This window comes from Phacochoerus africanus, chromosome 4, assembly GCF_016906955.1.
Source record: "Phacochoerus africanus isolate WHEZ1 chromosome 4, ROS_Pafr_v1, whole genome shotgun sequence".
Taxonomy (NCBI): domain Eukaryota; kingdom Metazoa; phylum Chordata; class Mammalia; order Artiodactyla; family Suidae; genus Phacochoerus; species Phacochoerus africanus.
Window position 1 is genome coordinate 42,494,267 of NC_062547.1, and position 459,482 is coordinate 42,953,748.

The 459,482-nt window shown below is 46.4% G+C and overlaps 6 protein-coding genes across 11 annotated transcripts; 4 read left to right on the forward strand and 2 right to left on the reverse strand.

Moving 5' to 3' along the window:
* The first annotated feature begins 249 nt into the window (after positions 1-249).
* On the forward strand, positions 250-4,794 carry LOC125125327 (serum amyloid A-2 protein-like). Its single transcript, XM_047776175.1, is given in 5 exon segments — positions 250-334; positions 922-1,016; positions 3,944-4,082; positions 4,486-4,577; positions 4,580-4,794. Coding segments are annotated over 4 exon segments (390 nt in total). The 5' UTR covers positions 250-334; positions 922-925; the 3' UTR covers positions 4,648-4,794.
* Positions 4,795-7,792: 2,998 nt separating this feature from the next.
* On the forward strand, positions 7,793-30,177 carry SAAL1 (serum amyloid A like 1). The gene is given in 13 exon segments (XM_047776176.1): positions 7,793-7,894; positions 7,896-7,971; positions 9,536-9,649; positions 15,035-15,118; positions 19,188-19,267; positions 20,931-20,990; positions 21,124-21,239; positions 21,592-21,777; positions 23,652-23,729; positions 23,818-24,006; positions 27,105-27,301; positions 29,172-29,264; positions 30,026-30,177. Coding segments are annotated over 13 exon segments (1,425 nt in total). The 5' UTR covers positions 7,793-7,835; the 3' UTR covers positions 30,119-30,177.
* A 35,739-nt stretch (positions 30,178-65,916) lies between these two features.
* TPH1 (tryptophan hydroxylase 1) lies at positions 65,917-87,556 on the forward strand. Its single transcript, XM_047774284.1, has 10 exons — positions 65,917-66,056; positions 71,993-72,176; positions 75,233-75,333; positions 78,310-78,377; positions 78,523-78,719; positions 82,068-82,203; positions 82,889-83,015; positions 85,170-85,265; positions 86,438-86,571; positions 87,035-87,556. The coding sequence occupies exons 1-10, from the start codon at positions 65,940-65,942 to the stop codon at positions 87,207-87,209; spliced, it is 1,335 nt and encodes a 444-aa protein (XP_047630240.1). The 5' UTR covers positions 65,917-65,939; the 3' UTR covers positions 87,210-87,556.
* A 7,783-nt stretch (positions 87,557-95,339) lies between these two features.
* On the forward strand, positions 95,340-337,976 carry SERGEF (secretion regulating guanine nucleotide exchange factor). 5 transcript variants are annotated; one of them, XR_007134407.1, is made up of 11 exons: positions 95,340-95,439; positions 99,532-99,667; positions 101,370-101,525; positions 103,522-103,616; positions 109,967-110,027; positions 115,093-115,206; positions 118,243-118,305; positions 123,045-123,203; positions 151,044-151,210; positions 227,132-227,300; positions 239,366-239,382. XR_007134407.1 is itself a non-coding variant. In XM_047776177.1 (11 exons), the coding sequence occupies exons 1-11, from the start codon at positions 95,380-95,382 to the stop codon at positions 337,951-337,953; spliced, it is 1,377 nt and encodes a 458-aa protein (XP_047632133.1). In that variant the 5' UTR covers positions 95,340-95,379; the 3' UTR covers positions 337,954-337,976. The 5 variants fall into 5 exon arrangements, 4 of the variants coding, with proteins under 4 accessions (XP_047632133.1, XP_047632136.1, XP_047632134.1 ...); XM_047776177.1 differs by lacking the exon at positions 227,132-227,300 and adding an exon at positions 337,625-337,976 and having other exon boundaries at positions 239,366-239,402; XM_047776180.1 differs by lacking the exon at positions 227,132-227,300 and adding an exon at positions 302,162-302,996 and having other exon boundaries at positions 239,366-239,402.
* A 7,263-nt stretch (positions 337,977-345,239) lies between these two features.
* Positions 345,240-390,574, reverse strand: KCNC1 (potassium voltage-gated channel subfamily C member 1). The gene is made up of 4 exons (XM_047776182.1): positions 388,963-390,574; positions 354,495-355,428; positions 347,480-347,668; positions 345,240-345,528 (listed from the first exon to the last, which is right to left on the reverse strand). The coding sequence occupies exons 1-4, from the start codon at positions 389,530-389,532 to the stop codon at positions 345,464-345,466; spliced, it is 1,758 nt and encodes a 585-aa protein (XP_047632138.1). The 5' UTR covers positions 389,533-390,574; the 3' UTR covers positions 345,240-345,463.
* Positions 390,575-397,990: 7,416 nt separating this feature from the next.
* On the reverse strand, positions 397,991-406,422 carry MYOD1 (myogenic differentiation 1). 2 transcript variants are annotated; one of them, XM_047774285.1, is made up of 4 exons: positions 405,569-406,422; positions 404,999-405,077; positions 404,488-404,729; positions 397,991-398,202 (listed from the first exon to the last, which is right to left on the reverse strand). In XM_047774285.1, the coding sequence occupies exons 1-4, from the start codon at positions 406,196-406,198 to the stop codon at positions 398,176-398,178; spliced, it is 978 nt and encodes a 325-aa protein (XP_047630241.1). In that variant the 5' UTR covers positions 406,199-406,422; the 3' UTR covers positions 397,991-398,175. The 2 variants fall into 2 exon arrangements, with proteins under 2 accessions (XP_047630241.1, XP_047630242.1); XM_047774286.1 differs by lacking the exon at positions 397,991-398,202 and having other exon boundaries at positions 403,748-404,729.
* Positions 406,423-459,482: the final 53,060 nt, after the last annotated feature.

Sequence of the window (459,482 nt, forward strand, 5' to 3'; positions counted from 1 at the left end):
GGAAAAGCATCTTTCCCCACCAGGAGTGAGACTGGAAATGGGCAGAAAAATCCCAACTTGCTACACTCCTGAAAGCGGCCTGATTGCACAACCCAGGAAAATTAGAGTGTGAAGAATAAACTCTGCTGTTTTGTATGCTGTGTTCTGGCCAAGAGGGATTTCCCAAATTTCTTTGTTTTTCTTTCTTTCTTTTTTTTTTTCTTCCTTCGAACCTGCCTTCTCAGTTGCTCCACTAGCCAAGTGTTGGTATATAAAGCACCAGCTGCTCCTCACAGGAAGGCGGCACTGGCAGCTCAGCTTCACCAGGAGCCTTGGCAGGAAGGCACAGCCAAAGGTGAGGGGCTAGAACTTTCCAATGCTTCTCCTCCTTGGAGACCTTCTCTCTTCACCAGCGTTTCCGTTCTGCATCCCAGCTCTCTGCTTCCTTCCTGAGTCTACTATCCTGATGATCCGAATTTACAAGATGTGAATACTTTTGGGTCGGGGTTTCATCAGGTGCTTCTCTGTGTGAAGTCAGTGATGAGCAGAGCAGGTGTTTTACAAATACTCGTGCACTGGTTACCTTATTTCACATTAGAGAGGTGCAGTGCACAAAACCCCCTAATGCCTCCTGGAAACTTGCTGTGCAGTTGGGTTTCAGGGCTGATAAGGCATGATTGGAGTGGAAAGTGGTTTAAACTAAAAGCTCACTGAAATCCCTCCTATAGTAAATTACTGGGATTCCAGTGAGACACGTGGAAATGAGAACCGGATCCTCTGAAATACAATCTATCTATCCATCCATCTGTATCTGTATCTATATCTATATATAGAGAGAGATAAAATGTGTGGGATTTATTTTGGGAATGCAAGGATGGGTCAACATTCCCCAAAACACCCCATACCTTTCATCCTTGGTTGTGTCTGCTCATGTCTCTGCAGCAGGATGAAGCTTTCCACGGGCATCATTTTCTGCTTCCTGATCCTGGGTGTCAGCAGCCAGAGATGGGCATCATTCCTCAAGGAAGCTGGTCAAGGTCAGGACTGAAGGATGGGCTGGGGTTTGGGGTGGGGGGAAGTAGGCTGCAAAAGACTGATCTTATGGAGTTCCCGTCGTGGCTCAGTGGTTAACGAATCTGACTAGGAACCATGAGGTTGCGGGTTCGATCCCTGGCCTTGCTCAGTGGGTTAAGGATCTGTGGTGTAGGTCGCAGACGCGGCTTGGATCTGGGGTAGGCCAGCGGCTACAGTTCCGAATTGACCCCCTAGGCTGGTAACCTCCATATGCTGCAGGAGCGGCCCTAGAAAAGGCAAAAAGAAAAAAAAAAAGACTGCTCCTATGATTCATCTGAGCAGAGGCCACATCCCCTCAGGGCAAAAAGCCATAAGTTAGCAGAAAAGGAGCTTAGTTTTTATGGTAGCACTACCCCAGGCTCTTGGGGCTGGCTTTGAAATCTTTTGTATGGATCCCCAAGCCTGAGATCACATAAAATGTGGGCCCCAAGTTTCAGCTGGAGTGAGAAACAGATCTGGGTCAGGGGTGCATAGTCCCTAAATACAAGTGTGGCTCTGCTGCCCCCTAGTGGGAACCAGGGACAGCACATTTTCCACGTCTCAGGTAGCCAGGAATTGGGGGGCATCCGATGCCGCGTGAGTGTTCACACTCCCCATCCATCTAGTAATTACGACCCAAATCACTGAGCTGTTAATACCTTCTAGGCACTGCTCTAAGAGCTTAACATGTATGAATGAACTTGTTTTCATTCTCGGGTTTTAATCCTTTAGTCCTGCAACGTAGGGACCATTATTCCTTAATAGAAACAAGGGCACCAATAGGCTAAGACACCTAAGAAAGTCCTCAGGCAGAGCAGGATTTAACTCAGGTCGTTGAGCTCCCCAGACCGTGCCAGTAACCGTGGTACTTGACTGCCTCCCAGATGAAAGTACAGGTGGGAGAGCGAGGGATGTGCGAACACATGTCCTGCTCTTTATCTGAGCAAATAAATGGCAAATAGTGGGGGACGTGGTGCCTTTGGAAGGCAACTCTACAGAGCTCTCCCCACAATAAAAACATAATGAATAACATTGATGATGGTTGTACTGGGGGCTGGGACCTGGCCAGAAACCTATAGCGAGAGATAGGTCTACCTCACTAGCCTGAGTCAAGTGGCAAAAATTTGCTTGTTTCACAAAATTATTTTATGTTATTATTTCACCATGACAGTTTTTGAATTGTTTTAATAGGGTGCTGTGAATTCTAGCTAAATTCTCACAGACCCAGCTAAAAATATCTTTTCATCGCTTGGGTCAATATTTTTCAAAGGGTTGTTCTAGGGCCACTGTGGTCTGGGGTGCTTTGTGGAAGGCAGGTGCCTAGGTCCACACTCACCTCTTCCACTGAATCACAATCACTGGGGCTGACACTGAAAATATGACCTTTGTCAAGAACCCTCAGCTGATTTTTTTGCACACTGAACTGTGCGCTGTATCCCTGGATTCGCTACCCTTATGTGACAAGATATGCCAGGCATTTTGGAAATACCATTTTGTTTGGTTGTCCCTGTGGCATGAGGAAATTCCCGGGCCAGAGACTGAACCTGAGCAACAGCAGCAACAACACCAGATCCCTAACCTCTAGGCCTCTAGGGAACTCTTTGAAAATAGTTCTTAGGGCAGTCTAGACTCAAAGGATCTATTTAAGTGAGTAACTCAGTGGGAATAAGTATGGTAGGAATATCATACCTCTCGACAAAACTACCTTTCCAAATGCCAGAAACAACAAATATATAAAATGAAGATGTTATCTTATGGAGCCTTTATATAAGCCGTGATTATAACCCTACATTAGATTTTTCCCCTTTTCCCTGATAAGTTTCTTCTTTAACTGCCATTTAATTATTCTAGCTGATCATATTCCTTCCATCCATAGCTCTCTGCTCCTCATCTTAGTTCATTCTGTTTTCTTTTTTCTTTTTTTTTTTTGTCTTTTTAGGGCTGCACCACAGCATATGAAGGTTCCCAGGCTAGGGGTCGAATCAAGGCTGTAACTGCTGGCCTCCACCACAGGCACAACAATGCCAGATCCAAGCCGCATCTGTGACCTACATTAAAACTCATAGCAACGCTGGATCTTTAACCCACTAAGCGGTGAGGCCAGGGATGGAACCCACATTCTCATGGATGCTCGTCAAATTCATTTCCCCTGAGCCATGACCGGAACTCCCAGTTCTTTCTGTTCCTTTTTCTTTTGTTTCACTCATTCCTAAGGACCAGAGAAGTGACATATACAGTGTTCTAGAAGTTAACCTGTATTTCCTTGGTTCTTCTGGATAACCACTCTGAGGGAGGCAATAAGCCTCCATTTTATTGGAGGGGACACTGAACTTTAGAGCTGGTTGCCCTTTCTTTGCATCTGATTCCCTTGTTCTCTTAAGGAATTCACCTCCATCTCCTGCTGACTGACTTCTGACAGGTGCCCAGGTGCCAAGTATGCCCCAGACATTCAGACGTATTCAGACCCAGTTGTCCTCACTTTGTCCACAGGGGGTGACTTTCTCCCCTTGACTAGGTTGCAGGCATCCTGGGTCTGCAGCCTATCTCAGAATCACCTTCGTTCTCAAGCCCTGGGCAGAGGGTTTCCTATCTCTTTCCAGGTAGAGGTTCATTGTGCAACCAAACATCCCTTAAAGACCTTCCCAGCTCTTCTTCACACACAACCCAAAACAAAGTACCAACAGACTTAGAATGGAAGCAAACAGACTAAAACCTGCACCAAGTGTGGATCTCACAACTGTAAAGCAGGGAGGTGAAAAGTAAAGGAATATTCATCTCAAGCCAATGTAATATTCTCCAAGGGCTTAGTCAAAGGCTGAAATCTGTAATGGGGTAGGGGAGGAAATGTTTTATCTCTCTTTTTTTGTCCAGATATAATCACATTCATCTCAGCATTTTCTTTTCCTCCCAGGGGCTAAAGACATGTGGAGAGCCTACTCGGACATGAGAGAAGCCAATTACAAAAATTCAGACAAGTACTTCCACGCCCGGGGCAACTATGATGCTGCCCAAAGGGGACCTGGGGGCGCCTGGGCTGCTAAAGTGATCAGGTAGCAGGGGCCCTAGAGATGCAGGGGTGGGTGAGCAGAGCTTCCCTGCAGAGGGCAGCCTGGAGGGGCCATGCCCTGCAGAACTTTCCTGAAGGGCTGGGGCCCCTCCTCCTCTTCTCCACCCTCCCTTTGTGCCCTGTGTGAGGTCTGAGTGGCTGCAGAGCCGAGCAAGGCTGGTGCAATAGGCCATTCCCTGGCCTCCCCCTCTGGGTGCTATTCACCCAGCATAAGGGGGACCTGCAGGGCTGAGGTGGGCTGTGCCCAGGTGGCCTCAGGGCTTTAGCCCCTCTTTCCTTGGCTCCTCTCAGAGTCATCAACTCCTTGGACGAGGAGCCGTGGGTCAGGTGGGGGCTGCTGCTCCTCAGCCCTGGATTAACCTCCCTGCTGCCCTCCTCCTTTGCAGCGATGCCAGAGAGAATGTCCAGAGGTTCACAGACTTGTTTAAGCATGGAGACAGTGGCCACGGAGTGGAGGACTCGAGGGCTGACCAGGCTGCCATGAATGGGGCCGGAGTGGCAAGGACCCCAACCACTTCAGACCTCGTGGCCTGCCTGACAAGTACTGAGCTGCCTCTGCCTCTGCTCAGGAGATGGGCTGTGAGCCTCCTGTGAGCAGGCTTAGTGCTGAGCTAGGTTATAGCATTGTGCATCTGTAGTACTTGATAGTTGGTAAAAACATATAAAAATGTGTAATAAATGCTTGTGAAATCCAATTTGTCCTTGGCATTTGGAAATAGTATGACATTCTTCTTGGGAACCTGAGCCTATTTAATACCATGGGGATGATCACCGTTTTTAAAAAGGAGATAAAAGCACTAATTAACAATAGTAATAATTTGGGGTAAAACTATACACACTCATCCATTAGTATCTGCTGGGGATTCGTTCCTGGACCCTATGCGGATACCAAAATCCACAAACACTAAGTGCCTCATATACATGGATTTAGTTGGCTCTCTACATCTCCACATCGGAACGCACCATACAGCTGACTGGAAGGCTGCAACACAGACCATACTATGTAGAACATACATGGTCCATTATAGGGACCAACTACCAGTCCGTAACTCCATTTACAAATCATGGAACAGATAATAAGAATACCACGAACAATTGTAGCAATGGAAGCTTAAAATTTGATAAAAATCAACAAATTCTTAGAAAGATACAACTTACAAAAACGTACTCAAAAAGCAATAAATGAAAACTTGGATTGTTCTATAATTACTGTAAAAGATCAACTCTTCCCCCAAAGAAAACAGCAGTCCCAGATGATTCTGCTTACAAATTTAACCCTTCAAAAAAGCAAAAAATTGGAGTTCCCGTCGTGGTGCAGTGGTTAACGAATCCAACTAGGAACCATGAGGTTGCGGGTTCGGTCCCTGCCCTTGCTCAGTGGATTAGGATCCAGTGTTGCCGTGAGCTGTGGTGTAGGTTGCAGACACGGCTTGGATCCCGCGTTGCTGTGGCTCTGGCGTAGGCCTGTGGCTACAGCTCCGATTAGACCCCTAGCCTGGGAACCTCCATATGCCGCGGGAGCGGGCCCAAGAAATAGAAAAAAAAAAAGACAAAAAAAAAGCAAAAATTTTGTTTGTACAAACAATTCTGCAGAGTAAAGAGAAAATACTCTTCTATCTTTTCTAGGAAGATAGGAAAATTTGACACTATGAAAATCAAAGGAAATATAAGCAGCCAAAACTTTACAGAATATTACCAATAACAAGTTGTGAAAGAAACTTTCAGCTAACAATAATAATTTCAAAAAATTTAAACAACTATGCTAAAGACAAATTACGTATTTTTTGTTATAGAAAATCATCTTACAAGGTCCTTGTCATATAAAAAGATGGTTAAAGCAATCTCAGCAAAAATTATATTTAAAAAAGATTGTAAATAGGCAGAGCACAGTGGATTTTTACATCAGTGAAACTAACTATTCTCTGTGATACTATAACAGTGGGTATATGCCACTATGAATTTGCTAGATCATAGAATGTACAACACTGATCGAACCCTAATGTAAACTACGACTCTGGGTGAAAATGATGCACCAATGTAGGTTCATGCATTGTATCAACTGTTGCCTTTTTTTTTTGTCTTTTTAGGGACACACCCACAGCATTTGTAGGTTCCCAGGCTAGGGGTTGAATCAGAGCTACAGCTGCCGCCATACACACAGCCACAGCAACATGGGATTTGAGCCGCGTCTGCAACCTACACCACAGATCACGGCAACATCAGATCCTTAACCCACTGAGTGAGGCCAGGGATCGAATCCATGTCCTCATGGATCCTAGTCCAGTTCATTAATTGCTGAGCCCTGAAAGGAACGCCCCATTGTATCAAATGTAGTTTATTATATCTGATGGGGAATACTGGTAACGGTGGAAGCCAAGCATGAGTGGTGACAAGGGTTCTATGGAAAAATCTCTGTACCTTCTGCTTATGATTGCTGTGAACCTAAAACTGCTCCAAAAATAAAGTCCATTAAAAAAAGAAAAAGGATTGTGGAAGTCTGCCAGGCCACTTACTAATAAAAACAGTTGGATATTTTTCTGAATTTCATTTTAAGGTATTTTTTGGCTACTTAAAATTGGTAATTTGCTGTGATTTCTTTTTTCTCATTCTAAATAAATATTTCCTATTGTAACTAATTTAATATTTGTAAGTTTGTACTGTTCTCCCTAAAAGGGGCTTGTGAAATTGCATAATTCAGGCTCCACAAAACTCGGGTCTGCCCCTGCACATAAGATGAAAAAATGTTTATAATTATTTGAGCCAAGGATCCAATTGTATTTTATGTACTAACAGAGTGTTTTTTGTCCAGTTTTAATATACTTTAGAACTTCTACAGTGCTATTGCTGTGTAAACTGGAACTTAAATTCAGTAGAAATTTTACCATCATCTGTTCATGATTTTGAGAAGCAGGGTCCTGATGGAACCACAACTCTGTCATTCGGCATTTACAAATGTTGGGCTCACAGTGCTTTAATGTATATGGAACAAAATTGGAGATTTTTATTGTGCCTTCTAGTACAGTTGTGCCTGAACATTTAAAACATTAACATACATATTATTTAAATTAATTTTATTTTTGGTTTTTGTAAGGAAACCGTATTGAAATTATTGAAATTACGTGTTGAGGTAGGTTAATGATCTATAAATTTCATTTCGCTAAAGTTAAGTGGTATTGTTAAATATTTGCTGTGGGGTGCAGGGGAGCACTGGGTTTGAGGTTGAGTACCATCCGACGAAATAGAAGCAGGAACTGAATGTACAGGGAGTTGTCATACTGACGTTCTTACTGCTGACTTTCGTCTTTCCTAGGGTTCCGACCACACCTGGGGGAAGAATGAAACCGATGAGTATGGCAACATTGCCCAGAGATCAGAGGGCGGATAGCTTCGCATCTGTACCGGTCATTGTCCTGTTTCCTGCCTTCCACTCTCGTCCCTTCCAATCAGGCTAAGAGCTCCTGGAGAGATGGAGTAGCTGGTCCAGTTAGGGTGACAAATAACAATTATGAAAATAACTGCACTGAGGTCCTGGGTAGAGCGTTGAGGACCATCAAGTCTTTCCCAGCCTGATGGGCATATTGGGCGGACCCTTAGCCTGATGGGCGTATTGGGCCGCACTTAGGGCGCCGGGCAACAGGGGGCGCTGTGACGGGAGCCGCGCCGGGCCCTCTGGCACCTAGAGGCCTCTCGCCTTCTCTCGCGGCTTCCGGAGCGGCTCCCTCGCGCTCGAGGCGTCATGGACAGAAACCCTTCGCCGCCGCCGCCGCTCAGTGGGGACGAGGACAAAGAGGAGGCGGGCCGGGGTTGACTGCATTGGCAGCACCGTGTACAGTAAGCACTGGCTCTTCGGCGTCCTCAGCAGGCTCATCCAGGTGCGGAAACTCGCGCCTCTCATGGGCTCACCGTACGTTCCCCTAGACCCTCGCCCCGCCTCTGGCGGCCCCCTCCAGCCCCTTCCCAGGCCCCAGAGGCTGGGTCTCACCCCTTGCGTCCTGGCGGTCTCCGCGGACCCCAAAGCTGCCGGGATCCACTCCCTGTTACGCTCAGCACAAAAGGAATTGTAATTGCAGGGATGCTGAATGCTTGCAGTTAAAATATTTTACTTTTGCAAATTTTCCAAAAAACATGACCATGTAAACACATTGCTAGGGTTTTTGCGCGCCATTCCACTGTAGTTCTGGAATGCCAGGTCCTAACTGAGAAATTTCTTGGACTTAAAGTTGTAGAATAAATGCCAATTTTGAAGTCGTACAACCCAGATATCAAAGGCGAGGCTTGCCCGGTGTGACTTTGAGCAAGTCGCCTAGCCGATTTCTTTCTCAGTTTCTATAAAGTGGGATGATAACATATATGTTATTTTATATAGGGTTAATGTGTAGATGAACTAATATTATAGTGGCCATAGAGTGCTTACCATAGTGTTTGCCTTACAGGAGCCTCTCAGTAAATGTGAACGTTCTTATGTTTCCCTTACTTTTTCCCCTACTTCCAATCACTGTCCTCTCTAGCGCATCTTCTACACAGCTGCCAGAATTAAAAAAAAAAAAAAAAAAAAAAGTTGTCCATGGGAACTCATCATACTTTCCTTTGCCTTCAGGAGAAAAATGCAGATTTCTTTGCTTGGGCTCTTTGCAACTTTTTCAGATTCACCTGCCTGTGACACACTAAACTATTCACCATTCCCCACACATGCTAGGCCCTTTCTTGATTCTGAACTCTTGTATTTTCTTCTTACGCTCTTCTCTCTTCTTCACACGAAAACTCCACTTCCTCCTCAGAGATTTAGCTTCAGTATCACCTCCTAAGAGAAGTTGGGAAAACTTCTTCCAGACTTAGGTCACTAGTCCATCATTTTTATTCTTACAGTTCTTTGTCCATAATTCAGTTGAATCACTTTGCCTTTTCTGTTGTATCAGTTTGTGTGTCTTTTCCCCCACTAGATCCTAAACTATTTGAAAGCAGGGGATTAAATCTTATTCATCTTTGCATTTCTACACCAGTGCCTAACAACAGTATTTACCCAAGGTACCCATGGTATTATTATTATTTCTTTTTTTGCTTTTTAGGGCCACACCTGCGGCATATGGATGTTCTCAGGCTAGGGGCAAATCGGAGCTGTAGCTGCTGGCCTACACCACAGCCACAGCAATGCAGGATCTGAGCCATGTCTGTGACCTACACCACAGCTCACTGCAACGTCAGATCCTTAACCCACTGAGCGAGGCCAGGGATTGAACCTGTGTCCTCGTGGATGCTAGTCAGATTCGTTAACCATCTCGCCACGATGGGAACTCCCTAATTTTTTTTTAAATAAGCTTTTTACAAGAGAAGATATTTTGAAGATGCTGTCTTTGTGACTTCTAAATGATTTGGGGATATCATTACTTGAAAAGTACTGTGGACGGCCTTTATTCATCTCCATTTGTGTTTCTGAAGATTGTTAGCCCTGAAAACACCAAATCCAGCTCTGATGATGAGGAGCAGCAGATGGAGCTTGATGAAGAAATGGAGAATGAAATTTGCAGAGTATGGGATATGTCAATGGATGAGGTATGGTTTGGAAATGAAACTGAAAAGACTGTTGGGTAAAGAGGTGGTGAATGGATTTTTTTTTTAAAGGTTCAGTCCCAAAGTCTCTGGGAAAAAAAACTTTAATACCTGTAGTTATTCCTATATATGGTACAGGAAATGAGGTCCCAGGAGCTATAAATGCTAAACCTTTGTCTTTGAAGGTAGAGAATCTGAGTGAACTTAGATTTGGGCCGCATAGATAGTTCTCATGAATGCTGCAATACTTGTAGCCCAGGGAAGGTCTCATACTTACTTGCCTAAAAAGAACACTGCACTTATTTTTGAGAGCAGGTTCAGAGTTAGGAGACCACTTATGCACCACAATTAAATTAGAAGAAAGAGACAAGAAAGAATTACATGTAAAAAATTGCAGTTATATTTTAATGTTTGTAGTGTATTCTATAGCTTGAAGGCATTTTCATGTATATTATTCCATTTGCTCTTCACAGTAAGCCTGTAATACTGGTAGTAACCTTAATTTACAGATAAGAAAAGGGGTGTTCCCCTTGTGACTCAGCTGGTTAAGAACCTGACAGTGTCTGTGAGATGCAGGTTCATCCCTGCCCTTGCTCTGTGAGCTAAGGATCCTGCATTGCTGCGAGGTGCTGTGCAGGTTGCAGCTGTGACTTAGATCTGGCGTGGCTGTGGTGTAGGCTGGCAGCTACATCTCTGATTCAGCCTCTAGCCTGGGAACTTCCATGTACCACAGGTGTAGCCCTATAAGGGGAAAAAAGAGCCTTATAAGGGGAAAAAAGAGAGACAAAGAGATTACTTGATATACTCTCTCATTTTTATAACCTGGGCTTTTTCAATAGATTCCTGATTAAAATCCTGTGTTAGTCTCTTTCATCTCCCTTCTGTCCACATTGCCACTTAAGTTTTCTTTTTCCTAAAACACAGATTTAATTGTATTCTTCTGTCTTAAAATTTGTCAGTGGCTACTCATTGTCTTCAACTTTTTTTTTCTTTTTGTAGCCTCACCTATGACATATGGTAGTTCTTTGGCTAGGGTTTGAGTTGAGCTGTAGGCAGCTGTAGCTGGGGCATATGCCACAGCCCTGGCAACACTGGATCCGACCAGCATCTGTGACTTATACTGCAGCTTGTGGCAGCACTGGATCCTTAACCCACTGAGTGGGGTCATTTTTAAAAGCAACTTTATTAAGATATAATTGACACACAAAAAACTGCATATATTTTGAAGTATAATTGAAGTACTAAACTGTGTATTTAAAGAATATGATTAGGGAAAAAAAATTTTTTTTTTGGCCACATCTGCAGCATGTGGAAGTTCCTGGGCCAGGGACCAAACCTGCATTACAGCAGTGACAATGCTGGATCCTTAACCCACTAGGCCACCAGGGAACTCCAAGAAGAATTTTTTGTAGGTGTCTGGCTCTTTCACTCAACATCAGTATCATCCAAGTTCTTGTTTACCTATAGTTTATCTATAAAAAACAATACTTTGTATTGCTGAGTGGTATTCCATTGTATGTTTATATCATATTGATTCATCTGTTCACCTGTTGATGGATGTTTGAGTTTGTCACAAGATAAAGCTGCTGTGAACTTTGTATAAGTATGTAAGGACATTATGTTGTTTGACTTTTAAAGAAAAGATCAAATTGTTTTCAAAGTTTTTTTTTCTTTTCTTTTAGGACCGCATCTGCAACAAATGGAGGTTCCTGGGCTAGGGGTCGAATTGGAGCTGCATCTGCTGGCCTCTACCAGCGTTATTGTTTGTAGACTTTTTGATGATGGCCATTCTGGCCGGTGTAAGGTGGTACCTGATAGTGGTTTTCATTTGCATTTCTCTAATAATTAGTGATGTTGAACATCTTTTCATGTGTTTTTTTGGCCATCTGTATGTTTTTTTTGGAGAATTGTCTATTTAGATCTTCTGCCCATTTTTTGATGGGGTTGGTTTTTTTTTTTGGTATTGAGCTGCAGAAGATGTTTATAAATTTTGGAGATTAATCCCTTGTCAGTGTCTTCATTTGCAAATATTTTCTCCCATTCTGTGGGTTGTCTTTTTGTTTTGTTTAGGGTTTCGTTTGCTGTGCAGAAACTTTTAATTAAGTCCCATTCGTTTATTTTTGTTTTTATTGTCCTTACTCTAGAAGGTGGATCTGAGAAGATATTGCTGTGGTTATGTCGGAGAGTGTTTGGCCTATGTTTTCCTCTAAGAGTTTTATAGTGTCTGGTCTTATATCTAGGTCTTTAATCCATTTTGAGTTTATTTTGTGTATGGTGTTAGGAAGTGTCCTAATTTCATTCTTTTACTTGTAGCTGTCCAGTTTTCCAAGCACCACTTATTGAAGGGGCTGTCTTTTCTCCATTGTATATTCTTGCCTCCCTTATCACAGATTAGTTGACTGTAGGTGCATGGGTTTAATTCTAGGCTTTCGGAATTCCCATTGTGGTGCAGCGGAAATAAGTACAACTAGGAACCATGAGGTTGCGGGTTCAATCCCTGGCCTTTCTCAGTGGGTTAAGGATCTGTTGTTGCTGTGAGCTGTGGTATAGGTCATTGACGCAGCTTGGAACTCCGATTGGACCCCTAGCCTGGGAACCTCCATATGCTGCATGTGCAGCCCTAAAAAGCAAAAAAAAAAAAAAATATTCTGGGCTTTCTATCCTATTCCACTGGTTTATATTTCCATCTTTGTGCCATTACCATACTGTTTTGATGACTGTAGCTTTGTAGTATGGTCTGAAGTCAGGGAACTTGATTCCTCCAGCTCCATTTTTCTTTCTTAGGATGACTTTGGCTATTCTGGGTCTTTTGTGCTTCCAAACAAACTTTAAAATATTTTGTTCTAGTTCTGTGAAAAATGTCCTTGGTAATTTGATGGGGATTGCATTGAATCTGTAGATTGCCTTGGGTAGTATAGGCATTTTGGTAATATTGATTCTTCCAATCCAAGAGCATGGTATGTTTTTCCATCTGTTTGTGTCTTCTTTGATTTCTTTTTTTTTTTGTCTTTTGTTGTTGTTATTGTTGTTGTTGTTGTTGCTATTTCTTGGGCCGCTCCCGCGGCATATGGAGGTTCCCAGGCCAGGGGTTGAATCGGAGCTGTAGCCACAGGCCTACGCCAGAGCCACAGCAACACAGGATCCGAGCCGCGTCTGCGAACTACACCACAGCTCACGGCAACGCTGGATCGTTAACCCACTGAGCAAGGGCAGGGACCGAACCCTCAACCTCATGGTTCCTAGTCGGATTCGTTAACCACTGCGCCACGACGGGAACTCCCCTCTTTGATTTCTTTCATCAGCATCTTACAGTTTTTAGACTACAGGTCTTTTGTCTCTTTAGGTAGGTTTATTCCTAAGTATTTTATTCTTTTTGATGTGATGGTAAATGGGATTGTTTCCCTAATTTCTCTTTTTGATCTTTTGTTGTTAGTACATAGAAATGTGGTCGACTTCTGTGTATTAATTTTATGTCCTGTGACTTTGCCAAATTCTTCGATGAGCTCTAACAGTTTTTTGATAGTGTCTTTAGGATTTTCAAGGTATAGTATCATGTCATCTGCAAATTCCAAATTAATTTTAGAATCAACCTGTCGCTTTCTACAAAAAACCTTCTAGGATTTTGGGATTGAGTTGAAGTTATTGATTATTTAGGAGAAGAACTTTATAGATTAACAATGAGTCTTTTGATCTGTGAACAAGAGATAGCTCTCCATCTGTTAGGTCTTCTCTAATTTCTTTTAGCACAGTTTTGTAGTTTTCAGTGTTTAAGGCTTTCACATATTTTATCAGTTTTTTATTTTTATTTTTATTTTATTTTTTTGCTTTTTAGGGCCACACCTGGGGCATATTGGAGGTTCCCAGGCAAGGGGTCGAATCGAAGCTGTAGCCCCCAACCTACGCCACAGCCACAGCAACTCGGGATCCGAGACCGTCTGCAAGCTATGCCACAGCTTACAGCAATGCTGGATCCTTAACCCACTGAGTGAAGCCAGAGATTGAACTCTCGTCCTCATGGATCCTAGTTGATTTCGTTAGCTGCTGAGCCACGATAGGAACTCCAACTCCAGGAATTATTAATTGTCATTAAATAAATAAATCCCTGCATGCTGCAGAGAGTTATCCTCATGACAGACAGCTTGATCACTTAGGGTGGAGAGCATCTGCTGCTTTCATTTTGGAGTATGTCTTTGAAAATATTGTTCTCTCTGGCCATGATCTCTTAGTAAGTACAGTATGTCTCTCCAGGTCAACAACCATGCAGGTTACCCCAGTTTCAGCTGCTTTGAAGGAATATTGCCTCTCTCTTAGCCGTTCTTCCAGGGCCCTTTGAAGTGCATTTTCACATAAGCTACATAGCATGTGTTCTAAAGCTATTGCAAAAACGTGTCTCAAGTTTGGTGAAAATCTGAGGCAATAGACAGCCAGAAACTTAATTTTATTATTTGAAGATTTTATAGTGCAGATTTCCACAGCTAATTGATTAGGTTTGGGGACCCACATTCCTTGTGAGATTAGGCCACATGCCCTCTCCAGGTTCATTGCCCTATGTGGTGTCTCTTCAGAGGCACTGGGGACTGGGCAAACTCTCCGAAGGAGATGTGAAGCTGTTACATTGTGATCAGCATTTTATTCTGTTGAGGATTTTGAAAGCAAAAGTTCTGATTTTGGGCATGACCCAGTCGGAGTTTTTATCTGTTTTCTCTTTCGAGTTTTAAGCTCTTAGGAGGCAGGAATTATGACTTTTACTTATTTTCTTTTTAGGGCCGCACCCTCGGCATAGGCATATGGAAGTTCCCAGGCTAGGGGTTGAATTGGAGCTGTTGCTGCTGGTCTACACCACAGCCACAGCAATGCCAGATCCAAGCCGTGTCTGCAGCCTACACCACAGCTTACAGCAACGCCGGGTCCTTAACCCAATGCGTGAGGCCAGGGAATCGACCCTGCGTCCTCATGGATCCTAGTCAGATTAGTTTCTTCTGAACCACAACAGAAACTCCTACTTATTTTCCTTACTCCATTTTCTAGCATTAATACCTGCCAATCAGCAAATGTGCTTGAGTGACTTAATGAGAGTTCCTGGTGGGTAGAAAGGTCTTTAAGGTAAAGACATATAACACAGAAGGAGGAGAACAGTTCTCTGGAATATCGCATTTAGTTTAGATTTGTTTATGGAATTGTTCCAGTGCCAGGGAACCACATACCCCAGAGTCGCTCAAACATTACTTTTGTCTGTTGACACGATTCCTTACCTTAGGTTTTTTTTGCCCTTGTGCCTGAAAGGAGGTATATATGGAATTAAATTTCTTTCTGGTTGCCCAAGCTATGGGGTTTAAGGAGGAATATGTAGAATATTTAGAATCCGTGTTAATACTCATTTGTTTTCAGGATGTGGCTTTGTTTCTCCAAGAATTTAATGCTCCTGACATATTTATGGGCGTATTGGCCAAATCCAGATGTCCTCGATTAAGAGTAAGTATGTGCGTTTCTAACACTGCCTCTTTGGAGCAATAACAGTGGGTAGTGCTGGGTAGTCGCTTTTTTTCTCACTTAATGTTCTTACTGGCTACAGATCAGTCTGCAGATGTTTATTGATGATTACCAGGTACTAAGTAATGTGCTATTTAAAATTATTGGTCATACAATTTTAGATTTAGGCTGGACCCGGGAGATCAATACTTTCATTTAACAGCTCTGGACACCAGATGGGCATGACCGTAATTATGCTACTAATATGTGGCAGAACAGGGAACAGTGCCCAGACTGCCCATTTGTCAGTTTATTGCTCATTTTTATTCATAAAGTCCTCCATTGCTTAAACCCCTTCACTCTGGAGTTCCTGTCGTGGCTCAGTGTCATCTGTCTGACTAGTAGCCATGAGGACGCAGGTGTGATCCCTGGCCTCACTCAGTGGGTTAAGGATCCAGCGTTACCGTAAGCTGTGGTGTAGGTCACAGACGTGACTGGGATCTGGCATTGCTGTAGCTGTGGCATAGGCCAGCAGCTTCAGCTACGATTCCACCCCTAGCCTGGGAACTTCCATGTGCTACGGGTGTGGCTTTTAAAAAACCCAAAAACCAAACCTCCATTCTGACCTCAGCCTGTTGCTCACACCTTTCCACAATCTGAATTGAAATCATCTTTCTGGCATAAAATCTACACTCTAGATAGTCCTTCTAATTTATCACGGCCTGTCTGCTCATCTCAGGAGCTTCCTCTGATCACCATCTCCTTGTCTCCCTTTGTATGCCCTCCATCCCCTCTCAATATTCACATCTGTTATCCAGGGTGGTACTTTTCTTCCAAGCCTTCTCAAATAAGTAAGCTCTCAGTGGCCAGTGGTGATAGTAAATGCACCAAAACAGTTCTCTACTTCTCTTTAACGCCACTTAGGTTGCCGTGTGCATTGTATATCATGGATGATTAAGTAATTATAATTACGAACTGCTCTTTCCTGAGTATTTCATTTTACTACTCTGTGAGGTAGGCATTTATCTCCACTTTGTAAATAAAAGAACTAAGTTTCAGGTTAAGAAACTTGTCCAGGGTCCTACAACTAGGAAAGAATGGAGCTGGGATTGGGGCCTAGCCTGCTTGACTTCACTGTAACCACTGTACTATATTATCTCTCTTTCTTTGAAATTATGAATTACAGAATTATGAATTCTGTAGGATATTTTTACACATTGAATGTTGAATCTAAATTTTATTTACTACAGTGCTCTACCTGAGTTGGGGCCTAATGAACTAATGAACTTCTTTTTCCTTGTGTTGTTATATTAATATAAAGGTTTGATAGTTATGTGATTTTCTCCTGGATTTTTCTTAACTAAGTACATTAACTCACAATTAGTACTTAAAGAAAATAAGCTTATGTTAAGAATGGCCCCTTTCAGGAGTTAGTCATATTATTGTATTTGTCTGCAGTTCGTAGCCTATTTGTGGCAGCAGTTCTCAGCCTTGGCCACACGTTGGAACCACCTAGGACACAGGCTTTCAACTTAAGTGTGTTCCAGAATCACTGATTAGTGGGTCTGCCCCCAGGGTTTCTGATCCAGTAGTTTTGGGGTAGGATCGAGGAGTTCTAACAAGTTTCCAGGGGATGCTAGTCACGTTGGCCCGAATTTTGGGAAGCTTGGCCCTAGGGAGCTTTTAAAAAAATCCCAAGTCAGGCCGTTCCCAGATCAGTTAAAATTGTCTCTCCAAGTGTGAGGCTCCCCCAGGTGATTTTAGTGAGTAGTCAAGACTTTGAAGTTCAGTTAGTCCCTCTTTACTTTTTAAGGGAAATGTGTTAATTTCTTTTCTGCCTCTACTCTATTTTAATCTTTCCCCAACATTTTTTTTTTTTGTCTTTTTAGGACTGAATCTGCAGCATATGGAAATTCCTAGGCGAGGGGTCGAATTGGAGCTTCAGCTGCCAGCCTATGTACACCACAGGCACAGGGATGCAAGATCCAAGCCACATCTGTGACCTTCATCACAGCTTGCAGCAATGCTGGATCCTTTAACCCCCTGAGCGAGGCCAGGGGTCGAACCCGCATCCTCATGAATACTGGTCGGATTCTTAACCCACTGAGCCAAATGAGAACTGCAATCTTTTCCCAACATTTGGCCGCCTACATTTTATTGAAACTCTTAACTGCTATAGCTTTGGTATCACCTCACTCTCCTGATCTCTGACCTCTTTAGTCACTTCTCTGTTAGTTTTTTTTTTTTTTTTGGCTTTTTACTTTCTTCCTACACACTGAGTGTGGATTCCTTTTAAGGTGTAGACTCAGATTCCTTATTCTCTCTGTAGGCACTTCCTTAGTGAGGTCATCCACTGTTTACACCATGAAGTTGCAAATCTATGCCTATGAAATCAAAGTGGTGACCTCCCTTCTAATTTCTGGTGCTCTATCTCCATCTTTCTTCAAGCGTTTTCTATGTGCATGCTGCATTTTCCAATCCAAAATTCCATATTCCCTAACTCAGTGATTGTGCACTTAGTCTGAAAAATCACATGATAGGCTTGGTAAACAATAGCTTCCTAGACTCTAACCTAGAGATTTCGATTCAGTAGCTCTGAGATAGGACTGGGAAATTGGTATTTTTAACATGCTCCCTGAGTCCGTTTTATGTTCTAACAAGTTTGGAAGCACTCTCTTAATTGAACTCATTGTGTCCTGCTTCTGCTTTCTTTCTCTTTCTTTCTTTTTTTTTTTTTTTGTCTTTTTAGGGCCATCCACGGCATATGGAGGCTTCCAGGCTAGTGGTCCAGTTGGAGCTACAGCTGCCAGCCTACACCACAGCCACAGCAATGTGGGATCTGAGCCACATCTGCGACCTACACCACAGCCCATGGCAACACCGGGTCCTTAACCCACTGATTGAGGCCAGGGATCGAACCTGCGTCCTCATGGATACTAATCAGATTTCGTTTCTGCTGCATCACGACGGGAACTCCACCTCTGCTTTCTTTTCCAATATTTATATATACATATTTTTTTTTGGTCAAGGTGATCAATCTTACTGGAGAAATGAAACAACTTAAAACTTCAGAGTTATTTTCAACTGCTTTCTCCCTTTCCTCCCATTAAATTATTCCCCTCTCACCTTGAGTCTTTCTCACCTTCATCCCTTCCCACACCTGTCATCACCACCCTCATCCTCTTGCACCTTGATTTCAGAGATGCAGTAAGGTGTAGTGGTTAAACGCTCAGGCTTTGGGACTCTGCTGTTTCCTAGTTGGTGATCTTGGGCAAGTTGTTTAACTTCTCTGTGGTTTGTTTTCCTCCTCTGAAAAATGGGGACAATAATAGTATGTATCTCATAAATTATTATATGAAGTGATACGTGGAAAGTGCTTAGAGTAGTGCCTGGGTGTAGTAAGTGCTAAGTAAATATTAGCTGTTAGTACTGAGGTTATTAACTTCTTTTCTGGTTTTCTCACTATCATGCATTATGCATTTTGTTGCCATAAATAATCTTGCTAAAATATTGCAGCATGTTGATCCCTTCCTCAAGGACCTTCATGCCTCCAAATAACCTCCTAGATTAAGTCTAAACCCTTCAACATGGTATTTAGGGCTCTTAATTTTGATCCGTTTTCCCTGCCGTATTGGTGTCACACTCCTTTCCCACTATAATGCTACAGCCAGGCAGCTTTCTGTAGTGGCCGGTTCCCACCATATTAGCCATGTCCACTCTATTACATTATTCCCTTCCTGCTTTTGCTGATAGTTTTCCCCTTGTTTGCCTTCTTGTTTACATATTTGAGTCCTGCCAGTCATTTATGACTCAGTTCATCCATAAGATTTCTTCTTCCATAACTCCTGCCTGCCTTTAATCTTTCTTGATCTTATATCTTTCTTCTCCTCTCAAGTACTCCTGGAAACTTGTCCGGTTAGGATGCAGGCAGTCTACTTCTGTCTACTACTGCCCCCTCTTTTTCTCCCCTCAAACTTGACTCAGTGAAAGGGTTTTTTTTCCCAAGTTATTATTTTTATATATGTGTCTTTCACCTCAGAGCCATTGTGACCTCTGAAATTTGATTTGGCAGGAAATCTGTGTGGGAATTTTAGGTAATATGGCCTGTTTCCAGGAGATATGTCTGTCCATCAGCAGTGATAAAAATCTTGGGTAAGTTTTTATTATATGATACATATTTTAAAAAAAAATAGATTCATATTTCATATCCCCAAGGAAATCCCACACATAGGAGAGGCAGGAAAATATGAAGTGTTGTGCATCCTCTCTCCCAGTAAGCATTCACCAGGAACTTGACTGTGTGTTGATGGTAGCTGAGGGCTTCCACATGATTCAGGGTTTAGTCCTTTTGTATGTATTAGAAGGAAAATTGTCAGCAAGTGGTAAGCCACTTAGGATAAGAACCAGTGGGGCAAAGCTTGAACATAGAGGCACCTGACCAGAGTTCAAAACAGTTTAGGCTCAGGGAATCCAAGGATCCAGAGCTAGAAACCAGAAAAACTAGACTTGCTGACCAGTGTCACCCTGAGAATTCTGATTTAGCTTAGGGTGCGGAACTTGCCAACAGACTAGAGGATGCAGGGTTGCCCCGTGATTCAAAGGCTCATGTTTTCTGCTTGGAGGCTAGTTCTCTTCCACATGCAGGAAAGTTTTGGGCCGAGGGTTTCTAATTGTGGGAACACTGGTGGTTATTTTAAGAGGTCTGAGAACACCCTTGAATTGTGTGCGACATTTTATGAGTATATTCATTTTCTAGGCAGATGCTGTAGGCTGTTAATCAGAATCTCAAAGAAATTTGTGCCATGATAGGTTAAGAAAACTGGTCTAAGCAGTTATTTTCAGCTAGGGCTGTAGGATTTAATCATAGGATTCAGGTATCTGGGAGCTCTAAATAGAGATCGTTACCTCTTCTAAGTGTGGAAAGACTTTAAGATCTTAGTTTAAGTTATTTATTCCCTCAGTAATTTACAGTCACTCATGGAGTAAATGACTCAGGATTATGTTTTGATCTCTGGTGATCCCTGTTAAAAATCTGAAAATGAGTAATATTGACAAGTTTCATAAATAACAATTAAGTGCTGATCTTAAAATTATGTGGAACACTTTACATTTCTGATGAGGTATAAATTCGTTTGATGACTTTGGAACAGTTGGGCATCATCTAGTCAAATTAGAAGATACACATATGCTATGACCCATTGATGCTACTTGCAGGTATATGGTAAGAGAATGGTGCACACGTACATTGCGATACTCAGAAAGTATTATAGAACCATTGCTTGAAATAGCCCCACAGTGGAATCAACTCAAATGTTCATCAGTAGTGGGCTGGAAAAATTGTGTTGTAGTCATACAATGAAATGTACTGCAGCAATGAATCTGCAGCTACAGGGGCAAGATGAGTAGATCTTAAAGACATGATGTTGGGCAAAAGAACTCACACTCAAAAGAATATAGGCAGTACAGTTTCTTTCATACAAAGTTCACAACCATAACCCAAAATATATAAAATAATTAAACTGTAGAGTAGAGCTCAGAAATAATGGCTGGATAAGTCAGGAGGGTAGTCGGATCTCTAGGTAGGAAAGGGAATTGTGATTTCTAAGGGACACACAACGGCTGTGATGATGCAGCTCTGTTCTGTCTCTTGCTTTATAATTATTCACTCAGTATGGATTTGCATCTCACAGGTTTCTATGTGTATATGCTCGATTTCACAGTTAAAATGTTTAAAAAGTTAAATGGAAACAGTGCTTTGGTATTTGAAATGAGAAAAGTGAGGTGTATTGGGTTATTAACGTTGTTGTTTTTGTAGCCAGGTACTATTGCACTGTTTGTATGATTCAGACCCTCCTACTCTGCTGGAAACAAGCAGGTATGCTTTGTTTTTTTATGGCTTCTACCTACTTATCCATAAGGGAATCAAGGAAAATAGAGTTGCTCTTTCACTCTTGAATTTCCTTTACTGTTTTTGAAAGATACATATTAAGCTCACATTTATCATGTAGGTTGTTGCTTACTTGCCTTTCCCAGTCAGAAGTGGCCAGTGTCTGGGTTGAAAGAATCCGGGAACATCCAGCTATTTATGATAGCATGTGCTTCATCATGTCAAGTTCAACAAACGGTAAGTCTACTGTGTAAACTAGAAAACAAATTTGAAATTTATGTTTAGTTGTTAGGAAACCAGGTAACTGTTTCTGAAGGTCACTTAGCAACTAAGTGTAAGATGAGAAAGTATTTCAGTTCAAGATGTAAAGTTTCTCCTTAAACTCCCAGGATACAGATTTATCAGATCCCCCACCTGAAAATAAAGGAAGACAAGCAAATTTAAATAAAGGTGGTAAAGAAATTGCTTTTGGAATCAGTGATGATTTGGCAAGATTTGACTTCCTTGGACTAGCTGTAGGAGTTTTGATTAGACTTGCTGCTTAAAAAAATTTTATTTCTAATTTCAGTGTCTGTTTTATTCTCTGCAGTTGACTTGCTGGTGAAGGTGGGGGAGGTTGTGGACAAGCTCTTTGATTTGGATGAGAAGCTAATGTTGGAATGGATTCGAAATGGGGCTCTTCAGCCTCTGGACCAACCCCAGGAAGATTCTGAAGAGCAACCCGTGTTTAGAATTGTGCCCTGTGTACTTGAAGCTGCCAAACAAGTACGGTAGGTGAGCTCTTTTGTGCAAAATATTCTGGGAAAATCCAGTTGCTAGAAGTATGCTTAGATACATCTTCTTAGTTTCCTTACAGCACATAGCTAATCTTTGTCAGGTTTGATTCACTACTAGTATTTGTGGTGACAATATATTTGCTTTTTGCAAGAATCATAATGGTTGCAAAGTACCTGTTCTCATATTACTTGGCTTGTTCAGCAGTAATTATGATTATTATCTCAAAATCTCCTGCAGTTTATGTAATTTATATCAAAAAGGTTTTCTTTGTGCTTTATTTTCCATCGGACATTTGACAGCTTCTTCAGTTAGTCAGACATTACTTGTTTTCTTTCTCCTTGTGTGTGTGAACTAGTCTTAGGTGACCAGCTCTGGGGCTCTGGTGTCTTCCCAAGAGTAGTTACAGTCTTGTAGGTCATTGAACCTGTTTATTGCTAGTCACTAGAAAATTAATTTATGAATTGATCTGCTTATTGGTCAGCTGCACATTTTTGGTACTTTATAGCCCATGTTAATGCTTTTTAATTTTATATCCTTTGTCCATTTTCCCCCCAAACTTGCTTCTTCAGTATTCTCAGTCTCAGTAAATGAAGTAATCGTTATTCCATTTGGATAACATGGAAGCTGTTACTGACACACTTTTCCTCAGTCCACTCTTTTCCCATGGTCAGTTAACCTCCAAATCTCGTTCCTGACTTTTTCTGAAGCCATCTGTGCCACCATCAGGCAACTCTCTCTTCCCTGGAGAGCTGCAACATTTTCTTACCTGAGTTCCCAGCCTTGAGGCTAGGGCATTTTAAACCTAGGCTGTAGAACCATCTTTCCAAAACATACACTGATCATCTCACTTTCATGCCTCAAACTCTTCAGTTGCCTTCCTTAGGATGAAGTCCAGATTTTTGAAAAATATGACCTATAAGGCCCTATACAGTACTTCTCCATCCTTATTCCTTATCCTCTGTTTCAACGATATGAAATTTCCTTCATTTCTTCAACTGAACCCAACTCTTTTGACTCCAAGCCATTGCACGCCACTTTCTTTCTACCTCCAACATTTCTTTGCTCCTTCGGGTTTCTGCGTAACCATTTCTCTTAAGATACCTTCCCTGACTCTCCAGACTATATTAAGTCCACTTGCTATGTGGTCCTCTAGCACTTTGGACTTCCTGTAGTGTTAAGTTCATAGTACTTTGTTGTTATTACCCCTTTAATTATCATCTTTTCTTTTAGACTATAAATTTCATGAAGGTAGGGACAACATCTTCTACATCTGTTTTCCCAGCCTCTGACATAGTGCCTGAAAACAGTAGGCACATGACTGTTTCCTGAACCATCTTATAATTGTTCACTGTCTTTTCATGTAATTGTGTGGTTGAAGAACTAGGATTGTGAGTTTCTAGGAATCCAAAATTGATCATAAAAATGTTAGCTAAGTGGTTTTAGTATTCTCAGCTAGAGAGCTAAGATGATACTGTGAAGTTTTAAGAACATCATTATTGTCGGTGTTTGGTGCCCTGGGCCTTATATTCATTCTGTAAAAGTCTCAGTCATTTTTTTGTCCTGATTATTCAAGTAAACTAGAATGATGAAGTATTACCTAGTAGGTTTCTGTATTGTTGCTTTCGTGGGGCAGGTCCTTCTTGTCCCGTGTCTGTTGATTGTATTGTGTAATATTTGTTTGTTTTTTGACTGATTCCCCCATTAGAATGTAAGCTCTAGTGAACACAGAGACTTTGTCCTGTCCCCTGTTTTATCCTTAGTCCTTATGGCCGTCACTGATATGTATTGAATATTTATTGAATAAATGAATGATTGCAATCCCATAGACAGTAAAGTTGATTCAGTGCTTTTGCTTTTTGTATCTAGTTCTGAAAAACCCAGAAGGGCTCGATGTTTACATGCATATCTTACAACTGCTTACCACAGTGGATGATGGAATTCAAGCAATTGGTAAGATGTCATATGGGGAATCACAGTAGTTACTCATATAATTGTTTTCTGTTTTTAAATTACTACTTTCTTTGTCATCTTTATTAAGTACAGAGTCCTGATACTGGGAAGGACACTTGGAATTTACTTTTTGACCTGGTCTGCCATGAATTTTGCCAGTCTGACGATCCACCCATCATACTTCAAGAACAGAAAACAGTGCTAGCCTCTGTTTTTTCAGTGTTGTCTGCCATCTATGCTTCACAGGCTGAACAGGAGTATCTAAAAATAGGAAAAGGCAAGTATAACTTTAGTTCACTAAATTAAATCCTAGTCTATCAGATGCGTTTATTGTTCATTTTATTTTTCTCCCATTTTTTAGTGCTTTTATGCCCTTGAATATAATCATACTACAAGCTCAATAAAAAAACTTATAAAATTTGTGAAGGAGAACCTAGTGCTTGTAAACCGGCCATTCAGAAGTAACTACTATACACTCACAATCCACATTTTTTTTTTTTTGGTCTTTTTGCCTTTTCTTGAGCCACTCCTGCAGCACATGGAGGTTCCCAGGCTAGGGGTCTATTCGGAGCTGTAGCCACCGGCCTCCGTCAGAGACACAGCAACTCAGGGATCCAAGCCGAGTCTGCAACCTACACCATAGCTCATGGCAACGCCGGATCCTCAACCCACTGAGCAAGGCCAGGGATTGAACCTGCAAACCTCATGGTTCCTAGTCGAATTTGTTAACCACTGTGCCACAATGGGAACTCCGCATCCACATATTTTTTTGCCTGTTTTTTTTTTTTTTTTTTTAAGTCTTTTTAGGGTCAAACTCATGGCATGTAGATGTTCCCAGGCTAGGGGTTGAATTAGAGCTGCAGCTGCTAACCTACACCACAGCCACAGCAATGCCAGATCCGAGGCGCATCTGCGACCCTTATCACAGCTCATGGCAACACTGGATTCTTAATTCAGTAAGGCCAGGGATTGACCCTATGTCCTCATGGACACTATTCGGGTTTGTAACCCGCTGAGCCACAACAGGAATTCTGTTCAAGTCTTATTTGTGTCTCTCAGTAATGTTTTGTGATTTCTTCTTGCAGATCTTGAATATTTCTTTTTTTTTTGTCTTTTGTCTTTTTTGTTGTTGTTGTTGTTGTTGCTATTTCTTGGGCCGCTCCTGCGGCATATGGAGGTTCCCAGGCTAGGGGTTGAATCGGAGCTGTTAACCACTGAGCCACGACAGGAACTCCTTGAATATTTCTTATTACGTTTGTTCCTAGCTATTTTACTCTTAAGATTGCTATTATCTGTGATGTCTTCTATTGATCATTGTTGTTGGAATATATGAAGTCTATTGATTTCTGTATATTTTGTGTCTAGTAACTTTATTGAATTCTCTTAATGTTTTTAATAGCACCTGGGGCCAGAGAAGTAACAGTGGCCAGAATGCAGAGGGCCTGATTTTGCCTTTTATTCTGAATGAATTAAGGAGCTGTAAAGGGTTTTAAGCAGAGGATGGATAGTCATGAGCTGACTTTAATAGAGTCTTTCCAGCAGATGTGCTGTTAAGAAATGTAGAGGGGCAAGGGTACCAAAGTGGGACTAGTTAGAAGGCTGCTCTGAACTTGAGGCAAGAGATGGAATAACTTGGATGAAGGTGGTGACAGGGGTGGGGGGTGCAGAAATAGTCAGATTCTGGAGTTCCCATCATGGTGCAGTGGTTAACGAATCGGACTAGGAACCATGAGGTTGCGGGTTCGTGTCCCTGCCCTTGCTCAGTGGGTTAAGGATCCGGCGTTGCCGTGAGCTGTGGTGTAGGTTGCAGACAAGGCTCAGATCCCGAGTTGCTGTGGCTCCGGTGTAGGCTGGCAGCTACAGCTCCAATTCAACCCCTAGCCTGGGAACATCCATATGCCGCAGGAGCGGCCCAAGAAATAGCAAAAAGACAAAAAAAAGAAGAAAGAAATAGTCAGATTCTGACCATTTTTATGTAGTGCCAATGGGATTTGCTGACTGTAGGATGAGGAGGGTAAGGAGAAAAGTCAAGCTCTGTCTGGCATTTTTGTTCAAAAGAGTTGCCATTTACTAGGAAAGACTGGTATAACACATGTTAAGTTTGAGATGACTACTCAGTGTCCAAGTGGGGCTGTTGAGCTGACAGTCTGAGTCTGGACCTGAGGGGAGAGGCCTGAGCTAGAATAGATCTTCTAGAACCGTAGTTATTTCTTTCAACTTGATTTGATGTGGAATGAGAGGAAAGTTAAGATCTTTTACTACCAATATGTTCTTTTCTTTTTACCATTTGTAGTTTGCTTAATGAATGTCAGTGCATATTATTTGGTACATAGACGTTCATTATAAATTGCCTGTCTTTGTCCCTCGTAATACTGTTTTTTGTTTTTTTGGTTTTTTTTTTAGCTTAAGTCCTTTATATCAGATAGAAAGATCACATCCTCTGTTTTCCTTTTGTTTACATTTGCCCCAGTACCTTTGTCTGTCTTATTCTTTCAGCTTTTCTAAATACTTTATGTGTGTTGATTTCTTTCTTTTCTTTTCTTCTTTTTTTTGTCTTGTTAGGGCCACACCCGTGGCACATGGAGGTTCCCAGGCTAGGAGCTACAGCTGCTGGCCTACGCCACCGCCACAGCCACGCCAGATCCGAGCCACATCTGCGACCTACACCACAGCTCACGGCAACGCTGTATCCTTAACCCCAGCGAGGCGAGGGATCAAACCCACAACCTCGTGGTTCCTAGTCAGATTTGTTTCCACTGTGCCATGATGGGAACTCCTGATTTCTTTTTCATAAATGAGTTAAACTTGTTTAAATGTATTGATAGGTATATTTGATCTGAATGCGGTCATATTTTTCCATTGTACATTTATATCAAAATACCTCAGTATATGATTTATTTGCTTTGTTTTTGTGTGTATTTCTGACATTTAGCAAAGTTTGTATTTTTGTTCTAGTGGTTATAAACTGTTTCAAAATATATCTGTCCCCCATTTCTTTTAATCCTTAAAATCTAATAACTTAAAAGGTATCTCTCAGTGTTGACCATTCATTATCAATTTTTCCTGGTACTTTCAAACTACAAATTTTAGTCTTGGGGGTGGAGGGTTTTCCTGAATTATATTTTCAGATATCTATTCTGTTTCATCATTTTGGGTTTCTTCTTTTACCTGTTGTATTCATTTACTTATTAGAGAGGATAAAAATGTAAGCCTCTTGAAGGCTGAGGCCTAATGCTCTGGTTTGCCACTATATCTCCAGTACCTCAAATACAGTGTCTAGCAATAGCAGGTCCTCAGTACATGTGCAGGAATGAATGATTGAGTGGTAACCAAATTTAACTGGGTGATTCCGTGTCTCTTGATTTGTTTGTACAGTAGATCTTCCTCTCATTGACAGCCTGATTCGTGTCTTGCAAAATATGGAACATTGTCAGAAGAAACCAGAGAACTCAGCAGAATCTAACACAGAAGAAACGAAAAAGTCTGATTTAACCCAAGATGATTTCCACTTGAAAATCTTGAAGGATATTTCATGTGAATTTCTTTCTAATATTTTCCAAGTATTAACAAAGGTAGGAAAGATGTGTTAATACTTTCTTCAGCAAAAGAAAGTTTGAGTTGTTTACTGCTCCAAATTTTATTATTAGTGTTATTATGTTTTATTTTATATAAATTTGGAAAAATAGAGAAAGAAAAAACTTATCACCATAAGGTTATTCTCTTAAACTCAGCAGCTCATGTAGTTTGGTGTATTTATTTGTGTTTTCCATGTACTTATCACCAGTTTATACAGTTTTTAGGTGTTCCTCTTTTCACTTAACATACTGTAAGCACTTTTCCTGACTCTAGATCAATTCACTTTGAAAGACTTTTCTCTGAGAGCCAGTTTAATACCCAATTTGCCAAAAATTAATTTTCAAAATTTATTGTAATCTTGTAAGGAATATTCTTCCTGAATATGTTCAGGATTATTAGCATGTCCTTTCTTTGAGCATATTCTTTCTATGCATATGTTTTAGAAAAAATATGTTTATAAATATAACTATGAAGAATATATTTGTATTCATGAGCTTTTTAAAGAATATTCCTTAAAACATGTGTCAGTTATTCTGGTGATTTTTTTTTTTTTCCTGGTTATATTATCCTGCTTTCCTTTTCTAGATTTAGGACTATTACCTTAGCCTAGTTTTTAAGAAGCTAGGTCGCTGGATTCAGCATGATAATGTGAAGATGACTGAGACATAAATGGCGACTCCATATTCCAAAATGTTTTTGATATGTGTAAATGTTGGTTTTACTTGGTCCTTATTAATGTGTGTTATAATTTTTATATCAAGTAAAGTTCAATGGTAGATAAATTGTGCCTTATTTTGATTTGCATTTTTGTTATTATGTCAGATATCTTTCCATATATTTGTATATTATTTGTGTTACCCGCTTTATAAATTTATCTATTTTGATTACTTATATGAACTTATGGGTAATTCTATATCTTTGGCATATTCATTGCAAGTATTTTCCCCATTTTTTGTTGTTGCCATTGTTTTTTTAGAGGGAGGGACGTAGATGTTTCTTAATTTTCATGTGAGTATAGGAGAAAAGTGGACTGAGAATAAACCATGATATGACAGTTCTGATATGCCGTTCTTAATGGAATTTGGACTTAATCTTGAGGAAATTGAGGGGCTACTATAGATTTTTTATTTTAAGCATCAAAATGATGTAGTCTGTTTAGAAAGATTATTCCAAATTAATAGAGAGAGAGGATTAGAGAGAGCTGAGGCTGGAGACCAGGAGACTACCCAGCAGGCTCTTGTGGGCAGTAATTTTCAGGAATAATCTGAAAGGAGTTCTCGTCATGGCTCAGCGGTTAATGAACCCGACTGGTATCCACGATGACTTGGGTTCAATCCCTGGCCTCGCTCAGTGGGTTAAGGATCCGGTGTTGCTGTGGCTGTGGTATAGGCCAGCAGCTACAGCTCCAATTCAGCCCCTAGGCTGGGAACCTGCATATGCCCTCCTGCATATGCCCCCCTAAATAGACAAAAGACCAAAATAAATACATAAATAAGTATCATCTGAAAAATAATGAGAGCTTAAATAGTGGAAGTGTGGGTGGAAGGAGATTCAGTAGAGTAGAATTAAACTCTTAGGGGGAATGGCTAGCAGCAGAGGAGGAAGAAGTATTGGCTCTACCCCACATTTTTGGTTTGTGCAGGAGGCTGGGTGGGTGGTGGTGCCTTCACTAAAATAAGGACTGAACTGGAGCACACGTTTGGATTGCACAAGCAGGACTGATGGTGGGTTCAGTTTGGGACATCTGAAATGCCTGTAGGATCAGTAGGGAATCAGATCTATTGATTTGTATTCATTCACCAGATGTAGCTTTAGAAATTTTCCTTTTTTGACGTCAGATCTTTTTTTGTTTTGTTTTTGTTTTAGGAGACTGTAGCTCAGGGACTGAAGGAGGGTCAGTTAAGCAAACAGAAGTGTTCCTGTGCCTTTGAAAACCTTCTTCCTTTCTATAGCCCTGTGGTGAGTAGGAGTAAGTGTGTAGGTGGCTGAGTTTCAGAGGATTAATAATAAAAGGTTTTAAGTAAGCACTTGATGTTTGAGGCTGTTGTCAAGAGAGTACCTATAATGCATATAGTTTAATGGCTTTGTCAGATAAATGACTGCTGGATAGTTTGCGGAACTAACCTGAATAGGACCGTTCAAATTTTAAGAGAAAGAAATCAACACTGAATTTATAGTACCCCTTTCTAGTATAGCATATATATTAATAAAAAGTAGGATTCTTAGGTATAGTCAGTAGGTTTTTATGGTTTTTCAAATTGCATTTCACATTGCTATTATTAGAAGCAATTTCAAAATAACTTTTTTTAAGAAAATGAAGTATGGAATGTGGGAGTATGAGAATGTGTCAGCAAGGAAGATGATAATAAAACTCTGGTAAATACCAGTTTAAAAGTAAATGAAATGGAGTTCCCTGGTGGCCTAGCTGTTAGGGATTCAGCCAGCGGATTGTCACAGCTGTGGCTTGGGTTTGATCCCTGGCCTAGGAACTTCCGCATACTGTGGACACAGCCAAAAAAAAAAAAAAACCATATCACTTCTTGATGTTTCAAAGGACTCTCCAGAAAGTACCAATACTTTGATCTGAGGATCTCTCAACATTTCTTTTCCATTGTACTGTTTAGAAAACATAGGTTAAAGCATTTTTATAGTAACAGTCAGTATCTTAAAACACTTTTTCCTCTACATATGTTTATTTGGTTCTTTTGTTCACCTCACAGGTGGAAGACTTTCTCAAAATCCTACATGAAGTTGATAAGACCCTTGCTGGTAACCTGGAGGAAAGCTTTCCAAGTTTGAAGGTTCAGACTTAAAAACTATTGGAAACCTTCTACCCAAGAAATAAACTTTATTTTCCTTGGTGACAGTTGAATTTGACAAGTGGGAAATATTAGACCATAATTGTCTGGTATTATAGGCATACCCTTCTCCTCTAGCCTTAGCTCATTTTGTTTGGCATTGGAATCTAGTCTCACTTCTAGAAACTGTCCTCCCCCATCTCCCCCTTTTTGTGTTGGTTATGCAATATTTGTCTTCTTGAGGTAAAGAAAGCGGGTCGGCGAGGATTATCTTAATGCCTCAGCTTCGGCAATGCCAGATCCTTAATCCACTGCGCCAGGCCGGGGATCACACCCATGGCACCACAGAGACAACACTGGATCATTAACCCACTGTGCCACAACAGAAACTACAATAATTCTTAATTTGATTTTTACACGAGAGTTTTGTATTTGTATCCACTGTAAGTGCATTCAACTGCACTAATAGAAGACCCTACTATAATAGCTTAATCTGCTAACTTTTACGTATCTCATGCAATAAGAAGTCCAGAGATGGGCAGTCCAGCCCTGATAAGGTGGCTCAGGGACCCTGACTCCTTTCACCTCCACGTGGTCTGCCAGGCAGACCTTTGTGTTCATTTTTATTGTCTTGTGGTTAAGGGAACTATAATATCTCTGGTCCTTTCTTCTACATTCAGGAAAGAAAAAGGAGAGAGAGGCAAAGGGGGCTTCTCTTAGCAAGTCTTTACCTTTTTATTTGGAAGGACAGCCCTCCCTGGCCAGAACCATGTGGCATGGCCATCCCTAACTGCAAGTATTTGAAAACAAGTACTTTTTTTCTTTCTAGCATCTACAGGAGAGAAAGGCAAGAGAGGAGGGAGATGTGAATGGCTTTTGAGTAACCAGCCCGTGGTGTTTGCTGCAATATGTAGACACATCTGTCCGTTTTAATTGTATTGAGTCTGTGCTAGATTTATAGTAACAGTCAAAAGCAGTTTATTAGTTTAGCTTTGTTACAGTTCAGTGTCTTTTTCAGTGTTTTATATATGAATAGAGAAATGCTAACATGGTGATGAAAGCACATTAGCAAAATTCTCTCTCTTCAGAGAAGATAGAATTCCAGTGGTTTAATGTCAGAAGATGATTTGCTTGAGTGACTTCAGATTTTTAAAATTAAGATTGAGGGAGTTTCATAACTTCTGATTATATACAAACTGTGCTAGGTATGATTTCTCTCTCATACTTTATCATTCTTTATAGTGCTTCCTAATGAAACATATTCAGAGAATCAACCAGGTATATGTATAGGAAGCACCCAGTTTGCATTATTTCAGTCACTGAAAGTGGGCTTTTAATGGATTTTAAGAAAATATTAGTTATGAATTAAAAAGCCAACTTTTTATTTTATTTTTTTAATTGTATTCAATTGTTATTTTCCTAATACATTTTTTTTTCCTACTGTACAGCATAGTGACCCAGTTACACATATATGTATACATTCTTTTTTCTTGCGTTGTCATGTTCCATCATAAGTGACTAGACATAGTTCCCAGCAAAAAAGCCAGCTTTTTAAACCTCTTTTTCTGGTACATCCTCTTCCCAGTTTATTGCAGAATCTTTTGGGCTTTAAAGCATTGGTCTGGCCTCATTCCTTGCATTCTTTCATTGAATGACTCTTAGTGATAGAGCATAGGGATACCCTGTGTTTTTTATAAGAGATGCATAATTTCTAGTCTGGAAGTAGTTTTTTATTTTTTCTTTGTTTTTTGTCTTTTTAGGACCTCACCCATGGCATATGTAGGTTCCCGGGCTAGGGGTCAAATCGGAGCTGTAGCTGCTGGCCTACACCACAGCCACAGCCATGTGGAATCTGAGCTATGTCTGCAACCTACGCCACAGCTCATGGCAATGCCAGATCCTTAATCCACTGAGTGGGGCCAGGGATCGAACCTTCGTCCTCATGGATGCTAGTCATATTCGTTTCTGCTGAGCCATGACGGGAACTCCTGGAAGTCGTTTTAATGTTGAAAGTGTCCCTGCTGAAAAAAATTGAACTATAATAGTAAGTCATACTGATTAAACTCTTAATTGGTAGGTTACTTTATGTATGTCTTTAATGACGACCTTATCCACAGGTTGAACATGACTTTAACATGAGCTTTTAAAGGCATCAATGAAATCACTCCTACCTGCAGCCAGTACTCAAATTCCACTTTTGTTATCTTTTGATGTTTAAGGTTAAAATGCAGGTAAGCCCTTAAGAGTAATACTCCCAAGTTATTGTCATCTTTACCTTGGTGCTTAAATTCACATTCTGTTTTCCTGCCTTGGCTTGTAAGTAGTTACCCTGAATGACTTTGGCATTTAAGTGGAAAAAAGTTTGAAAGCCACCTCTCTATATACTTTTTTTGGATGAAGCATATGTAGAAATCAACCATAGATATTAAGAAGCAACCTCTGTTTAGGGTTCAGAAAATCATTGGTGCCTGAACTTTTGAACAATGTTTTATATTCTGCTGGACTGGGCTATAGTGATGCTGATCTGAATGTTAACTGTGAATTTGAGTAAATGGAAGAAAAGGAATATTGGGATTATAGATTATCTTGCCTGTTTTAACTGGTATTTTTAAAAAACTCATCAATAGCCTTAAAAAAAAAAAAAGATCCATTTTAATTTAGAACTGAGCTTTGTATTCTCCTTGAACACATGTTCTCGTTTTACCACTTGGTGACTCTAGTTTCCCCTTTGCTCCTGGCAGAAGTTTGAAGAAGGAGAAAATAAGGTAAACAGCCCTCTTGACTCAGTCCATATCAACATTTTTCTTTTTATTATTGGCAAGAGATTTAATCTAAGAACACTTATTAAAAGTTACGTATTTATAATGAAGTTATATGATGTCTTGAATTTCCTTCAAAATAGTCTGGGGCGAGGGGAAAGAAGTGGGTTAAGGAAGTAGATGGAAACAAGATTGGCCATGAATTGGAATTGCTCAAGCTGGGTGGTGGTAGCTGGAGATCTGTTATACTGTTGTCCCTTTTTTTGTATATTTGAGGCTTCCTGTTAATGTTCTTTAAAAGCAGGTAAATCATACACATGATTTTAAACCTGAATTTAACTATGAATGATACTATTTCTTTTATGTCTAAATAAAACTCAAGCTATTATATTAGCAATTAAATACTCTTGAATTCAGCACAGTGGAAACCAACACAAATTCTTGATAGGAAAGATTATCATCAGTACATGACTAATTATGTAAAAATTATTTTCTTTACTGTTTTTTTTTTTTTTTGTCTTTTGTCTTTAGCCTTAGCATGTGGAGGCTCCCAGGCTAGGGGTCCAATCAGAGCTGTAGCAGCTGGCCTACACCACAGGCACAGCAACACGGGATCTGACCCTCATCTTCGACCTACACGGCCCACACCAGATCCTTAACCCGCTGAGTGAGGCCAGGGATAGAACCTGTGTCCTCATGGATACTAGTCAGGGTTGTTAACCACTGAGCCACAATGGGAACTTCCTTTCTTCGCTGTTTTAGCCAACTTGACAATGAGACTTGTCATGAGGAACATGGATGACTACCAACCAGTTAGGAACTGATACATGTTTTAGCGCCATAGTGGGGTACTTTTACTAACAAAAATTCTTATTGGTGATCTTTAATGTGTATTTTGTGGGTAGAGGAGACTAAGAGAAGCAGAATCATAGTATGTTAGAGGTGGGTAGATTATCTGACATTACCTGTGTCCCCGTGCTTATTCATTGGAGTAGTCAAGCCTACAGGAGTCTGGGCTGGTGTCCTGAGGGTCAAGGCCAGACCTAAAGCAGCAATGGAAGGAAATGAGATGAAACTGGAAGCAAGAGGAGATCTTGTGGATGCTTCGAGCCTTCCACTCTCACCTCATGGTTTTTGCTTGTCACCCTCATTGCTCTATATCTCTGTGTATAATTCAGAGTCTGTGTTGCAAAGATACTATGATGTACCTTAGGTTAATATATAAAAAGTAAAATTTGCATAAATCCAATCTTCTGCAACTCAGGGAACATTCTGTAATATAACAACTGAAGAGCCTCCATGGGTTTCTACTTGATTTTCAAGCCAAAGATTTTGGAATATTAAGCTACTCCTTATACCATGACTGTTGTGCCCATGTGACTTCCCCCTCCCTTTTTTTCCTTTTATGGCATCACCTGTGGCATATGAAAGTTCCTGGGCTAGGAGTGGGATCAGAACTGCAGCTGCTGGCCTATGCCACAGCCACAGCAACATCAGATCAAACCACATCTGTGACCTACTCTGCAGTTTGTGGCAACGCCAGGTCCTTAACCCACTGAGCGAGACCAGGGATTGAATCTGCATCCTCACTGACGCTATGTTGGGTTGTTAACCTGCTGAGCCACAATGGGAATTCCCAATGGCTGCCCTGTTTTAACAGCTGTATTTTCCTTGGAACTCTCTGCCACCAAGACTTACTACAAGTAGCAGCATCATGGAGTACCATTCTCATCGTACTCTAATTTTCCATGCCTCCGGGCCCTGGAAAGAAGTGAAATTCTGGGGAGGAGCCATGCCACACTGAAAGCAGACCTGAAAGAGAGATTCTGTACGTTAGGTAGTGTGAGTCACTGACCAACCTGTGGGTTTTCTACTCTGTGCTAAGTGTGCACCCCTAATATAATCAACTAAAGTTGAAATTAAAATGAATGTGATACAGAATTTATATGAGGATACAGAATGATGTAGTACACACGAGACTGATACGCCTTGTAGAAATGGCCACAATTTAGTGAGGGTTTGCTGTGTACCAGGCACTCTATATAAAGATCGTTACATATGTTTTCTTATTTAACTCTGAAAGTATCTCAAAAGGTACTTGTTACCATTTTACAGATAGGGAATGAAGATTCAAAGTGGTTAAATAACTTGGCCAAAGTTACGTAGATAGTAAGTAGCTGACCCAGGGTTTGAATCCAGGCTGCCTGACCCTAAAGCATGTTCTTTTAATCCCTATATTATACTCGCATCCTGTAGGTGCATGTGGGCCAGATGGTGAAGGGCCATACATATCCTGTGGGATAGATACCTGGGATATCTGCTTATCTCTGCCCCCTTCTCTGAGAATTGTCCCTGAGCTATCTGCATTCTTCCTCCAGTTATAGTGTATGGTTGATTCCTGATCCAGGCTGGGCAAATCCCACTGATCCAGGAGCATTGGACTCTAAAGATCATGTCACTTACAAGGCTGAGGAGCAGCCATATTATGGGGCAGACAATCATGTTTATTGTCTGCTATGTGCCAGGTATTGTTCTACATACTAGGAAGCAGCAGTGAACTAAACAGACAATCTGTATACCAGAAGTATTGTAGTAAACAAAGACAAGACTCTTGCCAAAGGGAGCTTGTATTGTAGTCTTGTGTAGAATAAGAGGAGGAAGCTGGTCTGCATAGAGGGGGTCATGCAGCCTGTAGCAGATTAGATCAGTGTTGTCAGTTCTTCACTCCTGTGTATCTGTTCTTTTGCCATGGCTTCTTTTTTTTTTTTTGTCTTTTTGCTATTTCTTGGGCTGCTCCCTAGGCATATAGAGGTTCCCAGGCTAGGCGTCAAATCGGAGGAGCTGTAGCCACCGGCCTATGCCAGAGCCACAGCAAGGCGGGATCCGAGCAACCTACACCACACAGCTCATGGCAACACCAGATTCCCAACCCACTGAGCAAGGGCAGAGATCGAACCCGCAACCTCATGGTTCCTAGTTGGATTCTTTAACCACTGCGCCACGATGGGAACTCCTGCCATGGGTTCTTGATAGGTGGATTAGATTTCCCGGTCCTTTGATTTTGAGCTTGACCGAGTCATTTTGCTCCGGCCAGTGGAATGTTAATGAAGTAGATGTCTCAAAATACCATTCTTTTTAAATGCTGAATAGTATTCTGTTATATGTATGCCACATTTTCTTCACCTGTCAGTGGGTATTTAGGTTGCTTCCGTGTCTTGGCTTCGTGAATAAAGCTGCGCTGAACATAACAGTACAGCTATCTCTTCCAGATCCTGATTTCATTTCCTTCGGTTAAATACCCAGGTAGGAGATTGCTGGAGCATTAAGTAATTTAGCTAAGAGAATGGTTAATTCATTCCCCCCACTCTTTTCTCCTGAGATAATGATTTTTTTCTGTCTCTGTCAGCATAAGGCTAATCTGGAACACACTAATCCAGATCGACTTGTCCCAGTATTATTGAGATGTCGCTTTCTATTTGCAAAGAGCGTACACTCTCCATTTGTTGCATTCTGACTAGGTGTGACTAGGTTTATTTTTAATTTTTTTGTGGACCCTCTACCATTTTCTGCAGTAGCAGCACTAATTTATACCCCCAGCAACAGTATACAGGCGTTCCCTTTCCACCACTTCTTCGCCAAAAACTTACCTTTAGTTACCGATGCTTTGCTTTTGTGTGTGTGTGTGTGTGTGTGCGCGCGTGTGTGTGCGTGTGTGTAAATAGCTGGGCTAACTAGTGTGAAGTGGTATCTCATTTTGATTTTGATTTGCATTTCCCCGATTAGTGATGTTTAGTACTTTTTCATACACTTCAACAGTAACCTGTTGGCCATTTGTATATCTTTTTTTGAGAAATGTCAGTTCAATTCCTTTGCCAATTTTTAATCAGGTTACTATTGGAGCTTTTTTGCCTTTGAGTCCCAGGAGTTCCCTATATATTGGCTACTAATGCTTTATCAGATAGATGGTTTGGAAATATTTTTTCTCATTCTATAGGTTGCCTTTAGATTATTTCTTTTGATGTGTAGAAGATTTTTAGTCTGATTTAGTCCCACTGGTCTATTTTTGCCTGTGTTTTTGGTGTCATATTCAAGAAATGATTACCAAAAGTACTGTCAGGAAGCTTTCCTCTATGTTTTATTCTCAGAGTTTTTACAGTCTAGGTTTTATATTTATGTTTTTATCCATTTTGAGTTGATTTTTGTGTATGGTGAAGATAAAGGTTCATTTTCATTCTTCTACATGTAGATAGCCAGTTTTCCCCAACACCCCTCATTGAAGAGACTATCCTTCCAACCCCACAATGTATTCTTGGCACCTCTGTCTTTTTTTTTTTTTTTTTTAGGGCTGTACCCACGGCATACGGGAGTTCCCAGGCTAGGGTCAAGATGGAGCTGCAGCTGCCAGCCTACACCACAGCCACAGCAATGCGGGATCCAAGCCGCATCTGCAGCTTTTAGCAATGCTGGCACCTTAACCCACTGAGTGAGGCCAGGAATTGAACCCACATCCTCATAGATACTAATCAGGTTCTTAACCTACTGAGCCACAACAGGAACTCCTTGACACCTATGTCAAAGATCAGTCGTATGTGCGTGGATTTCTTTCTGGGCGCTCTCGTCTCTTCTATTGGTCTGTAAGTCTGTTTTAAAATAATCCCACTTATAATAACATCAAAGAGAATAAAACACTTAGGAATGAGCTTAACCAAGGAGGTAAAAGACTTGTACACTAAAAACCTGTAAAACACTGACAAAAAGAATTTAAGGGAGACACAGATGGGAAGACATGAATTGATCATGAATTGTAAGAATTGATATTGCTAAATTGGCCATTCTATGCAAATAATCTACTGAGTGAGGCCAGGAATTGAACCCACATCCTCATAGATACTAATCAGGTTTTATCAGTTTCAGTGCAATCCCTATCAAAATCTCAATGATATTTTTATGAAAGTAGAAAAAAAAAATCTTAAAATACGTATAAAACCATAAAAGACTCCAAATAGCTGAAGCAGTTTTGAGCAAAAAGGCACAATTGCATGGCATGATTTCATGATTTCAAAATATATTATGAAGCTTTTTAGGTGTTCTTGAATGAGATTTGGAAAGTCTCAAAACTCTGAAAATTCTGCAACCACATTTATTTTTCCCTAGGGTTTAGCTGCAGTCTTTACTGTATGCCTCTTGTTGCCACTAAATACCTTTCCTTGTGAAATGGTTTTAAATTAACTTTTAAACACCAGCTTTCTCTGTTCCACTGGTAAGGCTACAGTATATATTTATAAAACATTTCTGCTCCCTAGGACACCCAGTTAATTACATACTGAGCTTGTATCAATATTGGGCTTGTTGACCTGCAGACTGTGTAGAAGTTGAAGCCTTACGAGACCATCTGCCAATCCCTGCCTTTGGAAATGCTTTTCTCTGTTACTGTAATGAAATCACTAAAATCATTTCCTGTTTCCAGTCCTTGTTCAGATCTTCTATCTATTGTCAATAAGAGGATATTAAAATACTCAGCAAAGTCCACATACCCTTTTCATCCCAGTCCACGATGTAGCAAGTGGCTTTGTGTTTCAGTGTTGGAAATAATAAATAATGACGTCAAGTCTATTGTAATAAAAGAAGGCTGCTTATTAAACTCTTTCTTTAGCTGCTTTTCCTTTGACATCATGGGATCTGTTTGTAATTACTTTTATGGGTTTTTCCCCTTACCATTCAGGGTTTATATGATTACATGAGAAATTGAAACGTTTTTGGGAATAGCCCCTTCATGGAACTGATAATTTCCTGCTTGGGCAAGCCCGTCGTTCATACAGACTCCAATAATGAGACAGTGGGAGGAAAGGACAAGAAGGTTTCTGTATTCTGGAGGAGTTTGACTTCTTGAAGTATGGGCTTGTTTCCGGAAAGGAGTGTATGTGGAAAGCACAGTGGGTGGGTTGATGGGGAATGTAGTTTTATCATAATCCACAGTTCTAGAGAATGCATGTATATGGCCCTGTTATCAGTCACTCAGTATAGGATCATGTGGTTTCTACTGACGCATACCATTTAAGGAGTTTGGCATCTGTGGAAATGAACCCTTTCTGTATTTGGAAAGGCTGGCGGCATTTGTAAATCTATGAGTGTGTTTTCTTTAAAATGCAACTGGTGTTGGACTTTTCCTCCCTGTACACAGGAACAAGCATTCACTTAGTCAGTCAGCACGCACTTCTGGAGCAAACTTGTGCCTTAACTTCCGCATCCCAGGGAAGCCCATACTCTGTTACCATTGGTAGGGGGGAAAAATGTGTTGTTGTGGACCTTGGAACAAAGACCCTAAATTGAATTCTCTAATTTCTTTTTATGTTTGGACCATATAATTGTGCTGTCCTAAATAACTTATAGAAGTTATTTTAATGTTTATGATTATGGTATTCAATGTTTCGCGCATTTGGAGACCTCTTCCTCCCAATGCACCCCTTTGTTTCTTGCTCATGTCAAATGATGTCTTTAAAGATCCAAATTCGCATTTTCACATGAGTCTTGAGTGATCTGAAAATCTTAGTAAATTTTTCTCTTTCCTTCCATTTGTGTATGTTTTAATGTGGGTTGGCTATTTCTTTAGAGTAATTGCAGGAAAACAGTTTTCCAGAACAACACCAAAGCACTCAAGGATTATTTTATCTTTTAGGAAGTTGCCACAGTTTGTGCCCTGAGCACTTACGGCCCCAAAGGAAACCAGGAGATTAGGCTGCAGAAGCCCTTTGGAGGAACGTGCCAACTGCTCCGTAACCATGAGTTGGTTCTTCTTTGATGGAGAGATTAATAGTTTCTATAATCAAATCATCCTGGTTGCTCTGTGCCCAGAGTTTACTCAGACTTGAAAGAAATGGAAATTAATTGAAAAGGGGAAAAAAAGATTCTTCCTCCCTTGCCTCCCCTCCAAACCTCTCATCCCAATAAGTGATGAAAAAAGAGATTCAGGGTTTGTTGGCAGCAGGAGCTGGGATATTTATTTCTTTTGCAATTCTGGATGTAAAGAACCAGTACAAAGCACTTGGACGATGGGGAGGAGGTAGGTGCCGGAAAAGGGTTGTGCCTAAATGCCTATGATTCTAAACAACAGAAACACTGGGCATTGGACCCAAGAAATACATGGAGGGTTGTCTGTGAAGCTGTGAGCATTTGCTCTTGGAAGTAAGTGCAGAGGGAGCAGAAAGGGGTTGTATAGCTGCTGTGGTTGTTAGCCAATGAATTGGGTTGGTTTAGTGATTTTTATCTGTGTCCACTTCTACCACAGTGGAGTTTATTTGCCACATCCTGGCATTTGGGAAATACTTATCTTTGGTTAAAATCTATTCATTCTTTCTGGCTCTGAAATTTGAGCTCAGTTCTTTTTAGCACCCGCTATCACTCTTGACTAGTTCCCTCACCCTATGCGCTAGTGTTGGTTGCTGTAATGACGCTGAGAGCCTCGGAGGATTTCAGTGGGCAGAAGATTTAGTTCTCTGGGGAAGAAAATGGATGTTCAAAGAACACGGGTCTCCCGTCACATCTTCAGTCAGGGAAAAACTTCTAGTATGTGATCAGTAAGTGCTTTGTTGGCGTTTCCCGAACCAGTAAGAGAGGAACTGAATTGCGGATGAACTCTTCCCTCCATTCAGCCACAGTAAGTTGTAATATGTTCAACTTGCCATATGTTAAGTCCTGTGCTCAGTGGGATTAAGAAGTTGTCCATCTAGACAGGAGGAAAATAGTTAATTAATAGCCATTTATTCCATTAGTTTCCGAAAGTCAGAGTTCATGTCACTTTCCTAGAAATGATATACTTTTACTTCTCCAAGTTACATGCTAGTCAGAGATTGAGGGCTTTCTTGAGATTTACATAAGTGTAAGATTTATAGGTCTGTTGTGGGTGGATAACTCCCTGCAGTTAAATGCAGGCCCAACAGTAAGCTCCCCTCCACCATTGCCCATCCTCCATGGAAATTAAGAACATCAGATAACTGCTCACCCCCACTCTTTTGTGGGACCATACATGGAAAGCACGTCCAGCGACGGAGAGCTGGGTCACATCCCATCTGCAGAGGGAGGCTCTCAGATCTAGTAGACATGCTAACAGGCCTGCCATAGCTGGACATGGTGATGGCACAGCAGAGACTGGAGGGGAGGCCCTGGTCCAGGAGGCTGGAGGAATGATGTGTACGTAGGGCACTCAAGGGTTTGTTGCCAGTGGGAACTGAGATGAGGCCTAGGCACTCAGGGAGCACTGTGGAGCCTGACCCATTCCCAAAGAGACAGAATTCTGAATTTGCAGAAGCTTTAGGACATAACCTCAAGGGACAGTGAAGCAGCAAACATTCTTGCTGTGCTGTTTGTCCTGAATAACTTATAGAAGCATTCTGGAAGCTAAGGGGTAAGAGTTGCAAAGAGCATGATCCTCTTCACACCCACCATGAGGTCTCAGCTACACCCCTCTACACCTGGACACCATCTCAGGAGGCAGCTATATAAGAGTCCAACCATTTTTATTTTTTTAAATTAAAGATTGCACTGTCTTTTTTTTTTTTTTTTTTTACACCTACGGCATGTGGAAGTTCCCAGGCTAGGGTCAAATCAGAGTTGCAGCTCCTGGCCTACACCACAGCCACAGCTACCTACACTGGATCTAAGCTGTCTGTGACCTACACCACAGCTCAGCAACACCAGCAAGGCCAGAGGTCAGACCTGAGTCCTCATGGATACTAGTCGGGTTTGTTACCACTGAGCAACAATGGGAACTCCCAAGCTTGTACTGTCTTAAAGTGCTTATTTAAATTATTGGACTAGAGTGATTTAAATAGAATTGGACCTACAGTTTTTTTGTTTGTTTTTTTGTTTTTTGTTTTTAATTTTCCTGCTATTACAGCTGGGGGCTCCAGAGAAATACCAGATTTGTTATGGTAACAAAATGAAGCTGTTACTTTTCCTCTCCACATCTGAGTAACAGTGTAAGTTGGATTTTGAGAGCCTGTAGCATGAGGAAAGGGGGAGATGGAGTGTGCCAGAGTTTTGGCACTGAGAATCCTTACACACTCGTTTTGAAATTTGTACAGTCAGATATACTCAGTAAAGATTCACTTCCAGGAAAACAAAAAGGAGAACAATGGATGAAAAAGACATTTTGTTACATTTCAGGAGGCTTGCTGACTGACATCTTTTGTATTTAGAATCCATAGGGATCACCTCATGCGTATGGTGGAGCCACGGAGGGGCTAGATCTGGGGGTTAAAGCCATTGTTCCTTTAAAAGCTGACACATCTAAAATAAAAAAAAAATAAAAAAAAACCAGGAGAATTCCAAATCTAGTGTATAACCAGTCTCGGTGAAAAAGAAGAGTGCCTAAGCAGTGTTCATTTATACATTCAAGAAGCATTTAGTGACTGCCAGCTATGTGTTAGGTCCAGGGCTGACTGCTGCGGTCACAGTGGCTGGAATGCAGCATTTGTTCCACAAATATCAAGTAAGTGAACAAGAACTATGCTCCATGTTTAGAGGCAGACTTACCTGAAGCTAATAAAGCTTAAAGTGGTTCCCAAACTGTGATACACATAGGAATCACCTACGGAACTTTAAAAAAAACCACTGATATCAGCTCTCACCTCCAGACATTCAGGATTAATTGGTATGGGGTGCAAACCGGGCATCAGGATTTTCAAGGCTCCCCAAGTGGTTCTCATGTACAGCAAAGTTTGGGGACCACTGGTTTAGGGCCCTCGCTTGCTTGGGCTTCTTCCAAGACCATTGTGTTGATTGAATTTCATGATCGGCACCAAAGTTTGATTTCATAGCATTTCCAGTATAAGGCCATTTTAAGTGACACCCCGATCTTTTTTACTGTATCCCTGGAGTTCTGTACCTCCCCATCCCCCCTTACCTTTCCTGGAGGAGTTGCCTGGTAACTCTTATGAGGCTGATTTAAAGCTCTACAACATTTATTCAATGATTTTATTACAGAGGCAAACAATAACCATGTCTGCTGCAGACGTGGGCCAGTTGACAGACAGGATGGCCACGTGTGGAACTTCCTCTTTTTTGCCTTTGGCCAGGTGCACGCCTGGAAGTGTGTCTCCATAACTCTCAATGGGGTGAGCACGACCACAGTCTGAAGAGGAAGGACTGGAGCCACTCGCTGTGCAGGAGGCGATGAGAGGCTCTCAGTGGTGTTTTGAAGTGGTTCTGAACTTGCTAAGTGGCCGTGTGATCTGTATTTACCCATATGATCCACAGAGTACAAAGGCTGCTCAGGGTCTCTGAGGCTCCCTTTTCCCAGCTCTCTGAGGCTCCCTTTTCCCAGCCATGCTTTGTTTCAAGTTCCTTGGGCCTTTCTGTGTATCAAACACCCATTTAGCAGATCACATCCAAGTTATTTCTGCATCTGATTATCAGTGGCTTTGTTGCCCTCTCAGGAAAATATTATGTAACATGTAAGCCAGAGCCCCTAGTGATGACTAATGGCAGATTAAGGACATGGCTGCTTCTCTGTAGGGAAAGACTGGGCTTTTGGGATTAACTTCTGCCCCAATAGAGTCTATAAAGTCACCTAATATCTGGCACCTAAGAAAAATGTGTCCCCAACTAATTTCTACTGGGGTGGGGCCCAAGGTCAGAATGCCAGGTAGATAGGATTTTCCAGTCTCCCCTTTCTGGCCTCGTGGACCCTCAGAAGTGCCATTCCTCATCTGTCTGAATGGTATACCTTCCTGTCTGAATGGTATACCTTCCTTTTTCTTTTCAATTGGGCACATACAGTCTTTGAGAATCTTCCTAATGACTGTAAAAGCTCCACCACACTTGAGCTCAGTTGGAGAACAAAGAAAGGATGTTAATTGTCAAGTTTGCTCATTTTCCCTGGTACACATTCAGTGATAGATACCCTTTCATAAACGCTTCAGAGATCATTAATTAGACAAATGATACTGGTTTTGCTTTCTGTAGCCCCAACACATGCTATTTGACTTGTAGGAGGAATGACCTGTTGCTTTGAATAAGAGGGGTAATAATGTCTCTTTAAACAGTACAAAGCAAATATTAAGACATCAGACACTAGGGAAAAACCATGTGTGCCCTGACATTGGGCCCTATTTCTCCAAGTGCAGTTGCTTCTCAGGCTGTAAGATATTCTTTGTCATCCTAAAAATCTGAATAGCCAAAACTTCCAAACAGTGGCATTTTCTCACTGTGTGCTTTATGAAATAAACTTGAGCAGGAATGCTGTGTTGTGCAACTCCAGGGAGCACCCTTCTCTTTGTCTTTTATGTAAATCACGTTCCATGGATGTCTTGGCTTCTCCAGATGGTATTGGATGCTTTCATAGTTATCTGAAGTGGTTCAGTGGGTTACAAACCCAACTAGTATACATGAGGATGCAGGTTCAATCCCTGGCTTCGTTAAGTGGGTTAAGGATCTGGTGTTGCCGTGAGCTGTGGTATAGGTCGCAGACATGGCTCAGGTCTGGTGTTGCTGTGGCTGTGGTGTAGGCCAGCAAATGTAGCTCCAATTCAAAAGACAAAAATATTATCTCTTAATAACAGTCTAGGGAGTTTACATATGACTTAGATGAAAAAGTCAAAGAAATCTAGAAACTTGAAGAAACTGAAAAAGGAAAAACGAGTTCCCGTCACAGTGCAGCGGAAACAAATCCGACTAGGAACCATGAGGTTGTGAGTTCGATCCCTGGCCTCTCTCAGTGGGTTAAAGATCCGGCATTGCCATGAGCTGTGGTGTAGGTCACAGAGGCAGCTCAGATCCGGCGTTGCTGTGGCTCTGGCATAGGCCTGCGGCTGTGGCTCCGATTCAACCCCTAGCCTGGGAACCTCCATATGCCATGGGTGCGGCCCTAAAAAGACAAACAGACAAACAAATAAGGAAATAAATCTTTTGATTTCCTTTGTCCTTTTTTTACATTTTTTTAAATTTCATGGTTCATTGAGGTGGAAAATTCTCTGGGTTAAGTGAGTTCTTGGATTCTGGCCTCTCTCTGTCACCCTCGGTGTGACTTCAGGCAAGCTACAATGTACAGCAAGTAAAAGGCTTTGTCATAACTGATACTAACTGGGCTCTTTTGCTCAATGTGTTTGAAATGACCACAAGCCACCATCTCTTGGAGTAATGTGTTGAAGCAAAGATACTCAAGTGAAAAACAGGGTTTCCATTTGTAATTTTTAAAGTATAATTGAGAATCGAAGCAGATTTGGAGTGAATCTTGCATAAGCTGTGTATAAACAGACTTGTACCAGCCCTTCCCATAAAGCCATTCGGGTGTTACCAGAGATGAGAGATCCTTGATGGCACCATGTTGTGAAGATTACTGTGCTTTTTGGAGGGAGATTTAGTAGCTTTAGATCTTGAGGACTCAAAAGAGATTATGTCTGACCTGATCTCACTTCTCATCCCTTTGCCTCATCAAACTAATTTCCATTTGAAAATGTAGAATCCCATATGGCTTCTAACATGTGAGGTGTAACTGCACAAAAAAGAAAGTTCTCCATATGTTTCATACAGTACACACCCCCATTTGATGTATATTTAATCAAAACCAAAAATTCAACATGTCTTTGGCTATCTTAGAAGTATGACATGTTGGGACTACAACTTTTAAACAGTTATTCAGATCACCAATGCTGTTGTTAATTTTCAAACTTTTATAAGATATTTGTATTAAGATTTCAAGGTTGGAGTTTCTGCTGTGATGCAGTGGGTTAAAGATCTGGTGTTGCCACATCTGTAGCACAGGTTACAGATGCAGCTCAGATTTGATTCCCAAGCTGGGAACTTGCATATGGTGTGGTGTAGCTGAAAAAGGAGAAAAAAATTTATGCTTAAGACATGTATTAAAATAAATGTTCTTGTCTGTGGTGATAATCTACTTTATATTGAGCTGTAAGAAAATTATGGAGTACTTAGTGTATGCTAGGACCTGATCTGGAGGATTTACATTTATAGTAGTATTAATACAACAGTCTCACAAGGGAGGTAATATTGTCTCTGTTTTCTGGATGAAGAAAGTTTCAGAAAGGTTAAGAAATTTGTTGATGATCACACAATAAGTGGAAGAGTTGGAATTTGAATAGAAATTTGTCTAAGTATAAAGCCCATTTACTTACCTATATATATCATACATGAATGTTGAACTGCCTCATCTGAAATGATGTATCAGTTTTACTTGTTCTTTTCCCAGGAGAAAAGTGAAATGACAAAGAGCAAAGCCTCTAGAATTAGAACACTCTGCATCATGTGAGTAATTCTTAAAGTATAATAATACTTATGCAGTCTTTCTGGGAAAAAGAATTCGAGGATCTACTTCAAGAAAATAAAAAATGAATTCATAGTAACTTATCCTTTGGTTTAATAAAAAAGGGACAAGCTTCAGGTGTGGCTGCCTCCAGATATTCAAACAAAGTCATTAGGTGCTAGTTTCTCTTCATCTTTCAGTAGTGCTCTTCTTCATGTTGGTATTGCTCTCCACTAACTTCCATTAACTCCAGGGCTTTATCCTCCAATGTTAGTGATAAAGAGAATCAGCTTCTAAATTATGAACAAGTCTTAGGCCTGATTCTCATTGGCTCAAATTGGATCCTGTGACCATCATTGGACTGATTAATTGGTTAAAGGCTTACCAGCTCCTCTGATCAGCTGTCTGGAGTCATGTGACTACCTTAAAACTGGGTGGGGAGGGGGTAGAATGAGGTCCACCCAAAACAAATGGACTGAGACTGGGACAGATGTGGGTCGCGAGAGAAAAATTGGGGTTCTGTTAATGGAAGAAGAGGAAATAGATGCAGGGGTTAAAAACAGTAATATCCTCTACAAGCAATGAACCAATAAATCGGGAAAATGGTTAAAGATCAGATAATCACTGATAATGTTAATGTGGCATTTGATACAATAGTTAAATGTAACGTACTAACGATTTAAAAAAAAATTTTCCAGATGATTTCAATACATATTTGAGGCTCAGAAAAGACTTGTTGAATGAATGAATGAGATAGGAGGTTCAGGGTAGAATGGGCAGGGTAAAACAGATGTAAGGGCATTCTAAAGGCCTTGTCTTATTAGGAGAAATATTATAGATTCTGACCAATCTTGGTGTTATTAGGATTAAATACATTCAAGTATGTTAAGCATTCAGAGATAATCACTATTGAAATTTAAAAGATACGGAATTTCTAAAACCACTAATTTAAAAAAAAAAAGGACCAAAGAAAATTTGATCTATCCAGCAAGAGTTGGATTAGACAGGAAAAATAAATATGCATTTTAAGACTAAATATACCCATGATACAAATGGGTTAAATCCCACACACACAAAAAAAAAGGTAAAGATTTTTCTAAGAGGCAAAATCAAGTTTCATGTGATTAACAAGAGTCAAACCTAAGACAAGCAACGCCAATAAAGGAATGGATAAAGCTCAATAGCTAAGTGATAAATAGAAAGCTGGTGTTGAAAAACTAATAAAAAAATTCACAGCAAAAAAAAAGTTGTTTGACCTATTTTATAAACTAAGTGATAGAATGAATAGATGTAATAATCATAAATTTTAAATTACCAAACAATAGAGGGGCCAAATGGAGTTCCTGCTGTGGTGCAATGGATCGGTGGTGTCTTGGGAGTGCTAGGATACAAGTTCAATCCCCAGCCCGGCACAGCGGGTTAAGGATCTGGTGTTGCTGCAGCTGTGGCTTAGGTCACTACTGTGGCTCAGATCTGATCCCTGGCTCAGGAAGCTCCATATGCCTCGGGAGGGCCAAAAAGGAGAGAAAAAAAAAAATAGAGGAGCCAAATATAATGCAAATTTTGTTAGAAATACAGGAGAATTTTTTTTTTAATTGTGGGCAACTCAACTTCTCAGAAATGGACAAACCAAGTTAAAAAAAATCAAAGTAAAAGTAAAGACATAGGGAATGAATAACAATATTTGTATATGTTGATTTTGTATATTATAATTATCCATCCAATCTGTGTGCCAGGCATTGTTCTAAAAACTTTATAAATATGAACTTGTTTAATCATTACAACAGTTATCTGAGACAGGCATGTTATGGTCTTTACAGATAGAGAAACCAAGGCATGCATGGAAAATGTAAGTATTTGCTTCAGGTCACACAGCTAAATAAATGGCAAGACGGCATGGGGCCCCACAGCCCATGCTCTTAACTCCCATCCTCTGAATGCACACATATGCAGACCTTTGTACTCTACAGTACAGAGTATTTGGGCTCTCCGTATTTGGTTCTCATCTTCTTCTGGGCTCATGGGAAGACTAGACTTCAGAGCTCTCTTGGAGTAAGGAAGAGCAGTATTATTAGTTTCAGCCAAGGAAGTGAGAAGAGAAATGACAAGTATTATTTATGCCAAAGCATTTCAGAGCTGGCATACCACCTCAAAAATCTCCCTTCTTCCTGGTTGACAGTTGTGACCTGAGATGGCAGAACCACAAAATGAAGTTGCTGAAATCCCTGAGTAACTACCCAGAACCATACGGAGAGTAGTGGCCCTGGAAAGTCACCCAGTACATGTAAGGCTTAGAGTGAGAGAGAAATAAACCTTTATCGTGTTAGCACAATAAAGGGATAATTTGTTACTGTAGGATTGCTTACTCTGCCCTGATGATCATATACCCCCAAATGAAAAATTCACAATCTTTCCAATTTTTTTTTTTCTTTTTAGGGCTGGCCCTGTGGCATATGGAGGTTCCCAGGCTGTACCATCTAAAACAATAGATAATGTGATGAGCCACAAAGAACATCTTAATACATTTCCCTAAGTAGAAATCAAACAGACACATTCTCTGACTTAGGTGCAATAAAGAAAAAAAAATAATTCAGAAAGGGGAAAGATCCATCAACTGTAATAGAAAAAATAAAAAATCTTTGAAAAAAAAAGAAGGGGAAAACCAGAAGAACATAAATACATGGAAATATTTCAAAACTTTCTAGGGAAAGATTTAATAGTAAACCCAGGAAGAGGCAGATATTCACCTTGAAAAGGTAATGAAAGAACTATACCATCTCTACCTCAAGTCAACAGAAAGTGGTGGGAAATTTCTGAATTATTTCTATGGAGATAACCCTGTTAACAAAACTGGATGAGAACAGTCACACACACAAAAAGGAAACTACAGGCCAATCTTATTTATTAGTATGGATGCAAAAATTCTAAACAAAATAACCAGCAAATAATATTCAGCACCATATTTTTAAAATTTTTATTTATTATAGTTGATTTACAATGTTACGCCCATTTCTGCAAAGTGACTCTGTCATACATATATATACATTCCCTTTCTTTTATTATTTTCCATCATGGTGTATCCCTAGAGACTGGATGTAGTTGCCTGTGCTATACAGTAGGACCTCATTGCTTATCCAGTCTAAATGTAATAGTTTGCATTTACTAACCCCAAACTCCCAGTCCATTCCAGTCCCTCCCCTCTACCCCTTGGCAGCCACAAGTCTGTTCTCTATGTCTGTGAGTCTGTTTCTGTTTTGCCATGTTTTAGATTCCACATGTATGTGGTATTTGTCTTTCTCTTTCTGACCTCACTTAGAATAGAATCTCTAGTTGCATACATGTCGCTGCAGATGGCATTATTTCATTCTTTTTATGACTGAGTAGTATTCCATTGTACCATATATGCTTAATCCTTTCATCTGTAGATGGACATTTAGTTAGTTTCCATGTCTTAGCTATTGTGAATAGTGCTGCTATGAACATAGGGGTGCATGCATTTTTTTTGAATTGTAGTTTTGTCTGGATTTATGCCCAGGAGTGGGATTGCTGGATCATATGGTAGTTCTATATTTAGTTTTCTGAGGAACCTCCATACTGTTTTCCATAGTGGTTGTACCAGCACCATATTTTTTAAAAATATAAAAATATACATTTAAAAAGATCATCAGGAGTTCCCGTTGTGGTGCAGTGGAAACTAATCCAATTAGTATCTGTGAGGTTGTGGGTTTGATCCCTGGCCTTGCTCAGTGGGTTATGGGTCCGGTATTGCCATGAGCTGTGGTATAGGTTGTAGCTATGGCTCAGATCCCACGTGGCTGTGGCTGTGGTGTAGGTTGGTAGCTGTAGCTCTGATGAGAACTCTAGTCTGGTAACTTCCATATGCCACAGGTGCAGCCCTAAAAAAAAAAAAGCAAAAAAACCCTCCAAAAAACCATCATTATCAAGATGAGTTTGTCCCATGAATGCAAGGATAATTTAACATTAGAAAATCTTTTTGTGTACGGACCAAAAAAAGAAGGGCCATGTGATCATTTTAGGAAATGCCAACAATTCTTTTGGCAAAGTTCAACAGAAAAACTTAATTTTTTTTATAAAGTTTTTATAAAAAGTTTAAACTTTTTTAAAAGTTTTTTATAAAAAAGTCTAACAGAAAAACTTTATTTTTTATAAAAGTTTTTCTTTTTATAAAAAGTTTTTTATAAAAAGTTTAAACTTTTTATAAAAGTTTTTTATAAAAACTTTTATTTTTATTTCAGACAAAGGATCTGAAATAAAATAATATTTCATTAACATAATACTAATAGCAGATATGATTCTTAATTGAAACATTAGAAACATTCCCATTAAAGTCTGGAACAAAACAGGATGTTATTATTGAAAATTGTTCTGACAGCCCTTCTTAATACAATAGGATGAAAAACAAATAGGTATAAGGTTTAAATATTAAAAATAAAGGGTCAAAAATATTCTTTTTTCATAACTTCTTTTTCCTCAATCTTTTTCTAATCAAATAAAACAGAAACAGAAAACTACATCTTATTGAATAATTAAAAATCAAATACTCCTGTTTCCATCAGAAATAGAACTTTGTCAGTCAACCGGACACTCCTCTATAGGCCCTTTCTCAGTCATAACTCCTGCTTTCCCCCCAAACAAACCATTACACTGACTTTTACAATGACCACTTATTTGAAAAGTGCTATAATTTTTTTCAAGTGCCCCTTCAGAAGATATGATTATATACCCAGGAAGTCAAGAATCTCACCTGACTATCCGATCAGAACTAATGAGGTCAATGGGATGGACTTTGCTTCTACAGTTATCTTCTCACTTTCCTAAATCATCCATTTCTTCTACCCTACTTGATCATTCTTTCTCTAGTATCTCCTATTTAGAAAAAAGATCCCTCTCTTTGCCTCACATTCCCCTCCAGATGCTACATTTTTCTGTTTCTCTTTACAACCAGACTGAAAGAGCTGACATCATCTCTGTCCTAAACTCACCTCTGCTCAAGTTAACTGGTTCTCTTCTGTCCCAGGTCACTGACCTTGCTCTTATCAAGGATCCCAGGGATCCCTGTTGCTGAATCCAGTGGTTATACTTCTGTCAACTTGGACTAGCATTAAAGGCAATTGAAGGAATCTTAAAACATATTCTTCTCTTGACTCTGTGACATTACATTCACCTGAATTTTCTCCTTCCTTGGTGTCCTTTCCTTCTGTTTCCTTCTCTGCTCCTTTTCCTTCTCTTAAAATCTGAAACTTGGTGTGCCCCAGGACCCAATACTGAACCTCTTTGTTGTCTCCTAATACATTTTCTCCCTGAGGAATTTCAATCAGTCCTGTGATGTAGATGTTCTCTTCATACATACATACACACACACACACACACACACACACACACACACACACACACACACACATATATATGTAGGTATGATTGTATATACATATAACCTTTATATAGTGACTTCTGAATTTATGTCTCTGCCTGTGATCTTTCTAAATTTTGGAGTCCTATTTCCTTTCCTTTCCTTTCTTTTTTCTTTTTTGGCCATGCTCATGGCATGTGGAAGTTCCTAGGCCAGGAACTGAACCTGAGCCACAGCAGAGACCCAAGTTGCTACAGTGACAATGCTGGATCCTTAACCTGCTGTGTCACAAGAAAACTCCTGGAGTCCCATTTCTTTTTTTCTTTCTGCCTGCCTTCCCTCCCTTTTCCTTACTGCATTAATGCCTTGACCTGCCTCCCTCTCATCTTTCTTCTTTTTTTCTTTCTTTCGTTGGGTATTGGGCTGTCGGTCAGGAAGAGAAATTCAGTTCAAGGAGTATATCCGTGACCTTAGTCTACTTCCTTATATTACATTGTTGCCTTAAGCTCCTCTTCTTCTTTCTTATCTGTATTTCTTCGTTAGTCTTTCTCTGTCTTTTCTTTCTTCTTTCCGTCTCTTTCTTCTTCTTCCTTCCTCTCTTCCTTCCTTCCTTCCTTCCTTCCTTCCTTCCTTCTTTCCTTCTTTCGTGTTTTTAGGGCTGTACCTGTGGCATATAGAGGTTCCCAGGCTGGGGATGGAAGAGGAGCTGCAGCTGCTGGCCTACTCCACAGCCACAGTCACGCCAGATCCTTAACCCACTAAGCAGGGCTAAGGATCGAACCTTTGGATACTAGTCGGGCATATTACCCCTGAGCCACAGTGGGAACTCTGTGGAGTCCCATTTCTTAATGCCTACATGACATCTTCATTTGGATAACTAGGAGACATCTCAAGCCTAACAAGTCTAAAATAAGACTTAATATTTTCCTCCTTGACACACCTGCTCTCCCTTCTCCCATCTGCATTTCAATAAATGTAACCACAGTCTACCCAATTGTCAAGTAAAAAGCCTAAGAATTATTTTTGAAACCCTCTTTCCTGTACTACTCCCCTCTCACAGCCCCTGCTATCAACTGACCTACTGCTTCATCTCCAAGGTGTATCCTCAGTTGGTCCTCTATTCTCTTCACCTTCACTCTGCCCATAGCCACTCTCATATCTCAGCTGTGATGCTTCAATAGCCTTTCTTTCTTTTTTGCTTTTTAGGGCTGCACCCTCAGCATATGGAGGTTCACAGGCTAGGGGTCTAATCGGAGATACAGCTGCCAGCCTATACCACAGCCACATCAATGCCAGACCTGAGCCACATCTGCCACCTACACTACAGCTCATGGCAATGATGGATCCTTAACCCACTGAGAAAGGCCAGGGATTGAACCCACAACCTCATGGTTCCTAGTCAGATTCGTTTCTGCTGCACCACAACAAGAACTCCCTTCAATAGCCTTTCAATCAGTCTCCCTGCTACCACTCCTAGTCCTCGACCCCCACACCTGTCCACATTAGAACTGAGAGGAGGGAAAACAATGATTTTGGAGGCCCTTTAAATTCCAGCATGAAAGAAAACATCCACTGTTGGTTAGGATGAGGATGTTGTTTCATATTCTTGAGAGTAGGAATGTGAGTTGGTGTCATCTTTTTGGAAGGCAATCTGGCAGTATTCCACATCTGAGAATCCGTTCTACAGGAATGCTAGACTCATTGCATATCTGCATGGATAATCAAACAAGTTTTATCATTCAGTTGTCATTATTTGAATGATTGCTTATTGAGAAACTACCATGTGCCAGGCATGGGGATAGCCAATGGAGATATGACTAGCTTATGTCTCAGCTAGTTAAGGACTTGATGTGTGAGGATGCAGGTTCAATCTCTGGCCTCCTTCAGTGGGTTAAGGATCTGGCATTGCTGCAGGCTGTGGCATAGGTCACAGAGGTGGCTCAGATCCAGTGTTGCCATGGCTGTGACTTAAGCTTCAGCTGCAGCTCCAATTTGACCCCTAGCCTGGGAACTTCCATATGCTGTGGGTGTGGCACTTTAGAGCACTTGTTTGCAAGTGCTCTAAAGTGAAAGGGCTGATATGAGAAAGGGACAAATGGGGAATCTAATTTAGACTGAGGGCAGCTTTGTAGTTTGTGTGTGTGTGTCTGTCTGTTTGCTTTTTGTGGGGTGGGGGGTAACACCTGTGGCATACAGAAGTTCCTGCCCCAGGGGTTGAATGAGAGCTGCAGCTGCTGGCCTACGCCACAGCCACAGCAATGCCAGATCCGAGCCAGGTCTTCGACCTACACCACAGCTCATGGCAACACCCGATCCTTAACCTACTGAGCAAGGTCAGGGATCACACCTGCATCTTCATGTATACTAGTTGGGTTCGTTTCTGCTGAGCCACAATGGGAACTCCATAGACTAAGGATAGTTTTAATTCCGGCATTCAGAAGTTCCTGGGCCTGGATCAAACCCACACTTCAGTTGCAATCTGCATCACAGCTGTGGCAGCACCAGATCCTTAACCCACTGAGCCACATGGAAACTTCCAAATTTGTGTTGTTTTAAACCATTAAGTTTGTGGCAGTTTGTTACAGCAACAGTGGAAAATGAATATGCTCACTAATGCTGCTGCTTTTCTTCAAGTGTCGATTTGTTTACATCTTCCATAACTTCCATGGAAATGTCATTTTTTCACTTTGTGATTATCAATTGGGTATTAAGAAGTAATTAAACACTTCTAATAAGCAAACATAATTTCTGCAGCTGATAGATCTTTTTCTGTGTCACAGTATGTGAATTTAAATTGTATCATTGAGTCTAATGAAAATTCTTAATTAGTGGCACAATGCTGGAGATGTTTTTGGGAAGGGTCAAGGTCATCTTAGAATTCTGTCAGAGAAGTGGGAAAGCCTGGATGCCTGGAGTCTCCCAGGGTTGTGGGATCTAAGTATGTTCAGAGAGGCTCAGAGAAGTTTCCTGCTTTGCTCAATCCTTCGAGGTAACATTAGGAGTCTTTATATCAGCTTTTCAAGTTTCTCCACCTAGGGCCAGTGCCCAACCTACTATCCTGATCTCTTTGGCAATGGACTCACTGAATGATGTGGCCCCTGTCTCTCTTCTTTACTAGAGATGGTCCAAGCCCTTCCATAGACCCAACTTTAGGAAAGCCATCTTTGACTTCAGCTTGGTTCTGAAAAGTCTCTACCTGGCCAGTGTTTTTCATGGTATTATAGTAAGAACACTAGATTTAAAGTCAGAATGCCTTTGCTTGATTCTTGATTCTGTTTACCAACCTGTGCCAGAAAAGGGTCATAAGAGCCTCCCTGTGCTTGAGTTTATTTCTCTCTCTCTTTTTTGTTTTTTTGTTAGATTTTGTTTTAGGGCCATACTTGTGGCATATGGAGGTTCCCAGGCTAGGGGTCGAATTGGAGTTGTAGCTGCTGGCCTACACCACAGCCATAGCAACAACAGATCAGAGCCACGTCTGCTACCTACACCGCAGCTCATGGCAACACTGGATCCTTAACCCACTGAGCAAGGCCAGGGATTGAACCTGTTTCCTCATGGTTGCTGGTCAGATTAATTTTTGCTGAGACATGATGGGAACTCCTGTGCTTAAGGTTCTTTACCTGCAAAATGAGGATAACATTTACCTCATAGAATTATCATGCAGAGAGAGGAGTTCTTGTTGTGTCTTAGCAGGTTAAGAACATGGCATTGTGTCCGTGAGAATGAGAGTTTGATCCCTGGCCTCTCTCAGTGGGTTAAAGATCTGGCATTGCCACGAGCTGTGGTATAGGTTGCAGAGGTGCCTTGGATCTTGCATTGCTGTGGCTGTGATGTAGGCTGGCAACTTCCGTATGCCACAGGTGAGGCCTTAAAAAGAAGAGGAAAAAAAAAAAGAGCTATCATGCACATAAAAGGAAAAATGCATTTGAAAGCCGTAGATGTCCTGCATTTTAAAGTATACCTATACTCAGCAATGAAAAGGAACAAATTATTGTTACATGCAACAAAATGCATGAAATTAAAAAGCATCATGTTAAGTGCCAAGGGCCAAAAACCTATACATACCAATGTTAAGTGACATTCCAGGAAAGGAAAAACTAGAGGGACATAAATAACAGTGGTTACCAGAGCTTGGATGTGGGTGGAGAGAACTGAAACAAGGGAGCTTTTTTGAGGTGATGGAAATGTTCTTTATTCTGAATATTGGTGGTTACACGACTGAGTATGTTTGTCAAAACTCACAAAAATGTACATCTAAAAAGTGTTAATTTTTTATTTGTTTGTTTTTTAGGGCCACAGGTGCAGCATGTGTAAAGTCCCAAGCTAGGGGTTGAATCAGAGCTACAGCTGCCAGCCTACACCACAGCCACAGCTCATGGGATCTGAGCTGCATCTGTGACCACACCACAGCTCATGGCAATAGAGGATCCTTAATCCACCGAACGAGGCTAGGGATTGAACCTGCATCCTCATGGATACTAGTCGGGTTCATTTCCACTGAGCCACAACGGGAACGCCTTCAAAAGTGTTAATTTTACTGTGTGTAAATTATACATCAACAAACTTGACTTAAAGAATTGAAACAGGAGTTCCCATTGTGGCTCAGTGGTTAACGAACCATGAGGTTGTGGGTTCGATCCCTGGCCTTGCTCAGTGGGTTAAGGATCTGGCATTGCCGTCGGCTGCGGTGTAGGTTGCAGACGCGGCTCGGATCCCGTGTTGCTGTGACTCTGGCGTAGGCCAGCGGCTACAGCTCCGATTCGACCCCTAGCCTGGGAACCTCCATGTGCTGTGGGAGCAGCCCAAGAAATGGCAAAAAGACAGAAAAAGAAAAAAAAAAATTTGAAGCAGCCAGCTATAATGAAAAAAATAAACATAAAAAAATTGAAGCAAAAAAATGTCCTACCATATAATGAGTTACATACATGGCCCTTTAGGGCAAGATCTTATGGGCTGTGCATTCAGTCAATAAATAACCTAGTCTAAATTTTTTGCTTCAGTGCCATGTTGTTTACATAAGATTTTCTGCTAATACAGCGTGCTCATTTGTTTGCAGCTTTGAAGTTTTTTTAGTTGGAAACGTACTGAGCACTTCCCTTCCAAAAAGGTCAATGATTGCTCTGCCTTAAGTAACGAGAGACGTCACTAAGAGAATGATGAGGCAGGACTGGACTATCACTTAACCTAGAAACACAGAGCTATCTGGGCGGTAGAGGCGTTCCTGTCTTGGTTGCAAAGCAGGAGAAGCAGTACAAGCCTACGGAGATGTCATGTTAATAGGAGACGTTATCTTTTGATTTGGAGGGAATTTCCAACTCGATTGTTTAATATTAGTCAGACTACTGTAGTTAAGGATGGCCTAACATTAGCTTAATTAAAACACCAGTAAGATACATGTGAAGGCTAAGGCGTGCGAGTCCCGGCGCTGGCTGGAGGAGACCGTCAGCACCCAGAGGAGGTCAGCTCTCTGGACAATCCCCCACCTCCCCCGCCCAGGCGAACCCCTTTCTCATTGGCCACTGCCCGGCTGCCTCGGGCTCCTATTGGCCCGCCCCGACGCCCGCTTCTATAAGTGGCAGGCAGCGCGAGGGCGCGGGCTGACCCAGCTCACCGCTAGCGGCGTGGGAGGTGAGTATAGTGGCCTTTCCACCCGGACTAGCACTGCCGTCGTGGATTTTGAGGGCGCTGGGCAGCTCAGGGAAGAAGCAGGGTCACTCTCTGGGAGGTAAATGACTGTGGGGAGCTGGGCCCGGGAAGTTGAAGTTATACCCCTGCGGTCACTCTTCTCCTTTTCTCTACCCTCTTTGGGGAGAATAGTAACTATTTTTGAGGGCCTCCGTATGCCAAAAACAGGCTTCTTTATGCGTCATCTGATTTCACCTTCCTAACAAACCCTATGAGGTAGAGATTTCTAGAATTTTACAGATGAGGAAACAGGTTCAGAGTTGAACACACGTCTGTGTGATTCCTCTTTGCTAGCAGAAACAGATTCTTCTTCCTTTTCTCCAACGTCAAGTGGTGACATCTCTTTCTTCCTTCTCCTCCTATAAAGGGAACCTTCCCAAAGAAAAGGGAGTCTGATGCAAAGCCTTTCAGCATCACCTCTGATCATCTCCACCTCAAAATAGGACTAAGAGCTCCAGTACAAGGTTACAACTGACAGAGAGTCATAGGACATAGTAGTTCAGATCCTGTTAAGGGTCCAGGTAAGCCTAACCGTGCCTCTGACCGTTTGGTTTTCAGAGTTTTTTCCCCACTGATGTGCTACAGTAGTTGACTTGGAGGGGGAAAAAAAAGGACTAGAGTTGGACTTTCCAATACAGTAAAAGTTTGTGCCTGTCAATTCTCAAAAGAAGGGTGGAATTCACTTATTTGGTTTAAAAGTAGAAGTGAGCATAGCTTCGAGTAGCTAGAAATGCCTCTGTAATAATCTGTGGCCTGTGACTCTTATCACTGGCATTCACTTTTATCTGTATTATTGTCACATTAGATTATCTTGAGGCAGGGATGTGTCTTCTATTTCCATTTTTTTTGCCGGTGCCTTTATTTCATGGAGTAATGTTTTTCATGAGCAGTGTTTTCTCTTGCATGTCCTCTTTAATTTTATCCTCATTCCCTTCCCCCATTCAGAAAAGAAAATCAAGATTCTCTGGAGGACTCTCTCCTTCCACACCAGTCCTCCCTGAGGCTTTTAGTTCTGTCTTCAGACAACATCCATGGCTTCAAAATACTTTAATTTGATAGTGCTTTGTGCTTCCTAGATCATAGACATTTAAATTACACTGTTACTGATGAAACTGAGGGGAGAAAAGAGTTAGTCAATGCAAACACCTTGACTTCTACTGCATCTCTACTGTACTCTTGATCTTCTGACCTCCTTCTTGGTGTGTCTTCCTTATTTCCAATGACACATCCTGCACAGCAGTGCTGCCTTAGTCAGATCAGGAAATGCAATAGGAGAATGATTCCCTGCCTTTCACAGGAAAGCGGGAAGTACCAGTTGACATTGGCCTATTAGAGTGTTGCTTTAAAAATAAAACATATACTTCAATGTGAAACACAGATTCAAGCAAGTGTGATCCTTTGGACATCCTTTTATCTTACCTTTTATCTTACCAGTCTAGTACTGTGGGCTTTGCCCAGGAAGGAGTAGGTAGAAGGGGGTAGGAAGGTTGAAGGAGGAATGGAAAAAAAAGTGATGAGGGAAAATGTTGAGGTTCTGAAAGGAGTTTGGGGATAATTTAATGAAGACAGAATAATGATGTTTCATAAGTTTTGTCAGGCAAAGCTGTGGCCAAATTTTAGTAAAGATCAAGCCTTGTGCTCCTAAGCTTATTTTGGGGATGAATGTGGGGGAGGAGGAGGTGAGAGTTTTAGTTTCTTAGCTGAAGTTTCTTTGGAGAAACTTCATTCTCATATTGACTTGAGAGGGATAAGAATGTTTCCAAATCTCGATATAAAATGCCTTTATTAGCATTACCTTGTGACTTGGGGGGTTAAGGATCTGGGTTGTCACTGCTGCCACTTGGGTTGCAGCTGTGGCGCAGGTTCAGTCCCTGGCCCAGGAACTTCCATATGTTGTGGGTGTAGCCAAAAAGAAAAAAGCTTACTCATCATAAATATTCAGTTAATGTATCCTTCACCTTCCTCTGCTCCCACCTATTAGGGAGCCATTGGTGGCAAAACTAGATCCATTCCAGAACCAGGAAAAGAATTATGAACTCCAAGGGGATGGAGTTAGATTAGCCATGACTGTTAGTACCTTCTTACAGTGGCTCCTGCCAGGAGAGCTTAAGGGTCAGTTTTGTGTTTTTTAATTTTTTTTTTGGTCTTTTTGTCTTATTAGGGCCACACCTGCAGCATATGGAGGTTCCCAGGCTAGGGGTCCAATCAGAGCTATAGCCGCAGGCCTACACCAGAGCCACAGCAACTTGGGATCCGAGCCGCATCTGCAACCTACACCACAACCTATGGCAATGCCCTATCCTTAACCCACTGAGTGAGGCCAGGGATCGAACCTGCATCCTCATGGATGCTAGTCAGGTTCTTTAACCAATGAGCCATGACGGAAACTCCTAAGGGTCAGTTTTGTAATGTGAAAGGAAATCTTAATATAGTTTTATATGAAGAGTTGCATTCTAAGTTCTGAGAGATTGTTGAAGGATGAACTGTCAGGAGAGCTGAAATACTGTCATTGTTACCACTGACTGACAAAAATCACTTTTCTTTCCTGTTCTCTGATCCTTGCTCCCATTGTTAAAGTTTGATTACATTATAAAAATAGTGGTGGGCCATAAAATTGCTTATATTTGCAGAATCCTCTTTAGCCTGTTATGGTGACAATATCAGGGAGAATGGGGACTCAGTAAATATAGGCTGACTCAGTAAATTGTACTTTGGAGTCTTCATCTGTTTGTTTGCAAAACAATTGCTAAAATATTCACTTGAGATTTGGAACTTAATAGCCTTTAGGGGTTTCATAATAAATAAACTAGTGGAGCTGAAAATTAACTTAAAATAAAAGAATACTTAAGTTTTATGTGATAAAACAACCTTTCATTTGCTTGCTACCTTAAGAAATAAATGTTTAACTATCTTATAAAATGCTTAATTCCCAGGATAAGAAAAATTTTTATCCAGAGAAGTTTAGAATGTCAATTTTATTACATTTAACATTTTCCTTTTTAGAAGACTGGGAAATTTGGAAAGCACTTCCTGTTGTTAGAGTTAATATATATTAAGTACTTAGTGTAGGTCAGCAGGTGTTCTAAGGGTTTCATATATTAATCCTCCTTAATTACGAAACTGGTGCTAATTATCCTCCCTCCAATTTTCCAAACAAGGAAAATTGATACACATAGAAATTAAAGCTTGCTTACATGGACTTGTAGTTGGATTTATTACTAGCAATGTACTATATTATTTTACACCTCTCTTGTTGCTCTCTTATTGCTGGCATTTGCATACTGTAGAGCAAAGTCACCCATACTCTGTGAGGAAAAAAAAAAAGTTCATGACCTTTGAGTGACAGATGCGTAAGAAATGTTTCCAGAAATTTTTACATCTCTAAATCATTTTTAAGAATACATAACTGTGTATTAAGAATATATACTGTGGAGTTCCCGTTGTGGTGCAGTGGTTAACGAATCTGACTAGGAACCATGAGGTTGAGGGTTCGATCCCTGGCCTTGCTCAGTGGGTTAAAGATCCAGCGTTGCCGTGAGCTGTGGTGTAGGTCGCAGACGCGGCTCGGATCCTGCGTTGTTGTGGCTCTGGTGTAGGCTGGCAGCTACAGCTGTGATTAGACCCCTAGCCTGGGAACCTCCATATGCCGCAGGAGAGGCCCAAGAAATGGCAAAAAGACAAAAAAAAAAAAAAAAAGGATATATACTGTGGCTCAGTAGGTTAAGGGTCTGCAGTTGTCACAGCAAACAACTGCAGTGGCTCAGGTCACTGCTGTGGCTCAGGTCACTGCTATGGTGTGGGCTCAATCCCTGGCCCAGGAACTTCCACATGCAATGGGACAACAACAACAACAACAAGAATGCATGACTGAGACCATTCTTGAATTTTTAAAACCCCGGAACCCCCAATTCAGAATTTCCTGTGTATAACTACATTTACCTTAAGAAACAGTCAATTCCTCTGAAGCTGAAAATCTCTTAGGATCATTTGCTTCCCATCCACAAATCCTTTCTGTTCAGAGACATAGAGATGGGCCAAAACCCATCTCTAATCATCTTTAGAACCTCATGGGATGTTGGTCATGGGGTTGGGAAGTAGTGGGGTTGGGTGTGTTCCTCAGATATCGTAGCCGGAATCTCAGGATCCCCTTCTCTTCTGCTTATTTGTACTTAAAAAGTCTGTTTCTCCTCTCCTCTCCGCCTCATAATAAATCTGTGAATTCCTTGGAGGCAAATTTTCTACTTTGTTTTTTTAATCTTAACTGCTCTAACACTGACTATGATACTTTATATGTGTAAATGTGGTTGGGTTGAAATGTCATTTATTTTACCACTGGTGATCATTTGAATCACAGAAAAATTCACATTATTAAGTTTAACTGGCCATTTGGTTTTGAAGCATTTGACATAGAGATTGTTTTATTCATAGAGAATCAGTTGACACAATTAGGAATATTTAAGCAGTTTTGATTTTAAACTCAGTGAATCAATAAGTATTTGTTAAATTTTGAATTATAAACCTCAGTCTTTTCTTGGTACCTGAAATAGACTAGTTTCTTCTTGTGGGAAAAATATCAGTATACCAAGTCACATTTTGTGTATTAAAATGTGTAAGGGGGTTTTGGATGTTGTGCATTCCAGTTAACTGTTTGGTGATTTTGCGATATAGGAAAAGTTAAGAAAAAACCCTGGGTCATACACTGACAAATGTTAGACCAATGATTAGCTATTTCCTTACACTCTTTTTTTTATTTTTTTTTTTATTTTTCCCCCCCTGTACAGCATGGGGATCAAGTTATTCTTACATGTATACATTTTCCCCCCACCCTTTGTTCTGTTGCAATATGAGTATCTAGACATAGTTCTCAATGCCACTCAGCAGGATCTCCTTGTAAATCTATTCTAAGTTGTATCTGATAACCCCAAGCTCCCGATCCCTCCCACTCTCTCCCTCTCCCGTTGGGCAGCCACAAGTCTATTCTCCAAGTCCATGATTTACTTTTCTGTGGAGATGTTCATTTGTGTTGCATATTAGATTCCAGTTATTCCTTACACTCTTTTGCAGTGTAAATAAGCAGTTGAAAAGGTAGTGGATATCTAGTTCCTTTGAGAAGTCAACTTTCAACTAGATTGCCAGGAATTTTGTTCTACTTTCTGTGTTTCCGAACATTTTTAGGGTAACTCTTGTGAAATCAGATCCATATGTTAACATTCACATTTTCAAGGACAGTTTTAAATCTGTATTTCTCACATTCTCTAGCTGTGTGGCTATGGACAGGTTAGTTTCTCTAAGCTTCAGTTTTCTCATTTATAAAATGGATATAATTCCTATCCCCTCGCAACAAGATTTTATGAGAATTATATGGGATAATATTAGTGCATGATATTTATAGACATTTGACCAATGTCAGTTTCCTTAGCCACCTCTTGGGTTGCTAAGAGTGGGTGAAATTTTGCCACCAGAGATTGAGAATTACTTACTTTCTTATCTCTATACTCTCTGAACTTATATGTAGAAGTCCTTCAACTTAGTATGTGCCTGATACACATTTGTTTAACTAAATTCCAAAAATATCATAAGGACTGAATTTTGAAACAGAAAACTGTATTCCATTGGCAAACTTAGTAGCAGACTATTGTTTATGATCACACAGTTGAAAATAACTGAGCATATTTGGTCCTTTATACCCTCTATGAAGCCAATGGGTCTCCTGAAGCTGCCTCCTACAAGCTGCACCGCCCCCCCCCCCCAAATGTTACATGATATGGGTTAAAAAAGAGGCTTTATAGCAGAAAGAGAAAGTTCACAAGTCTTCTCTGGTCAGAAGGACAAAAATTCATTAAGCCCCTCATTTTGCATCATCCTCTAGAAGAGCATTTCAAAGCCAAGAATTTAGCTGGAAAACTACCTTGTACTAACTTTTCTCATTTAGCTTTTGATCAGACTGGCCACGGTCCTTAGATGTGTATTTTGATGAGCATAGAAGATCAAGTCCGCACTCATCTGCACTAACTGCACAGAGCCTTTTGAGGGATCTGGCCCCACTTTCCTTGCCTGCATGATCTCTCATTGCTCTGTAATGGTGAATCACCTCCTCATCCTTTGTCTTTTCAACGTCCTCATGGACTCTTTCTTTTCTTTTTCTTTAAGATCTAATTCAGACACATATTCAATGAAGCACCTGTGAACATGTACCACAATAATTAATCTAGCCACCTAAGTAATCTACACCATCTGTGTTCCCTGTTTCAGTGCTTGTCCTTTGCATTGTCACTCTCTCTTTAGGAGACTTTTAGTTCCCTGAGGGTGGGGACCATGTCTGTAATCAGTCTTTCATTCATTTATTCATTCAGTGATATCTGTCCTGTGCCTGTTATATGCAGGGACTGTGCTATGTTCTCACAATTGTGAATAAAAGCACATGTAATCTCTGCCCCCTTGGAGCTCATAGGCTAGTTGGAGAGATGGACACAACCATATACAGAGCTACAGCTGAACCTGTGGCTGTTATGAATGGGAGGTATCTGGTGCAATGAGAACCACCGCTGTGGGAGTTGACTGGGGGAGGTCAGGGAAAGCTTAAGTTTGAACTGTGGGGGACTGAAACACAGGTTGTCTGACTTTAAGCCCTGGCCTCTATACCTGCTCTAGAGGCTTAGGTCAATGCGTGAGGGCAGGTAGAAGGTAGTGAGATCGGTTCTATTAATTTAAGTTGCTAAAGGTTGATTCCACTAGAACTACAACATGAAACTGGGCAATTAGGGAGAATTAATAAGAAAGAAAACCAGTAACCATAAATCCTCAATATGCTGTTTTCATTTACTAATCCAAATCTTATTGCTCAAGTGTGTATTTCTCAATTTCAAGCCACCAGTACAAAGATATTGTACCTGACACCTATCTCCCACAATATCCTCACTTCTGCCACACACACACACACACACACACACACACACACAGACACACACACACACACACACACACACACACACACACACAGTTGGATTTATAATCATATGGCACTTGCAGGCCAATACTAAAAAGGTATCAGGGGAGTTCCCTGGTGGTCTGGTGGTTATTAGGACCTGGTGCTGTCACTGCTACAGCCTGGGTTCAATCCCTGGTTTGAGAACTGAGATCCTACATTAAGCCAATGCATGCTGCAACAAAACAAACAAACAAACAAAACAAAAAAAGGGGCTTCCATGGCCTAGGAGATTCCACAGTCAGAGAGAAAGCAGATACTTGCATGGAATCAGAATTCTCTGTGCCAGCAGTTATCCTTCTAGTCCATCTGTGTCAGAGCTGTGCAGGCTCTAGAATTTACAAAAGAAGTAGAAGGCCTGGTCCAGTTCTGAAGGAGTTGCTACCTTGTTAGAAGATAAGATATGTAAAAGTAACACATTTGGGGAAGCCATTTAAGACCCAGTACCACCACAAATAACAAATGTTGGTGAGGATGTGGAAAAAAGGCAAACCTATGGCATTGTTGGTGGGAATATAAATTGATGCAGCCACTATGCAGAAGGTTCCTCAAAAAGTAAAAATAGAACTACGAAATTCCTCCTGGGTTTATATCTGAAGAAAACAAAAACACTAATTTAAAAAGATAGATGCGGTGTTCCCTCGTGGCTTAACAGGTTGAGGATCTGATGTTGTCACTGCTGTGGCTCTGGTTGCAGCTGTGGAATGGGTTCGATCCCTGGCCTGGGAACTTTTGCATGCCATGGATGCAGCCAACAAACAACCAAAGAAGATAGATGTACCCCAATGTTTACAGCAGCATTATTTACAGTAGCCAAGACATGGGAGGAAACTAAGTGTTCATCAAGAGATGAATGGATAAAGAAAATGCGTGTGTACACACACACACACAAACACACACACACACACACTGGAATATTGCTTAGCCATAAAATAGAATAAAATTCTTCCATTTGCAATAACATGGATACACCTGGAGGGTATTATGCTTAGTGAAATAAGCCAGACAGAGAAAGGCAAATACTATATGTTATCACTTATATGTGGAATATAAAAAAAGGAAACAAATGCATGAATATAACAAAACAGAAATAGACTTACAGATATAGAGAACTTGTGGATATTGATGTGGAGAGGGACAAGTTAGGGGTAGGAGACTGAGGTACAAACTACTAAGTATAAAATAAATAAGCTACAAGGACATATTCAACACAGGGAATATGGATGATATTTTATCATAACTTTAAGTGGAGTACAATTTATTAATATACTATGAATATTGTACAGTGATACACTATTTATTCATACACTTTGAATCACTACATTGTACACCTAAGCTAAAAAAAAAAGTGCTAAAGTTGTAGGAGGAAAGGAGGTAGGCTTTCATGGAAGAAGAGTGCCCAGTTTAGGCCACAGTAGCTAGGAAGACTGCAAGAAGCCCATGGACTTGAGTCACGCACTGAAAATAATGGATTAGAAAAAAAAAGAAAAGGAAACTACTAACATGTACTTTATGCCTATTATATTTTAGGTACTATGCTGGGCCATGTTTTAGCATAGTTTGGTTTCATTAGAGTCTTACAAAGCATATCTGCATATCCATGCTTTATAGGTAAGGAAACAAAAACTTGGTTAATGTTATTAGTTATTATCTTAGTTTCAAATATTATCAAATAGAATCTACGTTATCAAATATTGTCTACATTGCACGACTTCTTTATTAGAACTTTCTATTTTTTATACTTCAGAGAAGTTTTAGAGAAGTGCACCCAATTCATCATGATTGAAGACAACAAGGAAAACAAAGAGCATTCCTTAGAAAGGGGAAGAGCAACTGTCATTTTTTCCTTGAAGAATGAAGTTGGAGGACTTATAAAAGCACTGAAAATTTTCCAGGTAAGCATTCTCCATACTTGTAGAAAACTCATATAAAACGAGTCTACAAAACTATTTGTAAATGCTTCTGAGTGAACTACAGAAATTTTTTAAGCACTTAAGTTTCTAAAATATTGCTCAATTCTGTCGAGTGGGCAAGGAATACACACAATTTACAAAAGAGGAGATGCAAATAACTAATAAAGAAATGGGGGAGGAGGAGTTCCCGTTGTGGCGCACTGGTTAACAAACCCAGCTAGTATCCATGAAAATGCGGGTTCGATCCCTGGCCTCGTTCAGTGGGTTATGGATCTGGCATTGCGGTGCGCAGTGGTACAGGTCACAGATGCAGATCGGATCCCGCGTTGCTGTGGCTGTGGCATAGGCTGGCAGCTGTAGCTCCTATTCAACCCCTAGCCTCGGAACCTCCATATGCTGCAGGTTCGGCCCTAAAAGGCAAAAAAAAGGGGGGAGAGAGGAGGAGAGGAAAGACTCACTTTATAGATTTTGGAGGAGCAAATTTTAATTATTTAATTATTTTTTATTTTATTTTGAAAGTTTATTTTTATTATAGTTGATTTACAATGTTCTGTCAATAATTATTTAACAATTTTATTTTAATTCAATAAAATAAAAACATTTTAATGATATTTAATGGCACATTAATAATATATTAAATGGTATGTTTTATATAGCAAAATAATGAAGCTTCTACAATTATATTGCTCCCTACTGTCAAAGCTTCAGTGCATTTGGCACTTAAATACACCTTTGGTGTGAGGGAAAAATTGGTATAATGAGAAGGGAAACAATCTGGTCATATGTATTGTGAGTTTTAAAATGTTCATATATTTCAACCCAGTAATTCCACTTCCATAGACCCATCTTAAGGAAATCAGGGTAAGTCAGTCAGAACATGAATATTTACTAAGCACTTTACTAAGTGTAAGGTGCCCTGCTAGTTACAAAGAATGTGGACCTGAACAAAGTAGACAGTGCTGGCCCTCCTAGTTTGTAAAAATCTAGTGGAGAAGACAGACACTAAACAAATGATTTTTTTTTTTTTGTCTTTTGCCTTTTTAGGGCCTCACCCACAGCACATGGAGGTTCCCAGGCTAGGGGTCTAAGCAAAGATATAGCTGCCGGCCTACACCAGAGCCACAGCCAAGCCAGATGTGAGCCGCATCTGCCACCTACACCACAGCTCACAGCAACGCCGGATCCTTAACCCACTAAGCAAGGGCAGGAATTGAACCCACAACTTCATGGTTCCTAGTCGGATTCGTTAACCACTGTGCCACGATGGGAACTCCTAAACAAATAATTTTAGTACGTAAATAATTACATGTGTGTACAGTGACCTGAAAGAGAGGTACCAGGTACTATGATAGCATTGAACTGGGCGACCTGACCTAGTTTAAGAGCTTAGAAACACAAAGATTTATTTATAGGAACTAGAAATTAAACACGACTTGTCCTGAGATGCAGGACAGGTTAAATTATGCTACTAGGACATCATTGGGGTTAAGCTTGTAGGCTCTGGAGGCTGACCACCTGAGTTCAAATCCTTGCTCTTTCACTTATTGGCTGTGTGATCATGGGCAAATTAATTAGTCTCTCTGTGCTTCATCTTTGCATTTATGAAATGAGAACCCTACCTACCTCATATAGTCATTGTGAGAACTAATAGAATTAATGTGTATAAAGTGACACGCTGGAGGATAATGTAAGAAAAAGTACACACACACACACACACACACACACACTCACATATATGTCTGGGTCACTTTGCTGTACAGCAGAAATTGTCAGAACATTGTAAATCAACTGTAATAGAAAAAATAAAAATCTTAAAACATAAAACACAAACATGCAGGATAGTTCAAAGTAAATTGTCAATAAATGTTAGCTATTTAGACATCAAGGTTCTATCCATATGGCATGCTATTAAATAGGTGTTTGAAAATAATATTTCAAAGAATTAAAAATCCTTAATATAAACAAATGATCTAGAGGAGTTTGTGATGAAGAACATCAGTTTTTTAACCAATACCTCAGTCCCACTCCCTGGAGGCAACCTCTTTTAACTATTTCTGTTCTTTAGTTTTTTTGGTGGTGAATTTATAATATCCAAATATTGTTCTGATCTCTCTCTTTGAATTAGCAACTTATGATATTTCTTTGCTCTCAATTGTGAATGAAACTGATACCTCCTCTGTCCCTTCTCCCTCCTACTCCTCCCCAAATTTTATAACCACAAGATTATTTTAAACTCTTTTAGTGATTACCTTTGAGTCTCTAAATACTATACTTATATTCCTTCCATCAGCTTTCTTTTTTATTTTTAATCAAAGAATCATGTGCATGGTTTAAAAAGTCAATCCCGGAGTTCCCGTCGTGGCGCAGTGGTTAACGAATCCAACTAGGAACCATGAGGTTGTGGGTTCGGTCCCTGGCCTTGCTCAGTGGATTAAGGATCCAGTGTTGCCGTGAGCTGTGGTGTAGGTTGCAGACAGGGCTCGGACCCCACGTTGCTGTGGCTCTGGCGTAGGCCAGTGGCTACAGCTCCCATTAGACCCCTAGCCTGGGAACCTCCATATGCCGCAGAAGTGGCCCAAGAAATGGCAAAAAGACAAAAATAAAAATAAAATAAAAAATAAAAAAATTGAAAAAAGGTCAATCCCAGACTATAAAACTTACAAAGGAAACAGTAGTCTTCTGCTTCATCTCTCTTTGCTCCTAAATTCCACTGAATTTTTTTTGTTGATCTTGACGTGGAGGGTTGAGCCAATCACAGTCCTTAAATCATGTGGACACTGTCACCACTGATGCATACAACCTCCTCCTGTTTTATTCTATTCCCATTTATCTCTTCTGATAGACAACTGCTCTTATATGTTTGATCTGTACACTTGAATTATTTTGTATGTTACCTATAATATGTTAGCTTTGTGCATGTTGGTGGATTGGTAATTTATATAAAGGTTATCGACAGTACATGTTTTCTTTTACTCAGCACTTTTTAAGACCTACCTGTGCTCCTAGCATTTCCATCTCCTTCATATCTCTGACTGCTGCATAGTGTTGTGGGCGTGAGTCCATCTATTTTACTTATCCTCAGCCAGTAGGGCAACCAGTTTCAGCTCTTTTAACTATATCTTCTGGTATTTACTTTCATATTTATAAACAATATGCTTATGTTGCTGCTATTTTGTGATTGTTTTCATTTGTGCATATTGCCTATTGATTTTCTCCAGTGGAAGTGAAGATTTAGCTTTCTTTCTTTCTTTCTTTCTTTTTTTTTTTTTTTTTTAAGATTTAGCTTTCTTGGTACAACTCCCTTCCTCGTGGCCCCCTCAACTTCCCTTCCCCTACCTTTCCAATGTAGTTATGTTCCATTTTTTGGCTATATCAGTCTTTAGTGTTTTCATTATTAAGATTATGTAAATCTTGGAGTTCCCATAGTGGCTTAGTGGTAACATGGATTAGTATCCATGAAGATGCAGGTTTGATCCCTAGCCTAGCTCCGTGGGTTAAGTATCCAGCATTGCTACAAGCAGTGGTATAAGTTGCAGTTGAGGCTCGGATCCTGCGTTGCTGTGGCTGTGGCTGTGGCTGTGGCCAGCAGCTGCAGCTCTGATTCGACCCCTAGCCTGGGAATTTCCATATGCTGCAAATTTGGCCCTAAAAGGACAAAAAAAAAAAAAGTTTATGTAAATCTTGTTCAATGACGAGCCATATTGTTCATTATTCTGACTCTTTATTTCCTGTACATACATAGTGCAGGATTACAACATGGTGGTTAAGGGCATGAACTATGGAGCTGGACAACCTGAGTATGAATTCAGTTCTGACACTTATTAGCTGTGTGCCTTTGGGCAAACTGCTTAACCTCTCTGTGCCTTTGTTTCTGTAATTGACCTATCTGATAGGAATGTCTCACTTGTTACTTTATCTGAATTTACCTGGATTTTCTTGACTAAGTTTTTCTTCTGAAAAAACTTTTAAATTATTTAGTTACATTTCCTCACCAAATTCCATCAAGATTTTGACTTTAATAGCGTTCAATTTAGATTGATTTAGAAATAATTACCATTTTTGTCTTTTTCTATAAAAACATAATTTATAGCTTTATATTTTAAAGTTATAATTCAGAAAATACTTATAAATACATTCTATTGTAAAAATTCATGAGAAATAGATTTAGTGAAACTCTCCTTGATCCCTGATCAATTCCAGTATATTTTGTAACTGGCATTCTTTTATTGATTCTATGATAGATTCAATGTTCCAGGACAAACCCTGCCTATTCCAACTTTCCAACATCCCTGAGACTGACTCTTCTTTCTTATTTATCAAGTTCATGTTCCCTGCTAATTCTTAGCTCATCCCTACCTCTTTGCTTATACGGTTCCTCCTGTTTTGAATCACACTTTTCCCCTCTATCTCCCATTCTATCTGTTTGTTTGTTTATTTATTTATTTATTTTATTTTTCTGTCTTTTTAGGGCCGCACCCATGGCATATGGAGGTTCCCAGGCTAGGGATCTAATTGGAGCGGTAGGCGCTGGCCTACGCCACAGTCACAGGAACCAAGCCATGTCTGTGACCTACACTACAGCTCACGGTAATTCTGGATCCTTAACCTGTTGAGCAAGGCTGGGGCTCAAACCTGCGTCCTCATGGATACTAGTCAGATTCGTTTCCACTGAGCCATGATGGGAACTCCATCTATCTATTTTTTTAAAGACTCATCTCAGTTTCTGTCTGCTCTGTAGAACCTTCTACTTCCTCTAACTCATGATGCTTTTCCCCTTTGCTGTACATCTTCTGTACTACATGCTATACATCTTTTCACGATTTGTATTTTCTCTTAGTTTCTCGTGTATTAGCCAAATACATTACAGACTCCTTGTAGTCTTGCCCTTCTTTGTATGCTTTACAGTACTTACCTGGCTATATAGGTGTTCACTACATTAATTAGATTGAACTGGTTAGAACTGGAGATCATCTACTCTAACTTTCTCATTTTTTAGATGAGGAAAAGTTTTGGGTGATTGGTTCTTATGTTTCATGATAATGTCACCAGGACTTTTCCTCAGCCCCCAGATTGATAAGAGAGGATACCCTCCCCTGCTAGTTTATGCATATGGCACCCACAGCTCAGGCTGGCATGGGAAGAGATCAGAAGAAGCAGTCTCTGGAAGTTCCCTTTGTGGCTCAGTGGGTTACAAACCCAACTAGTATCCATGAGGATTCGGGCTTGATCCCTGGCATTGCTCAGTGGGTCAAAGATCCAGAGTTGCCATGAGCTGTGGTGTAGGTTGCCAACGTAGCTTGGATCCTGCGTTGCTGTGGCTGTGGTGTAGGCCAGCGCCTACAGCTCCAATTCGACCCCTAGCTTAGGAACTTCCATATGCCATGGGTGCGGCCCTAAAAAAAAAAAGGCAGCAGCATTCTGGTTCATCTGGTTACTAAGTTTGTAGCTTAAGAGATTGGCAGTATTAAATATTCTGTACTCAAGCTGTTCATCTAATTTTATTAAATGCATTTTTGCAAAGGAAACTCTTCTTTGTAAAGGAATAACATTAACATCACTTAAAAAAGAAGTCAAGCCTTTATTTGTGAGAATTTTCAAAGGGTTCTTTTTTATCCTGGAGACTTGGTCTTTTGATTTGAAGGCCAGTTAAATCTGGCAAGCTGAGGGACTTTCTGGTGGGCATTAATTTAATTATTACTTTCCAGAGTGTATGGTGAATTTTTCAAACATTTTTGGGATAGTACCTAATATTTAGGGGGAATTATTTTGCTGTTGGCAACACCAAAAACAGCTTTTTTCCCCTTTGGCTATTATGACCATTGTTGAGATTGAGTTTTAGTGGTAATGAAAATAATCTGCTCAGAGACGACTACCATTTGAGGTAGTTACATGTAATCTTTGCCCTCTGCTTTCCATAGGAGAAGCATGTGAACTTGTTACATATCGAGTCTCGAAAATCAAAGAGAAGAAACTCAGAATTTGAGATTTTTGTTGACTGCGATATCAATAGAGAACAATTGAATGATATTTTTCATCTGTTGAAGAATCATACTAATGTTTTGTCTGTCAACCTACCAGATAATTGCACCACGAAGGAAGATGGTAAGTTTGAAAAGTGAAAATACTCAGAAGATTAAGGATTTCCCGTTGTGGCTCAGCAAGTGTGTTAAGAACCCGACTAGTATTCATGAGGATGTGGGTTCAATCCCTGGCCTCGATCAATGGGTTAAGGATGCAGGGTAGCTGCAAGCTGTGGCATAGGTCGCAGATGGGGCTCATATCTGGTGTTGCTGTGGCTGTGGTGTAGGCTGGCAGCTGCAGCTCTGAATTGACCCCTAGCCTGGGAACCTCCATATGCCACAAGTGTGGCCCTAAAAGAAAAGAAGATTAATTGCATGATGTGTGTCCAATTTTTTTTTTAATGCTTTTTAGGGCTGCACCTGCTGCATATGGAGGTTCCCAGGCTAGGAGTTGAATGGGAGCTATAGCTGCCAGCCTACACCACAGCCACAGCAACGTAGGATCCAAGCCCTGTCTGCCACCTACACCCACAGCTCACAGCAACACCAGATCCTTCACCACTGAACAAGGCCAGGGATCGAACCCACAACCTCTTGGTTACTATTCGGATTTGTTTCTGCTGTGCCGCAGTGGGAACTCCCACTCTTTTGTTTATGTTGAAAGCATGAAAGTAAAGATAAGATACTATCTCTTCAAATTACTTATAGTCTGGTAGTGAATAAGACACAAAATGTAATTGCTCAAAATGCTAAAGAAAAATTACAAAGCAGCATTTTCTCAAGGGTGAGAGAAGCAAAAAGGAAAGCTTGAGTGTAAGGAAAATTTCAGCATAACTAGAAATCCAATAAATTATCTCAGATCCCAAGTCAGCACACCTGTTTTGATTTTACGAACCTTCAGTTCACAATCCCTGAGCACTTAGTGACTCTCATAGGGCAGATACTTAGCAGATATTAGATGAACATTTGAATTTGTTGAGGATGTTGACAACAGCTAACAGTTATAATGTGAAATATTCTATATTTGACTACAACGTTCTTCCTTGTCCTTGTTTCTACCAAAACCAAATTAAAAAAAGCAATAAAGCCCTTTGAAGGTTTCAGATACTCAAATAGCAAAGATGGGCTACAATCTTCTGTTGTGAAAAAAATCCTTGTAGTTAGTTTGAGGCAGAAGACAAATGGATAATTTAGTCACATTTTATCTGTGGTACTCAATTGAAAACCATCTCTTCTTATTTCACAAATTTGGGGTGTCATCAGGGCTGATATTCATCTGGTATGTATTCATATGCCTGTATAAAGTATTTAAATATCAATATACCGCTTCCATTTCTGGCTCGCAGACAGCCTCTTCCCTGAGTCCTTTTTTTTTTTGGCCAGGCCCACAGCTTGAGGAAGTTCCCAGGCCAGTGATGAAACCTGCTCCACAGCAGCAGTGACGTGAGCCAGAACAGTGATAACTCGGGATCCTTAACCTGCTGCACAACACAGGAACTCTGTCCCTGAGTCCCTTGAGTGGTCCCCACCATGCCTGAACCCGTTGTGCCCCAATCCTCCACTTGGAATCCCAGGCTCACCACAACCAACCAAAGGGTTAAGACTTGGCAGAGCAGGAGCCTATGACCCTGACTCTGTCTGTTTTGAGTGATTGGTGCCCTGTTGTTTTGTTGCTAAATCTTTTGAGTATCACTTCTGGATTTGTTAGGAAGAGCATTAAACTGGAATAAGAAGAATTGAGTTCTAGTCCTCTCTCTTCCATTAGAGATGAGTGATCTTGGATAAATTGCTCCACCTCCCTGGATTTTGGTTACTCCACCTATAAAATGAAGAGTTTTAAAGAGGCTAAATGGTTCAGTTGATATTTAGGGAACACAAACTTGTCAGATATTTCTACTAAGAAATGGGGGCACAAAATAAATAATTGCCCTAGAATAATTGCCCTTTTTTTTTTTTTGTCTTTTTAGGGCTGTACCTGCAGCATATGTAAGTTCCCAGAATAGGGGTCAAATTGGAGCTGTAGCTGCTGGCCTACACCACAGCCACAGCAACACCAGATCGGAGTTGTGTTTGTGACCTACACCACAGCTCACAGCAGTGCCGGATCCTTTAGCCCACTGAGCAGGATACTAGTTGCATTCATTAACTTTTGAGCCACTACAGGAACTCCCCCATTCTTTTGTTTTGTTTTGTTTTTGCTTTTTAGGGCTGCACTAGTGGCACGTGGAAGTTCCCAGGGTAGGAGTCAAATTGGAGCTGCAGCTGCTAGCCTACACCATAGCCACAGCAATTCTAGATTTGAGCCGCGTCTGCTGACCTACATCACAGCTCACGGCAACGCCTGACCCCTAACCCGACCTCGTCCTCATGGATACTAGTCAGGTTCATTACTGCTGAGCCATGACTGCTGAGCCACTACTCCTTAGTGTAGTTCCCATTCTTTTTTATAAGACAGCCATATACAGATACGTTGTAGTAAAACATAGTAAAAGCTTTTAGAGAATTAGAATCGTAGTGTCACAAGAACCCAGAAGACAGAGAATTAGCTTCATCTACAGGGTCAGGGAAGGCTCCCTTGAATTGGGTTTTGAAGGATGAGAAAGATATTCCCAGGAAAATGGAAGGATGAGGTGGAGCAGGCTGTGGGAGTGGGACAGTTATTCCTGCAGAAGAACAGCATACACAAAACCCCAGAGTTTTATGAGGCCTTGTATGTTCGAGGGAAGGTGAGATCAAAGTGGCAAAGACATAAATGATCTCTCAGATCCTGCTCATCAGCAAAAATAAACATTCAGAGTTTTTATTAAATTTGCACCTTGGTCTATAAAATTTTACATCCTTTTATGGATAGCTAAATATGTAGCTTAATTTTTTTTTTAAACTTTTGGTCTATTACTAAAGTACGTCATTTCTGCAACACTTAGAAAATTGAGGCTCAAAATATTTTTAAACTCAAAACTTTTGAATAAGATTTACTTATTAGAACTAGAGTAATTTGCTTGTATAAATTTTGCCCCAGCCTACAAGCTAAAATTAAAAATCTCATCCAAATGCAGTCATGACTTTCTTAATTTATTCTTCTGTATTGCCTTGTTTAAGGTGGTCTCTTCAACCGTGACTGGTTTTTATGTTTTCCAGGTATGGAAACTGTTCCTTGGTTTCCAAAGAAGATTTCTGACCTAGACCACTGTGCCAACAGAGTTCTGATGTATGGATCTGAACTGGATGCTGACCATCCTGTAAATATTTTTAATAGATATTTTCATGAAAATAATTTAAAGCAAACTGAAAATTAGGGGCATTTTTAATTTTTTTCTTTTTTTGGAGAAAGTACTTATTCTAGACTAAAGAGGATCTTGATTAATCGGGGTTTCAGGAAGTGTCCTGAAATGTTGGTGGACTTGAGACCAAGTGACTGAAAAACCTCCAATTTCATGGTCTCCAAAACATCTGCCTCGTGCCTGGCATTCCTATCATTAACAGCTATTCAAGGAGTTATGCTACAATGAAGACAGTATCTGCAGCCAGGTTCTGTTAAAATGGGCATGCATTATTGGAGCGGGAAGTAAAGATAGGAAGGAGAAAGACTTGGTACCCATACTGGCCAACATAATTGATGAATTGGGAAGTTGTTTCTGTGGAAAATTATATGGATACAGTACAGGCTTGAGTTGGAGAATTAGTCAAGTCTGGAACATCAGGATTTCTTATGAATCCTAGGAGGGGAGGAGAGAGGAGAGTCAATGGAATTGCACAGAGCAGGAATTTAATCTGCTACCACTTATTAGCTGTGTGAATGTGATCATATACTGCCTTAGACAGGTCCTGGCCAATTAATCCATTTATTCTGTATCTTTGTTTGAAAGTATTGTTGATTTACAATGTTGTACCAATTTCTCCTGTACAGCAAAGTAACCCAGTCATATATACATACATATGTATATGTATACACACACACACACATTCTTTTTCTCGTATTATCTCCCATCACGTTGTATCACAAGAGATTGGATATAGTTTCCTGGGCTATGCATTATATTCTATACTATCTTATTGAGTAAGTTTTGGAATTAATAAATTGCTTTACCTGCCCTTGGGGAGCTTACCGTCTGGTTGAAAAAGTAAAGCACACATATGTAAATAAACATGTAAGAGATTAATGTATGAAAATTGTGCTAAGTGGCGTGAACAGACTGCTTTGAGATGAACACAAGAGAGCAACACTTCTAGCTGAAGAGATAAGAGAAGGGCAGCCCTTTAACTTGGCCTTGAAGAATTTTGGCAGGAAAGAGATAGAGAGGAAGGACAGTTTATTGCAAAATGAGCAAAGGTTCAGAGGCAAGAAGGTCTGGGCATGTGTATGGAAAGGTGTGTAGATCAGTTTTACTGACCTGCTACCAAGCCCGGCTGATTTTTAACCTCCCAACTACTTCTTAAATTTGTTCCTTATTTATTCTTATTACCACAACCTTCAACTCATCTTCCTGCCTCCAGCCTTGCTATCAAACCCATCTTCCTCATAGTCACTAGAATGACCTAAGGCCTCAGTGTGACCATTATCCCTCTTCTGTGTAAAATATCACCAATGGTACCTAGGTATAGATCTAAGAAAATTGAAAACATGTGTCTACACAAAACCTTGGACACAAACCTTCATAGAAGCATTACTCATAACAGCCAAAAAAGTGGAAACAACCCAAATATCCATCCACCGATGAATGGATAACTAAAGCAGGGTCTATCCTTAACATGGAGTATTAATAAGAAAGTATTAATAAGAAAGCATGAAATACTGATACAGGCTATAACATGGGTGAACCTTGAAAGCACTGATAGTGAAAGAAACCAGTCGCAAAAGACCATATATTCTGCAATTCCTTTTATATGACATGTCGAGAGTAGGCACATTCATAGCAACAGGAAATAGATTACTGATTGCGAGGAGCTGGGGGAGAGGAAAAATGGGGAAAGACTGCAAATGAGTAGGGTATTTCTTTTTGGGGTGATAAAAATGTTCTGAAATTACAGTGAGATGGTTGCACAACACTGAATATACTAAAAACTGCAAGTCATACACCTTAAAATGTCAGTTTGAGGTATATGAATTATATGTTGATAAAGCTGGGTTTTTTTGTTTTTGTTTTTGTTTTTTTTTTAAATCCAATGGCTTCCTATTACCCAAAGACTAAAATCCAAGCTTGCCAACAGACCTTGGATCTTCACATGCCCTACCTCACTCTCTAGGCTCCAGCAACATTGGATTGCCTGTGTTTTCTTAGGCACAACATGGTTTTGCATTTCTGCTGTTGGTGGTGCTGCACTTCTCCTCCACCAGGCTCCCTCCACTCCTCTTTTGAGATTTAGGTTAGGCGTCATTGCTGGGAACTCTTTCCTGACTCCCACTGCCTTCATCCGCATACTCTGGATTATGAGATTCTCTTTGGAGTTGGACTGGTATTTTGTGCCTATCTGCAATACGGCACTTATCATATTGTTTCATAATAACTGGTTAGTAAACTCCTTGACAACCCCAGTGCGCTGTGCTTCCCTGGGTTTCAGCCCAGTGCCAGATGCGTAGCAGGGCTTGTAAATTTGTGTTAAACACAGGAGTCATTCTCTCCTTTCACGTGTCCTCTCCTTTCCTATTTTGTGTTATTGGCTATTTCCTCCTGTGATTTGCTTTTTGATGCCTTAGTCTATTTTTTTCTCAAACACTTTTCATAGGTATAAATCTAATGTTACTATTTTCTGTTTTTATTATCATTATTTACTTCTACAAATGGTTAATATGGCTTCATTTTGCAATGAGATCTGAGGCTAGATTCAGTTGTCATGATTTCTAGTATTATTAATTACTATTTTGTTATTAATTACTTTATAGGAAAATATAACTGAAGATGTAGTCAAAGGATCAAGGAAAAAAAAAAAAACTCACCCTTAGAAAAGAGCCATGTATTCAACAAGGGTGGTGCTTTTCTTTTTCCTCAAACTATTTTATAGCTACTATAGTATTTGTATCTTTTATCTTTGTAGCCACTATCATATAAAGCTGTTTAAAATAAAAATGACCTTGAATTTATAAACACTGCTTATTCAAAATAACAATTATATAGCTCTCCAGTTTAGTCCCTTGATTAAAAATAAAAGGTTTTCTAAATCATTTGTCAAGTATTTTTTTTTGTATGGATATTTAAAAACTTTTCTTTAATTATCAGGGCTTCAAAGACAATGTCTACCGTAAAAGACGGAAGTATTTTGCAGACTTGGCTATGAACTATAAACAGTAAGTATATTACAAAAATAACATCTAACTTTGAAATAATGAAATAAATGAATAAATTATGCTGCTCATTTAGTAAATAGAAAACAAGATAAATTCTACTGTTTCTTGGATGCTAATTCAAAATAACTTCTCTTTATTTCATCAGTGGAGACCCCATTCCTAAGGCTGAATTCACTGAAGAGGAGATTAAGACCTGGGGAACCGTGTTCCGAGAACTCAACAAACTGTACCCAACCCACGCCTGCAGAGAGTATCTCAAAAACTTACCTTTGCTTTCTAAATACTGTGGATACCGGGAAGATAATATCCCACAATTGGAAGATGTCTCCAACTTTTTGAAAGGTAATTTTTTGTAAGGGGAATAGTAAGCTCTGTTTCAGTCGTAATAGAACTGTTATAGTGGAATAAAATTCAGTTATGTGAGAAGTCAGAATTTTTCTGTACTCTGTCCAGGAGAATTTGGTACCGCATTTGAAGAGGGACCTTTATAACCTGAAACAAGTATAGAAGAAAGTGAGCAGAATTGTAAGGGGACTAGAAAATGTATCAAACAAATAAAATTTGAAGGATTCTTAGGATGTTAAACCTGGAAATTTAGAAGACTTTATAGCTTTATTTAAATATTTGGGGAGTTCCCGTCGTGGCGCAGTGGTTAACGAATCCGACTAGGAACCATGAGGTGGCGGGTTCGGTCCCTGCCCTTGCTCAGTGGGTTGACGATCCGGCGTTGCCGTGAGCTGTGGTGTAGGTTGCAGACGAGGCTTGGATCCCGAGTTGCTGTGGCTCTGGCGTGGGCCGGTGGCTGCAGCTCCGATTCGACCCCTAGCCTGGGAACCTCCATATGCCGCGGGAGCGGCCCAAGAAATAGCAACAACAACAACAAAAGACAAAAAAAATAAAAATAAAAATAGATAAATAAATAAATAAATATTTGAAGGTCATCTTATGTAGTAGAGGGATGACTATGTTGCCCTAAAGTAGAGGACAGTCAGATAGAAACAAAGCTTTTGGTTCAAAATAGAGAAGCTCTTACTGAAAGAACTATTTGAGGAGTTCCCGTCATGGTGCAGCGGAAACGAATCCGACTAGGAACCAGGAGGTTTCGGGTTTGATCCCTGGCCTTGCTCAGTGCGTTAAAGATTCAGTGTTGCCATGAGCTGTGGTGTAGGTCCCAGACATGGCTCAGATCCTGTGTTGCTGTGGCTGTGGCGTAGGCCAGCAGCAACAGCTCCAATTAGACCCCTAGCCTGGGAACCTCCATGTGCCTCGGGTATGGCCCTAAAAAGCAAAAAAATAAAAAAATAAAAGAACCATTTGAAAAATGGAACAGAAAAAAAAAATAAAGAAAAAATAAATAAGAAAGAAAAAAAAAAAAGAAAAATGGAACAGGCTCATAAGCTGGTTAGTTCCATGTTCATGGAGATGTTCATGCAACAGTTCCACACGCCTAGAGGGTGTGACAGAGGAGATTCATGCACCTTTGGGAACGTTGGAGTAAATGATCTCTGAAGCCCTTTCCACATCAAGATTCTGTCACTTTCCCAAGGGAAAAGATGTGTTTGTAGAAGCATAAACAAAGAGTAAGGAAAATTTTGTTTCTTTTAGTTCATCATGTTTATTTGGTACAAGTTTCCTTATTTTTTTTAGCTAGTATAGGAAATAAAATGATCGATGATCTCCGGTGTCTACAATAAGGAAAATAAATATCCCCTATGATCTCAGCAGATTAGAACCTTAGGGAGAAAAAAAAATAGAAGTTATCTTTTTGATTCAAAGGGAGATTATCTTATTTCCATCATGATATGATGTTATAATCCTTGAATTTATTACATAAACTGTTATAAAATCTGAATATCTATTCAACTTCATAATTCTTATTACTCAACCATTGTACACTAAGAGCTAAACAAGAGAGGGCAATATAGGTTTTACAAGGGAAGAACCCATGTAAGTGGTTCCTACAAAAACTAAATTAAAAAAAAAAAATAGTGATCGGAGTTCCTGTCGTGGCTCAGTGATTAATGAACCCAACTAGTATCCATGAGGACATGGGTTTGATCCCTGGCCTTGCTCAGTGGGTTAAGCATCTGGTGTTGCCATGAGCTATGGTATTGGTCGAAGACACGGCTTGGATACCAAGTTGCTGTGGCTGTGGTGTAGGCCAGCAGCTGCAGCTCCGATTCGACCCCTAGCCTGGGAATCTGCAGATGCTGTGGGTGCAGCCCTAAAAAAGACCAAAAAAGAAAAAGAAAAAGAAAGAAAAGTGGTGGTTAAGATGGCAGAGAACCAAAGTATATGACCTCGTGGAACTTAAAGATGGACAAGCCATGTGTTACATGCTATAGAAGTTATCAAGTCACATTTGCTTGAGATGTGGAGGAAACATCTTGTTATGGATACAGAACTTAAAGTTGATCACTAGGGGTTAGAAGCTTGAGCAGGCTACAGAGCTTGTTGCTGAAGGTGTTTCAAGGGAAAATGTCAAAGAGAGAAACCAAGATTAAAAGGCAGTTCAAATGAAGCATGAGTTGGAAGGGGCTACCTACACCATCAAATATGGGGACTACCAGATGCCTGTGGTTGTTTAAATAATTAAAATTAATGTCAATCAAAATGTTAGTTCCCTAGCTGCATTAGCCCCATTTCAAGTGCTCAACAGCCACATGTGGCTGGTGGCTGCCCTATTGGGTGGCCTAAGTGTTGAACATTGCCTTCTTTGTGGAATATTTTATTGCCCATCAGAGTGGGAGAATCCAAGTCCAAAGCAATGGGGTAGAACTGGAATTACCGGAGTGAGAGAGTTTGAAATGAAGGGCAAGATTAGAGCTTACAAAGGTCCCCAGAGCCACTGCAGCATAATAGCAGGTGACTTTTACAGAGGGCATGCAGCTCAACTGTTGGGGAATGAAAGGACACCATCCAGGAGTTCCCGCTGTGGCTCAGTGGCTTAAGAACCCGACTAGTATCCATGAGGAGGTGGGTTTGATCCCTGGCCTCACTCCGTGGCATAAGGATCCAGTGTTGCCACAAGCTGTGGTGTAGGTCACAGATGTGGCTTAGATCTCACCTCGATGTGGCTGTGGCGAAGCCTCCAGCTGCAGCTCCAATTCAACCCCTCTGACAAGAACTTTCATATGCCCCAGGTATGGCCCTAAAAAGAAAAAAAAAAAGAAAAAAAAAGTATCATCTGGTTTAGATAAAAGAAACTATGGGAGGTAGCACTGACTAAAAATGACACAGATTCAAAAATGGTTCTGATCCATATTAATAGATCTTGTTCGTAAGTGTCTTTAAAAAACAAAAGTAAGATTGTCTAGGGTATATTCTAAACCTGTTAGGGAGAGAGCAAGGTGTAGCATAAGACCTGGGTTCTTACCCTACCTTTATCATCTACCGTGTGGCCTTAAGCATGTTGTTGAGTCTCTGAGCCTGGATTTTATAGCTGTCACGATGAGAAGAGTAAACTTTAGCTCATAAACATGGAAGGAGATGTGATGTGTAAAAGGTCTAACCCATTGCCTGGCCATGGGAAGTGCTTCATAATTATGACTTCCCGGTAGCACACATATGATAACATTTTAATTTCCATGCCCTCCCTCAAAATGTCACCTGGTGCCACTGGCAGTTTTAAATGTTGTAGTACATAGTCTGCTCTGGTGAAGATTTTCTGTTTTCTCTTTTGCTTTGCAGAACGCACAGGTTTTTCCATCCGTCCTGTGGCTGGTTACTTATCACCAAGAGATTTCTTATCAGGTTTAGCCTTTCGAGTTTTTCACTGCACACAGTATGTGAGACACGGTTCGGACCCCCTCTACACCCCAGAGCCGTAAGTACTTTCTACCGCAGCATCCATCCATCAATATAGCACCTACAGCATGAGTTTTCCGTGAAGATCAAGTGAATTAGCACATGTAAAGCATTTTGAATGGTGCCTAGCAAGTAATACATGTCTGGGCTGTATATGTTAATCATTATTATTACCATTATTAATTGACAACCTGTTAGGTGGCAAATGCTGTTCTGAGCATAGGAATAGAACACACAAAAAATCAGACAAAATTTTCTGCCTTCATAAAGCTTATATTCCAATGGGGGAATCTAGATAATAACAAATAAGCAAATATATATATTTGGTTATAAGTGCCATATTGAAAAAAATAAAGTGAGAGAAGGGGATAGTTATGTGTGTGTGTGTTTCTTTTTTGAAAAGGGTGATTAGAGAAGGACTCACTGAGAAGGTGACGTATGACAGAGACCTGATTTGGGGGTGCGGGATGAGGGGTGGATGTCTGTGGGTATTTGAATGAACTTATGTATGTGTGTTTGTGAGTGGCCAAGGTTTTGAACCAAAATAGTTTCTTTACTGTAATAGTAACCTTTATGGTCCATTTCCAAAGTAAAACTACCTAATCAGTTTGAATAAAAGTAAGATCAGGTTTTGATTTGATTGAATGGCTGATTATACATTTATGTAAAGTATCGCAGTGTGACAAATCTGTACTTCTTTTCAGAGATACCTGCCATGAACTCTTAGGTCATGTCCCCCTTTTGGCTGAACCTAGTTTTGCTCAGTTCTCCCAAGAAATTGGCCTGGCTTCTCTTGGAGCTTCAGAAGAGGCTGTTCAAAAACTGGCAACGGTATAAATCTGGATAGCTGTATAGATCAGTAATTCTTAACTGGGAAGGGAGGGGAATGTGGTTATTTGCGTAGTTTAAAAAGTATATGTTCAAGGAGTTCCCTGGTGGCCTAGCAGTTAAAGATCCAGCATTGTTGCCACTGTGGCCCAGGTTCAGTCTCTGGCCTGGGAACTTATGCATGCCCAACATTGTCTCTGTGAGGATGTGGGTTTGATCCCTGGCCTCACTCAGTGAGTTAAGGATTTGGTGTTGCTGCAGGCTGCAGTGTACGTTGCAGATGCAGCTTGGATCTGGTGTTGCTGGGGCTGTGGCATAGGCCAACAGCTGCAGTTCTGATTCAACTCCTGTAATTTCCATATGCTGCAGGTGAGGCTGTAAAAAAAAAAAAAGAGGAAGTACATATTCAAGATGAGCATTTGAAAATTTATCTTTGTTCATGTTTAATTTAAATAAATAACATTAAAGGAGGATATAACACTTTAGGTTTATCAAAAGAAGACATGAGCTTAAAAATAAGGTAGAGAACAGAGATTACTAGAGTATAAGAATGAATAGTTTGGATACCCTTCTTTTTTCAGTAAAAATGATCAGTTCCCTAAAAATGATGCTAAAAATATTTTTGAGCACTAGGTGCAAGACATTATGCTGGAAATACAAAGATGAGTAAGGCCTGGTTCCCACCTTCAAGGAACTCAGACAGAGACAGTTACGTTAGACTGAGAGCAGGCCTGTTAGAGAAGCTTAGGCAGAGGGCTCTGGGAGTGCAGAGATCTTCCTGGGGAAGGTTTCAGGAAGATGAACATCTGGACCAGCCCAGGGAAGATGAGTAATGTTTTCACATGCCAGGAAAATAAGGAAGAGCAGCTTAGGAGGAGGGCACACAAGAAAAGACAGGAGGTGCTTGATGTGTCCAGGGCAATGACAGAAGCTGGAGCAGAGTATATGAGGGTGGGGAGGTCGTGTGAAATAGGCTAGATGGTTAGAACAGTGCTGCTCAGATTGTGATTTGGGGATACCTGGGGGGTCCCTGAAGCCCTTACACAGGGCTCTTGATGAAAGGTCTGTTCAAAATGCAAAGCGGATTTTAATATAAGAGACAAAAGTCTTTGAGATGGTTTCAGATTCCACATTGCAGCAGCAGCACTTTAAGAAACTACCACTTGTTGAGCTTGATATTGCGTCAAAGAAGAATATCCACCGTTGTCTGAGAAGGCTATTACCATATTCAACCTTTTCCCAGCTACTTGTCTGTGTGAGGCTGCCTTTTTTCATATACTAGAATCAAAACAACCTGTTGCAGCAGGTTTAATACAGAAGCAGATATCTGTTTTCTAGCCTGACATTAAATAGTATCTAGTCAGACATTAAAAAGATTTGTGACAATGTAAAACAGTGCTACTTTTCTCACCTTCTTTTTTTGGTTTTGTACAATATAATGTTATGTGTATATATATATATATTTATTTTATTTTTTCTCTTTATAGCTGCACCTGCAGCATATGACAGTTCCTAGGGCTAGGGGCCCAATCAGAGCTGCAGCTGCTGGCCTACACCACAGCCTAGGCAACACTGGATCTGAGCTGCATCTACAACCTCTGCCACAGCTTGCAACAATGTGGGATCCTTAACTCCCTGAGCGAGGTCAGGGATCGAAGTCACATCCTTACAGAGACATTATGGGGCCCTTAACTTGCTGGGCCACAAGAGGACCTCCGCTTTCTTATATTTTAACATTAATGAGTAAATATTTAAACTTTTCTCAGTTTACATTTTTAATATGGTAAATATAGCTAGCCATAACCCATATAAACATTCAAGACCACATAAATGAGGTCTTGGGGTCCTCAGCAATTTTTAAGACTGTATAAGAGTTCTCGGAACAAAAGTTTGAGAAGTCCAGTTTGGAGTGAGACTTGATTGTAGAAATGTTTATAGGTTAATCTGGGGGTCTTGGACTTTATTTCAGGGTATTTTGGGTTAGTGACTAAGAGTCGTAATTTGTTTTACTTATTTATTTACTTACATTTTACTTATTTAATCTTTTTAGTTGTTTTGTTTTTTTGGTTTTTAAATTAAATACAGTTGATTTACAATGTACTTTGTTTTAAATTGAGCCATTCAGGATGTGAAAGTAATACTGCTGTCTATTTTCAGTGCTACTTCTTCACTGTGGAGTTTGGTCTATGTAAAGAAGAGGGGCAGCTAAGAGTCTTTGGTGCTGGTTTACTTTCTTCCATCAGTGAACTCAAGGTAAAGGTTGTAAATCTTTGCCCATAACCATATTTACATAACATAATGGACACGACCTGAAATAGTTTCTGAATTTGAATAAGAGCTTACTGTGGAAAATGCTTGGGGGTGGCAGTAAACATTACCCAACAGGCATTTTTATCTATTTCCTAAGTTTTCTGAATAGATATAGCTTTTATTTATTTATTTATTTATTGTTTTGGGAGCCACACCCATGGCATACAGAAATTCCCAGGCTAGGGGTTGAATCAGAGCTACAGCTGCCAGCCTACACCACAGCCACAGCAACTGGGGATCCGAGCTGCATCTGCGACCTACACCACAGCTCAGGGCAATGCCAGATGCCTGACCCACTGAGTGAGCCCAGGATCAAACCTACATCCTCATGGATACTAGTTGGGTTTGTTTCCACTGTGCTACAAGGGGAACTCCTGAAGAGATATTTATTTATTTATTTATTTATTTATTTATTTATTTATTTATTTTTTACCGGTTGTATACTTTCTTTCTTTTTTTAAAATCACATCTGTAGTTATATAATGATCATCACAATCCAGTTTCACAGGATTTCCATCCCACAACCCAAGCACAACTCCCCACCCCCCAAAGAGATACATCTTTTAAATTTAAAAAGTATTTTAAAGCTTTTGCTTACAAAATCTTCCTGTTTCTTCACCATTTTTGGTGTGCTAACAGTAACTTCAGTAATTTGTAGGGAATTCTTTGAGATTAATTATTTATCCATCAAAAGAACTGACCTGTGTTTGTTGAGTGGTGGATATATGTGAAATATTGTCCAAGGTACAGTTTTGCTCTCAAGGAGCCTGCCCCCTAGTGGTGGTACAAGTCATGTGTAGGAGTAACTAGTGCAGGGAGCAAATTTGATGCTGTAACATAAGAGTAAATAAATAAAGATCCTTGGGTGCCTGATATATGGAGAAGAGTGTTTGGGCAACAGAGATGATCTTGGAGCATTTATAGGGAACATAAAGCCATTTATTTTATTGGAGTATAGTGTGGAATAAATAGAGCTCTAGGAAATCAGTTTGGAATTATAGGTTGGGGCCATTGCATTAGTGATACATTCCGAAGTGTGCTGATTCTGGCAGTTGTGTATAGAATGTGGTCTATGAAAACAGTATTCTTTGATTCACTGACTCTTTGTCCTCTAGCATGCACTTTCTGGACATGCCAAAGTAAAGCCCTTTGATCCCAAGATTACCTGTAAACAGGAGTGTCTCATCACAACTTTTCAGGATGTCTACTTTGTATCTGAAAGCTTTGAAGATGCAAAAGAGAAGATGAGGTAAAGTGTATCTTCCTCATGCCTTAATTTTCCTCTGCAAAAGATACGTCCAATAATGGTGACAAGTCACAGAAGTAGCAGCTGGATAATTAGAAGCCCACTAGGCACCTTCTGCCTGTGACTTAATGCCCTTTAACAGTAAATATGTAAGGTATGTTGTTTTTAATGATGTTCAGTATTGCAAATATGAATCAAGATATACTGAGAAATTGGTTTCTTCCCATTAGACCATTTATAATCTAATAGGAAAAATGAATACAAATTACTATATAGCAACTAGGAAGCCTTATTCAGGAGCAATTCATTCCAGCCAGGGGAACAGAGAAAGCTTAATGTCACTTGAGGAAGAACATGAAGTATATATAAGATTTAGATATGTTCATTTTTAGATTAAAGGACAGTATTTAGTTTTCATCATTTGCCCCCTAGAAATTGACTGCCTCTTATTTGTTTTCTTAAATAGAGAATTTACCAAAACAATCAGGCGTCCATTTGGAGTGAAGTATAATCCATATACACGGAGTATTCAGATCTTGAAAGACACCAGGAGCATAACCAGTGCCATGAATGAGCTGCAGCATGATCTCGATGTTGTCAGTGATGCCCTGGCTAAGGTCAGCAGGCAGCCGAGCATCTGACAGTGGCATTCCTTATCCTGAAAGCATCTGAGGCGTCAATTCAGAGGCCTGTGGGTCAACGGTTGCTTTTCCTGAAGACCTGGTTGTGGAGGGACAGCAGCCGAATGATATTCTCTACTCCTATTCCCTAATGGACTGTTAGTCTTTGCAAATGTGTACCTGGATCCTTGAGCCACTAATTTTTTTCCTTTTGGTAATAGCTTTAGTGAGGCGTAATTTGCATACCATGCAATTCACTACCACCCTGGTTGTTATAGAGAATTTGCTTGACCCAAGGATCTTGTCCTAGCCTGATTCCATTTTCTTCAGTCCTTCTTGAGTAAAATGACTGATGATTACTTAAAATACTTTGATGGTATTAACTTTGATGATTACTTAAAATGCTTTGATGGTTATTATGGAATTGATCCATATTGTTACCTAAGATTTTCTAAGAGAGTTCCCTTGTGGCACAGTGAGTTGGGGGTCTGGCATTGTCACTGCAGCAGTTTGAGCAGCTGCTGTGGCATGGTTTTGATCCCTGGCCCGGAAACTTACACATTCCGTGGGGATGGCCAAAAAAATTTGTTAAGTATCTTACTTATTGCTGAGTTTATGCCAAGCTCAGTCACATTCACATTCTTAAATTTATCAGGAGACTAGCTATCTCTGCTGCTAGATGGAGGAAAAGCAGGGAGGCCTTTGCACACAAAACATACCTAGTAAAGGGCAAGTAGTCTAGGTTCAGGTGTAGTGTCTTATAGGGAAATGGGAGTAGCTAAGTCTAGAAAGATTGATTGGGCATAAACTTTAAGTCCAGGTGAAGGATTCAGAACTTTTTTTTGTAGGCACCAGAGAGCCCTGCCCAAGTGACCATCCTCCTTTAAACTCTTCTTTCTATAGCATTGCGTGATGCTGGTTTTGTTTTAGGTTATCTGTTCTACTCATGGGGCCAAGGGGAATTTTGTGGGGGGTGCTATTTGCAAGGCATGTGGCATGCAGACATGCAACCCCAGGGATGGCCCTCAGGTTAGCAGGAGACGGTGTTGTCTGGGACAGAGGAGAGATACACTGAGTTAAAGTTGGAAAAGCAATGCCGAGCACTTTATTGCCAAGATAGAAGGTACCATAAACAGAAAGACCAGGCCTGAGGGTCAAGGGTGGGCAAATGGGGAGGAGATGGTGTATGAAAAGTCAAGAAGAGCATTTCAGGACTGACACTGTAATAACAAAGATTGCAGCATTGGCTTTTATGTGGGGTCAGTGGTGTCATCCAGGGAGCAAGCCTGGTATACACAAACCAAACTCCCAAGTATAGGCTCCTGTCTTTTCAGTTTGCTTCTCTCCTCCCCCTACCCACCAGAGGAAGACTCTCCTCCAGTTTCTCTTTGGCCCTCTTCTCTCTCTGCTATATGTCTTCTACATCCATGACTTCAATTCTTATTTCATGTGACTCCCATACTTGCAATTCTAACCCTGACATCTGTCTTGAATTTTTGCCTCTTAAGTCCAGGTGCCTGCTGAATATTTCCGTTTAGATGCCCCATAAATTAGGCCAATGTGGTATCACTTCTTGTGGCACCAATCATGTAGAATGAAATGGGGTTGTGGGAGTTCCCGTCATGGCTCAGCGGTTAATGAATCTGAGCAGCATCCATAAGGACACAGGTTCGATCCCTGGCCTAGCTCAGTGGGTTAAGGATCCTGTGTTGCTGTGACCATGGTGTAGGCCAGTTGCTACAGCTCCAATTTGACCCCTAGCCTGGGAACCTCCATATGCTGCGAGTGTGGCCCTAAAAAGCAAAAAGCAAAAAGAAAGAAATGTGGGTTGTGCAATGTAGCAGCCCTGCCCAATATCTCAAACTCTAAAGGTCCAAAAGGAACTCAGAATCACTTGAATATTATGCCCCATCAGCTTCCTCTCCCAGTGATCTCATTTCTATTAATGGTATATTAAAGGTCTTTCAGAACTCTTAAAAAATTTATTTCATTTTATGTTATTCAAAGAAATAGAATTAGAAAGAGTAATTCATCCTACTTCAGATTTTTACATTACTTATAAATTTTAATAGCTGATCAATTGTTAAGTATACCTTTGATAGTAATAGATCTAAGTCAGCCAATCTGAAGCCATCTGAAATATTGGTTAGGTAGTGTATAGTTAGTGTATTTGATTGCAAGGAAATCTATTAAGCAAACCATAATAGATAGCAAATAACAAACTGTGCATACTGTATCTAGTTATTTTCATACAACTTTATCATGGTATGGTAAAGAATGGTAGTTATTAAATTTTTTGATAGTTATTAAATTTTAAATGATGGAATTTCAAATCATTCTATTACAAAAACCTACTAAAGTAAATGTTGAAGACATGACCGTTATAATTCACATCTTCAGAGTAATGCAAACATTTCATGATTGATTTCAGTTTGTTCTTCTAACCTCTGAATTTAAAATATTTGATAAATGAGGAGTCCTGAGAACCTTAGAGTTTTCATGCATTTTAAATATATGCCTTCAAAGCATCAAGGAATACGTTAATAGTTATTCAAATATGAGAACAGAATTGAACCAAAAGTGTGGTTCATAATTCTTAATTAGTGAGTTATTACTTGGAGAGATAGATGGTGTTTTCCTAACTTTTGGAAGAATGCTCCAAAAGCTAGCTGTCAGAATGCCTGCATTTCGTAATCTGCCTAGTTTGTCATTTGGAGTTATATGGTAGTAATGACCCACCAAAGTGTATAGGATTATAGTTCATTTTTAAGTTGCCTTCCAAAAGGAAAAAATAAAAAAGTCCTGGAATTGTCTAAAGGAGCACATACTAGAATTCATATATTACTTTTTTTGAAATGTATATACTGTCATCTATTTCAGTCTAGTCTTTATTTTACTAAAATAATATACATTTATGATCTGCAAGTTTGTTATTCAACTGGATAATAAAAGGACACAAAATTCATGTTCTCAACCAGCATTTATTTTTGTCAAATATGTTAAAAACTAATTTAATAAACAATAAGTTCTTACTGTATAGCACAGGGAATTGTATCCACTCTTCTGGGATAGACCGTGATGGAAAATAACATAAGAAGAATGTGTGTATGTGTGTGTGTGAGAGACAGAGTCACTTTCCTGTACAACAGAAATAGGCACAACACTGTAAATAAACTCTAATTAAAAAAAAAAAAAAGAAGAAGAAGAAGGAGTTCCTGTCATGGCGCAGTGGAAATGAATCTGATTAGGAATCATAAGTTTTCAGGTTCAATCCCTGGCTTCGCTCAGTGGGTTAAGGATCTGGTGTTGCTGTGGTGTAGGTCGAAAATGCAGCTCAGATCCTGTATTGCTGTGGCTGTGGTGTAGGCCAGAGGCTACAGCTCCAATTAGACCCCCAGTCTGAGAACCTCCATATGCTGCAGGTATGGCCCTAAAAATAAAAAAATAAAAAATAAAGAACTGATGTAAATATATACTAACAATTTTAGTAGTTTCAGAAATCTGTAACATGCTTCTTTTTTTTGGAATAATGATTTTTATTTTTTCCATTATAGCTGGTTTACAGTGTTCTGTCAATTTTCTACTATACAGCAAAGTCACTCACTTATACTTCTTAAAAAGCCTATGAATATGAGATGTAAGGGAAGCTAAACATACCTGAAACCTAGTAACCACTTTCTGGGATTCTTGATAAAGTCTCAGCCTCATGTTCCTCATCTGTAAAATGACTAACTCTACCTTACTGGGTTATTGTAAGAAATACATTTTGAGAGGATTTTGTAAAAGGAAACTTAGTAATATGTAAAGAATCATTACTTTCCTAATCAGACATTCCCTCATCGCTTCTGGATGATTTTACCTTCCTCCAGAAAAAATTAACTTTTTTTTTTTTTTTTTTTTAGGGCTGTACCTGTGGCATATGGAGGTTCCCTCCAAGAGAGGGGTCAAATCAGAGCTGCAGCTGCCGGCCTACACCATAGCCACAGCAACACCAGATCTGAGCAGCATCTGCAATTTACACCACAGCTCATGGCAACACTGGATCCTTAACCCACTGAGTGAGATCAGGGATCAAACCTGAGTCCTCATGGTTACCAGTCAGATTCGTTTCCGCTGAGCCACGATGGGAACTTCCTAACTTTTTTTTTTTTTTTTTTTTAATTTTTGAGCAGACAGTATATAATGGCAGAAGAAGCTTGTCTTAGTCCAATTAGGAATTAAGCCAGCTTGAAGCTGCGTTTCAGTCTTTGTAAGGGGTGGTCCATTTCCAGTTCCCCTTTACTCTCAAGGTGCAGCCCTTTAGGGATCCCAGAGGAAAGCTATGGGTGTGTACCAGGCCTTCTTGGGGACCCTGGACTCCTAACATTCTCTCCTCCTTTGCTCTCATTCCCACCAGCCCCATAAAATCGCTAAAAGAACGGTTCAGTTTCTCAGCTTCTCAGTTGCTGATTTCAGCCCAGTTTCTTGGCCTCCAAGTCACTGCTTGCTAATTAGCAAATTCTTCAAGCAGAAAAGTAGTGCCAAATATAATCTCTCAGCTTTTAGATCTTGGCCCTCCAAGTTCTGGCTGTTTTGATAGCTCTCCAATGACTTGAAACAGATTTTTAAAATATTTCCCCCCAGCTTTTAAAACTATTTTTGATGAGAGAACTGGTCTGTAGCTAGCTAACCTGCCTACATTAAAAGCAGAAAACTGACCTTGGAATAAATCATTTTAACTTCTTTGAGCCTCAGTTTTCTCATCTATAAAATAATGATTTCAACAATGCGTAGCATATAAGTAATATTGAGAGGATCAAATGAAATAATCTAATAGAAAAAATGGTATATTTATGATATAGAACTATAATAATCTGTATGGCTTAAAATACTTTCTATTTTCCTCTTATGGGGAGATAAGTCACCTAAAAGTGATATACCATCAAGTCATTTAAATCTAGCTCCATTCAAGAATTGCAACTCAACCAAGCTAAGGGAAGAGCTGGTAAAAGGCATGTACATGGTTGAAACAGTTGTAACACCTCAACAGTTCCAAGAAATTGTATTAAGGGATATAACACAATAATATAACTGAAGTTAGCAAAAGTATTGATGCATGTGTATTCAAGGGATGAAATCAGAAAATAACTGTATTCTCCCAGACCCCCCCCACCCCCAATAGTAAAACTGACTCTGGGTAGTTCCTTCTTGCTCCTTTGGATAAAATTTCAGGTCCCTGTCTTGAGTTTTCTGCTCATTCTAAATCCTCAGCTTCTAATCTCTCTCTCATTTCAGTATTAAAAATTCCAGTCTGGTGTAAAAGTTCAAAATATCACTCTTTTTTTTTTTCTTTTTAGGGCCGCACCCACGGCATATGGAAGTTCCCAGGCTAGGGGTTGAATTGGAGCTGCCGCTTCCGGCCTACACTAGCTGCCAGCCTACACCACAGCCATAGCAACGTGGAATCTGTCCTCATGGATACTAGTTGGGTTTGTAACTGCTGAGCCACAACAGGAACTTCCAAAATATTACATTTTAAGGTTAAAGTTTTTCTTCTCCTCTAAAACTGAGGAAGGAAGAGGTGTGCTTTGTGTTTCTTTTCTTGCTCTTCCTTCCCCTCACCAGGATGTCTCTGGCTCCTCCAGGGTTTGGGAATGGTAGTGGGGCAGAGAGGTAAGGAAGAGGAAGTTCTTTTTGGTCTGATACCATCGTGAGCTGGCGTATGTGTTTTCTGTGCTTGGTAAGTATTTAATGCTGACTCATTCACTGTGGGTGTTTTGAAAGATCTGCTCACTTATTTTTTGGGATCTCTTGATGTGGGTAAATGTCCCTCTCTGACTGGGCTATTGAATTCATCTCCTTCAGATTCTAGGAACCTAGTAGTCAATTCTCCTGTGAGTGTCACTTCACCCCTCTGGAAATTCCCATCGGCTGGGTCTAAGACCATCCCCTGGCCAATGTGCTCATGCATGGAAAACATTCACATGGGAGATACTCAGATAATCTTTGTTTTGAAGAACTCAGTGAAAGACATCTCCAAAGCATCAGTCTCTCTTTGCTCAGAGCAGTTATCTGGCTAAAAGCCATTGGACATTTCTCAGCATAAACTGGGCAGCAACCTACCTGCCCCTGGTCTGGAGGGATACACCAAGCTCTCTTAGTGGCTTTGCTGACAAACGCCTTTCCTTAGAAACGAGATGGGCAGGGCTCATAGCATATTCACAACTAACCCACGGATCCTCTTCTTGCTCAGCCTCTCTAATCTCTTTCACGGCCAGGAAATTGTACACTGGTTTCTAGACACCTCCTTTACAAGTTCTTTGGTGGTCTTGTACCTCTCTTTTTATGTAGGAGTAATTGGCATTTAATACCTTACGGTCTTAGGCAAAGTAGAGACGGGAAGGGTCCTATTTTAATCCTATTAAGCATGCTTAACAGGAATGGTCAGAATAAAAAAAGTCCACTGTTATAGAACACTCAGAAAACACAGTATAGCTTTTGCACATTGTGTTATCTTGAGAATGAAGAGCTGCTTTGCCTTTCTATGAAGTTTGTGGTTTTTTTTTTTTTAAGGGTGATTGGCTAGGCTCTCAAGATGCCACAGGCTGGAAGGGCAAAGGTGAGATGCTGCCCTCAAGTGGTCATAGGCAGAAACACCAAGCAATGAGTGGAGTCAGAGACACTTCCCAAGGCTTCCCAGGCTAAGGGGTGAATATAGATTATCGTCTTTAGTGTGACCTCATTTGTTCCCACAAGACAGTGTGTGTCTTGGAATATGTGGGTTATGTACAAAAAAGTAAATAAAAATCACCTCTAATCCACCACCCAGTGTGTGCGTGTGTGTAAAATTGGTATAATATTTACTTTAATCATGAACATTTCCCTTATTTGCTCTCTTCCAGAACATGGTTTTTTTTTTTTTTTTTTAATGGTAGTCTGTTATTCAATTGCATGGCTATACAATTTAATCAACTTGTTTTTGGACTTTCAGGTGGTTTCTAAATTCTTTACTATTATATGTAACCCCATAATGAATAAATTGCAGTCTAAGAGTTTGCGCATAGTTCCAATTTTTCTTTCTTGTGGTAAATGAACAGAAGTGGAATCACTAGCTAAATATCTATCCAAATATCTATCCTGGTATTGTCACATTTTCCTTCAGGAAAATTGTACTTATTTGCCACCAGCAGTGTATGAAGGTGTATGATAAAAGCCATTTTATATGAAAATCTTTGTTGGGTGAAAATTATCCAGTTATTATCTACGTTATCACCTTTATTATCAGAATTCGGGCCAGGACCATGCTGGGAGCTCTGAGGGTTAGAAGGCTGCTCTGGCAGGAATCGAACCAGCCTTCTTTTTGGGTGTCTGGGGTGTGAGTTCTTGCTCAGGGCCAGGCGCTGATGGCGACACCAACGATTTGACCCTACACTCGTCCATCAGGAAGCTCCGTCTGCTTTTGCAAACTGCACACCAAAGCAGGCCTAAGACACTGGGTCAGGACACTTTCCACCCCCTCCCAGGCTTAATTTCTCCCCCATCAGATGATGATGCAATCCCAGTCCTGTCAGCCACTCTGCGCTGTCGTGGGATCTGAGATAAAAACCCGAAGGAGCTTTGCGAACTGTTGAGCGTAGTGCACTCGTATAGAATTATTACTAAAAATAAAAAGTGTGAGCGGAGGGAAGAAGAGGCAGAGCGCCTGGCGAGACAGGAGGCCGGGGGCGGAGACGCTCCGAGCGCGCCCCGGCTGGTGACTGGGAGGCGGCTCCAGGGGCCGCTGCTCCGCTCCAGCCGGCTCCGGGTTATCGGCGGCAAAAGCGCGTGGTGCCTCCCGCGCCCTCCCCTACACCGACTTCTCAAAACCACCGACCCTTCCCCTTGCAGATCTCTCACCCCCAGTCACCGCTTTCCCTCCCCCGCGCCGGCCCCTCCTCTGGGGAGCACACCCCTGCCCCTGCCCCCTGCCCCTGCTCCCTGCCGCTGCCCCCTACCCCCCACCCCCTGCCCCTACCCCCTGCCCCTACCCCTACCCCTGTGCCGCCCGCTCCCCGAAGAGCCCCGCCTCCGCGCCGACACCTCCCTACCGCAGACCCCTCCCAGAGCGGGCTCACACCTCTCGTCACCAATCCCTCCCCCGCGCCAGCCCCTCCTCCTGGGAGCCCCGCCCACGCTCCAGCCCCTCCCGGAAGCGCCCGCGGAGCATTCCCGCATGGAGCGGGAGCCGAGCGCCTCGGAGGCCGCCCCACCTGCGACCGCGCTCTTCGCCTGGGTACGTGACTCCGCCTTCGGGCCCGGGCCGCTGGGACTGAGGGGCGCCCGGACGCTGGGAGCTCCCGGCTGCGGCGTGGGCGGTACTGGGGCCCCGCGGCCGAGGTCCGAGCAGGGCTCTGCGTTGGAGGATCCTGGGCTGGGGGCTGAGGAAGAGAGGGCAGTGCGGGGCGGGGCGGTGCGGGGCTGGGGTGGAGGGGAGAGGAAGAGTCTTCACCCGGGTGACTTAGGGGCTTCTGGCTGGTGGGGTCCCTACCGGAGGGGCTGCGGCGCCTCCGGGACGGAGCGTCTGGTTCCGCGACAGACTTCAGGCCCGGGTAGCGCCGGCAAAGACGGAGCGCAGGGCTCTGTGGAGGGAGGCTCGTCCAGTTCTGGAGCCCCGTGGGGCCACCTGTGCTCCCTCCACCCCTCCGCACTGCTAGGAGAATATAGGCCTTTCCCCAGCCCCACCCCAGCCTGGTCGGAGCATCCTTTGGTGTGAGGCCTGCGGTGATGGGCCGTGCACAAGGCAGAGACCCTGTATAGTTGCTGATATTCGCCTGTGACTGGATCTTGTCTGCCTTGAGGGGTGGGAGTCCGCGCTGGTGTTGGTTTGAAGGGAGCGCTGAGAGACAGGGTTATCTGTATGTATGGTGGCTGGGAGAGAGAGAGTGTGTGCACAGCAATGTGTGGCTGGCATTTGAGCAGATGCGGGAACAAGCAGAGGTAGTGTCTTGTAATTCTTCATAGCCTATGATTGTAATGAAATGTGTAACTTGTTAATGTCCGTCTCCTTGGTTAGAACGTTAAGTGTTATGAGGGTGGGTACTCTGCCTGTCTTGAATAGCGGCTGCCTGTGCCTGGCACATTGTAAGGTGCTCAGTACATACCTGTTGGCTAATGAATGAATCAATGAGTACCTGTTGTGTGCCAAGCTAGGTGCTGGTTTTTTGGGAAAAACTCAAGTGTGAAAGACTTCAGCTATCCTGCTGGGGGTTGGGGGAGGGAGGGGGAGGATAAAATTTTTATTGCTGTTAAAACCAGTATGTATTGAGTAATCACAGCATGGTGATTATCAGTACCAGGCAACATTTATTAACTGTAAGACGTCTGCACACTGGCAGAAAGGAGAGCGTGATGTGACCTGAGGTAGTCTGGCTGTCTCTGTGTCTCTGCGGTAGCACTTGAGCTGGGGGTGGAATTGGGGATTGAATACATGCCTGGGGTGGGTGCTTTTTGCAAGACAGACATTGAGGTCTCTGTGGACAGAGGAAATGTCTGATAGAAAAAGCCTTTCCCATATGGCCTTGTCAGTACTGAGGCAAAAATATTGTTGAACCCAACCTCATTGCTGTGCTTGGAGGCTTGATGGTGTGTTCTTCCTGTTGCATTGCATTATCTGTGAGGAGGGGTGTATTAGTTTGCTAGGGCTGCCATAATAAAATATCACAGACTGAGAGGCTTAAACAATGAAAATTTATTTTTTCACAGTTCTGGAGGGTAGAAGTCCAAGATCAAAGTATTAGCAGGTTTAATTTCATCTGGGTCCTGTCTCTTTAGCTTATAGATGGCCTGCTGCTTGCTGTGTCCTCAGGTGGCTTTTTCTGTGGGTGGGAGCAACCCTGTTTTTCTTCTTGTAAGGATTCCAGTCATATTGGATTAGGGACCCACTCTTATGACCTTGTTGAACTTGAACTACTTTTTTAAACACCCTGTCTTCAGATAGAGTCACATTTGGAGGCACTGGAGGTTGGGTAAGAATTGCAACGAATGAATTTCAGCAGAACACAATTATATTCATAACAAGGTGATTTACCCTTTTGGCAGTGTGTGTGTGTGCGTGTGTGTGTGTGTGTGTGTGTGTGTGTGATGTCTGGGGTTTTTGTAAGAAAAGGAGGCAAATACAGCTGTAATAGGTTGTGTTAAATTTTGTTTTGCTTTATAATGGATTTAGGGCCTCTTGTGGCATTACAAAAATTTGGTGCTATAATTTGAATCCCATGATGCTGGCGTATCACTCTGTTCAGCAGCCTGTAGTCCTGGTGATGGGGCAGCCATGGAGATCTCATGGCTAACAGAGAAATCCTGTGTACATGCTCTCATTTCACGCTGTGTGTGTCTTTCATGCAATCTTTCTTAGGTAGGGACTCATAGGGTCTTATATTCATTCACTGTAAATTATATGCACACCTTCTCTGGGCCAGCATTGTTTCAGATGCAAGGAAAATAGCATTGAGCCAACCAAAGTTCCTGCCCTCATGGACTTTACTTTTTAGTAGGAGAGGTAGATCGTGAACAAGTAAACATAGTGCAGTGTCAGGGAGTGCTTTGAAGAAAAGTAAAGCGGATAAAAGGCATAAAGTGATGGGGTGTTATTTTAGATAGGTGTGTACAGTTAGCTTCCTGCTAGGTAAGCCCTAGGCCTGGTTCACCAGATATCCCTTTTTTCTTTATTCTTAGAGACACAATATGGTATAATGAAAGGAGTGGGGCATTCAACTTGTGGCCTACTTAGCTGTGTGACCATGGAAAGTTACTTAACCTCTCTGAGCCTTAGTTTCTTCATCTGTGGAATGAGAGTAATAATGCCCTCTTTTCTATTGTGAGAATTAAAGGTGAATGCCCAGCACACAGAGAAATACTCAGTAGTTGGTAGCTAATATTGCCCCCGAGGGCCTCTGGGACCTGTGTCCCTGCATGGCTTGCTCTGCCAGCATGGAGTCCTTTCAGCCCAGGACAGCTGTGGAAGAGATCACAAGGGGCAGGAGTCAGTATGTATGTATGCATTTTCTGTAGTTATTTTAAATCACTTTTCCTCCCTGACAAGTCTTTGAAAACAACCACATTTAAAAGGTTTTACTGCTCATCTCTAGGAAGAACCAGCCAGTAGTAGGTGGTTGGAGAAATGATAAGGATTTCCAACATTTAAAAAAATCCTCCCTGCAGGTCCATGTCCCTTATCTTCAAATTTGAAGACAAAAAGCTCAAATCCAGAGCCGACCTGACATAGGTTGTGTATAGTCTTTGCCCACTAACTGTGAGTATTCGTACCATTTACTGCAGAAATCAAACTGTTTTCCTTATGGGGTGCTGCTCCCAGACCTTGCAGCAGTGTATATGATTTATATACTGTATTCCTTTTCTAGAGTCTATAAAATGCTGAGTCTGAAATACACCTGGCTGCAAGGGTTTCAGATTAGGGATTCTGGACCTTTATCATATCATAACAATGACAAACGTATTACCCACTGAGGGGAAATGTGTTTCCTTAGAGGAATCTCATCACGTGAATCTTACAGACATGAAACATTGGACTTAGAAAAGCCCTTGGAGATCATTGCCAACCTCTCTCACTATACAAAGGAGATAACAGAGATGTGCCCCGCTTGAGGGCACGAAGTCCTTAGCCAGCTTTGATTCTGGAAAGTCCTTGCCAGTGAGGGTGTGGGGAGAAGGGACAAGTCCTAGTGCATTGCCCATCCACTTTGTTCCCATTTGTCCTCATTATTTCTTCCCTTAGCCTTCCTAGCTGATTAGCTGTTATCAGAAAGGACTCCTATGCTGTCCCCCAAAGGCAGCACATGCATTTTGGAGCCTCAGAAGGGGAAGGTGAGAGTAAGTACCACTGGATGAGTCCTGGATGCTGAGGGCTCCTCTCACATGGACATTGTGGTGTACTGGGGATGGGGTCACTGTCCAACTATGGGGCACATATAACAGCTTTTTTTTTTTTTCCTTTCTTTTTAGGGCCACACCTGCGGCATATGGAAGTTCCCAGGCCAGGAGTCGAGTCAGAGCTGCAGCTGCCCACCTACACCACAGCCAGATCCTAGCTGCATCTATGACCTACACCACAGCTCTCGGCAATGCTGCATCCTTAACCTGCTCATCGAGGCCAGGGATTGAACTCGCATCCTCATGAATATTAGTCGGGTTCTTAAGCTGCTGAACCACAACGGGAACTCCTAAACCGCTTCTTAAGAATGAGCCTGTGAAATCTCATCTCTTACAGGTCTGAGAGGTTATGTTAGGGTGAGAAAGATGGGAACAGGTAAATTCAAGGGGACAGTTGGAGTTCCCAGACTTTTTCATCTTTGGCTTATTTTATCCCTAGGGTGCAAATAGCTATGGGCAACTTGGCCTTGGCCACAAGGAAGATGTGCTTTTGCCCCAGCAACTGAGTGAATTCTGTAAACCTGAATGTGTCAAGAGGATCACAGGAGGAGGGGGCCACTCTGCTGTTGTCACAGGTAACTTCCTTCAAGAATATATAGCCTGTCATTTTCTTATTTAGACATTTCCCCCTAGGGTGTTCTATTAGCACTTTCAGCCTTTTGTATTTTGCAGAGAAAAACATTTTTTTTGTGAAGGGATCAAAGTAATCATCAGAATCCTAGATTATCATAGCTGAAAGTATTTCGGGGATCAAGAACACCCCTCTTTCCCCCCTCCCCTCCCCCAGTGAGGCTCAGAGAGGAAAACTGCTTAAGGTTACAAGACAGCTAGTGGCCAAATTGTACCATATGTTACATTTTATACCACATATTGCTATTTAATTTTCACATATGAATTTTTAGAAGTCTTTGCAGTTAGGTTGACTATTCCTTGAGAGTAAGAACATTGTATTTTCATTAATCTTCCCTCCTAGTACCTAGGCTAGTACTTAATAAGTACCAAAAGGGCTGTAATATTGCAAAAGAGTGCATCCAGCATCCTGGCTAAAAACACGAGTTCTGGAATCAAACTGCTTGGATTCAAATCCTGTTTCTCTTATTTATTAGGTGTGTGGCCTTGGGTAAATTACTTAATTTCTCTGTGGCAGTTTCCTCTCTGTTACATGGGTGGAGGAGGAGAATCAATGAGTTAACAGGGCTGCATTATGACTTTCATGGGTCCTTGACACGTTTGCCTTTGTGAACACTTTTCTCCATAAAGAACTCTTTACAATCATCTTTACAGCTGCACTGATGGAAAGACTAATATAATCCAGGCTAGATTTAGTGTATATTCTTTTAACCTGTATTTTTTCTTTTCTTTTTTTCTTTTTTTTTGTCTTTTGTCTTTTTAGGGCTGCACCTGCAGCACATGGGGGTTCCCAGGCTAGGGGTCTATTTACAGCTGTAGCTGCTGGTCTACACCATAGCCATAGCAACTCAGGATCTGAGACGCATCTGTGACCTATACCACAGCTCACGGCAATGCCAGATCCTTAACCCACTGAGTGACGCCAGGGATCGAACCTGTAACCTCATGGTTCCTAGTCAGATTCGTTTCCACTGTGCCACGACGGGAACTCCCCTGTATTTTTTCTTATTAAAATATGTGAATTAAAACATTTTTGTGGGCCTCTAAAAGTATTGTGGGCCTAAAGGGTAAGTCAGCCTCACACATGAGGCCCTTAGAAGAGTACTTGACACATTCTATACCTCAAATAAATGTTGGTTTTTATTGTTTTTGTTTTAGTTTTTTGTCTTTTTAGAGCCGCACCCATGGCGTATGGAGGTTCCTAGGCTAGGGGTCGAACCAGAGCTGTAGCTGCTGGCCTACACCACAGCCACAGCAACACAGGATCCAGGCCGAATCTGTGACCTACACCACAGCTCATGGCCACACCAGATCTTTAACCTGCTGAGCAAGGCCAGGGATCAAACCCACGACCTCATGGATGCTAGTCAGGTTCGTTAACCACTGAGCCACAACGGGAACTCCCTGGCTTTTATTGGTGATTGGTCACTGTGGTTGGACATGGAGTTTCCATTTAGATATTAGATTGGAGCCTCTTGGTCCTATGCCATTTGGTCCAGAGCACATTAACATGCGTGGCTTATTAACTGAGGTGGGGGAGAAAGTTAGTGGATCCATGACTTCAAATAATTCATGAAATCCTTTTGCTTGCTTTGGCAGTTGTAATTTCCTTGTGCGCACTATCACCAAAACCTTTATGTTTTGCAGATCAAGGAAACCTTTTTGTTTGTGGCCTGAACAAAGATGGGCAACTGGGGCTTGGTCACACCGAGGATGTCCTTTATTTCACCCTCTGCAAATCCCTCCTTGGCTGTCCCATCCAACAGGTGGCCTGTGGCTGGGATTTTACCATTATACTTACAAGTGAGTGCACTCCTAGGGAAATTTTTTTCACTGAAAAGTCTTTGGGTGAGAAAAGCATGGTGGTGGGGTCCCTGATTAAATAAAATCCTCTTTGCATTTAAAAACACACACGAATATTCTCTCTGATTGTCAAGGAAAGTTGCAGGGTATATTTTGCAAGGAGAGTTTTAACAGTAGAGGTGATTGGGCTGGAAAAGTTTTGCCAGAGACTGAAGAACGGACTAGATCACTTTTTGGCGGCCACTTGCTATCCTATAAGTTCACTTTAACCGGACTAGATGTTTGGTAGGGCTGGTTAAGGGTTACTCAGGGGGAATGTGGTGGGGAAGTTTGAGGAAATCAGAAGTTGCCACAAAAGTGATGGCAGTTTTTTTTCCCAATGAGGGATATATATATATTTTTTTCTTCTTAAGGCCGCACCCACAGCATAGGAAATTCCAGGCTAGGGGTCGAATCAGAGCTGCAGCTGCCAGCCTGTGCCACAGCTGCAGCAACATTGGATCTGAGCCACAGTTGTGACCTACAGTGCAGCTTGCCCACTTGCCCCAGATCCTTAGCCCACTAAGTGAGGCCAGGGATCAAACCTGCATCGTCATGGGTACTAGTTGGGTACTAGTTCTTAACCTGCTGAGCCACAAGGGGAACTCTGGGGTTTTTTTTTTGGTGTTTTTTTTTAAGTAAATATGGTTGGGGAGAACCCTTCAGTCTCTGTGAAGCCAGATAGCGCAATAGGATGTAGGGAATGTAGGCAAAAGGTTAATAAAATAATGCTCTTGGGAACAGCTGGTAAGAGTTACTTTGTCACCTGGCTTCTCCCTTGATCAGTTTTGACTTCTTTCTTCAGTTTTGCCCTGTCAAGCTCGCCATTCTGGATTGAAAGAACTCTCTATTATTCTGACCAGGCTCCCTTTGTCACAGGCCTCTGGCAAGTGCATCCTCTGTCCATCTCACCCCCCTCCCCCCAAACCCTCATGGATTCTCACGTGCACAGCCTACATCCCAAGCTTTTTAGCACATGGCCTTCGATTTCTGTGCCCTACTCATCCCTGTTGCTGCCTTGTCTTTTATTGTCCACAGTCCCCATACTTTTCTCTCTAGTAATACCCATCAGTACATGCTGTTCTCTGCCTGGTACAGCTCTTGTGGTCTATCTGATGAACTCTTATACTTTCTTTAAAATCCTGCTTGGGTGTCGCCATCTTGCTTCTGCCCAGGGGTCCATCATGTGCATGGAATTTTATAGCAATTATTAGAATCTAAACAGTAGTTTTCATTTATGAGGTACTTAGTGTGGGCCTGCGATGGAGTTGGAGGGAGTCAGTAGATGACTTGCCGTTTCCGGCTCACAGTTGGGACCAGTTATGAGACAGGTGCAGAGCAGTTAGACAGGTAGAGATCAAGCTATCAGCTTTTGACCGATAAAGGCCGAGGTAGACGACGAGGTGAATTGTCAGGCCAAGAGGTTCTGCTAACATTCCTCTGATCCAAACCTGCCCACCAAATGCTAGGCCTCTCCTATATGGGAAACTCTTATGTGTCAGCCCAGAGTACCCGAGAGGAAGGTGCCAAGCCATACCTATCCTGTTCCTTCTCCCAGACTCGCTGGTTGGCTAGGTTACCTCTCTTCCCCTGGAAAGCCATGTAAATGGGGAAGGGAGGGGAGAAAGGCCTGGAGTGTATTAAAATAATGGAAATTTCCACCCCATGGAAATATGAGCAGTGAGGAATAAGTATCCTCCATCCCATCACTAGGCACTGGGCTAAGTGTTCGCACAGCTGATGTGTCATTAATTAGGTATGTAGTGGAGAGTCTGCATCACACTTAGCCCAGAGCCCAGTGTTTTTGTTCCTAGAGGAACAGACGCAGGGACTGTGGATTGACTGTGCTGGAGCAGAGGCCCCCACTCAGGCCTCTCCTTCCCTTTTCTCATCCTTCCACATTTACCCATTGGTCACAACTTCTTTGACTTGAGATTCAAGTATTTGTATTTTGCAGAAAATGGTCAAGTTCTGTCATGTGGGTCCAACTCCTTTGGCCAGTTAGGAGTTCCTCATGGGCCTCGAAGATGTGTGGTCCCCCAGTCCATTGAGGTAAGGACAGCACCTAATGTCGAGCTTGCCTGTCTCCTCTTAAGGGGTCTGCAGGTATCAGTTGTCCCTCCCCAGACTAAAAGGCTGGCTGGGTCCCTGAAAAACCATGGGGTTGTTAGAATTTAAGTTGAAAAATTCAGATTCTCCTGGGAGAACCTGCAAGGCTGGAGAGATGGATGTTGTGAGTGGAGTTCCTTTCATGGCTCAGTGGAAATGAATCCGACTAGTATCCATGAGGATGTGGGTTTGATCCCTGGCCTTGATCAGTGGGTTAAGCATCCAGCATTGCTGTGAGCTGTGGTGTAGGCCGGCAGCTGTAGCTCTGATTTGACCCTTAGCCTGGGAACTTCCATATGCTATGGGTGCAGCCCTAAAAAGCAAAAAAAAAAAAAAAAAAAAAAAAGAAAAGCCCCTGTTAGTTTGCATCCATGTTAAAATTTTTTTAGGAAATAAAACAATAAAAGTAATACATCTTATAATGCCATTTAGGACATTTTACAATTCTAAAATTAGTAATCATGGAAACTGTGTTAGAAACAGGTCTGGTTGGGAGTGATTTGTCTGAAGACATGAAGCTAGGCAGATGGCATAGGCCAGTGCCATCCAGTGGAAATATAATAAATGTAAGCCACACATGTAATGTAAAAGTTTTAAGGAACATCATTAAAAAAGCAAAGAGAAATAGGTGAAATTAGGGAGTTCCCGTCGTGGTGCAGTGGTTAACGAATCCGGCTAGGAACCATGAGGTTGGGGGTTCGGTCCCTGCCCTTGCTCAGTGGGTTAAGGATCTGGCGTTGCCATGAACTGTGGTGTAGGTCGCAGACGTGGCTCGGATCCTGCGTTGCTGTGGCTCTGGCATAGGCTGGCAGCTACAGCTCCAATTAGACCCCTAGCCTGAGAACCTCCCATATGCCACGGGAGCAGCCCAAGAAATGGCAAAAAGACCAAAAAAAAAAAAAAAAGGTGAAATTAATTTTTAAAATAACAGCTTTATTGAGATATAAATCAAATATCATAAAATTTACTCCTTAAAATATATGTTTCAGTGGTTTTTAGTATATTTACAGAGATGTGCAGCCGCGCCTGCGACATACAGCACAGCTCATGGCAATGCCGGATCCTTAACCCAATGAGCGAGGCCAGGGATCGAACCCCTGGTCGAGTTCATTAACCGCTGAGCCACGAAGGGAACTCCCTAGAGCATTTTTATCATTGGGAGAGAAACTGTGGGCCCAATAGCAGTCAACTCCCATTTTCCCTCCCTGCCAGTCCCTGGTGACCACTCATCTGTGTGGATTTGCCTATTCTGGGCATTTCATATAAATGGAATCATACAATTTGTAGCTTTTTGTGTCTAACTTCTTCCACTTCACATAATGTTTTTAACTTTCATCCATGTTGTGGTGTAGAGGTAAAATTAATTTTAATAACTTTTTTTTGTCTTTTTGCCTTTTCTTGAGCCACTCCCGCGGCACATGGATGTTCCCAGGCTAGGGGTCTATTCGGAGCTGTAGCCACCGGCCTACACCACAGCTCACAGTAACGCCAGATCCTTAACCCACTTAGCAAGGCCAGGGATCGAAACCTCAACCTCATGGTTCCTAGTCAAATTCATTAACCACTGTACCACAACGGGAACTCCATAATTCTAATAACTTTTAAACTAATCTAATGTGTCCAAACTACTATTATTTCATGTTATATATCATCAATGTAAAACTTTGTGGTATTTTATATTCCTTATTTTATACGAAATCTTTGAACTCTGGTGTACATTTTTCACTTATAATATGTCTCAGTTCAGTCTGGTCAAACACATGTCAGGAGTTCAGTAGCCACGTGTAGTTAGCGGCTCTCATACTGGACAGCACAAGTGTCAGATAGGACTCCTGGTTTGGGGAGTTCTCTTGTGGTGTAGCGGATTGAGGATCCTGTGTTGCTGCTGCAGTGCCTTGGGTCGCTGCTATGGTGTGGGTTTGATCCCTGGCTCAGCAATTTCCACATGCTGCAGGCATGGCCAAGGGAAAAAAAAAAAAAAAACAACTCCTGGTTTTAGTTCAGAGCTCTTTTCATTGTATCGTATTTAAAATGTACACATTTTTGTGAAGATTATATTGTAAGTGAATTTTTAGAGAAATTATGCCAGAATCTAAAATGAGTTGTACTACCTTAGCTGCTCTACTCATATCTAATTTATTTAAACTGTGACTAAGAGCGGGACATCTGTTTTCACTGGAAAGAGCTTGGGTCTACTCTTGTCACCTTACTGAATTCTAATTGCTAGTCTCTGGAGTATTATTTGGGGTCATGGTTTCCAAGGTGTTTTAGTCCCTTTGGGCTGTTCTAACAAAAGTATCAGGCTGGGTGGCTTAAACACCAGACATTTAGTTTTCAAAGCTCCAGAGGCTGGGAAGTCTGAAGTCAAGGCACCAGCCAATCTGGTATTTGGGGAGGGCTTATTTTCTGGTTCATGGACAGCTGTGTTTTTGCTGTGTCCTTACATATCAGAAGAGAAGGACACTCCCTGGGGTCTCTCTCTCTCTCTCTCTCTCTTTTTTTTTTTTTTTTGGCTTTTTAGGGCCACACCTGTGGCTTATGGAGGTTCCCAGGCCAGGAGTTGAATTGGATTTGCAGCTGTCGGCCTATGCCACAGCCGCAGCAACTTGGGATCTGAGCAGCTGTAGCTCACAGCAATGCCAGATCCTTAACCCACTGAGAGAGGCCAGGGATTGAACCTGTGTCCTCATGAATATACTAGTCAGGTTTGTTATTGCTGAGCCACACTGGGAACTCTGGGGTTCTTTTTTGTAGGGGCATTAATCCTATTCATAAGGATTCTGCTCTCAGGACCTAATCACCTTCCAAAGGCCCCACCTCCAAATACCATCAAGCTCAGGGTTAGGTCTCAACAATGAATTTCCTGAGAACACAGACATTCAGTCTGTAGCATGTGATGTGCATGGAAATCTAGACTCTGTAGTCTCTGTTGTAGGAAGTGTCACAGCTTCCAGTTGCAAATAAATGGCTTTTTAAGAACCTATCCATGAGTTATAATTAATTTAGCTTAAGTCACCTGGTTAAATAAGAGAGGAACAAATAGTTAAAATGTGTTGGATGGCAGAATCAGAAGGTAAGAACATTTTGACAGGTTGTATCCTATAGAACAAACAGAGGAATATGCCAGAGTGAAATATAATAGAAATTCATTCATAGCAGCTATTGTGTGTAGGTGCTGTGTTTCAGCAGGAGGAACAAAGGTGAGTAAGACCTAATCCTAGCATTTGAGGGCCTTGTAGTTTAGTAGTACACATTAGATATATAAACACCAGAGTGCATTGCCATGTCACAACTATGGTAGCTGCACGTATAGCCCCCAAAGGGGGAGAATTGAACTCTTTCCAGGAAAAGGTGGAATGAGAACAGATTTATGCTAGATCTTGCAAGTTGAGTAGAAATTTACCTGGCTCGGGATAGAAGGATGCAAAGAGTAGGTATAAAAGAAGTGCTTTACAAGCAGAAGGAACCGTCTGACCTAAGGTATAGAGGCATAAACCAGGAGGGTTTGGGATTCTGTAAGCAGTTTAGTGTGAGAGGAATCTAAAGAAGCAGTGGAAGCGCTTGTCAGGCAGACAAGTGGTGTCTGACAAATGGTCAGGACAGTGTGTTAGGGAAGGGCCAGATGAGGAAGTGTGGGGGTGGATTGAAGGAAATTTACTCTGGAAACCCTTGCTGATAATCCAGGTAAAAGATGTCTCTGCCCCAAACTAAAGCAACAGCAGTGGGAATTGGAGAGGAAGGAAAATTGTAGTGAAGTTAAGTTGGGTTGAAGAGATTACATCCACATGGAAAGCCCTTCAGTGTGTTTTGAAAAGAAAAAAAATGTGAAGGACAGTATATTCAAGTTGTATTAGCAGTAAGACTTGATCTTCCTCAAAGCTAATGTGATCGTGGGCTGAATGAAGAAATAAAGTCTTCTGAAGATGGGAGGCCACAGCTCTGTCTTTCTCTTTGCTGGTCACACCACCTGGCATGTTGTGTCCTGGTGTGGGTTTGGTTCTTAGGCCCCAGGCTCTAAGGTGAATAGACTCAGACCTCGCCCTTGAGGGCTGTGAAGTTTAGAAAGATGCTGTGGACCTGTAAATAAACAAATGTGGTTAAGTCCCATAGGGTCTGAGACTGATGCATATACAGTCCCTTTAAAAGAGAGAGACTGAATGAACAGAGCACTGAGGAGAGAAATCAAGAGCAGGAGGGAATTTGAAACCAGGGAATGGCTGATGGACTTGAGGATGTTGGACCTAAGGAAGAGTTATCTGTGGCTGTGTAAAAAATTACCCTAAGGTGTAACAGCTTAAAACAACAAATATCTCACAGTTTTGGAGGATCAGGAATCAGAATAGTGTGGCTAGTCTCACGTGAGGCTGCAGTCAGGATGTCAGCCCGGCCTGCGTGAGGTCTGCTCAAGGCGCGACTGGGCTGGTGTGTCCACCTCCATGCTTTCTCACCAGCAGGAGGCCTCGGTTCCTTGCAGGATGGGCTTCTCTTTAGGGCTATTCAGACATGGCATCAGTGATGGCAGAGGAAGAGAGAGGAGGGGCAGGCTGGTCAAGCAGAAGCCTCTGTGCCTTTCATCACCTAGTCTCTGAGCCACTCATCACTTCCTTCTCCTAGTCATTATTTTTGCATTTTTCTTTTTTCTAGGGCCTAGGGCTGCATATGGAAGTTTCCAGGCTAGGGGTCAAATCAGAGCTGTAGCTCTTGGCCTACACCACAGCCACAGCAGCGCAGGATCTGAGCCACGTCTGCAACCTATACCACAGCTCACGGCAATGCCGGAGCCTTTAACCCACTGAGTGAGGCCAGGGATTGAACCTGTGTCCTCATGGATACTAGGGGGATTTGTTAGCACTGAGCCACAATGGGAACTCCCCCTTCTCCTAGTCATTAGAAGCAAGTCACTAAGTCCAGCCCACAGTCAAAGTGAGGAGAATTAATTTGCACATCTGGAAGGGAGGAGTCTCAGAGAATTTGGGGACCTAGTTTTTCCTTTTTTTTTTCTTTTTTTAAAGGGCTGCCCTCGGCATTTGGAGGTTCCCAGGCTGGGGGGGTCCAATCGGAGCTACAGCTGCTGGCCTACACCACAGCCACAGCAACACCAGATCCAAGCCATATCTGCAACGTACAGCACAACCCACAGCAGTGCTGGATCCCCAACCCACCGGGCAAGGTCACGGATCGACCCACAACTTCATGGTTCCTATGGGATTCGTTTCTATTGCTCTAGTATGGGAACTCCCCCTTCTCCTAGTCATTAGAAGCAAGTCACTAAGTCCAGCCCACAGTCAAAGGGAGGGGAATTAAGCTGCCCATCTGGAAGAGAGGAGTCTGAGAATTTGGTGACCTATTTTTGAAACCATCACAGGATGTCTTAAAGAAGACATGACAACTGTCTTAAAATGTTTGGAAAGACTTATCAGAAGCAATAGGCAGGTAGGTTTGGTTCCACCTAGGAGATGGCTGGAACTATGCCAAGATGAGCGGGCACCGGGGGGAGGTGGGGAGCTCGTGTCACTGGAAGTAGGTGTTTGGGAGGGGTTGGACGACCACTTGGTGGGTGTCGTAGAGGGGTTTCTAGCATCAAATGGGGATTGGACTAGATCAGAGGTCGGCAAACTAGAACCCTCAGTAAAGAAAGTTTTATTGGAATGCAGCCATACCCATTCCTTTATTTATTGCGTATAGCTGCTTTTATGTTCCATTGATGGAGTAGTGTGACCGAAACCACGCGGTCTGCAACGTCTAAAATATTTACTCTCTGGCCGTTTTCAGAAAGTATTTGCCAGCCCCTGGATTGGATGACCTTTCAGGTGCCTCCCAGCCCTGATATTTTAAAAAGATTTTGCCTTTTAGGGATATATGTAGAGACCGTTTTTTGTTTTTTTTTGTCTTTTGCCTTTTCTAGGGCCGCTCCCTCAGCATATGGAGGTTCCCAGGCTCGGGGTCTAATCAGAGCTGTAACCACTGGCCTACGCCAGAGCCATAGCAACATGGGATCTGAGCCGCATCTGCAACCTACACCACAGCTCACGGCAACGCCACATTGTTAACCCACTGAGCAAGGCCAGGGATTGAACCTGCAACCTCATCGTTCCTAGTTGGATTTGTGAACCACTGAGCCATGATGGGAACTCCTGTAGAGATTTTTATGAGTGGAAATGTTGGGGGTTGGGTGCTCCAAACCCATCAGACATATAACGAGGGCCATGCTGCATTGTATTTGGGCATAAATAACATAAAAATTTTATAGATGTGTAATTCTGAGATTGGCATCCTTTTCTTTGTTTTGACAGGTCCAGAGAGAGAAGGTTGTTAGTATTGCTGCTGGACTGAGGCATGCGTTAGCTGCAACAGGTGATCATTTTGCTTTTATTTTCTTAGTAGGGTTGTAATAAGGGGACCTAGAGCTTTGGAAGAAATAAATTGTAAGGAGTAATTCAGAGTGTCCTGCTGTACTGCAGTCTGAATAAAAGGAGGGGACATAAGGCAGAAGTCATGTGAGAAAGCCTTTAGCAGGTAGGGAAGAAGGAAATGAAGTTGTCTAGCTCTTTATTGTGTTCTAGGCATGGTACTAGGTTCTCTTGATTTAATTAGTACCTCATTTAATCCCCACAGCCACGCAATGATGCGAGTTAATTTTTTTTTCTGTTGAGGTATAGTTGATTTACAATATTATGGAAGTTTCAGGTGTACAATATAGTGATTCACAATTTGTTTTGTGTCTTTTTTTAGGCCTGCACCCTTGGTGTACGGAAGTTCCCAGCCTAGGGGTCTAATCGGAGCTGTAGCTGCCAGCCTACGCCATAGCCACAGCAATGCCAGATCAGGCCGAGTCTGCAACCTACACCACAGCTCACTGTAACGCCAGATCCTTAACCCACTAAGCAAGGCCAGGGATCAAACATGCATTGTCATGAATACTAGTCAAGTTCTTAACCTCCTGAGCCACAATGGGAATTCCTGATTTACAATTTTTAAAGATTATACTCTATTTATACTTATAAAATATTGGCCATATTCCCTGTATAATATATCCTTGTAGCTTATTTATTTTAAACATAGCAGTTTGTAACCTCTTACATATGAACAAAATGAGGTCCAGAGAGGCTTAAGTGCTTGTCCGAGGTTACACAGGGAGGTAACAGATAGAGCTGGGCTCTGAGTCTAGGACAGGCTGGATTCCAAGGCCCACATTCTTCGCTGTGAACTGTGCTGCTTTCCTAGTGGATTTTAATGTGTATTAATTCAAAAGCTTCAAGTGAGCTTGTCTCCTGAGAAGGGTGATGGGCACAGGACTGGCAGAGTGTGTGAGGTCGAGGGTGGAAAGTGGAGGAGGTGGTGACCCTCTCTTCTCTGTCTTGCTGTTTTTCTGCTTTCTGTTCCTGCTCCTTTGGGCTGAAGGATAGCCCTATCCAGCTGTGGCCACCGAGGCTCCAGCACTGGTGAGTCCAGTTGTGGAATGGGGAGAGGAGCGGAGGCCAGGAAGGCTCTAGTGCAGCATGGTGTGTATGGTTGCCTGGGGCTTAGTGTTGATTATACTTAAAAAAAGTTTTCCTTTGAGGTAATTATAGATTTACATGCAGTTGTAAGAAATGGAATAGACCCCACATACTCTGTCCAGTTTCTCTTGGCAACATCTTGTGAAACTATAGTGTAACAGCGCAAACAGGATGTCTCGGTACAGTCCAAATACAGAGCGTTTCCATCACAAGGATCCCTCTTGTTGCTCTTTTATAGCCACAACTACTTCCTACCTACCTGCTTCCACTTCTTAGCTCCTGGCAGCCATTCTTCTGTTCTCCCACAATAGTATCATCATTTTAAGAATGTTGTATAAATGATATCATACAGTATACAGCCTTTTGGGGTTGATTTTTTTCACTCAGCATGGTTCTCTGAAGACTCATCCAAGTTGGAAGTTGGGAGTATCAGTAATTTGTGCCTTTTTTTTTTTGCTTTCTAGGGCTGCAATCACCTCCTGCAGCATATGGAGGTTCCCAGGCTAGGGGTAAAATCAGAGCTGTAGCCGCCAGCCTACACTACAGCTCACAGCAATGCCTGATCCTTAACCCACTGAGCGAGGCTAGGGATCGAACCCACAACCTCATGTTCCTATTCAGATTTTTCTCCGCTGTGCCACAATGAGAAGTCCAATTTGTGCCTTTTAATTGCTAAGTAATATTCCATGGTACAGATTGTACCACTGTATTAATTTGCTAGGGTTGCCATAAAATACTGCAGACTGCATGTCTTAAAACGACAAGAATTCGTTTTCTCATCATTAAGGAGGCTGAAAGTCCATGATACCATGACAGTAGGTTTCTAATGAGGTTCTTCTTCCTGGTCTGTGGATCTTGCCTTCTTACTATCTCCTCTTGTGGTGTGGTTTTTCCTCTACGCACACGTGGAGAGAGAGACAGATCTCTGGCGTCTCTTCCTCCTTTTAAAAGAATGCGAGTTCTATCCAATTAAGGCCTCACTCTTACAACCCATTTAACTTTTCTTACTTCCTACAGACCCTGTCTACAAATACAGTTGCATTGGAGTTTAGGACTTCAGTATATGAATTTATGGGGGACACAATACAGTCTGTAACAACCACAGTTTGTTTAACCAGTCACCCATTGAAGGACATTTGGTTGTTTCCGGTTTTTAGCTATTAAGAATGAAGCTATAAACATGTGTGGACAAGTTTTTATGTGAACATAAATTTTCATTTCTCTGGGATAAATGCCCAGGAGTGTGATTACTGAGTTGTATGGTCGTGATTACATTTTTATAAGCAGCTTCTTCTCTTAGAAATTCGCAGGGCCAGAGAATTGCCTGTCAGTGGTTTACCTGCCCCTTTCCTACTAACATTGTGTGATTGCTTGTCTTCTGTGTACATTTTTGTCCAGTTACAAAGCAGCACAGTTCCCGTTGTGTTTGGTTAATTTAATTGTAAGTCCTCCCCTCCCCCATTTAATTTGTAAATATTTCTGTCTGCATCTCAAAATGCTCTTTCTGAAAACATTACCAGAATACCGGCATCATACCTACAAAAAGTTGACAATCATTCTTTAATTCTGTCAAATATCCAGTCACTAAATGTCCCTGATCATCTCAAAAATATTTTTTTATGGTCTGTTTGAATCAGGATCTGAAGTAGGTCTATACATTGCAGTTGACTGAGCTGTATCTCATCTCTCTCTCTCTTAAAATATGTATTCCTTTTAGTTTTTTATTGTGATAAAACACACAAAACAAAATTTACCTTCTTAACCATTTTTAAGTGTTCAGTTGAATGGGATTAAGTATATTCACATTATTATGCAGCTATTACCATAATCCATCTCTGGAACATTTTTCATCTTGCAAAACTGAAACTATATCTGTTAAACAATAACTCCCCATTCCTCCTCCCTCCAGCCCCTGGCAAACCACCATTCTACTTTCTGCTGTCTCTGATTTTGATCACTCATACAGGTACCTCATATAAGTGGAATCATACAGTCTTTGTCTTTTTGTGGCATATTTCACTCAACATAATGGCCTCAAGGTCTGTCCATGTTTTAGCAACTGTCAGAATTTCATTCCTTTTTAAAACTTAGTACTATTGCACTGTATGTATATACCACATTTTGCTTATCCATTCATCTGTTGATAGACACTCGAGTTGTGTCCACATTTTAAGTATTGTAATACTATTTTTAATTTATTTTTTAACTTATTTTGTCTTTTCTAGGGCCATAACTGCGACACATGGAGGTTCCCAGGCTAGGGGTCTAATCACAGCTGTAGCTGCCTGCTTACGCCAGACCCACAGCAACACCAGATCTGAGCCGCGTCTGTGACCTACACCACAGCTCACGGCAAAGCCAGATCCTTAACCCACTGAGCAAGGCCAGGGATCGAACCGGCAACCTCATGGTTCCATGATTCGTTAACCACTGAGCCACGATGGGAACTCCCTTGTAATACTATTATAAAATGATTGTACAGCTATAACTTTGAGAGTTTGCTTTCAGTTCTTATTTTTTATTATTTTTATTTATTTATGCTTTCAGTTTTTTAGGATATATACCCAGAAGTAGAACTGCTGGATCATATAGTAAATCCATTTTTAATTTTTTGGGGCTCACCATACTGTTTTCCAGAAGGGCTGTACCATTTTACATTCCTGCCAGTAGTGCACAAAGTTTCCACATTTCTTTACATCCTCGCCAACACTTGTTACTTTCTTTTTTTGATAGTAGCTCTCCTCATGAGTGTAAATTGGCATCTCATTGTAGCTTTGATTTACATGTCCCTAGTGATTAGTGATGTTGAGTACATCATTTGGCCATTGGTACGTTTTCTTTGGAGTAAGGTCTCTTCAGGTCCTTTGCTTATTTTTTTTTTCTTTGCTTATTTTTGAATCAGGTTTGGTTGTTGTTGTCATCGAGTTTTAGGAGTTCACTATATATTCTAAATAATAATCTTGTATCAGACGTCTCAAGTCTCTTTTAATCTGTATGTTCCTTTTCCTCTTTTTTTCCTCTTGCAATTTGTTTGTTGAAGAGATGGTAAGTTTTGTTTTATTTCAATACTGTTTTGCTCACATTGTGGTTAGTTGTCATCACATATATTCCACAAAGCAGGCTTGTCTGTTTACAGCCTAAAGGACCACTGGTTATAGGATGCTACTGGAGGCAGTACCTTAATGTGGCCTTGGGTGAAAAGTCCCAGTTACACATATCCGACTGTAGACCAAATATACAAATTTCATCTGTGCGTTTGTATGAGGTTCAGAACATGGGTACATGAATTAGATTCAGGGAATATGGAAATGAAAGGCCATTCCACTGACATAGTGGCTATTAAGGAGCTGTCCTACAGTCATAAGTATGTATTCATTTGGCAGTTGGGAATCTTTGAGTTCTTCTTGGTGTAGTAGAAAGGGCACTATATTAGGTGGAGGAGAGCTGAGTCCTGCTGTTTTCTCTATTATTAGCTCCCTGTATAACCTTGGACAAATCACGTCCCCTCTTCAGGCCTCGGGTTTCTCATCTAGTAAATGTGAGGAATGGATGTGATAAGCTTCAAGGTTCTTTCCTGCTTGGTCTGAAGTCTGAGTCATCTTTTCAAGTTAATCCTGAACAAGGTGCCATTCCACTAATTTGACTCTTGAGGAATGTCCTAGAACTTTCTGGAGGGTGTGTAACTATTTTGGAATCTTCTTTGACGGGTTTTTGATTGCCCTGAAGATTGGATTTGTGATTTGCTTGGTGGTAATCCCTATGACCAGCCATTGGGCCCCTTCAAGCAATAGGCTTTTCCACAATTCACATGTTAACTGAGCATGAGTTGGGCATCTCCCATGGCAGTGAGGCTCAAAGGGCAATCTGGCCTTAATCTGGGTAAGCATTTTCTCTTTTTTCTCTTCTGCTCCTCCGGCAAGCTAGTGGCCTCGTGTTCCAGTGGGGAACTGGTTTGGCATCATCTGGACGGCGGTTGTGCCCTGGGCAGACGCTCCCACTGTTTTTGACAGCAAAGGAACCGAGCAAAGTGACAGGTAAGGCCCTTATTTCTTCTGACTCCTATGTTTATCCTTTGCCTGAAAGTGGAAACACAGGTGTACAGAAAAGGGATAAATAGAGCTTGCCTTGTGCCAAGTAGAAGTACCCCTCTTTTCTGCCAGAGTTCAGAACCCATTGAGAGATGGATGCAAGTTGGGTAGGTAGAAATCAGAGTGGTAGCTTTAGAACTTTTTTTAAAATCATGGTTGACTTATAATATTGTGCTAATTTCTGCCATGCAGCACAGTGATGACTTAGTTATACACATATAGGCATTCTTTTTTTTTTTTTTAAAAAAATCCCTTTCTGTTATGGTTTATTCCAGATGAACTGTTAAAAGCTAGATTGGAAGACATGACTTAGGTGTTTGGAAATAACGAGCAGCAATAGTGAGCCTCTAAGTTCTGACTCCCAGATTGAACTCACCCACCAGGCACTGGAGTCGTGCTGCCAAGCTCTCTGCAGGCACATCCCAGAGCAAGAACCCAGGACTGTGCTTCACTTGCCTGGCTCCTTCTCCCAGAACGAAAGGAGCGGCTGAGGATGTAGAGAGAGGGGCCAGGAGTGTCCCCCAGGGAAGTCTCGTTTCCACATGAGGTGTAGGTTGGAGGGGTGCTCCCCACAGGTCTTTTGGTGAGGGTTTTTTTTTTTTTTTTTTCCGTCTTTGGACTTTTCAGGGCCACACCTGCCGCATATGGAGGTTCCCAGGCTAGGGGTCAAATCCGAGCCACAGCTGCCGGCCTACACCACAACCACAGCAATGCAGGATCCAAGCCGTGTCTGCAATGTACACCACAGCTCACAGCAAGGCTGGATTCTTAACCCACTGAGCAAGGCCAGGGATCGAACCACAACCTCAAGGTTACTAGTTGGATTTGTTTGCACTGCGCCGTGACGGGAACTCCTGTTGGTGAGGTTTTTGTTGGGAAGTTAGTCTCTAGGACTTTCTTTCTCCGTCCCTCTCTTTCCCTCTGCTCTGCACACACTCCGTGGGCCTTTCTCTCTCTGGATGTAGCACCATGCCTCTACCTCCTCCTCCTCTGTCTCCATCTCTTCCTCCTCTTATTCCTCTCTCCTCTCTCTCCTTATTACTTTGTGACCCAGTTTACTGAGGGTTGGCTGTAGGAAAAACCTATAGGTGAACCCACTTTCCTGCAGCTCAGAACAAACGAGGGATTTTTGATGGTGGTTGAAATGGGGGAAAGAAAAGGGTGGGGTGAGCTGCAGTGGGAGTGTCATATCAGCGGTTGGGATGGTTCTGATTTTCTTAAGTCCTAGAGGCGCTCCCCTTCTGCGGGGGTGAGGTAGCCACCATGAAGCCCATGGGGTTGCTCTTAGAGAAGAAGGGGCCGCTGGATGCAGGACAGACAGTCCACCCCACGTTGACAGCATTTGAAATGTTAACTCATATTTTACCTACATTTTTCCTGCCTCACCAAGGTATTCGGGTCTCCCTGGGCAGACCCTGTGTTCTCATTCCTCTGTGCCTGTGAGTAGACTGTTTCTACTCAAAGGAAGGATGCCTTTTCCTTCCTGTTTCCCTTGGGGGAAAACATAATTTTTCAGGTCCTGGCTCAGATCCAGCTTTCTCAGTAAAGACTCTTCCCTCTCTTGCCCCTGTTGGACTTTCTTTATGTGAGCGGATGGTACCATGTATTTTTTGCTGAGTTGTTTACATGTTTTCCCACATGCCAAAGATTATGAGCTTTTTGAGGGTAGGGACTGTGTCTACTTTCTGTTTTAGCATGGAACTTGTAAGTAAAAGGAGTCAGAAATTTTTTGATTTGGTTTGATTTGAAAAACCCGGTTGGGATCTGCTACTGGCACAGCTTAGATGCAGTTGATTTGGGGGAGTTTTCTGATGAGATGTTAGACTAGATGTTAGCTTCCTGCCTTCATTCACTCATTTTCGCCTCCTCCCCTGGGTTCTGGAGCTGGAACCCTGGATGGCCTTTCCTGACCCAGCCACTGGGGAGGCCTAGTGAGCCCCCTGGTGGGTGTGGCAGAAACATCTGCTTTGTCCCTTTCTCACCCCACAGGATGCATGAAGGTATGAGGGGCATTTTATTAAGACACTAGTGCATTTAACAGAAGTGTCAGAAGAGGGAGTTACAGAGTAAGACTCCATTTCTCTGCCTGCCAGATGAGTTGACCACAGCTCTGAGCAGAGTTGATTGGGATTAAACCTTGTCGTTGAAGGCAGTGTATTTAAGGGCAGAAAAGTGCTGGATTTGGAGATGGGAGGCAGGTTTCAAATTCTAGTTCTGCCTGTGTGTTGTTAGGAGGCCTGTTTCAGTGTCCGCATGTCTGGGATGCCATTGCCTCTAGGCTTGCTCCGCGGACTGAACTAGGAAATTCACATGTACACACATGTGTTTATACATATGAACCACCGGTGTCTGTTTATTTCTAGTAGAAACCACAAGTTTACACTGAGTTGTTACCATCCAGTATCATGTGGTTGATTCTAGCCTTTCACCTATGCATGTCTGTAACCTTTCTTCTCCTTTCTGACAGTGAGAAATCTGGCTCTTTTATCCTCAAAATATTTACTTATTTGTCTTTTTTTTTTTTGTCTTTTTTGCTATTTCTTGGGCTGCTCCCGAGGCATATGGAGGTTCCCAGGCTAGGGGTCTAATCGGAGCTGTAGCCACCGGCCTACGCCAGAGCCACAGCAACGCAGGATCCGAGCCGCGTCTGCAACCTACACCACAGCTCACGGCAACGCCGGATCGTTAACCCACTGAGCAAGGCCAGGGACTGAACCCGCAACCTCATGGTTCCTAGTCAGATTCGTCAAACACTGCGCCACGACGGGAACTCCAAAATATTTACTTATTTGTTCAACCTCCTGGACATAACCAGTCTCCCTACTATGCTAGCCCTCCTCTTGGCCAGCTCCGCTGATTCAGACCTTCCTGCACCGCCTGAGAGCTTCTCCTCTGACACAGTGGTTGCTGCCTATGGCCCTTCTCTGCCCAATTTGTGCTGTTGTAAATGTGATTTCAATTTTTTTTTTTTTTTTTTTGTAGGCCTAGAGAATTCTCGAGCAGTATGTGTTCTTGCTGGCTCAGATCACTCTGCTTCCCTGACAGGTAAGTAACATTGAGGATTCTGGGTGTTTCTGCCTGAAGGGATGCTCTTGGGACCCAAAGGGAAGAGCGTGGACTTTGGAGTCAGGATTCTGATGCCACCACTGGAATGAACTTGGGCAAGTCACTTTACCTTCCTGAGATCACTTCCTTGTCTATAAAATACTTTGTGGACAGTTCTGAGAATTAAATATGATGATATATGTAAAACACTTGCGTGAAACAGAGACTTACTTTCTTTCCTTTGAGTTTGTTTTCTAAGCTGTAAAGTAGGGATAAGAAGAGCTTCCCCTCAGGATAGTTGTCATCTTCAATCATATAACCAACAGTAAATTTATGTATACCATATTGTTATCTATTTAATCTGTTTTGATGTCTAAGTATCTAAGCTCTTTAGCTATTTTCTCTAGGTCTTTAATCTCAAACTAACCTATTTTATCCACTTATATCTTTTTTTATTTTTTGTCTTTTGTCTTTTGTCTTTTTAGGGCTGCCCTCATAGCATATGGAGGTTCCAGGCTAGGGGTTAAATTGGAGCTGTAGCTGCCGGCCTATGCCAGAGCCACAGTAACACCAGATCTGAGCTGCATCTGCGATCTACACCACAGCTCATGGCAATGCTGCGTCCTTAACCCACTGAGCGAGGCCAGGGATCGAACCTGTGTCCTCGTAGATGCTAGTCAGATTCATTTCCACTGAGCCATGACAGGAGCTCCCACTTATATCTTTCTATTCTATTTGTCTCTCACCCTGTCTGCTCTCTCTTTGTTTGTCTAGTCTCTTTTCTTTAACTATACATCTCTATTTTTATTTATTTGTCATCTTCGTGTCTTTCCGTCTAACCTGTCTTTCTCCATATGTCTCTAAGTCCAGTTGTGCATATGTTTTTCTAACCTATTTTATATTTTTATGTGTTTTTCTCATCGATCGCTCTATTCCATCTCTTTGATCTGTTCCTCTCTCTATCTAGTCTTTTTTCTTTCTCACACTCGATCTCTCTCTGTCTTGGCTGTGCATCCATCCATCCATTTGACACACCCAGCCAATGCGGTATAAACTTTCTAGTGACACTGCAGCATTTTCTTGAAGGTTATCTTTTTCAAAGCTCAGATTGCCCTGACCCCTGCTGGTTGACTGGAGCCTCTCCCTCTGAGAGATTTCTGTTGTTACGACCTCTCACCCAGAGTTGAGTGCATTACATTTTTTAAGCAAAGGGCATTGACTATCATACACAGTATTTTCAGTGTTTTATGTGGAAGTCAAGATGTGCCCCCAGTACCTGTACATTAAAGGGGGCGTGCTTTCTAACATCAGATTTGTAACGCAGTCCAACTGAGGAGCTGTTACTGTTTCCAGAACACAAGAGCCATAAAGTGAGAGTTTAAATACTTTACAAATTCTGAACCACAGATAATTTTATAGTTATTGAGTTAAAAACAACTAGCTGGGGAGTTCCCATTGTGGCTTAGTGGTTAATGAACCCTACTAGGAACCATGAGGTTGCAGGTTGGATCCCTGCCCTCGCTCAGTGGGTTAAGGATCTGGCATTGCCATGAGCTGTGGTGTAGGTTGCAGACGTGGCTTGGATCTGGTGTGGCTGTGGCTGTGGTGAAGGCCCGCAGCTGTAGCTCTGATTTGACCCCTAGCCTGGGAGGGGTTGCAGCCCTAAAAAGCCAAAAAAAAAAAAAAAAAGATATACCTGCTTTTTAGCCTCTGTCTCGTATTACATACATTCATAGACATGTTAAAATGGTTGAGTTGAAATGAATGCCAGCACTGAGGGACTCCCCTGGGCTCTGCTCCCACCTCCACTTGCCCCCCACTTATGGAGAGAGGACAGGAGGTCCCAGGACAAGAAGTGTCCAGTCATTTCACACAGTCATTGAGGGCTGGGGGGAGACATTCTCTTCTGAGAGTAAGGGTAGACTAAGAGCGGTGTCTATTCTAATGACCTTGAAATGGCTGGTATTTTACAAATCTAGAGATTTTTCTTATTGCTTGCTAACGTCAATTTCTTAAAAGATCTTCTAATTAGTAAAGTTGTTTATTCTTTCATATGTGGAGTGCCTATATTATGGTTTTTTTAACATAAATGTTGAATTTTTTTTATTGAGGTATACTTCATATATGAAATTCACTCCTTTCGGGTATGCAATTTAGTGATTTTTAAACTGTATTCACCAAATGAATTAAAAAGGGTCAGGGTTAGTATTCCTCTTTCCTGGTCTAGTCGAGGCTGTTACACAGTGGATTTTGCTCAGTGCTCTTCAGACCTTCTCTCTGGAGTTGTTGGAGATTATGTAACTACTTGGCATTGCCGCAGAATTTAATTTTACCTGCTGATGCAACAGCGTAATGATCTGTTTGTGGAAGACAGTTTGTCTTTGCAAATAGATGGTTCAGACTTACTAAGATAAATGAAAGCATATTATAGACACAGGCTCATTGTCAGTGGCATCTTGGTAGCTAAGCCGTCCATTTAATGAGTTAAGACTTTCCCGAGGGGCTCCACTGCCCTCTTGGAAGGGATCCTCATACTTTACACACCTTGGTGAGGTCCTGGGAGGTTGCCGTCTCTCTAGGCATGAAATACACCAAATTCACTTTACAGAACTGCAGAATGTCAGTGCTGCAAGGTCACCTGGTGACAAAAAGGCTCCACTGCTTTACAGTCCCTCCTTTCAGACGCTACGAAACAGAGACTCAGAATGTAAAGTGATGTGCCTAGTGTCCTAGTGATCCAGGAGCAGATCTGGGACTTGAACCCCAAATCTTGTTCTAATATCCTTTAATGATGTCTGGCTTCTGATCAGTTTTTGAGAATAGACTAGATAGCCCCCAGCTAGGCGATATTGGGAGGTCATAGGATGTAATGGAAGCAGAAAATCTGGCTTCTCTTCCCACCTGACCCCTTATTAGCCATGTGATGTCAAAAGTCATTTAACATTTCCAAGCCTTGTCTAATTTATCTTCTGGAAGAATGCTGTCTAGGAGAAATAAAATGTGAGCCATATTGCAAAAAGTAAAGACAAGCAGGTGAATTAATTTTAATAACTTGTTTTACTTAACCTGGTATATCCAAAACATTATGTCAACATGTAATAAATCTGAAAATTATTATTTTTTTTGTCTTTTTTTGCTATTTCTTGGGCCGCTCCCTCGGCATATGGAGGTTCCCAGGCTAGGGGTCTAATCGGAGCCGTAGCCACCAGCCTACGCCAGAGCCACAGCAACGCAGGATCTGAGCTGGGTCTGCAACCTACACCACAGCTCACGGCAACGCCAGATCATTAACCCACTGAGCAAGGCCAGGGATTGAACCTGCAACCTCATGGTTCCTAGTCCGATTTGTTAACTACTGCGCCACGACGGGAACTCCTAAATCTGAAAATTATTAATGAGCCACACTCTTTGTGTTTTGTCTTGTTGTTGGGTTTTTTTGTTTTGTTTTGTTTTGTTTTTTTGCACTGTCTTCCCAGTCCATTGTGCTTTTTTGGTCTTCAGTTTGGGCCAGCCTCATTTCAGGCGTTCCGTAGCCATATGTGTATACTGTGTGCTATGCTGTATAGTGTAGAACCTTAAAATGTCAGGGTTGGGAAAGAGCTTAGAGCTCATCCAAGGAGTCACAAACGAGAGATTCACAAGCCAAATCATAGCCCACGGCCCCATTTTGTTGCACTCCCAGGTAAAGATTTGTTGAACATGAATGCCTTTTGGACAAGCCCGTGCCCTCTGGTTTGCCAGTTGCCCATCAGTCCCTCCTGTTACCAGTGTCCTCAGTTATATTGTTGGCCCTTTGTCGCCAACCACCCTCCCCTTCAGTCTTCAACTGGTCAGACTAAGGCTTAGAGAGGAAGTGATTTGTCCAAGGTCAATAGCTAGTTAGCAGATCCAAGAACAGAAACCAGAGTCACTTGACTCTGAATTTGCTCTCTTTCTATTAAATCTCAGTGTCAGTCAGGCGCATGCCTGCCTGTATCACAGGGTTATTGTGAGGTTCCAATGAGCTTAAGTGCTATGCAGATGTGATATAACATCGTATTTTCTGCTGGTCAGGGCAGAAAGTGAAAATCATCTCATGTTTTTAAACTTGATGCTTTAAATACTCACTCTTTTAACTTGTTATTTTTAAAAGTTAATATATATTTTTCCAACAAAAGGTAAGGAAAGAATTTATTTAAAAAAAATTGTAGAAGAGTTCCCTTGTGGCAAAATGGGCTAAGTGTTTGACTACAGTGGCTCAGGTTGCTGCGGAGGCACAGGTTTAGTCTCCAACCCAGCACAGTGGGGTTAAAGGATCTGGCATTGCTACAGCTGTGGTGTAGGTTGCAGCTGCGACTTGGATTCAGTCCCTGGCCTGGGAACTTTCATATGCTGCAGGTGCGGCCATAAAAAAAGTAAAAAGAAAAAAACATTGTAGAAATAGAGAAACATATGTCTTGCACATGGTAGATGTTGAATAAATATTTGTTGAGTGAATTAATGAAAAAATGAATTCACGTTCCTATTCCTTGACAAACTGCTAAGAACATTTGGCCTTGTTTCCTGTTTACAGAACTTAAAAAAATATTATATATTATTATGCTGTACATGAATGTGATGTCTTGTTTTGCTCTGTTCAATGTTAGCGCCAGAATCCTGCAACTTCTTTGAACCACTTCTCCCCCCCTCCCCAGACCTGGGTTATTTTCCAGCATTTTGGACTAATGTCCCTTCCCCTCTTGTGTTCCCCTCTGTTTAAGATGCAGGAGAGCTGTATGTTTGGGGAAGCAACAAACACGGGCAACTCGCTTCCCAGGCTGCTTTCCTTCCTCTACCCCAGAAAATAGAAGCACATCGTTTTCAGAATGAAAAGGTGGCTGCTGTCTGGAGTGGGTGGACGCACCTGGTTGCTCAGACAGGTGAGAGAGTGGCAGAGAGCTTGTGGTTGGGGAGAGCAGCTGGGGGACAGCTGTCCAAACAGCTATGAATGCTTGGGATTAGGTTGGTTGGTTTTTACTGATAAAAAAGCTTTAAGTACTGAGAAGGGGAGGCCCCAGGAGCTAGCTCTGCAGTCAGCCAGGTGTGTGGCTTTCCTCTTTGGATCACAGGCTTACACCCCAAAAAGGCTAGGCTGGCTTAGGCTTAACTCCTTCTGGTCCTAAGAGTCCTTGAGGTTTTAAGAAGGAACCCACTGCAACAAGCCTTACCCAGAAATTTGTCCAGGTTGTTGGGGAGTCTTTGCCTTGTCATAGCTGAAGGGATGAGTCTGCTTGTATTCCCACCTGAGTCTAAGTTCAAGGCATCAGAAACTGTTAAGTTAAACATTTCAAGACTGAGGCAGGCAAAATTCCCTTTGTGGCTCAGTAGGTCAAGGATCCGACATTGTCTCTATGAGATGCAGGTCTGATCCCTGGCCTCACTCAGTGGGTAAGGATCGGAAGTTGCCGCAAGCTGCAGTGTAAGTCATAGATGTGGCTCAGATCTGGTGTTGTGGTGGCTGTGGTGTAGGCCCCAGATGTAGCTCTGATTCAGCCCCTTCCCTGGGAACTTTCATGTGTCACAGGTGCAGCCACAAAAAGAAGAAAAAGAAAAAAGATTAAGAGCATATTTTTGATTCATAGCTGGCATGGTATTTTGATTTAAACTCTTATTAACCCTAGCAAACCCTATACATTGATTCTGACCCTCCCACACAGGCCTTCAGATGTTACCTTCCCAGGCCATGACAGCTGCTTTTGGCTTCTTTATCTTTTCTTGATAATATCTTCATTGATTTTTCATCTTTCCTTAGGGCAGTTCTCCTTTCCTAGACTTCAGATTCCTGACTGTTCTCTGGGTTTGACTCCTTCTTCCCGGTCTTCCTGGAGCTCTCGCTGACTGACTCAGGATTTCCCAGGCAGGCAGTTTGCAATTCTTAAGACCCTTTACCTATTGTGTGGAGGCCTTCTGAACTTTAGGCGTTCTCGGGAATCCTCTTGTCGCCTCTTGGCCTGCTTCTTAGCAACACATGGTCTCTGGACTCCCAGATACTTGGTGACTTATTCCAGAACTTTCTGGCTTTTGTAGGTCTTCAGGTGAGCTTCTTGGGTAAGTCACACTTAACAACACGTTTAAACATATAGATATAGACTTGCAAGTATTCCTATCCGTGATGATTTTAATTGGTCCTTAAAACTTTTAAAAGTTGTTTTGGAACAGAGGCCTGTGTAAGGAAAGTGTATAATAAGCTTTCCATGTTTACCACGTCAGAGGATGCTCCAAGGAGAGTGTGTCATTGATTTGGAGGAAGATCATGACTTTCCTCAGAGAAGTTCAGACTGCTTGAAGATTGGGACCATCTATAGAAATTTTTCTTTTCTTTTTTTTTGTCTTTTTTTGCCTTTTCTAGGGCTGCTTCCATGGCACATGGAGATTCCCAGGCTAGGAGTCTATTTGGAGCTGTAGCCACCGGCCTACACCAGAGCCACAACAACGCGGGATCCGAGCCACGTCTGCAACCCACACCACAGCTTATGGCAATGCAAGATCCTCAACCCACTGAGCAAGGGCAGGGATCGAACCCGCAATCTCTTGGTTCCCAGTCGGACTCGTCAACCACTGAGCCACGACGGGAACTCCTATAGAAATTTTTCTTAAGGAGACTCAGTGAGCATAGTAGCTGCTTGTTTGTATAATCGTTACTCTCTCTTCTCCTCCAGATAATGAGCTCTGTGAGGGGAGGCACCATTATTAGTTTTGCTCATGTCTGTATCTCCACTGCCTTGCAGAGAAAGTGTTCATTTCCTGCTTTCAACTGTTTCTAGTTTAAAGAGACTAAACAGGAGTTCCTGCTGTGGTGCACTGGATTGAGAATCCAACTGCAGCGGCTCAGGTCACTGCAGAGGCACAGGTTTGGTCCCTGGCCTGGTGCAGTGGGTTAAGGATCCTACGTTGCTGCAGCTGTGGTGTAGGTTGCAGCTGCGGCTCAGATTCAGTTCCTGGCCTGGGAACTTCCTTATGCTGTGAGAGTACCATTAAAAAAAAAAAAAAGAAAAAGAAAAAAAGAGACTAAACATATTCAAATGCAACTAGGCAGGGGAGAAGGTGAAGATTTCTGACCTCTCTCCTTGGACTCACTGGTCCATGATCAGAAGGCTTGTCTCTGGATTCAAGAATCCAACCAAGTCAGTTATTGTTTATTGGGAATCTATTGAGCAGTGTGCTGAGCCCTGGAGAAACAGAAAAGACATGGGCTGTACCCTCCTGCTGCAATGTGTGATAGGCTTAAGTCTAAGAATACAGAGATGGAAGACTTGCTCATCCATCTGTCTGTCCATCCATATGACAAATGGTGAGGATCTGTTTATGTACCATGCCTTGTGCTGGAGCTTAGTCCTGCCCTCAAGGAGCCCGCTGTCACCAGGGGAGACAGACCTGTCGTCAGATTTCAGTGCAGCAGTGGAGCCAAGTCAGTGCACAGAAGTGGCCCAGACACCAGCAGTGGTGTGAGTCACTAGGTGCTAACAGGTAGGCGTTTCATGCTTAGTCTTCAAAGAATTGCTGTGCAGGAAAATACACTTACTCCCGAATGGTAGTGAGTTTAGCTCAGTCTGTCAGTAAACCTGTTAACTGGTTAGGCAGCCGACTAATGAAAGACAGAGATGTTGCTGCTTTGATTCCAGCCCAGCAGCCTTGGAACTCATGCTGATTTCCATGTCTGGGCCAACAGCCCAGCCCTCAGGGCGGGAGGTTGGAACCCACATCCCTGACACCATCTGAGTCACCCCAGCTGCTCTGGGGCTTAGCTTCAGGTCTCCACCTCCACTTGAGAGTGTGATTTGGGGGTAATGTTTCAGCTGTTTAATTAACTTGTTAATTCAGATCTCTTGTTTATGCACTTTGTCACTTTCCCCTTCCTCCTAAGACCAGAGTGGTTAAAAGCTGGGATGTTTGAGCGTCCTGGTTGTTGCACTGCGTTTGGGGCAGATGGAAGTCTCCTGCCATTTGATTCTCCAGTTTTGCCCCCTCACTCCACCCCAGCAGCCGTGGAAGCCTTTGCCCAGGCACAATGTCATTGAGAAGAAACACCCAGCTGCTCATGTTAATGGGAACAAGATTTGCTCACAGGGTCAGAAGTAGCTCATTAGTGCAACAAGGATTTACATGCCTCTAGTTGTTGTCACAAGCTCCAGTGGTAAATTGTTCCTGGGACCTACCTGCAGCCACATTGGCACAGAGGCTGTCTCCAGTCTTGTTCTAGAAGACAGTAGTGGTGTGATGTTGACGAACCAGAGTTTATGCACAGTGACCACAACTCTGTCCAGGAAGATGGGATGGGATGGGTGGGTAGCATGAAGAAGGAGAAGTAGACAATGCTTTCCATAGTCCTTATACCAGTGACTCTGTCCCTTAGGGGACATTTGCAATGTTTGGAGACATATTTGGTTGTCACATTTGAAGGGGGTGCTACTGGCATTTAGTTAGAGGCCAGGAATGCGGCTAAACATCCTACAATACAAGGGCAGCCCCCACAACCAAGAAATGCCCAGCCTCAAATGTCTGCAGTGTCACAATGGAGACATGCTGGGCAAGGTACTCATGCCCAGTGGTGGGTGCTTAGCCAGGGCAGTTCACGTGGTATCAGGACAACTGTACACTTGTCTGTATGGGAATCTGGGATGCAGACTCTGCCCTCCCCCTTCAGGAGAGTCTGGTGCCTGCCTGCAGTGCTTGCAATGGAAAAATACTTTTCTCGGTTAGTCAGAGGCACTTGGAAAGAGTCCAAGAGAACCTGTTCTAATCTGGGAAAGTTGGCAAGGTACCTGTGTCTCAGGCTGGTGGAGCTGCATTCTAGAAACCTTTCCCAAGCTGCTTAATGTTCCTGATCATTGTTCTTGGGAACTTCATGGGACTCCTGGGTGACATTATCCAGGCTCGGTGACCTGCAGCTGTCTCATCTGAGATTCTATTTCCTGGCCCAAAGTGCTTCTAGTGAGAGCTGGATGGTGGGTCTGGGTGCCTTCCTCATTGGGTGACCTTAGTTAAGTCACTTCATCTGTCTAGGCGTCAATTCCTTCATCTCTCAAGTATGATTTTAAAACCTACCTCCATTCTGCATGCAGTGGCCATGGGGTTCATATGAATGCATTTATGTGAAAGATCTAACTAATTGTGAAACGCTGTACATACATGTGAACAAGTGGGAGTGACTGTTTGGGATGTGGGCATATTAAGAGATAGCAGTTGCTTTTTTTTTTTTTTTTTTAAAAAAAGAGAGAGATAGCAGTTGCTTTTAGAAAGGCTTCTGTTTCAGCTGGGTTGGCGCAGGGCTTGAGACGGGGCTCCTGAGCCGGCCCGGGATGCCATGCTCAAGATCCAGCTCTGAGAGGCAAAGCTTCCTGAGGTCCTTCACTTCTGTGCATCTGGCAAGTGGCTCTTTTATATTATCAACAGTTGGGAAGATCTTCATGGCTTACAGATTATCATCTCTGTTAAAAAATCTCTGATCACGGAGTTCCCATTGTGGCTCAGTGGTTAACTAATCCGACTAGGAACCATGAGGTTGCGGGTTCGATCCCCTGGCCTCACTCAGTGGGTTAAGGATGAGCATTGCCATGAGCTGTGGTGTAGGTCGCAGATGCGGCTTGGATCCCGAGTTGCTGTGACTCTGGCATAGGCTGGTGGCTACAGCTCCTATTAGACCCCTAGCCTGGGAACCTCCATATGCCGCAGGAGCAGCCCTAGAAAGGGCAAAAAGACCCCCCCCCCAAAAAAAAAAAAAATCTCTGATCACACTATTCTTCCTTCCTGATATTCTTCCCAAACTGTAATTGTATTCATCTCTTTGCGTTCTTATTTGTTTAATGTCTAGACTCTAAATTCCAGGGGAGTGGCATCACCTTCATTCAGGGCAGTATCTCCAGCACCTGGCATAGGCCTGGCACCTAATAGCTGATTAGTAACTAATTGCTGGATGAATGAATAATGGCGAGGTAGAGAGAAATGTGGCTTTGAAGTCAGACAGGCTGAGGTGTGACTCTCAGCTCTGCCAGCTGCCTGATTGTGTGGTCGTGGTGCCTGGGCCCCTCTCCATCACCACCATCGTTCAGGCCACGGTCCCCTCTTGCTGGATCCTGCAGCAGCAGCAGCCCCTGGCTGGTGTCCTCATCTTCCCGCATGCGCTCCCCCTCTGCTCCCGTCTGTGTTCCTTACCTCAGCTGGAAGATCTTTTCAAACCCGTGTGTCACATTCCAGTGGCTTCCCGTTGCTGTTATGATAAAGACATTATCCTTAGTGGTTACCAGGCCCTGCGTGGTCTGCCCCCTGCCTGCCTTTCCAGCCCCTGTTCTGACCATGCTAACTCTTGATCTCTAGCTGACCTGTACTCCGGCCTGGGTACCTGGACTATGTCCTGTATTTCCCACTGTAGTGCCTTTGCAGCTGATGTTCCCTTGTTTGCCACACGTATCCCTGGACTCCTCCTTCATTTTGACTTATATCAATCCCTCCCCCCAGACCTCAACTTAGTCTCCCCCTCAGGGAAGTCTTCCCTTGACATCCCTAATTAATCATGTTTCCCTTTTATCACTTCTCAGAGCGCTCAGCCTCTCCTTTGTGCTGTTTTCTGTAGGATTCTTTAATTCCCATCTCCCTAGACTGTCAGCTCATCCAGGCAGGAGCTGCATCTGTTTGGCTCAGCATCGTGGCCTCAGTGCCTCGCAGAGTACCTGACACATCCCAGGTAGGTACTCAGTGCATGCTGGGCAAATGAATTAGCTTAACTTCTCTGAGCTTATTTCCTCATTGGGAAATGGGGAAATATTTCTGCCCTTGGGTGAGGATGAAATGAGATGGTGTATGAAAGCTGCCAGCATCCAGCACAGGCCTGGGCTTGTGTCAGTTCATTACGTTTTGGCTTCCTCTGCCCTTTGAACTCTGGGGTGATCAGGAGGTTAGATGTCCCTATCTTCTCTTTCTGACAGCAGTCTTGCTGTGGCTCTGGGTATGAATGTCTCTGGCTGGGTAACAGGTTGCTTCAGGACTCTCCTGGCCAGTGCAGAAAAATCGAAGCTTACAGATGCTAAGTGCTGGCTGCTGGTGATTTATCAGAATTTCATGGGGAGTGACTTATACAAGATCCAAACCTTAATGTGGGTTTGTTCAGAATGTTTAGATCCTGGTTGCTTTGGGGATGCTGGATGTGTCCCAGAGCAGGTTTGTGGTCTCACAAAGGCTGTGGATTGAAAAAGAGAGCCCAGATGCAGAGTTCTTGACATTCTTGCACTCTCTTCAGTGTCACCTTAAAATGTCCTAAAGTCTTAGAAGTTTTAGAGAATCAGAAATGGAAAAAGAAACTTCCTCACTTTGTAAATGCGAAAACTGAAACAAAGAGGCAAGAGTGCCGTGATGGCAGCACCAAGGCTAGAAATCTGATTCTACTTTTCAGAAATTTCTGTCTCCCCTCCCATCACTGTCCTCCTGGTTCTTGGTTATATCCTTTTAGTTGAGATTTTTTTTTTAATTCTTTTTTTTTTCCCTCTAAAGTGGGGAATTGCATGGCACATGTGGAAGGGACCAGTTCTTAGCCACTTTCCTTTGGCCCAGTGTCACAGACCAAGAAATATTTTGTTGCATTTGATGTCTAAGCATTAGTGAAACCCAAGCCCAGACATTGATTCACACTAAACTGAGTTTATAAATATACCTAATGCTGAATTTTCTGTTTTGGGGCTAAGATCCTTTCCAGAATAGGGTGACAGTGTATATTACCCTATCTTCTTTGGGACTATATATCTTGAAACCTCACCCGAGCTCAGGGAGATTCTGACCACATGAACGCTGTATAAAGCAGGTGGTTTGGAATTCATGATGTTTGTGCTTAAGAACTTCGAAAACCCAAAGGTTGAAAGTCAAACTGAGCCCAAAGAACTCTTTTGAAGGGAAGAGATTTTGCTTCTTATTGAAGCCATTCATTTTTATCCTGGAATCCTTAGAATGTCAGGAATGGATGTGGACTTAGAGCTCGTCTGGCCTGACTCTTTCAGTTTAGAGATGGGGAAATCAAGGACTGAAAAAGGGGAAGCATAGGCATGGGGTGGGGAGGGGAAACAGAACTCAGGTCTCATTTCCTCCGTCCAGTGCTCTTTCTACCTTGTCACTTCCTCTCTGGAGATGAGGAGGAATTGTGGATGACTCGAACAAGGAATAATAGTTTCCTCTGTACATGAAATTCTGCTCCAAGAAAACACTCATTCTTGCCTGAAATGTGTAGCCAGAGCTTCCCTTAATGGATTTGTGTGTGCAGTGGAAACTGGGGGAATGGTACCCTAGGAGCACAGGTCTGGAGGCCACTCCAGGATTCACAGGAGCAGCTGCATTTCCATTTATGATCATCTGACAGCAGTCAGAGCACTCGTGGACCACTTTAATCACTACGAAGTACTTTCTCTCTCTCTCTCTCTCTTTTTAAGGGCTGCACCCATGGCATATGGGAGTTCCTGGTCTAGGGGTCGAATTGGAGCTGCAGCTGCTGGCCTACACCACAGGCACAGCAACGCGGGATCTGAGCCATGTCTGCGACCTACGCCTCAGCTCATGGCCACACCGGATCCTTAATCCACTGAGCAGGGCCCGGGATTGAACCTGCATCCTCACGGACACCAGTCAGGTTCGTTACCACTGAGCTGCAGTGGGAATTCCTACTATGAAGTGCTTTCACCTCCATGTTTTCATATGAAGGTGGCAAGATAGGTGTTATCCTTGCTTCCCAGACAAGCCTCTAATTGGTTAATTGCACTCCCCTGGCTCACATGGATGGGCTGAGCTGAAACTTGAACCTGACCTTTTGTCTCCAAGCCTACTCCTCCAACTGCAAGTTGTAGGTATCTCAATGCTCTAACTCATTAACAACTTCTTTTACTCTTCAAAGACGCTTCTTTTCCCAACTTGTGCCAGTGATTCTCCCAAGCAGTAAGGAAGAAACTTTTTAGTTATCCTTGATCCTTCAGCAGGTATTTGTGGAGTGCTTACCTAGACGTATAGAGCACTATGCAACAGGCTACAAGGAAATATAAAAGCCATAATTACCCTCAGGAAGATTATAATTGGATGAACAAATGAAATATTTAGTAGAAGAATTTTAAAACTATGGCAAAGAGTCAGAGGAGTGGCCCAGCACTGAAGGCTCTAGGGTTTCAGGGAAGAGTGTGAAATCCTTTGGGAAGGTCCCATTTTAATGGGTGGAGAGTTGGGCACTTGGTTCTGTTGCTGTCTTTGTCCTCTGGCAAGACACAGAACTCTCTGATCCCCTTATTCCCTTCTGAGCAAATAGGAGGTTGTGGACATAATGACATCCAAAGGCCATTCCAGCTCTGAAATTCCATCCCATAAAAAAATAAAACTGGCCTAAGGAAATTGTTATGGATGCATTGGAGGATAAAGTATGATGCCATCCATTGCAGTCTAATTTATAATGACAAAAACAAATACATGGAAACAATTGAAATTGTAGGGCGATTGCTTAAATAAATTATGGTGAAATCATAGCTTGGAATATAGATCCGCTAAATAGAATGTTTTAGAAGGGTATTTAATGACAGAAGAATATGTTCATGACACAGTAAGTGAAACAAGTAGTTCACAGTAATTTACTATGCCACCACTTCTAATTTTTTTAGAAGAATATTTGCATAGAAAAGACCAGAAGGAAATATGACAGAATGTTAAATCTCTTAATCAGTGGGATTATGAGTGAATTTTATTTTATTTTTTATATTTTCTATGATGTGTATGTTATTTGCAATCTAGTTCTATCAGCCATGAATATTATTGAACAAACTTCTTGCCCCTCAGTGAAGGAAACTGGCCCCATTGCCTTTATACTCCTCTGTGTGTGTGTGTGTGTGTGTGTGTATATATGCCTTTAACAAATCACTTCTATGGGCCTCAGTTGGGAGGTCACGTGGAAAAGAGGCAAGAGACTAGAAGGAGGCAGGAAAGCAGGCATCTGTTTTTGGCTCAGTCATGAGTCAGCTTTGTGACCTCAGGCAAGTCCCTTGTGAACATCCCTAAACCTTGGTTTCCTCATGTTTAAGAGGGGAGTTGGAGGTCACAAAAGGTCCTTGGAGCTCCAAGATATATACTCATTCCTAAAGATGGAGAATTTCTACACTGTCGAAGAACCAGCTCAGAGGCTTCCTTGGTTCCTCGAGGCTGACGTCCTTTCCTCCTCTCCTGCTCTCTGCACCTGGGCTCCGCTGGCTAGCTGCTAGCCTTTTTCTCCTGCTCACAGTTCAGGGTGGGATTGAATAGAGCTGAGTGATTGGACTGAGCTGAGAGGGTGTAGTGATGCCATTACACCACTAGAGGGAAGCATTGTTTGAGTACTTTCGCCTTTGTCGCTCTCATCTGCTCTCAGGTGAAGAGTGGCTTTGATTTGCCTTGATTTGGTTTCAAATTCTAGAATTTTATATTTAAAAGGACTTGGATGATCATCGAGCGGAACTCAGTTATGCTGTAGATATGAGATAATAGAGGCCAGAAAAGGCAAGTGGCCTGCTAAAGACACACAGCATTTTTTGGGGGGTCTGCACTAGAGGGTTTAGAAGAAGGCTGCAGACAGAGTGATCAGTTGAGTCCACAGGGTGGACAATTCCCATGATTGTGCAGGAATCTGAGGGATCTGCCTGTATACACCTTTACACAGCTCCTCTGGCCAGGTGCCAAGAGGCCTGGCGGTAGAGAAGAAAAGCTAGAATTGGACCCGGAGGAGCAGTGTCTGGGCAAGGGGATTCTTATTGCAAACATGTGATGCCACCCGTGTGTCTTCCTCGCCCTCTGTCGCCCTCTGGTGGTCTCCTAACCTAGGATTCTGACTGTGGTGGTGCTTGGAGGCTGGTTTCCTGGAGACTTGCAGTCATCCTTGTGAGCTATGCCCTCCAAGGTCAGGAGATGCCCTGGCCACTGCCAGTTAGTTATTTCCAGTGAATTTCTGCAAGCAGTGCTCACGTGTTCCCATGACCTGTCTCACCATTTCTTGAGGTTCGCAAGGACTCCTGACTGTTTCTCACCTTCCAGAGGTTTTGTTTTCTTGGCCCTGGGCTGACTTTGTTTTGGGTTCCCAGGGTGCCCACCAGCCCTAAGCATTGTGACAAAGTAGAATTGTGCCCAGGCAGCTGTGTGACCTTGGGCAGGTTCCTCACTCTCTGTGGGCAGGGAGATCAGCTCTCAGCTGCAGCTGTGTCATCTCTGCTAGAGAGATGAAGTTCTGGCGTTATTTTTGGTTTTTGCGTTTGGCAACGAATACCTATTGATCTGTGGCCCAGAGGAGTGCAATGCGTGTCCAGCTGAGGCAGAAGCAAGATTTACCCTTGGAAGTAGGTGCCTTCGAATAAGGGGCTTGTGAGAGGGCTGGCCAAAGCCAAGTGCAGTGGGGCCTAGAAGGCCACCAGATGGCAGAAGTGGGCAGGCAGATACCAGGGGAGGCCAGTAGGGCCAGCATTCGGAGATAGAATTAGCAAGGTCAGAGCTGAAAGGACCCCCAGAGGTCACACAAGTCCTCCCTCTTTTTATGCAGGGGGAACTCAGGCCCAGAGAGAGAAGGGGGTGCTGCCTAAGGTCTCACCGTGAGTCAATACCTGATTATCTCCTTGCTTGATAGGAGAACGGAGATGGCTTTGGCCTCTAGCTGGCTGCCCCACAGGAAGAGCCAGGAGACAAGGACTTGGGCCCTGGGATGGTGAGCCAGAGGTGGAAAGAGGAGGGGACAGCAGTTAACTGTCTGCCTTGATCCCGATTTCACTGAGCATCTGATCCTAATGATTTCATCAGCAGTAAGGGCAGTGTCCATTGCATTTTCTGTTCCCTTTCTGTCTGCCCAGTTCTCCTCTGGTTCAAGTTCCTCCAGTCAGGCTGCGCCATAATGGAATCTTCATCAAAGTCACCTCAGAGCCCCTACACCCAGTAGATGAGCAGGCCCAGGACCATGCCAGAGGCACATTATAATAAGTTGGCACAATTGGTTGAATAAATTTTTAAAAAAAATTTCAAAGGGGGTCAGAGTAGGGCAGGGAACCAGTCTTTGCCAAGCACTTACCATGGACCGGGTGCTGTGCCAGCTGCCACTTACCTCGTCCTCATGATCCTCTGAGGTAGGGGCCATTGCCTCCATAGTCCAAGAGAGGAAATTGAGGCTCAGAGAGGCTGAGTGGCTTGTCTAAAGTAATACAGCTGGTTACGCCAAGCAGACCCCTGGACTATGCTCTGTTTGATGTCAAAGGTTAGACTCATTTCATCTCCTTGTGCCAACTCCCCGCAAAGCGACTGCCCTGGGAGCGTAGCAGGCACCTCCCAGGCTGCAGGGCAGGGAGAAACAATTCTTTTTTATCTTTGGAGAAAGCTTATGGTGGGCTGCTGGGGAGAGGAGACCTTTGAAGCAGCAAAGGCAGGTCTTTGTGGAGCAGGTTCCGGAGTGGTGTCTGGTGGTGGGACACCTTCTGAGAAGAGGTACCTCTCTTCTCTGTGTGGGGACCCCTGCAGTTCCTTGGTTTTTCCCTCTCCCCCTTGCCCCGTGTAGTGACTGCCACACTTCCGTTGCTCTCTGCCCACTGTCACCTCCCTGTCCATCCCATCGAAAATAGCCACCTCCTCCTGTCTCCCACACTCTACTCCCTGCCCTGCTTTACTTTCCACCAGAGCAGTTTTCACTGCCTGAAACCACAGTATCATTATTTGCTTGTTCATTTTTCATTGCTTCCCCCTCACCAGGTGCGAGGGACCTGGTCTGTTTTACCACCCCCTACCCCACCCCAGGTCTCCCCTAGTGTAGACAAAGGGCTCCATCAGGGTTAGTCGCATGGAGTAGCTGCAGCTTCCTGGCATGGGAGCGATGCATTTTCAGTGGCCATGCTCGGGACACCAGCCTGTGGGCCTGCCCTCTTCCCACCTTCTTGGAGAAGCTCAGTGCAGAGAGGGCTAGCTCCCTGAGGCCGCCAGTGCTGCTTGGTGCCCCGGGGCTGGGAGGCCAGCTTTGCCCCTGCATGTCTGCAAGGCCTTGGGTCCTCGGCTGCTCAATCTGTCTGCAGTGGGCAGGGGCACCAGCCATGCTGCGAGCTCACAGGAAGGTTCTGGGAAGGGCTTGGAGGCCCCTGGCACGAGGGCTGAGTTTCCATTCAGAGAGCCCTCCTCCTCTTTCCTGGTGGGGATTGATTTGTTCCAGGAGCTCTCTGAAAGTGAGCATTAAGTGACCGGCCTGTAATTGTGCCATCATTTTTAGGTTCTTGACAGATGGCACTGTGCTTGCCCTTTCTCAAGGGACCTTGCCTGTCTCTCGGGAACTCTCAATAATCATAGTGACAGCCAGTGCCTTAAAGTGCTCTCGGATATGTGCCAAGATGAAAGCGGCCCATTTTGAGGAATCTTGGATCAGCTTTTTCCTAACCTAAGCTTGACTTTTTACCTTCAGAGGAAGCTTGACGTGGTCCCAAGAGCCCTGAGGAGCCAGGCTCAAGTTCTAATTTGGCGGCTTGTTGGCTGTGTGCTCTTAGGCAAGTCATTTAAGCTCTCTGGGCCTAGATTTCCTCATCAGTTAAGTGAGAATCATAATCTCTATTTTGGCTGCCTCGTGGGGATATATTATGTTACGCACTCATTCACACATTCCTTCCTTCCTGCCTTCACTCTGTTATTCAACAAATATTTGTTGAGTAGGCTGAGGAGGGCGCTCCAGGCAGAAGGCATTCTGGAAACAAAGGCCTAGACTTGGGAAGTGTACCCTAGCCTTGTTAAGTGTTTGCTTAACATGGGGCCAGATCGGGTCAGAAGGGTCTGGAATCCCTCAAGAAGAGCATGGGTCCCTTATTCAGGCTTTGTTCTGAGGAACAGCTGCACATCTCCTGAGGGTGATAAATATGAACAAGGGAGGGAAGGCCCTGCCTCAAGGGAGGGTGGCTCTTACGGGCTTTTTCTGCTCAGGGCTCATCTCTGCCGCTGGTTTGGAGGTACTCTGGGTTCCCACGGGGCCCTCTCCCTGAGGTGAGCTGGGTGACCCTTAGAAAGTGCGAGACGGGTGGGGACTGGAGCCACCCGTCCCTCTGGGGCCTGCAGGGAAGGTCACGTGGCCTTCCCTCCTGAAGCATTTCTTCTGGGCTTGAAGATGAGCCGCTTCAGGGCTTCCTCACAGGTCCCTGAGGAGAAGGAGGCTGTGGGGAAGGGTTCCTCAGGTTTACCCAGGACGCACTGTGTGCCAGGCATTTTGCCAGAGCTTTGCAAAAATATCTATTTAATCCTTACACAAAGTTTGCTGAGCGGGGCTCCCTCCCATTTTACGTGTGAGGCAACGAGAGGTTAAGCGACGCAGACTCACCCCGCTCCTAGTTACTTGGCCTTACCTTGCACAGTGTGACATCGGGGTCGGCAACGTCATCATGTCAACTCGAGGGGGTTGCGAGGATCGAGTAAGATCCTGGGTGACAGAGCACTTAGTTCCCTGCAGGTGACTGAGCACCCAGGCAGGGCGTCATGGACAGCACTGCTTCCCAGAGACCCACTTGCCATTTGCCTGGGCCTTTCTGCCTGGCTGCTGGAAGGTTCTAACCTCTGGGCTCTCCTCTGTGCACCTTCCCCTAGCCAGCCCCTGGGGTCAGGGGCTCCACTCGGCATTTTGCCCCTTTAGCCCGCGAATATGAAGGCACCACTTTTTTTCAGAAAGTTAACCCTGTGGCACAAAATTAACATCAAAGGTAACTTACTTTTTTGCCCTGTTAGTGAGAATAGTAAGAAGGCAGGGAATTTTAATGCTGGAAGGGACCGTCTCGGCCTCATTTGAAATTTGAGGAAACAGAAGCCCAGGGAGGTGGTCCCACAGCTGACGGATGCAGAGCCAGGATGAGACCAGGGGTCCCTAGCCCAGGGCCCCTCCATGGCCCGGCAGTACTCTCCTAAGAGAGACTTCAATTGCTCCGTCTCCCTTATGGAGGAAGGAAGAAGCCAGTTTAATAAATTTCATTACACCAGCCCCTTTATGTAACAGGGCTGTTTCCGGGTCCTGGCAGATGGTCCATAGTAACAGTGCTTTGCTGATTTGGTTGGAGCTGATCCTATGAAAGGAAAAATCTGTGTAGCAGATGCCATTCCCAGTCCCTGGCCGTGGAAGAGTCAGCCTCTCCCAGGAAGGTGCTGCAGCTCTGGTGCTCACCGTCTATGGTGGGACTCAAGGCAAACGTCATGGAGGTTGCCTTATGCTGGGTCAGGTTTTTACAGAAGGTCACATTGATGACTTGGAGTTCCTTGATGGCTGCGGTGCTGGTGAAGGGTGTTTCTTCTGGGGTCTGAGGGACGGAAGGGGGCAGGCAGCGGAGTGGGAGGGAGATCAGATGTGGAAGGGGAAAGGCAGGCAGTCCCACCACAGTGGCCTTTCATACCCATGAGGCCTTGGCCCTCCAGATGTGCAATTTTTTTTGTCTTTTGTCTTTTTTTAGGGCCGCTCCCGAAGCATGTGGAGGTTCCTAGGCTAGGGGTCCAATTGGAGCCGTAGCCACTGGCCTGCACCACAGCCACAGCCACAGCCACACAGGATCCGAGCCGCGTCTGCGACCTATACCACAGCTCACAGCAATGTGGTTAACCACTGAGCCATGACAGGAACTCCCAGATGTGCGATTTGAATGTAACTGCAGTGCTTGTCACACCACCCACTGGCCTTGACCATGGTCCTGAGCCTCCGTAGCCTCTCTCATTGAAGTTACTGGGACTCCAGGTCTCCTGATTATCTTCCCTTTCCTGGTGGGTGCTTGATTGTAACAGGTTCTCCTTGTGGCCTCTTCTGGGGTGCTTCTTACTGCCACTGCTGGATGCAGGTGGCAAGTCCCCAGGCCACTGACGGTGGGTGGGTGTCCCTTCCCCAGACTCTGACCTTGTCCTGCTGCTCAGTTCTCACCCCCTTAGGGTCCATATACATGGGGGTGGGAGAGTGCCCTGCACCTGTGAGTGGAGCTCTCTCGGGGCCCCAGCAGGTCTTTTGTACTCACTTCTCCTGAAGAACCTGGGAGATTTCCCACGGGTGAGCTCAGAGGAAGCTTGAGCTGCACCATCCAGAGTCATATCCCAAGGCCCTCTTACTGGCTGACCCCAGGGTGACAGGGGAAGCCTTGCTCCCCTCTTTGCTCCTGTCTTGGGGTGAATTATTTGCCCACCCAAAGATCAGGGGTGTGGGGTGGTCAACCTCTCTCTGATTGAAGATCTTAATCTGGGGCTCCTGTTAACTGAAAGCCAATTCCTCTTTGGAAGCCAAGGGTGTAAGTAGTATTGTGGGATCTCTTGGGGTTTTGGAGGTGGGAGCCTGGTTTCCTAACATATCAGCTTGGACACCATGAGGAGCTTTGCAGGATGCACTGGCCCCAGGTAATGGTTTTTTCCCCTCCTGGTCCTGCTGGGTCTCCGGATGGTCTGCAGGGGGCGCTGTGTTCCCACAGCCAGGCACCGGGATTTTTTCTGTGGGGCTCAAGCAGCGCCTCTCTGCAGGTCCAGGCGTGCTCGGGAACTGCGGCTTTCCCTTGACTGTGCCCAATCTCCCAAGCCTCACTCCCAGCTCCAGCCTCCAGCTTGGGCACTGTGAGTCATCGTCATCAGTGGAAAACGCGGCCTCACCAACAGCTGGGCGTAGTGCTTGGCCTTTTTTCTTCTTCTTTTTTTGTAACTTCGCAGAGATGGAAACTGCCGATGATCTTTTGCAAGAGACAGTAACTGAAGGCGAAGCCCAGGACCAGGGTGGGCAGTTTGAGGTGGCAAGAACCCTGAGGGGGTGGGGCAGGGACGTGTGTGCCTTTCCATTACCTGGCCCTTGGGCCTTCCAAGAAGCCGGGCCAGGGAGGCGGGCGCTGAGGGGCTGTGCAGACCTTACCTGTCTCTGTTCTTGTTCTGCCAAGGTGCCTAGGAGGCCTCTGGTGATTAGCTGATGCAGGTGGCCATGACAGCTTGGAGAGGTTCACTGGTATTTTTCTAAGAAGCTGTGGGTAGACTGTGGTCACCCGGGTGACCTGGCTTCTAGTCTTGCATTGCCTCTAACCCACTATTTGACCTTGGATAAGTCAGTCACTTTCCTTCCCGGGCTGCACTTTTCCCAGCTGAAGCAGGTGGTGGGGCTAGCGTGATCCCAGGTCTCTTTCTGCTCCGGTGGTCTGGGAGTCTGAACTGAGTGTAAAGAATTTTGAGCCTTGTTCCCATAGTAGCCTGGAACATCTGAGATCTGGAGCTGTTTCTCCAGGCGAGCAGTGCTCACTGCAGAAGGAGCATCATACGGACTCAGTTCTGCTCTCCAAGAACTTGTCATTCACCTTCCTCCTTCCCTCTCCCCACGGGGCTGTGCACAGAGGCTCCTGGGAAGCAGGGAGCTGGGGTTCTGGGTCTGGCTCTGCCAAAAGACAGTGTGTGTCCTTGGGCAAATCCCTCACTTCCTTCAGCCTCATTTTCTTGGAAAATCGAGGATGAGACTCGCTTCTTGGCTTCAACTCCCCCCAACTCCCTCCTGCCGGCCTCACCACCCCCACCCTCAGCCTCCCCCTTGCTTTTCTGCAGGGTGTGATTCTGCGCTGCAGAAGCCCTGGGGTATAGTTTCCTTCCTTGCTGGGAGGGAGAGAAGCAAGATTATTTTTTTAATTACGCAGCTAAGATTAGGCAGCAATCTACATTTTAAAATGTTATTAATAAGAGTCTAAAAGTGTGTGAAGAAGCTTTGGAGTTGGAATGTGAAATGAGTCGGGAAACATCTGCAGAGGCACTGGCCTCAATCAGGAATTTGTTTTTTCTCTGGGTGCCAAGTGGCTGCTAGGTGTGACTAGCAGCCTGAAGTGCCGCGTGGCCCCTGGAGGAATAGGAAGCCCAGGTACTCTTGGAGCAGCCCCCTCAGGGCAGGAGATCAAGGTGATGGTTCTTTGCAAACTGGATTTAGAGAAAGAGTGACGGTCGTGATATTACTGGCACCTCTGTGTAGTGTTTATAAAGTGCCCCCGTGTTTATCATCTCCTTTTCCATCATAGTCCTGAGAGGCATTTAGAGCAAGTTTCATTGCCCCTTCATGGGCTGGCTGAGGTCTCCTAAATATAAGATTCTTCCTTTAGGAAAGGTGGGTGGACTACAGAGGAAAAGCCCTGGACAAGAAGTGGGGGCTAGGCACCTGTCCTGGGCCTCCACTTCCTTCCCCAGCTCTGCCTGTCCACTTTCCCTGCTTTATATTTCTCTCTAGCACTTAAAGTCATTTGCCAGGAGATATGTTTTCTGTGGTTTTTGTCCGTTGTCTGTCTTCCCCACGCTAGAGTGTAAGCTTCAGCAACGAAGAGAGTTTCATCTGTGTCTCACTGCTGTGGCCCCAGCACCTGGGGCAGCACCTGGCCTTTCGAAAGTGCACAGGAACTGTTTGTTGAATACTGAGAGTGCCTGGGTCTGTTTCCCAGTAGTCTGTGTGACTTGGAGGAGTTGTTTCTTTTCCTCAGTTTTGTTTTCTCTTTGGGGAATTGGAAGGGATGGTCCCCGACATCCTCGATGGCATATAACTATAGTAAAAACAATGCCCATAACTCTTTTTCCTTTCGGCAAACGTTGAGGACCTGCTCTGGGTCAGGCCCTATGCTGGGTGCTGTGAGGAATACAGGCAGGCAGCCTGGGGAAAGATCACTATTCTCCACCCTTCAGTGGCTTTGATGATTGATTTTATGTGTCACCTTAACTGGGCCGTGGGTGTCCAGATATTTGGTAAAGTTTCTCTGGGTGTTTCTGTGAGGGTGTTTTTGGTAGACTGAGTAAAGCAGATTGCCCTCCCTAGGTGGGTGGGCCTCATCCAATCAGTTGAAGGCCTGAAGAGAACAAAAGGCTGAGTCTTCCTTGAGTAAGAGAGGGTTCTCCTGCCTGATAGCCTTTGAACTGAGACATTGGCTCTGCAGATTTTGGACTTGCCAGCTTCCATGATCATGTGAGCTGATTCCTTATAATAAATCTCTCTCTATAGAACCAGTTGGGGAGTTCCCATCATGGCTCAGTGGTAACGAACCTGACTAGTGTCTGTGGGCATGTGGGTTCGATTCCTGGCCTCGCTCGGTGCGTCAGGGATCCAGTGTTGCCGTGAGCTGTGGTGTAGGTCGCAAACGCGGCTGGGATCCTGCATTGCTGTGGCTGTGATTGCAGCTCTGATTCAGCCCCTAGCCTGGGAACTTCTGTATGCCACGGGTGTGGCCCTAAAAGGAAAAAAAAAAAAAAAAATAGAAGCAATTGGTTCCATTTCTCTGGAGAACCTTGGCTAATACAATGGGGAGTATAAAACGTATTGTCAAATGATCTTATATTTGGTGGCACAGAATAGTAGCTGGCACAGAGGGACAAGCACCATGCCAGTGGCTCCTAAGGAAGGGATGGCCTGTTCTGACTGGGGGTCATGGAGGGCTGTAGGGAGGCAGCGGCATTTGAGCCAGGCCCTAAAGGGTGAGAAGGAGCTCTGTGGGTAGAACAAGAGGCTGACCCACACTGTGGGCTGGAGCCCAGCATGACCCTGAGGCCTGGGAGGGAGGAAGTAGAGCATGCGCTTGACACAAAGACCGTCATCCAGCGCTGAGAACATAGGTGCTTGGAGGGAGGGGTTTGTGGAGGGCGAGAGAGCTTAACACTTTACTAATGAATCCAGGACCAGGGCCTCCTGAAGTGCCCTTACCAGGTTTGGAGAAGAAGCCATTCTTTCCTGCTTTTGTCTGGGAAGCCCCCATCCTGCGTGGTATAGACAGTTCTGTAGCTAGTCTCAGGGCTCCTCAGGTGCAGTCTGTCTGGATTTCTCTCACTCGTGTCCCCAGTTTGACAGCTCACAGTGCTGGAGATGAAGAAGCTGGGTGTGCAGTGCTTGGCATATCTGGGGACTCTGATCTTTGCATTAGAGGCTGAGGATGATGCTTCCTTAGTGAGCTGGCTGGGCTGTCCTTGTGCCCCTAGCTCACACATGTGTCCCTGTGACTCTGAACAACCTGCACAAGTCCTTGGGACTATTCACTTTTTCTTTTCTTTTTCTTTTTTTTCTGGCAGTGGCTTGATGTGGACTCTCAGTTCCTAGACTGGGGATTGAACCTGGGCCAAAATGGTGAAACTGCTGAGTCCTAACCACTGGACCACTAGGAAACTCCCAGGACTGTCTACTGTTGAATAGGCAGGGTGAGCCAGTGAAAAGCAGGGTCACACGGACTGGTGTGTCCTCTGTGGGGCAGTGACTGGGGGCACTGACTGGGGGCAGCTGTAGGCTCTGGGCCCGAGGCTTCACTTCCCTCTGTGCTTTAACTTCCTCGCCTGTAATTTGAGGATTATAATGGTGCCTTCTCACAGGGTGTTTTCGTGGACTAAGTGGGGCAATCCATGTAAAGAGTTTGGCATGAATAAGTGCTCTCAAAATGTTTGCTATTGACAGGGAACTAGATCCAATCACCTGGGATAGACCATGAAGGAAAAGAATATAAAAAAGAACATTTATAAATATACACACACATACTTTTTATATATATTAGTTACATGTATATGTACAATTACATGTATATGTGTGTATGTATTTATATGTTCTATACATATACATGCATGCATATGAATATATAATTGAGTCATTTCACTGGACAGCAGAAATTGGCACCACATGGTAAAGAGTTTTTAAAAATTTTTAAAATTTGCTGTTGTTATTATTATTATCCTCCTCATCATTACTGCAGCTTTGCCACTTTCTAGCTCTGTGATCTTGAGCAAGTCATTTAACCTTTGTGATCTGCTTCTTTTTCTGTAAAATGGGTTCGTACCAATCATTCAGATTGGTTACATTATATAACTTCATGGCATTGCCTAAAAAATAGAATTTTTACACAGAGGAAGCTCTCAATAAACTGTCCCCAGTCCCGTCCCGTATGTTTTTGTTCAGCCTCTTTGCAGGCTGCTTCATCTCTTCTTTTTAGTTGGATAGCTTGTATTTGGAAATTTTATTTCTATATTAATTAAAAAAATTCTAAACCTTTTGTTATGCGACAACTTTGGAGACTTGGGAAATTTTACAAAAAACCCCCCCAAAACCAAAAAAACCCCCCCAAAACCCCCACGAAGATATATAGCCAAGTTCCCAGTTTTTAAAATTGTTAACCATATTAGTGGCCTTTGATGTTAAAGGAGATGTTTTATTTGAGGACACTGGCCAGACTAAATATTCCAAAGGTGCCAATAAAATTAGATTGTACACCACTCATTTTGCCTCGGAGACTTTTAGGCACCATTATTACCATTTAGACCAGGAAGATGTCTCAGAGGTCATCTATCCCAGTCCTCTTATTGAATGGATGGGAAAAGTAGGCCCCCTAGAGGGGAGGCATGTGTTTAAGGTTACGTAGCCCAGGAGAGAAGCCAGGGTTAGGATCCAGGTCTTCTAAGTCTAGTTGAAGCTTCCTCTCTTATCCAACTCACCTTGTTTCATCTCTTCTCCATTGTTCTCTTCCTTTCTTCCCCCCAGTTTAAATTTATTCGTGTCATGTGATGCAATGTGCCAGATACTCTGCTTGCATCTTACAAAAATCCCCAAATCCAATGGAGAAGCTTTCAGTGCTCTGCCTCCTCTTTTTTTTTTTTTTTTTTTGTCTTTTTGCTATTTCTTTGGGCCGCTCCCGCGGCATATGGAGGTTCCCAGGCTAGGGGTTCAATCGGAGCTGCAGCCACCGGCCTATGCCAGAGCCACAACAACGCGGGATCCGAGCCGTGACTGCAACCTACACCACAGCTCACGGCAACGCCGGACCGTTAACCCACTGAGCAAGGGCAGGGACCGAACCCGCAACCTCATGGTTCCTAGTCGGATTCATTAACCACTGCGCCACGATGGGAACTCCTCTGCCTCTTCTTTATCAGTAGAGGCAACGACCCTAAGATGTTGCAGATGGGAATTGCCAGAGAAGCCTTGATAAATTGAGAGAAACTGGGGATAGAACGATGGAACTCCTTGATAAGGCTGTGGTGTTCATTTGGGGAGGATAATAGTTATAGTGGCTAACACTTCCTATTTTGAGTCATATACTTTAGGCAAAAGTATTTTTGCAGCAACCCTCCAAGGAAGGTGGGTTCGTTGTTGTTGTTTGTTTTTCAATGGTCGCACCCATAGCACGTGCAAGTTCCCAGGCCAGGGGTTGAATCCAAGCTGCAACTGAAACCTGTGCTGCAGCTGCAGCAACACCAGATCCTTTAACCCACTGCACTGGGCTGAGCATTGAACCCATGCCTCTGTAGCGACCTGAGCCACTTCTTAATCCATTTTGCCACAGTGAGAATGCCTGAGGGAGGTGTTTTTATTGCCATTTTTTAGATTTTAAGTAATTTGCTCAAGATTATAGAGCCAGCAAGTGATTCGGAGTGATGAGCAAGAAGCAGGTAGGTTGAGATGGTTAGATTGCTCATTCAGGAAATAGATACTTTATTGAGTATCTACTTTGTACTGGGCACTTTTCTAGGATACAGGGATGAGCAGAAACAGTCCCTGCTATCAGAGAGCTACCTCTGGAGGGGGAGACAGACTTTAATCAAATAGTCTTCCTAATAAGTGTGCATTTATAAACTGAGATAGGTGCTCCTGAGATGAGGAAAGTGGTTCTCTGAGATCATTGCATCAAAAAGTCTGATCTGGGTTGAGGCCTGAGCAGAGTTGAAGAATAAGTAAGAGTTGGCTAGGTGAGTGGGGTGGGGCTAGGGGAGACAGCAGGGATGGAGGGGAGCAGGGTGGGGGTCTTGAGGAAGAGCAGAATGGCATGTCAACAGGTGGGACGCAGCCTGGTGTGCCTGTATCCAGCCCCTGGGCTCCGAGCCCTCCCCTCCCTCCCGCTCAAGTGGGAAGACTGAGCTGGGTGACTCTTGGACAGTTAGTTCTGTATTTGAAGTCCTTGGTTGTTATGATCAAGTGCCTTTTTATAAAGCCTCTGTCTACACGGCAGAACAAAGGATGGGCTATAGAAATGAGGTTCTTAGATGCTAAGGACCTAGAGTTAATAAGCCTGAGAGTAACTGGGGTTTGTAAATAGATGAATTATAAATATAACTCATAGGTGCAGAGTGGCTTTGTGTGTGTGTGTGTGTGTGTGTGTGTGTGTGTGTGTGTGTGTGTGTGAGTGTGTGCACATACTCCAGAAGGCTTCATAGCATCCTGGAACATTTAAAGTGGGAGGGACTGAAAAGTTTCTGTGGACTTTCCTCTGCCTGACCCATGGGATTCTTTTTATAACATCCACCCACTTCCTAACTCCATTTTGATGTCTTCAGTGACATTCTGTTCCCTTCTGGAGCAGATTATGTTAAGAAAACATGGGAGTTCCCACTGTGGCGCAGTGGGATTGGCAGCATCTTGGGAGTGCTGGGTTACAGGTCAATCCCTGGCCCTGCACAGTGGGTTAAGAATCCATTGTGCAGCTGTGGCTTAGGTCGTGACTGTGGCTCAGATCTGACCCCTGATCCCTGGCCCAAGAACTCCATGTGTTGCAGGGTGATCCAAAAAAAAAAGGAAGAAAGAAACATGGATTTTGCTTCTGTTACGCTGTAGTCTATCTTCTTGTTTCCTTCAGGACCCCTTTCCCCAGAACAGGTTAGAAATTCCTCTTCCCTTGAGGATCCAGATTCTGCTGGAGCAGCGTTTCACCGTGGCTGCAGCACCTGCCTTTACCAGCATCCCAGGCGGCCCTTTGGAGGGTGAAGGAGGCTGGCTCCATGATTGTTCCCTATGCACCCACCCTCCCAAGTCTCCTCTGACCTCAGAGAATCCAAGGCTCTGCACCTCATTTTTTTTCTCCTTATCCACTCCCCCTTTATTTCTGTTTGAAAAGATGTTTGCAGAAGGCCCCAGAAGAGTTCAATCATTTGGTAACGAAACAACTTTGTATGATTCCCATCAGCAGAACCCCTGATCTAGTGTCTCTGCCCCTTTTTTTCTTCTTTTTTTTTTTAGGCAAGAAATAGATTTATTAAGATTGGACGCTTGTGAGAGATGCAAGCGGGCAGGCAAGGAAGCTCTGCCTCTGCCCCTTTGTTTCTTTTAATGGCACCACCACCTTCCCACTAACCTTGAAATCCTGAAATCTTAGAGTGGTGTTTATCTCCTCCGGTCCCTTTCTCTCCCATGGTGGGTGCCAAGTCTTGCAAATACTCGCCCCTCCCCCGCCCCGTGTCTTCTACCTTAGCTCCAGCTGATGCATCTTAGGCTGTGTCACTGTAGTGGCTTCCTTCCTGCCTTTTTCACTTACTCCTGCTGTGACTGTGCTTATTCCCTCTCCTTATTCCAAGAACCTTCTCTCTGTCATTAAGATGGGGCTGGCTAGAGTACCTGTCTCTCAGGGATGTTGGGAGGGATAAAAAGGATACTGCAGAGAGATGGCTTAGAACTGTATATAAAGAGTTCCTCGAACAGAATGTTTAGGCAGCAGTAGGTGCCATGGAAGGAGGTGTTAGCCATGAGATTAGTATCACTGGCCCTCTCCAATCTTTTGCCATCCGACCATCTCAAGACATTCATTTCATCACGCCCCGCTCCTGCCCGAAAGTCTGCGGTCTCCCCATGTTCCATTTAGCATGAGTCCCTAAAATGGCAAGATGAATTGTCAAGGTTTTGGGAAGAGGAAATAATGAGTTCTTCTATGCTTTTATCTTTTTTTTTTTTTTAGGGCCGGACGCATGGCACATGGAAGTTCCCAGGCTAGGGGTTGAATGGGAGCTGTAGCGGCCAGTCTACACCACAGCCACAGCGACTTGGGGTCTAGCTGTGTCTGTGACCTACACCACAGGTCACAGCAACGCTGGATCGTTAACCCTCTGATCAAGGCCAGGGATCAACCCCAGGTCCTCATGGATACTAGTTGAGTTTGTTTCCACTGAGCTACAGTGGGAACTCTTTTTTGTTGTTGTTTTTGTTGGTCTTTTGTCTTTTTAGGGATGCACACTTGGCATACAGAAGTTCCCAGGCTAGGGGTCTAATTGGAGCTGTAGCCGCAGGCCTACACCAGACCCACAGCAATGCCAGATCCGAGCCGAGTCTGCGACCTACACCACAGCTCATGGCAACACCAGATCCTTAACCCACTGAGTGAGGCCAGGGATCAATCCCACAACCTCATGGTTCCTAGTTGGATTCATTTCTGCTGCGCCAAGATGGGAACTCCAAGGGAACTCCTTTTATTCTTTAAAAATTTCTACTTTTGGAGTGTGTTTTACGCTGTATAATTTTGAAGAAGGGTAGCTTTATAATTCATAAATGTGTACAATGCAAGGACATACTTTAATAAATGAATATACATCTATCGGTGGGATGTTTAAAACTATTTTGCTGGTAGGGGAGTGCAAGCACATGAGTCTGGAAGATCAGGTCTGCAGACACTGAGCCTGGCGTTGCCCTGCGGTGGCTCCAGCCCGGCCTCCCGCACTCACCTCTGCCTCCTGCTCATGACCCTCACCCTCTGCACCTGGCCCACCTTGTACTTAGGATTTTTGCCACTGCCTATCCCCTCTCCCCACTGCTGGAACATTCTCCCTGATCCTCCCATTTTCTTTTTCTATCCAGAGGTTCACCTTCATGCCACCTGTTCCATCAAGCCTGCCAGGACGGTTTCCAGCTTGGAATGCTCCCTCTAAGCTCCCTAGATGTTCTTTGTCAGTACCACTCATCTGGCCCTGTAGTTTTCTCTGCAGCATTGGGACCCTTGGCCATGTATGTTCCTTGGCTCCCTAGTTATTCTGCACTAATTCTTGCAAGGACATACCTTTAAATTACACTTTACTTGGCGACTTTATCATTTCTCCCATTTATCTGGACACACATCCCTATACATGTTGGATGACATTAGTGTATCTCTTTTTTTTTTTTTACTGCAGTAATATATAGTTATTTACTCTAAGAAAAAGATTCATGTGTTACATTTGGAATCTGAATGTCCTTGGACTTGACAGCATCCTTCAGCTCAAGGCAGACATTGACCTACAGTGTCTTAATGAACATCTTTTGTATGTGGATTCATTGTTTTCTTTTTACTCCAGGTGACCTAAAGTGATAATCCTCCTGGGTAATGCCTTTATTTCAGTGCTGAGAGTTCAGAGTTCTGCATGGTCTCTTGGGAAGGAAGATGTTCTAGTGAGGAAAGCTGGATGGTACACAGAACATATCCGTTTAATCTGAGTTTTCCCTGTCCTCAAACACTGTAAGAATGGCTGTTTCATCAGGCGGGTTTCATCCATTTGTGACACCAGCTGTGCAATCATTGGATCTGCCATTGGTCTTAGAATCTGAAAACAGAGGTTTAAATCTTGCTTCTATGACTTGCTGGCTCTTTGAACTCAATCAAGTCATCGAACCTCTCAAGTCATCTAATCTCATCTGTAAAATTAGCTTAATAATCTGTATTTCACAGAATCTTTATGAGAGTTTATATAGAGACAGTGTCTATGAATGTGCCAGGCACCTGCGAGATGGTCAGTAATGTCTGTTTAAAGAAAAAGGAGGACGAAAGGAGCCTCCTCTGTCCCCTGGGAGCCTTCTGATACAGAGTGTATTTTGGGGAGAAACAGACAGCTTCAGGAAGTGTAGGAAGTGTACCTTCTTGACTGTGCAGACTTAGGTTGGAGCCTGAAGGCTGGCCATCCAGTCAGCCTGGTTGTCTCTAATAAAATGTCTGTGGCCTCCCCAGGGAGCATGAAGATTAATTAGTTAATCTTTGTAAAGTGCTTTGAAGGTGAAAAGTGCTACATAAGTGGAATGGTTGAATTGCTCTTGGAAATGTAATCATGGTAGCACCATATTCTGGCAGTCTTACTTGTCTTGCACATCAATAATCAATAGCGGAGAAAGTTCTAAGATGTTTTACTTGGTAAGAAAGGATTCACTGCGGGGCGTGTGATGACACAGTTCTTTCTGTAATCTTGCCGATAGCACCTTGCTGTTTCTTCCCAGGAGAGGCATGCTAGGGTCCTATCAGAAGTTAACAGTCTCTGGCTTCTCGGCAGTCTCCTCGCTCAGGCTGTCTGGTTGTAAATCCCAGCCAACTCGAGCAGGAGGACAGTGTGCCCGTTTGGGATGCTCTGTGGATCCTGGGCACATGGGCTTTTGGGAATCTAATTCTACAGACATGAAGGCAGAGCGTTGAGTGGTTATACGGTGATGTGGACCAGTGTGCATAAGCAATGCAGAGTGGTGCTGTGGGCTGGTAGAAGGAGATGTGGCTTAGCTGTGTGACCCTGGTCACTTCTGTGAACCTCAAATTTCTCACCTGTTCACTGGGGTCATAGTAGTTGATGAGAACAGTAATACAGGTGGCTCGCAGGCGGGAGGGTTTCATCTATTCTGTAGAGAATTAAGGAGTCAAGAAAAGTTTTCCAGAACTGGTGGTCCATGAGCTGGACTCTCAAGGTTGCGGTGTAGTTTAGAAGATGAATGATGTAAGGAACGTCATCCTGGGCAAAAGAACAGCATATGTGAGATTATGAAGTAGCACATGAGAAAGGACCTGCTCCCTATTTTTGTCATATAGCCAGTACCCCATAGGTTGAGCAGACTTGGTTCCCTCTTTGAGGAAGCTCGGAAATCGATTTCTGGGAACCTCTTGGTAGCCACGTTAGTGTCTGAAAGATTGATCCTGAGAACGGTGTCCCCGCAGAGCCCCGAATCCCTTCAAAATTCTGACATTTCCCCCAGGAGTCTGTGGTTGTTTTTTTAACTGACACTCTAAACCATATGTTGAATGTGGGGCCAGATGAAGCTTTGATATTAAACAGAGAGTATGTAGTAGATTTGTCTAGAATTTAATATGCATTACTTGGTGTTTTGTCTCTTAAGCAAAGTTTTTCTTTGTTAAAATAAACATGTGTAAAGAATTTATACAGCGCACATGGTTATGCATATTTATTGCAGGGAATCTGTTAATAATCTATGCCTCATCGGATTTTGCATTTCTGTTGAAATATCGAATGCGGCACTTGGTACAACTGAATAAGGTTGGCGAATTCTCCCTCATCTGGGGGGAAGAAAGGCCATTTCTTTGTTCCAAACTTCATTTTCTTCTGTCATCTTTAGCACTGGCCAGCTTCCCAGGTGGTGCATCTTGGGGACCGAATGCTTTTCAGGCTCTAAATGATTTTGTCTTTTTTCCCTTCTCTCACTCCCTTCCCTCTAGCACACACGGGCACTCACCTTGAGCCTGTTAGAAGTGCTTCCGTGGGTAAGAGCATAGAGTCTGAAAGGTCTTCTATGTTACAGTGGAGGAGAAAACTCAGGAAACTGGTCATTCATTGCGCTCAGAGTAAGGCCCTGAGAGTTTGTGGCCTGGGGTGAGTTGGCTGCTCTGGATACGGTGAGAGGGAGGAGAGCCTCAGAACACCCATCATCTGTCTCTGCAAAGTGCAGACACTTTGTATGAGGGAGGGAAGAGGGTGGGTGGGCCACTCAGTGCAGTCAAAGTGTTCTCTGTGGCCGTGTCCATGTCTATTAAAATGCAGGAGCACAGGCCCGAGGCAGCCCAGGTTGGAATCCAGGTTTGACACTCACTCTGTGTTTGCTCTTGGTCAAGCCATACATCTCACCCCTCTGGACCTCAGTTCCTGCATCTGTAAACATGTGAATACTCAGGCTTCCTTTATAGCAAGACAGGAGGGCTCCTGCCTCGTGGCAGTTGGTACTGAAACTGTGCTCACACTTTGTGTTGTCATTCTTTGCTTACCCATGAGAGAGCACATCTGTGGAATGGAGCCTTAATTCAAGTAATGTTTGTTTTTAGAAACTGGCAAGGTGTTTACCTGGGGCCGAGCGGACTATGGTCAGCTGGGGAGGACGTTGGAGTCTCCTGAAGGCTGGAAACCGAAGAAGCAAGCTTCATCCTTGCCCTGCTCCAGGCCAGCGATGGGTGTGCCTTTGTCCCTGCCTTGCTTAACAGGAGCGACTGAGGTAGGAGGTGACCTCTTTCCGCAGAGGTGATGCGACTCTTTTCCTCGTCTTTCAGGGAAGCATTCACTGAGGGCCTATTGTGTGCTTATAGTCGAGGCCTTCTGGTGGGTTCCCTGCAGGAGCCTGAAGAGGTCCTTGCCTCAAGCTGCTCATGGTTTAATATGTTAGACGAGGCAGTTACCTGTCGTGAGGCGGGCTGTGTGTGACCCCGTCAGATAGGTGTCCAGGCCTCCAGGTCCACTTCAGAGAGGGAGAGATGGGGTCAGGTGCAGGGATTGGTTGGGCTTCTCAGAGGCCATGGTTTTGAGCTGTGCCTTGGAAGACGGGTGAGACTTGAGCAGGCCCCGTGAGAGGGGAGGAAGACTGCGGCGGCGGTGGGCACAGCAGCGGGAGTGGAGTCATAGGGGTGGGAAAGGCAAGGTGTTTGGGGAGCACTGGTGGTTCTGTTTGGCTGGAGCACAGGGTGTCTGCGCGAGCAAATATGAGGTCATATTGGGAAGATGGGTTGGACCCTGATCAGAGGGGCCTTTAATACTGAGCTGACTATTTTGTTCTTCTGTTTATATTTCCCAGAGTAGAAACCATGGTAGTTCAGTTGCTTGGTTAATCCCCTTTAGTTCCCCGAAATGTCTTGAATTTCTACATTTAAGGCAGGAGTCTTAATTTCTCCAGGGTCTGTGTTTCTGTTACTAAATTTTACTTTCTGCTGTCCTTAAAAAAGAAAAGTCTAGGTTCTTGAGAGAATGAGGATGGCCACTCAGGAAATGTGCCTCTGAACCCAAGTTGGCTTAATGAAGGAATTCAGTCTTCATTCAGTCTGTCCAAAAAATTAATAAGCTAGTAAGACTTCTGTAATTAGCATCAGACTAATTACAACCCTGTCCATACCTAGAGGGCTTCCCTTCCCCGGGGCCTGCCTGGCCGCCTCCTTCCGGGTATGTAGGACGGTTCTCCATTTCTGCCTCACGTGCCAGCCCTGGCCCTCCTGGGCCTTTCCTTAGTGGTTGAGTCTGTCTCTCTGTCTGTCTGTCTTTCTTTAACTGTAACGGCACTGAGCGACACTACAGGGACAGCTGAGACGTGGTGATACTAATGGTAAAACCACCCCTAGCCTTCCACCCTGTCGCAACTCCATTCCTTTTTGCATGTACGTGTGTACATACTTTACAAAGTTATTGGGATGGTGTTTATAATGTTTTGTATTCGGTCTTCATTTATTTTAACATAAATGCTTTGCTCTGTTTCTTCTAGGTCTTTAAAGATCATTTAAAAGGGCTGTGCAATATATGATTTGAAGCTTCTGGGGTTTTCCAAACCATTCTGTGAATGTTGGAATTTAGATAATTTCGCTCCTCCCCCTTTTTTTTTTTTGGTCACTATGGTGGATTCTGCAGTGAATTAAATACCCTGTTGTTTCTTAAGGATGCAGTCTTGGGGATGAAATTGCAGGGGTGAAGGCCATGCGCATCTTTGTGTTTTTCGCTGGATTTCTCTAAATTCTGTTTGAAAGAAGTTGACGCTGGTGAAAGGGGGAATATGGTACTTAAGCTCGTACTGTCTGCTCAGAGAGTGAAGGTGCTGAGAGCTTGGTTCCTCACGTTTTAGACTCTTTAGCTTTCCTTTGTCTTTCCCGGAACATTTAAGACTTAGTGGTCAGGTAGCAGAGCAGAGGCACAGAGGCTTCATGGATTTTTCTGGGTCTCTGGTTTTATTGGCAAGATGAGACTAATAATATCTACCACAGAAGGTCATTGATGAGGATAACACACAAAGTTCTTGGCACAGGCCAGGTGTTCAGTAACTGTTGGGTCCTTTCTCTTCTTCCCCTCTGAAGCCTTTGAATGCCCTGTGGTAGCTATGCTTGCATGGGCAGATGTGGCCGTGCAAGCACTGTGGCAGATGTGGCCATGTCAGCTGAAGAGCTCTGACATTGATGCGACTTTTATTTAGCTTCTTGGCAGGGCAGTTGAGTTGGCTTGAGCCTGGAACCCCGTGGCAGTTTCATTTTCACGCTTTCCTCCATATCTGCTGCAGTGAGACTCGCTGGTCTCACTGCAGGTTCAGACTCTAGGATGTTTCCTGTTGGTAAATCGGGTCTGGGAACTCTCTCTGCTGTTGATGCCTAGGTCTGGCCTGTCAGGCATCTATTTGCTGGAGGCCCAGAGCTAGGCCAGTGGGTAGCTCTAAGCTACGAGGAGTGGATTTTCCTTGGGAAAGACAAGAGCTGTACTAAACCAGGTGATCTGCTGTCAGGGGCTTGGCCAGGGAGGTGCATAGACACTTGGCGGGGACAAGGAACAGCCTTGAACTAAGCTGACGATTCCTGACCTTCAAGGACCTGAGTGGCCCACAGCTGATCACTTACCTTCTTCTATGTCCAAGGGATAAGCAGAGGGAGGATGAGCTGTCTTGGCTGGGGCCTTAGGTAGGATGTCTGCCCAGAAGGGTCCAGAGAAATGGTCAAGAGGGAGGGGAAAGCACATGTGGACAGAGTTGACTATGGTATAATCAGTGCCTCCCATGACCAAAGACAGCAAATAAACACGTTGTTACTTGGTGGTTATTATGGTCCAGGTAGCATGCTAAATGCTTTGCATGTATTATTTCATTTTCACAATAAGCTTGGGCACAGGTGTTATAATCACTGTTATAAGAATAAGGAGACTAGTGGGTAAGTCACTGGCCATGGGTCACATAGTAGGTAAATAGTGGGGCTGGAACTTGGGCTTGAGGTACTTGAGGCTCACATGCTTTCTGTATAGATGACACAACCTTGTATGTGTATCCTCACTGCATGAAAGTTCTGGAAGTCAGGGGCTCTGATTCCCTGAGAGTCTCAATTTTTTTTTCTCCTCAGCCATGTGTCATTCTCATGTCAGCCTGAGAAAGATTGAGATTTTAGACCCGACAGACCTTTGTTCAATGTTTACAGGCCTGAACACTGTGTGTTTCATGCACTGTCTGCTTTGCCTTAGGTCCTGGGCCTCTCTAGCCACTCTAGCAAAATTCCAGGGGGTGGGCACAGTGGCTGGAATTACCCCCGTGCACATGTCAGGGCAGGGTGCGTGTGAGCAGGTCTGTTTGCTCCCTAACAGTGAATATACACCCACGAGCTTTTTCCTTTCCAAGCTCCAGGTGGGGCTGCTTCCTGCCCATTTCCTGTGGAACATTGGCTCTGAATTCTGCCCTAAGGTGGAATCCTGTACTTCATAGTTGGGCAGAGGTGCCTCTGCTCGCTTAGTGGGTACAGTGCCCCACCCCCTCCCCTGACACCCACCCCCCTCCCAAGATTCTAAAGCAGCTCAAGCAGGGGACCTGGGATGTTAGTGGAAACATCAGAAGGAGCAGCAGCCTCTGAAGGAGCAAGGTCTGGATTGGGAGTCAGAAGACCTGGGTTCTACCTGTGCTCTTGCCATAACTGGGTGAATTTGGGCAAGCCCTTTACCTCCTGTGCCCTTAGTTGCCTGATATATACCTTGGGGCTGTTAGACCAGGTGATTCCTAAAGGTTCTTATAGATCTAAGTTCCCTTCCATCACTGATTCTTATTTTATTGGAAAGATCTCTACTTTAATGTGATAACTGTGCCTCTGGAGTCCCTCAGTGTCATGGCCAAGAATCACTGACCCTCAAGCTGCTGGCTCATCTTGGGCAGACCTGGGAATGTTAACCAGTGTAGAAGTTCCAGGCTTTAGTACTGCTTGAGCCTTGCTCTGCCGCTTTGCCTTGGCTCTGTTCTCTGCCCTTGTTCCTCATCCCCAGGGCCTCCTGTTCCAGTTTAGGTCATTGGGACTTAGGATTGATGCTCCTGCCTGGTCCTCCCAGGACTTGCAGTTCAGCTTTGACTCCTGTCCCTGTGGCCGTGACCTTATTGCTTGGAACAGACAGACCTTGGTGACTCTGTCTTCCTAGAGTCTCCTCCCACCACCCCCGCCACTGGCTCTGAGTGTACTGTCCCAATTGTGTGCATGTCTCCTGTTTACCTCCTTCTTGGCTCTGGGCTCTTGCGCGTTCCATAGTCAACCCACTGAACGTGGGTTGGTACCTGCCCTATGCCTGCGTTGACCACACAGTGGTGCTGAGTGGGGAGGTGGATACAAAGATAAAGAAAACATGTCTCTGCCCTCAAAGAACTTCCAGGTACATAAATAAATTCCTTACCATGTAGAGTGAAAAGTGCTGTTGGAGGTGTGTATGAAAGGCCAAGGGAGCGGTGACAATGGAGTAATTTACCCTGAAGATAACTAACAAAAAGTGTTTACTGGGTTCTTAAAAATGAGTAAGAGTTTAGGAAAGAGAGGAGGTCCTTCCAGGCAGAGGGGCAACATGACCTAAAACTGTGCATCTGGGGCTGCTTTGAGCTCCTGGTACAGTCGAGGTACCTGCTTCTTCCAGTGGTCCAGCCTGGTTTTGCCATCTGGCTACCTGTCTCATCTGCCCTATCCCTGCCATCCATCCTTCTAAGACAGCTGTCTGAAGGAAAATAAGCGTCACATAGGTTATCTCTTCTGATCCTGGCATGATGCTGTGAAACAGGCCAGGAAGGATTATCTTCATTTTACAGTTGAGGAAACTGAGGCGCAGAGAGGCTGGCGGGGAGTTGGAAGACCCGAGACGAAGAACCTGCTTCCCGGTGTTTCTGAGAGCCTTGCTCTGGGGTCTATCTGCAGCCATGGATGGCCCTGAGTCATGCTCCTGGTTGAAATTCAGCCCACGTTTGGTGGAGGAGCACCAAATCCCGGGCAGGGAGCTCAGTGCACACGTGCATGTGTGTGCACACACGCAGCTGTTGGAGCAGGAGCAGGAAACATGGAAACAAACAAGAGTTGAACCAGGGACGGGGTGATTGTCAAGCCCAAATGCCGGCAGCCCTCATTTTGCCGCAGGGCTAAAACTGTTTGTTGGAGGATCAACCTGTGCACAGGGTCTAAGTGAAATCTGTCAGAATGAGTGGGAAAGAAGCTATTTTTAGTTTGCAGAGTCACTCACTCGACTGTGTTAGCTGAGGTTCGAGCCAGTCCCCTACGCTTTCCACAGTGTTATTTCTGAAGGAGAAATACCACTTGAATGCTGTGTAAAATCCATTAATGAACCTGGAAGTTTCCAGGGCGTCTTTGTCCTGCAGCTCCCTCGGAAGGCTGCCTTTCCTGAATGACCTTCCTCCTTTCCTCTATTTAATGCACTTCTAATTTTAAGTTTGTGTCAAGACTGTGGGACTTTGGTGCCCTAAATAATGCAGAAATCTACCACCAGCTATCAGCTGAGTCTGGAGAGCTCTGACGGAATTGAACACAACCTGAAAAAAGCATCCCCAAGTAGCTCTCTGGTAAATCCACAGCATCATCGCTCTTCTTAGAGGGCCGTGAGGTCCCTGAGACTGTGGTACCCGGGCTGCCCAAACCTTCCAGGTGTAGCGGTTTCAGAGGCCTCCCCAAACGGGGTGGCAGTGTTCACGCGAATGCTGTTTCTTTGGAGACTAGAAAAGCCAGCACATCTGTGTGTTAGCTGCTGCCCTAACGGAAGGAGAAAAGCACAAAACAAACCTCAAAGCAGGGGATTGGATTTGTCTGTGTGAACACTCAGCAGCAGAGAGAAAGAGCCACCAGCCAGGGCTGCCTTTGTTTGAAAGCGATGGTAGACGATCTGATACAGAAGCACTTGTTTACTACCTGCTATTTTTGTGTTTGTTTGTATTTATCATCTCTTCTCACTAAAATATAAGATGCAGGCGGGCGAGGGCCTTGTCATCGTCTTTGAAGCTGTGTGCCTTGTGTGTAGACTAGCTCCTGGCACCTCACGGGCGCTTAGTGGATGTTTACAGACTGACCACCCGAGAAGGAGATGGTTTCGGAGGGTACAGCCCACTTCAGCTCCTCTTCTCTGTCCCCCCACAGCCTGTGCTTCTTAATCCCAGGCCATTTCTGGAAGAGGCATTCCTGCATTCTCAGGCCCCTGGGCATCAAATGTCCTGCAGAGCCGGAGAACAGACAAGCACTGACCCTGTAATGTGCTCCAGCAATCCGGAAGTTTCTTATGAAGTCCCTTGATGGCAAGGCTTAGAGTCTTTTAATGCATCACAATTTACCAAGTGCTTTCAAGCATATGCATCCTCGGTTTTCCTTCTTTTCCTCGGCAGACGCTTATGAATGCCTGTGTCCAAGCGCTGTATTAGCCGAATTGGGGGAACAGAGGAGGGTGGGACAGATCCTGTCTTAGGAGCTTTTGAGCTGGTGGCAGAGCGGAGATAAGTTAGTTGCAGGATGAGCAGGACGTGGCAGGGGTGGGAGACAGTCTGACAATGAGACCTTGTTGACCCACCCTTTCCCTGTCCTTGGGGGCCTTTTCTTTCTTGCATTTTCAGTGCCTGTGGCTCTGTTGGATTCTGCGGGGTTGGGGTGGGGGGTGGTTGGGGTGGGAGGTGGTGACTGGAAAGGCTTCCTGAATTGGAAGCTTTGACATTAAATTAGTTCCCAAGGGAGCTAATGTAAAGTAACGGGGGAATCTTGGCAAGAGCTTGCATTAAGAGGAAAGCAGAGGAAGAGCAGCCAGCTAGAGCCTGAGTATTGACAAGGGAGGGAGGAAGAGAGCCAGGAACTGCAGCGTCCTGGAAGCCTAGGGGATTTCAGCAGGGACAGCAGGGAGCTTGGAGACTGAGACCAGGCCACTGGACTTGGTGGTGGGGAGGGGTGGTGACCCTTTTGGGAGAAGTGGTCGTGGAAGCTAATGACAGGACAGAGGGTGAAGGAAAAGGTGAGGAGAGAAATACAGGCTCCAGGTGTGAACCGGCCTTTCAGGAGATTCTGTGGTCCAAGGAGCTTAAGAACAAGCTCAGGAACTTGGAAGGAGAGTTCGTTTTGTTAAGTTGGGGAAACCAGGGTGGGTCAGAAAGCTGAAAGCAAGGATTAGAGAGAGAGAGAGAGAGAGAGAGAAAGCTTCCAGGGGAAGATGCAAGAGGGAGGCGAGATGGCTGGGGCAAGGCCACCGAGGAGCTGGGGGAGAGGAAGAAGGTCACTGCGAAGGGGATGGTTCTGACAAGAGGGAAGCACAGTTTTTCTTTTAGCACAGGTGTGAAGGAAAAAGGGGATACAGGAAGATGGAAGTTTTGAGGTGGAGAAGAACAGTTCTTTCACTAAAGTGTGTGGTACCCTCTGTTGTCATGGTTTTTCTTCACTTTATTTATTTATTCAGTAACTGTTGCCTGCATCCTACTGCGGGCCACGCCAAGTACAGGGTGCCAAGAATTCACGAGGAAACGACAAGGTTGCTACCCAATGCTGTAATACCATATTTATTAGTAATACAGTGTTCTTTGTTTGTTTGTTTGCTTTTTAGGGCAGCACCCATGGCATATGGAAGTTCCCAGGCTCAGGGTTGAATCAGAGCTGCAGCTGCCAGCCTACACCACAGCCACAGCAACGCAGGATCCAAGCCATGTCTGTGACCTGCACCACAGCTCACAGCAATGCCAGATCCTTAACCCACTGAGCAAGGCCAGGGATCAAACCCACATCCTCATGGATACCAGTCAGGTTCGTAACCCGCTGAGCCACAACAGGAACTCCTAATATGGCACTTACTAACATGCCCATGGTTCCATCAAACCTGGAGTTTTTTGAGGGCCCGCACTGTTTTTTTTTATCTTCGTGTAATTAGGACCAGGCTCTGTACAAAATAAATATTCAAAGTGTGCTGAAGCAGTGTGAGAGCTTCTGTTGGGCGGCTTAAATCTTCCTAGTTCGATCAAAAGCCAGCTTGTCTGCTGGTGTGATGAGGTTAGTGTTAGTGTCGGGGGCGGGGAGAGGGGGACACCAGGGAAGGACTAGTTTGCTTTACTCTGTAGGTGCATCCAGCACTGTCTGGTAAGAGCCTGGAAATGGGGGGAGAAAAATACCATTACTGGCCCTGGTGGGTAGAGCAGATGTTGCTGCCTTCATTCTCTGGGTGAGGAAACTGACATTCAAGGAGAAATCTGTCACGAGCTCAAGGTTACAGAGTACACAGCAGAACAGGGACTTGAATCTGGCTCTCAGCATCCTCCTCCTTCTCCTTCCCAGCCCTGTGCACCAGCGGCTTCCTCTCTGGTCGGTTCTGATCGGTGGCCCTGGGCTCTAGCTTTGGCTATAGCCTGTAGATGAGTCTGATGGAGACCTGGTAGCACTCTCCAGACTCCTAATCTGGGTCATTGTCTTCCGAGGAAAAGCAACAAGAAAGTGACCAACCTCAGTGAGGACTAGGACAGAGATGTTAAGTTACGATTTCTTTCGGGAAACCCCAGTGCTTGCTGGAGTTGTCGGTCTGGTGGACAGGGCTTAAATGGAGAGTGAGACTTGCTTTAGAATTTCTGCTGTCACCTATAATCCCTATGGCTTTGGGTGAGTCAGAACCTTGCCAAGCCTTAGTTTTCTTTTCTACAAAATGGGAGTAAGAATATCAACTTCACCTTGTTCGTAGGGTTATTGAAAGATGCAAACAGGCTATACGCAAGGGCTTTTGTAAACTCTGAAGTGCTGTACAAAGGAGTTACTGTTGCGTTCATAGCCTGTGAGCCACTCTAGGCTTCAGACACAGGTTTTGTTGTAAGTATGAATCAGAGCTGCTCTTCTGTCTTAATCATTTGAGATCTTAGAAGCTATAATGCACTGTCCTTGATTTTATGGCAAACACTTCGTAGAATCAGACCAATGAAGATATCTGAGGCTGGGTGCTTAGTACTCCATCCACAGCCAATCTCCATGCAGGGCAAGGGGAGCATGAATTCCTGTCCGGGTAGCCATCAGCATCAGCAGCAAGGATGTTTCTGGCATGCTTCCTCTCAGCAGCAGAGGAAATTCATCAGCACTGATTTAAAGTCCTGGTGACCTCATGTGTCACCACTATGCTCTGCAGCAGTACGACTGCCTCAGGCCGTGCCCCTGGTCACCCTGGAACTGACCAGCTGTCTTTTGTTGCATTTGACCTTGAAAACTGGGCTGTCCCAGGGTGAAAGTAAATTATGCCATGGTTTAGAGTGAAAACAAAAGCTGGTGAGGGTTCAGAGGAGGCTGCAGTGGTTTGATGAGAGAAATGCAAGGTCTGTGGAGGCTGAGTGAGCTGAAAGTAAAGGGTTGGCCAGGGGACTAAAACTCCCTCCATTTCCACCACTGTTCCTTGATCTGGGGGACCCCCTCCCCCCCATTATCTGTTGCCTGATTACAGTGACCACCCCTTAGTTGAGAACCTCTTGTCTCTAGTTTAGGTTGATTCCAGCTGCCCCCAACCCATCTGCCAAAATGATGTTCCAGAATATAAATCCGATGGTGGTTTGCTCTTAAAAAAGTGATTTTTAGAAAATACAGAAAACATTTATTCCCGCAATAGACACTTATTGAAAACCCACTATATGGTGGAAACTTAACTGAGTCTTCAGGATATAGTGGAGGATAAGACCCAATATCTGCTCTCAGAGGTGGGAGAAACACATAATCCCCCATTCCCATAGTCTGGTAAGTGCCTGGAAATGAGGGGAGAAAAATACCATTTAATACCCCACAGCAAAGAGTGGGGTCATTAGAGCATGAGATCCAGGATTGTTATTGGCCTTCTTCACCGTTGTCTCCCCATCGCCTTTTCTGAGCACCCAGTAGATGCTCAGAAAATAATTGTCATTGCCCTTACTTTTCCATGGCTTCCCATCTAGGATGAAATCCAAAATCTCTGGCTTGTCCTAAGAAGCTCTTCTTGATCCCACCCCCATGGGAATATCCAGCCTCATCTTCTACCAGTTTCTCCCTTGCCCTGTGTAATCCTTCTGTGCCAAACCCACAAAATCATCATGTTGTTTGACACTTCTGGGTCTCTGCACAGGCTGGTTCATCTGCTTCCCTTTGCTCTTGGCTGCTTGGATAACTACTGCCCATCCTTCAGTGGATAACAAAGATGATGCCTTGTATTCATCTCAGTATTCCTGCCATCCAGCCCATCAGACCTGCCTCGACTTTCTGTCTCAGTTTTTGTTTTTTTTTCCCCCCATGTCTGTTTTTTGCTTAGTGCTATTACCCACCTTCCTTGACTCTTGTGGGTCCCTGAAGTCCTTTTCCACCTTTCCTCCCCCTCCCCCCCCCCGACCTTGTCCCTGAAACCTCTTGAGATTACAGATCTGGAGTTTGTTGGGCTGCTGGAGGCCTGGCTCCTTGGCTGTGATGAACCCCTGCTTTCCTTTTTATTTTTCTTTTTGTCTTTTGTTTTTTTAGGGCCGCACCCGCAGCATATGGAGGTTCCCAGGCTAGCGGTCTAATCAGAGCTGTAGACGCCGGCCTACGTCAGAGCCACAGCAATGCCAGATCTGAGCTGCATCTGCGAACTGCACCACAGCGCACGACAATGCCAGATCCTTAACCCACTGAGTGAGGCCAGGGATCAAACCTGCAACCTCACGGTTCCTATCTGGATTCGTTTCTGCTGCACCACGACGGGAACTCCTTTTATTGTGTGTGTGCTTTTGCTTTTTCTAAATGCCTTCTCCTTCCCACCTGGGCCGCATCCAGACAGCTGGCCCTCTCTGCCAGTTCCACTTGCCACAAGAGTCCTACCATGAGCAGAGCCTGGATTTTGCCAATCTCATTGTCCAAGAACTGGACTCTGTGTCCTGGGACCCTGCTCACTGTTTGAGACCTTGTTCTGAATGGTTGATTCCTCAGTAGAATGGCAACTATTTGATTCCAAGTTCCTGCTGCTCAGAGCTTCTGGCTTAGAGGCCTTCTTTGATATTGGCAATGGCCTGAATCCAGCTTCTCTCTACCAGACCCCTTTGGATACTTTATGTTGAATGCCTGCCTTCAGAACCAACCCTGTAGTCACCCCTCTTCCTCAAAGGTTAGTCCTATCTAGTTCCAGCTTCTTCTTGAGCTACCATGTCCTGAGCCACTGAGGCCTTGCCTGGAAGGTGCTCCATGAGGGAGGTAAAGAGGAAACGTTGCTCTTGTCACTTCTCAGGGAGCAAACCCGGCCGCTCTGTTGGGATGTGGCCTTCATAATCCCAAGACCCCAGGCCATTTGGTAGTGGGACCGCCAAAGTTTGAAGAAATTAGAAGGAAGAAGTTCGTCTTTGTACGATGACATAATTCCCTTCTGTGATGTAGTGGTTCTGTGGGAACCCTGTCAGTGGTGGTGGCCACCTCCTGCATCTGCAGATTGCTGTTCAGAAGGGAGCTCTTTTTACTGGATGCCTGGCATCATCCAAGATGGGGGAGACTGGCTGTGGGTAGAAGAAATGGAAAGAATCAGAGATGTCTTTGTGAGAAGAGCAGCTGCTGCGACAATCAATCGTGAAGCTTCTGGCTTTTCAGAGGAGCCAGCAGTTGTAAGGAGAAAGGAAAGCAGGAGGCAGAGTGGAGGCTGCTTGTAGCTGCCGTGAGGACCTTCCATGTGCCACTTCAGGGGGCCCAGCTGGCTGGGGACAGTTGCTTGTGGCTGCTGAGCAAAATGTATGTATTGTTGTAGCTGGCACACCCAGGATTGCGTGAAGACTGTTTCTTACTCCAGAAAGATAATATAAAGACTCTTGAGTATCTTCTCTGTAGTTTTATTTCCATGTGATCCCTTTTGGGTAAGATTTTTTTTTTTATTACTTTCCTGGAGGATACACATCATTTGAGGATAGAGTCTGCCTGAAGGAGCAACAACAAGAGAAAGACTTGGGAGAATCTGATGACGTTACATTATGGTTCGATTCTTGGACAAACTGCGTTACTTCTCTGAGCTTCCCATTTTGCATTTGTCAGATATAATAGTACTTATTTGGCCTGTCTCTCCAAGTTGTTGTCAAAATGATGTTATGAATGTGAAAGCGTTTTATAACTATGAAGCAGTAAACAAATGTAAGCTACGTTGGTTGATTTCTTTGTCATATCCAACCTTGTGTGGGTTTTCAGGAAACTTCCATTTCTTGTAGCTCTTTGGAGATCATTGCCAGTTATCACAGAGCTGGAGTTTGATAGGAATCATTTCCACAATTCTTGCGTTCTTCTTTATCCATCATTACCTATCGAGCACCCAAGGTGCGTTGGAGCTGCGGACTTGGAATGTGACAACAGGGAGGACACAGAGTTCTACAGCTTTCTAAATGGAATGTGACTAATGCAGTAAATCTCCTATAGGTAGGGGCTGAGGACTTGGGAGCAGAGAGAGGTGGAGGCAGTGTTGGAGAAGAGTTGTTGGCCAGGTGTCTTGAGTCTTTGGGAGAGCTTCTTAGAGGGGATGAAATTTGAGGGCTGGGGGAGACAGAGTTTGGTGGATGAGAAGATCAAGACTTTTTAAGCTCCTAAATGATCTGTGGGAAGAGGCTGGTTCCTTCGGTGGTGATAAACCTGGGGATGGTGTTGGCACGCTCAGATGTGAGCACAGAGGTTGGCAATTAAGAAAGGCTTGAGGGGGAGCATTAGGATTCTTAAGAAATAATAATAATGATAGCTTCTATTTGTTGAACGTTGATTATGGACCACACATCAGGCACTGTATAAACATCGCTTTCACTTCTTACCACATCCCCATGGAGCAGTTACTATGTTATCCCCATTTTGTAGGTGAGGAAGCCAACGCTTGGGGAAGTAACTTGTCTGAGGACACAGCTAGAAAGTAGCAGAGCTAACACAGTGGCAGTGTCATGGATTAAAGGACACCAGGTGACTGGATGGCACTTGTCCAGGCTGGAGGGCAAAGAGGTGACTGAGAGTGGTGCTCACCCCGGCTCCACCTCTGGATGTCCAGATGGCGCTGGAAGAGGCAGAGCCCATGCCAGCTCATCCTCCCCTCTTTGGTGTCTGGGCACAGACCAGGGGAGGTGAGCAGAGTCACTGAGTGCCTTTCCTTCCCCTTCCACCCCCAAACTGCCACTTCAAAGCTGGGACAGTGAAGTGTGCCTTAGAAGAGTAAAGATATTTTAATTCCTCACAGTCCTTTTTTGGGCTTCTGTTTCCTTTCATAGTGGCAGCAAGGATGAGTTTCAGAGGGTCTCAACCCCAACCCCCTTACCTGCTCATCCAAGTGGTACCTCTTTACCAGGCTCAGATTAGAGCTTACCCAGTCAGTTCTACTTTGGACAACTCCAGCTGCCATTTCAAATGTGAGCTCCCTGAGGGCAGGTACCGTATCTTGGTTGTGGCTATCAGAAAGCAAGTGGTAGAGAATTGTTACGGAACCACGTGTGGTGGTCTTCCTGAGGAGAGCATACGGTGCTGCAGAGTGGGCATTGTATTTTAGGATTTTGGGGGAATCTCAGACCCTGGGGGGCAAGAGGCAAGGGTTGGGTCAAATAGCAGACACTTGGGGAAGCATCAGGGCTTTGAGCTCCACCTACTCAGAAGCAGGCCTGGGGTTTCTGCTGGGGGATAGCTGTTGGTTGCCAACAGAGTTGTGATATATTTGTTCTAGAGGGAGAGGAATGGAAACAGAATGCTGACTCCTCCAGTCATCTAAGCTTGAGGGTCTTAGAAATACAAGCATCTTTCTCCATCTGCAATGCTCCATTCCTCAGACACCTATTTAAGGGGACGAGCACAGAGGCAAGAAAATGGTACATTTCCCTTCGTACCCCTCAAGGTGAAATATCTGCTACTGCACAGGGACTTGTGGGAACAATTCCGCAGTTACTGCTGTACAATGCATTTATCATTCTGCTCCCCTGGTGCGTTTTGCCAAGCTGCATAATTTCCCCGTTCTTTCCTACACTCACCAGCTCCATGATGATGATGCATCTGGTGGCCAAAGCCTCCCTGATCAGTTTGCAGTGTGGTGGAAAGAGCAATGTCTTAGCTGATAATGACAGCGGGGAGCATCCGCCAAGTCCCAGTAGGGTGCCGGGTTCTCTGCTAAGCATTTTCTAGACATCGTCTCTTGAATCCTCGTGACATCCCAGCAACCCTGGGATTATTATTCCTCAGTTTGCAGATGAGGAGAGGAGGCTCGGGGGTGGTCACTTGTCCAAGGCCACATGGCTAGTGAGTGAGAGAGTTGTGATTAAAATCCAGGTCCTACTGTAAAACCTATGCTATGAAATACTATTTGGAACTGGAACGTTAATTCTCTGTGGGACCTGGGGTCAGAGACTTTGCTTCCTGGGCCTCAGCCTCTAATCTGTGAAATGACAAGCAGTTCCAAGGGTTCTTCTAAAGCTTCCTCTGGTTTGGTTAGAACTCTTCCCTATCCGGATTTGTTTTTAGCTTTGAGATATTTTATCTTGTTGTATGGCAGCAGGCTGGCTGCTATGTCATAATTGCATAGAAGCAACATTAAGATCATGCAGTTAAGAGTATACCTTATAGAATAGTATGGATCAGTACTGTCCAGTAGACATTTATATGGTGATGGAAATGGTCTGTGTCATTCAGTATAGTAGCTGATAACCATATCTGCCTACTGAGCACTTGAAATGTGGCTAGTGTGACTGAGGAATTGAATTTTAAATTTAATTTTATTTTAATTCACTCAAATTTAAGTGATAACATGTGGCTAATAGCTACTGCATCGGACAGTGCAGGTATAGATAGTACAACACTATAAAACCAAATAGAGTATAGATTCTTCCATTCCCATCTCATCTTTAATTTGCCTCCTGTATTCCAACTAAGGCTTCTGATTTCCATGTTGATTTTTCCACAGGTCTAATACTTGATATAATATTGCATTTGTATTATGCTTTCAACTTTCAGGGCACCCAAACATACCTTATTGCATTATTTTTTTTCCAGCCTATGAAGCATATAGAAAAGATCGATAGTGTTACATGCATTTCACAGATGTGGAAACCGAGGCGCGGAGGGTTAAATATGCTACTAGGACCTAGGTAAATACTTTTTGCATGAACAAGTGACTTACCTAAGGCCATTTTTGGAGCAGTAGAACCAGGAATGGAAACAGGTCTTCTGATCTTCAGCCACGGTTTCCTTTAGTTTTCTTTTCTTTTCTTTCTTTCTTTCTTTCTTTTTTTTTTGTCTTTTTGTCTTTTTAGGGCCACACCTGTGGCACATGGAGGTTCCCAGGCTAGGTGTTGAATCCAAGCAACAGCTGCTGGCCTACGCCACAGCCATAGCAACGCCAGATCCGAGCCGTGTCTGCGACGTACACCACAGCTTATGGCAACACTGGATCCTTAACCCACTGAGCAAGGCCAGGGATTGAACCCACAACCTCATGGTTCCTAGTCGGATTCATTTCCTCTGTGCTACGATGGAACTCCTAGTTTTCTTATCACTGGTATACCAAACATAGAATAGAGACTCTGCTCAATAGAGATAATTATTTTAAGGTTAGGTAGGGAACTTTTTCTTTTCATTTAATGTCCTTCTGTACTATTTGATTTTTAACTCCATATAGGCATCATTTCAATTATAATAATAAAATAGGTATTTGGAAAAATTATGTGACATATGTGAGGGTGCACATTGTAGTGGTTCCTATTTTATAGATGTGAGAACTAGTGAAACAGAGATAGGTTTTCTATGTGGCATCTGTGGTGGGAAAAGGATTGAATCCCATCTTGATTCTATTTCTGGTCATGGTGGAGTAGTTCTTTTGTGTTAACCACCACAGAAAACAACTGAAAACTCAGATAAAGTGTAAAAAAATAACTACGTGACAGAAATGAAAAGTAAGCAAAAGAAGGCTCATTCTTCACAAGTGTCAAGATCTCAAGTCAAGGAAAGACTGAGGAACTGTTCCAAATTGAAGGATTCTAAAAAGATGTGACAACTAAGTGAAATAGACAAACTGTAAAGGATACTAGTGGAACAATTGGTGAAACCGAAATGGAATCTTAAGTTATGTTGGACTTAGATACCAGTGTTAATTTTTTGGTTTTTCTGGTTGAGTTGTTTTTATGTAAAGAGTGTTGCTGGTTTTGGTGACAAATACACCAACATGTTTTGGAGTGGTAGGGCATCATCAATTTGATAACTGGCTCAGAGCCAGTTCAGAAAAAGAAATGGAGAAAGTGAGGGAAGGGAATATAGAGCAAAGATGGTAAATGTTAATGTTTGGGGAATGTGAGTGAAGGTAAATCATTCTTTGTATAGTGTTGCCACTTTTCTCTGTCTGAATGTATTTCAAAATAAAAAGATTTTAATACTTCATACTGAATTTCGTTAAAACCTTTTTCTTCATCTGTTGAGGTAATCATGTGATTTTTATTCTTTAGTCATATCTGTAATATACATAGTATTGATTTGCAGGTATTGAACCATCCTGTGACCCTGGGATAAACCCCACTTGATCATGATGTATGATCCTTTTAATGTATTGTTGAGTTCAGTTTGCTAATATTTTGTTGAGAATTTTGTGTGTATGTTCATCAGTGATATTGGCCTGTTATTTTCTTTTTGTGTATGTGTCTTTGTCTGGTTTTGGTATCAGGGTGAAGCTGACCTTTTAGAATGAGTTTGAAAGTGTTCCTTTGCTATTTTTATGAATAGTTTGAGAGGATAGGTGTTAACTCTTCTTTAAATGTTTGATAGAATTCATCTGTGAAGCCATCTTGTCCCAGATTTTGTTTGTTGAGAATTTTTTAAAATTCGTGATTCAGTTTCATTACTGGTATTGGGTCTGCTTATATTTTCTATCTCATTTTATTGGCTGAACAATAATGAAAATTTGTGGAATGTAGCTAAAGCAATGCTTTGAGGAAATTTTATAGCTTTAAGTGCATATATTAGAAAGGACTAGGTCCAGTGACTTAAAGTTCCACCTTTAGAAGCTGGAAAAAGAAAAGTAAGCCCAAAATAAGTAGGAAGAAGGAAATAATAAAGATAGGAGAAGAAATTAATAAAATAGGAAACAGACAAAAATAGAGAAAAATAACAAAGCCAAAACAATTCTTTGAAAATATCAACAAAATTGATAAAGGCCTAGCTGGACTGATTAAGAAAAGAAAAAAGAGAAAGAGATCACAGAATACCAGTGTCAGGATGAACGTGTGTGTGTGTGTGTGTGTGTGTGTGTGTGTGTATCTATATATATATATATATATGTATATATACACAAAATTTTAAAAAATTGAATCTATGAAAACAGAATGGTAGTTGCTAGGTGGGAGAATTGGGGAAATGTTGGTCAGAGGGTTCAATTATGTGGGATGAGTAAGTTCTGGAGGTTACTGTTTAGTGTGATAACTATAGTTAATAATACTGTATTGTATACTTGCAATTTGCCAGGAGATTGGAATTGTTCTTAACACATGTGCACGCGTGAACACACACGCACACACAGTAACTATGTGAAGTGATGGATATACTTATTAGCTTGACTGCTATAATTGTTTATACTGTATATAACATCATATTGCCCAGTTTAAATACATACAATTTTTGTTTGTCAATTACACCTCAGTCAAGTTGGAAACATTCATTTGTAATGAAAGCTCTAATTTTGGCAAATTAGAAATAGAAGGGAACTTCTGCAATCTAATAAAGGGTATTTATAAAAGACAAATGTCATAATTATTGGTGCAAAATTGAAAGTATTCCTTCTAAGATAAGAATAAGGCAAGGGTGCCCTCTCTCACCGTTTTTATTCAACATTTTACTGGAAGAGGGTTCTAGTGAGTTCCATACAGTAAGAAAAAGCAATAATAGGTTAAAATGAGCACACCCGTTTTTATTTACAGATGTCATGATTGTTGACATTGAAAATTGTAAGGAATCTGTAAGATAACTTTAGATAGAATCAAGAAGTTAATATAACAGAGTACAGAATCAACATTCAGAAATTGATAATTTTTTTTTTTTATATAGCAGCAACAAGACACTGGAAGGTCTTAAAAAATTTCTTTTTCAATTTTGTTATGAGGCTTAATAAAATATTTAGGTATAAACTTAACAAAAAAAAAAAAATCCAAAAGACGTGTACTTAAAAATGCGAGAAGTTAAAAGAGGACCTAAATAAATGGGAAGATAAATCACATTCATGGATTGAAAGACCCAGTGTTGTCAGTGCTCCCCAAGTTGATTTATAGATTTAAAGCAATCCCAATTAAAATCCCAAGAGGCTTTTCTTAGAGTAGAAATTGACAATATTTATATGGAAACATAAAGGACCTTAAATATCCAAAGCAATCTTGAAAAAGAAGAATAAGCTTGGAGCATTCACAGTACCTAACTTGCTATAAAACTATAGGATGTCCACAACATAACTTGATTTAAAAATGGGCAAAAGGACTTGAGTAGACATTTCTTCAAAGATGATATACAAATGGCCAACAGCATATGAACACATGCTCAACAACATTCATCTTTATGGAACTGCAAATCAAATTTGCAGTGATACCACTTCATACCCATTAGATGAGTACTATTGGAGTCGGATTGGACTGGGAGTCTGGGGTTAATAGATGTAAACTGTTGCATTTGGAGTGGATAAACAATGAGATCCTGCCATAGAGCATAAGGAACTATATCTAGTCACTTGTGATGGAACATGATGGAAGATAATGTGAGAAAAAGAATGTATATACATATGTGTGTGGCTGGGTCACTTTGCTGGACAGTAGAAAATTGACAGAACACTGTTAAACCAACTGTAACAAAAAAAAAAAAGAACAAAAAAAAATAGAAAAAAAAAAGAAAAAGAAATAAAGGGGAGTTCCTGTTGTGGCTCAGTGGTTACAAACCTGATTAGTATCTGTGAGGACACAGGTTTGATCCTTGGCCCCACTCGGTGGGTTAAGGATCTGGTGTTGCCCTGCGCTGTGATGTAGGTTGCAGATATGGCTCAGATCTGGTGTTGCTATGACTGTGGCATAGGTCAGAAGCTGCAGCTCTGATTTGACTCCTAGCCTGGAAACTTCCACATGCTGCAGGCGCAGCCCCAAAAAGACAAAAAAAAAAAAAAAAGAAAAGAAAAAAATTAAATTAAAAAAAAAGCTTTAAAAAATTTAGAAAAATAAATAAAGGAAAAACGAAAAGACAATAACAAGTGTTGGTGGTATATAGAGAAATCAGAACCCCTTGCATGTTGGTGGAAAGGTAAATTGGTGCAGTTGCTGTGGAAAACAAGATAGTGGTTCCTCAAAATATCAAAAATAAAACTGCTGTATGATCCAGCAATTTCACTTCTGGATTCAACTCAAAAGAGTTGAAAGCAGGATCTTGAAGAGGGTTCATAGCAGCATTATTTAAGCAACTCAAGTGTTCATTGATAGATGCGTGGTAAGCATACAGTGGAATTCTTAACAGTCTGAAAGAAATTCTGACACCTGCCTCAACAAGGATGAACCTTGAGGACGTTATGCTAAGTGAAATAAGCCAGTTACAAAAAGGTAAACAGTGTATGTTTCTACTTATATGAGGTATCTAGAGTAGTTAGAATCAGAGACAGGAAGTAGAATCTTTATTCATGGTGACCCTAGGTATCCAACAGTAGGAGAATGGATAAAGAAATGTAGTACATTCATATGATTCAAAAGGAATGAAATGATACATCCAACAAGAGGGATGAAATCTCAATTCATTGCGCATGAAAGAAACCTTACACAGAGACTACATCCTAGGAGTCCCCTTGTGGCATAGGAGGTGAAGAATAGAGCATTGTCAATGCAGTGGCTTCGTGGCTGCTGTGGTCTGGGTTGGATCCCCGGCTCAGGAATTTCCAAATGCCATGGGCACAGCCAGAAAAAAAAAAAAAAAGGTGTGTTTGGGGGGAGGAAACTACATCTTCATAATTCTATACATGTGGAATTCTAAAAGGTGAAACTTAAAATCAATAGTATTAAATTAGGTACACATTATCATCTCCATTTTACAGACGGGGACACTAGAAGTCAGAGAAGATAAGCACCTGGCTCAAGTCTGCATAGCAGATCAGTGGCAGAGCTGGGCTTGCCGCCTGCCCGGACTCCTGTTACACTGTCTTTTTCCACCATCCTAGGCAGCCTTGTTAGCTTTCTGGGATATTAGCACACTGAGAGGAGTGCCGAGGGTGCAAGGTTTGGGTTTCCTCTGACTCCTCTATGTGTTCTGAAAAGTGATCTTTCAGCTCCCTGGTGGAGCCTACTAGAATGGACTTGGTTGAGTTGCTAGACCTCATTCAGCTTTCTTCCTCTTTGCTAGATTGGAAGGGGGAAGGAGCAGCCTGGCTAGAAAGTGTACTGATTGTGTTATTAGAAAGGTTTTTCTGGGGCTCTTTCCTTTGCAATTAACACCTTTAATTAAAAATAAAATAAAAAAACAGCTGTGTTCCTTCTCCTTTCCAAACATTGCTGAGACTCTTTGTGATGTTGTTCCTAGTTGCATGTCCTGGTGACATCTGAGCATGAGGTGCAAATTGAGAAAGAGCCTGAGAACACCATTACCGAAGAGGTTTTCTCAAGGGAAATGACCAAGTCTAGACTAGAACAGCCATCTGCTGCCAGATGGACAGGGTTCCACTGAGCTCTGAATCTGACCCAGAGGCTGGCCTTTTCCATGTGTTTGCACTTTGGGGGATACCCCTTGTGTCTTTGCTCCCCGCTGGCTCATTGACTCTCCCTGCCCCCAAGGCTGTGTGCGATGCCCGGGCACACCGGATGATCCAGCAGAAGCCAGAAGCACACTGTATTCATGCAGTGAGGTGACACCTCTGCTTCTCTGCACTGAAATGCCCAAATTAATTCACCGTTGTTAGCCGTCCTCCCAGCCGAGAAGACTCATGGCAGTTCAGAGTGTTCCAGTGCAAGAGGTGGGGCTGAGGTGGATTTTTCTGTCCACACTCAAAAGCTCTTGCCTGATTTACCTTGAGACTTCATTACTCTGGAAGCCAGCAGGCTAGGGAGGGAAATGGAGAGGGCTCGGTGGGTGGATCCACATCAGAGTATTGAAGTCCACATTAGAAAGAAAATCTCTTGTGTTTTATGCCTTGTCATCCAACTTGTTTTTCTAAAATTTTTTTAAAGCTTTTTATTTTTACCATTATAGTTGATTTACAGTGTTCTGTCAATTCCTACTGTATAGCAAAGTGACCTAGTCATGTATATACTTTTTCTCACATTAGCCTCCATCATGTTCCATCACAAGTGACTAGATATAGTTCCCTGTGCTATACTGCAGGATCTCATTGCTTGTCCACTCCCAATGCTAAGTAGTTTGCATCTATTAACCCCAAACTCCCAGTCCATCCCACTCCCTCCCTCTCCCCCTTGGCAACCACAAGTCTCTTCTCCAAGTCCATGAGTTTCTTTTCTGTGGAAAGCTTCATTTGTGCCATATGTTAGATTCCAGATATAAGTGATTTCGTATGGTATTTGTCTTTCTCCTTCTGACTTACATCACTTAGTATGAGAGTCTCCAGTTCCATCCATGTTGCTGCAAATGGCATTACTTTGTTCTTTTTTATGGCTGGGTAGTATTCTATTGTATATATGTACCACATCTTCTTAATCCATTCATCAGTTGATGGACATTTAGGTTGTTTCCATGTCTTGGCTGTTGTGAATAGTGCTGCAGTGAACATAGGGGTGCATGTACCTTTTTGAATGAAAGTTTTGTCTGTAATATGTCCAGGAGTGAGATTGCTGGGTCATATAGTAGTTCTCTATTTAGTTTTCTGAGGTGCCTCCATACTGTTTTCCATAGTGGTTGTACCAATTTACATTCCCACCAACAGTGTAGGAGATTTCTCTAGGAGGGTTCTCTTTTCTCCACACTAGCATTTATTTCTTGACTTGTTAAATCATCCAACTTGTTTACCTTGAAAATATTCCTTCCTTCTTTCTTTCTTTCTTTCTTTCTTTCTTTCTTTCTTTCTTTCTTTCTTTCTTTCTTTCTTTCTTTCTTTCTTTCTTTCTTTCTTTCTTTCTTTCTTTTAGGGCTGCACCCATGGCATGTGGAAGTTCCCAGGCTAGGGGTCGAATCAGGAGCTGTAGCCACCAGCCTATGCCACAGCTGCAGCAACACCAGATCTGAACCTCATCTGGACCTACACCACAGCTCATGGCAACACCGGAGACCAGAGATGGAACCTGCATCCTCATGGATGCTAGTCCAATTTATTTCCACTGAGCCACAACAGGAACTCCAAAAATACTCTTTTCTACTCTTACTTCTTTCCTCTGCCCTCATCTTCCTTTCTCTTTCTCCTTGTCCTGCCCCACCTTCTGCTCTTATATCATTTGTTTTCTGAGAATATGAAGGTATGGAGTGGTAGGGGAAATATAGCACATCACCAAATGCCTGCGCCTTCCCCAGGGAATAGAGTCACCCTCTTTAAGAGGAGTGAAGCATGTGACATTCCGTCATTGAGTTGATCACATTTGTTATACTCTGTCCCACACAGCTTACTGTCTGATGAGAGCAAGGCTTTAGTCAGGATAAGAAGGACCAAGAAACCAAGGCAGAAATGGATCATTTGCCCTCATACTCATTTGTTCCATCAAATCAATCTCCTCTGATAGTCCTGAGTATCCCTGCCTGTCTCCTCTGTGAACCAGTAGGGCTGGTTTCAGCTTTGTTTATGCATCTCTTTAGCATTAATATGCTATTTGTTCACTTTCTTTTTTTTTGTCTTTTTTGCTATTTCTTGGGCCGCTTCCGCGGCATATGGAGGTTCCCAGGCTAGGGGTTCAATCGGAGCTGTAGCCACTGGCCTACGCCAGAGCCACAGCAACGCGGGATCCGAGCTGCGTCTGCGACCTACACCACAGCTCACGGCAACGCCGGATCCTTAACCCACTGAGCAAGGGCAAGGACCGAACCCACAACCTCATGGTTCCTAGTCAGATTCGTTAACCACTGCGCCACGGCGGGAACTCCTGTTCACTTTCTTTAACTTGGTCCTGTATCAACCATCCTGGGGAAGCAGGGCTAGTCTTCTCACACCCTCCTTTCTAGCATGTCCTGTCATTTCCTGTTGGCCAGTTACTCCTGAGTCCCAAATATGTGCTTCGTATTTCCCCATATTTCAGTCACTGACAACTCAAAAACTCAAGTTTCCTGTGATCCTGAGCAAGGAGACCCACAGGAGGTGGGAGTGTCTGGGGTGCCTCCTAATATCAGGGGGTCTAGAGTCCCTAGGGGGTCAGGGATTCTATCATGTTGCGCATTGAACTAGAAGCCAGGCACCCAGGCTTAGACCCCATATCCCAGTATTCTAGCCAGTAACTTGCTGTGTGGACTTCAGCAATTCACCATCCTTCTTTAAGTCTCAGTTTTCCCATCTATTACAAGCTTCACTGCCTGCAGGGGCATCGGTATAAGTTAAGCTTTATATTCTGTATCATGACCAAGCCATACAACTACTCAAGTATGTTTTTTTAAAAAACACTTGGTGGACCAAGCAAATGATGAGACGACTGAAAAACATCTGAAGATTGTATTTGACGTTCTCACTTGTCCTTTCCTCCATGGTGTACCTGGGACCACAGCTGCAGAGTAAAGCTTTAGGACCAGTGTAGGTTCTCAGGGAAGTTACTGTGACGCCTGTATCCTAGAGTCAGCGTCAGAGGTCCTTGCAACATGTTGGCTGGACAGAAGACCCTTTATCATTTGGGTGTTGGAAGCTGGTAGAAACACAGTGGCCTTTGGTTGCTAGGTTTGGTCCCCTGGAGGGTCTCTCGTTTTCAGCCACTGACTGCTTGCTTTACTCCTCATAGCACATACCTCTAAGAATCAGGATAATGAGGCAGGAAGGGTGGGGCCAACCCAAGCTAGCTCTGCTCTGCGAAGGATGCAGGACACATGCTGCGGGGTGGAAGGATTTCACAGAGGACTCTAGAACCCCAAGTTCCTATTGTTTGATCTTATCAGGGGCTGTGTGGTTACACGGCGATGCTTGAACCCTCTCACTGGGGATTTCATTTTAGAGTAGTTCTTGCTGTTAGAAAATTCATCTTAACATTTTGTTTTTGTTTTTGTTTTTTTTTTGCTTTTTAGCGCCGCACTCGTGGCACATGGAAGTTCCCAGGCTAGGGGTCAAATTGGAGCTACACCTGCTAGCCAACACCATAGCCACAGCAATGGCCAGATCCAAGCCTCATCTGTGACCTATACCACAGCTCATGGCAACGCCAGATCCTTAACCCACTGAGCGAGGCCAGGGATCGAACCCGCAACCTCATGGTTCCTATTTGGATTCATTTCTGCTGCACCACAATGGGAACTCCCTTAGTATTTGTTTTTTTATCACTACTCTGGGAGGTAGGTAGGACAAGGATTTTAAAATTAATTTTAGGAGTTCCTGCTGTGGCACAATGGGATCAGGAATGTCTCTGTAGTACCAGGAAGTAGGTTTGATCTCCGGCCTGGTACAGTGGGTTAAAAGGATCCAGCTTTGCCTCAAAGAAAAAAATAATCATAATTTAAAATTTCTGGTCGTAAAAGCAGTGCATGCTCATTGCAGAATTATAGAACACGAGGATCTCCCATGATCTCACGAAAATGACTTGTAACATTCTGATGCACTTTTTCATCTTTTCCCCCTACATGTATTAACAAAAACAACCCCCCCCCCCACAAGATGTGCATATTGTACATTTGCTCTATATCCAGATTTTCCACCTGCAATTGTATTGGGAGCATTTCTTCCATATTGTTAAATATTTTAAAAAATAATTATTTAACATTAAAAATAATGCTCTGTTATTTGGATATGCCACAATTTATGTGGTTATTTATAGAAATGTAGGTCATTTCTAATTTTTTACTACCAAAAAAAAATTATGCTGCCATCAACATCTTTATACTTAAAACATTGGCCAAATCTCTGATTATTTTTTCAAGAAGGATTTCTAGGAATAGGATTCTCGAATCAAGGGAAATGGACTTTTTAAGGACTCTTGACACATATTTGGTCTGGCAGGAATTATTAAAGTTTGCATTTCAGTCCTTGATCCCCATGTTGATCTCTGGTCTAGTGGCAGACGCCTGAGGGTCTGAAGCAAAATTTTTCCTGAACTCCTCAACCTTAGAAGGAATTTGAAACAGATTTTAAAATGCTCTTGCCATTTTTAGCCCAATGCTACCCTTAACTCGTGTGTCTCTGTGAGGGACTTGCTAGTTTCCTTGGTTAGAGCCAAACCCAGACCAGTGCTAGCCCCAGAGATCAGGAAGCCTCATATTACCTTGGATTGGCTGAGGGGCCAGCCTTTTCTATTAGAACATGGAAAAATGCTATTCTGCTACCTGTCAGCTAAGAATAATGCATGTGAAAACACACCGAAAACTGCAAAGAACTTCTGTCAATGTAATGTGTTATTATTAGGGTTACTTTGGATTCAAATAATAATACTGATATGATTACTAATATATCGTATAATGCTCTTTGCATATTAAAGGGTATGGAGATTTGAATGATAGCATGGAACTTCAGGTTACTCTGACCCTCTTATTTTATAGATAAGGCAACTGAGGCTCAGAGAACTTAATCTTCTTATCCAGTGTCACACAGCAAAATAACCCCTTAAGCCAGTCTCCTCACTTCCAACTCTTACTTCCTCTTTTTCCTCTTTCTTTCTTTTTTCCTTCCTTCCTCCTTTCCTTTGTTTTTGTTTTTGTTTTTTTTTTTTTTGCTTTTTAGGGCCACATCCATGGCATATGGAAGTTCCCAGGCTAGGGGTTGAATCAGAGCTGCAGCTGCCGACCTACACCACAACCACAGCAACACAGAATCCAAGCTCTGTCTGCAACCTACACTGCAGCTCAGGGCAACACAAGATCCCCGACCCATTGAGTGAGGCCAGGCCTGCATCCTCATGGATACTAGTTGGATTCCTTTCCGCTGTGCCACAATGGGAACTCCCCAACTCTTTCTTTTGGCCACATTCTTGACTTCTTAAAGAGCCAAGTACAGCAATTAATATCTTTCTCGTGTGTGCCTCTAATGTGCCATTTAACATTTTAATTTTATGTATTATTATTTTTATTGCAGTATAATTGACATGCATTATATTAGCTTCAAGTGTACAACATAATGATCAGTTTTTGTATATATTGTGAAATGATCACCATAATAAATCTAGTTAATATCTGTCACTATATATAGTTATAGATTTTTTTTTCTTGTGATGAGACTTTTTAACATTTACTCTCTTAGCAACTTCCAAATATGTAAATCAGTGTTATTAAATGTAGTTGCCATGCTAGACATTATATCCCCATGACATTTATTTTATAACCAGAAGTTTGTATCCCTTCACCCATTTTTTCTTACCCAACTGTCTCCCCTCTGGCAACCACCAACCTGTTCCCTGAATCTTTAAGTTGTTTTTCTTTTCAATTTAAAATTTAAAAAATTTTTATTCCATAAGTGAAATCATACAGTATTTGTCTTTCTCTGACTTATTTCACTTAGCACATGACCTCAAGATCCATCCATGTATCCATGTTGTCACAAACGGCAAGACTTCTTTCTTTTCTAAGGCTGAATAAAATTCGTGTGTGTGTGTGTGTGTGTGTGTGTGTGTGTATGTTGGTTGTTATAAGTAATGCTGCAGTGAACATAGGGATGTATAGATCTTTTGAAGTTAGTTTTCTTTTTCTTCAGGCAGATACCCATAAGTGGAATTGCTGGATCATATGGTAGTTTTATTTTTAATTTTTCAAAGAACCTCTATACTATTCTCTATAGTGGCTGCACCAGGTTACCTCCCCACCAATAATGCACAAGGGTTTCCTTTTCTCCACACCCTTGCCAATACCTGTTATTTCTTGTCTTTTTGATAATAGCCATTCTAACAGGCAAGGTTTTGATTTTTTTTTTTTTTGGTCTTTTGTCTTTTTAGGGCTGCTTTTGCAGCTTATGGAGGTTCCCAGGCTAGGGGTTGAATCAGAGCTGTAACCACTGGCCTACACCACAGCCACAGCATCGCCAGATCTGGGCCATGTCCATAATGCCGGATCCTTAACCCACCTGCAAAGCTAGGGATTGAACCCTCATCCTCATAGATACTAGTCAGGTTCGTTAATCACTGAACCATGACGGGAATGCCTATGGTTTTGATTTTTAATTGTGGTTTTGATTTGCATTTCCCTTGTGATTAGTGATGTTGAACATCTTTTTATGTACCTGTTGGCCATCTGTCTTCTTTAGAAAGAAGTCTACTCAGATCCTCTGCCTATTTTTAATTGGATTATTTGTTTTTTTAATATTAAGTTATATGAGTTCTTTACACAGTTTATCCTCAAACATTGCAGGTTAGACTCTGTGGGTCTACTTGTATGTGGATTTTTAAAATAGTTTATACAATCCATGGTTGATTTAATCCACAGATGCAGAACCACAGATAGGGAGGAACTGCATAAACGGAGAGCCAACTATAAGTTATACATGAATTTTTTAACTGTGCAGAGAGTTGACATCCATAACCTTTGCATTGTTAAAGGGTCAGCTGTATATTTTGGATATTAACTGCTTATCAGATATACAACTTGCAAATATTTTCTCCCATTTATAGGTTGCCTCTTCATTTTGTTGATGATTTTCTTTGCTGTGCAGAAGCTTTTTAGTTTGATGTAGTCCTCCTTGTTTATTTTTGTTTTTGTTGCCTTTGCTTTTGGAGTCAAATCTAAAAATTCATCACTAAGATCCATGTCAGGGAATTTTCTGCCTATTTTTTCTTCTAGGATTTATATGGTTTTCTTAGAGTCAGGTCTTTAGTCCATTTTGAGGTAACTTTTGTGTATGGTGTCAGATAGTGGGCCAGTTTCATTCTTTTTTTTTTAAGGGCTGCAACCAAGGCATATGAAAGTTCCCAGGCTAGGGGTCAAATCAGAGCTGTAGGTGCTGGTCTAAACCACAGCCACAGCAATGCCAGATCTGAGCGTCACCTGTAATCTATACCACAGCTCACGGCAGCACCGGATCCTTAACCCACTGAGCAAGGCCAGGGATTGAACCTGCGTCCTCATGGATATTATTGGGTTCGTTACCTCTGAGCTACAATGGAACTCCTGGTCCGCATTTTTGTTTATAGAGAGTTTTAAGCTGTTGGTCTGTTCAGATTTGTTTCTTCACGTTTTTTGCTGCTTTTACCAGGTGAATTCCTTAGCCTTTGTCTTTAAGTTTACTGAACCTTTCTTCTGTTTAATCTAGTTTGCTGCTGAACTCCTCCAGTGTAGTTTTCATTTCAGTTATCGTGTTCTTCAGTTCTGTGATTACTATTTGAAATTTTATTATATATTTTAACTCTTTGTTGAAGTTCTCACTGTGTCCATCATTCTTCTCTTGAGTTCAGTGAGCATCTTTATGACCATTACTTTGAACTCTTTATCAGGTAAATTGCTTATTTGAATTTCATTAAGGTATTTCCCCCCCACTGGGGTTGAATCTTGTTCTTTTCTTTGAAACATATTCCTCTATTTCCTCATTTTGCTTGACTCTCTTCTTTGGTTTCTATGCATTAAATGAAACAGTTACTTCTCCCAATCTTGAAAGTCTGGCCTTGTGTAGGAGATAACCTTTATCATTCAGCCCTACCCCAGCTCTTGGTTTTCTCTCAAGGCTTTGTGATTTTCTAACCAGCCTATTTTATTTTTAATAGTTCCCAGTAGTTGAGATTGTGCCAAGACCAGTCAGTTTCACATAGGGAAGGATCTCAGTTAGCATGTAGATTCAGGCTGGTTAGAAGCTAGACCCTCAGGCAACAGCTTTTAAAGAATACAAATATATACAGTCCTATGGGACTGCAAGCAAAAGCCCCACTGGCCCCTAGAGCCAGGTTATCTGGAGATGTCCCCTGGGAAACAGTTGCAAAAATCGGAGCTCCAGGTGAGTGTAAGTGTATAGGCTCCTTTCTGGGAGATAACCAGTGAGATGTAGTGAGGCAGAGATAGCGTACAAAGATGACATCCCCTGGCCTAGGTTCCTGAGAGCACCTCTGAAGCCTCTGGATATGCGCCAAACCTGAAGTTTGCTTCTAAGGCTAAAGCCCCAGGACTAGCAAGTAGAAAGGTTAGGAGCGTGTTTCAGTCTGCTCTCAGTGCAGTGCCCTGGGGCTGGTAGCCTTCTTAGAACTCTCAGATTGCTGTGGTCCTGTGGGACTCAGGAACACATGCCCACCTGGTCACCAGAACCCAGCAATTAAAGGCTGTCCCTTGGATGGCACTTGCAAAAACTAGGGCACCAGATATAAAAACTGGTATACCAGATACATATAAAAGCTCCCCTCTGAGAGATGCTAACACTCTGGAGTGTTGTGGTGGGGAGCGCAAAGCTAGTGCCCACCCTGTGAGTTCTCAGAAAAGGTTTATAGTCAGCCCTGAGAAGTGTGTTTAATTAGAAGCCTGTCCCTCAGGCTACAGCTATGATGATAAGCTAATAGGCCTCTTTCCAAAAAGACCGAGCTCCTGGGTCTGTTGCCTCTTGCTGTGCTCTGAGGTGGTAGCTGTTTTAGAATTCTTTCTGCTTTGGTTGTAGTCTTGTGAGGTCCATGAGTGTAAGCCCCACTGGTCCTCAGAGCCAGGTGATGCAGAGATGTTCCCCTGGCAGCAGCTGCAAAAATCAGGGCACCAGAGAAGGGTCTAAGCTCCTTTCTGTAAGACACTGGCAAGCTAAGGCAGTGTCTTACTGGCAGAGGGAGAGTGTAAAAATTGCATTCTCCAACAAACTAGTGATTATATGTGGGGAGAAGAAAGGGAGGAGGGGCAATATAAGGGTAGGGGATTAAGAGGTACAAACTATTAAGTATAAAATAAGATACAAAGATATATTGCACAACTGGGGAATATAGCCAATGTTCTGTAATAGCTGTAAATGGAGTATAACCTTTAAAAATTGTGAATCACTATATTGCACACCTTACATAACTTATATAATATTGTATAGCAACTATACTTCAGTTACAAAAAAGAAGAAGAAAAATTGCATTCTTCAGCCTCCATTTCCTGAGAGCTCCTCTGTTGGCCGCTTTAGGTGTGCCAAACCAGAAACCTGCCTCTCAGGCCAAAGCTTCTGGTCAAGCATATAGGCCTCTTTCTCAGAAAGGCTGGGGCTGACTGTGCAATGCCCTGTGAATGGTGATCTGCCAAGAACTGTCTCTTCAATTTACAGTCCCATGGGACCCAGGAATGTGAGACCCCTACCCTCCAGAGCCAGGCAATCGGGGCTTCCCCCAGGTGCCAGCCACAAAAACTGGGTTACCAGACATAAAAACTAGGTTACCAGAGGTGTGTTGAAACTTCCTTCTCATTGTAAATCTATTCTAAGTTGTGTCTGATAAGCCCAAGCTCCCGATCCCCCCCACTCCCTCCCCCTCCCATCAGGCAGCCACAAGTCTTTTCTCCAAGTCCATGATTTTCTTTTCTGAGGAGATGTTCATTTGTGCTGGATATTAGATTTCAGTTATAAGTGATATCATATGGTATTTGTCTTTGTCTTTCTGGCTCATTTCACTCAGTATGAGAGTCTCTAGTTCCATCCATGTTGCTGCAAATGGCATTATGTCATTCTTTTTTATGGCTGAGTAGTATTCCATTGTGCACATATACCACATCTTCCTAATCCAATCATCTGTCGATGGACATTTGGGTTGTTTCCATCTCCTGGCTATTGTGAATAGTGCTGCAATGAACATGCGGGTGCACGTGTCTCTTTTAAGTAGAGTTTTGTCTGGTTATATGCCCACGAGTGGGATTGCGGTGTCATATGGAAGTTCTATGTATAGATTTCTAAGGTATCTCCAAACTGTTCTCCATAGTGGCTGTACCAGTTTGCATTCCCACCAACAGTGCAGGAGGGTTCCCTTTTCTCCACAGCCCCTCCAGCACTTGTTATTTGTGGATTTATTAATGATGGCCATTCTGACTGGGGTGAGGTGGTATCTCATGGTAGTTTTGATTTGCATTTCTCTTATAATCAGCGATGTTGAGCATTTGTTCATGTGTTTGCTGGCCATCTGTATATCTTCCTTGGAGAAATGTCTATTCAGGACTTTTGCCCATTTTTCCATTGATTGATTGGCTTTTTTGCTGTTGGGTTGTATAAGTTGCTTATATATTCTAGAGATTAAGCCCTTGTCGGTTGTATCATTTGAAACTATTTTCTCCCATTCTGAAAGTTGTCTTTTTGGTTTCTTTTTGGTTTCCTTTGCTGTGCAAAAGCTTTTCAGTTTGATGAGGTCCCATGGGTTTATTTTTGCTCTAATTTCGATTGCTTTGGGAGACTGACCTGAGAAAATATTCATGATGTTGATGTCAGAGAGTATTTTGCCTATGTTTTCTTCTAGGAGTTTGATGGTGTCCTGTCGTATATTTAAGTCTTTCAGCCGTTTTGAGTTTATTTTTGTGCATGGTGTGCATGGTGTGTTCTAGTTTCATTGCTTTGCATGCAGCTGTCCAGGTTTCCCAGCAATGCTTGCTGAATAGACCTTCTTTTTCCCATTTTATGTTCTTGCCTCCCTTGTCAAAGATTAATTGACCAGAGGTGTCAGGGTTTATTTCTGGGTTCTCTATTCTGTTCCATGGGTCTGTCTGTCTGTTTTGATACCAGTACCACACTGTTTTGATGACTGTGGCTTTGTAGTATTTCTTGAAGTCTGGGAGAGTTATACCTCCTACTTGGTTTTTGTTTCTCAGGATTGCTTTGGCAATTCTGGGTCTTTTTTTGTTCCATATAAATGTTTGGATTGTTTGTTCTAGTTCTGTGAAAAGTGTCATGGGTAATTTGATAGGGATTGCATTGAATCTGTAGATTGCTTTGGGTAGTATGGCCGTTTTTACAATATTGATTTTCCCAATCCAGGAACATGGAATATCTTTCCATTTCTTTACATCTTCTTTGGTTTCTTTGATTAAAGTTTTATAGTTCTCAGCATATAGGTCCTTTACCTCTTTGGTCAGGTGTATTCTGAGGTATTTGATTTTGTGAGGTGCGATTTTAAAAGGTATCGTATTTTTGTATTCCTTTTCTAATATTTCATTGCTGGTGTACAGAAATGCAACTGACTAATGAATGTTAATCTTATATCCTGCTACTTTGCTGAATTTATTAATCCTGCTGAGTAGCATTGAGAACTCTGTCTAGATACTCATGTTGCAACAGAAAAAACAGTGGGGAAAAATGTAATTGTAATGTATACATGTAAGGATAACTTGATCCCCTTGCTGTACAGTGGGAAAATAAAAAATAAAAATAAAATAAAAAAATAAAAGTTATTTCAAAGCCAAAAAAAAAAAGAAACTTCCTTCTCAGAGATACTGGTGCTGTGAAGCAAGGTGGGGTCAGGGTGGGGTGTGTGTGCAAAGATGGCACTCACTGAAAGAAAGAAAAAGGGAAAAGAAAAAAATAAGAAAATTAAGAAAAGAGAAAAAAGAAAAAAAAAGAGAAGACAAAAAAAAAAGATGGCACTTGCTGATGTTAGCAGGGCAGAGAGAGTGCAGAAGATAGCTTCTAACGGCCTCAGTCCCAGGAGAGTATCCTGGCAGGCCCCTGCCCCACAGACCAACATTTAGAATTAGAAAATGAGGAGTTCCTGTCATGGCTCAGTGGTTAACAAATCTGACTAGGAACCTTGAGGTTGTGGGTTCGATCCCTGGCCTCAGTGGGTTAAGGATCTGGTGTTGCCATGAGCTATGGCGTAGGTTGCAGACATGGCTTGGATCCTGCATTGCTGTGGCTCTGGCGTAGGCCGGTGGCTACAGCTCCGATTAGACCCCTGCCCTGGGAACCTCCATATGCCATGGGAGCAGCCCAAGAAATGGCAAAAAGACCAAAAAAAAAAGAATTAGAAAATGAGTCTCCCAATGGGACCTAATCAAACTTACAAGCTTTTGTACAGCAAAGGAAGCCATTAAAAAAAAAAGACCCAGAACCCAAGAAGACAATCTATAGAACGGGAGAAAATAGTTTTAAACGATATAGCTGAAAGGGGCTTAACCTCCAAAATATACAAATAACTCATACAACTCAGCAGCAAAAAAACCAACCTAATGGAAAAATGGGCAGAAGACCGAAATAAACATTTCTCCAAAGAAGGCATGTAGATGGCCAACAGACACATGAAAAAATGCTCAACATCACTAATTGTTAGAGAAATGCAAATCAAAATTAAAATGAGGTATTACAGGTAGTACCTACAGAAAAGATACAAACTCGTGTACACGGAGAACAGGCTTGTGGTTGCCAAGGGGAAATGGGGGGGAAGGGGAGGGAGTGGGATGGACTGGCACTTTGTCATAATAGATACAAACTATGGCATTTGGAGTGGACAAGCAATGAGATCGTGCTGTTTAACACAGGGAACTATATCTAATCACTTGTGATGGAACATGATGGAGGCTAATGTGAAAAAAAAAGAATGTATATATATGTGTATAACTGGGCACTTTGCTGTACATCAGAAATTGACAGAACAGGAGTTCCCGTCGTGGCGCAGTGGTTAATGAATCCGACTAGGAACCATGAGGTGGCGGGTTCGGTCCCTGCCCTTGCTCAGTGGGTTCACGATCCGGTGTTGCCGTGAGCTGTGGTGTAGGTTGCAGACGCGGCTCGGATCCCGTGTTGGTGTGGCTCTGGCGTAGGCCGGTGGCTACAGCTCCGATTCAACCCCTGACCTGGGAACCTCCATATGCCGCGGGAGCGGCCCAAGAAATAGCAACAACAACAACAACAAAAGACAAAAAAAAAAAAAAAGAAATTGACAGAACATTGTAAATCAACTATAATAAAAAATTTAAAAATTAAATAAATAAAAAAGAAAATGAGTCTCATTCACATAGAGTAGGCATTTTTCAAAGGACTGCTTCTGCATTGGGCCCTGGGGCAGGTGAGTCTCTGTCTGGGCCCTTGAAGAGACATTCCTCAATTTACAGTCCCACGAGAGCCCTGTTGGTCCTCAGAGCTAGATGTTTTGGGGACTCGTTTCTCAGGTGCCAGTCTTAAAATTTGGGGTGCCTTTGCTCCTCTGGGAGAAGCTCTGGGTTTTGAGTTCCCTCCTGATTATGGGTTGTGTGCTAAGGTAGGGTTTTTGGCAAGATTGTGGCTCAGCCTTTCCAACCTGCTGTGATGTGTCTTCCCTCTCTTTAGCCCAATGTGAAGAGGTTGCTCTGCCAGTAGGTTTTCTTCAGAGGAAATTGCTCCATATAAACCTGTCAGTTCAGTGTATTGATGAGAGGAGGTGAGTTCAGGATCTTCCTGCATCACCATCTTTCTGTTTAATTTTTTTTTTTTTAACCAAAGAGTTATATTACACTACTTGTTATACTGATTTGCTTTGTATGCCATTGAAAAAAAAAAAGTGGATAAAGCCCTGGGAACTTTCAGATAGACTTAACATTAGGTTATTTCTTCTTCTGAATTAGTGAGCTTGAGTTAGCAAGGATTATAGCATATATATACACATTCTTAACCAGGTACATAAAGACCAAATGACAGTAATCTTTGAGGAAATTCACAAGTTGCAACCTCTAACCTCCCACCCTGGAACCCCCATCCCTCTTCTGTACTTAATTGCTTTCTAATACAGTCTATACTCATTTGTCGTATTTATCATCTGTGTTCCTCTAGTAAATTTTAAGTGGCATGAGAACAGGAATCTTTTAACTTTGCAATGCTTAAGTCAGTGCCTGGCACACAGTAGCATTTATCAAATTCTACTAAATATTTATCAAATATTTATTGTAGGAGTGAATGGATATTTCCTGAATTAGGAATAGGATCTTTGGAGTTCCTGCTGTGGCACAGTGGGGTAAGGATCCAGCATTGTCTCTGTGGCAGTGTGGGTTTGATCCCTGGCCTGGCGCAGTGAATTAAAAGATCTGGTGTTGCCACAACTGTCAGCTGGGTCAGTCTCTGGCCTAGAAACCTCATAAACCATAGATGTGGCCATAAAAATAAAAATTAAAAAATTTGTGGAGTTCTCGTTGTGGCTGAGTGGTGTTAAAGAACCTAACTAGTAACCATGAGGTGGTGGGTTCGATCCCTGGCCTCACTCAGTGGGTTAAAGATCCGGTGTTGCTGTGAGCTATGGTATAGGTCGCAGATGCGGCTCAGATCTAGCATTGCTGTGGCTGTGGTGTAGGCCGGCAGCTGTAGCTCTGATTGGACCCCTAGCCTGAGAACCTCCATGTGCCATGGGTGTGGCCCTGAGAATACAAAAAAAAAAATTTTTTTTTTTGTAAAAAGAGTAGGAGTTTTGAATTGGGGATGGAGACCTGGGATCTAATTCTAGTTCCTAATTGCCTGTATGAGCTTGAGCAAGTCTTTCTTCCCTTTGAGTCTCCTTTTAGCATCTGTAAAATAAAAGCATTGGCTCTCTAAGGTTCTGTCTAGCTCCAGCATCTCATGACTCTTTGCATGCTTTGTTTTTAAATGCTTAGTAGTAATAGAACAGTTTTTCAAATTTTTCAAATAAAATTTTATACAGAACCTCAATATGTAAATCAGATAAAAACGAAACTGTCTGAATGAACTGGACATAGGGGCAGGAATGTGGGGTGCAGGAGAATGAAGCCTTACAATGTGGCTGCCTGCTGGCGGGCCTGATCTTCCTGGGAGCTCCTGAGGTATGTCTAAGAAACACAAGGTCTCTCTAGGATGCAGTCAGAACCCTTTCTCTAGATTGAGAAATGGGAAGTGTCAGTCATATCTCGGGTAAAATTCTGTTTGTGCTCAGATATGGATATAAAGGAAATGTTGAATAGTGAAAAAAAGGTGTAGATGGTGGAATTGTAGATGGAGTTTTCTTTCTGCAAATAATTGTATTTATAGTTATAAAAATCAATTAGGATAAATTTTTTTGGCTGTGTGATTTTATTAGAAACTCACTTGGTTGAGGTTACCTAGTACATCTTGGTCTCTGGCTCCTTTTTCACCCCTGGCTACAAATCTCATGTAGCCCAGAGGCCTAGAGATTTGTTTGTTTTGGAATTGCCAGAGGATTAAGGGTCTTTTATGACGTTTTTACATTAAGATTCCCCCAGTTGTGGCTCACCACGAGTCCCGTGACACTGAAGGGGACCATTGCTGTCATTAATAGCAGGGCTAATGTCTGAGCCGTGGGTCTTACCTGGAGGAGAGCTATCAGATAGATGGGTTCAGCAGGACAGTGAAGTAAAGATAAATGACACAGATGATTTCTTTTCTCCTGTAAATGGATTGAACTCTGTCTGGGCACCAGCTGGGAAGCAAGCTAAGCTAATATTTGTCTAGTTCTGTGATCTGAATTGTTTGAAGGCTGGTTGGCTTGTTTGAATTTGACTATCCACTAATAATCAAGAGAGGTTGAAAGCTGTTGTTTTATTGAATACATATTTACCATGTGTTATATTACCTTTTATTAATATGGCAGCTCAAGAAACATTCAGAGTAAATTGTTTATAGACTCATTTGGCTGGTGTCCCTTCCTGGATAATACCAGTGATATATATATATATATCCAGCTAATAACTTTCATTCAGGCATCTCAACACTTTAAAAAAAAAATCCTAGTGTTTTTTATTATTCAATTTATTCTAAAAATCACTTGAATCTTGTTAATTCTGTGAGCATTTTGAAACTGTATGTTTCAGAGAAGTATACGCATAGAGGTACCACCTTTAGTAGAATCTTTCTTGCAGCGGTCGTCATAGGAATAGCAGAGCCTCTTATTGATTGTCCCAATGAATGGTCACATCTGTTGCTATGGTAACTCTAACATCATGTTTAGGATTATTCAAACTCAGTTTTTCCAAAGACACTTGTTTTAATGATCCAAAATCTGAGTATTAACAATACCGAGAACTATTTCCCAGTTTTTCTACTTGCTTACCTTGATGTCTGTGATCCTTAAATTAGCATATTTATCTTTGCCAAATTTTAAAAGCTTTGAAAAGTAGTTTGTTTTTCAGTGAGGGTATGTTTGCTTGTTTGGGTTGAATTTAGGGAAATCTAGATACTATCTTATATTAGCAATTCCTTGTTTTCTTTTCTTTTCTTTCTTTTCTTTTTTTTTTTTTTGCCTTTTCTAGAGCCACTTCCGCAGCATTTGGAGGTTCCCAGGCTAGGGGTCCAATCGGAGCTGTAGCCACCGGCCTACGCCAGAGCCACAGCAACGCGGGATCCAAGCTGCGTCTGCGACCCACACCACAGCTCATGGCAACGCCGGATCATTAACCCACCGAGCAAGGCCAGGGATTGAACCCGCAACCTCATGGTTCCTAGTCAGATTTGCTAACTACTGTGCCATGACGGGAACTCCACAATTCCTTGTTTTCTCAACTGCTCACACAACAATTTGGTGAATTTTGCTAAGATTACTATTCTGTTTAATATATGAGGAACTTGAAGTCCAGAGAGTGGAAGTGACCTTCCCAGGGTGACAGGTAGTAGAAGGGAACAAATACCAAAACCCAGGTTTCTTGATTTCCAGGGTAGTACTGTTTCCAGTAGAGGTCCAACTCAATGCATATCATTTTTCTTCCTCACTCTGCCATTTGGATGTCACAAAATGACATTAATCAATCAATACAGATTAAAATGAGCGAAAATCAATGGGAACCAGTAGTGAATTGGAACAACATCATTAAATTTACAACCCTCCAAGCCCAAAGAGTTGTTTAAGCTTCCATTTAAGATGAAAGATATTAGAAATAAACTATCTTTAGATGGATTTATGATTAACCATATATGTCTTTTCCTTTCTGACCTATAGAGCCTCAGATCATTTCTACAGGAAATTTTCTGTTATGGTATAGCAGACTTTTCATTATTATTGTCTTCCTCAGTAATTAACATTTTTGTGGTATGCTGGAGGAAAATTGCATTTGGATCATAAAATTAGACCTGACTTGACATTGAGTTTCATTCCAGGAAAATAGATACTTTAAAATCAAATGTACTATCTTAAAATTTAGTTGCAATAAAATATTAATGTATAACTCAGTATAGCCTTCCTCATCATGGGCACCTTTTTATTACATGGTTGCTCCCACATTTTAAAATATTATGATACTCTTTAATTAAGGTCACTGACTGAATTAACATGCATAAAAGCAACCCATTGCTCATAATGCTCTCCCTGTCCCCAGCCACCCAACTTGAAGTTGGCTCTGTCTCACCATTCCCACGACAAAGCAATAAAAACAAAAAAAAGGCAAATCGAAACTATAGCTTTTGGATAACAACTACTCTGTGCAGAGTTTATATCACCATCTGTTGGCAGAGGCCAAGAAATATCTCAGCATTCTTTCATTACCTCTTTACTCCTTCTCGAGCTGGTCCTACCTTCCTCTTCTTTTGTTATTCAGAGTTCAGCAAATCTTACCTTAATCAATGTCCCTCTTATATGTCCTCACCTGTTTCTTGCTCCCTCTTTTAATTCTCCCTTCATTTTTTAATTTAGTGACTTCACTCTCAAGTCCTTCACTGCTCCTTTTTTTAAATTTTATTTAAAATTACTTTTATTTTTTCCATTATACCTGGCTTACAGTGTTCTGTCAATTTTCTACTACTGTGCAGCAAGGTGACCCAGTCACACATACATATATACATTCTTTTTCTCACATTATCCTCCATCATGCTGGGATGGACTGGGGATTTGGGGTTAATAGATGCAAACTATTGCCTTTGGAATGGATAAGCAATGAGATCCTGCTGTATGTATAGCACTGGGAACTATATCTAGTCACTTATGATGGAGCATGATGGAGGATAATGCTCCTTTTTTTTGCTTCTCATCCTCATCGTCCTATTTATGAGTCAAAAAAAAAAAAAAAAAAAGTGACCTTATTTGTGGTTGCTGAGAGCCCTGATGGTGAATGTGTGGGAACAACGTTTAAAGTGACGAGTTCTCAGCTAAAGGGACAGAAAAGGCCTATATTTGGAAATGAAGCACCACATGGGAAAAGGCTTGGGGCCTTATGCCTCAGAGGCTCCTGACTATGTGAAGACATTCCCCTTGGCATCAGAACCAGCATTTCTGTCTCGTCCTTCTAATGAGTCTGCTTTTTCCAAAATATCAACCTTTAAGATAATTAAAAAAAAAAAAAAAGCTATTTCTTACCTGGTTTTCTTGTTTTTCTCTTAGGTTTAATAGACAACGTAGTTTTGTTTTGTTTTTTTAACTGCAGCTAATATGCATTTGGGATGCTCTGAGGCAGTGATGCTCAAACTTGAACATGCACTGGAATCACCCAGAGGACTTGTTGAAACAGACTGCTGGGCCCAACCCAGGAGTTTCTGACTGAGCAGGTCTGGGGTGGAGCCTGAGAATGATTTCTAACAAGTCCCTAGGTGGTATCGATGCCCATAGCCTGGGACCACACTTTGAAAACCCATTGCCTCAGAGGTATGTGGCTTCTCTGGTATGGATATCAGGCAGTGTTTTGCAATCCATTCTTCTTCTCTTTTTTTTTTTAGGGCTGCATGTGAGGCATATGGGAGTTCCTAGGCTCAGGGTCAAATTGGAGCTACAGCTGCCAGCCTACACCACAGCCATAGCAATGCCAAATCCGAGCCACATCTGCGACCTATGCCACAGCTCAAGGCAACACAAGATCCTTAACCCACTGAGCAAGGCCAGGGATTGAACCCACATCCTCATGGATTCTAGTTGGATTCTTAACCTGCTGAGCCACAACAGGAACTCTTTGCAATACATTCTTTGGCCCAAGTGCCTGCAGAAGCCATTTTCTGGCATATGGACTGGGTTCTTTTCTGTCACTTTTTCTTCCACAGCTGGGACCACTTAACCTGTAGCCCCAGACTTTGTTTATGGATAGAATCTGTGTTTTACCACTGTTTCTCCATACCTAAGAAGAATATATGGGATATATTAAGAGGTACTTAGTTGGGTAAGTGTTTAGGTGTGAGAGTGGATTTTGTTGTAAGGCAGCAGGCCTGGGATATTGAGTATCATTTATAATATTGTATCCATAAGAGAAAGGCTCTAGGTTATGAATGGGTTACATTATCCTGTGTGGCATTACTTGTTTCGAGGTAGGTGTTGTATGTTTGCCCCCAATTCCCTTCTAATAGTGGTCTGATTTCTAGTGCAGATCAGCAGTTCATTAAAGGTATTGCTATTGTCATGGAAACAAAGTAAGGAGAAAATTGTTTTCTGGGTCAGTTTTATTTAGCAGTTTTATTGATTAGTCTTTATAATACTCTAGTTAGTCTTAAAAAAAAAAGAGAGACCTGAACTATCCAAGCAGATGACAAATGGTGGCTGTTTCAGGGGCGTGCCTATGATGATATTATCTAGTAAGTTGCAAAAGCAGAAGGAACAGGTGCAGTGCTGAATCGGGAGACTAAATAGTCTTAGGAAATGCTGTATTAGCTTTCCCTTATGACCATTTCATGGGCCGTGCAATGGAGAGCACAGCAGAACAGCAGGTCAGCAGTGTGCGAGGTTGAAGAGCCTCCCTTTGCCTTCTGATCACAGCTGGTTGACATGCATCTGGAATTTCAGCTCTGGAGTGCTGTAAGGGCCTTGAGACATCATCCTAGTCCTGTCCCTTCCATGTATCCATTTACAGACGGTGAAATGAGTTCTAGATAAGGGGAAGGCTTGTCCCATAGCACACATCTGATAGGGGGCAGAATTTGGACTTGAGCTCTACCCTAAGTCTAGGCCTAATGCTCTTCCCATTGCACTCCAATGCTTTCGCCCTTCGCTGGTCTTAGGAAGTGACTGTAGCCCATTGTAGACCTTTGGGTTCCCTTCCCTTCCCTACAGATGGCATATTTGGGGAAGTTAGTTATGGGTGCTTTTTTTTTGAAAGCTTCAAAGGCCATTTGCTGGCATGAGGATTGAGCTCTGTCTCTGCCATCTCCTTCCAAAGCCACAGCCATTTGATCTCCAAATCTGCAGGCTGGATCCTGGGCCCAATGTTGTACCTTGATTAGGTAGATTGAAGAAGCTCAAGTTCTCAGCCTGGGAGTCCGTTATGTCATTGGGCTGCTGCTACCCCGTCCTGACCTGCTTGGTTCCAGTCTTGTGACCCTGTGCCCGATCCTTATCTTGATAAGTTGATAAGTTCCTCTAGGGTTGGGGCCCTGCCTTGCTGTTATCAATCCTTTTTTCACTATAGAAGAGTTGGGGTGGGGGTAGGTGTAGGGAGGTATTATTTGTCAGCATCTATTTTGTGCCAGTCACTTTACCCACTTCCTATTATTTAATTTTTACCACATCTTCATGAAGTAGTATCTCATTTTACAGAGGAGGAAACTGAGATGTCAAGGGATCCTGGGACTTGCTTAGTGTGACACAGCTAGTGAGTACTGGAGCTGGGCTTCAAATTTGAGTCTGTTGAACCCCAAATCCCATACTTCTTTCAACTTACCTGTCAAGGCCTATAGTTCACCCATAAACCCCAGGTCATTTTTCTGTTCAGTGAATATTTACTAGGTTGTATTACATTTCAGCCACAGTGCCCGTCATTGGAGAGGCAGTCCCTGTCCACATGGAGCTTACCATCTTTTGTGGAAGACAAAGTAATGACAACTACATAGCGTTAGAAAGGAGGTGCTGTGGGAGCATGTAACAGGCATGCCTAATCTAATCCTGGGTGAGAAGATGGGGTACGAATCAGGCAGAACCTCCTAGAGGAGAAATGTTTAAGCTGAGACCTGTGTAGAAGCATGAAAGGATCTTGCACAACAATCTGAAGGAAAGCTAGTGAGGCAGGAACACAGAGCACAGCTCCTTACTAGAAACCCTCCCTATGTAGCCCGCCTGCCTGGCACAGTGCCTGGCATACAGTGGGTGCCCAGTGAATGTTTACTGAATGAACGCATGAATGGATGAAACAATAAGTGAATGGCAATTCTGAAAGCTCATTTGGTCTCTTATGTAATCACCTAAGTTACCTTGGAATGATTCATGGTTCCAAACAGCCTTTTCTTCCAGCTCCTCTTATCTTGCTGTTGTTTTGGGTTTCCTCGCTATATTTTGAATGTCCTCACACGTGTCCTGCCTTTCCCTCACAGCCATGGGGTGTCTTCCTGCCTCAAAGAGAGCAAAAGCGGAGCTGCCCTATTATCCTCTTAGTGGCTGCCTTGAGCATGAAGTTTGAAATAGCGTCAGTGATTTGATTTTTTTTCCTCTGGGGATCTGGCAATTGAAAATAAATGTAGAAAGAGCCCCAAAGGAGGTTTTTCTTGGGGGCATGAGAGATGACAGCACCAGTTATTGGTGCACTTTGACAATGCAGAGTTATATAAGTGGATGAAAAATAGAGGCTATTCCACCAAAGTCAGCTTGCCTTACTTAAGTGCTTTTATATTCACGAAAGTGGGTGGCCCAGAGTGGTTCTGTAACTCTGACTATTTGCAAATTCCTAGTTCATGGCATAGAGAAATAGAATTCCATAGATTGAGGTTCAGCAAATATTAATTTAAATAACGAATGTGTGCTGAGTTCTTTCACATTGCATTTAATAACTAAAATATAAACATTATCCTATTTCTAAAGAATAAATTTCTGACCTAACAATTCTGGTAAGAGCAGCACAACATTGCAGAACCTGAAATAGGTGAGAATAACCTACTTGTTAGTCATATACTTTGGGCCAGAAAAAAATCCAAGGCAGTTTGAATCTCAGATTTTTCCAGATTTAACCTCCTGGTTCTTCTCTTCTAGCTTCCGGGATGAGAAGTAGGCCTAACTCACAATGCATCTGAAGGGCAGTCTTGACTGGCCAAGATAAAACTGAATCCATGATCTTTGGCCCTTGGTTGGTTTTTCGTTGGTTGGTCCATTCATTCATTCACTCATAAAACATTTGTTGAATGACTTCTATGTGTCAGCCACCATAGATACAGAGACAAGTTTTACCATCCTGTCCTCACAGAGCGTGCAGTGCCTGAGTGAGACAGGTAGGTGTGTGCTGTACAAGATGGGAGAGTGGGGGTGGGCATCTGATGCAACATTCGTGGTCAGAGAAGGCATTCCCAAGAAGGTGAATCTTGGAGGTCGCCAGGGGTCAGCACTTAGGGATGGCTCCCTAAGTGAGGATGGGGTTGGCTGGAGTCCATTTGGTAAGTGCTCAGAGTCATCTTGCCTACACCTCCCACCATGGTAAGAGTAGGATTGTTTAAGAAGGATAACCAGGGAGTTCCCATTGTGATGCAGCAGAAACAAATCTGACTAGTATCCATGAGGATGCAGGTTCGATCCCTGGCCTCGATCAATGGGTCAGGAATCCAGCGCTGCTGTGAGCTGTGGTGTAGATAGCAGATGTGGCTCGGATCCCTTGTTGCTGTGGCTGTGGTGTGGGCTGACAGCTGTAGCTCCAACTCGACCCCTAGCCTGGGAACTTCCACATGCTATAGGTGCAGCCCTAAAAAGCAAAGAAAAGAGGGAGGGGACAGATGATCAGGAGGTACTCAGGAGTCCTATCACTTTGCTCCTTTAGGTTCTGTGTGGGGTGTGGAGGGCTTGGAGACTGATCTTTGGAGGCAGAGTCTAGCTGTAGCTGATGGCTTATGGAGAATGTTATAGTCGCACTTGAGAATTCTATCAGAGTTGGGGAAATGATGTGGTCAGAAATCTCTACTGATGATGTATGTAGTTATTGTGTGATCCTGAAAACATATGGTGGAAGAGGGCCCTTTGGCAGATGCATTGAGGGATTTCAGAGCTAGACTTGGGGTGGGGGGGTTATAGGTTATTTTTTCAGTGTGCTTTGGATGAAAGATGAGCACTGACATTGAGAATGCCTCAGGAAAGGAGTCCCTTCCTAGCTTGCTGAAGACCTGCATAGTTGTCAAGGCTGAGCCTTTCCTCCCCACCCTCCCTTCCTCTCTCTTCCCCTCTCTCCCCCTCCCATCCTTTCTCCTCCTGTGTCCTCCATTGCTAAGGAAACAGGAAATTGCGATATGGCCCTTACACAGTGAGTGAGATAGCCATGCAAACAGAGATAAATAATTCTTCAGTGTGGGGTCGAATCCCATGTTAGAGGAGCAAGTGGTGACCCTCATCTGGGGGAGTGGGGAATGGGCAGAGAGGCTGCCTCCCAGGGACATAAGGAATCCCGGGCTTAGGATGTTTTTCCTGCTTGTCTCAAAGCCTCATTGGCCAAGCGAGACTTTCTCAGCTGGATAGTCACCAAGCCAGAAGCTGGTCTTCTCCCTGGATTTGGAAGCAAGGACAAGGTTTGTTTAGTCTATGTTGCTTCCAGTCTGTGCTTCTCCCCTTCTCTTTCTGCCCCATGGGATTGACTCTTTGTCGGGTCTGTGATCCCAGAGTTGTGGCCCTGTCCCACCTCTGTCCCACTTGCAGGTCTGGGCAGCATTCCTTTGAATATGGGCCTATCCATCAGATTCCAACTGAGATGGAAGGCCTCCAGTAGACAAGGACCATTCAGGGACCAGTGGGGCTGGGAGCAGTGCTGTGGTTTCAGAGGTGACCTCTTTGCTGATTTTAGAGCTCTGTTCAGTGCTTGCTGGCCACCTGCCAGTACAGAAGGAGCTCTGGATTCACTAATGCTTGGTTCATGGTTAGACTTCCGTGCATAATTAGTATTTTTAAGTCATTTTATCTAAAGACTTCAAATATAGAGACTCTAAGTACTTGAGAGATATTTTATGGATCGCAGCTGAGTTTAAAAGAATCTTGCAGCATCTCTCTGCAGCCCTTACTACTGGCCAGCTGCTTCTAATCACATTTCGCAAAGTCCTGTGACAGACTCATCCTTCTTCCAGCTTCCTGCAGAAGATGTCATGCTCCAGGTCGGCCTGGGTCTCTTTGAGGAGCTATAGAACAGGGTTTCTCCAACTGCAGTGTGCATGCAGATCACTTAGTGATCTTGTTAAAATGCAGCTTCTGATGGTGTAGGTCTGCTCCGCAGGTCTAACAAGCTCTCCCCCCCAGGTGATGCTGATGCTGGTCTGATACAACCCCCCCCCCATAGCAAGGAAATTGCTGAATGTCAGGCATATAAGGGGTCTTAGAAATGGATTACAAATCTGAGCCTGTGACTGTACAAAGGAGGATACGGAGGCCCAGATAAGGAGAGTGGCTTGCCTGAGGTCACACATCATGTTAGTGGAAGAGACCAGAACTACATCTCAAGTCATCACTTTCCATTTGTGTTGTATCTACTTTTCATCTGCTGATCTGGAAAGAACTAGAAATAAAGAATTAGAGAAGTTTTCCTGTTTACATCATCAGATTTAAAGCAACCTCGTAGAGTCAAAAATCTAATATGGAATAGTCTAGATCCACCTGGATTCCTTCTTGCTTAGGTTTTAGTGAGGTATTTTCTGTTAACCTCAGGATCTTAAACAGAGCCTCCCTCATTCCACTCTTGGTGTCAACAGTGCTTGTTGAACAGAACTTGAGTCTTTTCCACACAGGAGCCAGAAGGTGCCAGGTGGCCCAAACTGAGCTAACTCTCAGATTCCAGGAGCAAAGGGGTGTGTGTGTGTGTGTGTGTGTGTGTGTGTTTAGGACACTGAGCCAGCCATCAGACGTCAGAACTTGCTTAGCGCCTCGGCTCATAGAAGCCAGTAGTGAAAGGGACATACTGGGAATGGAGTAGGTAGGTTTGACCCAGGGGTCTGGGGTTATGGGAAGTGCACAGCAGCCAGAGGTCACATCTATAGCAAGGGCACTTATGTCCACTGAAGAGGTCCTTGGAGTGGGCAGGGGACATAGGAGCAGATGGTTTGCAGTCATCTAGGCAAGTGGGCAAACCTTTCATTCTCTAAATATTTATTGCATGCCTACAACATGCCAGGTGCTGAGCTGCACACCAGAGGATGTGGAGATGAATTGCCAGAAGCTCTGGTCTTAGGAGGCTCACAGAAATTTCTTGGAGTCCTAGCAAGATGGGACTCTGGTCTTGGTTTACCACATGGAGCTTCAGATAGAAGAAACAATTCAGAGTCATATTTGCTAACCTCTGGCACAAAGCAAGGAGGGCATGGTTTCTGGAATAATGTCCAGTGATGAAAACCAAGGAAGAGGTCAGAACAAGAATGGCAGCACCCTGAGCTTATGTCTGCATTGCTAACCTCAGATACTGGAAACCTTTCCAAACAGGACTCTCTGGTCAGGGCTGGGCTGGGGCTGAGCCTACAGGTAAAGTCACCTGGTGAGGACACAGAGCCAGGCACTCTTGATACCAAAAGGGTATGACCACTCAGGCTTATCATCTGTTTACCTGCTTACCCTTCCCACCTTTGGCTACTTTGGTTGTAAGAATTATCTCACTCTTATGGAGAGTAAGGTACTGGAAGCTTCTCAGGATCAGGCCCTCTGGGGCAGCAAAGATGCCAAGAGGCCCTGGTCCCCATCATCACTTAGGGGAGATGGCATCTCCTAGGGCTGAGATGGCATTAGGTGTCTCCTGATGAAGACGAGCGACTAATACTTAAATGGGGAAAAGTACTGAATGAACAGATGCATGGCTCGAGACCACAGACCAGGCCACATTTGAAATTGACATCCAGTGACTAAGCTGAAAGAGGTGCAGTGTTGGTAGTGGTGGTGACAATTGAAGGGGAACAATGTCTGGGGCCTACTGGTGCTCAGTAAATATGTGTTGACTAAGCAGGTGTTGACAGAACTTTACAGTTTGCAAAACACTTCCAAATGCCTTCTTTCCCAAGATGCTATGAAATAGGCAGAGCATTATACCCATTTGATAGTGAGGAAGCCAAGGCTCAGGGTGGTACATATCTTGCCCAGAATCATACAGCTGGTAAATGGGTGAGCCAACACCAGAACTCAGGTCTTATGCATCTCTTTCTAATGTTGACATGTCTGACAATGCACATAGGTACTGCCAGGGATCTTGCCATTGTACATCTGATTTTTGGTACTTATTAAACAGATATCGTTTTTTGATGCAAAACATTTTTTTTTTTTTTTAAGGAACTGTGCCTCTCTGTGTGCATTTTAACCAAATTGAGCCTTTGGGTGTCTTTGTTTTTAATAAGGAAGAAACACTTGGGTCTGGAACAGCTGAACCAAGCACCATTGCTGCCTACTCATTAGCTCTGTCTAATTAGATTGAAACCAAGGAAGGAAGCAGCTAAGGCAACCATTTTGTTGTAGCAGGAATGGTCATGTATGGCCTTGAATCCTCCCTCCCGACATACCCCCTCCAGAGGCCATCAGGATGCAGCTCCTTTCACAGGATAGTCGTATATTTCCATCACAGACAGATTGAGAGAGAGAGACAGACAGACGACAGGCAGATAGACAGACAGACACACTGATTTCTGGGACCCTACAGACTTGGTGAGTCATTATATCTTCCTGTTGGCACCCAAACATGTAGGGCAAAGAGGCTATTGTTTTTTCTTTACAAACAAACTAGATACAAGCCATTTCTCTGAAGTACTTGGAGGACCTTGGGTTCCTGTAAATAGCTTTACCAAAAAAAGGATGCCTGAAAGGTTTTGTCCCTGAAACTTCGGCCCCAGGTTTGCATGTGAGTAGAAAAGCACTGGCCCTGATCCCAGGCCTGTTGTGGGTGGTTTTGTCCAGTCCTCAGTTGTGACTCTGACCTCTGGGCCTGCTTTCTTGGGTCAAAGCTTTCAGCTGGAAATTTTCCATATTCCTGCTCCTCTGCTGTTACACAAATCATAAGGCAGCAAATGAGAAGCAGGTGATTGAACTCCTAACCCCCCACTTTGTTTATTTTTTTATTTTGTGATGATTTTTATTTTTCCATTGTAGCTGGTTTACAGTGTTCTGTTACTTTTTACTGTCCAGCAAGGTGACCCAGTTACGCATACATGTATACATTCTTTTTTCTCACATTATCATAGTCCATCATAAGTGACCATCGTTCCCAGTGCTATACAGCAGGATCTCATTGCTTATCCATTCCAAAGGCAATGGTTTGCATCCATTAAGCCCAAATTCCCAGTCCATCCCACTCCCCCCTGCCTCCACCACCCTTGGCAACCAAGTCTGTTCTCCATGTCCATGATTTTCTTTTTTGTGGAAGGATTCATTTGTGCCATATATTCGATTCCAGATATAAACCATATCATATGGTATTTGTCTTTCTCTTTCTGACTTAGCCCCACCTTTATATGAAGGCATCTTGGGGAGTGCGAGGGGCCAGTTGGGGTTTTCCTGAGGCTGGTTTCTACCTAGCTCCTTGAGCTGGCTTGCTTCACGTCCCATTCCCATCTCCATTCCCTTTTCCCCCAACCCAGATCTGCCCCTTTCACTGCCCTGTGTTCATCCCAGTCTTGCCCCCTTTCCCCACCTTGCACACAGCCACCAGAGGGCCTGTGCCCTTCCTACCCTGGCTCTTTAGTGTTTCCAGGAGAAGCCCATTCTTCTTGGAAGAGCACACTGGGAATTGTGTTACCGCTGCTCCTTTGCACAGACCCTGCTTATAGCCAGACTTGCAATTCCTGGACACACTGGATTCTCTCTCCTGCCTATGTGCCTTTGTATCTGCCAGCCCTTTAACCAGATTTTAGTTCTCCAGCTTTTAATTCAAGTGTTGCCTATTCCTCTGTGAATTTTCTGTGTATGTCCAGGCAAAATTCGGTATTTTGTCTCTCCTTTCTGCTGTTAGTAATTCGGATGTACTCTTGCTATGCTTTTTTATTACATAATTTTGTAGTCATTTGTTTGAATGTTTATCCCTCTTTCTTGCCCCAAGTTCACCAAGCATTTGCTTGTGCATTTGATTTTAGGTACTTTTAAAGCAGCTATTATTTTAAAATGTAGACTGCTTTTTTGTTCGTTTGTTTGTTTGTTTTAAAGGAAATGTGCCTCTCTGTGCATTTTTACCAGATTGAGCTGAACCCTTAGGTCTCTGTAAAATAAATATATAAAGGTCTGTTTTGTACTACTACTATTACCTAAACCATTGTTGAGTTCTGACTCTCAATCAGACACTGGGCTAAGTAAGGGCTTTACATACATTCACTCATTTCCTCCTCCATGGATGTAGAGCGTATTATTACCTCCGCTCTACAGACTAGGAAATTACGGCTTAGAGAGTTGAAGTGACTTGGCAAGGTCCCAGAGACAGTAACTGGTAGACCTGGGGTTTGTCCCAGGCACTATGCTAGATGCTGTAGATAAAACATTCAATAAAATCATTTCTTCCCTCAAGGAGCTTGTGGTCTGGTCGGTGAGGCCATAAGTCACTGTCAGTCCAGGGTGTGAGTCCAGTAATGAGGGGATTCAGGGTGCAGGGAGGGCAGACTGGGGCTGTGCTCACACCCACCTCTGAGACCCCAGCACCCAGCACTGGGTTAAGTTGTCTCGCCCTGTGACCAGGACTCCACATCTCAAGTCATCTTTTGTTCCCCTTTCTATATCTTACCAGTACTTCTTCAGCGCCTTCCTCTCCATCCAGTGTAGAGTGCGTGCTGCCCACAGCCCTGGTCCAGGCCCCATTCACATAAACCGCTCCAAGTGCATGAGGTTGTGTGCAAGAGTGGGAAGGTTTCTGGAGTACCAGGAGTCTCGGGAGATTGCCTGTGCTTGGCTCATTTGTCATTGCCTAGGCTTCCTGGAGCATTTCCATCCTCGGAAAAATTTTCTTGGCCTCAGGACAGAACTTCTAAGAACGTGTCCCGGGATTGGGCCCTCTGGCACCGTGTCCCTCTCACCCCAGCAGCTCTGGCCAGCCTCTGCCATGTGCTGGATTCTTGAAGATCAGAGAGCTCTGAGATGTGGCTCCCATTCTCCAGGGGCCCAGGATCCAGTAGCCCAAACCAGGCAAGAGGCAGAAGCCAGTCTATGCCTGAGTGGGATTCCTGGGCCTATGGCAGGGCTGGACTTACAGCCAGGCATTAGCTATGAGGGGAGAAGGTTGCACAGGCAGGGAAGCAGGCTGACCTCATAAATGAGTCAGCTGGGATGGAGCTGGAGTTGGGGTGGACTGTCTGTAGTCAGAGTTAGGAGAGCCCTGAGAGTGCTGGCCCTGGGATCATTACCCACATTTCTCCCTGTTAGAGTAACCTCCCCGCGGAAGTTAGTGTCAAACCAGGCAGAGCCTCCATTTTGATCCAAAATTGAAAGAGGTGAACCCAGTACCTAAAGAGGAAAACATTCTAATTTTTCAGGGGCAGAAAGAAAAGGAATAAAAGGAGCAGGGGAAAAAATATATATAAGGAGCCCCCTCCTGTGTGTGTTATGCCAGGTTATTATGTAATAACATGTGTGTTAGTTAATTTCACAGCAATCCCCTGTGTCTGCATTGATCTGTGGGGAAACTGAGACTGAAGTTGTGCAGCTGGTGAACAGGGAACAGCCTTTGAAGCCAGGTCAGTCCTGAGCTTCACCTCAGCTTGCTGCTTATTCCCAGGGGACTGAAAAATGGCCCCAGGGGAGACAACTGAGTAAACTTGAAGAACTGCCCAGGAAGCCTTAAACTGGCCAGTATGAAAATGCCAACCAGGGAGCAAAAAGTTGTTCGTGAGCTCTCTGTCAGCATGGGCTGTGTTATACCCAGAGAAAAAAATAGGTTTTCCGCAAAGAGTCGGGTTCTCTTTACTTCCTCTTCCCTGTGCTGGGCATGACTGTTTCTTCCTGAGGTTCTCCAAAGGCTCTGGGTATGATCCTGCAATCTCGGACAGCCCTCTCTCTCACTCTGTCTGTTGGCATCTTGATGAATAACCCCAAGACAATTTAGGCTGGCCTGCCAGAGCCCTCTCTGCGAGTGTGTGTGATCTGTCTTGCTGCCAGAGCTCATTTGGGTTTGTTTAATAATTGAAGGCCAACGTTAAACGTTTCACAGTTTGTCCTTCGTGGATGGGAGTGGTTTCCTGTGCGTAAGTGATACGCACTGTCTCCCAAGGACTCTGTGTTTCCTGAAGTGCAGCTGATTCAGCACGCTCGGATGTGGCCACTGGGTTGCTTAGATTTCATCAAGTCCTCCTTTCAAGGGAGATCTCTTGGGTTTCGTCTTTGTAAGCAGGCACGGGAGGCTCCATGGCTGGGGCTGGAGATCTAGTTTACTGGGGATTTGGACGAGGAAAGGTGGGCTGCAGCAGACATGCTCACCCACTTTCAGAGGAGTCCATGCCTTTTGTCACTTTATCACAAAAAGAGGGGCCACCTCTTTACCCTGCGCTGGTCATTCTAGGCTGGTTCTAATTGTGGTTTCCCCAAGCCACGTGCTCTTTCTCGCTCTCAGGCCTCCCTGCCTTCCTCACCTCTCCCCACACTCTGCTGCCCTCTCTTCCTCTTTGTGGCTCAGTCAGGTCTGGCTCGCCCTGGGGTCTGGGGTGAGGGGTCTTTGTCTGCATGTCCATGGCCTCTTGTGTCCCTCTTTCTTAGCATCCCCTCGGGTAGGAGTTACCTATTTACTTGCCTTATCCTGATGAACTGAGAGCCTTTGGGGATGTTGGAGTTATGAACAAATGAACAAATTGAGGGAGTTTGTAACGTCTGCTGCTGGAGAAATCACAATGATAATTAAGGAAGAAAATGAACATTTACTGAGGACCTTCTGGCCCAGGCACTGGGCTAGGTGCGCCATCTCATTTAATTTTCACAATGGCCTTGGATGGTGGACGTTAGAGGTTACACGAAGAAGTCAGGCTTCCTGCAGTCTTTCATTGTGATCTTTCCGGTTTGGGACTGACTCATCGTAAATGACCTGCTTTATAATTTAATAATGAGTACCTTTGAAACTTAAAAAAATGCTTTCTTTTAATTTTGCAGTTTCACAGTTTAGCATTGAGTGCAATAATGTATCAGATGACTGTCAAAATGCAGAACCAACTCTTTTGCTGGAAATAATTACACTTTGCCAGCCTCGTTTATTTTGAGCAGCTCCAACGTGTTAATGTACTGCGCTGGAAATTGAGCCTGTGATCTATGGATTATGCTAGGGGATCGGAGAGGCGATGAAACCAAGGGCAGAGCCACTGGCTGGGTGGTAAAAAGGGAAATAGAGCACGTCCCTTTGTTAAATACATTCCCCTGAAGATGAGTTTGTAATTCGACGAGTTAGCTGGGAAAATTAAGAGCTGCTTTGCTGGAGAAGTCCTGATTCTTCAAGCTTGCACTTGGGAAATGGAATCGTTGGTTCTCTTGGTGATTGTCTGGTCAAAGTGCTTGTTTCTCAGGCTGTAGACAGTTCAAGGACCTGTGTACTTGGACTTGCCCCAGCCTGGCCAAGTTCATTGTTTTGTGGGCCTGGTTCCTATTGGCTCTAATCTCACATTTCTCAGTGCAGGCTCATTATTGCCTCCCAGCTGGGCCACTGCCCCCTCCAGGTTGGCCTGTCTAAAGCAAGACTCAGCCTAGCAGAGTGGAAGTTGGAACTGGGCAGTTTTATGTTTGAATTCAGGCTCCCACTACTGAGCAAAAGCTGTATGATTTAGGGAGCGTTGCATTATCTCTCTGAGCCTCAGTTTCCTCATCTATAAAACGTATGTAATTCATTGAACTGCTGTTTATCGAGTGCCTGTTATTTGCCAGCTGTTGTTCAAGGCATTTGGGAAATAGACAAAAATCCTTGTCTTGATGGAATTTACATTTTAGTGAGGGAAGACAGATATTACACTGTAGATATAATGATTAAGAAAATTAGATTATATGGTAGAGGGTCATAAGTACAATAAAAAGAAGAAAAAAGAGAGAGCAGGGTAAGGAGACTTTAGGAATTTTGAAGGGACGCTGGGACAAGTATGAGTTGCAGTCTTCGATAGGCCTCATTGAAGTGGTGACATTTGAGCAAAGATAAGGAGTTGGTGAGGGGATAGCTGTGCAGGGATCTGGCGAGAGTGTCCCAACGCAAAGACCCTAAAGCGGTGGCAGCCCTGGCATGTTCAGAAGCATCAAGGAAATTAGTGCAGCTCCCTCAAAGAGGGAGCATGGGTGAGAATAAGGGAAGCCGAGGACCAAGGTCATGACGATCAACCTCAGGGTCGTGAGGATTAAATAAAGAGGTATCTGTAAAGCACCTTGACTCTCCATCCAACTTCCCATTTCCCCAATGGCGAGGTCTCTCTCCAGCCACCCAGGCTCCAAGCTTCAGTGAGATTTTGATGCGTCCCTTCTCTTTGCCCCCATTGCTAGTCACTTGCTAGGTCCTGTAGCCGTGTCCCTCTCTTCTGTCCCTAGCTTCCTTCTTTCCATTATCCTTAGCCTATTGGTGCCTCTGTCTGGTCACAGCAGCCTCCTGACCATTAGCTCTGCTTCCTCCAGTCTCCCCCATCCCCTCACCCCCTTTATTTCCACGCCATGAGGCAGCATCGAGCCACCTCTTTCTTGTGCAGAACCCTTTGGCTGCTCAGTAGCACTCTCACCTATTCATCCCTTTGTTCCTACATTCAGCATCTTTTGAGCATCTACTAACACTCATTTGAGTAGCATCTAATGGAAGAAGCAGACTAGAAAATAAATTACAGTAGCAATTCAGAAATGTTTGGGTTTTACTCTAGCTTGTTTCACACAGGATTTGGAGTTCAGCGATTGATGACATAATATGATAAGTAACGTGAAGCCACTCTAATAGGTGTAAAGTAACATTTTGATCACTCACCCTGGCATGTAGAATTTCCCCTGCTCAGGCACAGACCTGCCTTTCTGGGCCTTCCTCGTCCACATCCAAGGTAAGTGAGCCCACTAATTTGACCAAGGGGATAACTTGCAGTTCTGCAGCCTGGCCTTTTCCTTCACAGCTCCATGCCTTTGTTCACACTCTTCCACCTGCCAGGAGTGCCGGTTTTGCCTCATCCCTGTTCTTGCCATTCTTCCGGCTTTAGTTGGCATCTCCTTGGAAAGTCTCCCCTGAGCCTTATGTCCTAAGTGATCTCACCCTTCTCTGAACTTCCACAGCATTCCTCCTGTCACTCATCACTTTCCACCTTGGGTGGGTGGTGGCGTACATGTGTGTACTTTATTTCCCTCACTGGACTGGAGGCATGGCTCATTTTCATCTTTTGCCACCCTTAGTGCCTGGCACAGCACCTTTTCCATAAGAAGTACTCAATAAATCTTTGAGCGAGAGAATGAATGGATGTTTCCCAAATCATAACATCTGGGGAGGGATTTGCCTTGGCGGGTCTTTCTCTTTTGCTGATATGGATGATGTATAAACAAGTTTCTGGAGCCCAGGTAGGTGTATTGACCCTGCAGGGAGCTGCTTCTGTCTGGTGCTATAACTCAGAATATATTTGCTTGTAGAAGCCACGACAGAAATAGTTTCTACAAGTAATCCCGTCACTGGTTCCAAATATCTGACTTAGAAACACACACTTTTAGAGGCTTGCTCATTCATGTGTTGGCGACTGCCTCTTTTTTGAAGATGCTCCATTTGAACCAGCAGGCAGGCAAGGTTTTCTTCACCATACCATCAGCCACTATCCATGGGCACCATGAGGTGAAGAAAAGGACACAGACTTAGGGCACGCAGAGATGACCAGCTCTACCACTTCTTGGCCGTGTCACCTTCAGCAAGTTACTTTACTGATTCAAGCCTTGATTTTCTAATCTGTAAAACAGGAATGAAAATATCTACCGCTAGGTTTAATGAGGATGAACAACGAAACTCGTATACAGGACAGTGCCTAGTAAGTACCTGTAAACGTCATGTAACAGCAATCAAAACAACAGCACATTTATTTCCCTTTTACTTTGCGCATCTCTGAAGTGCTTGTGGTGTAGGACAGTGTTGCTTAAATGGTATGGTGCATGGGAATCAGCTGGGGACTTCACTGAAATGCAGAATCGGATTTAGTAGGTCTGGGATGGGGTCTGAGATTCTGTGTTTCTAATATGCCACGCTGCTGGTCCAGAGACCATCCTGGAGGTGGCAGGAGGTTAGGGTGATGGCTCTCGAATGATGGCCTTCTTCCGAGTCACCTAGAAAGCTTGTGAAAATGAACTTTGGTTCCCACCTGTAATGATGTATTCATTCAGTGGGCCTGCAATGGGGCCTGAGAATTTTTATTTCTAATACTTTTCCAGGTGCTGCTGCTGCTGCTGCTGCTCCTGCTGCTTCAGGGGCGACACTTTGAGAGTCTTTGTGCCAGTGGGGTAACAGGGATGACGTCAGTAAGAAAAAAGAGGTCAGCAGTGGCAGTTTTTGAACTCCAGGATACTTAGGCTCTCTGCTCTTCTGGTTGTAGAAGTCCGTATGGTAACTATTAGCTGCTCAGCCTCTGGAATGTCCTATTAATGATTAAATAAAAACAACAAGCCACACTTACTGAGTACTTATTATGTGCCAGGCACTGTGCCAAGAGCTTTAAATAGTTCCACTTAATTCTGATAAAAATCCGATTGAAGTGGATACTATGATTTTCTGGCTTGGTGTTTCCCAAGTTAACTAGTTTGTAATAAGAGTCATCTGGTGTGATTGCTAAAAATACACATTTCTAGGTTTCTACCCTAGTGATTTAACTTAATTCTAGGTCTCTACACGGTGATTCTTACGGTCAGGTAAACCTGGAAATCCCTCCTCTAGTTAATCAGCTCCCTGCTTCTCTTTCATCTACGTCCAGTATAAAACTGCCAATATCAAAGAAAGCCTATATCAATATGACAATATATTTGACATTAAAAGTAACACTAAGTTAAATTTTTCTTTGATGCTTCAGAAAAACTCTTTGGGAACTCTGGATGCCTGTGGGTATTCACTGACCATCCCTGGACTGTGAAGGTGTAGAAAGGCCAGGTGACAGAGCATTCTGTTTACTAGAAGGCCAAGGAAGCCCATGCCGACTGTGTAACACTTAGCTCTCTTGAGGAAAAGCATTTTGTTGGAATGTTATTCTAGAAAATTGGTCTCTATTGCATCCAGATGGATTCTCTGATTCCACAGGATTTTAAGAAAAATGAAAAGAAAATGTTGTACTTGCTTCTTTACAGGCCAGAGCTTGTTTGCCCACACCAAGGCCAGCTGGCCAAGCACTTGCTTTTAGCATATCCCATCGCTACATCTGCTGCTCTCCTTCACCTGCCCAGGGTCCTAAGCTCCTCTCTGGTTTTCTAGCCACTAGCTTTGCATAGGCTTTCCCACTTAGCCTGGGGTTGTATGTTCCATATTTCTTTTCTTCTTTTTTTTCTTTTTTTATTTAGGGCTGCACCTGAAGCACATGGAGGTTTGCAGGCTACGGGTCGAATCGGAGCTACAGCTGCCGGCCTATACCACAGCCACAGCAATGTGGGATCCAAGCCAAGTCTGCAACCTACACCACAGCTCATGGTAACACCGGATCCTTAACCCACTGAGCAAGGCCAGGGATCGAACCCGCAACCTCATGGTTCCTAGTCGAATTCATTTCCACTGCGCCACGATAGGAACTCCGTGTTCCATATTTCATTGGAACTATGGCTAAGGATGGAAAATGGGAAACATTCAGAGTTGTATTTGCAGTTAGAAATTCACTCACCCGAGCCTGCTCTGGGGCGCCTGTCTGCCTGCCCTGATGATGGGGGTGGCGGAGTGGGCCAGTGAGGTGAGGCAGGGTAGCAAGGGTGGCGTTATCTGTTCAATGCACCACGTTTTAGCCATTAGTCAAGACTGTTCTGAAACCAAAGAAAATTGAGACTTTCTTTGTTTCCTTGATGTTAATCTGAGTTACTGTTGGGCCAGTTGAGGTACCAGCCCTCAGAATAACTTATTGATGATAATTGGGGAAGGGTTTCAGTTTGATGGAATGAGCACTGGAGCTGGGGATCAGAAAAGGGGAGGACTCAGGTCAGCTCTTCCTCTGATTTATTCTGTGACCTTAGACCATTTAGGAAATCACCTCTCTGGATATCAGTTCTTTTGTTGTTGTTGTTTTAAAATAAATTTTGTTGGAGTATAGTTGACTTAGAAAGTTGTGTTAGTTTCAGGTATACAGCAAAGTAAATCAGTTATGCATACACATATATCCTTCTTGAGATTTTTTTCCCCCATGTAGGTTATTATACAGTATTACCCTGTGCTATATACAGTAGGTCCTTGTTACCTATTTATTTTCTATGTAGTAGTCTGCATATGTCAATCCCAACCCCCTAATTTACCCCTCCTGCCCCACATTTCCCCTTTGGTAACCATGAATTTGGTTGCACAATCTTTGAGTCTGTTTCTGTTTTGTAAGGTTTTTTTTTTTTTTTTAATCATTTTTTGTTTTTGCATGGGTGGTTCGTGGTAGAATTCTCAGTTCCATCTTTAAAAATAAGGAGATGGAGCCCTACGATCTCAGGATCAGCTGGATATTCTGTGATCTTTTGAAGGCCTCTCTCCAGGAACATGTACCATCACAATAACATGTCCCAAAATACAGTCAAATTCACTGACTCGACCAATAGCTGTTAAACATCGAGTGTATTTCAAGTACTGCCCTGGATGCCATGGGTGATGAAGCTGTAGATAAACCACACTAAGCCATTTATTCACTTACTTGATCACTCGCTTATTCTTTCATTCATCCATACACAGGCATTTATTGAGCATCTGTTATGTGCCAAGCACTGCAAAAAGCTGTGAATGGTACGAAGATGCATTGGACACAGCTTTCATTGTCAGGTAATGAGCTGTCTTGTAGGGAGATTAGATATACACATAAATAAAACTTTTTGTAACCACTATCTCTAAAAGAGGACCTCTCCTTTTATTCTCCTTCCCCTTCCCCTACTTTTAATAGCACCTGTCACCCAATCTTATATTATTTGTTTTGTATCTGTCTCCCTATCAGAATGTAAGCTCCATGAGAGCAGAAGCTTTTTATTTTGATCACTGCAATATTCCAGTAGCTACAATAGTGCCTGACACAAAATAAACACAATAAAATCTTTTTTAAAAAATCTGCACAAGAAGCTAGAAATTATGTCTATTTATATTTATATAAAATGCTATATGAGCTCAGTGAAGGGAAAGATCACTTTTAGAAGTCCTGGTTAGGTAGGACAGTGGTTTTCAAATCTGGTTGCGCATTAGAAGCACCTTGGGAACCTAAAAAAAAGTCAGTTATGCAGGTCCTACTCCATACTGATTAAATAAGAATCTCTGACTGATAATTGGATCAGTATTTTATGAGAGCTCCCCAGGTAATGAGAAAGGGTAGCTAAAATAATGTGAAGTAGAGTAATCAGGGAAAGCTTCACAGAGGAAGTGGGTTTTGAGATGACTTGAAATCAGTTGGGTTTGGATAAGAAGGAAGCATTCTGATGGAGCACACAACGCAAAGTACAGAGACAGAAATCACAGTCTGAGTTCAGGAATCAGAAGTACTTCATTTGGGTTGGAGCCCAAAGAACATGAAGGGGAATAATTGAAGCCGCAATGCAAAGATTGCCTGGGGCCAGTTTGAGAAGGTCTTAGTTTGCTAGGCCTTGAGATTTCGACTTCATTCGGTTTTACAGTCAGTGAGAATTGTGAATGTGATGTGGTCAGAGCTCTCCCTAGCTGCCCTTGGAGGAGGTGGTACCATGGCCCATGTAATGCGGGCTCAGCCTGGGGCTGGGGCAGAGAAAGGCAGGGGTAGAGCCAGGCCGCAAGGCCCGCCCACCCTCCAGCTCTGGGTCTCCTTTGATGGCTGTTGGTGGAATTACTGGCATTGCCATAATCAGTGCCTTTTTTCCCCCTTGTTTTTAGTGTTGTACCTGCAGCATATGGAAGTTCCTGGGCTAGGGGTCGAATGGGAAGCTGCAGCTGCCGGCCCACACCACAGCAACACTGCGTCCAAGCCTCGTCTGTGATCTACACCAGAGCTTGCAGCAATGCCAGATCCTTAACCCACTGAGCGGGGCCAGAGATCGAACCCGGATCCTCGGGGACACTATGTTGGGTTCTTAACCTGCTGAACCACAATGGGAACTCAATTAGTGCCTTTTGATAAAGCTGGGGAGTCAGACTGCTCTGGTGTCCCTAGCCCAGTCTTTTCATATGTATGATGAATTGATAGTGCAGCTGGGCCTCTGTCCTAAAATGAGAGGCCATTTTCTCTAGAGAAGCATTTCTACCAGTGGAACTCAGTACCCATGCCAAGCTACCTTTTTGTTTGACTACAGCAGTGTGTTTATTTACTTCATCTATGGCTAATTCTAGTACCGTGGACACCATGAGGTATGACTACCAGTATCTGGAGCTACTAATTTCTCAAGTTCTTAGTGTCCTGAGGACAGCCTGCCTCCAACATGATAGCTTTGAGCAAGACCAGGAGCCATGAACTGGGGAGTATATTTCCAGTAGCTTCATAGCAGAATATTCATCTACAAAGAGCTGAAGTTTCTGGGGCCATAGGACATCTGCACAGCCAAGGACACTGTATGTGTGTGGGGCTGGGACAAAGCGATTTTGGTGGAGGGAGGGTGGTGACTGGATCTAGTTTGCTGATGTAGGCTTGTGTAGAGAGGACTGCCTGCCTTTGGCCAGATGTAAGCTGGTACATCCTTGGGGTCATATGCTCCTCCCAAGGACAGGCAAGAGCAAGAGTTGCTAGTGCAGGTATTTTTTCCCTCCCCTGTATCTGTTTTGCCAGGAGGGCTATTATTCACCCTGTTAGTCAGTTTCAGAATGTTAGTCCCTCAGACACACACAGACTTTACAGTTTGTAAGGAGCTTTCACACCCTTTGTCTCATTGGAATCTCTCAACAATCCTGTACATTAATTAGGACAGGAGTTGATCCATTTTACTGATGAGAAGACTGGGGCTAGGTGGGGTTAGGTAGCTTATTCTCAAGTCATGTAGATAAAAAGCATGAAGTTTGGGACTTGTTCATGCAGGAACCCAGAGGCCTCTGGTTAGGGCTGCTTTAGATGGAATTTATGCACAGTACAATAGAAGTTAATATTTTGGCTCCTTTAGTAACTTGGTGGTGGGTGACTTTGGGCAAGTCCTTTCTTTGTGCATCTCCTTTGGTCAGTTATAAAATGGGAATCTTAGTACTTAATAGGATTATTTGAGGGTTAAAATTAGTTCCTTTTTCAAAAAAAAACCACACAGCTTTTTTTCTTGAAATAATTATAGATTCATAGGAAGTTGCAAATATAGTGCAGAGAATCCATTTTACTCTTCAACCAGTTAATTCAGGTAAAGTGCTTAAAACAGTACCTGCCACACCTTAAGGGCCCCCGGTGTTTGTTGTTGTTGAATCTTACCTTAGGTTCACAGCGTCTGGCCCAGAGTAGTCGTCGGTGTTTGGTGAATACTTATTGACTGAGTGGATGAAAGCTGCCGTAATCTTAAAGTACTATTTTCCTTCCCCAAATTTTATCCAACTATTCCTGCTGCTTTAAGGCCCAGCTTTAGGATCCACTTGCTCTATGAAGGCTTCTCTCCCTGCCTGAGCCCACAAGGCCCTCCTGGCCTCCCTCCTCTCTCCCCTGCACTGATGTTTCCTGTTAGTGCATTGGTACTGATTCACAGCCAGATTTTTTTTTTAATCTTTTTTTTTCAAAGTGGCTTCATGTGTACATATCTTTCCTCTCCATATTCCCTTGGACACCAGAGGACATATATGCGTTCTGATTTTTTTTTTTCTCTGTCCCCTTTGTCTCCGCTGGGCTTACAGTATAGATGCTCAGTAAAAGTGGAATGAAAGAATGAATGGTGATTGATTCACAAGGTATTATGAAGCCTTCATACGATAAGCTAAATTCCTATTTGTTAGCTCATTATTAAACCCAGAGGAATTTCCTGGGGGCCTCGTAGGTTAGGGATCTGGTGTTGTCACTGCTGTGGCTCAGGTCACTGCTGTGGCACAGGTTCAATCCCTAGCCTGGGAACTTATGTATGCCATGGGTACAGCCAAAAAATAAAATAAAATAAACACCTAAAACTTATAAAATGTAGTCTTGTAGGTGTGTTTAGGTGACAAGTGGACCCCACCCCTGTCCCTGGGATCTCACCTTCCCTTTTGGGTCTTGAGGGAGCTATAGGCCTCCCTTATCAGCATGGCCCAAGTTTGGACACAGACCTTCCTTTGAGTCCCCTGAGCACACCCGAGGCAGGCTGATATCTTCCGAAGGTTTGTGCAAATGACAGTGAGGGAGTGACGGAACTAGCAAAGGGGAGGAGAAGCCAAAGTGGACTGGCTCCCTCAAGCCAAGACAGCCTGTCTCTGGCCCCAGAGGGTGGGCCCAGATCCCCAGCTTGGTCCTTTGTTTCCTAGCTGCAGCCTCTTGCCTGTATGGAGGGTCCAATTTGAAGACGTATTTCCCAGGAGCTCCTTGGACATCCTGAAATTTTTATGTCCAAGACTGGAGAACTTGGCTTCTCTTCCTCTTGATAGCATTTCCTTTATCCAATTTGAGAGACACACCCAGGATAATCACTGACCAGGTAACACTCCTGGCACTTCATCCCCTACAGTGATTCTGGCTTGTGCTCTATTCAAGTCTAATAGTGTAATGATGCCTTAGCCTTATCATCAATAAGGCATCCATACTGTGACAGCTACTCACACAAAGCAACACATTATTCTGTGCCATCCCTGTTGGGCTCTGATCTAGCTTACAAGTTCATCCTCATTAGTGCCAGGCTTTTGGATTAAGCATTACCCTTTCCAGCAGCATCTCCCACTGGAAATGGTAACATATTGGGTCCCTCATATCTTGGAGTACATTCATTTATCAATGTGCATTCCTTCCCTTCACAAGGGATCTGGAACAACTTATAAGCACCAGATGCCTTGGAAGAGAAGAAACACAGCTTCTGGTCAACATTCATAATAATAAATGACCAATTACATCATTCCCTTTATTTACAAAGTATAGTATATCTCATATGTTCCTTAAAGAATTCTGTGAAATGGGTATTATGTTCCCATTTTACCAATGAAGAATCTAAGATTCCTAGAGGGGAAAAAAAAAAAAAAAAAAGGCTTGGCTCACCCAAGACCACAGAGCTAGTAAATGGTGGAGTCACCTAACTCCAAACCCTGTTCTCTTTCCATTGTACTCCTAGCTTCTCCAACCAGTATCTTTTCTTTGATCTGCCTAGGCTTATTCTGGCTTTAACTCCAGGCTTTTTCTGTGATTCCAAGCTAAACTATTACTTTCTCTGCTATGTCTTTAATGTTTTAGTCTTGAGAGAATTCCATAGAATCCAGCAGGAAGAAGTTTATTCCTCTCAGACCTTGTGATCTTCCATGACTTCCCATGCTGACTGTGGACCTCCATCCATATCCTTTAGCTAGAGCTCCCATTGGTCTCTCCCTTTCTTTTTCCCTCTGTCAAGTTTACCCTTGGTCTGAACTTTGGACCCTTCTTAGTTTCTTGTCTTTTTCCTCCTCATCTGTTCCATATTTCTCAGGGTTCTTCCTGTCAATCTTGCTTCTTTGATAGACTAAAGCCTCCCCCTCCCATCATGTAGGCTTAGTTTCCTCCATGCATTCATTCATTCCCTCACTCATTCATCAGTCATTTCCTGAATGCTGATGTCAAACACTATATTTAGGTACTGAGGGCTCCAAGATGTTAAAACATGGTTGAGGAGACCATGAAGAATCGGGAGCCTTTACACTTCAATAGGTAAGGTTGTGAAGGCATAAACAAAAGCTTTGTGGGCCCACAGGAGAAGGGACATGGGATCCAGGCTTGGGGGAGGGAGGTGTCTGAGAAGTTCTCTTGGAAGAGATCGTGTCTGCAGTGAGACCTAAGGGATAGGTTGAAGTTGCCTTAGAATGAGTGGTGGTGGTGGTTAGTGGAGTTGTGGGGAGGGCGGAGTGCCAGTCCAAAAGATCTCCTTATGCGAAGACCCAGAGCTTCCTGTTTAGGAAACTGCAAGTGCTTTGGCCTGATTTGGAGCAGAGATTGAGGGATGGTGAGGATGAGGCAGGAGTGGCAATCTGGAGCCAGATTGTACTTAGTTTGTTCAGAAGGTGATGAAGGATCCTAGAAAGATCTTAAGTAGAGGAGTGACTTGTTTAGATAGCATTTTAGAAAGATCACTTTGGTGGCAGGGCAAAGGATGGATTGGGGGAAAGAGACGGAGATAAGAGGTGAGTCAGAAGACTGTGGCAGTGATTGAGGCCTGAACGGACAAAAACTTGAACTAAGGTTAAGGCAGCAATAATGGAGAAAAGTCAATGGATTCAGAATAGACGAGAGGTGGAGTTTCCAGGGCTACTGGCTGATTAGCTGTTCACTCTATTGAGAGGTTGTGTGCTCTTTTGTCTCATCCTTACATGTATGTGTCTGCTTTGCTTTCTCCCTCATGCTGTCTCTGCATGCTGTCAGAAGAGAAACCCGGTGTTTGTTTCTTAGTTGGCTCTGTTTACCCATCCCCTCTTCTTATCCCATTCTCCCTCCTGCAATGTCCTTCTTCTTCTGGCTAGACTCACCTTTATCAAGTGTCTGGTCAATGTCCAGGGCATTCTTTATACTTGCATTTGGAGACCTGAGTGACACTTAAGGTCAACCAAGAGGTGTCACTCAATTTCTCTCTAGGTTACCCACATTCCCCCTCTGCTTTGCTCGTGCCATCCTCTTCCAACAGGGTACCTGGAGAGGAGGAGGATACCAGGGGACTATTTGCTGAGTTACCTCTAAATGAGGAAAAGGCATGTATCCCTCCTACATTTTTAGAATAGAAAATCTTTAAACACAGGAAAGAACAGGTGACTCCTTCCCTTCAAGAGAAGAGGAAGCCCAGTATGGGCAGATTGAAATGTTCCAGGTTGGTGACATTTGGTACTGTTCCCTCCATGGCTGTGCTGGCCAGTTTAATCTTTTAATAGAGCTTTCATATTAGAAGGGGCCTTGGAGATCATCCAGTTCATCATCCTCATTTGGCAGAAGAGGACTTTGAAGTCTCTAGGGGTCATGAGGTTTGCCCAAGGTCACACTAGGAGCAAAACTGGTACCAGAATCAAGGCCCTGTAGTCCAGTTCTTGTTTCATTTGCCCCACGGAAGTGTATGATTTTTTTTTTTTTTTCCTCTCACAAGTTTGACAGTCTAGAGAATCAGACTTACAGGCTGTTTTAATGATTGTCTAGTTTGAGAGCCAACACCACCCCCTGCACTTTCCCAAGGGACCGGAAACAGCTTGTCCAAGGTCACAGGGTGAATGAGGGGTAGAGGGGCCTCCAGACTTGTACCCTAGTGCTCTGGTACTCCTTCCAGCACAAGCCAAGGTCTCAACCAGGACCTAAGACTTGGACAGCTTGGCTCCAAGGGCACAGAACAGAATCATTCTTCAAATGCATCTCAACCACAGTCCATTTCATAAGAGCTGAAAGACATGATTTCCTTCTTTTTTTCTTTTTTCCTTGAATTTTTTTTTCTTTTTACCTTATTTGATAAAAGTGTATGGCTGTGGAAATTACGTCAGTTTAATTAGGCTGCTTGACACAGTACTTTTCCACTGAATTTACTAGGAACTGTGAATTTGTTGTAGCAAACTGCACTGCAGGCTGCAGTATCTGATTGGCATGCCAGGAGCACCACTAGCGAACAGCTAAATAGAGATTGGGGAGAAAACTGGGTCAGGAAACAGGCCTCCTGTACCTACAGCGGCCGCGGAAGGCGGCGCAGAGGCGGCAGGTGGCCACAGCATGGCACTGTCTCCCAGAGCCTGAGCCAGCGAGCGCCCCGCCCCCCAAGCTCTGCGCTGCAGGCCCCCCCCGACCCCAACCCTTTCCTTTGCAGGTGGTTGTTCCTGTGGCCATTTTGCCTTCTGTTTCTCTACAGACCACAAAGCTATGATACCTGGCAGCTTGGGAATGACTTTTTCTTAATGAAAAAGCCGAAGATTGGTTGAGATGGAATCTTCATTAGCCACTGGTATTCCAAACCACTGAGCAAGTCTTTTGGCTTTCCAGAGTGGGGTTTGTCAATGGGCTGAGACTGGGATTGAGACTCCTTCCTGCATAGGGATGAGGAAAGGCTTCCATGTGCCTCTCTCTCGGTTTCCCTTCCTTTCTCCCCCCAGATATTACTGAATACATTTCTGAAACTTTCAGTGCTGAGCACCTAGGCAAATCAGAGGCTCCTAGATGGGAGGAGTGAGTGAATATGCCAGAAGGAAACTTGAAGGAGTAGCATTTGAGCTAAGCTGTGAGCAGTGAAGTAGGTCAGGACAGGAAGAAATGAGGGGAGAATGCTGGTGGCCTGGCCCTGGTGGTCTCACGACTGCTTTGTGGAGGCTGGCAACCCATCTGGGGCTAGAATCTGTCTCAGCATGTTGGAGTTGACTGGGACCCTAAGGATCTGTTTTTCTAGGCTTCTTACTTTATAGATGGGCAAATGAAGGCACAGAGAGGAAGGGGCTGGGAGATAGGCCACCCTGTTGCTATTAGAACCATCCTATGCTCTGTCATGCACTTGTCCTTCTTTCTGATGGGGATCTGAGAACATCCATTCACTCTTCTGCGTTTCACTCCTGTCACTGTCTTTCTGACTCCCATCATGTGAACTCAGAGAGGTCCAGTGGTCTCCAACTGTAAATTACCCAGCAGAGAGGGAACCTGGTTCTGCTGGCATTGAGTTCCGAGGTCACTCGGGTCCTTGCTGGATAGCCGTATGCCTTTCCTTCCTCAGGCCAAGACAGATCAGGCCAGGACTGTTTTTTCTATAGAGCTGGTGCCTTCCCAGGAATGCTTGGTAGGAATGGGTCTTGCCTCAGAGAAAGGGCTCAAATTCTCACAGTCAGAAAAGCTGAGCATGGCAGGAATCCAGGCCATTGTACCTTTGTGTTATTCTGTGAGAAAACTGGCTTATTTTGGCAGAAAATTGTTTTCAATAAAGTATACTTAAATGTATTAAAATTTGCTTTAAAGACAAGTTTTGCTAGACCATTTGAATTCTGTAAAGCATCTCTTTCCCTTTTGAGGAGAAGTCAAAGGGTGGGAATAAGGCAGTCTCCCTTGTTATTTTTTTGGATGGCCTCAATTCAACATGAAGAAATCTGTCTTCAGGCCAAGTATTGATGGAACAGTTGAAATGCAGACATTGGCACCTGTTTTGGAGAGCTGCACCAAAGTTTGCTAAGCAAAAGAACCATTCGTGCAGAATCTTTCAAAGCCAACTTCAAGGCTACCATGTTTTGCAAGATAGTTGATAATTCAGATGTCAGGTGGTCTCTGGCTTTGAGCTGTGTGGAGTGAACAGAAGAACAAGCCAATTAGAATAGTCCCCAGATATTCTGGCTGTGAACACTAGGCTTTGACAGCCCTGGTAGTCACATGGCCAGAACAGATCTAGTCCTCCTCAAATCAGCAGTTCCTTTATTTTATTTCATTTTATCTTATTTTATTTTAGGTCAGAGCAGGTGGTTTTAAATGCCTCTTAATAATTCCCCTGGCCTTGGAAGGGTGTATTCATTTGCAAATTGGTAGGCCTTGCATCTAATTGATATTTGCTCAAAGAAAGAGAGGGAGAGAGGGAAGGGAGGGGAAGAAAAGAAGTGCTTCTTGATACTTGGCAGCTTTCCACCCAGAGGCTGACACATTCATAGAAATTTCCATATATTCTCATTTTAGGGTCATACTAGGACTTGTCACTAGAGTGAACATCATCAGAGTGTTCGTAGAAGTGGTTGGAAGAAACAGAAAAACCCAAGAGAGATTGTAATTTGAAGTTTGTCAAGAGCTACCTGTCTTCCTTAATGCAGTTACATAAAGGAATCGAAAGGCCAGGCTGCAGTCACAGTGGAGGGCCGGGGGTGGCCTTCAGTCTGGGCTGGTGGGGGGCCCTCTGGATAGTCTTTCCTGAACTTGTCACCCCCTGGCCACAGCCTCTTTGGTCATGGACATTTAAGAGGGTCCCTTGTCCTCAGCCTTTCATGTTACCTGTTGCCAAGGGCAGCTTGGAGAACCCAGACTCTTCTCCTTGAGGACCCCCCTCTGCACCCCGGGTTCAGGCTGTGGCCCACGCTCCCATTTTCAGCCTTGGCAGCACTTTTCTGTTTCTCGGACCCTGCATCAGTTCCTCTCTAAGGAAGAGAGAGCAGGAGCCAGAAAAACGAGCATTGGGTCTATTGCAGTGGGTTTCTCACATTTTCTCCTCTTCCCTCCGACACTTCCCTGAATGTACTCCCCTGGCCCTAGATAACCACCCCTCTGTTCTGGGCATAGAGCAGATGTGGGTGGCTGCTCTGAGGCTTGATGGTCATGCCTTCAAAGCCTCTACAGCTGTGGTGGAGGAGGGATTGGTCACTGCTGATGGCTGTTTTGTCCCTTAAGACTACCCACAGGGCAGGGAGATTCTCCTTTTCCTTCTCTCTCCATGGCTGTCCTCTCGCCTACTTCAGTGACTCCCTGATTCTGGGGCAGGTTAGGAAGCTCAGGCAGCTTCGGCCTGCCTCTTCCTCCCCTTCATGTCTGTCCATTCAATTATCAAATCCTATGCTATCTCTCCTGCAATGTCCCTCATCTCTATCCCCATCTTCTCACTTCTCTCGTCACCTGAAGGACTGAAAATAAGCTCCTCTTGTCAAATTTCTGCTCTGGAAATGCCTGCACCGGTTGTAGCCTTCACAAGGTCAGCTTCCACTGCTTGTTGCCCAGGCCCCTCCTCATTTACTTGTCTGCCTCTCAGGCTCTTGTATTAAATGCTTATTAAACGTTCTACGATCCATCCGGAGCAACCTTGTCAGAACGGGGCGGGGGGGGGGGGAAGCAAATATCTATCTTCTCTCTTGTCATTTCTCTCAGACGAATGAATTAAATATTTTTATTGCCTTGAAGATTAATTATCTTTTGTCCCTGGGCCAGCTTTGATATTCTCGCTGTATCTTCTTGCGACTGGAACCTGATAGCCGGAACTTCTGCCCCCCTCTCTAAACCTGTGCTTTTGCCAGGTTTCTCAGCATCTCTCTACGATGTGGGCTTCTGCAGTGACTCACTGCCCAAGGGTTCAGAGAGATTGGAGTCTGCCCTGCGGGGTGTAGGTGAAGTTCTGGATTGTAGATCTTAGAACTGAGAGACCTCCTGAGATCTTCTGGTCCTTTCTCGCATGTGAGATACTGTTATTGCATTTAACAAATAAAGCTGCTGAGACCCAGAGAGTTTAAGTGACTAAGCCCTGGTCACCCAGCTTATAAAATCTGGACCTTAATGACAGACTAGACTTTAAGCTGTAAAAATACTTCATCCTCTCCATGTAAGTCAGCTCTTTATATGGAGAAGGTGCCAGCTCTGCAAGTTTCTCTTGGCAAATGAGACAGTATGGGACGCCTCCCCCCCTTCCCCCCCCCCCCACCTTTTGCCTCATCAAGTAAGGAAGGGAAGGAAGCCTAGAAGTGACCTCCTCTCAGACAAGTGATGTCGGTGGCTTAGCAGACGCCCCCTGTCTCTTGTTTCCCAGAGGGCTCACGGGGTTGGCCTGTGGGGCACTTTGTCCTACATGATTCTTGTTCACCGAATCCTTGTAGGCCCTTGGGTATAAAAGGAGGTTTTTGTTTGTTTCTAAAGTGGTTTCTCAGTCCCTCAGGACCACCAGGCACTACTACCTCTTTTCTGCCCATGTTCCACCTCAAACCCAAAGAGTAAACCCGTGTTCTTCTTGCATGCACTGCTCCCCCTGTGCCCTCCCCACCTCCCAGCTTTCTCTCAATCCTCCGGGTGTTCTTCTGTCCTCCTAATTACCCAGGCTTGGAGTCTTCTATGACTCAGCTTGATAAGCCTACTCCAGTCATTGAGCCAGTCAGCGCTCACCAACCCTGTCATTTTTTCCTTTGGACGTGCCTTGCAAAGCCAACCATTCCCCTCTGCTCCCTCGTGGCCCGCATCTGCCACAGCCAGGTAGCTGTGCCCCCTTTCCTGGAGCACTACAGCATCTTGGTGATCTCCTGGTCCTTTGTCCTTCATCCATCCTGCAGACTAGACTGGTAGACTTTAAACACTGGCCCCTGAAGCTCTCAGGCCAAACATTCCAGCTCTTTCATAACTTAACCCTCCATACGAGTCGTTCATACCAGTCAGACTGGGCTATTCATGTCTCCTACATGTTTAGTAATTCTTTGCTCATTTGTTCCCTTTCTCTCTTTCTCCCCATTGTTTGCATGCAAGTTTTATTGGTTCAACAAGTATTGCTGTGTGAAAGGGAGGAATGGGGTTTGGAGTGGTGATTTACTTATTGTGTGCTGATAATTTATATGTATTATCTCACTGAATCCTCTTGATAGCCCCACGAGTTAGGTTGGGCTATGTTCATATTATAGATGTGGAAACCCAGGCCCCAAGGGAGAAAGCACATTCTCCTCTGCTATGCCATGGACCTTGTGCTAGAGGTGGCATGGTAGGTAGGGACTAAAGTCTGTAGGCTGGCAGGAAGGATAAGGGAATGCATGCAAACAACTGTCCTGGAAGAAGATGCCCATTGTCCTGAGAACTACAGATACAGTGCTATGGAAATTCTGAGGATGGTGAAGTTTCTCCTAGCTCGGGGATTAGGGAAGACTTCCTGGAGGAGGTAGATTTCCACTGAGTGTGAAGGATGGGCTGTATTTGACAGTAGAAGTGGGAGCCAGAACAGGAAAGGAGGAACCAGCATAGAGAGAGTTACAGAGAGGGAAATGCCCTTGTCAGCAGAGATCATCAGTGAATGGTCTACTTTGGTTGGAACACAGAGCTCTTCTAGGGGACAATATAGTGGGATGTAAGGCAACAAAGGTGAGCTATAGCCTGTCCATAGATGGACTTAAATGTCTGGTTAAAAGATGCACAGTCTGTTCTATAGGCACAGGGGAACCATTAGCACAATTTGAGCAGGGGAATTGCTAGTCAGAGCTGAGATTAGAAAGATTACTTTGGGCACCCAATACACTGGAGAGAAGGGGAAACAGCAGAGAGAGGAAATAATTAGAAGCTATTGCAATTGTCCAGTACAGATGTTCTGAGGGCCTGAAATAGCACAGTGACAATGGGGATGGAGAAAAGGGGCAATGTGAGAGCAGAACCTGGGAGACAGAACTATAGAAGTTGGTGGTTGGTTGGACTTAGGGAGTGAGAGGAGCACTCGGATGATTCCAGGGTAACTGTGAGGATGATGATGGCCACACCTAGCAGATGGAGGAGGATCAGAAGGGAGAACAGCTTTGGGACTGGGAAGAGCAGAGGTGATGGTAGATGATTTGTTCGCTTCTGTGCAGGTAGAGTTTAGGTGCTAGTGTGTTGCCTATTCCACATCTGTGCTCAATGCGCTTCATCCCTGCTGCTGCCATCCCCTCTGTCCTTCCTCTTTATTAAGCAAACTTTGGCTGCCTTTTATGGTCCAGCTGAATGAAGTCCTCAGAGGAACCTTGTTCATCTTTGAATCTCTGATGTACCATTCATGCCACTGGATATTTCCTGAGTCCAGTCTCCCTAGTATGTGCCCCCATCCACACACGTAAACCTGGCATATAATTGACATTATCACAAAGTAGCTCCTGTTTGTATGAATGTTTAGAGCTGAAAAAATACTTAGAATGGTCAGAAATGTGTTGTCATTTCCTGCCAGTCCTTCTCGGTCCCTGAACCATTGATTCAAGAAGCTGAAACAATTCTTGAGGAATAAATGGTAAATTTTAATTTAATAATAAACACAGTTGAAGACATTAACATGTATCAAATGCAGAAGTTAGGCTGATTGTTTAGCTGCTCTAAGTAGATAGACTCTGTTAGAAAGAATGGTCAGGTTAAAAAATATGTTTCAGGTGATATGCTGGGATTGATGTTTTGTGTGTATTAAGAACAGAGGCTCTTAGCATTGTACTTGGCATGTAGCACTCAATAAATGTCAGATTATATTATTACTATGGAAAATTTGAAACTGTAAAAGGGGGGAAGCCTTTTTTTTTTTTTTAAGGATAATACCAACATTTTGATGATATGGAAATATATCTAATGTTTTTAGGATGCCATTACCATGGCTGATACATTTGGAGAGAATCAAATTCAGAAAATTTGAAAGAGTTGTTTTTCTCTTCCAGTTTTTTTTAATGAAAGATAAAAAAGGATCTGGGGAAAAAAATTGCTTTCCCACCTCTCAATAATTTCCCATTTTCCCCTTTGTTTCTCTGGGCCATCAGCTCTCCAAATAGACAAAGCGGGAAGGGGCCTAGCATATGTATTTACCTTCTCCAAGGTGCTAAATACAGGTAATTGAACTCAATCTTTGTGATAGTGCTGTGAGATTATTGCTGTAATTCCAGCTATGCTGACAAGGAAGTTCAGGCTTAGAGAGTCTTGGTAACTTGGCCAAGTTCACAGAACTAGGAGATGATAGAACCAGGAGTGAGGCCTCTCTCACCTAAGCTATCGCAGTAGCTTCCTGCCAGTTTGTGATGGCAGAGCTCAAGCTCTTTCTCCCCTGCCATGCAGACCGACTGCAGCATGAGGCAGAGGGTGGCATGTTATGGTTACAGCTTCACATTAGAGCTGCTGGAGCAAGTAATTCGTTCAGAAATACTTGACTTTTTTGGGGGGAGGGGCTGTACCCACAGCATATGGAGGTTCCCAGCCTAGGGGTCGAATCCAAGCCACAGCTGCCGGCCTACACCACAGCCACAGCAACAAGGGATCCGAGCCATGTCTGTGACCTACACCACAGCTCATGGCAACGCCAGATCCTTAACCCACTGAACGAGGCCGGGGATCCCAACTGGCAACCTCATGGTTCCTAGTCGGATTTGTTTCTGCTGCGCCACAACTGGAACTCCCAAAAATACTTGACTTCTGTTTTGTTGGAAGGCAGGGCCAGATTCTTGAGTTCTGCAGTCACCATTGCTGCCTGCTACTCACTTCAAATAGTTTTAAAAATAATGTGAAATTATTGTGAATAGTGAACCCTCCCCGGATGGCCCCTTTATAAGTGGGGCATCTTGTTAAAAGGACCTTGACAAGAGAAATCCATGTAGCATAGCTTTTGGAAAACTTAGTCTCTCCCCTTCGGAATGTGTGTTTTAAGGTTTCAAATTGTGGAAGTTCCCGTTGGGGCTCAGCAGGTGAAGAACCTGACATAGTGTCCTTGAGGATGCAGATTTGATTCCTGACCTCGCTCAGTGGGTTAAAGAGCTGGTGTTGCTGTGGCTGTGGTGTAGACCAGCAACTGCAGCTCTTATTTGACCCCTAGCCTGGGAGTGTCCATATGCCACAGGTGCGGCCCTAAAAGGAAAAAAAAAATTTTCATATTGTGCTTTTGTTAGAATGTTTACCCATATTAGGGACTTAATGAGGTTCTCAGTCTTGTTCGAGTGGCAAAGAAAGGAATAGGCAGTGGTGTGCTTTGTGAGTGGGCCTCTCTAGCTGCAGTGCTGAGCTGAGGGTGCAGGTCCGGGCAGAAAAGTCAGATGGGAGAGGATGGGACCAGTCAACCACCCCTACCACCCCAGCCTTCCTATCACTATAAATTATATTTGTTTTTCCTGGTGTTTCATATTAATAGAATTATACAGTGTATACTTTTGAGTGTCTGGCTTCTTTCATTGAGCACAGTGTTTTGGGGATTTGTCTGTGTTATGTGTATCAGTGGATTTACCATTTTTATTGATGAGTAGTAGTCCACTCTAGTTGTGTCACAGTTTGTTTATCCATTTACCTGTTTTATTTGTTTTTTCGTGCTGTATAACAAATTACTACAAACTTAGTGGCTTAAAACAGCACTTCTTTATTAGCTCATAGTCTATAGGTCAGAGGTCTGGGTGGGCTCAGTTGGGTTTTCTGCTTAGGATTTCACAAAATCCAAGTATCAGCTGGACTGGATTCTTTTTTTTTTTTGTCTTTTCTAGGGCTGCACCTGAGGCATATGGAGGTTCCCAGGCTAGAGGTCTAATTGGAACTGTAGCCACCAGCCTATGCCAGAGCCACAGCAATGCAGGATCCGTGCTGTGTCTGCGACCTATACCACAGCTCACGGCAATGCTGGATTCTTAACCCACTAAGCAAAGTCAAGGATCGAACCCACAACCTTATGGTTCCTAGTCGGATTCGTTAACCACTGAGCCACAACGGGAACTCCAGAGCTGGATTCTTATCTGGAGACTCCAGGGGAAGAATCTACTTCTAAGCTTCTTCAGCTTGTTGGTAGATTTCAATTCCTTGTGGCCACAGAGCTGAGGTCCCATTTCCTGGCTGGTTGTTGGCCTGAGATTGCTCTCAGCAGTTAGATGCTGCTCCTGGTCCTTGCCGCTCCATCTCCAAAGCCAGCCGTGGTGCCTGGGGTCCCCCTCAGGCTTCAAATCTTTGTGAATTCTCCTTCTGCCATCAGCTAGGGAGCACTCTCTGCTTCTAAAGGGTATAGACAGCCCTTCCATTTTTGGAAGACTGCATTTTTAGAATGGCCTTTTTGATATTAAGCTGTACATTGGCATTTTAAGCACTTCTATCCATTGACCCTCATTCTGCCATCTCATCCTGCAACCTGATTCCCTTTCTCCCTGTCCGGTGGCCACTGTACCATTCAAGGTTTCTCTTCTCCAAATTGAAGACACATTTTTTTTCCCTTTAATTTTTACGTGACATGTTGGAGCAGTAAGTGTGCTCTCTGGAATCACACATAATTGGATTTAAATTCAGCTATGCCACCTACTAACAGATATTGGACAAGTTAACTTCTCTGAACCTTGGTTTCCTTATCTAGGCATACCTTATAGGATTAATTCAGAGATGAAATGAGCTAATGCATGCAAAGCTCTTAATCACCTTCCTGTGTCCCATTATATATACCCAATATATGTTAGCCACTATTATTATTATTTCTATATTGTTACCCTTTCCCCATTTTATTCCTTTTTTTTTTTCTGGATGTGGTCTATTTTGGAAGTGACCTTAGTAAAACATGCTGCTTGATTTATACAAGTGCCTTAAAAAAGTTGATAGTTCATTATTCAGTAATTCTACTTTTCAGAAAACTTATCCCGAGGAAATAATCAGATGTAGACAAAGATTTTTGTTCAAGAATGTTTGTCACAATACAGTTTACAGTGACAAAATACTGAAAGCAATCTAGGTAACTAAGAATAGGAAAAAAAAAAGAAATTAGGGTGCATTTTCATAATAATCACATTTTTAATGACATTGATGACGTGGGAAACATAACATTATGTTAAGCACCAAAGTCATGACATAAAACAGAATACATGGCATGACCCCAACTGTGTTTCTAGAATGTATTATATTTTATTCACTCACATGCAAATACTGATAGGGAAAAGATTGGAAGGAAATATACTATGTGTTAACCGTGAGTGGTGGGATTCTAGATGGTTTTTATTTTCCTTACTGTATTTTTTGTAGTAAGTGTTTATTACTTTTACACCCAGAAAAATCTGAATAAATTTGATTATAAAATTATTTTATGTGTGTAGCCCATAGCTCTCTGATGAACCTGAGAGTCCACAACTGTCTTGAACCAGGAAAGTTGTAGAGTCACATCAGTAGATCAAGAGAATGCCTTTGGGAGTTCAATTACACACAGAGCTCAAAGCCTTTAGGAGACCCTGGTTGGGGGGGAGCTGAGGAAATTCAGATAAATCCAGTATCATTCATCTCACATTTCCTGAGTACCTACTCTGTGTGTCAGACTCTGAGCCAAGAGCTGGGAGGTACACGGATGAGCACCTTCAGTTCAACAAACATCTGATGAGGACCTCCTTTGTTCAGGGCACTGCGCAAGGCACTGAGGAAATAGATGAATGAGACACAGTCTTCATGCTTAAGGAAGTTAAAACTCACGTAATCTGGGAAGAGAGAGACATGTGAACCACTTAATAATAAGTGGAATAAGTGCTATTTTTATACCAGGGCCCAGAGGAGAGAGTAAGTACTTCTGAAGTGGCTTGGCTGCGTACTAGCAATGTGCCTTTAGTCCGTGTTTAACCATCCTGTTCCTCAGTTAATTTATCAAATGAAGATGTAATGAGTTAATTCTCATAAAGTGCCTGGAATGGGACTAGGGGTCATAAATGTTAGCAATTCGTTTCTTTCTTCTTCTCTCTCCCTCCTTCCCAAGGATGCGTGGTGAAGGTTAACCCTGCGCTGGGGGGACAGCATGCGCTGGGTGGGAGTGGGATGGAGTGGGTGTATGGAGTCTGATGAGGGTGGCATGTAAGTATTTGGGGATAATTCTACTGAGAAAAAAGGCTAGAGAACCACACTAGGTCCAGACCATGGAGGATCTTCAACAGCAGACAAGGAACGTGGGCTTGGGGACATGTGCTTTGGGAAGAGCATTTGGGCAGAGCATGGAAAGTTTGGAGAGGAGAGGGACACCACAGAAGCTGCTGCAGAATTCCAGGCAAGAGTTAAGGCCCGAACTAAAACCATCTCTCTGACTCCCTAGCATGGTAGGAGGGGACTGAGGAAGGGATTTGGTTCTCTTTCTGTGTGCCTGCCTGTGGGTTTCTTGCTGAAGGAACACTGGTGTGAGTGACAGTTTATCCCATGTGCCCCATACATTTTATTTTTATTTTTATTTTTAGGGCTGTGTCTGTGGCATATGGAATTTCCCAGGCTAGGGGTCGAGTGGGAGCTGCAGCTGCCGACCTATGCCGCACGCAGCCACGGCCACACCAGATCCGAGCTGTTTCCTCCACCTACACCATAGCTCAAGGCAATGCTGGATCATTAACCCACTGAACGAGGCCAGGGATGGAACCGACATCCTTATGGATACTGGTTGGGTTCGCTACTGCTGAGCCACAATGGGAACCCCATTTTAATATTCTGAGATTGTGTTTAGTCTCAAGGCTGATCTACCCATACATCCTGCCCTTAGCTGTGCTCACTGCATCATATGTGAGTTGAGCGTATATACACAAGACTTCCTGTGTGTGGACAAGCAGTGGTTTGCACAGAACTGGGTTGCCGTGGAACCTGCCGTAATCTGAAATAGCCTCATTGCAAGGGAGCCTTTATGAAAAGAAGTTTAATATTTAAAATCACAACAATGAAAATTACCTTGATATTGATTGCATATAAAGACATATTTTCTGGAGCCCTTATGATATAAAAAGAGTTGGGATATCACAGGAGATAGAAGTAACCTTTACTGAACTGCTTTTAAGTATTTGGAGCTTGGCTGGGTTCTTTGGCATAGTTGATCTCATCAAATCTTCACAATCCTGTGAGGCAAGTATTAGTATACCTGTTATACAATGAGAAAAAGAAGACTCAGAAAGTACAGAGCTGAAGCCCAAGGTGAAATGTCATAACAAATGTCAGTCTTAGGACCAGGCTCTTAATCTCCATGAGCCTCAATTTTCTCTTCTACTTTCAGTACATCTACTAAGTTGCTCGGTTCTCTTGTATAAGACCAATCCAGTGCATCACAGTCCTGCAGCTGCCTCCCTCGCCCAGGACCCTACTTCCCACCAGGCCACTGCTGTCCAGCCAGGCTCTGAGCTCCCCCTGGATTACTGCCACCTCTGCTGAGCCACTTGCCTCATGTGAGTCCCATCCTCCACTCCCTGGCTTGGCCACCCTCCTTCCTTAGGCTTTTAGACTGAATTATTCAGGAAGGAAAGCTATACTTATTTTTTTTTAATGTTATTGGTTGGAATATAATTGATTTAAAAGTTGTGTTAGTTTCAGGTGTATGGCAAAGTGAATCAGGTATATAGATATAGATATAGATATACACCTATCTATTCTTTTTCAGATACTTTTCCCATATAGGATATTACAGAATATTGAGTAGATTTCCCTATGCAATGTATTAGTAGGTCCTTGTTAGTTACCTATGTTACATAGAGTAGTGTGTATATGTTAATCACAACCTCCTAATTAATCCCTCCCTCCACCCCATATACTTTTTTTTTGTCTTTTTCTAGGGCTGCATCCCTGGCATATGGAGGTTCCCAGGCTAGGGGTCTAATCAGAGCTGAAGCTGCTGGCCTACATCACAGCCACAGCAACAGAGGGTCTGAGCCCGCGTCTGCAGCCTATACCGCAGCTCACGGCAACGCTGGATCGTTAACCCGCTGAGCAAGGCCAGGGATCGAACCCACAACCCCATGGTTCCTAGTTGGATTCATTAACCACTGAGTCACGACGGGAACTCCTATATTTTTTACTTTGTAGAACTTTTCTCTTTTCCTCTTTATTGGTTTTGGTTGAAATGCAACTTAAACACAGTATAATGTGCAGAATTTAAGCGTTCAACTCAATGTATTTTTACATTTGTGTATACCTGTGTAATCACCCAAATTAGGTACCTAGTAAGTCTCCCTCATGCCTCTTCCAGATACACTCACCCCAAGACTACCACTATTCTACACTTTCACTGTAGGTTGGTTTTGCTAGCTTACATCTTTAACTTTTGTGAAATAATTTCAAATTTGTAGAAGAGTTGCAAGAGTCATATAAAGAACCCTGCAAATCTTTCACCCAAACACAGCATGTTTGAACATTTTACCACATTTGTGCATCTCTCTCTTTTCTGAAAATTTAACATTGGTGGAACACTGTTATCTAATCTGCAGAGTATCTTCATATTTCTCCAGTTGTCTCTATGATATCTTTTTTTGACAGTTTTTCACTTTGATATAGGATTCAGTCCAGGATCATATCTTGCATTTAGTTGTCATGTCATTTTGCTTCCTTTAATCCAGAATAGCTTTTCCTTATCTTTTATGACGTTGATATTTTTTAAGAGTACAGGACAGTTGTTTTGTACAATGGTTCTCAATTTGGTTCTATCTGATTTTTTTCCCCTCATGATTAGATTTCATTAGGCACTTTTAGCAGAAATACTAAATAAGTGATGTTTCTTTAAAGCATCACTGGATGAGGCACCTGATGTCAGTTTGTCCCACTGTTAGTGGTGCTAACTTAGATCACTTGGGTAAGATGGTGTCTGGCTCCTTTGTCTACTATAATCTACTGTTTCTCCTTTCTTTGTAATTGCGAAGCAACACTGTGAGACTATGTAAATATCCTTTTCCTCTTCATACTTTTGCCCAGCAGTTTTAACATCCATTAATGATTCCTGCCTGAATTAACTATCACTTTTGCAAAATTATTTTCTTGCCCAACTATTCCTTTCACATTTATTTTTTTTTACATTATAAGAGCTTTCCCTGCTCTCCTATTTATTTATTATTCAGTATCTACTTATGAATTTTTATTTTATTCAATGAGTTTTAATCCATTGTCATTATTCATTTTGATGCTCGAATTCTCCCTGATTTAGCCAGTGGGAGATCTTTCAAGTGGGCTGCTCTGTCCTTTTGACATGTCCTTGTCATCTTTTGATCATTTCTTTACTTCCTGGCACAAATAGATGTTCTAGGCTCAAACTGTTCTTTCCAAGTCTCAACCCTGGAATCAGACATTTCTTCAAGGAGCTCTGATTCTTCTTAGTTAAATAGTATTTAAAAGACAAGATCAGTCACCAAGTGACCTCATTGCTGCTGGGGTGTTATTGCATCAAGGCAGTTTCATATTGGTTTAACTTAACCTGTGCGTGTGTATGCATGGATAAAACTGTGGGTTCATACTGATAACTCTAACTCTAATCCTATGTCCACAGGGTTCCTTTTTGTCCTCCCTCATGACATGTGTTTTCTTCATCTACAATGAAAACTCTAGCTCCCAAGAACATTAATATATTTCCTCATTTGCATAGTCCTAAAATATATACAAAATACTTGCAGAATTGATACATGCATACTGCCATGGGGGAAAAAAAGAATCCATTAAATGCCTTAAGTAGAGTGAAGGATTTTAACAGCCCTTTTTGTTTTTAATCAGAACCTATTTAGTCAAAGTACTGTGTTAAAGGATTCTAGGATTAGTTCTCTTCTCCCTTCAGAACAGTTATATTATTTACTTGAAATAAGTTTGCTTATTTGGGACCTTCATATAGAGAGTGTCACACAATATTTACTCTTCTCTGTCTGGTTTCTTTTGTTCACCATTATTCTTGAAGATTTATCCATGTTTTGATGAGCAGTAGGTTTTTTTCCTCATTGTTATAAAGTATTCTGATTATGCTACACTTTATTCACTCTACTGATGATGAATACTTGTGTAATTTTATGTTTTCATTTATTATGAATAGAGCAGCTATGAACATTCTTGTATATGTCTTTTGATGGAAGTAAGTAATCATTTATTCTGGGTACTGGGGTCTCCGGATACATGCATGTGTGTGTGCGTGTGTGTGTGTGTGTGTGTGTGTGTTTACCTTTAATAGACACTGCCAGTTTTTCAAAGCAGTTGTTGAATTTATATTCCTGCCAGCAGTGTAATAGATTTCCAGTTATTCCACATTCTCATCAACACTTGGTGTTGCCAGTCTTTTAAAATTTCAGCCTGTCTTGGCTCTTGGGGAAAGGGTTCAGTTTTTTGAGAAGCATGCTATAGGATGTTTGGCTGGCCTGAATCTGTGAATTACCTGTCTTTGAGGTTGGTTGGTCAGCTCACGTGGTGTATCCTGTTCTCAAGGGCTTACTGAAATTCAGATGCATTGTTGTGTTAAGCACTTTTAGCCTGTAAGGATCAGAGGTACCCTTAGGTTACTGTAGTACGGTAAGGATGGGCAAAAGTACTGGAAACAGGTGAAACAAATGCTGTATGAAAGAGCAACTGGAAGGTCACTTAGAACACAAGGCTGGGAGTCCCCCTAGTGGAAATGAATCCTACTAGGAACCATGAGGTTTCAGGTTCGATCCCTGGCCTCGCTCAGTGGGTTGAGGATCCATTGTTACCATGAGCTGTGGTATAGGTTGCAGATGCGACTCGGATCCCATGTTGCTGTGGCTGTGGCTGTGGTGTAGGCCAGTGGCTACAGCTCCGATTGCACCCCTAGCCTGGGAACCTCCATATGCCTCGGGTGTGGCCCTAAAAAGATAAAAGACAAAAAAAAAAAAAAGAACACAAGGCAGCTCAAAAATCTCCATCTTCTTGCATGGTCAGCAGTAGGATCTAGAAATCTCACATTCCAATAACTTCTCCTCTCTTCTTTAGTTTGTTCCTGTTGCTTCTGACTCTTCTGCCTGTAGCTCCTCCGAATATTAACCTTTCTTGGGTGTATTTCTTCCAGCTACTGCTCCAGCTACCAACAAGACTACAGGACTCAGACTTTACAGACTTTTCAGCAGAATTTTCCCATTAAGCCACTTCCTAGATTGTGGCCCATCTATATATTAAGCCACTTTGGGCAGGTATCCATACATAGCCCAGCCATACCAATTAGGCCACAGGCGCACACATCAACATAGCAACTTAGGAGAAAGGAATTCCCTTAGAAGTGCACTTTGAGAAAAGCCAACCTTCTGAGTGCTTGGCTAGTATAATTGTGTGTATTACATTCTAATTCAGTAGACATTTTTTAAAGCACTCTCCCTTATCTGCCAGTAGAGCAATTCTGTTGAAAAAGGAAATGAACTGTTCATAGTAAACCTATGCCAGCTCCGTAATACTTATAGTTTCCTTTTATATGTTCCCAAATTATATAGTTTATCCGTTCTGGAAATGTATCTGTAGAACAGAGTCAAGCTCAAAGTGGATTTTATTCTGTAGAATTGGGAGGAGGGGTGCAAAAGGGTTTTAGGATGTATGAGATTCATTTAATCACTACTCTCCCATTTTAAAGCCAAGGGAACTAAGGTCCAGAGAGGTAAAGATATTTGCCCAAAGTGGCATGACCAGAAAGTGGCAGGGCAAGGACTCAAATACAGGGCGTCTGGTTCATTCCCTGCCTAGAGCTCTTTCCACTCCCCCACACTGCCTGGGGAGACATGCCCTATCCACCATATCAGAATTATTAACAGGACAAAGGAGATTTGACAAAGCAAACTTTTGCCATGGCAAGTGGTAGAATTTGAGGGAAGTCAGATCTTTTAGGGGTTGAGAGGATCAGGGAGGCTTCCTTAAGGCAGTGGGTTTTGAACTGGGCCTTGTAAAGTTGGTTAGGGTTAGAATGGTATGGAGAAAGGAGAATGGCGCAAATAACAGTGCAAAAGAGGGAAAACAGAGATTTTCCAGGGACAGAGAAGAGACTTGTGTAGCTGGGTTAGCAGGTTTAAGTAGCAAAGGCGTGAGAGATCAAGTGTGGTAGGAAGTTAGGAGTCTTTGAGACTGACAACTTAAAAAAAGTATTTAATTTAATTAATTTATTTATTTTGCTTCTTAGGGCCACACCTGTGGTGTATGGAAGCTCCCAGGCTAGGGGTTGAATCAGATGTGCAGCTGCTGGCCTACACCAGTGCCACAGCAACACCAGACCTGAGCCATGTCTGCAGCCTGCACCACAGCTCACGGCAATGCCGGATCCTTAACCCACTGAGCGAGGCCAAGGATTGAACCTGCATCCTCATGGGTACTAGTCAGGTTCGTAACCCTCTGAGCCACAACTGGATCTTCCTAAAAAAATTATTTGTAAATCATATCATGACAGGATGGAGAGAAGAAAATTTGAAGTCACTCATGGAGCTCTTAAAAGTATCCAGGTTTGGAGTGAGAAGGACTGAACTAATTGGTAGCAGCTGAAAAATCAAGACATTGAGGAGTTCCCGTCGTGGCCAGTGGAAACGAATCTGACTAGCATCCATGAGGACGCAGGTTCGATCTCTGGCCTTGCTCAGTGGCTTAAGGATCTGGTGTTGCCATGAGCCACGGCGTAGGTCACAGACGCAGCTCGGATCCCGAGTTGCTGTGGCTGTGACGTAGGCCGGCAGCTGTAGCTCCTGTTGGACCCCTAGCTTGGGAACCTCCATATGCCGTGGGTGCGGCCCTAAAAAGACAAACAAACAAACAAACAAAAATCAAGACATTGAGAAGGCAGAATTAACAGACTCTTGAGACAGAGTAGGAGAGCAAAGAGAGAGCTGTTGGTCACTTGAGAGTTTGAGGCTTAGGGACTGGGGCAGTCTAGCATCAGTATCAGAAGAGTATGTGTAGGGGTTAAGCTCACAGGCTTTGGATCAAGGGTGACCTGGGTGTATAGCCCAGTGTGACCTGTTTAGTGCCTCTGGGTGTGTCTGCTGACCTGTTGAGTAGGAAGACAGAGTCCCACTTCTCAGAGCAGCTATGAGAGTGCAGCTTTGCAGGGAAAGTGCAATTCCATAATGTCACATTCCTGGCATCCAGGCACCTACCAAATTTCAGCTCTCTTCCTCTTCATCCCAACCTATCCATTTGGGAATGTAGTCGGACCGAGTTTAAGACATTTTTCTAGGTATAGAATGTGAAGAAAGTGAGAAAGAGAAAGGAAGGAATGAGGGGAGGAAGGAAGGAAGAAAGGGAGGGAGAGGGAGAGAGAGGGAGGGGGGGAAAAAACTTGGCTTTACAGGGAGAATGGGTTTTTTCTCCCTGGCCCAGAGGTCTCCTTTTTTGGCTTCTTTGACAGCTAGGCTTCAGTCAAGAACTGAAGCCCTCATAAAGGGAGTTAAACGTGTTTTTGTAAGGTTAGGTGTGTCCAGAGTAAGCAACTGTGCTCTCTGCCGTCACCATGACCTCCTTTGAGGCTATTTCTGAGCATAAGGGTGACACTCCCTTAGCTGAGAGGGCTGCAGTTTGCTGTAGGAAATGCCCAGCCTCCCAGCCTGCTTTTCTAACAGGTTTGGAAATTCTGGTTTGTCTCCCCCGAGTTCTACGCAAATGGCAACTGGGCTTGGGCAGAGTTTAGCAAAGGCTGCACTGAGGCGCCCATTCCCTTTCCTGTCAATCCTGCCTGCGGGAGACTGCCATTCTGGAGTCGCTTGCTCAGGGGGCGCCTGACAAGGACTGGCCATGAAGCTGGGAGCTGGGGCCTTGCAGCCAAAACTCTCCGACTTCAGAGTCCCCCAGTGAATGGACTTCCCCTCCCCATCCCAGCCGCCTCTCCATCACGTGCCTCTGCACGTGCGCGTTGCCATAGCATCGGTGGGCACCCATTGGAGTGAGGCAGAACCAATCAGTAGGCCCCTCAGGCTGCTGCAGTCAGGGATGGTCCCTGAGCTGCTACCCCGCATCTGGGAGGATGCTGAGGCTGGTCCCCAGCTGGTGATGGGGACCAGCCTGGAGCCTGGACTCTACTTGCTTCCTCTCCTTGAAATCTCAGTGCTTCTTCGCTTGAGTCTTGATCGCACCCCGTCCCACTCTGTTTTCTGTGACTGATTTCCCCATTAAGAGTGCTCAGAGTTGAACAATCCGTGAGATGATAGCTTCCAGGGCAAGGGCAGGGGACAAATCTTGGTTGCCTTTTTTACAGATGTATTCCCTAAGAAAAAGCCCTGGAACTGCTCTCTGTCCTGAGGTGGATACTCCTAGCCCCAGGAAGATGTTTGAGCCTTGTAAATCTGGAGCTCTTGCAGCATGAGATCCCTTGGTAATTGGCACAAAGTTGCCAGATGTAAGGAGCTGGGCAACAGTTTATTTCCATGCTGTGCGATAATAGCAAGGGTTTAGACAGTTAAGAGTACAGACAGATTGAGCCTGAATGAGCACAGAGTCCTGCACCTCCACCAGCTCTAAGATACTGGGCAGGTTACTTTATCTCTCTGAACCCCAAATGCCTCATTTGTAAAATGGTTATAACAGAAGAATCTTAGGTTTAGGGTAAGTTTAAATGAAATAATACAGGCAAAGCAGTTAGCCAGATACTTGGCCATGAGCACTCAATAAGGGCCAATCGGCTGGTTTTAGAAATGGTACCAAGTGTACTGCTGGTAACTAAAGTGCTCACATTCAACATTTGGCAAATATTTTCACATTAGTCTAATTTTTGCTTATTCATTTAGTTATCCATTCATTTAATCCATTAATGTATTCAGTGTATATTCACTGAGCATCTAGTACCAGTCGATTCTCACCCTAGCTTATCCCTGTCCAACTGTATTTAGTGGGATCCAGCCCCAAGGGGAGTTACAGTTCCCATGACAAGCATTGAGGAATCTAGCTTGGCAGGAGGGGTGCTGGGAGGTCTTGTCCCCTGTGGCAGTTGGGGGTTGGGAAATTATTTTCTGCAGCTCTGCCTCTTCAGGCTGAGTTGCCCGAACAGAGTAGATCCCTCTAGTGTTTGAGTAGCACTGAGTCAGGACAGCTTTCCACAGTCTCCTCTTTCCCCTACCCCTCACCATTGGGGAGGTATGCCCCCCATCTCCCAAAGGCCCCAACCAGCAAGCCGGGACCTCCTTTCTCTGTAGTGGGACTCTGTCTCCTAGGACTGACCTCTGTTGCTGGTCCACTGTGCTTTGCTGTGCTAGGGCTCCCAGAACAGTCCAGGGCTTTTGACACCCCCATCATTCCTACACGCTATTCTTGTGGTTCCCTTCCCTTCTTACCCTGGCTGTGCATCTCAGTGCCTGTCTCCCATTTGGGCTGGAGCTTCTGTACCACTGCTCACACTTGTTTTGGGACCATCTAACTTCTCTGGGCTGTTCTCTTTGTCTGGGCCCCTTCATGCCCTGTACTTGGGCTGTGTGGCAAAGACATTGCTAGGGAGGCACCTGCTGGATCTCTAAGAGACAGGGGTGCTGAACTCATGCACGGTTCATTGGTAGACGTCTCACGTGTAGTAAGGGCCGTGATGCACAGCATTGTCGGAGTAGCCAGGGTGGAGCAGCTGCGTGCCGCCCCCCCCCCCCCCCGCCCCTGCCCTGGCCCCACGAAATCAGGGGAGGCTTCACCAGGAGGTGATGTTTGAGCCGTCTTAAAGGATTTTGCTTGGTGGACAGTGGGAGAAAAGGAAGTCAAACCAAGGAGGAGCGCATGCACAAAAGCTCGAAATTGCATGATATTCTTAGAACAAATGTAATGTAGTGTGGATGGGAGAAAGGGAGTATGCTGTTTGCGGTTGAAAGTTCCTGAAGAGCAGAGAGAGGAAGTGAGGCCGGAATGGTCACCAGGGGGCCTCCTCTTGAGTAAGCCACACTATGTCCTGAAGTCTTGGCCCCTCCAAAGCTGGGATCCTGTAGAAGATTTTCTGTAGGGGCGTGACATGTACAGATTTCTATGTCAGGAAGGTAAGACACATGGCTGGGAGGGTGGGTTGTCTCATTCGTCCTCTAGCAGTTCTATAAGGCAGACGGGAAGATACTGTTACTTACTTCTTATACCTGAGAACACCGAGGCACAAGAGGTTAAATACTTTGCTAAAGGTCTCAGAGCCCGAAAACAGAGGACCTAGGACTCTACCGGCTTCCTGGCTCTGAATCTCTTTCTCATGGGCACATTGCCACTATTGACAGAGTCTTCTAGAAAGCTAAGCAGTGCCTATACGCTGACAGCGGCAATACAAAGCAAATGGCCATTGAAACAATCCTGTTGAAGGAGTGTAGCCCTGGGATTTTGTGGCCTGTGGTGCTCCGTCTCCTGACCTCTGTGCCAGTGCACAGACAGCAAGAAGCAGTGGGGAGCTTTGAGCTTCAAGGACGACATTTGCCCTGACAAAATCCATTCATCACTGTCTCGCTCATTAATCCATAGCAGCATCTGCTGCCTGATGCTGGCATTTGTCAGTTGCCTGTTTCTCGAAACCCCCAGTCCTCAAGGTTGGTCAGCGTTGCAGTCCCTAGCTCCAGGGTGAGCCCAGGCAGTCAGAGACAAGTCCTTTCTGCCTGTGTTTCTTAAATAGATATAACTTTATTAAAAAAAAAAAAACAAAGGTAGAGTGACCTAGCAGTACAGAACATGAGTTTGGAGATCAGGCAGACCTAGGTTTTAATTCTGTGGCTAGCACTTAGGAAGCTAGGCAAGTTCTGTAATCCATGTGAACCTCAGTCTTTTTCTTTCTAACATGAGCGAAGTCAAACCTGCCTGAAAAAATTATTATGATGAGTAAGATGAGATGGTGTTTATAAAGTGCCTTAGCACGACACCTGCCACACATGAATGAGTACATATATGGTGGCTCTAATTCCTGCTCTTACTGAGTCCGCCGCCACCACTAGCTGCACTACTGCTACCACCATCAAAGAAAGTTTGAAAAATAGAGAATGAAAGAAAAAAAAAAATCTTATCATCTTACCATTATGATGCATCTACTCTTATAATTTTTTTTTTTTTTTTTTGCTTCTTGGGGCCACACTGTCAGCATATGGAAGTTCCCCAGCCAGGGGTTGAATTGGAGCTGTAGCTGCCAGTCTACGCCACAGCCACAGCCACATAGGATCCGAGCCGCATCTTCGATCTACACCACAGCTCACGGCAACAACGGATCCCTGACCCACTGAGCAAGGCCCACATCTTCATGGATATTAGTCAGAGTCGTTTCCACTGAGCCACAACGGGAGCCCCTACCCTTATAATTTCATTACTATTTCCTTCAAATCTTTTTTCATACTACTTAAGAGCATATAAGGTTTTATAGTGTATTTATTTTATAGCCAGGCAGGGTTTTTTCCCTCTATGGTGGGAACTGTGTTGTATTTCTTTTTCTTATTTTTAATAGATAATTTCTCTGATTATAAAAATCATGTATAAAATTTAGAGAGTATGGGGAAAAAAAAAAAAAAGCAAAGAGAAGAGCATACTCATGATACCTACCTTATCCTTAGTCCGGAGGCCGTCACTGTCAACATTTTGGTATAACTTCTTCCAGTCTTTTTATTTATGTTTTGTTTTATAGAGTTGAAATCACGTTATATATACAGTTTTTATGTGGTTTTTCAGTTTATAGGACATTATGAGTATTTTCCTTTATTATAAGTGTCATTTTCCAAGGCTGATAATAATTTCCAATTCATCAGATGGCTCTACCATAATTTACGTAGAATTCTCCTATTGTTGGACATCTAGGTTTGTTCCTAGTTCTTCAATCTAAGCAGCTTCCTATAACAGAACCTATTGAACCTGCCTCAGTATAACTAAGAAGCAGATGATGAACTTGTGCTGTGTGTATGGTTCTGGGTGAGGCATGAGGGGCACCCCTCAGATAAATCAGCCACAGAGCCTGCCTCAAAGGAGCTCAGAGACTAGTCACCTTGGAAATATTTCCTGGGGAAAAACATGCAGGTGTTTCTTTGCCAGACGCTGTCAGGGAATCAACCTGAATACAGATAGTCCTCTTCCCTGTGAAAGCTGAGATCCTTGACCCATCACTTTCACAAAGAAAAAGGCCTCAGTAGCCTTGCTGCCCCTTCTCACCTACCAATGGTTATTTGGCTTCCAAGGTTCAAATACCTTTTGAACCTGTTACCTTGACTGTCAGGGGCCTGTGCTAATTACGTCTGAATATCACTTCCAAGTTTTCACTGGGAAAGAGTGAGAAGCTATAGGAAAGGGCCTTGTGTGAGCATCAGAGAGGCTGTATCTAGTCTTATTTCTGATACACACTTGCTCTGGCACCTGAAGCAAGTTATTTCTTCCTAAGCCAGTTTTCTCCTCGTAGTATTCAAAATTGAGCTGGGCGATTCCCAGGGCTCTTCCATTTGGCGTTCCATGAGTACTTGAAGTCTTCCTCTTGCCAGGAGCTAAAGTGAACATCCCAATAAAGGTCTCAGGATGCTTCTCCAGAGTCTAGAGTTCCTTTTAATTACTACCTGGGGAACCATTTATACTCTTATATTCCCAATCACTTCCTCCTGGTAGCATTTGGGATGTACAGAGACTGAAAGGCAAGAAGTATCACTCCCTGAGTACAGACACTGGATTCAGAACCCCCAGTGATTTTCTTTTAGGTGTTAGGTATTTGTTCTTTATGTACTTTGTTCTTTCATTCATTCTCTCCTTTAGCAGGTGTTAACTGAGCCCCAGGCCTTGTACAGCCCATCTATGTAATACAGAGGGGAGAGAGACTCAGCCCTGTTCTCAATTCACATGCAGTCTAGTGAGGAGACTGGAAAAAAATGTAAAAGGCAACAAGGTGATGGCTGCAGTGGGGATACCTATGAGTTGCTATAATGGAAGGAGAGCTTCAGTCTGCCTAGAAGCAACAGTAAGAGAATGCTTTGAAATTGTAGAGGATGATCAGAATTTGTTCTAGGTAGGCAGTTGAGAAAGAGGGCATTCCCAGCACAGAAACAGCATGTGCAAAGGCCCGGAGGTATGAGAGGAGGCCTTGTGTTTAGAGAAGTGCAGGTATTTTGTTTGGCTGAAAGATGAAAGGCAGAGTGAGCAGGTGAGGAAAAGCCAAGCATTCTTCCTCGGGCAAGTCTGTTTGCACTGAATTCTTTGCTCATCCTATCAGTCCAGATGAGAGTGATGGACATGTTAGCTCAGTTTTCCAAAACTGTCATTTGTATTGCCTTCTATTTCCATTTTTATAGTAACACATGCTCATTATGTGAAAATGAGAAAATTTGAAAAATACAACCAAGTAGAAAGAAGGACTAAAAAAGTCACTCATGGTCTCACTGCCTAAAGACACCATCTTGGTGTATTTCCATTCAGTGTTTTTTGTTTCTTCACTTTTTCTTTTCATGTAGTTGCAAGTGGATTATAATTATAGTCTTTTGTACGTGGGACCCCTTTCTACTTCCTAAAATTTGCCAAAAAATGGATATCAGTATCATTAAAAAATAACTCTGATCATAAAATATAATAGCTGAAATATGTTTTGTCTACAACTTTTTTTTTCTTTTTACAGGTCTCTTGTGGCTCAGAGCATAACCTGGCAGTGGTTGGTAAGTAACTAATATACTGCTAATGTATTTATTCTGAAACTCATGGGCAGATGGAGAAGATTCTGGGTTAACCAAAAGCCAGGGTGCGTGCAAGTGTGGTACGTTGGAAGAGATCATGGGAAATGAAAGGCTTTGGTTGACCAAGGCTTTGCTAGAAGCCCTTTTCCTAAATATGACTATTCACATGAGTATCTAAAAAGATGCTCATCATAACAAAATTAAAAAAATAAAAATAAAATAAAAAATTTAAAAAGATGCTCATCCAGAAAGGTGCTTCAGCTAACCTCCTTGCCTCAGGAAGTGGCATTTGGGGATATTAAAGGTCTTGCAAGCTGGGGGCATCTTGTGTAGAAAGCTAGACTTACAGGGGAGGAGGATTGGGCTGCTCCTGGTTCTTGAATAAATCCTTCCTACCAAGTTATTACCTTTTCCTTGAGAGATGGGGGGCTCAGCTCCCTGCTCTCACTGCCTTGTGTTTCATGGATGCAGGAACTCCCATTTGAGCCAAGCCTCATATTAACGGAGGCTTATTGACTCTGAATAACCAAAGCTCACTATTTTTGTAATCAGGCCTATGCGTAATTACTTTAAGAAGCCTTTTCATTATTTTTATAGGTAGACTCAGTATGTTAAAGAGACAATGTAGGGCCTGACCAAGTAGTCGTAAGGCTTCTATTTACTAGTTGTGTGAACTCAGTCAGACAAGGCACTTAGCCCTTGATGCTTCATTTTTCTCATTTTTAAAATGGGGAGGGCAGGGAGTTCCCATTATGGCTAAGTGGGTTATGAACCCACCTAGCATCCATGAGGACGTGGGTTCGATCCCTGGCCTGGCTCAGTGGGTTAAGGAACCGGCGTTGCTACGAGTTGTGGTATAGGTCGCAGATGCAGCTCGGATCTGGCGTGGCTATGGCTGTGGTGCAGGCTGGCCATTGGACTTTGATATGCCATGGGTGCAGCTCTTTAAAAAAAAAAAAAAAAGTGTTAGTTGCTATTATCTGATATCATTAACTCAAATAATGGCCCTCCTCTGGGCTTCTGGTCCCCCATCTGGGACATGGAGGGGTTAAAACAGAAAACCAAGTCTCCCTCCAGCTCGGATGCTTTAGGACTCTTTCACAACCCTCTCACCTCCTGCCTTGAGTAGGTGATGTCTGTTCTGCATACCTCCCTCTCCTAGCCTCTGACTCTCAGCTTCCGGAGAGCAAGACCCCTGTGTTTCTCTTTTGTCTCCTGCTTAGCGCAGCACCCAGAGCTGTGCCTGGCACTCAGCAGAGACTCAAGCACTGTTTTCTGAATTAAGCTGGGCTGGCTCAACTGCCTGGGGTGGCAGCAGCGTGAAGCACTGCTTTGCAGGCCCGACTGTGAGGTGCAAGGAGGAAGAACCAAGGACAGTGGAAGAGGTGGGCTGCTGGCCAGCAGAGAGGGTGGGGAGGAAAGGGACTCATCAGAGAGAGTGAGAAAATGTACCAGCAAACCCGTATACTTTGCAACACCTAATACTTTATACCGGAACTGCTCCAGCCTGAGTGTAATTAAAACAAGCTAATCAAAGAATCATAGGTGGTGCCTGGGATGTTGCTGCTGCTGTGTTGTCTCTGGACCAGGAGAGAGGTTGGCTTCCTCTGGGACCAGCACAAACCAGAAGATTGCAGGGAATCTAAATACATAAAAGACCAACATCCAGATGAAGGAGGGGGCCAGAGCTGGCAGGGTGGCAGGCTGAGCTGACAGGCAGCCTAGGGCTGTGGAAAGAGCATAGGCTCTGCCAGCAGACAGCCTTGGTTTAAAGCGGCTCCATTTCTGTGTGAGCTTTCATTTTTTCCCCTCATCTATGTAAAGGGGATCATTCCATCTTGCAGGGTTGTTGTTGTGAGGATTCAGGGAGATAATGTGAAATACCTGGTACTATACAAGTCATGTGTAAGAAATAAGGAAATAAATTGGTGATTCATTTCTTCTTCATTTCTGTGTGTCAGATTGGGGAGAAAAGAAAATCACTTATTGGTGTAATTGTTCTAGTGAAGTCGTTCTTGGTTGAGAGAGAGAGATGAAAACGTTCTGAAAAGGTGTGTCCAGGGTTACCCAAGTGAGCAAAGCAGCAGAGGCAGTGGGAGAGCAGGGCATGGCATACTAGTGACCTCCTCGAGGGCAGACCTCTTATTTCGCATGTTGTCCCCAGTGCCTGGGGCCTTGCTTACAATCTGCTGAATGAATGGTTTCCAAGTCAGGAAAGATGAGCGCAGTCACGGGGCTCTGGACAGATACACCTGCATGCGTGTGAGCAGGGAGCAGAGGCTTCCTGCCACTGGGGAGATGGGGTCCTCAGTGGATGTCCCGCAGGTTGCAGGCTGTGCAGCAAGAAGCGACGAGAAAGCCTCCTATAAGCCCAGGCAGGGGGCCAGCACGAGGGCGACAAGCTGGAGGAGGAGAGTTCCCCCCAGCTGAAACCTGGCTCTCGGCCAGCTCCTCCCCTCCTCCCTCTGCGCTTGCTCGCTTTAGGGGGCTTCCCTGCTTTCAGGCTCATCCCTGAGATCTATCCCTTCAGTGCCTAGCGCTGGGTCACACATGTGATAGCCATGAAATAGTTACAGAATAAACTGAACAGGATGTGAAGAAGCCAAACTTGGCTCAAGGGTAGAAGCAATGAACCTGCAACAGACAAATCAAACTGGAAGGGAAGGGAGAGGTGAAAGGATATCATTCAGGACCAACTCTGTCTTAGAATGGATACAACCCCACAAGGGGTTGTACCCACTTTGAGGAGAGGGGAACTGAGACTCAGAGGTAAAGCAAGTTGTCCAGGGACACGTAGCAGTAAATGAGTAAATGGTAGAACTGAGTGGCTGACTTTTTTTTTTTTTTTTTTTTAAGGGCCACACTCACGGCATATGAAGTTCCCAGGCTAGGGGTCAAATCGGAGATGCACCTGCTAGCCTACGGACATACAGCACAGCAACAGCAACACCAGATCCGAGCCGCATCTGTGACCTACACTGAAGCTCATGGCAATGCCAGATCCTTAACCCTCTCAGCAAGGCCAGAGATCGAACCTTGCATCCTCATAGATGCTAGTCAGGCTCACTTCCACTGAGACACAATGGGAACTCCCAGAGTGGCTGACTTCTAAGCATGCTCTTTCAACTGTCTCATATCCTTGGCCCAAGGAGGATGGGAGTGGTTAATGACACAGGGCCCTGGGGTGTTATCACCTGGATTCAAATCCTGGCTTCTCTACTTATGAGACATGTAACTTTAACCTGTACACTTATGAGACATGTGCGCTTAACCTCTCTGTGTCTTGATCACCTCATCTGGAAGATCAAAATATTAACCTCATATGGTTGTTATGTAGCGTGCTAACAGTGCCACACAAAAGTAAATGCTAGCTGGTGTTGTTGTTGTCTTTACATATTAAGACCCCAAGGAAGGAAGTAATTGCAAGGTGACTGTAAGAAGGCCAAGGACGGCAGTGAGGGGTGAGGGGGCGAAGGAATCTCAAGCTAGAGAGAGAAGTGTCTCCCCACCCAGGATGTCAGGGTTCAGGGCAGGATCTCTGCTTATGGATCTTTACTGATCCATAGCTGCAGAGTGGAACCACAAAGTGGCACCTGGCTACTCCGCCCCGGGGCATCTGAAAATCCCATCCGCTCTGGAAACAGTGCTGCTCAGATTCGTTCTAGATCGGGGTTCTGCCATCCATTGTCCCGGACAGGGACTCAGCACTGTGTGTTCCAGCCTGAGGGAAGCCCCACAGCAGCCACACTTCTTAGGAAATCAAAATAATTCGACTTTGCTTCTTCGTTTGCTTGCAGGTTTCCCCGATTCTTTTGCAATTTGGTTTCACATGAAGTTTCTCTTGACCTGTATTGGGTTTGGAGCCAGGCCACTCCCATGGCAGAGGGTGAGCCCTGCAGTTTCCTGTTTTAGACAGAGGAAGAACTGCTGGTGTTGGGCATAGAGAAACTCATGTGACAATTGGGAAGGAAGAGCTGAAGCCATTGGCCGTGGCTGGCCAGGCCACTGTCCAGCTGTGAGGCTTGTACACTCACTCTTCCTCACTGAGTCTGATTCCTCATCTGTAAAACCACAATACCCACCCCTAAAAGTCGTTCTTCCAAATGACACAGGGATGTCAGGTGCGTGCGCAGTGCCTGCCACAGAATAAGTGCTCGGTAGATGAACGTGGCAGATTCCCGAATTCATTTGCTTGCCTGCTTGCTTTCTTTTCACCCAGGACTTCCCTCCACCTCTGACAAAGCTGGCTGGCTCAAATTCGTGGGTGTAGGCTGAGGTCAGCAGAGGTGAGATGAGGGCCTGTGGCCACCACTTGCCCAGAAGATCCCTGCCTGCCAGAGGCAGGCTCCCCAGGCCCAGCTCCGTCTTCGAGGCCCTCGCCTCCTTGTCTGGCTGAATTGGCTCCAGCTGTTTTCCTTCCCCCCAGGAGCAGCTTATTTTGGCTTGAATGGGCAATTTGTTTGCCTTCTCTCCTGATGTGCGGTTGTTCAGCCTTCCCTTCCTGCAGAGAAAAAAGAGCTGACTACATTTCCTCTCTCCGGCTCCACGCAGACCCTTGGAAGGGATTTTATTGGTGGCCTTTTCCTGGAGCACTCACACTTGCCAGACAGGCATTGTTAAAGGGTTAGATATTTGGCAGCAAAGCGTACTGCCTCCTCCTCCAAGCAAAAGCAGCTCCTTCACTACATTGGAGCTATAATCTATGCAAGCATCTTTTACTTTTATTTTTTTCATTGCACTGATGCTTTCCAATTGTTGAGCCTTTCTGCCTTTGTAATATGTGTGGCAGAACATCTGACCGTGCACGGGGTCGTGTAAGAATTCAATAGAGAAAACGAACTCATTTTGACTGGCTGTTCCTCTGGGAGGCCATACCTCCAAAGCCCGGAGCCTTGTAGAGAGTTTAGAGGCCAAGACAGACATATATGGTCCTGTACCCAGTGTGATGAACAGAGCGTAAATGCTTTATGTATGTTGTCCCATTTAATCCTCATACAAATTGATGCACTGTTGTTAACCCCATTAGGCCGAGCATTTTGCCCACCAGGTCATCGGTAAGGAGGAACCAGGGTGTCAGCCTTTAACCCAGGCCTCTCACTTCATACACAGCCTGTGGCCTGCTGCTGCCTTCCTGCAGACCAGCGACAGTCTGATCTGTTTTTAAAGCACCAGTTAAAATGATTTCATCTCTTCATTTCAATGTTAATTCCCCTTCATGTTGGCAGGTTCCTCTGTACATTTAGATCATATGTAATCTGGTTCAGATTAAGCATTTCTCGGCATAATTACCAGATAAAATCATGAAATTGATGACATTGTATTGTCATCACACTTCCCTCTCTGTCTTCTGAGGTTCCCACCCCTTTGAGGATTCTTCTTCACCCTTCCATTGTCCCTTCTTTTAAAATTTTTTTAATTTAATTTTTTATTATTATTTTAATAATTTTTCATTATTAATAATACATGTACCTTACTTAAAATTTAAAAAGCACCCAAAAATTTAAAATGAAAAACTTCCCTCCTACTTTATCTCCCATCTCTCCAGTGTCCCAAAACCCTTCCACCACATGTGCAGCTACTGCCTATTGTTAGTTTCATCTGTACCCTTCTGGATTCTTTTGCATTTATAAGTGAATACTGAGATATATTTTTATCCCCCCTTTTACATAAATTGTGGTGTACTTTACATGCTTTTTAGGGTCTGCCTTTTTTTTTTCAGCAATTGATCTGAGAGATCTTTCCATATCTGTATAAAAGCCTTTCTCGTTTGTCACTATAACTATGTAATAGTTCAGTGTACCTGTGTGCCATGATGGACATTTAGGTAATTTCCAGTCTTTTGCTTATTACAAGTAATGGTGTAGTGAATTACCTTGTATATATGTTGTCTCATGTGTGGGTGAGTGTAGCTGTAGGAATTTATCCTAGAAGTAAAAAGTAATTCCTAGAAGTAAAATTATTATGTCAAAGAGTAAATGTATTTGTTATTTTGCAAGATACTGCAAAATTGGCCTCCCTAGGAATTCACCATTTTTCACTCCCACCAACAGTGTATATAAGAGTGCCTGTTTCTGCAGCTTCCCTAATAATGAGTTAGAAAACTTGTTTTTTTTGCAAGTTTAATAGGTGAAAACCCACTCAGGATGGTTTTGGTTTATATTACTTTTTAAATTGAAGTACAATATGTATACAATAAAGTGCATACATCTTAAGGGTTCAGTTTGATGAATTTTTACATATGTGTATACTTAAGAAACCACCACCCAGCACAAGATACAGAACATTTCCAGCACCTCATGCTACCTCCTGCTCCTTGTCAATCAATAGTCCAACCCCAGAGGTGACCCCTATTCTGACCTTTGTCTCCAGAGATGAGTTCTTGCCTGTTGTTGAACTTCATATAAATGGTGTCATACAGTGTTTACTCCTTTGTGTTTGACTTCATTTGTTCAACACATTGTGTCCGTAAGAGTCATCTGTTCTGTATATAGCAATAGTTCTTTTTTATTGATTAGTAATATTCTACTTATGAATACATTATTATACTCATTTATCCACTTAACTGTTGAATATTTGTGTTGTTTCCAGGTTGAAGATTGTGAGTAAAGCTGCTATTGACATTCTTATTCATATCTTTTGGTGAACGTATCTGTTTATTCTCCTGAGTACCTAAGAGTTGGAGTGCTATGTTACTAGGTTATATGTATATAGTATTAGTAGATTCTGCTCAAGAGTTTTAAAAAGTAGTTGTACTAATTTATATTTCAGTCAGCAACATATGAGAGTTCTAATTGTGCCATATCCCTGCCAGGTATTTTCAGCCTTACTGATTTAGGCTGTTTTGCTGAGTGTGTAGTGTGAAATCTCACTGTGATTTTAATTTGCATTACTCTGGTGATCAGTGATATGGACTACCTTTTCATCTGCTTATAGGCCACTCGGGTAGCTTCTTTTATCTCCTGCAAACACTTTGTCCATTGTTTTATTGTGGGTTTTGCCTATGTTTTTCTTAGTGGTATTTAGGGATCCTTTATCTTATGAAGTCCTTTGTTGGATATTTGGATTGTGAACATCTCCTAGGCTTACTCTTTTGCTCCCTGTCTCTCTCTTTTTTTTTGTTTTTTGTTTTTTGGTCACACCTGCAGCATGTGGAAGTTTCAGGGCCAGGGATTAAACCCACACTACAGCAGCAACTCAAGCCACAGCAGTGACAACCCTGGATCCTTAACTTGTTGTGCTACAAGAGAACTCCCTCTTTTGCTCTTATGATATCTTTTGGCAAATAGATATTCCTAATTTTAATGAAGTCTAGTTAATCAGTCTTTTCTTTAATGGTTTGAGGTATCGGTACACTCCTTAAAAGATTTTGCCTATTTTTGGGTTGTGAAAATATTGATTTCTTCCTGAAGCTTTATTCTTTGCTTTTTACCTGTTAGTACTCAAATCCATCTCGAATTAGTTTTGAAAAAATTGCTCCAGAACTATTGATTGAAAAGTTCATCCTTTCCCATTGGATTTTGGAGGATCCTTTGTTGTAAATCAAGAGACTATTATATTGTGGGTCTCTTTGGGGACTTTTTTTCTTTCATTAGTTTATTTTTCTATTTGAATGCTAGTACCACACTGTCTTGATTACTGTAGCTTCGTAATAAACCTTGATGTCTGGTCTTGTAAGCCCTCCAACTTTGTTCTTTTTATTGTGGCCTTTCCAATCTCTACCTAGTTTTAAGTTATTATGAATGAAGGTTGAACATTTTTCCGTATGTTCGAGAGCCACTTGTGATGTTTCATTACAAAGTTTTTTTTCTCCATGCCTATATTAGTTCTTCACTAGTATTTGTAACGAATTACCACAAAATTAATAGCTTAAAAGAACACAAATGTGTTTTCTTAGAGTTCAATGTTGGAAGTCTGAAATGGGTCTCACTGGGCTAAAATCACCATATGAGCAGGTGGCATTCCTTTCTGGAGGCCAGAGGGAGAATCTATTTTGCTTTTTCCAGCTTTCAGAGGCCACCTGCATCCCTTGACTTGTGGCCCCCTTTTATCTTCAGAGCCATTAATGGCTTGGTGAGTCCTCACATCACATCACTCTGACCTTGACCTTTCTGCCTCCCTCTTCCAGGTCTAAGAACTCTTATGATTGTACCCGGCCCACCCAGATAAATCCAGCACAATCTCCCTACCTTAAGGTCAGCTAATTAGCAAACTTAATTTCACCTGCTCCTTTGGTTCTCTTTTGCCACGTAACATTACATTCGCAAGTTCCAAGATTAGAACTTTGGGAAGCAATTATTCTGCCTACCACAATATCCTTTGTCCTTTTATGCAACTGGATTGTAGATCTTTTTCTAATAAACTTCTAGGAGCTCCTTTCTTATTAAGGAAATTAGGCCTTTGTCTGTGATTTGAATTGCAAATCTATTTTCTCAGATTTCTGCCTTTTGTTTTTGCTTTTGATGTTTTTATTTTGTCCTATTTTTATCATGCAACTTTTTCTTTCGCTGTAGATAAAATTTATCAGTCTTTTCCTGTATGGCTTCTGGATTTTGAGTTAGAGAATCCTTCTCCGCTCCAGGTTATAAAAGACTTTCCTCATATTTTATTTTAGTACTTTATGGCTTTCTATTTTACATGTACATCTTTGATCCACTTGGAATTTATCCTGATATACAATGTCAGGTGTGGATTCAACTTCATTATTTTTCCAGCTGGCTACTCAATTGTCTCAACCCTATTTATTGAATTCACGTTTTTTGGCTGCCTTCCTGGGTCCTGTCACTACCAGATAGGTAGCCCTCAGGCATAAAGAGAAGCAGTGACTTAACCCAAGATTGCCCAGCTGGTCAGTGGCAGAGCTGGGGCCAGCATTTGGGTCCAGTTCATGTTCCCCAGCGAGGAGGCTGGTTCTCAGGGATCTTTCCTCGGTGGTCGTGATCTCCCAGGCTGTTTGCCTCGCTGAGATGAACTGCTAAGGCAGAGCAGTCTCTTCTACACAATTCCCTTGGTTCTAAGTGCTCTGTCCCAGGTCCTCCCTTTGCTCAGCTCTGGAGCTGATGTACTCATTGCCATGATCACACCTGCCACTTGAGGCGCCCCATTTTCTCCTCTGCCGGGCCAGAAATGTGGTAAGATCTTTCTCATTCAGGAAAGATATTTCACAATTAATGCAGAGATACTTTTACAGACCATTGATTATCATTTGAGTCACATTTCTGTTGAGTCATTTGTTTTCAGGGCCTAGCCTCACGTCATAAGAATGCCTTCCCAGCTCTTGATAAAAGTGGATTTTTTCCACTGTTACTCCTAAAGAAGCAATGTTTGTCTCACTCCACAGTAATCATTCCACGTGAGACCACAGGGTAAGATGCCAGGCTGTTGCAGAGGCTCACATACTTGCTAAGTTACACTCTCGCGTGCCAGCCTTTTTGAGCGCATGACTGACCATCATGTTTTGGCATAATGCTCTGGTCATTTTGGAGTTGCTTATGGTAACAAAAGCTCTAATTGTGACCCATTGCACTTGTTTACATATACCCAAGAAGCTTGGGACCTTGCAAAGGTAAATTTAACTAAGAGGAACTCAACGTAAAAAAAAAAATCCATGGAGTTCTCATTGGTTCAGCTGGTTAAGAACCGGACATACTGTCCATGAGGATGTGGCTTCGATCCCTGGCCTTGCTCAGTGGGTTAAGGATCTGGTATTGCTGCAGTGTAGGCAGCAGATGCAGCTTGAATCCATTGTTGCCATGGCTGTGGCATAGGCCACAGTTGCAGCTCCTATCCGACCCCTAGCCTGGGAACTTCCATATGCTGCAGGTGCAGCCATAACAAGAAAAAAAAGAAAAAAGAACAAATTCAAAGCATTAGAATAAGATAGAGACAACCTTCTGCAGTGGAAGGGCTGAGCTCTGGTCCTAGCTCTGTCTGCCGCTGTCTCTCTGTGTGACCCTGGCAGGCTCTCTGCCTCTCTGGGTCTTAGGATCCCCATCTGGGAAATATTTCGAAAGTCTGCTCCACCACTCACGTCTGTCCTCATGTCCAAAGACTGTGTTGTACATCTTAACAGGCCTGTACTGTCTACATTTGCCTTGTATGCAGTCGGTGCTTCGTATGAATATTGCATACAGTATTTTCCTCGTTCCCTCCCATCAGCTTGCTTGCTAGTGGCTGATAAAGTGCGCTGTAGCATCCTGGGTGCTGTGGAGGAACATAGCAAGTATTCTTCCCTTATGGAATTCACATTTAATGGGAAAGAGAGCTGTGACTGAAACCTGGCACGTGATATGTACTTAAACACTGAATGGACAAATGAATGAGTGCAAAGCAGAGAGTGACAAGAATTAGAAGAAAGCAGAAAGAGGAAGGAATGATTAATTTTGGAAATCCTCAGGGGAGAGGGGGCTCTTGAGGGGAGGAAGGGTAAAGAGTGTTCCATGCTGAGGAATCAACACGAGCAAAGGGAAGGAAGCCTTTGAAGTGTGAATCATGGTTGAGGTACAAGTGGTCAGCCAGCAAGACAGCAGAGGGTCAGTTAAGGCCAGGTCTCCGGTGGTGTTAACTTTACTGTAGACATTGTGGCGCCATTAAGGGTTATTTAGGAAGACACTCCAAAGTTGATAATTGCAGAAGATAAAAGACTTTTTTTTTAAGGATAATAACCTTTTTAAAAAACAAAAGAACTGACAGTAGTGGGTCCCTACTAAGTGTTGGCACTTTTCTGAGCATTTTGCATACATCATTTTATTAGGTCATCCCTAGGCAATGTAGAAAATAGATAGGAATTACCTGTTTTCCAATTAAGAAAAGGGAGACTCAGAGAACTGAAGCCTGGGTTCATTTGCTGACTCTGAGGTATGCACATTCCCCCCTCACCACATGCTCCTTGCTGAGGTCAGGCTTTGGCATAATTAGCATGTCAAGCAGCACCTTAAGCTTATAGCATGCTTGGGACTTCAGGAGACAGGAAAAAGCAACAGCAACTATTGTACTTATCTGGTGGGGCAGGGGCCAGCCTATCCCAGTCTGTCCTCAGAGCAGAGCACCTAGGGGACCATGTGTGGCATGGGGCAGCCTTAAAAGTGGCCAAGCAATCAGGCCCATGAGCCTGCTCTGTCCTTCCTTAAATGGGAGCAAGCTTCCTGAGCCTGGGTGGCTCCCTGCTATCTCACTGTGAACGCCCAGATCCACCGGCCTCAGCTGGCACCCACAGGCCTCAGCTGGCACCAAGGCCCCTAAATAACTCCCCAGTGGCCCCTGTCTCTGCAGCTTCTCGCCTCCGTGGAATCTCCTATTCCTCCCAGTGCACCTAAGCCCTGAAATGCAGAGCAGCTGTGACTGTTCAGTCTGAAGGGCTCTTGCTGAGCAAGGCTTCAGCAACATTCTGTTTGCCCATTAGATCATTCATAGATGTGTTTGTTCATTAAGAAGCTGCACCATGTAGTAGAAAGAGTCCTGAGCCAAGGGACCTATGTACAAGACTAGCTGCTGTCACCTTGGGCAGGCCACTTTCCTTCTCTGGATGTCATTTTTCTTGTGGGTGAAATAAGAGAATTGGGTAAGATAATCTTCAAAGTCTCTTCCAGCTCTGACACTGCCCAAGACTGTGTTTTGTTCCTTTATAAACTCACACCTCCTGGAGTTCCCATCATGGCACAGTGGTTAACGAATCCCACTAGGAACCATGAGGTTGTGGGTTCGATCCCTGACCTTGCTCGGTGGGTTAATGATCCGGTGTTGCCGTGAGCTGTGGTGTAGCTCGCAGACGTGGCTCGGATCCCGAGTTGCTGTGGCTCTGGTGTAGGCTAGTGGCTACAGCGCTGATTGGACCCCTAGCCTGGGAACCTCCATATGCTGCGGGTGTGGCCCTAGAAAAGGCAAAAAGACAAAAAACAAAAACAAAAACCTCACACCTTCACCCTAATATGGGGTTAGGGAGTACTTCTAAGAAGACGTGATATTTGAGGTGAGTCTTGAAGGATGAGCAGGAGGAAAAGAAAGGCATTCCAAGGAATGGGATGAACAATGAACAGAAGCATGCAGAAGTGGCGATTGGGGGAAAGGGCGGGATCAGGAGGGGTATGGAGCGGTGGGAGATAAGGTTTTGGGGTTGCCTGCAGCCGGGTCATGAAGGCTAAGGAGCCGGGACTTCATGCTGTGTGGTAACTGGGAGCAGGGGAGGTCTTAGAGCAGAGGGATGACTTGATCTGTTTTCAGAACCAAGCGACTGTTCAACAGAGGAATCTGGGAGGAATGGCAGTGGGTTTGATTTTGTGGCTTTGTAAGATATTAATTTGGTAAGTTTGTGGTTTTCAGCTTGAGACAAGGAAGATGCTACTGACCGTTTGGCCTCAGCCCACTGGGTTGTCTGGTTATTAGGACTACGCATTGTGGCTCCAGAATCCCCAACAGACTCCTTGACCCAGACTCTGCCCACCCTTGTTATAAACTCCAGGTCCGGCCCAAGGCCAGTCCCTCCCTCTTCCCATGGCAGCCAAGAGGCTGATTTGTCAGGAAGCTGGACAGTGTGGCCCTAGTATGGCCTGCGTGCACACGGCAGTAGCCTCGTATGTGTGCTCGCTGCTTCACGTTGCACAGGGCACATCACCTCCTCTGTCTCCTTTCATTCTCACAGTAACTTGAAGTTCTCAGGGCAAATTCAATCCCTCTCGTACGAAGGAGGAAACAGAATCTCAGAAAGGTTGCATGATTTGCCCCGAGCAGCAGAATGTAGTGTGAGGAGCTGAGGTCTTGGAGTCAGGAAGGCATGGGTTCCAGCTCCAGCTCTGTGCTCAGTCTCTGTGGCTGGGAGCAGGTTGCTTCCCTCAGTGAACTGTGGATTTTTCATCTCTAAAGACTGAAGGAATAAGAGCTTCTGTAAGTGCTTGTCATTGAGTGAATTCTGTGGTTTGTGGGAAAGCTCTCCGCACAGAGCAGGTGCTCAGTGTGGCTGTTTCAGTGCTCTTTCTGTGTTTTGCCCTCTTTTCCATAAGGCCCCTGTTTGCCATCTCTCATGCTCTTCTCTTCTTAAGTCAATGCCACAGGCATATATTAATGAAAATATTCTTCCTGTGCCCAGCACGAAGGTGGCCCTGTGGATGGGATGAGAGCACGTAGGACATGGCTCCTGCTCTCACTTTGCTCGTTGTGTGGTTGGTGTGTGTGTGTATGGTGGTGGAGGGGGAAGCTGAGAGGATCCAGTCTTCACTCTTGAAACAGGACTAAGGTGATCTGACCATCAAGTGTGGTGCAAATGATCACTCCTTGCCCTTCAGGAAACCTCCTGGGTGGGGCGCACCAGGCTAAGCTCTTACATACACTGTCTCACTATCTCACAAGCTCTTATATTCACGTTTACATGCACTGTGATGTATGTATTTCACCTACACTGTAGCACAGAACCCAGTTTTGCAGATGAGAAAAATTAGGCTCAGAAAAAATTAGGCTCCATTAGTTGTAAAAATTAGGCTCAGAGAAAAATTAGTTCCCGTCGTGGCTCAGCAGAGATGAATCTGACTAGTATCCATGAGGATGCAGGTTTGATCCCTGGCCCTGCTCAGTGGGTTAAGGATCTGGCATTGCCATGAGCTGTGGTGTAGGTCACAGACGAGGCTCATGTCTGACGTTGCTGTGGCTATGGTGCGGGCCAGTGGCTGTAACTCCGATTCGACCCCTAGCCTGGGAACCTCCATATGCCGAGAGTGTGGCCCTAAAAAGACCGGGGGGGGGGGGGAAAGAATCTTACAACTATTTGGTGGGGATGATTATTTGAACTAGATTATCTGATTCTAGAGCATGTACTTTTTAAAATTAGGTAACTTTGTGTTTATTACAGAATAGTATATGTGTGTGGTTAAAAAGTAAAATACGGAAAGGGTTAAAAATGGCAGTTTCTGCCTCTCCTTTTCCTACCTCCTAGTCTCAGTCCCAGAGCCAACCATTTTGAATTATTTTCAGTTACTTATCTCTGCAGTTCTAAATCAAATACTTAAGGTATCAATGTTAAATAAAATAAATGTTATCCATTGACTTCTTAATATAAAAAATTACTTATCTTACACCATCACCTCTGTTTCTTCTCCCACCATCCTCCCAACTATGATTAGATCACTCGTCCCTCATTATAACCAATTTAAAGGCTATTATCACTGCTGAGCCAAGTGATATATGATGATAAGGCTCCTGTGCTGTACTTTTTCTTTTTCTGGAATGAAACTTGACGGTTTTTTCTCCTTCCTTTGATTAATTGTCTAGCTACTCATCACTAAGTCTTCCCAGATGCCCCCAAACATCTGTAAAATACTTCTCGATACTCTTTTTGACATGGTCGAATACTTGAACTCCGTTAGCAGACTCCCCAACCCCTCCATCAGAGCTCCACCCTCCCACTCCAGTCCAAATGGTTCTTCTAGGCCTGCCTTGCTCTTACCATGATTTCTCTCTGCATTCTCTTGTGTTCAATCCTGTTTGACCTGCTCTCCATCCTCCACTCTCATTAGATGAGTCCTGTACTTCCATGGAGTACTACTAGTCCAACAGCATTCTGAGAAAAAGTAGTTGGAGATAAATTTTTTGATTCTGCTAATTTCTGAAAATATGTTTACTCTGTTTTCATGCTGGATTGATAGCTGTGTGTAGGATTCTAGGTTGGAAATTCTTTGTCTTCTGATTTTTGGCCACACCTGCAGCATGTGAGAGTTCCCAGGGCAGGGATGGAACCCGAGCCACAGCAGTGACCAGAGCCACAGCAGTGACAATGCAGAGTCCTTAACTACTGTAGGCCACCAGGGAATTCTTTTTGATTTTTGAAGGTGTCTTTCCATTGTCTTGCAGATTCTAGTGTTGCTGTTAAGAAGTCTGCTATTTTGTTTTATTTCATTTCCTAATTCTTGTTCCTTTGAATAGGACTGATTTTATTTTGTTGTTGCTGCTGTTTTCCTCTTTGAAACTTAGGAGCTTCTCTTTGTCTTCAGTGTTTTGAAATTTTATGACGATGTGCCTTGGTGTGGGTCTTTTTTATTCATTGTCCTGGGTGTTACTGAGCCCTCTCAATTTGGAGGCTTATGCCCTTTAGGTCTTAGAAATTTTTCTTGAAATATTTCTTCCATAATTTTTTCCCTATTTTTCTCTGTTCTCACTTTCTGGGACTTCTATTTGATGTGTATTGAATCTTCTGGACTTATCTCTCTCTCTCCCTTTTTTTTTTTTTTCCTTTGTCTTTTTGCCTTTTCTAGGGCCGCTTCCCGTGGCATATGTACGTTCCCAGGCTAGGGGTCTAATCGGAGCTGTAACTGCCGGCCTACGCCAGAGCCACAGCAACACCAGACCTGAGCTGCGTCTGTGACCTACACCACAGCTAACGGCAACACTGGATCCTTAGCCCACTGAGCGAGGCCAGGGATCAAAGCTGCAACCTCATGGTTCCTTGTAGGATTTGTTAACCACTGAGCCACGAAAGGAACTCTGGGACTTATCTTCTGATATCCCTAACTTTTCTTTCCTCTTGGGCTTGTTCTTCCTTTTTGATCACTTTTGGGGAAATTTCCTTTCTTGATCTTCTAACCTTTTAATAGAAATTTTTATTGCAGTTATCATTTTTAATTTCCAAGGGCTCCTTCTTATTTTTCAGTTCCTTAAAAAAAAATAATTTCCTATTCTTGTTCATATCACCTATCATTTCTCAATGGATATTGTAGGGTTTTAAAGAATATTCTTTTGCTCTCTGCCTTGTTTCTGTTTCTTCTACTTTTTTCTGTTTCTTCTTTTGGGATTCTGTCTTATGTATTGGAGACTATGCTGGATGTTTTTTATTTGCCCTCCAGAAATGCTCTCTACTCTTTTCTCCCCTTCCGTGTGCCACCCCTCTCCCCACCTTTGTGGCCTATGTCATCAGGCTCCCTTGCCCTCTGGCTCCTGATTGGATTCAGCTAATGAAAGGCACATCAGGAGATCTGAGAACTGGAAAAGAGTGAGGGCCATATTTATTCCTCCAGCTCCCACCCGGCTTGTTTGCCAGAGCTCCCTCCCTTGTCAAGGGCCACAGCTCTACTCTGGCATCCCTCTCTATCACTACACCCTCTCTGGTTCTCCTTACTGTTCCCTTCCCTTGCCTCTACCAGCTTAGAGGTGGCAAAGCTCTCGCTTTATCTAGTTGCCCTTGTTGGTTTCCCTAGGCATTGTCCATGCCTCTGTGAATGGCTCCTTATGAAATTCTGCTGCTCAGTTGGAGGTGCTGTCTGTTTCCTGCCGAGACCCTGACTGGTACACAGGTTTTCTCCTCTGAAGATCTGGTGATCTTTGACTGTCTGTTCATATTATAAAGTGAGACACTAAGGGAGACTCTGTGTGTATGGAGAGGGCACATTGACCATTGTACTTCCTTGTAAGGTGTTGGAAGAAGAGGGTGAAGCTTTTTCATTAAGAAACCTCCAGAGATTGGTATTTATGGGCTTTCTTTGTAATCTGCTGCCTGGGCTGTTGACTTTCTGGGACAGAATGGAAAAAGGAGGGTTGGGGTCCCATCATTCAGCATATAGACTGTCACTTAAGCCATTTGCTTCGCCCTTATCCTTACTCACATCCTCTAGTAAGCCTGCTTTTTCCTGCTCCCAGGACCTCCCTGGGTTAGTTTTTCCGGAGAATGAATGTCTAATGCTCCCTTAGGAATGGCAAGAGGTAGGTTGCCTGGTTGTGTGTGTTGGACAAAATCTGAGCATCTAAACTGTCTTATAAATATGCTTTTAGCCAGAGTTCCCATTGTGGTGCAGAGGAAACAGATCCAACTAGTATCTATGAGGATGTCAGTTCGATCCCTGGCCTTGCTTAGTGGATTAAGGATCCAGTGTTGCCGGAAGCTGTGGTGTAGGTCGCAGACACAGCTTGGATCCTGCATTGCTCTGGCTGTGGTGTAGCCCGGCAGCTGTAGCTCCGATTCGACCCCCAGCCTAGGATCTTCTATATGCCGCAAGTGCGGCCCTAAAAAGCAATAAAATAAAATAAAATAAAAATAAAAATGCTTTTAGCCAATTCTTACTACATTTTCAAAGGCTCGTGGTGCCTCTTGGGTTCTGCAAGAAGAGTGGGCTCGCTGTCCCTTCCAGCAGGCACGGGGTTCCAGCCTCCTCCACTCTGTGAAGTCAGTTACCTCCACCTGTTCTTCATCTGAACTGTGTTGAGCTGTTTTGTCCACTATTCTGTCCCCTTCCATTCTCCTTTTCTTGGTGGATTTATCAGTTCTGTACTTCTTTCCAGGCAGTTTAATGGGACTTTGGAAGGGAGTAGAGATAAAGGCTTGGGCTCAATCTGCCCTTATTAGTTGGAAGATCCTAGCTGGGTTTTGTAGCCCACAGCTGCAAAAGCACAGAGGACATGGTCCCAAAGTGGCCCTGAGGTCGCAAGGCAGGCTGGGAGCTAATAGAAGTTAAGCCACCAGGCCCGAAGCCTTGGCACCGTGGCCTTTGTGTTGGCCTTTGTGTTTTGCGAGTTTTGTGAGTGTGTTCATTTTATTCTGGCAGCACCTCTTAGATAAATTCTGCATATGAAGAGAATTTACTGTGATCATTTGGGAGCTGACTTGCAAAAACTTTCAGCAAATGGCATTATGTAGCAAGAAGGGAAAAAAAGACACAAGTAAAATGATAGGGATTCTTGGACAGATGCTTTTTAAAAATTTAATTTCACCAAATGGAATGGATGGCCAAAGGTTTATGGGCTTCTACTGTGGGAGAGGACTGCCTTTCTGAGAGGGGGGAGCAGAATTTTAGCTGATCTTAGGTAGGAAGAGGCCTCGGGTTCTAGGATCACAGACTTTGAAGGCAGAGACTTTAGAAATGACCTAATCTCCATAGAAGAGAAAATGAAGGCCTAAGTATGGAAATAATCTGCCCAAAGTCACACAGCAAGTCAGAGGCTAAGCCCAGGGTGATGGCTCCCATATCCTGGCACCTCCACACCTCTTTGGAGGCAGAGCACCAACAACTTTGAGTTGAGTTCCAAGGCTCCACCCTTGTCATGCTGAGCCCTTGACTTGGCTCACTCCTGGGTAGTTCCTGCTACACATCCACACCAAATGTCCCATATCCTCTGTTCCCCTCCGGTGCAGCATCTCACGGATTTTCAGTCAATGTAGCCCAGTAACATTTAGAAATTAGACCTGTCTCCTTTCATTTCTTAATTTTTGAGGCTCTCCCAGGAGTCAGTGTATGAGCTCAGTTGTAGTTAAAAAAAAAAAAAAAAAGGAGTTCCCATGGTGGCTCAGCAGTTAACAGACCCGACTAGCATCCATGGGGATGCGGGTTTGATCCCTGATCTTGCTCAGTGGGTTAAGGATCCAGCATTGCTGTGAGCTGTGGTGTAGGTCACAGATGTGGCTCGGATCCCACGTTGCTGTGGCTCTGGTGTAGGCTGATGGCTACAGCTCTGATTTGACCCCTAGCCTGGGAACTTTATATGCTGTGGATGAGGCCCTAAAAGACCAAAAAAAAAAAAAAAATCAAGTCTTCAATAATTTAGCTTTCGAGGGAAGGTGAGGGGAAATAAGGGCCGAGGAAGCCAACACGGGAGATTATCAGCACTCAGATATTTACTGACCATAATAATAGTGTAACTGCCATTATTGGTCCTTACCATGAACCACGCAGTTTTGCACAATATTAATTTATTCTATTATAAATAGAATAACAGGTACTGTTATTATGCCTGTGTTAAAGATGGGGGAAACTAAGGCACAGTGAGGGTAAATAACTCACTCAAGGAGAAGAACATTGTCCTCGGGGCTCTACAGTGTAACGGTCTGGGTATCCAGAGTAATAGATTCATAGTTAGTTAGCAATTTTCTCCCAAATTATTCACCAGTAAATCAATAAGAGCTGCAAAGGGATCGCTTGTGGCTGCCCAAAGGCTCCAGCCTCAGCCTGTCCCCATGAAGGCACAGAAGGAGAGTGATCCATTTTCTGTGATATCAAAAAACTGGGAGGGTTTATAGGCACAGAGGATGATAAAAGCAGGATCTAAACAAGGGAAATATGAGCTGAAGTCGACAAAGTCACATTTAATTGGGCATAAATATAAGAGCAGGCCTAATAGTAGACATGGGCCTTGATGATGCTGGTCAGCCTGCGCTAGTGAGGCCAGAGCAAGGGGAAAGCAGCCATGGCAGCAGAGATGTTGGCAGAGGGGAGAGGATGGGGAGCCTTTAAACTGGCGGTGGGATAGGCAGTGGAACAGTCCTAAAGATGAAAAGTAAAAGGGGCCTAGTGAAGATGTTTGTGGGTAGGAGTGGGGATGGAGTTTTGGGTCTCGGGTTACAGCACCCCATCTGTGCGCCCACCTCTGTCCACTCCAGGGAGAGCCTGCAAAGTGCAGTCGTACTTGGGAATGTGCAGCTTGTAGAATTAAAGTGAGTGGGAGCTAAAGGACCTCAGAGCCATCTGTTCCCACTCCTCATGTATGAATGAAATACCCAAGTCTTGGAGAGGACAGTGATGGGTTCCCGCTGTGAGCTAGTCAGGGAGGAGGCCCAGGCCCACTGAGAAAGCAGACCACACAGCCCAGAGCCCTTTGCTTCAAACCATGTGCTCCCAGAAAGAGTATTTGAAACTGCAATACCTTCCCATCCCCCTGGGGAAATTTCTTTTTAACCTGGCCCTTTTGACTGTTCAGGTGCTTTTATTAATCTTCTATTTTTGTGTGTGTGACTTTAAGTAATTTGCTTGCCCTACAAGGGCTCTAATTGCACAACTCTAAAAATAAAGATGAGGAGTTCCCATTGTGGCTTAGCGGGTTAAGGACCAGATATTGTCTCTGTGAGGATGCGGGTTCCATCCCTGGCCTCCCTCAGTGGGTTAAGGATCTGTCATTGCCACAAGTTGCAGCGTAGGTCATAGATGAGGCTCAGATCCAGTGTTGCCGTGGCTGTGGCGAAGACCCCAGCTGCAGCTCTGATTTGCCCCTAGCCCAGGAACTTCCATATGCTGCAGGTGTGGCCATAAAAAGAAAAGAAAAAAAAATATGATAATCTGGTCCCCCCAACCTTGGTTCATAAAAGCTTCCTGATGTTATAAAAAGTATAAATATGACTAGAAAAAAAGGTAATCATTTTGCCTAGAATGATAGAATATCATCATTTTAATAAATATTATTTCGTTATAATTCTCCAAGGAATTTGATGTGACTTAAGGGGGACCTTAAGTCCATGAAAGTCACCTAGCTAGGTTTCAGATCTTCAGCTCTGCCATTTTCTAGCTGTTACTTTGAATTACAACCTCCCTGAGCCTCAGATTCCCTATGTAGATAAAGAAAATGAAAATACTTAAAGCGTTACTATGACACTTATATAGGGTAATATATATAAAGGAACTCATACATGACACCAACAGTACATGAAGATTTCCACAGATCCACATCCTTGCCAAAACTGGGAATGATCCAGCTATCAACTTTCATCAGTCTAATAAGTTCTATCAAAATTAGGATTTTGTTTCAGAGACAGACACCGACTGCCTGGGTTCAGCCAGAGAAACAGATCCTGTAGGAGACATATTAAGAGATTTAATGCACGGAATCTTCTTACACAACTGTAGAGGATGGCTGGGCCAGTCTGAAATCCATAGGGCAAATCTTCAGGAAGGGCAGGCTGATGCTCTAGTCAATAGGCAGAACTTCTTCCTCAGGGAAACCCTGGTTCTCTTCTTAAGGACTTTCGACTGATTGGCCTAGGCCTGCCCGGCTTATCTAGAATAATTTCCTTTACATAAAATCTGGAATAATTTCCTTTTTCATAAAATCTATGTGATTATAGAGGTTAATCACATCTGCAAAATAACCTTCACAGCAGCACTTAGATTAGTATTTGCTCAAATAACTGGGTACAAATTGTTGCATAAAACTGACCATCACGTGGTCCACCTTGTATTTTAAGAAAATTATCCTGAGGACTGGAGGAAGGCTGAGTTGAAGAGAGAACTTGGAAGCAGAGAAACAAATAGAGAAACCAGAGCCTTACTTCTAGGGAAGGGTGATGAGCACCTGAATTAAGTAATGGCAGCTGAGATAAAAAGCAAGCTGTGGGAGTTCCCGTCGTGGCGCAGTGGTTAACGAATCCGACTAGGAACCATGAGGTTGCGGGTTCGGTCCCTGCCCTTGCTCAGTGGGTTAAGGATCCGGTGTTGCCATGAGCTGTGGTGTAGGTTGCAGACGCGGCTTGGATCCCACGTTGCTGTGGCTCTGGTGTAGGCTGGTGGCTACAGCTCCGATTCGACCCCTAGCCTGGGAACATCCATATGCCGCGGGAGTGGCCCAAAGAAATAGCAAAAAGACAAAAAAGAAAGAAAGAAAGCTGTGATCTGAAAGGCCAAGGTCCGTCCCACTTGGGACGAAGTGACCAAGGAGGACAGGGTTGAGAAAAGAAGAATGAGCAGGAACAGAGATGGTGCCTAGTTTTCTACTTGGTAAGCAGGGTAGATAGGTTGTTCTTGACCGAGAAGGGAAATACATGGAGAGGAAAGAGTAGACTTTGGCAAGAAGGTGGGCTTATTTTTTAACGTAACCAAGGGCGAGATGCTTGTGGAACCCCCAAATAGAACTAGCTGTTAGGAGATTGTGATGAAGACCTTGAGCTCTTTAGAGAGGTCAGAGTTTCTGTAGAGAAAGGTTAATGAAGTGGATTTCCTTAAGTCATTTTTTCTTCATGTGTAGATGGATAATAGGGCTTTGCTATAGGGTGTCGTGTTGTGATACCTTTGATAATGTTACATCCATGTGATCCTTCTGTGATTGTTTCTGCTGTTGCAGTAATTTAGCCCAAAGCAGAGACTGCTTTCCTGGCCAACTTTTGCAGGCACCTATCTGTCCTGCAAAATTTTCTCCTTAGAGGTCAAGACGCTGTTGTGAGGGTTAGGTCCTCAGTAGGCACTCACACCTGTGAAGGTTCTGTCTCCTGCAGAAAACCAAGGCTGGAGTCAAAAACAAGGCTAGCCCAGTGAGGCTGCACCCTCTGCTTTCCCAGTTTCCCACCCTAGCCCTAGGAACAGGTCTGCAGATAATGGTTGGGGGTTTTGTGTACTGGCAAGTATATAGGGATGTAGAGGGGGAGCATTCATTGAGCACCTCCTATGTCCCACGCAGAGGGCTGGGCACCTGCATAATGATGATGATGAAAATAGTGACAACCGGGAGTTCCCTGGTGGTCTGGTGGTTAGGGCTCAGCACTTTCACCCAGGCTGTGGCCAGAGTTCAATCCCTGGTCTGGAATCTAAGATCCCACATCAAGCCACTGCATGCTTGGACCAAAAAAAAAAGGGGGGGGGGGCGGCAATGACTAACACTAAGATTTGCCTCGCTGCAAAGCACTGGGCATGTATGATTTATTTTTTCCTATTTAATTGTCACAACCACCATATAAGATAGGTGCTATCGTGAGCCACATTTTATAAGTGGGAAAATCAAGGCAGAGAGATGAAGTGAGGCGATTTGGCCAAGATCACACAATGAGTAGCTATCTCAGGTGGGATTTGAAAAAATGTTCTGATTCTCAAGCCCAGAGTTCCAGAGTCTCTGTTGCCTCTGCCTGATCCTGACACAGCCACCTTCCCCTCGCTGGTCCTGTCATTCAAGGCAGCAAGACTACAGGGTTCTTTCTCTTATAGTTGTTACAGATTTCTGTCTTCACAGGTTTAAGGAGCACCTGGGTTGGAGGAAGCACTGGATGGGAATTAGACTTAGGTTCCTGACCCAGTCTCTGTCTGACTTCGGACATTAGACCTTAATCTTTCAGAACCACGGCTTCATCATTTATAAAACGAAGGTACTAACATCTGAGGATCAGATGAAGAAATTGCTAGGGAAGTATTTTGGTAAACTTTGAGAGTTATTCTATTGCATCTGTACCTACTGCCCTGCTTTTCACAATATCCTCTCGCCTGTTATCTTTCCCGACCCTGACTCCTCTTGTCCTTTATTATGATTTATGACATTTTTGTCACTTAAAAGTCTCTGGTATTCATGCTTTGAAGCAGGAGGCCACTGAAATTCTTATATAAATAATTTCACCTCCCTGAGCCAGCTGGAGGGAGCAGGGTGGTGCGGCAGATTTAGCAGCTGCTGAAGCTATAACCAAGAGGAGTCTTCTCGTCAGTCACAGGAGTGAATCACTCAAGTGGCTGCTTTGCTGAGTCCTTCCCAGAGCCGTAAGGCAAACTGGATAGCAGTTGCTTTCTTCACTGAGCCTAAAATGAAACTCATCTTCTTACTTTGAAATGTAGCATGCATTTTTTTCTTCATTTTTGGCAGCCCCATGGCACATGGAGCTCCCAGGGCCAGGGATCAGATCGGAACTGCGTTCTAGACCTAAGCTGCAGCAGTGCCAGATCCTTAACAACCCACTGAGCCAGACCAGAGATTGAACACACGTCCCACACTCCCCAAACGCTGCCAATCTCGTTGCGCCACAGTAGGAGCTCCAGTATGAATATGTATCTGAAAGAGCAGTTGCCACTTACTAGCTGAGTAACTTTGGGCAAGTCATATCGCCCAACCGGGCCTCAGTTTCCTCGTCTGTAAAATGGAAATGATAATGCCTGCCTCACAGAGTCACTGTATAGCTCAGAGGAGACCATGGGTGTAAAGGCCCAGCAGGTATCAAGTACACCTTAGACTCTCAGTTATTCTTACTGCCCTGCGTCTCTGAGCTGTGGGAATGAGCACCTTAGGGAGATGGCTTTGATGAAGGGTGAAACAACCTCGTTTCCAGAGTGCAATGGCAGAGGACTCGGTAATAGACATTTGAATCACAGTTCTATTTTTAGTTTGATCCAGCCTAAGATTTAAAAATGTGGTCTCTTCCTCATGTGTCCCTTCTTCCTTTCTGTGTAAGTAGCAGAGGGTCAGGGTGGGGAGGGAACTGCCCAGCCTCCCCTGCCTTTGCAGCCCCTCATTAGAATCTGGCACAGCCACCCTGGTTACCATCAGCGTCAAGGAAATCCATGCTAATGCTTGAACCCCACTGTTTTACTCTAGTCTTCAGCCTTCTAGTCTTTATTCTAGGTTCTCTCACTGCCACATCAGCTTCAACTTAAAACTTTGGAGGAATTTCATCTATCCCCCCAGCCCATGTTCACAGTGTGGCTGGTGTCATGAATTTGGGGAGCACAGCAGTAACTATTTTTCTAGCAGGTCTTGTTCTCAAGATGCACACGTACCCCATGGAGCCCCACAGCTTCAGAGCCCTGGAGAGCCTCCTAGTACCCATGTGACATAGAAGAGGGATGCAGACTGCTGGGGGGCAGTCATCTTCATCATAAATGTTATGTCGTTCTTCCTTGCAGCACCTCTCTGACAGGCAGGAATATGGGTTAGTAGCTAAGAGCATGGGGTCAAATCAAAGAGACCAGGGCTCAAATCCTAACTCCACAACTTAACACCGTGTGACCTGGAGCAGATGAGTAAACTCATGTGAGTGCAGGTCTTCACATCTCTCAACTGGAGATAATCGTACCATCCCACAGGACTGTGAGGATACATGAAAGAATGTGTGCAGAGCCTCAGCGCAGGGCCAGGCAGTCAGCTGCACGTAACACATAGTAAGTGTGGCATCGGTTCTACAGCAGAGGACACAGCATCCCAGAGAGGTTAACTCATTTGTCTAAGACAGGCTTTGTCCCTGTTGTATGTAAAAGGAAATTAAGGCTGAGAAGTCAAGGATCTTGCCCAAAGTTCTACAACTAGTAAGCCGCAGAATCTGAACTATATGCCAAATTTCCTGACATTTCACCAGAAGCCTCTGGAAAACTGGAATAAATGCCCCAAACCCATTTATACCTGGCCCCCTGGTGGTGGAGTCTGAGCCCGGCCTCCCTTCTGCTGAATCCCACTTTCTAAACCTGGGCTTCTGGTGAAAGATGTGTGTTTGTGCGCTTGCACGTGCATGCACACATACACGTGTTTGTGCAACAACTTCATACATCTCAACTATGGAGCAGGAAAATGTCTTGGGAGGCTGTGATTCCTCAGAGTGCTCCAGGAATGCAGTGTTTTGGTTAATGGATTGTCTCAGATATTAACCCCTTGGTTTCAGATCTTACTGAGGGTCATTATAAAGTGCATTGCAGCCATTCACTTCCTGATGCTAGAAGGGGTTGTCTCATGAGCATAATTGCAGTTTTTTTTTGTCTTTTTTGTCTTTTTAGGGCCACACCCACGGCATATGGAGGTTCCCAGGCTAGGGGTCCCATTGGAGCTGTAGCTGCTGGCCCACACCACAGCCATAGCAACTGGGGATCCACAGCTCACGGCAGTGCCGGATCCTTAACTCACTGAGCGAGACCAGGAATCAGACCTGCATCCTCGTAGATACTAGTCAGGTTCTTTAATCACTGAGCCATGACAGGAACGCCTCATGAGCATAATTAAATGCTCCTTAAATGACAGAAGATCTTGGCAGGGCCTGCAGTCATCATCAGAATACAGTCATGATGTTAAGGACTCTAATAAGTCTGCATGTCTGTCTGGGTCTCTTAACCTTCACTGTATCGCTCGGTCATGGCAACAGCCCTGTCTGCGTGTGTGTGGGGAGTGGGAGCAGGATGGGGACATGATCATCCTCATCTCACACCCAAGAAAACCAGGACCCAGCCTGAATGCTTTGTCAGGACTTGATAGTAGCAGAGCTAGAATGACATTTGCCGAGACAGTGTAGTAAAGCAGAAAAAACAGATTTTTGAGTCAGACATACCTGGGTTTAAATCTCAGTTTTGACACTTACTAATGGTGTTGACCTTGGGCAAGTTACTCAGTCTCTCTGATCCCCACAATTCTCATCTGTAAAAATAGGGAGAATAATAGTTCCCTTGGTAGAGTTATTTTAAGGTTATTCTAAGTATGTAGTGCATGTAAAGCAGCTAGCTTCGTGCCTGGTCAGAGTAGGTCCTTAGCACATGAAAACTTATTATTCTGTCTCCTAGTCCAGCGCTCTTTCCATCCTATCAAGACATCTGCTATTTTGCTGTAGAAGGTACATGGGAATGGACTAACCTGTCTCAAGCCTGTCAAACTCTAGGACGGCTTTTTTTTTTTTTTCCACAACTATGGCATGCAAAAGTTCCCAGGCCATGGGAGTTCCTAGGTCGCTCAGCAGGTTAAGGATTTGACATTGTCATTGCTGTGGCTCTGGTTCAATCCTTGGTCCAGAAACTTCCACACACTATGGGCATGGCCAAAAAAAAAAAAAAAAAGTTCCCAGGCCAGGGGTTGAACCTGCACCACAACAGTGGCAATGCCAGACTCTTAACTGCTAGGCCACCAGGAAACTCTTAGAATGCCTCTTTGAGGTAAATATGTTCTCATTAACTTTAGGAGGGTGGTTTTATCTCTTTCTAGTAACAGATGCCCGAGGTAGGCTTTTATTCTGTAGGTAAACCTAAATAACTTTACATCAATACAAGAGGTGCTGCAAAGCAGTCAAGTATCCTATATGGATGTATGTAGTATGATGTGTCGTATGATATGATACATTTACATATGATAGTAAATGTCTATAGTCTGGAAATGCTCTTTGGATTATATGGGTCTGTCTTTTTAAAATCCAAATAGAATCTTGAATATGAGGACAGGAAGCATTTCATGTAGGGTCAAAAGTGTGAAGGTAAGACAGTGTAAGATATGCTTGGCTTGGCTAGACCGGAAACTAATATAAGGAGAGTGTATATGATAAGGTTGGAAAAAAGACTCATATAGAGAGCCTCACATGTGCATAGAAACACCCGTATTACTCTCATCTCCTTCCCATGTTCATTGCCAACCTGAAGTCCTTAGAAGTGATCAGAGGCATTGGTCGAATAGATCTGATTGCACTCAGCCTTGATCTGTTGGAAGGCAATGTGATGTAGAAGAAAGAGCACTGAACCAGGAGTTAGGAGGTTCCAGGATTGCTCTCAGAATCTTCTGGGCCACATTTGGAAAAACCCTTTGGAACTGTTTATCAAAAGCCTTGAAGATGTCCATTCACTTTCATTTATTAATTCATATCCTGAAATCAACTCCTTTTTTTTTTTTTTTTTTTTTTTTTTAGGGCTGTACCCACGGCTTATGGAGGTTCCTAGGCTAGGGGTCAAATTGGAGCTGTAGCTGATAGTTTGCACCACAGCCACAGCAATGCCAGATCCAAGCCACATCTGCGACCTACACCATAGCTCAAGGCAACACTGGATCCTTAATGTACAGAGCAAGGCCAGGGATTGAAACTGCATCCTCATGGATGCTAGTCTTATTTGTTTCCTCTGAGCCATAATGGGAACTCTCATGTAGGCACTGTTCTTGAGGTCCTCTGGGAGTCTTCACAATCTGGGCCCAGCCATTCACACCCCCTGTGCCACCATGTTTACCATATATGGCAGCCTCACTATGGTGACCTTAGAACATTTTACTAACAAACACCTTTCCCCTTTGCGTGCTTTTGTTATGTCCTGTCTGTCTTCGCTGAAATACCCTTTGCTCCCTTGTCCAGCAAGCAAACCCCTATTCTCCTTCTAGTCCAGCTTTAGCTTTGCACCCTCATCTCTGTTCCTGCATATTTCATAAGGGGCCTCTAATACCTATGTGTTATGTTAGTCTCTGTGTCTGATTCTTTTTCTGCACATAGCCTGGACAGCTCTCAGAAGTCAGAACTGTGTTGCCACCAAATCCTTGGTACTTAGCAGAGGGCCTGGCGCTTATGGGCAATGGGTACATGTGGATTGAATTATTTTTCACTTTTTACTTTTCCTTTTTGTTTTTCCGTATTTTCTGCATATTCTATAATGACCCTGCATTACTGAATTAAAAAACAGTACTTCATTCATCCATTTATTTTTAAGGAGGTGACTGGCCTAACTCAAAGGTTCTTAGACCTGGCAGTGCATCAGAATTGTCAGGAGAAATCTTATTAAAATGCAGATCCCCACATCCCTAGGCTGGATTCCTGAATCCCCATCTCCAGGGCAAGGACCTGACATCAGTACTGTCAACAAGCCACCTTGGTTGTTGGGGTGCTTAGCCATATGTGGGACCCCTTGACCGAAGTATCTCTGAGGTGCTTTCAGCTTAGAATCTTTCTACTTCCTTGGAGTGGCCTCCTGTCCTTGCTGTCCCTGCTAGGAGAGGCTTCAGCTTGAGGGCATTGTGGAGCAACAGGTCAGACAACGGAGAATAACTATAATAGCTACATTACTGAGCTCATGTTCTATGCTGAACACTGCTTTTTTATCTGTACAATACCTTAAGATTGGTTTCATTAGCTCCATTTTATAGAGGAGGAAACTGAGGCAGAGAAGAGTTAGGTATCTTACCCAAGGTTAAATAGAAAGAATGCAGCGGAGCTTGTATTTGAACTCAGTTCTCTCAGACTTCAAAGCCCAGGAACCAGCACTTCCCTTCCTGCTCCTCCTCTGCTTCCCACGAAAGGTATCCCAGCGGGGCCAGGCGTGGCCCTGCTGTGTGCGGATATGTGGGTGGGGTGGGGTGCGCCCTGGAGCCCCTGCCCTCCTTGCAGACGTGGGGGATGGGCGTGCTCGGGCAGCCATGCGCCGCAGAAGCGGAGGCTCCTGCTCACCAAATGTGCTCTGACACCCACCCACCTGCTTACAGGGTGCAGTGAAGCAGCGGAATTCAATTTGCGGCAGTGACCTAAGAGGGGCTATTTTTAGTAGGAAAGTAGGTCAGGGGCTGCAGCGGTGCTGACTGAGAAAGGAGCAGCCTCCCCTCTCACCGGGAGGCTTGTTCACTTCTTTTCACGCAGCCAGCATGGAGGTGCAGGAGGCAGACCCGACATCCTCACAGGACCGCAGTAATCATCATTGTGGAGCCACTTGGGGAGGGGAGGGGGGAAACACACACACTCATACACGTCAAAGACACAGAGGTTCTTGTCTGGGCTTTCCTAAGGTCCTGGCCCCAGTCTTCCTCCAGAGATTAGAATCCCTTCAGGGAACATTTTGAACACAGTAGGAGGCTCCTGTATTGTGCACCTGTCATGTACCAGCTCCTCTTCTGGGTCTGATATGCGTTATCTCATTTACTCTTTGCAAATACCTCTGCACAGTAGGTATTATTATCTCCATTTTGCAGATGCGGAAACTGAGTCACAGAGAAATCGAGACTTAAGGTCACATAGCTCATGGGCAGTGGAGCTGGATTTTGAATCCTTGTGACCAGATAACCAGTCCATCAACCCATGCCGGAGACGATGGTTTCAATTATCACTCTACTTCTGCCCTGTTTTGTTTAGTAGTTCAGTGAGAGCAGTACTGAGGTGGCTTTCTCCAGCTGGACTTATCTGAGTCAAACAACCTACTCCTTCCAGGACAGGAAAGGGCACCCAGGACACAGACCTCTTCCCCGGAAAGGAGAAAGTACATTCTACATACTGCTGCCTGGTTGGTGAAGCCAGTAGTTGCCAAAGACAAACCACCCTCCTGACTTCCCTGGGCCTGGAGTGTCGCAAGATGCTCTGTCCCACTTGCTCTCCTACATATTAATTGCAGATCTGTGGCAAATTGCGGGGCACTCGTTGGCGATGCACAGGCGGACATGAGCTTGTTAACAGAATGCAGTAATTGACACATCGTGATTCATTATGCACAGCACCAAGGGCTCTAGCAGAAGCCCACTCTGCGGCCAACCGCTGCTGGCACCACCAGCCTTGAGAATTTGTTCCTGGCTCTGTGCTGGCTCTCCAGCTGGAGAGCGCCATCCCTTCAGGGCCAGCAGCAGTCTGAGCCTTCTGCCTCGTCCTGCTCCCTCCCTGCAGGCAAGGAGTGAGGATATTTCTCTGCCCCCGGGCCGCGTGAGCTTGGAGAGAGGTTATTTGTTCACTCATTTGTTCAACAAATATGTTTGAAAATGTGCCAGGGATGTCACAGAGAACAAGACAGGTGGTTCCTGCCCTCACAGAACTTCCAGTCCCCTCTCTGGGCCTTTGTTTTCTTCTCATCACATGGGTAGGGAAGAAGGAACTGGATTGGTCAGTCTCTTCTAGGTCTAAGACTTCAGAATCTGTGATTCTGGATTATAAACGCTTATTATTGGAGTTCCCTGGTGACTTAGTGGTTGAGGATCCAGCATTGTCACTGCTGTGGCATGGGTTTGATCCCTGGCCTGGGAACTTCCGCATGCTGTGCAGGCAGCTAAAAAAAAAAAGAATAAAAATAAAAATAAGCAAACATTTATTATTGAGTCATAGTGTCAGTCTTAGTCATTTATATCCACAGGGAAAAAAAATAAAAATTGAGCATTTCAGAATTGGGTGGGAACCACGGACACAAGCAAATTCAGGTTTTTCACTTACAGATGAGAAAAACGAGGCTAAAAGAAGGGTGTGACTTGCCCAGTTTATCAGTGGCAGAGCCAGGCTTGAGTGGCTGGGACCAGCTGAGCCCATGGATCCACAAAATGCCTCACCTCCAGCCTTCCTGAGGCTGCTTCCTCGCCCAGCCCTGCTGGTGGGTCCCTCCTTGGGGCCCTGTCTGCATTCAGCTGCTCTGTCACTGAGCTCCCAGTGTCTCTCCTGCCTATGTGTCTAACCCCTGCCGTGGTTTCCCTCACCAGCCTCAAAGTCTGCAGCCTGCAAGTGGACAAGAAGGATGAGCCTGCCTCAGAGGTGACTCATCCGATGGGCTGATCCTCCAAAGGTAGATAGAACTGGAATTCCTTATCATGTCAAGACCACCACAAAGGTAGCCATGAAGGAGTGGAAGCAGTGCAGGTAGAGTTTGCTCTGAGTTTCCAAACAAGCAGATATAGGCAAACCACAGGGAACCTGAAGAGAAAGGGGAGCCAGTAGAGGAATATTAGTCTCCTATCGGTAGTGATAGATATTTTATACATTTTCAAAAAAGAATACTATTTTAAACCAAAAGCAAAATTAAGATCTTCAGAATTCCCATTGTGGTTCAGCGGTTAATGAATCTGACTAGCATCCATGAGATTTGATCCCTGGCCTCGCTCAGTGGGTTAAGGATCTGGCATTGCCATGAACTGTGGTGTAGGTCTCAGATTTGGCTCAGATCCTGCGTTGCTGTGGCTGTGGTATAGGCTGGCTGCTCCAATTTGACCCCTAGTCTGGGAACCTCCATATGCTGTGGGTGCTGCCCAAAAAAGCAGAAAAAAAAAAAATTAAGATCTTCATCAAGCCGTCTGCATCCATATATTTAACGAAGGTTTTTTTCCCCCCACCAATGAAGCAAATACTGTATCGTCCGCTTATGGTGCCAGAGGACACTGTGGCCTGCCCTGGGGTCTTGTCTGGGCCAGTGAGCAGTTGCTCCGTGAGCTCACAGAAGACTCCCCTCAAGTCTCTCCGACCCTCTGCCGTTTGCCTGAGTCCTACATTTAGCCCATGGAAAGAATCTCAAGCTGGGAAGAACAGAGGGTCTTTCTCGTGTTCTAGAGAGGCAAGGGGATTGAGCTCACCTCAGAGAAGTCAGCAGTGGGAGGCTCAACACTTTTTCAGTGACCAGAGCACTGCTGCAGGTGGAGGAAGATGCTGCAGGTATTTTAGCCAACTCCTAAAGTGTCTGTCTGTCTGTGGCTTTTCCCTTCCTTCCGTCACAGTCTGGAAACCAATACCTTGATGCACTTGATTAATAAAGTTGTTTGCCCTGTAATGATCCCCTTGAATGGAGGTGCTCAGAGGTAGGAGGATAGGTCAGAAATGGGTCAGAGGATGAGAATACTGTTCTTTTTTAAAAAAAGTTTTATTTAAATATAGTTGATTTGCAATGTTGTGCCAATTTCTGCTGACAGCAAAGTGACTCAGTTATACATATATCTATACATTCTTTTTTATTTTTATTTTACTTTATTTTTTATTTTTATTTTTATTTTTTTGTCCTTCTAGGGCTACACCTGCGGCATATGGAGGTTCCCAGGCTAGGGGTCCAATCGGAGTTGTAGCCATTGGCCTACACGACAGCCACAGCCACGCCAGATCGGAGCCGCATCTTGGACCTACACCACTGCTCACAGCAACACCGAATCCTTGACCTGCTGAGCAAGGCCAGGGATCAAACCCACAATCTCATGGTTCCTAGTCGGATTCATTTCCACTGCGCCACAACAGAAACTCCTACATTCTTTTTTATATCCTTTTCCATCACGGTCTATCCCAGGAGATTGGATGTAGTTCCCTGTGCTGTATAGTAGGACCTCGTTGTTTATCCTTTCTAAATGCAATAGTTACATCTACTAACGATTCTCTCCATTCCCAAACTTCCCGTCCATCCCTCTCCTTCTGCCCTTGGCACCACAAGTCTGTTCTTTAAGTCTGTGGGTCTGTTTCTGTTTTGTAGATAGGTTCATTTGTGCCATATTTTAGATTCCACATGTAAGTGATAGACGGTTATTTGTCTTTCTCTTTCTGACTTACTTCACTTATTATGAAAATCTCTCATTGCATCCATGTTGCTACAAATGGCATCATGGAAAATGCTGTTCTTGAGTATGAAACCCTATGTCCATTTTGTGTATCCATGTGTAATTTTAGTCTCCTAAACTGATCTATGTTATTTTCCACACTATACTTTTTTTTTTTTGGCCTTTTTTGTTGTTTCTAGGGCCGTACTCGCAGCATATGGCGGTTCCCAGGCTATAGGTCTAATCGGAGCTGTAGCTGCCGGCCTACACCACAGCCACAGCAACGCCAAGATCCGAACTGTGTCTGTGACCTACACCACAGCTCACAGCAACGTTGGATCCCTAACCCACTGAGCGAGGCCAGGGATCAAACCCAAAACCTCATGTTCTTAGTTGGATTCGTTAACCACTGAGCCACGACAGGAACTCCTCCACATTATACTTTTATAGGAAATAATTTTCCAGTAGGCAAGTAACATCACCTTTAAAGAACTACCTAATCTATGTACATTAAATATGTCATATGTGTACTTATAAATGTATATATTATGCTGAAAAAGAAATCATTCTGAATTTGTGAAAAATGACTTCAGGAGTTCCTGTTGTGGCTCAGCAGGTTAAGAACCCAACTAGTATCCATGAGGTTGTGAGTTTGATCCCTGGCCTCATTCAGTGGGTTAAAGAATCCTGCGTTACCGTGAGCTGCAGTATAGGTTACAGACGTGGCTCAAATCTGGTGCCGTTGTGGCTGTAGTGTAGACCTCAGCTGCAGCTCCAATTTGAGCCCTAGCCTGGGAACCTCCGTATGCCATGGGAGTGGCCCTAAAAAAAAAAGAAAGAAAGAAAAAAGAAAAAGAAAAATGACTTCAAGTCATTTGGCTATGAGTCTGGAAACCTGAGTCTGAAGCATTGACGCTTGTGTGTCCTTGGGCTGGTGTTCCTCTCTGGCCCTCTGCTCTCATACCTGCAAAGAAAAGGGCATGGGATTAGTGTGGTTTTGCTCACCTGGCCTGTGAACCAGTTCTTTCCAGTTACTTAAGATATTGTTAAATGTCCAGATTACTGGGCCCAATTGCAGATCTGTAGAAATGGGAATTGAGCGGTTAGAAATTTTTAGTTCTGACACCCCTCCCAGTAATTCTCGATCGTCATCCAGACCTGGCTAGGTTTGGAGTACTTGTCTTCCAAGAACCCCATTGGTTCTGCTTTAAATCTTCTCCCTTCTCTTTCTTGCTTGGTTTTCCCGATGTTCTCTTATCCTCTTTTCCCTAGACAGCCTCCCTCTCAGGAGCAGAGGCCATATCTTGCCTACCTCTGTGTCCCTGGAATACAGCACAGTGCCTGGCACATAGGAGGTGCTTAGTAAGCAGAAGAAAGGGACCAATGGGCTTTCGTGGCTGCACTACCATTTATGCACATCGAAGTAGCTTCCATAATTTTTCCTATAGACTCAGTCATTATATATCTTTGGATATGATAAATGGAAAGAATATAGATTTTGGAAAGCTAACAAAAATGGATTTGAATCTCAGTTCCACTTCTAACAGTGCAGTGCTTTATTCCAAATCATTTAATCTCTAAACTGCAGTTTCCTTGATTGTACAGTAAGGATAATAGCATCTGTTGCTCAAGATTGTTGTAGGAATTAACTTACTACATGAGAATATGCATGTGAAAGTGCTTGACATTTAGTAGGAGCTCAAATACTTTGGTTGCTTTCTTCCTTTACCTGGTCAGCGATAGGAAAAGGAGGGAAGGAGACTCAGAAGAATGAATCATCCTCAAGCCAGCCACCAAGGATAAAATATGGTCCTTTGTCAAGCTTTCTGGGACCCTGAGGCTCTGACAAGGCCCAGAGCTTGGTGGACCCCGGCTTGCTCAGTTCTGAGCACATCAGAATTCTAACTTAGAAGCTCCTGACTCCAAATGCAGTGTATTCTGTCTATTTCTCAGCTATAGGGAGGTAGGAAAAAAAAGTAGCAAAAGAAATTCAAGGAAGAACAATAACAAAAAAAGGAGGCGAAATTATATAGAGCATCTCAAACTGTATAAAACTGCATAAACAATAAAAAGAAGTGTATCCAAGAAAAAATTCAAGGAACTCTTATAGGTTTCTCCGTGCAGGCCTGATGTCTGGGCTTAAAGTGAGAAACCCAAGTTCATTAGAATGGTTAGTTTCTAGAACCAAAGATCTTTGGGTTGGTTTGGTTGGCATACCAGCTCCCCTCTCTATTGGAACTGCTACAGAATGCTGCTTTCCATGGAAGTCTTTTTCAAACCAAGTCCAGCTACTTCGGCCCCAGAAGGGCAGCCAGACTAGTTATCTTCTGGGGAAAATTTAAATGGTTGTCCTTCCCACAGTGCCTGCTGCACCATAGTAACAACAACAGACACCCTTGGCCAAGTGCCTGCTGTGCCAAGTCTTCATGACATCGCTATGAGTGGGTATTATTAGCTCCATTTTACAGGGGAGCAGACTTGGAGTTCCCGTTGTGGCGCAGTGGTTAACGAATCTGACTAGGAACCATGAGGTTGCGGGTTTGATCCCTGGACTCGCTCAGTGGGTTAAGGATCTGGCGTTGCCATGAGCTGTGGTGTAGGTCACAGACACAGCTTGGATCCTGCATTGCTGTGGCTTTGGCATAAGCTGGCGCCTACAGCTCTGATTCGACGCCTTGCCTGGGAAACTCCATATACCATGGGTGCGGCCCTAAAAAAGACAAAAAAAAAAAAGGACTGTAGACTTAGACCAAGGTTCACATCATGGCCCCACACCGTGTTCCACCAGCCTTGAGTCTCAGTTTCTTTATCAGCAAAGTAGTAATGTATACCTCATTGCTATGAAGACTATGTCAGGTACCACATGCGTGATACCTGACGTAGTGCCTAACACATGGTAAGGAAATCCTCCATCAGTGTAACCATGGTGATGATGATCATGGTGATGCTGCTGACAATGCCATGATCTCTTGATCTATAGGAGGTAGCCCATCATAGTACATATTAGAGGGGTGAGGAGAGATAGCCAAAAACCAACAATTCCGAGTAGCCTAAGACAAACTCAGGAGGACTTCAGGGATGATGTTAGAAAGGAACCTGGTGTGATTGGCTGGAATAAACCCGCAGAAGAGCTATATTTTATTTATTCATTTGGTGGATTTTTATTGACATGTGTCAGGCCTTGTGCTAAAAGCTGGAGATACAGTGATCATACGACAAACATGATCTCTGCCCTCAGTCTCATGGGGGAGTCAAACACTGTTAAAATGATTGCACGGGCCATATGAAATTACAAACTAGAATAAATGCTGTGAGAGAAAGGGACAGGTTGCCGTGAGAGCACATGACATGGGTCCTGATCTGCTTCAGGTGATCAGGGGTAGTTTTACTGAGGAAGTAACAGCTGAGATTTGAAGGCTCATTAGGAGTTTATTAGGTGAGGGAGTGAGTGAAGTGGAGACACGCTTCCCAAGCATATGGACCAATGTGGCCCCTATGGTAAGAGGCAGCTTAGTGCTTTCAGAGACCTGGGAATGTCAGTATGACTTGAGTACAGAGTGAGGAAGCATGTGGGGCAAGAGAAGGGGCTGGAGAGGGAAATCAGGGCCTCATGAAGGAGTTTTTCCTCTTGATTCTAAGAGCATGGGGACCGACCGTTGAAAGATTCGAAGGCTGATGTACGTTTGTGCTACACATGTGGGGAGCCACATGACCAATTTGGTATTTGTAAGAGATCTTTTTGGCAGTGGTCTTGAGAATGAGTGGGAGGGTATGAGAGTGCCTGTGGGGAAACCAGTTAAGTGGAAACCTTTGCTTTAGTCCCCAAAACAAAGAACTCTGGATTGGGCTGAGATTATCAGAGGTGAGGAGGGAGAAGGGGTTTGAGATATTTAGGAGGTAAATTGGCAGGACTTGATGATGGGTTGTATATAGCTATGCAGAAAGAGAAAGTGTGAGAGGTTTCTGGATATACAAGCGAACTATGGCCCTGCCATTCTAAGCTGAAACAAGGCAACAACAACAACAAAAAGGTAGAAAAAGGAGTTCCCCTTGTGGCTCAGTGGTTAACAAACCCGACTAGTATCCATGAGGATGCTGGTTCAATCCTTGCATCTCTCAGTGGGTTAAGGATCCGGTGTTGCCGTGAGCTGTGGTGTAGTTTGCAGATGCAGCTCGGATCCCTTGTTGCTGTCGCTGTGGTGTAGGCCGGTGGCTACAGCTCCCATTGGACCCTTAGCCTGGGAATCTCCATATGCTGCGGGTGCGGCCCTAAAAAAATAAAAGACAAAAAAAAAGGTAGAAAAAGATACCACCAGATTTGGGTAGAAAGATAGATCTTAATCTGATCTGGAGCACACTGCATTTGTGGTGCCTTTTAGGCATCTCGATGTAGATGTTCGTGCCCAGGGCTGCCAACAATAGGACACAATGGCTGTGGAATGCCTTTGGACACTCTGACTCAGATCCAGACTCTCTGGGGGTCAGGCTTGTTTAGTCCAGTTGGTCTGAGGGCTCATTTGCTTCTCACCCTTCGTGGTTCTGTTTCCTTACCAGAAAAGGGGTGTTGTGAGAGAATTCAGCCAGAGGGAAGGGTAGGAACAACCTAGGGAGAGAGTCTGCTTCTCCGGGGAAAGCAATTCAGGTATGGATGCATGTTGTTTTAGGTATTTTTCCCCCCAAATCTGTGGGTGAGATATTTGTGTCTGATGTGTGTTCATTTCTTTTTTCACTAATTAATTAAAATATCTGCTATTAATAGATATTTACAACATGTCAGGCACAATGCCAAGTCAGAAAGACCTCTGGTTCTTTGGGGAGTGTCATCCCCAGAACCTTTCTGGCATTGCTGTCCTTGTGATCAGACGGAAACCAAGCAGGATGCTGCCCTTTCTCTGAATACTAATTCTCCAGGATGCTGACTGCTGACTTAATCCAGGGGACATGTCCTTGACTTCAGAGACTTGGTTTGTCAGGGCTCCCTTGGCAGCTGAGAGTCCCAGGTCTGTCTTGGTTTCCTCTTTCACAGGGTCTCCCTAGACAGTGACTGCCTCAGTGCCAGTTCTCCACTTTGAAAGGGACTCGGCTGGGCAGTCTGAGCTCCAACCCCCACACCCCCGCCTGGGCCACATGTCCCAGTTTGTTGTCTGAGAGCATCTCTTTGTGTCCAGGTGAGGGGTGGGAAGAGAAGTGGCAGCGCAGGCTTTGTGTCCTCATCGGGACTGGCGGGCAGGAAGGGGGAGAATGGAGGAGTGACTCATCTCGCCCTGGCACCATGTGATAGGATCTGTGAATACCCATGTGGGACAGATACATGCTCTAAGAACATTTGCCTTGTGAAAATCCAAACTCACCAGCCACATGAATTCAGGACAGTGATTACCATCGCGACAGGGAGCATGGTGTCCTTGCAAAAATCCCCTGGTATATTTAACATGCACGCGGTGGGGGGTGGGGGAGACCATGCCAATTTAAGCACCCAGGGGAAGCCGACATTGCCTACATTAGTGGAACAAAGAACTTGGTACAATTGGAGTGGATGGTGAGGACCTGGGGAGGCCCGCCTGCAGGGGTCACATGACCGTGTGTCAGGTGGGATGGTAGACTGAGAATCGCATCTCTAAGCTTCTTTCATTCTTGGCTTTGCCTTTTTATCTTGAAAACTAAATGTGCCTTAGGCAAGTCTGCCGAGGACCAAAGTGTCCTTGCAGTTAGAAGGACCTCGGCTAAATCCCGGCTCCCCCTTCTCCTATGTGACTTGGGCGAGTTGCTGTCTGAATTTCCTTCTCCTGGTCTGCAAAACCAGGTCCCCAGTACCTCGCCGAGTTTTGTGTGTGCGAGGGTCAGATGAGTTAAGCCTAGAAGCCAGCACCCCAGGACATAAGAGCAGGACAAGCTCTGTGGGGCCCCTGATCAGCTGCCTCGGATCAGCAGCCAACTCTAGTGTGTGCACGTGGCCTGGGTGTGTATGCTTTGCTCAGAGAGAACATTCGTCGCTCCCCAGAGCACAAATGCAGGCCGTGTGTCAGCCCACTGGCAGCCTGCGGTGGACTGGGACACACTGTCCTGTTTCTGCCTGAGGAGACACGGGCTCAGCAAGCAGTTAGCCCACCTGGCTTAAGTTTCCCCAGAGAACACGGTCCTCATTACAGAGAAATCCTTTCAGGTTCCGAGGGTGGCACGTTGCTGCAATCTGACCCCTGTAAGAATTCTCGCTATGTCCCCTTCTCACGCCAGCTCTTTCCTAAAGCTGATTTTATGAGGAGCTATTTTCCCAACGGGTTGGATAAACTCCTGAATCGTGTTTCTGATGGCATCTTAGGAGGCCCACACTGTTTTTATTTTCCAGGGGAGCATTAACAAGATATACACTAGCCTTTGGACGGAGCTAGCACAGTCACTGTCAACTCAAGGCCATTTGCTGCCTGTGGAATCCTTGGTGCCGCAGGCACGGCTCTGGCTTCATAGGTCACCATCTACCACACTCGAATCTTGCCAGCCTGAAGATACTTGCCCCCGTTCAGGGCGCCCGTGACAGTCATCCCAGTTTCCATCTGCACACACAATGCACATTTCTGTTCACTGGTGATTTTCTCCTCCAGCATCCCTGCAGGCTCTGTAGAGTGGAGTTCTTGGCCCCTTTATTCAGATTCAAAGAACAAGGTGCAGTAATGTATCCGAGCTAATTATTGGCAGAGCTGTTTTTCAAGTCCTGGTCTTCTAAGGGGCAGCCTGACTGAATGAAAGCGCCCTCAAGCATGCGTGTCTCACCTCTGATACTCATCTGCTCTGTGACGTCATACATGCCACCAGTCGTTAGTATTATAGATGGTTATCCACATTAGTGATGACAGTAAAGTTGCGAAAGCATCCAGCATGGTGATAGGTGCTCTGCACCACACATCCTTGTAGTGTCACACTAGATGTGGGGAATGGGTTTTATTGTCATCCCTTTTACAGATAAGCATCCTAATATTCACAGAGCTAGCGTAACTTGTCTGAGCCTCTGTATCAAATGAAGATCTTGCGACCTCCCTGGGAGGGTGCTTACAACACTGCATGCATGTATGTAAACTGAATAGCACAGAGTCTGTGGTGGACCAGGTGCTCAGTCAATGTTTCTTTCCTTCCTCTAGTTCCCCCTCTGACTTCTCATCCAGTGTTCTTCCCACCCCCTCGCATTTAAACCATTTAGAAGCTGAGGTCATGCTGAAGTCCTCTCCGGAGCTTTCTCTCTCAGGCCCCACCCCCCCTACCCCCACCCCCAGAGGCCACTTCAAGTGTCTGATCTGAGCTGTCGGTCTGATGCCGCCTCTTTAGTCTTCTGCCAGTTCAGGAAACACCATCCTTTCCTGGCAGGCTGCGCCACACCTCTGACATTTGCCCTGGGGCTGTGTCCTGGAACGCTAAAGCCTGCCCTGGCCTCTCCAGCCACAGGGCTCTCCCCTTTCCTGACTTTCTCTAAGGCCAATACAGGTTGTTTTCCTTACTTTGGCATCTTGCCTGAATCCTTCATGTTGTTATGTTGTGTTTCACCTACACTAGTGACCTAGAACCCAGGTCTCCTGACTTCCAAGCACCACATCCTACAGCTATTACTTAATGTTTAAGAAGCATAACCCTGTCTTTGGGGATCCTCAGAAATGTATTTATTTGGCTCTCAATAAATGTGTTTTTATTTAGCACCTGCCCTCAGCCAAGCCCTATGTTAGACTCTGGTGTGGCAGGGAAGGAGGCAGGCAGGTCTGTCCTTTCTGGAGCTTTTGTGGAGCACACATTCTAGGATTAGAGGTAGCAAATAAAAAGGTAAAGTAAATTGGTAAAGTGATTGTAGATTTTAGGTCCCATAAAAGAAATAGGGCTGGGGGATAGAGAGTGCTCAGAGGTGTTTTGTGCACTTTGGGTAGGATGGTCGGGGAAGGATTCCTTGAAGGGGCGACATTTTGAGCTGAGATCTCAAAGACAGAGCTGGGGCAGGGGCCTTCCAGGATGAAGGAGCAGTGAGGACAGAGACCCAGAGTTGGAGAGGCCTTGGCCATTCAAGGAAGGAAATGGAGATCAGGACGCTGGGGACCCGGTGCACCAGAGTGGGAAGTGGCAAAGACAGAGGCAGGAGCTGGCGACTGTTGGGCCCTGGAGGCCACAGAGTGTTTGCATTTTTTCTAGAATCAGTGGGAAGCCACTGAAGCCCTCTAAGCAGAGGAGTGTCAGGATCTGAAAGAAAACTAAGGGGGGCTAAGTGGAGAATGGATTGGACACTGGGAACAGGGAAGCAGAGATACCAGTTAGGAGGCTGTTATAATAGCCCAGGAGAGTTGACCATGGCCTGAACTGGTTATGACAGTGGAGACAGACGCACGTTAGTTTGTGATTGTGTTGAAGTTAGGACAGTGAGGCTTGGTGAAGGATTGAATGAAATGGTCCATTCTGCTCAATCTATTCAGTACCCAGTTAGTGTAAATCAAAGTGATACGGAGCGTCATTTCCTAAACTGGGGTCCAGGAGGCAACAGATATCTGGCAGTGGGTATGTTGGAGAGGTGACATACCTGATCGGATGGCCAAATGTACCTCTGCAGGTTTGCAAGGCCATCGTAGAGGCTAATTCTTACATCTCTGAAAGACAGCTTGGAGAAGTGAAAAGGGGAGATTTTCAAAGAATTCTTTCATTCAGCAGTCCTATAGCAAGTGCCTTATCTGTGGCTGGTATTCCGCTGGTGGTGAATAAGATGGGGCTCTGCTCTTTAGGACCTCCCTTCTCTGGGAGGATGTGGGAACATGAAGGAGAGAACTTTTCACAGGGAAAGTAAGAGAAATCAGGCATCAAAAAAGGGAGTAAGGAGAAAGAGCGTTCGAAAAGGGAATAGCATTTGCAAAGGCCAGAATCCTGAAAGAGAGAGGTTGATTTAAGACACAGAACACAGCTGAGTGCAGCTGGGCTTTAGAGTGTGTGGTGGGGTGGTGCAGGCTGCTGTGTAGGTCACTGACTACACTGCAAAGTGCCATGTGTGCCATATTGAGTGTATTGGACTTAATCCTTTAGACATCCGAGAACCGATGGAGGTCTTCAAACCAGGGTCTCAAGGCTGGAAAGCAAATAGCTGCCCCATAGATGGCCAGTCAGTCAAATCCCCATTTCCTACCATGTTTGGATGCAGCCGCAGAAACGTTCTCAACACAGCTCTCCAGGCAGTCACTTCCAGGCAAGCAGAATTGGCAGGGGAGGAGGCCTATTTGCCGTTCCGGAAAGAAGCTGAGTCTGTGGATGAGTTTAAAGAGAGAAGTGTTCTAGGATCAAAACCTGCCTTTTACCGTTATCTCATCAGCCTCAAGTAGAATTGGCCTACATTGTGTTAAGACACAGAGGACAGTCTGAGAGAATCCAGCGTCCCTGCTGTTGAGGAGAGAGTGGCTATTGGGCTGGTGGGAGAAATAACAGTGTAGTCTGAAGGAACATACTTCAGTGTGGTCGTGGTTGTATGAATCCCAAGGGGGCAGTGCTGAGCCAGAAAGTACCAGGCTTTCAAGGAATTCTGGTCCACTCACGCTTGGATGGTTGCTTCTGACCTGTAGGGAAGTGCAGTGTTTTAGTACATGCAAGGCCTCCTTGTCCAACTGAAATTGGTCCTTTTCCCCAGGAAGCCCCTTTGAAGAGGCCATGTAGCTCCTTTGAAGACGGTACAGTGTCCTGAGCTGAGGAACTGGAAAGTAACCATTAACTGAGAGTTTAGTGGTGACTGTGATTGTCTTTGCCAGTTCCAGATCCCTGGCATCCAGCAGGGACCTGGCTGGCACACAGTGTGTGCTCAGTGGTGTTTGTTGAATGAGTGAACTAGGAAAAGAAAATAACCAGCCAATCAAACATCCTTCTAATCCATCTAATCCCAGCTCTTGAATTTCATTTCTCTTAGCCATGCAATGACCTGGTTGGTCTCTAAGGCCCTTCACGTTCTGCTGTCCTAGGATTCTAGGATGATGACAAGAGTGGTTCAGAGCAAACCAAGTCATCACTCATATTTCTGATATGCCTCAAATTTAATCAGAGTAAAATAGCAAAATCAAGCAGTACTTTACAACATCTCAGATATGCCTTCTAAAAACAGAACCTGCGTCTGTCTCTGAGTTGTGAAGAAAATGTATTAGGTTATATTAAACAGCAAGATTGTCCTTTTTGTAGGAAAGAAAATGAATTAAATCTTGTCTTCCTGACTGGGGATTTTAATTGGGATTTGAGTCAATTTGATCTGAATTTGAGCATCCATCCAGAAAACATTTATTGACATCTGCTATGAGCAGGGCTTTGTGCTAAGCATGTGGGAGAGAGGAAGATGAACAAGATGCAAGATGTACGAGAGCCTTCTAGGCAGAAACTGACAGTCTAGTCAGAGTGATAAAATATATACACACTTGACTGTGACCCCAGGTTGACAAAGAATCAACTGCCATTGGACTAGCGGAGGTCAGAGGAGGAAACCGCTTCAAGTACATCATAGAGGCAGGAAGACTGCCTACCTACCACACCATGCGGGGGCTCAGAATTCCCTGAGCCACCATGGCCATGAGGATGTGCTCTGGGGCTGCCCAGAGCTGGTTAGTCTGCAGCCACCAAGTCAAGCCCCTCAATCCAAACTGTGGTTAGCAGGGAAAATCACCTCAGGCACCCAGCCACTGGCCTTTGTGAGCAATGGGTATGCCACACCGCCAGCCTCTGTGGCCCTTTTTTATGGCTCACATCCTTGGGGTCAATTCAAAGAAAAAGTTGTTCACTGCAGCAGGAATTCATATTTTTTCTTTTGCCCATGTTAACCCTTTCTGCTGTGGCTCCCACTGAAATGCAAGCTCTAACTGAAATGGGGGGGGGGGGGCCTGCTCTCTGACATTTATCCGACACTTACTTGTCAAACCTTTCTCTGTGCCAGGCCCTGTGCTAAGTGGTTAGGAGACTTATGTAGGCTCTGCCCTCAAAGAGCTGACAGAAGGACACAGGAGTCCAGGGAGAACTGCACTGCAGCTGTGAGAGGGCAAGTGAGGTGCCTCACAGTCAGAGGAGAAACAGTTTGCCGTTAGGCTAGAGGCATACAGGGAAAACCTAAAAGAGATCCACGGGTTTGAGATCTTGGAATATGTAGGCATCATATACATTGAAGTGTAGGGTGTAGTAGGTGTTCTAAGATAAAATAATGAGTTGGAGTTCCTGTCGTGGCTCAATGGAAACGAATCTGCCTAGCATCCATGAGGACGTAGGTTTGATCCCTGGCCTCGCTCAGCGGGTTAAGGATCCAACGTTGCTGTGAGCTGTGGTGTAGGCTGCAGATGTGGCTCGGTTCTGGCGTTGCTGTGGCTCTGGCGTAGGCCAGCAGCTGTGGCTCTCATTAGACCCCTAGCCTGGGACCCTCCAAATGCTGTAGGTGTGGCCCTAAAAAAAAAAAAAAAAAAAGTTGGGGCCTGTCAGAGTGGATTCAGCCTGCTCTAACAGGATACTATAGACAACAGCTTAAAAAACACACATTTATTTCTCATAGTTCCAAAGATTGGAAGTTCAGGATAAGGGTGATAATGTGGTTGGGTTCTTAGGGCAAACCTTCCTTCTGGTTCACAGATGGCCTTCTTGCTGAGAGCAAAAACTCTTTTCTTATCAGGGCACCAATGACATCACAAGGGCTCCATCCTCATCACATAGTTGCCACCCAGAGGTCCCATCTCCAAACACCATTACATCAAGGATTAGTTTCAGCATAATGAACTTCGGGGGGATACAAACATTTAGTCCATGGTAGGGCCAGATTATAGAGCCCCTTGTGACATGTTCTAGCATAACGCAATTGTATATTCAATTCTACAGGCAATAAGTTGTCACTAATAATTTTTAAACAGGAGTGTACATAAAACCCTAGCGTTGGAAAGGACTTTGGCCATGACCCAGTGCAGCCCTGCATCCCACACAGAGAATGAATCCCAAAAGGAGAAGTTGCTCACCCAAGGTCACACAACTAGTTAATGATGGAGTTGGAGCCAGGGCCAGCACCAGAACCAGATCTTCTGGGTTCAAGGACAGTGGTCTTTGGCCCTCAGTGATGAGATCCGCACTAGGGGAAAATTAATGAGCCTTTCTAGTGGAAGTAGGTAGTGGAGGGAAGGGAGAGGTGAGAGTCAGGCAGAGCTTTGGGAGGCTTTTGTGTAAAGTTTGAATGGAAGGTAACACCTGAGGTCTTTAAGGGCCTTGGCTGAGGGCTGATGGGGTGGGGGGCGGGGGAGCTAATGGGGGAGAAACACAGAGGCCCAGCCACTGGGGCTCGGGTGTGGAAGCCAGTGGGAGAAGTCTGCTTGGACTTGCTTCAGCTGCTGTTCTTTGCTGAGTTGTCCGATTGGTTCCATTTGGTAAATTACCTCAAGGTGGGCAGGAGGGAAACATGCAAAATAAGTGCATCATACACCTTTAATATTTCCTAACTTGATCCCCTTTATAATTTGTTTCCTTTGGGTCCCTCTTGCCTAGAGGGCCTGGGCCTTTTCCAGAGCCTGGCCTTCCAGGCTCTAAGTCCTCAGTGGTGTTATCTGTTACCAGCCAGAAGCCTGGCTTCGTGGTTTTACGCATGGGATCCTGGCACTGCCATCATCATCTCAGTGTCTCCGGTTTCAGGTTTCCTGCCAGGCCCTGTGAAGATGCTGTGCGTGTGACTTGCCTCCCATCCCATGACTCTAGGTTTGGAACCAAAGCCCTTACATGACCTCACATCAGACACTGAGCTACTGACTCCTGGCCTGAAGAAGGCCCTGGGCCGAGACCACCTCCTTCAGAACCCAGGAGCATGAAAATGCAGATTCCTGGGCTCTCCCTTCCACCTACTGAATCTGAATCTCAGAGAGGGGGCCAGGGATCTGTATTTAGACAAGTGTGCTGAGTGATTTTTAAGTGCCTAAAGGTTCAGACTCTACCTTAGATCACTTAATTTTTTTTTTTCTGGGCCGCATTTTCCTTGTTTGGAAAATGAGGAAATTGTGCAGTTTAGTGTGAAAACAGAAAAGTACTTGGGAAAAAATGCTGAAAGTTTTATATATATTTATGAAATTTATATGTGTATGTATAATTACTTCATATATTACTAAGTTTACACTCTTGGGATCAAGAAAGTTGGAAACATTTCTCAAGACCGAAATACACTGAAAACTGGTAAAAGGTCTGAGTGAGTGCTCACATCCGGAGCGTGTCTGCTTCCCAAGCGAGTGAATATATGAATGAACACCTCCAGGGAAGATAAACCCCGAAGCAAGGCCATTAAGCTTTCTCTTCAATACCCTCCACATCATGTGTTCAGCCAGCATCATTCACTGAGTGCCTAATATGTGTCAGGGCACTGCGCCAGGATGAGAATATAGAGATAAATAAGACATGGTCCCTGACCTCAAGGGGTTGGAGATCGATATGGAGATAAATGTTCAGTAGGATATGATAAGTACTGGCTTCGGGGTGGGTAGAGGGGTGAGTATTTCTGCTCTGGCAACAAGAGTAGGAACCAGCTGTCAGGGAAGGTGTCACCAAGGAGATGACCCTGGAGCTCTGTCTTGAACACAGGTGCAACTTTTCCAGGAAGGGAAGCCCCTTTCATGGTCCTTGTCACTCCCTATCTGCCTTCTTCCATTCCATCAAATTCTCTCATTGGTTTCTTTCCCTCCTCCCCCATCTAAACCAATCTTAGAGATGCAGTGTCCTTGGCTTTTTTCTTCTTCACTGTACCAAGACCTGCTGTCACTCTCAGTCAATTCTTAGGTATAGTCATAGATGCTGGGGCTTAAAACAATGCTTTAAAAAAAAAAAAAAGAGGAGTTCCCGTCGTGGCGCAGCGGTTAACGAATCCGACTAGGAACCATGAGGTTGCGGGTTCGATCCCTGCCCTTGTTCAGTGGGTTAACGATCCGGCGTTGCCGTGAGCTGTGGTGTAGGTTGCAGACGTGGCTCGGATCCCGCGTTGCTGTGGCTCTGGTGTAGGCCGGTGGCTACAGCTCCGATTCGACCCCTAGCCTGGGAACCTCCATATGCTGCGGGAGCGGCCCAAGAAATAGCAACAACAACAACAAAAAAAAAAAAAAAAAAAAAAGAAAGAAAGAAAGAAAGAAAGAAGGGGGTGCAGTTTGCATTGCTACCCCAAATGTTTTCATCTGAAATGATTTTTAAGCTCTATTGGAGATGTGTTTGTTTGTTTGCCCTACATCAGCCAGCTGATAGGACAGGTATTGTACTTGGTTGGTTGTTTTTTTTGAGGGGAAGAGGATGGGTGACAGCCCTTATTATTTTACTGAATAAATAATTACTAGGTTACTTCTCTGCGGAATGGCCTTCTTAGTGTTTTAAGGTAGAGCATTTCTAATTAGGGTAATGAATTAGACCCTAAACTGAGATAACCCTTCCAGATTTACAAAGTGTCCTGACCCTACATGTCCTTCCCACTCAAAGGTGATTCCCCAAACCCTCAGCCTCAGCCTTGGCCAGCACTAAGTAGAAGGTAGAAATGCAGAATCTCAGGTCCTACCTGAGACCTGCTGAATAAGAATCTGTATTTTAACAAGCTTTCCTGGCAATTCACATGTACAGTAAAGTTTGAAAGAGACTATGAAGCTAGTAGTTGATCGCCATTTTTTTAAGATTTTTATTTTTTCTATTATAGTTGATTTACAATATTCTGTCAATATCAGATGTACAGCAAAGTGATCCAGTCATTCATATATATTTTTTTTCTCATGTTATCCTCCATCATGTTCCATCACAAGTGACTAGATACAGTTCCCTGTGCTATACAGCAGATCTCATTTTTATCCACTCCAAATGCCATAGTTTGCATCTATTAACCACAGACTCCCTGTCCATCCCACTCCCTCCCTCTCAGCAACCACAAGTCTGTTTTCCATGTACATGAATTTGTTTCTTTTCTGTAGAAAAATTCATTTGTGCTGTACATTAGATTCCAGATATAAATGATATCATATGGTATTTATCTTTCTCTTTTTGACTTACTTCACTTAGTATGAGAGTCTCTAGTTCCAGTCATGTTGTTGCAAATGGCATTATTTTGTTCTTTTTTATGGCTGAGTAATATTCCATTGTATATATGTACCACATCTTCTTAATTCATTCACTTGTCAATGGACATTTAGGTTGTTTCCATGTCTTGGCTGTTGTGAATAGTGCTGCAATGAACATAGGGGTGCATGTATCTTTTTGCATGAAAGTTTTGTCTGCATATATGCCCAGGAGTGGGATTGCTGGGTCATATGATAGATCTATATTTAGTTTTCTGAGGTACCTCCATACTGTTTTCCACAGTGGTTGTACCAATTTACATTCCCTTCAATAGCGAAGGAGGGCACCCTTTTTTCCACATCCTCTCCAGCATTTGCTGTTTGTTGACTTGTTAATGATGGCCATTCTGACCAGTGTGAGGTGGTACCTCATTGTAGTTTTTATTTGACTTGCATTTCTCTAATAATTACTGATGTTGAGCATTTTTTTATGTGCATATTGGCCATCTGTATATCTTCTTTGGAGAAATGTCTATTCAGATCTTCTGCCCATTTTTCATTTGGGTTGTTGGGTTTTTTTTGCTGTTGAGTTATATAAGTTGTTTGTATATTCTAGAAATTAAACACTTTTCAGTTGCATCATTTAAAGCTATTTTCTTCCACTCCGTAGGTTTTTTTTTTGTTTTTTTTTTTTAATGGTTTCCTTTGCTATGCAAAAGCTTGTGAGTTTGATTAGGCCTCATTGGTTTATTTTTGTTTTTATTTCTGTTCCCTTGGGAGACTGACCTAAGAAGGCATTTGTACTGTTGATGTCAGAGAATGTTTTGCCTGTGTTCTCTTCTAGGAGTTTGATGGTGTCTTGTCTTACATTTAAGTCTTTAAGCCATTTTGAGTTTATTTTTGTACATGGTGTAAGGTGTGTTCCAGTTTCATTGATTTACATGCCACTGTCTAGTTTTGCCAGCACCACTTGCTGAAGAGATTATCATTTTCCCATTTTATATTCTTGCCTCCTTTCAAAGATTAATTGACCATAGGTGTCTCGGTTTATTTCTGGATTGTCTATTCTGTTCCATTGGTCTGCATGTCTGTTTTTGTACCAGTACCATACTATCTTGATTACTGTAGCTTTGTAATATTGTCTGAAGTCTGGAAGAGTTATGCCTCCTGCTTGTCTTTTTCTTTCCTCCTCAGGATTGCTTTGCCAATTATGGGTCTGTTATGTTTCCATATAAATTTTTGGATTGTTTGTTCTAGTTCTGTGAAAAATGTCATGGGTGATCCCCATGCATTGATTAGAACACTAATGTCCAGACAGATTAAGGAGTTTGCCCAAGATCACATAACAAGTAACAAAGCCAGGATTCAAGCTCTGGTTTCTCCAATTCCAAGTTCAGTGCTCTGCCCACTGTGCAGCTGTGCTTCTTTGTACTATATTAATTAAAGAACACTTCTTCAGTAGTTCATGGTCAATGAAGAGGGGGAAAGATATTTTCTTAAGATACAAATGTGTCTCCTTGAGAGCTGCAGGAGACAAAGAGGGTCAAAGGGGAGCTCACACACTGAGCATTGGCTTTATTACAGGCAGGTGGACAAGCAATGAGCCTTGTCTCCATTTTACAAATGCTAATAATTCCTTAGCATTTTACTGAGTGTAACCAACCTGTGGAGACTCAAGGAGGCAGGGGTTGAAGGAGGTATTTAAAGGTCTGATACTAGGACTCCTCGATCAGAGGTCAAGGAATCAGAGAGACTGAACATTTTTTTCATCCTTGAAGTGGGATCTTCTTTCTGAATGAGGCCAGCTTGTTCTTTTTTTTTTTTTTTTTGTCTTTTTAGGGCCACACCAGCGGCATATGGAGGTTCCCAGGCTAGGGGCCCAATTAGAGCTATAGCCGCCAGCCTGCGCCACAGCCACAGCAATGTGAGATCCAAGCCGCATCCGACCTACACCGCAGCTCAAGGCAGTGCCAGATCCTTAAACCACTGAACAAGGCCAGGGATCAAACCTGCGTCCTTATGGATACTAGTCCGGTTTTGTTAACTGCTGAGCCACGACGGGAACTCCAAGTATGAGGCCAGCTTCTTCCTTGACTAATCAGGTTTGGTGGTTTCCCACTTCTTCTAAAGACAGGAATTCAGGCTTCGGTCACTTGGAGCTCTTCTTGATTTATGAACAACTCTGTCTCGTAGAGTAAAAGTGGTTTTCCTGAAGAGGAAAAAATAGCTTAAGAAGGCCTTGAAGAATCGAGATGACAAAATGTATTATTTATAAGGGCCTAAAATAAGTGCTGGATCCTCCACTCAAAGTGAGCAGGCGACAGCCAAGCACTGTGTGGAGTGGAACCCGGCTGACTCCAACTAGATCCACGCAGCAGGCTGGTCAGCCCTGGCTCTGCTCAGCATCCCAAGAGTCATTCTCAGGAGGTGACTCATGCTGCCCATCCAGGGCAGCCCATGCAGCTCCATCCAGATGGGCCCCAGCTTACAAGAGAGTACAGTAGGATCAGTTAAACGAGGTAATTCTTGAAGGAGAAAGGGGGAAATGCAGTGAGAGTCTATGGATTGGTGGGAATATACATGCACACATGCACACACACCCCATTTGTAAGATCATATTGAGTTCCTGACTTAATAATTCAAGGATACAGTTTTGTATTGGGAGCAAGAAGGATAGGAATAGATCCAGGGTATCTCAACCTCACCTTCACTCGCTCCTGGTTCTGTAAAGGAACATGCAGCTGCTGGTGACACTGGCCATGCCGAATAGGTTCCGCTGTATCCAGCTAATAGCCACTTCCTGCTGCATCACAGGTTTTTTGTTTGTTTGTTTGTTTTTGCTATTTTAGAGCCATACCCATGGCATATGGTGGTTCCCAGACTATGTGTCTAATCAGAGCTACAGCTGCTGGCCTACACCACAGCCACAGCAATGCCAGATATGAGCTGCGTCTGCGACCTACACTGCAGCTCATGGCAACGCCAGATCCTTAACCCACTGAGTGACACCAGGGATCAAACCCTCAACCTCATGGTTCCTAGTCAGATTCATTTCCGCTATGCCATGATGGGAACTCCATAGGTTTTTGTTTTTTACTCAAGGCTCGGTTGATCACTCTTAAAGAACTTAAAACAATTTCTGTGTTTTAAGAGAATGTTTACAAACATCTCTCCTACAATAGGCCCTCCTTCTTTTGAAACAAACTCAGGGTCTCTAAGTCTACATTTTGTCCAGTGGGGAAGAGGCAGAGTCGATGTCCAGGGGTCTCAGATCAACAGCCAATATTACCGAAAACCCTTTTCCCTGTCACTTATCCCTTGACTCTGCCACAATACTTTGTTACTGGGTGCTTGTGATAATGACTTAGCCCTGAAGACCTTTCCCCAAATGCATTTGTTCAGAGACGGCAGGATTCAGGGACAGAAGGGATGTTATTGAAAAATAGGAAGTGATGCCAAGAAACTTTTTTTTTTTCTTTTTTAGGGCCATACCCGTGGCATATGGAGGTTCCCAGGCTAGGGATCCAATCAGAGCTACAGCTGCCAGCCACAGCCACAGCTACAGCGACAGCAACATCAGATCCGAGCCGTGTCTGCAAGCTACACCACAGCTCATGGCAACGCTGGAGCCTTAACCCACTGAGTGAAGCCAGGGATCGAACCCACATCCTCATGGTTCCTAGTCAGATCTGTTTCTGCTACGCCACTATGGGAACTCCACCAGGAGACCTTCTTTTTATTTAAAGTATAATTGATTTATAATGTTTCTTCAAGTTCTGTTGTACAGCAAAGTGTACACACATTTTCCTGTGCTGTACAGTAGGGTCCCATTGCCCATCCACTCTAAATATAAGAGTTTTCATCCAAAAAACCCCCAAGATGCCCATCCATCCCATCCCCTCCCCTTTCCCCCCGGGAATCCCAAGTCTTCTCTCCTTGGCCATGATCTGTTTCTGTTTTTTTAAGATAGCATCACCTGTTCTGTATTTTAGATTCCACAAATAAGTGATGTCTTATGGTATTTGTCTTTTTTCTTTCTGGCTTACTTCACTTAGTATGAGAGTCTCTAGTTCCATCCATGTTGCTGCAGATTGCATCAGTTTGTCTTTTTTATGGCTGAGTAATATTCCATTGTGTATATATATCACATCTCCTTAATCCATTCATCTGTCAATGGCCATTTAGGTTGTTTCCATATCTTGGCTGTTGTGAATAGTGCTGCAGTGAACATAGGGGTGCATGTGTCTTTTTCAGTAAAAGTTTTGTCTGCATATATGCCCAGGAGTGGGATTGTTGGGTCATATGGTAGCTCTATATTTAGTTTTCTGAGGTACCTCCCTACTGTTTTCCATAGTGGTCATAACACTTCACATTACCACAAACAGTGGAGGAGGGTACCATCTTCTCCACACCCTCTCCAGCATTCGTTTTTTGTTGACAGTTAATGATGGCCATTCTGACCGGTGTGAAGTGGTACCTCATTGTAGTTTTTATTTGCATTTCTCTAATGATTAGTGATATCGAGCATTTTTTCATATGCCTGTTGGCCATCCATATGTCTTTGGAGAAATGTCTATTTAGGTCTTCCGTCCATTTTTCAATTGGGTTGTTTGTTTTTTTTGTTATTGAGTTGCACAAGTTGTTTGTATATTTTGGAGATTAGGCCCTTGCATCATTGGCAAAGATTTTCTCCCATTCTGTGGGTTGTCTTTTTGGGTTCTTTAAATGGTTTCCTTTGCTATGCAAAAGCTTTTGAGTTTGATTAGGTCCCATTGGTTTCTTTGTGTCTTTATTGTCATTATTCTAGGAGGTAGATCAAACAAGATGTTGCTGTGATTTTTTTTAATTGAAATATAGTTGATTTTAATATTGTGTTAGTTTCTGGTATACAGCAAAGTGATGCAGATGTGTGTGTGAGTGTATGTATTCTTTTTTCATATTCTCTTCCATTATAGATTATTACAAGGTATTGAATGTAGTTCCCTGTGCTATATTAGGACCTTGTTGTTTACCTGTTTTGTATATAGTAGTTTGTATTTGCTAATCCCACACGCCTAAGTTATCCCTACCCCGCCCCTTCCCCTTTGGTAACCGTAAGTTTGTTTTCTGTCCGTCAGTCTATTTCTGTTTTATAAATAAGTTCATTTGTAACATATTTTAGATTCCACATATAAGTGATATCATATTTGTCTTTCCCTGACTTACTTCACTTAGTATGATAATCTCTAGATCCATCTATGTTGCTGCAAATGGTATTATTTCATTCTTTTTTTGTGGCAAGTAGTAGCCATTGTGTATGTGTGTATATATATATATACACCATTTCTTCTTTATCCATTCATCTATCAGTGGACATTTAGGTTGCTTCCATGTCTTGGCTGTTATAAATAGTGTTTCTGTGAACATTAGAGTGCCTGTATCTTTTCGAGTTAGAGTTTTCTCCAGATATATTCCCAGGAATGGGATTGCTGGATCATATGTTAACTCTATTTTTGGCTTTTTAAGGATCCTCCGTATTGTTCTCCACAGTGGCTGCACCAATTTACATTCCCACCAACAATGTAGGAAAGTTCCCTTTTTTTCCACACCTTCTCCAACATTTATTATTTGCAGATTTTTTAATGATGGCCATTCTGACTGGTGTGAAATGGTACCTACCTCACTGTAGTTTTGATTCGCATTTCTCCGATAATTAGTGATGCCAAACATCTTTTCATATGCCTCTTGGCCATATGTATGTCTTCTTTGGAGAAATGTCTATTTAGGTCTTCTGCCCATTTTGTGGTTGGGTTGTTTTGTTTTTGTTATTGAGTTATATGAGCTGTTTGTATATTTTGGAAATTCAGCTCTTGTCAGTTACATCATCTGCAAGTGTTTTCTCCTATTTTGTAGGCTGTCTTTTCATTTTGTTTGTGATTTCCTTTGCTGTGGAAAACTTTTAAGTTTCTATTAGGTCCCATTTAAAAATTTTTGCTCTTCTGTTGCTGTGGAAGACTGACCTAAGAAAACATTGGTGTGATTTATGTCAGAAAATGTTTTGGGAGTTCCCGTCATGGCACAGTGGAAATTAATCTGACTAGGAACCCTGAAGTTGCGGGTTCGATCCCTGGCCTCACTCAATGGGTTAAGGATCCGGCGTTGCTGTGAGCTGTGGTGTAGATTGCAGACATGGCTCGGATCCCGAGTTGCTGTGGCTGTGTTGTAGGCTCGCAGCTGTAGCTCCAATTGGACCCCTAGCCTGGGAACCTCCATATGCTGCACTGTGGCCCTGGAAAGCCAAAAAAAAAAAAAAAAAATTGCCTGTGATCTCTTCTAGGAGTTATATGGTGTCCTGTCTATATTTAAGTCTTTAAGCCATTTTTAGTTTATTTTTGTGTATAGGCAGTCATGAGATTGTGCTCTGGGCTTCAGAGTGATTACAGTTCTGCTCTTACCAGTAGAACAATAGGCTGGGATTTGAACAGAGGCTGTAGCCTTCAGAACCCTCTCACCTGTCTCTAATCCTTCCTCTGCTTCATCCTCTTCCTTCTTACTCTTTAAAATATCTCTTCTGGGGTATGGTGACTACACTGTGGGGGAGAAATGCTTTCAGTAGCTCTTGCTGTATTTGGAGCTTGCTGTGTGTTCTCTGTTGCCTGATGGCCTTCTCCCCAGCTGTAGGATTTCTCTGTGGTCTTTGGGACTGATGCAGCCCATGGCAGCATCACCTGATATTAATTCAGGTTGTAATCTCAAAAGTCTTCCAGTTTCCTACCATCAGAATGGTTATCCCTGCAGTGCGGGGCACCTATCAATAGACTCAGTTTACCTACACTCCCTGACAGTGCAGGGAGCCCTCAAGAAAATGGACATCTGACCTTCCTACCACTGCAGTTCAGAATAATAAAATCTTAAGATTAAAAGAAATCTCAGCATTTAAAAATCCAAGTATCTGGAGTTGCCATCATGGCGCACAGGAAACAAATCCTACTAGGAACCATGAGGTTGTGGGTTTGATCTCTGGCCTCGCTCAGCGGGTTAATGATCCGGTGTTCCCATGAGCTGTGGTGTAGGTCGAAGACGAGGCTCGGATCTGGCATTGCTGTGGCTGTGGCATAGGTCAGCAGCTCTAGCTCTGATTAGACCCCTAGTCTAGGAACCTCCTTATGCCCCGGGTACAGCCCTAACAAATTAAAAAAAAAATTCAATATTTGAATGAGGCGCAATATAGAAAGACAAGGTAAGGAGTTCCCATTGTGGCTTAGTGGGTTAAGAACCCAGCTAGTAGTAGCCACGAGGATGCAGGTTTTGATCCCTGGCTGCTCTCAGTGGGTTTAGGATCCGGCATTGCTACGAGCCACAGTGTAGGTCAAAGATGCGGCTCAGATCTGGTGTTGCTGTGGCTGTGATGTAGGCTGGCAGCTGCAGCTCCAGTTCGACTCCTAGCCTGGGAACTTACATATGTCTCAGGTGTAGCCTTAAAAAGAAAAGAAAGAAATATGTGATATAGTGAACTGGTTGGGTTTCAAATCTCATCCCCATAACTTTCTAGCTACGTCATCCTGGGCTGGTACCTGATCCCTCTAAGCAAGAAATGCCTTTTAGAGCCATGCTATAGAATAAAGATGATATAGCTACAGTGCCTATGAATATGATGTGCTTGCTAAGTAGTGGGTAATATTATCATTATCCTGAAAACCAGAGGCTTTCAAACTTTTACCTGCAGAATATCTGAGTTCTTTCATGTGTTTTGCATCCATATGGTTTTTAGACCCTTTACCACCCTGGTTACTTTATTATTGTTGTTATTATCATTATTACTATTTTTAATATGGTAAAATATACATAAAAAAATTTACAATTTTAAGTGTACAATTTAGTGGCATTAGGTACATTCACATTGTTATCCAACCATCTCCAACATCCATCTTCAGAACTTTCTTATCTTCCCAAACTGAAACTCTGGGCCCATTAAGCCATAACTCCCCACTCCCTCATCCCTCCAGCCTGGTCACTTTTAATGGCATGCTCCCAGTTCTTCAGTGGCTTTCTTCCTGCCATAAATGAGGCTTGGAAAGAGCCTCTTGGTAGAATTTTCTTTGAGTTTTACACATTCCCACTGGGGAGCCCGAGAGTTAAAGATCTGTGTCGGTTGCAGCAAACTTGGGGGATTGCAGATGGTTACAAAATGGATGTCAATACAGCTGCTGTGCATGGAATGGATCTGCAGAGAGCCTTCCAAGGACTGGTACACTCTTTCCAAAAATATCCAAGGATGTGGCTTGGCGTAGCTTTGTGGAGAAACCAACAGTTTTTGAATCCTTCAATAGTAGTTACCTCATGGTGACGATTAAATGAGATAATTCATGTCAAGTGTGTGATACAGCGCCTGGAACAGATAAGGCCTTTCCGTGGGGGCTGCTGTTACTATTAGTGTACTATGGCAGAGATCTTATGTATAATGCTTTGGTACTTAATCCCCATAATAAGTAGACATCAGCTTCATTTTATATGAGGAAACCAAGGCTCTGGGCTGTTAACACCCCTGAAACTACAAAGCTAGTAAGCAGCAGAGTAGCAGAACTGGGACTCAGACCCATGCTCTTTCTCTCCTAAGATGCCACCTGTTGTGATCTAAGAAAAGAACTCTATGGGTGAGTCATATTGACTTCATTCTCGGTATTTCATCTTTCCATCTACCCTGGCATTTTTCTAAGGTCCTGTCTTCTTGCTATTTCTTCTCAAAGTCATGCACCTGATGTTGAAGCTGCAGAGCTTTCTGAATTTACTAGTCCCCATTCTCTGCACCATCTGAAAGTGATCACTCCTGGTCTTCAGTAGCTCTCTGCTCTAGAATAGGAAACAGAAACCATATATGTAAACCATGGAACTCTCTGGCTTTATTGGATGAACATCTAAGTGCTAATGCACTGTGAATGGAATTTAGAGTAATCATTGCAGTTTTGATCAGGAAATAGTGCGCTCTAGGACGTTCAAGTCACCTGGCTGGAATTTTTTTATTTTTGGCCACACCCACAGCACGTGGACGTTCCTGGGCCAGGGATCGAACCTGAGCCACAGCAGTAACGATGCCGGATCCTGAACTGCTAGGCCACCAGGGAACTCTACCTGGCTGGAATTTGTTCAGAAAAGAGAACACTTACATCTGACTTCTATGAGTGACTAGGATTCGTTCTCCCTTCAGAAAACAGGACCAAGACACTTTGTTTTGTACTTTGTCGTGGCTACCAAGGAAGCTCAAAGCCAGCTTAAATGCTTAGTCACACACAGCATGTACATAAACCCCCAGGGCTGACATGTTTGATCCTCCTTTTCGTGGTTTTGAATTTCCATTTCTATTTTATTCACAATATTATAGGAATTCCCTTGACAAGAGATGAGTTTAGGGTAAAGTAAATCAGTGAAGACGGTAAATGCCTAGAGGTCAAGGCATTGAGTAGATAACCAGTAATCTATGCCTAAGAAGTGTGGGCCCTTTGGGAAATGAGCAAGCTGAAAGTGAGCTTCTCACTCACAAGAACAGTCCCACTTCTCAGAGCCTGGGAGCTGCCACCAGGATTGAAATCCCTGCTCTCCTGTGTAGAAGAATTCCCAATAATTTATGAAAAGGCTCCCCACTTTGGGAGCTGGAACTTAGCTTCTCATTCCCTGAGCTTGGGCTCTGCTTACTGACATGCTTCCAAAGAGTGGACCATGGAACAGGGAGTGATGGAAGGGAGAAAGACTTTACAGCAAAGAAACCTGGCCAGCATTCCCGTGGTCGGGTAGTGGCAGTTGGCATCATCAGTGAGAAAGCCTGTTGACACCGTGTGCCTTTGATATGACATGGTGGGAAAGAGCCTCTTCCTCTCCCAAACCCATAATTCCAGCCTAACCATGAGTAAAACCTCAGAAAAGCCCAAACTGAAGGGCATCTTACAAAATACCTAATGTTCTTTTCAAAACTGTCAAGATCAGCAAAACAAGGAAAGTGAGGAGAACTATAACAGACCAGAGGAGCCAAAGGAGACCTGACAACTGAATGTAGCGGGGTGTCCATATCCTGGAGCAGAAAAAGGACATTAGGGAAGAACTCACGAACTCAAAACAGGGTGTAGCATTTAGTTACTAGTAATGTCCTCATGTTCGTCTCTTAGTTATGACACGCATACTCCCATAATGTAAGATCTTGATAATAGCATGGCGTTCCCTTGTGGCTCAGTGGGTTAAGGATCCAGTGTTGTCACTGCAGTAGCTCTGGTTACTGCAGTGGCGTGGGTTCGATCCCCAGCCCGGGAACTTCCACATGCCTCAGTGTGGCCAAAACAACAACAACAAAGAATAATATGGGCAACTTGGGGAGGGGTATTTGGGAACTGCCCTGTCTTTTCAGCTTTTCTGTAAGTCTAACACTCTTCTACAATTAAAAGTTTATTAAAATCAATCCCTGCTCTCCTGCTCACTCCCTGTGTGACTTGAGCAAGTCTCTTCAGCCTGCTGGGCTCAGTTCCTCCACTATGCAATGGGTGACAGCACCTTCACTGCAGGATTGAGAAAAGGCTTCAGTGAGACAAGGTGGGACAGCACTTTGGAAGCAGTGTCCCCACATTGTGGCCTGTCCTGCCGTGCCCCCTCCTGCCTCTGCAGTTCCACACAGAGGTATCCCCCCAGGCTGCTGCTGCTGTGGCTCCCAGCAGGGCCCAGCCCCTGGAGTCCCTTTAGAGCCAGAACTCTGTTCAGGAAGCTGCGCCCTCACCTCTCTTTGACAGGTTGCTCTCGGGGACTAAGATTGCATTTTTATTTTCATATCTCACTTCATTTTACCCCCCTCGAATTTAGTTTTTCTCTTCAGGAATCGGCATATGACTCAAACTGCCAGTTCTAAATTTAGTATTGCCTGTGATACGGAGAATGCATTTAGTGCTGCCGAGGATATGTATTTGGAAATGATGGTTTTATTTACCACATCCAGTAATTCTGACTGCCTGCTGGGTTCTTTCAGGAAAGAGTTTGTCATCTCCTTTCCTCCTAATGATGAAATGTTGCCGGCTCAGGTCCCAGAGGCCCAGCCTGGGCCAGACGCTGGTGACTTGAATCTCGGGTTAATTAAACAGTATCATCCCCAGGATTCTGCAGTCATGAGTTCTCTCCAAGCCTTGTGTTTGGAGGCAGTTGGGAAACAAGGTCTAAAAAGGGCTCATGGACTCTTTGGAGCTTGGAAGCTTATTTCTGGGCTCCAGGCTGATAAGATTTGCCCCTCTTCAGGGCTGGAATATATATGAGGGCAGGAAGTTCCACAGGTATGGAGCAGATGCACTGACCTCTGGGTGCTGAGGTTATAAAAGTAAATCACAGGCAGCTCCTACCTTCTGAGATCTACAGCTCATTCCTTTATTCCAAAAAAATGCATTAAGCTTCTGCCATGGGCCTGACACCGTGGGCTAATTATTAGGGTTATAACAGTGACCCCATCAGAGAAAGTTTCACTGTCCTGAAGCTTGCTTCCTCATGTACGTGGTTTGTCTGGCTCCGACGTAGAGCAGGAATGAGGGCTGACATATGATGTTAGGGAGCTAGCAATGGGTATTTTTTCCCCGAGTGCCGTGGGAATAAAGTACCACAGTCTGAGTGGCTTTTACAACAATGGAAATGTGTTTTCTCCCAGATCTGGAGGCCAGAAGTCTGAAAACTAGGTGTCATTAGGGTTCTGCTCCTTCTGGAAACTTGAGGAGGAAGTTTCCTCTTATTTCTTCTGTCTTCGGGTGGCTCCAGGCGACCCTTGGCTTGTGGATGCAAACTCCCGTCTCTGCCTCTGTTTTCACACAGCCTTCATTCTCTGTGGATCTGTGTCTCCTTGTCTGTCCCTTATAAGGACACCTGTCTTTGGATTTAGGGCAGGAGGGTCTCATCTTAAGGACCTTAAAGGTACATCTGCAAAGGATCTAGGAGAGAACCGCTTCTTTGCTTCTCCCAGCCTCCGGTGGCCATTGGCAGTCCTTGACCTCACTCCAGTCTGCCTCCATGGTCACGTTACCTCCTCTTCTTCTCTCTGTGTGTCCCTTTGCCTTTCTCGCTCTCTCTCTCTTTTTTTTTTCTTTTTTTTAAGGGCCACACCCACGGCATATGGGGTTCCCAGGCCAGGGGTTGAATCGGAGCTGTAGCTGTCAGCCTACACCACAGCCACAGCAACATGGGATCTGAGCTACATCTGCGACCTACACCACAGGTCACGGCAACACCGCATCCTTAACCCACTGAACAGGGCCAGGGATCGAGCCCACATCCTCGTGGATGCTAGTTGGGTTTGTTACCACTAGGGAACTCCATGCCTTTCTCTTAAAAGGACACTTGTGATGGCACTTAGGGCCCATGGTCATAATCCCCCATCTCAAAATCCTTAATTTAATCACATCTGTAAAGATTCTCTCTCTAAATAACGTCACTTCAGAGGTTCTGGGGGTTAAGACAGGGACGTACCTTATGAAGGGCCACCGTGCCTCCCACCCCACAGTACAAGAGTCTAAGGCCTGTGTATATTCACCCTGTAGCTAGATTTCATTCTCATTTCCACGTGAAGACACTAAAGAGAAGAGAAATTGATTCACCCAAGGCCATTCAAAAAGGAAGTAGCAGAACCAGGAATGGAAACTTGGAGTTGTCTGACATTGAAACCCATTCTTTTCCTCCCAATAGCTTCCTGACCAACCAGAATTTTTGAGAAATCCCCCCTTTGGTTTCAAACACAAATAGCCATCGGGGAGACCACACCAAGCTTTACGAGTCATTAAGATCTAGTGAGCACTGGCCCAAGGGAACTGTTAGGCTGAGATCAGCCTTTGTGGAGATGGACAGGTGGTTTGTAGAAGGGAGGGGAGTGGGAGCAGAGGGCTGGTAGTGAAGAGAGAGGCCCAGAGCCCAGGGTCAGGGCAGGGATACCTACTAAATAAAGGAAATAGCACCTGAAGGAGAAACGGACCATGCTGTTCCATCTTAGCACTTTGCCCAGCGCCTTCTCTGGTTCTTTGATGTGCAGGGCGCCTTTCTGCTTGTCTGCAGCTGGGGGCGGGGCGGGGGGCAGCGGGGAGGATGGATCTCTGGCCAAAGACTCTCTGCTTACAAGGTGGAGGGAGAATGCATAGGGAAGGGCTCTCTGGGTTTGAGTCATTTGTCCCCCTGACATTTCTGAGCCAGGCCACGAGTGAGGCACCAGGGACACTCAGAGATGAGCAGCTGTGGTCCTTGCCTGAGGCAGAGTGACAGAGTAGAAAAGATGGAGAAGCAGATCCCACGCTACTTCTTTCACTATGTGACCTTGGACAAGGTACTTTACCTCTGCAAGCACTGTTCTCTCATCTGGGAAATGTGGGCTTTTTGGAGACTTAATGGAGATAAAAATGAAAAGTGACTGGCACAGCCTTGGATTATAATAGGGCCAATGGATGTTACCTCCCTTTCATCAAAACCCCACGCTTCAGGCCAGAGCAGTGGTTCCCAAACTGTAGGCTCTTGGCATCCAGAGTATAGAACAAGGCCCCCAGACTCTTCTGTACACCTACATGCAACATCGTTTTCAAATATATATAGACAGTGTCATGGTGATTCAAATATAGTTACTTTCACAAGCTTTACTGAATTCATAGTGACTTTGTCACTAAATGTTGCTTTGATCAGTGTGTATGGAAGGATTTTGAAATTCTCTGATATTAGAAAGGAGTCATCCCACTCAAATATGTTGTCAACCACAGATACAGTGCGGGAGACAGATTTGTAAACTGACAAATCAAATTACACACGACCAGTGCTATTCCAGAGCTATGTTCTGTTTCTACAGAAGCAGAGAGAAAAGCTAGACAAGCTGCCTGGAGAAATCTGGGAAGGAGGAGGTGACCTCTAGGCAAGGCTTTCAAAGATGAATAGGAATTTGCCTCATTTGGAGAGCAGACATTACAGCTGTAGACAACAGCAAGTTAGAAGGCGCAGAGTGCAGGTGGTGAGGCTTTCGGTTTGGGTGGGGGTGAAGGGGAGCAGGGCAAAGGCCAGAAAAGATCCGAGCTGCCTTAAGGCCAGGACTGAATGCCATGCTGGAGAGTTGAAGATGACTGTAAGCCGGGGAACCAGGGAAGGGTCTGAAGCAGAGAAGCAATATCAAATCGGCCATTTAGAAAGACCACTGCCTTGATGGAGGATGGAGCTTGGGAGACCTGTAAGTTGGAGGGCTGTTGGGGAGCATGCATGGGGCTCACAACAGAGTCAGAAAGCACAAGGTTTCAGGAGCGACGCAACCTGGGCCCAAATCTCAGCTCTGCTCCCTGCTGGATGGATGATCCATTTAGTCCCTCTGCTCCTCAACTTCCTTTCCGTAAAATGGGCATCAGAGTATAACTGTTTATAGAAACTATTAGGAAGATTAAATAAGAAAATGTATTTCTCAGAATATTATTCAGCTTTAAAAAGGAAGGAAATTCTGAAAAGCTGTAATAGGGGTAAACCTTGAAGACCTTCTGCCACGTGACTTAAGCCAGTCATAAAAGGCCAAATGCTGGGTGATCCCCCCCTTGTGAGGTAGTGAGAGTAGGCACACTCAGAGAGACAGCATCGTAGTTGGCAGGGGCTGAGGAGGGGGAGGAAAGGAAAGTTATTGCTCATGGGGGACAGAGTTTCACTAATGAAAAGATATGAAGGTTTCTGGAGATGGATGGTGGTGAGAGTTACACCACAGTGTGAATGTTCGTAACACTGCTGAACTGTGCACTTAAAAATGGTTAAAACGGGGAGTTCTTTGGGAGTTCCTGTCGTGGCACGGTGGAAACGAATCCGACTAGGAACCATGAGGTTGTGGGTTCAATCCCTGGCCTTGCTCAGTGGGTTAAGGATCTGGTGTTGCCGTGAGCTGTGGTGTAGGTCATAGACGTGGCTCCGATCTGGCTTGGCTGTGGCTGTGGCATAGGCTGGCAGCAACAGCTCTGATTGGACCCCTAGCCTGGGAACCTCCATATGCTGCTGGTGTGGCCCTAAAAAGACAAAAAAAAAAAAAAAAGTTGGCCTCATACAGAAAGAAGGCCCTAAAAAGACAAAAAGACAAAAAAAAAAACCACTCAAAAAAACCCCAAAAAACCCTGGGAGTTCTCTTGTGATGCAGCAGGTTAAGGATTCGGCATTGTCACTGCTATGGTGTGGGTCACTGGCCTGGGAACTTCCACATGCTGAAGGTGCCACCAAAAAAGATTGTTTAAAGCAGTAGACTTAATGTCATGTATATTTGACCACAATTTTTTTTAAAAGAATAAGAATTTTAAAACCTGTTTCAAGTGCATAGCATGGTATCTGCACATAGGAAACGGTTAGTGATTATTATTAATATTATTGTGCCAGGTGAGTGATGATGAAGGTCTAAACCAGCACAGGAAAAGTGAAGATGGAGAAGAGGAAACATCCTCTGAGCTTTTCCAGCAGAGTCTGCAGGGCTGGGTGACAAAGAGCTAAGGACACAAGGCAGAACCTCAGCAGTTGTTGGGACGCTGCAGAGCCAGGCCCAGGCCACATGCCTCCATCAGAGCTGCTCCAAGGACCAAGCTGTGACTCCTTAGATTCACGAATTTCTGAAGTATGTCCTGCAGGGGCAGAGAGCCAGGGCCAGCTGGTGCTGAGTCACCCACTGGGCCTGGTGCTGCCAGGGGCCCAAATCTGTACCCATCTCCCAGATGACAGCAGCTGCTACATCCCAGACGCGGGTGGCTCCAGGCTCTACAAAGAGTCAGCCTCCATCTCCCCATAATCAAGCCACAGAAATCTTCCCACGACGGTCTCTCCTCCTTCCCATGGGGTCTGAGAGCCTAGAGAAGAATCCCACCGGAAACCCGAGAGAGGAGATGCGAGGGCCCTTTGCCTTCTCTTTGATCGCTCAAGTCCAAATGAGGCGTCTCCATTCATACATTTTTATGGAAATCCACACAGAAACAAAGACTGCAGAGGTTTTTGCAGTCTCAGCCTTGCAGGAGAGGGCCAAGCTGGCAGGGGAAGGCCCAAGGGGCCCCTTTGATGGAATTGGAGAGCCTACTGTGCCTTTTTAGAGGGGAGTTTGGTGACGTGGAAGAATCTCCAGGCAGTCTGGGTTTACAGCTTAGCTGTGCCCGGTACTAGTGTTGCAGCTGGAATAAGCATTAACCTCCCTGAGTTCCTGTTGCCTTGTTTATCAAGTGGAGATACCTATCTCCTGGGATTTTTGTGAAATATAAGTCAAATATGCACACATAGAGCCTATAGCACATTATAGGTGCTTAGTAAACATGTTTTCTTTCTCTGCTGTAAAATTTCATACATCTTCTTTTTTTTTTTTTTTGGCCTTTTAACTACTCTGAAAGGAAGAGGTTTTTTGGTTTCCTTTTTTTTTTTTTGCCTTTTCTAGGGCTGCACCCGTGGCATATGGAGATTCCCAGGCTAGGGGTCGAATCGGAGCTGTAGCGGCTGGCCTACACCACAGCCATAGCAACACGGGATCCGAACCGTGTCTGCAACCTACACCACAGCTTGCGGCCATGCCAGATCCTTAACCCACTGAGCAAGGCCAGGGATCGAACCCGCAACTTCATGGTTCCTAGTTGAATTCGTTAACCACTGAGCCTTGATGGGAACTCCATGGTTTCCTTTTTTGTTTGTTTGTTTTAGAGATAAAGACATTTGCCTAAATCTCCACAGGAAGTGGATGGTAGCTCTGAGTCTCTCTAAGCCTTTGACCTTGTGCTGGGAGATGCTTTTTCCTGTGTCTCACTCCATCCTGGCTGCAAGAAGGGTCACATGTGAGAGCACTTCTGGAACAGCAGCTGGGCACAATGGGCACCCAGAAAGCTGTAACCACACAGTGTCCCTGCCCTATAACAGAAAAGCATGTCCACAGTCCCAGGAGGCTGGGTGTCCTCCGCCTTGTGTCTGTCTAAGGGGGAGTGGGTTATACGCATAGTCATATGTAAAAGGTACTTTGGAAACCTCACCCATGCACAATGACCAGCGGGAAGAGCTGTTCTGATGGCAGTGGACATCCATTGCTGGTTCTTATCCCAGAGGACAAAGGAGGTCAGCCGGCCTCCCTGAATTCAGCCTGGGGTGGTGGTAACACAATCCCTGCCATGAGGTGCTTGAGGAAGGAAGCAGCCTTTGGGTTGAATGCTTCATTTGCCTCTTTTTAGCTCTGTGATCTTAGCTGAATGCCCAAGCCTCAGTTTCTGCAACCTTGAAGACCGGGTTCGTAAAAACCAACCTGGCAGAGTTGCCGCTTGGATTAAGTGATATGGAGCCAAGCTGCCTGGGTTTGAATCTTAGCTCTGCCCCTTACTGGCTGTGTAACATGGGGCAAGTAACAGAATCTCTCTGTGTCTTGGTTTTCTTGTCTATAAAATGTGTTAGGATCTAACTCGACAGGTTATGGTGAAGATGAATGAGTAAATATACGCCAAGTGGTCAGAGTAGTGCCTAGTACATTGTATACTCCCAGTAAATGTAGTTATTATCGTTATTATTGTCCCTGGCTTTTGCCTCTTCCTGGAGTGCTGGCTGATGAGGATCATAAGCTCTAGCAGCTGTGTAAACATACAGGCAGCTCGCTCTTTCTTTCTTCTTTCTTTCCTTCTCCCTCCCTCTCTTTCCTTCCTTCCTTCTTTTTTTCTGACACAGTAACTCCAGCGGCCAAGGCAAGCTGGGATCCCTGGTCTCTCAGTAGACACAGGAGACAGTGTGTCTGCTGGGCGGGCTTCCTGGAAGAAGAAGCCCTTTTCCTGGTCCCTGAAGGACTCTTTGGTCTGTAATGTGCAAGGCTACTTCCCTGTTGAGGGGGGTGAGATTTCATCTGAAAGGTGATGTCATTTGCCTGTCATCACAATCCAGCCCATTGCATGAGGAAAAAGCCTAACCCCCAGGCCAGACCCAGGAATGAAGGGGCTGGCCCAGGCAGGAGGCAGAGTTGATTCTGGATCTCTTGACTTGGGCCACGAGTGGGACAAGACTCTGTAGGACTGATTTCCCACCCAAGGTATTAGCACAGTGATGCCCTCAGCCCTTACAGGTGGAGACCAAGCCTGGGCCAGCAGGAGCCAGTCCTCTGATTGCACATTCACCTCCTCATTTACCCACACAATATGTGTCACACAATATCCTTTTCGATGTGAGCCTTAATCTCCTGGGAGGTACTGCCCCAGGAGGCCATGCCTTTGAGGCAATACTCCAGATAGTGCCAAGCAGAAACCCCTGGAAGTTCAAATGACTGGAGGCTGAGCAGAGGCTGCTGTGGATGTATATTCCAGCCCTTTGGGGAGAGGGGAGGGTTGTTAAAAGTCAGAAGCCTCATCTTGGCAGCACTGCCTGCCTGTAGATGTGTTTGGATTGCTGTAATATTTCCTTTTCAGTGCCCCCCTAGCATTTAGTAAACTTCCTCCTGCAAATCCCACTCCGTCTTGGCTGCACTAATGGGAGTGGAGAAAAGAGGGCTCATCCATCCTCAGGCTAAAGCTGTTCAGGGGGAGAATGCTCCCCCTCCCCTGGGGACACTGCAGTGGTGAGAGATCTCTGGAGGGTGGGAGAGAGGGCAGCCTGAGAGGCAGGGCGAAGGCTGCTCAGTTAGAGAAAGCGGCCCATCAGGGCTCATTGCTTGAGCAGAGAGCGCCGTCTTCCCGCTTCCCGGCAGGAGCCAAATGAAGCCATCTCTGGCAAAGACCACTCACAGACGGACTGACACTCAGGGCTCAGGTTTAAAAGTGATGAGACCCTGGATTATTCATGCAGACCCAAGTCCAGAGTCCAGATTCTGATCCCAGGAAGAGCGGAATCCGAAAGACAGTGTCTTGCTAAAGCGAGTCTTCCTGCTTGAATGAGCCAACCTATTCACACCCCTCATTCCTGCTGCCATTAACTGTCTCCCCACCAAGAAAGAGACCTCAGGGAAAGCAGCAACGCCATTTGGCCGGCAATTCTTGTCTCAATGTTTTTTAAAGAAAACATTTAAAGAAATTCTCCTTCCTCACTGACCCCGTGGTGCAAATGGCAAAGCATGGGCTTCGGAGTCTCCCTAACCAAGTGACTTGTCTCTCTAAGGCTCAGTTTTCTCATCTGTGAATCATCAGAAGAGCAAAACCTACCACTCAGGGTCATTCAGAGAATTAAATAAGGTGAGTTAGATGAAAACACCCAAGTCCACCTGTGTGAAGGTTCTCCAAAGAAACAGAACCAATAGAGCATACTCTATCTACCCACCTACCTACCTTTCTCTCTATCTAGATTTATTTGAAAGAATTGTCTCACACCATTGTGGGGGCTGGCAAGTCTGAAATCCTTGGGGCAAGCCAGCAGGCTGGAGCTTCAGGTAAGAGTTGATGTTTCAGTCTTGAGTCCAAAGGCTGGAAACTCAGGCAGGGTTTCTGTGTTATAGCCTTGAGGCAAAAATTCCTTCTTCAGGAAATGTCAGTTTCTGCTTCTGTGGCCTTCAACTGATTGGATGAGGCCCACCACAGTGGATCATAAATGTTCATCACATCTTAAAAACACCTTTACAGCAATATCTAGACTAGTGTTTGACCACACAGTTGGTCACCATGGGCTAGCCAAGGTGACACAGAATTAACCATCACGCTATGAACGGGTTGGGGTTCTCGACAAAGGCATTTCCTTCCCTCTTTCCCACCCTTCCTCCTTTTCAGAGTTATTGCTGAAGTCTGAAAAGGTTTCATTCAGTGACATCTCTGGTGTGTGGCCCTGATAGCTGTTAGGGTCTGAGCAGTGAGGCCTGCATGCCCTCCTTTTTCTCTCAGATCCTTTTTTGCTGACTTTACACTCCAGAGAATCAGTGTCCTTTCTTCCTGAGTCAAGCCCTAGAATAGCCTTTTCCACTAAAGCCATACCAGCTTTCCTCTGCATCCAGTCCAAATTGTTCCTAATCTGATTCTCGAATATAATTTTTTTTTGTCTTTTTAGGGCCATACCTGCGGCATATGGAGGTTCCCAGGCTAGGGGTCGAATCGGAGCTGTAGCCGCTGGCCTATACCACAGCCACATTAACACAGGGTCTGAGCTGCGTCTGCAGCCTACACCACAGCTCATGGCAATGCCAGATCCTTAACCCACTGAGGGAGGCCAGGGATTGACCCTGCATCCTCATGGATACTAGTCAGATTCGTTAACTGCTGAGCCACGACACGAACTCCTCCTGCTTCATATATATATATTCAATGTTGCAGTTTTCAAGGTTAGATTAGAAGACCTGGGCTCTGCCACAGCAAGACTGTTAGCTGCCAAGATGATCTTTCTGGCACGTGTTAGTTAGCAGTGACCGAGAGGCTGGAAGGAAAGGCTTGATGGGGGATTAAGAGTTAACTCCCCACCTAGAATGTTTCAGGTGGCATTCTGCCTGGAAGCCGAGAGCTGGACTCTGTTCCAGTTCAGAGATTTATCCCCCGCAGGTGATCCAAAATGCTTCTCACTTTAATGGAATGTGGAATTGGTTTTGCAAAAGTTTTGAAGAATGTCTCGATGCGATCGCTAAGGCAGCATAAGATTGGGGAAGGAGCTCTGGGCCAAGAATTAGAAGGCCTGGACTTTGCTCCATCAGAGTCTCTCCATGTGATTGTGGGCGGGTCACTTCCTGAGTGGAGGCCTCAGCCGTGAGATGCTGGAAAGTCCACCTTGCCTTTGCACAGAGCATCTTGGCTTTCAGAGCATCTTCATCATTCGTCATCTCTGTTCTTCACTCCAACCTCATGAGGTAGGCAGGATATAGGTCTGGAAATGGATGGTTCCCATTTTGCAGACAAGGCTCAAAGAGATTAAATGACTTGCCTGAATTCATGTAGACAGAAGATGATAAAGCTGACACTGAGCCCAGGATCTTTAGTCCAGCTTATTCTGGGGTCCCCTTTTGAGTATGGTGATGTCTATCAAACTGTAAGGGAGGGAGCACATTGGAGTGGCAGAAAGCTAGTGGGGGGGGCACCCAGCAGGAAGGACAGTAGCGCAGGAGAAGGGGAGACACTGCCTTCATGCCCCCAAAGCACCAAAGCTTTGGAGGGAAAGGGTAGTCTGAGTGGACGCCCATAAACCAAAGGAGGGCTGGCCTCTAGCTCCTCAAATTAAAATGTTTTCTCATGCCATTGATTCAATTCTGAAAACATTTATTGAGGCTTTATCACAGACCACGGTCTCTACTGGGGGGCGGAATAAGTAAGCAGAAGTACAATGCAAAGCAGGCTCTCTGTCTACTTCTGTAAGCAGAAGTATAATGAAAAATTTTATATTTGAAATGTAAACAGAAGGCTTTGGATTTACAGTGGAAGGTGCATGTGATTAAGTCATCCTGGGAGATGAAGGCAAATACAGCTGAGCCCTGAAGGATGAAGCCGGATTTGACCATCAGGAGCCTGAAGGAGGAAGGGGGTCTCTGCCCTACTCTTCCTCCTTGCCCCCTCCCGCTCCTGCCACAGCCACCCCTGCTCTGGTGCAGCCGCCTGTTTACTGCAGGACCTGGCCAGCCCGGACCCTGGTGGAGCCTCTACCCTTGCTTGTCAGGTTTGCTGTGATGCCCTGAAGCAGGTACTGCAAAGCGAGAGAGATTCTGCCTGGCAGCTCTGGGAAGGTTAGAGTAGGAGGGGAGGCACATGGGGTGGCAGGTCAGAAGGAGATACCTTTCCGTGTAGTTATGCCCACCCCTCCTAAGGCGCCGAGAGGCAGGAGCTCAGGCTTTGCATGTGTGATTTTAGACTGCGAGGGTTTTGTGTCTTTATTTTAAAACTGGCTTCTCAGTCTCCCGTGCAGTTTTCTGTCAGCTCGTTGCCATGGAGAAGTCGGTTGGGGCTGAAAGCTCTGTCCCTCCCTGTGTCAGCATTTCTGGACCTGCCAGCTGCTTCCTGCTCCTTCTACAGATGGAGCAAGCATGGGACCCCACTTGGTGGGCAGACCCCTCCTCTGCAAGGCCAGTAGGAGAGGAGCCCCCTTTATCAGTGCATCAACTCAGCAGCTCTGCCTCAGGTGCCTGCCTGTGCCAGGCATCGTGCTGTGCTCTGCAGGCATGACGAGGACTGAGGCTGGGGACACACACATCTTCAGGCAGGGCTCGCCAGCATGCTGTCACACCATCCCAGTTCATCAGCCTCTTTCTTACTTCAGAATCTAAAGGGCCGGGTTTGTTTCTCTTCCAAGCTTGATCGCTGTTCATTTAGAATCTCCCTGGATGTTATCTACCAGTCTCTGCCCTTCTGGATCTCATTTCTTCTCTGTGTCCCCAGTCCCCGGGGCCTGGGCAAGAGGTGCTTACCCAGGAAGTGTATGTCTAATGAAATCCTTCCTCAGACCTCTCAGGATGTCTGTGCTGAGCGGTCTTTCTTCCTCTGTTCTGAGCATAGAGGCAGAATGGGTGACAGCGTGAGCCAGTGGAAAAAGGAAGGACTTTGGAACCAGATACATCTGTGCTTGGGTTTGGGTTCCACTTTTTCCTAGCTCTGTAATCTCAAGCAAGTGGCTTCTTCACTTGGAGGCTTAGTCAAAACCAATATTCTTCTTTAAATGTGCATTACCAGTCTGTCAGTAATTCAGTACTTGAGTTTTGACGTTTTAGAAAACAACACAGAAATTACTGGTGAGGAGTTCCCGCTGTGGTGCAGTAGGTTAAGGATCTGGAGTTGTCTCTTAAAAGGGCATGGGTTCAATCCCTGGCCTGGTGCAGCGGGTTAAGGATCCAGCATTGCCGCAGCTGTGGCATAGGTTGCAGCCGCAGCTCGGATTCCATCCCTGGCCCAGGAACTTCCATATGCCACAGGCACAGCTGAAAAAGAAAAAAAGAAAGAAAGAAATTACTGGTGGCTGTTTAAGCGCATCAGGCGCTCTCTGTCTATACCCATGTGGGGCTCAGCTAAGAAAAGGTACCCTGCAGAGAGTCCTTGGTGAGGATCGAGGGACCTAGACAAGTGTCCTGGCTGTATCGCTGATGAACTGTATGATCTGATCAAATTCCTTTCCTTACCAAGACCTCAGCTCCCCTTTTCCGGAAATTTAGGAATTGGATTGGGTCTTGAAGGGTTCTCTTTGCTGTCCAAATCTGAAGACTTGGCTTCAAAAGAAAAACCTTCCCTCAGCTACTGTCTACCACTGTCACCAATGCCCCAGGCTGGAGGCTGACCTCACCATGAACCCTTCTGCCGGCCTCTGGAAGCTGCTTTCCCAGGAAGCTCTGGGCTAGAACACTGGCACTGGATGCAAATATCTCTTTTGGATGTAAAAGCCCCTTTGAATGCGTGGTCTCTTTTCCCACCCCCAATCCAGTGGCTGGGCTGGGCTTGCCTCCCAACACAGTGGAGAATGCTGGAAGGAAGGTTTTTTCCTTTCTTCACCTGTGTCTTGCTTTTCCTTCAGACATGTTGCCTTTGGGAACCTTTGGCTATTGAAGATTCTCTTTTCCTGCAACCCAGGGCTCTGTGGTAAGCAATGAGAAGGATGTAGAGATAGAGGTTCCTGTCCCCACAGCCAGCCTCACAATCTGTGATGTGGTTGGGTGAAATAAAGCAGCGCTGCGAAGTTCACAGAAGGCTGTCCAGGGACTCTGGTCATAGCCCTGGCCCTTGTCTTGGGCAGGTTCTTCTCTTCTCCCGACCCAATCGGGCTCTTCTGCACAGTTGAGAAGGTTAGACCAGGGATCTCTAAGGTCCCTTCCTGCTCTGAAACTGCCATTCTAAGTGCTCAGTGAAGGAGTGATTGTTGCAGACTTTCTAGAGGAAGGAGGACTTGAGCTGAGCCTTAAAGGCTAGGCTAGGATTTGGCCTGGCCCTGGATGGGGGTGGGGGGGGAGTCATGAGCACAGGGTGAGGGTGGGGCAAGACGGAGGTCCTCCTCACTGGAGTGGTCTTGGAGGAGACGGCTCTTGCCTTCCATCTGACAACCCTCATCCCCAGGGGCTTGGGTACTGGTGGTGCCCACAGGATGGAGAAGCAAACCAGGCAGGCTGAAACCAGGTCTCCCTCCCTACCCAGGGGTGTAGTATGTATCCAGTCTGATGCCATCAAGCAGACTCGAGGTCAAAGCCGGAAGAGGCCTCTCCAGGTCCTTTGCTTCTCACTCCAGTCAGTAGGTTCTCACTGAGCAGGACCAGAGTAGAGCCTGAAAGGGTAAGTCTTCCTGGGAGAGCTGCCCTTCCTTCATGGTCTCTGCCTCTCCAGATGTCTTTCTGAACTCAGGGTGACAACAGGGCTATTTCATCTGTGTCTTTGGGATTAGATGCTTCCCAGTCTCCTGGCTAAGGCTGCCAATCCTCTCCCTGTCCATACCCACAGCTTTGCAGAGCCTGCCTCCTTGTTCTCCTCCAGTGGTCCCTCTTCTGCACCCTCCTGTCTCCAAACAGCCCTCTCTGTAGTCCCTCCTCAACAGTCAGGCTAAGGTGTTCAGAAGAGTGGGGTTCCCATCATGGCTCAGCAGAAATGAATCTGACTAGCATCCATGAGGACGCAGGTTTGATCCCTGGCCTCGCTTAGTGGGTAAAGGATACAGCGTTGCCTTGAGCTGTGGTGTAGGTTGCAGATGTGGCTCAGATCTGGTGTGGCTGTGGCGTAGGCCGGCGGCTACAACTCCGATTCAACCCCTAGCCTGGAAATTTCCATATGCCGCCAATATGGCCCTGAAAAGCTAAAAAAAAAAAAAAAAAAGCGTTTAGGAAAGTTCCCAGCCCAGTATAAGGGCTCCACAAACGTTATCAGTCATGACGACAATGACAGTGATGATTGTTTTTATCCACATTTTGCTTTGGATAAAACCACAGCTCTGATTCTGCTCCTCAATTGCCCCAAAGCTTTAGTGGCTTCTGATTGCCTCCTGAATAGAGTCCAAATCTTTAACCAGGCCTCTTGAGGATTGTATTTCCTGAGCCATCAGCAATGAGATGCCCCTGCCTATCACCCCCAATTTAATCCCTTCTACTATGTTTCTCATTTCCTCTTCTTCCAAACTAAACTGCCACCACTAGCTCTACGAGCACCATCTTCCTCCTCAGCAAGGCCTTTGCTGGCATGCTTCCTCCTTGGAATGCCCTTCTTCCCCTCTCCCCTTTCTTTTGCTGCTCGGCGGTCTCTGCTGATCCCCTAGACTTGATGGCAGATGCCACGGAAAGTTTATCCTATATCCCTGTCGGCATCTATCAAATTAAAAATAAATAAATAAAAGTGTTTTATGAATGACTGCAAAGACCTGGTTCAGTCCCTGTTTTCAAGCAAGCCAGAGTTTGCATGTGGAAGCTCAGTGGCCAAGGCCTATCCAGCCAGGCCTCGATGTCTGTCTATTTCCTTGGAGGTGCTCGAAGTTCCCTGTTGTCGGTGGGCACATATTCCATCAGCCACTTCCATTGGTCTTGAGCCCTTTATTCTGTGTGCAGACAAACTGGCAGGAGAGGAAGAAACCCAGGGAGACCACACCCGCTGGGGAGTTAGCACCTGCTAGGTCAGGGTAGGGCTCAGCCATCCGAGCTATAGCGGCCGGTATGAGCCCGGGAATGTCAGTGTCCTGGAGGGCCCATTTGGAGTCCTCCAACGGGAGGCCAAGGGGTCCTCCAGAGGAATTATTAGGGTAATTATTATTGGGCATTCACATTCCAAGGGGCTTCAGCCAGAGAGCAACTTGGTGGACAGGTGAGAGGATCAGGCCTTTAGGGTGTGGGATGGCTGGAGGGTCCAGGCAGAGTGTGACCGTCCTGCCCAGCCAGCCTCTAGCCCTAGAAGCCCCAGGTGATGGCTGGGCAGTCCCAGTGGGAGTCAGCAGGGAGGCTGTCAGAGGGAAATGGGCTCCCTTTCTGGTCAGGATTGACTTGGAAACAGGCATGCCCTCCAGTTGGAAGCATTTTGAGGATTGTATTTCCTGAGCCATCAGCAATGAGACGCCCCTGGGTAGGCGGGCCTAGGGGAGGCAGTGGCTGACCTGTCCTCAGGCCCAGAGGTGAGTGCTGCCCCCTTCTTGTGGTTCAGTCTAGCCCACCAGGCCCTGGCCTTCATTTCAAACTCAAGCCATGATCACGCCTCCCTCTGGGCCACCATTTGGAAAAGCCAATCTCAGGCTGATACTCGCTGCCTGTGAATGGCGTGGAATTAGGCTAATCAGTGGCTCTTAATTCCCCAACAAATGTGGATGCTGTGCTAATTGCCAGGGTCCACGCCGGCAGATCCCTGGTTGGTGGCATCAAACAAGAGAAGTGGTAATTTGGGGGCTGGAGTGGGGGAGGGCCTGCTTTGTTGGCTGAGCCAGTTAAAAACTGTATTACCCCTTGAGTGAGGCACAGTGCAGAGAGCCAGGACCTGGCCTCCAGGGGGCTGGATGTGTGGCCCTTAAGTGTGTTTGTAGGAACAGTTTTTGGTCCATTAATGGGATTTTGTTGTTGTTCCCCAAGGAAGATTCCACCGGCAACCTGGCATGGCACTGCCAGGACAGCTCACTGGGGATAACGCATCCCGAACCTTGGTCTGCTGTTACCATGGCAACATGGCATTTCCAGGCAACCTTACTGGCATCTGCTGTTGTGCAAGATTCAGATGGAGAAGGGCCACTGCTTTCTCCATTGGAGAGAGAGCAAGTTGTGAAGACAGCCGTTCATCAAAGACCAGGATCTTAAAGGAAAATGCTTGATGAAATGAAATTTGAATGTCCATTATAGTCTCTTAGGGAGAGCTTCAGGATGAGAACTCCTAGAGGAGAAAAGTAAGGGGAGATGGGGGAACGTAGTGGGAGGAGTGTGGCAAAGGCCTTGATGGGATGGTGCTGGAGTGTGGAGATGCATAGGCATTTCAGCTTGGCAGGAGAACGGACATGAGTGGAGGTGGGCAAGGGTTGCCTCTCTGAAACCTACTGGTTTGAGCCCTCTTAAGCAAAAGCCTGACCTTTGACCTCATTCCACCCCAGTTATATCCTATGCCTCCCTCTCCTGAGGTATGGAACCTGATCTCCACATCTCACACCTCCCATCAGGTGGACCTGTCTTGCTTTCTGTCTTGATCCATAGTTGTTTGCAGTATCTCATGTGCCCACTAGAATCATTGAACCTCTACACTGGGGAGGGGAGACCAAGACCCAGAGAGGAAAGTGCTTGCCAAAGGTCCCCAGCCTTACAGAGGCCATGGAACATAAGGGTTAGAACTTAGGATCCAGAGAAAGATTGACCTTGGTTTGAACCCTGGCTCCACTCCATAGTTTTCCAATGAGCCTGAGCCTCACCTTCTTTAGGGGCAAAATAGGAATGCTAAACCTTCCTGCCCTGTTGGGATATTATGGGTGTGAAATGAGATCATGGAAATAGTACAGCAGAATTCCTGATATGTGGTAAGAACTCAGGAAATGTTGGTTATTCAGAGACTGGGAATTTCTTAAAAATGAGGACTATCTTATTCATCTTTGCTTATTTCTCCGGCTCCTTCTGTGCGCACATGAGGCACCCAAATAGCACTCTCTCTGGAGCTGATATGAGAAGGATGTTTGTTAGCTGGATGAACGCATGAGTGCTTGGAATAAACATTGGTGGGTCCTGTGCTCCTGCTGAATGTTCTCAGCTTCGGTGCTGTTTGATCTCCCTCAGACTGGAACCAAGCCAGGCTAAAAGTCTGTCCTGTGTCACTCTGCATCCACAGTAAAGTGGCTTGCCCATTCAAGTTCCAAACCTACTGGCTCTGTGGCCCAGGACTGACACTCCCCAGGGCTGTGGGTTTCTTCAACATCAGATGGAGTCATTTCCTCTTAATCTTTGGGCACAATATATATGGTATATATATATATATCATATATAAGAAGTTCCCATTCCCTCTCCCAAGAGGCTCACTGTAGCACGGAGTTCATCAGGTGTAAAATCCCAGGTTTCAGTGGGGACCCTGAGACTCAGTAGCAGGGAGTGGCTGGTCCAAAAGCACTGGGTAGGAAGTGCTGGAGGAGGGGCATGGTCCTGTCTTCTGGTCCCAATGCTGGTGGTTTTCCCACTGGGTGGAGTCTCTCTGGGTCTGTGGTTCTTCCATGGATGTGATCCCAGTAAGGTAAGGAGCACTGGGCTTGGATTCAGATGCCCTGATTTCAGCCATGGCCCCATCACCTACAGGAGTACAGCTCTTAAGCAGGTCATCTCTCTTCTTGACATGCTCCCTTTCTGATCTTCCTGCCTTGGGTCTGTAGTGGTACTGAGAGTGCTTTGGAAAGTCTGAGATCCCAATTTAGTGGCTGGGGAGAGAGAGAGACATTGCTTCCAGCCAGTGAAGCCATCACAAGCTACTTCAAGCTGAGCAAGGCTGCCGCCCCAGCAGGTCCAGATGTGCTGTGGAATGACAACCTGGGCATGTTGGAAAGTACACTCCATTGTCCTGAAACATTCACCATCAGAGCTGGAAGGGCCCTTGGAGATCAGTAAAGCTGGTGCCTTCAGTTCACAGGTGCGGAAACAGAGGCCCTTGAGAGATGGTGACTCACCCAAGACCATGTGCTGAGTTGGTGGCAGAGCCGCCCCGTGCTCTTCCTAAAGGGCCTTGTTGCAGCCGTGCCCAGCCTAGCACTTGCCCTTGCTCCGAGTGCCACTTGTGATTTCATTTTAAAGCATCAGATTTTTAAGAAGAAGGTTTTTTTTTTTTTTAAAGAACTGTGTATATCAGACAGTATTTTTAACAGTGTTAGTTTTTTTAAATTTTATTTTATTGGAGTATAGTTGATTTACAATGTTGTATTAGTTTCAGTGTATAGCAAAGTGAATCCGTCATACATATAAATATATCCATTCTTTTTTCCCCCTATATGTTGTTACAGACTATTGTGTAGATTTTCTTGTGCTTTATAGCAGGTTCTTATTAATCATCTATTTTTTTTTTTTTTTTTTTTTTTTTTGCTATTTCTTGGGCCGCTCCCACGGCATATGGAGGTTCCCAGGCTCGGGGTCGAATCGGAGCTGTAGCCACTGGCCTACGTCAGAGCCACAGCAACTCGGGATCCGAGCCGCATCTGCAACCTACACCACAGCTCACGGCAATGCCGGGTCATTAACCCACTGAGCAAGGGCAGGGACCGAACCCGCAACCTCATGGTTCCTAGTCGGATTCGTTAACCACTGCGCCACGACGGGAACTCCTAATCATCTATGTTATATAGTAGGGTATATATATTATTTCCACCCTCCCAATTCTTCCCTCCCTTCAACAGTTTCACTTGTGTAAGCATAAGGTTGGTTTTGAAATCTGTGAGTTTGTTTCTGTTTTTTAAATAAGTTCTTTTGTATCATTTTTATTGGATTCCACATATAAGTGATATGATATTTGTCTTTCTCTGTCTGACTTACTTTACTCTGTATGGTAATCTCCAGATCCATCCATGTTGCTGCAAATGGCATTGTTTCATTCTTTTTTATGGCTGAATAATATTCCATTGTGTAAATGTACCACATCTTCTTTATCCATTCCTCTGTTGATAGATGCTTAGGTTGCTTCCATGTCTTAGCTATTGTAAATAGTGCTACAATGAACATTGGGGTACATGTAAATTTTTGAATTATGGTTTTCTCCAGATATATGCCCAGGAGTAGGATTGCTAGATCATGTGATAGTCCTCTAGTTTTTTAAGGAACCTCTGTACTGTCCTCCATAGGTTGCACCAATTTACTTTCCCACTAACAGTATAGAAATATTCCCTTAACAGTGTTAGTTTTTTAAATTATTTATTATAAAAGTAATATAATTATTGAAGAAAATTTGGGTAACACAGAAATGTTCTCTTTAGAAGATAACAAACTGAGTGATATTCATAAACTCGAAATAACCCTATAGGCAGGCTGCTATTCTTAAAAGGGAGGCTTTTAGACCAGTGGTCCCTTATACCCTGTAACATTTTCTACAAGTTTAGCTACAGAGAGGCAGAGAGTAACAATCTGTAAGGCCTCTAAGGACCTAATTTAGTTCTACAGACTTGCGATAGTTAGATATACTACTAATATGAGTTGTTGACATCTGTAGAATCTCTTCTCGGTAACAAACCACTTCCTCGTAGGTGTTCTCATTTGATTATTTGATCATTTTAAGAATCCTGGAGGGAGGGGGGAAAAAAAAGGAATCCTGTAAGGTAGGGAAAACAAGTATTATTTTCCCAATGCAAAATGAGAAATTTGAGCCACAGAGAGATTAATTTGCTCAAGATTACATATCTCGTAAGTAGTGGAGCTACTGACTTCAAAGTAATACTTGGCATAAAGAAAACAGAAGATACCTAGTAAATATTGGTGAATGAATGAATTAATGTTTGACTCCCCTTCTAGGGAAGTCAATAGAAATCCTCTGGTCCAGTGGTTTTCACACTGTGCTCTGGGAAGCCCTAGGATTCCATGGGAACAGTTGGGGGTACTGGGGGGCTGAGTTGATGGGACTCTGAGCCCCTCGCCCCTGCTCCAATCAGAGTAGCTTCTGTGTTATCTGCTTTACCCACTGGGGGATCGCAAACAATTTAGCTAATATCACTCTTCCACCAGTGGTTCGCAAACCCTGGTGTATATGGCAGCCTCTGTGGGAGATTCTGACAGCTGCTCTGAGGTGTGTGCCAGGACTCTGATTGTTAACAGGTGCAGACAGTCGTCAGGCCAAGGTTAGAGAACAGTGGTCTACTTCTTGGAGTTGAAGCAGGTAAGGCCTGGGGAGACGCAGGGAGTTCCCCTCAGTCTTACAGCCCCATGGGAGCAGAGGCCCCACTAGGAGTTTAATCCTCGCTACCTCATCTGCTGCCCTTCCCCCCACACCACAACTACAGCTGAGCCAGAAAACAAATGACACAGCAGAGAATACCAGAATGGTTTCCATAGCAATGCTTCATGGTTTGTGCCTGTCAGGACATCTCAGACAAACACTCATCTGAACCCTTAGCTAGAACTTGTGTGAAATCTTATCTACTTGTTCCACGCAAGGGGTCTGGGGGACGGGAGGACAGAAGAGGGCTGGTCAGTGTGCTTTTGTCACATGCCCCCCTACTGGGGACTTTCCCAAATTTACTAACAGCCCGCAGCAGGTAGGGCAGACGAAGGAGGGCTAGGAATGGCTTCTGGGTAAGAGGCATGGGGCTGTACCAGGAGTGGATGGGAAGATGGGGATGGGAGCAAGTGCCACCTGGGCCTGTATCATGTGATGCACTCTATGCTGGGCACAGTACCTATTCATTTAAAAAAAAAAAGTGAAGGAAAGATGATTGTCTTTATTTATAGATGAAGAAACCAAAGCTCAGACATACACAGGAGGTGACAGAAGCAAGATCAAATCCAAGCCTGCCAGGCTCCACAGCTCCTGAGAAACAACTGCTTTCAGATTCTCTGGTCACTGAGTGAGGACTTGGCATGTACCCTGCCCAGCTGGCTCTTCCTGGTCTCAGGAAGGGGAGGGTCGGTCTCCAGGCAGCTGGGTGGATGCTCATTCAGAGAGCTGAGATGGACCCTGCCAGGACAGGGTGGGTCCTAGAGCTGGAGGTAGAATCTGTCCAGTCTTTAGCTGCAATATCTCCTTCCCTGACAACTAGGGTTCCGCTGCCCTTCAAACTCCAGGTTCCTTTGACATGGGGTGCCTGTCCGCCCCCTTCACACACACATACTACAGATCCGTGGCCCCTGTGGACGACCTGCCCAGCTCTCTGACTTGACCTCCCCTCAGGGGAAGGAGCTCCTCCTGGGGCAGGTGACACCCATCCATTCCTAGAACAGATGTGCACTGAGCACCTTTAATGTACTTGTGTCTGTTCCAAGTGGTAGCGATGCAGCAGTTGAACAAAATGAAATTTCTGCCCTCTTGGAGTGGTCCATTCTCATGGGGAGACAGACGAATAAGTATATGATGGGCAATGGCATGCTGGGAGGGAAAATCAAACAGTATGAGGGGATGAAAGACGGGGTTGAGGGGTCAGGGAAGGCCCTCTGAGAAGGTGACATTTGAACTAAGGCCCAAAGGAAGGGAGGGAGAGAAAGAACCTCGTGGGCATCTAAGGAGGAGCATTCCAGGCAGAGGGAACAGCCATTGTGAAAGAAAGGCCAGAAGCGTGGCCATTTGGAGGAATAGCAAGGAGGCCGGTGTGGCTGGTGAGGATGAGAGTGGCAACAGTGGCATCACAGAGGGAGCTGGGTACCAGATGGTGTGGAAATTTATAGGCCAAGAGCCAGACTTTGAATTTCCTTCTGAGCTAGGGTGCCCCTAGGGGATTTATACTCTGGGGACAAGTGCCTGGCTTCAGCCTTCGAGACTCCAGCCCCCTTGTCTAGAAGGGGAATCTGTCACCTGGGATGAGCCCACAGGAGGCTGAGTAGTGCCTACTGGGGACAGGAACAGTCACGCAGGCAGGGATCCCGGCAGGACTCACCAAGCCTCCCTGGCTGCAGTTGTGTGTCTTCTCAGGGCCAGAGCTAAAGGGCATCTCAGAGCTACCTACCCCCAGGCCCTCATTTCTGGGCAGCCTCATGCTCCTCAGAAGTTAGAAAGCATCCCAAAGAGAGTCTGGCAGCAGGGCTGCAGCATTCCCTGTGCCAACTCTGCATCCTCCAGGAATGCCACTTCTCCTGCTGAGCCCGCCCCCAGGGTGGGGAGCCCTAGGCCCACATATTCCAGCCCAGCAGCCTGGCCACTCCACAGGCTGAAGAATGCTGCTTCCATGGGACCAGTGGGAGAACTCAGGCTGGTGGGTTATAATTATCCAAAATGGCAATTTTATTTCACATTACATGTTTTTTTATGAAGTAGGGACATTCACAAAGGAAAATTATATATTATCCCATGTCGTACACATGCGTCCCAGGCATGCGCTTCATTCAGGACGCTGGAACTCAGGGTGTGAGGAGCACCATGTTGGCCCCATCAAATCATAAGCGCACCCTCACCCCTCGAGTTGCCCACCGCTTACCTGGTGGCTCCTGCCATTCGTTATTCCCACTGTTTCCCACTTCTCACACAGGCCCTTCATCAATTTCCAATGAGCACCTCCATCTTAAAACGTCCATATCAGAATTTGGGATTTTCTCCCCAAACAGATCCCTCCCCACAAACGTCCTCACCCTCATAAACAGCACTACTCTCCTCGATCCCTTGTTTCACCCCTGCCCTATGAAATTCCACCGGTGGGTCCTACACACCCTGCTTCCACAATAGATTGTAAATCCTTCTGTTTCTCTGTCCCCACTGCTGCCAGCCCGCTCCAAGCCACCATCCACCCTCCCCTGCCCAGTCCTCTGCAGTGCAGGAGCCTCCAGAACCCTCTCCCTCCGCTTTGCCCTTCACCCAGGGGCCTTTTGGTAAATCAGGCCTGCACACTCCCGGCTTAAAACCCTCCAGGGGCTTCTCGGCCTACTCACAGTACATCCCGACCCCTCACCAGCCTTCCCGAGGCCCTGCCTCCCCCGCACTCAGTCTCCCACTGGCCTCCTGCCTATTCCTGGAACCGGCAAGACTCCTCCCCACTTCAAGCCTTTCTGTTGGTTTTCTCTGCCTGGAAAGCTCTTTCTCCAGGTGTTTGTATGGCTGGCACCTTCTCATCTTTCAGGTCACAGCTCAGAGGCGACCGTACTGGAGAGCACTTCCTACCACCTGTCCTTCTAATGGTATCACTCTGTTTTGTTTTCTTCATTACCTCTTATCACTGGCCACACACTGATGTGCATGCCTCTTGCTTGCTGGTCCCCACTGGAATGAAAGCCCCCTGAGGACGGGGGCCTTGAGTCTTGTCCTCTGCTCTACCCCTCCCCCTGGAGCTGTACTTGACCCTCAAGGGCACCCTGTAGCTATTTATCCACACATTTGTTCATTCTCCTCTGGTAGCTAAGCCCATAGATAAACAGGTGGAGCACAGAAGAATTTTAGGGCAATGGAACTATAATGGTAGCTATGTCTTTATGCATTTGTTCAAACCCATAGAATGTACACTACCAAGCATGACCTCGAATGTACACTGTGGGCTTTGGGCCATAAGGACATAGCCAAGCAGGTTCATCAGTTGTAGCAAATGCACCGGTCGGGTAGGGGATGTTGATTGTGGAGAAGCTATGAGGGGGCCGCAGGAACTTTCTGTACTTTGCGCTCAGTTTTTCTATGAACCTAAAACTGGTCATATTTTTAAGAAGGAAAAAATATGCATTAATGCAAATTAAAAGTATTAATTCCTTAGTTGTCTCCTATTTTGTACTATAAGTTTTTTTTGTCTTTTTTTTTTTTTTTTTTTTTTTTTTAGGGCTGCACCTGTGGCATATGGAGGGTCCCAGGCTAGGGGTCCAATCGGAGCTGTAGCCACTGGCCTATGCCACAGCCACAGCAATGCCAGATCTGAGCCACATCTGCGACCTACGCCACACCTCATGACAGTGCCGGATCCTTAACCCAGTGAGCGAGGCTGGGGATTGAACCTGCGTCCTCATGGATACTAGTCAGATTCATTTCCATTGAGCCACGACGGGAACTCCTGGACTATAAATTTTTTAATGGCATGAAGTTCAATAAAAGTTTACTGGAAAAAAAAAATCAATAAGAGACAGACTCTATTCCCAAGGGAGTTTGGTCCCTCTGAAGAATTGGCTGCTGCCTTTCTGGGTGAACCTTTTCCAGGGCACTCATCTCCCTGCGCTGTGGCGGTGGGATGAGTAACCAAGCGCTTGTACTGTGGGGGAGCCTGGTCACTGTGTACCCAGTGGAATGGACTGAATTGGGCGCAGCACCCAATCCAGAGCCGACACTCAGTAGGTCTTGTGCAGTGACTGGAAAGTGTAGGAAGAAATCCTTCTCAGATTTTTTTTTGCATCATCCAGTAGCTTCTCGGCAAACTCTAGTGCCCTGACCTCCTAAATGCTTGTTGGTTTCTCCTGGACCTGCTGCTGGATTCCAGAACAGACCTTCGTATGCCCACCCCTACCGTGCTCTAGCTCCCAGCCTCCTCCTGCACACCAGTGGTTCTAGACACTGTGGGGAGAACAGTGTCCAGAGGCTCTGCTGTGATGGGGTTTCAGGAGCACATGCTTTGGGCCCCAGGCCTACAATGTGTCCCTGCCCCTCTGCGGGTGCTCCCCAGAGGTATTTGATGGAGACAACTTGAAATTTCCAATCAAGTCCTAACAATAGCACCCAGGCTGGGCCAGGGGAGGCAGAGTACAGAAGTGATTTAGGGTGTTTGTGGGCTCTGGGTTCAGCAAGAGTCAGTGGGCTTGGACTCCTGCTGGGCCAATGTGACCTCAGGCTAAAGTGATACAGGGAGCCTTTGGGATCCAGTGCCCATCTAGATAGAGCCCTGGGCCTGCTCTGGAGACCATACTTATAGAGGGAGGATGACAGCTTGGCATCTACCAAGAGGAAGGGGCCCTGACTGGCCACGGGGATGGGCCACCAGGTCATGTAGAGGGATGATGATATATCCCTTGGAGTAAAGAAGTCTTAGTGGATAAGAGAGCTGTGTGCAAACACTTCACAGGATTAAATGCCCCCAGGTGCCATGCTATGCCCTCACTGCTCCATTGCCAGACCCAGACTCCTGCTGGCAGCACCAGACTCTACATCTACTCATTCACAGCCTCGCCTTCACACCACATCCCAGGGCGTGCAAGGCGTGCTCATCTTTAGACCTCTCGTAGCCGGTTTCTTCATCTGTAGAGTGTGATCAAAATACCCGCTTCCCAGGGCTGCACAGTTAAATGAGGTGGGTCAGGCAGGGCCCTTAGCGTGATACGTGGTCATGGCGGGCCCTTGAGAGGTTAAGTTGCCTCTTCTGTTCCTTCTCCCAGTGCAGCCAAGGAGCCCAGGAAGCCAGCACTTCTGACAGAGAACGCAGAATTCAGAAAGACAGTCTGTGGGGAGGAGTTTAGTTGTTTATAAAACAGGCCAACACGTTTCCACCTCGTAAGTTCTAAATCCATCATCCCTAGCTCCCTCGATCTAAGAATAGTCCCCCAGTGGAGCCAACGTGCCGCAGCACGCTCTCTCCGCAGGTGACCGAGGCCGGGCAGCACAGCAGCCACAGCGCCTCCTCCTCCTCCTGGGGGTGGGAATGGGGAGGGCTGCCTCTCCCAGCTCTGCTGTTTCTGAACCACTATCAGATTCAGCTTTCTCTCCCTTCCAAGTCCTGCCTCACTGGGCTGTTTTAACCATCAAACGCGGTGCCTGCAGTGATGCAAAGGGAGAGATAGCAGTGGGAAGGCATGTAGGTGGGGACCTTGGCCCCACTCAGGACCCCAGTGTCCTCTTCTGTAATGGGAAAACTGAACAACCTTTTAACCTGGGGGGTTCTACAGGAGGTCCTAGGGCAGTCCTGGCCTTGCAGCCTCAGAATGAGACCTCTGAGGGCAAACCCGTTAGTTCAGCCCATTTTTATGTATCACCTGAACCAAGGCCATGCCTCTGTCAGGTCCAAGGGAGCTACGCTGAGGACCTGGGTGTGTATCCCCCTCCTCTGCTCCTCGGCCTCCACCTTCTCTCCCTCTCTCTCCCTCTTGTTCTCTCATACACGCCTATACCCACCCACACCATCACACAAGTTCTCCAGGCTCAGAAGGACTTTTGCATTGTCCCACCCCAAACTCTACCCCCTACAGAAATACTCTCTCCAGCTGGGGGCTCAGGACCAGCTGGGGGCTCAGGACCAGCCTGCTGGTCCTTACAGTGCTTTTCCTGCATGTGGATCTCCTTCCCATATCGTGGGCTCCCTTTTGGCTTCCAGGAGAGAACAGGACAGCTCCATACCCCTGCTAGCCTTCATTCATGTGTGTGTTTGTTCATTCAAACAGTAGGTATTAGCGCTCATGGACTGTTTCAGGTGCGGGGAAATAGCAGCAAAGAGTCCTGCTCTCAAAGAGCTTGCATTCTGCTCAGGAGAGAGATAATAAATGACCAGTAAAAGTATATGAAGAAAAATAAAGCAGGTGAGAAGACAGAGATGAAGAGGGGCATAGATTGCTATTTCCTCTAGAATTGTCAGGAAAGGCCTCTCGAGTAAGGTGACCTTTGAACAAATACCTGACAACATGAGGGAGTGAGCCTGTGGACATCAGGGGCAAGAGCATTCCAGACAGCAGGAGCAGCAGATGCAAAGGCCCTGAGGCCAGTACTGTTTGAGGGATGGTAAGGAAGTCAGTGTGGCTCTGGTGACATCAGTAAGGTGGAACTTCACAGGACATGAGGTCAAGGAGGAAGCTGGATACCAGCTGTTGTTTATCTGAATCAGAGGAGAAGCCATTGGAGGATTTGGAGCAGAGCAAGTGTCATGTCGACTTAGTGCCAGGTTTTAATAGGATCACTCAGGCTCCACGTAGAGAATAGATCATGGGGGAAACAGAGGCAGCAGAGAGCAGTTAGGAAACCCTTGCAGGAATAAAGTGATGGGCTGGTGACAGCTGGCCAGAATCCGGCTATGGTTTGTTTTTTCGTTTGTTTGATTTATGATTTTTATTTTTTCCATTGCGGTTGACTTACAGTGTTCTATCTGTTTCTACTGTACAGCAAAGTGACCCAGTCATACATGTATATATATTCTTTTTCTTGCCGTAGCCTCCATCATTTTCCATCACAAGTGACTAGATATAGTTCCCTGTGCTCTACAGCAGAGTCTCCATGCTTATCCACTCCAAATGCAATAGTTTGCATCTATTAACCCCAGACTCCCCGTCGATCCCACTTGGGCCTCCCCCGTGGCATATGGACATTCCCAGGGTAGGTGTCAAATCGGAGCTGTAGCCACCAGCCTGTGCCACAGCCACAGCAACGCAGGTTCTGAGCTGCGTCTGCAACTTACACCACAGCTTGTGGCAACGCCAGATCCATTAACCCACTGAGTGAGGCTAGGAATCGAACCCAAGTCCTCGTGAATACTAGTCAGGTTCGTTACCGCTGAGCCACAACAGGAACTCCCAGACTCCAGCTGTGTTTTAAACATTAAATCCCTTCCCTTTTCTTTCCTGGCGGACAGCCACAGCGTCCTCTCTGGCCTTTTGCCTTCAGCTCTCATCCCCCATCTCTTCCTCTCACCTCATTCTCAGTGCTGCTGTGGATCCCTCTCTAGAAGGGGAGCCAGGCCAGCCAGCATCTACTTAGCCTGCCCTGAGGCGATTTGGGCCGCAATCTCAAACCATCTCCAGAGTAACACTGAGGGCTAATGCTCCACTTTCTGATTCTGGAGTGGCTTCTTCCTGTTGCCTCAGATCCTATCTCAAGGGCATCATTGGCCCCAGAGATGGATGGATGGACTAACTAGCAATTACTGAAGAGTGCCTCTTCTCTCACACTGCCCCAATGGTGCCATTGTCCCCACAGCCATTCTCTGGGCCAATCTGTTGTAGAAGCTGCCCCTCTGTGGCCAGTGTGACCAGGGACAGAGACTCACAGCTCTCTGTTCTTGAGGCCAGTGGCCAGGAGGCTGCTCTTGCCACCGATCAGGGAATAAAGACCAGCAGCCAGGCACAGGACTGGAGTTTATAGCACCAGATCTCAGCATTGTGCATGTGTGTGTGTGTGTGTGTGTGTGTGTGTGTGAGAGAGAGCGTGCACGCACACACTCCTCCACTCTGCTCTCCAGACAGAGCAGGGGGCTCAGAAAGACTGTGGGCAGGGGGAGCAGCCCAAATATATTCGCCTCCACTCAGGAGCTCTACCTTGAGTGCCTGTACCATGTGCTGGGGCTGATGGATGCATGTCCTGCTCATAGCACTCTGCTCCCAACCCCAGCTCACAGACCTGTGAGATAGTTACAAAGAGAAACACCTCTAAATCCAGGGGAAGTGTGTTGTGTGTGTTTGGAGAGCTCTGGGTACCTTCAGAGCTCAGAGGAAGTGAAAGTAACAGCCTTCCAGCAGCCCAGCAGGACTCAGCCTTATACTGGCCACAGTTCACTTTTACAGCAAACAGGATGCCATCAGGATCAATAAAGGCATCTCAGAGTTGGCAAATGTCAGTGGCTACCCTCTAAGAGTAGTGAACTCTTACTCATCCTTCAAAACCCAGCTAAGAATTAACCCCTGGAACTTTCAGTGATACTTACCTCCAACAGAGCATATCATCCTCTCCTCTTTGCTACCTCTGTCCCTTAGAAATACTGGTTTTTTAAAAAATCATCATCCTATATTATTGCCTTTTAAGCGTATGAACACACAACAAAGAAAATTGCAATTGCGCTTCTCCCACTTCTCTTTCTCTTCCTCTGATGATGTTTGTTCTCAGTTTGGGATGCATTCTTTAGGATCTGTACATACAGAAATACATAGGGGCTACATAAATTGAATCGTATTCTCTCTGTATTGTTCTGCAACATCTTTTTCTTTTTCTTTTCTTTTCTTTTTTCTTTTTCTTTTTTTTTCTTTTTTTTTTGTCTTTTCAGTGCCACACACGTGGTATATGGAAGTTCCCAGTCTAGGGGTTGAATCAGAGCTGCAGCTTCTGGCCTACACCACCGCCACAGCAACTCGGGATCTGAGCCATGTCTGTGACCTACACCATAGCTCACAGCAGCGCCAGATCCTTAACCCACTGAGCGAGGCCAGGGATTGAACCTGCATCCTCATGGATGCCAGTTGGGTTCGTTACCACTGAGCCATGACAGGAACTCCTACAACCTGCTTTCTTAAAAATGTTTGAGATATCTTCCCATGTCAGTCCACAGGGTGCTACCTCATTATTTTTAATAAATGGGTATTATTCAGTAGAAGGGTCAATCCACAGTTTTCTCAAACACTCCTCTGTTGATGGATATTTTGAGATTTCCCCCAATCTTTTGCGATTGAAGACTGTGCTACAGTAAACACTGTTGTGCTGGCCTCCTTGCGTACACATGCCATCAGTTGGTCCTCATAACCGTCTCTCCCCCTGGCTGTCTTCCCAAGTGGACTGGGAGCCCCAGGGCAGAAACCGAGTCCTCCTCTTCTGGGTCTTGTGTCTGGTACAGGGCCAAGCCAGAAGAGACATCCACGTGATGAAATAACTAGGCTCATCTGAGCAAAATCACGACTGTATGAAAAGCCGGGGTGAACTCAGGGAACAGAAGCAAGCTGGAACAGAGGCAGGACAGGTGATGTGGCCAAAAAGGACAGACCTGTGGGGGCCTCAAGAGCCGGCTCAGAGGCCCGTCCTAGGTGGTGGGAACACAGGGACTTGTCCTTGGGAGGACTTGTCTACACTGGGTTTCAACCTGATTTCTCCCACCCAGACCAGCAGCCTCAGAGAGGGTCAGGACCTGAACATCTTTCTATGCGGAGGCTGCCACCTAGACCCAAAACACTTGAGGAGACCTGAATTCCTTCCTCACAGCAGCACCGAGGGACCACTAATCACTGCCCAAAGGGTGGGATACCTATGAGCTTGGGCGGCTGGAAGTTTCTCAGAAGTTTCTCCCAAACTTGCCCGGCTCCAAAGCCAGCTCCGTCCACACTGACATCTATCACCTTCCGAAATCCAGAGCCTTCCTCTCTCTGAGGCTCTCAACCCTTGCCCCTCCTCGTGTTGCAAAAGAACAGCCCTGCCTGATGCCCTGGGTCCTTGTGAGGCCTTTGATAGGCAGAAGACTTAGGCGAACCATTGGCTGCCTGACTTTTCGCATCCTCCCTCCCTCCTCTCCCCACGCCCAGCAGCTGTGGACCGTGGAGGCGGGCAGAGCCTTCCACAGCTGCCTCTGCCCCAGCCCCCGTGCTCACAAGGGCCCGGGGAGGTTTCTGCTCCTCCTCTCACCAGCTATACCTCCTGCCTTCCATCACTGAGCTTGTCCCTACCAGGTGGGCCATGACTCTGCTGTACCTTTTCTTAATTATCTGGAGAGCAGGGGTTTTCTAGAGAGGACGGTATATTAACAGAAGAGGTTCTGGAGCCTGAGTTTGAATCCAGCTGTGCTCTTCACCAGCTGTGTGACCCTGCACGGTTCATATCTCCTCTCTGGGGTGTGAGGTCATACCTCACAGGCTTGTCATGGGGACTCAGTAAATTAATACATATAAAGCGCTCATCACAGGGCCAGGCATACACAAGTATTCTGTGACCTTATTAGCATTTTGGAACCGGTGAAGGAGCCTGAGACTCAGGGGTCCTGGATTCTCGACGTGACCCTGGACAAGATATTTTCCCTCTCTGAGCTTAGTCGCCTTGTGTGTAAAATGGAGGCAGTAACACCGTGGAAGATCACTGTGGGGATTAAGGTAGCGTAGACCAGATCATAGCCCTCTTTCTCATGGTCAGAGGTGGCAGCTAGAGCTCAGGCCATCACATCCACACTTCCAGAGACAGGATGGAGGAAGGAGCAAAGAAGAAGGGGCAAAGGGCACATGCCGCTGGTCTTCGAAGGAAGGGGCCCATAAACTACTGCAGGACAGTCCAGCTTAACCCTCCTGCACTGTTGGTGAGAATGTAAGTTGGTACAACCACTATGGAGAACAGTAGGGAGGTACCTTGGAAATCTATACATAGAACTACCATATGACCCAGCAATCCGACTCTTGGGCATATATCTGGACAGAACTTTCCTTAAAAAAGATACATGCACCCGCATGTTCTTTGCAGCACAATTTTCAATAGCCAAGACATGGAAACAACCCAAATGTCCATCGATGATGATTGGATTAGGAAGATGTGGTATACATACACAATAGAATACTATTCAACCGTAAAAAAGAATGCATAATGCCATTTGCAGCAACATGGATGGAACTAGGGACTCTCATACTGAGTGAAGTCAGTCAGAAAGAGAAAGACAAATACCATATGATATAACTTATATTTGGAATCTAATATACAGCACAAATGAACCTTTCCACAGAAAAGAAAATCATGGACTTGGAGAATATACCTGTGGTTGCCAAGGGGGAGGGGGGGGAGTGGGCTGGATTGGGAGCTTAGGGTTAATGGATGCAAATGATTGCCTTTGGAATGGATTGGCAATGAGATCCTGCTGTGTAGCACTGGGAACTATGTCTATTCACTTATGATGGAGCACGATAATGTGAGAAAAAAGAATGTATACATGTATGTGTAACTGGGTCACTATGCTGTGCAGTAGAAAAAAATTGTATTGGGGAAATAACAATTAAAAAATTAATTAATTAAAAAAAAAGAGAACAGTCCATTGCATCTCATTGGCCAAGTCCAGCTGCAGGAGGGGTTGGGAAATGTAGTCTTCATTCTGTGGTCTGGAACAACCAAGAGGCTCTGCCACACATGCTCAGGTGTTCTCCCCTCCCAGGCAGGACCCTCCAACAAAAAGGCTGCCTGCTTCCTAGCCCTGGGCTGCAGTCCCAGCACCAGAAGGCCCTGGGAGGACCTGGGTTGCCAGGAAGCTCGGGCAGATGCCACAAGACCTGAACAGATTTGGGGACTGTGTCCAGCCTGTGCCAGGGACCCTGCCAGCCCCGAGGTTCCGCTGCCTGCAGGGCTCTTAGGCTGACGCAGGTGTGGTGGGCCATGAGCCTCGTCACTTGTCACAGCCTGGATCAACCCTGCCGAACCCCAGGAGCAGGGGCCCAGGCTCCAAAGAGGTTAGGGAATCCCTTTTAACCCTGAGGTCTCCGCCCAAGGTTCGGCCAAGTGTCTCGGGGCCAGCGGATCTGCGTCAATCAGGTGGGATTTCAGTGTCCTCAAGAACCTGGCGAGTGCCAGGCATGCTGCAGAGAATCCTCTGTAGGGCCAGGAATCATCCTGAACTTATCTGTTTTGAAAAATGGGTGTCCTGTACTCCAGTAAGCTTAGGAAGAGGCTTCTCATGGGGCCATCCTCCTTCCTCTCACCTCTCCGCGTAGAAGCATCTTGCGGAGACCAGAAGGCTCTCCCATCTTCCCTGTGCTCCTGAATAGGCGGCCCTAGGTAAGGGTGGAGGGTAGGTGTGTGTGAAACATACCCTAAAACGCTGCAGGAGCTCAGAACTTAGAAATGTCCTGTGGGAGTCCGTCTGCTACGGGGATAGCCCAGCTTTCGCTCTTCCACTTCAGCAGCCTGGGTTTTTTTTTTTCTGTAGGAGGTTTGTTTAAAGTGTTCGGGAACCCCTGACTTTTCTTTCCACCCTAGGCCCCCTCATCTGCTGGGAAGGTTTGCCACCAGCATGGCTTTCCCTGCCTGTTCCTCCTCCCTGCTGTGGCCCACTTCATACGTGGGTGTGAGCTGTGACTGTGTGTCAGGCACTGTACCAGGGCATTACACGGGTATCAGCTCATGCAGGCTTCCTCCTAGCAACCCTGTGAGGTAGGTGGGGACAGAAGTACTATTGTCACACAGCTGTGTGGTGATGTGGGGCCCAGGAGAGCATAGCACAGTCCACAGTGCATAGGCCGTGTTATATCTATACACCGGGGCTGGCAAAGTACAGCCCATAGGCTAGATCTTACTCGTGGATTGTTTTGTATGGCCTTGCAAGCTAAGAATGGTTTTGAAAGGCTTAAATAAAGAATAAGGAGTTCCCTTCGTGGCTCAATGGAGTTCCATTCATGGCTCAGCGGAAATGAATCTGACTAGTTATCCATGAGGATGCAGGTTCGATCCCTGGCCTTGCTCAGTGGGTTAAGGATCCAGTGTTGCTGTGAGCTGTGGTGTAGGTTGCAGATGTGGCTCAGATCCCATGTTGCTTTGGCTGTGGTGTAGGCCGGTGGCTATAGCTCCTAGTCAGCCCCTAGCCTGGGAACCTCCATGTGCTGTGGGTGCTGCCCTAAAAAGACAAAAAAAAAAAAAAAAAAGAAAAAGAAAGGAAAAGAGTAAGAATATGCAACAGAGACTGAATGAGACTAAACCTAAAATATTTACTCTCTGCCTTTGGAATAAATTTGGCAAACTCTGGTGTAGAATATGCAGAGTTTAGTGCGGATTCTGGAGCCGCATTGCCTGGGTTCTAGAGCCTCAGTTGTGTCCTCCAGATGATGGCCTCACAGGGTTGTTGGGATTAAATGAGATGAAGAATAGAAAGCCCCTAACCTCGAGTCAGCTTCTTTGGAAGTATCAGCGGAAGCTATTTCTGAGCCTTTGCCAGACTTCTCGACCCAGTGGGCTCCCCCGGCCCGAGCGTGGCTTCCTCGGAGCGTGTTTCCTTTGGCAGGAGGAGAGGGACCTGCCAGCTGCCCATTGTGCTGCGTCCTGCTGGTGGGTCCGCGCTGCCTTCCTCCCACCCCCATTCCTGCTGACCGTCAGCTGGTGCCGCTCACCAGGGCCGGGCGCAAAGCCCACGCCAGGTGCCGAGTTGGGCCCGCAGGCACCAAGCCCGTTCCACTCTCCACCTCGTGCCTCCGATCAGCTTGGCTGAAACTCCTGCTTAACTGTAGGAGCTTCGGCCTGGGGTTCATCCTCTCTGTGTGCATTTCCTCGCTCAGGGGCCAAACAGGCAGACAGCTATGTTTCCTCAAACCCAAGCTTTTGGCTAACGAGTGCCTTCCTGCCAGGGAAGAGGAAAAGGGAAGGGTAATCCCGGGCCAGCCAGCCTCCCTCTGTGAAAGAGTGGTCTGCAGAACAGATTGTCAGTGGATAGTGAGTGAAATGTAAAGATTAAAAAACTCAGGTCATTGGAAAAAACATCACAAAGAATATGTCCTGCTCTGGATAGGAATAGGCTTTCAATTCTCACAAGCAATGGAAAAAATGGTAAGATAAAAGATCAAGATGGGAGTTCCCTGGTGGTCTAGTGGTTAGGACTCAGCTCTTTCGCCACTGCAGCCTGGGTTCAATCCCTGGTCTGAGAACTGAGATCCCACATCAAGCTGCTGCTCACTGTAGCCGGGGCGGGGGGGTTGGGGGGGGGGGAGGAATCAAGAAATTTTACTACCTAGAACCATAAAACATGTTTAACGTCAAAATGTTGTCTTTTTAGGGCCACACCCACAGCATATGGAGGTTCCCAGGCTAGGGGTCGAATCAGAGCTGTAGCTGCCAGCCTTTACCACAGCCACAGCCACGCCAGATCCGAGTCATGTCTGCAACGTACACCACAGCTCACAGTAACACCAGATCCTTAACCCACTGAGTAAGGCCAGGGATCGAACCTACAACCTCATGATTCCTAGTCGGATTTGTTTCTGCTGTGCCATGACGGGAACTCCCAAAACAAAATTTTAAATCAAACTGAGAAAAAACATTCATGCCAGATATGGTACAGAATTTATTTTTCTTTTTTCTTTTTTGCTTTTTAGGGCCACACCTATGACATATGGAAGTTCCCAGGCTTCTGGCCTATGCCACAGCCACAGCAACCCCAAATCTGAGCTGAGTCTTCAACCTATACCTGAGCTCATGGCAATGCGGGATCCTTAACCCACTGAGTGAGGCCAGGGATTAAACCCACATCCTCATAGATACTAGTCAGGTTCTTAACCTGCTGAGCCACAGCAGGGACTCCCCAGAATTAATATTCTTTTTTTTTTGTCTTTTTCTAGGGGCTGCACCCGTGGCATATGGAGGTTCCCAGGCTAAGAATCTAATCGGAGCTGTAGCCACTGGCCTACGCCACAGCCACAGCAACTTGGGATCCAAGCCACGTCTGTGACCTACGCCACAGCTCACAGCAATGCCGGATCCTTAACCCACTGAGTGAGGCCAGGGATCGAACCCACAACCTCATGGTTGCTCGTCAGATTTGTTAACCACTGAGCCATGACGGGAATGCCAATATTCTTAAAGAGAAAACACTTTAAAACAACAAAGTTCTTCATATACTAGAGAGCATACCTGTCCTGTGCTCGGAATATAGGCGGATGTAATACCAAACCAGGATTTCCTATTTCTTAAATTTCTTACTTAATTTACACTGTGTGCTCAATTTACACTCTCAAAAGATGGTTTTCTTCCTTTCAGAGCATTCAAGTGAACTGAGGTGTCATTTTTTAAAACTCCGTCTTAAAATGTAAGGTTGATAGAGTAGACAACTGCATGTAATGTACTTTAAAAAAAAAAAGTTAAAAAATACCAAAGCTCTTGAGAACAACAATAATAGCAAATATTTATATAGGACCATAGTGCCCCCTTATCCGAGTTTCTCCTTCTGTGGTTTCAGTTACTCGCTGTCAACCACAGTTCAGCAATATTAAATGGAAAATTCCAGCAATAAACAATTCATAGGTTTTAAATTGTGTGCCACTGCCATAGCATAATGAAATCTGGTTCTATCTATCCTGCTCTGCCCTTTGTCCAGCCCATCCACGCATACATGCTGCATGCCCATTAGTGTAGGAGAAACATAGAATGCACAGGGTTTGGTACTGTGGGTGGTTTCAGGCACCCACTGGGGGTCTTGGAAAGTGTCCCCTGCAAGGATGGACCACTATACTATGTTGTTTTTTTGTTTGTTTTTTGGGTTTCTTTTTTTTTCTTTTTTTTCTTTTTTTTGCTTTTTAGGGCCACACTCATGGCATATGGAGGTTCCCAGGCTAGAGGTTGAAATCGGAGCTACGGCTACAGCCTGGGCCACAGCCACAGCAACTCGGGATCCAAGCTGTGTCTGCAACCTACACCACAGCTCACGGCAACACCAGATCCTTAACCCACTGAGCGAGGCCAGGGATTGAACCCACAACCTCATGGTTCCTAGTTGGATTCCTTTCCACTGCGCCACAACGGGAACTCCTATACTGTATATTTTATACATACTCATGTAATCCTTGTAACTGAGTAAGTACGTATAAAATTTATGGTAAAGGTACTATTATTATCTCCCTTTAACAGATGAGGGAACTGAAGCGCAGAGAAGCTAAGTAACTTGCCCAAAGGTCACTCAGCTAATAAATGGAGGAACTGGGATTTGAACCCAGGCCATCTGGCTCTTGGGTCTGAGCACTTGAACTCTTCTATACTAAACAATAAAAAGATATGAAACTGGCAGTACACAGAAGAAGAAATAGAAATATCTGAGAAAACAATTATTTTCCAATTTCAGTGGTAGTCAGAAAAGAACAAATAAAAATAATGACACCATTTTTTGTCTTCAAGTTAGAAAAGATTTTTACATATTTTAATAACTGATCCTGGCAAGGCTGGAGTGAAACAGAGACTCCCACAGATTGCTGTAGTTATATTCAAGGGGCCTTTCTGAAAAGTATTCTAGCAGTACTCAAAACAATACTCAGGAATCTCAAAAGTGCCTGTACCATTTGACCAGGAATTCCCATTCTAAGAATCTAATTGGAGAAGATATTTAGAGATGTAGATAAAGATTCGGGCACAAAGATGCTGAAAAATTAGAAACAACCTATAGAGCTGATAATAGAATACAGGTTAAGGAAATTGTTTAATCTTCATAAGGGGCAAATTAGGCAGTCATTTTAAATAAATGTGTGTAGCAAAAGACACCATCAACAAAGTGAAGAGGCATCACAGACTTCTGGGTGAAGACCTTTGCAACGCTTATAACAAAAGAATTACATAAACACAAGGACTACACAAAGAACCCTTAGAGATCAGTAAGAAAAAGGCAGACATCCAAAGAGCAAAATAGGCAGAGAATGGAAATACACAATTCATAGAAGAAGCAATTTAGGGCTAGTAACCTAAGGAGATGCTCCATCTCGTTAGTAAAAATGCAAATTAATTGCATGCCCTTATTTAGAATAGCAGGAGTCTAAAGGCAAAGCTAGAGGGACATACATTCCTATCCATTGCTGATGGAACGTAAATGATGAGGCTGCAGCCGCTATGGAGAGCTGTTTGGCCACAACTAGTATATTTAAACATGTGATCGCACCCCACTCCCACTTCTGGGAATCAGCCTGCACAACACCAATTTGTACAAGGAGGCATGTTCAAGGATGTTCATTGCAGTGCTGTTTATAGTAGCAATAATACTATAGTATTGTTGTAAAATATTAAGGAATATTGTATATTGTATTGTGTAATAAAATAGCAACAATGCTCATCATTAAAGAATTGTCCATTAGGAGTTCCCATCGTGGCTCAGTGGTTAACGAACCCGACTAGGATCCATGAGCATGCAGATTCAATCCCTGACCTTGCTCAGTGGGTTAGGGGATCCAGCATTGCAGTGAGCTGTGTAGGTCGCAGACGCAGCTCAGATCCCTCGTTGCTGTGGCTGTGGTGTAGGCCCGCAGCTCCAGCTCCAGTTCAACCCCTAGCCTGGAAACCTCCATATGCTGTGGGTGTGGCCCTAGGGGAAAAAAAGGCAAAAAAATAGAACAAGTCACCAAAAAAGATACATATTTGAATAACACTGCTTATTTAAATCTTTAAAACAAACTAAAACTAATAGTATTTAAGGACACATATGTGGAAAAATATAAAACAAGCATGCAAATAATGTATCCCAACTTCAAATAGTAGTTGCCTCCAGGAAGGACGGAATGTAAGGGTAGGGATGGGAGATGGGTATCTTTATGATTGATTTTTTTGTTTGTTTTTTGTTTTTTAGGGCCACCCTCACAGCATTTGGAAGTTCCCAGGTTAGGGGGCCTAATCGGAGCTGTAAGCTGCCAGCTTACACCAGAGCCACAGCAATGCCAGATCTGAGCCATGTCTGCGATCTATACCATGGCTCACTACAATGCTGGATCCCCGACCCACTGAGCAAGGCCAGGGATCGAACCTGCATCCTCATGGACACTAGTCGGATTTGTTTCTGCTGCCCACAATGGGAACTCCTATGATGGATTTTTTTAAATTGATGTTTTTAAAGATTGAAGCAAATACAGCAAAATATTAACTAATGTTCTAAATCTGGTTGGTAACATGTGTCTTTCTGTTAAATTGTTTTTTATACTTTCCTGCGTATTGAGGTATTTCAAAATTTCAAATAAATTATTTTTAATTTACTTTTTGAACAATCCACAATACTATGGAGAAATGCTTGAGTTGTAATATTAAGGCCTAAAAGCAAGACAATATAAACACAAATATTTACAGATTTCACAAATTAAAGGTTTGAAAGAGATGCATAAAATATTCATAGCAATGGGCCAGATTCTAGAAGTTGGCTTTCTTTATACCCATCTATATATTTTTCTTTCTTTCTTTTTTTTTTCTTTTTTGCCATGAAGATGTATTACTTTTTTTCTGTTTTTTTTTTTTTTTTTTTTGCTATTTCTTGGGCCGCTCCCGCGGCATATGGAGGTTCCCAGGCTAGGGGTCCAATCGGAGCTGCAGCCACCAGCCTACGCCAGAGCCACAGCAATGCTGGATCTGAGCCATGTCTGCAACCTACACCACAGCTCGCGGCAACGCCAGATCGTTAACCCACTGAGCAAGGGCAGGGACCGAACCCGCAACCTCGTGGTTCCTAGTCGGATTCGTTAACCACTGCGCCACGGCGGGAACTCCTCTTTTTTCTTTTGACTACACCTGCAGCCTGTGTAAGTGCCTGGGTCAGGCACTGAACCTGTGCCACAACAGTGATCCAAGCCACAGCAGTGACAATGCCAGATCCTTAACCGCTAGGCCTCCAGAGAACTCCCAAGGTGTATTACTTTTGCATCCAGAAAAAAAAATTTTTTTTAAACAACTACCGAACAAAATGTGAGGAAGTTTAATTAGACCCCAGGAAAGGGCCTGAAGCCTAGGAACAGGTGCAGTGATGGGGTGGGAGCACCGTGGGCTGTGCTCAGATGCTGGCTTGGAGACTGGCTGTAGGACTCTGAGTTCCCCAATCTTTGACTAGTCAGCAAACCCTTATTGAGCAGAGCTGTGTCCCAGGCACTGTGCTCGGGACAGGGCAGTGAACGGGACACACACGTTCCTTCCCTCACTGGGGAGTGGACAGTCTAGTGAGGAGGGGCAGTAAACACACCACCACCCAGACCATCTATCCACCGCCCACAAGGGGAAGGACAAGGCCAATGACAAGAAGCCAGGTTGATGGGGTACTGGGGGATCTGGCCTCTGAGCATCATTTAAACAGAACCCGAAGGGAGTTCCCGTTGTGGCGCAGTAGTTAATGAATCTGACTAAGAACCATGAAGTTGCAGGTTCGATCTCTGACCTTGCTCATTGGGTTAAGGATCCGGCGTTGCCGTGAGCTGTAGTGTAGGTCGCAGACGCAGCTTGGATCCCGCGTTGCTGTGGCTCTGGCGTAGGCTGGCGGCTACAGCTCCGATTGGAGCCCTAGCCTGGGAACCTCCATATGCCATGGGAGCGGCCCAAGAAATGGCAAAAAGACAAAAAAATAAAAACAGAACCTGAAGGATGAGGGGGTATGGAGCCCAACTAAGCCAGGACTTGGAGAGAAAGGCCAGCCCCACAGGGCATATTAAAGGAACTGCAAAGAGGCAGGGGTTCTGAATGCTGGGGTTGGGGGAGGGCAGTGGGGAGTCGTGCACAGCAGGAAAGTCTGGAGCCAGATCACTCAGGGCCTCCCAGGCCAGGAAAGGCCTTTAGGGGCCGTGGGAAGTCAGTGAACCATTAAAGCAGGGGAATCACCTGGTTAGGTGTGCAGTCGTCAGAGATGATTTCGATGCTCTTTGAAGATGAGAGTGGATGGTGGGCAGCCCAGTTAGCTGGTTGGCTGTTGGTGTGGCCCAGAGAAAATGGGGTTGGCATCAGGCTGATGGCAGTGGAGATGGAGAGGTGCGGAAGGATGTGAGGGGGTTTTGGAGGCAGAACTGGCAAGTTTAGGATCGTGTGTGTGTGTGTGTGTGTGTGTGTGTGTGTGTGTGTGTGTGTGTGTAAGAGAGATGCCGTGTATGGTGGGTGACAGTGAGGGAAGGGCCCAGGAGAGAGCCAGGTCTGGGACAGGAATGGTTATGGGTCGGTGGGAGTGAAATAAAGGGCAGACTGGGGAGGGCAGGAGGAAGCAGGGAGGACGAGTGGGCCCCCAGGGGGTAGGGGGTGGGCTTTGGTTTCTTCCTGTGTACACTGGAGTTCCCGATGATACCTGCGCCCCCAGGGTGAGTGTTTCAGCCCAGTTATTCGGAACCACCTCTACAGCAGTCTCCTCTCTCCCTCGCAGGTGGGACGTGTTACTCTTGGGGCTGGAACGAGCACGGCATGTGCGGAGATGGCACCGAAGCCAACGTCTGGGCCCCAAAGCCCGTGCAGGCTCTGCGGTCGTCATCGGGACTCCGGCTGGGCTGTGGGGCTGGCCACTCCCTGGCCCTCTGCCAGCTGCCACCCCTCCCTGCCCTGGGCCAGCGCCCCAGGCTCCCTGATCCTTCCCCAGAGGCCACCAAGGAAGCCGGATCTCAAGAAGCCATGGATGAAGAGAGAAACCCAGAAACTTCTCCCCAAAGCCAATCTGACAGACTCAGAAATGGGGGGCTTGTGACAGAGACTCTTTAATAAAAAAAATGGCTTTACCTACCCAAAGTGGCCCCAGAAAATTGCTTTGTCGGGTCGCGTGGTTGGCCTGAGAAGGATTCAGGAGGCACAGTGGTTGGGCCGACCCGACACCCAAATGCGCGCTGCTGCCTGCCTGGCATCTGGGCTCAAGGAGGTAGACGTCCCTCTGCCCAGCAAGTGAGAATGAGGGTTCGGTCCCCACCAAAGGACACAGGAAGGAACGGGGAGGCTCCAGCCCGTCCCTTCCTGGAAGGGCAGAAAACTAGTGGTGGTTTTGGTCCAGTAACCTTCAGTTCAGCAAGACAGAGGGTTCCAAGGCCATGGCGAGAGCAGCCACTGCCTCTCCTGGGGTTTCCTTCTCCAGGCCCAGAGCGTGCAGTCTGCTGGTTCAAAGAGATCGAGGTACCCTGATCTGGTGGCTGGGTACTTGGCTGGGAAGGCGTTCTTGTCTTGGTGACTAGGACTGAGAGGGAGGGCTCTGGAGTGGGGGTGGGGGAAGGTGTTGATGAGCAAATGGAGGAAGACCCAAGACCTCTGGGAAGACTGGACGGAGGAGACCCCGGCGACAGACAAGGGAATCTAGAACCCATGAAGCTCTGAAGACCAATGTCTTCTTCAGAGCCAGGCAGGAGTCTGGACCTGGTCTGTGTGACTGTAATTGCCAAGCTGTGTAGTTTCAGGTGAGGAACAGGCACAGCGTGGGGGGAGCCAGGGAGGCCTGCGGGGAAAGCAGCATGAGACCCTAATTTCTGACATCCGCCCCCAGGCCCCAGCCTCTGCAGGAGGGGGCCCTCAGGTGAAACGGGGACCAGGCCAGACCCCAGGCCTCCTGTTTCCCCGCGTGGCAGCTATGGCTCTGCGGACACAGCCCCTCTCCCTCCGCTGTGACTGGCAGCAGGCCATTGCGTAGACGGCCTCTGAAAGTGGCTTTCCCCGGGAGACTAGCCAGGTCTGTGGCCCCTCCTAGACTTCCTCCCCTCTCTAACTCAGGGGAGCTTTGGGTCTGTGAGCACTAGGCTCCAAGGGCTTCAGGACCTCACAGAACCCCAGGACATCACAGCTGAAGGACCTGTCACGGCCTTCTAGCCTGGTGGCCTTCAAACTGCATTTGTTAGAGTGCCAGCAGTCTCCAGAGGACTCAGTGGCCCCCTTGTGGGCTGTGGGTTAAAGAAAAGGCCAAGGAGACAGAGGTCAGGGTCCCCACCCTCCACCTTAGTCACAGCAGCTTCGTTTTAATCTATATTGTATATCAGCCTTCACATAAGATTTCACTTGACAAGGGAATCCTTGAGAAAGACTTTTTTTTTTTTTTTTTGGTCTTTTTAAGGCCGCACCCATGGCACATGGCAGTTCCCAGGCTAGGGGTCCCATCGGAGCTACAGCTGCCAGCCTACACCACAGTCACAGCAACGCCGGATCCTTAACCCACTGAACAAGGCCAGGGATCGAACTCGGGTCCTCATGGATACTAGTCGGGTTTGTTACCTGCTGAGCCACAACGGGACCTCCCGAGACAGTTTTAAAACCACTGATCTTGTCCGACATTTTTCACTGTTCATGTGAGAAAAAAGAGGCCTATAAAGGGGACAAGACCATCTCAAGGTCACACACCTCACTCCTGGGCCAGGGTCCTGTTTGAGAAGTGACCCAGCCAGAGCCTTGAGCCAGACGAGGTGTGCAGACATGGGGTGGCCCTGGGACCAGGAGAGGGTTCAGCTCAGGAGAGTGGGGGTGAGGGCCATCCTGAGCGCCTCAGGCCTGCACCTAGAGTCCACCCACGGCCACCAGCTGACCTTGAACACCAGTGCACAGAGTCCTGCTCCCGATACTGTATCCTAGAAACAGCACTGCCCCGGCCTGCAAGGCCCTTGGTCCCCCCACCTCCCAGAACCAGTAGAGGCCAATTCAGCCTCTAAGCACTTCCAGAATGGGAGGAAGGACATCTCTCTGCACAATGAGCTGGTCTTGACCCAGCCTTCAAAGATGGGGCAATTGGACAGCCCAGAGGTGACCCAGCTTGGAGCAAATCCACAATTACTGGCTGCCACCTGCTGTCCTACAGGCTGGGTGGTCTGCATCAGACACACAGGTCAGAAGGCAGTCCTGTGTGAGTGAGGCCCAGGCAGGGTTTTCTCTCCCGAGGAACCTGCACACTTGGCACAGCTGCACAGAATACCCCATCTCTTCCAGCACCTGCTGGAGGAAACTCAAACACCAAGTCCTCTGCTGCTAAGCCTAATGCCCCCTTGGGGGCACCAGGAAGAGTCTTGGGCTCCTTCCCAGCCCAAAACGGGGTCCGGTGGTGCATGAGCCCTAAGCCTCAGAGCCTTGCTCCGAACCTGGGTCAGCCCCTTCCTTCTTAGAAGCACACACAGCCCAGATAATCCACACATGGGATAGTGAATGGCTCTTGCACGAGACACCGCAGACCACCTGGCTCCTCCAGTTCCTCCACCTCCCACCCCACCGCCCGACAGTGGCAGACAGACTTGTCCACGTCAGTTCACTGGCCGGATCTGATGAGCGCCTGCAAGTGCCAAGGGGGTGAGGGGCTGTTGACTGCGTCTCCCAGGTTGTCTTCTGGACCCTTGGAACACCCTGTTGGTTATTCTCAGACTTGTAGATGTCCAAGCCTCTCATTCCTACCAGATCCTGAGCTCTTTGAGAACAAAGGACCAAGTCTTGGTCAATTCAGCCTCTTTGTCTTGTTCTGGTGAACAAGGACGGGGCCTGGGCCAGAGGAAAGGCCCTGTACATGTCAGTGAATGAGCTAGTCAGTAACCCTTAGGGTCACCATACGGTGGGGGGCTAGATGCGCGGGCTCTGTGGTCCCCTGACCCCCACCCATCCTCAGTTTTCATCTCTTCCAGATGTTTGATAACCATGTTGTGGGCAGCATAACCATTTGACAGTCAACGTCAATACCATCCACCTGGTTAGCTAAAGAGCCCTCCTAGGAGCCTGCTGGAGAAAATGCCCACTTGCTTCTAAGAGTGATTTTTTTTTTCTGGATAGACTAAGTTAATGGGCCTTCATATTCCCCCTGCGTGAGAATGAGGAAAGGATGAAGGAGCCAGGAGTGAGACCCCATCACGTGCTCACAGGTCTTGGGCCCCAGGAGTGACTGTTGAAAGGCGGCCATGCACCAGCTGTGAGAGGGACGTTTACATCCTAACCCCACACACTCACCGCTGGCGGGTGCCCCCCTTTCCTTGACGGCGACCACCTTCTGCCCCAGTGCAACATCAGGCCAAACTTAGATGAGGCTCTGCCCAACAAGAATGGTGAATCCAGGGAGTTCCCCTTGTGGCTCAGCGGTAGTGAATTGATTAGTATCCATGAGAATGCGAGCTTGATCCCTGGCCTCCTTCAGTGGGTTAAGGATCCATTGTTGCCATGAGCCATGGTGTGGGTCGCAGACACGGCTCAGATCCCACATTGCTGAGGCTGTGGTATAGGCCTGCAGCTACAGCTCTGATTCGACCCCTAGCCTGGGAACCTCCATATGTCATGGGAGCAGCCCTTAAAATAAAATAAAAAAAAAAGAATGGTGAATCCAGACCTGGGGCTCAGAGTGAAGCCTCCACTGGCACCCACCATGTCTGAGGGAAGTGACTTAGTGACAAATCGAAACTGGGAGTCTGGGAGCGAGTTGGGAAACAGGATGGGGGTTTCAGGTCCTCAGGGCACACGTGTAACTGCAGAAGGGTAAGAATTTCCCAGCGACCAGAGCACAGCGAGGTGAGAGTGGGGAGACGAGAGGCCAATGGGCCTTGTTGGTCAATTTAAGGGGCTTCAATGTCACTCTTAGGGCAACAGGGTTTTTTTTGGTTTTTTTTTTGTCTTTTTGCCATTTCTCGGGCCACTCCAGCGGCATATGGAGGTTCCCAGGCTAGGGTTCGAATCAGAGCTGTAGCCGCCGGCCTACGCCAGAGCCATAGCAACGCAAGATCCAAGCCACATCTGCAACCTACACCACAGCTCACGGCAACGCCAGATCATTAACCCACTGAGCAAGGGCAGGGATCGAACCCACAACCTCATGATTCCTAGTCGGATTCGTTAACCACTGCGCCACGATGGGAACTCCAGGGCAACAGTTGTTTAAGGAGGAAATCCAGTGGTCAGATGTGGGCATGGGAGGCTCGGAGCAGGGTGTAAATGGCCCTCCGTCTTAGCCATGGCCTGAGGGCCCCGGGATTCAGGACCAGCAGCTCTAACATTCCAGTCAATTCTACCTCCAGCCCCGGGAAGGCCTCATTTTGCTTGAGACATCTTAACCTGAGCCCTGGAGTCAGACCACCTGGGTTGAAAATCTTGGCTTCATCATTTCCTGGCTGTGTGGCTTTGAGCAAGTGACTTTCTCTCTCTCTGTACCTGTTCTCTTGCCTCTCAAATGGGCATTTTTGTTGTTGTTGTTTGGCTTTTTAGGGCCATACTCAAGGCATATGAAGCTCCCAGGCTAGGGGTCGAATCAGAGCTGTAGCTGCCACCTACCCCACAGCCACAGCAACTTGGTATCCAAGCCATGTCTGCAACCTTCACCACAGCTCATGGCAATGCTGGATCCTTAACCCACTAGGCAAGGCCAGGGATCGAACCCACAACCTCATGGTTTCTAATTGGATTCGTTTCCACAGAGGCACTACGGGAACTCCCCGAATGGGCATGTTGAATTCCTGTGGCCCATGATGAGAGGACTTTTCTCAGATGCCCTGTACAGGGCAGAGGCTCAGTGTATGCTAATCCCCATTCTCATTAGCTATGTCCCCGAAAACCCCTGTTCCAAACAGCCTTGTGTCGAGGCCACTCAAGACCACAAGAGGCACTTCCAGGGTGGCTCCCCTGGGGAGGGAACGCTGCCCTCCCTCCCTGCCACAGCTGAGGCTGCCTGGCTTCTACATCCTGATGCTTAGGACTGGCTGTTACATACATGTGTGGACCTGGCAGCTCTTTGGCTGCATGACCTCTGGGCAGAGGCCTTACCATACTCACTGTGCCACTGATTCCCCTCCCCACCCCACCCCCGCTACCTACTGAGAAGTTGAAGTAAATGCTTTGAGAGGGGAGCTCCCACTGTGGCGCAGTGGGTTAAGAAGCCAACTACAGCAGCTCCAGTCTCTGTGGAGGTGTGAGTTCAATCTGTGGCTGGCGCAGTGAGTTATAAGGGATCCAGCAAAGCCGCAGCTGCGGCACAGATAACAGCTGTGGCTTGGATTCAATCCCTCAATCCCTGGCCTGGAAACTTCCATATGCCGTGGGTGTGATCATTAAAAAAAAAAAAAAAAAAAGCTTGGAGGGGATGAGAAACCTTTGGGTGAGAATTCAGCACCCACTTTCAGCCTCCCGCCCACCCATATGATTGTTTGACTTAGCCGTGCCGGGAGGCATCAAGGGACCAGAAATCCAGGGGAAAGTGACACCCACTTGTTTGCAGCCCTGGTCAGATCCCTCCTCTCTGGGCCTTGGTTCTTCATCTGGAAAATGCTCAGAGGCTGACCGCTGTGCTCATTAGGGACTTTTCCACCACCCAAGATTCTCTAGTGGATAGGAAAGGCTTGGAAGCCCAATCCCCGACTCTACCCCTAGCCAAAACCAAGTGAGCAACCCGAGCCAATCCAGATCCCTGGGAGAGGGCGGCACTCCTTCCAAGATGCCTCCAGGCTGAGTGAGGGGTCTGTAATGAGTGGTCCCCTGGACCGGGCCCAGCAAGGGCAGAGTTGGTAGGGCACCAGACCTGTCAGACCCCTGCCTCTGGCGCCATCGGATTCAAGGATGGCCCTAGGACAGAGGTGACCAAGGTCTGCACAAGGGGAAGACGTAGGGGGCTGGGAGCGCCGGCAAAGCCAGATTCGAGGAATCACAGCCATGCCCCGTGATTCAGGAAGAAATTGCCTGGGGGGATGAACCCCCTAGAGGATGGGCTGGTCTAAAGTCAGGGCCCTTTTGGTCTGATTCCTTCTCAGAGCTGTCCCCCTCCCCCAACCCAACGGGATCTGTGGGTAGGTGGGGGGACGGCCCTGGCTTTCCCCCAGCGAAGGACTGCTAGCACCTTGGGCGGGTCCCTGAGACCAGAGGAGCCAGGGCAGCCCAGCCACAGAGGGCCTGACTCAGGGCTGGGGGACCCAGAACCGAACTGCAACCCTGCCAGAGGCAATAAAAACCCAAATCCATGCTTCATCTCCAACGTCAGCTTTTTATTATCGAGGCCAGGGCCCCAGGAGGGGAGGGCATTGAACTAAAGCAGCATTGCTCTTTCCAGGAAATGTTGCGAGTTGCAGTGAGAGCTTGAGATGTTGCATTTTTTTTTTCAACTCGAGCATGTGTTTTTCAAAAATATCATCCTTCCCCACCCCCCACCCCACCACTAATTTTAGAATCAGACCAAAGCCAAGCTACTGTCCTCTGTTTCTGTTGGGAAGTGTGTCTCTGCAAACCTCCAATTGCTTCAGGAAAACAAATCTGCTTTAGACTATACAGAAACCATGATACAAAATTTATTTCATGCTAGAATCGCTTTGCATAACATTGGGCATGCAGGGTTTTTTGTTGTGGTGGTGGTGGTTGCTGTTTTTCTTTTTGACTCTGAAGTACTAAATCGCATACAATGCCGGGTTGTGCCTTAATCAGAGTGGAGGAGGACCGGCCCTCCCGCGGTCCTGATCTGTTGGTGCTCTGAAGTAACGCTTGGAAAATCCAGACGGTGCGGATTTATCTACTATGATTTGTTATGAAAGTTGGTCGCACTGGATCTACACACCGCTAAGATGATTGACTCAACCTAGACTAGCCGCTGTCAGGGGTCTTGGGGAGACGTCCGCTGGGTCACAAGCATGCCAGACAGAGGAAAGAAGGCAGCAGGGCGAGTTTCCACAATTCTACGGGGAGCAAAGTTCTCAGATTCCGCGTGAGAGATGCACTATGAAGGTGAGGTCAATATGACCGATGGCTGACCGACTGCCCTTTGGGGAACCGTACTCTCGATCGTGTGTACAAAAAACGGAAGTCCTCCGGTCCCGTCCCTCCCCCTCCCCCACTCCATCCCCCCCAAACGTACAGGTTTCTACCCAACTCGGCCCTGTTACAGTTTGGCTCCAACAAGGTGTATCAAAGGAAAGAAAGCGCTTTGAAAGAAAATAGAGGACTCTCGCTTCTCTTCGTTGTTGTCGTGGTTAAGGGTCATCATACAGGTGCAGGGGGTGGGTGGGTGTGGATGGCTGGGTTTTCTGTTTAACTTCATGCAAGTCATGCTAAGGAAACCCTCCGCCCCGCCCCCCCTCCCCGAGTAAAATAAAATTTTTAAAAAAGGAAAAGAAGGAAAAGAAATCCTCTACGGTCAGTTACCATTTGGCCGTAGAAAAGCTACGTCCGTCCTAGTACAAGGCCTGGGCCACTCGGACTCGTCCGGCAAACCTGCATGGCGTGAATTTACTCTGTCCGAGGGTGAGGAGGGGCTGCAGGTCCACCCAGATGCTTAATAGCCACCAGTGTCCTGGGCCAAGCCGCCTGGTCAAGTCACTCTCACAGCCTCTGTCGGCATATACTTAGCAATGACAGGGCTTTCTTTGCAAAGATCTGTATGTAAAGAATACAATTAACACTTGAGCTTCTCTTCTTGGCTTTCCCATCCCGCTCGGTACTTAGTTTTAAGGAAGGAGGAGGAAAGACAGAACAGCCGCATGCAGAGGCAGGCAGATCCTTCTCCAGCTGGCCTGGTTCTCCCATGCAGTCAGCCAGCCTAGCGCGCCTCTTTCTCTCCCTCCTGGGGGAATGGGTTGAGTCCCTAACTCTCCTCTACCCTGCACATGGCTTGTGGCCTGGAGTTATCCTAGAAAAGCAAGTCCTCGGCGGCTGTCAAGACTCCGTGTGAGAGTGGGGCCTGGTGGGTGCGGGTGGGGGCGCTTCCCCTCGGTGCTGCGGGACTGGGGCGTGCATGTGGCCAGTGGACAGTGGCTGCCACTAGACCCCCCGCCACTAGAGGGAGACAGGGCTGCTCCTGCCCCACAGACCCTGGGCTTCTGGAAGCCCAGTAAAGAGACTCTCCTGTCTGCTCCTTAGGCCACACGGATCTGAGCCAACATTCCAAGATGAAGGAGACTGGCAGCCCATGAGACCTTACCAAACAGAGCACAGCCACTGCTGTCCCCTGCTCCCCCGCTCTCCTGGGTTGGCCCTGCTCCTGGTTTTCTAGAGCCTCCACTTGGAAAAAAGCCAGGTGGGATGGGCAGCACCAGGCCTATCCATGGAAAGCGCCAAGGATGGGCCCTGCCCCAGGCCGGCAACCCTCCGCCATGCAGCACCATGCGGGGGGTGGTATGCCACGCTGGGGTCCGAGGGACCTTCAGGCAGGGCAAGGAAGCAGGGCCCGCCCAGCCTGGATCAGGTGAGCACACTACCCCAGTGACCAGAAGGACTTCCCCCATCTCAGTGTTGGCTGCCTCTCCTCTCCTGGGCTTGCCCTTTATTTTGAATTCTATGTTTTCTCATTGCGTATCGTTGAACCGTTTCAAATTTTGGAGCAGTTGTGAATGACCACAGGCTACACCAACAGTTGCCCTGAAAAACCAACTGTCTGACCCAATCTGCTCACCCCGGTCAGCATGCATCCCCTGTGAGCCTGTGAGGCGCTCTCCAGCATGCATGAGCCGCCCAGCCAGTCTGCTGTGCTGAAGGTGGCTTCCTCCACCTTCCAAGCCCTGGCCAATGCCTGGAGCCTAAAGCTGGGTGGGAGGAGGTGTGCCCAAGCCCCTCCCCAGCCCATGCTCAAGCTCTAGTACAAGCCTTTTCCCCCTGAGGGGTCAGCCTAAGATAAAGGTCTGATCCAAGGAGACCCTGAGCAGAGACTGCCACAGGGCTCATCTTTACCAACCACAAGGGGGCGCTGACCACACCCAGGGCCCTGGCTCAAGGGCGCTGGGGGTGGAAGGGGTTGCAGAGTCCTGCATAACCACCGTCTCTGGGCAAGCTCTCTACTAGCGATATTCTGACTGGCACATACTTCACCTCTGCAAGGACACTGGCCTCCCCTCCAAGCCCTGAAGCCACCTCTCTCTTCATGCTTTGCCTCCCACTGGTCTGTGGCTTCTCTGTAGAGGCTGCCTCTTCCAAAGCAGGGATCTCCGATGGCCAAGCCCACAGGATCCTGACCCACCCCATTGTCCTCCTCCAAAAAGGGACCGGGGAGATCATTTTGCCTTTGGGGTCTGACCTGCCATCTGCCAGAGCCACCTGGGGAAGTCGCGGCTCCTCCCACGTCCCTGGGTACCCCTCTGCCTTGGGGATGAGAGGCAGCCAGCCTGTTCTCCAGTCCCTTCCCACGTCCTCAGCTCATTTCCAACCCACAGCCGCCTGGACCTCACAGGCTCTCTGCCAGCCCGACATCCCTGGGGCTCCTTCTGCTCCTCAACCCCCCACCCCAATGTGCCTGCCTGCCCCTCAGCGCCCCTCGCCCACCGCCCCGCCCGCCCATCTGCAGGAGCGCGAGGCGGCCCGGCTGATGCAGAGCACCCCGGCCTCCTCTACGTACCCTTTCTCACTCCTCCACCAGGTGGGCACGCGTACTCCCCGGTTGATAAGAGGAAGCAGGGTCCGTATCTCTCGCGGGTGCCCGAGCGCGTAAAGGGCAGGCCCTCATCGGGAGTGAGGGCCTGGTCTATGTGGGGGCAGTCTTCGTTCGCCAGCGCGGCCTTCGCCACCTCCCCATTCAGTTTGGAATCTTCAAACATATAAGCAGAAGCTATTGAGACACTGAAAACTGTTTAGTTGTGGGGGGGGACAGGCCAGAAGTGGGGCATCGGCAAAGGGCAGCCTGTAACTGAGGAAGGAAAAGCGAGTGGACCATGGAGGGAGGGACGAGGCTGGGGGTCCCCGGCTCACTCAGGCAGCCTTCCAGCTGCCCACGGTGCCAGGAGGAGGGTTCCTGGGTTTGCTCAAAGTTTGCAAAAAGATGAGTTGGTGATGGGCCCAGCAAGCGCGGTGCTGGGGGTGGGCCCAGGGCCCACGGCGGGCCGATGAGACAGGATGGTGTGCACGTGGTCATGGGTAGAGGGCCAGACACAGAGCTCAGGGAGAAGACAGACAGACACGCAGAGACACTCTTGTCCAGAGAGGCAGCCTTCTCTGACCCCTCCGCTGCTGACCAGAGCCTGGCTGCCCCTGTCCACAGCCAACTGGCTGCTCAGGCCACCCCGGCCTCATCCAGATCCCGCCCATCAGCCCTGCTCCAGACCCCACGGGATCCCCTATGGTCACTTGTTTCATGCTGTCCCCCACACACACCCTATCTGATCACTCAGTCCCTCCCACATGGACCCGGTCTGGCCGTTCTACATGCTCTGTTCCCCCGTACAAGACTAGGCCTGGTCCCACAGTCTCCTGGTCCCCCCATGCAGACCCAAATGGGCCAATCTGTTCTATCCCCACACAGACTTAAGCTGGTCACTCGGTCCACTCGGATCCCCACACAGACCAAGCCAGCATCCTCCGCCCTGCTCTGCCCCCAAGCAGGCCTGGTCAGCTTGCACAGGTGCAACAGGGATGTAGCATGAGGCGGTGACAGCAGGCCATGATTCGGGAGGGGGGCTCCCTCCCATTCCTCTGTCTCCTCTCGGCAGCATCCCCCGCAAAGCAGAGCAAATGGAGGCGTAAAGACAACAGCGGCTGATGGACTCGAGTGGGAAAGACGAGTCTTGGCCTCTGTGGTAGCCTGAGAAGGAACCTGGGGAGAAGTGTGGGGGCACAGTTGGGGGGAGGGCAAAGCGTGGCCAGAGCAGGGCGCTCTCCCTCTCCCAAGTCCAGCAGCTGCGCCGCGCGCCTCTGGAGCTGGCAGAGGTAGCCCCTGCCCCTGCCCGTCACTCTTGGGGACTGAGCCTGCCCCTCGCTCTCTGCCCCTCAAAGCAGGCTCTTCCCGGACAGGGTGGTGCCGACTCAGTCCCCAGGGTGGGCACCGTGGCTTCCTCAAAGACTTCCTCTAGGCTGAGAGCCTCCAGGGAAGACAGACCCGATGTGGGCACGACCCCGCAAGGGGAGGCTCTCTGAAAGATTCGAGAGGGGCAAAAAGCTGGAGACAGCCTCCACCGGATTTGACCCTCTTCTGTGACCCTGTTCACCTCGTGTCACTACACACAGAAGTGGTCCTTCTCCGAGTGCACGCACTGAGCGTGCCCGCGGGCAGGATCACGGCCCGTGTACACATCATGTCACTACAAAGAGGCAGTCAGTCAAAAGAGAAATGGACCAATCAGGTTTATTCGTAAAGCAAATCCAAAAAAAAAAAACCCATCATAATTTTGGAACTTAAAAAAAAAAAAATCTGTCGTACAGGATGGCAAAAGCATTTCACGTACAGTGCGTTTCTTGACAAATCCCATGGGCTTTGCTCCCCGATTTACTCTGAACCAGAAAGGCCAGTTACCAAGGTAACGCTGACACCACGTGACTGGGGCTGGAGCCTCCCCCGGGTCTGGGGGCTGCCTTGCACTTGCGGCGTGTCTGAGGGCACACACGTGTGCACACAGACAAGCCCAGTCCTGTCTCCCCATCTGGCCGGCTCCATCTTCCCTTCCGAGGGTCTCTGGGGAGGAGGGAGGGACGTGGAAGGGAGGAGAAGGTAGATGAGGGTGTGGAAGTCGGGGACCACAGTCACTGCACACATTTTCCTCCAGGGGAAAACAGCAGGTCCTCTACAACGCAGCCTCTCCATCTGGGAGCGGGGCCAGGACTCGATGTTCTGTGCTGGCCCTCGTCTGTCAGTGGAGGTAGCTACAGCCTGCAGGTCTTCCTTGCCCAGGGGTGGGTCAGAGGTGGGGGGTGGAGCCCGAGGCCCCACGTCTGGCTCTGCCCCCCACACCCCCAACCCCGCCGAGCTTGCCCCTGGAGCATCCAGCGCTCACGGCCTTTAAGAGGACCCAAAGTTGGGGCTGGTTTCCCTGCAGAGGTTGGGCCAGGGGGCAGCCATCGGGCATCACTGGGTGGATGTGAGCTGGACCCCCTTTCCTCCCTGGAGCCTGCTTCCTCTCCATGACCTTTGCGAAGGAGGCTGTGCCTGGGTGGGAGGGTTTAGGTCCTGCTTGGGAAGGAGCCAGCCTCCCTGGGTTGTGGGCTTTTCTGTGGTTTGGGGTGGTCTCAGCAACTGGGAGCATCATCCTCTCTCTCCAACTCCAGAGGGGTGGCTGGAAGAGGGACCAGCCAAGGAGGGGTCAGCTCTCCAAACTTGGGGAATCTGTGAAAAAGGCCAGAGGCACCAGCTCTCCCAGGACTCCCCACCCTTCTGCCCCCACCCCACCCTTCAGATGAGATGGCCACCAGGTCTCTTGGTTCCCACATGCTCCCCAGAGAGCTGGGAGCTCTGCCTCCCCTGGTCCAGGGCCCTTCAGTCCCCACTAGACCCGTGGGCCTGTGATGATGAAATGGCAGCATGGGCAGCGTCTCACGGAGATGGTTTCCAGGCTTTGAAATGGGCTGAGAGAGATGAGCGTCCGCAAGAGGGTCATTTTTTTTAAAACTTTGGAGCAAGGAGAACCCGGGCTTTAGTTAGCAGGCTGGCTTTAGTGCCCTGGTCTCCGGGCACGGCCGATGTACTTACTGTTCACACCAGCAGAGGGCGCCCTGGGCACCCAGGGCACACGCAGGGCTGGGGGCGGGCAGGTAGGGGTGGCTGGGCATCTCCTTGGGTTTAGCCCCAGGGATCTGCCCAGCTGGGGACTTGGGGCGGGGGTGGGGGGAGTCCCAGGCTAACTGGGGACCGTCTGTGAGAGACACAGGCAGGGTACAATCACAAGAACCAGCACAAGTCATGCAACAAAACGAGGAGAGAGAGAGAGAAACATGATTAGTGGAGAGAGAGAAAGAGAGAGCATGTGAACAACACAGAAAAAGAACACCCATGCGTGGCCCTCAGAGTCCCTTGTTTTTCCACTCCTCCCCCTAAGCCCACCTGGGGACCTCGCTGACCCCCCTCAGGGCCCCCCGCTGCCCACCGCGGCCCTGCATCCAAGCCCGTGTGGAGGGTCCTGCCCACACCCCGCCTGGTCACCGCCATCCAGATCCCGCCACCTCCCCGGTCCCGGGGGGGGGCGGCACCACTCCAGGCACCCACTGCAGCACAGCAGGGGAGGCGTGCAGGGCCGGGGCCAGGGGTGCTCTGGAGGCAGCTGCTCAGGGGAGAGCCCTTCCACGTAAAGATGCCCCGGAGGCTGCAATGGTAGCTCCCGGGGACCCAGGCAGGAGCTTTTCGAGACCTCACCGCTGCCTGACGTGCTCACAGGCAGGAAGGGGGTCCAGCCACCACCCGTCCCCCGCGCCAGCCCCCTGCTCGCCTATGGTAGCACCCTGAAGCCCCAGACGCGGCACCACAGAGGACCAGCCCACATCACAGGAGCAGAGATGGACAAGACACACGTGAATGGACACGGCAGGACAGAGGGAGCTCTCCGAACTGTCCAGAGCAGGTGGTCTGGCCCCCCTTTGGGAAAGGAGGAGCTTCTCCTGGGCTATCAGCCCCAGGCAGTCCCTGACTCTGGAGATGTCCTCCTGGTGCCCCTCCTTACAACCCCCATCAGGATGAATCCCCCAAACACTGAGACTGTGCCAGCCATGCTACAGAGGAGACCAGATCATCCCTCACAGACACACAGACCTGAGGCTTCAGGAAGGACCAAGACGGGCAGGGAAGGACTGGGAGGTCTTGCCTGAGTCCCAGGGCCAGAGCCCTGGGAGCGGGGTGCCCTCGGAACCTAGCATACTGCACTTGGCCCCAAGTGCAGGTTTGAAAAGTGGGATCGGAGATCCCCAGGTTTCACTGAGGCGCCTTGACTACCCTTGGGGTGGGGAGAGGCTGAACAGGTCCCGGGGGCTACATCTCACCTCTCGGGTCCCACAGGGCCAGGTCTCCACCCACACTTGCCCGCCTCACCTCTGGCCTCCCCCGCACTCACTCACCAACTCACCCCCAACCCTGCACCCGTCCAGGTGCTGAGCTGCAAACAGAAAAGGAGGCAAATGGGAAGGGGTTCAGGGAGTCCCTAAGGACCACACACCCTCTTGGTGATGATCTTTTGGAGGGAGGAGTGTTCCAGTGAGGGATGAGGCTCAGAGGGGGCCTCGGATATCCAGATAGCAGCCCCCCCCCCCCGAGGAAGTGAGAATTTGGGCAGGGGGTGAGGACGGGGTGTGGGGGATGGGAGGGAGACAGGGAGCAGGATCTGGGCATCTGGATTCCAGAGCCTCAAGCCTGGAAGGGCCTCAGGTACTTCCTCAGCTGTAGACACCGTTCAAGCCAGAACACTCTGGATCCCTGAGACCTGGGGTCGGGACAATGAGGTTCCCAGGAGCAGGGCTGCCCTTGGTTGGGGGGCCCAGGGGCCCAGGGAGTCCAACAGGAGTGCACTGGGCTTTCATGGGAAGAGGTTTGTGTCCCTGGGACTAGCTGGTGTACATGTCAGAACACGCACATTGGTTGTGTGTGTGTGGGGGGGGTGCGCGCGCACATATGCCCTCAACCCATATGTAGGAGTGCTGAGGAATCTGTGCCTGGCTGGAGTGAATGAGGGCTCCTTAATAGGCTGGCCTGAGGCATCCATGTTTGGGGCACTAAGCCTGAAAGATTCAGTATTGGGAAGGATGTGACTGATGGCTGAGGAGTGCCCTGGTGATGCCACCCCGGGCTGAGCTTTTCCTGCTGAGGCCTGGAGTGAAGCTGGGGCCTAGGCCCACCCGACCCTCCCCCAGAACCCCAGAAACATTCCTTGCCATGAAGGTGGCTCCTGAGGTCAAACAGAAGGGCTAGCTAATGCAAAGCAGACAGGTAGGGCAGGAGCTCTCCATGGCCCACGCCCGGCTCGCCCAGCAGGAGCCAGTGTCTTGGCCAGGGGGTCCAGCCCCACCTCAGACCCCACCCTGTTCCACACTAACCATATTCCTCTCAGGTACCTGCAGGAATCCTGGGGAGTGGGGAGGGGTACGGGGCCAGGTGAAGGGGCGAGAAAGCCCCCAGGGATGGAGAAGGGGGCCTGGGGTGTGGGGGGGTACTGCTCTGGGCAGCACAGCTGTGGGATGAAGCCAGACCAGGAGGAGGATGGGGGAGGGGTCAGAGAGCACGTCAGCGGGGAAGAAAGACTCAGTCATCCACTGGGGGAGGCCACCCAAACCCGGGGAGCCCTGCTCATCTAGGGCCGAGCTGGCCTGCAGCCCCCACTGCCTGACCTGGGCCCGGGGTGGGGGTGGGGTCATCTGTAGACTAAAAGACTACCCATCACTCACTCAGCCTGCTCAGCCTGGCACTCCTTCTTAGCTCAGCGCTGTCACTCTTCTCTGGGTCATTCATTCTCTTCAAATCCCTGTGTCCACAGAATAAGTCGATGGTATTCCATGGGTAGAGGTAGACTATGGGCTTTATCTTCGGACCAGAGCCCCGTGATCAACTTTATGTGCTATGTGCAGGTTCTCATAAAACTGAGATAATCCCATAACGAACCACTAGCCATGGAATATTAGAATATATCCCACGGTGACTAGTATTGTTTCATGGCCCCCCTCCCCCCCTCCCCAACCTCCCCCTCCCCCCCGCCCCCACTGAAGTCACGGGAAAGTGGTCATACACCGGTTGGGATGTCATGTATTGCTGCTGCCGTCCCTACCGCCGGAAACGGGGAGAACTCTGGGTGGGAGGTGGTTGCTGGTCTGTAGCGCTTTCATCTAAGCTGCCCGGGGGGGTGGCCCCCTCTAGTCCTTCTCTCACCGGCCGCGTCCATCAGAAGGCCACCGGAAACTCCCACTTGACCATCAACCCCAACAGACAACGTGAAAGCTCGAGTCACTCCAACAGGTTCCTAAAGATAAACGCTAAACTCTAGAGTGGTGGTAGAAGATGAGTTGGTTCCGCATGCTATGGGGTAAGTAAGCTCGTTACGGAGGGCAAGAGGCGTCTCCTAGGACGCGCCTGGAGCTAGGCAGCTGGCGTCAGAGCAGGAACGCTACTCAGCTATGGAGCCAGGCTCGGTTGGGGCTGGGGCGGGGGAGGTGAGAATCCTGGCTACTGCCTTTTGCAGGGACCCTTCTGCCAGATCCCGTGCCCCCCGCTGTGCCACGCGCACAGCCTGCAGGGAGCCGTGGCAAGACCACATCAGAAAGCTGTCTGGCATTTCCGAATCACACCTGCCCCCGCCCTGCCCCGACACTAGGTCATGGGCCTGAGTCATCGACTCATGCTCAACTCCTGTCCACCAAGCAGCAGCGCCCCCGGGCTCCTGCCAAGAGAGTCCTCAGCGACCTCGCGGGAGTGTCATCTCTTCAGACCCCCAGGCGACCCGAGTGTCAACCTCCTTCCCCGGGGCCACCAGTGAGGTTCTTCTAGCAGGCTCTTGCCTCGTGAATGTGGCCGCCCAGCATCTCCCTGGGCCCCCAGACGCCACACCTCGAGACTGAGAGGGCAGGGTCCAGGGTCACCCGTGGAACTAAGGAAGCAGTCTGACTGAATCTGGAATCATCGCTACAGGGGGCGGAGGTGAAAGGTCAGATCGACATGCCTCTAAGAGGTTTCCTACCTGCTCTGTTAATTTCTAAAATTTCTTCCTGGGCCAGCGGGCATGTGTCACTCTGAGTACTGTGGTGTGGAGAGTTTACGACAGATTTACAATAATTGGGAGATCCCAGCTGCGGTGGCCGCGGAATATGCTTCTTTTTTTTCTTTGGTAGTTTCTGCTTAGCCATGGCTAAGGAGTAATACATCCCAAAATTGTTCACAATGACGGGCACGGGCATGGCGATGGTCAGCACGCCCGCCAGCGCGCACAGCGCTCCCACCAACATGCCGGACCACGTCTGCGGGTACATGTCTCCGTAGCCCAGCGTCGTCATGGTGACCACGGCCCACCAGAAGCCGATGGGGATGTTCTTAAAGTGGGTGTGCTCGCTGGCGCTGGGGTCATTGGGCTGCGCCCCTATCCTCTCGGCGTAGTAGATCATGGTGGCGAAGATCAGGACGCCCAGAGCCAGGAAGATGATGAGCAGCAGGAACTCGTTGGTGCTGGCGCGGAGGGTGTGGCCCAGGACCCTCAGGCCCACGAAGTGGCGGGTCAGCTTGAAGATGCGCAGGATCCGCACGAAGCGGACGACGCGCAGGAAGCCCAGCACGTCCTTGGCGGCCTTGGAGGACAGGCCGCTCAGGCCCACCTCCAGGTAGAAGGGGAGGATGGCCACAAAGTCGATGATGTTGAGCGAGTTCTTGATGAACTCCACCTTGTTGGGGCAGAAGACCACACGCATGAGGAACTCGAAGGTGAACCAGACCACGCAGACGCCCTCGATGTAGGTGAGGAAGGCCTCCGTCTCGGCTTCCCGGTAGTAGCGCACCTGGGTGCCGTTCCGAACATTCTCGATCTCCGTCTTGTTCACGATGGGGTTGAAGCGCTCGTGGGTCTCCAGGCAGAAGGTGGTGATGGAGACCAGGATAAAGAAGAGGGAGGCGAAGGCCACATACTGTGGAGGAGAAACACACAGTGTCAGAGGGGAGGCCCTCCCACCCAGAGCAGAGAGATCTGGGGTGCCTCTGGGCGGCGTCCAGTCAAGGGCCAGGCCAGGGCAAGATGCCTGTGTGATGTCCCTGCTGACATGGGCTCAGAGCCTGGGGCATGGGGTTAGGAGGCTCAGGTGGTTGAGAGGTCAAGGTAGAGAAGGCTTTGTTTTCACAAATGCCTTTCCTTTCCTCCTGGGAGTTCAGCTGGACCACAACTCCCAGCTTCCTCTGGGGCCGGAGGGTGTCACGTGCCTCCGCTCAGGCTAGTGGACCCTGGGGTGGCGGGGAGGAGGGTGTGCTCTAAGGCTGGGCCTGCCTCACACAACCTTCCTGCTAACCTTCCCTGGCTTCTTTCTTCCCCTGACTGCAGGTCAAATGCTGAAGTCCTAGTGGGACCAGCAGGGCCACCAGAAGGAAGCAGCCTGGATCCTTGGAAAGAAAGACACCCACTAAATACCTGGATGGGAAATAAACTTCTACTGTGGTAAGACACTGTGATTTGGTAGTGACTTCTTAAAGCATTTAGCCCCCTGTGACTAATGAAAGAGACCTATCCAGCTGAAGCTGAGGTTGGCAAAGAAAGGAGAGGGGGATCCAGGCCTCTCAAAGGCCTCACCTCCCATCTTTCTTTTGTTCCTACACCCGTCCATTCATTCTCTTTTTCATGGATCTGTACCTCATTTGTGCAATCTCTTCCTGTTCTAGCCTATGTGGAATGACATAAGCTAGATATGCCCCAGGGCCTTAGACAACTCTTTTCTCTCCTTCTCTCTATTGTTAATAGGAACTCATACCACCAACTTAGACGTGAGTTCCCCCACCTTGGAGATACTGAAATCAGATCTAAATGGTCATTTGTCAGAGACAATATGTCTGCAGGTTCGGGCATCAGGGGGAGAAGTGGACCAGGGGTCCTCAAAGGCACCATCATCCACAGGCTCTGCTTCTCTTCGGCTGCTGCCCACCGGCCCCACGGCAGGACTGTGGGTGGGAGGAAGGAAGAAAGTGATGGGTCTGGAGCTTTCCAAACATGTGGGGGTGCCTGCTCCTTTCAGCCCCCCTCCCTAGTGAGAAGGAAATGACCAGGAAAACCCAGCCTGTCTACCTGGAGAAAAGCTCAGGAGGCTTTGGTTTGGTGGCCCCATCCGATGACCCTCTGGGCTTCTCTAGCCCCCAGCAGACATGGGAACCCGAGCAAAGAGACTCAAGCAGCTGTCAAGAGTTTCAAACCCTCCTACTCAGACTGAATTCCAGGTAAAGGCTCTGCATCCAGCCAGGTCCCCACCCCCTCCACACACACCCGGATCTAACACTGCCCTGGGCGGGGGCACTCTGGCCAGGGGTCCTCCAGGGGCCCAGCTTGTCCTGTTCCCACTCTTCCCCTCCCCTCTGGGTTCCCTTCTCCCAGCCTGTCAAGACAGACCAAGACCCGGGCAAGGCCCTCTCCCTGGAGGCAGCGCTTGGGCTATAGTCTGGAATGGGTGGCAAATTCATTCTCCAGAGCTGCCTTTGTAGAAAATGTCAAGGGCTGCCAAGGCCCCACCCTGTATCTGTCACAAGGAGCCACCACACTGCTTCAGTGATTTCTTTAGTTTGTACTGATGCACCTCCCCACCTGGTGATGGCCCTGTCTGGGCTGACCATGGCCATGGGACCTGGCACCCAACCTGGCACAGATCCAGAAACCCAGAACTTTGTGGACCTTCTAAGACATATTCTGGGTTGGGGGAAAGGGAGAGAAAAGGGGAAGGGACAGAGCCAGCATCTCAGAAGTTCTAAGTAAGAGCAGCCTTTAGAGATGATCTGGTCTAAGACACTACATGCTACATACAGAAGGCAAGTCTGGCCCAGAAACACCAAGAGATCTGCCTAAGCCACGTGCTGGAGCATGCTAATGCTCCTGCTGGTTTTATTTTTATTTTTTTGTTTTTTTGGCTGCGCCTGCAGCATGCAGAAATTCCTGGGCCAGGGATCGAAACTGTGCCACAGCTGTAGCCTGAGCCATGGCGGTAACACCACCAGATCTTTAACCCACTGAGCCACCGGGGAACCCCCTCCTGATGCTGGTTTTAGAGCATCATGAAATTTTCAGAAACTTTATCCTAGACTATCAAGTGCGATTCTCTGTGCATCCTTCCTTCCATCCTTTCTGTCACCCATTCGTCATCCTTCCTTCTCCCTCCCTTCCAACAACGCATCCTTCCTTTCTTCTAGCCTCTCTCTCTCCTTTTTATCCACATGTCCATTCACTCTTCTTTCCTTCTTCCCTCCATTCCTTCCTTTCTCTGTTCCTTCCTCCCTTGCGTCCATCATTCATTTATTCATTCTTCCTTTCTTTCCTCTCTCCCTCTTTTCCCTTCCTCCCTCCCTCCCTTCCTCCCCTTCTTCTACTTGCCCATCCATCCATCCTTTTTTCCTTCTGCTCCTCACCAGGTGCCAGTTTACATCCAGGGAGCCCCCTGCCCAACTGAAGGTAAAAGACACACACAAGACAAGTACAGCGTAGTGGCTGAAAGGTGAGCCCCCCTGCAGCCCTGTGAAGTAGGTCAGGTCTGGACAAGATGAGGGCAGAGTAGGGACTTAGACGAGCCAGGTCTTCTGACTCCAGAAACAGCTCTTTAAGGGTCAGATAGCGCTGACCTGGGACGCCACAGAGGCAAACAAGGAAAGCAATGTGGAAGCAACTGGAAGAGGTCACTAGGTCCGAACCAAGTTTATTTAGTTCCAGCACTCTTTTTTTTTTTTTGTCTTTTTTGCCATTTCTTGGGCCGCTCCCTCGGATTATGAAGGTTCCCAGGCTAGGGGTCCAATCGGAGCTGTAGCCGCCAGCCTACACCAGAGCCACAGCAGCGCGGGATCCAAGCTGCGTCTGCGACCTACACCACAGCTCACGGCAATGCCGGATCCTTAACCCACAGAGCAAGGTCAGGGATCGAACCCGCAACCTCATGGTTCCTAGTCGGATTCATTAACCACTGTGCCATGATAGGAACTCCAAGTTCCAGCGCTCTTTGTATTACCAGAGCTGCCAAAGCTCTTGGAGTGAAGAACACTTCCCCCTATGCTGGTATTTCACCCCAGATTCCTTATGAAGAGCCCCATTTTAGAGCTTAAATCTCACAGCCCAGACTCCCACAGGGCAGGTCTCACTCCTCCCCTGGTCTTTTTTTTTTTTTTTTTTTTGGTGGTGGTGGTGATGGGAGGGGAGACGTACGCTGTGAGTGTCTAAGGGAGGCCAAGAGGCAGGCCCCTTCCCTTGCCCCATCAGCCGTGGCACCCCCTCTCCTGAGCTGTCTCACAGCTACCCTCCTCTGTCCCCTCTACTCACATAGGATGCTCTCTCAACAGGGCCCCTGCCATCAAAGCCAGCAGGTTGTAGACTGCAATCTCAGCCACCGCGACAGGCTTCACCCAGCTCCCAGAGGAGACGACTGTTGGAATCCCAGTTCTTTGCCCGGTCGCCTGGCTACGCTGCCCGCAGAGCAAAGCCCTGACTCCTCAGCCTGGCACATGAGGCACCCTGGCTTCACTGGCTCCCCAGGGTCCTCTCCTCACATGTACCCAGATTCTTGCCATTTCTCACCCCATCTCCATGTCTTTGCACCTGCTGTTCCTTCTTCCAGAGGGTTCCTGTCCCTCTCCATGTGGAAAACCCATTCATCAGCACCCGGCTAAGTAGCCCATCTCCTGAGACATCTTTCCCAGTGAGGCTTCCTCTTGGCAGCTGAGGCCCTTAGGAGGCAGCCAATGAAGCACCCCCCATCCCAGGGGTCTCTAAATTCACCCCCAGGGAGGCAGCGAGCCCATCTCTGGCTCTGGCTCATTAGTGCTTAGGGAGGTTTACAGGAGGAGCCTGGAGAGAGCACTGATGTCCCATAAGCCTTCTCAGTCCCTCCCAGGTCCCCCCAAATGACCTCAGAGCCCTCGTCCCATTTGCTTCTCTCACAGGACAGGGCCTGATGGAAAAACTGAGGCCTGGAAAGAGGTCAGATCTTAGAAACTGAATCAGGTTTTAGAAAATGACCTAAATCCTTGGTTCTCAGTGACCAACGGCCATTCTGCCTAGATTCTTTCCCCTCTGGACTCCGGTGACCAAGGATGAGGGTGAGATGTGGACAGCGGCAGCCAGGCCTAGAGCCACTAGGACTTCTTCCCCAGGGGAGCTGGAGAGAAGGAAGCCAGGCCTGCTGTCCCACCTGTGCTCCCCAGCACCTACCTTCCTGGACTCTGCCTTTGGCACTGAATCCTTTGCGACAGGGAGAGCCCTAGCAACATCCGTGGCCAAGTGAACCCTTAGGAGGGTTGAAGGCACCCCTGGCTTGCTCAAACCGCCACATTCTCCTAAGCCCCAGTGCACCACAGTCAAAGCCAGAGCTTTCAGGTAAGTCCCCAGTGCTCTCTTGTCCATCCTCAGAGAAGCTGAACCAGGAAGGAGAGAGGAGATGCTGTCAAAGCTAAGGACTTCCTATGTGCCTTTAGTCCTCTCAGCTAAGGTCCTACTACGTGCCTTTAGTCTTCCCAGCGAAGGACCTACTATGTGTGTTTAATCTTCCCAGCCAGGGACCTACTATGTGCCTTTAGTCCTCCCAGCTAGCGACCTACTATGTGCCTTTAGTCCTCCCACAGACCTGATGAGACAGCTGACTGTACCTGATTATACCAGAAGGGAAACCCAAGGATAGAAAGGTTCAGGAACTAAACCAAAGTTTAAAGGCTAGTGATAAAACTGAGGCTTGGGCCCTGGTTTATCTGGCTCCAAAATTTAAGCTCTCTCCACCACCAGAGATGCCAAAGCTCTTGGGGCTAAAAAACACAGCTCTGCGCTCTGGGGAGCCGGCCCTGATTGTGTCTGGATGTCTCTATCTTGGAGCTTGGCACCCACAGCTGGGACTCCCTGAGGGCAGGTTATGAGGGAGAGAGCCAGCGTACCTGGATCCACAGGCTGGAGCCCAGCCACGCCTGAAGCGTTGTTGCTAGTGCCTGGGGCAGGACTCATTGCTGACAGCAGCCTGGGATGGCCTGGCCTGCATCCCCACCGGGCCCTCCTCCTGACAGATCTAGAGAGGGTAGGCTGAGAGATGACCGGACTTGTTCCACAAGCTCAGCCAGAGGGAGGGGGTAGGTGCGTGGGGATGGGGAGCTCCTGGGATCAGCTGACCCCTGGCAGGGAGGGAACCCCTGCCCGGCAGGCCCGGGGCAGCAAACCTTGGGAGCAGTCTCTGCAGTGACACTGGGCTGTCACTCCCAGGACTGCAGGGGGCTGCCCCCCACATGAGCTGTCTGCCTTCTGAGCCCCAGTCCTCCACAGGACAGTCACCCACAGACACACTCAGCTACCCAAAGTGGGCACCTCGCCCGTTACCCAAGCACATACACTGCAGTGCGTGGCCACACAAACCACAGCCCAGTGTCCTTACCACATGTGCACAGAAAACACAGGGGCACATGATCTTACTGAAACATATCATGGCCCATCAAGCATAAACACCCAGGTGATATATCTGGAGGCACATGCCTCCCTGCTCCCACACTCAGTGTCTACACTCAGCAGTGGTCACCACACAGCACCCACGCAAATACCCCAAGCCCCAGGCACTGCTGTGCAGCTGGCCCACCTAGTCCCTGCCGGGTGTGACTGACTCAGTGTCTGTCTTTCCCACAGGACGGCAGCCCCAGCCCGCCTCCTCAGCCTTCCCTGATGCCCTCGGCCTGCCTCCCTGTCCAGACGGATTTCCTGCCCCTACACCTGCCTGTCACCCACCAGCCTCCTGCCAGGCCCTGTCTCCCTTCCTCAGCCCACCCCAGAGACACCAGTACCTCCACACCGAGGACCCAGGCCATCTGGGAGGCCAACCTTCTTGGGCTTCTAGTCTGATGGGGGGGGGGTGGGCACAAAGGGAGCTTTGCTTGGAAGCCCAGAGCCAACTGTCACCCAGCCTGGCCACACCTCAGAGGCTACCCACCCTGTGAAATTTTAAGACAACGCAGGAGAAATGACCTTATAATACAGCATGAACCCAAACTGGTAGTTCTGGCTTTGCCTTCTTTCTTTCTTTCTTTCTTTTTTTTCCCCCAGAATCACAAACTGTGAGAGACCCACCAATTGTGTTCTAGAAAGCAGTAGCCATGGCAACAGAGCAAGGGCATCCCATTTCTATGGTAACCAGGGTGGTGAGACTGTTGGCTGTAAAGTCAGACAAACCTACTAACGATCTGTTGACTTAAGAAGATGTTTTATAAATCACCAAGTTATTTTTTACCGTAACCCCACCCCTGAAACCATAAATCAGAAAGGCAATTTACTATCTATTAAAATGACCAATATGTGCTATGACTTTCATTATAAATTATTAAGGCCACAGTCATCTTTAGAAAATTGTGCTTGCCTTTCAGAACTGTCCAGGGGTTCATCGTGGGGCTCTGTGTTCTCGCAGTTTGGTGTTCCAGGAGCAAGGTGATGGTTGTAACGTGATGCAGAGACCAGCACTGTGGCCTGGCCACTCACTCGCTGTGTGACCTTGGCAGGTCACCTCCCCTCTCAGGGCCTCAGTTTCATCATTGGTACGGTGAGGGATGGACTCTGTCCCTTCCAAGGATTCTGAGACTGGGCAAGGTTGCAGGCAGTGGGGCTAATCAGGGGAGCCCTGGCTAGTGTCCAGGCCCCAAGCCCCTAGAGGCTTCAGGTCAGTTTTTCCGCCTAATTAAATCTGCCCAGCGGGGGTGTGCCGGGTTTGAGTTAATCCATGCGGAGTCAGTGATGCAGAGCAGGCGGGGCGGCCAATTGGCCTAAATAAATTGTCAGTCGAGTTGAGTTTGGAAACTGAATTAGACTCATCTGGACCTCCTTGGGCTGGGCCTGCTCACAGCTTGCTGGGCTGGCTGTGGGCTGTGAGGGGAGACGGGGGTCTTTGGGGTCCAGTCCCTTTTTTGGTCCATGCCTCCATCGTGAACTACCAGAGGCCTGGCTGGGTCTTGAGGCCTCCATCCAGCATCCCTATGGGGTATGATATGGGTACATGTGTACCGGGACATGTATGAGGTGTGATATGTGTGCGTGTGTATCTCTGGTCTGGCTGGGCATCTGGGCATGTGTGTGTGTGTGTATATCTCTGGTCTGGCTGGACATCTGGGCATGTATCCTCTGAGTTGAGACCACGACCCTTTTTAATGCCATAGATGGTCCCTCACACCCTAGTGGGGATGGGTGCCCCTTTCCATGGGGCTGACTCCGACTGAAAGAGAACGGGGGGGGGGTGCTGCACCAGTCACAGGGGGGCAGGGCTGTGTCCAGATCAGCATCCCCTCATCCTGCTCCACTGCCTCTCCCAGTCCTGGGATCCAGCCTGGGTAGTGGGGGAACCGAGGCCCCAAAAGGCCATGCCCAGGCCTCAGGGAGCCCGGCCTCCCGGCAGGACAACAACCCACTTCACGAAATTCATTCTCGTGACTCCAGACCCAGGTCCTATCTGGAAGGGGCTGCCTCAACAGCTAGGCTGGCACCTTTTTTCTTTCTTTCTTTCTTTTTTTTTATGGCCACACCCAGGCATATAGAAGTTCCTAGGCCAGGGACTGAATCCAAGCTGCAGCTGTGACCTATGCGGCAACCCTGGATCCTTTAACCTGCTGCACCAAGCGGGATTTTGAACCCCTGCCTCTGTAGCGACCCAAGCTACCACAGTTGGATTCTTAACCCACCAAGCCACAGCGGGATCTCCCAGACTGGCAAGTTTTGATGTGGTGGAGGTTCCCATACTGCTTTCATTCCAAGATGCACATTTTGGAAATGAAAATATTTCATCTGATATACACATCCTTAAAGTGGTATTTCTTCCTATATCCCCATGTTGAATCCATGGTACCTTGGACTTAGGAAAAACATCATTAGAAACTCAAACAGCAGGAAATAGGGGGTCCTCAGAGGTTTGTGGTCCAAAAGCTGCCCCTTGTGGCAGGAAGGGGGAAATGGAGGCAGAGGGAAGGGCCCTGCCCAAGCTCCCAAGGCAGAGCAGGGTCAGTTCTGGGCTTTCATCATCAACATTGTGGCCTCTGAGCCTTTGCTTATTTAAAACTGCCCTCCCAGGTCCCTCTGGTCTCCAGGTTCCACCTGCCTTTAGATTCCAGGTCCAAGCAGCACAAGTCCATCTTGTCAAAAGAGGCAGCAGCTGGAGCAGAAATGGCCAGACCTTGAGGTCAGATGGGCCAGAGTTTGGGGCCTGGCTCAGCGGGCGACCTTGGATCTTGCCTCTTTCTGAGCCTTTGTTCCTGGACCGGGACGAGGTGGGTAACAAGCCCGGCCGCCCCCGGGGGGCTGGTGGTGGTGATGAGATGAAATAACACAGAGAAAGGAGAAAGGAGGAGTTCAAGTGTGTTGCTTCAGGCCCCACACACCGCCCTCCTCTGAGCCGGGTGGGTCTTCCCCCCCCCCCCCCCCCCGGCCATCTCCCATCACAGCAGCACCCTCAGGATCAGAGCATCTCAGATGTTAAAAAAAAAAAAAGCCGAGAATCTTACAGTCACAGAACCATGGAGCTGGAGGCACCTGGGAGCCTGAGGAGGACCTGCCCCCCCCCAAAAAAAACCCAGCCCCACTGTCCTTCAGAGAGCCACCCCACCCCGGACCAAGGCTCGGCTACGTGGCACCAGTGAGGCCATGTCCACGCTCCTGCGCAGGCTGGCCGAGCGGCACGGTGATCAGTCTGCACAGCCAGGGCCAGCCCCGGGCCCTCGGGGCAAGGGGAGGGGGTGTTTCCCTGAGAGACCCAGTGGGTAGGCTCAGAGGGACATCTCTGGATTGAACACCAAGGAGGATGTGGTGGCGGCTCTGGGTTAGGAAGGGTGGGAGGGAAAGCAGGGAGTCAGAGGCCCTCCCTGGGGGGTGATGGGCATGAAAGAGGCAGGAGCGGGCAGCAGCCAGTGCACCGGGAGAGCCCCACCGGGCAGAGATACAAATGCAGAGCCCTTGGCCCCATGTGTAGTTGTGAGTGGGACCGGAAATGTACCTTTGATCTGTGTCCTCAGAGGCTCTGCCACTGCCAGCCCCGTCCTGGCTGTGGATCCAGGAAGCCAGATGAGACCCCAGTGCCCAGGGGTCCTGTTGTGTCAAGACCTCCTCAGCCTGAGAGCACATCTGGGACTGGGAAGCAGGCAGCACAGCTGAAGGAGAAGAGTCCTGGGCTTGGTTGCAGAGAACAGAGTTCAAATCCCAGCTCTGCCACTGGCTCTATGACTGCAGGCAAATGGCTTTTCGGAGGCTTAATGCCATCATCCTTTGTTTGTTTGTTTGTTTGTTTAGGGCCACAGATGTGGCATATGGAGGTTCCCAGGGTAGGGGTCTGGGAGCTACAGCTGCCAGCCTACGCCACAGCCACAGCAATGCCAGATCTGAGCTGCATCTGTGACCTACACCACAGCTCATGGCAACACCAGATCCCTAACCCACTGAGCGAGGCCAGGGATCGAACCCTCGTCCTCATGGATACTAGTCAGATTCATTACCTCAAAGCCACAACGGGAATTCCTCAATGCCAAAATTCTTAAAATGGGGACCATAATAAAAATAATAAGACACTCCAGGAAGTAAGGCACTTTTGAGAGGCCTGGGGTGGGGGAAAGGCCGAGTGTCTAGGGCTTCCCCAATCCAGGGTGGAATTCTAGGGCAGGGAGAAATCCTAAGTCTGCCAGTTCCCTTGCACAATGGTATTCCAGGAGCTGGGCCAAGGCTTCCCTCCACAAAAATCCAAACATGGCATTTTTGGTTTTTTTCCACCCAAATTATTTTGGGTGGGGGAGTGATTGCAAGAAGCGGCAGCAACAGCTAAAGGGAGAAATGTATTTAGGTTTTTTTTCCGCCTAATTTTTTCTGCTCCCGTTGCTACCACTTGCCTGCAAACGACAACCAAGAGCAAATGACAGCCTCATGAGAGCCAGCGGCCTGGCCCGCAGAGCCTGTTTCTGGGCGGCTGCAGCCCAAAGCGGGGCCACATCCAAGACCCAGCACAGCGGCCTCCAGCTGGTGAGGGCTGTGCTGCTTGGGGTGGGGGTGACATAACATGCCCACTTCCACGGGGTCTTCCACGTGAGCCCCGGCCTCGGGGCTGGGAGGAAATGAGGTTTGACGAGAAAGGACACCCAAGGTCGCGCGATGAGCGCCTGGCTTCCAGGCCTGATGCTGGGAACTAGAGGGAGGCTGCTGGCAGCCCCTGGTGTCCAGCAGCCCCTGCTTCCTGGGCTCTCCTTGTATGGTCTCCTTTAAACCTCGCCCCAGCCCAGGGAGTCAGTCCTGCTGTTATCACTGCTTTTCAGACGACGAGTCTGAGGTTTAAAGAAGACTCTTGCCCAAGGTCTCAGAGGTTCTGAGGGGCAGGATCCATCCTGCTTCAAAGCCCTGCACATCAGGCCTCCCCCAGGACCCCTTAGACAGGTCACTGTGCCACATGATAAGGCTGCTCCAGCTTCATTTTGACCTTAGCCAGCCACAAGCCTGGGTGCCTTTGGGGAGGGGGGCTGTGCTGTGCCAGAGCCCCCTGCAGTCCCACAGGCCAGGAAGGTTGGGCATCAGGGCCCTGGAAGGTGCCACCAGGAACCAACTTCCCACTCACTCCTGTGACCCGAGAGTCCATTCTGGAAAACAGACCATAAACACCTTTCCCCGTTGGCATCTTAAACTCAGAGAAATGCCAGTATTCCACAGGGGAAATTCCTCTTCTAGAATGGTGTCTGTCTCCTGTGGCACTGGGCTACTTTTCTGTTAGTAAATGATGACTTATGGCACCCTTCATATTTCCCCTTTTGCTCTGGCTGCCAGGGAGCTCAGCTAAATTTGGTACTCAATTTTGGACTGATCTTTTTACCTTGGTTTGAGGTATTGCTATTTCTTCTCTTCATGAGATGCTGCATTTTTTTCTTTTCATTTCTTCATTTCAAAGAATATGTGTGTCTTGTGGACCTCAAATCTTTTTGTGCCACAGGTTGGAAGAAGAAATACGTGACTGAGACTCCCCGATGAGGAAATGAATTGGGAGGAACTCCCCGTAGGGGCAGTTCTACAATCCCCCCTGCAGTGACCCTGAGTAGACATCTCTGCTGGTGACCGGCAGTGTGGGGGAGCTCCCAAGACTACATTCTATCATCGCACAGCTCTCAAGACAGGCATTTCTTGTTTGTTTTGCCTTTGTTTGTTTGCTTTTCAGGGCCGCACCCGCAGCATATGGAGGTTCCCAGGCTAGGGGTCCAATCAGAGCTACAACTGCTGGCCTACACCACAGCCACAGCAATGCCAGATCCGAGCTGTGTTTGCAACCTACACCACACCACCTACAATCACACCTCACAGCAACACTGGATCCTTAACCCACTGAGTGAGGCCCGGGATCGAACCTGCATCCGCATGGATATGAGTCAGATTTGTTTCTGCTGTGCCACAGTGGGGACTCCCGAGACAGGCATTTCTTTCTTATGGAAGTCAACCTCCCTGCTCTTCCTCGCAGTGATCCTATTTCTGCCCTCTGGGGTCACCAGAACACACTTGCTCCTCTTCCTGCCTGTGACAGGTCTGTCCACACCTGCAAGATGGACCTTGGACTCACCTGAGCCATCCCTATGGCTGCTGTTCATACTCCCACCCTTGGGCCAGCTCCCCTGCCCTTTCAGAGCCTGGTTTTTGTGAAGCACTCACTCTGCACGGCCACATGGACTGCATGCTTTGTCCTTTTCTTTTTCTTTCTTTTTTTTTGTCTTTTTGCCTTTGCTAGGGCCGCTCCCACGGCATATGGAGGTTCCCAGGCTAGGGGTCAAATCAGAGCTGTAGCCGCCGGCCTACACCAGAGCCACAGCAACTCGGGATCCGAGCTGCATCTGTGACCTACACCACAGCTCACAGCAACACCGGATCCTTAACCCACTGAGCAAGGCCAGGGATCAAACCTGCAACCTCATGGTTCCTAGTCGGATTCGTTAACCACTGAGCCACGACGGGAACTCCGCTTTGTCCTTTTCAATCCTCACAACCAGCTGGGCGGCGGGAGTCCTTAGCTCTCTTGAGCCTCGCCACCCTCTGCTATAAATAATAGGCACTGTTGCCAACACGATCTCCTTTAGCTTCAAAAACCTTCCCAAAGGAGGTGTCATTAAATCCATTTTGCAGATGAGAAAATTGAGGGCCAGACGGGTTCAGACAGGTGCAAAAAATGAAAAGCCACACAGCTCGAAAGTGATAGGTGGCGTTTGAAACCAGATCTCTCTGACACTGAAACCACCATACTCCAGGGCTTCTGTTTATAAATCTCTTTCACATCCGTCTAGGCGGCCTTGGGAGGAAGATATTCCTCTTCCTGTTATGATGACATGGGCACAGCTGGCTACAGTTTACAGTGTCTTCACATGTGAATCCCACATGAACACAACACACACAGACACACACACACACCACCACCAAATAGGCCATTAGCAGGACAGCTTTGATCCCCCCATTTGGCAGATGAGAAAACTGAGGCTCCGAGCTCCATGATGTGTCCACTATGAATCTACCAGGAAATTTCCCATTCATGCCCACTTGTATTTTTGCCTCCAGTCAAGTGTCCTGACTCGCAGTAGACTCTGTGTGTGTGTGTGTGTGTGTGTGTGTGTGTGTGTGTGTTTCGGGGAGAGGAATAAAAAGATGGCCCCAAAGGGGATAACTCAGGAGGGGGGGCAGTCGACAGAGCCCAGGTGGGACCACAGTTATCTGCCCACTGTGTTCTCCCAACAAATATTTATGCCTTATCCCTGGCCTATGCCAGGTACTGGGTACAGAGGAGGCAAAAACAGCCACAGCTCCTGGAGGGAAAGAGTGACATTTATCAAACAACCAGACAAGCAAATACATATTTATATAAGGAGAATGCACATGGCATACCATGGACCTTTAACAACAGGGGTTGGAGTGGCTCCCTGGAGGAAGTGACAAGGGTGCAGAGGTTAGACAGCCGGGTAAAAAACCACCAGGGTGTTGCTGTGGCTGTGGTGTAGGCTGGCAGCTACAGCTCCGATTCGACTCTTAGCCTGGGAACCTCCATATGCCGTGGGTGCGGCCCTAAAAAGCAAAAAAAAAAATCACTAGGGAAAAGCAGGGTGCAAGGTAGAGCATTCTGGGCAGAAAGAACAGGAGCAATTCCCAGACCTTACGTTCCTTGTTCATCAGCAGCATCTGCAATAGCTGAGCCCTCCCTCCTTGTCACACTTTCCAGGGCCCCACAGTCTCTTGACTTTCCTCTCACCTCACTGGCTGCTTCTTCTCGACACCCTTTGCCACCTCATTTCCAGGCTCCACCTCTCGGGGTGCCCCAGAGTGCAGCTCTCAATCCCCTTCTCCATCTATATTCATGCCCTTAGCGAGTCTGAAGGCTTACGTACCCCACCTATTCAAATACCGTTAACAGCACACTCCCAAATGTTCACCTGCACCCTGGCCCTTCTCCTGAACTCAGGACCAGCATCCAGCTCCCCAGCATCTCTGTGGTGGTCTGAGAGCTGTCTCTCCAACTCAGCACATCCGCTGAGCTCTGGTCCCACCCCCACCGCCGGGAGCCTTCTCCATCGCATGAGATGGCCACTCTCTCCTCCCAAGACATTCTTGCCAAAAACCTTGGAGTCATCCTTGACGCCTCTCTTGCTGTCACGCGGCACTTTTAATTGTAAGGAAATCCTGTTGGCTCAGCTCGAAATAAATCCGGAATCTAACCACTTCCCACCACCACTGTTACCGCCCTGTCCCAGCCATCATCAGCTCCCTCTGGATTACGGTAAGAGCATCTTAGCTGGTCTCTCAGCTTCCAATATGCCTGGTGCTCTAGGACTATTTTCAACATAGCAGCCAGATGATCCTTTAAAACGGCATTATCGGATGGTGTCATTTCTCTGCTCAAAACCCCACGCTGGCTCCCCATGTCTCTCGGAGGAAAAGCCAAGGTCTTTGCAACGCCCTGCAGGTCCCCAGGCCATCAGGGCCTCCATCGCCATCCAAACGCCTCTCCCACCCCTGTTCACCTTCACTTGTTCCAGCCACCGCACCTCCTCAAACGTTTCTTACACGTGTTTCACACATGTAAGGGCCCTCACACCGGCTATTCCCTCTGCCCAGAACACCCTTCCCAGGATCCTCAAGGCTCAGGCTCTCACCACTTCAGGAGGCCCACTCCCACCGTCCTGAAATCTCAGCCAGCGCCTGCACTCATCCAGCTGCTCTGCCCCTATGTTCTCCGTGTCGGATGGGCCACCTTTGAACATGACCTTTTCCCAGCTTTACTGAGGTGCAATGTACATACAAAAACCTTCACCCATTCTAAGTATCCAGCTGGACGAATGTCAGCACATCACACCATACAGCTGGCTTATTTCTATATGGTCTGTTTGTCTCTTTCCCCCTTAGCATGGATGGTCCAGGAGGTGGCTCACCTGAGGATCAGAGCTGCCCCTGCCATCAGGCTCAGCCACACACCCCACACTGGGAGAGGAAGGGGGGGACCTTCCTGGGGAACCGGGGGCCCAGCTAAGCAAGAGCACAGCGTCCCATCCTGCGTCGCTTGTCTCAACCCTTCTGTCTACACAAGAGACACAGCAAAGTTTACCATTCTTGCCCTCCGCCTCTTTAGGAAGAGACCCCTCCTCTGCTGCCCACTTTTCCTCGTGCACACACTCACTGACTCACCGACACAGCATCCGCCCCTACCCCGCAGTGGGCACAATCAATTTCAGACTTGTGTTTACACCAGCACGGGCCACACTTACAGTGGATCTACAATCATGCTGGCAAAAGGCTGCAGTCACTCATCATTCACCCATGTTCTTGTCAGCTTAGTCTCCACAGCGGTTGTGTGTTACACTGGCAAGGGGCACAGTGACTGAGAGCAGATCCAGGTCTACACTGGCGATAGGGATGCTCTTGACAGCAGGCTCAAGTCTACAGAGGCAGCAGGCACAATCACGTCCATCTTTTGTCACTGGGCACTAAGACCCAGTGGCCATGAACATGACTGACTGAGGAGTGGGCAAGAATGGTCCTTTTCAGAGAAGCCAGACACAGCCTCCCTCCTCACAGGCTGGCCAGCTGAAGGTGCTCGTTGTGGAATTCAACCACCCGGATCCCTCCCAGGGGCGAGAACTGGCATGGGAACGTGGAAGTCAAACCCCACACACACATGGGCCCTGGAGTGTGGAATCTGGGCCACATGGTGAGGAGATGAGACCATGTCTATTCCCAGAGCCCTGAGATCACTCAAGGTGAGCAGAGACGTGGCTGTGTGACTCCCAGCGCCGCCTGCCCCCTCGACACCTCACACGGGGCCCTGGCCCAGCCAGCCTGGGCTTAAAAAAGCACCAGGAAATGTCACTTTCTTTCTGAGGAGGTGTGATGGGAGGGCCCAGGCAGTCTAGCCGCTGGCCTATTCAATTCAAAGGTAGGGATTGGTGACAGGGCCTTCAAATCCTGAAGCTCACATCCTATCCAGGCTAGACAGAGTTCCAGCCCCTTCTCAGAGAGACAGAGCCCTGCCCAGTGCCAGTTCAGAGGCCCTAGCCTGCCTGCCAGCCCAGCCGGGGGTCTGACTGGGGCTGTGTGAGCCCCAGTCAGCATCAGGCCTGTGGCCTGAACAGGCTCAGAGGCTCAGGGACTATGGCTGGACCAGGTACCACCCGCTGTGCTAGGCCATTGTGCTAGGCTGGCTCAGGTGGTACCTCAGGGCGCTGGCCACTGGCTGCTGAGCATCTGCTATGGGCAATGCCTGTTCCCTGCTCCCACTGTGCTGCCATTTCCCCATCTGTACTAAGAGAGTGGTCAGACACCCTCCAGCTCCTCCTCTAAGATTCCTGTGGTACCCATGACAACATCTAGATCCTACCAGAGGCCCAGCCTGGATGAGAGACAAGTGAGGGTGGCTTCTTCCTGTGAGAAGAGAGCTCCAAGGCCACTGGGCCATCTGCGGATGCAGCTTCCACTCATTCATTCATTCATTCAATCATCAAACATTTACTGCATGCCTATTGTACACCAGGCATCACTTTTCACAGCCACCTCTAAAAATCACAGCTTTAAAGAAACCTCCCAGCACAGAGCTAGGCACATAGTAGGGAATAGTGATGCATCCTGCATCCTGAGCCAGGCTTATCCTAAGCACTCCCACACGCCCCATGGCATCTACCCCTGCACCAACTCTGAGGTCCATGCTGCAGTTACCATCCCAATTTTACAAAAAGGAACTGAGGCTCAGACAGATTAAGGAAGTTTCCCATGAGCATACACTTGAGAGGTGAGGGCATTAGAAGCAGAAATCCAGCTTTTTCCTCTAGAACACATGCTCTTAAGCACTCTCCCAGCTCAACAAACATTGATTGAGGGAACGCCGGAATGAATGAAGGAAACTTTGTGCTGGTGCAAGTGTGGGTCCGTGAGTGTCTGGGGTCCGTGAGCGTGGGGAGCTTATGTGTGCAGATGTTTGTGTGTTTGCATGTGGAGCCGTTTTATGGAAAGACTCTCCCTTGCTGTCTTGGTCTTGTGTGTACTGGAGCTATACTTAGCTGCAGCCGTGACTGTAATGAGCAGTTAGCAGCGCACCAGGCACTCTCATTGGGACCTGGTTTCCCTGGGAGATCGCCGGGGCCAGTGTGTGTGTGGTGGGGGTGCAGCCTGGTGCTGGGGAACGCTAGAGCGGGGCTTCGGGAGGGGGACTGGAGCACTGCAGCACAGTGGCTTGTGCAGATTCTTCTAGCCCCATCTGGAAGACCCTGCTCTGGGCTAGCTACATCTAAGCCTCCAGGCCCTGCCAAGCAGTTGAGCTGGGGCCTCTCTGCCCCATGTCTGCGGTCCCTTTACTGGCCCTTGCTAGTCAATTGGAATGAAAGCCTTAGAACACTTGTCTAGAGCCTGGGGATTGATGGGGAAAAGCAGTTGAGTGATGGTGGATCTTGATATACCTGAGACAGGGTCATTTGAGTCCTCAGGAGGGCCCCCTCCCCAGCCAGAAGAGCTGTGCTGTCCCCTGGAGTATGTGCTACCAGAGTGATCAGGGGGGCTTGCTTGCCAAGGCTGGGGACCCAAGGAGGAAGAGTGGCCTCCCCACCCCAGAACAGACTGCAGCCACGGGTATGCTCAGTTTGGCCTGGGGTTCAGAGGCCAATCCCCCACTCGCTGTCTGCCCTCCAGTGGCCACAGGGAGTCTGGAAAATCCTGGGCCCTGAGGCCTCCCCTGACATATGGCTCTGCCTGCAGCTTCTCTCCAGCCTGTTCTGGGTCTGCTCCATCAGAGCCTCTCACCTTTGAGAGCAGACCAGTCCCCCAGGCCAGTCGTGCCCCCAGCTCCCAGCTCCCTCACTCCACAAACCATCCACCCTTTGCATGTGGCAAACCCGGCTTGTCCATTATGGGCTGGGTGGCTCTGCCCTGCCTTCCACTCTGAAGTCCTCAGCTTCCAAGTCCCATCCTCTAGGAGGTTTCCATTTAGTGAGAGGCAGGACTTCCTCTCCAGCCTTCAAGCCAAGAGGCCAGAAATTTATCCCCCTGCTCTCACATCCATCCGTTTGTTCATCCATCCACTAAGCTACCCACCCAGCCAGGTATCCCCTCCATACAGCCTTCGTCCCATCCGTATCCATCCACGAACCCAAATTTTGTCCATTCTTTCATCCATTTGCCCATCACCCATCTGTCCATCCAACCACCTCATTCTTGACCATAACAGCACAGGAAGGAACACTGGCACTGCCCTAGTTGGCCTTAATTTCCCCAAGAAGATCTGGCCTTGTTTTCCTTTTTTTTTTTTTTCCATTTTAGGGTTGCATCCATAGCATATGGGGGTTCCCAGGCTAGGAGTTGAGTCAAAGTTGAGCCACTGCCAAACACAGCCACAGCAATGCCAGATCTGAGCTGCGTCTGCGACCTACACCACAGCTCATGGCAACGCCGGATCCTTAACCCACTAAGTGAGGCCAGGGATCGAACCTGCAACCTCATGGATACTAGTCAGGTTTATTACTGCTGAGCCACGACGGGAATTCCAATGTTTTCCCTTATCAGTAAGATAGGGACAATATCTAATCCTTCTCCGTCATAGGGCTCTGGTGAGGCACGTTGCTTTAGCAGAGATTTATTGATTCCATGTTACGTAACAGGCACTATGGTCTCTTAAGCTGGTCCTTGTCCTCCAAGAGGCAGCAGTTGAGCTGGGGAGACATATCACCCTAATCGGGCAGTTGGATCAGGGGCAGGCAAAGTTCTCTGGGAGAGCAAGCTCTTCACGAGAGGGATCAGGAAAGGCTCCAGACAGGAAGGGCCATCAGAATTGGCCTTGGGAGTTCCCATCGTGGCTCAGCAGTACAATCCCAACTAGTATCCATGAGGATTCAGGTTCGATCCCTGGCCTCGCTCAGTGGATTGAGGATCTGGTGTTGCCACGAGCTTTGGTGTAGGTCGCAGATGCGGCTGGGATCCTGTGTTGTTGTGGCTGTGGTGTAGGCTGGCAGCTGCAGCTCTGATTGGACCCCTAGCCTGGAAACCTCCATATGCCGCAGCCCTAAGAAGCAGAAAAAAAAAAAAAAAAAAGAACTGGCCTAGAAGGATGGATCCTTCTCAGATACGCAGAGGTGGAAGAGAGGGTATTCTCTGTGGAAGGAACAGAACAAGCAAAGGCAGGAGGCAGGGGAGCCCGGGCACCACGGGGGAATGGCTGGTGTGTCTGGAGGCCAAGGGTGGGCCGTCTGCAAAGACATGCTGGCTGGGAGGGCTTCCAAAGGCAGCACAACAGGGCCTGGGAGGAGCCATGGACGTGAAAAGATAGCAGGTCAGTACAAATCACGGTGATTTCTTACTCCGAGCCTTTTACTCAGATCCCTGGACTGCCAGTCTGGAAAAAAATATCTTCTTGGTGACAGCCAGGCCTCAGGAGACACGACTCCTGCTGCCTAGAAGGGAAGCCAGCGCCTGGCATTTCTGACCTTTGTGCCGCTAAATATATCATTGGTGACAGTGGTTTGTGGCCCTGAGGCTGTGGGGCCACTCGACGAGGCTTCCATGGCCCATCTCTCTGTCTCTGTGGCTCAGCCAGAGCCTCCTTATACCGCTTCCCTGGGGAACCCAGGATCAGGTTCAGCAGGCCTCAGGCAGCCAGCGGGTTAGCACTTCCCAAGTGCCAGGCTCCATGCTGGGGGCTCTGCTTCTCTGAGACTTTCCCCATTTCACACAGGAGGCAGTGGCTCTGCCAGATGCCACCAGCCCAAGCCCACATTGAGGCAGGGGACACCAAAACCCAGCCCCGGCCAGCCCCAAGGCCTGTGCTCTCTCCACCCTGTTCCCGCCTCACGGGTCCCTGTCCTGGGGATCTGGTCTCTTCCCACATGCAGCCTTGTTCTGAACTGTATTTTCGCCCTCACAAACTACCTTTCTGCCCCCGGTCTGAGTGGTTTCTCCCAGTATCCTTGAGAAGCAGGCAGTGCCATTACGTACACTTTCAGATGAGAGCACTTAAGGCCCAGAAAGACAGGGGCCACGCTTCAGGGGCGAGGGCTGGTCAGGGGCTGCATCATGAGTGCCTGTGGCCACGCAAGGAGAAGCACACTGCCCAGGGCTGGCCCTTGGGAGATGACAGTCACTGGGCTCCCAAGAGCCCAGCCCACGGCCCAGGGCTCAGGCTGCCTCCAGGCGACCCAGCGGGAGACTGCGTGTCTCGCAACTGCTCAGAGAACCCCTGAGGTTGAGCATAAAACATTCATCCCTGAGAGCTGAGACGCTGGCCCTGGCGGGAGGCTGTGGTCTGAAGTATGTTCAGCTCTGCCCTGGTGACAAGGCCCAGGGGAGTCCCACGTCCTTGCTCTACCACCTGTGTGGGCAGCGCTGGTCCTGGGAACCACTGAAGCCTCCCTGGGGACAGCAACCCCCTTCTTAGACATCAGGTTCATGTTCTCAGAAACCCCTGGCGGGGGCAGGGGTGCAAGAGGCGGGATGAGGCCAGTATCTGCAAGGCACCCTCACAGCTGAGACTTACAGAGGTCACACAGCTCACAACCAGCACAGCAGGTTTGGACCCGGGCAGTCTGGCTCCGGTCTAGCCCATCATCATCACACTTACCACCCCTCTCAGCACACCTGGAGTGAGTGCCGGGTGAGCCACCAGCGAGGGCTCTGCCACCAGAAACTGCTGGCAGGACCTCTGCCTGGAAGGGCCCCTCCCCTCTGGCTCCCTCACCAACTTCCCTCCAGCCCCTCAACCCCTCAAAGAACAGCTCACCCCCTCTCCCGGCCTGGCGGCAGCCCCGTGGAACCCCAACGTTTCCTCCTGGGCACAGCTGGCTTTTAGGGAAAGAGCAGAGGTCCCCCATCTCGCTGATGCAGAAGCCCCTCCCTGAGGCCCGGTTTTCTGGAGATCCAGGTAGATCCAGACTGTGCAGCCCCTGTGGCCACCGAGAGGGGAGGGGACAGCTGTGCAGACGTGAGCGTGGCCCGGAGCTGGGCTGGCACACCCAGGGAGCTGAGGACGAGACCCCACAGTGAGGAGTGCAGTGGGGCTGCAGGGAGCTCTGCTCTGCTCTTTCCAGACTGCCACTGTCCCTGGCTCTTGGAGCCCCGCCCCAGACACTGACCTCTCTCTGGGCCTTGAACCCCAAAAGCACGTCTGCTCAGGGCTTTTGCATGTCCCATTCCCTCTGTTCCCCAGATGGCACAGGTCTCCCTCCCTCTCCTCCTACAAGTCTTTGCTGCAATGTTACCTGCCCTACCTGCCACAGGAGTTAAGTCGTCACCTCCAGCACTTCCTGGGTCTCCCCCCCAATTGTCTGTCTCCGTAGCGCTTCTCACCCTCCGACACACATTATAGTCCATGCATTGGTTTGTTCCTTTTTGGGGGGGCAGGGGGACGGTACGTACCCTCGGCCTATGGAGGTTCCCAGGCTAGGGGGTGAAACCAAGCTACAGCTGCCAGCCTAGATCACAGCCACAGCAATTCAGGATCTGAGCCACATTAGCCACCTATACCACAGCTCACGGCAACGCGGGATCCTTAACCCACTGAGCAAGGCCAGGAATCAAACCTGTGTCCTCATGGACACTAGTTTGTTAACTACTGAGCCACGATGGAAACTCCCCATTTGTTTCTTTTTATTCTCCCTGCCGGGGAATGAAAGCTTCTCGAGGGCAGAGATTTTTGACTATTTTGTTCTTTGCTCTACTCCCAGCTTCTAGAGCAGTGCCTGTCACCTAGTAAATAGGTGCTCAATAAATATTTGCTGAATGAAGGAATGAATGAGTGCTAACAGCAGCCCCTGGCAGAGGAACTACAGAGACTGTCCTTATGTATAAAGTGGACATGTTGGGAGACGCTCCATGGATGGGGAGGGAAGGGAGTGGGGTGGGGACACATCATGGGCAGGGGACCAGGGGCCTGCGGGCAGGAGCCAGAGCCAAAGTGAAGCAGGAATAGGGTTGCCCGGCTTGCAGGGGAAGGGTCAGGGTTGAGCCAGGGTGGAAGGGGCATCTAAGGCCCTGCACAGGCTGGAGTAAGCTTCCTCTGGCTGCTGAGGCCCAGGCCAAAGCAGCATCAGAGCCTGGACCCAACGAGGCTGGCTCCTGAGGCCCCCTGAGCTCAGCTGTCTGGGGCTGCCCCAGCTAATATTAGCTCATCCCCATCCAGCCTGGCGTCAGTCTGGCGGGACAGCGCAGCCTCAGAACCGGTACCACCCACTGGCACCACAGGAGCCCCAAGCCTTAGCCCCCAGGCTCCAGTGGCTCCTGGGGTTGGCCTGGCCCCTGTGGCCACTGCTCTCTGTGCCTGGGAGTCTCTGGAAAGAGGAGATGTTTCAGCGCCCTGAGCGGAGCTGTGATACATGGCCCTGGCCCATCAGCCCCACCACACTGTACAACTGTCAGCATCTCAGGTCCCTGTGCTTGGCTCCCGGCCAGAGCCTGATGTCAACGGCCCACCCTCCCTCTTCCCCCGCAGGCAGAAGTTCCATCATCCATCTTGCTCTTTCCTCACTACACCTGAGGAAGGAGGCAGAGCGGGGACCACCGGCCCATTACAACAGATGGAGTGACTGAGGCTCAGAGAGGGCCATGGCCTGCCCGCGACACAGGGCAGCTTCATGGCAAAATCAAAAGAGAATCCAGGGTGACATCCCTGAAATCTGGTCCCTGGGAGACAGATGCTGGAAGGAGGGGCTCCTAGAACCACATAGGTGAGGTGACCCCTAGAAAGGTATTTGAAGGGAGAGTCCGTTGCTGGAAAAAGGAAGCAGGTGGTGAACGGGTAAGGGTTTGGATCTTCTAGAGCCAAGGGCTGTTAAAAAGACAACAATGGAACCCACGATAATTAAGCACTTCTTATGTTTCGGGTTCTGGGTTAAGTGCTTAACACATTCAATCCTCCCGACTTCCCTGTGAGTCAGGTGCTATAAATATCCCTCTCTTGAGGCACAGACAGGTTAGGGAACTTGTCCAAGGTCGCACAGCTGGGAAGTGGAAGCGGGGCTGGGATTCGAATGCAGGTCTCCTGGCTCAAGAGGCCACGCTCTTTGAGGCCCGCTCACTTTCTACCCAGCAGGTGCCTGGGGTGTGTTAAGCAGGGGGATTTGGGACAAAAAGCATCCTAGGCCTTCGAGGAGAAGAGTCTGTGTTGAAAGCCAATAACGAATGCCTAGAACTTCCCACAAGCATAGCTTACAGAGCAAAGGGCACAATGGTGGGGGAGGGCATGGATGGGGAAGGAGATGGGGAGGGAGGGATGGGGAGAAGGAGAAAAAGGAACCCAGCTGGCCAGCAGGAGGAAGAGCTTCCCAAAGGAAGGCGGGCATGGGCTTTAGGCTGGACCGGGTGGACCTAGAACTTGATGTCCTGTGACATAACCTTCCTCAGAGCTGGTGCCGCCTGGTTTTTGAAAATAGTTTCTCAGCCTCTGAGCTCTAGCTGTGGGTAGTAGTTGGGCTAATGTGGAGTGAAGGATGCGTTTGGAGAGATGGAGGGTCCGGGATGGGAAGAGCCTCCTCTGGCCCTGGGTGGTGACAGCAGCAGGTGGCACCCTGCCCTGACTGCGGTTTGCCCCCCAACCCCCGACAAGAGCACCAGCCCTGTAGCACTGTCTCTGCCTCTGCCTCTGCCACCCATCACCGCTCCAGGCCTGGGGGTGGAGGCACTGCGTTCCCAATGAGGCCGAGAAGGACGGGGTCAGCCAGTCACAGGCTCAAAGGCATGGTGCCCATATCTGACCTAGGTCTTGAACTCCCAGCCTCCTTATCCATTCTCTCAAGGATTATGTATTCAACACCCACTCTATGTCAGGCCCTGTTCCAGGCTCCAAGCACAGAACAATGGGTAAAAGGGACCAAGATCCCTGCCCTCCTGGAGTTTAGGTTCCAGCAGGAGAAAGACAATAAATAAGACAAATGAGTAAAATACAGTTCGATGGCGCTAAATGCCAAGAGAAAACCCGAAAGCCCACAACAGGGGAAAGGATGCAAGGGTGTGATCTGACATGAGATCTGAGTCCAGGTGACGGAGCTGAGGGAGGGAAGAGTGGGGGCAAGTGCTCCGGTGGAAGGCAGAGCGACACGACGGTCCTGCGGCAGAAGCACAAGCACTGCGCTGTTGAAAGACCAGGGAGGCCAGGATGAGCAAGAAGGCGGGAGGAGAGAGAGCAGAAGGGGCAGGCTGGGTGCAAGCAGCTTGTGTGGAGCCTTATAACCCTCATGGGGACCTGGGCTTCTCCCCAAATGAGACCAGAAGCCAGAGTGAGCAGAGCACAGGGGTGGCTCAGCCTGGCGAGCGTTTTTCCAAGAGGGTCTTGGCGGCCGTGTGTGGAAGGCAAGGGCAAGGGCAAGAGCAGGAGGGACAGTTCACAGTCATCCAGGGGCGAGAAGATGGTGGCTTCAGCCAGGCAGGTGGCAACAGAGGTGATATGCCAAGTCTGGGCTCTGGCTATGTTTGCAACACGGAGATGATAGGATTTGCTGATGCGTCAGAGAAAGACAGGAATCAAGGATGGTGTCAAGGTTTTTGGTCAGAGTCCCTGGGTGGATGAGGCTGTCATTGACCAAGCTGGGGCCTCACCACCACCACCCCCTGGCCCATCACCCCAGTGTCAACGTCTTGGGCACAGGGAAAGCTCAGAATCACCCATGATGCTCTGCCAACCCGCGTGCACCCACTCAGGCCTCTGTGTCCCGATAGTTCCTCTCCACTGGGAACTGCTCCTGCATCAGCACTTCTCAGAATCTGAGGATCATGTTAAAATGCAGATTCTGGAGTTCCCGTCATGGTGCAGTGGTTAATGAATCTGACTAGGAACCATGAGGTTGCGGGTTCGATCCCTGGCCTTGCTCAGTGGGTTAAGGATCCGGCATTGCCGTGAGCTGTGGTGTAGGTCGCACACGAGGCTTGGATCCCATGTTGCTGTGGCTCTGGTGTAGGCCGGTGGCTACAGCTCTGATTAGACCCCTAGCCTGGGAACCTCCATATGCTGCGGGAGCGGCCCGAGAAATGGCAAAAAGAAAAAAAAAAAAAAGGCAGATTCTGCATCAGTAGATCTGGAGGGGAGGCACTGGGGCCTGAAACTCTTCATTTCTAACAGGTGCCCAAATGCTGTGGATGCCATTGGTCAGAGGACCCCAGTGAGTGGCAAGAGCCCCCGTGTCCCAGTCCCCATGGCAAGTCCTCCCTCTCTCAGTATCGGCATCCCTGGAATGTGGGGGAAATATCCTGACCACCTCCTCTCTGATCTAGGAATCAAATTCTCCAGGGACAGAACCCAGGAACCTGACTTTTTTGAAGCATCCCAGGTTAATCTGAGAGTCAGCCGTGGGTGGGAGTCCCCCAGCAAACACACCTGCAGCCCCCAGAGCAACTATTACAAACACCCCAGCCCTGGTCCCATGGAGGACAGTAGTCGCTGATGGCACCCCTCTCTGCAGCGACCCGATACCATCAGAGTTGGCCCCCTGGCCCTGCTCTAGCCCCTAGAGCCTGCCATAGCATCTCCTCTCTGAGTGCCCCTTTCTTCAACTCCTGGAGGGGCAGGTAGCCAAGAGAAGGACCTGGAGAAGAGGGCAGCGGGTGCCACCCGCTGGGCCTGAATAGAGGAGCTATCTCCAGGTCTGTGCCGTAAGAGGCTGGCTGAGCCTACCATGTCCGATGGCTCACAGGGGCCCAGCACCCGTGGTACCCCAGGCAGGACGAGATCACTCTGCCCTCAAGGAGAGAATGAGGCAGGTTGAGGGAATCTGGATGAATGTAAGAGGAAGCTCCTTGGACCCCTCCCCTAGGCTCCTGCCCGCTTGGTACCAGGACCCTTGCCAGGAGTGCTTGCACAGGCCCTGGAGAGATGCTGGGCCAAAGATGCAGAAGGAGAAATAGGCAAGAACTAATTTTGCTCCCACAGTGCTTTTGGGAAGCTGAAGTCCATAATTTTTAGATGCCTGGAGAGTCAGAGCCGGGAAGGGACTTGGTGGTCATTTAGAATGACCACTGTCTTTCACAGGGAGAAAAACTGCAGACCGAAGGGATGATGGAGTTTGCCTAAGGGAGCCTGGCTGGGGTTCCTGCTCCAAAGCAGATGCCTGATGCCCACAACTGGGGTCCTGTCTTTGTGCGCCTCATCTCTCCACACACCTGGGCGGCCCCAAAGCCCGTCCCCAGCTACAGGCCCCCACTGACCTCCAGTTCAAATGATGTATGTTGACTGCAGGCCCCACCCAGACACCTCCCTCCCAAAGGATGACAGCAAAGACGGGAGCCTTAGGGACCTTGAGGGGTGGGTTTTCACGTTCAGCAAAAACTAGAAAGGATACTGGGAAAGGGAATAGTTGAGCAAACACCGGGAGGCTGCAAGGAGGGCTGAAGATGAGGAGGCCCGGGAGGAGCCTGGCAGAAGGGAGCAGTGGGAGCCATGGCTGGGTTCCAGAGCAGAAGGCCTGGAATGCCGAGCTGAGGAGGAGCCCGCATGCTCCCCAAGCGTCACCTAATTCCCCAGCCCCCTACCCCTTCCCCGCAGGCCACGGGGAGCCCCCAGACTTTCATGGCTGATGGAGCAGCTGAGATACCTTCTGAAAATCCTCTTCTTGGGAGCTGCCAGAGCATCCTCTTACCCTGCCAGGTCAGACCCTCGCCTGCCCTTGTTCAGGGGCCACAACTTAACTCAGCAGGATTCCCGGGCAGGTTTGGGGGGAAGAGGGAGGGAACCAGAAGGAAGCCTAAGTCTGGGCCACAGCCAGCCACAGACGCCAGCCTCCCTGAACAGTGACAGGGGGCAGTCCTGAGTACTGGTGATGGACAGAGCTCCGGGGTCAGGCAGACCCACAGCTGAATGCTGGCCCACCATGTGCAAGCTAAATGACCTTGGAAATGTCACTTTGAGCCTCAGCAGCCTCATCTGTGACATGGGTGTGATAATAATGATACAGTTCCATGGGAATGGCCTGAGAATTAAATGAGACCCTTCAGGCTGTCAGACATGTAGTTAAGTGCTTTTGTAAACAGCAACCATTAGCATTGTGACTCAAGAAAGGAAGGGGGAGTTCCTGTCATGGCACTGTGGAAAGGAATCCGACTAGGAACCGTGAGGTTGCAGGTTCAATCTCTGGCCTCACTCAATGGGTGAAGGATCTGGCGTTACCATGAGCTGTGGTGTAGGTTGCAGATGCGGCTCAGATCCGGTATGGCTGTGGCTGTAGTGTAGGCCAGCAGCTGTGGCTCCGATTAGACCCCTAGCCTAGGAACCTCCATATGCCATGGTGCAGCCCTAAAAAGTAGAAAAAAAAAAAAAAAAAGGAAGGGGCTGCTGGAAAATCCTGCTGGGGGATGATAAGAACAGGATTTGGGCTAAGGTCTGGGTTGACAGGCTAACAGAGGTCTCAATTGGCTGAATTGGGCCCTGGGAGGGGAGCTGGGAAGTCAGGTAGGTGGGCAACTGCTGACTTTCCCTCCCTCAGGGGAGTAAATGGGACGACTGAGGAAGGAGAACAGCTGCCCAGGTGGGATTTGATGTTCTTTTATTTTATTTTATTTTTTATTTTTAAATTTTTATTTATTTTTTTGTCTTTTTGCCATTTCTTGGGCCGCTCCCTCGGCATATGGAGGTTCCCAGGCTAGGGGGTCTCATCGGAGCTGCAGCTGCCAGCTTAAGCCAGAGCCACAGCAATGCAGGATATGAGCCACGTCTGCGACCTACACCACAGCTCACGGCAACTCCGGATCCTTAACCCACTGAGCAAGGCCAGGGATCGAACCTGCAACCTCATGGTTCTTAGTCGGATTCGTTAACCACTGAGCCACAATGGGAACTCCCTGATGTTCTTTTAAAGCTGAGAGCCAAGAGCCATGCAAATGGCTGGGAGGCTGGGGATGTGAGTCTGAGCTGCACTAATTGGCTATGTGGTCTTAGGCAAGTATCTTCCCCTCTCTGGGCCCGTTTCTCCACCGGATGAGGGCAGTGGCTAGAGATGGCCTGGGAGCACCCCCACAGTCCCGTGAGTGTAGAAGGCGGTCCCTCCTACCCAAGCGGCTCCCCTGAACTAGGACTGGGCATCTAACTGTCCCTGGAGTCTCTTAGGCCCCCCTCTTCCTGGAGCCCGCACCCCAGGAAGGGAAGCTCAGGCCAGGGGCATGGCCAGGCTGGCCCAGGGGCCGCTGGGAGGCAGTGGCTTAAGGCCCTGACCTTTTGGTCCACAGCGAAGACACTGGTCATGGGACTGCTCAGAATAGCCGTGCACTATATTCAGCTGTCTTGGGAGGCCCAGAGATCCCTGGCCCAGGCGGCGGGCCCTGGAACAGCGCCCCCACCCCACAGCCCCCCCTCCACCACCTCTGAGACAACAGGCCTCCCTCTCTGGGAGGCTCAAGCCAATCTCCTCCAAAGTTCTGGCAGATGCCAGACTGCCCAGGGTTATGGAGCACAGTCTCCTGTCCCCAGGGCGCCTGGTTCCAGATACTCCCTGAGGTGTCATAAGGCAGATGGGGCTCCCAGCCATTAAGCCGGGAGTTAGGAACCTGGGTTTCTGAACCAGTCTCTCAACTAACTTGTTCACATGTGATCCTGGGTAAAGCCCTCCTTTCTGGGTCTCAGCTTCCTCATCTGCCATAATAAGGGCTCCTCTTATACTGAGTATGTGAGAAGCTTAGATTCTGGAGCGGGAGACAAACCAGAATCCAGTAAGGCTGCTAATGAACATTTTATTACAAACCAGTTTATCTGATAGGAAGGACTCTGATTCTGCACCCTGGGGTCCAGGAAGGCACTATCCCAGGCACTGATGTTTGCGGCAGAGCGTCAAGGATCAAAAGGGGCGAACCAGGAGGAAAGAGTGCACCAGAAGGAACAGTATATGCAAAGGCCCTGAGGCAGGGGGACCTGACAGGTGCAGGAAAAGGAAACGAGGCCAGGATGACTGGAGCTCAGTGAATAACGCAGAGTCAGGCCAGGGGAGACTGGAGAGGCAGGCAGGGCCTGAGGGGCCACCGTTCGGGGCTGGGGAAGCACGGAAGGGTTTTCAGCAGGCAAGGAGGTGAGCTGATGGATCTAGTTAGAAACCTCTGTGGTTGCCAAGTGGAGGATGAACTGGAGCTGGGCCTTTGGGAACCAGTGGTGGCTGGAACCAGGATGGGGGACGTGGAGACGGAGGGCAAAGGATGGAGTCGAGAGAGAGTCATGAAGTAAAATGATAATATGACCCATAGGAGTAATAACAGCAGCCAACATTTATTGAGCACTTACTGCATGCCAGGCCCTGTGACTTGGAGCTTTCCACATATTATCTCAGCTAATCTCTCCATCAAGCCTCTGGGGGAAGTTCTGTCATGATGCCCTTTTTAGAAGCAAAGAGGCTGAGCGATTCTGGCCAGGAGACGTTTAGGTTGGGACTTTCATTACAGGGAGGGGAACTGGTTAGGGGGCTGAAGTACCACTCAAAGACGTGAGGATACCGTAAAAGCATCATGGGAAGGAGGAGAACACCAGACTGGGGACACACTGGCCGGGCACACTTGGGGAGGGGAACACACCCGGCCCTTTGCCACTGCTCACGGGTCTCCTTCATGTGTTATTATGACTTAAAGCGGGGCCCTGACCTGGGTGAGTGGTCTCTGGGGGAGAGGGGGGCGAGCCATCTAGGAAGTCCATGATAGCATCTCTGTCCCTCATCCCCCCACATGACAAGCTAAGACTCTAAGAGCCCAGTGTCAGCTGGGACCCAAGGGAGGACCAGAAGTCCCTGGCTGGGCTCCTCATCCCGGCTTCTAGGTGAGGTTCCTTCCCAGGGAGCTGAGAGGGAGGAGGACTGCATCGGGTCCCAGAGAGGTGGGGACAAGGCAGAGAGACAGAGACTTGGCCTCAAAGCAGAGCTAGATAGTGGGGTGGATGGAGGCGGGGCTCCCCAAGCTTGGGGCCATGGGCACTTCTTTGTCATTGGAAAGTCAAGTGACTTTGGGGGGGCAGATGTCATCACACACACACACACACACACACACACACACACACACACACTCACACACACAGATGGGATGCTCACTGGCCTGCAGCACAGGGACTGCCACTGGTGGTGTGTGACCTGACCCAGAACAAAGTTCCTGATCATAACAGGATAATCAGAGATAAAAGCCAAGGGCTTCAGACCTGCACTGGCCCCCAAGGAAGAGAGGAGGGTAGGTTTCGAGCCAGGGCTGCCCCAGGTTGGCCCATATAGCCCCACCTGCCCCATCCTTCCGCAGCTTTGCATGCTGGGACTCCCGACCCCTGCTACCTCCCTGCCCCTCAAAGCTCGCCCAGCATCGCCTCCTCTGGACAGTTCTCACCCTCGCAGCCCCAGGAAGCCACTTCACAGTCCTTACTGCAAAATGTCATCATCATCCTTGGCCTGTGTGTGTCTGGGGCACCACTCTTTACCCCACAACACAAGCTGGGCTCATCCTGTCGCAGTTCACCCCCCACCCCACCTCTCCCTGAGCCCCCAGCCTCGGGGCCCGGGAAACCACAGGCAAGAGAGACCAGGAAACCAGCCACCCCAGTTAGCACTGTCACCCCCCAAGAGCTCAGATGGGACTTCCTCCCGCCCCGGCCGGCCAGCCCCTATCTCCCAGAGCCACCACTTAACCTGAGGCGCAGTGGCCTCCCAGCCTGGCCCATGCACCAACGACGGGCCTGAGCGAGCACAGGATTTCTACTAAGGATGGGAAAGGGGGGCAGAACCGCTCACGAAGGCAGCTCAAAAGTCCCAGGAGACGGAGGCAGCAGTAGAAGCTGGTCTGGAGTCGCATCTTCCTCAAGGCGCTCACACCCAGGCCACGCAGGGCCTCGCTCACATACAAGCCCACACAGCCACACTGACACCAGGTTCTCACACACAGCTTCTGTCTTACACATGCCTCACACGCACGGGCTCTATCACACACAGGACCCCCACACAGCCTCACACATGGACCTTCACAGTTCCACTCCTGCCCCACACAGAAATACACTCACCTTAAGTCTCTCGCACTCCCAGGAAGCTCTCTCTCACACACACTCACACACACATGCACACACACACACAGCATCTCTCTTACACATGGAGTCTCTCTCTTATATACATACTCTCTCCCACGCAGCGGCATCCACACACCAAGTCCATCTCTCAAAACACAGAATCTGTCTCTCCCACTTTCACACGAATTTTTCTGATACAGATACTCACAGACTCTCTCTCACATAGTCTCAACACACACACACACACACACACACCCAGACTCTCTCTCACATAGTCTCAACACACACACACACACACCCAGAGTTTCACTAACACATATTTTTACTCTCATAGGTCTTTCTCACACACATGAAGAATCTCTCACACCCACACAGAATCTCTCTTCCACAGATTCTCACACATGCAGCTTTGCCTTCACGCATATCTAAAATATCACGCCCGGGACTCTGGTCTCGGATCCAGAACAGGCACTGAAATCTCGACCCACCACGCTGAGGCGGCTTGGGGTGGGGGGCCCCCTGTGGAGGAGGGGTAAACAAAGGTGACAGAAGCAGCGGCAGAGCAGAGATGGAGGGGGAGGGCGGGCAGCCGGCTCTGCGCAGCTGAGCTGCAGAGAGGCAGCGCAATGCAGCTAGGCCAGCCGGGTGTGCAGCGGGAAGCCTGGGTTCTAATCCAGGCTCTGACCTCGGCTTCTGCATGCCCTTGGGCAGGCCTCAGTGTCCTCATCTGTCACCCAAGGGAGTTGGAACAACTCTGTGTGGCTACTGAGGAAAGAAGGGGGCAGAGAGAGGCTGCGGGAAGGGGGACACTTTCTAACCTCCTCCACCCCCCGCCACTGCCCAGATCTTCCCTCAGTCTGCTCTTCAATGGACACTTGAGAGAGCCGGGACTTTTCTGTGAGGTGTTGTACACTGAGACCCCATTTATCCAACTCATTTATTTACAGGGGGGGGCGGCGGGCACCCCACTGCCTAGGAATGACCAGTGGAAGGAGGTGGATGGGGAGGGAGCTGGAACATGCCTCACATGAACCCTGCCTATCCTGAAACTCAGGGGCACGGGCCAGAGCCCTAAAGCTGAGCCCGAGGAGTGGGGATGGCGGGCGGACCCAGCCTCTTCTAGGGAGCCAAGAGGTGGAGAGGACAATGAGGGAGGTGGGCCTGCTCTTTGCTTCTGAGGCCAGGGGGTTTGGGGTGCTGGTAAGATGCTGCCGAAGGTCAAAGACAGGCTGGGGAGGCAACTGCTCGAACCCCAGCCCTCTCCCCTACCACACACACACACACACACACACACACACACACACACATGCTGGTTCAACCTCAGTCCCCTTCTGCCTGCCCCTCCCCGCAGCTTAGCCACTGCCTCCAGTTACATAATCCTCTGGCGAGGGTGGCCTCGGTCAGGAAAACGGAGGGGAGGGAGACCTCTGAGGGTCCCAGTCCACTCTGAGGATAGCAGGGAGCTGGCGGCCAGTTCAGGGGAGGATGGGGTCCCAAGAGACTGGGGTTCCAGTTTCTGTTTGGCCTTTCGCTCCCTAGTGACCTTGGGCAGGGTCCTTAAAACAGGGGGTTTAACTCCCTCCCTGTTACTGCCCCTCCTCTGCAATATGCACATATTTGATCTCAGATTTAATACATAAGACCTGCTGCCCCCTGCCTCAGATGCTAAAACACTGAGTGTTTATTTCAGTAACACACCTATTGGGCCTGTGCCTAAACACAGCCTTTTTCTGCCATGGACACTTCAGTGTCCCCCATCCCCTGTCCCCACTGGAGTCTGCTACGCAGGGGCAGGACGGAAGGGGTGTGGAGCCGCAAAGGAGCACAGAGCAGCAAAGGCAGTGTTTTGTCTGCTAGGGAGTTGGGGGCTGGCTCACACATGGGGGAGGGGCTCCGCTTTACATTCGCACCTCAGACCTTCCCCCCAACGCCTTAGGCTCCATTCAGGCCCCCCAGGACAGAGCCCAGTGAAGGCAAGAAGTGACTCTTGCAGGGTAGGTCACCACCACTGGTATCTCCCTTTCAGACAAGGTTAAGCAGGATCTCCTTAGAATTCACCAGGCGGCCCCTCTCCCATTTCACAGATGAGGAAACTGATCCAGAGGGGCCATCTGAGGGCCAAGGTCAGCAGCCGGGTGCCCTTTCTCCCTAGCAACAAGATGCTGTCACTAAAGGGGAGTGGCTGAGGAAGACACACCCACCTCTCACACACCTTGTCCTGTCCTCCCAGGTTCCCCCTGTAGGACCCCTCTCCATTCTGACGGGTCCCAGAGGAAGCACAGGCAGAAGCCCAGGGCCCACCTCCAGCCCCCCCCCCCCCCGCCCCCTTTGAAAAGGATGAAGGGCAGCCTGTGTCTCCAGGAGCAGGTCTCAGAGGGGTCACAGTCTTCTCCCCACAGCCCAGCCTTACACCAACTATCGATTGATTAGCCATAAAGATTCCCTCTTGACCCTCCCCCCAGGATGGCCTGAGGCTGCGCTGGCAGAGGGGGAGGTCTGTCACAAGCAGGAGACCAGCTCTCAAGCTCTCTTCTGTGGGCCCCACTGGCTCCAGATACCCCTTCCCTGGGGAGAGAAGGAGGGCCCCAGCTTCCCTCCCCACACCAGAATCCATAGGACAGTTCACACCTTCACCCTGTACACCTACAAAGATGCAAATACGTGTGCATGGGCACTCCTGCACACTCATACACACATGCTCACTCATTCCTACTACATACTTTATCCACCCAAATATACACCACCACACTTACATAAATATGCACACACAGTCTACTCACACACAAACACACCCATTCATACTCATACATATTAAATTTGGAAATGCACAAAACTTACATACGTGCAGAGCTAGTGACCCTTGAGAAGCCACTCCGACTCTTACACAGGTATGTGTGTATATACATGTACGCGTGCACACACACATCTTTCAGTTCTGATTTCCTAGGAGCCAGTTCTCGAATCTACCCCTACCCGCGGGAGGCAGAGAACGCTGCCTTCCAGCCCAGCTCTTCTGATGGGGAAGCTGTCACTTACCCGCGCATAGCGGGATGAGTAGGGGTCCTCGAAGAGCGCCCAGATGCGCGGCTGCCATCGGCGCCAGAAGCCGCCGGGCCGGCCGTCCGGGGAGTCGCTGAGCGCCAGGCGCTTGGTCATCTCCAACTCGTCCTCGCCGTCGCCTGAGTCGCCAGGGCCGTCGGCGTCAGCGTCGTCGGCGCTGTTGTCCAGGGGCGCGCCACCGAAGCTGTCCAGCGCCTCCTCGGCGTCACGGTGCTGGCGGTACGTCATCCAGCAGCAGGGTTCCACGTCGGTCTCGTCGATGCCCCAGAAGGCCAGCTCCTCCTCGTAGAGTGGCCCGCACACGTCGGCCGGGCAGTGCAGCTTGCCCGTGCGGTAGTAGTTCAGGATGTGAGCGAAAACGCCCGGGTGGCGGTCGAAAAAGAATTCATCAGCGCGCGGGTCATAGTCGAAGTGGCTGTGGGCGTCGGGCTCAGCCAGCCAGGCGAGCCGCGTGCCGGGCAGCGTGCGCAGCGTCGAGCGGTACGTCTGGTGGCGCGTGCCGCCCACGTTGATCACGATGCGCTCGCTTTCGTCCCCTTGGCCCATCGCGGCGCCTCCTTAGGCATGGCGCGGCCCAGCGACACCCATGGGAGCGGCCGCCAGGGGGAGTTGGCGTCGGGGAGGGGGGCGCGCGGCCTCCTCCCCCCTCCCCCCAGCCGTCGGGGGGACAGAGGACCGCGGCTCTGGCCACCCGAAAAACTACCCAAGCCCCTCAAGGCGCTTTCTGTCTGGTGCTGGTCCAAGGGAGTGTGCGCGGGATCCCCAGGGTCTCTAAGCGCCAGATGTGGGAGGGAGCTGGTCCGGCTGCGGAGGAGGCAGAGGAGGAAAGAAGAGAGGGAAGGAGAGAGGGAGGAAGAAAGGAGGGAGGGGGGTGGCGCTCAGAGGCGAACCCCGGGAGGAGGGAAAAGAGGGTGGGGGGACCGGGCTCCCGTCCCCATCTCAGCGGGAAAATGGAGAAATCGACACAAAGCTTTTGGGGGGAAGGTCAGCCGCTCCCAGGGCCGGACATAGACCAGCCCCGGAAGGGGGAGGGGAGGGGAGGAGAGGGGGCCGGGAAATTCGCGCTATGGCTGTGAGGTGGTCGCCGCAGCGCGCTCTCGGCGCCGGGGAGATGGACGCCCGCTGCCTTCCTCCCTGCGTGGCCCGGCTGCAGCTCAGGGAGCGGGGCGGACTCCGGCCCCCTCCCTCTCCTTGCCTGGCTGCCTGCTCCCCCCGGCGGCGGGCGCGCCTGCCCGCCCGCCCTCCACGCTCCTTCTCCCCGCCTCTCGGAGGAGATGGCGGGCCCCCTGGGCAGGGGCACCCGGGGTGCTGCTCGTTGCTGCTGCCGCGGAGCGCTGCGCTCGGTGCGCTCCGGCTGGAGCTGGGGCTCTCCGCTGGGCTGCGCTCGGACTCAGGCTCCGGCTCCGGCGGCGGTGCTGAAGGGACAGCTCCCGGACTCTTGCGGAGCTGCGCGGGGCCCGGCAAGGGTTCTCCGGGCTCGGTTCGGTCTGCGGGGCCGGCGGGCACTGGCTCTGGTGCCTCTGCGCCCCGTGCTCTGCGCCCTGCTTCGGGCAGACGGTTGGCGCTGCTGACCGAGGCCAGGGGGCTACGGCGGTCGGGCCGGGGAGGCGGGGGTGGCGGGTCCGGGCGCGGCGAGGCAAGGCTGGAGAGGCCGGGGAGGCGAGGCGCGGAGCGGCCGCCGCCGCCGCGACGCTGCTGCCACCGGGGTTGCTGCTCGGCTAGCTGACTCGCTTGCTCGCTCGCGCGGTCCGCGTCCAGCCCGCCGCTCTCCGGACACGGGCACACGGCGCGCGCAGCCGCACTCGCCCCCAGAGGGAGGCGCCGCGCTGGGTCCTAAAAAGCCCTGATTCCGCGCCCCCCTCCCAGCCCCGCGCAGAGCCCGGTCTCCCTCAACCCCGGCGCTGGGGGCGCCAGCCCGGCACCGGTCCTACGGCTCCCGGCTCCCGGGGGACCCGCCAACGCTCCGCCCCGAGGGAGCACCCCTCGATGGGCGGAGGCTCAGAGAGACGTCTCAACTCGCGCCCCCCGGGGTCAGACTGAAGTGAGAAGGGCGTCGGTTCCCTCCCCTCTCTTTCCAAACTGGGGACTGTCTGATCCCCGAGTGAAACAAGACACTCCAGACCGCTATCAGAGACACCTTGACCTGGACCAGTATTGACCTCTCCAAGTAGCTCCTTAATATCGACCCTTCCAGGGAACCTGGAGCCCCCATGTCCCTTCCATAGCAAACCTCTTTCATGGATTCCAAAATAACACTCCCCGGGTGGGTGTGTGTTACCCCGCTGCTAGGTTGTGTTGTCTTGGAAGACATCTACCAACAATCTGGTAATCCTGGACCCCTTCCGACCCTTTTCAGACCATGGGCTCTCCTTAACTCCAGGCTGACCCTGGACTCCCATGAATGCCACACACTCTGCCATACTGATCACAGCTCACTGATCCTCCCACACTAGCCCCGGATCCTTAGGTGGGGAGTCCTGTGGAAAGGGCCTTCTGGGAGTTCCCTCATGGTGCAGTGGGTTAAAGATCTGGCATGGTGCCTGCTGTGGCTTGGACTTGACCCCTGGCCCCGGGAACTTCCACATGCTGAGGGGTGACCCAAAAAAGTAAGAAAGAGAGAGAGAAAGAAAGAGAGAAAAAAGAAAAAAAAGAAAAAAGAAAACTGCCTCTATTGGTCTTGAACATTGACGGTCCCCCACTCCACCCCAGCTCACCTCCTGCCCCCGATGCCCCCTTTCCGCAGGGTTTTAACTGCCCTGAATGTCAAGCTGGATGCTGTGTCTGGGGGCTGGATAGGAGCAGCCCCTGCCGTGCTTCCTGGCTTCGAAGTTAGTTGATCCTCTGTGGGAGCTGCAGTTTGGGCCTCCCAGCCTTCTTGGCCCGTGTTTGCTGGCAGTGCCTCAGTCTACTCAGCCAAGCAACCATCACTCCTTTGCTCTTTTCTTGTCCCAGGCTCTGTCCCAGGCACAGGGGCACAAGTAACCCTGCCCTCTAGGGGCTCCAGGCTGCCAGGGAAGTGGGCAGGGGGGCCTGAGCAGGGCTGAGATGGTCAGGCCTCGATCCAGGGGTGGCTGTGCTGGGAAAGAGGCATATTGATCCAGCCCAGCCCAATCGAACGCAAGGCTGCCTGGGCAAAGGGCGATTTAATTAAGAAGACACGAGGCTCTTATTTACCTGTCGGCACTTGCTAACTGTGCAGACAGCTGTCCCTCAACACTGACCCACAGACCTGGTTGTGGGCCTGGGGACGAAACTGTGCTGCAGACATCTTTCTCGTCACTTGGCCAGGGGAATCCCAGCCCAACTGTAGCAGAAATCTGTGTGCCCTGGGGAAAAGGTTTGGAGGAATGGAGAGGGTTGGAGAGGGGCAAAGGGCAGAGCAAGAGTTGAAGGATGGGTGAAGGACAGGGGGAGAGATGGAGAGAGGCAGAGTTATGGCAGGAACAGGAGCAGAGATGGGCACAGGCAAAGAGAGAGCTGGAGTCTGGGGCCAGGATGGCATCTCCTTCCTCCAGAGATTGATCTGTGTTCTTCCTATAAGTCAGAGCTCTTTCCCCTTCAATCTCAGAGTAATACAGGGATGGGACTGCTTTTCAGTGTCCCTCTCTTCCTGACCAGTGTGAGCCCCATCCCCGACCCATGAGGAGGCTGGACCTGGTACAGCTCAGCTTGCCCCACATGCATATTCCCAGGACACAGAGTCTCAGCAAGTTTTACCCCAATCCAAGGAGGTGATGAAAGAGAGAAACAGAGTTCCCAGAAATAACAGGAAAAGTTGGACACAGAGAGATGGACACACACACAAAGCTGGGAAAAATTAAATGGGGACAGACAAGAGAGTGGCCTCTCCAAACCTCCCCTTCCTTCCAGCCAGATGTCCAGTCCCTCTCCCCCTGCCCACCCCCACCGCTCACCACAGGAAGCCTTTTGCAATTCTGCCAACCATAGGGACCCAGGGTTCCACCTCTTCCATCTCCTGCAGGACCCCATGGATCAGGGTATGGCTCCCTCATCTTCACTATAGCTTATTTCACTGCCTTCCCCTACCCCTGCAAAGGACCATAAGCTTCTCCAGGGCTGCTTCTCGCTTGCTTCCTCCACAGTGCCCAGAGTACAGTAGCTCCTCACGAAGGGCTGCATGATTTGAGAAAGGCCAGGAGAGGCACTGGGATCCTAGAATCCTCGTGTCAGAGGCTCTAGGGGTCTGGAGCCTGTAACCAAGGCTGAGGCAAGAGGAGACTTAGCCAGGGTTTCTCAGGGCGTCAGTGCAGAGCCCATTCAGACCACTGCCCCGTGGGGAGCCATAATGGGGAATGAAAGTAGCCCCAGATGGTAGGGAGAAGCGGTGGAAGAGACAGAGAGAGGCGTGGGGCTCCTAGAAGGGGGAGGATTGTGTGATGTGATCAGGAGACTGAAGGATGAGAAAAATGAGGGAAGCCGGGGTTGGAGGGAGAGGAGGGTGAAAATGTGTCCATTGCACCTAAAATCCCCTTTGGAGTGAGCAGAGAAGGCTTAGAGAGAGAGCCTCCAGGTGGGAGAGGGGGGCTACCCATCGGGTACCCCACGCTGTCCCATTTGAGGATTCTCACCTTTCTCCTGGATGACACCCCCAGCCCCCAAAGGATGCTCCCCTTCTCAATCCTAAGCAAGGACACAAAAGTCCCTTCTCTCGTTTCTTATTCACACTGTGAGAAGGCTGGCATTTGCAGAGAGCCCAGAAAAACCAAGAGGGCAACATAGAAAAAAAGAGAAAAGGCCGCAGAGAAATGGGGGTGGGGAGGAGGACTTGGCGAACCAGCCTTAGCTTCTTACCCACAGCCACTAACCAGATGCTCAGTCCAGCTGAGAACCTCACCCCTTTCCTCTTTTGAGCAACTCCCCCCTATTTATAGTCATTCCTTCCTTTCCTTGCAGAGGAAAGCTGTGGTCTCACGCCAGAGGGTCTTTGGGATCGATGGCTCTTGGTACATGGAGGGTGAGAGGTGCAGTGAACTACCAGCAGGATGGTAGTTCAGTAGTCAAGAGCATAAACTGTAGAATCTAACTGCCTGGGTTCAAATCCTAGCTCCACCATTTGACTAACTATCATTGTGGACAAACTTCAACTTCTCTGTACCTCAGTTTCTTTATTGTTGGATAGGAATAATAATAAGCCCTTTGTCATAACCCCTCATCTCTGTCATTTCTCTTGTTCAGGCTAGAGGAGGTTGATGTGGGAATGGCTGGAGGATGAGTGGGGGCTGGGGACAGACTAGAAAAAGGTAAAGGGCCTCCTGAAGCCAAGTCGGCCTATATTCTCACACCTGGCATTTGCAGGCCTTAGATCTGGTCCTGCTAGGCTTTGGAACTTGCCCAAGTCCAACCCCCAGGCCTTGGTCCAGGTTGGTCCATCCTGCATGCTCTCTCCCAGGCCCAGAGCCTTAGCACTCCTGGTGGGTTGGGGTGCCATCTTGTGGCCACATCTGGAAACGAATCTAAGCAGGGCACAAACAGGGCAGACTTTGAACTGATGGTAAGCAATGCAACCAACAGGCATCTCCTCTGCAGACCAGAACTCCCTCCAATGGACAGCGGAGAGTGAAATGAGAGGTACCATAGTAGGAAATTGGAGACCATGGCTACTAGGTCTATAGCTTGAGCACTGACCCTGGTACCTAAGCTGGGAATGGGGTGGGTGTACCCTTGTTCTTTCCTGTGGCCCCTGGGCGAGTGGAGTCCAGATCTCTTAGGCCAGGGGAAGTCTACAAAGGGACCAAGGTAAATAATGCTTTGGGGAAGTCCTGGACCAGGGTTTGTCATCTCTACCCTGTTGACATTTTGGGCCAGATAGTCAGTCCATTGTTGAAGGGACTGGCCTGGGCATCATAGGATGTTTAGCAGCATTCCTGGCCTTTACCCACTAGATGTCAGTAGAAGCCCTTCCCCATTCGTGACAGTCAAAAAGGTCTGACACTGTCAAATATCCCGGGGGCAGGGGGTTAACATTTCCTTTGGTTGAGAGAACCAAGCTTTGGGTGCCCATCTCATTTTGCTGCTTACTAGCTGTGGCAACTAGTCCCTTTCCCTCCCTAGGCTTCTGTTTCCTCATCCGCATAAAGGGAGTCCTATTTCTTGAGGACTCAGTGAGATAGTGTCTCTCATTTAGCTTCCTCTCCTTCCCTTTTCCCCCTCCTCTAGGACAGCCCACCTCCTTGGAACCCCTGAACTAGCCCTTACCCCACATCTCTCTCAGGGGCTCCTGCCATTCCCAGCAATGTCTGTCCCTCAGAGTGTCAGTATTGCCCCAGGGGCAGAGCATCAGCCCTCCCTGGGCTTGACTTTGGGGAAGATGGGAGGGAGGAGGGAGCAGGAAAATGATGGTGGCTGTGGTGAGGGGGTCCGGAGGAGGGTCAGGGGTGCACGTGTGTAGGAAAGATGGATGGGTGCAGGTGCTCCTGCAAGAGTGTCCTCAGCAGGATGGAACAGGGGCCACTGATTCTCCCAGAAGCAGCTGGAGACACACGGCTGTCCCAAGGGGCTTCCTCCTTCTGGGGCTCCTTGATAGGAACCTTGTGGGTTCTCCTATGTGTGTTCTGGGCGGGCCCTCGGGCCTAAGTCAGCCTGCAGGCAAGCCTGGTTGGCAGGGTTCAGGGCTCCGTCCAGGTTCTGTGAGGCTTGAAGTTTAGATGTGTGTGTGTGGCGGGAGACGGCAGGTGTCACACTTAAAAAAAAAAAATAGAAAGCTGGGTACAAAAGTAAATATTTATTTCTATTTAGAAAAGAAATTAGGACCAAATGTAAATTGTAGAAGGCTGACAAATACTAAGAACATTTTAAAAAATCCAGAAAAATATGTTTAATTAACTGTCCGACACAGCTACATAATACTTCAAAATAAGTTCTATTTACTTGGAAGCATTCCTAATGCCAGCAAAACAAAACAAAACAAAAACAGTTGCAACCTTTTTTTGCAATTACAGAATGATGTTCAGTTAATAAGACCACATTTGTTTTACTGAAGCTGCATCAAATATGATTGCAAATGAAAAAAAATCATCATCCTCTCATATAAAACTGTTTTTTTTCTATGCACCAATAAGAACCTGCTTTAAATTTCCATGCCACTTTACAGCTTCCATAATGGATCAGGTCAAGTTTGTGGCTATTTGTGGTTTGAAAATATCACCAGGATGGGGCTATTTAAAGATACATTCATGAAATGCATGGCACCCAGAATAGCCAAAATAATCTTGGAGAAGAACAAAATTGAAGGGCTCACATGTCCCCATTTCAAAACTTACTACAAAGCTACAGTAATCAGGCCATGTGGTACTGGCATAAGGGTAAACTCATAGATCAATGGAAGTGAATTGAGAAACCAGAAATCAACCCATATATGTATAGTCAATTTTTGACAAAGGTACCAAGACAATTCAATGGGGGGGGGCAAGAATAGTCTTTTCAACAAATAGTGCTGGGACAGCTGGATATCCACATGCAAAACAATGAAGTTGGATCCCTTCTTCACATCATATAGAAAAATCAACTAAAACTGGATCAAATACTTACATGTAGGCACTAAAACTATAAGAGTCTTACTTGGATTAGGTCATGGTTTCCTAGATGTGATGCCAAAAACACAGTAGCAAAAGAATAATATAGATAAAATCATCTCCAACAGTACTGCCAAACTTCTGTGCTTTGAGGGACAATACCAAGAACATGAAAAGACAACGCAAAGAATGAGAAAATATTTGCAGACTATATACGTGACAAGAGTCTAGTAGCTAGAATATATAAAGAACTCTCATAACTCAACAAAAGACAAAGAACCTCATTTTAAAATGGACATAGGATTTGAATAGGCATTTCTCCAAAAAAGGATCTACAAGTGGCCCATAACACAAGAAAAATACTAACATCATTAGTCCAGTGAAATGCAAATCAAAATTGCAGTGAGATACACTTTACACCTACTAGGATGGCAGAATAAAAACACATACACAATAGCAGTGCTGTGGAGGATGCAGAGAAATTGGAACCCTAATACATTGCTGTTGGGAATGTAAAATGGTACAGCTGCTTTGGGGAAGATTTTGACAGTTCTTCAAAAATTTAAACATAAATTTATGATACACCCAGTGATTTCACTTTAGGTATATACCCAGGAGGATTAAAACCACATGTTTACACAAAATGTTGTACATGGATGTTCACAGCAGCGTTATTCATAAGAGCTAAAAAAAAAAAAAAAAAGACAAGCCAAATATCTATCAACTGATGAATGGATAAACAAAAGGTGATGGATCCACACACTGGAATATTATTCAGCTATGAAAAGGAATGAAGTACTGATACATGCTATGTATGACATGGATGAACCTTAAAAAAGCTATGCTAAGTGAAGGAAGCCAGACACAAAAGGTCATATAATGTGTGATTCCATTCATATGAAGTGTCCAGAATAGGCAAATCCATAGAGACAGAAAATGGATGAGTGGTTGCCTGGGGCTGGGGGAGGAGGAGGAGTGGGGAGTGACCGCTCAGGGGTACGGTTGTGAATATAATGCAAACCACTTAATTGGACACTTTAAACGTGTGAATGTTATGGTATGTAAATTATATCTCAGTTTTTAAAATTGGGAAAAGTAAAAGAAGCACCAAGAAGCCTGGAGGCTCTAAATAATTTACTTAGGCTAAAAAAAAAAATCTGTTTCTCCCGGGTCCAGCTCTCTTATCTGTAAAAGACCTATTTTGTTATCGTTTTCTTTCTCTGAAATGCTTTAAATGAATGAGTTCCTCAAGCATATCAGAACTGGAATATACCTTTTTTATTTTTTATTTTTTTTTTTTGTCTCTTTGTCATTAGGGCCACACCTGCAGCATATGGAGGTTTCCAGGCTAGGGGTCAAATTGGAGCTGCAGCTGCTGGCCTACACCACAGCTCACAGTAACGCCAAATCCTTAACCCACTGAGCGAAGCCAGGGATCAAACCCGAAACCTCATGGTTCCTAGTCGGATTTGTTTCCACCGCACCACAACAGGAACTCCCAGAACTGGAACATATCTTTTAAATTCACCAACTCATTACACACGGAGAAAGTCCAAATCTGAAAGAGTAAGTCACAATTCCAAGGTCTCAGAGTTGGTCAGTGGCACAGCCAGGCCTCGATCCCAGGAATTACGTGACCACGGACATCATCCAGGACTCACTTCCCTCTGCTGCCGGCAAAGTTCTACATGAATTAAAACCCACTGTTACAGCAAAAATGATCACAACATTGCAAATCAACTATACTTCAATCAAACTTTAAAAAATGAAAAACATAAAGGAGTCTTTTTTACCTTTGAGATGTACTAACAACAAGCTAAATAAAAAATAAAATCAAATAAAACCCACTATTAAATGTCTGAAAAAAGTTAACTATACAAAAATGACCCTGTATGGAATAAAAAGGAGGATTACACAGCTTTGCAGTTTTTCTCTTTAACACTAGTGAGTTGTGTACAGATGATTTAGCGTTTTATAGATGAGAAAAACACGGCGCTAGAATTAAATTATTCTTCCCATCATTAGCATCATCACCATTTCATCTTCATCCTCCTCTTCATCTCCTCGTCCTTTTTGTCTTTCTCCTCTGGCTCTTTTCCTTGCCTTTTTCAGTCTTGCCCACTCTTTTCTACCCTCATCGGGCTATGTGTTCTTTAACTGCCTCTTCACGTGATTCTATTATTTTCTCTACTGTTAATTGAGATCTCATGCAGCTAATTCAGTCTCTCCTTCAAGAGTTGATCAAAACTTGTTTGGTGTCTTGAATAATTTAGAGAAGCCTTTTCCAGGCTCACCACTCTATTGGAACTATCTATTGGAAATTGTACCTAAAATGTTCCATTTTAGGATTGTTGTCAACTTTGGAGAAAACACCATCAAGTTTTTTTCATCTGTGGACTATAGCATTTCAAGATATTTTGAGTTTTTCTGTGCTTAATTTTAAATGCTTTTAAATTGGCAGGATTCATTTGAAAAGTTCTTTGGTGTTAAGGTCTTATTATGGTGGCATATTATGAATTTTATTCTGTTTTCATTGATGTCAATATTTTGTGTTAGACCAGGGAAAAAAATTTAAATCTTTTTCTAATATGTTCATATAATTCACTTTATTTGTCGATTAGATAATCAAACAACGAAGAGTCTTTTGAATAATACCATTCAAAAGTTATCTCTCTCTTTTCATAAACTGCTTTTGGGTATGATCTAAATATATTTTGGGGGGTACTCTTGCCTTCTCAATGTCAGAATCATTATAATTTATTTCATTGTTCATTATTATTGATTCTGTTTGTTATTTTTTTCTTAAATGGCAGCACTCATGGCATATGGAAGTTCCTGGGCCAGGGACTGAATTCAAGCCGTAGCTGCAACCTATGGCACCGTTATGACCTGCACCGAAGCTGCAGCAATGCCAGATCCTTTAACCCACTGTGCCAGACCAGGGATTGAACCCTTGCCTCTGCAGAGACTGGAGATGCTACGGTCAGACTCTTAACCCACTGTGCACGGTGGGAACTCCTGCTTCTGTTACATATTTTAATTATTAATTAATTAATTGATTGATTGATTTTATTTATGCTTTTTAAGGGCCTCACCTGCAGCATATGGAAGTTGCCAGGCTAGGGGTCGAAGTGGAGCTGCAGCTGCTGGCCTACGCCACAGCCACAGCGACTCGGGATCTGAGCCACATCTGTGACCGACACCACAGCTCATGGCAACACGGGATCCTTAACCCACAGAGCGAGGGCAAGGATCAAACCTTCATTCTCATGGATACTAGTCGGATTCATAACCCACTGAGCCACAACAGGAACTCCATATTTCATTTATTTAAAATATATTCCACTAAACTCAAACAAAACAGATACCTTTCAAGAGAACCCAATATGCCCCTAAATGCCACTCAACTCAAGGGGGCAGTCAGAATAGAGAAAATGGTCATAACCAGTTAGCTAAAATATTTTCCTTTGGAAAATTTAAAAAGGAACTAGACCATATGAAGATGTTTCTAGGACTTCTCCCAGGGCCTTAGGAGGAGCTCATGCAAGGGTGAGGACCTGAAGCTTCAAGCTCCTTGGCTTCCAGGTGCATAAGCCCCTGGTGCTATGCTCTGGGGACATGTGTGGTGTACGCATGTGTAGAGACATGCATGTGTCTCTATGGGAGGGCACCGCCCAGTGTCCCCTCAGATCCAGCCCAGGTGAAAATGGCCCCAAGAGCAGAGGTCATTTCACCTACGCTGCAAACGGAGTTGGGTTCAGTTAGATGTATCTTCTAGCACACCCCGCCCAGGGGACTGAGGTGTAGGCCAGGCCAGGAGGCGACCTCGAGTCCCATCATCCATGGGGTGATCTCATCTCTAACTAAGCGGAGTTCAATGGTGAGATCTGAGGTAATCCCTGAGTTGCTGGAGAAAAACAATACGGACTAGGAGAGCATAGAGGCAAGAAGGGGGCTGTGCGGATGGGCAGGAGGGGCTCCAGTCCTGACTCCCAAGGCCCATGGGTACTGTGGTGCTTGCAGTGCTATTTCCATATGTGAGCCGCACTGAGTCCTTCCAACACACCCCCCTGTGGGGTTTCACCTAGTTTGAATTGGGTTTCTGGCCCTTGCAACCAGAAGTGTCCAGGACTAAATCTGTCCCCATGCCTGTTTCTTCCTCTCCTGTGATCTTCATCTCTAATGGCACTACTGTCCATGCTGAAGCAAACCAGAGCCTGAAGTCATCCTTGGCCTCTCCTTTTCCCTTCCATCCTTAGCGCTTCTGCACACAAGGCTCTGAGAACAGTTCTATAGGTTGTTCACTGAACAAGCACACCTGACCAGGGGGTGAGTGGGGCCTGATGTCCAACCGGCTCTCTTGTTTGCCTAGTCATGAACCCTGGTGCAGAGCAGCATCCTCTGGTAAGAAAAGACACTATTTTTTTTTTTTTTTGGTCTTTTTGTGCTTTTAGGGCTGCACCCGCAGCACATGGAAGTTCCCAGGCTAGGGGTCTAATCGGAGCACCGGCCTACGCTGGAGCCACAGCAATGCCAGATCTGAGCTGCAACTGCGACCTATATACCACAGCTCACCAAAACACCGGATCCTTAACCCACTGAGCAAGGCTAGGGATTGGACCCGCAACCTCATGGTTCCTAGTCAGATTCATTTCCACTGTGCCACGACAGGAACTCTCAAAAAGACACTTTTTTTTTCTAACTGCACATCAGCTTCCTATAGGCTGCTGGGGCTTTCCTCATATATGCAATTGGTTTTCTCAGGGCAAAAGTCCTGCCTCCTTCCTCTCTGTGCCTGATTACCTTCTCAGACCCATTATCACCTCTCATTGGTCCTTTTACTTCTCTGTACAGCATTTCTCATCATTTATAGCATGGCATTTTTCACTTAATTCTCTGTCTACTAATACTGCCCCAGGGGATTCTAAGTTGTGTGAGGGTAGGGACTCTGCCCTCAAGATTCTTCATTGTTGGAGTTCCCGCTGTGGCTCAGGGGGTTCAGAACCCAACTAGTATCCATGAGGATTTGGGTTTGATCCCTAGCTTTGCTCAGTGGGTTAAGGACCCAGTGTTGCAGCAAGCTGTGGCGTCATCTCAGACATGGCTCGGATCTGGCTTTGCTGTGGCTGGGGTGTAGGTCAGCAGCTATAGCTCCGATTTGACCCCTCGCCTGGGAACTTCCATGTGTCACTGGAGCAGCCCTGAAAAGACACACACGCACATACACACACACACAAGATTCTCCATTGTACTGTCAACACCCAGACTTTATCTAGCACAACTGTCTCTACTCCTGTGCTTTTTCTCCTCCCCCCCCCCCCCGGTCACAAACCCAGTTCAGGCCATGTCATGTCTCCTCTGAGCAACCCTGGTGACTTCTTGACACAGCTTCTTGTCTGAGGTCTTGTTCCCTCCTATCCATGCTGCCAGCCCAGACTGGCCTTTCTAAAATACAGATTTATCTGTTACCTTCCCCTGGTGGATTCCTCCCTGGCTCCCGACTGCCTTCAGGATAAAGCCCAAATGAGGTCCCTGGTGGCCCTGCTTCTGCCTCTCCCCCATCTCACCTCTGGCCCCTCCCTGTGAGTACTTTTGGTTTCATGAAGGCACAGTTTGCTTTCTGTCACCGCTGGGTCTGTGCCCTTGCCACTTCCTCCGCTTGGAGCATCCTTGTCTCCTCTTTCCTGACCAGCTCCTTTAAGATCCTTAGCAGTGGCAGCTTGCTTGCCTATATCTCCTGTTCCTACTGTGTCCCTCTGCCACATACACCCTCATTATAGCACTTAATCCATCGTGATGTAACCAGCTGCTAAAAGATCCAGTCCCCAAATGGCTGGGTGCTCCCCAAGGCAGGAACTGTGGGTGTCCACTGGTCTCTGTTTTCACCCAGCATGGAACCTGGTGTCTGTTGAATGAACTAATTCATGAATGAGCTCCAGGGGGTCTCAAAGGAGCGTAAAGAAGCCCAAGGCACATCTGAGGAAGCAGCCAATACAAAAGCTGAAGATCTTTAGTAACAGGGCAGCCCTGAGAGCAGAGAGCCCATCCTCAGCTCTCCCTGCTGCCACTATGTCTTGCCTGCCTTCCCCAGGCCCTCTCCATGCTCGCCCCACCTTGCTGAGAAGAGCCCTTGAAAGGGGGCCTGTATCGTTTTCAGGAAAAAAAAGGGTCTATAGGAGGGAGATGTAGGAGGCAGTAAAGTCCCAGTAACAAGTATATGTGAATCAGGGGGTGGGATTGGGCAGAACTTCTGCCAGGCTATTTATCCAGAGGTGCCCTCCCAGAGATGTCTGTGTGTGTGTGTGTGTGGGGGGGGTCCCCTGGGTGTGTTGGGGGGGGAGGTCTGTAGGCATTGTGCATGTGTTGTCTTCTTTTGTTTCTCAAGAGGGCATCTCTTCCACAAAGCCCTCCCCAGGACCCTGGCTATTTCAACAGCCCCTCCTCTGCTCTCAGAGTATGTACGGCTTGATAAGAGCACTGATACCACCTGTGATGATGCGGGTTTGCCTGTGCCCCTCTCCTTGCAAGCTTTGGGTGCCTGTCTTATGAGATCTGACAGTGCCAGGATGCTCTAAGTGCTGCGTTACTTAGAGTAGAGGCCTCTGTGCCCGTCTGGCCTTGTAGGCTGTTCCCTTGGGATTACACCTCCGGCCAAGAGCCTGAAAATACTATACAGCTTGCAATGCTGCTTCACCTTCATTCAGATTTTCCATCATAATGCTGTGAGCACCTCATCACATCCTCTATACCCATGAAGGTTCTGAGTGGCCCTGGGGGACCTGTCTTTTCAGTGATCCTTCTGGACACCACACCGGCTTCACTCTGTGTGTATGGAGAGGCGTCATTCTCAACCGTATAGGCACTTCAGAATCACCTGGGGAGCTTTTTGAAAAATATCAGTCCCTGGCCAGGGTTATCTGGGGCAGATGTATTTAATCAGAATCTCGGGGGGGGGGGGCAGCCATAGATCTTTTTTTAACTGCTCAGATCATTCAAATATCCATCCTGACACGAGAACCACTGACCTGTGTGGAGTGATGTACTTCACAGTCAGAGGATCTTGCCAGCGGAAACATACGCACCCCCTCCCTTCTGCCCGCCCCAAACTTCCTCCTGGAAATCCTTCTCTCTCCTACAGGGGTCGCTGTGGTACAACTGGCCCAGTTTGCAGATTTTCCTCCAGGTCAAAAACCTGCCCCCAACCCCAGCGAAAGCCGGAGCCACCGCAATATAAATTAGCGTCTTTATTTCGAACACCTGAGCGAGCGCCCGCGGCTCGCCCGCCTGCCGTATAAACATACAAAGTCCCTGTCGCACCGCACACCATGCCTCAGAGATAAATACAGCCCTAGGGGCCCCTGCTCTGGCAAAGCAACTCTTATTTACAGGAATAGATTACAAAAGTATTACAAAAAGTGGTCCTGAACCGGCGGAGGGGGTAGGAGTGGTTACCGTTACACCTGTTACACTTGGGACAGGAACGTATTCCGCTGACGGCGGTAAAGAGGCGACACCCGGAGGACTCAGGAAAGGAGAGGCCAGGAGCCTTTAAGCTTCCGGGCGTCCAGGGGCGCGGCTTAGATCTGCTTGTGTTCACACCCCCCCCCGCCCCGCTCCCCCCCATGAGGGAGGGAGCGAGGAGAGGGCCCGCCTGAGCGGTCTGGGGTCAGCTCTGGCCCACCAAGTAACATCAAACGGCCATCGCAGCGGGTCTCAGGGAAGGGTGCTGCGTGGAAAACAACAACAACCAAAAAGGACCATGTCCTTGCCCTGGGGTGCGAGAGGCGGAAACAAAAATCATTTCTCCCGCCACTCCTACTTCTGGAGGGTCGCTTTTAAAGCGCTGTTTAGGAGAGGAGTTGGCATTGAAGCTCAAACTTCTGGGCGCGAGGGACCCTAGGGGCACCATCCCTCCGGCCCATAAGCAGCAGCGCGCCCTCCGTTGTGGCCGCCCACCCCCTCAGAGCACCTGGTAGATAGGGTTGGGGTTCGCGTTCGCGGGGCACTGCGGGGCGGCGTCCGGGGAAGGGGTGGGGGTGCCGCGCTCGACCTCGCTCCCGGCGGCCGCCTCTTGCGGGCCCGGAGACGACTCCCGCGGCGTGTCCGCCAGCAGAAGCGCGGGCGCGGCGGGGCTCTCGGTGGAGATGCGCTCCACGATGCTGGACAGACAGTCGAGGCTCGACACCGCAGCATTCTTCCCGGGCCGGGGTTCTGCGCGGGGAAGGGGTAGGTTAGTATGCAAGGGTGGAGTGGTGGACTAGGCTCCCACCTCTGGGCTCAGTGCTTTGGGGCAGACGGGAAACTGGGGGCCAGCCAGAATTCGCGAGGATGCCGCAAAATTTCAGGGAGAAAAAGAAAGGAACTACACGCTTAGTATTTCATTCCCTGTATCATCTCCCAGGATGGGGACGAGGAGGTCCTAGATAAGAGAAGCCAAGGCAGCTCAAAAGGGAATGTGGGAAGGGGTTGAGAATACGCACCGCTGGGCGCCTCGCTGTAATAGGTGCCGTCGTAGCAGTTCCGCCGCCGGGCACCGCTCGGAGGGCCGCTATAATCCATCTGCAAACAGCAAGGGCGACCAGGTTAGTCTTGGGAACCGCGCAGGGCTGGAGCATCACTCCCTGTAGCCGCCCCTTCCCCAACTCCCCAGGTGTCAGCCACAAGAGTTCCGGGCCCGGATCTGTCCGGGTTGGGAAGGAAGAGTAGGCAGGAGCTCTCTGGAGCTTGCCGAGCCAAATAAAGGGTAGACAGTCACGTAGCACAAATCTGCATTTTGACAATAGGGAGAAATGGTGAAAAAGCAGATCTTCGTGTCGGCGCTGCAGTGTTCTGATAACGCCCTCAATCGGATGGATCTCATCCGTCTCGTGCGTCCCCAAAGCACTAGGCCAACCCAGTGACAACTGCCCGGGGCACAGGGGGTTTACTCTCGGAAAGGTTCCCCACCCAACCCTCCCAGCTGGGGGCCAACTCCTTGCCCTCCCTCGGAAACGCATTGGCGATATACCGAGAACTGCCCTCACTTCTCTGGCCCAGAGTCCTGGCCTTACCATGCCGTCGGAACAGTTGGAGCGCGGGCTGGACGCGTCTGAGTCACCGCTGTAGTGCTCTCCGCCTCGGCCGGGGGGCAGCGGGCCAGGCGCGTAAAAGGCCGCTGCAGCGCCAGGGGGCGCGGCGTCCTGGTCGCGAAGCAGCGCCTGCAGGCCTTCGATATAGCGGATGGCGTTGCGCAGGATTTCCACCTTGGGCAGCCGCTGATTCGGGTTGCTAGACGTGCAGCGCTTGAGAGTCTCGAAGGCCTCGTTGACTTTGCTCAAGCGGCGCCGCTCGCGCATGGTGGCGGCCTTGCGGCGGTCGGCGTTAGTGGTCTTGCGTTTGCACGCCTTGCAGGCCCACAGTAGACAGCGACCCGCCTGGTGGTGCCCGCTGGGCGCGCGCACATGCTCGTCCTCGCGCGCTCCCGGGGCCGGGTGCGCTGCGGCAGGGAAGTGCGAGTGTTCCTCGGGCTTTAGGAGCGCGCCCACGTGCACGAGGCGCGGGTCCAGGTCCTCGAAGAAGCGCAGGTCCGGGGAGTCGAAACACGGGTCATCGTAGAAGTCGTCCGCTGTTGCAAAGTTGCAGAGAGAGCCGTCGGGGCCCGTCAAGTCTACGTCGCGGAGCGGCGGCGACAGCAGCTCCATATCCCAGCGGGGGGCGGTGCAGTCCTGGTTTTGCCCAACCCCAGCGGCAAGGGTTGCCAGAAACTTTCTGCGGCTCCGGAGCCCCGGCAGTGCGATAGCAAAGTACTTGGGGTCTGAATGCACACCCAGCTGTCCACCACCACCCTGCTCTATCCTGTCCCGCCTGACTGACGGGGAGGAGAGCAGCGGCAGCGTCCTGGGGCTTCCCCACCCCTACCCTTTGAGCCAGGCTCCCGGGTCTATTTATCCCGTAGTAGCCTAAGGGCCCCCGAGCCCAAGCGGGCGGCTAGGGGCGGGGGCTCCCGAGGCCAATAGGAACAGAGCGGGGAGGAGCTTGGGATCCCCAGGGTGGCGGCGGGGGCGAGAGACTGGCCAGCCCCCTACCCGTTGACACCCGGCTCCCGCCCCTCCCGAGGCAGGGAGGAAGGCAGAGGCTGGCAGCCCGAACGGTTGCACTTGGCTCCCTGGTACCTCTTTCCAAACTCTCCGCACCGGACTCCTCTTGTGTCCGCGGGAAACCCTGGCCGCTCGCGCTCACCTCTGAGCTGATTTGGGGGCCCCTCAGCCCGCTGATTTGTGGGGCACCCAGGAGCAGGATAGAGGTAGAAATCCGATCGGGAGAGATTTGGAGAGAGAGACACACATGGCAACGAGGCAGAGACACACTCAGAGCTGAGACGGTGAGAGAGAGATAACCCAAGAGCCTGAGCCATTCAGAGAGCAGAAACCTGAGCCATTCAGAGCCAGAGGCAAAGAACCGAGCAGAGCAACACGAGGTAGATTCGGAGAGTCTAAGTGGGGGAACCTGAGACAATGTGGCAGTCTTGTCACTAGGCCAGTTACTGCCCGGGGAGTCATTTGGAGGGTGGCAGGCCCAGCCCATCTTCTCTGGACGCCTGGAAACCTGGCCATATCTATGCAGAAGTGAATGATCAAAATCTTCATGTCAGTCTGTCCAAACTCAGGTCCTGTCCCAACCTGGAGGAAAGGAAGGGAACTCCCACCCAATTCGACCCACGCCTTTCCGCAGTGGGATGTCCAGTGCCGGTCTAGGCTGAGATGTCTCTTCAGCTGCGAAGAAAAGTCAGTCTGCTCTGGGGCTTGCCTCCACCTCAAGTGCAGTGCTGTGCCGGGGAAGTTCAATTGTGCAAATGCCTCCATGGCCTAGACTCTTGAGAACCCCGCTTCACGGTGGAGTCTTTGAGAATGGAATTTGCAGACCAATAACCTAGACCCTATGGTTTCCTGTGTGATTGTGCGGAAATCATGTGTCCTTCGGAACCTCAGTTTTCCCAGCTTTGTAACTTTGGGGATCATAACAATGATGTCCTGAAGTGATGGTGCTGGTGGTGAGAATCTGAAGAGCCCAGAGTTGGGGAAGCCCTCAGTTCGAGGTGCAAGGCTATATACTAACAAGAGGGCTTGCTTCTGTCTTTGGCACCACCAGCTGGACAGATGGAAGGTGGGATCCCTGCGGCCTTCTTAGCTGTTGGCTGGGGCACTGAACCCTAACAGGGGCCCATGTAGTCTCAGAGCTGGGCTCCTGTGAAAGCCTCAGCTGCATATCTTCCCAGCAGGCCCGCCCAGAGACTGGGAATAGAAGGAGGAGGAGCCACCGCATTGGACTCTGGCTACCTCGCAAGCTCTGGGGGCTTGGCCTCTTCCTGAATCTGCAGTCCACACCTTCCTCTTAGCACTCTGGGTAGAAATCTCCCTCGGACCAGAGGCTCTTACCAGAGTCTCTCCTTCTGGAGTCCTCAGATATAGGCAAAAATGATCTTTGTCCCCTTCCCACTCCATTTTGGAAACTGTCCTAATTGTCCCTCTGGGCCCTGGGGGAGTCATTCCTTCCTGTCTCTCTTTTTTTTTTTTTTTTTTTTGTCTTTCTGCTATTTCTTTGGGCCGCTCCCACGGCATATGGAGGTTCCCAGGCTAGGGGTCGAATCAGAGCTGTGGCCACCGGCCTACGCCAGAGCCACAGCAACGCAGGATCCAAGCCGCGTCTGCAACCTACACCACAGCTCACGGCAACGCCGGATCGTTAACCCACTGAGCAAGGGCAGGGATCGAACCTGCAACCTCATGGTTCCTAGTCAGATTCATTAACCACTAAGCCATGACGGGAACTCCCCTTCCTGTCTCTTTTGGAGCCCTGTCTTCTTCAATTCTCTGCCACTTGGAGTAGCCCTGAAGGTCCCCCTTTAAGAAGCGCTCATCATTCCTCACTCCGTAACACCACATTCATTTACTCCTTCAACGCACACCATGGAGTGTCCGCTATGTGCCAGATTCTTAGGTGTTGGGGAGGCAGCAATGAACAAAACTAAGACTCTGCTCTCGTGGTGCTTTACATTGTAGGGTAGGGCGACAGATAATAAATAAGCAAGAAATATATGATGTTAGGAGGTTATAAGTTCTATGAAGAAAAATAAAGCAAGGCAAGGGAACAGAGTGATGAAGATTATGTCATTAGAAGGAGTGGTCAGAGAAGACCTCTCTAGCCTGATTCCATTTGAGCAGAGACCAGAATGAAGGAAGGGCAGATGCAGATGTCTGGAGATAGATAGAGGGAAGTGCATGTGCAAAGGTCCCGGGGCAGGACTGCTTGTCAGCTTTAAAGTACAGCAATGAGGCAGGTATGTCTGGAGCAGAATAAGCAAATGGAAGAGTAGTGAGAGATGGGATAAGAGAGAGGACAAAGGATTTGTATTCTGAGGTGGAAAGCCACCAGAGGGCTTGAGTAGAAGAGAAGAGTGTCACCATCTGACCTACATTTTAACAGGAGCATGGTGGTTATGGAGAGCAAGGACACCACAGGGCGACCCATTAGGAGGCTATTGAAATAATCCAAGTGAGTGGTGATGGTGGCTTTGACCTGGGTGGCAGCAACAGAGAGGGTGAAAAATGGCTGGATTCCTGATGTGTTTTGAAGATGGAATGCACAAGATTTATTTGTGATTGGATGTGACCAAGAGACAAAGAGGAATCAAGCATGACTCCTGGAGGAATGGAGTCCAGGCTGGCACAACATTTGAAATGCATTTTCAACATCCAGTTGGAGAGGTCGAGTAGGCAGGGGATTTATGAGGCCGATAGTTTCAAAGGGGAGGTCTGGGCATGAGGAAGAACTAACCATTCAACCTCTAAGATGCCCTGCAAGTCTCTCCATCCCCACTGTCACCATCCTGGACTGCACTGCCACAATGCTGGTCTGAGTGCCCACCAGAGCCTCCCAGTACCTCTCCTCCTTCCACTCTTGCCCCAGGAGAATCCGTTCTCTACGCAGCAGACTGAGTAATACTTTAAACAGGTAAGTGGGATTATATTCCCATTCTGTTTCAAACTCCCTAAGAGCTTCTCATTGCATTTAGGAAAAAACTCTCTTCTCTTCACCCTGATCTATCAGGCTGAACATGAGCTGGCCTCAGCCCATCTCTGCAATTTTATTTGGAACCTTGATCATGCCATGCTAGCCTGTCCTTCTTTCCTGTCTTCCAACACTTCCTCACAGTATGGTCCTGCCTCAGTGCCTGGTACTTGCTGTTGTCTGCCAGGCTCTTCCCAAGATTGACTGCTTTTCATACATCAGGTCTTAGCTCACATCTTACCTCCTTGGGATGTGTCTGACTATCGTCTCTGCGGTAGCCCGGTCACATCACCCTGCTTATTTCCTTCTTAGCACAGCCACTCTTTAATTATCTCCTTTATTAGTTTGTTCATTGATTGACGTAGCCCCAAGAAGTCCGGGGGGCTTTGTTCACCATGGCATTTCCGGAAACCATCACAGCAGCTGTCACATAGTAGGAACTTGATAAATGTCAAATGAATGAATGGGTGGCCTCATGGCCTTTGAATCTTGATGAATATATTTGAACTTCTTGAAAAGTGGTATTAATGAGGATGGCTATGTTTCTTCTAAGATGGACAGTCACATATATGATCAGACATGCTTACTGGATCACACTTTGCTCTTCCTGGGCAAAACTTAGGTCCATCTGCCCAGAGCATGATCTCTTATGTTGCGTGATTACACATGGCTTGTTGCAATATTGTCATAGAATGCTATAGAAAGATTTGGTGGTTATTATAAACTTGAGTCTTTTCCTTTGACTTACTCTCACAGTGGGGAATGTGAATAGTTGTTACGCTAGTAATTTAGTTTGAAACAAATATTTCTTCCCACTGGTTCAAACCTCAGCAGAATGCCTGGCACATGGCAGGTATTCAATCAATATTTTTTGGATGAATCAATCAATCAAACTCTTTAATTGCAGAGGACCCTGAAGATTTCTAGGTAAACTCTTCAAACCACTTATCCATGCAAATCCGGATTCTTCTCAAACTGAGCAAGCAAAGGAAATGCAGAAATAACTTGGACTCTGAGACTTAAGTGATTATACCTTGGCTTTTTCTGTTCTGCATTCATAAAAACCACCTCAGGACTGTCATCTAGGTGCATTTCTAACAAATAATTGTTATATATTCAAACTTACCATTTAATATTTTACCACTTGTGGCTTAGAAATCTAAACTGCTATGACAGTTTTCAACTTGATTTGTAGCTTCATCTTCTTTGGCAATTAGGAAGCAGGGTTTTAAAATGCATACAGGCTCTAGTGGAACAATGGCTCTTGTACATGAGACTTCTAAGTGGGATTCTATTTGCTGCAAGCTTTCTACTGATTGAAGAGTTTGGGGATCACTAGACTTGGCATTCTTTACAGATCTCTCCAGGCTTGGGCCCTATGCTTGCCAGGGTCACTCTCCTGGTCATGCCAAACATCTTTGGGGAGAGATTGGCCAACACCACCATCCTGATCTGCTGCCGAAAGATTAGAAAGAAGTGTGTCTACCCTGGGACCTGGGACCTTTTAGTCCTAGTGGTAGCTTGGGGATCGGGGGTGGGGGTAGGATGGGGGCAGGAAAGAACATCAAGCTTGGAAGCAGGAGTCTAAACTCTTGTAATGAGAGTCTAGTCGAGGGTGCCCCTCGGCTCGCGAGTGCTGGACTTGTCCTGGGAGAGGCCAGTGCAAGGGGCTGAGGGACTCATGGAGGGGGCATCTCCCCTGCACCTCTCCCTCCCTCTCAAGGCTGAGCAGGGCGGTGGGCTGTGTGATTTGGCAAGGGCACACCTCCCCCCCAGGCCTTGGTTCTCCAGCCTTCGCAGTGAGGGGCTCCTGGCAGCAGGTGGGGAGGGACGCTCCCTTCTAGCTCCAACCTTTCCAGTCTTCTCTTGGCCTGACTGCCCGGGGCTATAAATGGAGAGCCAGCCCTTGGGCAGGAATGCAGGCCTGGCTGAGCCCTCCAGAGTTGCACCCACAGGGAGCGGCCGGCCCCAGGGCTCCGGGCAGCCTTTATATATATATATAGCCTCTGGAAACCCAATCCAGCCTGCACCTGCCCCGGTCTTCAAGCACCCTGCCCTTGCACAGGCTGGACCTGTGGCCTCTTCCCCTGGCGTTGGCACTGGCTCCGTATCTCGCTGGGGGATGGGGCGTGCCACAAAGCCAGAGGGTGAAAACAAAAGCTGGCCAGGTGGGGCAGGGCCAGCCCCAGGTCCCCTCTCTGTCTCTAGGCTTCCCCTTCCTGCCACCCAGATCCACCATGAATACCCCTTTCTGCCCCCTTGCCCACCGGGCTCCCTGGAAAACTGCCCACCAGCTATGGGTCCTGCCCTCGGGCCACTCTGGGTTGGTCAGGAGGGTCATAGATGTGATCCTAGATTCAGGGTCAGGGTCCCAGAGACTCTCCAGAGATGGCCATGCTTCCTGCTTTGGGGTACTCCCCAGCCTCCCACATATAAGCAGGGCTTGGTTGTCTAGCAGATGAACTGGGAGTCAGAGAAAAGGGGTCCATGTGGATAGGGAGGGGGACTGGGAGAGAACAAGTGGCACATGCCTCCCCCACGCTCGTTTGTAGGGTGGGGCTGCGTGCGGGGGCGCATGCCCAGTGCCAGTCATCCGCTCAGTGCTTTGTTCACTCATTCGACAAATATTTATACAGCTCAGGTTTTGTGCTGAGTGCCGAAAATACAGCAGAAAACAAAGCAGGCAATGTTCCCTGCCCTTGTGGCGCTGACACTCTTAATGCTTAAGACTGACAGTGAACAATAAACATACTAAAAAGTAAATGACAGAGTATGTTAGGAGGCGGGGAGCTACGAAAAGCAAAGCAGGGCGAGTGGAATTGGGGTGCCAGGGCAGAATTAGATAGAGAGGTCAAGTTGACACGGTGACATTTGAGCAAAGAGGTAGAGGAGGCTTGGGAGCCAGCCACATGCCCATTTGGGGAAGAAAGTTCCCGGCAGAGAGAACAGGTCATCATTGAGCTCTTTCTCTGGGACAATCGCCTCCACTAGGAGCAGAGGGTTCTGTGAGGGGTGAGACAGGCATGGCTCTGGCTGCTCTAGGAGCCCTTGGTCTGAATGTTGGGTGCTGCGCGGGCTGGCTGAGGGCATGGGGGGAGGCATGAGATGGGGCTTGGGGATGGCTTGGCTCGGTGGCTTGTGACCACGGGGTGAGGTGAGCGTGCAATGCTTCGTGCACACAGAAAAGTGTGCACAGGACATAGGGTGCACAGGGCGAGGGTGGAGGGCATGGAAGGAGCCCAGTGTGAGCTTGGCATGGTAGGAGGGGACCCCCCACAGCCTGCACAGCTTTCCACCCTGCCCAGCCCCTCGTGCAACTCCCTGCATGCATGTGTCCGTCTCCTGGTCCACCTCCACCTCCGAGTTCTTCTCCAGGGACTGATGAGTCAGGTGAAGAAAAGTAGCATAACCCTGACAGTTTGACAGCAGCAGGGAAAGCTGAGGCGCAGTTGAAGAGTCACGGATGCCTGGCTTCTGGAAAGATCTGAGGACTTCATTCCTCCAGTCTTTCCCCTTCAAGCTTATCTTTTTTTTTTTTTCCAGTCTTCTGAAACTTTATTTTTTTTCATTCAATTTATTTTTTATTACTCAAATGAATTTATCATATCTGCAGTTATATAATGATCATAACAATCCAATTTCACAGGATTTCCATCCCACAACCCAAGCACATCCCCCCACCCCGCAAACTGTCTCCTCCGGAGACCGTAAGTTTTTCATGCTAAGTGAAGTCAGCCATACAATGAGACACCAACATCAAATGCTTTCACTGACATGTGGAATCTGAAAAAAAAGCTTATCTTTTATAAAATGAAAACTTTTCGCTGCCTCAGAGACCAGTGCAGAGGTCTTTGTGGGCCCAGATTCCTGGAGTCTGGTTTACTAAACTGCACAAATAAGGTGACAATAGCTTCATGACTAGAGGTGTTAAGGCAGGCAGGGTTCAGGAAGGTGGTAATTATTCTGCCAGTCCGAGGGCCTTCAGCTCCTTGGGTGAAGAGAGCTGCCTGAAAGGAGAGTTCACCACCTCCAAAGGAACAAACACCCAAAAATGTAATTTCTTTTTAAACGGGAATTTAACTTGCAGCATGAGGGATTTAAGTCAGATATAAGTAATAATACTACCAAAGTATGGCATCTCCTCAAAGAACACGTTGACCCTGAGCTAAGATGGCATGGATGCAGCAGAAGGAGGAGAAGGCCTCTCCTCATTGCCTTCCTCTCTATGCACACGAGGATTTTAAAAAACCAGATGCCCCTCTCTCGTCTGCCTATGACCTTCCACAGGAGTTGTGCCCATGGCCCAGTGCCCAGGCCAAGGAGAGAGCTGACAGGCGCATTTCTTTGCCCTCATGCCCATCCCTCCATGTGCTTTTGTAGTCCTGGGCATGTGGACCCCAGCACTCATGGACACCCCACAGTGTCCACCTCACACAGTGGGGATGTCTGTCACCCTATTTCTACTTCACACTCCACAGACACCTCACGCACCACGGACACCTCACACCCCACGGACACCTCACATTCCACGGACAAATCACACACCACGGACACCTCACACTCCACGGACACCTCACACCCCACGGACACCTCACACCCCACGGACAAATCACACTCCACGGACACCTCACACCCCACGGACACCTCACACCCCACGGACAAATCACACTCCACGGACACCTCACACCTCATGGACACCTCACATTCCACGGACAAATCACACACCACGGACACCTCACACTCCACGGACACCTCACACTCCACGGACACCTCACGCACCACGGACACCTCACACCCCACGGACAAATCACACCCCACGGACACCTCACACCCCACGGACAAATCACACTCCACGGACACCTCACACCCCAAGGACACCTCACACCCCACGGACAAATCACACCCCACGGACACCTCACACCCCACGGACACCTCACACCCCACGGACACCTCACACTCCATGGACAAATCACACAATGGACACCTCACTCTCCACGGACACCCCACACATCCGGATATCTCATATACAGGACATATTTCCCACAGTGTATCCTCTCCCACTTCACACCCATTACATATCATATACCATGCACCCCTCATGTTCCTCATATACTCCATATACACATGCACCTCCCTTACAGCACACACCTGCATCCCCCACTGCTCATATTCTATGTCAGGTACATATATACCTTTGTTCCAGTATGAATACCTGCTTCCCTCTACATGCCTGGATGTCCCTTGCTCCACCCAGAAAAAAAGACACTAAGGGGGTATAATGGCAGGGGCGTCCATCCCTTCTTTGCAGTTTCGAGTTTGAACTTTTTTTTTTTTTTTTTTTTTTGCTTTTTAGGGCCTGTGGCATATGGAAGTTCCCAGGCTAGGGGTTGAATTGGAGCTACAGCTGCTGGCCTACACCACAGCCTTAGCAATGTAGGATCCTAGCCACAACTGTGATCTACACCACAGCTCAGGGCAACGCCAGATCCTTAACCCACTGAGCCAGACCAGGGATTGAACCTGCATTCTCATAGATAGTGTTGGATTCATCTCCGCGGAACCGCATGGGAACTACCTTGAGCTTGAAGTTTTTAAGCTAAATCTTCCTGCCCAGAGAAAATCAGGCTTTCCTGTAAGGACTGAGGGGAGAGCTAAGAATGGGGGCCTGGTGATGGGGATGGCGCATGTGGCAGGGCCAGGGGGCAGCTGTGGGGCTGGGGGAGGGGTCTCAGTTCCCCATCCCTCTCCTGTTGCCTCCTTTCTGCCTAATCATCCCACCTGCCAGCTTAGGGGGCTCCAAGGAACTGGGATTAAGGCACACACAGCCGCTGGGCTCCAGGGACAGACACCAGCTGCTGTCCCCAGCAGCTGCCCAACCACACGCCTCTGAGGGGAGGTCGGGCACCTTGGAAAGGCCTGATTCTCTCCCCCAAATCTGCCCACTCCTGGTGAGTGGAACCCAGGACAGGGATTTTTCTGCAGAGAGACAGAAGGTGGGGAGCCCTATGACTGGTACCCAGGCTGCCCAGGATCATCTGTTATCAGCTTCTGCCCTACATCCTGACCTGCCACCTCCACGAAGTCCTCCTGGATTTCTGCCTCCCCTTCAGTTAGATACAGTGATGGCCCATGTGCCTCAACAGGCCTACCCTCCCTCCATTCTTCAGGTGTTCCACGAGCACCCACTCTGTTTGCAGGCTCCAAGCTGGGCACTGCAGCAGGATCTAAGGCTAATTCAGATGGGGTCTCTGGCCTCTGGGAGTTCCATCTCATGGGGAGAGGAAGGCCCACAAATGACTCATCAAAACACCCGGGGTGGGGAGTTCCCATTGTGGTGCAGCAGAAATGAATCCGACTAGTATCCATGAGGATGCAGATTTGATCCCACGCCCTGCTCAGTGGGTTAAGGATCCGGCATTGTCATGGGCTGTGGTGTAGGTTACAGACGCAACTCGAATCCTGCATTGCTGTGGCTCTGGCATAGGCTGGCAGCTGTAGCTCCAATTTGATCCCTAGCCTGGGAACCTCCATTTGCCACAGGAACAGGCCTAAAAAGCCAAACAAAAAACCGAGAAACCAAAACACCTGGAGAGGGCAAACAAACTCTTCTGAGCATACCTGCAAAGACTTTGCCAGGGAGGATGGATTGGGATTTCCGCTTAGGGTATTGCAGGATGAGTAGAAGTACTCAATGGAGAACTGGAGGGAAAGGCAGTCTAGGCTTGGAGAATGGCCTGAGCAAAGGCCAGAAGGCATGACAACATGCCATGTGGCTGACACTATCCGAAGTTCCTCTGGCCATTTGGGACCTGTGGCTTTAGCCCTCCAGAGCGGTAAATGGGCCTTGTCTGAGGTGAGGCCCATCCGTTTCTCAGGCCAGACAGTGAGTGAAGTCCAGGGTAGAGGGTGGTGAGAAGAGAGATTGAGAGGGAGGAGAGCGACTTCCAGCAGAGCGAGGCTGGGCTGGAGCCCAAAGACCAGAGTGCTCACCATGGTGGCTTTGGCCTTCCCTGGGGCTCACCTTCCCCACATGAAGACAGAGGCATCGCCCTCCTGCCTCTGCTCCCATGCAGGAAGGGGTCTTGCTGGAGTCCCTGCTTCTCCCTGCTTCCCAGCCCCCTCAGAGGCCTGGGGTGAGTGCGACAGTAACCTGCGTGAGTCCTGTTCCTCAGACTGGAAAGGCAGTGATTTTTTTTTTTTTTTGTCTTTTTAGGACTGCACCCATAGCATATGGAGATTCCCAGGCTAGGGCTCGAATCCAAGCTGTAGCTGCTGGACTACGCCACAGCCAAAGCAATGCTGGATCTGAGTGATGTCTGCGACCTACACCACAGCTCACAGCAATAAGGCATCCTTAACCCACCGAGGGAGGCCAGGGATCGAACCTGCATCCTCATGGATACTAGTCAGATTTGTTTCCGCGGAGCCACAACCAGACCTCCGGAAAGGCAGTGAACTTGGAAGGCCCCACTCCAAGGAGCGCTGGGGGACCATGAAGGTCACAGTCTTCAGCTTCTCCTGAAGTTGGGACACAATGTCTCCCAGGCCATGTCTGTACTTGGCCTTGGAGAATACAGTGCTGCTCTTTCCTGACATAGAGACTGAGTCACCAGTGCCTGGGGCTGTGTTCCCAGTGTCTCCCCACTGGATGTAGGGGTCAGAGGGACCAGGACACACATGCTGGTTCTCTCCCTCTCTTCCCTTGGGTGTGTCACTTCCCCTCCGAGTCTCACCCGTCCCAGCTGTAAGACGTGACTAGTCTTAGCGCCGATCTCATAGGCTCGTAAGGGATCAGAATGCCAAGGCACGTGGTGTCCTTGAGTGGAGCCTGTCTCGTGGGGCTCATCTGGGGCTTGGGAATCATTCTCGCCTTGCTTGCTATCCTTTTGGATGGAAGCTATGAACCAGCAGTGGGTGGGGCGAGGGTGGGGTTGGGGGGGCAGGCCAGGTTATTCTGGGCTCTGAACCTTTTGGAGCTGGGGGCCATGGGGTGCGTGGGGCTGCTGGGAAGTATGGGTGACTCTGTAGCCCGTGAAGTATTGTCTGTGGCAGTAGGCGTCACCGCCTCCACTGTGCACAAGGGCAGTCTGCCAGGCGCCCCCAAACAAAGCCTGGCCCCGGGGTGGCGGGTGGGGGAGCGGAGCGGGCTGATGACAGATGTAGAGAGGCTGGTGCGGGCAGGGCGGGGGCTGGGAGAGGCCAGAGGAGGCAGCTCTGTGGAAGGCATCCCCAGAGAAGGCCGAGGCACAGAAGAACTTACATCTCAATGGCCAGGGTCCTTGCTGCCGCCCCCTCCACCCCCCGACCCCAACACCAGTGATAACCTTCATCCCCAGCATACAGTGCGGAAATCGGAGGCCCAGGGTTCTGAGCAGGGCTTAGAGAGGCTCAGCTGTGGCGGCTCTGGGATGGGAACTCTGGTCTCTTGGCTCCCCAGACCTTAGAGACAGGGGAATGGATTCAATGGCTTCTTGAGGCCCCTTTATGCCCAGGATTCTCTGCATGGATAAAGATGAATGTGCCCCTACTTCGTGCCCTTGAAGCAAGGGCACCCCCACGTGGCGGACACGGGCAAACGCAGGGTCACTGATCTAGTTTATCTGTGGTCAAGAGGTGGCCACCTCTGCCCTGACATCTGACCTCTGACCTACCTGGCTCTGGAGTCTTGGGTCCCCTTGTCCCTCCTTAGCTCTTGTGAGATCAGGACTCAGAATGGGCTTGTTCTAGAACTAGGGAGAGGCAGGGGCAGTGGGGAGAACATGCAGAGAAAGAGATGTCTGATCTTGGGGTCTGGCTGGGCCCCTCCAATATGCTCCCTGTCCACTCAGCACCTTCCCCTGCCCTCTTCTTCTCTTCCCAGCCAAAGCTTTGTCTTTCTTTCTTTCTTTTTTTTTTTGGTCATGCCGCCAACATGCAGAAGTCGGCCACAGTTTGAACATATGCCAGAGCAGTAACCCAAGCCACTGCAATGACAAAGCTGGATCCTTATGCAGTTGCACCACAAGAGAACAGCTCAGTTTTTTAAAATTATGAATAATTTCAAGCAGAGAAATAGATACAGAAATACAACCAGGCTGGTTACCAGCTCCCACAACCATTAACCCATGTCCAAACCTGACCTGTTAATGCACCGCCCCTTCCTCCCCCGTCTGCTATCGTGAAACAAATTTCAGACATTTCATCATTTCACTTGTATAGATTTTATTATGTATTTCAAAAAGATCAGGACTTTTGTTGCCAGAAGCACACCATCAGCTTACTAAAAATATTAATAGTAATTCCTCTTACCATCAAATATCCAAATAGTAGTCCAATTTCCAACATGTCAGATACGCTTGTATGTGTTTGTTTCAATCGTGATGTACATTGGGGCTACATGTTGTGATTGGTTAATCTTTTTGTCTTTTCTAGGGCCGCACCCGCGGCATATGGAGGTTCCCAGGCTAGGGGTCGAATTGGAGCTGCAGCCGCCGGCCTAGGCCACAGCCACACCAACTTGAGATCCGAGCTGTGTGTGGGACCTACACCACAGCTCACGGCAACGCCGGATCCTTAACCCACTGAGCAAGGCCAGGGATTGAACCCTCAACCTCATGGTTCCTGGTCGGATTCGTTAACCACTGCGCCAGTGGTTAACTTAAAAGATTGGTTAATCTTTTAAGTCTCTGAAAGTCTACACATTTCTCCTTCATAGCTTTTTACCTTTGCAATTTATTTATTGAAACAACAACAACAACAATAACTAACTGGGTTCTTTGTCCTGCAGAATTTCTTACAGTCTGGAGTTTTCTGATGGCATCCCTATGATGTTTTTGTTTTTTTTGTTTTGTTTGCATCCTGATATAATTTTTAGCCTGAAACAAGACCAGGTAGCCAAAGACTGCATTTTCCAGATTCCCTTGCAGCTATCTGTGGCCATGTGAATAAGCTCTGGCCATGGGGTATGAAGGGAAGTAATTTGCAAGCACCTTCTTGATATGACTTCTCCTTTCCTTCACCCCATTGATTGGAATAGGGGTGAACCGCAGGAGCTGGAGTTGCCATCTGTGGTAGACAGAATCACAAGCTGCCAAAGACATCCATGTCCTAATCTCCAGAGCCTGTGGATCACATGGCAGAAAGAACTATGCAGATGTGCTTAAGCTAAAGACGTTTTTCTTTTTAGGGCTGCATTTGAGGCATAAGGAAGTTCTCAGGCTGGGGGGTCGAATCGGAGCTACAGCTGCCAGCCTACACCACAGCCACAGCAATGAGGGCTCTGAGCCACTTCTGCAACCTACACCGCAGCTGTTGGCAATGCTGGATCCTTAACCCACTGTCCAAGGCCAGGGATTGAACCTGCATCCTCAGGGATACTAGTCAGATTTGTTTCCACTGTACCACAGCGGGAACTCCTTAACTTAAAGATCTTGATGGGGAGATTATCCTGGATTACCTAGGTGAGCCCAATGTAATGACAAAGAGTCTATAAAGGAAACTCTTTATAGAAACTCTTTATAAACTCAGGAGAGTCAGAGTCAGAGAAGAACATGGTGCTGGCAGAAGCAGAGGTCAGAGTGATGTGGCCATGAGCCAAGGAATGCAGGTAGCTTTTAGAAGCTGGACAAAGCAAGGAAAGAGTTCTCTTCTAGAGCTTTCGGAAGAAATGCTACTCTGTCAACACCTGATCTTAGCCCCCTAAGACCCAGGGCTTTTCTATGATTATGTGTTGGTTGAAACCACTAGGTTTGTGCTAGTTTGTTTCAGCAGCAATAGGAAACTAATACAACCATTTTAGATCATGTGATAGAAGTTGATTTATTAAAGATCACTGAGCAACAAGATAGAAAGAACCTGGGTCCCCAGAATTGTTAAGCTGCCATACAAGTCTTTGATCACCTTCCTGAATTTTATATAAGAAAGAAATAAACTGCATTTTTAGGTGTGTTTGTTGTTACAGCAGCTTAACCTATATCTTAATTAATATGTATATCTACCCTGTGCCTGGCAATGACCTGGGTCCTGAGAAATAAAACATGTACTGTACCTGGTAAGTGTGGTGGCTGAGATATGCTTAGGAAGTAATGTGGACATAAACAAAGGAGACAAGAAATATTTGCTGGACTCAGCTGTCTGCTGCTAGGTCAGCAAGGATAGTTTTCTTCATTTTGCAGAGAGGGCTAAGAGATTGGTGATTCTCCCCTAGGCTAACAGATGGCATGCCCCCCGAGATGGAAGCAGGGACTCTGGGGTAACTTTTAGGGAAGAGTAAGAGCCACAGAACGGAAGCAGTGTAAGTGATGTGGTTAAGCTTGTAGGCTCTGGGAGTCAAGCTGCCCAGGTTGTACTCCTGACTCTGCCACTAACTGTGTGAGTTTAGCAAGTTCCTTCATCTCTCTGAGTCTCACTTTCCACATATAGAAAGTGGAGATATTAATTTACATTGGTCAAAGTGCTGTTGTGGATATTACATAAGATCATGCATGAAGAATGGATCCAAAGCACAGAGCTGGGGGTATAGTAGGGGCTCAATAAATAGCACTATGTTTAAGGTCTCATCTGTCCAAAATTCAATGGTTCGGAGTTCCCATGGTGGCTCAGCGGAAATGAAACTCTCTAGCATCCATGAGGACGCAGGTTCAATCCCTGGCCATGAGGTTATGGGTTCGATCCCTGGCCTTGCTCAGTGGGTTAAGGATTTGGCATTGCCATGAGCCGAGGTGTAGGTTGCAGACTCGGCTTGGATCCTGTGTTGCTGTGGCTGTGGTACAGGACACGGGCTACAGGTCTGATTTGATCCCTAGCCTGGGAACCTCCATATGCTGCATGTGCAGCCCTAAAAAGACAAAAAAAACCCCAACAACAACAACAAAAAACCACCCAATCCCTAACCCCCCAAAATTCAATGGTTGGACCCATCTATTGAAGGTTAGAGAGATCCAACAGCCCTCAGCCTCTGTGCATTGCCAATATTTAAGCTTGGGTCTCTCACACACAGACCTCTACATGAGTTATAGCTGCCAGTTAATAGCCCTGCCCAAGTAAGGGAGGAAGAAGTGAAAGCAGTCTGTTTTGCCTGCTCCCTCCTCCATCATCTTCTCCATTGTTCTACATGGGGATGGAGACATAACTTTCCTCATAGGGAGGAAATATCAGCACATGTGTAGGATCCAGGTGTAATTCTGCTAGAATGGTTCCCAGGGGAAGCTCTCTGATGAGACTCACCTCTAATGCCCTGCGGGGAGAGCAGTGGTTTTATCACTTGCTGCAAAGGGTTCCCTTGTGCTTTGCTCACTCATGCACCCTTTCAACAAACCATGCATTTGCACTCAGAACCCAGTTTTATATCTGGGCAAATCTTGGTCTTTTCCTTCAAGGCTCTAATCGTTGAAAGAGGAGGGCAGATGGGGAAACAGTTCCTGATCCCAGGGGATAGAATGAAATAAGTGCTAGCTGGAGAGGCCAATGGCAATCCTTGCACTCAACGAGAACAATGGGTGGGAGATCACCATGAAACAACATTTTTGAGGGGGGATGAGGGGTCTTCTGGAATCCCTTTAAACCTGCTCTTTGGCATGATGGCTCTTTTTCCCATCCTGTATGAAAACGTGGGCAGTCTCATGACTTCCCTGGTGCCTTTAGGGTAATAAATGTTTCTACTGTCATGTTAGGCTGCAGTGCTGCGGAAGAACCTAAGATATCTTTCCAAGACTCCTCCTGCTCCGTCTGCCATGAACACATCCTCATTGATCTCCAGGTCTGTGAACTTGATGATTTTTCCCCCTATGAATAGGTTGTATTACACGGTATCATTGACCTTGAAATGGGAGATTATTTGGCTTGTCTTGACCTGATCACATCAGCCCTTTATTTTTTATTATATTACATTATATTATATTATATTATATTTTTTATTTTTTGCTTCTTCTTCTTCTTTTTTTTTTTAGGGCCACACCTACAGCATATGGAAATTCCTGGGCAATGCTGGATCCTTAACCCACTGAATGAGGCCAGAGATCGAACCTGCATCCTCATGGATACTAGTCTGGCTCATTTCTGTGGAGCCACAACAGGAAGTCCTGTCACACCAGCCCTTTAAAAGCAGATAGTTTTCTCCAGCTTGTGGCAAAAGAGGAAGTCAGGGATTCAGCACCAGAGGGATTGAACATGTCATTGTTGGCTTGAAGATGGAGTTGGCGGTGTAGAGAGACTTCTAGGAGCTGAGAGTGACCCCCAGCTGGTAAGCACACAGGGACCTGAGTCATAAAACTTTAAGGAATTGGATTCTACCAACAAATCGAGTGAACCTGAATGTGGATTTTCCCCAAAGGCCTCCAGATAAGAACTAGCCCATTGCCTTAACTTCAGCCTCTTGAGACCCTAAACAGAGAACCCTGCCACGCCACGCCAGACTCCTGACCTGCAGAACTCTGAACCAATGACACCAAGACACCAAGAGTAAACCCTAATGGCAGCTAGGGGTAATTAGGATGTGATGGTATAGGGTCACCGACGGTAACAATCAAGCCACTCTGGGCAGGATGTTGCGTTGTGTTAAGCCATTGAGTGTGTGGCAATTATATTTACAGCAATAGAAAACTAATACAAATGCAGTCTCAATTCAGAGATTACAACGTCCAATCTTATGTAAAACTCTGGAAAGGGACTTAAATGGAGGCTTTTCTTCCCTGGCCTCCTGCTTGGGTCTGCTGTGGGTGGGAAATCCACAGGTAGTTGAGACAGGCTACTCAGGAGGAAGAGCAGACAAGTGGAGCGGGAATGTTCTGGTTTGACGGGTACTGCTGTAATCGTCTAGTAGCAGTGCTCTCCTGGCTTGAAAGGTGTTTTAGAGCTTCCTCTTTCCATCTCAGATGCTTTCATGAGTCCTTTGGAGATCCTTCCTGCCCTCACCACTGGGAACCTCTCACCCGCATCTCTCTTCCATTGATCTTTGCAACTAGGCTTTCAGTGGTCTACCTCCAGTTTTCTCCTGCTGAGACCCCATTGTTCTCCAGATGGCCTCTAGGGTAAGAGCTAGGGCACCCCACCTGGGCTCTTTCTTACATGGCCCACCTGTCGTCCGCAGAAAGTAGGCGTGAATCCTTGCCCAGACACTGCTGGGAAGGCAGCCTACTGCTTTGCAACTCCAGGCCATCTGAGCCATCTTCTCACGCTTTAGGTTTGGTATGCATGATCCAGATGTCAGCCTAAGATGTCCCCCAACTGCAGGGGAGACAGGTTCAGACCCCCAGGTGGTCTCTTTCAAGCCCCTCTTTCTTGAAAGACAAACACCATATGAGATCACTTATATGTGGAATCTAAAATACAACACAAATGGGATTTCCCCGGTGGCTCAGCAAGTTAAGGATTGGGCATGGTCACTGCCTCAGGTCTGGTTACAGCTTTGGTGTGGGTTTGATCCCTGGCCCCCGAACTTTTGCATACCATGGGTGAGGCCGAAAAACAAAATAAAGTAAGATAGGACACAAATGAACATATCCATGAAACAGAAACAGCATCACAGACGTAGAGAACAGACTTATGGTTGCCAAGGGGGAGGGAGGTGAGGGAGGGAAGGATTGAGAGTTTGAAATTAGCAGATGCAAACTATTATATATAGGATGGATAAACAACAAGGTCCTGCTGAATAGCACATGGAACTCTATTAGTCAATGTGCTGTGATAAACCACAATGGAAACAAATATGGAAAAGGATACAGGGAGTTCCCGTCGTGGCGCAGTGGTTAACGAATCCAACTAGGAACCATGAGGTTGCGGGTTCGATCCCTGCCCTTGCTCAGTGGGTTAAGGATCTGGCATTGCCGTGAGCTGTGGTGTAGGTCGCAGACGCGGCTCCGATCCCTAGTTGCTGTGGCTCTGACGTAGGCTGGCAGCTATAGCTCCGATTAGACCCCTAGCCTGGGAACCCCCATATACCACAGGAGTGGCCCCCAAAATGGCAAAAAGACACACACACAAAAATACATTTATTTATTTTATTTTTTGCCTTTTTGCCTTTTCTAGGGCTGCTTCCCGTGGCATATGGAGGTTCCCAGTCTAGGGGTCTAATCAGAGCTGCAGCCGCTGGCCCATGCCACAGCCACAGCAATGTGGGATCCGAGCCGTGTCTGCAACCTACACCCCACCTCACGGCAACGCCAGATCCTTAACCCACTGAGCAAGGCCAGGGATCAAACCCGAAACCTAGTCGGATTCGTTAACCACTGCGCCACGACGGGAACTCCAAGAATACATATATTTATAACTGGATCAATTTGCTGTATGGCAGAAATTAACACCACATTATAAATCAACTATACTTCAATAAATTGCTTTAAAAGCCCCTTCTTGAGTCCCCTCGAGGTTCAGTAGGTTACAGATCTGGTTCTATCACTGATGTGACTCAGCTCACTGCGGTGGCTGGGGTTTGATCCCTGGCCTGAGAATTTCTGCATGCCACAGGTGCAGCTGAAAAAGAAAAACCCCTCTTTCTTGACTTGAAGTAAAAGGGAAAGCATACCCCCCACTTCACCCTATGGGAGACTCTTTATGGTCCCCCAAGCTCTCTTCAGAGAAAATCCTCCCTCAAGCCCTCCACACCCTAAGATGATTTGTTCTCAGCCTCCTAGTTAGAAACATTTGCATCTTAGTTTGGGATCTCACTTTGGACAGTAGCTCAGTGAGAACCTCCATAACATCTCCATTGCAAGCACCTCAAAGTGGAGACACGGAGCAAGGAGTACCTTGGCTGGAGTGAGGAAAGTCTCAGAGAGGCGGACTTTGAGTTAAACACAGACGAACAGAGAGAGAGGGAAGAACATTTTAAGCTGAAGGATCAGAATAGGCAAAGGCAGAGCGTACTAAAAGGGCAAAGATTTATGAGACAATCCAACAGAACGATTGAAAGTTCACGACTTCTGGAATAAAACCTAAGTGTGACTCCCAGACCAGCCCCCTATGGCTGTGTGTTTTTGGACAGACCACTTTCCTCACCTAAAAAATGATGTGTCAACACTTGGAAGCCACAAGATGTCCTTCAGCAGGTGAGTGGATAAATGAGCTGAGGTCCATCCAGACAATGAAATAGTATTCGGTGCTAAAAAGGAATGAGTTATACAGTCATAAAAAGACATGAAAGGAGTTCCCGTCGTGACGCAGTGGTTAAACGAATCTGACTAGGAACCATGAGGTTGTGGGTTCGATCCCTGGCCTTGCTCAGTGGGTTAAGGATCTGGTGTTGCCCATGAGCTGTGGTGTAGGTTGCAGACACGGTTCAGATCCCACGTTACTGTGGTTCTGGTATAGATTGGCGGCTACGGCTCTGATTCGACCCCTGGCCTGGGAACCTCCATATGCCACGGGAGCAGCCCAAGAAATGGCAAAAAGACAAAAAAAAAAAAAAAAGACATGGAAGATATTCAAGTGCAATATCGCTTAGTCAAAGAGGTGGATCTGAAAAGCCTATGTATATTTGATTCAAACCGTATGATATCCTAGAAAAGGCAGTTATGGAGATAGTAGAATGATCAATGGTTGCCGGGGGTATGGAGAAGGGAGAGATGCATAGGCAGAGCACAGGGTTTTTAAGGCAGATGAAGCTCTAACAGTGGATACAAGTTGTTATACATTTGTCTAAACTCATGTAAAACACCAAGAGTGAACCCTAATGCAAACTATGGCCTTTGGGTGATTACTGTGTGTCCATTGTAGGGTCGCTGATGGTAACAAATGTACCACTCTGTGCAGGATAAGGATAGTGCGGGGGTTGTGTGTGTGGGGGGGTGATGTTGGGGGGATGGTGGGTAGATGGGAACTCTCCGTACTTTCCACTCAGTTTTGCTGTGAACCTGAAACTGCTCCAAAAAATAAAGCATGCTTTGTGAAAGAGGTGTGTATCTGTTATCTAGCCCCAGGGTAATGCTTATAAGGAATGATTCACCCTACCCCTCAGTGGCTTCAAACAATAAGCGTTGTTTTAGGTTATGAGTCTGTGAGTTGGCTACTTAGGTTGGCTGTTCTGGGCTCAGCTGGGCTCACTCACCTGTTGTTAGACGGGCTGGCCCTTGGCTGCTCCAGGCTGGCCCTGATTGGGGTGACTGGGGCAACTCAGCTCTTTTTCACGGGTCTCTCATCATCCAGCCAGCTAGCTTGGGCACGTTTTCACGATGATAGAACTCGTGCAAACATGCAAACAGAATCACACAGCACTGCCTCAAACCTCTGCGTGATTCTGTGTGTTAATATCCTTTGCCCCTTCCTCCCTCCCCCCAAGTTAACCTGATTGATCTGAGAACGGAGGGATGGAGACTCCTCTTGATGTGACGAGTTGCAAAGTCATGTGACAAAGGGCATGGACACAAGGACGAGTGAAGAACCCAGTTCATGAATGTAATCAGTCTCTCGCATGAGGAACTTGGTATGCCTACCCCACAAAGATCAGATGTGGTCAGATATTTGAGTTTAATATAAGTCTGCTTGGTCCATAATAGGAACTTATAAAGTGGTTAGTTCCTCCTAGCCACAGCACTCTTAGGCTATTTCTGGGTCTTGTCAGATAGGGTAGAAGATATTGAGAATGGCTGGAGACACAGCAGCAAACGTAACACAAGATTGATGCCTTGCTCAGTAGAGCTACCAGTGGGCCCCTCCATCAGGTCTCTGCGGCTGTTTTCTGAAGGCTGTTTGGTCTTCGGCCATAATGAGCACACAGTGCCACTGGTTGGCAGGTCTTCATGCATCATTTGCAGCGCTATGTTTATCTGAAGAGCTTCCTACCAAATGGGAGGAGTCCCTGAAAGCCTTTCAAACCATTAGCTTCCCTCCTACTACACAGACACGAGTCCCTGAGAAATAAAAACAGATTCTCCTGCCTTCTGAGCAATGATGATGAGGATAGAATCATCATAGTCACAGCTCCCACTTACTTAAGCAGGCAAAACAGAATCGCATCTGATTCTCACATTAACTCGCAAACTTAGTGCTATTTCTAAGACCATCGTACGGATGAGGGGAACTGTGACTCAGAGAAGCCATTCAGCTAGCATGTGGCAGACCTGAGACGTGAACCCAAGTCTCTACGACTGCAAGGCCAGTACTCAACTACTTCACTTTTTCTCCCTTAAAGATCTTGTATTGGGGAGTTCCCGTCGTGGCTCAGTGGTTAACGAATCCGACTAGGAACCATGAGGTTGTGGGTTCGATCCCCGGCCTTGCTCAGTGGGTTAAGGATCTGGCGGCGCCCGTGAGCTGTGGTGTAGGTTGCAGACATGGCTCAGATCCCATATTGCTGTGGCTCTGGCGTAGGCTGGTGGCTACAGCTCTGATTAGACCCCTAGCCTAGGAACCTCCATATGCCGCGGAAGCCGCCCAAGAAATGGCAAAAAGACAAAAAAAAAAACCCTTGTATTAATTCTGCTCAAGTCAGAGGCCACCTGACACTGCTATAGCTTTTCGCCAGCCCGTTGCAACAACTCCTCATGGGCTTCATGTCCTAAACCGACAAGGAACAGCAGCTCTTGGATGAGGGATTCAGGGTGGAAGGGAATTTTTCAGGTTTGTACAGGCGAGAGACACCCCCCCCCCCCCAATTATACGGCTTCTCCTGGCTCCCAGAGTTGCCCCTGAAACCTCGCCCTTCCCTTGAAGGCCAATGCCTGCTGGTCATTCCTGGGGACAGCCTGAGGTGTTAGCCGAAGCCAAGGCATGGAACTGGCCCACCTCCAGGGCCTCGACCTCTCGTGGCTTGAGCAAAGGGGTCAGTGAGGCGCAGGACTCCAGGAGGGAAGACAAGGCCCCAAATATCAGGCCTGAGTTGGAGAAACCCGAGAAGACCCCCGGAACAGCTGACTCCGGGCGCCACGTTTTGGAGGCGGCTGCCCCCTCCCCCACACTGGCTGTGCCGTGAGTCACGGGTTTTAAGCTGAGCACTCTGGGAGATTAACCAGCTTTGTGACCAGCTGCTGGAGGAGGATACTTGGCCGAAAGAAGCAGGATAAAGTTACCCTCTCAGAAGTTTATAGGAAGGCCCATAAATGCCCCCAACTGCTGTGGGGCCCATGATCTGGGGCGCTTCTGGAGGTTCCCCCTGCCCAGGCCTTCAGTGGCTGTACTGACCCCCCCCCCACCCCCCACTCCTCACCCACCCTAACCTGGCATCCACTGGAAATGCCCAATGGGAATGCCTACCCCTTGGGGCTCAGCGATTCCAAAAAGGGTCTTGGGCAATGGTCCTTCCTTCCCCGGATGACACACATTAGGAACAGAGCCCAGACTGGAGTCAGTGGGAAGGGCCTGGCTCAAGACTGGGGCAGAGGCTGGTGGGAAATTGCTGGAGCGGGATGGTGGGCCACTGGCACACAGGGTGAAATGGACAGGAAGGACCACGCTGCATCATGGCCCCAGAATGCATCGTGCTGAGGTTGAAAGGGAGCCCCGGGATGGAGAGTCAAGAGGCCTGGGTTCTAGCCCAGTGCTGCTGCTGCTCACCCTCTGGCCTGAGTGTCCTCATTCATCAAAAGGAGGGCTAGTGTAGATGAATTATTTTCAGACAGTGTTCGGTGGAGTCCTGGTCCATTTGGAAGTGCTACAGGGACACTACAGATGCCGAATTAGCATTTCAGGCTTGCAGGATTTTTCCAACTATCATCATAACCGCCCCCAGTGTCACACATTTGTATTCATCAAAATAACCTCATTTTTTTCACCAATGAACTATCCATTTAGGTGGCAATTATTTATCGAGTGCCTACTATGTGCCAGGTTCTGCTGTAGCTGATGGAGAACAACAATGTTCTTTATAAGCAATAAGAATTATACATTCGAACGAATAAAATTCATTTGTAACAACGAAATGGCACTTCTCTCTGCTTTACGTATCTGAAGGTAGGATTCCACCCCTAAAGAAGTTTGACTCGTGATGATCTCCTAGGTGCCTTCCTGTCCGCATGACTCTATGCCCAAAGCTCTAAACTGCCAGTTCCTTGGGGAAGACCCATGAGGGGGTGAGGAGGGGGCCTCTCCGTCCTAAGGTAGACACAATGTGGGGTTTTCTCCCCATGGTGGAGGAGGCGCAGTCAGAGGGAGGTGCTGTCTGTCCTCTATACTGGGACCTGAAGGGTACGCGGGCAGAAGGACTGCGCCAATCGCAGCCCCTGCTCTGGATCCAAAGATGGGGTGTCCACGCTACTTTATATAAACCAGATAAACAACAAGCTCCTACTGTATAGCACAGGAACTATATTCATTGCCTTATAAAATAACCTATAATGGAAAAGAATCTGGAAAAGAATGTGTATGTGTGTGTATACATATATATGTATGGGCAATGGGCCCAGATGAAAACACAATCACATTGCTGTACACCAGAAACTAACATGACCTTGTAAATCAACCATACTTTCATTAAAAAAAACAAAAACCAAAAACCAAGGGAGCTCCCATCATGGAGCAGTGGTTAACGAATCCGACCAGGAACCATGAGGTTGCAGGTTCGATCCCTGGCCTCACTCAGTGGGTGAAGGATCCAGCGTTGCCATGAGCTGTAGTGTAGGTCGCAGACTCGGCTCAGATCCCGAGTCACTGTGGCTCTGGCATAGGCCGGTGGCTATAGCTCCGATTTGACCCCTAGCCTGGGAACCTCCTTATGCCGTGGGTACAGCCCTAGAAAAGACAAAAACAAACAAACAAACAAAAAAACCCCAAAAAAGATGGGATGTCCAGGAGAGCCCCACCTGGCCCTGGCCCCCCATCCACCTACCCACAGCCCCACTGGCACACCAGTGCCAGGTTTTTTACACAGATCCTCTTAATCCTGGAAGTTGGATATTTGAGTCCCTTACTGGCTAAAGGCTAGGGAGACAGCAGAGAGTGAAGGCAGAGCTCACGCTAGTATAGTGAGACATAATACAATAAGAGTAGCAGCTAACATTTATATACTATACTAAATATCCTATCTCCCTACTATGAGGGGAACTTTCCTGCATTAACTCAGTCTCCTAACACCACCGTATGATTCTCGCCCCCATTTTATAGATGAGGAAATGGAGACAGACAGGTTAGTGTTCCAAGGTCATAGAGCAAGTAAGATAGAGGTAGAGGGTGAAGCCTAGCACTTGCTGTGCTGACAGCCAAGGTAACATCATCCCACTGGCATTCCTCGATGCCTTCACCAGGCAACTGAGGGAGGGGGCAGTGGGTGCCCTTTCACAGCTCCCACGCCAACGTGGGAGGCAGAGGTCTAAAGCAGTCACCACTCACGGTGAAGAGAGCAGCGCCCGGGCCCAGCCCTACGGGACAGGGCATGGAAAGACCTGGGTGTGAATCCTGGCATTGCCTCTGATAAGTGAGGTGACCTTGGACAAGGTGGATGACCTCTCTGAATTGCTACTGTGTTATCAGAAAGATGTAGATGCTGATACCCATCTTTCGGGATTGATTTAGGATTAAATTGGTAGTGTACTTACAACATCAATCACCATGTAAGGCAGACAACAGTCACCTAGGAAATGGCCAATGTTGTTATTAATAATACTAAGAAGGGGGCCGGGAGAAGGAGGAAGAGGAGGATTTTGGAACTTGTCTCTCTATGAGTCTTGCTCCTGGCCAGGGGCTGGCTCGCTGTGTCCAGTCCTTCTCTCCAACCCCAAGTCTATCCAGGCACCTGCTGCGGGTCCTGGCTTCCCCAGGCAGGACCAGGGAAGGGCCAGGGTGAGGCCAGGAGGGCGAGTGAGGACAGCTCAGCCCAGCTCCCCACTGCTGGGAGCCAGGGGTGGGGGGAGGGGTGCTCCTGGCAGCTTGGTGTCTCCCTGGAACGAGAAAGGACATAAGCGTACGTGGAGGAGTGAGCCAGACTCTCCTGCCTGCTGGAAATGAAGTCCCTAGCAGGCTTTGTTTAGGTGTTGGTGGGCAGCGGCAGGGTCCATGGAGACCCCGTGAGAGTTCTCTGCCATTTATCACACATCCAGACCTGCCTGTGTTCTCAGAGAGCTCGGATCTCCAGGAGATGCAGATGACATTGGAGTAGCCCAAGCCAGGTGTGATCCAAGGGTCTGCAAGGAGAGGGGTGAGAAAGTGGGGTAGGGGTGCTTCCGGGAAGGTTTCCTGGTGGAGGTGGCTCCTGTGCTCTAGGAAAGGAAGAGGGCTCCTTCCAGGCAGAGGGAACTGCAGGTGCCAAGGCCCAGAGGCTTATCTACGTTAAAGCAAGTCTGGGGGCCCTGAGACAGGCCTGGGTTAGAGATGGGCTTGAGGGGGCAGACCTGAGTTTAGAGAGCCCTGCTCAGCCCCAGAGATTCGGGGCTCTGTAGGACACATGGCTGAGACACTGGTGTGGGGAAACAGACAGCTTGAGAGAGGGGATTTTGCCTCAGACACTACATCTGCAGAGGGGACTTGGGAAGCAGATTTCAAGGAAGGCGACAGTTCTCCTGATGCTCCCTAAAGACACACCCATATGGAGGAATTCCAGATAATTTTGTTCGGAGGCTCTCGGTCTCACAGCATCTGTTAGGTCCTGGACAGTGACATACAGTCAACGTAAGGTGATAATAGGCGTTGTCATATCAGACTCCCCCAGGGGATCAGCTCCAGAAGGCCACCATCCCAAGGTGACAACTGCTCACAGTGGCACATAATCAAGCGGCCCCCACTTGACCCTCAAAGCCCCGACACACGGCAGGACACCTTCAAGCCTTGGGCCCCTCAGCAACCTCACTCCAGGGACCCTCTGAGACCCCCGCGCAGCCGGTGGCCATCAGCGACAGCCGCCGGGCCCCCTGGGGCACACGTGCGCACGCCGCCCGCAGCCACACACCCCAGCGCACACGCCGCCGGAGAGGGCTAACGAGCCCACAGCCCTTCTCGGCGGGAGGGAGCCAGTTGTCGGGCGGGGCCGCGCGGTCACACAGCATTAGCCCTGCGGCCGCCCCGCCAGGTGCGGCCACTGCCCCTAATCCCTGGCCCTGGCCCGCTAAGCCGGGCCTGAGTGACGCCACAGCTGGGGGCGGCCGGCCACGCGCCGCCCATCACCGCAGCCAGAGCCCACCCGGGAAGGGGGGCCTCCCCCGCCCCCACCTCCCCAGCCCTGTGCAACCCTCACCAGCCCCCCTGCCACCACTGACCTTGTGCTCCCACCTCCATCTATTCCTTAGCACCACTGCCCCGCCCCCAGATCTCCCGCTGTTGGTCCGTCAGCCTCCATCTAGGTCCTCAGGCTGGTTACAGCCGCACCCCCAACGCCCATCCTTTTCTCTCCCCTGCCGTACCTGCAGTGCCCCGCCCTGCCCCGGAATCACCCACTGCCCCCTCCTGGCCCATCGGACTCCAACCTCCTAGAGCTCCACCTCTTTCCTTTACCTGCTCTGCCGCCTTGGCAGCGAGAGCTCCGCCCCTTCCTTACCTGGATTTGTAAAGTTCCAGGGTCCCATCTTCCTCCACCACATGTATTTCCAGGCTCTAGCTGCTCACGCTATTCCCAGGCAGAACTCCCCTCCCCCCAGGACAGCCCAGCTTCAGTTCTTGTCTTCTGACTCTTGCTAGACCATGGGAGGGATCCCCGGACCTGGAGGGATTCCAGAGCCTCTTTGAACCTCCGTTTTCACCTAAAAAATAAAGAGGTGTGATTTAGATGACTTCTGAGGACCCCTTTGTCTTTCCCGATCCCATAACATTAGCAAGGTCAGGTACATCCTGTCATCTGAATGTTGAAGACAGATGTGTGCAGGAGGGCACCCCCTGGCCATGTGTCCCCACCCCATCTCATCCCTTCACCAAACTCTCAAGGTCTGAGCCCAACAAGGCAGCTTTTTAACCTCTGGTTTTGGAGTAAAAGAGAACAAGGTAGAATCTGGGTGCTTAGGTCTTGGCTGGTCTTGGGGCTAACTGTGCATTTAGAGGGGGTCTTCTGCCACCTCGGGATGCCCCCTAGAGGGGTGCGCATCTGGGGTTGGCCTCAGGGGGTCCTGGCCTCAGGCACTACCAGCGTTGGTGCTGATGGACAGCCCTGGCAGGTGGGAGCCGGCTGGTCACCCCTGACAGCCCTGCCCACCTGTCACCCTCCTGCTCGGGCAACTGGCTGCCTGACCCACTGACCAACTTCCTGCTGCTTCCCGGCACCCTGGGCACCGTGTGATTGGGACTGCAGTGCCCTGCCCCCTTCCCTTCAGATCTTCCCAACACTTTACTGGCTCAGAGCACACAGTCACACAAATATCATGCATGTGCAGCTTCACACTGTACACACAGACATATACAGGGGTGCAGGCATGCATGCCCACATCCGAGCCGGCTTCACGCTCATGCAGGCTGAGCTAAGTTGCTTCTCCCCAGGTGGGGCGATGTGGGCATTGTCTTCTCTGTGGCAACAGGGCCATGTGATAAAGGCAAAGGCATTAAGTCTGGGCTGCCAGTCCTGGCTCTGAGATATCCTAACTGGATGACTTTCTCAAGTGACTTAACCTCCCGGTACCTTGGGATCCTCATCCGTTCAATGGAACTGATTATAATAAATATTCACCTTGCAGGACAGTTTTGAGAATCAGATGAAATAATCCATGAAACATATTTAGAACAGTTCCTGGTACAGCCTAAGTCTCCAATACTTTAACTGTTAATATTATTATCCAGTGGGGGCTGAAACGCTCCTGGGAACAACCTCATGGATAATGTTCCTTTTAACAGTAATTTCTAGCCATAACTCTTCAAATGGTTATAAATCCCCTTAAAAGTATATTTATTCCACTTTCCACATTATGAGGGGCTGTCAACTGGCAGATGAATTCAGGATATGCCATTTCCATAGCTTTCCCTGGTTCCTGGTTCTCATTCTCTGCTGTTTAAAAACTAAGAAATCACACGAAGCTAGACTTGAGTTGTTTAGGGGATGCTGGGCTGGGGCCAGGGGCTCACACTTCATCTCTTCGGAATCTATTCTAGACCCTTTCCCCTGATCAGGAGCCCCAGTCTGAGTATCTATGGATCATCCTCCTTCTTTCTGGAATCGAGGACAATGTCTGTCCCCACCAACAGTATGGCCCCATCCATCCCCCAGATCTCCCTAAGGGCCAGCACAGCACTTCCAACAATCTCACTTCACAGGCTCTTGGGTCCTCAGAGCAGGATTTCTTGGGGCTTAAAGAGAGGAATGGCTCTTGGCAGAGCTCTGAGCTCTAGAGCCATCTTCTTCAGCATCTCCTTCTTCAGTCTGCTCCAACCAGACTTAATTCTGCTCTTGGCAACATTTGAGCCATGAATGAATGAATGAGGTTCATGCCCCCTGTGGAGACAATAGAGGCAGGATGACGTTGGGAAGTTCTTGGCAAACCTTGGCCCCTACAGGTAGCCTTCTTTGTTCTCTAAACAAAACTCAAGAAGTCCTGTTTTCCCACTATTTTCTCAAATCTCACTCCACATGTGTCCTCTCCCTTCCTGACTCTTTCCTCTCAAGCCCTCTCTTTGGTTTATCCTCAGGTGTGTGTCCTGCCTCTGATTTGGAGTATATTCTTTATTTGTAATCTTTACCATAACTATTATAAAGTACTATCACCTCTAGTATAAACCTTCCTGTATTAGTTCTCTATGGCTACATGACAAAATACCCCAAACCTTAGCAGCTTAACACAACCAACTTTATTATCTTGCTAGTTCCGTGGGTCAGGAATCCAGTAGGATTAACTCGAGGTTTCTGAGAGACTGTAACCAAGGTGTCGGCTGGGGCTGCTGTTGTCTTGCAATGTGACCAGGGGAGGATCCGTGTCCAGCTCACTCATGATATTAGCAGACCTCAGGTCCCTGTTGGCTGTTGGCTGGAGATGTCCGTTCCTTGCCATGAGGACCTCTCTGTGGGTCAACACACATTATGGCAACTGGCTTCTCTCAGAGCAAGTGTGCGGGGAGAGAGAGAGATTGTGTCCCAAACAAAGGTGCATCATGTTATCACCTGATCTTGGAAGTGATATCCAATCTGCTGATATTCATATTCCAAAGGAAGGGATTGCCTTAAACCAAGAGGCAGGAATCATTAGGTGCCATCTTAGGCTGCCCACTATATTTCCCATTGTGGTTTTCTCTGTCTTATCCCACCATCACACTGTCCTCAGTAGATATTTGTTCAAAGAATGACTGTGATCCTCTGAAGACACTCTGCAGAGGTCCTGTTATTCTATATTGTTCTCCTTGGTTACTACCATTCTTCCCCCTGCCTACCTCCCCCATTTTTCTTCATCATGGGAGTCATTGGCAATTAAACTTTACAAAATGTTACCTTTGAATAACAGCTGCTCTTGGGAGTCTGTCGATCTTCTCTCCCACTTTCTGTAATTTGCCTTCCAGACACGGGTCCATGCTTTGCATTTATCTCATGCATATAACCTCTATGGTTATCACACATTCTAAGAAGATTTGCTTAGTTTCTTTCAGGGTTTTGATCACCACTCTTCATTCACAGGTCGAGATGAGTTTCAAAGAAATAACTTCCTTTGTGTTCCCAGAACTTGCACCTTCCTCTCACTTGCACAGAAGGAAAGTGCCTAAAGCTTTCCCTTGTGTGTAAGGTTCTGTCCTTTCTATGGAACAGAGATCTATCCTAGGGTGGGGACAGTTCAGCAAACACTTGATGAGTATTCACCAAGCGCATGTCATGTGCTAGGACTGGGCTAGGGACCAGGGAGACAGGAGGGTCACTCATGGAACTCCCAGCATCTGCATGGAACAGGTGCCCAGGAATGCTTGCTCCTCTGGGAGATCAGATTGTCAGCAAGTCCACCCAAGGTAATTATCGGGTGCAGTAGTGGCAGAACTTCTAGGAATGGCTCCCAAGCTGCCACACCTTCACCCCTGGAATCTGTGAATGTGATGAGCTACCACTCCCCTGATTGTATTATGCTGTGAAGTACAGCTGACCTTAAAAAGGGGTGAGGAGATCTAATCTGCTCACCTGAGTCATTCTGACACCTTGGTAGCAGAAGGGGAAGTCAGAGAGATGTGAAGCATAAAGACTCAATGCACTGATTTAATTTGATTTGCTACCCTGGAGATGGAGGGGGCCCTGTGAGGAGGAATCGAAATGGTTTTCAGGGGCTGGGAGACAGCAAGGAACAGGGACCCCAGGCCTATCATCACAAAGACTGGACTCTGCTAACAACTGAATGAGTCTGGAAGCAGATTTTTCAAATGTGCCTGATGCCACCCTCCTACTTACACCTCCATTTCCGTCTTGTAAGTGCCTAAGATGACAAGTCAAACCCATCCATTTGATCTACAGAACTGAACTAATTTAATGCATGTTTCAAGTGCACAATTCAATGTTTTTTAGTGTGTTCACAAAGTGTGCAACCATCATCGCTATATAATTCCAGAACATTTTAATCACCTCCCCCAAACAAAGACCATTAAGTAGTCATCCCCTGCTCCTCGCTTCCTCCAGCCCCTGGTAGACCTTCATCCATTTTCTGTATATACACGTTTGCCTCTTCTAAACATGTCACATAAATGAGATCATGTAATATGTACCTTTTGTGTCTAGCTCCTTTTGCTTAACATAATATTTCTAAGGTTTACCCAAATTGCAGTGTATATCAGTACTTCACTTCTTTTTATGGGTGAATGATAGTCTATTGTATAGATATAGGGCATTATATTTATCCTTTTGTCGGTTGATGGACATTTGGGTTGTTTCTAGTTTTTGGCTATTATGAATAAAGCTGCTATGAAATTGGTGAACAGGATTTTATGTGGACTTATGTTTACAGTTCTCTTAGGTACCTAGCTAGGAGCAGAATTTCTGGGTCATATAATAACTCTGTGTTTCAATTTTTGAGGAGATTCCAGACTGTTTCCCAAAATTACTGCATACCAACCAGTTATGTATGAGGGTTCCAATTTCTCTGCATTCCTACCAATGATTGTTATATCTCTTCTTCTTCTTTTTTTTAAAATGATTGTTAAAACCATCCTAATGGGGATGAAGTGCTGTCTCTTGTGGTTTTAATTTTAGTTTCTCTAATGACAAATGATACCGAGTAGGTATTGTTTAAAACCACTGAGTTTGGGGCAATTTTTTATATAGCAGTAGAAATCTAATAAAAGTGCTTTCTCAGATCCAGGTGGCAAAAATGGAAAATGGAGGAAAAATCAAAAACAAAATAAGCCATTTGAGTTGAGTGGCAAAGGAGTCAGTAAATGGCATTCTCATAAGGACTGCCAGGGGTGGGAGGACAGGCACCTCAAGTGAAGGGGTGGGACTAAGTCAAGAACCAGGTTATCCAGTTGTAAGAGGATATCCAGTTTGTAAGAGGGCAGGAGACACAGAGTAAACCGGAAGAATACTGGAAATTACTTCCAGTTGTTGCCTATTTCTGTTGGATCAGCCATAAGTATAGCTGTGTTGAAGGCACCTTGGGTCTGCAACACATTTGACGTTTAGCTGTAGGTCTTTTGCAGCAGGACATCCAGATGGATGGAGACCTCATTATCACTTAAATGGATCTTTGGACCAGTCCTGGGACACGTTTCAATATGCCAACCCTCATTTCTATAGGCTAGCCAGAGAGCCTTAAGGGCCATTCCTCTCCTCTTTACCAGCTTGCTTCCTTCATTTATTTATTCATGAATGGGCTAATTTCTGTTCTAGGCACTTGAGATACAGCAGTGAACAAAATACAGATCTTGTGGGCTTATCTTTCAGCTGGGAGAGATGGTCAACAAGCATATATATATGAGCATATAAGCATATATATATATGAGAGGGAGACTGGGATGCTAGAAGAGTATGAATTCAATGCAAACTTTGATTGCAGTTGAAAAGGTGAGATTTGAGCAAAGACCTGAAGGTGGTGAAGAGTGAGGACGGTAGATAGCTGGTGGGAAATATTCCAAGCAGTGGGAAAAATTGTCCAAAACTTTCTAAGGCAGGTGCCTGTCTGTCAGGTTTGAGAAACAACAAAAGACTCTCTGTACCTGATGCAGAGAAGGAGGAAGAGCAGCAGGAGTTGAGGACCAAATGTTGAGGGAACAAGATCGTGTGGAGCCTTGTGGGCAATGCCAAGGCTTTGGATTTTAGTTTTAGTGAAATGGGAAGCCTTGAAGAGTTTTGAGCAAAGAATTTGGAATACCTAACTTGCATTTATTTATTTATTTGTTTGTTTGTTTATTTATTTATTTTGCTTTTTAGGGCCGCTCCCGCGGCACATGGAGGTCCCCAGGCTAGGGGTCAAATCGGAGCTACGGCTGCTGGCCTACACCACAGCCATAGCAACGCAGGATCTGAGCCTCGTCTGGAACCTACCCCACAGCTCACGGCAACACCAGATCCTTAACCCACTTTGCAAGGCCAGGGATAGAACCCACAACCTCATGGTTCCTAGCCGGATTCATTTCCACTGTGCCATGACGGGAACTCCCTGACTTGCATTTTAAAAAAGGATTCCTCTAACTGCTGTGTTGAGAACAGATAAGGTGGAGAGGTGGGGCAGGGTAAGCGGGAAATTTGAAACAAAAGGTCTTATGGAGCATAGACTTGTGGTTGCCAAGGGGGAAGGGGGAGGGAGTGGGATGGATGAGGAGTTTGGGGTTAGTAGATACAAACTATTACATTTAGAATGGACAAGCAATGAGGTCTTGCTATATAGCACAGGAAACTATATCCAATCGCTTGTGATAGAACATGATCGAATATAATATGAGAAAAAGAATCTATCTATCTATATATATATATATATATATATGGATGACTGGGCCACTCTGCTGTACAGCAGAAATGGGCACAGCATTTTAAATCAACTATAGTTAAATAAATAAATAAATAAATATCACACTAGGGTAAGGCTTCCAAAAGAAAGACAGAAAGGAGTTCCCATCGTGGCACAGTGGTTAACGAATCTGACTAGGAACCATGAGGTTGTGGGTTCGTTCCTGGCCTTGCTCAGTGGGTTAAGGATCTGGCCTTGCCTTGGGCTGTGGTGTAGGTTGCAGACACGGCTCGGATCCCGAGTTGCTATGGCTCTGGTGCAGGCTGGTGTCTATGGCTCCGATTCGACCCCTAGCCTGGAAATCTCCATATGCCGCAGGAGCGGCCCAAGAAATGGCAAAAAGACAAAAAAAAAAAAAAAAAAGACAGAAAGGAAGAAAGGAAGGAGAGGCCTTGCACAAGGCTTCTGTGGTAATCCAAGTGAGAAATGATAGCAGTGGTAGGGGTGGGGAGAGTAAGACATAGGCAGCTTTTGGATACGGTATTTGAAAGTAGAGCCAATAGGATCTCATGAGAGATTGGCTGTGGGAGTGGAGGGAGCGGGAGAAGAGGCAAAGACCGTGTCCAGGCTGAGCAGTGTGAGTGATGGAGTTGCCATAAGCTGAGATGGGGAAGGGTATGCCGAGCACATTTGTGGGCGGAGAATCAGGAATTCAGTTTGGGACAGGTTAAGTTTGAGAGCACTGCTGAATATTCACGTGATGACATCAATCAGGCTGTCAGATACAGGTTTGGAGTTTCACTGAGAAATCAGGGCTGAAGATAGCATGTTGATAGTTATCAACACGTACATGAAATTTAAAGCATGAATGAAGCCCAAACATCGATGTTTCTGACACATTGGATTGTCTGTCCTTCCTTCTGAACAGACCCATCTTCTTTGTGCACATGAAACATCTGGTCGCTGACGGGTGAGTTTGGGCCCACTTGTCTTCCGTGAAGTCTAAAATATGGTATTGACTTTGCTGACTTAAAATCTCAGGCCCATGGGGTTAATCCCTCGACTTTGATTTCCACCTCGGAAGCCACCGCATTACTCGCCAGGCCATCCTCCCAGGAGGTGTCTCAGCAAAGCTGGGTGGCATCCCGACATTGCTCTTCTCTCTAGGTGGTACCAGTAGATGTCTCAACAGTTTATCCGGCTGTCTTTCTCCCTCTTCCTCTATTTTTAGTTTTTGGTAGATTGGTGTCAGATCGGGAAATTCTTGGCGTGAACTTCAATACGTTATTTGCATAGAGAGTCTTAGATGGTGTTTTTGAGTCAGAGAGGAATGGAATTTTAAGGTTAGCCCTGTAGATCATGCTCTCGGGGGCAGGAGGTGAGTACAGCTGTCAAAGAGGCCACTTCTGCCACAGCCCCTCTACAAAGGGATTTGGGATGGGTCCTGGGGGGGGAGAGGTTCCCTATTCTTGGCAGCTGACTATTCTCTGTCCATTTCAGGCATGGAGACATGACAGTCAGGGGTGTGCCACGTGAAAGAGATGGGCCTAGAGAGTCAGGGCACGACAAAGACACTAATGGCTGAGCTCCATGCCCTGTCGCTCTGGTGTATGGATTTGGGGTCTCACACAGGGTGGCAGGGAAGGCGGATGAGCTAGAACACATCCATGAGCCTGGCCTGGTGCCTTTCTATAAACCTCCAGCCTTTCCCTCCTCTGGATTCCCGCTTCGCTCTTCCTTCAGGCCTGGTTCTCTCTGCCACCTCCTCCCTCACCCCGGGCACAGAGGGGGCCAGTTCAGAGCCCTGTGACTCAGGCACAGGGTGGGGGAGGATGTTTTGGATGCCGCTCTGCTGACGCTGGTGCCCTCTGTTCTTACATCCTCCTTAATTTACTGCCTGAGGAGGGGGCCAGGGCTCTGGAGAGGGGATTAGATGCTCCACACTGATCTGAGGCAACAGCTGCTGGGCTGGCGGCCGAGGAACGAGGAGTGAGCAGGAGGTGGGGGAAGCTCATGCCTCCACCAAGGCCGGAAGAGAGCCAGGCGGGCATCTGGATGGGGCTCCTAGGCGAGCCTGGCTCTAGAAGAAGCTGCCCTTGGTCTGAGGGGCAGGGCTACAAGGTCTGCTTGAGCAGTAAAGCCAAATCCAGGAGTCACACAGGAAGGCCAAGGGCGCCATCTGGTCAACCATCTTGCCAGCTTTCTGGAGAAAATTAGGAAGAGTTTTCTCTAGCTTTCTGCAACCTGGGGAGGGGAAGGTTGGCTCTGGACCCTAAAGGACAGTCTTATCAAGCCCTAAGTGGCCACATAATTGCATGAAAGTATCCCTCAAGTCAAGACTGCCCCCACATCAATTGGAATACTCCCTTACAAAGAGAGAACTCTCTTTTCCCTCACTCGTCTTCCACTCATTTTTTCCTTACAAGGCAGAAGGCAACCCAGGTAGCGGCATTTCCACTTGATAGATGGGGAAACTGAGACCCACATTAGTTTAGAGCCTTGTTCCAAGTCACAGCAGGGGTCAGAGGTGTGACTGTTATTAGAGCCTGCATTCTTTCTTTCTTTTTCTTTTAAGGGCCACACCCGCAGCATATGGAGGTTCCCAGGCTAGGGGTTGAATTTGTGCTACGGCTGCCGTCCTACACCACAGCCAGAGCAATGTGGGATCTGAGCTGTGTCTACAACCTACACCACAGCTCATGGCAATGCCAGATCCTTAACCCACTGAGCAAGGCCAGGGATCGAAATGCAACCTCATGGTTCCTAGTCAGATTCATTTCTGCTGCACCATGACGAGATCTCTGAGCCTAGCGTCCTTAGCCAAATCACCCTGCATTTTGAGTACCAGGGCACATCTGTTGACACAGCACTGGAGACTGGCCTCTTTCCTTCCTTCTGCTCTATAATTCCAGGTGATGGCCTTGTCTAATGGAAAATGCCTCAGGCATGGAAGCCATGAATGTGGACTCTTTGAATCAACTAATGTCTCCTTTTGGGGACTTGGTTTTCCCATCCGTATAATGGACAATATCTTGAATAGCCCTATGACTATCCTTAAAAACCTAACAGAATATTGCCTTAGTCAGGGATAGGACAGAAAAGGCTTTGGGGGTCATTAAAAAAATAAAGATTTGGGCTCTGGAGTTAAAATATTTGCCACTTCCTATCATTTCTAGTAAGTTTCCCCCCTCTTTGAAGTAAATCACTTTATCTTCTGTAGTCAAGGGATAATAACACCTACCCCAAATGGCTGTTACAAAGATTGAAAGATATAATCTGCTCTAAAAGCCAAGCATTATTCTTGGTGCCTAGTAAATGTTCAGTAAATTATAGAAAGAGCAATAGCAGTTGTTGTTGGGTGTTACTTATTTCTTAGTGATAAGAGTAGCCCCTGAGATTGGGCCAAGAAATCCTGGGCTAGGAGCTAGATTAGGGTGATGGTTCTCACTCCTGGCTGACCAATCAGGATCACTGTTTTGGAGACTGATGCTTAACAAGGTTCCTAGGTGACCCTGAGGATCACCCGAGGTTGGCAATCACTATCTTAGGAGACCCGCTTTGATGGTTGGATAATTGACATATCAGTTGTTTGTAGGTAAACAGATGCTCAGCCATTTAATACTTTAAACACTTTCCCCAACTGGTACTTCTACTACTAATTAACTCCTAACAAGCCCTTCCTTCTCTGGGTCATGAGCAGGAATTCCCCACTGGGGGTTCCCAATTAACGAGGTTTACCCAGCTTGGGGGCCTCTGGGAAGCAGGCAGGACTAATTATGCTCTAGCCCCCCAACCCCCGGCCAAATCCTCTCCCTGTCCTTCATCAATCTTGTCCTGGCCTCCAGCTGGCTTGCATTAGCTCTGGTTTTCCAGCCCCCACGGTTGTGGCTGTAGCTGAGAGGTTGAGCCAGTCCAGGCTGGATGGATCTGTCACCCGATCCTGGGTCTGCGCTGCAGCCAGTCCTGGAATCTGGGGCAACGTGATCCTGCCCTGCGGGAGCCCCTAGCCAAGCAAGGGACGCCATGGCGGGGCTCAGAAAATCCCAGCTATCCGGGCACCTCTGCCTAAGCCCCCAAAGATCATATCCACTGATTCTCAGAGCACCTCCTGTCTAAGCCTCTCACCTTAAAGAGCAGGAAATTGGGGCCTAGAGACATGAGGCACCTGCCCAAGGTCACAGAGTCTGTTCAAGGCAGAACTTGCACTAGAACTCTGATCTCTCTGCTCCCAGCCCAGGCTCTTTCCCTGGCTCCTCCTGGAGAAGTTCTGGACCTACTGTCCGGATGACCAGGTCTGGTATGGGGGCTCCTGTCCAACCCCAGGTCCCAGGAGATCAGGGGAAGGAAGTTTTGAACCAAAGCACATGATCCCTTTAACATGGATTTAGAAAGTCCAATTTCAGGTAATTTAAAGTTGGAAATTTGAGGAGTAGCGGGAATAAAAATAGGGAATTATTGAATCAAGGGCAAGAAATAAATTTTTAAAATGCCTTTTATAGACATAGCACTTTTTACATAATTGAGGAACACGGATGGATTTTTTTTTCTTTTTTCTTTTTTATGTCTTTTGTCTTCTTAGGGCTGCATCTGTGGCAAATGGAGGTTCCCAAGCTAGGGGTTGAATAGGAGCTGTAGCCGCCGGCCTAAGCCAGTACCACAGCAACGCGGGATCCAAGCCACGTCTGCGACCTACATCACAGCTCATAGCAACGCCAGATCCTTAACCCACTGAGCGAGGCTAGGGAGCGAACCCGCAACCTCATGGTTCCTAGCTGGATTCGTTTCCACTGAGCCACAACGGGAACTCCAGATGGATGGATTTTACACTTAGGAACACTCACCTCTAGAATCTGAGTTTGCTTATTATCATATTCACCCAAAGGTATTACTTCATCCAAAGATATGGACTATGAAACAAAAAAATTCATAGGGGAAAGCTTGCATTTTGTCTTTAGTAGTTGAGACAAAGGTCAAGATAGTTTTCTAAAAACTGATCTTTCCCACAAAATTCCTCTTTTTTTTTTTTTTTTTTTTTTTTTTTTGCGGCTCTGCCTGTGGCATGTGGAAATTCCTGGGCTAGGGATTGAACCTGTCTGTGCACAGTAGCAACCCGAGCTGCTGCAGTGACAACGCTGGATTCTTAATCTGCTGCACCCACAGCGGGAATGCCTCCGTTTTTTTTAATACCTGGATTTTATGGGTCTCACTCCCCTTCTATCTCCTAAATGGTTTGATTCAAGTCTCTAGGATAAGAAGTGGTTCTGTTAAGGTTCTGAAGGGGAGGACAGCAGGGTTCACACAGCTATGTGGTCTTGGGCTTCAAAACACTAGGATGTCAGGAAGCTTTTATCTAGAAAAGGTGAAAGAGCCACCTTCCCTTGGAGACAGCCTGGCCCTTGGAGGTGGCTGAGGGTGTAGAAAAACTGCCAGCCCTTTGGTAAGAGTTGCCATATGTTGAGAAAGGGCTTACTATGTCCTGAGGACTTTGCCCACTACTATTTTATAAGGTAAGTATTTTTATCCCTATTATCCATTTGAGGAAGCTGAGCTTTAGAGCACTCAGGTGGCATGCCAAAAGTCACTACCTAAGTGGCGGAGCCAGGATTTGAACTCGGATTTGTAGGATTCAGAAGTCAGTATGTTTTTCTTCAATGGCTCTTGGGTAGACGTGTGACATACCACATACTTCAGCTTGGGTGAGGTAAACTGGTTCACATCACCTGAGGGTTTATTTTCCTGTTGCTGCCCCGCCAGAGTTCATAAAACTCTTCAGGAAGCCCCACAAGCGCCTGGCCCACCTCTACTTTCAGTCATGGTGGAAGAGGACAGATCCAGGCGGGGACCTCGTTCTCAATGTCCTCCCTCAAGCAGAGCCAGAGTCTTCCCTGATTCTGAAGAGGGGTTTCGTCCACACTGCAGGAACTTGCTTGCAGCCTGTGAATGCTGCCTGGAGGCACACGGGAGTTAACTGCCTCAGCAAAAATTTCCAGTCAGGGCTGAGGGAAGACAGACTCCAGCTCTCCTCTGTCAGATGGACACTTCCGGGAGTGTGCAGTGGTTCCATTGGAATCGAGCCCTTTACCCACAGACCTCAAGGAAACGTGCCCTCATCTTGGCTCTTGCTACTTCCCTGGTTGACTCCTCCTTCTTCACGCTTCGCCTTCCTAGGCTCTCCTGCAGAATAGACCCCCTCCGTCAATCCTTGCCTGAGGCTCTGCTTTCATAGTGACCCAACCTACCCTGTTTGGTGCCTGGACGGCTGGGCGAATTGGGAACAGCCCCCTGGTGGGGGGAGCATGGGCAGGGGACATGGTGGCAGAGTAGGAAAGAACTCTGAACAGAAAGTAAACTTCGAGGGACACAGCAGCTAGGATCTCCTTTCTTTCTCTGGAGATTCTCCATATATAAAATTCCAGGAGCTTCTGGAGTTTCTGTCCAAATGGGAGGTGTCACCTGGATTTATGGGAGCTGACATGTGATCTCTTGAATTTGTGGCAGCGGGTGGGGTCATCATTCAACGGGATGTTTCAGAATGAGGCTGTCCCTGTCTTCAGTTGAGGACTTACCTTAGCCCTAGGTGGTGGCTTCCCCAGACTGTCACCAGCGGGGCTGTCTCAGGTAGGTCACTACTTGGCCACAGGTTCAATAAGCCAGTTTCACTGGTCACAGAGGCTGGGTCTTGCACAGAGTGGGGGACTGTTTTTACCTGGTAATATCTTTGGAGCTGAAATCCAGCCACATCCTAAGCCTCTGTATAAAAACAAAGGGGAGAATTTAACCAGCTGGAAAAATCAATTTATATGCTTACAGAGAAAACAGTAAGGCCTGACACTGCCGCTTCATTTTCACGAGGTGAGTCACTGAAATGGTTGACCTCATGGCTAATCTCTGAGCAAAGGCGCGCTGGCAGTGAACTGCTGGCACGGGAATGGCCTCAGACCTGTTTCCTGGAACTCTGGCGCCAGTCAGAGCCCAGAGTGGCCTTTCGCCATTAGGAAATCAGATTACTTTTCCAAGGAGCAAGTTCCCAGCTCAGAAATGCAGGTCTAGCTGTGACTCCCTGATTGGCCGGTTTCACTGACTAGTACGCTTTTCAAGGTTATTGATTGGCCAGTTCCACCACCCACGCCTTGCAATATGCAGCTTTCATTGGTCGAGTTCACCAAGTGCTCGCCAAATATCCTGTTTGCTGGTTGATGGAGTCCCACCAGCCCGTCAGCTGAAACGACTCTGCTGTCACACATCTTCCAAACAATTTCTATTTAAAGGCTCTGATCTTCTGAATATATGCTACTCTCATAAGCCTACGTTGAATGTGTTTGCTTCATGCCTCTTCCCTGTACTGTAGAGTGAAACATTTGGAGATGGATGAGCTCTGTATTTGAATCCTTGCTCAAATTTATTGGCCCTGTGACTGCAGACGGACGATTTAACTTCTGTATGTCCAAATTTTAATAGCCAAGGTCACTACAGTTAGATGTGTTCAAATTCAGCTTTATTGTTTGCTGGCTGTGCGATTTCAAATGGGTTACTTGACTTTTCTGAGCCTCACTTTCCTCAGCTGTAAAATAAAGAGTAGTATTATTATATACTGCCTACATGTTGGGCGGAATCAATGAGATAATGAATGTAAAATATTTGGCACATAAGTTCTCCATAAATGTTAGCTGTTTCTATTGTGCCTTTTAGAGGGAAGGGAACTTACAGAATAATACAGACCTAGTCCTGTCCTTGAGTGGCCAAGGATTCGATGCAAAGATCAGCTGGTGTACAGACCTGGGTGATGGTCAGTGATCTCATGGATACTGTTCTTATCTTCCTGGGTGAGGACAACCCTATGGTTGGTCCTACTTGGGTCTGTCCCTCATGAGATGCAGGCAGAGGCTTCCTGTGTGAACTAGAGGGAGGAGAAGGTAGAATGTTGAAATAAGGCTGGTGGCTCTGAGAAAATTATGTGAATCAGAGGTGGCAGGAGTACTGATTGTGGCTCTTAAATATACTAAAGCATTTAAAAAATAACATAAATGCTTTAGCAAAGGAAGAAATGCATTCTTACATAGGATTCAAATATAAGATAAAGGATCTGGCTTCAGGCACAGGACTGCAGTATCATGATGTGCACAGAGGAAGTAAGATCTAAGGTGTAATAAAGTGTATCTGTGCACTACTTCGTTAATATGATTTTCTGCCAGTTGCCCAATAGCACTGAATAATTGGCCTCCTTGTCTTTACTTGGTGAGGCAGCTACAAGAGCAAAAGGCACTGTGCTGATGAAATAAAAATACTAGTGGGTTAAGAAAAAGAGTACAGGAAATTGCTCTAGTGGTCAATTTCAGCTTTTGGAATTTACACTTTGTTAAGTAATGTTTCACCTGCATTTATTACTCAAACTATCTTAGGGTTAGGTTATCCGATGCAATTATAAAATAATATATACCTACCTGGTCAGTGTAGTGGGAGGCCCTTTGTGAACTGGTCATTGCCTGCTCTTTGCCGAAAGAATCTGAAAGCTGTGTGAAGATCGCCAAGGATAGATGGCTCTGTTAGCAGTTGTTGGCCCTTTGAAATTTGGCTGCTTGCTAGCTGAAAGTACACAGAAATCTGTCAGAATCATGTATCGGGGACCATATATATTGGCTCCTGATATATTTTTTCTATTCTAAGTGGTTTGAGTTTGTTCTTTGCAGCATTTCCACCATCAGCCTTCAGGCTGTGGGGTTGGAGTGGGAAAGGAGGAGGCAATGATGTAAGATCATCCCTGTCAGGCAGGAAGGGGAAGCTGAGAGCTCTCAGTGTGCTGCCTTAGCCCAGGGGCACAGAGGAGAGGGAAGATGAAAAAATGCCCCACTAGAAATATTCATCCCCAGAGTTCCCGATGTGGTGCAGCAGAAACGAATCCAACTAGGAACCATAGGATGCAGGTTTGATCCCTGGCCTCGCTCAGTGGGTTAAGGATCTGACGTTGCCATGATCTGTGGTGTAGGTGGCAGCTGTACTACGATTCGACCCCTAGCCTGGGAACCTCCATATGCCTCAGATGTGGCCCTAAAAAGCAAAAAAGAAAAGAAGAAAAGAAATATTCACCCCCAACAAGCTCAGGAAATGCCATGGGCATTCATGCCATTATTTCGTTTTCTTCCACCCTCACCTGGGTAGTGTAAGATGTGTCTAGGCAGGTAGCCGGAAGTAGTCTTCATGCTCTGGAAGAGATTCAAAAGCTATGGCAAACAGAGAAGGTGGCTGAGAATTGAGAATCGGCAGCCACGGTGTGCAGGCACAAGGATACCCCCATGGCATGGAGGTTCAAGGACTCCCACTGCAAGATGCTGAGGGTAGAATCCAAAGCTGGGGGTCCAGGTAGGAGCTGTGGCTGAGTCTCAGAGCATCAGCCGCTGGAGCAGGAGCCCAAGAGCAAGGGGACAGGACCATCTCCTAGAAAGCAATCACCAAGCAATTCACCTGTGCTGAGAGCATAGACTGGGAGATATCCAGCCACAGACTCCTCAGCTGCGGATGAGGCCCATGTCCAGAAACCATGTGGGTTGAGTTCTCCTTACCCCAGGTGAGCAGAAGCCATATGCTCAGAGCAGAGGTCACTCTCTCTCTCAGTGCCCCTGTAGTGCTCAGGAAGCAGAGAGGGAGGGGTAAGCGGGAGCACCTTGAAGGACTCACTTGTGCAGAAAGAATTTATGCACCATTTTGTGTTTTTAAAAAATTTTAGGGAGTTCCCGTAGTGGCGCAGTGTTTAACGAATGCGACTAGGAACCATGAGGTTACGGGTTCGGTCCCTGCCCTTGCTCAGTGGGTTAAGGATCCAGCGTTGCTGTGAGCTGTGGTGTAGGTTGCAGACATGGCTCGGATCCCGCGTTGCTGTGGCTCTGGCGTAGGCCGGGTGGCTACAGCTCCGATTAGACCCCTAGCCTGGGAACCTCCATATGCCACGGGAGTGGCCCAAGAAATAGCAAAAAAAAAAGACAAAAAATTAAAAAAATTAAAAAATTAAATTTTATAAGTATAGTTGATTTACAATATTGTGTTGGTTTCAGGTGTACAGCAAAGTGATTCAGTTATACATACATATATAGCTTTTTTTCAGATTATTTTCCCTTACAGGTTATTACAAAATATTGAGAGAGTTTCCTGTGCTATACAGTGGGTCCTTGTCGTTTATCTGTTTTATCAGTTGTGTGTATATGTTAATCTCTAACCCCTAATTTATCCCTCCCCCCTTTCCCCTTTGGTCACCATAAGTTTGTTTCCTATGTCTGTATGAAGAGGTTATTTTTTTTGGCGGGGGGGCAAACCCACTGCATGTGGAAGTTCCCAGGCTAGGGGTCAAATTGGAGCTACAGCTCCTGGCCTATGCCACAGCCGCAGCAACTCGGTATCTGAGCCATGCCTGTGACCTACAGCACAGCCTACGACAACGGTGGATCCCTGACCCACTGAGCAAGCTCAGGGATCGAACCCACATCCTCATGGATACTGGTTGGATTTGTTTCTGCGGTGCCACAACAGGAACTCCTGCATAGGGTATTTTAACTGAAGGGGTTGGAGTACAGTTTTTTCCCTACCTGCATTTTGTTTGGAGACTTTGCAGCAAGATAAAAAATATTTAGAGAAACATTAAAAAGTATATTTTCTTGCATATCTGAACTATAATGCATAAATTGTAATCCAGTTATCAAAATACAGTGGCCAGAGGCATTTTCTTAAGGCTTATGTGAAAACCAACGGTTTTAAATCACATTTCCCACATTATAAAACTCTCTTGGTTGAAAGGCTAATACTTTAAAGATTTTTGTGTCATCTGCTCCAGAGCATATGATGGTTCTCTGATCTGCAGATTCTTTAGAGGAAAGGATTATAGTTCATCATTTTTCATCCTGTAATTGATACACTAACTGCCTATCGAGACCCAATATTTCAGAGGCAAAGCGCAGCTTTGTTTGCATGTGTTACTCCAAAGCCATTAAAAACAGGTGAAAAATCCATTGTGGCAGACACACTAACAATGGAAAAGGACTTCTGAAGTGATCCTTCAGAAGTATTATCGTTGCTGCTTTATATAAAATCATTATTAAATGCTAAACTGGCAAAAAATTAAGACAATTTGCTGGGATGGTAACTATGAAATATTATAACCTAAGTGCCTGCTTTTCTAAAGTGTATTCTGCAGTTTGAGTAATTCCTATCATTTTTGACCTTGGCAGAATGTTTTTTCTCCTAATTAAAATTAATTTAAAGCCGTTTAAAAACCTACGGGAAGCAGCATCATTTGTGAGTGTAGCACAGCCATCAAAAAGGCTCAAATAGGAGTTTCTGCAGTGGAACAGTGGGTTTAGAATCTGACCACAGCAGCTTGGGTTCTTGCGGAGGCATGGGTTTGATCTTTGGCTGGGGAACTTCCATATGCTGCAAGTGTGGCCATAAAAAATTTTTTTCTAATAAAAGGCTCATATAGCTGAAGCCCCTTCCACCCAGACACTGCAAAATCAGAGCATACCTTTGTGATTTGTATAAAGTTCTTCATAGCCACAGAAGGATATTGTCTGATTGTTATATTGTCAAGATTTGTTTTACATTTTTTGGGTTTTTTTTTTTTTTCCATGAGGTGACTTTTCATTTTAACCAATCAACCAATAAAAGTATTGGCTAGTAATAAAGGTATGTGCTTCGTATTTATAATAAGCCTTTTTTCTTTTTTTGTCTTTTTTTTGCTATTTCTTGGGCCGCTCCCGCGGCATATGGAAGTTCCCAGGCTAGGGGTCTAATCGGAGCTGTAGCCGCCAGCCTACGCCAGAGCCACAGCAACTCGGGATCCGAGCCGTGTCTGCAACCTACACCACAGCTCACGGCAACGCCAGATCATTGACCCACTGAGCAAGGGCAGGGACCGAACCTGCAACCTCGTGGTTCCTTGTCGGATTCGTTAACCACTGCGCCACGATGGGAACTCCTCTTTTTTCTTTTTTTTTATTGTGCTCAGTCCTGGATGAAGGAATGTGAGATGTTGCACTGGTATCTATCTTTTCCTGCCAGAAGCTCTTGTTCTTCCTCCAAATATCTGCCTGGAATTCCTACCCTTGAGATCTCTGGGTTACGGTGCCTCCTTTAGGACGTGTGTTCACCTGGGTGGTGGGGACAACACAAGATAGAACCTGACAGGAGAGGAAGGCAAGAGACAGACCCAGACGTAAAGAAGGCCTCTTCCTGAGCCCTTATGGTGTTCTAGGCACTGGGCCAAGCTCTTATGAGCATATCATTGCTTTAAAAATAAAAACACAACTTTTCATTGAAGTATAATAAACACAAAGAGAAATGCACTTAAGTGTACAGCTTGATGAATTTTCCTAAAATGAAAGCACCTGTTCAGTTTGCTCCCCAACTGAGAAGCCGACAATGACAACCCTGCAGAAACCGTCAAGTGTCCCCTTCCAGTCACGCTGACTCTCCCAAGGGAAACAAGCATCCTGACTTCCAGCACCCTTGATTAATTTTGTCTGTTTTTTTAAAAAATCTTTTAATTTGGAAATAATCTTAGACTCCTAAGAAGTTGCAAATAGAGTACAGAGTTTCCGCCTACCCTTTACCCAGCTTCCTCCCATAATACATCACAGAACCAGAGGGCACGGTCAAAACCAGGAAATTGACTTCAGCACAGCAGCAGTAAGTTAGTTACAAATCTTACTCAGTTTTCACCAGTTTTTACACATACTTTTTTGGGGACGGGGGGCGGGTGTATCGTTCTATATAATTTTATCACGTCACGTGGATTCACGTCATCACAGCCACAATCAAGACACAGAAATGTTCCATCTCCACAAAGAGTTGTGCCCTTTACCTGATCGGTGCCAGACAGTGTTTTTATTTCTGGCTTCTTTCATTGCAGCTATGGTTGCGGGATTTATTCTTGTGGCTGTGTGTAGGAGTAAATGGTTTATTCCCTTTGTTGCAGACTGTTGTATGCATATCTCACAATTTATTTACCTGTTCTACTATTGGTAGGCCTTTTTGGTGGTTTCAATTTTTGTCGGTTATGCATGACATTGTTATGAACATTCCGGTTTATCTCTGGGGGAATATATGCAAGCATTTCTGCTGACTATATCCTGAGGAGTGGGATTGCTGGGTCTTAGGATCTGCATATGTTTATCTTTGATACATCCTGCAAATCACTTTTCCAAAGTGATTCTATCAGTTTACATTCCCCTTAGCAGTTCAGAATCCTGGCTTTCACATCCTTTCCAAATCTTGTGTTATGGGAGGAAGCTGGGTAAGGGTAGGCAGGAACTCTGTACTATTTTGCAACTTCTTAGGAGTCTTAAGATTGTAGCCGTGCAATGGAATATATGTGGTATTGTGCGATGGGTTTAATTTGCATTTCCCTGATTATTAGTAAAGTTGAGGACCACTTCATACATTTATGGGCCATTTGGAAATAGATTTTTTGGGGAAGTACCTATTCAAGTCTTTTGTCCTTTTAACAAACTGCTTTATCTTCCTTCCCTCTTATTGATTTGTAAGCGTTTGTATATGCACGACTTGTTGGCTATATGTATTGCAATATCTTCTCCTAGTCTGTGTGCTACCTTTTTTAAAAAAAGACTTTCTGTCTTTTTTTTTTTAAGAGCAATTTTATTTTCTCAGCAAAATTGAGTGGAAAGTACAGGACGTCCTTAGAACCCTCTGCCCCTATACGTGAACAGCCTCCCCACTAACAACGGCCTGCACCAGAATGGTGCATCTGTTATGATCAATCATCCTATATTCACACTTTATCATCATCTAAAGCCACATAGTTGCCATTAGGGCTCATTCGTGGTGTTGTTCATTCTGTAGGTTTGGACAAGTATATAATGACATGTATTCACCATCATAGTATCATAAAGAATAATTTCAACGCCCTAGAAATCCTCTGTGCTCTGCCTATTCATCTCTCCCTCCCCCTAATCCCTGGCAACCACTGATCTTTTTACCATCTCCACGGTTTTGCCTTTTCCAGAATGCCATAGTGTGTGTGACCTTTTGAGATTGCCTTCTTTCACTTAGTAATATGCATTTAAGTTTCCTCCATGTTTTCAGGGCTTGATAGCTCATTTCTTTTTTAGTGCTAAATAACATTCCATTATTGGATATTCCACGGTTTATTTATCTATTCACCTGCTGAGGATACCTTGGTTACTTCCAAGTTTTGCAAATGAATTGAACTGCTGTAAACATCCATGTGCAGTTTTTGGGGTTTTTTTTTTTATCTTTCTTCTTTTTTTTTTTTTTTTTGGTGTAGATTTGGATAAATACCAAGAAGTGTGATTGCTGGATTATATGGTAAGAATACACCTAGGTTTTTGTTTGTTTGTCTCTTTGTTTGTTTTTTAGGGCTGTGCTCACTGCCTATGGAGGTTCCCAGGCTAAGGGTTGAATCAGGGCTGTAGCCGCCTGTCCACACCACAGCCACAGCAATGCCAGATCCAAGCTGTGTCTGCGACCTGCACCACAGCTCTCGACCACACAGGATCCTTAACCCACTGAGCGAGGCCAGGGATCGAACCTTCGTCCTCATGGTTACTAGTCAGGTTCGTGACAGCTGAGCCACAACAGGACCTCCAGGAATACATTTAAGTTTGTCAGACACTGCCAAGTTGTCTTCCAAAGTGTCTGTACCGCTTGGCATTTCCATTAGCTGTGGGTGGATGAGGGTTCCTGTTGCTTCACATCCTCACCAGCATTTCGCATCATCAGCGTTTTGAATTTGGGGCACTCCCAAGCCATGGAGTGGTTTCCCGTTGTTTCAGTTTGCAGTTTGCTAATGACATGTGATATTGAGCACCTTTTCCTTTTTTTTTTTTGTCTTTGTTGTTGTTGTTGTTGTTGTTGTTGTTGTTGCTATTTCTTGGGCCGCTCCCACGGCATATGGAGGTTCCCAGGCTAGGGGTCGAATCGGAGCTGTAGCCACCAGCCTATGCCAGAGCCACAGCAACGCGGGATCCGAGCCGCGTCTGCAACCTACACTACAGCTCACGGCAACGCCGGATCGTTAACACACTGAGCAAGGGCAGGGACCGAACCCGCAACCTCATGGTTCCTAGTCGGATTCGTTAACCACTGCGCCACGACGGGAACTCCTGAGCACCTTTTCATATACCTCTTTGTCATCTGTGTATCTTCTTGGTGAGGTGACTGTTCAGAACTTTCGTGTACTTTTAAATCGAATCGTTCATTTTTTTCATTGTTGCGTTTGAAGAGTTCTATGTATATTTTGGTAACAGTCCTTTATTTTTTGCAAATATTTTCTCTCGGTCTGTGACTTGTCTTTTCATTCTCTTAATGTGTTGCTTTTTCACTCTCTAAATGGTATCTTTTGATAAACATTCTTAATCTTGATATGGTCTAATCTGTTAAAAAAAATCTTTCACTTTTTTGTCAGTGTGTCTTATGTTTAAGAAATGTTCACCTCTCCCTAAGTCACAAAAATGTTCTATATTTTATTCTAAAAGTTTTGGTGTTTTGCAGTTCATATTTAGATTGGTAATCCAAGTGAAATTGATTTTTTTTGTGGATGCTATGAAGTGGGAGTTCACCTTCTTTTTCTTTTTTCTCTATGGATATCCGAATGACCCAGCACCATGCATTGAAAATATTGGCCTTTCCCTGTTGCACTGAAGTAACATCTTTGCCATAAATCAGCTGCCTGCTCATATACATCTATGTTAGTCTTCCCAGCAACTCTTTATGAGCTGGGGTATCTGCATGTAGGGCCCTTGCCTCCCAGAGCTGCTCAGCAGATACCTGGCCTGAGACTGGCTGGAAGTTGGGGAACTTCTGTCATCAGAGTTAATCCTGTAGACTTTGTCTGGCAGATCTGCCTTTGAGTCTTTGTTGCGTGGCTTAGACTTCTTTGAGCCTGTTTCCAAACATGTAAAGTGAAGATAGGAGTAACATTATGGCTCGGTAGTTGAGAGGCTTAGACCTTTAAATGTGTATTTTCAGTGGTGTTATTATTATTATTTACTCTCTTAAGGATGGTGACGAGAAGCTCCCTGGTGGTCGAGCGGTTAAGGATCCAATGTGGTCACTGGTGAGGCTCAGGTTAAAAAAGTAAAATAAGGAGTTCCCGTCGTGGCGCAGTGGTTAACGAATCCGACTAGGAACCATGAGGTTGCGGGTTCAATCCCTGCCCTTGCTCAGTGGGTTAACGATCCGGCATTGCCGTGAGCTGTGGTGTAGGTCACAGACGCGACTCGAATCCCACGTTGCTGTGGCTCTGGCGTAGGCCGGTGGCTACAGCTCTGATTAGACCCCTAGCCTGGGAACCTCTATATGCCGTGGGAGCAGCCCAAGAAATGGCAAAAAGACAATAAATAAATAAATAAATAAATAAATAAATAAATAAATAAATAAAATAAGAATGATGTAGAGAAGGACATGGTGATTCCACTGTATCCTTTAAGTAGCTTAGTCCCCGTCCCTCCTCTGCTATTCTTGCCTCCCCAGAGAAGCCCCTAGTTAACCTCCTTGTGAGGACCGGGCAATGGAAAAATTTTGGAAGGTCTGCCTCCTGGGGAGCTAGTTGCTTCCTAGCCTCAAGGCTTCTGATTTCCTGGAGGCTCTGCTCTTCCCTGAGACCTTCTCCAGTCTTCCCCTGGGGAACTTGTTAATTGCTTGCCATTCCAAAGATGACCTGGGATGCGGAGCAAGAGCAAGGCGTGGCAGTCAGGAAGCACCCTTTCTCAGGTTGGGCTCAGTCGTTCCTGCACTTGAACAATCTTAGAAGCTGCTTTCCTTCCCTGAGTCTTATATTCTCACCCTGTGGTGGTGTGGAATCACTCCGTCATGTTCCCTGTCTCCTTGGCACTCATATTCTGTCACTTTTTAATGAGATGTGACACCAGCGATCCCTGGTTTGTGGTACATTCCAGTGTAGGTTTCCAGAAGACCTGCAGCAAAGACTTTACCCCACTCTCGGGGCCTGTCCTTTCCCAGAGAAGAATCAGATAGTCTGATCGCTATTCTTTCTTAGTTGCTTTAAGGAAAAAAAATCCAAAATATAGAACTAGCTTTATGCACAAAGATGTTCTCCATAGTATTGCTTATGCCAGTGAAAACACTCAGTTTGGAAAGAATTGCTCTGCCTGTGCTCTCTCTGGGGGAAGCCAGACTGGTCCTCAGGACCGATCCTAGATTCAGCACAGAGAAATCTAACGCTGACTTGGTTTCAAGAAGGCAGCCATAATACTTGGCATAGTCATTTAGTCAAACATCAAAGTTTTTCATCACCCATTGAGCTCCGGGCTAGAGAATGGCTATATGAAGATGACACAGACTCTACTTCCGTTCTCAGGGAGCTCAGAGTTTAGTCAAGGAAGGAAACATCTAAGAGGTAAAATAGAAGCCAGTGTAAATACTGCATCAAGGGCATGTGAACAATGCCATGAGAGCTCAGAGCAGGGTCTTTTTGTCTTTTTTTTTTGCTATTTCTTTGGGCCGCTTTACTGTTCACAGGATATTTATTTATTTGTCTTTTTGCTATTTCTTTGGGCCACTTCCGCGGCATATGGAGATTCCCAGGCTAGGGGTCTAATCAGAGCTGTAGCCACCCGGCCTACGCCAGAGCCACAGCAACGCGGGATCCGAGCCGCGTCTGCAACCTACACCACAGCTCACGGCAACGCCGGATCGTTAACCCACTGAGCAAGGCCAGGGACTGAACCCGCAACCTCATGGTTCCTAGTCGGATTCGTTAACCACTGCGCCACGACGGGAACTCCATTTTTTGGTCTTTTTGTCTTTTTAAGGCCACACCTGTGGCACATGGAGAATCCCAGGCTAAGGGTCCAATCAGAACTACAGCTGCTGGCCTACGCTACAGCCAATGCCAGATCCAAGCCATGTCTGCAACCAACACCACAGCTCACAGCAACGTCGGATCCTTAACCCACTAAGTGAGGCCAGGGATCGAACCTGCAACCTCATGTTTCCTAGTCAGATTCATTTCTGCTGTGCCATGGTGGGAATTCTTTTTCATTTTTTTAAAAATTTTTTTGAGAATCATTTTTCTTGGGAGAATAGGGAAGGCTTCCTGGAGGAGGTGGCATCTGGGTTTTCCATATGAAAATCTGGGAAATAACTTCAAGCAGTGTGAGCAAAGCCATAGAGAGGGCAGTAGATCCCTGTGGCTGCATTGTAGGGGGCATGGGCATTGCATAAGGGGTAATGTGCAAGAGAGGTAAAATATCAATCAGGACAATAGACCAGATCAAACACGAAAGGCCTTGAATGCCATGATAAGTTGTGTCAGCCGCATTCTGTGAATGGGGGGCAGGGATCCCACATGAGAACAATAGAATCCTGATCAAATGTTTTTGAAAGACTGAAGAAGGGCAAGAGTGGAGGCAGCGTGATCCAGTGGAGCTGCTTACAATTTTTTAGGAGAGAAAGGAGGAGGCCTGGGGGCCTGAGGTCGTTGAGGATGGAGAGAAGGGAGTCCCAGTGCTATTGGAGAGGTAGACGCCACAGATTCTGCGGGCTGAGAGCACGTGGGAAGTGTAGTGAATCTCAGGCACCAACTCTGGCAACTGCATAGACGGTGGTGGCATCTTTCTTGAGGTGGGAAACCCAGAAGGTAACGTCGGGGGTAAGGCAAGGATGGTGTTTTGGGTCTGGTTTTTTTTTTGGTCTTTTTAGGGCCGCACTTGCTGCATATGGAGGTTCCCAGGCTAGGGATCCAATTGGAGCTGCAGCTGCTGGCCTACACCACAGCTACAGCAATGCAGCATCTGAGCAGGGTCTGCAACCTACCCCACAGCTCATGGCAACACCGGATCCCTAACCCACGGAACGAGGCCGGGGATCGAACCTGCATCCTTGTGGATACTAGTCAGATTCATTTCCACTGAGCCACGATGGGAACTCCGGGCCCGTGTTGAATTTTGGGTGCCAAAGAGGGGCTACCAGGAGGCAGGTGGGGGATAAATCAGGGGCTCAGATGGAGACTGGTGATGTTGCATTGGGCCTCATCAGCCTAGGGTTGGTGTTTAAAGGCTTTGGAGCAGGAGACACGCATCAGGGAGCATGTCTTGAGAAAAGGAAACTGAAGACACCACCAAGGGGAGCCCCTACCTTTTATGGAAGGCAAAGGAAGGCCCTGGAAAGGCAAAAGGAGTAAAGCCAATGAAGAAGATAGACAGGGACAGCCTGGAGATCAGGAGGGTCCCTCTCCTTGCAGAGGGACCCTCAAAAAGGAGAGAGGTGCCAATTTGCCTTACCACACCAGTAGGTCCAGACCATGAACCACTGAGACATGACATGTCCCTTAAATTTAGCAGCAAAATGGTCAGAGCAGAATAGTTTCCACGGGATGGGGAGAGTGGAATCTGGACGGTAAGGAGTTGAGGGAATGGGGAGTGAGGGTGTGCAGGACAATTACTGGAGATGGTGCTTCTGCGGAGCTGGGCTAGAAAGAGAAGGAAAGAGATGGGGCATTGACAGTGCATCCGGGAGGTTCAGGGAGGGTCTGAAGCTGAGATGGTGGTCCCAAGCCTCCTTCCCCCAACTTCCGGCTAGGGAGCAAGGGCAGAGTCTGCTTCGGGATCTTTCTCTTCTGGGCCAGGCTTCCCATGGAGAACACAGCCTGAGTCAAGGGTCTGTTCTCCTCCGCTTCCTGTGTGCAGGTGTCTGTGCGTGCCCAGGTGTGCAGGCAGCTGGAAACAGGAGTCACGAGATAGAGTCCTGGCTCCTGTGCTGTCCGGAGCCAGCCCTGGGGTGACCCCCAGGTGCCTAAGGGGGAGATCCTGCATCTCATTCTCCGAGATGCGGGTGAGAAGTAGGAGGCAGGCTGTGGACCATCAGGATCTGTCAGCGAGCTCGGCAAGTCTGCCCACCATCTGGGCCCTATCAGATGAGCGAGGCTTTTCCTACATTAATCTCTGATCAGCTTGGCCCGGCTTTCATTTCAAAAGGCTCCATGTCTTTTCCCTCTTCCATGCAGCCCCTTCTTTACACCCCCTCCCCAATACAGGACGAAAAATTATGTCTTTTCCCTTCCTTGGTTTCCCGGCCCAGCCGGGGCTGGAGAACGCTTTGAAATTGGAGCAAGGCTTGGGATGGGCGGGAGAGGATGCTGAGGTAGCTGCAGGGGAGGTGCTGGGGGAGGAAAGGGCCACAGAGCTCCCTAGTGATGGAGAGAGAACAGCGATCTCTTGGGTGACTGCCTCTGGCCCCCGGGCGTCTTCCCATCTCCCAAGTGTCCATCCATCACCTC

Excerpts from the sequence above, each read along its gene's own strand:
- TPH1 (XM_047774284.1), top strand. The coding sequence starts at position 65,940 with ATGATTGAAGACAACAAGGAAAACAAAGAGCATTCCTTAGAAAGGGGA. Across the intron at positions 72,177-75,232 it reads TTGCACCACGAAGGAAGATG|GTATGGAAACTGTTCCTTGG; the intron begins GTAAGTTTGAAA and ends TATGTTTTCCAG. Across the intron at positions 83,016-85,169 it reads CTGTTCAAAAACTGGCAACG|TGCTACTTCTTCACTGTGGA; the intron begins GTATAAATCTGG and ends GTCTATTTTCAG.
- KCNC1 (XM_047776182.1), bottom strand. The coding sequence starts at position 389,532 with ATGGGCCAAGGGGACGAAAGCGAGCGCATCGTGATCAACGTGGGCGGC. Across the intron at positions 347,669-354,494 it reads TTTAGAAATTAACAGAGCAG|ATTCCAAACTGAATGGGGAG; the intron begins GTAGGAAACCTC and ends ATATGTTTGAAG. Across the intron at positions 345,529-347,479 it reads TGGTGGAGGAGTGAGAAAGG|ATCTTTGCAAAGAAAGCCCT; the intron begins GTACGTAGAGGA and ends CTTTACATACAG.
- MYOD1 (XM_047774285.1), bottom strand. The coding sequence starts at position 406,198 with ATGGAGCTGCTGTCGCCGCCGCTCCGCGACGTAGACTTGACGGGCCCC. Across the intron at positions 405,078-405,568 it reads CCAACTGTTCCGACGGCATG|ATGGATTATAGCGGCCCTCC; the intron begins GTAAGGCCAGGA and ends TGCTGTTTGCAG. Across the intron at positions 398,203-404,487 it reads ACCCCAACCCTATCTACCAG|AACTTTGCCGGCAGCAGAGG; the intron begins GTGCTCTGAGGG and ends TAATTCATGTAG.
- SERGEF (XM_047776177.1), top strand. The coding sequence starts at position 95,380 with ATGGAGCGGGAGCCGAGCGCCTCGGAGGCCGCCCCACCTGCGACCGCG. Across the intron at positions 115,207-118,242 it reads GGAACCGAGCAAAGTGACAG|GCCTAGAGAATTCTCGAGCA; the intron begins GTAAGGCCCTTA and ends TTTTTTTTGTAG. Across the intron at positions 123,204-151,043 it reads GCACCTGGTTGCTCAGACAG|AAACTGGCAAGGTGTTTACC; the intron begins GTGAGAGAGTGG and ends GTTTGTTTTTAG.